Source organism: Dama dama, chromosome 31 (genome assembly GCF_033118175.1).
Source record: "Dama dama isolate Ldn47 chromosome 31, ASM3311817v1, whole genome shotgun sequence".
In the NCBI taxonomy this organism is placed as follows: domain Eukaryota; kingdom Metazoa; phylum Chordata; class Mammalia; order Artiodactyla; family Cervidae; genus Dama; species Dama dama.
The window spans coordinates 31,167,103-31,743,818 of record NC_083711.1 but is presented as its reverse complement, the minus strand read 5'-3'; the positions used below and the strand labels follow the sequence as shown (position 1 = coordinate 31,743,818).

The following is a 576,716-nucleotide window of genomic DNA, read 5'->3' as shown; positions in this document are numbered from 1 at the left end:
AACATTTAATTTGAAATCATTGTATGAAATCTTTTTCATTTAATATAATCCCAGAATCTTAAGTCACAGTTACAATACCCTAGTTTATCATGGAGATTATTTTAGTCAAATACTAAACTGCTCTGAATGTTTTTTCTTTCTCTCAATGGTAATGGATGATAAAATCTTGCAATTTAGGAAGAACTGTTTGGGCTTTCCTGGTAGCTCAGCTGGTAAGGAATCCATCTGCAATGCTAGAGAAACTGGTTTGATTCCTGTGCCAGGAAGTTCCCTTGGAGAAGGGAGAGGCTACCCACTCCAGTTCTTCTGCTTCCCTGATGGCTCAGACAGTTAAGAATCTGCCTGCAGTATGGGAGATCTGGGTTCAATCCCTGGGTTTGGAAGATTCCCCAGAAGGACTTGGCAACCCACTCCAGTATTCTTGCCTGAAGAATACTCATGGACAGAGGAGCCTGGTGGGCTGCAGTCCATGGGGTCACAAAGAGTTGCTTAGTGCAACTAAGCACCCCCATTCACTAAAAACTTTATTTGAATACATACTTTACATCAATTTTATCATGTAAATTCATTTTATCTCAGTATATTTTCTAACAATCATTAAGTCATTGTCCACATGGATCTTTATATTCATGATTCTTTTATCTTTGAAAGAATATAACACAGCAACATTGACTTTCCTTCTAATAGCAAAATTAAAAGTGGCTATAAAATGTTGCTTTCTCTTTATTACTATATTGCTGCTTAAAAAGTTAGGTTTCATTCAGTATTTTGTAGCACAATTTTGGAACCTGATACATATTATACTTAATATTCTATAATATATAGACTCCTGGAAAAGTCATTCAGTCTTCACTGTGAGTGATTTTTTTTACTTGATTTTTTAATTTTAAAAAATTCTCTAACTTTTTAAAGTAGATATTCCTAAAAGCACCTACTTTTTTTTTCTTTCCACCTCTATAAATGTAACTCTTATTTCTCCTCTTATCCCCAGTACAAAACAATGGAGAAAATGATAATGTACTTTCCATAATTATTTTAACCATACTTGATTAAAGCAGAAGTTTGAGTTTAATTTTAATTTGATCTTGTAGAATTGTGACACATATTTAAAGCCTCACAGACATAGTTTTTGTGCTTAATTTTGTAATTCATTGCCTGGGTTTCTAATTAAATGTTCTCAGTACTTCATTTAAAGTACCCATTCCCTGCATTCCTCTTGATTAGTAGGAAAGAATCAATGAGAATTGATCCAATTTGCAGAACACAATTCTCATATTGATAGTAGTTTATATTCATTTGCTTTTCCCTAATCTTTTATTAATGGTCATCTTCAAAATGTCAATTAATGCCAAAGACCTCACAGTGATAATGCAAATCTATAAAGAAACTGTCTTGACACTTTACAGTAGGGCCAAAGGAAGAAGATATTATTTTTAGCATCTATTTTCATAACTGAGTATGACAGAAATGAAGAATAAAGATGAAAACACTAATGTTCCAAGCTATGAAATTCACGCTCAATTAAAAAAATAAAAATAAATAAATGAGACAATTTAAACAACAGAGGCCTCTACATTTCCACAAAGTAACACTGACTGCCATAATATAATGAACAGTTTAGAGAAATATGGGTTGAATGGTAGTACAAACATACAAATATAAGTCTTTGTACTATAAAAATATTAGCTATTTTACTCATATCACTAGGAAAGAGAAACTTCATTGCATTATTTTCTGCTGCATATTATAGAGAAAGTTTTAGACCACTCAAGTCTTCCTCTGCCATCCTTTAAACTTTTGGAAATGTTTTTCATTATAGATTAATTGTTAATATTATACCATATTTGTTTTAGTGCTTTTAATATACTTTTCTGAACCATCTGAAAGTAACTTAAAGATAATTCATCCTTTACTTATTCAACATGTGTATCCTAGGAATATATTTTGTTTTCTGTAGATTTTAAGTTGAATCTTAAGTTGATTGAATTCAGGGCGAGCATTGTTAGCCCAGACACTTCCTAGGTGCTACTGTATGTTTCATCACGCAATTGTCTTCCCACTTTTAGTTACCAGCTATTGATGATATGAAATTTGCTTACTGAATGCAAGTGGTGACTGCCAGGTCGGTCTTTCTATTATAAAAGTGAATTTTTCCTTATGCAGTTAGCAAGTAATCTGGGGTAATACATTTTCCCTGTATATGCTGTTCCCTACAACTTTTTACCAAATGGATTTAGTATCTTTTGATGATGCTTGTCTGAATGAATTATTTTGTTAGAGGTTGCTATATAATGATTTTTTTCTAATTCAAAGTTTCCATTATTGTTTGGCATAGCTGTTGGGGAAATTTCAGTAAAGGCATTATTATATAAAATAACAAATTTCAAATTTACCCTTAATGTACCATTAAAGAAAGTTGTATCACCTTTAAAACATTATTATATTTAAGGAGAAAGTTTTCTGGAAGACACAGAAAACTATAGGTCTTCATTCCCATTTACCATTGTTGTTGCTCACCAAATTTGTATAAGACTGTTACAAGAAGGCCCATTCATATATTATATAGCTTATACAAATAATGTGTGTATTATATGATTATGTATATGAACATAGAAAAGATGTATATGTATATGTACATAGAAGAGAGGATGTAACTGTAAAATTGGAATGGGTTACTTTGAAAAGCAGTGAAGATCATGTGGCCATTAAATTTAGGTGAATTTGCAAATCTGGTGAAAGATTGTTGTGGGGTCCATCTAACATACTTCTAACCCTGAGTGTCTATACTTTTATGACTCAAGAATTATTTTTCTATTGGAAGAGATGTTCTATATGCTTTTGCAAGTACTAGGGATATCGAGAGTATAATAGCATCTAATTTATATCAAGTTTTGTTTTTTTTCTGAGTATGATGAAAGTGAAAGTCGATCAGTTCTGTCCGACTCTTTGCGACCCCATAAACTGTAGTCCATGGAATTCTCCAGGCCAGAATACTGGAGTGGGTAGCCTTTCCCTTCTCCAGGGGATCTTCCGAACCCAGGGATCAAACCCAGGTCTCCCACATTGTAGATGGATTCTTGACCAGCTGAGCCACAAAGGAAGCCCAATAACACTGAAGTGAGTAGCCTATCCCTTCTCCAGTGGATCTTTCCGACCCAGGAATTGAACCGGGGTCTCCTGCATTTCAAACAGATTCTTCACCAACTGAGCTATCAGGGAAGCCCTGAGTATGATACTGGTACAGAAATTACAGGTTTTGCATTTTCAAATTGTTTCAGACTGAAAGCCTAACCCGTGAGTGAGATTCACATCCTTGATTATCACCTTTCATTAATTTATGAATTATCTTAAAGGAAAAAGAAAAAGCTTTTCAAGGCTGTTCTGTGTTGCAGGTCCACTGTCAGACTTCAGGTTACCAATGTGAAACAGACAGATCACCTGATCTTCAGGGAATTCACTGTCTGGGGGGTAACAGATGCACGGAAGCCAGCACCCCTAGTGCCAGAGCATTTTTCACTGACCTGATGGCTTTTATCAACTGTAGCCACACCTACTTCAATTCAGGCCTGGATGGCTTTAAATAAGCACTAAATAACCTCTTGCCTCATTTATATTCTATTCTACAGCTCACATAATCAATGCTAGTTAACAAAAACTTTAAATAAATACCTTTTGGACTCTCTCCTACGGCTCACATGCTGTTAGTCGAATGCTTGTTTCCTATCATAATTACCTTTTGACAGAAAGGAAGAAGACAAAAGAAAGAAGTTAGTAAAACTGGCATCTTTTGTTTCCTAGACCTAAAGATCTAGCGTGAAAAGTGAAAGTGTGAGTCACTCAGTCGTGTCTGACTGTGCGGCCCTGTGGACTGTAGCCCACCAGGCTCCTCTGTCCATGGAATTGTCCAGGCAAGAATACTGGAGTGGGTTGCCATTCCCTTCTCCAGGGGATCTTCTGGATCAAGGGATCAAACCTGGGTCTCCCATGTTCCAAGCATATTCTTTACCATGTAAAGCACTAGGGATGCATATTAGTGATTAAAGACAATACTAGGCAGACAGAATATACTGCAGAAGTAAGGTAAAATTCATTGATGCAAAGTCTGTTATTTCCTGAGCCTAGGAAGGGGCCAGAATGTTAATGAGTGGAAACAGGAAAGCCAATTCAGAAACCACTTAGGATAAGTTACACATAGGTGAAAAATCTACTTTTAGCAGACTTAGGTATCTTGTTTCAAATGATAGTGAACTTCCTTTCCCTGTCTCTGCTGTTTTTGTAATAATGTCCTCATTCTCATCAGAGACGCTTTAATAAAAAAGCATTCACAGGCCTTATCCCCGAAGTCTTATAATACCATTACAGAAAAATTGACTTAGATTTGGATAGATTTTTACTGTATTTTTAACAGAGTGGTGAGAAATATGTGCTTTCACATTAAATAAACTATCTCATCATAAATTGAAAGTCGTATTTCCTTTGAAAGAGAGCATCTGCTACTATAACTAAGTAGTCTGTAAAATTAAAGTTGACCCTAAACATACTGTATCTTTTAAAACTAGATTGTAAACAGGGGTGGTCCTTAAAAGCCTTTTAATACATTTGAGCAAGCACCTTCCGTTTATCTTCCTACGTGAATCTCTTTTATTTGGTTAGTCTATCTGAGCAAGGTTACTTAGTTTGAGACAGAACATTGTCCTAACACTGCTTCAAAATACACAAAAATGCCTGGCTCCCATTCTGTCTTACTGCTGTGGCTTATATCTCTAACCAAAACAATCTGTGCATATAAATAAGTTAACAGACTTGAGGGGTAGCTGGTGGACTAGTTCCCTGCCCTACCACTCCCAGAGTTGGTTTTTAAGAACAAACATGACAGGGACAATTCCTGGGAAGGCAAGGATGAATAGAGTGATAATGAGCCCTCTTTTTTTTCCCCTTTAGTCTGCAGAGATCTGAACCTTTTTTTTTCCCCTTCATTTTAACCTCATCAGGGTAATTAAGTGACACATGGACTGGGGAGGGGGGAAGACACGGGACAGGGTCGTTAAACATGCTACATGCGAAAAGCCACAAAGCAGACTCATGTGGGACTTTTTATCCTCTTTTAAAATGCTCTACAGCCTCCTTGAATAGCAGTGTCTAAGACAAAATGTGTCAGTCTAGCTGAAAAAAAAAAAAAAAAACTAGCAGGGACACAAAATTAATGACCCCTGTGCTGTTTCTAAAGGGGCATTACCTGCGTGTCCTGGCTGCCTCATTCATAAGTGACAGACTTTCCTTCCTCGAGTAAACAGCTGTGCTTCTTCACTGCTCAGACTCAGAAACCCTCTGTAGCGTCTGTTCAAGGTGGTTAAAAAGCCTACAGAACAGCACAACTCGAATGACCTAGGACTCTCTGGTATTCGACCTAGGAGGTAGGCACTTGGGTTTTATTGTGTCTGTCTGCTTATCAACAGCAGAGCTTAGAGACTCTGCCCATATTTATCTAACAGAGTGACTGAGCTCCAGCGAAATTAGTGGTGTCACTGGCTGTGTGCATCTATTTATACATCAGCTCAGCTTTGGAATATTGGGACTTGAATGCCATCATGCTTAGCCTAAAATTTGACATAGAATTGATGTGCAGTTTGAGAAACATACAAAACCATTTCTTTTATTCAAGAAAAGTGAGAATGAATGAATGAAAGTACCTGTCTGGATGACTGCAATCTAGAATCAAAAGCAATTTGGAATGTTTTCAAATATTCAAACCCACATGTGCAAAGTTAAGTCTCCTTTTCCACACGCATTCATTTTAGTGAGTGTATCTCAGTCTTTTAAGATGACAAATTGTTGCCTTTTGAGAGATGGGATGTTGCAGTGCTTTCTTTACTGCTGCTCGGAAAAGTATGACGTTTTTATCATCTGCCCTCTTCTTTGACAAGATCTTCTTTCTCCCCACACCACCCCCCACACACACACCCATGTGAGGTAGAGTCCCTGGAGTCTGTAATTGGCAGGAGATGAAGCGATGATGGGGAGTGATCACAGTCAATAGCTTTGATTAACAATAAGGTAGAAAATTAGCAATGCTAGCATTCAGTCACCCTGGCCTCTCCCTCCTCCATATGCTCCCTCAGTCCGCGCTGGCGGCCTCACAGAGGGCAGTCAGAGCCCTCTCGCCAGCTTTGAAGTGCGGTGAAGGTGCAGGCAGAGCAGAGAATTAGGGAAATTAAGGAGCAGAAGTGGAAAGTGTGAGCCATGCGGCTGAGACCTTCGCCGGGCTCAGTGAGCCGCAGGCGGGGCGAGGAGGAAGTGCGCTGTGTGTTGTCCCTGTGTGTGTTTCTGTCACATGTGGATTTACTTGTGTCTGGACATGCTGTGATCGAAATGGCAACTACTCTTACTACTGTGACCCCATCAGCAGCTCTGGTGTTGTTTTCAACAGACCCTGAAGACGTAGAGAGGGGAAAAGACACCGGGACGCCCATCCCCACCTCTGATAACGATGACAATTCGCTGGGCTATACAGGTAGAGTGTTTCCCAGATCCTAACCTTCCATTTCTCCTGAAATGCATCCACCTCCATCAGTCATCAACCACCTGTGTAAAATTATCTTTTCTAACCATCCCTGCTTGCTGCTAACAACCCCAACAACTTCTTGTCCTCATTTTCCAGATTTTATTCATTCTTCAGCTGGGAGACCATATTGCTAGAGAAAACACTCTGGGGAAGAGAAACGTAACATGAAAACTGCTTGCATTTCTGTTGTCTATTACTTTTAATATAAAAGGATGCTTATCAGCCTGAAATATTGGTGTCGCTAATATGTTTAGAAGCATCGTACATTCTTAGAGTTTTAATATCTAACTAAATTGCTATCAAAAGAGGTAAAAGACTACTTTCAAGTAATCGAGGATCAAAATTATCTGTACTTTTGGTTTTTGTTGATACGCCTTTAGTCTTACCAACAACAGAAAGCAAACTCTTAACAAGAGTGTAATAAATCAGAATTACCAACTTATATCTCAGGATTGTGTCTGCATAACTTCTTGTTACATGATCTACACACCAGTTCTTAAATAGATGCATGTATATATCAGCATAAAAGTAACAATTTAACTGATTGAATCTATTAGAAATAATTCATACTACAAATGTCTAAGAATGATTACACTGGAAATACGGAAATGTTTCAGGCAGAATTTGTAAGCATAGTTATAAACATAGCTGCATAAGTCATACATCTGAGACAATTTGACTAAACCTTTAGATAAAAGCAAAGAATGAAATACAACACTCTTAACCCATTGGATCAGAAAATGATGTGACAGTGGTCATGTTGTAATAACAACTATTTATTATGTTCTTTTCATAAGTTCTTGTTAGCACAGTTTCATAGATTTTGTTAGCTTGTGGGCTATAACTAGGGGTGTAGGGGGAAGTGGGTATGTGGTAAACTAGCTGGGGTTAGAGATAATGGAGATGTGTATAATTACAATCTTATAGATGGTTGTGTTCAAAAGAGAATAAACCAACAGATACATTTCACCTTGGTATAAAATAATAAACTGGTACTTTGGAAGCATCTTCACTATGTTCATAGTAATAATTATCTCCAATACTATCCCTCATCTACCAAATTCAGGGTTTGAAACATGCGGAATAACTATGAAAATTGATAGCACCTTTATAAGCAGCATTAATACTTTTAGTCATAGATAACTCATTCTCATTTCTCCCCTATCTTCCAACATAATAACTGAGATTAAAGTACCACCCAATCAAAGCCCATTGGTGGTGAGATGGTGAGGGAATTTGTATGATACTTTTTCAGAAAGTTAGATAGAATAAGAGCTGTAAATGTCATTTCTTAATACCATAAATACTGAGAGAGTTCATATTTATGAAAGGAGGAATCCAACAGAGTGTTCTTTCTCAGGGGCATCCTCGTTTGCCAATGCATCTTAGTTCAATTCCCTTGCGCTCACCCAGTCTAAACAACTGCATTGTTTAGATACACTAATAGGGTTTGCTCTTTGTCTTTTATGGATTTTCTGAAAATTATATATAACCAATGCATAAATCGTGTTGGAGTGTTGAATTAAGAGAACCTAAATAAAAATGCATTTAAGACTACATGTAGCATTTTTGGAATTTTTCATTCTTATTTATTTTTCTTCATTGGGTTAATCAGTAATCAGATTTCTGCTATGAAGCATATCATTAGATTAGTTAACAGGAGGAGGTAGATAACTTTAAAACTCATCTTTAGATTCTACATACATGGGAACTAATTAAAGCAGCACTCTTTAATGTGAAGTGCCTGGAAAAACAATCTTCTGAATTATCTTGTTCCTGAGACCGTAACAGTTTGTACTACTCTTACACCAAAGCAAGTTTGTTTCATATATTTTACTTCAGGAGAGTTAATTATTCAGGAACTTCCTTTCTACTATATGAATTAGACATGCTGTTTGTGTCTCTTTTATTTGCATACCGACCTTTTCTTTGCTCATTAAAACCTCCTCTGGAAGTGATAAAAATTCAATAGGAAAAAAAATGTGTGTTGTCTGCTTGATAACAATTATAAAGATTTTAGTTGCCTCTAAAGTTGACATAATCACACAAAGTATTAAATGAAACTACCCACAGATTTCCTTTTGTATGCGTGTCAGTTTGTGTTGTTTGTGTGTCTGTGTGTGTGAATTCCTTTTACTATGGCCATGTATAACTGAATTGTTAGAATCTTTATCTTATATGAGGTAATTCAGTTCAGAGGGAAGTGAGATGACCTATCTGTTCAGGAACATTTTTACATATTTAACATAAATTGACTGTAGTTTAGTACATCTAGAGTTTAGTAACTCCGGATATGACAGAAAAAGCATTGTCAGAAATAACAAATAAATATTAAACAACACAGAGAATACGAAACAGTTGTCAAATAAATCACTGACATGAGTTAGTTGCAAGATAAACTTCCAAAAATGTTAACAAGTAAATGTATCAAGTGTTGTTTGAGGTGTCTATATCTTTTGTACAATTTCTCAGAATGACTGTGCAAGTTGTATATACTGGTAGACTGGGTATTTATTTTTCAGTACATGTTGCTTCATTTTGTTGAGCTGACATGTAGGACTTTCCTTCCTTCTCCTAACATTCATAAGTTTAAAGAACAAAAGCTTCTCAGAAGGAGTCATGCAATTCTGGAAAACATATTTGCAGCAACATGAAACTCCCAAAGAAGAAAATCACCACTTCACTAATATTCACATCCACACACCCCCAATTCTTTCTGTTTCTACCACTGCAAAGAGTACAATTTGCACTACGAGCTAATTTGTTACTTCAACATCTGCTCTGTTCCTCAAGTCACTGGGGACCATCACTATCAAACGGACCCATCAAACTGGAACCCAAGGACTCGTATCATACACCTGAAATTTTTTTATCAATTATGTAGTCCACAGATGATAATCTTTTATTAATAGTACTTACTATTAAACCATATACTGTACTTATCTAAATTACATAATGGATTTAACTGAGAGGCCCAGGAAAATATAGTAATATGTAGTTTAAGGAAGAAATAAATTGACCCTTTTTCTCTTTGCCATCTTCAGATACAATGCTATAAAGTTATGTAAGGTTTGAAAGTATTTTCTTTCTTCTACTAATCAACGAATACAGAATAGTTTCTAAGGTAGCGTGACAGTGTGTTATTAGAGTGAACTTGTACATTTTTTAAAGAGAAGTAGCCCATTTACAGCCCATAAAGAGTAGCCATCCTGTTTAACTAATTGTGTCATAAATATTGGGGATTATTTTACAGTCAAAGTATATAGAGTTTGTTGCAAGAACAAGTGAGGTGGGATTTCAAATCAGCATTTTGTGGGGTCAGACAGACATCCTAAAGAAGTCGAATATGTAATGACCAATTATTTTTTTTAAGGAGTTTCTACAAAGAATACATTGTCCATTGACTTCTAGATCATATAGTGTTTTACAAATATGAAAAAACCTAAGTAACACATCCAAGAATATTTAAATGTCTGAAATATATACAGAAATCACATACAGCTTTAGTCAATGACACAACATTTAGACAGAAATTTATCAATATATAAAAATTTAGGGAAGAAGTGAGAGCTAATGACATCCTAGTAGCATGTTTAATCTTTCCAGAAAGTTGTGATTATTAATTAGAAAACAAATGAACTTTATATGTTTCTTAAGTACCAGAAAAATGTCTGTAAATTTGATGAGTAATGTCTAAAATATATCCTTTTTCCCATTTCTACATGCTAAGGATAAGATAATGTCCCCCATCAACCTGGGTCTGTTTTGAGGATTAGTTTCCTATATTTGCAGTAGCATATTGGTAGAAAAGCTAAATGTAAATTTGAAAATCTTAAAACTGAACAGTTATCAGAATTATGTTCAGTGTCAATTTAAGTAAAACTCTAGCCATGGAATGTCAGAGTTGTAGAGTAATTTCAAATCAGAATAATGGTGTCTTCTATAAATCAACACTACCTCCAAATAAACTTTGGTTATGATTGTTTGGTGAGAAACAAAATATATGCTCTATTAAAAAAAAAATCTTGGAGTGGGTTGCCATTCCTTCTCCAGGGGATCTTCCCGACCCAGAGATCGAACCCATGTCTCCTACATTGCAGGCAGATTCTTCACCACCTGAACCACCAGAGAAGCCCCAGCATGTTTTCTCATATACACACAAATATCCCCCAAACCTTGTTTGCCCCACATTTTGGAATCTCAACAGGTAACTGTTCATTTATGGTGGCATTGATTCTTCTGTCATTCTACATGCTTAGTGCTATAGCTTCCTGACTAAAATCAAACAGAAGCTTCATTGTAGTGTGTGCACTTTTTAAAAACTTATGTATTGACACTAATAAGTATCATTTATTATCACTTAATGGGTGCAATGAAGTTTTCTAAGCACTTTATATGACTTAACTCAATTAATCCTCATAACAACCTTCTCAGAAAGATGTTCTTATTCATAGTGATAGTACCTAATGTCTGCTTCAGTATTCCAGAAGAGAAATTAGTGACGTTTTCCAGCATCATAAAGGTTGTAAGGGGTAGTTGTAATTATAAGCTACATTACAGCACACAGCTAGAAGTTAAATAGATTAGCCATGTTCCTTCTACACACCACCACCAGTACTAGTAACCAGTATTTTAAGTCTCTGCTGAGCTCATCCTAAGTTCGTTGTTATCACAATAATGAATGCACATGTTGTTTAAATCAAATAAGACAAAAGCTTTAAACAAGAATAAGTAGGTCCCTCCTTATTCTTGAACCTACCTCCCTTTAATCTATTTTCTTACTCTTTTAGACATTTCTTCTGATAATTTCCTTTATATTTTCAAATAAATTGAATCTGCAAATACTTCTTGACTTGTCAGTTTTATAAATTATCTCATAATCTTTTTCCCTCTTCTTCCACTGTCACATTCTTTGTTAAATTAGCAGAGTTTACACTGGTAAGGCTTAAGCAAGTTGTCCCTTTGTGAGTCTACCACAGAGACAAGTAAAATACTAAAATTGCATTGCTGTCTTTGTACAAGACTTCATTTTCTGGAACTAATCATTGAATTTTAACTTCCTAACTGCTTAGTTATGTCCAATATTCCATTGGTCAGAGGTTTTTTCAGATGTCTTTCTCATAAAAGCCTCCATTTTTGTCCCAAACTGATTTCTCTGTAGACCTGGGACTTTCAGACGTTCTTTCATCACTCTCTTATATTAGTTCTCCTATTTCCCAGCAGTAAGTTCTTCCACTTTCCTGGTTTGTTTTCTCTTTAACAGAAGCCTCTTCTTCACAAAATATATCATAATAAAACTTAAAACATCAAGAACAAAGAACTTTTACTATAATTAACTTTATTGTGGCTTATCCATGTTTGTTTGCTTGCTTATTTGTTCAAATGCTGGGTACTGGATCAGTCACTCAGTTCAGCCACTCACAGGGAAATTTTCTTAAATTATTTTTTGATAATTCCCATCTCTACATCCCCTGTTCTGAAATTGCTGTTAATCAGACTGTGAACCCCTCAGATTGATTCATTAAGTCTCTTGTCCTTTCTTTCCTAATTTCTAATTCTTTGCTGTTTTCTCTCCTACTTTCTGGGAAGCATCCTTGATATTCATTGTCTACCAATGCTTTTAGCAAAATATTTTATCTGTTCATTATGATAAATTTCTGAGAGTTCTTTTTTATCCTTTGATGTCTAAAGAACTTCTGTAAGTCAAGACTTCAAACTAATTTTACTGACAGTTGCTTTTTATGCTAAACCTCTGAGTCTTCAGGTTTCCCTGGTGGCTCAGTTGGTAAAGAATCTGCCTTCAATGCAGGAGACCTGAGTTCCATCCCTGGGTTGAGAAGATCCCCTGGAGAAGGGAATAGCTACCCACTCCAGTATTCTTGCCTGGAGAATTTCATGGACAGAGAAGCCTGACAGGCTACTGTCCATGAGGTTGCAGAGTCAGACAGGGCACAGAGACTTTCACTTTCCTTTTCTGAGTCTTCTAATATATGGGTAAATTATTAGAAGTCTCTTCATAATCAGTTTATAAGTGAGAAAACTGAGACTCTTAGAGTTATTATGATTTAACCATGATAGTACAGATATTCAGCAGTGAAAACTTAACTAGAACTATGTCTCTCAAATCTGACTCTTAGTGTGCTTTTTAACTTAAAATATGTCATAGACTCAATTGGAAATGGAAAAGTGTAAGAAAATAAACTACTGAACACATTAAAATTAACACTACACTTAAGTGGTTACATATTAATATATTTTAAGCTCTTTCTATTTGGCTCTAGAAAATAACATACTAATATGAAAACTCATATAAAATACATATGCTCCTCTTTATGAAATATTTGTGTGATCATTTATTCATTTACATAAACAAAACCAGTTTTTTCTGGAGTTAATAATTGAATTTTATTCATATTAAGTACCTACCCTAGGGCGGGCATTGTACTGGGGACACGGGGTATTTAAGATTTAAATTCTGTTAAAATCAGTACCATGCATGACTTTTCTTTGGATCATTATATCTGATGAATCCCTCATTAAGTTGTTCTTTGCAACTTGTGCATCACACATTTGTGCATCATAGGGAATTAATAAACATTCACTAAAATGATAAGTTAAACCGTCTCTACTTTCTGTTAACCCATATTGGGAAGAAAATCATAACATCATATCATTTAACCAATTGGTTTAGTTTTTCAAAGTAAAGGGAAAGAGACAGATTTTTTCCAGATTGATAAAGCTGTAAAATGTGTGTGTTTTTTCTTTTTTTTTTTTGAGTGACCACAATTTTCAGGCAGTTCTGCCAATTCTCTAACAATATGAAAAGGACGCAAGTGAGGCAGAAGATTGGGGTACTGGGTTACATTTATGTATACCACTCCAAAATCCTTTCTTTTTGAATTAAAGCAAAAAGAAAAATTGGCTTTATTTTTGTGATAATTGACATAGGGAGTAGACATGCCTAACTTTGCCTTCCTGAAGTTTAAGGGACGTGGAACACGGAAGCTTCAAGTGGATTTGAGAAGTGAAAGTTAAGTTGAACCATAACAACAATGGGATTCTATCAAAGAAGATTTCAAAGCAGTCTATTTCAATTAATTTTTTATATTAAAAGTCAAATTTTGTGTTGTCCTAACATTATTAACAATAATTATAATCCCAGAGTTTGTAATGAATGTTTTGGAGATTTAAATCATTGCAAAAAGGTGTTGACTAAGGCACTGATTGTTATATTTAGTATTTTATAACATTTTCAATCTGGAAAACCTTGTAGCTACATATTTTGAGTAGAGGAGGAAGGAGTAAAGTGTCTCAGCTTCTATAAAATGGAAAAACCTTGACTTTAATAGGAAAATTTCATCCAACTGTATTTTCTAAGATGTTTCAGTGGAGAAAATACTTTGCATAAATAGTTTTGAATTTTTGAAAGAATGTTTTTCTTTTGATTTTTTTGAATATATCACAAAGTAACAAATTTTAGAGATGTGTAGATAAATCGATAAACTCTGAAACATAAAGTCAGTTCAGTTCAGTGGCTCAGTCATGTCCAACTCTTTGCGACCCCATGGACTACAGCATGCCAGGCCTCCCTGTCCATCACCAATTCCCAGAGCTTACTCAGACTCATGTCCATTGAGTCAGTGATGCCATCCAACCATCTCACCCTCTGTTGTCCCCTTCTCCTCCCACCTGCAATCTTTCCCAGCATCAGGGTCTTTTCAAGTGAGTCGGTTCTTCACATCAGGTGGCCAAAGTATTAGAGTTTCAGCTTCAGCATCAGTCCTTCCAATGAATATTCAGGACTGATTGATTTCCTTTTAGAATGGACTGGTTGGATCTCCTTGCAGGCCAAGGGACTCTCAAGAGTCTTCTCCAACACCACAGTTCAAAAACATCAATGCTTCGGCACTCAGCTTTCTTTATAGTCCAACTCTCACATCCATACATGACTACTGGAAAAACCATAGCTTTGACTAGATGGACCTTTGTTGGCAAAGTAATGTCTCTGCTTTTTAATATGCTGTCTAGGTTGGTCATAACTTTTCTTCCAGGGAGCAAGAGTCTTTTAATTTCATGACTCCAGTCACTATCTGCAGTGATTTTAGAGCCTCCAAAAATGAAGTATTAGGCCCTTTTTAAGTGTGAATGACATCCTGAAGACAGAGCTCCTATGCATATGAGGGATTCAGAGTAAGACTTTTTAGAGAGGTTTAACAAATTTTGAAGAAATAAATAATTCTTGTGTTGTATCAGCCACAGTAAAATGGTCTACCTAATTATCTCAAGAATTCAGTAAGATCTTCATTTACACAACAATTTATGCAAAGTAATTAATATTTTAGCTTAACTATTCTCCACTTTGACTACAGAGGCAAGACTTTGGAAATGACTACCTAATAACCTAGTAAGACACATCCCAAGCTCAAAGCCTTCCAAACAGTCGTCATTGTTGTTGTTTAGTCACTGAGCCTTGTCCGATCTGTGACCCCATGGACTGTAACCTGCCAGGCTCCTTTTTCCATGAAATTCTCCAGGCAAGAATACTGGAGTGGGTTGCCATTTCCTACTCCTTCCCAACCCAGGGATCAAAACCCATGTCTCCTACATTGGCAGGCAGATTTTTTTTTACCACTGAGCCACCAAGGAAGCCCACTAAGCAGTATGTGCCAGCAACATGATGCTTAGCTTCCAGCCATGAACTGTCAGCTTACAGTCATGAGTAGAGTCTCATGCCTGCACTTCTTCAGAACCCTGCTTAAAGTCCTATGGAAACCATGCTCCACCTTTTCTGTTTTAGCTTTTCCAATTCATAAAAAGGAAATAATATTTGGCACTCACTAATGTTTTGAAACTTTAAACAGAATTGGCTAGTCTTTCCTGATCTCTAATTTTTAGAGAGATTTATAGGAACTGATCATTTTTTTTCTCCTTACAGTTGTTTCTATAGATTTTTTTTCCCCACAATTCATAGACTTCAGTTATCCAAAGAATTAATACTTGGAGGGTCATGTAATCAGAACATAAGCATTTGCTATAAAATTAAAGTATTTTATTATTATTACTTTACATTGCTGCAAAGAAACTATTGAATCAGCTAAATGTTTGTACTACAACTATGGGATCATTGCTTTCCTCTGAAGCCCAAGGTGCTCAATGCTGTGATTCTACTGCCAGAATTTGCCATCATACCAAGTTCCATTGGGCTTCACTGGAGGCTCAGATAGTGAAGAATCTGCCTACAATGCAGAAGACCAGGGTTGATCCCTGGGTCTGTAAGCTCTCCTGGAGGAGAGCATGTCAACCCATTCCTGTATTCTTGCATGAAGAATTCCATGGACAGAAGAGCCTAGTGGGCTACAGTTCATGGGGTCACAAAGAGTTGGACATGACTGAGTGACTTTCACTCACTCACTCATGTCCCATCACTGCATTATGGATTTTCTCAATCATGTGGCCCAAACAAGAAAGCTGCTTTGCATGGCAAGTTGGATCAGTAGGGCAGCCTTCTCATGCTCCTTGTCACATTCAAAAGGGAGAGCATTGAGGGTGGTTGATTAATAGGAATAAAAATCTCACCCAAATGTGTTATATGTTTCCACCATTATCCAAAGATACCCAACAAGCAGACATATTACTAAAAAATGTGGGTTGCTTTGGCAAAAATATCCTGACAGGAATATACCATTAAACTTCACAGAAATAGTAGGCAGAACCTATTTGTTGCTTTTTTTTAAATGGGATTTTTATCTCACATCCTTTGGAATGCTTAGTTCTTACAAAGTCATAGAGTAACTGCTGCTTACTGCTCACCAAGATTTATGAGCATGATTTCAACAATCTAGTGGACCAGGATGTTGACTTGGGGATAGTGAGATGATCAAGATCTCAGAGGAATAAAGAGAGAGGGTTGATGTACCCTTAGATAAGATATGTAGCCCCATAACTACCAAGTGAAAGGAAAATTATTCTGGTATGATTTCTTTACTGGAGAAGAATGAATTTGCCAGAATAGTAGCTGCATTTTATGTGCCAGTGTCTATTAATTTTCTCTGGTATAAGGAAAATATCTGCAAGATTCTTTAACACTTAAATCTCCTGATTTAAGTACAGTAATCTTGTCATTTCTCCAAACCCTATCTCTGTTATCCCAGGACTTAGTTTAATGGAGAAAACATAAGGTCAAATGCCCATTGTACAATGAAATGGTCCTTGAAATTGGCAGGAATTGGCTCATGTTTTCACAGAGATCAGTTCAATTGCTCAGTTGTGTCCAGCTTTGCCCATTGACTACAGCATGCCGGCTTCCCTTTTCTTCACCAACTCCCAGAGATTGCTCAAACTCATGTCCATTGAGTCAGTGATGCCATACAACCATCTCCAATTCTTGCCCTCAATCTTTCCCAGCATCAGGATCTTTTCCAAGGAGTCAGTTCTTTGCATCAGGGGGCCAAATTATTGGAGCTTCACCTTCAGCATCAGTCCTTCCAATGAATATTCAGGATTGATCTCCTTTAGGATGGACTGGTTGGATCTCCTTGCAGCCCTAGGGACTCTCAAAAGTCTTCTCCAACACCACAGTTCAAAAGCATCAATTCTTTGGAACTCAGCTTTCATTATGGTCCAACTCCCACATCTATACATAACTAATGGAAAAACCATAGCTTTGACTAGACAGGCCTTTGTTGGCAAAGTAATCACAGAGATAGGCTGTCTCATTTGACTTGTTGATTTTACATAGAGCAGCATTCTAAAGATTTCTTACTATTTAAAAAAAAAAAAAATGGTCCCCAAGGATTCCCTAGTGGTCCAATGGTTAGGACTCAGGGCTTTCACAGCCATGGCCTATGTTTAATCCCTAGTTGGGGAACTAAGATCCCACAAACCCCATGGCATAGCCAAAAATAAAAGGTTTTTTAAATAAATAAAATTTGAAAGCCTTCATTCAATGGGGTCAAGGAGACAGCTGTTATTTTGCCAATTGTTGATTCAACTATGTTTTCAAAAACTGAAAAGATTGTCACAAGATGGATTTTTCAGGCAGATGTGTTAAGACAAAACTCTATCATTTGACTGATGAAATGCACTTGTGTTCCAGATATCTAGATATTAATATCACACAGTCTGCATCTCCCTTTCATCAAATCAGATGTCTTGATAAATGAGCTTCCTTTAGGGAAATCCAGAAATAAATTTATAGAACATAAATTTGATTTATGTAAAGGGTATTGCGTGACCCTTTTTCATAACTACCAGGTCTCTCCTTCAGTTATGGGGGTTCAAACCCACTCACTAGGTGACCACTCACCCTCTGGCAATTGGGTAGTGGACTCAAGTCAGGTCTTTTTTCACCAAACCTAGAGTTCATTATTTATTTAAAAGTTAATTATACTTTGGTCACTTCACAACTATTTTTATTTTATGAAGTCATGATGTGTAAACCACAACAAAAATCCATGGGAGTTGGTTGACTATTGGAAAGACCATGCTCACTTTGTCTCTGATAGTTAATTGCAACCATTTGGTCTTGGCCACCCCATGACCCTGGTAAAAGAATCCTCCTGCAAAGCAGGAGACCCTGGTTCAATTCCTAGGATGGGAAGATCCACTGGAGAAGGGATAGGCTACCAACTCCAGTATCCTTAGGCTTCCCCCGTGGCTCATCTGGTAAACAATCCACCTGTAATGTGGGAGACCTGGGTTTGATCCCTGGGTTGGGAAGATTCCCCTGGAGAAGGGAATGGCTCCAGGATTCTGGCCTGGAGAATTCCATGGACTGTATCGTCCGTGGAGTCACAGAGTCGGACATGACCGAGTGACTTTCCCTTTTCACCCAATGACCCTGTCATCCACATTGAAATCAGGAAGCTCATACAATGACAGTGCTTTGTACTTTCATCCCCAGCCTTCAAAGAGCAAAGGCTGCAATGCTTTTCAAGGATGCAGGGGCTCCTCTCTGGAGCATAGAACAAAATGCCTTGTTGATAGAATTGTCCAATGGGCCCTTGCAGGAAACAAAATTGGAGAATGGGTAAGTATGTCACAAATGATAAATCCACTCAAACATTTGAATCCCTCTATATCAGCAGTGCCCAATAAAATTATAAATGCATGCCACAGATGCAAACCACATGTATACTTACACATTTTCTAAAAGCCATATTTTAAAACACAGTAAAAAGAAATAACTGAAATTGTTTTTTAAATTATATTTTGCTTAACTTAATATAGACAAGATATTATTATTTCAATATGTAACCCGTATTAAAATTATCATTGAGATAGCACTACTTTACTCTTTAAGGATATCTTGAGTTAGATCAGCCACATATCAAATGCTTGATAGTCATATGGATTCCTCCTTCCCCATTATGCTAAAGAATTTCAGGCATTTATCTTTATTCACTAAACACATCATTTGAGGCTAAGTTTCAGTCAATACCAAGTAGACAGCTAGAACCGCTTGCAGCAGCTCAAACTAGCCCTTGCTTTCAGAATTTCTGTTAAATCCAATCATATTAATAAATGCAGCCACCTTAAAATTATTTCCCTCTGTTCCTGGTCTAACACATTTAGAATCATATTCTGTATATATTCCTCAGGATTCTGTTGGTATAAATTAGCAAAATCTAGTAAGCCTCCTTTTCCTGAATTAGGTGTTAGAGTTGTGACATGTTGGAAATTGAATCTGATCTTTACTCTGGAGGTAATTAGGAGCGGTTGGGCAGGGTGTGAGGTGAATGGACATCCTTTAATGTGGTAACTATCTGAAGGACTCCAAGTAAGGCAACTCCAGCTTCATCCCTGGGAAGAAAAGACCTTTCCTGCTGTCGAGAGGAGGGCTTAAGTTTATCTGAATCCATCCGCATAATTCTATTCCCGTTTTCAGGTCCTGCACTCTCCCAGTCAATGCTCTAAATTTTCACACAAGAGACCCCAATCCAGCAATGCTGAGTCAGAATTTCAGCCACAAGAGCACTGAGGCCATAAGCCACAAGATATTGTCTGTGCCCCTGTTGGGCCTTCAGTCAAGAATTTAAAAGTTGGGTAAATAATTCTCTAAATGATTCAGTGCACTCGGAAGAGGTCAAGCTGCCCATATAGCCCCTGAGTGTTTTTTATTTATTTATAATTGGAGTATAATTGCTTTACAATGTTGTATTAATTTCTGTATTCACAACAAGGTGAATCAGCTGTAGGTATATGTATAGTCCCCTCCCTCTTGATCCTCCATCCCACTCCCATTCCATCCCACCCATCTAGGTCATCACAGAGCTGAACTCTCTACGCTGCGCGGCAGCTTCCCACTTGCTTTCTATCTTACATGTGGTACTGTATATATGTGGGGCTTCCCTGGTGGCTAAGATAGTGAAGAATCTGCCTGCAATGCTGGAATTCGCCTGCCATGCAGGAGACCCAGGTTCAATCTCTGGATCGGGAAGATCCCTGGGAGACTCACCCGGGGATCTCCAGGGAAGTGGAGATATTGGCTACCCACTCCAGTATTCTTACCTAGAGAATTCCATGGGCAGATGAGCCTGGTGGGCTGCAGCCCATGGGATCACAAAGAGTCAAACATGACCAGACAACTAACACACACACAGAGTGTATATGTCAATGGCACTTTCTCATTTCATCCCACCGTCTCCTTCCCCTGACCCCAGTACCCGGAAGTCTGTTCTCTATATCTCAGGCTCTATCCCTAATATCATAATTATGATATCAAAATATCATAATAGTCTACTACAAAAACTGTAAAGCCCATCAAAGCCTTTCTCAGTTGGCATTTCATTACAGGTGACCATAGGGGTTATATCATGGTATTGTTTTGTCACTTTAGAATACAAATAGCTAGGTTCTCATTTTCCTTTTCTATTCTGATTTTTTTAATTGAGATCTAATTGATGGATAACATTATATTAGCTTCAAAATGTACAACAAAATGATTCAATATTTGTATAGTTTGCAAAATGATCACCCACAATAAGTCTAGTTAATATCCATCACCATAAGAAGTTACAATTATTTTTTCTTGTGATGAGATCTTTAAAATCTACACTAGAGGCTTATTTTCTAATTGCATTCAGATTGTACTCACTTCTAATCAAGTGAGTTAACAAATGCCAGATTCTCATCCTGGAGGTCCTGGAGGTAACAACTAGTGATTGCATGGTGGGTCTCTGTTTTCAAAAACTATTGAGGATTTTGGAAGGAGTTGGTAGGGTTAAAGGAACAAGAAATTTCTCTAGATATTTTAATGAGAAGGACTTTAATACAGGCAATTGGATACTTTAAAAACTCTTGGAAAAAAGAGAAGCTAGACTTCTGAAAACATTTGTTGTTGTTCAGCCACTCAGTTATGTCTGACGCTTTGCAATCCCATGGACTGCAGCACACCAGGCTTCCCTGTCCTTCACCATCTCTTGCAGCCTGCTTAAACTCATTTCTACTGAGTCTGTGATGCCATCCACCTATCTCACCCTCTGTCGTCCTTCTCCTCCGGGCTTCAATCTTTCCCAGTATGAGAGTCTTTTCCAATGAGTCGGCTCTTCACATCAGGTAGCCAAATTATTGGAACTTCAGCTTCAGCATCAGTCCTTCCAGTGAGTATTCAGGAGTGATTTCGTTTAGGAGGGACTGGTTTGACTTCCTTGCAGTCAAGACTCTCAAGAGTCTTCTCCAACACCATAGTTCAAAAGCATTAATTCTTAGGCACTCAGTCTTCTTCATGATCCAACTCTCACATGCATACATGACCACTGGAAAAAACATGGCTTTGACTAGACGGTCCTTTGTCAACAAAGTAATATCTCTGCTTTTTAATATGCTGTCTATGTTTGACATAGCTTCTCTTCCAAGGAACAGGCATCTTTTAATTTCATGGATGCAGTCACTATCTGCAGCAATTTTGGAGCCCCAAAAACTGTAATCTCTCACTGTTTTCATTGTTTCTCCATCTATTTGCCATGAAGTGATGGAACCGGATGCCATGATCTTCGTTTCTTGAATGTTGAGTTTTAAGACAACTTTTTCCCTCTCTTCTTTCACTTTCATGAAGAGGCTCTTTAGTTCCTCTTCGATTTCTGCCATAATGGTGGTGCCATCTGCATATCTGAGGTTATTGATATTTCTCCCGGCAATCTTACCCAATAATGAATTACCTCTAGGGTATATCAGCTTAAGAAATATACTAAAGAAGCTATGTCTTACTTAAGAAATGAGATATCAAGAGGCAACATAGAAATGAAAATTCTTTATATTTAGGTCTTCCAAGTCTGTAAATGAACTTGTTTCTGAAAGTGCAAAATATACACAATTGTCATTCCCTGTGATGACTTAAATCTAGTAGGCACTTAACACTGTTTGTTTGGTATTTTCTCATATAACCCTGGGGCTTCCCAGATGGTACTAGTGGTAAAGAATCTGCTTGCCAATGCAGGAGACATTAGAGATGCAGGTTCGATCCCTGGGTGGGGAAGGTCCCCTTGCCTGGAGAATCCCATGGACAGAGGAGCCTCATGAACTACAGTCCATAAGGTCGCAGAGTCAGACACAACTGAAGCAACTTCACACACACACACACACACACACACACACAATCTTCCCAGCAGCTTGGCAGAGTAGATTTTATTATCTTTACTTCATAAATGAGGAAACCGAGTCAGAAACAGACTGAAGCAGTTTTCCTTAATTACCACCTATCACATACAGTGAATCTAGTTTCTATTCTTATTCGCTTCCCACATCAAGGTAATGGTTAACAGTAGTAAGCTTCATGTATTATTAATAACTGCAAGTCAGCATGTATAAGCTTTCAAATTACCACAGTTATCCAATTAACCCCTGGTTACTTATATAGCCTTTAGTGCTTCTCTTCAGGAGCAGGCTAATGAATTTCAGTATAAATAATTATACAAGTGGAAAACAAAGGTCATGAAAAAAAATGGAACACTTCATAATAACTGTTACATCAAGGGCTTTTTATTCCCCCAAAATCAATTTTAAAGATTGAAGTCTTGGCAGGAGCCTAGTCGATTTTAATTTTAGTGCTATTCAGTTGGTTCTAATAAAATTTTAAAAACTAATAATAATGATATATCAATTTATTAAGTATCAGACTTTAACTTTAGCGATGAAATAAGAGAACCATGCATGTCTAGTAAAAGTATAAAAACAGGCGGGGAATGATTTACATCAACTTCAAGATGCTAGTTATCTCTGGGGAAGTGATGAGTAGAAAGAGAGAAGGATACAGCTATAGCAGAATCTCTAAATTTTAGTTTCCATTTAAAAAAGAATTTAATCCACATGGGGCAAAAATTTAATGATGGTTTATGCGAAGTGTAAATGAGTACTTATTATATTTGTGTGGTTTTCTGCATGTATGAAGTATTTCATAATTTGAGATTAAAAGCATTTTAAGAAAGGGACATTGATTTTTTAAGAATTATCAAGGTCCTATCAGATTCCTCTATATAATATGACATAATTTGCTTATCATATGTTTTATGCTAGCATCAGCATTTTGAAGATGATATATAATAGAACTTTGGAAAAGTGACTTAAATTTACACAGCTATTATAAAATAAAGTCAAAAGAAAGAAGAAATGAACTTTACCCAAGATTTAAATCTTATAAAGTATGTTTTTGATGTGTTTAGTTTTAATGTTCATTCAAGTCAGACATGACCTCAGTTTCTAAAGATCTAATCCAGAAACAAATGCCTAAAATGGATTTTTCTGTCCTAAGAAAATTAAAGAGACACCGTGATATAGCTTAACATCAAGAATAAGAAGAGCTACACCAAATAATATGCCATTCATTATTTGCTTTAAAATATATGCAGCTTGTAATTATGAGTAAATATGTCTATTCATTATCTTTTTTCATATGCAGGTTAGGTGTTTTCAATTTTAAAATTTAACCAGTGGAGACATACAAAGTCCTTTCACAGAGAACAGTACAAAATTAAATTACCATTTCCAGAATAGGGTTAGCCACAGAAATCCCCATTAGTGAAAATGTTCTAAAGAGAATCAGACTATTCACTCCATAATTTAACCAAGACATTACTCAGAGACAGTACACCCCTATTCACCAGAGCCTTTAATATCCTTGTAGTTTAGTCTTAACCTTTGCTTAATAGCTCAGTCATGTCTGATTCTTTGTGACCTTGTGGACTGGTAACCCACCAGGCTCCTCTGTTCATGGGGATTCCCAGGCAAGAATACTGGAGTGGGTTGCCATGCCCTCCTCCAGGGGATCTTCCCAGCCCAGGCATCGAGCCCAGGTCTCCCACATTGCAGGCAGACTCTTTACCAGCTGAGCACCAGGGAAGCCTATATTTACTTGGCTACGTCAGGCCTTCCTCGTGGCACACGGGATCCTTATTTGTGGCAAGTGGGATCTACTTCCCTCATCAAGAGTTGCACTTAGACTCTCTGCTTTAGAGGCACTGAGTCTTAGCCCGTGGACCACCAGGGAAGCCCCAAATCTTAACCTACCTTTCTCTTATGTATTTCTATCTTGTTTCCATTAACAACAGTAGTTGTACAAGGAAAAAAGTTGTAGAAGGAGAAAAAATTCAGAATTGTACTCAACAATTGATAATTGCCCTTATCTTTACAGTAAAAATTAGAGAGAAACTTGTGGAAACAAATTCTGTTATATCCATTATATTGTAAACCAATATATTTCTATAGAACTTGCAAAATAAGTATTAAAATGACTATATTAACTTGTAAAAGTAGTTGAATGGACACTAGGATTTTGTTCTTGATGTTTATTAGTAACTATGTAGGTGAACAAGTGAAAGGTGGAGAAAAAGTTAAAATAAAGCCACTTTCAATGACAGAAGTACAGTTTTCACACAAGTAACTACCCAATTACTTCTGCTGCCTTACATAAATTAGACATTTATATAGGTGTATTTGATATTATTTTCTATGCATCAAAGAAAAAATATTGTTGATAAAAAATAATTGTTTTTGTAATTCATAGTAAGTTCACTTAAGTTTGTTTTGCAAGCAACTATCAGAATCAACCAGCTCAACTAAAATCAAAGTTTTAGGGAGGACTTAGAACATGAAATAAAATACATTTGATGTGATGTATTTTTTGTATTTAACAAGCATTCTGACATAGAGTAAAAATTTATTTCATTGCTTTATCAAGATTAAATTACAGTGCCTTTTACATAGACACCTGTATCCTCTCTAATTGATTATCCTCTCTAAATGATTACATAATTAATATGTTACCAACACATGTAATTTAGAAAATAAAGAAAAGCAAAAAGTGAAAATAATATCATCAAAACCCCAAATTTTAATATGCAAGCAGTCTTTATTATCCATCTGTAGTCAAACAAAGTTCACTTAAAGAGAATTCACACACACAGGAGCAGACACAAAAGGCAAGAGTACATTTTATTTAAATTGAAAAAGTAATTAGGACTTTTAAAAAATAAACCAAACTTAGAAAAGTAATTTATGTCATGCTCAGTTAAATATGTTCTATGTTTGCAACTCTGTCTTGGATAATGAATCAAGCACCTAATCTCACACAATTTCTCTGATTAATACTGTGTGGTATAAAGATCTGAAATCCATCACTTCACGTTTGGTTTTATCAGAATTGTCTTATTCTTTGTGAAGCAACCATTTTGTCATACTTAACAGATTTTCTCAATCTAAACCTTCAACTGGTCTTACTCTGAAAAATCTCATCTGTCAACATTTTTTTGTGTAATACAAGCAGTTCTCCAACCATGATTTCATGGAAATCTCTTCTTTTGTGAAATCCTGTATCTATGGTAAGATTTGCAATTTTACTTTACAAGTGATATATTTTGTGTTTACTTCAGATTATTGGATTAGCTGAGACTGATCTACAAAGACTGACTTAAAGAATGGAGATAGGTTCTAGACACAAGTGGAAAAGAATGTTTAAGAGGAATATATTTATTCCTCTTTATTAGCAAATGGATATTTTCTGTTATAACAAAATTCACTTTTCTTTGCAACCCCAATGCTTTGGATACTCAGATAACTTGAGGATAGTTAGTACTTGCTATTTATTTTTCTTGTATTTTGGTGTTCACATATTATATTTTAATTTATACTGTGCCTTTTAAAAATCCATGCATGCTGTTTGTAATTAATTTTTCTACCTTAAATATCATGAAAGTTTTAATAATGCATTATGTCATTCCATGAGTTCTTACTCAGAAGTAGTCTAATTAAAATTGAATGTGGGTTTAGGATTTAGCACTCGCTAAAGATGTTAGGTCTCAGCAAAAATAATTCATTTTTAAGATAATGAATGCACTAAACACAGTCATTTGTTGATTCAATTTCATAAAATACATGAGTAAAATGCTAATAAAAATCTAGTTCTTTCCATAGTTCAGAGTCTGTTCCAGATTAGCAAGATAGATTTGTCTTATTTGCTCAGGCAATGTTAGTGTATGGAAACAAAAACTATTTGAAGCAATTAAGGTTCATTAGAAATGTTGCTAATTTAATGAAACTAAGAATGTGACATCACAATAATAAAAATGAGCTCCACTAGTAGATTCTAATAAAAAATATACAGCTTTATGTTTCCCAGAGGGAACTCATAAATGGTAAGTATGGTAAATCTCTGATTTATAGGCTTTTAGAAACCTCTTAACTAGCAAAAACAAAGATAATATCTTTTCCTTCATCTGGCAAGTTCTTTTTATTTTTAAAGTAGAATATTTGCTTTTGTAAAAAGAAATAATTGTTAGAACCATATTTTTTTTCAGCTTGTTAAATTGATTTAATTTTAAGCAAGGTATCTAGCTATGTGAATGGCAAGTCTGTTACTAGAGCTAAATTTATGAGATTTTTCCAGGATAACCAAGGACTTTCCATTATACATTACCTTACTTGAGATTTAACAAAAACAAAACAAGTAGGAATTAGAATCCAAACTGAAATCTCTAGAGACCCTCAGAAACGGGCAATCAATTCTACACAAACCAATGTTTTCCAGAGGCATATACACAGCAGGAACTCCATAAATACCAACTGATGGCCGTAACTAACATTACTGAGATTCATTGGCATCTTTCAGGCTAATTGTATGTAATTTCAGGGTGTGCTCTTTCTACCACATACATGTTAACTCAGACTTTTTTCAATTCACTTTCATCTTTCTTCTGCAATTCTTATTTTTATGTTGGAGAAAACAAAGCACACATATGAATAGTTGAAAAATACCAATATTAACATAAATTTACCCAGTGTGCTTTCTTTGTCTACTACTCACAGTTGACATGGAATTTATGAGATAAAATTAATAATGCAAAGTCCAAACTGAGTCTAAGAATACTTACTGTTTTTCACCTAAAATAAACTGAACTTGCCAGATTCTCTCCAAAATAGCTACACCACTCCACAGTCGCACCTGCAGTTATTGAGACTGCCAATCTACCAGGTGAATAACCATATTACATGACTTAATTTACATTTCTCTGTACATTAATGAGTTCAAACATCACTTGTTATACAATAGTCTTTGGGGATCCATCGCCTGTAAACCCCCCAATATAAGCTTACCCATTTTTCTCTTAACAGTCATTGCTTTTTTTCCCTGTTGATTTTCAGGAGTTCTTTTTGGTATTTTAAATATCTTTTCCTTTTTGTTATTTGTCTGTTTTGTTTCTTTAACAGAAATCCTTCATTTTCATATGTCATAGCATCTTACTTTGTCTTATGGTTTTGCTTTTGAATTAGTCTCCTGCATTTTCTCAGTGAACAAGGATTGCCTCTCATATTTTGGATTTTATTGCACGTTAAGGCCACTTTTTACATGGTGGGTTTTTTTTCCTCACATAATAATTCAGTTTTCGCCATACCATCGACCTAAGCCATCTACTCTTTCTCTAATGGTAGCAATTTTTCATAGAGCAAATTCCCACATATGTATGAGTGTTTGTGTGCTAAATCACTTTAGTTGTGTCTGATTCTGTAACCCCCAAGGACTGTAGCCTCCAGTCCACAGAATCCCAGTCTTTCCATGGATTTCTTCAGGCAATACTGGAGGGGGTTGCCATGCCCTCCTCCAGGAAAACTTCCTGAACCAGGGATCAAACCTTCATCTCTGATGTCTCCTGTATTGGCACCACCTGGGTCTGCCCCTAAATTCTCTGTTCTGTTACATTTATCTATGCTTCTGTTCTTCCACTATGATGCTATAGTGATTTCATTGATATGATTTTGCAGTTGTCCTTCCAAAAAGATAGACAAGGTTTTGATGGTCTCTGTAAGTCATCCCATCCAAGACCATGGATTGTGTCTATATTACTGAAGATAATCTAGTAATGTGACCTTAAAGTAAGTAACCTCTCTAAGGATCAGGATGATGTTAATAGTAACTAATACATATGACTGGTGAGAATTAAAAGATGATTCTGCAGGCCTATCATTGAATAAGTGATCTATGTATCATGTGTATTCAACAAATGTTAGTATTAAAAATTTAATAATAGAAAAGAAAATAATTCAAAGGTACTAAACCATATTTCTGCTCTTTTAAGGGAATAATCTATATAACATTACAATTACATGTTTATTTTAACAATATCCAGTAAAAACATTGGATTTGTCAACAAAGAATAATCTAAAAGAACACATTTCATGCTATTATGTCATTCTTCAGTATTATTTCCATCGTTATCCATGTTAAAAGTTTCCTACTAATTCCATGTTAAACTTAACCAGCACTGGATTAAAATACCTGCTTTTAATTGCCTATCATATCTTTCACATCATAGGACAATGAAAGAGTTCAGAAGTCCTCAGGAGAGAATCCAGAATTCCATAAAATTGTGAGGAAAAATCTATACCTAGTTTTACTCTTCAAATGAGAAATCTTTTACCCAAACTTCTATATCTAGAACCTGTTCCAGGATGATAAATCAGAATCCCTGGCAGTGCAGGGGAAACACTGATTATTTCTGTTTTGAAAATCTCCACTGGATGATTCTCATGTGCCGGCAGAGTAGAGAGCCTGTGATTTCATAGCACTGCTGGTGCAGTCTCCCTCCTTCTCATGTCAATAACTTAGGCTTGCAACCATTGTGAATCACTAACCAAATGTCATATTTGTTCAAGTACAATTCGATTTATTCATGTCCTTTATTGTCTTTCAATAAGGCACACTGCTGCTGCTGCTAAGTCGCTTCAGCCGTGTCCGACTCTGTGTGACCCCATAGACAGCAGCCCACCAGGCTCCTCCGTCCCTGGGATTCTCCAGGCAAGAACACTGGAGTGGGTTGCCATTTCCTTCTCCAATGCATGAAAGTGAAAAGGGAAAGTGAAGTCGCTCAGTCGTGTCCGACTCTTCGAGACCCCATGGACTGCAGCCCACCAGGCTCCTCCATCCATGGGATTTTCCAGGCAAGAGTGCTGGAATAGGTTGCTATTGCCTTCTCCCAAAAAGGCAAAATACCTTAGTTAATAATGAATAAATAATTTACTTCAAGTAAAAGTCAGAGGAAGCTTGATTCTCACATTTCCTATGTGCCATTTTTAATTATATATTTTGCATTTGTGTGTGTATGTGTATATATATATGTTATTCTTGGATGACATTTTAGTAAGAGACTTCAAACATGATAAAGGTAGAATTTACATTTAATAATTCTAGATATTTCATATCATTAGGAGAAATAATGAATTTCTATTCTGAGCTTACTGTTTGTTGTTCTTTGGTGTATGTAAAAGGAAATATATGAAGATGGAAAATCATTAGCGAATTCATAGGGCTATTTGTACTTGTAAACTGCTTACTCAACAAAAAGCATTCATTTGTTTAAACTAAGGTCAGCCTTTGTTTATTACAGTAATTACTGCCTTTCAACTGGAGATAATTTCCAGCATATGTGGGAACTCCTAGAAATCACCAATCCTCAGACAATAGTGCAAAAAGAACCTAAGACCAGGGTCTAATTTCTACCTACAAGCATATTAATACTAGTAGTTCATTCCTATTTAAGGGCATTAGTACATATTTTGGAGAAGGCAATGGCAACCCACTCCAGTACTCTTGCCTGGAAAATCCCATGGACGGAGGAGCCTGGTGGGCTGCAGTCCACGGGGTCTCGATGCTAAGAGTCGGACACGACTGAGCGACTTCACTTTCCCTTTTCACCTTCATGCATTGGAGAAGGAAATGGCAACCCACTCCAGTGTTCTTGCCTGGAGAATCCCAGGGACGGGGGAGCCTGGTGGGTTGCCGTCTATGGGGTCGCACAGAGTCGGACACGACTGAAGAGACTTAGCAGCAGCAGCAGCAGCAGCAGAAGTCCATATTTATTATTTTAGCTGTGTCACCTTCCTTTGTCTGCTGATGTTCAATTTTGTGTGATGTATACTCAAATATGAAAGCTTAACATTCTTAAGTATAATAAACTGCTACTAGTATATGCAAAACATGAACAAATATAATTAGATTAAATCCATTATAATTATACGGTGGAAGTGACAAATAGATTCAAGGGATTAGATTTCAAACATAATGCCTGAAGAACTATCAACAGAGGTTCATGATATTGTACAGGATGCAGTGATCAAGACCATCCCCAAGAAAAAGAAATGCAAAAAGGCAAAATGGTTGCTGAGGAGGTCTTACAAATAACAGAAAAGAAGAGAAGCTAAAGGCAAAGGAGAAAAGGAAAGATATACTCATTTGAATGCAGAGTTCTAAAGAATAGCAAGGAGAGATAAGAAAGCATTCCTCAGTGACCAATGCAAAGGAAAAGAGGACTACAATACAATGGAAAAGACTAGAGATCTCTTCAAGAAAATTAGAGTTACTAAGGGAACATTTCATGCAAAGATGGGCACAATAAAGGACAGAAATGGTATGGATCTAACAGAAGCAGAAGATAATAAGAAAATGTGGCAAGAATACACAGAACTATACAAAAAAAAAAAGATCTTCATGACTCAGATAACCATGAGGTGTGATCACTCACCTAGAGCCAGACATCCTGGAATGTGAAGTCAAGTGGGCCTTTGGGAGCATCACGACAAACAAATCTAGTGGAGATGATGGAATTCCAGTTGAGCTATTTCAAATCCTGAAAGATGATGCTGTGAAAGTGCTACACTCAATATGCCAGCAAATTTGGAAAACTCAGCAGTGGCCACAGGACTGGAAAAGTCTATTTTCATTCCAATCCCAAAGGCAATCCCAAAGAATGCTCAAACTACTGCAAAATTGCACTCATCTCACACGCTAGCAAAGTAATGCTCAAACTTCTCCAAGCCAGGCTTCAACAGTACATGAGCAAAGAACTTCCCAGATGTTCAAGCTGGTTTTAGAAAAGGCAGAGGAATCAGAGATCAAATTACCAACATCCTTTGGATCATCAAAGAAGAAAAAGAGTTCGAGAAAACAATCTACTTCTGCATTATTGACTACACCAAAGTCTTTAACTTTGTGGATCACAACTAACTGGAAAATTCTTAAAGAGATTTTAATACCAGACAAACTGACCTGCTTCCTGAGAAATCTGTATACAGGTCAAAAAGCAACAGTAAGAACTAGACATGGAACAACAGACTGGTCCCAAATCAGGAAAGGAGTACGTCAAGGCTGTATATGGTTACCCTGCTTATTTAACTTATATGCAGTGTACGTCACACAAAATGCCAGGCTGGATGAAGCACAAGCTGGAATCAAGATTGCTGGGAGAAATATCAATAACCTCAGATATGCAGATAGCACCACCCTTATGGCAGAAAACGAAGAAGAACTAAAGAGCCTCCTGATGAAAGAGGAGAGTGAAAAAGTTGGCTTATAGCTCAACATTTAGAAAACAAAGATCTTGGCACCTGGTCCCACCACTTCATGGCAAATAGATGGGGAACAACAGAATAAAGTGACAGACTTTATTTTAGGGGACTCCAAAATCACTGCAGACAGTGACTGCAGCCATGAGATTAAAAGACGCTTGTTTCTTAGAAGAAAAGCTATGACCAACCTAGACAGCATACTAAGAAGCAGAGACATTACTTTGTCAACAAAGGTCCATCTAGCCAAAGCTATGGTTTTTCCAGTGGTCATGTATGGATGTGAGAGTTGGACCATAAAGAAAGCTAAACACCGAAGAATTGATGCTTTTGACCTGTGGTGTTGGAAAAGACTCTTGAGAGTCCCTTGGACTACAAGGAGATCCAACCAGCCCATCCTATGTGAAATCAGTCCTGACTATTCATTGGAAGTACTGATGCTGAAGCTGAAACTCCAATACTGATGTGAAAACGTGACCCATTCAAAAAGACCGTGATGCTGGGAAAGATTGAAGGCAAGAGAAGAAGTGGATGACAGAGGACAAGATGATTGGATGGCATCACTGAATCAATGGACGTGAGTTCGAGTAAACTCTGGGAGTTGGTGATGGACGGGGAAGCCTGGCGTGCTGCAGTCAATGGGATCACAAAAATCCAACTCGACTGAGCGACGGAACCGAGCTGTATTGATGCACCAATATAATTAGATTTAATTATATTTGTTTGCTTTTTGTTAAATTCACTCAAAAATATGTATTTTTTCACTACATATCAAATAATTTGGCTGAATCTCTCACTATCTTCTGGTTTTTAATTCATGTCAGGATAGCCTCTTCAAACTCTTTGATAATTTACTTTCTCATTTCTTCTTGGTTTATCATCAAATGCATCCCAGGTCACTAGGAATTTACAGCTACTAATTTTATACATAGATATAGTTAACCATTCTTAATTAGAAGAAATATAAAAAGCTCCTTGAAAGAAAACCAGAAAATAAAACTTAAAAATATCTAACAATTTATAAAAGCAAAATAGTACCGGTAACTTTAATAGGCTTGTTTCTTTGCATACACATATCTGTGTTAGTGACATTTTTTCAGTAATAAGTCCTAAGGATAGTTTTATCAAAGTGAGGCCAAAAAAAAAAAAAAAAAAAATTGGCTAAGGGCCTGCCAACTCCTTGTTTGAATTTTATTTTTGTCAACCAACCATTGCCACAGATTTATAACTATAATTTCAATAATATTTTTTATTCTTATAAGAGTTACAAATGAAAGCAATTCATAAAAATTGGCAAGCGGAGTATTTGGGATATCTAATGATTGCTTCTCATAGGGCTAAATAACATATTTGCCTTGTCCGTGTGTTTTATGGCTGCAATTTAGGATATTTGATCAGCTTAATTCCACTCTTATGTTGAAAATCTTTGACTTTAGGAGCTTCATGCTGATGATTTGAGCTGTGGTTACATCACATAGCCTGACACTGTTTTAAGTCACAACAGGTAAAATACATTCTTTAAGCTGAAAATTGGTAAGTTTGGAAATAATTAAAAGACAAGAAAATTACCTATGTTACAAAATTTTCCATGCATTGCATCTGAAATGGTATCTATTTTTTTTAATTGACATTATACACTGTCATATAAAAAGTACTAATTTCTGAGGAGTAAATGTTAAAATATTATCTATTGTATGTTTATTTCTTTTGTAGACAGTTAGAATATAAACATGTATACATATGCATACACACACACACAGATCAACATTAGTACTGAAAAAAAGATTCAATAATTGTATTGAAGTTAGTAGGTCAAAGCTCTGACTACATCCCCTAGAGTATAATGAGATCAACCTCAATTAAATGCAGACTCTGTGAGCCGAGCAATATATTGGTTCACATGAAACTTGTTTTACAAAACTCATTTGCATTTATCGACATTTCATCCAATCATGCTTTAAAACTTAAATCCCGACATGACTGTCTGCACTCCTCTAAAATGTTTAGATTCAAGCAAATAAGTATTACTCAGAAATCTTGCTAAACTGAATTCCCTAAATATTTTTGGTGTCAGTACAGCCTAGACGTTATGGGACTACTTACCATTCTTGATCTTACACTGTTTGTAGATCTCCAACTTTAAAATACACACATACTGAAACTCTTTCTCTTCTTTCAGATTCTTGTGATTCTCAGATTAGCAGGGCTTTGCCAAAAGTAAAACCCTAAAGAATAACTGTGAGGATCAGGGCCTTACGCAGAAGCAAGCAGAGTAACATGGAGCTCCAGGCCAGGAAAAAAAAGAAAACAAACAGGGAGGAACTCAGAGACTCTAAGAGGAGAGGCAACCTCTAGGCAGGTGGCAGATTCATTATTAATTCAGTTAAATCTAATTGTGCAGCAACTTCCTCAAATTATCATTATAGAGCATCATCTTTACAAATGTAAAATTTTATTTACAATGACCCCCATGAAGACATGGGTCCTGAGTCATGAATTGCTAACAGAGTTTGCACTGTCTACTCATGGGATTTGGCAGAACCCATTTGCTGCTACATTTGTTCCCAAACATGGCTTAGCCAACAAATTTGTCTTTTAACTCATGAATGTCATTAGGCCTCTTCCTTATGTGCTGTATTGATCTCAAGTCTCCAAAGCGTTCTCAGGTGCCAGAGTAGCTATGTCTGCGTTTTAAAAATGAGTTCTGATTTCCAATCACAGTGAGGCTGTTTCTTCCATTGCCCTTGGAAGCCACTCAATTGTCCTAATACACAAGCATCTTCTATATATACCTCTGACCATCTGCTAGACTGGCATGGTGCCTGATTACAAAAAGAGGACTACCCACCCCCGGCCCCCGCTTCTTTGCCATAGGTGCTAATAGCCTTCCATTTATCCAAACAACTCTCAAAATCCTGCAAATTATGGATTATTCTGGAAGAAATCTTTCTTCTGTTCAAGAACAAAACAATCGTGCCTGGAGCTTCTTTTCAAAGGGACCCATCTGTTAATTAAGAGTTCAAACAATCATCTTATCTCCAAGTCTTCCCTTCAGATGGCCCTTCTGCTTAAATCCAGGAAGTATCTTTATTACAGACCTTCCCAGAATACATAAGGATCAGATGACCACAAAAGCCCCAAATCCCTATAACATGATTTCAGATGGATGTTTGAAAAATTAGTGAACACATATTGTCACTTAATATCAATTATTTCAGCTATGATGCAAAAGTTAGACTTAATTTAGATAGGATCATGTGAATTCATTCTATTATTCCTCTGAAGGGGATTTGTTCATTGTTTGCACTTTTGTTATTGATTCTTGTGCTTTGGGGCCAGCTATTACTGTCCTTAAATTCAGCTTTTTAAGCTGTTCACTCTTCTTTCTGTCCTGTTGAAAACTATGAGGAAAAAAAGTAGAAATGTGGTATAGGAAAGAAAGAATAAGATTTGGGTGAGACAGACTTCTGTTTATACTGTCAGTGAGTGACACTGGGAAAATCACTTAACTTCTCTATGAAAGGGGAAAATGTCTCAAAAAGTGTGAACATTAATTGAAATCATAAACTATCCAGTACAGTGCCTGACAGTTAATAGACATTCAGTAGATCTTAGGCTTAGTACACCTGCCATTGAATTTACTTACCTCTTTCTAATTCATTCCCATCTTCTGCTGGGAGAGATTAAAAAATGCATGCCCTCTCTACCTCCAGAATATGATGCCCATTTAGAAAAATATTCAAGAGAGATTTTTGGAGTTAGAGTAGTCCAAAGGGTACCTGGATCCAATTCAAACATGTGTGTACAAGTGTGTGTGTGTGTGTGTGTGTGTGTGTGTGTGTGTGTGTGTGTATAAGCTTTTCCATACCAACAGCCAGTTCTAGGATGCCAGTAGGGTATCCAAGAATTCAATTCAATTCTGATACTATTTACCTGGAAATAGATTCAGATTCCACAGGTAACGTGCTCAGCCCCACAAGACAACCCTGAACTCTAGATGCCAGTTACAAGCTTGGTTGTTACCTACCCATCTGCCTGACTCACTTCTGGAGTTTGATTAATTACTAGAATGACTCACAGAGTTCAGGGCATTTACTCACTAGATCACTGCTTAATTATAAAAGAATATTAAATGATATGAATCAACAGCCAGATGGAGAGGTATATAGGGCGAGGTCCTGAACAAAGGAATTCTGTCCTCGTGAAGTCTGCTCCCAAGCGTTCTGCTTGTCTGAAGAGGAAGCACTCCAAGAAGGGTCCAATAAGCTGCTCTTTTCCATTTTTTTATACAGGTTTCATTATATAGTCATGACTGACCAAATCTTTGGCCAATGGGAATTGATTTAACTCAAGCCCTTCTCTCTTCATCAGAAATTAGATGGTAGGACTGAACATTCCAGCCCTCTAATTACAAAGTTTATTTTCCTAACAACCACCAACTATCCTTAGGTGCTTTCCAAAATTCACCTCATTAACGTAATAAAACACCCTTACCACTCTCCATACTTAGGAAATTTCAAGGATTTTGGGAGCTGTGAGCAAGGAACTATGGATGAAATATCAAACATATATGAATACATGTGAGATATATAGATATAAAAATTTGGCTATCAGAATAAGCAAATATATATACTTTTTGTAAATCATTGTATCACACAAAATAATTACATTTTAGGATCATGAACAGCCAATTGATATATATATGTATGTAGACATATATATACAAACACACACACACAAATGTTTATATTCAGTCTGCCAACACCTACCCTAATATTATCTCCATAAATCATATTTCACTGTATGAAATATGTGCATAACATCTGATGATAAAAATCGCGAGTTCTCATGTTTAAATAATTAAACATATCCATAATCTTCAAAAGTGATTATAATATAGTGGTAGTAGTGGTTTAATAGTTAAGTTATGTCTGACTCTTGTGACCCCATGAACTATAGTCTGCCAAACTCCTCTGTCCATGGGATTTCCCAGGCAAGAATACTGGAGTGGGTTGCCATTTCCTTCTCCAAAAACCAAGGCAGATACTCAATATACATTTTCAAACTTCTGTTCCGTCTCTCCTCTGGTTTCTGATTGAAAATGGCCTTTCATTTCAAATCTATCTCAACATCACCTCATCTGAGAGATTACCTGACTTGCCCCAGCAAATTTTGAGTTGCCTGATACAAGGCATTTAGGTACTTCTTGTTTATAACACAGATTACAAAATTGTTTATTTACCTATCTGTCTACTTCCCACTCCATAAATTGTTGCAGCTCTGGGATAAAGCTTGATCTTATTCATTTTTTGGTCTGTCCAGCACATAAAGCAGTGTTTGGTACTGAGTGTTTCAATTATTAAATTGAATCAAGAACAAATTTAAAAAATGCAAGTATGCCTTGAAAAGAATAAAACTATTTAGAGAGAGAAAAAGTATGTTTCTTTAGTATTTGTAGCACAAGAGTATTTTTTAATGAAAATGTCAAGTAACCTTTTTAAAGTTAAGAGAAATATTAGTGCTTGAAAGCAAAAGCAAGAATCGTCAAGTGTTTATGTTTTCTTTCTGTCATATAAAAGGAGAATTAGCCACATATTATAAGGAAATTTCTTAATTGTTTTCTTATCATGAATAATCATCTATGTAGAGAAAATGTAGTAGATTGATTGTCCGTTTACTATGGAGAAATTTCATAGTGATTTTTAAGGAACGTTTATGGAAGCAAAAATTGTAAGACATTTTATTTTACCTTTGTCCATCTATGGTTGCCATTTTGGACAGTGACGATATGAAAAAAAGTATGAAATATGGAGAAATAAATATGGAATGATTAATTAGTTAATTCAAAAGAAAGCCAAAGACTCTTCTATGGCTTCCTAAGAAGAAAGTTATTCTTTCTAATGTACTATATTTCTACTTTACAATATATTAACAACTGTATGGAACACTGTGTAATCTGTTCTAAGTCCACATAAAATATTTCATCTGTTTCTTATACATAGTCATGCTACATAGTTTAGAAATTTATTCCCACTGGGTGTAACCTTTGTCGTTTAGATTCAGTGAATGCTTAACAGGCATAGGCCAGGACCATGTGTGTTTTGCTTTAAGGGTAAATAATCTACACTGAGACAGACAGCCCCTGAGAATATTCCTCCCATATGTCAATATCATGGTTCTTTTTCAGCATGCCTAATATATCATGTCATCAGTGTGGTCACAGCAAGACAATGGCAATAAGAACCCAGTGTTGAAAGTATTGCTCCTAAAATTTCTCTTAGAATTTGACAATATTCTCTATCTATTAAAATTCCATACAAGGATTATTGTCTCTAATAAAGCCATATCAGGAAACCCAGTTCAACAGAAGGACAACAAAAAGTAAGGAATTTACATATTGACCTGTCCACAATTGTAGAAGCTTATAAGATCGGAAAGTAAGCTGACACATGGGTTATTCCTCAGCCTATAAATCTCATCTATGTTGTCGCAAAAGAATATGAGAATGAACAGACATCCTTTTTAGTTCTCGGTCATCAAACCATTTTCTCCCCAATTTATTATCTTCTCTTTTTAGTGAGTAACTCGTCTAGTATACTGAGGGGAAGACAACTGGCCTCTGCTCTCTGGATAGTGTGCAAATTAATTTGCCATGCTTTATCAAGAACTCCTATGTGAAAACAGCAAAAATATTTTATTATGATAGTTTCACGTAAATTAGAACTATTCTTTTTTCCACAGACTGACCAGGATAGAGAAAAATCTTAGTATAAATAGTTCTTAGTATAAATAGTTCATCTTTTCTAAAACTATTTCTAAAACTTTTCTAAAACTATATAATGACATGCGTAACAGAATGTAAGGATTTAGATGTATGTGAGAAATAAAATGTCTAAAAATGAATTAGGAATAGATTTAAAGGTACATTCTTGTTTAATAGTGTTTTTGCTTATACGTTTTAAGCAATGCTTTTATAGCCAACACTGAAAACATTCACTGACATTTTGGTTAGTATTTAAATAATATATAGCTTAGTGAATCAACACATTGGTCTTTAAGATGTAGTTTTAAACTGACTTGGCAAATGATTAATCTAATCATACCATATTAAAATTGCAAGTGGAAATGGGTTCATTTTCCATAAATAGACCCCACATGCCACACAATTATGTCAAAGGTTTTTGTTCAGCACTTATGTTTTGTTTTGTTTTTAATGAACACATAAATTGTATTACTTAAAACAAAGCCCACTTTCATCGCTCAATGGAAAATCTAGCACTAATCCCATTTTTCAAATCAGAAATTGTTTTTGAAATTCAAATCCATGAAGAATCCAGATTTTCTATTTAGATGATGCCCATACTGTGTAAATGAAATGCTTCTCTCTAAAATTAAATAAGCAATTTAGAAATTACCTACTTGTATATCTGCTTCACTTTTTTTTTTTTACATAAATTCACATATTTTTTTTATTTTTTTATTATTATTATTTTTTTTTTTCCAGTGGGTTTTGTCATACATTGATATGAATCAGCCATGGATTTACATGTATTCCCAATCCCGATCCCCCCTCCCACCTCCCTCTCCACCCGATTCCTCTGGGTCTTCCCAGTGCACCAGGCCCGAGCACTTGTCTCGTGCATCCGACCTGGGCTGGTGATCTGTTTCACCATAGATAGTATACATGCTGTTCTTTTGAAATATCCCACCCTCACATTCTCCCACAAAGTTCAAAAGTCTGTTCTGTATTTCTGTGTCTCTTTTTCTGTTTTGCATATAGGGTTATCATTATCACCTTTCTAAATTCCATATACATGTGTCAGTATGCTGTAATGTTCTTTATCTTTCTGGCTTACTTCACTCTGTATAAGGGGCTCCAGCTTCATCCATCTCATTAGGACTGGTTCAAATGAATTCTTTTTAATGGCTGAGTAATATTCCATGGTGTATATGTACCACAGCTTCCTTATCCATTCATCTGCTGATGGGCATCTAGGTTGTTTCCATGTCCTGGCTATTATAAACAGTGCTGCGATGAACATTGGGGTGCACGTGTCTCTTTCAGATCTGGTTTCCTCAGTGTGTATGCCCAGAAGTGGGATTGCTGGGTCATATGGCAGTTCTATTTCCAGTTTTTTAAGAAATCTCCACACTGTTTTCCATAGCGGCTGTACTAGTTTGCATTCCCACCAACAGTGTAAGAGGGTTCCCTTTTCTCCACACCCTCTCCAGCATTTATTGCTTGTAGACTTTTGGATAGCAGCCATCCTGACTGGCGTGTAATGGTACCTCATTGTGGTTTTGATTTGCATTTCTCTAATAATGAGTGATGTTGAGCATCTTTTCATGTGTTTGTTAGCCATCTGTATGTCTTCTTTGGAGAAATGTCTGTTTAGTTCTTTGGCCCATTTTTTGATTGGGTCATTTATTTTTCTGGAATTGAGCTGCAGGAGTTGCTTGTATATTTTTGAGATTAATCCTTTGTCTGTTTCTTCATTTGCTATTATTTTCTCCCAATCTGAGGGCTGTCTTTTCACCTTACTTATAGTTTCCTTTGTAGTGCAAAAGCTTTTAAGTTTCATTAGGTCCCATTTGTTTAGTTTTGCTTTTATTTCCAATATTCTGGGAGGTGGGTCATAGAGGATCTTGCTGTGATTTATGTCGGAGAGTGTTTTGCCTATGTTCTCCTCTAGGAGTTTTATAGTTTCTGGTCTTACATTTAGATCTTTAATCCATTTTGAGTTTATTTTTGTGTATGGTGTTAGAAAGTGTTCTAGTTTCATTCTTTTACAAGTGGTTGACCAGTTTTCCCAGCACCACTTGTTAAAGAGGTTGTCTTTTTTCCATTGTATATCCTTGCCTCCTTTGTCAAAGATAAGGTGTCCATAGGTTCGTGGATTTATCTCTGGGCTTTCTATTCTGTTCCATTGATCTATATTTCTGTCTTTGTGCCAGTACCATACTGTCTTGATGACTGTGGCTTTGTAGTAGAGTCTGAAGTCAGGCAGGTTGATTCCTCCAGTTCCATTCTTCTTTCTCAAGATTACTTTGGCTATTCGAGGTTTTTTGTATTTCCATACAAATTGTGAAATTCTTTGGTCTAGTTCTGTGAAAAATACCGTTGGAAGCTTGATAGGGATTGCATTGAATCTATAGACTGCTTTGGGTAGAATAGCCATTTTGACAATATTAATTCTTCCAATCCATGAACACGGTATGTTTCTCCATCTGTTTGTGTCCTCTTTGATTTCTTTCATCAGTGTTTTATAGTTTTCTATGTATAGGTCCTTTGTTTCTTTAGGTAGATATACTCCTAAGTATTTTATTCTTTTTGTTGCAATGGTGAATGGTATTGTTTCCTTAATTTCTCTGTCTGTTTTTTCATTGTTAGTATATAGGAATGCAAGGGATTTCTGTGTGTTAATTTTATATCCTGCAACTTTACTATATTCATTGATTAGCTCTAGTAATTTTCTGGTAGAGTCTTTAGGGTTTTCTATGTAGAGGATCATGTCATCTGCAAACAGTGAGAGTTTTACTTCTTCTTTTCCTATCTGGATTCCTTTTACTTCTTTTTCTGCTCTGATTGCTGTGGCCAGAACTTCCAACACTATGTTGAATAGTAGTGGTGAGAGTGGGCACCCTTGTCTTTTAAAATTAGTATAACAGAGTTTGTATACATGTTTATTGTTGTTCAGTCGCTCAGTCATGAGGTGCTCTTTGTGACCCCATGGACTACAGCACACCAGGCTTCCCTGTCCTTCACCATCTCCCGGGGCTTGCTCAAACTCATGTCCATTGAGTTGGTGATGCCATCCAGCCGTCTCATCCTTTGTCATCCCCTTATCCTCCTGCCTTCAGTCTTTCCCAGCATCAGGGTCTTTTCTAATGTGTCGGCTCTTCACATCAGGTGGCCAAAGTATTGGAGTTTATAAATATGCCTTTATGTAGGCTTTGACCACAGATTTCTACTTATGCCATGCTTTTTTTGTTGAATGTATCTTTTTATTAATGTCTATTACATCCATATTTCAGCTCTTTAAAGTAAGATTTGTTACATTGAGATCAGTTTTCAAAGTCTAATTCTGGAAAATTAACCATAATTTTTGAAACCAAAATAAAATATGTCTATATCTAAGTTGTATTTTGCAAAGAAATAAAGGAACAAAGTGGGCTGTCCCGGTGGTGCTAGGGGTAAGGAACCTGCCTGTCAATGTAGGAGACATAAGAGATGAAGATTTAGTCCCCGGATAGGAAAGATCTCCTGGAGGAGGGCATGGAAATCCACTCCAGTATCTTACCGGAAGAATTCCCTCGACAGAAGAGTCTAGTGGACAACTGTTCATAGGCTTGCAAAGAGTCGAACATAACTGAAGAGACTTACACACAGACACACACACACAAGGGAACCAAACAATCCGAATCACATGCCTTCTGCTGTTTGCAATTGCTCTGCATAAGCCCTTTCCCATTCTACAATGTGAGAGTCAAACCTTGCCATTTTTCCTGGACAAGTGTTTCTTTTCCATTCTGGCCCCCAGTGTTTTTCAGATTGTCTGGACTCAAGCATACTTATAATAAGATTGTCCTTAAAAGAATTTTCTTTTAAGGACAGTCCATGTTCACCTTACCTAAAGCCTTAAAATTCACTAGAGTGTAAACCCTGATAAGAAGTTGTAGGCAGGAGCAGGGGATGATGCAATGTCTTTGAAGACAGTCTCTCCTTTTCCATGGAGAGTCTAGAACAAACCGGAGAATGCCCTAGTGGGCTACAGTCCACTGCCAAACCTGAGAATGGCAGTGAAGACAGAAACACAGTGGTCACAGCTAGCTCAGAGATCTACTGGGTAAGGCTTCTGCAAAGGATTCATGAATTCCAATCCATTGATGCGCCTATGCTACAGAGTAAAGCAGTGAATTCCATCTCTGGACTTCACAAGTGATGCAGTTGGTAAAGAATCTGCCTGCCAATGCAGGAGATGCAAGAGAGGTGGGTGTGACCCTGGGTTGGGGAGAACCCCTGGAATAGAAATTGGCAGCCCACTCCATTATTCTTGCCTGGAGAATCCCATGAACAGAGGAGCCTGGTGGGCTACAGTCCATAGGGTCACAAAGGGGTAGATACAACTGAGCGTACACACCCACTCTTCTTAATGTTAATCTTTACTTCTCCAAAATAAATATAAGATCTTTGAGACCAGGGCAGTATTTCATTACTCCTCTGTCCTACTTACATAAAGCACCAAGTGTGATATTAAACATTTGTAGATTACTAATAATGTCTCCGTGTATTAATTAGCCTAAATAGCATCAGCTTTCTTTTTGATGATGATCTAAAATTGAAAATATATTTTATTTGGATTCTAGGTATTCAGTTATCAAGAGAAAAATAAATTTTCTATTTCTTTTAGTGAGAATTGCTATTTTCATATGCTTTTAACAATTTCTATTTAATAAATATAACATAGACTTAGGGCTTCCCTGATAGCTCAATTGGTAAAGAATCCACCTGCAATGCAGGAGACCCCAGTTCGATTCCTGGGTTGGAGAGATCTGCTGGAGAAGGGATAGGCTACCCAGTCCAGCATTCTTGATCTTCCCCTGTGGCTCAGCTAGTAAAGAACCTGGCTGCAATGCAGGAGACCTGGGTTTTAACAATTTCTTTTAACAATTTCTATTTAATAAATATAACATAGGTTTAAATGTTTTAGAAATATCTTAAGAGTTCACGTGTAAACTGAGATCAATAAGACATCTTGAAATTAGGTGAAAGGGAAGTGAGAACATTTTTCACCTCTCTATCACCTTATAAGACATTTCATAATCATTTTATAACAGTTGACACAAGTTTTATTAATTTATTTCTATAGTTCATATGTGATCTATAATACAGATGGGAATATTTAATATGGTTTTGGTTTTAGGCTGTATTGCACTCCTAAAAGTATAAAGCATTAGACTTACATTCATAAGAAAATTCCTTCTTGTCTAATTTAGCTGCCTCTCATCCCAAGAAGTGAAATAAGCCACCACAGTAAGAATGAATCAAGCCAGAATAGACAGACTATTTTGAATGAATTCTTCCAACTGCCAAAATGTACAAATGTCTCTGAATTCATTTCAAGTATGTTAAATTTTAGCTATACATCATACTCTGAAGGTAGGGAGTTTGTGGAGCCTTTAGAAGGAAAATACTCAATATTCTGCATTTCTCTGTGGGCCTGAAATGAAAGTTGTAATTCTTTTGCAAGAATACAAAGGTTAGAGAGTTTGGGACTGACATGTACACACTGCTGTATTTAAAATGAATAACCAACAAGGACCTACTGTTTAGCACAGGGAATTCTATTCAATATTATGTAACAATCTAAATGGGAAAAAAATGTGAAAAAGAAGAGATACATAAATATATGCATAACTGAATCACCTTCCTGTACATCTGAAACTAACACAGCAGTGTTAATCAACTGTACGCCAATATAAAATATTGAAAAATACTAAGATTACATGCTGAATTATTCTATTTGATCACTTGTTTAGATAAGTGGTGATGATGAGAGATGCTTGTGCTCAGTCGTGTCCGACTCTTTCTGACTCCATGGACGAGCCCACCAGGCTCCTCTGTCCATGGAATTTTCCAGGCAATAATACTGGACTGGAGTGGCATTTCCTGACCCAGGGATTGAACCCAGGTCCCTTGCATCTCCTGCATTTGCAAGTGGGTTCTTTACCACTAGTGCCATCCATAAATGATGACGGGATGCACAATTGAAATGCATATTCATATATGTTTTTCACACTGTGCACAATAGCTGTCAGTCCTGCATATCTATTTCTCACTTGTTATCTCTATTCTTTTACTGTGTGCCAAATTTATATTTTCTGTAGTCTTTTATTCTTCTTCAGAAATTAGGAGATATGAGCTAGAGATCTTTCTTAGATCATCTACTCAATCTGAGATTATATGTCTGTGTAAATCAGAATGAGGCACACAGTATATATTTAAAGGGAAGTGATGGCATCTTGATAAAGGCATGAGAAAGAATCTTTCACACTGCTTCTTGGAGTGTAAATTAACAAAGTCAAAGTGCAATATTTATCCACATTTTAAATTAACAGAACCTTGACCTAGAATTTCTGATGCTAAGGATTCATCCTACAGATGCTTTCTCCACGTATGTCAAGATATCTGTACATGAATGTTCACCTTAGCACTTTTTATATTAGTTAAAAAAAAAAACTGGAAATAAATCCAAAAAGTGCAATTAAGGAAAATAGTTAAAACTCTGGGATAAAACATGGTGAATACATAAATTATATCCATAGTTTATGACTAAGTCTGTACAGCCAGTAAAATGAGTGCAATACCTTTATACACAATAATTTGGGGGAAATTCCAAGATACACTTAAAGAGAAAAAAAAAGTATGATCCAGAATATGGTTTTTTTTCATGGTACAATTAGCATAAAATATAGAACACAATCATGTACATACAGATGAATTCAGAGACTGTGAGGAGATAATAGAAAATCTTCCTCAACTCATTAAACAGCAATGATTGTCTTCCAACGGCTCAAAAGAACAAAATGCAAAGCAAAGTGAACAAACCGAAAATGAAAATGATAACAAAAATTTTGAATTTATTTTTGACTCTGTGTGTGTGCTTGTGTGCATGTGTGTATTTCTCTGTCTCTCTCCCTTCCTCATCCAATGCATTAACAACTGTGGTTTTATCTTCAGAATACATGCATAATTCAACCACTTACTATTTCCACTGCTCCCCGATCTAAGCTACCATCATGTCTCTCTTCGATTACTGGAGCAACTTCTCAACTGTTCTCCCAGCTCTTGATAAAATATCTTTTCTGCTAAAGGTGTTTGTTGCGTCCTAGCACCGTGATTATGGGCAAGCTTGATAGTTAAAATTGTATCAGGCTCAAAATAAGACTGATTATTTTTAAGATTTGGGCTACTCTCTAAGAGACAGTATCTGTCATGAATCTTGTGGTCAGTTAAGTTTATTCACAAGGAAGAACCAAGAATAATTCCAGAGAGATGACAGAAATCAGAATGCAATGAGTATTAAATTGAGTACTTAGATACTGAATAGCAAGAGGAAAGGATCAGTCACAGGATGACTTCAGTAAATTTTGCCATCTCAGGAATCCTTTGCCAATTCATTTAGTCATCTGTTTCTTCATATTTGCTAAGTCTAAAATCCCACTCCTCCTCCTCCCCAACATCAGATTCACAGTTTAAAAAATTCTGAGATAAACATTTATTTAAAGGACATTATTATGTAAAGCTACATTTTTTTTTATAAAGTTGATAAAAATAAAACCTGATGGTGTTTGAGCACTTAACATAATGTTTTTAGCAATATCATTATTTTTTAACTTTCTCTGGAAGATGTAGCTTTGTAATTCAAATTCATATCCTTCTAATTTGAACTGCCGTGTGAAATGAGCAAGATGAGACCTGGAGGTGCTTTTCTGTTTGCATGTCAAAGAATGTCCATGGGGTGCTGATGATTTCAGGACAATTAATCTTCCTGACTTATCCTCCCATCACTCTACTGAAACTGCTCTTGCTAACACACCATTGACCTCCTCACCAACAAATTCATTAGGCAGTCTTCCATCTTTTTTACCTTATTTGAACTTTATTCTACAAGTGAAATTTTTTCTTACTCTATTCTTCTTAAAGTAATTTACATCAATCAAAAAGTGTTGGTTTATGCTGCAGTAATGAACAGCCCCCGTCGCGTAATAGCAGGGTTATTTGGTCATTACATACACAAGCCTCTACATCATCACACTTCAGAAATCAGGCTGATGGCGCAACCTGTATTGTGTTACCAGTCATTATGGTGAAGGAAAAACAGAATTTGGTGACATACATCCTACTTTTATTTTTTTTATTTTTATTTTTTTTAATGTATTAATTTTTTTTCATTTATTTTTATTAGTTGGAGGCTAATTACTTTACAATATTGCAGTGGGTTTTGTCATACATTGACATGAATCAGCCGTGGATTTACATGTATTCCCCATCCCGATCCTCCCTCCCACCTCCCTCTCTACCCAACCCCTCTGGGTCTTCCCAATGCACCAGGCCCGAGCACCTGTCTCATGCATCCAACCTGGGCTGGTGATCTGTTTCACCCTATAATATACATGTTTCGGTGCTGTTCTCTCAAAACATCCCACCCTCACCTTCTCCCACAGAGTCCAAAATTCTGTTCTGTACATCTGTGTCTCTTTTTCTGTTTTGCGTATAGGGTTATCATTACCATCTTTCTAAATTCCATATATATGTGTTAGTATACTGTAATGGTCTTTATCTTTCTGGCTTACTTCACCCTGTATGATGGGCTCCAGTTTCATCCATCTCATTAGAACTGATTCAAATGAATTTTTTTAATGGCTGAGTAATATTCCATGGTGTATATGTACCACAGCTTCCTTATCCATTCGTCTGCTGATGGGCATCTAGGTTGCTTCCATGTCCTGGCTATTATAAACAGTGCTGCGATGAACATTGGGATGCACGTGTCTCTTTCAGATCTGATTTCCTCAGTGTGTATGCCCAGAAGTGGGATTGCTGGGTCATATGGCAGTTCTCTTTTTAAACCTCCTGACCCATAGTAACCCATCTCACTTGTATTTACGTCTGTTAGCCAAAGCAGATCAGGTGGTCAAGCAGAATTTTGATGGGATAGGGTGTATGATATTTTCCTGGGATTCTTCTAGTTCTCCTGATACCCCTCTGAGCCTTCCTTCTTGGCTTTCTTTTTTCCATTCTTAGGTCTAGTGGGTTTCAAGCCTTTATTGTGCATAGGATTCATCTGGGGAGCTTTTGAACATGTACATTCCATTAACCATTTCAGTTTCTGTATTCTGTACTTTATTTTGGAGGCAATGTCACAAAGACAATTACTTGAAAATAGAACCATGTATATCATCCCTGCGAGTGGCTTCCAAAGGGCATAGTAGTAAAACGGTCTGCCCTGTGGGAAAAAAATAAGGGATACATTGTCTGTTGACAATGTTTAAACAAATGATGAAATTGATTTTAAATCAATTTTATTTTCATTATTGCCAATTCTAAACAATGTCAATAATATTTTTCTTCCAAAATTTTTGTTGTTGGTATAAACTCTAAATAATTGTGCTTAATGTCCAGTTTTAAAAAAATCAACATGTATGTATTACCTATATTTTAGTGAACAGTTTGTTTTATATGAAAATTAACTGAGAACTTCCAAGGTATTCAGCCCACTGTTGGCAAATGTGGATTCAGTCACACATGTTCATTTCCAGAGAAAATTCTTAAGGTTCAGAATCAATCAAGCTATCTTTTAGGAAGAGCTCTCTTTTTATATCTCCAAAACCTGTGGTATCATATATTCTTTTCAGTTCAGTTCACTTCAGTCACTCAGTCGTGTCCGACTGTTTGCAACCCAGTGAATCGCAGCACACCAGGCCTCCCTGTCCATCACCAACTCCCGGAGTTTACTCAAACGCATGCCCATCGAGTAAGTGATGCCATCCAGCCATCTCATCCTCTGTCGTCCCCTTCTCCTCCTGCCCCCAATCTCTCGCAGCATCAGGGTCTTTTCCAATCAGTCAACTCTTCACATGAAGTGACCAAAATATTGGAGTTTCAGCTTCAGCATCAGTCCTTCCAATGAACACCCAGGACTGATCTCCTTTAGGATTGACTGGTTGGATCTTCTTGCAGTCCAAGGGACTCTCAAGAGTCTTCTCCAACACCACAGTTCAAAAGCATCAATTCTTCTGTGCTCAGCTTTCTTTATAGTCCAACTCTCACATCCATACATGACTACTGGAAAAACCATAGCCTTGACTAGATGGACCTTTGTTGGCCAGGTAATGTCTCTGCTTTTTAATATGCTATCTAGGTTGGTCATAACTTCCTTCCAAGGAGTAAGCATCTTTTAATTTCATGGCTGCAATCACCATCTGCAGTGCTGGAGACCAAAACTAAAAATAAAGTCTGACACTTTTTCCACTGTTTCCACTGTTTCCACTGAAATGATGGGACCAGATGTCATGGTCTTAGTTTTCTGAATGTTGAGCTTTAAGCCAACTTTTTCACTCTCCCTCTTTCACTCTCATCAAGAGACTTTTTAGTTCCTCTTCACTTTCTGTCATAGAATGGTGTCATCTACATATCTGAGGTGATTGATATTTCTCCAGGCAATCTTGATTCCAGCTTGTGCTTCTTCCAGCCCAGCGTTTCTCATGATGTACTCTGCATATAAGTTAAATAAGCAGGGTGACAATATACAGCCTTGACATACTCCTTTTCCTATTTGGAACCAGTCTGTTGTTCCATGTCCAGTTCTAACTGTTGCTTCCTGACCTGCATACAGGTTTCTCAAGAGGCAGGTCAGATGGTCTGATATTCCCATCTCCTTCAGAATTTTCCACAGTTTATTGTGATCCACACAGTCAAAAGTTTTGGCATAGTCAATAAAACAGAAATAGATGTTTATTCTGGAACTCTCCTGCTTTTTCGATGATCCATTGGATGTTGGCAATTTGATCTCTGGTTCCTCTGCCTGTTCTAAAACCAGCTTGAACATCTGGAAGTTCACGATTCATGTATTGCTGAAGCCTGGCTTGGAGAATTTTGAGCATTACTTTACTAGTGTGTGACATGAGTGCAATTGTGCGGTAGTTTGAGCATTCTTTGGGATTGGAATGAAAACTGACCTTTTCCTGTACTGTGGCCACTTCTGAGTCTTCCAAATTTGCTGGCATATTGAGTGCAACACTTTCACAGCATCATCTTTCTGGATTTGGAATAGCTCAACTGGAATTCCATCACCTCCATTAGCTTTGTTCATAGTGATGCTTCCTAAGGCCCACTTGACTTCACATTCCAGGATGTCTGGCTCTAGGTGAGTGATCACACCATTGTGATTATCTGGGTCATGAAGATCTTTTTTGTACAGTTCTTCTGTGTATTCTTGCCACCTTTTCTTAATATCTTCTGCTTCTGTTAGGTCTATACCATTTCTGTCCTTTTTTGAGCCTAGCTTTGCATGAAATGTTCCCTTGGTATCTCTAATTTTCTTGAAGAGATCTCTAGTCTTTCCCATTCTATTGTTTTCCTCTATTTATTTTCACTGATCACTGAGGAAGGCTTTCTTATCTCTCCTTGCTATTCTTTGGAACTCTACATTCAGATGGGTATATCTTTCCTTTTCTCCTTTGCTTTTTGCTTCTCTTCTTTTCACAGCTATTTGTAAGGCCTCCTCAGACAGCCATTTTCCTTTTTTGCTTTTCTTTTCCATGGGGATGGTCTTGATCCCTGTCTCCTGTACAATGTCATGAACCTCCATCCATAGTTCATCAGGCACTCCGTCTATCAGATCTAGTCCCTTAAATCTATTTCTCACTTCCACTGTATAGTCATAAGGGATCTGATTTAGGTCATACCTGAATGGTCTAGTGCTTTTCCCTACTTTCTTCAATTTAAGTCTGAATTTGGCAATAAGGATTTCATGATCTGAGCCACAGTCAGCTCGTGGTCTTGTTTTTGCTGACTGTATAGAGCTTCTCCATCTTTGGCTGCAAAGAATATAATCAGTCTGTTTTCGGTGTTGACCACCTGGTGATGTCCATGTGTAGAGTCTTCTCTTCTATTGTTGGAAGAGGTTGCTTGCTATGACCAGTGCATTACTTGGCAGAACTCTATTAGCCTTTGCCCTGCTTCATTCTGTACTCCAAGGCCAAATTTGCCTGTTACTCCGGGTGTTTCTTGACTTCCTACTTTTGCATTCCAGTCCCCTATGATTAAAAGGACATCTTTTTGGGGTGTTAGTTCTAGAAAGTCTTGTAGGTCTTCATAGAACCATTCAACTTCAGCTTCTTCAGCATTACTGGTTGGGGCATAGTCTTGGATTACCGTGATATTGAATGGTTTCCCTTGGAAATGAACAGAGATCATTCTGTCATTTTTGAGATTGCATCCAAGTACTGCATTTCATACTCTTTTGTTGACCATGATGGCTACTCCGTTTCTTCTAAGGGATTCCTGCCCACAGTAGTAGATATAATGGTCATCTGAGTTAAATTCACCCATTCCAGTTCATTTTAGTTTGCTGATTCCTAGAATGTTGATGTTCACTCTTGCCATCTCCTGTTTGACCACTTCCAATTTGCCTTGATTCATGGACCTAACATTCCAGGTTCCTATGCAATATTGCTCTTTACAGCATCGGACCTTGCTTCTATCACCAGTCACATCCACAACTGGATATTGTTTTTGCTTTGGCTCCATCCCTTTATTCTTTCTGGAGTTATTTCTCCACTGATCTCCAGTAGCATATTGGGCATCTACCAACTTGGGGAGTTCCTCGTTCAGTATCCTATCATTTTGCCTTCTCATACTGTTCATGGGGTTCTCAAGGCAAGAACACTGAAGTGGTTTGCCATTCCCTTCTCCAGTGGACCACATTCTGTGAGACCTCTCCACCATGACCCACCCACCTTGGGTGGCCCCACACAGCATGGCTTAGTTTCATTGAGTTAGACAAGGCTGTGGTCCTGTGATCAAGTTGGCTAGTTTTCTGTGATTATGGTTTTAGTGTGTCTGCCCTCTGATGCCCTCTCGCAACACCTACCGTCTTACTTGGGTTTCTCTTACCTTGGATGTGGGGTATCTCTTCACGGCTGCTCCAGCAAAGCGCAGCTGCTGCTGCTTACCTTGGACGAGGGGTATCTCCTCACGGCTGCCCCTCCTGACCTTGAACGTGGAGTAGCTCCTCTCGGCCCTTCCGCGTCCACGCAGCCACCACTACTTGGACGTGGGGTTGCTCCTCCCAGCCCCTCCTGCGCCCTCACAGTAATAGAATCTAAAAATATATATATATATATATTCTTGTATTTAAGTATAAATTTAGAATAGTCATTAGGAGTATGTTGACATTAAAGACAAGAGACAGAGCTTGAACTACTTCCTTTCCCATTTTTTGTGATCCACTGAAATTTGAATGTGTGTGTATGTGCTTAAATTTTAAAACAGCAAAGGAGATTAAAGTGTAAAGTAATTGGTAAGAGTAAATTTTAGTTTACATAGGAAATATTTCACTGAATTTTATTCACTTCTTAATGTTGAAATTAATCCTTTTTAATCATTAAGTTTTGTTTGAGAGCTAAAGAATAAACCTGGAAAATAATAGTAACTACTGATTATCATAATTATGGCTACATAATTTTGTCACATTGTGGAGTGTGGTATTAAAAAGTGATCCACTCTGGGTTTCAGTTATGCTGAATAGGCACTGATCATTGATTTCTGCCTCTGCATAACTACCACCCTCATCCAAACCATCTTAATTTTCTTAATTTTTATTTATGTTATTTTCTCAACTTCTCTGTCCCTGGCATAAACCACGTACTATGTAATTGTGGGACACCATTATTATTAAGGGCTTTTAAACAGAAGGAGTTTATGATAAGAAGATAATTAAAATTGGGTTGGATTAAAATTCCTGGTGTAAGATAATTGCAAAATCCTATTGTACTTCAGAGAGAAATTTTATGTATTTGAATAATAAACAATGCCAAAGTTCCTTACATAGCATCTATATCTTGCAATGCCCAGTTTTATATCTCTGTTCCAGACCTCTCCCAGTCCAATATATCCCACTGTTTAGTAAACATCTCCCTGATTATCTAAAAGGATTCTCCAAATTTAATGTTCAATATATGCGGGCTTCCCTGGTGACTCAGTGGTAAAGAATCTGCCTGCCAACGCAGGAAATGCAGATTCAATTTCTAGGTCTAGAAGATCCCCTGGAGAAGGAAATAACAACCCATTCCAGTATTCTTGCCTGGGAAATTCCATGGACAGAGGAGACTGGCAGGCTACATACAGTCCATGGGGTTGCAAAAAGACTCTGACACAACTTAGTGACTAACCAACAAACAACATATGTATAACTGAATCACTTTGTTGTACACCTGAAACTACCACAGTATTTTGAGCAATAGTCCTCGGGTATAAAATAAAAATTAAATTTAAAAAAAAGGGACTTCTCCCACCTCTGCTCCTCTTAACTCCTCCCCTAAATAAAAACAGTATTTTCCAGTCAAAAATAAATAATAAATGTCCGGTAAAACAAAAACATCGTTGAACTTCTAGTCCCCAACAAACTGCTCTTCTAAGTATTACCACATGTCCATAAATAGCAACTCATCCTTTCTGGTGTGTGTGTGTATGCTCTGTCGTGTCCAAACCTTTGTGACCCCGTGGACTGTAGCCCACCAGACTCTGTCCATGGAATTTCCCAGGCAAGAATACTGGAGTGGGTTGCCATTTCCAACTCCAGGGGATCTTCCCCACCCAGGGACCAAATCCACCTCTCTTGCATCTTCTGCTTTGGCAGGTGGATTCCTTACCAACTGTGCTACCTGGGAAGTCCTTTCTGGTGCTCAGGATGATGTCTCTGGCATCATCTTTGACTCCAATCTCATCCTTATTCCCAACATCCAATCAAAAAAATAAATTCTTCAAATTTGTTTATTAAGAATTTCAATACTTTTCCCATCTCTGCCACATTAATTTGAGTCATCATCATCTCTCAGGTAGGTCTTTGCAGTTAGCTCATGACTGTTTTCCTTTTGTTCATATTTGCTTCCTTACAGTCTATTCTCAACCCACCAAACAAGCTGACTTCTTTCAGGTTAAGTCAGGTTAGGTCACTTCTTTGCCCAAAGTTCTGCAATGACTTCTCAGCTTACTCACCCTATTCCTTCTCCAACGGATCTCCCGGACCCAGGAATTGAACCCGGGTGTCCTGCATTGCAGGCAGATTCTTTACCAACTAAGCTATCAGGGAAGCCCAATCTCAATAGATTATAATTCACTGCAAAAAATGTATATAGCATAGCTGTTTGGAATGTCATTTATAATTACAAAATACAGACAAACTAAATTTCCATGATTAAGTGCATGCTCTGTCACTCAGTCACATCTGATTCTAGTCCAACTGTAGTCCACGGGGGTTCTCTGTCCATAGAATTCTCCAGGCAAGAATACTGGAGTGGGTTGCCATTCCCATCTTCAGGAGATCTTCCTGATCCAGGGATCGAACCCAAGTATCCCACATTGAAGGCAAATTCTAGCTATCTGAGCCACCATGGAAGCCCCACCTTAAATAAATAATGGCATATCAGTTAAATAGATTAGTTGGCTATTGAAAAGAGTGGTATACATTTTTATTTATTGACATAGAAAGTGTCATTTTTTCTGTTCAGTTCAGTTGCTCAGTCGTGTCCGACTCTTTGCAGCCCCATCGACTGCAGCACACCAAGCTTCCCAGTCCATCACCAACTCCCAGAGCTTACTCAAACTGATGTCATCGAGTTGGTGATGCCATCCAACCATCTCATACTGTGTCATTGCCTTCTCCTCCTGCCTTCAATCATTCCCAGCATCAGGGTCTTTTACAATAAGTTAGTTCTTTGCATCAGGTGGCCAAAGTATTGGAGTTTCAGCTCCAGCATCAGTCCTTCCAATGAATATTCAGGGCTGATTTCCTTTAGGATAGACTGGTTGGATCTCCTTGCAGTCCAAGGGACTCTCAAGAGTCTTCTCCAACACCACAGTTCAAAGCATCAATTCTTCGGTGCTCAACTTTCCTCATGGTCCAACTCTCACATCCATACATGACTGCTAGAAAAACCATAGCTTTGACCAGACAGAACTTTATTGGCAAAGTAATGTCTTTGCTTTTTAATATGCTGTCTAGGTTGGTCATAACTTTTCTTCCAAGGAGCAAGCGTCTTTAGTTTCATGGCTGCAATCACCATCTGCAGTGATTTTGGAGCCCCCCAAAATAAAGTCTGTCACTGTTCTCATTGTTTGCCCATCTATTTGCCATGAAGTGATGGGACCACATGCCATGATCTTACTTTTCTGAGTGTTGAGCTTTCAGCAAACTGAAAGAGGAGAGTGGACTCTCCGTTTTCACTTTCATCAAAAGGCTCTTTAGTTCTTCTTTGCTTTCTGCCATAAAGGTAGTGTCATCTGCAATCTGAGGTTATTGATATTTCTTGCAGCAATCTTGATTCCAGCTTGTACTTCATCCAGCCTGGCATTTCTCATGATGTACTCTGCATATAAGTTAAATAAGCAGGGTGACAATATACAGCCTTGACATACTCCTTTCCTGATTTGGAACCAGTTGTTACATGTCCAGTTCTAACTGTTGCTTCTTGACCTACATACAGATTTCTCAGGAGGCAGATCAGTTGGTCTGGTGTTCCCATCTCTTTAAGAATTTTCCACAGTCTGTTGTGATCCACACAGTCAAAGGTTTTGGCATAGTCAATAAAGCAGAAGTAGATGTTTTTCTGGAATTCTCTTGTTTTTTCCATGATCTGACAGATGTTGGCAATTTGATCTCTGGTTCCTCTGCCTTTTCTAAATACAACTTGAACATCTGGAATTTCACGCTTCACATACTGTTGAAGCCTGGCTTGGAGAATTTTGAGCATTACTTTGCTAGTGTGTGAGATAAGTGCAATTGTCCTGTAGTTTGAGCATTCTTTGGCATTGTCTTTCCTTCAGATTGGAGTGAAAACTGACCTTTTCCAGTCCTGTGGCCACTGCTAAGTTTTCCAAATTTGCTGGCATATTGAGTATTGCACTTTCATAGCATTATCTTTTAGGATTTGAAATAGTTCAACTAGAATTCCATCACCTCCACTAGCTTTGTTCGTAGCGATGCTTCCTAAGGTCCACTTGACTGGTGTTCCAGGATGTGTGGCTCTAGGTGAGTGATCACACCATTGTGGTTATCTGAGTCATGATGATCTTTTGTGTATAGTTCTTCTGTGTGTTCTTGCCATCTCTTCTTAACATATTCTGCTTCTGTCACTTTTTAGAGAGAGAATAAAAGCAAGATAAATAGCTGTTCACCTAAAACTATTAGTATTAATCACTGGGATTAGAAATTATCATTGACAGCTTTCTTTATGTTTTATAATTTTTGTATTGATTGAATTTTTATATAGATAAGCACTGATGCATGATTTAAGTAACATTTTGTAGAAAAATTTAAAAGAGAATTTCGAAGAGGTTTAGTTTTCTTCATTAGGTTATACGTTCTCTTTCGCTAACTGATTAATTAATAGAGTTTCCCTTTTATAAAAGAAACTAAATATATTAAAAAATAAAATCACTTCCCTAGAAAAATGTTATTTTAGAAATTTTCCTAGGGTTTTATTTTGAAAGATAAATAAGTCATTCTATTGTTTATATTCAGTTGTATATTAAATTATTTCTCTCCAATTTTTCCCTGATAACCTTGCCAAGCTGAATTCTTGATTTTCTTCTGCTTAAAGTTTAGCAAGTGAGTAAATCATTACAAGCACACATGCATTAATCTAAAGGAATTAAAATATTAGTTTTCAATCACAAGCACTCACCCAAAAAGGAAGCCTGCAGTATGACTAGTTTTCAGCAACAAAATTGGTTATCATTATAACCCAAATAATTTTTTTCCACAAAGGAATGAAGATAAATTTTACAAGCATTAAAATTATTACTAACTGCTCTCCAAATATTGAGTGTTTTGCTGATGTCAAAAGAAAAATCCTTTTGCATAAGTAAATCAACTTAATTGAAGTTAAAGACATGCATCTTACTTTTCCTCCTTCCTTTTCCCTCTTTATAATGTGCTCACTTTGTTTACTTAAAAAGTAATTAAAGCCAGCAAACCAGAATACACAATTTAAATTTGTATTATTTTCACATTTCTAAAAATTTGTATATACTAAAAAATGTGAACTCAAAGAACTATCATCTTTCTTAAAGTCATTCTACATTCTAATATTTTCTCTGGCCAAAGTTATAGTGTGTTATGGCCTTAAGACAGTAGTTTAAGTTCTGAATATTTTTTATGAGAAAAATTAATGCCATTTAACAAGATAGTGGATGTTTATAATGAACAGTTCTAAATCAATTTAAAAGTCATTCTGTTATCCATGGATCACATAGCAGATATTATCGTTGACAGAGTGCTTTCCCATATCAAATAACCAGCAGAATTAAAGTCTTACCCCCATGAGAAAGGGACCAAATTTAGTGTGAAATTGAACACAACAGTCATGAACACTAGTTGAGTTTAGTATTGTGATGCTATTGTTCACCATGACAGAAGGCGACAGAAAGAACCTTTTTCCTTTCCAAAATCATTGAACTCCCACCAACAATCACAGTAACTAAGTTTTAAACATATGTAAATGGGGATTCCCTTGGTATCTGGAAATCACAAAAATGTCCACTTAATTAACAAGTCTTTAAAAAGACATGTTTAAAGCAGTATTTTAACTCTTGATAAACATAGTTATCTACACTGTCTGAGGCATATTAAAATGACTCGGGTTACTCAAAGTTTCTTTATTACTCTCTTTTTTTAATCAAACAAAAGATGCATTTTTCTATAAAATTTTCCCTTATTTTACCCTATTTTTGTCATTAGTCGTTCAAATTTGAAAAGTCAAGATTTATACTTTAGTGCCCATTTCTACTCAATTATTAGAGAAATGAAACAATGAAAGAAAAGAAAGGAAGGTGGAAGGAGAAAGAAAGGAAGGAAGGGAGGGAGGGAAGGAAAGAAGAAGTATGTTCAAATAATTCTTGTCATTTAAGAAAAAACAAAGAGATTGGTTAGAGTCATTATATTTTAATAACACATCATTAAGAGTTTAGAAACCCACATCTGGTAATTAAAAATTAGCATTTTTAAAGCACCTAGAAATACTGCTATTTATATTAAATCAATGCATGTTAGGTTTATATTGAAACATAATTTCTAAAATGAAAGACATACTCAAAATTAAAAGAAATATTTCTACTGCCTTGTTTTAATTGACTATTTATCTTTTAATTTTTTTAAAAAAGAATTGTGTTTCTGATTGATTTCTGACACAGAAAATTGTCTGGAATTCAATATATACCTTTATATAATTCAACTCTTCTGGCCCTTAACATGGTTAACTATACTTTTCAATGAATGCTAATACACAGTATCTAAATATGGTTATTTTTATCACTTCTTAATAATGTTACTAGCAGCTACAGAGATTATTAAAGGTAGACATGAAAATGTTCAATAATTTTAGTGAATTAATCAACATATGCCTTTTTAAAATCTATAGGAAATGTATTTGAATGCTACTTCCCAAAAATGTTCCTGTGAAAAGTAGAGAAATATTTCAAGAAGTTACCCAAGAATTTATTCTTAAATTAAATATGTTTTGAGATACATCAGCAGAAAAATCAAAGATTGCTTCTTTCCACTTACAAACATATTAGTAAGGAATGAGGGAAAGCCTGATTCTATGGAAAGGAGATTTCTATTTCTGTTTTTCACTGGTGTATAGGAAAATGTCACTGCATTTCCTAATGATCTCCCTCTAGTGGAGACCTTGCAGTCTGCATATAAAGCTGCATAAGGAGCAGTTACTTCAGCAGCCTCAGCAGCCCTGTGCAAATTTGTCAAGCTTTCGTGGAAAATCAGCTTAATCTGTTGTTTGCTCTATATCAAATATAAAATATGTCCTCTAGTAACAATCAGCAGGTGTTAATATAATTGTACATTCATGATGCAAAAATTTTAAAAGACACAGATTTTAAAACATAATTTAGAATTTAATATTCACTTCTGTTCATAATTTTAAAATAAATTTAAATTCATAATTTAGGATTTAATATTCATTTCCATATAAGTTACAAAAAGGCTGTTAAAACTGTTAAAATTCTGAAAAGAGCTACTATCAGTCAAACCCATACTTGAAAGGTCTACTTTAATACATTTCTAGTTTACTCATTATGTTGATGGAGTCAGCCATGATCACTGATCTGCTAGTGTGTTTCCTTTATCAATCTACTTGGGAGTTTTGCCGTTCATCTTAAAATGAGTTTAATAATATTTATTCTTTGGCTCTGTGTATATATGTGGCTTCCCACATGGCAATAGTGGTGGAAAAAGCCTACCTGCCAATGCATGAGGCATAAGAGAAGAGAGTTCCATCCCTTGGAGGAGAACATAGCAACCCACTCCAGGATTCTTGCCTGGAGAATGCCATTGACAGAGGAGCCTGGCAGGCTACAGTCTGTAGGATTACAAAGAGTCGGACACAGCTGAAGTGACTTGCCAGACACACATATATACAAACACACATGTATGTGTATATGGCATTTTGAGAATTATTTATACCTTGCAGTAGGACTCCTGTTGGATTAAGAAATGACAAGAGCCCTATTCAGGAATCTCAACAGCCACATCACTTCACAGAGTATTTGAGAAATTCAGCAAATAGTGCCTTTAAATTTCACTATTAGGCTCCAGGAGTTGGTGATGGCCAGGGAAGCATGGCGTGCTGCTGTCCATGGAGTCACAAAGAGTCAGACATGACTGAGAGACTGAACTGATTAGGAACTGAACTGATTAGGATCCAGAGGGCAAATTAACTTTTTAAGGCAATTTGAGGAGCTTCCTAGAGGAGATTAATTTTCTTAGAGGCATGCACTGAAAGAAAACACCATAGGGAATTTGAGTTGAATGAAAATTTCATCCTGCAGAAATGCCTTGTGATCACCACCTGATCTGGTTGCACACATGAGTATTACTAACTTTGATGCTTTGTTACTGGAAAGCTCTTGAGCAATTTCTTTGAGTGTAAAATCATAGTCCTTTGGACCTGGATAAAACTGCACAAAATAGATTATACAAAAGCAAATTCATTTGTTCATTACCTAATTGAGAGATGCTAAAGGGCTGATGCTGGGAAAGATTGAGGCAGGAGGAGAAGGGGACAACAGAGATGAGATGGTTGGATGGCATCACTGATTCAATGGACATGGGTTTGGGTGGACTCCAGGAGTTGGTGGTGGACAGGGAGGCCTGGCGTGCTGCGATTCATGGGGTCACAAAGAGTCAGACATGACTGAGCGAGTGAACTGAACTGAAAGGGCTACAAAGGCTTTCTCTTGATCTTTGGACTTCTAGGGTCTACCAAGTTAGCTGGTCAATCATATGCTCTGACCAGATTTTTTTTTAATGAATACATTAGCTAATGAGCATAAATGTTATAAAAGTGAACTGATTTTGGTAAAACTATAGCCATGCCCTTTCTTATAGAGATGATAGACTACATTCACAATTAATCAATTTGCTGAAATAATGAAGTTATTTTCTGAGACTATACTACATGAGTGCTGAGCACCAGAGAATTGATGCTTTTGAACTGTGGTGTTGGAGAAGACTCTTGAGTGTCCCTTGGACTGCGAGGAGATCCAACCAGTCCATCCTAAAGGAAATCAGTCCTGAATATTCATTGGAAGGACTGAGCTAAAGCTGAAACTCCAATACTTTGGCCACCTGATACAAAGAACTGACTCATTGGAAAAAACTGTCATGCTGGAAAAGATTGAAGGCAGGAGGAGAAGGGGATGACAGAGGATGAAATGGTTGGATGGCATCACTGACTCAATGGACGTGAGTTTGACCATGCTTCAGGAGTTGGTGATGGACAGGGAGGCCTGGCATGCTGCCAGGAGTCCATAGAGTCAGAAAGAGTCGGACATGACTGAGCAACTCAACTGAATTGATACTACATAAGATATTAATTTTTATCTTCATATGTATATGCTCTTGCCATTTGATTAAGCATGGTTTCACTAGGCTTCCTCTATATGATAAAAAATATTGTATTTTCCTACTTCCTAGTTACAAAAGCAGAATTCTTTGAATCCAGAAAAAGGTGTTACTCAATGTTTTAATGCTACCTCTTGTCTCTCTGAGCTTCTCAGGTGGCTTAGCAGTAAAGAATATGCCTGCCAATGCAGGAGACCCTGGAGACTCAGGTTTGATCCTGGTTTGGGATGATCCCCTGGAGGAGGGCATGGCAACCCACTCCAGTATTCTTACCTAGAGAATCCCCATGGTCAGAGGAACCTGGCAGGCTACAGTCCACCAGGTCGCAAAGAGCACACACAAAGCCTCTTGTGTCTCTCAGAGCCCTCAAAAGTTCATCACTGTCTTATTTCAGTCTCAATAATCAGGGAAGTCTCTTCCTTATCCTGTTACTTTGATCTAATTTGTGAAATCCTATCTGAAAATGTTTCTTGTTTCCACAGTGCCAAACTTGTCCTTCAGACTTTTAAATTGAATCTTAGATCAGATCTCCTTCATGAGGTCATGTGAGGCTAAAATGTAACTGTGCCCAAACAACGTAGTTTAAATCTGCATGACTCAACATGTCCCAATCATGTGTAATAGTGCTTCTAAATTCTTGTGGATTAAGATACCTTGCAAAGACCATATCAGGGTAAATACCTTAAATAGAAGTGTTTAGAATCACTGACATTAGAGAAATAAAGAAGTAGAATTTAGCTCTAAACTTGAATGATGTTGTAGCAATGATTTAAGTGCTCACTTTGTTTAAATAAACACTAACAAGATGTTGAATTCGGAAGATTTTACTAAATTACTAATGTTTATGCCTTTGTTAATATTGCTGTGGACAAAAAGAGTTCATCCATAGTCAATCTAAGAAGAAGTGGAGATTTTATTCCAGTCAAACTGAGGATTATAACCCAGAAGTCAGTCACTCAGAGAGATCTGACAACTATTCTGGAGAGATAAGGGGTGATGTCAGTATGTAAGTGATTTTGGTGAAGAGGTTGTGCAATCAAGCGTGCATCTCAATAGAAGGTTGTGGCTAGTCACAGGGTCCCAATATCTTAGTTAATAGTTTTAGTGTTTTTTTAAGTATGGGACATGCAAGAATCTAGGTCCATAAAACATTTTTCCTGAAAATATTTTCACTGCTTGAAGGCCTGTTCTGCCAGTTTTCCCAGAGCATAAAGTACCTCATCTTAGTCTTCACCCTGAATTCCTTTCAAAGTATATTGTAGGTCAGCAATTGTAGTGGTTAATGACTCAATTCTTGTAGAACTCTATTGTTTGCAACATTTTTCTTTCACAATCCCTTCCCTTCTGGTCTTCATTTTGACCAAGGTTGGGGGCGCATATCATAACTATTTAGTCCCATGGTGCTAGGAATGCTCATTTCCAGGTCAGGCGAGGATTTCATTGATAGCCCTCTCAGTGTGCTATTACTGGACTAGGTTGTGTTAAGAGTAGCCAAAGTCCTCTGGACCTTGCAAAGATACCTTGGAAAGATCCTATCAGTGTAAATACCTTTAACAGAAGTGTTTAAAATCACTGAAATTAGGAAAATAGATACAATTTAGCTCTAAACACTTGAATGATGCTATCTCAATTATTTAAGTACTCATTTTGTTTAAATAAACAGTAAGATGTCCCTTGGACTGCAAGGAATCCAAAAGGAAATCAACCCTGAATACTCATTAGAAGGACTGATGCTGAAGCCCCAATACTTTGGCCACTTGATGCAATGAGCCAATTCATTGGAAAAGGCCCTAATGCTGGGAAAGATTGAAAGCAGGAAGAGAAGGGGACAACAGAGGATGAGATGGTTAGATGGCGTCACTAGCCCTGTGGATGTGTGTCTGAGCAAACTCGGGGAGATAGTGAAGAACAGGGAAGCTTAAAGCGCTGCAGTCCATGGTGTCTCAAAGAGTCAGATATGACTTAGCAAATGAAAAACAAATAAGATGTTGAGTTTGGAAGATTTTACTAAATTGCTCATGTTTATGCTTTTGTTAATACTACTATGGACAAAAAGAGTTAATCCATAGTCAATATATGAAGAGTTAGAAATTTTATTTAAGCCAAATTGAGGATTATAACCCAGGAGACAGTCTCTTGGAGAGCCATAGCATCCTGTTACGGCCCGTGCATTGTTTTCCTCATGTTGCTTCTTCCAATGTCTAGAGTTATACTATTACAATCACTGATCTTATAGTTCTATATAGTTTGGTCACCTATTTCAGGTCTCCTAATCCTAAAGGAAATCAGTCCTGGGTGTTCATTGGAAGGACAGATGCTGAAGCTGAAACTCCAATACTTTGGCCACCTCATGCGAAAAGTTGACTCATTGGAAAAGACCCTGATGCTGGGAGGGATTGGGGGCAGGAGGAGAAGGGATCGACAGAGGATGAGATGGCTGGATGGCATCACTGACTCGATGGACATGAGTTTGAGTAAACTCTGGAAGTTGGTGATGGACAGGTTGGCATGGCGTGCTGCGATTCATGGGGTCGCAGAGTCAGACACAACTGAATGACTAAATTGAACTGAACTGAATCATCATTCATTTTATTGGCGGTTCAGTCACACAGTTGGTAATACAAGAAACAACAATCTTATAAAATAGGCAAAGTACAATTAACATAGCTAGGAATATTAATAAGGTCATAAGTGTTTCAACTAAGAAATTCCATTAGATGAGGTTCAGTTCCTCTAACCAGTCTGTTCTGCACCAATTCCTATCTTTAAGGGAAATGATATATTGCCATTATATGTAAGGTCTTACAATATGTCTGCACATACAAGGCAAGTGGAGGGTCATCATGACCTCTTACAGAATTAAGAAAGGAATGTTATCTTCTAGGGAGTTACAGGGCTGGCGCCAGAAGAAGAAAAAAATGATCTTTATGGTTGAGCAGGTATTTCTGCCATTGGGGAGGTCTGGTTAATGCTTAATGCAGATTCATGATGCACACTGGAGGGGAGGGAGGAGGCCCAAATACACAGAAAATATTTTATGCTTAAACTTTTCTTTCTTGCCTTAAAATGTGAATTTTTATTTCATCACTATAGTATCGAAAAACTCTTGAAGGGCATATTTCTAAAGCCGTATCTTTCTTGTCCACGCAAAAAAAGTACAACTTCAAATAATATTTCTAAGTAGAGATTTTAAATGTTGGCAATTGCCATCATTTGCTATATATAAATATTTGTTACATTAAAAGTATAATTTTAGATTAAATTTAAATTAATTTACAATTTTTACAGTGTTCAATATTGACTGTTTCTCTTATGAGACAGTAATAAGTACACGCATGTCCTCTCTTACCTCAGCAGTATTGCATATTCTTTAGTTCTTTCCAGTCAGAAGCTCAATCGCTGACTTTTATTGAAAATGAATGTTGCTCAGTTGTGTTCAGCTCTTTGCGACCCCGTGCTCTATACAGTCCATGGAATTCTCCAGGCCAGAATACTTGAGTTGGTAGCTGTTCCCTTCTCCAGGGGATCTTCCAACCGAGGGATTGAACCCAGGTCTCCCGCACTGTAGGCAGATTCTTTAACAGTGGAGCTACCACGGAAGACTTTTATTGAGTTCTGCTATATACTGGACACAGTCCTGAGAATTTGACACATGTTTTCGTATGCAGAATCTGATTTAATGGTTAAGAGTATGGATTCTAGAATTAAAATTGTTGAACTCAAACCTCAGCTTCACAACTTAATAATTGTGTGACTGGGCAAATTACTTAATATACTGCAACTATAATAATAGAAGCTATTTCATATATTTGTTGTAAGAACATATAAAAAGCAGTTAGAAAAATTTCTGGCACATATCATTCACTAAATCTTAGCTAATGTTAACATTTGCAATAACCTGATAAGTTTTATCAGGGTTCATCATGAGAAATGCTGGGCTGGATGAAGTACAAGCTGGAATCAAGATTGCTGGGAGAAATATCAATAACCTCAGATATGCAGATGACAGCACCCATGTGGCAGAAAGTGAAGAACTAAAGAACTTCTTGATGAAAGTGAATGAGAAGAGTGAAAAAGTTGGCTTAAAACTCAGCATTCAGAAAACTAAGATCATGGAATCTGGTCCCATCACTTCATGGCAAATAGATGGGAAAACAGTGACAGACTTTATTTTTTTGGGCTCCAAAATCACTGCAGATGGTGACTGCAGCCATGAAATTAAAAGACGCTTGCTCCTTGATATAGAAGCTAGGACCAACCTAGACAGCACACTAAAAAGCCAGAGACATTACTTTGCCAACAAAGGTCTGTCTAGTCAAGACTATGGTTTTTCCAGTAGTCATGTATGGATGTGAGAGTTAGACTATAAAGAAAACTGAGTGCTGAAGCACTGATGTTTTTGAACTGTGCTGTTGGAGAAGACTCTTGAGAGTCCCTTGGACTGCAAGGAGATCCAACCAGTCCATCCTAAAGAAGATCAGTCCTGGGTGTTCATTGGAAGGACTGATGTTGAAGCTGAAACTCCATACCTTGGCCACCTGATGCGAAGAACTGACTCATTTGAAAAGACCCTGATGCTGGGAAAGAATGAAGGCGGGAGGAGAAGGGGATGACAGAGGATGAGATGGTTGGATGGCATCACCAACTCAATGGATATGAGTTTGAGTAAATTCTGGGTGTTGGTGGTGGACAGGGAGGCCTGGCGTGCTGCAGTCCATGGGGTCACAAAGAGTCAGACACAACTGTGTGACTGAACTGAACTGAACTGAACTGATAAGTTTTATTATCCTCATTTTACAGATGAGGAAACTGAAACTAAGAAAGATAAATTATTTGCTCATTGTTACAGAATTCAAATCCAACACTGTCTATGCCTTCAGACAATAAATTAAGCCACCTCATGATAATTCAGAAATGTTAACATTATCAGACTTGGCTTTTGGAATCAGCCAATGCAATCAAATGAATAGTGGTTTAAAGTTCAGGCTTTCAAGATGAAAATCATAGGAATTTTCTAGCGTAACATTTGAGGGAAAAGTGTGGCAGCAAAACGCTCTTCTGTAAGAATAAAATGGATTCCTAGAGTTTGGCTCAGGACCAAAACTGAAATTTCTTTCATGAAAGTCTTCATTTAGTGAACTGTCTCCAAAGATATCTGTTGGTCTAGATAGCTTGAGAGAACATTCCTTTGCTATAGTATTAAGTACTTACTATCTGTGAATTTAAGGATTTTTCAATTGCCCAGTTGAACTCTCCTTTTCCTTCAGACTGTTTTGCTTTGCCAAAGATTGGCTCATGTTGAATAAAATAAACCATTTAGACTAACTTGGATTGAGCTATAGTTTCTACGATTTCCTAATGGAAAAAAAAGTCAGTTAAGATGAAACTGGATACTTACCTGGCAGGGGAGATATCATTGTCAGGATGGATGAAGTTGGCTATTTTGAACATGATGCTAAAAATGGTAGATCAATATTTTTATTTGGCCTCAATTTATCATCCTTTCAGACGTAAAATCCTGTTTAGTCAGTTTATTTGCAATTCCAAGTAGAAAAAAAAATGGTAAACTGTAGATAGATACAGAATCCATTGCTAATCAATTGAAAGATGTAGATATCAGTTCAGTTAAGTTCAGTCACTCAGTCGTGTCCATCTCTCTGCAACCCCATGGACTGCAGCACGCCAGGCCTCCCTGTCCACCACCAACACCCAGAATTTACTCAAATTCATGTCCTTCGAGTCAGTGATGCCATCCAACCATCTCATCCTCTGTCATCCCCTTCTTCTCCCACCCTCAATCTTTCCCAGCATCAGGGTCTTTTCATATGAGTCAGTTCTTCACATCAGGTGGCCAAAGTATTGGAGTTTCAGCTTCAGCATCAGTCCTTCCAATGAATATTCAGGACTGATTTCCTTTAGGATGGACTGGTTGGATCTCCTTGCAGCCCAAGGCACTCTCAAGAGTCTTCTCCAACACCACAGTTCAAAAGCATTGATTCTTCAGCACTCAGCTTTCTTTATAGTCCAACTCTCATATCCATACATAACTACTGGAAAAATCACAGTCTCTTGATTAGACAGACCTTTGTTGGCAAAGTAATGTCTCTGGCTTTTTAGTATGCTATCTAGGTTGGTCATAACTTTTCTTCCAAGGAACAAGCATGTTTTAAGTTCATGGCTGCCATCACCATCTGCAGTGATTTTGGAGCCCAAAAAAGCAGTCTCTCACTGTTTCCATTGTTTCACCATCTATTTGCCATGAAGTGATGGGACCAGATGCCATGATCTTAGTTTTCTGAATGTTTAGTTTTAAGCCAACTTTTTCACTCTCCTCTTTCACTTTCATCAAGAGGTTCTTCAGTTCCTCTTCACTTTCTGCCATAAGGGAGGTGTCATCTGCATATCTGAGGTGATTGATATTAGTCCCGGCAATTTGATTCCAGCATGTGCTTTGTTCAGCCTGACATTTCGCATGATGTACTCTGCGTATAAGTTAAATAAGTTAAGGGTGACCTAGACATCCTTGACATACCCCTTTCCTGATTTGGAACCAGTCTGTTGTTCCATGTCCAGTACTAACTGTTGCTTCTTGACCTGCAAACAGATTTCTCAGGAGGCAGGTCAGGTGGTCTGGTATTCCCATCTCTTTCAGAATTTTCCACAGTTTTTTGTGATCCACACAGTCAAAGACTTAGGCGTAGTCAATAAAGAAGAAGTTAATATTTCCCTGGAATACTCTTGCTTTTTTGATGATCCAATGGATGTTGGCAATCTGATGTCTGGTTCCTCTGCCTTTTCTAAATCCAACTTGAACATCTAGAAGTTCACGGTTCACATACTGTTGAAGCCTGGCTTGAATAATTTTGAGCATTACTTAACTAGCATGTGAGATGAGTGCAATTGTGTAATAGCTTGAACATTCTTTGGCATTGCCTTTCTTTGGGATTGGAATGAAAACTGACCTTTTCCATTCCTGTGGCCACTGCTGACTTTTCCAAATTTGCTAGCATGTTGACTGCAGCACTTTCACAGCATCATCTTTTAGGATTTGAAATAGCTCAACTGGAATTCCATCACCTCCACTAGCTTTGTTTGTAGTGATGCTTCCTAAGACCCTCTTGACTTCACATTCCAGGATGTGTGGCTCTAGGTGAGTGAACACACCATCGTGATTATCTGGGTCATGAAGATCTTTTTTGTTTAGTTCTCCTGTATGTTCTTGCCACCTCTTCTTTATATCTTCTGCTTCTGTTAGGTCCATAGCATTTCTGTCCTTTATTGTGCCCATCTTTGCATGAAGTGTTCCCGTGGTATCTCTAATTTTCTAGACTAGATCTCTAGTCTTCCCCATTCTAGTGTTTTCCTCTATTTCTTTGCATTGATCACTGAGGAAGGCTTTCTTACCTCTCTGTGCTATTCTTTGGAACTCTGCATTCAAATGGGTTTACCTTTCCTTTTCTTCTTTGACTTTTGCTTCTCTTCTTTCCTCAGCTATTTGTAAGGCCTCCTCAAACAAACATTTTGCCTTTTTGCATTTATTTTTCTTGGGGATGGTCTTTTTCTTGGGGACATTTTCCTTGGGGACCTACAAGATCTTCTAGAACTAATACCCCGAAAAGATGTCCTTTTCATTATAAGGGTCTAGAATGCAAAGGTAGGAAGTCAAGAAACACCTGGAGTAACAGGCAAATTTGGTTTTGGAGTACAAAATGAAGCAGGTCAAAGGCTAACAGAGTTTTGCCAAGAGAACACACTGGTCATAGCAAACACTGTCTTCCAACAGCACAAGAGAAAATTCTACACATGGATATCACCAGGTGGTCAATACCGAAAACAGACTGATTATATTCTTTGCAGCCAAAGATGGAGAAGCTCTATACAGTTAGCAAAAGCAAGACCAGGAGCTGACTGTGGCTCAGATCATGAACGCCTTATTGACAAATTCAGACCTAAATTGAAGAAAGTAGGGAAAAGCACTAGACCATTCAGGTATGACCTAAATCAAATCCCTTCTGATTATACAGTGGAAGTGACAAATAGATTCAAGGGATTAGGTCTGATAGACAGAGTGCCTGAAGAACTATGGAAGGAGGTTTGTGACATTGTATAGGAGGCAGTGATCAAGATCATCTCCAGAAAAAGAAATTCAAAAAGGCAAAAAGAGATATGTAGATACAGTGCAGTATTAAATTACTTGTAAAACTTTCAAAATCACCACATTTTAAAACATCATTAGCTTGTGACTTTCTGTTTTCTAAAAGCCAAATTATGTCAAACCTTTTTTTTTTTTAATTTTCTTTGATTTCCATTTCCATCTCTTTTCCAGTCACTGTACTTCAGTAGACACTTTTCAAAATCACTCAAAGTAAGCTGGAAGCATTTCCACCATTTGCATATATAGTATTCCTGAAAGCCTCATTAGGTATCAACTGTTTGACTGCAGAACAATACACTATAGAGATAAGAGAGAGTTCATTCCCAGAGAGCCAAAATAAGTTCAACATACCTCTCTCCAAACCACACAGCTTAGTACGCAGTGGGCAAAGAGGGACGGAGGTGAGAAGGTGTTAAGGAGAGATCTGAGGGAAGCAATGGTTGGGCCAGGTAAGAAGACAACTAAAAAATTTACCTACCCTCTAGTAACTGGGACTTGTGATTTCAAAATCACACAATGGGTCTCAGGACCCTTTTATTTAACTATGAACGTTTCTAATGCAATTTTGTCTATCTCACTTCATTAATCCTAAACTCTGTTAGATATATATATCCTCTTCATTTTAAGAAAATTCAACCTCGCTGACTTTGTGATTATCATAGTGAACTGATAGGCATCCAATATTGCAAAATTCATTTAGTGCTATGCTTGTAAAAATACATCATCACTTTTTCACTCATAAGTAAGGTTTCTACTTTGCACTCATGTATACATATGATTTTTATAACTTTAATGATTATTATAAATGCATATGTAGAAAAAGTTCTCATCAACAATATATGACTTTTCTGGATGGCAAAATTCTAACATTGATGGATAGACTCCTATAAATTTAGTCAAACTTCAAATAGGAATACCATTTGAATAGTTAGAGCAATTAGCACTTCTAGCTGTGACATTTGTTTTTAGCATCTAGATATATTATTGAATGAGATAATTTATTCCCCCAAAAATAGAACAATACTTTAAATACAATTACTTAAAGCAGTTTAAATTCTTTTCCCAGCTCTTTTGAGATGTAAATGATGCATAACATTTTGTAAAATAAGGTATACAACCTGTTAATTTAATACATTTGTGTATTGCAAATTGATTATCTTTGATTTTTAAAAGGAATCACTGAAGTTAGCTTTCTACTTCATGTTTTATTTGAATATATATGATATTGAAAAAAATGGCATTTCACTATAATGTCTCATTCAAATAAGTGATACAATAGACCCTAAAAATAGCCTTCAGTTGAGTAAGCGTTCAACATAGTTAATAGTTAATATAATATCCAATATTGTTATTAGTAGTCTTATATAATCTAATCCTTTAGGTATCACAAATTTTCTTGATGTTCCATCAAATTTCTCCATTCTTTCCCAAGTCCATGAAGAAGCTATCTTTTCCACACTGTCACAAAAGCTAGATTCCTATGAAATGAGCCAAAGAATTAGATCCTTCATCAAGGCATGACATGAAACTTTAGCCAGGCAGTTTGCACAAACAGCTAAAGGTCTCCTTTGTGTTTGCTAGCACCACTGTGTCAGCTTTCTTGTGTTGGCAGCTTTGGGCTTTTCCAAGGAAAGCCCCAAAGAAAGTTGTTACCAGCGTATATTCTACAGTTCACAGACTCTCAAAAAGGACGCATTAAAACAGTTAGAATCCCCAGGGCAAATGGGGAGATTAAGTAGCCTACTCCTTCACAGAAGCCCCCATCAAACAAAGCTGGGTATTGTGTATTCAGTACACTATCTCTTTCCAGCACTGAACTTTACCATTGTGCTCAAAGATTCGCGTTTACAAAGTGTTTGGGGGGCTTTGCATAACGGTTTGCTGGCACCACCGCTGACAGCCGAGTGTGGGAATTGTTTTAAAAGACATGATGCCCACCACGTGACTGACCCGATATACCAATACAAGGGCAGCATCTTAGCATGGACGGGGAGGACTGAGACGTTTCCACCAATATCTGTATTAACTTCCTTTTTCACAAGAATACAAGTTAAGGAAAGAAAAAAGATCCCTATCAAGAAGAATGTGTATTTTAACAGATTACAGTGTAATGTGTGTCTATCTCATTATAAAGGGGTACGGGGTTTTTGGTGAAAGATTTCTGGGACTCTCTAAGTTGATTCTCTGTACAAAATCTTCACTTGTCCTGTATTTGAAAGGTATTCACATAAAGTTTATCGATACCAGCAGGAAACTATGGCCCCTGATTTGGTTCACCATGTCAGAAAGCCTTGTCCTTTGGAAGCAGTGTACTAAAATACATCCCAAGGTAAACTGCCAATTCATGGTCAATACTGCAGAAAAGGTTAAGAAGAAGTTGAATGTTTAAATAAATATAAATCCTTAATTGCTCTAACCAACTGAGAAGAAATTGTGCTTGTTTAGGGCAGAGAATGTTTCTCCTAAAGCTTTTTAATACACCACCTTGGAAACATGAAGGCTATATGTGTTAGCATAGCCGTGACCTTTTCTAATGTTTACATACTACTTATTCATTTCACTGAAGGATCAAACATATTTTAAATGGCATTAATAGCAATAATACTTTATGCAAATGTTTTTCATACCTCTTTTCCATTATTATACATATTTATGCTTAGTCTTTAAACTTTAGCCTAAACCGATTTAATTCGAGGCAGGGTTTTTAATTTTGACAAACCATATTAGAAACTGAGAAATATTCTAATATTTTTAATAGACAAAATATAATGTAATTCTGTCTTTGGGGATTTAATATAGTGTATATTAGTTTACTTAAACTTCAAATACCTGATTCATACAAATTATAATCATTCAGCAGAATGCTTTATCATGCAGAGGACTAGAAGCATACATTTTTCTGGAAAATTTGAGATAGCTCTCAATTTCTCACTAGTATACCATATAATGGTAAAGTAACTTCACTAAAAGTCAAAATTAAGAAATGAAAAGCTTCTTAAAAATAATTGTTTAAAGAGTGGTTATTTACATGACGGTTTTAATAAATGTATGAAATGTATCAACTCTTAATTTATTTTCCATGTTAAACATACAGTTAAGTCCAAACTTGTAACATTTTTATGAGCCTATCACTGACACTGTATGTGTGTGTTCAGTCGCTCAGTCGCATCCAACTTTTTGTGATCCTGTGGACTGTAGCCCACTGTCCAGGGGATTTTCCAGGCAAGAACACTGGAGTGGGTTGCCATATCCTCCTCCAGGGGATCTTCCTGACCCAGAGATCGAACCCATGTCTCCTGTGTCTCCTGCACTGGCAGACAGATTCTTTTACCACTGAGCCAACTAGGAAGCCGCATCACTGACATTATCATCTTACATATGTTCATGTTCTATTTTTTTCTGTAATGTTAATATATGTAAATTTTGAAACAGGGAAATACATCATTTAAAAATCATCATGATCTGAGGCTTTAATCTTGAGTAGTTTTTGACATAGTGTATTTATCTTGAAAGTGAAACTTTCTCTTTTTCTAATTAATTTTTATTGGAGTGTTGTTCAGTCACTAAATCGCATCCCATGAACTGCAGTATGTGAGGCTTTCCTGTTCTTCACTGTCTCCTGGAATTGGCTCAAACTCATGTCTATTGAGTCAGTGATACCATCCAACTATCTTGTCATTTGTCGTCCCCTCTTCCTCCTGCCCTCAATCTTTCCTAGCATCAGAGTCCTTTCTAATGAACTGGCTCTTTACCTCAGGTGGCCAAAGTATTGGAGCTGGAGTTTTCAGCTTCAGCATCAGTCCTTCCAATGACTACTCAGTGTTGATTTCCTTTAGGATTGACTGGTCTGATCTCCTTGCAGTCCAAGGGACTCTCAAAAGTCTTCTCCAGTACCACATTTCAAAGGCATCAGTTCTTCAGCGCTCAGCCTTCTTTATCTCTCACATCTGTACATGACTACTAGAAAAACCATAACTTTGAGTAGATGGACCTTTGTCAGCAAAGTAATGTCTTTGCTTTTGAATATGCTGTCTAGGTTTGTCATAGGTTTTATTCCAAGCATCTTTTAATTTCGTGGCTGCTGTCACCATCTGCAGTGATTCTGGAGCCCCCCAAAAGTAAAACCTGCGACTTTTTTATTGGAGCATAGTTGCTTTATGATATCATGTTAGTTTCTGCTATTCAACAATGTAAATCAGTTTTACATATACGTATATTCACTCTTCCTTTTCTCATTTTGAATTAAAGAAATGTCCTCTAGCTTGCAGTTTTGGCCATCTTTTAAACAAGATAAGAACTCCTGTGCCTTTAGAATGGACTCTCACCTTAACTATATGAATGCCTGCAAAACTACACTAAGATTAATTTAGGGAGTGTGGATGTTATTTTTTCTGCCATTATTCACTTCATCTAAAATTAGGTTTAATTTTATTGGTGATGTTTAATCTTAGATCACAAAACAATTCAGTGGGTATTGAACACATTTCATTAAAAATATGTGGCTCCCAAAGGGAATTATTGATAAGCATTGTTCTCCATTTGCCCTACTGTGGACACAGCAAAAACAGTCCTTGCTTAATCCCTTTCTAAATTGACAATAGAGTAGTCTCTCAGCCCATTCTTTTGACTTGTAGCTATTTTAAATGTAAAATACTTTACATTAAAACTTTGTGTTAAAAACTTTGAAATAGCTTTATGAAATAGATTAAACTTTGCAAGTATCATCCCCTTAGAAAATAGTCTTGCTGAAATGAGTGATTCTTGTATAAAATTCAATAATTTTGTATGTTTGTGTTTTATATTCAGATATTATTTTTATATATTTTAAGTTCTAAAATTTACACTTGGGTATCAACATCAGTAAAGCATTTATTTATTTTTAAATTTTGTTGATGTATAGTTGATTTATAATGTTGTGTTATATTCTGCTCAACAGCAAAGTGAATCAGTCATATGTATATTCTTTTTCATACTTGTTTTCATTATGGTTTGTCATAAGATATTGAATATAGTTCCCTGTGCTATATAATAGGACCTTGTTTTTTATCCATCCTACATGTAACAATTTGTGTCTGCTAATCCCAAATTCCCAATCCTTCCACCCCTCTTCTTCCCCACCCCCAACCCTGGGCAATCACATCTGTTCTCTATGGCTGTCAGTCTGTTTCTGTTTTGTAGATATGACCATTTGTGTCATATTTTAGATTCCACATATAAATGACATCATATAGTATTTGTCATTCTCTTTCTGACTTACTTTGCTCCTTTGGTTGCTCTGATGGTAAAGAATCTGCCTGTGATGCAGGCGACCGAGGTTTGATCCCTGGGGTCAGGAAGATCCCCTGGAGAAGAGAATGGGTACCGAGTCCACTATTCTTGCCTGAGAAATCCCATGAACTGGAGAGCCTGGCAGGCTATAGTCCATCGGGTCACAAAGAGTCAGACATGACTGAGTGACTAACACTTACCCTTTGTTCTGACTTACTTTGCTTAGCATAATAATCTCTAGGTCCATCCATGTCACTACAAATGGCATTACTTCATTGATTTTTATGGCTGAGTAGTATTCCATTGTATATATGTACAATATCTTTATCCATTCATCTGTTGATGGGCATTTCCTTTATTTCCATATCTTGGTTATTATAAATATCATTGCTATGAACATAGGGGTACATGCATCTTTTTGAATTATAGTTTGCCTGGATATATGCCCAGGAGTAAGATTGTTAGATCATATGGCAACTCAATTTTTAGTGTTTTCAGGAATCTCTGTGCTTTTGTCCGTTATGGCTGCACCAGTTTACATTTCCATCAATAGTGTAAGAAGGTTCTTTTTTCTCCACACCCTCCTTCCCTAGCAATTATTATTTGCATTTTTTTGAGTTATAATCATTCTGATGAGTATGAGGTTGTACCTCATTATAGCTTTTATTTGCATTTCTATAATAATTAGGGATGATGAACATCTTTTCATGTGCCTATTGGCCAACTGTATGTCAAAACATATATGTTATATGCCTTTTAAAGAAAATGCATTTTGTTAAAAAGTATGGATAATATCCACATATTTTCAATAAATACTTTATTATATGCTTCAGTACTGTGATGTTTGACACAAGTTCTTTATCAATTATCTCCAGGTCAAATGTTATTTTCTCTATTAAGCATTTTTTTAACGTATACACTGTCTTCAACTTACATTATCATATGCATTCACAAGATATTTTTAGAGTACATATGTATGTTTAAACCCATGAATTCTAAGATTATTTCTTAGAATAATAACTAGAAATAATAATATTATTAGTATTAATAATAGAAATAATAGAATATTTCTTATTTCTTAGAATAATACTAAGAAATAATTCTTTTTCTTAGAATAATAGAATAACTCAACAAGTCTGCAATTTGCTGAATGTAGAGATTCAGTAGAATGGAGTTGGGTAAGAAGGAAGACCATAAAGTAAAATAGATGAAAGAGTGTGACTAGACCATTACACCTAGATTTTAGGTCTGTTTCGGTTGTGTACAGAACAACTGATCTTGAATCTAACTTCACTGGTTCTTAATTTCCCTTCTAGAAGATAAAGTTTCAGTATTATCTACGGTCTCTGGTACAGGATCAAATGCTCTTAGTATCCAATGTGATCATGCATGGGGAATGCTTTGTAAACTATTTAATGATAGTTTTACAAGTGTACACTATTATTTTTCTTCAGGATGATATTTTACCATGGTGTTTTCATGCCTATTTGGAGTGCTCCTTGTTTCTCAATATATAGTTTAAACATTGGCTACAGAGACTATTAGACCCTGGAACTCTAGGGGCAGTAATGTATGCTGAGGCATCACATTGCCCTCTATTGGTTGGAATGTTTATGTTCAAATGCAAGACTGGAATTTTTGTCCTTAACCACCCAACATAAGGGTTTGAACCTCAGCTACTGAAGTCCCCAAATATAGAGACTGAACAAAAATGTCCATTATATATTTTAGCTCCTTTAAAGGAAATAATTTGTTGGAATCACTAGAGAACATCATCTACGTATATTTTTTTAAAACTAAAAAATAACTCCTATTTTATATCCAAGAATAGTTCTTACTATGGTTCAGTGTCCCTTCAATTTTTTTTTTAATCCCATTAACATTCAATTAATAGTTTAAATTGTAAAATTAATTAACATGAGAACTAGTTCTATGCATTGAGAATTCATATGTTTAGATCAAATATATTGGTATATCACAAGTATAATATAAGCTGTGACCTAAAGTCAGAAAGCTTATTTTTACTTCATTTTAGTCCCTTCCTTGTGACTGTGTAAACCTATGCATTTTATGATAATCCTCCACCTTTTATTTTTCTTTTGATTTTTCCCATTTCCATATAGTTCTTAGAATCCTGACTTAGAAAAATCATTACAAATCATCTCTTCCAGCACTCTATATACAACTTGAATTTCCCTCTACAGTATCATCTACTAAAAGTCCTCCAATCTCTGCTTAAATGTCTGCTGGAAAAGGGAATCACTGTCTCTTAATTGCAGCCTGTTCGATTTAAAAAACCATACTTACTGCTTATGGGTAAGCAGTACTTACTGTACTGCTCTTTCATATATATAAATTCATTATTCCTAGAAATGAGGGCCTTTGGCTCTCACTTTTCCATCTAGGCCAACATGTAGTGTTGGCAAGCCACTCCATGAGGGGCTATATGTATTGTTCGTCCACTCTTTTAATAAACCCACTGACTAAATTTATGAAAAGATATGGAACTGAGTATAACACTGTACTCCAGATGGCCCAGGAATGTAATAACTTCTTATGTGGAATTTACCAATTTATACTAGTATTTTCTCTATAAACTTGACTTTTGCCATTCTGATTTAATTAATGAAGGCAACTAATGCACTACTGAGTTTGACCTTCATATGGAAAGATTTAGTTTCTTAGTATTTTAAAATCTCTTTTTTCCTATCATGAGAAAAAGCAGTCTGTATGTATGGTAGCTTGTTAAATTATATATAAAATAATGGGAATACATAGCCAATAGTAAAAATAAGCTGTACAAGTTTGCATATAAATTATGTATCTGTATACACATCATTCCAGATTTACTTGTTTCACTTATCTAGACACTTTATACAGTCTGTGTAAAATTCGAAGTACTTTATATGTATAAAATAATCTATTCCTCTTAACAAACCAATTAGGTGGGTGTTATTATATCCAATTTTTATAGGTGAGAAGCTAAGGCATAAAGATGTAATATTACTTACCTAAGTCCACATAGGTAGAGAGTGGCAGTTTTGGCCACTGGCCAAAAATCCTAACTTTATATTATTTTTTTACTTTTTATTTTATATTGGAATATAGCTGATTAACAATGTTGTAATAGTTTCAGGTGGACAGCAAAGAAACCTAGCCATACCTATACATGTATCCGTTCTCCCCCAAAGCTCCCTCCCATCCAGGCGGCCACACAATGAGCAGAGTTCCCTGTGCTATATTGTAGGTCCTCGTTTTTAACCTTTATAAATGCTGTCTTTACTTAAATGTAAATCTCCAAGCAAACATGTCCAATAACATTGGTTGTCCAAATCTCCATTTCCATTTCCATTATTATGAATTTATGTTATTATGCCATAAGTTATTCAACGAAACAAGAGCTCTTGTCTTACTCCAAATACTGTAGGGTGTGGTGAAACACAGTGGAATTAAAACTACTAATTCTTAAATTATATTTCTACATAACTTTAGAATTGCTCCTGAACTCTTTATGAACTCTGAAATTGTCTTTCAGAAATTTACCTGAAATGTCCTTTAGGCATAGAGCCTATATCCCCTCCACTCCGACCTGATATATCATTTTTCTGCTCCTCGGTGCTGCCATAGAACTTCTGATAACTGGGACAAGATCCGTGATTATCAATCTGCTCTAAACACCATTTTTAGCTGTGACACCAGAATACTGCCTAGGCTGTTCCTCTTTGCGTAATTTTATATACATAGCATAAATAGAAAAGCATGTATTTTATTACTACTTTACATATAAACATTTTCCCTTTAAATGATAAAATTGATTTGAAAATATAATGAAAGATCTATATTTATAGAGTTAAAAATGTTTCAGTTCAGTTCAGTCACTCAGTCATGTCTGACTCTTTGCGACCCCATGGACTGCAGCACGCCAGGCCTCTCTGTCCATCAACAGCCACCGAAGTTTACTCAAACCCTTGTCCATTGAGTCGGTGATGCCATCCAACCATCTCATCCTCTGTCATCCCTTTCTCCTCCCGCCTTCAATCTTTCCCAGCATCAGGGTCTTTCCCAATGAGTCAGTTCTTCACATCAGGTGGTCGAAGTATTGGAGTTTCAGCTTCAGCATCAGTCCTTCCAATGAATCTTCAGGACTGATTGATTTCCTTTTAGAATGGACTGGTTGGATCTCCTTGCAGTCCAAGGGATTCTCAAGAGTCTTCTCCAACACCACAGTTCAAAAGCATCAATTCTTCAGCACTCAGCTTTCTTTACAGTCCAACTCTCACATCCACACATGACTACTGGAAAAATCATAGCTTTGACTAGACGGACCTTTGTTGGCAAAGTAATGTCTCTGCTTTTTAATATGCTGTCTAGGTTGGTCATAATTTTTCTTCCAAGGAGCAAGCATCTTTTAATTTCATGGCTGCAGTCACCATCTGCAGTGATTTTGGAGCCCCCAAAAATAAATTTTGTCACTGTTTCCCCGTCTATTTGCCATGAAGTGATGGGACCAGATGCCATGATCTTAATTTTCTGAATGTTGAGTTTTAAGCCAACCTTTTCACTCTCCTCTTTCACTTTCATCAAGAGACTCTTTAGTTCATCTTAGCTTTCTGCCATAAAGATGGTGTCATGTGCATATCTGAGGTTATTGATATTTATTGTCTTTAAAATTCATACTGATACAGGAAGCTATAGGCTGATATCATACTCTGAATGTTATCAGGTAAGAGTGAATTTTTGACATGTTTTCAGTTCATCCCTCTAATACTGTAAGTTTTTGCTATGCAAATATTTAACATGGAATGATGTTAATTTTCACTATGGAGATGTTACCAAATGTAAACTTTACAACCTTATTTAAACCTTCCCAAAAACCCATGATGAGGAATCATGTCAATCTAGAATAACTTCTTTCCTTGATTATCATAGAGCATCTTAAGTGTTTTGGAAATTTCTTTAAATAGTTCTTTTATGTTAACATCCTCTACTTTGTGCTTGAAGGATAAAATTCACAACTAAATTTGTTCTATCATGTGAAATGCATTTTTACTCTTAACACAATTATTAAATACAATAGAAAGTTAGGTCTTTTAAACTATTACTATTAAAAGACTAATTAAAAGTTAAGTCTTTCTCTATTAGGAACTAATAGAAAATAACTGATGTTTTTAATTAGAGTAGTAAACTTTTGCAATGTTTGGTAGGAAATGAATAAAGAGCAAAGCATGCTTTTTTCAATGTCAGCTTAAAATAAAACAGCATATGTTTTGAACTTAATAAACCATACTTATTTTTCTAAACCCTCTTCATTCAAAAAGCATTTATGTACATAGAACCACTTTCCAATTATGTTTAATTTTTCCTTATCAATATCAGTGCTGAAAACCAGGCTATTTTGAAATAATATAAAAATTGTTGATGTGTGCTCAGTCGTGTCTGACTCTTTGCAACCCCATGGATAATAGCCCACTGGGCTCCTCTGTCCATGGAATTTTTTAGGCAAGAATACCTGAGTGGGTTGAATTTCCTACTCCAGGGAGTCTGCCTGACCCAGGGATTGAACCTGCATTGTGTGCACCTCTTGCATTGGCCTACAGATTCTTTACCACTGTGCCGCCTGGGAAGCACCCATATCACACGTGAACTTAGCAAAAAGTCCAAGAAGCAACAAAGAAAGAGCTCACTTAAATACAAGTTGTTTGATTTGGAAGGTGTTCAAGGCTTGAGGAAAAGAAAAAGAAATGTGTAGGACTTTTTGGTTATTTCCACACCTGATAAAGACCTCATTTAAATAGCACAATCAGCTAAAAAGCAATGGGAGTGTATTTGAGAAGTAATTGGTAAGTAAGTGTGAGTATCTATGAATTACTGTGTGGAATCAGTTTTACCTAATTCTTTTGCATCCACTTCAGGGAAGAAAATATTAGCATTATCTTTATGTTCTTGCTTCTATATTTCTAAGAATATCCCACTAGAGAAAAGAAGGACTGACAAAATGGCAGTTGCAGCAGACCTTGTTGAGGAGAATCATGATTTAACCAGGGTGCAAACATATTGTCATATTCACTGTCTTCCTGTCTTATGTGGAGGCTCTACTCCTGCAAAGCATTAAAGGCACAAACGTGCTCAGACAGGGTTAGACTACACAAAGCCAGCTATGTTTTTGAATGCTTAGGACTACACTCTTTGTTCTCCTTTTTATAGTGGCTCTCCAGAGAGTGATAGCATGAACTGAGATCATGTATTTTTTTAATCTATGTTCTGCCTGAATATTGATTATGTTCTTTCAGTGGTGTCTATAATCCCATCCTCTGTCAAAGTTTGCATGGGAGATGAAGGGCTCCCTGTGGCACTGTTCTGAGGAAGCCATCTTCAGATAATTGGGATATGTAACTATAAGAGGTCCTAAGACTGGGGTTTTAAGATTTCATATTATTATTCTTGATGGCCCACATATCCATTTAGAGCTCTCCCACATATCTGAATCTCAGCAATACTTCTATGATTCAGCCATTATAAACACTAGTCTCATGCAGTTAAGGAGTTAGACTTATTATGAAAAATAATATATAATGATTTCTAACATCATGTATATAGAATATATTTTCTATATTAATTACTTCAAATATATAATTCATATATTAATTTCTGTAGCATACTCTGAATCAAATTCCAGGTACTATAAACATTAGTAAGCTTAACTTTATCTTAAAACTAATTGGACTCTTTTTCCGTAAAACAAATAAAACTGGTACTCAGACTACTTGTTTAGAATCTAAATGTTATCTTGCTGCTCAGTTGGCTCAATGCCATTATTTCAGGCTTATTATTTTGTCAATTTTTAATAGTCATGCAGTAATCTAATCAGTTGATCATTACTCAGCTATAATAAAAATTTCCATCTCTCCTTAAGAATGCATTATGAGAATTCCCTGGCATTCCAGTGGTTAGGATACACTCTTTCATGGCCAAGGGCCTGGGTTCACTCCTTGGCTGGGAAAATAAAATCCCATAAGCTGGGAGGCACAGCATGAAAAAAAAAAAGGCAGAGTTCAGAGCTGTAATATATAGACACTTATTAAGTTAACAAATATTAGTAATATCCAAGACAGACTTAGGTGAATCTTGCATTACAGCTAACTTGAAGGTATGTGTAAAATTTTGTTTCTATAATAACAACAGCAAGTTTTCACAGGCAAAAAAGTAGAAAGAAACAAAGGTTAGCAATATAATTCAGTATAGAGGTCATTATATTTATAACTTGGTGATTTAGTTGCTAAGTCGTGTCCAACTCTTGCAATCACATGGACTGTAGCCCACCAGGCTCCTCTGTCCATGGGATTTCCCAGACAGGAATTCTGGAGTGGGAATATTTATAACTTAATGTTCATTAATTCTGTATTTTAAATGAACCAATTTAAAATAGATAGCAGTACATAAAAATTTCATCCTGTGGCCTTAGGCAATAATAATTGGCAATACCAAGCTATGGAATATGTTTCACACCATATCCCCAAATTGTAAATAATTATAGGAGCCAGGCAGAAACGTAAGTGAGTGAAAATGACAATGCCTAAAACAAAAAGAAGGAGACACTGTGGCAAAACTGATAAAACATAAACCACCTAAACATTGCAGCTACAAATCTCAGTTTTAACCAGTGATCAAGGGAAGAAAGACAAGTGACAGTCGGCTTATCTGATTTTTTTTTTCCACACACACACCCAAAATAATGCACATTTCTACAATGTATTTATTTTTAAATGTTGAGGACAATTTACTGCTATTTTTAATAATGTGAGTGTCAAATGAACATGTGTGCTGATTGAATTCTCCCCTGAGTCAACAAGTTGAACCTCTGCATGAGAGTTAAGACAAGCCTGACATAGTCTCAGGATAAAGCTTTTTGACTAAGTATATTCTAAAAGTCCTAGTTAACTGCAAAGAGCAGGGAATAATTAAAACCTAAGTGTTGAAGTTCATTCAGGTTGCTGTAACAGAATATTATAGACGTGGTGGTTTATAAACAATAGAAATTCATTTCTTACAGTTCAGAAAGTCTGGGAAGTCCAAAAGCAAGACACCAGCAGTTTTAGTCTCTAAGGGGCTAAGGAGTGTTTCAGATATCTTTTATAAAGCTGTTAATACCATTCATGAGGACTCTGCCCTTGTGACCTAATTATTAACACCTGCCAAAGAACCCAATTTCTAATATCATAACACTGGGGTTTAGGATTTCAACTTATGAATTTTCAAGGGACACAAACATCTAATCGATAGCACTGAGTCCAAAAAAAAAAAAAAAACTGCTGGAAGAAATTTATATTAATAAGAATATTTAATTTATTTGAAAAGCTTATATATTTAAAGTTAACAAAACTTTCAAAGAAACTTTGGAGAGAACAGTTAAAAATGAGATTCTAGGTTATCATAATGGATGGACTGAACAGTTCAAGTAAGATGTGAGATTTTGAAACATGGAATATTTTTTAGAAAAGAAAGTAGTTCAGACATTGTTACAAATTGTTTTCTTAAGGAATCATGGAACATAAATTTGTCCTTTCATGAATCATATATTTACCAAAAATATACCTACTATGCATTAGAATCTGTGCTGCTGAGAATACAGAAATGAAGTAAATACTCAGAAGATGTGTGTATGTGCAGAACCAGTGAAGTTGCTCAGTCGTGTCCAACTCTTTGCGATCTTCTGGACTGTAGCCTACGAGGCTCCTCCATCCATGGAATTTTCCAGGCAAGAGAACTGGAGTGAGTTGTCATTTCCTTCTCCAGGGGATCTTCCTGACCCAGGGATCGAACCCAGGTCTCCTGCATTGCAGGCAGATGTTTTACCATCTGAGCCACCAGGGAAGTATGTGTAGAAGTGTGTGCATAATACAGAGATTACAAATTTACTTTACATACGATAGGAATAACAAGTTGAAAAATTATCATAACATTGAAACATATATATTTTTAAAACTGAATGGGAAACTTTCATAATTATGAACATATAGAACACCCATTGAAAAGAATTCACCATAGAAAAAGTACAAATCACACAACTAAAGGAAATACCATGAGAGGGAGTCTGAAGTCATAAAAAGCCAGAGCATCTCTAGTACTAGAGTTAATGGAACACTCTGGTGACTGTAACTTTATCTAAAATTATCAAAGAGATTCAAAGAAAAGAAATGACCAGAAAGACATATAGAAACTGTACAGAATCTTAAAAGTAAAGAATAAAACCAAAATGATAAGTAAAAGAGAGTGAAATATGACTAAGTTGACTTTTAAATAACCAAATCAAATATTTAGACATGACAAGTCTGGTAATTAAAATTAAAACATTATGACTATATTAAATAGATTAGAGATAACTGAAGAGGTAATTTGAAATTATTTTCCTAGTTCATTGCACTGAAAATTATGGAATCAAAAAACACATTTAAAAAATCAGAAGCCATTGAAAACTGAATAGAGTATGAAATATATGGCTATGGTAACAGAAAGAGATGTCCAAAAGACAATTTTTAAAAGTGGCTGAGAAATTTCTGAATTTAAAGATGTACATGACTCCTCAGAAAAAGATACTCACTGAGCCTTAGAGAAAAAATTTTTATAAAATATTCCCCTCTTCCAAAGAGGACGTTTATCAATGAAGGACTGAAAATTAAATCCTTTCAATGTACATCTCATTAGCAACAATGCATATCAGAAAACAGTGAAATAATATCGTCAACATGCTGACTGAAAATATTGCATAAATCTAAATGTCCCTACCCAGAAAATTTTTTATTTAAGTGTAACAGTAAAATAAAAACTGATTTTAGGGAACACATAGTTTATCACCTAGTCATCTACAGAAAGAACTGCAAAAAAAAAAAAAAAAAGATAATTTTACTTATAAGAAAACTGAAGGCCAAGACTTCAAGGAGGAATTTGTATTAAGAAATTACATGGACAAATATTGGTATTCCAAAAAAATTTCAAATAATAATGATAACAACAACAACAAATTTTTGGTGTTGGTAAAATGAGACTGGTACTAACACATTTCATAACAGTAATATGAAAATTGGGTGGTGATTAAAGTGAAACAGTTAAAAGATCTTTCTCTTTTTAGAAGGTTAATAACTTAGAACTTTGTTCAATCAAATATGCATCTTTTAAAAGTAGTAAGTGAATGATAATAAGGATAACCAATAAACAGAGAGAAACAGCTTGAATAACTTCCAAACAATTTGAAGAAAAAGTTGGGGGATAAAATAAACTTAATGAATTCAGTAAAAGATTAAAAAAGAAATGGAGAAAAATATAGAATTAAATAGAAAATAAAATATGATTGCAGGCATATGTTCAAATAGTAATAACGAACATAGCTCTTATTATTTCTCAGGAGCTGTTCATATACTAATTCATTCATTAACTAGCCACCATTGTTATTGGATTATTTGCTGATTAAGAAAGGCACAGAGTGGTTCACAAACTTGCTCAAAGTCACAGCTAAGTTGCAGAACCTGGATTGAATCCAAGTACAGTCTAGAGTCCAAGTTTATTGAGTAACTACTTATTTCCTTTCTTAGCAGAGGGAAAAGCAAAGAGTAGCTTGAGATGAAGTTTAGGTGGTGGCGTAAGCCAGATATTGAAGGTATTCATTGATATGTTAAGTTTTTGTTCTTAATTTAAGATAGAGAGGTTGCAGATAGCTAACACTCTGAAAAAGAATGAAAAGAAAGAAGTTGAAGACCATGATGGAAAGGTCCCGAAGGGCAGGAGAGAAATAAGAGGGCTGAGTTTAAACAAAGAAATAAAGAGAAAGAAAGGGATGGCAGGAATTCAAATACATCAAAATGTTAAATTTTACACAGTGGAAATTGCAGGCTACAGGAGGAAAATGATAGATAGATAGAGATGATAGGTAAATACTTTAAGACTGCAAATTTGTATTCATTGAGTAATGAAAATATTATTAATCAAAATAACAGACACTCTCTGCATCTGCTAAATAAAGTTCTGGATATATTTCAATTCTGGTTGAATTTTGGATATTAGTTGTAAATTAACTTAGAGATATCCTTTAATAAATTAACAGAATTTTAATATCTGAAAAGGGTCCAAAGTAAGCATTTGTCTTATTTATACATTGAGGTGATATCTATAAGATAAAAAATGGAGAAATAAAGATATCTAAAAGCACAATCCTAGGTATATTAAAATTTTAGAGGAAAGAATATATCATAATAGGAAGAAGGAAATTTTAAGAAGAAAAATGAAGCTGGCCCTTTAATAATTGGGGTAGATTTGAATAGTCATTAGATCAGGCAAATAGGGACACTGGCCATTTCAAAACAGTGAGGAAGTTAGATTGCAGAATTGAGAGAGTTGTTAAGGCAATGAGAGAAAAGTGTAGACCAATCCCATGGGAAGTTCAGAAGTGAATTAGGAGGCTCTAAGGTACACAGAGGCTTCCTAGGTGGCACTAGTGATAAAGAATCTGCCTGCCAATTCAGCAGATGCAAGAGATCTGGGTTTGATCCCTGGGTCAGGAAGATCCCCTGGTGTAGGAAATGGCAACCCACTCAAGTATTCTTGCCTAGAAAATTTCATGGACAGAGGTGCCACTGGGCTACAGTCCATGAGGTTGGAAAGAGTGGGACATGAATAAGCTTGCACGTGCACACACACACACACACACACACACACACACACACACACACACCCAAGGTATACAGAAAGTCATGGAAATAACTTAAACCAAGAGAAGAGAGCAAATGGAGAATGTTAGATAGAGAAAAGTTAATTGATGATTCATAACTATGAGGCTCCTTGGAAGAAACCTAGACAGCATATTAAAAAGCAGAGACATTACTTTGCCAACAAAGGTCCATCTAGTCAAAGCTATGGTTTTTCCAGTAGTCGTGTATGGATGTGAGAGTTGGACTATAAACAAAGCTGAGTGCTAAAGCACTGATGCTTTTGAACTGTGGTGTTGGAGAAGACTCTTGAGAGTCCCATGGACTGCAAGGAGATCCAACCAGTCCATCCTAAAGGAAATCAGTCCTGAATATTCATTGGAGGGACTGATGCTAAAGCTGAATCTCCAATACTTTGGCCACCTGAAGCTAAGAGCTGACTCATTTGAAAAGACCCTGATGCTGGGAAAAATTGAAGGCAGGAAGAGAAGGGGACGGCAGAGGATGAGATGGTTGGATGGCATCACCGACTCAATGGACATGAGTTTCAGTAAACTCTGGGAGTTGGTGATGGACAGGGAGGCCTGGCGTGCTCAGTCCATGGGATCGCAAAGAGTCAGACACGACTGAGTGACTAAACTGAACTGACTGAACTATGAAGGAATAGATGTAGAACCACTGATGAAATTAAACTGTAGAAATAGACTTTCTGAGGGAAATTTATAAAAAGTGAAGGTATAGTAAAATAACAGCCTATATAAGAGAAACTGAAGATATTGACATTTTATAAATTTACAGGTAAAGCTATTTGCTGAAAAAGAAGCTAAAATACTTTTAAAAATAAAGACTGATCAGACAAATATCACATGATATCACTTCTATGTAGAGTTTTTTTTTTAAATTGTATAAATGAACTTATTTACAAAAACAGAAATAGAGTCACAGATGCCGAAAACAAATGTATAATTACTAAGGGGGTAACACGGGAAGGGATAAATTGGGAAATTTGGGTTGACATATACATGCTACTAAATGTAAAATAGATAACTAATAAGGACCTCCTATATAATACAGGGAGCTCTACTCAATACTCTGTAATAATCTATAAAGGAAAATAATCCAAAAAAGAGTGGATATATGTAATGTATCCATATTCATATGTATATGTATATATACATACATATGTGTGCATGTGCATAATAAGTCACTTCGGTCATGTCTGACTCTTTGAGATCCTATGTACTGTAGCCTGCCAGGCTCCTCTCTCCGTGGAATTCTCCAGACAAGAATACTGGAGTGGGTTGCCATGTCCTCCTCCGGAGGATCTTCCGACCCAGGGGTTGAACCTGCATGTCTCACATCTCTCATGTCTCCTGCATTGACAGGCAGGTTCTTTACCATTAACTCCTCCTGGGGAGCCTTCTGTATATATCCACTGGATACAGTATCCACACATGACTGATTCACTTTGCTGTAGAGCCAAAACTAATATCACATTGTAAATCAACTATACATCAATAAAACTAATTAAAATAAATGATAAAAATACAAAAATAAAGACATTTTCCTATGTTGACTAGGAATACAGATAAGAATCATGTTTCAGCAATGTCCGTAGCAGGGCCCACATGACTCAGCATGTGAGAAGTTTGTCTAACTGGGCGCAGGAAGGGTGGGGGAGAGCACCTGGGCCTTAATTATTATATAATGAGTGGAGGCACTTTGGCAGGTAGTCTCCAGAATTACCTCCAAAGATCAATACATTGCAGTTTTCACACCCTCCCACATCGTAGCCTTGATGGTCGATGTGGCCAATAACATTTGACAGACGTGTTGATATGTCACTTCACATATTTGCTTATAAAAGACTATGCTGTCAATTTTGGGTGCTTTCTCACACATACACATTCTTTCTGTTCTTGAATCCCTCACTCTGGGGGAAGCTGGGTCCATATTGTGAGCAGCTCTAGAGAGAGACCTCAAAGTAAGGAGCCAAAGAGGGAAATCAACAGGTAGTGAAGAATTGCGGGGCTTCCCAGGTGGTGCTAGGGATAAAGTACCCACTTGCCAATGCAGGAGACATAAGAGATGCTGGTTTGATGCCTGGGTCCAGAAGATCCCCTGGAGGAGGGCAGGGCAACCCACTCCAGTATTCTTGCCTGGAGAACCCCATGGAGAGAGGAGTCTGGCAGGCCACAGTCCACAGAGTCACAAAGAATTGGACACAACTGAAGCGACTTAGCACACACGCATTTGACAGCCATGCAAGTGAACTTGGAAATGTATCGTCCAGCACAGCTAAGCCTTCAGATGGCAGCAGCCTCAGCTACCATCTTGACGGCAACCACATGAGAGACCTTAATCAGTACCAGTCAGCTAAACCACTGCCCCTCAGAAATTGTGTAAGATGATAAATGCTTGTTTTTAGGAAGCAGCTAAGTTTTTAGGGTAATTTGTTACACAGCAATGGATAACCAACACAGGAATTATAACTCTTTGTCATGTAGTCTTTAAGGAATTTAGTTTGCCCCCAAAACAAACTGAAATTACATGTGTTAATTAACTTGAGAACACTCATGCTTGAAAGAACCTCAGGTATATGTCGTTCAGCTCTCATTGTGTGGAAAGTGATCTGAGATCCAGACAAGTCGAATGAGTTGCCCAAAGTTACATAGTTTTGTAATTGATGGAATCAGAATTTTACCTTGTGCCTGCTGTTGTCCACGATGTGCAATGCTTAGTCACTCAATCGTGTCTGAATCTTTACAATTCCTTGGGTTGTAGCCTGCCAGGCTCCTCTGTCCATGGGGATTCTCTAGGCAAGAATACTGGAATGGGTTGCCATGCCCTCCTCCAGGGGATCTTCCCAACCCACGGATCAAACCCAGGTCTCCCTCATTGCAGGCAGATTCTTTACCATCTGAGCCACCAGGGAAGCCCCTTCTGTCATCCAATTCAGAACAGTTTTGCTACTCTATGTGGCAATTATGAAATTAATTTCTTAAAGAACACCACTTAAAAAGCATCATTAAGTTGTAAGATTTAAAATGTCCCTATGGGAAACTTACAGAATAACTTACTTATATTACTTCTGTGACTGAGTACTATTTGCCTTATATCATTTTTATAAAGAGTTTATTTAACACTCATTAAGGTAACTATTCACAACAGAATAATCAACATTTTCTTACATAAGTATTACATGCTTTGCTAACTCCTCATGGTCATGAGATAGATCTTTGTAATTGGAAAAACTCTGTTGTGTCACAGACTGTTTGGGAGTAAAATTAATTTTATTTTCCTGCCTTGTGTGGCCACCAAAATTTTTTCCACATATAAAAGGCTTGTAATTCACAGCAAGGGAGACACAATTATTTTTCAATAATATCTAGTCAGCTCTGGAAACCTTTTATATGGTTCCTGGCAATATTAAAGAAATCATAAAGGCTTTATAGTTGTTACTGACCCCTGCCACTTACTGTTCTTTGTCATGCTTGAATTCCACCTTTACTTATCCAACTTTGGAGCAAAGCTTCTCCTTTAAATATATTCTAGTCAAATAATCAGTTATCTGCTGAGAATGATTACAGGTTTTCTAGGCATGCTAGGGCTTCCTCTAAAATATTGTCTCTGCCTTACATCTTCTTGAATGATATTTCTTCAAATGTGATCTGTGAGTTTCAAGTGTCTTCTAAGAGCTCATTATTATGGTAAAAAGAAGAACAAAGAGAAAAAAGATGGTAAGTGGGAACCTCCTGCTTGCATTTTTCACTGATAAAATCAGACTTGGTATAGCAGTTTATTCTGAGAAATATTTTTTTATGTTAAAAAAGAATGTTTTGGCAATTATAGTCACATTTGTATTTTTAATATCATGGAGCAGTGATAGTGTTCTCATCACAAAGTGAGTCTGTATCTTCTTTTTTAAATAATTTGATTAAAAGTATCAGAATAGCATTCTTAGCCTTTTGTTGTAAAGTAAAATGTAGACAGTAAACCAAACAAATAAATGCAAACCTTAGTGAATAATTTCAAGAATACCCGTCTAACCTATGTCAAAAAATAGTACATTGCAAAGCATCTTAGAAGCCCCTTCGACTGTACCCCATTCAAGTCACAAATGCCTCATTCCAAGCCCCAAATATCCACTATTTTGGCTTTTATAGTAATCAGTTCCATGCTTTTCTTTATTATTTTATCATGCAAGTAAGCATCTTTAGACACTTTAGCTTGGCAATACTTTTTTAAAAACACAATATGTCCTTTAGGGCTCAACTAATCTACAGGTTTCTCTCCCATCCATTTTTTTGGTTACAGGTTATCTGTTGAGGAACACAAGACCTGTCAGCTTTTCCATTTTGTAGCTCAGTATGCTTCCCTGAGCTCTTATTTTCTGTAAATCGGCAGTTAGATCCAGTAGATTGAGCAAACTCAGATTATATTTATTTGGTAAGCCTGAAGTCTTGCAAACAAAGGTGCATTATGTTTGTTTTTCACCCTTTATTAATTCCCTTATGAAATGCAAAAATGGTAGTATTTTAATTCTGTATTCTTAACTGGCTGGAATAATTTTAAGAAGAGAGCCACCATCATCTATCATTTGGCCATCCAGTAGCATAGTTCATATGGAAAAACAGGACAAATGCTGGATCCTTTCCTTTTCTCTAACTAGTTTTTAAGAAAATGAATTGATTCATAGTCATCCCCAGAGGATAACAATTAGATTTTAAATATAAACATGAATTGATGAATTTAAAGATAAAATATCTGATGAGTATCAATCCACTGAAAGTCTTGTCCTTATCCAAGATTAATTTGTCTCATCTTTGGCCAATAGAGTCTTTCTAAATTGGTTGCCAAAACCTATTGTCATTACCCTGGCAATCTTTGGTAACATCCTTGCTATCTGGCATACTAAGATGTTCCAGATTCTTCTTGAACATTCCTGCCCTAGACCTAATATGAGCCATTTTCCCAAAAAGCCCTGACTTCTTTTAACAGAAAAGCGTATTTCACAACAACAACTTGGGTCAAGGGATTGTCACTGATTAATCATTTTTTCCCACCCTTTTTGGTGGGCCAAGTGAGGATACATTCACAGGTCCACAGTTTTTCTTTGTCTCTTCTGTTATAGCTGTATCTCCTTTCTTTCATACTGAATATCTCAGTTTTCAAGGACATAATAAATAATGAATGAATATGTCATAAATGCATATCACGTGAGTAAGTCACGTGAAACTAATGGTCATGATTTAAAATAGGGGCAGTCAGCAATATTGTGCACTGTTTTTCAGCCATGTTCAGCTGCATGGATGCCAGTTGTGTTATTCTGGTGTTCCATAAGACTCTAGTGTCAAGATAGAATTGGATATCCCAGAGAATAGTTAAGGGAAATACCTATTAGAGAAAAAGAGGAGGGTACCAGATAATGTGGTGGGAGTCTTCAGACCACAATGCAGGTCTGTCCTTGTGAAGGAGTGAGGGTAAGAAGGAAGGTGGGGTAAGATGTTTCTCAGGCTACAGTACAGTTGTAAAATATTTTGGCCAGGATAAAATTCATCAATTTCATCAGTTCATCAATTCATCAATTTTATGCAGAAGTTCTGCATTGGTGTTGCCACTATTTTCAGCATTGGCTGAGAGCAGCTTGTAGAAACTGTGTCCTTGTTGCAAATTCAGAGACACATGTATAAATGACAAGAGCTGGGGCTATCAGTCAGTTATCTCCTTGAAGCAGGAAATCTGATGAGTGGGTAGTGGGCTGAGTGCATGCGTGCATGCTAAGTCGCTTCAGTAATATCCAACTCTTTGCAACCCTGTGGGCTGTAGCCCCCACCAGACTCCTCTGTCCATGAGATCCTCCAGGCAAGAACACTGGAGTGGGTTGCCTTGCCTTCCTCCAGGGACTCTTCCTCACCCAGGAATTGAACCCGTGTCTCCTGCGTTCCAGGTGGATTCTTTACCGCTGAGCCATCTGGGAAGCCCAGTGGCCTGAGAGGAAGGCTTAACTGGAGGCTGATTCTTATCAGAGAAATAAAGTGAAAGAGAAAAGATAAGGATTTCAAGATCTGTACAAAGGAATATGCAAGGAAATAATGATAGTGAAGAAACATTAAATAGAAAGGGGAAGAAGGGTATGGGTTAAGAGGAATAGTAAAAGTTATTTTTTAAAAAATTTAAATGGAATATTACTCAACCATAAAAATAATGAAAGTCTGTCATTTGCACCAACACGGATGGTCCTAGAGGATTATGTGGAGTGAAATAAGTCAGATAAAGACAAATACTCTATGCTATCATTTATATGTGGAATTTGAAAAATAAAACAAATAAGTGAATATAACACACAAAAATGGACTCACAGGTACAGAGAACAGACTAGAAATTAATAGTTAAGAGAGAGAAAACAGGGGAGATAAGAGTATGGATTTATGAGATATAAAAGACTATATATAAAATAAAGATATACTGTAAAGCACAAGGTAATAGAGCCATTATTTTATAGCAACTTTAACTGTGTAGGCTAATGGTAGTTGCTCAGTCGTGTCTGACTCTTTGCATCCCCATGGACTGTAGACCACAAGGCTCCTCTGTCCACAGGATTTCCCAGGCAAGAACACTGGAGTGGGTAGTCATTGCCTTCTCCAGGGGATCTTCCTGACCCAGGGATGGAAACTGGGTCTTCTACTTTGCAGGCAGATTCTTTACCATCTGAGCCACCAGGGAAGCCCAACTCTAAGTGTAGTATAGTTTATAAAATATTGAATCACTACACTGTACACTTGAAACTAATATAGAAAATCAACTGTACTTCAATTAAAATTAATGAATGGTTTAAAACTAAGTATCATATTAAAGGTCAATCCTCATCCCAATTTCCAAGAAAGGTAGTATTAAAGAATGTTCGAACCATCGGATACTGCACTCATCTCCGATGTTAGTAAGGTCATGCTTAAAATCTTACATGCTAGGCTTCAGCATTTCCAAACCAAGAACTTCCAGATGTCCAATCTGGGTTTAGAAAAGGCAGAGGAACCAGAGACCAAATTGCCAACATATGCTGGATCATAGAGAAAGCATGGAAATTCCAGAAGAATATCTACCTCTGTTTAATCAACTATGCTAAAGCCTTTGACTGTGTGGAACACAACAAACTGTGGAACAGTTTAAAGAGAGGGGAACACCAGACCGTCTTAACTGTCTCCTGAGAAACCTGTATAAGGGTCAAGAAGTAACACTTAGAACCCTGTATGGAACAACTGGTTGGTTCAAGATTGAGAGAGGAGTATGGCAGGTCTGTCTGCTGTCACCCTATTAGTTTAATCGTATGCTGAGGACATCATGAGAAATGCCAGGCTGGAAGAGTTACAAGCTGGAATCAAGAGAGGTGGGAGAAAAATCAACAATCTCAGATATGAGGATGATACCACTCTAATGGCAGAATGCAAAGAGGTACTAAAGACCCTCTTGATGAGGGTGAAGGAAGAGAGTGAAAGAGCTGACTTAAGACTAACAAAAAAATCTAAGATCATGGCATCCAGCCCCATTACTTCAGGGCAAATTAAAGGGGAAAAGTTGAAAGTAGTGACAGAGTTCCTCTTCTTGGACTCTAAAATCACTGTGGATAGTGACTGCAGCCATGCAATCAGATGATCGCTTCTTGGCAGGAAAGCGATGACAAACCTGGACAGTGTGTTGAAACGCAGAGACATTACTCTGCTGACAAAGGTCCATGTAGTCAAGGCTATCGTCTTCCCAGTGGTCATGTATGGTTGTGAAAGCTGGACCGTAAAGAAGGCAGAACACCAAAGAACTAATGTCTTCAAACTGTGGTGCTGGAGAAGACTCCTGAAAGTCCCTTGGACAGTAAAGAGATCAAACCAGTCAATCTTAAGGGAAATCAACCCGAAATACTCTTTGGAAGGAGTGATGCTGAAGCTGAAGCTCCAGTATTTTGGTTATCTGATGTGAACAGCTGACTCACTGGAAAAGTCCCTGATGCTGGGAAAGATTGAGGGCAGAAGGAGAAGAGAGAATCAGAGGATTGGATGGCTGGATGGAATCACGAATGCAATGGACATGAACTTGGGCAAACTTCAGGAGATGGTGAGGGACAGGGAGGCCTGGTTGTGCTACAGTCCATCTGGTTGCAAAGTCAGACATGACTGAACAGCTAAACAGCAGCAACATCATATTAAAACTTTTTAAAAGATATAAAAGTTTTCAAAGCAGGAGGAGGAGTAACCAAAAATCAGTAGATAACTGCTTTAAGATGGCATGGTAATAGTAGAATTTAAAGGCCCGGTAATCAAAGAGGGGGGTTTTAATTGGAAGAATGAATGGACTGGAAACTTGAGGACACCTACCTCACATTAGTGTCAAGCAATACCAGGAGTGTGCAAGGGAAAACAGTTGTATCTCGGGAGAGTTACAAGGACATTTTCAGGAAAGTTGCAAATTTCCCTTAGAGCCAGAATTGAAGAGAATGTTTAGAAATAAGGCTGTTTCTCCACATGTAGAGTATTTATCTCTGGACTACCTTTTCCTGTCAGTGTTCTGGCTCCGACCTTTTCTCAGAAGCCATTTCTTAATGTTTATTCTAACTGCCATCTTGAGAGGCTGAGATAATTTTTAAGTCCTGGCACATTTTTTTTTTAAGAACAGTTTTTCCTTCAATTCATCTTTTTCCTTTCATATTTTTTTATTATAAGCCACACAAAAAAAGTAACACCTTCAAGACTGCTTAGAAATCTCCTTACCAAGATCACCCTGTTTTGGGGCACATGTAAGTGTCCCTATGTTCTCTAGGTAACAAAGATTCCCCTTCCTTCGGTTTTCAATTGCATGTTTCCCAGGTCCTCTTGAACCCTCAGCAGGAGCATTCTCAAAGTTGTTATTTCTACTAAAATCCTGTTCAAGGCAATTTAGATGCTCTCCTCAATATTCTTCCTTCTTCCACACATGCCTAGTTCCAAAGCTACCTCTAGGTTTTTAAGTACCTACTTCCAGGTACCAAAATCTGTAATAGTTATTTATTGCTGCATAACAAATGGCCTCCAAGCTTAAACAGTAGACATCTGTTATCTTATAGTTTCTCTGAGTCAGAAACCTACAGCTTAGCTGAGTGGCTCTGCTTCAGGGTCTTTCACAAGGCTTTTGAAGGTGTTGACTGGGGCTGAAATCATCTCCGGATCTGACTGGGAGGAGTCTTTGGCAAGCTCCTTTACGAGGCTATAACGAGCCTCAGGCCCTCCCTGACTGTTGGCCAGAGACATCAGTACCCTGTTAAGACAGCAGCTCACAACAGGGCAGCTGGCTTCCCTCAGAGTAATCAAGTGAGGGGGCAAGAAAGGACACGCAAGATGGAAGCCACAGTCTTTTTAAGCATAATCTCCAAAGTCACATCCCATTACTTTTACTGTCTTTCATCTGTCAGAAAGAAACCACTAGATCCAGAGTCTACTAAAGAGAAGGTTTACATAGCCATAAATACAAGGTGGGGGGTATCTTAGAGATGGTCCACCACAATTATGTACATTTATAATTGAAGAAAATGCTAACATTTAGTTAGTGCTAACTGAAAATAAAGATATATTTTCCTCATAAAAGTTCAAGGGCCTTTTGTGTTAAGAACCCCCAGACACAAAAACGCTTTTTCTTTCTCTCCATATCGATAAAGTATTATTTGGCAGAATTGGAGAGGTTTGACAAATGTTGGCTTTATCACAAAGACTAGTTTATGAGGATCAAATACTCATATAAAAATTGTGGCTTTGTTGATGTATTGGTAGAGCGCATTCTGCACGCATGTGTGCTAAGTCTCAGCAGTTGTGCCTGACTCTTTGAGACCCCACAGACTGTAGCCCACCAGGCTCCTCTGTCCATTGGATTCTCCTGGCAAGAATACTGGAGTGAGTTACCATTTCCTCCTCCAAGACTACATTCTAGCCCCTCACAAATAGATTGTTTCTTGAAAAATAACTAAAGAGTTGCAGATTAGGAAGCAAAAGAACAGTTTTCAAAATACAGTGTTTTAGGGTTGTTATTTTTATTGCTTTTCACATCTATATGTATATCAGCTCTATTTACATCTTTATCTATAATTGTTTAGTTTTCTACAAGGGAGGAATTTTAACCTGAAAATTTTGCAAAACATTGGGTTAATGATTTTGATGGTTTTGAACTTAATGGCAACTGATCACTAAGCACTCCCCATTTTCACTTTCATTGTTATTTTTTAATAAAAACTTAAACATGTGGTTATAAACTCCTGTTTGTGCTAAAAGTTAATACTTTTCACTTTTTTTCATCATTACAATAGTAAAAATTAGGAAAAATCCAAAAATTATTTTTATTTGTATCTTTCCTGGATTGCTTTATATAGTTCTAAAATTTTTTAAACTCCTGTTTTTTTCTTGTTTGTTTTTCATTCTGGCATTGCCCTCCATTTTGAAAAATCAAACATTTTTTTCCATAGAACTTCTCAAAGAACTATTACTTACTGAGTGTCTGATGCAACATGCTAGAAGAGGTGTAGGTAGTGGAAAAGAACAATTTTGTATATTTCATAAGGGGTGAAATATATACATATAATTTATTTTACATATTATGTGTTGATTAAGTGTTGCTATCCTGAATTTGCATAAAAGGAAACAGATTTCATTATTTCCTCATTCATGCAGTAAATAACTTTTCTGGCCTTAAAAACTTAGGTATCTTTCATTATAGTCTTGATTTTCTCCCTTCCTCCAAATTCTATGCTAACTGCCACAATAGGTATTGGACACCAGAGGAAAATAATATAAGGTGCCTTCCATCAAATAGTTAATTGTGCTTTTGTGACACTCCTATTTATTACCTTGTTGTTGGTTTTTTGTTTTTTTTTTTTTGCATATTGACTGATGAATTTTATCTGAAACCAAATTATAATCGCTTTGTGTGGAGAAACCAGGCATACATATTTGTCTGGAATATTGGTCATGTAATATATTCTTTAATACATATAATGTTTTCATTGACTATTAAAGTAAATGAGAGAAATATGATCCTAATGAATGGGAATTGAGTTTCACATATATTGGTCATTTGAATTCACTTGTTTAACAAAAAAGAACAAAGATGCAAATTACTTTTCTCACATCAAGCAGTAGAAAGTTACTCAATTTTAAAGTATCTATCCCAAGTACTATTTCTCAAGGTAACTTTCAGTTCCTACAGGCAATAATCACATTTGTAAGAGCTAGTTTTGAGGACGAATCCCTGTGCAGAATCTCTCTGCAAAATGTATCCACGCTGCTCTGCTATGCAAGTGCAACCATTTAAAGAAATCATTCCATTAAGAGATAAAAAGCAAACCTTGCCCTGAAAATATTACCTTGAGTTTAACTTTGGAATTTGTAAGCCTCTGACAAGACTTCTTTGTTTGCCTGGTTTGGCAGTAGACTGGTTGCTGTATACATTTCTATACTTAACATTTGTTATCAACTTAGTTTGACAGCTTAAATCTGGAATAATGTTGTGGAAATATAAACAAGTGTTAAATGCACTTTTGCATTCCAATAGGTTTTTTTTCTCCCCAGACCTTAACCTTAAAGCCAGTTCTCCACAAGGAATGTAGAACCTAGGAGTTTTAAAAAAACTGTATGTGATGTCATTTTATATATCTAGTAGTCCGATTTAACACACTCTTAAGGTTACCCTAAGCTTAAACCAACTTAGATATGGGTTTTGACCTAAAGTGACCTCCTTGGCTTTGCCAAGGATTGTTTCAATAAACAGATGGATCATTTTCCAAAGAGAATTTTTTAATTGAAAATAGTTGCTAAGATGACTGCTGTGTCTGAAAAAAGCAAATTCAGAAAGCATAAAGCTTCAAACTATTGGGGGAGTGGAATTTTGTGTTAATGTAATTGATTATTAACATGCCTCTTTTATTTTATGGAATTTTTTTTTTACTCCATTAAGAGGAATATGCACATGTTTCCAATTATAAGTCTCTTGGTAGCATTTGTGTTGTATCTAGTGAATCTTACTGACAGTCTTCTTAAGCATTAGACAATTGTGCTATATATTTGTAGAAGGTATTGCATTAGCATAATTTTTTAGATCTTTTTGTGTGATGGTCTCAGGAAAATACAGAAACAAAAAGAGTATAAGGGTTACATTTGGCAGTTTTTATATTATGGAGCAAAAATTAAAGGTGTGATAAAATACAACTTTATTGTCTGAATTTTGGCATCAAAAGGATGAGGGAAAAAATCAGTAGGGAAAAAAATCTAACATTAAAATGGTAAAATGAATTTCAGGAAGCAATTATTGTGGATTCAGATTTTATTATAAAATTTATTTCATGGCACTCTCCTAGCATGGACTGATTTGTTCATTTGGGGAAGCATCTATCATTTAAATCACATAGTAGAGATAAGTTATTATCTTAATGCATATTTGCCTAAAGATTCAATAACAAATTTCTCACTCTTCAGATATAGAAGTTTTGATCAAGAAACTCAACAATAAGAAGAAATATGTGCATGGAACTCTCTGCGGGATTACTTTTTTAGAAATCTGACGTAATCCATTGTTAATTTCATAACGTCAGTGCCCTTGCCTTACTAATATATCTGACTCCTCTTTTAGAAATTTCAGGGTTAAATTATTGTTTTCTTTTTGTGACACCAGAAAGTAAAAGAGTGAGAATTTTCATGACATATATGAATTTAAAAGCAGACTCTGCTCTTAATTAACTGGAAAGTATTTATCTTTCTGCATCTCAGTTTCCTATCTCAATTTTCAACTTTAAAAAGATAAAGATATACTAGAATGTTATAAACATCAAATTGATATGTGTGTATAGAATATTACCCTGGCATATTTTAGCTGCTCAAAATATTGTTGAATAAATGGATGAGTGTGTGTGTGTGTGTATGTGCATGCGTGTGTGTTTACTTACATAGCTGGGACCTCTGTGTCTGTGTGTGTCTGGTTCTTGGATAATAAAAGTACTTAATAAGTGGTAGCTATCATTCTTTCTTCATGATTCTGAGAAATAATATAATGATGACTCCAAAGTGTTTCTAAGATCTCAGTGCTATGAATGTCGCCTGCCTAGAATGTGACAATACAGAGCCAAAGAAAAGGGAAATGTCTGCCACAGCCGCATCTTGTCTGGGCGCCTTACTCCTTCTGTCGCAGATATGAATAAAGAACTGAGAAAAACACTAGGACTTTCTTCACTTCCACCACCGCAGTGACCATGAATATGTGGCCAAAACCTGGGCCATGATGTTGCTTCACATTCCTGATCCCCGTTAGAAGGTGCGGGCAAGTGTGACCTCTGCTCGGAGGCCACAGAGGGATTGCCAGCCCTGTAACCTCCTGTTCACACGTAGTAACATGCTAAAGGCTGCCTGTGTGGGATAACCATCTGAACCCTTCCTTTCGGAAAAAGCAGATCTGTCCTTGCAGTATTGAGCCGAGCTGTATTTTAACACGGGCATCTGGTAGAAGAAGGGCATAAAAGCTGTCAGAAAACAAAGCATTCTGATTGGCATCCTCATGTAAATGGTTGTTTCAGCCTGTTTTTATTCTACCTTAATTCCAGCTTTTGCTTTTATCTTTCATTCCTTGATTGTTGTGGTTTCAGAAATAGGGGAAGAGAAAAATCAGTCAAAACTATATCCATGAGCATCCTAGGGGATACAGAACAGAATTTTGGACTCTGTGGGAGAAGGCGAGGGTGGGATGTTTCGAGAGAACAGCATCGAAACGTGTATATTATCTAGGGTGAAACAGATCACCAGCCCAGGCTGGACGCATAAGACAAGTGCTCGGGCCTGGTGCACTGGGAAGACCCAGAGGAATCGGGTGGAGAGGGAGGTGGGAGCGGGGATCGGGATGGGGAATACATGTAAATCCATGGCTGATTCATGTCAATGTATGACAAAACCCACTACAATATTGTAAAGTAATTAGCCTCCAACTAATAAAAATAAATGAAAATAAAAACAATAATGTTTCTACTAACTCGGGTTAATAATTACTTTTAGGAGTTTTGATTTTAACTTTAAGATATAAGCCAATGGCTCACAAATATGAATGCCTCAAAGAGTCAATTGAGGAGGTAAAAGAGAAATCTCCAAGTTGTGGGGACACAAAGATGAATAAGACAATGTGTGGGTGATTCAAGACTTCACTTTGTAAATGAGAAAAACCGACACACAAGTAACCACCAAAGACAGAGATAAAGAAATAGGAAAATGTGACTCGTGCTAGGTAGATGCATGCATAAATGGATCTAGGACTACAAAATCCTGACTTCCCCAAACAGATCCATTCTTCCCAGAGGGGTGAGGATGGTGATGGACGAAGTGGCATCTAAGCTGGTGTTCACTGCCCAATAGGAAACCGAGGGGAAATCTATGATAAAAGACATGTCCTCGGTATGAGGTGGGGATGGTGTATGAGAAGATTCTGGGGCCTGATATTTCTGCCAAGGCACATGAGGAAGCAAAAGATGGGAAGGGTTAAGGAGTGAGCTGGACTCAGAAGAGCCTTTTGGGATAAAGTGTCTAGAATGTTTCTTGCAAGCTGTTTAGAGGGAGATCAAAGTTTAAAGGGAAGTATCACATAATCGGATGCTTTATGTTGAGAAAGACATGACTCTGACTCTGACTCATGCGATCAGGAGCTAGGAGTTAACCACTGAGATGGCAAAATGAAAACTAAAGTATACTTTATGGTGTCCAATGTCTGTATCAGGGGCTGTAGAGCAACAAGGAAAACAATAGCTAAAAAGGATTAAATATATATTATGTTGAGAGAAAAGAGTGAGTGGAAAAGCTATGTGATATGAGTAATGGTCAAAGATTGATGTGTCCTATTAGAAACACAAAAATAAAATGAGAGTTGTGCTTTTGGTTTGGAGATAAATTATTAGACTTTTCATATTAACTATTTCACAATATGCAATTTCATCTTTTCTAGTAAGTTATTCTTTTTTGTTTTAATGTTGTTTTAATGTTTTAGTTTTTGTTGTTAGCTCTTAAAGTTTGCCTTGCATGTATTGAAATGGTGTCAATAACTGACACATCAATGTTGATTTAGTATGTTGTGATACGAAGTTTATGAAATAGTATGAGTAACTGAAAAGTCTGTGATGATTTAACTTTTCTAATATTAAAGGTTACAAAGCATATTTTGACCTATTAAGTCATCCTATTTGCAAACCTTTGGTGGGAGGTACATTCTTCATTATTAGAGACAACATGGAACAAGACTTGCTGAAGATTACAGAGAAAGCTTGAGGAGAACCCTGGTCCCTTTTCCTATATTTTGTTTGCCACCATTAGGACTTTCTGGAGTACTCAGAAAGACAGGACATCCTTTGAAAGCCTAGATCAGAAAGAAATTTTTATATTTCTGTGGTTGACTCCAATGTTTATTCATATCAGTCTCCTTAAACTCTCCATAGGTCATAAAATCAACCATGTAATAATAATGATGGTTAATTATTGAGCATCTACTATACACCAGATATTTTCTAGGTATCAAGTATCTCATTTCATCCTCACAACAATTCTGAAAGGAAGCTATTATTATTTTCATTCTACAGATGAGGAAACTGAGAGTTAAGAAAGCTGCTTGTAATCACATAGTGTTTAAGTAGATGGCTAGAATTTTAAACCAATTTCCATTTTTATCCAAAACCATCGCTGCCTTCTACTTCCCAGCTTCTCCTCCCTAGAATTTAGTACAATACTCCCTACTCTCTTGACCCACAGATGACACCGGTTGATAATTAAATTCTAAAAGTATGTAACACATCAGCTCCAGGGGTGAATTTCACAGGAAAAATAAATGTTTTGTTTTTTTTTTTAGGGGAAGATACATTCACCAGAAAACATGAGACTTGGGTTCTAAAAAGAGATATAAAAATAAAAGAAAAAAATACCTCCATTGTTACTCTAAGTAGAACAATTGTCTCTGTCTTTTGAAATAGGTATTAAAGCCAATTCTTTAAAATTGTTTTTGTAATTTTTACTAAAATACACAGAACATTGGATCAAAACTCTTTTTGTATCAGTTCTGGGCCATTGTCTAAACCACAGAGTCTTCAATCATCTTTCTTCCCCACTATAGGAACTTCCCATACAGCAAACTTGCTGCTTGCGTGGCTGTCTTTCTACATTCGATGGACATATCTGCTAACAAAGGCGTGCTTTTCTTCTGCTGAAGGGAAATCAGCAACCTCTGTGTGGAGGCCACTGTCTATACTCAGCGCTTAGAGAGTGCTGCCATTTTGGCTCTGGGTCTGTGGATATGCTTGTGAGCCTTTTTATTATACCTGGCCATGGGGAGTGCTACAGTCTGGATCTGAGAGGAAGTGTAGAATTTGACCCATGATCACATGTGACATTGGATAGGTCACTAGAATTTCATTTTTAATACCAGACTTGATGATACTCTTTTTCAGGGAGAGGCTTTCATTTTTTATTAAAATACCATTTATTTACAATGTTAGTTTTAGTTGTACAACACAGTGATTCAATGTTTTTTGTAGATTATTCTCTGTTTAAACTTATTACAAAATAATGACTGTCTTTCTCTGTGCTGTACAATATATCCTTGTTGCTTATTTATTTTATGCATAGTAGTTTGTACCTCTTAATTCCACATCCTTATCTTGTCCTCCACATTTCCTTCTTCTCACTGGTAATCACTCAATATCCATTCACTCATTTGTTTTTTCAGATTCCACATATAAGTGATAACATAAAGTATTTGTCTTTCTCTGCCTGACATATTTCACTAAGCATAATACCCTTCGGGTCCATCCACATTGTTGCAAGTGGTAGAATTTCATGCCTTTTGATGGTTAAGTAACATCTCATTTTATATATATTATGTTTGTAATTGAGTGTCTATATCTTCTTTATCCATATATGTGTTGATGGACACTTAGATTGGTTCTGTATCTTGGCTGTTATAAGTAATGCTCTTAGGAACATGGGGATGCATGTATCTTTTCAAACTAGTGTTTTTGTTTCCTTCAGATATATACCTAGGAGTGGAATTGCTGGATCATCTGGTAGTTCTGTTTTTAGATTTTAAGAAACTTCCATAGTATCTTCCATAGTGATTTTACCAATTTACATTCCCACCAACAGTATACAAGAGTTCCCTTTTCTCAACACTCTTGGCATTTGTTATCTAAGGGCTTTTTGACAATAGCCATTCTGACAGCTATGAGGTGATATTTCATTGTGGTCTCAATTCACATTTCTTTGATGATTAGCAAAGTTGAGCATCTTTTCATGTGCCTGTTGGCTATCTGCATCTCTCTTTGGAGAAAAAGTCTTTTCAGGTCTTCTGCCCATTTTTAATAGGGTTATTTTTTATATTGAATTTTATGAGTTGTTTACGTATTTTGGATATTAACGTATCAGTCATTTCACTTGCAAATATTTTCTCCCATTTCACTGATTGTCTTTTCATTTGTTGATGATTTCCTTTGGTGTGCAAAAGTTTTAAGTTTTTTGCTTTTGTTTCTTTGTCTTAGGAGATCAATTCAAAAAAGCATTGCTACAATTTATGTCAAGGAGTGTCCTGCCTATGTTCTCTCATAGGAGTTTTATGGTTTCAGGTCTTACATTTAGGTCTTTAATCCATTTAGAGTTTATTTTTATATATGCTGTGAGAAAATCTTCTTTTTTAAAAAAACGTTATTTTATATTGGGGTATAGCCAGTTAACAATGTTATCATAGTTTTAGGTGAACAGCAAAGGTACTCAGCCATACATATACATGCATCCATTCTCCCCCAAGCCCCCTTCCCATCCAAGCTGCCACATAACATTGAGCAGAGTTCTATATGGAGTAAGAAAATCTGTTAATTTAATTTATTTTACATGTAGCCATCCAATTTTTCCAGCACCACTTATTGAAGAGGTTGTCTTTTTCCATTGTCACAGATTAATCTCCCTTGTCACAGATTAATTGCCCATAGTGTATGGGTTTATTTCCAGGCTCCCTACTCTCTCTTCTCTCTATGCTATTCCATTGTTTTATGTGTCTGTTTTGTTTCAGGACCATGTTACTTTGATTACTGTAGCTTTGTAGAGGCTTCTTATAATAGTGAGCTTTGCTTCTAGTTTAATATTTTATAGATAACATTTTACCAAATATTAAAATCCACCTAGGCATTCAGTTTCCAGTAGTGAAATGAGATCAAGGAAAGAAAAGTGTAAGATCAGCAACTACACAAGTCAAAAGTTCACCTCACCTTCCCTTGCACCAGAGAAACATATTGAAAAGTCATCTAAGAAATTTATTTCTATAAAGCAAGAGTGTGTCTTCTTGATGTCTACAGCTCATCTTCCTTGTTTGTGCTCATTGTGGTACATAAAGATGAAAGTATATGGATCAAAAGGTTAACTTTCTGCAAGATTCAAATTTAGAGCAGGTTATTGAAAAGACTTAACATATTAAAAAACAGAGACATTACTGTGCCAACAAAGGTCCGTCTAGTCAAGGCTATGGTTTTTCCAGTAGTCATGTATGGATGTGAGAGTTGGACTATAAAGAAAGCTGAGTGCTGAAGAATTCATGCTTTTGAACTGTGGTGTTGGAGAAGACTCTTGAGAGTCCCTTGGACTGCAAGGAGATCCAACCAGTCCATCCTAAAGGAAATCAGTCCTGGATAATCATTGGAAGGACTGATGTTGAAGCTGAAACTCCCATACTTTGGCCACCTGATGCAAAGAACTGACTCATTTGAAAAAGACCCTGATGCTGGAAAAGATTGAAGGCGGAGGAGAAGGGGATGACAGAGGATGAGATGGTTGGATGGCATCACCGACTCAATGGACATGAGTTTGGGTGGACTCCAGGAGTTGGTGATGGACAGGAGGGCCTGTCTTGCTGCAGTCCATGGGGTCACAAAGAGTCAGACACGACTGAGCAACTGAACTGAACTGAACTGATTGAAAAGAAAAGCCCACAACTGTGCAATAGCTGTGGGTAGGGCCCCACCATCACAAGGGTATACAGTGTAAGACACCACCAATTGTATGTTTAAAGGTTGCCTGAGTAATTTAGTATATGTGAGTCTTCCTGGAGTGTATGTCAAATGGGTTCTTGTTTCAATTATGTTGTGTAAATCACCATATGCAAGAGATGAGTTTCTACTAAACTTAGTTTTAGATGCTCCATGCTTTGACTTAGCGTCTATGGCATCATTTTCTTACCATTTAAAATTTTTACTACAAATTGCTATAAAATTGTTGAACATTATTATACAGTACTTTCTTTGTTCAGTTCAGTTCAGTCACTCAGTCCTGTCCAACTCTTTGCAACCCCATGAACCGCAGCACGCCAGGCCTCCCTGTCCATCACAGACTCTTGGAGTTTACTCAAACTCATGTCCGTCGAGTTGATGATGCCATCCAGCCATCTCATCCTCTGTCGTCCCCTTCTCCTCCTGCCCCCAATCCCTCCCAGCATCAGGGTCTTTTCCAATGAGTCAACTCTTTGCATGAGGTGGCCAAAGTACTGGAGTTTCAGCTTCAGCATCAGTCCTTCTTAGTTCAGCGGAGCTTAAGTCTCAGCTGATACAGATTTTAAAAAAAAGAAAAGAAAAGTCTTTCCTGGATCATAACAAAGGGACAATGGGGAGATGATTGAAATTATATCTACTCTTGTTTTCCCAAAGAACTCTGTACAAAATAATTATCTATCTTTATTTGATAAGATTTAAAATGTGAAAAATAAATAAATTAATTAATTAATTAAAAAAAAATAAAACAATGAAGAGACAGTTAAATAGCTCAAAGAACACACTTGTTAAAATGTTTAGTTCTCATTCACAAATTCCTCAAAGTTAAATTCTAACATAAAATAAAATGTGAAAATATGTATTTGTGGTTGAGTTTCAGTAACTTCACAAACTTTTATGATATCCTTTACCAAAAAATTAAGATATGTTCTACTCTAGACACTTATTTTTCTTGGAGTTAAATGCATATATACACATTTACATGCATTAAAAACAACCTATATCTAGCAGCATAGATTTTAAACAGTTTGCTTGGTAAATATAAAATCCCTTTGCAGTATACACAATTTCTGTGGCAAATTTTATCAAAATGTATCCCTTCTGAAACAAAAGAAGACTATTTTATTTGAGTAAACAATGGAATTCCTTTATAACACTGATGTTGGGGTTACATGTTTAAATCAACAATAGCTACATATCCTCAGTTATCCAGTAACTGATTATGTTTAATTAGATGGCAGCTGTATTTTTGAGAAAAAATGGCTCAGAGAAGAATCAATACAAAATGGCAGAGAAATTATTGAAATCTGAGTAATAGAGCTGAAGCAGTGATGCAATATTCAGACAGAGAAACACTGTTTCCTACAGAATGCCTAAAGTATTTGAGACACAATGAAGATCAATTAAAATTAATTCTGCAGGCATTAGTAAATGTTGTTGCAAGAGATATTAAAAGAGAAAATAAGTGAAATAAGCCATCCTACTTTCTGGCCTGACTGAAATCTAGATACATTCAATTTCTTAGCATCGTTATATATTTGGTTTCACCCATCAGATTTAATTTTCATTCCCATGAGAATTGAAAGAAACTTTAGATACCCTTTAGAGCCATCTTGATATGTTCCTTCAGAAACACTTCATCGATTTACAGACACAATTTGCTGCTCGAACCTGAGAATCTGCAACTTTCCTCTTGATGTGATGTTCTGGAATTTAAAAATCCAATCCCACAGGCCGGTTTAATCACTAAAAAGTTTTCATTCCTCTTGTGTTCAACTTTTCATATCCAACATACTGTAATCTGAGCCATAGCCGAGATTCTGCCCTGGATAATTCAGTAATTCTTAACAGCTGACTTCATCTTAAAATACCAAATTTGAGGCACACAAGAGGCCTTCTTTGCTTTGGGCCATTATAGAATTCTCAGTCAATGTCATTCTTTTTCAGAATGGGAGAATAAAGGAAACTGATAATTCTATTATACTTGTATTCTTCAATAACATACTGACATCATTATCTGATTAATATTTTAGTCATACATGTTTTTAAGTTTTTAAGGGTTTTTTTTTTCCTTAATTTGTACGAGACCATCTACTGAAGAAGTTGAGAGCTAAAGAAAATATACTTGCTTTATTCAAATGCATAGAGAGTCCTTTCAAAAGCAAAGTATTTCTTTGGGTATGAGATTTAAAAGATATTTATACATGAAAGGCAATACACATTCAAATCTGTCTGACTTGATGTTGAAATTAAAGCAAGTTTATGTTTAGCTCTTTCTGCCATAGAACCAAAAAGAGTAGGCATCAAGTAGAAGGGAAAGATAGAATAAATTCACATGCACCATTTTTTATTGAGGGCAACACCCAAATAAAACCCAAAGTGTATTGTTTCTACAAAAAGCTTATCTATCTATGTGCTTATGATAAAAAAGAGAAAGAAGGGAAAAAGACTAACATTTTTTATTTTTCCTAAACATTTAGAAGTTATCTCAGTAACATGAAGAAGTCAACTTTGATAATACCATTTTCTAGTTGTCATATGAAATTTCCATTAATTTAGATCAACTTGGTAACCCAAGTCAAGATTATTAATAGTCACAATTTATAAGTATTATTCTGATATCACTAGGAAAAGAAGATACTGCCTCATCCATTTTAAAGAGAATGTTCTTTAAAATACATGAAATTTTTTTTTAAAAGTACATATTAATTTATAATTAATAGGTAATAGGTATCTTTGAAGAACTTGAGTTATTTGAGAGCTTGAAAACTATGAGATCCCTTAGTCAAATGCATCAGTGGTTGTGGTAGTTTTGTTTGTACTATTCAAGTTTAGCAAAAGCTAAACTTCAAGTTGCTATTTTTGAGAATTGATTAATTTTGAACTAATGTAATACTACAGTAATGTTTTTCTGTTTATTCTTTAACAGACATCAGCAATAAGTCCATCAAGTTGATTTTCAATTTTATTAGTAATGTTCCATAGAAATTAACTAAGTTCTATAAGAGTAATGCACCTGCATGAAGTCATTATTCATCATGAGAACTTGCTAACTACTTTAAGAACAGCAAAATAAAACAGTATTTCTCACAAAACCCACAAAATAGAGAAATAGGAAAAAAAAGCATGACTTAAAAGTTGGAAATTAATTATTTTTATTATGCTTATTTTAATAAAAATATAATCATATGGAAAACATTTTAAACTTTTTAAAAGGGCAATAAATATATACTCCTTACCCTAAAATAGCAACTATTGCTATTTTGGTATATTTCAACATAGCTATAATCATACTGCAAATATTACATCTTGATTATTTTTATAATTCTAAAAGTAATACATGTTATAAAGTTTATATAGTATGATGTATACTTTTAAAGTTATTTACTTTCAAAGGTTGATATGTTACAGAAGTTTTTCCACATATGCTAGAACATATTTTTTTCAAAATGCATTGTCATTGAATACACATAAGTTTATTGTTTCATAAGTAATTTTCTTCACCCAAAAATATGTTACTTCTGTCAGTACCTAAAAACTTTTTTTCCAATATAACTACATAATATGCAAACTTTTGTTTTTCAGTTTTATCCTAAGCAACTCATAACTTTTGAAGTAACTCGAAACTATTATTTTCAGTGACTGTATACATAGTTTACTTTCTTATCCATTATTTTCTATTAAAAATGTAGCCCTTCCCTTTTTTTTTTCCTTAGTTCCGAATTATTTTAATTAATGCTGTCATGGACATCTTTAACTATGTATGGAATGTTTCTTTAGCTTCCCAGAGCTGGAATCATTAGACCAAAAGGCATGATTATTATAAGACCCTGATATAAATAGATTTCCAGCTTTGCTTCCCCCTTTAAAGGCTGTGAGGTGTCATGAAAGAACATGGCTGTGGAGTCCGGCAGACCTATCTGGTTTTTGATCTACAGGCTATTCTGTGTGAATTTGAATGAGTCTTCTATCTCTCTGAATCTCCTTTTCCTATGTTCTTGAATTTTAAGATGGAAATGGAATGTGTAGCATGTATATGTATGGAAATACACATACATGGACATATATTTCCCAGGTGGCTCAGTGGCAAAGATTCCACTTGCCAATGCAGGAGATGCAGGAGATGTGTTTTGATCCCTGGGTCAGAAAGCTCCCCTGGAGAAGGAAATGGTAACCCACTCCAGTATTTTTACCTGGAGAATCCCATGGACAGGGGGGCCTGGTGGGCTACAAAGAGCCCATTGGATCGCAAAGTGATGGACACACAGCTGTCCTTAGGATTCTCCAGGAAGGAATACAGGAGTGGGTTGCTGTTTCCTCCTCCAGGGGATCTGCCCAACCCAGGGATCGAACCCTGGTCCCCTGCACTGCAGGGAGGTTCTTTTACTATCTGAGCCACCTGGCCAAACCCATGTATATTTCTAGTGTTTTTATCCGACTCAAATGTGGAAAACTGTAGAGTACCTTCTTTAAAAAAAGAAACTCTCCTAATTTGGAAAGTTTGAAGCTTGTTTTCCGTCTTACTGTTATATTTTCAAGGATGAAACATTTTTTCTCTCAGTTTGTGGAGAACCAAAGACTTCTAGTGACTTACAGACTGTGCTGAAATTGTTTTGGGTTTTTTTAGGGGGGGGGGGGGGGTTGGAAATTTTGAGATGTGCACATACTCTGGAACAGAGGTGGTTAAAGTTATAAAACACCATTTGCTCCAGAACATTTTGAAAGGATTGACAGTTGTTTTAGCAGGGAAGCCATGGGGAAAATTATCCTCTTGATTCATAATAGACACTGGTTCTGTGGATAAAATAGGAAGACAGAGCTCATGGAATAAAGCCTATTTCAAAGAACCATGACCCAAGTTTTATAAATGTTCCAAAGAAATACACTCATAGAAATGAAAACCAGATTATTTCTACTTATATGGTAGCTGAGAGAAACTATTGAAAATATAAAATAAATCACAGATTCAAAATACCAGCCAAATTTTTGAAAAAAGCAAAAGAGATTCAGTGACAACTTTGTTTTAAACTTTTTACTTAAGTATATTTTAGAAAAATCAGCAAGGCCCCCTTAATATTAAAATCTACATCTTCTGCCATGGATGGTAGGTTATGCTCTAGAAATGTTTTTCAACTAAATGTAATCAAGCATTAAAGCAGCATGCAGTGCTAAAATGAAACCAGGTAAATTTATAAGTCTATGCATCTTATGTTCCTTAGGGCCTTGTCACTGTTATTTTTATTAAAGAATTTATGTTTCACTATACACCAATGTTAGTTTTTCTTTAGTGAGATGTGAATAGCATATAAATAATCCTTTAAAAGAGAATGAAATGTCCAAGATCAGTCCCTTGTTTAATTAGTAAAGAAGAACTCAGATTAATTTCTAGTTGTCTTACACACTTTTACTAAAATTATGTTGAAAATAATGTTTCAACTAGCTAAAAAATGTTTCTTTACAAAAAATACAAGCACTAGTATATCATAGTTTCACTATAAAAATATTCCACAAATGTGCCAACAATGAGAAAATTACGTGTATCCTGAGGTAAATACCCAAAATTCCTACCCAAATAAGGAGTCTTGCAATTATCACTTTAAAATCATGAAGCAGAGTTTTTTTTTTTAATTAATGAGTGTTTGGGTTATATAAATTAATCAGATTATTCAGCTAATATGAAAAATAATTAAAAATCAGCAAACTTTAGGAAATCTAGGAAACATAAGGATGTTTTATAAATATGTTATTTTATTTCCTATCACTCTCATATGTTGTTTTATTATTTTACACTGTGCATTTTTCATTGTCTTCTAAGGCCCCTACACAGATAAAGAGCAGATGAAAGTCTTTATTTATCAATTTCTAGCCAGCAGAGGGCAACAGAGCGTTGTATACTAAACATCCTCAGCCAATTAAAACATTTCATAGAGATGTCTTTTCCCCTCTTGTACAAGGACACAAAGTAAAATATAAAGAGACCTACTGTGAACTTCCATTTCACCAAAATGTGTATGTGTTTTGAATTTTAAATTATGTTTTGGATAATTTACCTATGGTAAATTAACAATCCAAATTTAACCCAAGGGAACATGCATGAAATAAGAAATATCTTAGTGGGAGATGTTATCCAGTCTTTCAGGGGAACTTCAAAAACTACAAATTCCCAGTATTTGTAATGAGGTTTCTATCAAAAAATCCTTTTACCCATATCATAGGGGCAAAATAGCAACAGAATTATCTTTGAGTTAAAAGAATCCCTCTCATCCCATTTATGTTTTTAAAATAAATAGTTACCCAGTACTTATCCTAAGCTTCATGTTTTAAACTCAGTTTATTATATTTTATATTAGTTATTGTTTCAAAATAATTTTATTTTGAAATAAAGAGACTAATGAAATTTACCTAAAGAATGTGTGAAGATTATATATATGCAATATAAGGACACTTGACAAAAATCTAATTTAAAAACAAGTGATATTTTCTCTCAAGGTTAAATTAGTTCTGAAGGTTTTTGCCACTCCTTGCTATGTACAAGAAAGTTAATTTATTCAATACATATCACTATTATAATGTCATGAAAAATCTCTCCAGACCTCCCAGCCTTAACTGACTGATTCTTTGATTCTAGAAGCTATTGTTTCCCACACTTAAATCTCACCTACCCACAAATAGATAAGCATTAAAAAGCTCTCTTCATGACACCTAAATATAGACATTGAATACCTTCTTTTCATTCTCTTCACTGTATAAGCCTTTATAAGCCTGGCTGTATGTTTCTGAACTCATTATGAAATATTATTCTAAATAGATTTTACCATTTTGCCAGAGAAATGAAATGGAAAGGTATACATCTTTTAAATTCAAAGTTTCCTTGGTTGATTGTGAAGTCATATTTATGTATTCTCGTAGTATTGAAGAGAAGATATACTTTAAGAATATTACAGTAATAATATCCGAGCACCATCGGACCATCACATTTCAGATAAACCATGGCAACTTTAATATTATTAATAGCATATACTCACTAAGGCTGTTCAAAAATAGGTCACCACTGATGTGCTATTAATTAAGAATATGGTTTCTAAGTACAACATTAATTTGAAATTAGTTATGCTAGAACTTTATTATATGTAGATATATTTTAAACTGTACTTATGGCTTTAAAAGCAATCTTTCAAACCACAGCCCTTATATGCTTTGCTTTATTCATTTTAAAGTTTTCAGTTTTCTCCTACTAACTGTAAACTTAATCTTGATGCTGCCAGGATAGTGCTCTTTTTTCCCACAAGGAAATCACAACAATAATTTTCAATTGATATTAAATATTTGTTGTTCCAAGCACTGTGCTAAGCACTTTTTGCATATTATGTTTCAATACTTGCAACCCTCCTATAAGGTAAAAACAATTATTTGCTTTACTTAATACAAAAGGAAAAAGGTCTTAGACATACTAGGAGACATGACCATGGTCACCCTGTCAGTCAGCAGCAGAAATCTCCATGCATTTTAGAAACAAATACAGTGCCTTATTAGCCATTATTCTAAGTATGCACCAAACTCTATCACTGTTCCTGCTCCAAACAGCAAAGTTTAAATAAACACGGTGGTGGTGGTCATTTAGTCTCTAAGTTATGTCAGACTCTTGAGACCCCATGGACGGTAGCCCATCAGGCTCCTCTGTCCCTGGGATTTCCCAGGCAAGAATACTGGAGTGGGTAGTCATTTCCTCCTTCAGGGAATCTTTCCAACCCAGGGATCGAACCCACATCCCTTACATCTCCTCCATTGTAGATGGATTCTTCACTGCTGAGAATAAACACTTCACCAGAGAATAAACACTAAATGCTCTTAAATGTGAATTTGCCTCAGACATTCCTTTATCTTGTAGTTCACTGGAAGATGAGTAGTATAAATATATTATGTATCTATTTTTTCCTAAAGACATAAATAACAGTATACACACTCTGGAACATATTAACAGATCACTTTTACCATATGCTCATGTCCACACAATAAGCCTATTGCAAGCTTTGTAGCACTTAGGAGCTATCACCATGGAAGTTTTCTAATCACTTCTCTATAACTCATGTTTCATTAGTAAAAGTCACACAGTCGTGTCCAACTCTTTGCGACCCCAATCATCCTTCTTACTCTATTAATTCCAAGTTTACATAGAATAAGTAACATATTATTGAAAAAAATATGCCTCTTTATGTAAGATCTAAATTTCAATTTATCGGAAGAATGTAATTAAATTTTCTTTTCAAAGATGTGTACACCTTTAGTAATGCTTTGGGCTATGGTTACATAAAATTTTACAATATTTTCCTATACAGTAAGGTTTATAGCAGAGCTTGCCTAGTAACTTTAAAACCTAACTGTACCTCATTAATAAGATACATTTCCACTAACTTATTTAATCCTTTCAAGAAAAAAAATTTCCCTCTAAAGGAATTCGACTGGAAGAGTGTTTCTCAGTCTTGATACCATTAATATTTGGGGCCAGATTATTCTGGAATTTGGGTGGGGAACGGTCCTGTGTAACACTAAGATGTTTAGCAGCAGTCTTTGCATTTAGACACGAGATAACAGTAATACTTTTCTCCTCCTCCACACAGTTGTGACAACCACAGAAGTCCCTAGACATTGCCGAGTATCCTCTGAGTCAGGGAAAGAGAAAAATGGCCCCAAGTGAGAACTCTGAAACAGAGAAACTCTCCTGGGAATAGCCTATTTCCTTTCAGAATTGGAGAGATTGAGAAAACATGAATGCCAGATATCTGCATTTAGACTTTCTTTGTATTCCTCTCTTAGTCTAGCTGAGTATTTCCTAAAACTTAAGAATACTGTATGGAAGTGAAGCACAAAGTTGCATTCCATGGACATACTTTGATATGAGCATAAATACCATTGGTGAACAAGTCAGAAGTCATTACTACCACTAGGGAGTTTATAAGTGGAGTTTATAAGAATATAGCAAGCTTAAACGAGATATATATATATATACACATGTATATATATATATATATATATATTCACAGCAATTATGTTTGATTGGTGCTATGGAGAAACACTCGAAGTTTCTTTAAGTATTTTACAGAGACACCTCTGAACTATTGGGGAAGATGGGAAATACAAGTTTGGGAAGGCTTTTCAGGGAAAAGAGACTCAAAGGATGAGTATGAAGTACCCAGGGGAAATGTGGGCTAAAAGGCAAGCTCTTCAGACTGTGTTCTGCTCCTTAATCACATAGTTTCCACCTGGAAAACACATTTAATGATGTTCTAGAACATATAAACATGTCTAAAGAAACACCTCTATATTCATTATCACCTTTTCAAGTATTCTTAGTGTTGTGAAATATTAAAGAGAAAAGATCAGAAAAAAATCTAGTATAATGATTAATCTGATTTATTAAGCTTTGCCAATTATTCTATATATTTCTGTATGAGTTAAACAGAATTGACCAAAAAAAGAAAAAATTTCACACTTATTTAAAACAGATGGATTTGCCAGATAAAGATCTGATTTTTAAGTGGTAAGATTACTGCCCTCAAGAAATGATCTTCAGTCAGTGAGGCATCCAATATGAGAAATAATGTCTTTTCTTTAATTATTTTAACTTTATAGTTTGTATTTTTGGCAGGAGAGCTAGGATAATTAAATTTTCAGGCTCCTATTGCACAATAAGTCACATGTGGACTTTAGAGGAAAATAAAGAAATAGGTGATATTGACTGAAATATGATATGATATCATATAAATAATATGATTTATATATAAATATATAAAATATATATGTATAAATATATAAATAATATGATTTATATATATATAAATATATAAAATACATATATATATAAATATATAAATAATATGATTTGGATAAAGTAGGATACACATTACACCTCTAGGTTGATTCCTATTTAGACATTTAAGTATGATCACATTATGGTCACTCTCAATAATTATTATAACCAAATGTTTAATAACGTGCACTGCCATCAGGAAAGACAAATGAGTAAAATACTTAATTGGGCTTAAATTTATATTTTTCCAAAAGATAATTGCTTAGGAAACCCTTATGTCTTGATTTATTGTCCTTGCTAAAAGAAAAACATTTACTTTTTGCTGTGAAATAAAAGACCTGTGAAATTCAAACATACTTGTGAAATACAAACTTTTCATTTTTTAATCAGTTCTAATGAAAGGAAAAGCACCCCTTGAACAAACAAAATTATCCTATTGGGGAAGAGTTAAAATTTCAGGTGTTAGGAATTGTTTAATAATAGTTCTTCATTGTTGTCTATGATGCTTAACTCCTAAGGCATGTTAATTCTAAGACCATTTGCAATCTGCATGGTAACTCCAGAAACAACTGAGTCACTTAAACATGGGGCGTGTGTTGCCTCAATAAAATATCAATGATTAAAATGAAACTAATTAACAATTTAACTAGTGAGACAACATCCTAATATGATTTTTAGATTCTATGCACCTTAATGGCAATTGAAAATAATTATCTAACCATCAAAGATTAGTTATATATATTTTAATATAATTATATGATGGAATTTTACTCCACTCTTTTAATGAGAGTGTTGAAGAATATTTAATGACAGAAGAAATTTTATGACATAATAAATTGAGTGAAAATGTAGGTAACATAGCAGTTTTAGAGTATTGTTCCATATTGTAAGAATAAAAGTCTATACATGAAGAGCAAACAAATAAAAAAAAAAGAGCTATAATGAAATGTTGATTGCATATGTGATTGTATTTGAGAGTTATTGCAAATTTTATTTCTTGTATTTTCCAAATGTTCTAAATATATATTCCTCTGATACTTTGAAGAAAAATAAATAAAATCTCATTAGAACCAATTAGCATCTGAATATAGGGATGTAAGCTATATTACTTTTAGTATGCACTTAAATAATATATGTAGACAATACTGGCATGCTAAATTAGTAAAACAATCTTTTTAAACTGTGTAGTTGAAACACCATCAGAAAAAAAAAAAGTTTAGAAATCCTTGAATGAATAGAATAATTTTTGTATGGTGTTTTTGTAAGGTTGTTTTACTGGCTTCAGCCGACATCTGCTTTATTTCAAAGATACTCATATAATACATAAATGCAACAAGATATGTACTGTGCCAGAGAAATTCTACCTTCTAGGTGTAATAAAGCAGCTTTAAAGTAGTATATCGTGATACGAAATCGAGAAGGTGAGATTAGATCAAATCAACAAAGACTTTCAGTTAGAATAATGGAATTGGATGATTTCTTTTGGAATGTGGCCAGGATATTAGAAAGGAGATGATTAAACTCTTAGGAAAATATATAATTATCCTTGTTGTTAAGACAGTAGGTTTACATTTCATGTTAATTTTCAACAGCAGTTTGTTTCTCAGAGACAATTGTAGGATACGGCTTTAGTATTTATTTGTAAGAATGAGCACCTCATATTTAGAATCCTAGTTCTCACAGGCCAGTTCTAATACAGTTAAATACTAAATCCTCAATTGAACTTTTCAAATGAGAAGTCATTTTTCCACAAGAGAAACATACTCTGTAGACTGTAAAACAAATAACATAAAACTTTCAATATGGTATGAAAGTGAAAGTGATGTCCGACTCTTTGTGACCCCAAGGACTTTACAGTCCATGGGATTCTCCAGGCCAGAATACTGGAGTGGGCAGCTTTTCCCTTTTCCAGGGGATCTTCCCAACCCAGGAATTGAACCGGGTCTCCTGCAGTGCAGGCAGATTCTTTACCAGCTGAGCCACAGGGGAAGACCAAGAGTGGGCAGCCTATCCCTTCTCCAGTGGATCTTCCCAACCCAGGAATTGAACCGGGTCTCCTGCATCGCAGGCAGATTCTTTACCAACTGAGCTATTAGGGAAGCCCCTATAATACTACAATTTAATAGCATTACTATTTATGATTAACTTGGATACTTTTTTCAAAAGTTATTATAGTATTAAACATTTAGGCCAATTTTTTATTCACTATCTCAGAAAGTTACCTGTAAATAGGGAACTATAATAGAATTTCAAAATGTATTTCAAGTCAACATAATGCATTTTTAATGCACTGATTAAGATAACTGTTAGAATCTAGGTAAAATACTATTCAGAATAAACAAAGCAGCAGGTGGCACTAAACAGAATGAATGTACAAAATGAGACATAAATCCTAACATATGTACCTCGATTCTCTAAATATTTCTTGAATGGGTTTTTTAAGAAGCGGGGGAAAACCAAAAACATTGAACAGTTTTGTACAACACATCTGCAGAATTAAACATAATGTAAATTACTTACAAAATAGTCAGTTTGTGTTCAAATTGTAAGCCTATCGAGTGTGATATTCAGCTGCACAGCTGTTAACCATGATGCCAATTAAAGAGGATTTTAATTCATGATTCGAATAGTATACACTTGGTTCCAGATATATCTGGAAGTCAAAAACCAAGAGACAGCGACTTTTATGGTAAGATATTAATACATATCCAGCTTTATGTCTTTCAATATATTTTGAACGCGTTAACAAACTTGTAGTATGTATTTTTCCATGCCTTCTCCTTAAAGAGAAACATAAAAACCCTTTGAACACTTTAGAAATAAAAGGAAATTTAAACACCTAAATTCCATATAGAAACAAAAGTAGTACAGATGCGTATGTCACTCAGTTTTTTTTATTCTAGAATAAAAGTAGATTTTTAAATGAACAAAACAAAATTTACACATCAATGGCTTCCTCAAGCTGGAACCAAATCTATAGAAAAAACCCTCAACAGCAATTTTTATTAGTATTTCACAATCTGGCATGGGGATAAGATCCAGGGAGCCAAAGTTCAAATCTGTGTCTAGTCTCATGTTAGTTAAATGTTCAACATCTTCTCATGTATAAAATAGGATAATATTATAGTAGTAATTGATCTACTAATACACTTCTGAGAATTTAAGTGAATTAGAATACATAAAATTCTTAGAACAGTACCCCTAGCACATAATATTATGTAAATGTTGGCTGTTGTTAGCTTTATTCTATTAGGAACTGGGGATTTTAAAAAGTTATGGTTCTTATATTCCTGAAGATAAGACAGAAATATGTAAAACCCTCTATATAATATAGGAGTAATATAATATGAACTGTATTATACCATATCTAGTGATAGACAGTATTCTAAATCTAGAGAATCTTGACCAAGAATTTTTTATTATCCTGTTCTGGTGGAAAGAACTATCCAGTGATTTAGAGGGCTGGGTTCTAGTTTTGAGTAAAGCACTAACTAAAGGTCTAATTTGGGGAAAGTCAGTTTCTTTGAACTTTAGGTTTCTCATTTATGAAACTTTAATTTTGAAGGTCACTTCTAGTTTGAATGTTATATACTTTAAACTCAGATTCCAATCTCTTTGTTTTCAAATAACCTGACCCAAATCAGCATGTGCCTACTTAGTTAGAACCTTGAATTTAAGTCGTTGAAGTCTACTGAGAAATATCAACTCAGTGTATAAACTCCATGTTAGTTCTCCATTAGTTGAAGTGGATAAATGATTGAGCCACATATATATATATATTCTCATATATATATATATGAGAAAATATACTTTGGAATTATAGAAATAGGTTTATGAAGAAAGCATTTTTCCCAAAAAATATATTAACCAACAATGAAATAAGACTCATTCATTCATTTAGTCGTTCAACGAACATCTGAGTGCTGACAAGTTACCAGAGAGTGTCTGGGATGCTGGGAATAAAAATCTCTGATCTCATAGAACATTCTAAGAGGAGTGAGTCAGTCAATAAAAATAAGTAAGGACGTATGTAGTGTCTTACATGGGGATAAGTGCTCTGGAGGAAACAAAACAAAACAGAAAAACAAGGCATGAAAAGGTATCACTTAAAAATGTACTGTTAAAATTGGTGGTTGGAAAAAGCCTGTCTGAGAAGGTGTGATTTTATGAAAACCTGAGAGAGGAAAGACGGTAGGTTTGCTGATGTGTGGAGCTAAGTGTTCCAGCCAGAGCAAGTGCAAAACCTCGCATGCTCGTGGTTGCCTGATAACATTCTAGGAATAGTTCAGACACTGTTGTGGTGGAGCGGAGTGAGCAGGGGCAAGTACAAGGGGAAGGAGATTCTGTCAGGACACCGGGAGAGCAGCTCTTGTGAAGCCTTGTAGGTTTCTGAAAAGAGTGGGTTGTCACTTTAGGTGAGATGGTAAACCACTGGAGAGTTCTGAGCAGAAGCTTGTATTTGAACCAGCGTGGTTTGAACCAAAGGGCCTCTTTTTCCCCCTATGCATTTTGGTTCAAAACAAATTGGGTTCAAATATAAGACTCATGGCTCCTGGGCCTCAGAAGTTCGAGTTAATGATTTATTCTTTCGTCCATGTCTCTAAATTAGGATGATAATACCACTTCACGTGATCATGGTGAGCATTAGATCAGATAACATTTGTAAAGTGCCCCAAATATTGCCCTCACTCAATGCTATTTCCCAGTGTCCCCTCCTTTATCTGAAAAAAACTTACTGTCTGTTAATATTAAAGGATTAAACCCAAGTGAGACCCATTTTGCTAATAGTTAAGGTCCCAGATTCCATCAGAAGGGCTTAGCAATAGAGCATCTTGTTGTTAAGTTGCTAAGTCATGTTTGACTCTTTTGTGACCTCATGGATTGTTGCCCGCCAGGCTTCTCTGTCCATGGGATTTTCCAGGCAAGAATACTGGACTGGGTGTCCATTTCCTACTCTAGGGGATCTTGCTGACCCAGGGATCAAACACATCTCTTACATCTCCTGCATTAGCAGAGCAGATTCTTTACCACTGAGACACCAGGGAAGTCCAATAGAGCATCTAGTTATGGAGTATCTACAATGTCCCCAAGATCCTAAGATGCAAAAGGGCAAGCACCGTCACAGTAATTCCATAGTGAACTCCAGTGTATCATAGTTTATGTTTTTAAATGAGACTTAGAGACCCTTCGTGACACTGCAGCACGCGACTAGGTGAAGCCTAAGGACTTCTATTCCACATTTTCCTAGATTAAAAACCTTGACAATGCCTTAGGTCTTTCACTAAGTGAAGACAGGTAAACCATGAAATCTCTTCTGCCCATGTTTCCTGGTTTGGAGCCTTCCCTGGCGGCTCAGGTGGTAAAGAATCTGCCTGCAGGAGACCTGGGTTCTATCACTAGGTTGGGAAGATCCTCTGGAGAAGGGAACGGCTACCCACTCCAGTATTCTTGCCTGGAGAATCCCATGGTCAGAGGAGCCTGGTGGACTATGGTCTAGAGGGTTGCAAAGAGTCGGATACAACTGAGAAACTAACACTTAAACTATTTTTCCCCCCACTAAATCTCTAAATAAGTGAAGACAGATAACCCAGGAAATCTCTTCTCCCTATGGTTCCTGGTTTGGGGCCTATAATTACCCATTCTAAATAGCAGAGAAGCAAACAAACAAAAATAATGCCATTAAAATGTGCCCTATGCACATTTAAAAGAAAACATTCTGGTACTTTTATGCTCTTTCAAGAACAAAAATAAAATTACACATATTTAAAAAATCTACCTTGCATCCTCTTTTCTGTTCTTTCCCTTTCTTTCTCTTTTCTTTCTTTCCCCTTCCTCCCTTTCTTCTTTTCTTTCTCTTTCATTATTCTAATCCTAAATTATTTATTTTTCCCTTGAACTCCGATTGCATGTAAAATCTATACCCAAACATATGTGATTTATTACATGTGACTTGCTGATATCACATATAGCACTTAGAATCAGTAAGTATTGTGCACTTAAAAAACAAGGTTTTCTGTAGGTAACTATCATAAGTTGTTCAGTGGGGAAAACTGAAGCTTTTAATTTTCAGGACTGGGGGATTAGAGACATTACTACAAGAGCAGCATGGCCTATACTAAGCAATGTTTACTACAAAGACAGGGCATTTCAAAATATGCTAGATGTTCCAACAGATATACTATTCTCCTATATTGGGGTTATTTTAGGTTACTTTCTTAAATGGGACTTCTCTTATGTATTCAAACTTAGACTGAATCCAAATATTCAGATATTAAATTATCAAATATTCAGTGACGTTCATCAGTTTATATACTAGAAACAGCACAGATTATTTGGCAATTTTGTATAAAAGTTGCTAAGGTAGCTGTGGTACTCTGAGAGATTATGCAGCCTGGCCCTGGTAAGTATCAGGCTGCTTCTCATCAGACCTCCTGGAATTTCACCTTGCATCTCAGGCTTCATCTGGTTTCTGGCTTCCTGGTAAGGTGGAAGAGAGAGAAATGTTGTGGTTTGTATTTCCCGTAAGAACTCGACTGGGCTCCTCCTGATTTGGGTAACTGGTATCTGGAATCTCTACAAAGATCCTGGGAGTTTTGTTATTTCCTGAGTTCCTATAACTACCCCTGTGAAAGATAAAATCAGATCAGGCTGACTCAGTATTTCTTTGCTGCTCTAGAATGTTGAATGTCAAGGAAGCCCCTATTTACAGAACTGTGCTGTACTTTGTCGCTCAGTCGTGTCTGACACTGTGGACTGTAGCCCGCCAGGCTCCTCTGTCCATGGGGAGTCTGCAGGCAAGAATACTAGAGTGGGTAGCCTATTCCTTCTCCAGGGGATCTTTCTGACCCAGGAATCGAACCAGGGTCTCCTGCTTTGCAGGTGGATTCTTTACCAGTTCAGCTGCCAGGGAAGACTTTATTTAAAAAGACTACTAGAATGTATTACTTTCAGGCTTTCCTTGCAATTCTTATTTTAGAGAGCTTGAATTTCATAAGCTTCAAATGATCAGAATTCTCTAAATGGAACTTGAGAATCCACCACTCCTTTAGAGCATGGTGATCAGAATAGAGCTTCTGAGTGCAAATTACTACATGTTCTTCCCACCTTGGTCTCTGTCTCCCAACCAATCAGACTGGAATGAGTCAGAGTTCTATTCTATGTATCAGAGCCGGCTGAAGACTTGCCATTTGTGGGCACCATGTCCATGTGTACACACACATTTGCACACATGGTCATACAGACACAATGATTATTTCATGCATTCTCCTAGTAACTTAATGTGCAGGAGTGGAAATGGGAAGGTGACAAGTTGCTATGATTCACCCACTTCCAGGAATGTACCGAGCTGTCATTTAATCCCAGTGACACTATTTTTTATTCTTCCTACAGGTTCCACTCTGGAGTCTGTGTAGCTCCCTGCGTGAGAGCTTTGAGAGCCTGAGGAATAGGTTTCTCTTTGAAACTTGCCTCTACAGAGCCCTTTACTGTTTCCTGCATGTAGATGATACTCACTGTGTTTGTTTCTATGAGTAAGTGAAGGAGTGAAAGGAGGTTATGAAAGTTCTCAGGTACAATTAGTTTGACTTGTTACAGAGTCTTTATACTTTCTGAATACAAATTCTTGTCTTCAGGTACCACCTTTACTGATAGAATTGACAGAAAAGTACACTTTGGATGAGGAAGGGAAAGAAGAGAGGATCAGCATATATAAGTTGGTGATGAAGACCCTCATGGTGGGGGGGGTGGGGCAGCTGGTGGAAAGAAAGTTAGTTTCCAGAGGATTCTTTCTGCTGATTCCCCCAGGTAGTATAGCCTCTAGGAGTAGCAAAAAGGAGCTGGTGGTGGGTGGGAGGATGGTGTTGCTAATTGAAGTTGAGAAATAAAAGGATAAATGGGAGTATTAATATGGTTTCCTTTCAATGACAATGAGATAAATGGTAAAGAAGAATTTGAAAAACCTTAGCAAATTTCTGGAGACCAGGAGACTCACTTTGGGAAAACAATACAACAGGGATTCTTACACATATTCTACTTTACATTTAAAAGCATACATCCTTTGCTAAGTGGAGGTTCAAATCTTTATTTAAAAATGCACTCAGATACTACGAGGATTTGAAAAATTTCTCTCCCTCTCTCTCTTTCTCAAGTACCATGCTTTAGGTTATTTATTTTCTATTACTAGGTAAGCTTATCTTAAAAGCAGGTTTTAGCCCAAGGGGAGAAAGAAAAGACATATTCTATGTTTCTCACTAAATATCCTTTCACAAAGCCTGAATCAATGTATGTTCTTCAGCATTTACTGCACATTTTTGTTTTTTTTTTTTTTTCATTGCTGGAAAGGTTTTGGCTGGAGTCTTTGAATTCTTATCTCCAGCCTGTTTACTGAATTTTCAGTCCACTTTCTCAGGATTAAACTATCTTTCACTTTCAGAGATAGGTGCTGTGAACCAGAGTTTTTTTGTACAAAATCCTGCTCCAAGGTCATTGGTTGTACCATCAACAACAAAAATAAATGTATGATTCACTTTTAAAACTATCTTTTGTTAGGTAATGTGTGTGCTCACTTTAAAAAATGTATAACAGTATTTAGAAAAGCATAAACCCATTCCCATCTCTCCATCTATCATGCATTCTCTTTTCCAGAGTCAACCACTGTAAGCAGGTTCTGGTATTTCCTGATAGATGACAAATAAGCATCTTGAACTTCTTATAAATAACTTGGCACATAATAATTTATTGAGAAGTATAACAGTGGTAAAGAACCCACCTGCCAATGCAGGAGACATAAGAGACATAGGTTTCATCCCTGAGTAGGAAAAATCCCCTGGAGAAGGGCATGGCAACCCGTTTCAGTATTCTTGCCTGGAGAATCCCATAGACAGAGGAGCCTGGCAGGCTACGGTCCATAGGGTCACAAAGAGTCGGGCATGACTGAAGCGACTTACACGCACATAACAGCCCTAAATACCAATGCTGCTGTTGTTGTTCAGTTGCTAAACCCTCTTGGACTTTTTGTGACCCCCTGGAGTTTGCCAGGCACCCTTTTCCTTCACTGTCTCCCGGAGTTTGCTCAAACTCATGTTCACTGAGTCAATGATGCCATTCAACCACCTAATCATCTGCCGCCTCCTTCTCTTTTGCCTTCAATGTTCCCAGCATCAGGGTCTTTTCCAATGAGTTGTCTCTTTGCATCAGATGGCCAAAGTGTTGGTACCAATACCTACCATTTATTGGGCACTCACCATGTCTTTGGAGAAGGACATGGCAACCCCCTCCAGTATTCTTGTCTGGAGAATCCCATGGACAGAGAAGCCTTGTGGCTACAGTCCATAGGGTCGCAAAGAGTTGGATACCACTGAAGCGACTTCGCACGCAGGCAACTTCCCTTGTGGCTCAGCTGATAAAGAATTCACCTGCGATGGGGAGACCTAGGTTTGATTCCTGGCTTGGGAGGATCCCCTGGAGAAGGGAGTGGCTGCCCACTCCAGTATTTTGGCCTGGAGAATTCAGTCCATGGGGTCACAAAGAGTCGGACACGACTGAGTGACTTTCACTTCACTTCACTTCACACCATGTCTTGGGTGGTTTTTGTATAGCGCGTTTTTTAACAGAAAGGAAGAAAAATGAATGAGTGAATGAATGAATGCAGTAACACCCATCAAAGGTGATAGGTTTGTTTTGCTTTGGATTTGTGAATATCTCAAAAGTTTCTGTTTCAGCAGGGAAAACAGAGATCTGGCCTGGTAACAGAGATAATAACTGGTTGGTTGGTATTTTAGGGAGAGGTGCATGGGATGTTAAAGCCCACACCTTTTGGTTTTGAAACACCAAATGGCTTCTCCTATAAGCACAAACTCCAAAGTAGTCGAGGATGTTTTTTGCATTTTTCGCTCTCCCTTAATTACCTCCCCATGGTTAGCATTCTGATACTGAGAGTCAATGAAGTTGAAGGAGAGGTATTTGGTTACAAAAAAAAAGGTCCCCAGGACCCACCCCTGCGCCCCTCGAATTGGTTAGTCTTTCTACAAGAGCCTCAACAACCACAGTGTAAAATAAACTGATTTTTGTAATACAGTGCCCATCTCCTGATACATTTTACATAGTTATTTCCCTAATTCCTATCCCAAAGGTTCGTTTGCCCATATTTGATTTTTTTTTTTATCCCCCTATTTTAATGGGAATGGGGAAGGGTGAAGACAGAGTTATCTGAGAGTTCATTCCAACTCCTGGAAGCGGTAGGGAAGAGGTTAAGCTGGACCGGAGGATTTTTGAAGTCTTTGGCTGGGAGGTTCCATTTGGAGAAAGGTGCAGGGGAGCCAGGGGTGGCGAGAGAAACAAGGCGAGTTCCCATTTGCTCGGATTTGTGATCCTGAGCAGTTTGATTTCTCACCTGAGGGCGCAGTCGGGCACCCTGGCTCGTGGATGGAAATATTAACAAGCAGAACTTGCCAGGGCGGCGTCTGGAGAGTGTAACCTGACGCATGGGAAGGACCGCGCGGCCCCTTTAAGTGTTCTCGGGCCGGGAAAGAGAGGGAGGAAACTGGGAGCCGCGGGGAAGGTGGGGGAAACCCACCAACGACCGAGCCAGAGAAGGGGCAGCGTGAGAGCAGAAACTTCAGACGCTGCTGATCCCGGCGGAGCTCGGGTGAGCCGCGGCGGCCGTCACTCCCACCCGCTGAGGCACGCTCCTCGCCCCTCTCCGCTACCCGGGGGAGGTCCGGGAGCTGCCTCCCTGCCGCCACCACGAGCCTGGGCTGCGGGCAGCCGCCGCTTGGAAGTTTGGGCTCCAGCGTCCCAGCCGCGGAGCGTTCGGGGTGCTTTGCGCGCACGCCCCAGCGGCGAGGGGTCCGAGGGATGGTGAGCGCAGCGCTGGGCTGGGAGCGCCCGGGAGGCGTGAGTGTGTCCGCGGACCGGCTGCCGTCCTCAGGGCCCTCCGCATCCCCCAAGTGATGGGAACAAGGGCCCGCCCAGGGAACCGCTGTCCCCGCACCGCCCCCTTGCTCGCCCCCAGCGCGCGGAGTCACCCAGGCACACCCCCGGCACCCCGTGCCCGCTCTCCAGAAGTGCTGCCGCTGCCTTTGCCGCCGGCGCGGGTGGCCAGCTGTTGACTGGGCTCGCCGATAGGCGGAGAAGCACTTTTCGGCTCGCCCTAATCCGGTCTCACACCCCAACTTTGCCGCCGCGCCGGCCCTCGCCGCGGCGCTCGGGCGCACAGTGTGGGGGCGCACGCCGGGCGGCTCGGAAAGATCGCGGAGGAAGGAAACCGCACAACTGCTCTTCTGATTCGGCTCTTTGTTGTTCGCTCTGGATGGTCCTTGGAAGTGGCCGAGCCTCCTCGAAAACCCTGGCGCCAGAGAAGGCAAACCCTGGAATCCTTAGTCTGCAAAGGGCTCTAAGATATTGACAAGCGTCCGGGACGGTGGACCAGTAATTGCCCTGAAAACTCCTGGCGGATTGACCCACGTTGCTTATATTAAGCCTTTGTGTGTAGTGTGTGTGGAGTGTGGCTTCATAAATTCGGGGACCTCATTTTTACCCCCTCCTCTTGGCATGAGACTGTATGCAGGATCCACCCGAGGACAATGATCGCGGAGCCTGCTCACTTTTACCTCTTTGGATTAATATGTCTCTGTTCAGGTAACCCCGCGTCGTCTTTCTTCACCCTTCATTCCCCCCTTCCACGCCTCTTCTCCACTTTCCCAGATCAACCCCGAGCTGAATTTTGGTGACCTCTGCCTCCTTCCAAGGCCAGAGGGGCCCGACCCCTGGCAGGAGTTTTAGACGAAAGGGTTCTTAGATGGTACTTTGTGCTGTCCTTATCCCCCCATCCCCCAAGACCCTCCGAGCCTCTTCGCAGACCTAGGCCTTTTGCCAAGTTCGAGGCACGCCCAGATCTCTCCGGGCAAACGCGCGTCTGAGCGCGGGGTGGAAGAGGCAGCGGGCGGTGGTGAGCTTGGGCCCTGAGGATGAGCCAAAGTCAGTCCGATCGCTCTGCCGCGTCCCTGGGGAAGGGAGCTGTGCGCCCAGGGAGCGGTAGCCCAGAAACCCGCCAGGATTCCTGAACCTGGTCGTGCTATTCGTCCCTCCTCTTCCGAGCAAACGGGTTGTTAGTAGTTGTTTTATGTAACCAAAGTCTGTAATTAAATTCGATGCTGAAGAAACTTCAGGAAATAACTCCTTCTTACGGTAGGATATGAACTAGCCACTCTGGCTGGCTGAGTTTAGAAGGGAAACAGACAAGTTGCAAGTATCAGAAAGGGAGCACTTAGTTGCCTGGGAATATTCATTGGCAAGGGAAAACCGAAGGCTAGGTTTAGGATTTGGGGGATTCATTAAATAGTATGGAAACTCTTCATATGAACCGTTGGAAGGATGCTGCAGTGGGGTACGTCTGACCTTAGAGGGTACACTGCATCTACACCAATAGTTTTCTGACACTCCCTAAGAAACTTTTAGTATGGGGGAACAGAGCCACGACTCAACTTTTCTTTCTTTCTTTTTGGTAGATTCTGGTTTCAATCAAGGATCCGATTTCAGGCCTTAAAACACACCACACACACACTCACACTGCAATACACACACACACACACACACACACACACACACACACACACACACACACACACACACACACACACACACACACACACACTGCACCTCAGGGAATTTTTTATAGGCCTGTACTGAGCTTCAAGTTGCATCAAGGCCTGTAGGTTAGAGTCACTCAGTTTCCATGATTATGAAACAGTTTTGAAAGGTTGATTTGAGATTTTTGTGGTCTATGGCATAGTTTATATTTTAAAGAAGGATTTTGCTTAAGGAACTATGTAGAAGAAAAACGTAATCAGCCAAATGATAGCGAATAAACCCTTAAAATAGTTTCAGCCCACGAGATATGCTTTCTGACTAAAAGGAACCTTTGCAATGAAATGAAATGAGGAATTCATTAAATCGTTACTCCTTTGAAGAACACAGAAAACTGAAGTTTTCATATATGTCACAGTGGAAGATGAATAGATGAAACCAACTCTTTGGGGCCATCTCTTCTTACTTCAGTTTCCCCTTTCTCTACTATAGTTTTTTTTTTTTTTTTCTTCTTCTTAGTTTCCAGGTCTGAATGATTGAAAAGTTCCCCACCCCCACGACCGGGTGAGGATGCAAATCAGAAACATTCGGATCTGATCTCTCTATTTGTCTGTCTTTGCTGCGTCTCCCCCTAGTTTAATTTACAGCTTCAGATACCTTTGAGGTTTTTGTTGATTCACCTTCTCAGTTAAAGTTTATTCACGTGTGTAAAGTGAAGTGTCAGTGTGATAAATGACTGGAGAGCCAGATTACTGAAGATAGGAGGATTAATGGTCATTAGTCACTGTTTGAGCTGAGTTTGTATATGTTGAGACATTTTATCATGGCTCTAGATTAAAGATAGGGTCACACTAATAGGGTATCACTGAAAGCTGGTCACATCAGCGTGCAAATTCTCTGTCTTCACTTGGAGAAATATCTTGGAGTGTGTGTACTGCCCTCTCAGATGTCATAATTTGATGAGTACCTAGTATCTGAGATTTGTAGTTTAAATAGATATAAATCATTTAGACCTGAAATGATTTCTGGCTTTGTGTTTCTAAGTTACTTTTCCACTGAAGTCACTGATGAGTTTCATAAGTCTTAAGTTTTCTAAGGGGTGTGGTTCTCTACTTTGTTGGCTGGGTCAGAGGTGTGTACCTTGTGAGATGCTCTCTCATATTTAACCTGAAGCTGTTCCTAACTCTTCTGCTGACTTTAACTCCTGCTGTGCGTTTGAGCTTGGGGAGGCCAAATTATTGGCCTGCTGAGGAGATTTCATGAGAGTGTGCTATTCTAAAGCCATCCTATTGATTTGAGTAAACCTTCACAGAACTCAGATAAGTAAGTCAAGTTGGGCGTGCTTAAGACACCTGGACAGGGAATGAATGAAGTTCTTGAAAGATCCTGTTTCATATCTTGCCTCAAGCCTAAGATCACAGTCTATCACTTGTTAATGGAGTGTATTTAAGGGAAATGTGGTGAGTTTAAATAAATCAAAGTGAACCGAGGGGCTACGGTACCTTCAACAAGATTTAACCTGTAAAAGCATCTATTGGTTGTCAGTTCTTTTTTTCTTTTTTTAAACCTGGCTGCCAACTTAACAAAGTCCTGTAGTTTTCTTCAAACAGATTATACATTTCATGTTGATGTGTTGATGTCATACTTAACATCATATATTATATGTTTGCTTTTTGTAGCCTTTTATTACACTCATGCTACCATATATAACTTTTTATTCTAGGAAACTAAGATTTTGGAAAAAATAAGTATTTCTTTAGAAATGCTTTTTTATAGTGAGTTTCTTTAGTGTTTGTATACCTCATTTCTTTTCTATGGAGAGCTAGACTTTTGGTGAGGGGAGCAGATGGAATAGCACTGGAAAAAAAAAAAAACCAACCTGTGTTATCTCTCAGGACCTGATTCTAAACATTGTTTCCTTCCTTATAGACTTCCTCTCCTCAACTCCATTTGCGAAAACCTGCTTTTAAGTGAAACAAGTGATTGAATTTCAGTTCAGACTTATGATGAGATCTGAACTTGGAATGAAGTGGAAATTGACTAGTGCTATCTTTCTGCTTTTTTGAGAGGTGGGGGCAAGTCTTTTTCTCTTATTGGGAAGAAAATGTTTTGGGAAAAGTTTCACTCTGTAAACCACTTATCTGGGTCTATGGTCTCTCTCTCTCTCTAACTGGAAGATTCTTTGGCAATTCTGCTAATTTCTTATTTTAAAATAAACTTGTTAGCTTTAAAATATACTTGCCTGAACACTGTGACATCTTTTAAAACATAATATTGTGAGATAATGGTCCCTCTAATACATGAGATAATTGCAATTAAAATGTCTTAGAACAGTAAGTTTATCTGAAATATTCCTTTAGTCTTCACTGTGACAATTGAAATATTCTTGTGTGAGTTAGTGATACGAAATGCTAAACTTCAAACCTATAATCAGTTATTTGCTTGTTTATTTATTTTACATGGAGTAGGTATAATTTAAAATACTGGGCAAGAGGTATGAAATTGGCTGGGAAACTTAGAATAATAGCTTGCCAATGAAGATTGTAAATAGTTGAGTATGTATCATTTTCTGTGTTTATAAGAGATGCTAGAGTAATGCTCATGTTAATTTCTGGCTTTTTGAAAACTGTTTAATTCTGAAAACAAAAATACAACTGCCTTGAATGCTTGATTTCTTATGGAAAAAATATAAGGAAGTCAAAATTTTACTCAAAAATTAGGCCTTAGGTAATCTTAAATAAATTAAGAAATCTGTTAATAAGAAAGGGGGGAAAAAAACCAGTAGAAGCAGAAGTCTAGAGAAGTACAGTAGAAGAACCAGATCCAGAATTAATCTATAATTAAGTTTTAAGCTGTAGGAGGAAGAGGAATGGCAGTAGATAGAGCAGCCAAATCTGAGTGCACCCCTCTGACCACACATAGGAAAAAAAGCAAATCTGAAAAGTGGACTCTTGAAAAATTGATGTCAAGGTATATGCTGTATATTTAACAACTGTATAAAGAGCTAGACATTTTTAAAAAACAAAGTAGTTTGGAAGATGGAATCATTTGAAAACAAAGGAGTAGTCTAAATCTTTAATGAATTCATATAATTTTTTTTTTAAAGCTGCATTTAATAAGACTTTAGAATGTTGATTACCTCAGCTTATTTAGTGGAGTCAAAAGCTAAGTAGTTACCTTCTGTATCACAATGTTTTTGCTTAGAGGAGACCAGTAAAGTGAAAGAAAGAAATAATAAAAAAAACGAGATCATGTTCAAATTCTGGGGTACCCTAAGAAACTTTATGATGATGACTACTACTCTTGCTTTGAAGATATGACTATCATTTGTTGAACATTCACCATTATCTTATTTAATGCTTGTAAGAACCCTATGACGTACGTAGGTGCTATTATTAGTAAAATATTGCTTTATCTGTGTTTTATAGTTGTGTTTTATAGATATAACATCATAGAGATGTTAGGAGATACAGATGAGAGGGGATTTGAACCAAGTTGATTCCAAAACCCTTAACCACTGTGCACTTTCCTAGTTGAAAGAGAGAAATGAAGGATTTAAAAGAAGAAAGATTATGGTTCAATCATTGTGTAATGTTAAAGCACGTCCACCAAATCCACCTAAATAGGACTGTGGTTTGAACACTTGAGAATTTGGAAGGGAGGCTTTTCTTATCCTGCCGTTAAGTAAACGATTTTCAAATTTTTAGATCACCAGGCAAGACAATGATTCTTTACCTTCAGTCAACTCATATCCAGCCTTTATCATGTCTGCATTTTCTGGCATGCTTAAAAATAGAGACCGAACAGAAGTCAAACAATGACCTCTGGTGATGTGGAAATATACAATTCCAAGTTGTATTTTGAAAAATGAATGCCATCCTCATTCATGCACACTTGAGGAAAGATTTTGTTCTGAGTCCCAAGGCAAATAATTGGTGCTTATCAGGGAAGAGCCTGTGGAGAAGCAATCATTTCCCCTGGGGTTGCTTTTTCCTCTCTGGGTTGGGCATGGGCTGGTAGTCATTTAGTAGCAGATGAGCCTTCTGCTTGACTGCTGTTCACAGATGACTCACTTCATGGTTACTGATCATGGAAGGGTGTGTGTGTTAGTACCTGGTTGATCAGCTGGTTGGAAACTGCTTATGCATAGCCAATAAAGTTGCCATCCTGCGGAGATCAAAGGCCACCTCCTTCCTTTCCAATTCTGGATTAGGATGGTTTCCTTTCCCCCGTCTCCCTCTACCTTCAGCCCTTGCCTTCAATCTTGCTGTTGAAGGAGAGGAGGAGAAAAGATTATCTGTAGTGTATGGGGAGATAGCTTTGATCCCTACCCCACTGCCCCTGTCTTCCTCTCTTTAGCCATCCAAAAGGCTATTTCTAATGCTGGAAGGTGTTCTGTTGCTTGCTTCATGGGGGAGCTCAATCTCCTTTTGCTTAAACCAAAACAGACTGCTACGAATTCCCTTACTTCTGTGATTTTACTTGGCTTCCAAATGTCTTACAGCAATGTTGTTCCACACATAAAACAATATTTTGAACAGCATGACTGTGCATATCTTTCTGACTTCGTTCAGCGAGAGAAGTACCTTACCACTTTGGTGTTCGCAGCTGTCCATGGCTTAGAGCCAGGAAAGGATATCTGTTTATTTTCTTTAATTAACTTATTTTATTAAAGGAGGAGAGTGTATAGAAGGTAAACAATCGTAGACAGGGTTCTTGGATTGTGAGTTTGATGCTGAAAAGTCTATAGGCCTGATGTCTGTCACCTAGTTTGACAGGTAAATGAACCATTAAAAAGCACCACCAATGGATACGAGCAAATGTCAGCAGAGCAGTGTGGTTCTGCCTTAAGTGGGAATATATATTTTTGTATCCAGTGAGTGACTTATATGCAGCATATAGGAGGTAGTAATAATACAGTATAGTTCTGGGACCTATTTTTTTTTTTTTAATCACGGTAGTCTCCCGTTTTAGAAAATATTAGATATTTTTAAAGCAATTCCGGCAAGTAGTAGCTCATGGTTACACTTTCTCAAAATGCCCTTGATTGGATTTCAGAAAGTGTCAAGTTCAAAGTATGGGTCACCTGTGCCTGTGTTCAGCTTGTCTGTACATGCCCTGAAAACCAGGGACAGCTTATCCACAGTCAGCCTTGAAAGGAGCATGGAGTCTGGAACTTTCTCTCAGCTATTTACAAGAGGTATTAGTAAGTGGAAGAGAGTCAGGAGACCTGTCTTCCATGGACCTTGGTTCTTGGTAAAAACGCAAAGAAGAATCTTGAGTTCTCACCTGCTGCAAGAGAGTTTATTGAAGATTAAGAGAGAACAGAGAAAACACCTTAAGAGAGAGGTGGGCCAAGGCCTAGGAAGGCAGTGGCCCAGAGCGCTGAGGTGTAGAGTTTTTAATCCAGTTGGTCGTTGATTGACAGTCTTAATTGACAGCTGCAGGTTTTATAACCAGAGGCTGTGATGTGCATGTCCTTCCTATAATTCAGCCTATTATAATTAGATATATGTATTCATAGAATATTTATGAACATTTAAGGAGCCCAATGAAACAAAGGTTATCTAAGGACATGATAGCCAGTGTGAGGTGTGCGTGAGTATCAGGATGGGACACAAATCCTTCCAGTTGGCCAGTGGGGGATTTTTTCTGGTCCCCTGACCATTTTACAGTACTGATGGTGTGTTTGGGGCAGCGTTGGTTAATAGCTTGGTGGGATTAGGTGGCTATTGGGCATGGCAGCTGACTGGGATGCCTCTAGTGGCTCATGGCTAACTTTCTGTCTGACAGAGGTTCTGCTGCTAAACAATGTAAGAGACCAAGTCTGTATCCCTGAAACACTGTGGATTCTTCTTTTTATTTTATTATTTTTGACTATGCCATACAGCTTGTGGAAACTTAATTCCCTGACTCGGTATTGAGCCCAGGCCCTCGGCAGTGAAAATGCAAGAGTCCTAACCACGGGACTGACGGAATTCCCTGTGAATTATTCTTTTAATGTGAGGAAAAGTATTTTTGAAGTCATAAAATCATTACATATGACCTTTTAGTAGTTTAAAATCATTTAAGGCATATGTTATCTCTCTTTTGATTTAACTTAAAATTTCATGAAAATAATAAGAGATATGTTTCTATGACCATCAGGTTCTTTGGAGCATGTTATGTATGGTCATATTTTATGCACCATTATAAAAAAAAATGTCAGCTTGGTAAACTTATTCCTGGTTGTTAGCAGAAGAGGAGACAGAGGCCAGGTTTTATTTTCTCTCCACCCACGTGACCGAGGCCCTTTTCTGTCATTAGCAACCCCTGGTAGAATTTGAAAAGAAAATGGGGCCAATGAGTGAGTGAATCAGGCTACATTTGTCTGTTTCAAGATTATTTGTCATCAGATGGTGCTAATGAGGTACTTCCTCAAAATTTTATCTCCAAACTTCAATAACATGCATACTCTGTTTTCTGTTTTAGCATGTGATTGTTTTCTTCCGCTAACAAATATATTAGGTTTAGTTTGGTTAAAAGTGTCTGCCTTCAATTCTTTTTCTATATAAAGGAAATATAAAATGTATCCTTTTTAGTCTTACTGATCTAAAGCTGATTTTGTTTACTCAGGCTTGACTTAAAAGGCAGTCTTCTATTACTCGGAAACTTCACTAAAATGGTGTTTGTTCATATATCAAAGTGTTAAAACGCATTTGTAAGTGTTAACTGCACACCTCTGGGTAACTTTAAACTACTTCAGTTGCCTGGATTGGGAAGTAATTTCAGTATTTCCAGACCATTCAATTAGCAAGTTGTCTGACTAAAGTAAACTGGCTTGTTCAGCCTGTGAGAGATAGACTCATCTGTTTTTCGCCCTCATGTTTGAAAAGAAGTGAACATTTCCTTAGCAATCTGGTGTTAAGTTTGGAGTTGGAATTTGCTTAAATTAATGAACTTAGTATACTGCCAAAACCTAAAGATGTAGAAAGAAAATGGGAGACGGGCAGAAGCTTGGATGCTGTACAGAGAGGAGGGGCATTTCACTGACAAGATTGTTGCTTTTCATCAGCTAATAATTTGGAATTAATAGATGCATCATGAAGGCAACTATTATTTAGATTAAGTATGTCCCGAGAGGAGCACTGCATTATTTGATCTTTTTTTCTTGCTAAGCATCATCCCAGGAACTCATTCTTTCCTAGGACCCCATATTCAAAATTACCCTTTCACCATTTTGCATTTGGTATACTGAATAAAGTCCTTTAATAACTGCACATGATTATTAAATATATTATTATCAGTTCAGTTCAGTCGTTCAGTCATGTCTGACTCTTTGTGACCCCATGAACCACAGCACGCCAGGCCTCCCTGTCTATCACCAACTCCCGGAGTCCACCCAAACCCATGTCCATTGAGTTGGTGATGCCATCCAACCATCTCATCCTCTGTCGTCCCCTTCTCCTCCCACCTTCAATCTTTCCCAGCATCAGGGTCTTTTCAAATGAGTCAGCTCTTCACATCAGGTGGCCAAAGTATGGGCGTTTCAGCTTCAACATCAGTCCTTCCAAAGAACACCCAGGACTGATGTCCTTTAGGATGGGGTGGTTGAGTCTCCTTGCAGTCCAAGGGACTCTTGAGTCTTCTCTAACACCACAGTTCAAAAGCATCAATTCTTCGGCGCTCAGCTTTCTTTATAGTCCAACTCTCACATCCGTACATGACCACTGGAAAAACTGTAGCCTTGACTAGATGGACCTTGTTGACAAAGTAATGTCTCTGCTTTTTAATATGCTGTCTAGGCTGGTCATAACTTTCTTTCCAAGGAGCAAACATCTTTTAATTTCATGGCTGCAATCAGCATCTGTGTGATTTTGGAGCCCCCCAAAATAAAGTCAGCCACTGTTTCCACTGTTTCCCCATCTGTTTGCCATGAAGTGATGGGACCAGATGCCATGATCTTAGTTTTCTGAATGTTGAGCTTTATGCCAACTTTTTCACTCTCCTCTTTCACTTTCATCAAGAGTTTCTTTAGTTCTTCACTTTCTGCCATAAGGGTGGTGTCATCTGCATATATGTTTAGACATAGCCTGATAATGAAAAAATACTTAATTAAATGATGAGGTATGGATCTAATTATGTATACTGAATCTGAAGGCTAGGAATCAATATCTCTAATAATAATTATTATAAGGTCTAAACATACAATGTTATGGGCTGGCCCAGTGCTCCCACATCTTATTTGATTCCACATTAAGAATGAAGGCATGGCCGTTATCCCTGCCTATCAGTATGGAAAATGAGGCTCAGAAAAGTTAACTTCCTTGACTAGTTGGTCACCTAGTGTGGTGGAATCAGAATTTGAAACCAGTCTGATCCCAGAATTTGGGGTCTTTACCATTATACACACTACATTGTTCCCTTATAGGAAAATGACTGTAAATCAAACAGTATAAAATGTGTATATATAACAAGGCTAAGATGCTTTTTATGTGAGGGAACTTGCTTGTGCTACCAGGCTGTTTTAGTTCCCTTTTAGATGATGGATTTTTCTGGTATATTTGATTGTCTGTTCCCCTCTTCTGCTTGTGACATGGTAAGTAACAAAAAAGAGTGCAACCCTGATAACATACATGATCGATAACAGAAATATAGGTGCAGCCCCATAACATGATCTGGTGGGATTCGGTGTGTTCAGTTTGTGGAGTAAGTTTGAGATATTAATAGTAAAAACCAAGCAGGGCTTCCCTGATGGCTCACTGGTAAAGAATTGCTTGCAGTGCAGGAGACTTGGTTCGATCTTGGGTTGGGAAGATCCCCTGGAGAAGGAAATGGCAACCCACTCTAGTATTCTTGCCTGGGAAATCCCATGGATAGAGGAGCCTGATGGGCTCAAATCCACGGGATTGCAAAAGAGTGTTTTTTTGAGTTTGAAAATAGCATAATTAGTACTATGATATATAAAATATGTTAGGCAACAGCTTGGTGAGAATCTGTGATTCAGTTCAGTTCAGTCGCTCAGTCATGTACGACTCTTTGCAACCCCATGAACCGTGGCATGCTAGGCCTCCCTGTCCGTCACAAACTCCTGGAGTCCACCCAAACCCATGTCCATTGAGTCGATGATGCTATCCAACCATCTCACCTTCTGTTGTCCCCTTCTCCTCCTGCCTTCAATCTTTCCTAACATCATGGTCTTTTCAAATGAGTCAACTCTTCACATCAGGTGGCCACAGTACTGGAGTTTCAGCTTCAACATCAGTCCTTCCAATGAACACCCAGGACTGATCTCCTTTAGGATGGACTGGTTGGATCTCCTTGCACACCAAGGGACTCTCAAGAGTCTTCTCCAACACCACAGTTCAAAAGCATCAAATCTTCAGTGCTCAGCTTTCTTTATAGTCCAACTCTCACACCCATACATGACCACTGGAAAAACCATAGCCTTGACTAGATGGACCTTTGTTGGCCAAGTAATGTCTCTGCTTTTTAATATGCTGTCTGGGTTGGTCATAACTTTTTTTCCAAGGAGTAAGCGTGTTTTAATTTCATGGCTACAGTCATCATCTGAAGTGATTTTGAAGTGCAAGAAAATGAAGTCTCTCACTGTTTTCCTTGTTTCCCCATCTCTTTGCCATGAAATGATGGGACTGGATGCCATGATCTTAGTTTTCTGAATGTTGAGCTTTAAGCCAACTTTTTCACTCTCCTCTTTCACTTTCACCAAGAGGGTCCTTAGTTCTTCTTCACTTTCTGCCAAAAGGGTGGTGTCATCTACATATCTGAGGTTATGGATATTTCTCCCGGCAGTCTTGATTCCAGCTTATGCTTCCTCCAGCCCAGCATTTCTCATGATGTACTCTGCATATAAGTTAAATAATCAGGGTGACAATATATAGCCTTGACATACTCCTTTTCCTATTTGGAACCAGTCTGTTGTTCCATGTCTAGTTCTAACTGTTGCTTCCTGACCTGCATACAGGTTTCTCAAGAGGCAGGTCAGGAGGTCTGGTATCCCCAACTCTTTCAGAATTTTCCACAGTTTTTTGTGATCCACAGAGTCAATGGCTTTGGCATAGTCAATAAAGCAGAAATAGATGTTTTCTGGAACTCTCTTGTGTTTTCGATGATCCAGTGGATGTTGACAATTTGATCTCTGATTCCTCTGCCTTTTTGAAAACCAGATGTAATATCTGAGTGTTCACAGTTCACGTGTTGCTGAAGCCTGGCTTGGAGAATTTTGAGCATTACTTTACTAGCCTGTGGGATGAGTGCAATTGTGTGGTGGTTTGAGCATTCTTTGGCATTGCCTTTCTTTGGGATTGGAATGAAAACTGGCCTTTTCCAGTCCTTTTCCAGCAGTGGCCACTGCTGAGTTTTCCAAATTTGTTGACATATTGAGTGCAGCACTTTCATAGCATCATCTTTTAGGATTTGGAATAGCTCAACTGAAATTCTGTCACCTCCACTAGCTTTGTTTGTAGTGATGCTTCCTAAGGCCCACTTGACTTCACATTCCACAACGTCTGGCTCTAGGTGAGTGATCATACCATCGTGATTATCTGGGTCATGAAGTTCTTTTTTGTACAGTTTTGTGTGTATTCTTGCCACCTCTTCTTAATATCTTCTGCTTCCGTTAGGTCCATACCATTTCTGTCCTTTATTGAGCCTGTCTTTTCATGATATATTCCCTTGTTATCTTTAATTTTCTTGAAGAGATCTCTAGTCTTTCCCATTCTATTATTTTCCTCTATTTCTTTGCCTTGATCGCTGAGGAAGGCTTTCTTATCTCTTCTTGCTATTCTTTGGAACTCCTCATTCAAGTGGGTATATCTTTCCTTTTCTCCTTGGCTTTTCGCTTCTCTTCTTTTCACAGCTATTTGTAAGGTCTCCTCAGACAGCCATTTTGCTTTTTTGCATTTCTTTTTCTTGGGGATGGTATTAATTCCTGTCTCCTGTACAATGTCACGAACCTCCATCCATAGTTCATCAGGCACTCTATCAGATCTAGTCCCTTAAATCTAAAATTTCTAACTTCCACTGTATAATCATAAGGGATTTGATTTAGGTCATACCTGAGTAGTCTAGTGGTTTTCCCTACTTTCTTCAATTTAAGTCTGAATTTGGCAGTAAGGAGTTCATGATCTGAGTCATAGTCAGCTCCCAGTCTTGTTTTTGCTGACTGTATAGAGCTTCTCCATCTTTGTCTGTAAAGAATATAATCAATCTGATTTTGGTATTGACCATCTGTTGATGTCCATGTGTAGAGGCTTCTCTTGTGTTGTTGGAAGAGGGTGTTTGCTATGACCAGTGCATTCTCTTGGCAAAACTCTGTTAGTCTTTACCCTGCTTCATTCTATACTCCAAGGCCAAGTTTGCGTGTTTCTCTGGGTGTTTCTTGACTTCCTACTTTTGCATTCCAGTCCCCTGTAATGAAAAGGACATCTTTTTTTTTTTTTTTTAGGGTGTTACTATCCCTTTAAAGTTATATCGTCAGATGACAAGTTGTTTAGAAAACAGACATTGTAATGTTGGTAAACATGATCCCTGTACTGTAATCAACACTCAGAAGTAATACAGGTGTCTTTTAAAAAAAAAAATGTTACTCTTTTGCTCTTCTTACTCTTTTGAATAGATATGTCTCTTAAAGATTGTTCTGTAATTTCTTAGATGTGGTTTTCTCTACTAAACTCAGTAATGTTCCAAAGTTATTTCGAAATGTGTAGGTGGAATGTTACATTTCTGTTCGCATCTCTATGTCCGTAGGTTTATGACTTTTGTTGTTTAGTCGCTAAGTCGTGTCCGACTTTTTGCACCCAGGCCTATGTCCGTGGGGTTCTCCAGGCAACAGTACTGGAATACATAGGTTTATGTGAAAATGAACATTTCCTCAGTTTCCTACCCTTTACCAATAATCAAAATGGTATCATGTCTAAAACTCTCTATTATATGAGACCCGGGGTCACAACCTTAAAGTTTTTACTCTGTCAAAATCTACTTGATAATAAATGTGAAAAGTGAAGTGAAGTCGCTCAGTCATGTCTGACTCTTTGCGACCCCTTGGACTGTAGCCTGCCGTGCTCCTCCATCCATGGGATTTTCCAGGCAAGAGCACTGGAGTGGGTTGCCATTTCCTTCTCCAAATAATAAATGTATTTCTATGCATTTATTTTTTTTGCAGCTTAACATTCATTTGCATTTGATAATGCTATATTAATTATTAATGGAGCTTAATAACATTATTTATTCCTTAGTAAATGACATTCAATCTTGATTTTCTTGATTAGATAAATCAAGATTATTAATCTTGATAATAATGAAAAATTGTTAACCAACTGTCTTCTTTGTTGCTATTAGAGACTTTAAAGCATGTTTCAGACATACCTGATAATGTATAGCTTTTAACACTACATTCAGGTTGTGTACATATAGACAGGAAAATGAATGTTGAATCACAGGAGTGAATTGTTGGCAGTCTATGAATGAAAGATGTTTTCATATGATGGGAGAAGGCAGAGTTTCATTTGGGAACTGATAGATCGAGCGGATTTACTTAGTCAGCAAACTCTGCCTGAAATAAGTAGCTTGCCAAAGAGTGTTGAAAGAAAGAGTAGAATGTCTTGTTGAGCAAAGTGAAGTATTAGAAAGGTGCATCCGGCAGTGGTGATCTGAAAAAATGATGTAACTGTTTGAAGAGATGGGTTTTATAGTTAGTTGTTACGGAATTTCATTTATGACCCTATAATATTTTAGAGGACATTAATAATAGCATTCATTCTTTCATTCATTTAATCAATCCTACCAGGTAACAAATTATTGAAAAAAAATCTCATTCCTTGCACTTACGGAATTTATGCTAAATGGTTGATTGCCCAATAGGTAATTTAATACATGAGTGCCTTGTGAGCCTATGTTTGGACCATAAAGAGCTTCTGCCAAGTGGAGAAGAGGTGATAAAAAAAATTAAATTTGATAACCATAATTCTTAGAAACTAATATAGTTACTTCTTAGTATATTCTCTGAGGGTATGTATGCATAGCAGTATACAGATACATACATTTAAATATAATGATAGATGTTTTATTTTTCTTAACCTATGAGAGAATCATTTGGACAATATCTTAGAACAGCTTTATTTCTATGCTTCTACTTTCTCTGCAGTATCCTAACAACTATTCTTTATCCTACCCTCATTACTTTCTATGACAGGAATTATCTCCTCATATCATAGAAGATTCCATTTATAATTTTTGTGTAAATTTGCTCATTAATTAAGCTAAAATTCAACTCTATTTCCTATTCTACTTGACTCTGTTTTACCCTCCAAACTCCCCATGGTAAATTCAGTCCAGTTTCTACATGAAACTGTTCCCATTTTGAAGATAGTTAGGCTCTTTTTAAATTTTCTGTTCTCCGTACACAAGATATCCATTTTCTTCCAATTCTGTTTTTTTCATAAAGAGTCATTTCACTTGGTTATGTTATTTTGTTGTTATTGTTTTTAATGTATATTTTGTCAGTGTCCTAAAGTGTGACATGGATTTTGAGGATCCTGTTTTATTTTTTAGTGAAAATGTAGGTAACTTTTAACTTCTTCCTAGTGTTCAGATAAAGATTTCATTTAAAAGCTCTGTCAGTAGTTAGCAATACAATGCTTTTCTGGATCAGGAGATTTAAAATATATTAATAAGCTAGATACTTATCTTCCCATCTTCATTTACCACTGAACCGTCTTCACACTGCCCTTCCTGGTCTGACGTCATGATTGTTGGCAAGGAAGATAAGAAAACATTCAATTTGTAAGATTCTGTTTTTCTTTTCTGATAATATTTTATAATGGTTAAAAACATATGCCGTACGGGGCCTATGAGAGCAAGGCCCTGTCTCAGGTCTAAGGGATGGGTGACTGGATGTTGCCATGGCGATGTGTGGACTAGTGTATAGACACTCTCAGAGTTTTCAAGAAGACGCAAAAATCTATGTTTTAAAGTAAAATCTCCCAGCTGACAAATGGGGACACTTAAGTCCAAATAATAATAATAACAACAACAACAATAATATGTCATCACAGCAACTGTGGCCAACAGATCATCATTTTGTATTTATAATTTTACATCATCCATCTCATATAGAACTGACTTATCTGTTGCTGTTTATTCCTACTCTAAAAACATCAGTATCCCCTCACTCTGTTATCTTCAGCATTTTAGAAGCTTTTACTTTTCTGGTGTTTGGGCATCCTTACTGTATTGTTGCTAGCTAAATAGTTAGATAATGGCTTATTTATTTAACCAAAAGCTTCTGCCTTTATTGGGAGTTATTTACATTTTACAAACTGTATTTGTTAAACCAGGCAAAGTGATCAGTTTGACTGTTTATTCTTTTGTCCTAAAGCTAACAAACAAAGAGAACAAAACCACAAGTCCTTTGATGAGCTAAGAGCCTCTGATGAACTTGAATAAGTAAATTTATTCTTGAATAAGGGGAAATTATCAACAGAGACCATCTAAAAGTTTACTGAGTACTATTAAGAGACATACCACTGTGTTGCATATGAATTACAGGTTGAGAACGACTATTAAGGAAATCTGAAGAAATAGAAGTAAAATTGGGGCTAAGGCTGAATTGTAAAGAAGCCTTTACCTTCTTCATGTATTTGTTGTAGGATCATTTCTAAAACCTAGTTTCCCATATTTGTTTTATAGATCATTAGCTGTTTGACAGAAATATTATCAGGAGAGCCGCTTAATCTAAAGGGTCAGTAATCATTGCCAATTGAATATTAACGAGAAATGAAAATAAAGCATCTCAGAAATAATTTGTCAGTGGAAAATATTATTTAATTTACACGATATTGATTTATGCACAGCTTTTAAAAGCATATCTAGCATTTCTGTGAGGAAACTTTGTGCATAATTCATATGTATCTCTAAAATGACATTTGGAGGATTTCTTTAGGTAACATAGAAATGAGATAATTTGCTCAGGTGTTCATGCTATACTACAAAGCTAAGTACATATGGAGAAACTTTTATTAACTTAAAAAAAAAAAAAAAACCCACCAAAACCCAAACTGGTCATTTCTTACCAAATCTAAGTAAAATATTCCACTCTGGAGAATTTTCTTGTCTTCATTATGTTTCACTGTAAAGTGGGCAGAATTTCTTTTTTGTCTTCCAACAACTCATACTGCTGGGAAAATATGGCAGAGTCCCATTGGGGGTCATTAAGAGCGTTACTCATGTTAGACATCTATCACGGGCAGCCCTCCTCATGCTAAATTCTAGAGCCACGGCTTGCGAATAATATGAGATGCTCACAGGCACGAGGCAGGGAATAATGCTGGAGTGGAAGAAGGTCAAGCCACGGGCAGGGGAAGAGGTCAGAAGCAGTAATGTGCCCTGAGCAATGAGAGCTGATTCATCTGAAGCTGGAAACCGTCACCAGATTTCATTGTCCACAGGAGGCATGTTTAAAGATGAGCATCATTTGATGCTCTGAGAAAATAGCTTGCTAATAATAATGGATTCTCATCACTTCCGTGTGTATTTGGAAATATTTCTCTAGTTGAGAACTGCAGCCTTTAAGAAAATACAGTGAAAACCTATTGGCTAATTTGCCTAAGTCTTGTTGATTTCTATTGTCCATTTCTTGTCCCTATTCTTTCCATATAAACACTTCCTTTTCTGTGAATCACAGAAATGTTATGTGCAATTTATTTTCTTGTGAGAGAATACCTTGTCTTTGGATGTATTGTTCTTACTGATTTGATTATATTGATTGCACACCTGCCTAATTAGGGTTCCTTGCCTATGAACCAAACTTCAGCCTCTTCTTCCTCTGACTCTTCTAATGCTGTTCCTTGGGTTGGGAATGCTCTGTCTAGATCTGTTTCTTTTCCTCCTTTACCTCCCTTTTCCCCCATCCCAACTGCTGTTTGGCCAAATGAATAAATTAGGTGTCTGTTTCTCCAGAAGCAACCCTTTGCCACCCCTTCCACCCCTTCCAGTGTAGATTTGATGTACTCCTTTTGTGTTTCCCTGGGGTCTTCCCCCATGGCTCATGGGGGAACCCCCTGGTTCATGCCTGCAATGCAGGAGACCAGGGTTCAGTTCTTGGGTTGGGAAGATCCCCTGGAGAAGGGATTGGCAACCCAATCCAGTATTCTTCCCTGGAGAATTCCAGGGGACAGAGGAGTCTGGCAGGCTACAGTCCATGGGGTCACAAAGAGTCAGACAGGACTGAAGCTACTTAGCATGCATGCATGCATTATGTGTTGCCCTAGCATTCTGCAAAACTATGACCTTACCCATCATCATATTGTGTTTCATTTACTTATCTAGGTCTCCTTTCAAACTATGAGGGTCTGTATCTACTTAAGTATTACAACTAACACATTCAGTGAATTAATTGATTCAGTACAAGAATTTGTTTGCTTCCACAGGGGTTATAAAAGGAATGAATATTCCCTCTTGTTTTTAGATAAAATTTCATTCTTTTAGAAACAGAGATGTGAGTAATTGGAAAGAGGAAAAACCTAAATTGCTATATTAGTAATTTATAAATGGGAGCTCGTAGTTTATTTACTATTTACTGGATCCTACTAAATGGATTGGACAGAATTTTGTATTCTGCCTTTATGTGGAGTTTGTAGGTTTTGCTATGATTTTTCTAGAGACTAACTGTAGTTAAGTGAGGGAAGTAAACATGACTTGGGTTTAGACTTGATTGTTGCTGACTTTGAATCTGTCACTAAGTAGCTTTTCACCAAGCCCTGAATGAATTACAGGTGAATTTCTTCACCTGTAAAGTGCTGGAATTGAAACTGATATTTAGGTCACTTCCAGGATTTAAATTCTGTAGTTTTTAACCTCAAAACAGCATAGTGAGCTAGGTTATTTATCCCTGAGTTTTTCATCAGTGTATCTTTCAGTGGAGTGTAGTGATTGTAAGGGAGTGAGCTTCAGAGTTAAAATGGTACAGAGGTTTGGAATCTGGTCTCATTGCTCCCCAGTCAAGTCACCATAATAGCTCATCTCACTTTTCTGTTTTCTTAATCAGTAAAATGGGAACAATAGGGTTGCTGTGAAGGTTAAGTAAGTGTTTAAAACAGTTTGACATGTTCTAAAGTTAAGTATGAATAGTGTTGTTTTTATTATTATTTTGTTGATTGGTCCTCTTTATCAAGATTTTTTTTTAAGGGGAACTGGTTTATGATTGTGGCTTGGTATAGCTCCTGATTTACAAACCCGAAACATAAAAATTATCCCTACAGAGACATCCCTCCAAACTTTAAGACCCCTTACCAGCAGTTTAAAAGAACAACAAATACAAGTAGAAGAAGGGTCGGTATTCTTAAGAGAAAACTCAGGGTTAATTTGACAGGTTGGAGACAGATTTCTGGGCAGATTGCCATGCCAATGTGATAGCCATTTCTATCCGAATAAAGCAAAATATATTATTGTTTAGTCTGTACAAAAATGCCAACAATTAGAGGTTGTATCAAGTTGCTTTCCCCTCCCCAATTTAAAAAAAATGTTAATGCCTCTAAGAGGATTAAGAGATTTGCAATTTACTGTGAATTATTTTAATCAGATTAAAGGTCCTGTTTACTTGGAGTTCAGCTCTTCAGCACTTGGGGAATGGAAGTTTTCCCTTGGAGGGTGGGATGGTGACAGACACTGGGAAGTATCAGGGGTGGAGAGGGGTGAGGCCATTTTGGACCCCGAGTCATATTGGGGGGGCCAGGCTGCGGGAAGTGAAAGGTGAAGTCGGGGGCCAGGAGAGTAGTAGACGGGTACCAGTAACACACTTCCCATGGGAAAAATGTTCTTCGAATCCAGCCCCCTTCTGGACTGCTTAAGTCCTTCCTTCAAGAAACAAAAAGCCAAATTAGAAGCATTAATGCTGTGGTACAAAGACCTGATTTTCAGATGAGTCTTGGACATAAATTTGGGAAATTGTGTCATTTTTAGAATAATTAGGTGGGTAAGATTTCAGCCTCTTGAGTAATTCATTCAGTTAATAAATAATGACATCACATTCTGTGTGTCTGTCTGTGCTCTCATCTTGACACTATCACTAGCTGTTTTAGAAAATACCCAGGATTTGTTTTAATCATGTATGGCAAGACATGCAGACACAGAAATGACTGTCGTGAGGTTTCTACTTAGAAATCCAAGAAACTGGAGGCACAGGCTTCCATGCAGGGACTTTGCTACCTGGAGAAGCAGCAGGGTTGGTTGAGAGGCTGAAGGAAGAAGGAGAGAACTTGGGCAAAAGGCTTTTTTGTGGTTTTCATGGGGAAGAACTAGGAAGGCACAGTATGAAAGCTGAGAATATTTAGGATTGAATAGTTTCAATGACTTCCTCAGGTTGTCAGTCTCTAGTTGGGGACATGACCTTGCGTGATTAGAGCAGAAGGGCCGGCTGGAATAGGTGGTTCAGCGTGTGGACTGTGGGTTGGTTGCTTTATATTTGAAGAGTATGCCCTTCTGTGAGGGCTTGCTATCTCTAGAAAGTGACTAGCAGTCATCTTTCGCAGTCAGCAGGGCCCCAGATGCCAGAGCTTCAAAACAAAAAATAAGAAAATAGAGATAATATACTAGTGAACCATGTAAACTTGGTTATATTACTTAAGTTTTCTAAGCCTGAGAGTCCTCATCTGATAGTATCTTGAAGAATTTTGAGATTAAATGGAAAGAGGCATTATTTTCCTCATAAGAAATATTTAATAAGTAATAGAAGTTCAAAGTCCAAAATAGGTAATATATAAATGAACCATTGCTAACTTTCTGAGACCCAGTGTGTGTGTGTGTGTGTGTGTGCGTGCGTGCTTAATAAGATAAAATACCATGTCTGTTGATGAGACAAGTCGTAAATTATGGTACGTATTCAATAAAGATATCATCTCAGGCTCACAATAGATCAAATTTATGTAGAGAACTTTTACCTCCAAACCTTAGCACACATAAATCGTATAAATATTAGCCCATTGTATCTTTCCATATGAATGTATTTTCTGGGAAAGCAGCAAAATATTAGAATAGTGGTATTTAATGCTAATTAAGTGTGAGTTAATAGTACTAACATCAGAAGAACTTCGAAGGGAATGGGGAGAGTTGTAGAGAGAGTTGGGGGAGGTTTCATGGCCAGAGGAGCCAGCTGTCTCTTCTGCGATGTTGCTCTTGGTTGCCGCATGGCGCATCCCCCTTTATTTTGCTGTATTTCATCCTGGTCCAGTATTTCCAGTATGCTTGTCACGGCTGCTTACTTGACATGTGTTCACAGTCAGTTTCTCAGGAAGCTGCTTTTCCTTCTTTACTCACCGACCCTCTTAAAGGCATTGTACGCTCTTATTTAAAGCACTGTATTAGCATCAGTATTAATTAGCTTCCATGGATATTTAAATTCTGCTTTTTTACAAGAGCCTCACATCTCTGTGAGTGATGATCCGTGACTGTATCACAGAATTAAGGACCCCAAGTAGTTGCCATTGGAGAAGGAAGTGGCAACTCACTCCAGTATTCTTGCCTGGAGAGTCCCATGGACCGAGGAGTCTGGTGGGCTACAGTCCGTGAGGTCACAAAGAGTCAGACTTGACTGAAGCGACTTAGCACAGTAGTTGCTCTGGGCTTCCCTGGCGGCTCAGTGGTAAGGAATCCACCTGCCAGTGTGGGAGATGAGGGTTCGATCCCTGGGTTGGGAAGATCCCCTGGAGAAGGGAATGGCAAGCCCCTTCATTATCCTTGCCTGGAGCATCCCGTGGACAGAGGCGCTGCAGTCCATGAGGTCATAAAAGAGTTGGACATGACTTAGTGACTAAGCAAACAGCAACAAGAAATAGTTGCTTCACACTTAGCACATAGTAGGTCATCAGTAAACATTTGTCTAATGGACAAAGACTGAACTGACATTTTAGCATTCTTAAAAAAAAAAGTGTATCTAATGAAAAAATAGTAAATCCTTCCATAAATGAAAGATAAATAAGGCTATGTTTTGTGATATTTTACCTGTCCTTTATGTTAATTATTTTTTCCATAAATGGAATAGTAAAGAGCTCACAATATTTGGGTTTACCTTCAGTAGTGCCAAGAAGAGAGATTTAAATGTTTGTTTCTTTTAAGAATCTATAGTGATGAGCTCTATATTTGAGGTTGTAAAGAAACATCTAGAGAATTCAAGAACCTCAAGTTACTAAAAAAAGTAAAATTTAAAAACCGATGCATTACTGAAACTCATTCATAAATAGGTGGACATAAAAGATACAGTGCAATTTTCTCTTATTCCTGAGTATGTGCCATTTAAAATAATGATTCCTGGAAAGGTGAGAGACTTCTAAGCACTGGTAATCTGAAGATGGATTTAGTTACGGTCCCTACACATGAAGTTCACATTGTCTGATAACTGAGGGAGCTGTATGATAAACGAGAATATGGTGAAAAAAATACATATGTTGTACTAGAAATGCAAGAAGGGAAAATATACTTCCAACTAGATCAGGAGTACAGAATAATTGAAGTAAGTATTGAAGAATATCCTTTTTTCTGCTTATTTACGCCTCCCACTAAGCAGAAGAAACACGTATGTGTTAGCAAAAGCAAGATAAATTGTGTTGAGTGCTGGGGAAACAGGAATTAGTTTGGAATTAATTACAGATCAGGTGCTGGTAAGGCAAACGTGTGGTCAGAATATGAAGATTATCTTATTCCATGCCAAGTAGACTGAATTTCATTATGTGGCAGAGGAAAGGTTTTTAGTTAGGAAAAGACCTGCTCTCTTGGGTGGGATAGAAAGATCTCCCTGCCAGTGGCATGGCTGGTGGATTGAACAGGCAGAATACTACAGGCCATGAGAAGACTTAAAGTGAAAGTGAAAGTCACTCAGTTATGTCTGATTCTTTGAGACCCCATGAACTCTTTCGGTCCATGGAATTCTCCAGGCCAGAATACTGGAGTGCCATCCCTTCTTCAGGGGATCTTCCCAACCAAGGGATTGAACCCAGATCTCCTGCATTGCAGGCAGATTCTTCACCAGAACCACCAGGGAAGCCCTGAGAAGACTTGGAAGGCTATTAAAATAAAAGGGAGAGATGATGCATACATACAGTATTGATGGAAATGAAGCAAATGGGAAAGGTATAGAATTGGGTAGTGGAATGAATAAATTGAATTGATAGAATACATGCAAGATGAAGGTATTTCATGTGACTCTTAGAAGACTTCCTGGGCTAGGATTTCAGTAATAAGCAAGAACAGTTTGTTCAAAGAAATCTGATTTGTACCTTGGTACAAATGATGATTTGGTAAACTATGATTTGTACCTTGGTGCCCACTCCAGTGTTCCTGCCTGGAGAATCCCATGGACAGAGGAGCCTGGTGGGCTGCCGTCTGTGGGGTCGCACAGAGTCGGACACGACTGAAGTGACTTAACAGCAGCAGATTGAATTTATGATGCCAGTGAGTTGTCTACTGGAGCATTTTACAATGCCTAAAATGCCAAAAAAAAAATAATAAAATTCATCTAGATTTGAAGGGAATCTTTAACTTAGAGATGCAGGTTTGGGAGAAACCTTGGTGTACATGGTAAGAGAAGATTCTTCTGTGAGAGGCTAGAAGGTTAGGAGAGAATCGAGAGAAGAACCTAAAATAAAGAGTTCCTCCTGCCTACTTTGTTATTATTATTATTTAGATTACAATAATGTGAACCTGTATATACAATTAGAGGGACATATTGTTAAAGGGAAAATGAAAGGAAATGATCATTTCCGAAGCTCAATTTTGAACAGGTTCATCCTTTGATAAGTACATTGCAATTTCAGTATGCTTCCCAGAGGGCTCAGTGGTAAAAATCTACCCAGGAGACCAGGATTTGATCTCTGGGTCAGGACGATCCCTTGGAGATTTTCTTGTACTTGCCTGGGAAATCCCATGGACAGAGGAGCCTGGCAGGCTACAGACCATGGGGTAACAAAGGAATCAGATACGATTTAGCGACTAAACAACAACAATTACATTGCAATTTTGATATGCACTATTGATTTAGGAAAAACATGGAGTCTGGAGCGGATTCAAGTTATAACTTGAAGCTGCAAATATTTGCTGAGTAAGCACTATGTAACATAATCTGGGATAAACACTGGAAACATAAAAGCGATTCAGACAAAGCCCTAGGCTAAAGGACACCAGATTGCATGAACGCTGATGTATGATCTTAGATACGTTTTGTTCTTTGGAATTACAAGTTTTTCTTTCCTTTTTTTTTTTTTTTTTAAAAAAACGGGCTGGTTCACCTTGCTTGCAGGATCTCAGTTCTCCAAACAGGGATTGATCTGTGGGCCCACGGCATTGAAGATCTGAAATCCTAACCACTAGGCCACTGGGGGATTCCTGGAGTTACGAGCTATTTTAATTTTGAGGTTACAGTGTTGGTTCATGATCATGCTGTATATATTCAGAAAGACTTTCTGGCAACAAGTGTGGCAAAAACATTATGAAGAAAGATGTTTAAGGGCAGGCCCTTCATGCGGTAAGGAATGAAGAAATTATAGGCTCACAGAATTCCTTAGTAGGGAGGAAATAGAGAGGTCTGGCTCAATGGATGCATGTGTGTATGTCTGCTAAGACAGAAATTCATTTATGTCCACATATTAGGGCCTTAATGTGTTTCTCTTCTTACTTGCAAAAGTCACTTACTTATTTCAGCAAGGCTAAACTAGTTGGTCTTTCCAACTTAAGTCTCATTGAAAGTCTCATCTTTAAAAGTGCTATTTCTTCTTCCTATCCTTCTGTGTAAATTAGTACTCAACACATATGAGGCAGGCCAGGCATCAAGTCTAGAGGGACATTTTGGACTCCTATCCCTTCCATTCCATCTTCCAATTTTTCAAGTCTAGGTGAATTGACCTTTCTCTGTGCTACTGTGCTAGTCTGGTATGCCTTATTGTAGGAATGTTTAAATTTTATTGTGTTATATTATTTGTTGCCAATGTCAGATTCTGAATAATTTGAGGCCAAAGAGAATTTTTTTTTTCCTTCATCTGTGTATCCGTTGGAATTCAACAGTATTTTTCAGGTTAACCTGAATGCTTCAGGTATTCAGCCAACATTTATTTACATGGCCCATGTGAAGCATAAAATAACAAATCACTGGTACTAGATTCATTTATTCTTTATCGAAGGCTTAGAAGGGACCAGATACTGTGCTGGGTGTAAACCAAAATCAAAACAACAACAAAAGTTTTTTTGCATGGGTGCTAAGTTACTTTAGTCGTGTGTGACTCTTTGCGACCCTCGTGGACTGTAACCCGCCAGGCTCCTCTGTCCATGAGATTTTCTAGGCAAGAATACTGAAGTAGGTTGCCCTGCCCTCCTCCAAGGGATCTTCCTGACCCAAGGGTCGAACCTGAGTCTCCTGCAGCTCCGGCATTGCAGGCAGATTCTTTACCTCTGAGCCACCAGGGAAGCCCCAACTTATATGCTGACAGTCAGTTAAACAGTGTTAAAAAAAATTTGCAATGATATTGATGAACTAATTTAAAATTATTCCCTACATCCCCAAATCAAAAAAATATAAGTTGTTTCTTATTTCTTTTGGCAAAATTGGAGTGAGACAAACTTAAGGGTTTCTTTAACTTAGCACTAATGATATGTTAAGCCAGTTGATTCTTTCTTTTGGAGACTGTCCTGTGTCTTGTAGGACGTTTAGCAGCCTAGTTGGCCTGTATCACTAGATGTCGATATCATCCCGCTAATTGTGAGAGGCAGAAATGTCTCCTCACATTGCCAAACCTCTGAGGGGAAAAAATGACCTCAAGTTGAGAACCACTGCCTTATATCAACATGAGGAGACTTGACTCCTCAGGGTCCATCTGGCAGAACCACACTGAGGCAGATTAATATTTACTTGCATATTAACTATTTTAGCAGAAATCATACACATAGAAGCACATTAATAAACTTGTGTGTGTATACACATTATATATATATGATGTGTATACAACACACAGTATTTTTTCGCTCTTCTCCCAAAAAACTGTTGTAGATATTTAGTGAGCAAACAATAACCAGTCAGCCTGGTAATGTGCTTTTATGAAGTAATGAAGCTTGAAAGTTGTGTGTGTGTGTGTGTCTGAACTGGCTCAGTTTAGCATATTCTGTATTGATTTTTATTGAAAGTGGGTTTTACTACTGTATCAGAAAACCCATTGCTTATAGACTAAATTTACCAATGTAACATTCAAATCATCTTCTGTGAGGAGATACACTATAAGAAAAAATCAATAGGGTGATATGATGGTGATTTGTGGAGAAGACTTCTAATATTAATAGATGAAGTAGTCAGGGAAAGGTTTGAAGTGGGGATTTTTGATCTGAGGTCTAAAGGATGAGAATGAATGCAAAAAACGTGGGCAAAAGTAAGTGCTAAGGATCTGAGGTAACAAAAAGCTAAGTAAATTTGAGGAAAAGAAGGGGCGTTTTGTCCAAGTATGGTAACAAAAGGGGAGATGAGATTATAAAATGTCATCACTCAACAATGTCTTATGCCAGTTGGCAGGAATATTTGGCTTATTTTGCATTGTTTAAAATTTTAGGCAACATTTAAATATTACAGTGTGGTATGAAAATCAAGAGTTCTGGCTTCTCCTGAAAAATTAGATGGCCTGATCCCTTCAGAGTTGTCCTCAGATGTGGAAGCTGTCATCTGGAGCTGGATTGAGGCAGTCTCCCTGCACCCTTGTTTTTCGGCACCTTCCACTCATATTGCATATGCTCGGGTTCTGAGGCCCAGCCTGTGTTGTCCTATTAGTTAACTATTCATATGTATCCCTGTAAGCATGCAGTTTTCATTCTCTTAAGTACCATGATCTGCTTTAAAAAAACGGAAAGATTACTCAGCAGTCTTTGGAAGGATAGATTATAGAGGCAAGCGTGGAAATGGGGAGACTTTTTTAGAGGATGCTGCAGATGGGGATGAAGGCGGCTCAACTTGAAGTGGTACCAGGGAGTGGAGACCAGTGGTCCAGGCCTCTGTGTCGCCCAGTTTCAGGTGCAATATTCAGGCTGTGCTGTGAGTGACCGGCCCCTGGAGCAGAGACCCTGAGTGTGATGAGAGCTCGGGCTTCTGGGCTTGTGTAGTAGAATGGTCCTGAAGGTAGGATTTGAAACAGGCCTTGCAGGTAGCCATGAAGGCCCTCGCTGATGGATTTGCCCTGTGTGGAAGCAGCAGTAGTTCGGGAAAGGAAAAAATACTGTGAATTACCCAACTTTGATTTGGATTTTCTTTGTTTAGTTCCAGATGAAATGTTAGAATTAATTTAAGTCAGTGCTAAAAGTATAAGGTGCACTGTATAAAGCAGCCAGATAGACACTTCTGGCTTTGAGTGTGTAGCGGTCATTATTTTCCATCTGGTTCTCTAAACAAGTGTCATATGAAAAGTGTCTTGGTAGCTTGAATGTATGGATTCATGTCTGCGCGGTATTTATAAACACACGATGTGAATTCTTGCCCTTTCTAGGATTTTAATGGTTTCACATTAAATGGTAGGTCATTATACTTTTCACTGAGACAGTGAAGGGTGATTAACTCCGTCTGGGTTCAACCAGTGTAATTTTAGAGGCTACAAATATTGTTACAAGTCAGGTTAAGGTTTAAAGGTGAAAGTATAGTGAAGCTTGACTGAATGACTTTTATAGCATGGAGTTAATGTACACAAACAAAGAAAGTCTTATTTTCTTTTCATTATGAGTGCAGAGAACAAGTGACTAGCTTGTTACAGAGAGGAAAATGTGAAAATTATGTTGGTCTACAATAAAAATCTGTGCTGCGTGAACCCATTTACTCAGTATTTCAAATCGAAAATTCCTTGTAAAGCCCTGTTTAACGTTGCTGAGATTCAGAAACTTTAGACCTTGAATTTCTGCCCTTTGTTAAGATAGACTATCCTAACAAATGGCATCAGTGGATTTTGTATCTTTTACATAAAGAAGGAAACTTACCACAATAAATATACTTGCACTCTCCAAGAGGGGAAAATTGCCCTTTTCTCTCCGCTGACTGTTTTTAATAGATCCAGCTCCCCCAAATGCTTCCATTTCTCTCCATTTCTCTGAGTAAGTACTTTGGGTAATTTGATATAGTCTTTTCCTAGTAAGATTCAAATCTTGGAGACTGGATTTCAGTCGAGGAATGGAGTGTGAAAGCATAAGGTTGCTTCTTGTGACCCAGCAATGGGATTAGAAGAGTAAGTCTTCCTTGAAAAACTGTGTTTAGTATCTGTATTTGATCTTAAAGGCAGATGAGAAATGAAATCTGATGCTTAAGTGGATCCATTTTGCTTAAGTGACCAGATTTTTTTTTTTTTAAGCTTACTCATGTGGAACTTAAGATAAGTGCTGGAAACTATAATATTTGAGACATTAAAAATCTTTATATCTAATAAATTGGCTTCTCTCTTCCCCTTTAATATTTAGCACTATTTTTATTTATAGTTTTTGCTTTGGTTTGACTGTCTTTCAAAATATGACAGGATTTTGTGGGGAAAAACATTTTGACTTAACAGATTTTAGATGTAAACTTTAAAGAATTTCGGGAACATTTTGTTTTTACAGAAGTTGAATAGATTTGTTTGGAGGCCCTGGAAAAAAAAAACACACAAAAACTCCAAGAATTGAACAATAATGGGCGAAGTAAATAGCTTTCATTTGGGCTAATTGATCCTTTAAAAAGACAGAGCAGCCTGATCTGACATCGTTCAAGTTGTAAAGGTTGGGGTGAGATGAGTAGGTATGGTCCCTGAGGTCAAGGCGGAAATGCAAGGTCAAGGCTTTGCACTTAGCCTTGTGTCAACAGCGTCATGCCCTAATAAGTCTCAGAACTGATTTGATTGGATTCAGCTACATGTGGATTCTGGTGGCAGAATCCACCTGCAGTGTAAGAGACCTGGGTTCTATCTCTGGGTCGGGAAGATCCCCTGGAGGAGGGCATGGCAACCCACTCCAGTACTCTTGCCTGGAGAACCCCATGGACAGAGGAGCCTGGTGGACTACAGTCCATGGGGTCGCAAAGAGTCAGATGACTGAGTGACTAAGCGCATGTATGTACAGCTACATATATAAATATATTATGCACGTTCCTGAATTTAAAGAAACCAGTACATGAAGGCTTTATGCCTTTGTATTCCTGCCTAAATGATGCAAATTCAAAGAACTTATACCTATGAGGGGAAAAAAGTCTTAAAGGATGGTTTAATCAGGATTAAAGTAATGCTTGGTAACATTGATTTTTCTTATAAATGGTGTGTGTATATTCTGTGCACATACTTTTTAAAATTAATCTTTGCACACACACATGTTATGGAACATGCCTAATTCAAGGGCATAAATTAATTAGCTTTATTTTCTTTGAATTCAGTCCTCCTGTAGTCAGAAAAATTTCCTGAAGACATCGGTGATTTTAAATTTAGTTAGGTTCTGTAATGGTGGAGATTAGCAGGAGAATTGAGAAAGTCCCAGCACAATGTAATGAAACACTTAGAAAAAATATCATTTAGCTTTTCTGCTGCTCTATGGCAGACTGAATTCATGTGCTGAATACACTGAACACACTGGCTTGTAAGCCAGTCTTGCTGTGTTCTTTGGCCCTTACTGCTGCTGTTGTTTTGGAAAAATGGAAGAAGCTGATTTGTTTCAGAGCTTTGCTTGAACAGGGCTTTGTGTTGCTCTGTCAAACACTGAATGTACAAGAGATGCTTGAACTTCTTAGATGTCTTCTGGTCTGAGATCAATTTGTGATCACATTATATTTCTAGACCTTGATTGAGACCACATGAGTCTCTTGTGCCTGCCATCTTGACTTTAATACTTTAGGCAGACTGGACACAGGATACAATTCCAAGGGTCTGTGTCTTCTATTGAAAAGTGGCCCTGGAGTTGCACAGCTTCTCCTGGCAAGTCATCATAAACTGATTGATTCACACTGCTTTGAGAAGTAAGCAGATGTATTATGTCATATGAGCAGAAATCCAGGAGACATAAGCTGCTCACAGAGGCCAGAAAGCACTGTGTTCTTCTGCCTCTCAATTCTGCCATGTACATGGTTCACTTGAAATTGCCTTCACCTGAGACATGCTGGCAAGGAGTGGATACTTGAATGACTTGCAGGACCATTGGGAAAAAGTATGCTTACCATGTTGTTTGTTAAATAGACATATTCTATCTTGTACCCATTAGTGGAAGCCACTGTCCCAGAGGAATCCATTATCATGTTCCAATCTGGACAGTCTTCTCTGTAAGCCTACTGAGCAGTTTTTGTTTTTAATTTTAGCCATCATTTTAGTCATAATTTTAATCTATATAAGAATGTTTTATTTTTTCCTGATTATTCCTTTTTCATAGCATTCTTTTCTTGTTTTGTAGATGCAATATCTTCCTGAACATTTCTGACATTATTTGGCAGTAAGAATTTATTCTTCTTCTTCTCCCAACCTAATTTCTTTTGTGATGCTTGAGTTACCTTGGGCTTCCCTCATAGCACAGTTGGTAAAGAATCCACCTTATTGCAGGAGACCCTGGTTTGATTCCTGGGTTGGGAAGATCCACTGGAGAAGGGATAGGGTATCCACTCTGATATCCTTGGGCTTCCCTTGTGGCTCAGCTGGTAAAGAATCTGCCTGCAATTTGGGAGACCTGGGTTCAATCCCTGGGAAGATCCCCTGGAGAAGGGAAAGGCTACCCACTCCAGTATTCTGGCCTGGAGAATTCCATGGACTATGTAGTCCATGGGGTCACAAAGAGTCAGACACAAATCTTCCCTTAATTTTCTCTGGGGTCGAATTTTAGTCTCTTAATTTTGGCTCTTGCTTCTCATTCTGCAGCTTTTCTTGCATGTCCAGTCATCCTTCCACTAGAAAGGACTGTGTAATTAATAAAAGTCTCTGAGTTACAACTGATTCTCACTTGGAAATCTCCTTAGGAGTTCTGTGTGAGGTAAATAGAAGTGAGACTTTGCTTGAGGGGGATCAGCAAGAAGCCAGCTGTCAGACTATAGGATCACTCAAATTAGAGAGTGAGGATTATGCACGGTTTCACCTGGCAGGTTGTTCGGTTTCACTGGGAAGGGTCAGCTATTTTTGCTGGAGGTAAATACCAGCTGCCTGATGTTTCTGCACTTGCAAAGAAGGGGGTGACAAGTGAGAGAGCTGCCCTTACACAGACCCTTAATTTAATTCCCGTATCTTTAGCTCCTTTTCACACTCATCTTCCATAGTAGCTGCTGGATGAATCTTGATTTCCAAAGGCTGCTTCTTCAGATAGGCTGCCTCTTCTACATTTTTCAGAGTTTCCTACCAGCAGATTCTAAGCTACAAATCTCTATTTAATTCCTAACACATTCCCACTCTTTCTTTTTCCAGCAGAAACATATGAATATCTTGTTCATTGGCAATTGCCATTCCTCTGCCCCGTCTCAAAACTTCTGTGTCAGGGACTTTAGAAAGAGTGGAGGCCATTGTGTGTGCATGATTAGGCATCTTAAACAGTTACTACTACTTTGCATAATATAATGCATAATTAGATTTTTAATGTAAGTTATTATTTATAATAATAATAAATAAATTATTTATATATAAATTTTTTATAAATTATAAATTTTATAAATTTATATATAAATTATTTATATAAAATATAAATAAATAAATTATTTATTTATAATAATAACTCAGTGGAATATAGTAATAATATTTCCACAGTGATTTATTAGGCACCAAAATCGAACCATTGCAAACTGCTTTCTATTACAAAGTATATTTATTTTAAGTGTGTGTGCAATAGTTTATATTTAACATTTTATTTTATCAAGCTTACTTAATTAGATTAATTTATAAATGACTAAATCCAGGGTTAATTTCTTTTGCTGTTCTTTCATCCATTCAACAAATATCTATGGAACTCTGAAGTGCTAGTTACTGTGAATGACCTGAAATATACTTTCTTTAGTTTTATGTAAACAATTTGATATTTAATAATAAAGCCTAACTAAAGGACAAGAACTGACAGTGAGGTTTGAAAAAGAATGTGAATACCTTCCTCATTCTAGGTTGAGCTAAATGTAAATTTGGAAGGGGATGGGAGATGTTTAGCTTTTTGGTATGATTTCTCCTGTGCCAAATACAGCACTAGTAAGTAATAACCATTCATAAGTTATATTGAAAATGAATGCCATCCCATTGCTTTGTTTTTGATTAAATGTTAGTGATACTGCAGTGGATTCACTTTCATTTTTTCTTGTAACTAACTTAAAAAGAATACTGACTTATTTATCAGAAAGCTGACTCAGGTTCATTTGTGTGTGGGATGGTAAACTTTCGGTGAATTCTTCTACTTTTCTCTTGTTTAAAAGCTGGAGAAAATACACAATATATAAAATTCTGAAATATTCCCGGAAAAATGGTTTCTTCATAGATTCTTATGCGTGCAAATGAGTGAATTGGCACACTGCCAACCAACAATGATTGAAAGAGTATTAAACGAAGGAAAAAACTAATGTGTTAGGAAAAAAATTCTAGCATATTAAGTATTTTATAAGGAAACTTTTTTTTTTTAAGTACTGTTAGTTTTGAAAAGAAAACATTCAGTGTTGGCAGGCAATTTCCCCTTTCTTTTTTTTTCTTCCCTGCAGTGACTATGGCTATCATTAAGCACCATTGAGGTGTAAAAATGTTTAACCAAAAGGCAAATACTTTGTTTTTATACCCATTATGCATTAACTTTTATTTTGCCTTTTTATAATAGTCTCTAGGCATCTACTAAATTATTTATTATATCCAGTTATGTGTAAGCAATCTGAAAGAGCAATGTTTTTTTTCAGATAGATCTGCTTTTAGTAAATTAGTGAGTAATCAACAGTGACAGTTAATTTATACAACAGAGGGTGAACCCGGGCTGCTGTTTTCTGTTTCCATACCTCTTAAGGTGGCTAAAAGGGCTTCTCTGGTGGCTCAACGGAAAAGAATCTGCCTGCAGTGCCGGAGACGCAGGAGACAAGCGTTCGATCCCTGGGTCGGGAAGATCCTCTGGAGGAGGGCATGGCAACTCAATCCAGTATCTTACCTGAAGAATCCCATGGAAAGAGAAGCCTGGTGGGCTACAGTCCATAGGGTCACAAAGAGTTCGACGTGGCTGAAGCCCCTTAGCATGCATGTAGGCATTATTTTCCTCATAACTCAAGATATATGCTAAATGATCTTTCTCTACCATTGTCTTTCCTGAGGACCATAACTTAGCTATTGTTCACCTATTATGTATTTCTACAATTTTCTTTGCAAAGTAATTGCTTGACAATTTTGATGACATAGAATGACCAGCTTTAGAACTTTAAAAGATATAGACAGGAAGAATAAACCTTGTAATGATCACAAGACAGAAGTTTTTAGGTGAATCAATTCAATGATAGATATAATGTACCAAGGGATATAGTTAAAATAGGTCATTTAAAATCTTAATTTGTGTAAATTTTTTTTTTTCTTTCTGAAATATGTCTGTGGTTCTCTTGAACCCAGTTATGTTTCATGCTTCCAGCAGGTGGAGATAAAAGGTTTCTAGGAATGATGCTAGTAATCTGGTGTGTCCAATAGGGAATGTGTTAGACCACAAAAATGCAAGAGTAGAAAATTACATTGTGGGAAAGTCAGAGCAGGCATCATTCTTTTCCTATCTTCATAGTTCTTTGCTTTCAACTGTAGCTAGTTGAAATGAATATCATCCCAAAGTGGACCAGATACAAGAGTCTGCCAGTCTTGTGAGGGGAACACATTTTCCTTAATAAAAAGTTTCCTTTTAGTTCTTAGCTCTTTTTAATTGACACAAAGACTCTGACAAAAAGACAACTTGGAAACAAATCACAAATGTATGAGAAAAATACATTGGCAGCAAGACTTCAAATTTCACTCTCAAGAGGATATAACATTTGTACAGTTAGTTCTTCACATCATCACAACTCTTCCCCAGATTTATTTCAGTATCCTTGATGCTGAAGAAGACATTGGAACATGTAGTTACTGGCCAGCTGTTATTAAAAATATATGCAGGATTTCCCTGGCAGTCCAGTGGTTAAGACTCCATTGCAGGGGGCATACGATTGATCCCTGGTCAGGGAAGTTTCCACATGCTACACTGCATGGCAAGAAAAAATGATAATTAAAAAATAAAAGGTCCCCAGTACCTCTTGCACTGTTGGTGGGGATGTCAATTGATACAGCCACTATGGAAGACACTATGGAGATTCCTTAAAAAACTAGAAATAAAACCATCATAAGACCCAGCTATCCCATTCCTAGGCATATACCCTGAGGAAACCAAAATTGAAAAGGACACATGTATCCCATTGATCACTGTAGCGCTATTTACAATAGCAACCTAAATGTCCTTTGACGAATGAATGGATAAAGAAGTTGTGGTATGTATACACAATGGAATGTTACTCAGCCTTAAAAAGGAACACATTTGAGTCAGTTCTAATGAGGTGGATGAACCTAGAGTTTATTATACACAGTGAAGTAAATGAGAAAGAGAAAGAAAAATACTGATGGGCATCTGGTCCTATCACTTCATGGCAAATAGATGGGGAAACAGTGGAAACAGTGACAAACTATTTTTCTGGGCTCCAGAATCACTGCAGATGGTGACTGCAGCCATGAAATTAAAAGACGCTTGCTCCCTGGAAGAAAAGTTATGACCAACCTAGACAGCATATTAACAAGCAGAGACATTACTTTGCCAACAAAGGTCCGCTAGTCAAAGCTACGGTTTTTCCAGTGGTCATGTATGGATGTGAGAGTTGGACTGTGAAGAAAGCTGAGTGCCGAAAAATTGATGCTTTTGAACTGTGGTATTGGAGAAGACTCTTGTGAGTCCCTTGGACTGCAAGGAGATCCAACCAGTCCACCCTAAAAGAAATCAGTCTTGAATACTCATTGGAAGGACTGATGTTGAAGCTGAAACTCCAATACTTTGGCCACCTGATGCGAAGAACTGACTCATTTGAAAAGACCCTGATGCTGGGGAAGATTGAAGGCAGGAGAAAGGGACGATAGAGGATGAGATGGTTGGATAGCATCACTGAGTCAAGGGACATGAGTTTGAGTAAACTCTGGGAGTTGGTGATAGACAGGGAAGCCTGCAGTACTGCAGTCCATGGGGTCGCAAAGAGTTGGACAAGACTGAGCAACTGAACTGGACTGAACTGAATGCATATGTATAGAATCTAGAAAGATGTACTGAAGAATTTATTTGTAGGGCAGCAATGGAAAAACTGACATAGAGAACAGACATGGACTTGGGGAGAGGGGAGGAGAGGGTGAGACGTTTGTAGAGAGTAACATGGCAACTTACATTACCATATGTAAAATGATAGCCAATGGGAATTGATGTATGTCTCAGGAAAATCAAACGGGGGCTCAGTATCAACATAGAGGGGTGGGGTGGGGAGTGACATGGGAGAAGTTTCAAGAGGGAGGGGATATATGTATACCTATGGCTGATTCATGTTGAGGTGTGACAGAAAACAAAGTTCTGTAAAGCAAGTATCCTTCAATTAAAAAATTAATTAAATAAAATAAGAGTACATGCAGAGTATGTATATAAAAAGTGTGAATTCATTGTTATCTTGTTCACCAATTATTTATTAATATCTTTGGATACAGTTATGGATATCTTAAAATTATATAGCATCTTTATTAGCATGACTCTTGCCTCAAGGATGTTTTCCAAAGGTCCCACCTACTTCTCAGAAAACAAACATCCAGACAATGGGAAACTTGCTAGTCTACCTCAGAGGTCGCAGGATTTATTACCAGGTTGTTATAATTTTTTCATTTTCTGACCTATATTTTATTGCCAGTATAATTCTGTGCAGAGTAAGGGTTAGCCCTCCCTAATCTGCCATTGTTTTATTTATTTTATTGAGGTTTTATAAAAGTAGGGTACAGTTACTTTTTTTATCGTCTAGATAGCTCCACAAAAATGTCTATCTAGGAAATCTATCTATCCATGTCTATGTAGGTTAACTATTTCTGATTTTCTTCCTTTTTTCTTTCCCCCTCCTCATCCTGTGTTTGCAGCAAGAACAGAAAAGAAAGCAGCCTTTTCCTCCCAAACACTCAGAGTACATTGTCAGGTTTTGGGGGAAGAGGTTAACATTCTGAAACACTGCTGTGTTTTATTGCCAGTAAATGTTTTTACTCACCAGTGAAAAGTTTGTAAATAGGTACTGTTTAAGAAAAGAAAGAGATAATAAGTACTCAGACCTTTCCCTTCAAATTCTCTATAACTAAGAAAATGCATTGGTGATCTCAGCCCTACCGAACAATAGTTGGGATCACAAAACCTCTACTCATCATACAGCCTGCCTGGCATAATTAGCGGCTTTGACTCAAAGGAGACTAAAGGATGTTTAGAATTGAGGGAAAAGCTCCCCTACCCCCCTTATCCTCGGTTATTCAGAACTAAGACTGCACATAACCCAAAAGGCCAGGGTTGTGGCTGAACAAGTACTTGCATTCTCTACCTCTTCTTCAGATGAAATGTTTTCTCTGATGTGCCATTTGGAGGACAGCCCATGAAAAGCCTAAAAGAACCGTAGAGTTTGTGCACCAGAAGGATGGTTGGAGAACAGTTTCTGTTCATTCAGTAAAGGCAAGTTGTGCTGAACCATCACTGATGCCTGCGTTTGATCAGCTCAGGACACATGAATAGCTGTCATTGAAGATTTCTGGCTGGGTGAATAGTGTATATTACAAAGAGATTTGATAGGCAGGATTTGGCCAGCATGGTTGACTGGTTAGCACCCACAACTCAGAAGGACTAGGTTTTATTCTTCCTTTCCTCCCTGAATGCTACCCTGGAAGTATAACCTATGCTGATAGTAATTGCTGGCAACTCAAGCACGTTTAAATATACATTAACTCTTTCTTTCCACTGTGGTGATTAAGGACAGCTCCAGAATGCCAGGGCTTCCTTGGTGGCTCAGATGGTAAAGAATCTGCCTGCAATGCAGGAGACCCAGGTTCCATCCCTGGGTCGGGAAGATCCCCTGGAGAAGGGAATGGCAACCCACTCCAGTATTCTTGCCTGGAGAATCCCATAGACAAAGGAGCCTGGCAGGCTGCAGTCCCTGGGGTTGCAAAGAATCAGACACAACTGAGTGAGTAACACACATAACAGAACAACAAATGGGAGCTGGTGAATTGAAATGCTCTTTCTAGAGCCCTCTTGCTAAGGTAGCATCCTTTCCCTTTTGACTGAAAGCCACAGCATGACCTGGGTTCTCGTTTTCTTGACCTCTGTCTCTGATTACCCTCTTCAGGCTCCTGGCTTTGGAGAAGATGGCATGTCATAAGCTTTATTGTTTTCTTTCAACAACTTTTCTGTTGATGTCTTACTTGATGATGAACTCCATGTTACCCACTCACAGTTCAGACTTGGACTTTCTGCTGAATCTTCTTTTCCTTGTTGGGGTTTTCACCGTTTATATCACTTGAATCTTAACTCTGTTGAGCTGGTATTTGGATAGGTAGAATTGTCACAAATGCTTGGCAGTGCAAATTTCCCAGGCTTCCTTTGAAATCCCACCTTTGTTGCTATGTGCAGGTCTTCTTTTGATTACTCCATGTAAACAGTAATTTATCATAATAATAGCAAACAAAGCAAAACAAACAAACAACCCTTAAATATATCTAAACTAGTTGCCTGGATATTTGGCAGTTTTGATTGTTACACTGGCTGAATACTGGCATCTAGTGAGTCAAGGCCAAGAATGCTACTTAACACCCTATAATACACAGGATAGTGCATCACAGCAGAGGATGCTACCACTCAGAATGTCAATTTGAGACAATTTACGAACCCCCTGGTATTAGGCAAAATTATTTTTCTTTCCCATCCAGTCTTTACACCTTTAAAACATTGCCTTCTGTCCAATACTACCACTTTCTTTCGGTTTTTTTGGACCTCAAAGTGGTATAGTTACCTGCATAGTCTAATCTGCTATACAGCTGGTATGATTGGCCCATTTTTCCTCATCTTGACTCAACTCAGAACACATTCTAATGGGAAGACTACTTCTGGAGCAGGGAATAAAGAGAGATACCTTCATTGTGTTCACTCTACCAGGATATCTGAGAGCTGAAGGCGAGTAAGAGGATACAGGATAGTTCTGGACAGAGGAAGACAAATATATATATGATTTCACATATGTGTGGGATCCAAAAAAGCCCAACAGGGCTTCTAGGTGGCTCAGTAGTAAAGAATCCGCCTGCCAATGAAGGAGACGTGGGTTCGATCCCTGATCTGGGAAGATCCCTCATGCCACAGAGCAACGAAGCCTGTGTGCCACAACTATTGAACCTGTCCTCCTGCTCTAGGGCCCGGGAAGTGCAGCTCCAGAAGCCCAGGTGCCCTAGAGCATGTGCTCTGCAACAAGAGAAGCCATGGCCATGAGTACCCCATGCACCACAGCTAGAGAGTAGCTGCCACTCTCCACAACTAGAAGTCCTGTGCAGCAATAGAGCCCAGGACAGCCAAAAGTAAATAAAATTAAATATATATAAGTAAGTAAGTCAGTGTCTAAAAGAGCCCAACTTTAGACACAGAGACTAGAATGGTCATTATCAGGGTCTGAGGGTGAGGAATCAGGGAGATATTGTATAAGGCAACAGCCTTGCAATTAGTAGACGAATACTTCTGGAGATCAGTGTAGAGCATAGTTACTATAGTTAACAATACTATAGTGTAGACTTCAAAGTTGCTAGGAGACTAGATCTTAATTGTCCTCACCTCAGGAAAGATAATTATGTGACATGATGAAGGTGTTAGCTAATGCTGCAATAGTAATCATAATTGCAGTACATGAGTCAATCAAATCAACACGTTATACACCTTAAACTTACACTATATGTCAGTTACAGCTCAATTAACAAAACAAATGATGTTCTGGAAGGCACCAGAAGAGTTTCATACCTTTTTAATTTCATTTACAGGTAATATTTTCTTCATATAATTAGTTAATCATCTTTTGTCAGTATACTTCTCACATCATTCATTGTGAACTTGATGTGCATTGAAACCGCTTCTTGACTTGCTTCTCTCCCTTTGGCCTTCCTTTTCCTCATCTACCTTCTGCAGCATCTCAGCTGTGATTTGGGGAAGGTGAAGTTAGCTCTCACTTCTGATTTTCCAAATCTTATGTATCAGCCCTGAATAATGTAAGTAGCCCAGGCTCTAGAGTCAGAGCCTCAACTCACATTCCTGGTATCTTCCAGCCTCAGTTCCCCTCTCTGTAAAATCATCAGTGACATCCTTATCCCAGTCTATTCATAAGTTTATTGGAAGAGTAAACTGAAATGTTAACCCGGTGTTTGGCACACAGCTTTGATAATTTATTTCTATATTTCTCTTTATTAACTTTTTTTTCAGTTATAGATTGATAGCATGCACAAATAGCAGGCTAACTGTATGTTTGTTTCTGTATTTCCCCTTATTGAGGTTTGCCACCCAGATTACAACTGCTTTGAGCCAATTGCCCTTAACGTTTTCTCCTTTAAAGCTTGCCTTTCTGCTTTCAATAGAATTCCTTGTGTCACTGTACCCATATCCCTACCTGAACTGCCTCCAGTTTAACCCAAGATAGTATCCACTTCTCAATTACTTAAATATCCAACTATTATATTTGTAGTTGAGATTGGTCACACGTCTTTCCCCCTTTTTCCTCATATGTATGTTCCTTTATGTTCAAGATTTGTGTATTTTTGCTTAACTTTTGTAATTTTCTTATATTACTTTTTTTTTGATGCTGAGTATGACTGGCTCGCAGAAAAAGTGACTACATTATGAGTTCTGATAGACTATTTTACCTTTTTATTAAGTTTGAGAATTTAATCTTGTGGCAATTTGAATTAAAATGCTTTTTTGATTAGCATTAGTATCAGATGTCCTGACCTATGGGATTGAGAAATGGATTCTATAAATGTCTGCCAGGGTTCTTTGTGTTTGTATTTGAGCAACTAATGGGGAAAGATAGTATAAGTGGTAATTTAATTCAAAATCATTTCTTTTTTCCCTTTAGGAAATTGGTTTATGCATGTATGTATGGGGGGTAAGGTGGAAAGAAAGGGGTCTGTAAATTTGTTCTTTAGTTTCTACCTTTTCATTTCAAATGTCCATTTATCAGTTATTTAATTCTGATAACTGTGATTAGCATATTGAAACCTTTTAAAGTGTCCTCATTGTTTTTCTTGTCTAAAAGTGTAAAAACCACAAAAAGACAGCCATCGCCTATCACACTTGGAATTTGTAATAGAAATGCTTAACTTTCATGTAAAGATTTTCAAGTCAGCATCTGTGATGTTTCCATAATTTTAAGGTATGACTTTTTAAAGAAAAAACTCAATTTTTAATTTAGTTATTATCATTTTAATGTATAGAAGTATGTTTGATTATTGGTGTTTATAATGATACAAAAATGCTCTGTGTTGACAGCCTTAAGGAGCAGGGGGAAAGGGGTTGTTCTTTAATGAGTATAGAGTCTGTTTTGCCAGATGAAAAAGTTCTGGAGATCTGTTTCAGAAAGTGTGACTATACTTAGCACTGTTTCTGTGTACTCTTAGAAATGGTTAAGAGCGTAAATTTTATGTTATGTGTTTTCACTACGATTGAAAGAGGAAAGCTCACTATTTAATCTAGACGTGCACGTTTTATTGCAATGCCATTGCTTAGTGAGTTTTGTATAGTAGGGATGGGACATGTCTTTCCTGTTTAAAGATGTTGTCACTTAAGAGGAAGCTGGTAATAAGACCTACCTCATGACTGTTGAGAGATTTAAATGAGATAATTTGTGTGAGGTGCTTAATGTAGTCTCTGAAAGTGAAAGTGAAAGTGAAATCACTCAGTCCTGTTCGACCCTTTGCGACCCCATGGACTGTAGCCTACCAGGCTTCTCCCTCCATGGGATTTTCCAGGCAAGAGTACTGGAATGGGTTGCCATTTCCTTAACCACTTCCATTATGTAGAGTACAATAAAATGAACAACCAAGTACTATAATTTATTTAATTATATAGGATGGCATAATGATTAAGTGCAGAAACTCAGTGCCTAATTACAAGCTATGTGAGCTTGGGAAATTTGAATTCCTTAAACTTTTTGTGCTCATGAGCTTTCTCATTTCTTTAGTGGATAAAGCAATATCTATTTCATATGGTTGATGAAAGGATTAAATAAGTTAATACATTTAACGCATATACTATGTTTTATGTAAGTGTCATTATTGTCTTACTTTGATGATTTAGAAGGTAATGATAGCCTGGATGTCAGTAGTGGTTTAGAGTTTTAAAGTAATATATATTTTAAACTCACTAATTATTCTCAATTATTATTTCTTTTTATTTAATATTATCTCTCTTGATGGATCATTGTAAAGCTATATCTACCAGGGGTGTAATCTTTACACATTCCCATGGATTGAAGTGTTTTGAGGTGATTTATAGAATTACAAATAACTAGGCAGCAGTGAGCAGAAAACCTAAGAAACTAAGTTCTGCTGAAGGAGGAAAGTTTTTACTGCATATCTTTCAGCCAGTTCCAGATGCTATGAAGACTAGTGGTCCCTGTTGCATGTTTTGTTTGTTTTAAATAAATATCAGGCTTCAGAGAAACAGAGTTTATTATACATGCAAGAGCTGTGGCGAAGGTATTTAAGATATTCAAGTTTTCATAGAAGTGTGTTCCTTTATTGGAAAAGAATGCTTTATTAGTTTTTGGCTCCTTTTAGATTTTTTTGCGTGGCTTCAAAAAAGTAGTTGGTGCCTCCTGAAGTTTTCACATTGCATGGCATTTTGACATTGTGCCGAGCACAGATGAAAATATGTAAGTTCTTTGTGCCCATGTTTTTTGGGTGTGTGTGTGTGTGGCGGGGCAGGAGGTGGTGATTAAATCCTCACCCTATGTCCAGACATCTCACATCCTGCTTAGTCTTAGGGAGGCAGGTCGCTTTCATATAATTACAGTTTTGGGCTAATATGCCCCTTTGAACATGTTGAATTCTTACTTAATGTATTGATTTTTAAACATAATTATAACGTGAACTTAATTTGGTATATGTGTTTGGACCATGTGCTTCTCCTTGGCAAATGCTGCCTTAAATTATATGCTTGTGCGTGTATTAAAGTGTAGGAAATTATTGTTTTACTTGTAACATGCTCAAGGTGCATTTTAATAAATATACAGAATACCCCGAGGCAGGGGAACAGTGAGATCAAAAGCTTACTGTATTTTAGAAGCTAGTTTTATTAAGGTTGATTATTAATTTAAGGATTTATTTTTGGTAGGTAAAATGGTTGGGAAGGGTATGAGCCTAAGTAGATCTTTTGGGTGTGTGTGTGTATGGGTGCATTTTCTTTCTTTTTGCCTATATCCTGTCTTATCCCACTTTTCCCTCCCACCTTCTTGTTTATTATTCTAGCGAGCTCTCATAGCACTTTTTAAAACAGCAAAGGCCCAGGGTAGTGGGTGGGGAGGTGGGGGAGAAGATTTCAGTCAAAGTACATGTGTTATTTTAACTCTTTGGTTAGTAAAGTGAGATGAAAGCCACATAAGTAAAAGGGCATCAGGGAAACAGTCATCAATTTACAGGATCCTGATCCTCCCCCAAATCTCTGTGATACTTAGGATAAATATAAGAAGAGATCTTCCTTAGTGATACTTTATCAGAATGTGATCTACATTGCTGAGGAGAGAGAGATCTTTTTAACAGTTGCCTTTAAGGAACTGTAAATTTCAACAATTATTCAGCCCATTGCTTTCAGCACCTTTTGTTGGCTTATTAGAGTGTGGAACAGCAGGGTTGAACCGGGAGAAAGAGCCTGTGCATTTTAATTAGCTCCAAAGACAGGGTGAGATAAAAGCCAGGATTTTTGCCTCATTTTCATTTCGCATGGACTGATTAAGGATGCTATTGTAGGCTGAGCTGGCTTGACCTAATCTCAGTGACCACCCATTTATGGAAGGGGAATGGCAAAAACTTGCTCCAGTTTTCTGAATGGGATTAGGAAAGCACTAATTAGCAAACCCTGAAAGCCATGAGGCGTGGATAGGAACACAGCACCCATCCTTAAGAAACAAATGCAGTCTGGGGAAACATTCACCAATTGAACCAATTAACGCTTGCATATATTAGGCACTTGGTGATGTGTTTTCCGTTTTTAATTACTTAACCATGAATAAGAGCCTGATGTTCCTCAAGCTGTACTTGTTGATTAAATAAATACTTCTGGCCTGAAGAGAGATGTCAAAACTTGAAGGGTACTAATGCTGATAAAGAGGTCTGGAAATAGTTGAAGAATAGATTTGAGCTGAATGTGACCTCGCTGGAAGGGAAGTGGCTGAGACTACAATCTGCAGAACTTTAAAGTTAACTCTTTCTGCTAAAGTACAGTCAGACTTTAGTTATTGATAGAGAAAACCAATCTACTTGGGGGTCATTGGCTCTTTCCTTCTCTTTGACCTACTTTGAATCCTGCAGAATGTTATAGAAAGGGCATAGTCCTAGGAGTCAACAAAACTAGACCTGGGTGAAAATCCCTTTGCAGTTCACTAGTGTAGAACATTAGGAAGGTACTTCTCATCTTTGAGATTCAATTTCATTACCTTCAAAATGAAAATAAATATTATCTATTTTATAAAATTGTTTTTAGCCATGGTATAATATATGTAATGTTATGGGTGGTAGCTGGTTTCAATAAGGACCCCTGAAGTGGCTGTTGGCATTACTGATTATTACTGTCATTATTATTTCTGTGCATTTCAAATAAATATAAGGTAGCATATTTGGAAGAAGTGAAAACTGAAGATACTTTGTCTAGAACCTTTGATCCAGAAGAGACAGGTCTAGGGTTATTTGGTTGAAATGAGATTGGGATTTTCATATGGATTTCACTTATCCATTCCTTTGCCCCTACTTTGGTTGACTGAATTGGCCACTAGATGGAAGCATATATTTTTATTGGTTTTTGTATCTTTAAATAAATAGTTTTTTAATAAATAGATATGAGTATCTAAAATAAAAATATCAGATTTAGTCAGTATAATTGATATTTTTTTAATCTGTAGAACTAGATTGAGACTCCTATACAGAAAATGACAGTAAAAATAACTGCAGTTTCCCTAAACACAGATAGATGTGGGATTTGTATGTGTGCAAATTATGTGCAATATTTTTGTAATGTTTAAGTGGCATTTCCTCCTAATTTAGATGGCCCTATTATAATATTTTTATTCATTTATATAGATTAAAACAACTTACTATAAAATATTAAAAAATTATATGACTTAAATACATTCTTAGCTTAGAGGGACTGACTACACTTTCAGTAAGGTTCTAAGTGAACATAATTATTAGTTTGAGCAGTTTTGCGTATATATCTTACTGATCAGGACTTAAGCCTCCAGATGTGTGATGCCAATTTTGTGATAATTATTTCTAAATATATCAGGAAGATTTTCATTTTCTCATGATTAGTTTTTCTTATGCTTTCATTTATTTCTTTCCAGTGTACCTTAGAATTTTCTTTAAACCACTAACTGGCTGCTTGAGTTGAGATCCTCTGCTAGATTCTCTGATTCAAATAAGAAAAAATAAGAATTTCTGTTCTTTTTTTCAAGGAGCTTACTGTCAAGTTTGAGTGGAAAAAATAGAAATAGTTAAGTAATACATGCAAGTCATTATTCTAGAGGACAAAGAAATGATTCGAAACTGTAGGAAGAAATCATTTCATGCTGGAGTAGGCACTGTAGTGGTATATTTTGAAAAAGAGTGAAGAGGAGGGCAATGGGAAGGAAAAGGGGGATTTTAGGAAGAGGGAAGTATGTGAATAAAGAACAAAGCATGTTTGCATGTCAGTGAGTAATCTGACTTTTTAAGATAGGAAGGAATTGTGGGAATTGGGGTCTACAAATGTAGATTGAATTCAGGTTGGGGAATCTTTTAACTGGCAGGGCTAAGTGCTGTGGAATATATCCTATAGACAATTGAGAACATTCAGCTTAAATAGCCATAGTTACTTGGAAGAGGAAAGGAATAGTTTATACCAATTTCTTTGTCTTAAAATTCTAGTTGAATCCCGTTTTGAAATTGCTTGAAGAAATTTAAGGGACAAAGGGAATTTGGTGTTAGGCAAAGTTCAGATTTTCACTATTAAACTGTAACGGGGCTATTTCTTAGATTTGCTATAATTCACAAAATGTACAAGATAACCATATATTGTGGTCTTAAAGAAAATTTTAGAGAAAATGTATATGTTCTTGTTCTCTTTGGCAAAGGATTATTACCCTGTGCACTTTGATTTCTGGCTCATTTTTATTTCTCTTCCATTGTGTGAATGGATTCTTTCTTGGTCATGTTAAATGAAGGAAGGCTTCTGAAACTTCCAGCTGTATGCTAAGTAAAATGCATAGAATCAGTTAGTTGATGAAAATATAGAGTCAGTATAGGATTTGGGTAGAACTAAAATTGGGCACATGCTGATATGAAGAGGAAAGACAGAGTGACCCTAAGTTTGGTCACAGTTGGTGAGGAATTTTGGGGAGACATGAAGGTAGAGATCACGCTGTCCTGTGCCGTAAGCTGTGTCAAGGAAAATAGGCAGCATGAAAATCCAGGTAGAAAGAAGACTGGAATCCTGAGGGATGTGGCAGTCAGGATTATGTCTTTAGGTTCCTGATCATTAAGGCACAGAGTGTCTTAGGCAGAGTGGAAGCAGCCTTAGGTCAGGCTCCAGACAGCTGTGGGTGCTAATTCTAATGAGACTGCGTGATTGAGGGCTTCTGTCCCCTCCTTTTCTTCTATCTTCAGGTGAGTCCTTATGTCCCCATTTTGAGGTTCAGGGCAACACAGTTCAAATCGCATAGTTTAGGATATGCTGTGCTTCGTTGTTCCCTCCTGTCTGACTCTTTGGGACCCCACGGACTGTAGCCCGCCAGGCTCCTTTGTCCTTGGGGATTCTCCAGGCAAGGATACTGGAGTGGGTTGCCATGCCCTCCTCCAGGGGATCTTCCCAACCTGGGGATTGAACCCAGGTCTCCCGCATTGCGGGCTGGTTCTTTACCTTCTGAGCCATCAGGGAGGCCCTAGTTTAGGATGGAGACCCATTATTTCACTCCTGCTGTTATTTCTCAGTACTCTTAGCTCTTTATTTTTCTTTTTTTCCCCCTTTGTTTAAACTTTTAATTTGGTGTTGGAATTCTTTACTCTCTGAGCCTCCAGGGAAGCCATATTGGAATATAGCTATCAACAATGTTGTGATAGTTTCAGGTGAAGAGCGAAGGGACTCAGCCGTGTGTATACATGTATCCTTTCTCCCCAAACTCCCGTTCTGATCAGGCTGCTATAAAACATTGAGTAGAGTTCCATAGGCTGTACAGTAGGGACTTGTTGGAATACCCTTAGCTCTTGATTTTTAGATCCTGCATCTTGCTGGAACAATTCTTATTTTGTTTGTTTGTTTCAGATCCTGGACTTTCCTTTTATTAGGAAACTAGCCTCTTATAATTTAATTTTTAAAACTTTTATTATTGGAGTCTAATTGTTTTATAATATGGTGTTAGTTTCTGCTGTACAACGTGAATCAGCTTTATGCATACATTTATCCCCTCCCTCTGGGTCCTCCCTCCCACTCCCCCACCCCCATCTCACCCCTCTAGGTCTGGGGCAGTTCTAATGTGTTTATTATGGTGAGTCTGGTCTTCTATTTAGGACTTATTTCATGTCATCCCCTAGTATGAAGAACCAGTTCTGATTAAACTTTGAATTAAAAAAAACACAAAAACAACAAAACAGAAGAATAAAAGTAGGCAGACCTGTATGCTTTTATATAATTTATTTTAAATATTTAGTGAGTAAAGGTCTTTATGTGCCCTCAAGCAGCTAGAGTTTTCAGGATCAAAGTTGAATGTTAGGGAGTAATGGTCTGAAATGGCACGTGAATATAGAAACATAATTAGGTTCACCACTTAAGTGCTGGGACTTTCCGTTCCCTTTTATGTCTGTTACTGAACACCCTGGGCTATGGAAGAGGTTGACGAATTAATTTCAGTTTCATATAATCGCATATTCAACAATTCTGTTTTTCCTTGAGCCCCACTTTTCTGGCTAGAAATAGGTGATCTAAAAGTTTTACTTTTAAAGAAACATTTATTGCTGCCCTATTTTCCTGTCAGACTGTGCTAAGTCTTTTTCATACCATATTTCATTGAGTCCTCTCAATAGTTACTTTTTTTCATTTTTTTTTAAGTCAGGAAACTAAGGGTAAGAGAGGTTAAGAAACTGGTGGTCCAAGTTTATACAACTAGTTAAGGGGCAGAGTTGGGATTCCAAAGTCCAAACTTTGTTCTCTTTATCCATTGTGCTTCAGCAGTGTCCCTAAAGCAGACAAAAGGCACGCTGGTGTTTTTGGTTGTTATTGTCATTTTTGGATGTTTTTGGCCACACCGCAAGGTTTGTGGGATCTTAGTTCCCCACCAGGGATTGAACCCGTGCCCCCTGCCGTGGAAGGCCAGAGTTTCTAACCACTGGACTCCCAGGGAGTTTCCAGACATGCTGGTTTTATCTTTATGAAACCACAAATAAAATTGTTACAAAAGTTTTTAATTAACCTGATCAAATTCCCCTGGTTTGTAGGCAAGGTCATGAGAATGGGAGATAAGCTTTCAAATGTGACACATTCAGAGGAAACCAAAAATGTTCATTTAACTCTCTCTTACTATCTGATCTAGTCTGGAAGAGATTTATTTTAAGTATAATTTACTGCAGTGTCTTTAGTAAAGGGGAACTGAATCTAAGAGACTGGTCCTAGACAACTCACTTTTTAGAAGTAGAAGCAGCTTTCTTGATTCTCAGATCAGCTCTTTTCTCTGCAGGGCCGCATATCTTGGTTTCCTTCCCATGATAATGAAAATTCTAATTTATATGGGAAGGGCCCCCAACTCACCAGGAAAATGACTAATCAAATTGAACTTTCTGGCTGTGATTTAATTTGGTGGCATTAGTAGAGATGGTCTTAGGCTCTTGGGACAGAATTATTGAACACTAATTTAAACTTGACAAAATATAATCTAATATAGAATTTACCTTGAGCTGCAAAAAATTAAATTATTGCATTTGTATGTGTAAATAGGGACTTTGTATTTTGGGCACACTATTTGTTTTCTCTTAGGTCAGAAATAAATTCTGAAATGATGTATCTTAAAAAAATAGAAAAAGACATTGTTAGTTTATATTTGGTAAGAAATAAGAAAGAAAATCAACAGTAATGGGGCTTTGGGAGGAAAACCATTAGATGTGATCTCTTCACCTGTTAAACCCAGCTGTCCCTTCTGGGATTTGGCTTTGTTTTCTGAGACCCATTTCTATGAAAATCTAACGAGGAAACTCTAAACTGCTGGTGACAAGAGTAGCCTATTTTACAAACCATGCAGTAACCAGGATCAAGTATCAGAGTACAGATTCAAGGCTCTTTCTTTTTTTCATAAATTGAGTTTGGTGGCATTTTGTAAAACTATCTATCCTTCTTCCATTGCCAAGCTGACTAATCGACTGGTCTGTTGACACCATCTGTCTAAAGAATCCACAGCCGCTACCATGACTTTTGGTTCAGCTTTCAGTAGAAACACATTCCATCAGGAAAGAAAAAAAAAATTTTTTTTTAAATTTCGTAAGTCTAAAGTTATGAATCACATTGGAATTTCCCTTTCTTTCTTTTGATTTTTCAGTCTTTCTTTTTCTTTGTTTCTTGTTTTTCATTATCCAAACACATTGATTTAATGTCTTGTAATTTAATTTCAAGAGTTTAGCACTGTGAATTTAATGATGCATTAATAGAAATTGATACATTGGCCCATGATATGAATATGACATAGGATGCCTATCGTGTTTGAAAGGAAATAATTTATGTATAACTTATATTTTTAAAAAAGTCTCTAAATGAGTTCATGCTTCTTAGAAATTAAACAGCAAGAGTATATTGTTTAAAGAAAAAGGCTTTTGATTTGGTGAAAACTTATGGCTTCATTTAGATAACATTTATTCAGCCTTACAAGTTTCTTTTAGACTTAAGTAATACAAAGCTGATTATATATTTTATGAGAAAAATATAAACACTAGACACTGAAAATAAAATATTTTAAGAAACTAAATTTAAGTGTACCTCCTTTCTACCTCAGATGTTATTATTTAGAATAAATGCTTCGTAGGGATTCAGAAAATACTCTAAATGATAAATCCTTGGTATTTCTGTAACATCTTTTATTTGAATGAATCAAATTTTTAAACTAGTACTACCTCCTCAGTTCCCATAGAAAAATATGAAAAGTATGCCCGAGCTCATTCACTTGCCTTTACCATTACTTTATATGTATGCTTGAGTTGGAGGATGGAAGGAACAAAAATTGCCCACTGAGCTGAGAAGGCATCTTGAGACTGAAATCAAAGCAAGCAGCTCTGTATAATCAATGAGTCAGTTTATTATAGGCTAACTACTCACAGTGGGGAACCTGGATTAGGCAGACAGCGATCCAGAAACACTCAGAGCTGCCCTCTGCACCAAGGAGGCCCTGGATCATTTTTATAGTTAAACTAGGGCATAGGAGTAGGTGACTTGGAATAGGATATGCTTTCCTAAGTTAAAGTTTCCCTAGTGTCTCAGATGGTAAAGAATCTGCCTGCCACGGGAGAGACCCAGCTTTGATCCCTGGGTCTAAAAGATTCCCCTGGAGAAGGGAATGGCAACTCACTCCAGTATTCTTGCCTGAAGAACTCCATGGACAGAGCAGCCTGGTATATAGTATACTACAGCTCATGGAGTCGCGAAGAGTTGGGTACACTGAAGCAACTAACACTTTCACTTTCACTTCCGCAGCTGAGATTTATGAATGGGTAACTAGCCCTGTGGGCGCTTGAAATAAATCAGGGAACGTTTTCATCATTGTTTAGGGACTAAGAGAACATAGAGACTGCCTGGTCCTAATGATTATTAAACAGCATCTGTAAAGAGTTGGCCACGACTGAGTGACTAACACATGCATATGTATTAACATACGTTCTCTTGACAACAGAGAAATGACTCATTTGCACAGTATAGTCCTGAGTAGAGTCAGCAGAAGGACAGAAGAAACCGTAAGGGCCCAAGATGGCGTCAGCTATACTAATATTGTACAGCTTGAAAGCGTATGAAAACCTGAGGTGACTGGTAAATTTAATATGTGGCTCTCACCTTAAGCCATTAATAATTTAGTTAGAGAAGAAGACATACACGAAAGTGGTTAAGTAATGATAGATGCTTGGAGTGTTGTTATAGATAACAAGATGATATACCATAGTATTTTTTTTTTTTAATAAAAAGGGTGCTGATTGTACTGGTTTGGCAAAGCTTCATGGAAGAAGAGGAGAATAAAAATCTGAAGGCATTGGAGAAGTGGAGAAGTGATAGTAGAATTCATAGCAGGGTCTCCATACTGACACAGTCCAGAGGAGGAAAAGCTTGATTTAGTGTAGGGAATGTAGTACATTTAGGATGATTTGGTTTCAAGCCAAAGAAACCCACTTGGTAACACAAGGAAAATTCGTAAACCTATATCCTCAAGCCATTGAAAATGCATTGGTGGAATCAGACTTAAGTAGCAAAACGAACAAGTGACCAAATGGTACCCGTGGGTTCTGGTTTTCTCTCCTCTGCTTCCTCTTGTGTGGCTGTCTCATTTTTCTACTTTACAGATGAATCTTGTCCATTGCAAGAGCAAACATGATGTTTGGCAGCTCACAATCTAATCGCTTTCCCCTGCCAACTCTAGGTAGGAAAATCCCAGAGAGATTCCAGTTGTCCCAGCATTAGTCATGGGTACATTCCTGGACCAGTAATTGGTGTCACCAGTCTGGGATCTGTGCTCACCACTGTGATCTGGGAATGGAATCTGCTACTTGAAGAGTGAAGGAGGAGCGTATTGGCCACAGACTTCTCCACTCTCACACACCAAAAATCACCACCAGGGAGAATTAATAAGCAGCTGAAGAAGATTTCTATTTGTTCCTTAAGTTGAAGGCAGTGAATGATCTTAATAATCAGTGAAAGATATTGAATCTTGAGTGAAATTAAGTATGCCACTCAATGTCTAATTTCTTTATATGTTAGTGATCTTATAATTCTAGGTAATATAGCTCTAATCAGAACCATATATGTTGTTTATTTCTGAAGTTATAATATCATTACTATAGTTATTACATTGTTAAAGCCTCAAAATGGAAATTTTTATGCTATTTGAAAGTAAATATGTTGATTACTTCTTTAAGTTCATGAAAGAAATGATATGATTACACTATATACTGTGACCTGGTTTTCAAAGTGCTGGTGTTGTAGGAACTGCCCTGTTTGTTAGTAGACCTTCCAAGATATGCTTTTGACACTACTTGGAAGATATTTAAACTTAGGCTTTGTTGATACAAGAAGTAAAAGGAATTCCGAAAATTACGCTTAGCTGTGTGCGGGCTGACTGGCCAGTGGCCACAACTCTTGCTGTGAATATTTATGAAAAGAATGGGTTTATTAGCCTTTTAGATATTTAAAGAAGTCAGAATGTTAGTACAAAGTATATTTTTACCTGTTTATCCCATTTTATTGTCATCAAACCTGTTCTCTTGGTCCGTTAGATCTTTAGGTATTTTAATTTATGTTAGGCTAGAGGGGTATTGGAATTGGAGCTGGTGGCCTGACCTCTTTAACTTCCCATTTCGGGCTGTTAGGACTGACCCATTGCTCTCATTGGGACTGCTTTCTCTGTGCATCACGAGTTCTCTGTCATTTTTTAATGTTATGAGCTGGTGATTTTCAAACTTCAGTGCCTGAGCTAGACTTCAGAATTACCAAATCAGAATCTTTAGGTTGAATTGGTTTATCAAACTTTCCAAAGGATAAGATAAATCAGAGAACTGCTTTTTCCTTTTAATTCTGTTGTTGCTGATCCTGAGAATATAGTGACATATTTTCTTCAAATCTGTACCAATAGTAAACACCCAGAGGTGTCATGTGTGGTGAGCTTTGCAATCAAATGGCTGAGATTCAAATATTCTTTCAGTTATTAGCTGATTAAGTAATATGGTTGAGTCACTTGGCCTTATCATTCTTAGTTTCCGCTGGGTAAACTTGAGATGGTAAAAGCATCCATTGATTGTGGACTGGGTAAGGTGAATTACAACATTTCTGAAAGAAAGTATTCCAATGAATACTCAGGATTGATTTCCTTTAGGATTGACTGGTTTGATCTCCTTGCTGTCCAAGGGACTCTCAAGAGTCTTCTTGAACACCACAGTTCAAAAGCATCAATTATTCAGCGCTAAGCTTTCTTTATGTTCCAACTCTGACATCCTTACATGAGTACTGGAAAACGATAGCATTGACTATATGGACCTTTTTTGGTAAAAGTAATGTCTCTGTGTTTTAATACGCTGTCTAGTTTTGTCGTAGCTTTTCTTCCAAGGAGATCTGATAGACAGAGTGCCTGAAGAACTATTGATCGAGGTTTGTAACATTGTACAGGAGGCAGTGATCAAAGCCATCCCCAAGAAAAAGAAATGCAAAAAGGCAAAATGGTTGTCTGAGGAGGCCTTACAAAAAGCTGAGAAAAGAAGAGAAGCAAAAGACAAAGGAGAAAAGGAAAGATACACACATCTGAATGCAGAGTTCAAGGAGTAGCAAGGAGAGATGAGAAAGCCTTCCTAAGAGATCTATGCAAAGAAATAGAGGAAAACAAGAGAATAGGAAAGACTGGAGATCTCTTCAAGTTAATTATATTATGATGGTTATTTTATCTTGTAGATGATTTAATATTAAATTCCCTGGACACATCATGTGGACTTCTTAATCTATTGTTTTCAAATTTGGGAGAATGATATTTAATCAATAGTTATGCTTTTAGTTCTTTAAAAGCATGAAGGATTCTCATTATCATATACCTTACAGATTAGAGAGATGGATATAGTTTGAAGTTTGAAGATTGGACCCTAATGATGAATGAACTACTGACATCATCATACAGTCTGGTATTATTGTTAACGAGAAAACACTTTGTTCTGATAATCTTGGGCCAAAGAAGGAAGTCATAAGGGAACCAGCATTATCTGAGTATATACTGTGTGTGTGACACTGGGTTTAACAGTTTCTCCTGAATGATTTAATCTGTGAAGCAGATATGATCACCAGTTCCACAGAATCATTGATGCCTGAACTTTGTTCATTTAAGCATTAGCTATCATATTCTGAGTATAAAAAGAGAAAAATGTCCTATTGTGGTACTTAGGATATAGTTTTATTACTTCTTTTTACCATTATGTTTATGTAATCTTAGGCTGATCTCGGTACCTTCCATTTGAGAAATAAAATGTGCTCTAAAGTATGAAGGTTCATATAAATATATATCATTTTTAGATTATTCTTTTTCCCCTATGTATCCAAAAAGATTGCATGTAAAATTTTTAAAATTTCCAATGAAAAGCATATTTAGGCTCTTTTCTTGTTTTTGTCTGATCATGTCTCACTCATAACTCAATGAATTTTTAGCCATGTTTATTAATAGTAATTTAAGTTTGTCTGCAAATACCAAGTACTTCACTTGTTTATTTTTAATTTTGTGTGCAATGGAAAATGGAGTTTCTCTATGTGGATTTTATATAAAATAATAATTTTCATATGTTTTGCATTAAGTTTTTTGAAAGACAAACTAGAAAATATGAGGGTTTCAAGTCTTTACATGTGAAGCTGGCAGACACATAGGCTGTTGTTCCAGTGTGATACATGCACCACTGAGTATGCACGCTGAAATGATACTGTGCTTCCCAAGTGCATTGACTGGGAATATCTAGGAAGAATCAAACAAATTGATAGATTGTAGGCATTTTCAAGTAGCCTGATCTAGAATCAGGATAAAATATGGTCAACCCTTGGTGGCTCAGTTGGTAAAATTAAGAATCCATCTGCAATGCAGGAGACCCGGGTTCGACCCCTGAGTTGGGAAGATCCCCTGGAGGGGAGGGCAACCCACTCCAGTATTCTTGCCTGGAGAATTCCATGGACAGAGAAGCCTGGCAGGCTACAGTCTGTGGGGTTGCAAAGAATCAGACACGACTGAGTGACTACGCATAGTAGAGTACACTCAGCTATAATGTTTCTAACATTCTGTGCCGAGTAATTAGCAATATGATCAATATGCGACTTAAAAGAGTTACTTTCAGAAGGACATTCAAGTTTTGTATTCTTTTTATTTGTAGACTTGTGCTGTATGCTTTATGGCATTCTCCATTTTCTATAAGTGTTGGAACCTGATTTTAATATCTGATCTTCTTTAATGATTATATTTATAATTTAATTTTATTCTTTGGATGACTTGTCACTTTAGTTTTATAAATTAATCAGTAAATCAACCAATGTGATTAAGTAGTCATGAGTTTCTAGTAGTGTATTAGACAATGAAGGAGAAACAAAGGGAGACAAATACGCAATTCCTGTAAACAAAACCTCAACTGCTGAATTACCACCATGACTTATTTATGATTTTTCAATTTTATAACACAGATAAGAATTTGAAGTGTATTATAATTGAATTCTTCTAAACAAAGCAATATATATTACTGCTTGACAATAAAAGGGAGGCTCAATATATATATTACTAAAGCTGGTGGATCAGAGGGTAAATGGTCTGCCTGCAATGCAGGAGACCCGGGTTCGATCCCTGGGTCAGAAAGATTCCCCTAGAGATGGAAATGGCAACCACCTCCAGTACTCTTGCCTGGAAAATCCCATGGACGGAGAAGTCTGGTAGGCTACAGTTCATGCAGTCGCAAATATTTGGACACAACTGAGCGACTTCACTTTCGCCTCTCACTTTTCAAACAAAGCAAAATAGTTGGCATATATTTATGAAGATATGAATGTTATTTTAATAATCAGATTGTGAACTAAATCTCAATTTTTGCTAAAAATGTACACTAAAAGACGACTATTCTGCTATTTTAGATACTTATATTTTACAATTTTAATAGTGTTTCGGTTGGGAGAGAAAGCTGCAGGGAACTGAGTAGTGTTTTAAAGAAAATTTGCATGTCATCAATTAAACAACTACTTATCTTTTAGAAAAGTACATTTGTGTGCATAACATTAGTTATTTAGTTCATAGTGTAATGCTTGATGCAGGTAAGATTTTGAGATTCACTCATGTGCTTCTTGGCTTTATTAAAATTCAGCTGATTTCAGCTTATTGGAGAGGTGTCAGATAGGCTCAAGTAATTTACCAAAAGTTAGACCTCAGACAAAGTACTTAGTTATTCTGAGCCTCCCTTTTGTCATTATGTAATATTTTAAAATATGAATGTTAAGGATACTCCATAAGATATCACTTTGCTGTACATCTAAAATTAACACAACATTGAAATCAACTATACTTCAATAAAGTAATAACCAAAAAGAAACGATAAAATAATAGATTGACATCTAATTATGATTATTATGATTCATTTTTAATTGCCCATAACTGTAATGAAATATAATCTAAAGTTTACTGGTATATCATGTGAATAATACTTGTCAGACAACAAGAGAAAAATGCAGTGTATCTCACATAATGTAAATACTCATACCTCACTGTTGTTGAGTTGACCCAGAATCAACTCCTGAAAAAAGAAACTTAAAGTTTGTCCAAACTTGATTCTTCAGTTTCTTCCCTTTAACATAAGTATTTTTAAGAGGTCAGAGAGTTTATCTTGTCATTTTAAAAGTCCATATTTTATTTAAAATTTTATTTCTGAAGTTAACCATAAAGTATCATGTTTTTCATTTTGTGACTTTGGAGAGTATCTTGCTATTATTCTTCAAGGTCCTTATGAAGTTGACATATGAAAATGGCCTATCCTCAAATAAATCACATGCTCTCTTAAATGAGATAAGTCAAATTTTCAGAAGAGCTTTTGATAGTTTTATAATAGGACTTTAAAAATCAACTGTATTATTATGAAATATTTATTCCCCTCCACTCAGAGTTTCTTTCTTTTTAAACTGTTTATTTTATAAACAAGTGCAGTTGATTTCAAATCCTAATAGATGATGTTGTTAAAGTGCTGCACCCAACATGCCACCAAATTTGGAAAACTCAGCAGTGGCTGCGGGACCGGAAAAGGTCAGTTTTCATTCCAATCCCAAAGAAAGGCAATGCCAAAGAATGCTCAAACTACCGTACCATTGCACTCATCTCACAGGCTAGCAAAGTAATGCTCAAAATTCTCCAAGCTAGGCTTCAACAGTATGTGAATTGAGAACTTCCGGATGTTCAAACTGGATTTAGGAAAGGCAGAGGAACCAGAGATCAAATTGCCAACATCCTTTGGATCACAGGAAAAGCAAGATAATTCCAGAAAAATTCACTTCTGCTTTATTGACTACGCTAAAGCCTTTGACAGTGTGGATCGCAACAAACTGTGGAAATTTCTTAAACAGATGGGAATACCAGACCACCTGACCTGCCTCCTGAGAAATCTGTGTGCAGGTCAGGAAGCAGCAGTTAGAACCGGACATGGAACAATGTGTGTGTGTGCTCAGTCGCTCAGTCCTGTCCGACTCTTGCGGCCCCACAGACTGTAGCCTGCCAGGCTCCTCTGTCCATGGGATGCTCCAGGCAAGAATACTGGAGTGGGTTTCCATTTCCTTCCACAGGGGATCTTTCCGACCCAGGGATCAAACCTGGGTCTCCTGCATTGCAGGCAGACTCTTTACCAACTGAGCTACAAAGGAAGCCCATGGAACGATGTACTGGTTCAAAATTGGGAAAGGAGAATGACAAGGCTATATAGTGTCACCCTGCTTATCTAACTTCTATGCAGAGTACATCATATGAAATGCTGGGCTGGAGGAACAACAAGCTGGAATCAGGATTGCTGGGAGAAATATCAATAACCTCAGATATGCAGATGATACCATGCTTATGGCAGAAAGTGAAGAAGAACTGAAGATCCCCTTGATGAAAGTGAAAGAGGAAAGTGAAAAAGCTGGCTTAAAACTCAACATTCAAAAAACGAAGATATGGCATTCGGTCCCATCATTTCATGGCAAATAGATGGGGAAACAATGGAAACAGTGAAAGACTTTATTTTCTTGGGCTCTAAAATCACTGTAGATAGTGACTGCAGCCATGAAATTAAAAGACGCTTGCTCCTTGGAAGAAAAGCTATGACAAACGTAGACAGCCTGATGCAAAGTACTGATTCATTGGAAAAGACCCTGATACTAGGAAAGATTGAAGGCAGAGGACAAGCGGATGGCAGAGGATGAGATGGCTGGATGGCATCACCTACTCGATGGACATGAATTTGAGCAAGCTCTGGGAGTTGGTGATAACAGGGAGGCCTGGCATGCTGCAGTTCATGAGGTTTCAAAGAGTTGGACATGACCGAGTGACTGAACTGAACTGAGACAGCATATTAAAAAGCAGAGACATTACTTTGGAACAAAGGTCTGTATAGTCAAAGCTGTGGTTTTTCTAGTAATCATGTATGGATGTGAATGTTGGACCATAAAGAATTCTGAGCACCGAAGAGCTGATGCTTTTGAACTGTGGTGTTGTAGGAGACTCTTGAAAATCCCTTGGACTGCAAGGGGATCAAAGCAGTCTATTCTAAAAGAAATCAATCCTGGATATTCATTGGAAGGCTCATGCTAAAGTTGAAGCTGATACTCTGGCCACCTGATGTGAAAGAGCTGACTCATTGAAAAGACCCTGATGCTGGGAAAAATTGAAGGCAGGAGGAGAAGGGGACGGCAGAGGGTGAGATGGTTGAATGGCATCACTGACTCAAAAGATATGAGTTTGAGCAAGCCCCAGGAGATGGTGAAGGACAGGGAAGCCTGGCGTGCTGCAGTCTGTGGGGTTGCAAAGAGTAGTACAGGTCTGAGCTTCTGAACAACTACAACAGTTGGTTAAAAATGTTACATTAGTTTCAGGTGTAAAACAAAATGATTCAGTTATGCATATATAGGTATCTATTCTTTTTCAAACTCTTTTCCCAATTAGGCTGTTACAGAATATTGAGAAGAATTCTCTGCTGTGCACTAAGTCCTTATTGGTTATGCATTTTAAGTCTCATTGTGTACATGTTAGTCTCAAACTTCTAACTATCCCTTCCCCCTACCTTTTCCCCCCTAGTAAACATAAGTTTGTTCTCAAAGTATGTGATTCTGTTTCTGTTTTGTAAATACCTTCATTTGTACCATTTTTTAAAGGTTCTGTATATCAATCAGTTCAGTTGCTCAGTCGTTGTGACCCCATGGACTGCATATAAGCATATGCATGGTTTTGCGTATAAGCAATATCATATGATATTTCTCTTTTTCTCTGTTACTACTTCACCCATCCATGTTAATGGCACTTGTTTGTGAAGTTCAGTAGAAAAATTCATTCTAATCCCCAAATTATTAGCAAGTGTGTGATGGGTTCACCTCTTAGAAGTTGGAGAAATTTTACCTAATGTCCGAATACTTTTATTATATTTAGGATTTCTTTGTTTTAGGAATTTTTCATATTGATGCAAGGGATTAGGCTTTTAAAATGAGAATATCTTAAATATGTGTACCATATTCATATATCTATAGATATATGGCACAACTAGAAGATAAAAGTTGGAGGTTTATCATTGCTTTTCTGCTTCTAAACAGAATGCTTTATGTCCAGATGGAGGGCCTCTCACTCCCAAGTCCTGTCTAAATGAAGGGAAGTCTTCATTGCCTACTTCTTTTCTTTGCTGGAGGGAATGGAAGAGTGAGGGTAGTGTGTAATACAAAGCCTAAAAATTAAGTCACGAGGAGGGAAACAAGGTTTTGGTTTCAGGGACTAGACTTGGTTTAGGGCTTCTCTGGTGGCACAGTGGTAAAGAATCCACCTGGAATGCAGGAGACTTGGGTTTCATCCCCGGGTCGAGAAGATCCCCTGGAGAAGCAAATGACAACTGTCTCTAGGATTCTTGCCTGGGAAATTATATGGACAGGGTAGCCTAGTCTGCTACAGTCCACGGGATCACAAGAGTCGAATGTGACTTAGTGACCACACCACCACCACCACAATAAAGACTTAGGTTAGAGTGATAAACGATAGCCCAGTTTTAAAGGCGGAGTGGAGGGGAGAGGTGGTTAAGAGTGACCAGGTCATAGCAGAGCATAGCTTAATGAGGAATCCCATGTCCTTCCATTTCCCCTCCCCAAGGGAAGCGTGCTCTTAGCCTCCGACTAGGTTTAAAACTGAACATACAGCTGAAGTGGTTTGGGGCAAGTTTCAACAATATTGACAGATGAATGGATTAAAAGGGAATTAAATAGAAAACACTCATTGGGCAGACAAAGGGAATTGGATACATAGCATTTATTAGCTATGTGCCTAACTCTCTGCTAGGCACTTTATATTTGGCCACATACTGATCCTGGAAGGTAGGAGTTTTCATTCCAGTTTGAGAATCAGAGAATGACATTGCATAGATTTATGCAACCAGTACTAGGGCATGGGTTTAAAGCTCTGGAATAAAACAAGATTTGTGTTAATAACCAGGACAGAGAATTCATTTACTGTAGGATTTACAGAGAGACAGGTCTGATGAAGTGTAGCATTTGTCCAGGGAAATTAGTTAATACTTCGTGGTATTTTAGAATGTGAAATAATTTATTCTCCATTTGTTTCTAAAGAGATCGAACTCGTTAAAAATGTTGGTTAAGAGGTGCCGATGTTATTTAAATTAAAACAATATGTTTTAATATTAGAGCTCAGTAGTTAGTATGAATTCATATTTCCTGTTAGAAAAATAGTGACTCAAGTTTGTAATAGAAGCAGAAATATAGCAGGTTTTCTCAGACTTTAATGTGCCTCAAAGTTACTTCTGGTACTTGTTAAAAATAGAGTTTTAAAAGACGTGGTCCAGTAGATCAGTAGTGGGGACCTCTGCCATCCTAAAGATTAACAAGATCCTACCTCTCTAGCTTCTCTGATGTTCTCAAGCAGTTAATGTTCTTGGATATAAACTGTGATTTTCATTATGTTATATACCAGTGTTTAAGAGCTACAAGTATAGATTTGATTGTCCGCTCTGCACTTATTTTCACTCATCAGTAGATTAGAACTGTGCTGTCTAACACAGTAGCCACCAGTTGCATGCGACTTTGTAAATGAAATTAATTCAAATAAATGAAATACAGGCTGAGCTTCAAGTGCTCGGAAGCCTCACATAGCTGATGGATACTGAGTCAGAGAGAGCACATTTAGAAAGTTTTAATCTTTGTTGCAGAAGATTCTCTTGGAGAGCACTGGGTTAGAATGTAAGAATAATGAAATTTGGCCCCAGTTCAGGAGACACAGGTTTGATCCCTGGTTCAGGAAGATCCCTTCGAGAAGGAAAGGGCATCCCACTCCAGTATTCTTGCCTGAGAAATCCCATGGACAGAGGAGGCTGGCGGGCTACAGTCCATAGGGTGGCAAGACTGACACAACTTAGAGACGAAACAATAGCAACAGTAGTTTTTGAGGTATGGGGAATTATTTTTTTATAGTTTGCCTTGTTAAATATCACTTTAAGTGGAAACAGAAATTTTCTTTACAATAGTTAACTTTCATATTGAAGAATACTTCTAATTAAATAACAAAGATTGCATGCTTTATTTTTTTGTTCTTTCACTGAAAAGAATAAACACACAAAGAAGATAAATTACTTCAATGCTTTTGGCTTGTTCTTGGAATGGTAATCATCTGAAGACTTTTGGTGAACGTGGGATTTTCCCACTAAAAAACTTTCCCAAAGAATATTTCTTGCTGTGCTTAAAGATGTAGGAGTGGTCTCAATATTTTATCACTTTATAAAACAGGTTTAAAGATCATCTGCAAAAAATGAAGCTCAGTGTTCTAAACAGCCTTGAGGATTTGTCCTAATAGTGTTACATTATATCAGCTTCTGTGTATGATCAAAATGGTTTCTGTATTAAACTGGTGTGGAATTTAGCATTAGATCTCAAATGTAACTATGCTAGTTTGATAGCATTTTCCTGAACATGGTGAATATACTTTCTAAATTATCCAGTGAAGTTATTTTAGGAAACTATATTGTATGATTATAGATTATAATTTGAAACATATAATTTTTGAAGTAAAAAATCTCCATGGGAATTGTATGGAAGGAAAAACCTCTATATTCTTTTTAAAAATCATCTGTGGAGGTTCAAGTTGGCTTTTAAAAAATCTTAGAGTCATGTCATATTTAATGTATAAAAAACTGAAATTGACAGTGTTGGTTGCTTTCTCATTGTCAAACACAAATTTAAGATGAAAACAACCCCGAGCTGGCTTTCTATTTGTCTCTCAGACCACAAACCTCAGAGCTGTTGGAGTGAGTTGTCTGAATTCTTACTTCACAAAGCTTTTGAATTTTGCATTTCTTTTTCGTTTTCATTACCTTTGTTGACTCACACCTGTGTTATGAGGGGTGATTATCTTTCCAGGTCCTGGGGCTCTTCCCACTGCTCTTCATCTTGTCTAGTCCTGTGAGTTTAATGCACCTAAACAACATTTTCATCATGTTATTTTACTTATCAAAATCTTTCAAGAACTTCCTTGTTGGTAATGGGCTAGAATCCAGAAGCCATTTTTGAACAATTTTAGATCTTAAGAATTTGGCCCAAGTTAACATTTCCCCTCCTATGTTCTACTACTCAGTCCAAATCCTTCACACAAATGCTACTGGGCAGCTTTTTGAGACATTATTCTCTGTTCTCACCCTGTATATTTTATCTGAAACACTCTTTTCACTCATCTTTGCTTTTCCCTGGGGTTGTTATAGATTGAATTGTGTCTCACAAAAAATGTTGTTGAAGTCTTAATCTTTAGCTGGGGCTTCCCTGGTAGCTCAGCTGGTAAAGAATCCTCCTGCAATGCAGAAGACCCTAGTTTGATTCCTGGGTCAGGAAGATTTGCTGAAGAAGAGATAGGCTACCCACTCCAATATGCTTGGGCTTTCCTGGTAGCTCAGACAGCAAAGAAGCCGCCTGCAATGCGGGAGACCTGGGTTTGATCCCTGGGTTGGGAAGATCCCCTGGAGAAGCAAACAGCTACCCTCTCCAGTATTCTGGCCTGGAGAATTCCATGGACAGAGGAGCCTGGCGGGCTACAGTCCATGGGGTTCCAAAGAGTTGGACAGGACTGAGAGACTTACACTTTCATTAGCCCTTAGCTAACTCTCTGAATGTGACTTTATTTAGAGATTGTGCCTTTGCAGATAAGTAAGTTAAGATGAAGAAGTCATTAGAGTGGGCATTAATGCAATATGACTATCATTTAAAAAAAAAGAGTAAATTTTGATATAGAAACAGAGACAGGGAAAATATCATTTGAGAATGAAAGCAGAATTTGGGGGTGAAGTGATACAATGAAAGCCAAGGAACTGCCAGGAAACCACTAGAAGTTAGGATGAAGGCTTGGAAGAGATTCTGCCTCACAGCCTTCAGAAGGAACTAACCCTCTGAACCTGAATCTTGGATTTCTAGCCTCCAAAACTCTGAGACAAAAAATTTCTGTTGCTTAAACCACCCAGTTTGTGGTACTTTGTACTGGCAACCCTAGAAAATTGACACACTCACTATTTTGTTGTTTATTTATTTTTGCCTTAGTGTCCCTCTTCAAGAATCTGATGGTCTTTTTTTTGTTTTTTTTGGTTTTTGGTGGATAGTTATTTATCTCTCTTAGAAAAATATAAAAGTAAATGCAAAACTCCAAATAATTTCAGGTACAGAGCACTTTTGGTTAACCCAAATCATATCCAGCCTTCCATGTCCAGCCAAAACCTCATCTTCTTTGTGAAAGCAGTCTCCCTGCTTCACTTCAGTTTTGGTTTTTATTTCTTCTTTGGCTTTTACTGTATGTAAAAATATGTATGTATTTTGTTTTGGGTGCTTCTGTACATTCCCAGATGGCTCAAGTGGTTAAGAATCTGCCTGCAATGCAAGAGACAGGGCTTCAATCCCTGGGTCAGGAAGATCCCCTGAAGTAGGAAATGGCAACCCACTGTGGTGTTCTTGTCTGGGAAATTCCGTGGACAGAGGGGCCTAGTGGGCTGCAGTCCATGGGATTGCAAAGAGCTGGACAAACTGAAGTGACAGAATAAACACAAACACACATACACTCCCTTGGGCAGGAAACACACGCACACACACATACACACACACACATACACACACACATACACATACACTCGGGCAGGAAATCCTCACCTGATCCTTCTTGGATTCTGAACTTTCCCAGCATACATAAGCCATCCCCAACTTAGAAACTCCACTCTTTCTCAGTCCTGAAATCCTTGTAAGATTTTGAAATACAGTGTTAGTTCACCAACATTACTAGATATGTGTATATATATAAGATATGGGGGGATCACATGTTCACAATTCCCAGTAAATGCCTGGAAGTTACTACATCCTCACTACTTAATGCCAGCTAGGGTGTTTTTTTTTTTTCGCCCTTACTATTAATGTCTGCTAAACTACTTCTCCATACAAAATAACTTGAATTTCCTGCTTGGGCAAGGGAATAATAATAATAACAGGTGTTACTTCGCTCAGCCTGTGCTGAGTCTAGCAGAAAATGAAGAGTAGGTGTGAAAAGAAGTTTAAAATGAGGAGGCCAGGAAACTGTTGCATGGCAACGCATTGTAAGCCCTGAGGATCCTGGAGTCTGCGGCTTTAAGTTTGATTCTCTGCTCTCCGTGAATTATTTGGGAGATACTCTGCAAGTTGTTTACTCCTGCGAGCTTTTCTTTATTCATCCAAAAAGTAAAGATAATTATCCTTATATATTTTGTGAAGATTAGAATCTGTCCTAAGACTATGTCATTTTTATACCTCTGTGCATGCCTAGAGAAATTTGCATCCATGTACAAAATTCATAGACAATATGAAGCATATCCTGAATGAGTTAAGAGCAGCTCTTCTTTAGAATCTTTTACAACGGATTTTATTTCTAAGCTCGTTTTTAAAATATTCAGAAGAACTAGGTCCTGGTGCTGGCTACAGGGGATTGTTTGTTGTCAAGTTTAATCAATTATTTTTGATCCATTGATTAGTTTTCTTTTGTTTGGAAAATGTGAGGGTTGACAAATTTATCTGTTCTTATTCCAGCTTTAACATGCTATATTAACCTCATTTTATGGATGAAGAAACTGACCCAGTAACTGAAGATGCAGAGGCAGAAATTTCTAAACCTAGGAGAAAAGCCCAAGTATTCTGATATGAATTCACTACTTTTTTCCCTCCCAACTACCTTGTAGAACCAAAGTATTTTTTCCAGTTTGTCTTATATTAATTTGAGAGTTAAAAAAAAAAAAAAAAAACTTTGGATTTATGGTATTTTTTCTTGCACAAGATAAATCCTTAAATAACTGTACTGTTTTACAGCTTGGATTAGTACTTAAGTGCCTGAATTCTGAAGCTGACTGCATGGCTCTGAATCTGTTCCATCACTTAGTACCTGTAAAATCTTGGACTGGTTACTTAATTTCTGTGCCCCAGTTTCCTCATCTGTAAATAATGAATAATAATAGGTCCTACCTCAGAACCATTTGAGGACTGTGAGAATTATGAAAATAGAACATACGTACATTTTAGCTACTGTTCTATTCTGACATTCAAGACTAATAAGATAATTCTAAAAGCCTTTTTTAAAAAAAATTTTAGTATAGGTGCTTCCCAGGTGGTGTGGTGGTAAAGAATCCACCTGCTAATGCAGAAGATACAAGAGATGTGAGTTCTCTCCCTGGGTTTGGAAGATGCCCCGGAGTGGGAAATGGCAACACACTCCAGTATTCTTGCCTGGAAAATTCTACGGACAGAGAAGCCTGGTGGGCTACAGTTCATGGGGTCACAAAGAGACACAGCTGAGTGACTGAACATACACACATTGTTAATTTACAGTGTTAATGTTGGTATCAGGTGTAGAGCAAAGTGATTGCATTTATATATATGCATATATATGCATATTCTCTTTCAGACTCTTTTCCATTATGTGGCGCGTGTGCTCAGCCGTGTCCAATTCTCTGCAATCCTTTTGAACTGTCGCCCACCAGGTTCCTCTGTCCATGGGGTTTTTCAGGCAAGGACACTGGAGTGGGTTGCCATTCCCTCCTCCAAGGGCTCTTCCTGACCCTCGGATTGAACCCATGTCTCCTGCGTCTTCTGCATTGCAGGCAGATTATTTACCTGCTGAACCATCGGGGAAACTTTTCCATTATAGGTTATTAAAATATATTGATTAAAGTTCCCTGTGGTGTACAATAGATCATTGTTGTTTACCTATTTTATATATGGTAGTATGTATATATTAATTCTAAACTCCTAATTTTTCTCTCCCCTGCCCCTTTGTCTTTTGGTAATTATGTTTGTTTTCTGTGTCTGTGGATCTATTTGTTTTGTAAATAAGTTTATTTGTATTGCTTTTTTAGATTCCACATGTAAGTAATATCATGATATTTGTCTTTGACTTACTTCACTAAATATGGTAATCTCTGTGTCTGTTCATGTTGCTGCAGATAGCGTTTTTTCATTCTCTTTATGGATGAGTAATATTCCTTTGTACGGTGTGTATGTGTATGTTTACCACATCTTTGTTATCCATTCATCTGTTGAAGGTTGTTTCCATGTTTTGGCTATTGTAAATATTACTGTTGGTGGCTCAGACGGTAAAGCGTCTGCCTACAATGTGGGAGACATGGGTTTGATCCTTGGGTCGGGAAGATTTCCCTGGAGAAGGAAGTGGCAACCCACTCCAGTACTCTTGCCTGGAAAATCCCATGGACGAAGAAGCCTGGTAGGCTATACAGTCCATGGGGTTGCAAAGAGTTGGACATGACTGAGTGACTTCACTTTCACTTTCTTTCAAATATTACTGCTATGAATATTGGCGTGCATGTATCTTTTTGAACTATAGTTTCCTCCAGATAAATGCCCAGGAAGTGGGGTTGCAAGATCATTTGACAACTCTTTTTAGTTTTTTAAGAAAACTCCATTTTGTTCTGCATAGTGACTGCACCGATTTACATTCCCACCAACAGTGTAGCAGGGTTCTTTTTTCTCCACACCCTCCTGAGCATTTATAATTTATATAAATGGCTATTCTAAGTGGTGTGAGGTAATATCTTAGTGTAGTTTTGATTTGCATTTCTCTGATAATTAGTAATGTGTGCTAAGTTACTTCAGTCATGTCTGACTCTTTGCTTAACTCTGGACCATAGCCCACCAGGCTCCTCTGTCCTTGGGACTCTCCTGGCAAGAATAGTGGAGTGGGTTGCCATGACCTCCTTTAGGGGATCTTCTCAACTCAGGGACTGAACCCTTGTCTCTTAGGTCTTCAGCATTGGCAGGGAGATTCTTTACAACTAGCGCCACCTGGGAAGCACAAATAATTAGTAATATTATTGAGCATCTGTCTGTGTGCCTATTGGCCATCTGACTGTCTTCTTTGGAGGAATGTCTGTTTAGATCTTCTACCCATTTTTTGATGGATTTTTTTGTTTGTTTGTTTGTTTAATATGAACTTGTGTATTTTGGAAATTAATGCCTTGCCAATAGCATCATTTGCAAATATTTTCTCCCAGTCTGTAGGTTTTCTTTTCATTTTGCTTATGGTTCTCATTGTCCTGTAAAACCATTTAAGTTCAACTAGGTCCCATTTGTTTATTATTGTTTTTATTTCCATTATTCTAGGAGACAGATCCAAATATATGTTTAAAACATTGAGTTGTTTGAAAAAAAATAAATAAAACATTGAGTTGTTTGGCTAATAGGTTTATAAGAATTAGAACTTGAAGATTTCCTGAGACTAGAATTTCAGGTTGTTTTAAGAATTAATAAATGTCTGAATGTAAGTTTATCCCTTAAATGGTATAATCCAACATGAAAATAGTGGTTTGACCAAGTATGAGTATTTTGGAGGAAGGTTCTGATCCGTGTGAACCAAATTGAAGGCACAAATAAACAGATTTTTAAAGGTGATATAACTAGGAATGCAGCATTAAAGAAAAATCAGATATTTAATAGCATATTCATATTCAATTTTCAACTCTGCATATTAAAGGATTAAAGAGATTTTAAAGAAGCATTTTAGAAAGACAATATTACAATCAAAGTAGCAGAGAACAATAGATTACAGAAGAAAAAGTTAGAATTTAGCATTTTTTAAGAAAAGTGTCAAATTTTTTGGAATTTTTAAAAGATACCTTCAAAAGATCATTTTTGAAGACAGGCATCAACCCTTAAACTTTTAAAAACACATTGATCCCCAAATTCCATAACTAAGATGAGATATTAAGAAAGCAATTTAATATATGAATGAAAGTATATACACTATGATTCTAAACTTTAGATTTAGATAATTCTAAACATTTGAAATAAACTTCCTTCAAGGAAGTTCAGTTATGTTAATTGTAGCACGTCAGTAAGATATTAACATTTAAAAATATATTTTTCATGAGTTCCTAGTGAATGGGAGAAATGTTTACTGTAAGCAAAAAATTAATTTTAGAACATGTCATGTAAAAATGGATAGAATAATATTGGAAGGGAGGATACTTAAAATAATAGCCTTGTTTTTTTTTTCTGTAAGCATATGGAATTATAGATAAATATTATATTATTTAGTTTACTCTGTACTTTCCACATTTTCTATATTACATTTTTTTTTTGGACCTGGACATTATTTATTAGTGCCACCTACAAATTATTAATCATCTAGAGGAATGTCTTTCTGTTTTTTTTAAATTTTTATTGTAATATATTTTCTTTGTAATGTTGTGTCAGTTTCTCCTGTGAAGTGAATCACCTGCACATATACATATATCCCCTCTGTTTTCTATTTCCTTTCCATTTAGGTCATATAATACAATTTTTATTACTTGTTTTGATTTGCATTAATGTTTATAAATTTTTATTTATAAAAATAATATATGAAAGGAAGTATAATTTTTGGGCTGTTGATTTTCAGGGGTTTGTTCATACTATTAGTAATTTTTCACTTCAGTAAAATTGATAGAACTACTCAAGATAAGTTATAATTCCTATCCCTGGAATAAATTTTGCCATTGTCTCTCGCAGTGATTTCATAATGGGCAAATATTTGAGTAAAATGTTATTTCCTATTCTATTTGAAGAATATATTCTTGCAAGTATATGTTAGTCATTGGTATTTTAGATTTTTTAATACATGGGTATACTAAATATTGTGTTATGGCTCTGCTAATAAGTGGAGAATAGCTGTTATAAATATAGATTCTGAAGCCATTTTACCTGAAACCATGACTTCATATGTATCATATATTACCAATATGACCTCAGGCGGATTACTTACCATTGCCAAGCTTCAATTTTCTCATCTATAAAATGGGATTAATAATAACATTGCAGTTTTTTTTGTGTGTGTGATAATTAAATGAGTTAAAATGAATTCAAAACACTTAGAAAACTGAGTGGAGCATAGTAAGCACTGTGAAATTATTTGCTACTATTGTTATTAATAATAGTAATCATTGTAATATTTTTCAGTTCAGTTCAGTTCAGTTGCCCAGTCATGTCCGACTCTGCCACCCCATGGACTGCAGCATTTCAAGCCTCCCTATCCATCACCAACTCCTGGAGTTTACTCAAAGTCATGTCAATTGTGTTGGTGATGCTATCCAACCATCTCATCCTTTGTCGTCCCCTTCTCCTCCCGCCTTCAATCTTTCCCAACATCAGGGTCTTTTAAAGTGAGTTAGTTCTTCGCAACAGGTGGCCAAATTATTTCAGTTGCTGCTTCAGCATCAGTCTTTCCAGTGAATATTCAGGACTGATTTCCTTTAGGATGGACTGGTTGGATCTTCTTGCAGTCCTAGGGACTCTCAAGAGTCTTCTCCAGCACCAAAATTCAAAAGCATCAATTCTTCGGTGCTCAGCTTTCTTTATGATCCAACTCTCACATCCACACATGACTACTGGAAAAACCATAGCCCTGACCAGACGGACCTTTGCTGGCAAACCAATGTCTCTGCTTTTTAATATGCTGTCTAGGTTGGTCACAACTTTCCTTCCAAGGAGCAAGTGTCGTTTAATTTCATGGCTGCAGTCACCATCTGCAGTGATTTTGGAGCCCAGAAAAAGAAAGTCAGCCACTGTTTCCCCATCTGTTTGCCATGAAGTGATGGGACCAGAAGCCATGATTTTAGTTTTCTGAATGTTGAGTTTTAAGCAAACTTTTTCACTCTCCTCCTTCACTTTCATCAAGAGGCTCTTTAGTTCTTCTTTGCTTTCTGCCATAAGGGTGGTGTCATCTGCATATCTGAGGTTATTGATATTTCTCCTGGCAATCTTCATTCCAGCTTGTGCTTCACCCAGCCCAGCATTTCTCATGATGTACTCTGCATATAAGTTAAATAAGCAGGGTGACAATATACAGCCTTGATGTACTCCTTTCCCTATTTGGAACCAGTCTGTTGTCCCATGTCTAGTTCTAATTGTTGATTCCTGACCTGCATAGAGATTTCTCAAGAGGTAGGTCAGGTAGTCTGGTATTCCCATCTCTTTCAGAATTTTCCATAGTTTATTGTGAACCACACAGTCAAAGGCTTTGGCGTAGTCAATAAAACAGAAGTAGATGTTTTTCTGGAACTCTCTTGCTTTTTCAATGATCCATCGGATGTTGGCAATTTGATCTCTGGTTCCTCTTCCTTTTCTAAATCCAGCTAGAACAACTGCAAGTTCATGGTTCACGTGTCGTTGAAGCCTAACTTGGAGAATTTTGAGCATTACTTTACTAGTGTGTGAGATGAGTGCAATTGTGCAGTAGTTTGAGCATTCTTTGGCATTGCCTTTCTTTGGGATTGGAATGAAAACTGACCTTTTCCAGTCCTGTGGCCACTGCTGAGTTTTCCCAATTTGGTGACATATTGAGTGCAGCACTTTCACGACATCATCTTTTAGGATTGAAAATAGCTCGACTGGAATTCCATCACCTCCACTAGTTTTGTTCCTAATGATGCTTCCTAAGGCCCTCTTGACTTTGCATTCCAGGATGTCTGGCTCCAGGTGAGTGATCACAGCCTCGTGATTATCTGGTTCATGAAGATTTTTTTTGTACAGTTCTGTGAATTCTTTCCACTTCTTAATATCTTCTACTTCTGTTAGATCTGTACCCTTTCTGTCCTTTATTATGCCCATCTTTGCATGAAATATTCCCTTGGTATCTCTAATTTTCTTCAAGAGCTCTCTGCCTTTCCCATTCTATTGTTTTCCTCCGTTTCTTTGCATTGATTGCTGAGGAAAGCTTTTTTATCTCTCTTTGCTATTCATTGGAACTCTGCATATTTTTAAAATGGTATAATTTCAGAATGCTTAATCATATGAGAGATTTATATCCTCATAGGCTTAACTTCTAGTTCAGTGAATCTCAAACTTCAGATTTCATTAAAATCATGCTGTGTAAAGTACCAGTTAGGCATCCTCACACCCAAAGGGCATGACTAAATAGATCAGGGACCATTTGTACATGCGTGCTCAGTCATGTCCGACTCTTTGCCACCCTGTGGACTGTAGCATGCCAGACTCTTAGGTCCATGGGGTTTTCCAGGCAAGAATACTGGAGTGTCTTGCCATTTCCTACTCCAAGGTTCTTTGTGACCCGTTAATGGAACCCATGTCTCATGTGTCTCCACGTTGGCAGGCAGACTCTTTACCAGTGTGCTACAAAGGATCGCTTACCTACACCTTTAACCTCATCCCAGGTTTAAAGCAGGTAAAGAAAATGAAGAAAGAATATTTAGAGAAAACTCTTAAGCAAATAAAGGTATGAAGATGAGACAAACATGCGACCGCATATTGAGGCTCAATGCTTTCGTTTTATATTAACTATTAAAAAAAATTTTTTTTTAAATTTACCTACTGAGTGAGTTGTTAGCTACTGCTGTTTGGAATGCCTGTGCCTAATAGTTTGGAAGGCTTTATTTTGGTGAGCCTTTATTTGCTTCTGATCAATTAAATGCAATTTTATGCATAAAGGTAGTAAAGAAAATGCTTATTTCAAAAGAGAATTACTTTTACTTTTCAGAAGACCATATTATATAATACTGTTCTAAATAAATACAGTTCTAAAATGAATAAAACAAAAAATCAAACAGAAACAACCTTATACTTCATCCCTCTCTATCTCAGTTCTTATTTGAGTACTAGCAGAAAGCTAGAAAAATAGCTAATATGATATTGAGATATTCTACTAGTTATTAACAGGCGAGTAGGGAAAATGTAAATATATTTTGATAATGTAATTTACTCTTAATTCATTATTAACAGAAGATCTCAGAATTGCTCATAAATAGTCAAATGTGAAAGAAAAAAAAAATCACTTTCTCTGAATGGCATAAACTAGGAATTACCTCGTAATGATATTGAAGATAAGTAAAATAACTAGGTCTATTAGCATCCTAAAGAGAAGAGGCGATTGATACCTGTCAATAAATTTAAATCCATATCTAGTCTTTAAACTCCTAGTGATCACACAGGGCATGACCAAGCAGCTCTCTGCTTCAGATTTGTGGCCTCTGCTCATTTAAATCTCACAGACTTTCAACCTTTCCAGCAAGGTTTATTTTTGGTTGAAGACATTTGCTTCTGCTCATTATATCTTGCATGCATTAGGCTAATTCTAACTATTTGGAATACAGCTCTTTTTCATTTGTTCACTGAGTATTTATGTGTGTCCTCAAAAAAAAAAAGTTTAATGGTGGCTAAAAGGTATATAAATGCATATATTGGGTTGGCCAAAAGTTCATTCATGTTTTCATAAGCTCTAATGGAAAACCTGGAATGAACTTGCTGGCCAACCATTACATGAAGTGCACACAGTGTTACTTGTATATCATTCACATGAGCTTTGCATCTTTCAGTTCAGTTCAATCACTCAGTCGTGTCCGAATCTTTGCGACCCCATGAACCGCAGCACACCAGGCCTCCCTGTCCATCACCAACTCCCAGAGTTTACCCGAACCCATGTCCATTGAGTCGTTGATGCCATCCAACCATCTCATTCTCTGTTGTCCCCTTCTCCTCCTGGCCTCAATCTTTCCCAGCAGCTTGTGCTTCTTCCAGCCCAGCGTTTCTCATGATGTACTCTGCATATAAGTTAAATAAGCAGGGTGACAATATATAGCCTTGATGTACTCATTTCCCTATTTGGAACCAGTCTGTTGTTCCATGTCCAGTTCTAACTGTTGCTTCCTGACTTGCATACAGGTTTCTCAAGAGGCAGGTCAGGTGTTCTGGTATTCCCATCTCTTTCAGTATTTTCCATAGTTTATTGTGATCCACATAGTCAAAGGCTTTGGCATAGTCAATAAAGCAGAAATAGATGTTTTTCTGGAACTCTCTTGCTTTTTTGATGATCCATCGGATGTTAGCAATTTGATCTCTGGTTCCTCTGCCTTTTCTAAAACCAGCTTGAATATCTGGAAGTTCATGGTTCACATTCTGCTGAAGCCTGGCTTAGAGAATTTTGAGCATTACTTAAGCATGTGAGATGAGTGCAATTGTGCGGTAGTTTGAGCATTCTTTGGCATTGCCTTTCTTTGGGATTGGAATGAAAACTGACCTTTTCCAGTCCTGTGGTCACTGTTGAGTTTTCCCAATTTGCTGACATATTGAGTGCAGCACTTTCACAGCATCATCTTTCACGATTTGAAATAGCTCAACTGGAATTCCATCACTTCCACTAGGTTTGTTTGTAGTGATGCTTCCTAAGGCCCTCTTAACTTCACATTCCAGGATGTCTGGCTCTAGGAGAGTGATCACACCATCGTGATTATCTGGTTTGTGGAAATCTTTTTTGTACAGTTCTTCTGTGTATTCTTGCCACCTCTTATATCTTCTGCTTCTTTTAGGTCCCTACCAGACCCGTAGGGTATATATTTATAATGGGTCTATCTTCCTTTTCTCCTTTGCTTTTCACTTCTCTTCTTTTCACAGCTCTTTGTAAAGTCTCCTCAGACAGACATTTTGCTTTTTTGCATTTCTTTTTCTTGGGGATGGTCTTGATTCCTGTCTCCTGTACAATGTCATGGACCTCTATCCATAGTTCATCAGGCACTCTGTCTATCAGATCTAATCCCTTAAATCTATTTCTCACTTCCACTGTATATATTTCTCACTTCCACCGTGTATAAGGGATTTGATTTAGGTCATACCTCGCATCTTTTATAACTAAAAAAGAGAGAAATGTACTACTCTTGTTTGTTTGCACTCTTGTATTACCTGCATCTAGCAAAGACCTGATATAGTGTGAGTACTTAGTACATATATTTTGGGTGAATAAATGAATGCTAAAGAGTTAGCAATGGATATGCATTTGGATAAACTCTGGGAGTTGGTGATAGACAGGGAGGTCTGGTGTGCTGCGGTTCATGGCGTTGCAAGGAGTCGGACACGACTGAGCGACTGAACTGAACTGAAAGAGTTTGCAAAAGTTGAATTTTATTTTCTCCATATTTTTGGAAAATGTCATTGGCTTTCACAGTTCTAAAATAAAAGATTTTGTTGTGAAAATAACACCAGAACTCATGCGGGTGCATGCTAAATCACTTCCATTGTGTCTCTTTGCTTCCCTATGGACTGTAGCCCACCAGGCTCCAGTGTCCTTGGGATTCTCCAGGCAAGGGCATCATGGAATACTTGAAAACTAGAGAAACTTGGAAGGAAACAAGACCTATCCACTTTACAGATTCACTCAGAAATTGACATTAAAATTCCTTTTTGATCTTGTTTTTTTTTTCGTTTCTTTCTCCCTCTTTCTCTCTTTCATTCAATCTCTTGTGCTAGAATTGTGCAGCTTACACTTGTGGGAATCTTTGTATTTGTGGTACACATGATACTGTGTACACTTTTCAGTGGCCTTAGAATTAATTTTGAAGAACATTCCCTATTGTGGATAGACCAAAAGTCTTGTATGTTCACACCTCTTCTGGGAGACCATTACTTCAGGGCAGCTTATCTGTGGATGTTTGCTTCCAAGAAGCAGGATTAAGGATTCCCCTTACTGTCTCTTGAACTCAGCGGGGGACACTTAACTGCCTCCAAGCAGGGATATGCATGTATTTCATGTTCTAAACTTTATAAATACATGTGGGGTCACCGGTCATTTTTTCCCCCTTACCTGTTTATTTTTTCAACAAATTCTGTTGAGTGCCTGCTAAGTGCTAGATGCTATTGTAGGCACTGGAGATGTGTAAATTTCAGTTGTTTTCTAACTAGTAACTAAACACAAGTATTTCAATATTATACATGCTTTCTAATCAACACTGATTTTGTGACTTCTTGAAAAATTAATTAAACCACCATCAAAATAATGATTAAAAGTATTATATTTCCTTTTTGACGTTGTATTAACATACAAAATGATAAATTCATATACAGCTCATATTACCACAAATAAAAACTAAAAAATTCTTTGGAAAGAAAATGACGCCAGACCACTGTTCTATATGAAAAAAAAATTCCAAACATACCTGCAAAAAAGAGAGATATACAAATCTCAAATCAGAGTGCAAAAGAAGAAAAATATTGTTCTTAGAAGAATTTTTTGGAACTTTATAATTTTGCATCACAATTTACATATGGTAGTAATTAATGTAATAGTGGATTTTTCTGTTAGATTAACTACAAGTAGTTTTGCTGTAGACTGATGAATTATTTACTTATCCCTTTAGAAAATAAAGATTACTGAGTAGATTTCTAAGTTAACATATGGAATAGCTTTTAAATCCTTATATCTCATATATCAAGGGTTTAGAATCTGTCGCTCAACATTTTTTTATTAGGGAGCCCTTAAGAATCTGTAAGAACTAAATTTGAGATATAATGAGAGAGAGCTAAGTGGAAGTTACAGAGAGGTAAAGATGAAAGTTTGCTAATGTGCAAAAAAGTTTCTTTAGAAATTCTTGTTCATGTCAGGAGTATTGACTGGGTTTTAAAATGAGTGAAGTTGACTGCATTCCTATAGAGATTTCTCGGTAATCTTTTAAAAGGTTGTTTTAAGTATTTTTTTAGAAGAGTAATTGTCTTTAGACTCTTTAGACCATTATTTTTAGAATTGCAATCCCATACTCTACCTTGCAGAGATTAAAAACCTACCTAGATTCAAAAGTTCTCTAAATATGGCTCAAGCATGACTGACTAATTTAGAAAGTAAAGTTAAAAGTTTTATTTTAATACTTTAATTGATTTAAGGCTATTGATTTAGTAAGTTATATCTGTACAGATTCTATGAAAATCTAGTGTAACTCTTTAGTGAAAGAATTGATAAATATTACTTTACATAATCATTATTTAAAAAAACTTCTGTATAGTTAAGGAATTGCAATTTATCTGTATTTGTTTTTACACTTATAATTTATGGTTTAAATATATTTTTTTTAAACACAAAAATAAGATTGTTTTCAGAAAAAAGGTGTTCCCCTCAGAAATTTGAATTCAGGTCAGAGAAAGATTAGTAAGCCAGGTTTATTTTATACAGTTAGAAGAGTGTTTTTGAGTTGGCATTTCAGTAAAGAAGTCTGCTCATGTTCTGTGTACTGAAGTTATAATTGGCTCCAATTTATAACCATTCAGTTTCCATATTACATACAAAAAATAAAGTGTAGATTAACAGTGATTGAAATGCCATGTAATTTGTTTTAACATGTTGAAAATTCATTAGGATGAACTAAATTTCCTTAGCAATAAAAGTATTCACAGGACCACCCGTATACTGTTTCACAGTTCAAAATATTATCCAAAACCCTTTGTCTGTGCAAAATGGTCCTAAAAGCTGAAATAAGCTATTTTATTTTCAGACCTAAATATCTTGGTCCTTTAGGATAAGCATTAATAAATACAGGGTTGTTTGTGAATTTTGATAATCTTAGTATATCTCTAGAGAGTTGACTTGAAATGTTATTCTACACAGTTACCAACTTTATCTATTTTTCTGGCTATGCATAGGATTTTTATATTGGTAATGAACAGGAAAAGAAAGCCAATACAACTATTCACTCAGTTTATTGAACATCTTTCTGATCATTAGCTTGAGCTCATTATCAGGTAGATTACTTATCTCCACTTTGCTTAGGTCTTCATCTGGGGTTCTGTCTTATTCTTTCATTTGACACATATTCCTCTGTCTCCTTATTTTCCTTAATTCTCTGTGTTTATATTTATGTATTTAGCATAGGTTGGTTATGTTTCCCAGTCTTGGAGAAGTGTCTTTACATCCTGTGGGTCCCAGCAGCATGCTCCTCTCTGTTCACAGAATTGTATGCTCTTGGGGAGCCCCCTGTGTGGGCTACGTGGGACCTTTTGTTGTGGCAGGGCTGACCTCTGCGGGTGTGGTGGTAGGCGGTATGGGACTGTGGTGTCCTTCTAAGCCCTACCTTCAGCAATGACTGGTGTGACCCTCTGGTGACAGGGTAAGCCCTTAGCACTAATAGGTTTACCCTTAGCTCTAAGAACGCTAAGAGTAAGGAGTGCAAAAAAGATGCTTGCCTACACCAGTGTCTTCATTGTATAACAAGCTCCCCAAAATGGCTGCCTCCAGTGTCTGTGTCCTCAGGGGAGTTCTGGTTGCATCTTCCCTCTCTGGGAGGCTCTCTGAGATCAGCAAGTGGGTCTAACCCAGATTCCTTTCAATTTCCTTCTTCTGGGCTGGGACTCAGAGTGTGTGACTTTTTTGCATGCCCTTTACCAGAAAAGTCTGTTTTCTGTAACCAAATATAAGGCCCTTTGGCCTCCAAAACCAGATATTCTGGGAGCTCATGTTCCTGGAGCAGGATCCCTGAGTTAGAGAGTCCAGTGTGGGGTTTAGGGGAAAATTTCAGCAATTGTGATTATCCTCCTGTTTGTGGGTCACATACCTGGAGGTGTGGGTCTTCACTGTACTGTGTCTCTGCCCATCTTTTCTGTCTGATTTTTGTTCCTGCTTTATAGCTTTAGTTATGGAAGATCTTCTCTGCTAGTCTTCAGGGCATTCTCATAGATACTTGCCCTGTCAGTTCAGTTCAGTCACTCAGTCATGTCCAACTCATTGCGGCCCCATGGACTGCAGCGTGCTAGGCCTCCCTGTCCATCACCAACTCCTGGAGTTTACACAAACTCATGTCCATTGAGTCAGTGTTGCCATCCAACCATCTCATCCTCTGTCATCCCCTTCTCCTCCCGCCTTCAATCTTTCCCAGCATCTGGGTCTTTTCAAATGAATCAGTTCTTCACATTAGGTGGCCAAAGTATTGGAGTTTCAGCTTCAGCATCAGTCCTTCCAGTGAATATTCAGGACTGATTTCCTTTAGGATGGACTGGTTGGATCTCCTTGCAGTCCAAGGGACTCTCGAGAGTCTTCTCCAACACCACAGTTCAAAAGCATCAATTCATCAGCACTCACCTTTCTTTATGGTCCAACTCTCACATCCATACATGACCACCTGAAAAACCATAGCTTTGACTGGATGGACCTTTGTTGGCATGGTAGTGTCTCTGCTTTTTAATATGCTGTCTAGGTTGGTCATAACTTTTCTTCCAAGGAGCAAGTGTCTTTTAATTTCATGGCTGCAGTCACCATCTGCAGTGATTTTTACTTGCCCTGTAAATAGTTGTAATTTTGGTGTGCCTGTGAGAGGAGATGATCTTAGGGTCTTTCTGTTCCACCATTTTGGCCTTCTCAACCCTGCTCCATATTATTTTAAAAGCCTTGCTGTGTCTTTTAAAGTCTTAAAAATAATATATTTAATCAGTATATCTATATGGACTATTTCCCCCATGAAACAGAGCTGCTTCCTCATAGATGACCTTAAAGGCAACATCTGATAATTCTTAGTAAAGCAACCTCTTTGGCTGTGCTAAGAGGTCTAGTTTTCTTTTATTTCTTTTATTTTGTTTTCATTCTCTTTTGAACTTTTTTTTTTCTGGAATTATGCCAGATCTTGCCAAGAGTTGTATCAGTTCAGTTCATTCGCTCAGTTGTGTGCAGCATACCAGGCTTCACTGACCATCACCATCTCCCAGAGCTTGCTCAAACTCATGTCCATCGAGTCGGTGATGCCATCCAACCATTTCATCCTCGGTCATCCCCTTCTCCTCCTGCCTTCAATCTTTCCCAGCATCAGGGTGTTTTCCAATGAGTTGTTTCTTGGCGTCAGGTGGGCAAAGTATTGGAGCTTCAGCTTCAGTGTCAGTCCTTCCAATGAATATTCAGGGTTGATGTCCTTTCGGATTGACTGGTTCGATCTCCTTGCTGTCCAAGGGACTCTCAAGAGTCTTCTCCAGCACCACACAATTCTTAATGCAATATAGGTGCAATATGCAGGTAGACTGATGGGTAAGAGGGTGAGAGAATTTAGACTTTAATATGCAAATATTTTTGTTTGGCATTTTATTGAAAATAACATTCTCTTAGTTGCATGTTAATTGGAAGTTTTATGAAAGGGCAGATAGCAAGCATGAACTCAACCAAACAGCTCAACCCTCCAACCCTTTTGCCCTAGCTCATAGTGAAATCCTGGCTGATTTGAGTCAGCTGAGGCAGTTCTTGGAGTTAATGCCATAGTAGCTTCTGTACCATCATATTATTAAAAATAGGGGGATGGGCAAGCAATATTGTTTCTAAAATTTAACTTATGCTGCTGTCAGTCTTTCTCACCTCTCTGGGGACACCGCCATATGATATTAAATTCTGTAGAAATATTGCAAAAACACCAGGGATTCACTCCTGGATTTTCATTTTGGTCTATTTTGGTGATCATTTTAGATGGTAACAGACAGTAGCAATGGCACTCAGTTAATTAGTGAGATTATTCTAAGTTTTGACTAGAGAAGATCCCTCTTCCCCCATTTGCTATGTAGAATTATAATCAAGGAGAATTAGGATAGAGCAAAGTACCTAAGGAAAATGGCGTGATCCATTAATCATGTAATTATTTTAATGCATCCTGTATTCCTTTACTCTGTATAATTTCAGGTGAAATTACCTAATTTTTCTGTAGAATGAGCTCTGTTTTTCTAGTTGGAGTAAGCATCAGTATTTGGGAAACCTGGATAACTCAATAGAGAGAATGTTTATGTCTGCTCTCTACACAGTGAGTAATTAATAGGTGCTGTCTTCTTATTTTTAACAAATATCTCCTTGTAGGATGAAATTCTGACAGGCCAATTATAGGATTGGTGCCCATGATAGAATTTATCTTAATAATTGGAGGCCTTTTGCTTCTTAAGATGTAAATGGAGCTTAAATGAAAAAGGTTAAGAGGCAAAGCCCTTTAAGAATGTAGGTACTCCTTTACAAATATGGGTATGTTGTCAAGGCAGTATATATTCTACCCCCACCCTTGGGCAAATGTCACTGAATTGTCTATTAATATTCATTGTGCGTCTGTCATGTACTCATTGAACTTGTTTCTCTTGTGCTTTTAGCAATAGCACAAGCATTCTTGTGCTGCAAGATGTTTTAATATGATATATGATACGAATGGATATTTTAATCATTTTAGGTTTTCTTATTTTTACCTACCAAGAAGTAGGAAAAAGAAATTTGGATCAAAACAAGAATTTGTTAATAAAATAAATACTGCTTCTCTCATTCTACTAAGAAACAGACTTGAAAACATAGACAGACAAAACCCTGAAACATGTTTTACTGCTTATACTAGGAGAGAATAAAATCATACATTTGAAAAAGTAGAATTGTATATTTGTATGTTTTGCATACCTCAATAGAATATTAGAAAGTCAGTCTGTTAAATGGTTGCTTACTTTTGTTTCTGCAAATGTGTGTCTTAAAAGGGGGGAACACTTTATATCCAACTAGGAGTTTAATTCCCTCATAATAAATCTCATGTGATTTTGATATATTTCCTTGAAATACTTAGCACTTACGTGTGTATCTTTTTCCAGCTGTGGTTGTGTAAATATTTAGATATTTCAGTCACTCATGTTTATATTTTATCTTCCAACCGGGCAGTTGTTGAAGGAATCCTGCCCTGCCTTTTTCCCTGATGCTGCCCTTGCCTGGAGTCAATTGTGTTATATTCCCAAGGTTCTACCAGGACTCTTGCCAAGGGCAGCTGACATTATCATCCTAGTTCCTTGGTAAAGCCTCGCTCCATCAGCTCCTTTCTTATTTTACCCTCTCTTCTTTGTAACTTTTTTAGTTTCTTATGCAAAATTTGAATTTGGTTTTGCCTAGTGTAATATAAACCTTTTATTATATAAAAATTGCTCAAATTAGCATAACTAGAATGGTGGTTGTTGGATGGTTTATAGGAACTCTAAATTTATGATTGAATAAAGAGGGATTTTTATGAATCGTGTGTCAAGAATATTATATAAAGAGAGCTGCTTTGACAGTGTGGAGATGGACACGATGTTTAAGGAAAAAGATTGCAGTAACTAGGGGTCTTTCATTAACTCTCTTCTGAGATTTATCTGTGCTCTTCCCTATTTATTCTTGATGTAACTCTCTCAAGGTCCTCCTTTGAGAAAGGGAGGCACAGTGATTCACAGAAGTTGGGGGGCTTTTCCCTCAAAGCATGTTGGTGGAAAATAAGAGGAATCAGTGATATTTACCTTTAATTGTGCAAACAGTATGTAGAAATTGAGATTTCTCAAATATTAAAAACTGATAATATAGGATAACTACTCAGAACTGCAAGCTCATATTGGAGAAGATTACACAGTACAAGGAATGATTTATATTCTCATGCACTCATCATGAAAGTCTTTACTGAGTTAAGCGACTATGGAATCATATGATTTACAGTTAGATATTCTGATTGCAAGGGAAAAGAACATTAGATGTCATCAGGTTTGACTGCGTCTTGCTGTTTTTATTATCTATCTTTTAAAAATTAAAAAAATTTTAAATTAAAAATCAATATTAACAACTTGTAGCATTGGAAGCAAGAGTGGACAAAGCCTGTTTCACTTTAGATTTTACTTGATTAATCCTAGCAGTGTTTATGGAATAGTGGGGAAGAGCAAGGATTTTGAATCTGATTTTAAAATTGGATCCCAACACTGCCACCTTCCAGCTGAGTGACAGCAGAGAGTCTCAGTCCCCCCATATAGATACCAGATAACAACACCACACCTCATAAAGATGCTGTTGTGATAAAGGAGATGATGGACATTTCATATTTGTTTTCTTTCTGTTTGTTTTCTTCCTGCTTAGTTATGATAATAAAGAATAATTTATTATGGTTTTTATAGAGATAATGATTGCCATTTATAATTGTTACTATTGAGGTTAACTAATCACATGTTATAAATGTCACTGGAATTAGAAAGTTCCTTTCTTCAAGGTTCTATGTTATGAGAAATGTTGCATTTCTGTGTTTTTTGTTATGATTTCCAAAGGTTTTGGCTCTTCTGTCAAATAACTTTTTTTTTTTTTTGCTGTTCATCCTCTTTGGATGCTTATATGCTAACAGAGTGTGCTTTCTTTTGAAGTGTATTCCTCAGAAACAAAGTTCAGTGGGATGTCTTGTAAAAAGAAAAATAAAAACAGTTCAATGGCCAAATAAGTTTGAGAAATGCCACATATTATATTCTTCTTCTAGCACACATAGTGTGCATTAGCAAGATTAAAAGACTCTCAGAACTGCAGTTCTCTCTTTTGAGCAAACAAGCTGAGGAAAGAGTATTCCATGGAGCATTTTGAAAGTTTAGCCTTTAATAGAACAGAGAGTATTTTTATTGCTGAAACTCTTTTACTGAATGCTGCCGTACAAACATCATGGTGAAAATCTGGGCCCGAGTTCTCCACTTCCAAAGGCACGCTGGCCATGGTCCAGGTGTGTGGGGCCATAGGTTAGAGACGGGGAGAGTCCTCAGCTCCACTGTATTTTCATGGAGCCTGGGTGATCTGCAGTTTCTGTAATTGGCCGTTACTTCCTCTATACACTCTCCCTAGACAGTTTTATTCTTTCCCAGGGTTTCACTCTCCAGCTTGATTCTCATCTACAGATCCAGCTGAGATTTTTTTCTTTTTTTCCTTGAGGTCTGGATATTTCATTGGCAACTAGTTGTCTTCATTTGTGTATTCTGGAAGTATCCCGAACTCTCCATGACTCATGCTGAATAAATCATCTCTGTCCTTCTTCCTCTGACCATATTCACTCTTTTATTCCGGACCTTCACTGGGGCTGCCCTTCACCCATTGCTCAGACCAGAATCTTGAACTTTCTCTACCCCACTGCTTCTCCTGCATCTTCTGCATTTTTCATTTCTGTCTTTTCCCAAATTGTCAATGAGTACATCCTGTTGATATTGTAACTATCTCTAGATTCTTCCTTCTATCTTCCTTCCTGTCACTCAAGATCCAAGTACAAGCTTTCAGAATTTATTATTGAAAGAGTGCGAAAGTATCCTAATCCCTTCCTAGCTAGCTGCTGCATTCTAGTTTCATAGTACTAATAGTGAGCTTTTTAATACCAAACTTGAGCATGCAGTTCCTTGCTTACAGTATTTAAATGTTATTGCCACATGATCTGCCTCCTGAGAAATCTGTATGCAGGTCAAGAAGCAACATGTAGAACTGGACATGGAAAAACGGACTGCTTCAAGATTGGAAAAGGATGTATATTGGCACCCTGCTTATTTAACTTATACGCAGAGTACATCATGCGAAATGCCGGGCTGGATAAAGCACAAGAGGGAATAAGGATTACTGGGAGAAATATCAATAACCTCAGATATTCAGATGACACCAGCCTTATGGCAGAAAGTGAAAAGGAATGCAAGAGCCTCTGATGAAAGTGAAAGTATAATGCTGTATTTTCTGGAGCTTTCCAGTACTTGTATTTGAGTAATCTTAAATTCAATTTAAATTTCATTTGCCATCAGTATAGCTTTTGTGAGTTTCCAAGTAATTTTTCCCCATGTTGCTGGCTTATTTCCTCAACTTCTAGAGCCTGGTTTCATTTAAAAGATTTATGATATGTTGTATACCATGCACTAAACTAAAGCTATTTCTCAATATTTCAGATTATAAAACTATTACTCAGTATTTCAGATTATATATTTTTTGTTTCATGGTGGACATAAGCAAATAATAGATCTTTTAAGTTTCATCATTTATCATTTCATTAGGAAATAGTAACTGTAGTAATTACAAATTAGAGCTATAAATAAACTCCATGCAGAGTTTATAGTCTAGTAGAGGTTAAACAATGTGTATATATGGTTACAATTTAAAAATAAAATCTTTTGGGACTTCCCTGGTGAACCAGTGCCTAAAACTCTGCACTCCCAATCCGGGGGGACCAGATTCAATCCCTGGTCAGCGAACAAGAAACAAGATCCTGCATGTTGCAACTAAGAGATCACAAGATGCAGCTAAAGATTCCACATGCCCCAGTGAAGATTGAAGACCACATGCCCAAACTAAGACCTGGCATAGCCCAATAAATAAAATATAAAATTAAAGAATATTAAAAATAAATAAAATAACAAAAAATTAAAATGAACTATTTAAAGTATTTTCATACAGAGCATGATAAATAAGATTCAGATCATTGCACTCAAATAAGGTTTTGCTGTTAGCACTTTTTGTTTACTCAACACATATTTATTGAATATGTATAATGTGTTCAGCAATCTGCCAAGTGTAAGAGAAGAAACCATGAGCAAAATTAGACCCACAGAACTTCAGAGTAATGGGAAAGACAGACAGTGTTCAAGCCATCTAGTGAAAAAATTTAAAATATAATTCTCATTATTTTACCATAGGTAGTTTCATATCCTTGCTAAAATGTAGCATTTAAATTTTGTGGTAAAGAGCAGAGAAGGTAGAGATTTGAAAGAGGAATGGGTATACATTAGAATAAGATCTTTTTGAGACCAGACCCTAAGGCAGGCATAGGCCTTGGAAGGAGGAAGCTTAATATATGTATATATGTATATGTATATATATATGTATGTATGTATGTATATATATGTGTGTATATATATATATATGTATGTATGTGTATATATATATATGTATATATATATATATATGTGTGTGTGTATATATATATATATGGAACAAACAGAAAACTCAAGTGAAGAAAGCAGAGAAAGCAACAGAATAGGAAGGGTCCTGAGAGCTAGATAGGGAAATGAACACAGACTCCAGTAGGTCTTGTTAAAGACTTCAAGAGCAATGAGCCAAGAGTCACCGAAATAGGGGAGGACCCAGATTGTATTTGCACTTCAAAGCCTTCATTTGGCTGCATTGAAGTGAAGCTATTTAAGAGCTTTCCTAAATCCTGGTGGGAATCTACAGCAGTTTGATCTGGGATGGTAACTGGCTGTACAGATTGCGATGAGTAGATTGATTTGAGAAATTTGAGGGAGGATTAAGGGACAGAAAGACGTGTCAAGCAAGACTGCTATTTACCTTTCTTTGCTCACTGAGATTGGAACACTAGATGAGAATAAGGTTTAAAGTTTGGTTGTTGAAGTTGAGAAATCTTTAAGATTTTTACATATTAAATCTATCCATGGCAACAATAAGGTAGGAACATTACAGATATGAAATTTGATCCCCATTTTAGTGATTACAGTCTCGTTGGAAAAAATAAGGCACAAACAGAAAATATTTAAATGACACTCATAGGACTTCGCTTATTAAGCAATACATATGGTCTAGAATGTAGCTCCTCACCTAATATCCTTTTCAAATTAATATTTAATTATTTAAACTCAATTGTGTAACATTTCATCTTTGAAATCTACTAAAGTAATAAAATAATGATTGGAGACTAATGGACTTAATTTATTGAATAAAAACTCTGAGAAAGTATATATATGCGTATATATAAATACATATATATAACATATGTGGGTGTTGTATATATATGTGTGTGTGTGTGTGTGTGTGTGTGTGTGTGTGTGTGTGTATGGGGTTTCCCAGGTAATGCTAATGGCAAAGAATCTGTCTGCATTACAGGAGACCCAAGTTCCATCTCTGGGTTGGGAAGATCCCCTGAAGTAGGAAATGGCAACCCACTCCAGTATTCTTGCCTGAAAAATTCCATGGAGAGAGGAGCCTGGCAGGCTTCAGTCCATGGGGTTGCAGAGAGTCGGACATGGCTGAGCAATCCTTATGTATACATAAATACATTAATGTATTTATGTACATATATTTATTATTTAGAAAGATATAAAAGTCTGTATAAAGTTCCATCCTTCATATTTCAACATAAATGTTCATTAATATATAGTATATGTTTTACTAAAGTGTTGATTGATGTTTTATTGAGGAGGAGATTCCAGGAAGCTTTGCCATTATTTGTAACAGTCAACAATTCTCTGACACATTCCTCTGCAAAAACAGGCACGTACATGGTACATGCAGACAGGGTGATGGTTTCTGAAAAGATTTGTGGATAGGGGATTTGGAGAGTAGACGGAATTTGTACAGACAGAGTTTTAGCAAGAGCACTTTCCAAGTGGAGGGTCAAAAGGATTCAGGAATTAGAAAGTATGGTTAAAGTAGACACCAGAGGGATTAGTTAGGGAGGAGGTTAGGAAGAGTAGGTCAGTACTATGCAGTGTTTATTAGATAGTAGTGCTAACGCCTGGGCTTTTGAAATAAGACTTTTAATTGTTTTCAAGTGATGATATGAAGCTATTTTGTCAATTCTTCTGCAGGCTCCCGTCTTCGTCAGGAAGATTTTCCACCTCGCATTGTTGAACACCCTTCAGATCTAATTGTCTCAAAAGGAGAACCTGCAACTTTGAACTGCAAAGCTGAAGGTCGCCCCACACCCACCATTGAATGGTACAAAGGTGGGGAGAGAGTGGAAACAGACAAAGATGACCCTCGCTCACACCGAATGTTGCTGCCAAGTGGATCTTTATTTTTCTTACGTATAGTGCATGGACGAAAAAGTAGGCCTGATGAAGGGGTCTACGTCTGTGTAGCAAGGAATTACCTCGGAGAGGCTGTGAGTCACAATGCGTCGCTGGAGGTAGCCAGTAAGTAAAATGGGCTTTTAGTGTTGGGGAGCATGTGGCCTGTGAGGTGGTGGAGGGTTGGTAGCGTGGGATCATTTACCTTGTTCATGATAAGAAAAAATTAAACATGTATCACAGGCTTTACCTGAGGAAGATCTGTAGCTTTATATGTGTATATCCTCCACTATTTATTGAATTTTCTGAATTTCTCATCCTAGCTGGTTATTCAAGGTAAATTGGGATTCATACATAGTTGTGAACTGTTTTACTTAATTAAAAAAAAAATTTAAGAACATTTTTATATTATAATGGACTGTGAGTTGATTTACAGTTTTGTGTTAGTTTCAGGTGGACAGAAAAGCGATTCAATTATACATATATCTATTCTTCTTCAAATTCTTTTCTCGTTTAGGTTTTTTATAGTATTGAGCAAATGTCCTTGTGTTGTGTTACCTTTTGGAGCTGTTTCTGTTGAAGATGCTCACTGAAATTGATTTATTCCCTTCCCTTTTTCCTTTTAAATATATAGAGTATGAGGATATAAAAAGAATACTGTAAGATATTTTTCATTTGTCTTCATTAGGAGAAATACTTTTGACTGGTAGTGGAAGTTATGGTTTTAAACTGTTTCCAATTGTCAGAACTATATTATACTTTGGGTAAAGCTAAATCTAGAGAAATGTATATATATGCCTCATACTTTATCATCTTTGCTACACTGTAGCGCACCCTGAGAGGAAAACATGTGATGGGAATCCTTGGGTGGTTGATGGTTCAGTATATTTATACAGATAAAAAAGGCCACTCATTTGAAATTACCCCAGGAAGGATTTGGTTAACTAATGATTCAGTTGTTATATCTAGAGTCTAGATGTGTATTGTATTTGAATTAGAATCAGGCTTTTCTTATTTTCAATAAGCATTCAAGAGTCAGAAAATTTCATTCCCTTGAAAGAATCCTGCTGAGTATATGTATATATGACAGAAATTGAGAATTGTGTAGGGATTAGAAAGACAAATGAAATTTAGATCTAATTCACTTTAAATTTGACTATAACTATATATGAAACTGTATATGTAACTGTGTCTATTTTTATATAATGTTTTCTAAGGTGATTGATATTTTAACATAATAGGCTTCCCTTGTAGCTCAGCCATCAGCAATGAGGGAGACCTGGGTTTGATCCCTGGGTTGGGAACATCCCCTGGAGAAGGCAAAGGCTACTCATTCCAGTATTCTGTCCTGGAGAATTCCATGGACTTTATAGTCCATGGGGTCACAAAGAGCTGGACACGACTGACTGACTTTCACTTTCACTTTCTTTCATGTTCAAAATTCTAGTTATGTAGTCAGTTTTCATAATCTTTAACATTACATCCAACATTCAACTAGAACATGACTATATAGAATCACAGATAATTGTGAAATTGTAACCTTAGAAAGGAATTTACAGACAGATTATTCCAACTCAATCATATTATTAATGTGGAATCAGTTCCAAAAAACTTAGATGATTTGATTCACACTCACAGAGCCACGTAATACTAAATACTTCAGACAGAAGGCCAAAGATATCTTATATGAGCATAAAACTTAATTAGATAGAATAAAAAATCATTTAAAACTATGTCAAAACTAGACATTCACATTTTTAAAATGTTTACCTGAAACCCAAGTTTATATTTCTCTGTTTGAAGTTAACTGATAATTAACTTACTGTACTTTCTCTTATTGCCTTGATTCTCAGTGTAGGTCTTAGAACTAAATCAGTGATATGTAGAAAAGCTGGAATCACAGCAGAAAGATATTTTTCTTTTTCTTTGTATGTTTATTTTTTAAACTCAACTTTAAATGTAGCACAAGCAAAAGAATTTAAAGGTTCAGCTTATTTAGAAGAAGACATGTATTTTGCCAAAGACATCTTTTAAACTTACATTAACACTTTTTTAACTCTTGACACCATTATATTTAAGAATAATTATTTTCTGTGAAGATAAGTGTAAGTTAATATTTGAGAGCAAATTTAAATCAAGAAAGATGATGTCGGCCTAGATAACTGAGGCCAACTCTTGTATGTAGTACCTAAGGAGCTAAAAACCAGGAGAGAAATCAGTGATTGTAAATTTTCTGGAATTATAATTCTTTATAAGAAATATGTAGCAACAGAAATATCAAAGATCATCTCATGTTTCTGTGTTACTATCTACTCTCCTTGCATTCTTGTCATTGTCAGAAGTTTTTTTTACAAGTTGTTAGAGTTGAATTGAGTGTCTAAATGCTTACCCTCTATATCTTCCTTTTCAAAACACCTCTAGTTTTACCTCAGATGATCAAGATATCCTTAATGCATTGGGATTTAGAGACCTGTCTGTTTTAATCTGGCTTTTGTGATGTTATTTTAAAAGGTACTGTTAGTTTCCAATTAAGCTCTTTTCCTAACTTAGACATTCCATAACCTTGAGAGTCCATTATGAGAAAAGTTCTTGCAGTCTCAGTCAACAAATATACGATCATGAAATTGAAACCAGACAGAAGATCATTATATAACTTTTACCAGTAAGATATTCTAATACACAGTCCCTAAATGCATAGTTCACAAATCTTAGTGGGATAGTCCTGACACATTCCAAAATGTTTTCAAGCTCCAGAAGAAAAAAATAATTAATAATTATAATTTACTGAATAAAATTTAATGAAACTACTCTAGAAAATACTTTAAGATCTCATTCATTAATAATTCATATAGTTGGGAACGGGAAAGTAGATATGGTACATTTGGTATTAATGAGGATAGTATAATAATAAGGATCCATATTAGTAATATAAATATTTTGAAAAGCTTAAGTAGTGTTTGCTTCCAATAATTTTTATACTAGTTAAATTGCAAAAATTAAAAGGATATTTTTGTTTAGATAAATTTTGTTGTTTGGACACATAAGTTATATGGGAAACATTAACTTCTCTGTAGTTAAATTTTTTTTTTTTAAATCATGGTTCAGTACACTACAAATAGATGTGTAGTAATATAATTCACATATATTTCGGTTATCTATTTTAGCCAATAGTTACTGCTCATTCACCATTTTAACATATGCTTGCATTGTAAAATCAAAACTAGCCTTTTGTGTGTTACATAAATACCAGACAGGAGGGTAGACAGGGAAAATTGGGTCATATTTGCTGTAGGTTAAATCTATAAAGCACTATTATAGCTTGGTTTTATTATTTCCTGGAGTGTATAATTATTTTTTTATGTTTTCTTAGTTAGGCACCAAAAGTTCAATAAGAGCTATTCTTCTTTCTCCCAAAGGCTCAGACACAGGAAGACAAAGATTGCATCTAATTTCTTAGTGACGCTATAGCCCAAAGTAATAGCATTAACACAAGTGTCTTGAGGCAACACTGGTTTCGCAGCACAGTTGTTGGTAATGTCTTTAAAAACATTTCTCTGTGTTTTATTTGCCTTTAAACCAAGTTTTACAGCTGTAACAACTGGATTACTTGGTTCCTAACAATTGTCAATCTCTCAAACAATGGAGAGAAAATGATATGGAATGTCATTTCAAACTTTTATTTTTGTATAAAAATAATAATATTCTTGTCTTTCATGTTTTTAATATTTATTTAAATTTAAATAATGCACCAAGAAGATTGTATTTCTTGGTTATTTTTAGGATTAGTTATTTTTGTTTTCATTTAAATCCAATTATATTCAATTTGGTTTCCCAGGTGGCACAGTGGTAAAGAATCCACCTGCCAATACAAGAGACAGGAGATGTGGGTTGGATCCCTGGGTTGAGAAGATAGATCCTGGGTTGGGAAGATAGATACCCTGAAGGAGGAAATGGCAACCCACTCCAGTATTCTCTCCTGGAGAATCCCATGGACAGAGGAGCCTGGTGGGCTACAGTCCATAGGGTCCCAAAGAGTTGGACACAACTGAGCTACTGAACATGCACATATAACAAAGCTGGACCCAGTGAAAAGCACTGACCAATCTTTAGGTGATCATCTTTGCTATGTCATAAAAGTTGTCTTCATGTTCTTGAAAAATCAATTTTGATGCAATTATATTTATCTCACACAATTATAAATTCTAAGCATTGGAATGCTAAGAAATATATGGTAGTCCTTAAACCTACAGTTTCCATCCATTTTTGGAAGCTTACCTCTGTAACCGTAAAATCATTTTTAATTACAGATACATTTTTAAATTTTATTTTTAAATTATTATTTTTCTTTACAAGCCAAGAATGATATATCTTGATGAGGACTTTAATTTGTAAATTTAAAATATATTTCTCTTTCTAAGACTTATAAAAACTCACTGTTTATCTACTTCAGTTTTGAACTGAACTTTTTAAAAGTCTTACAAGTAGTATTTCTTGTTTGATTTGAACTAGCTTTATTTGATAGTCTACTGAATGTTTAGAAAATTTTATGGGTATGTTTTTTAATGCTCAGCATTACCAAATTATTAATACCAAGTCATTAAATTTAGTTCATCTTATGCCTGGCGTAAACTGATAGCACAGGTTTTTTTTTAACACAACTTATATTAATAAGTATTTCAATCTTGGGTAATTGCCTTGAATTTTAGGGAAAGTTAATTTGAACCTTGACCTTCATGCTTTCAATTGCAGAACATGTCTCTCTATGTCATCTGCTAAGCAGTGCATAGTCAGCATATGGCTGTTTCCTATGTAAACTGTTTTCTCCTGAGGAAGAGAAATCCCTTCAGGCTAGGCAGTCATCTGCTGGCTGTCTTAGCAGCAAAACACAGAACTATCTTTCCAGAAAAAAATAATTTTGTACAGTTGATCAGAGAGTACGTCTGTCCAGATTTTATTAACTAGGGTGCTTTTTAATAGTAATTACCTTGGGGTAGAATGTTTATATTTTAAAGTAATATTTCCCCACTACTGTCAATATATTGTGATCTTTCATCGATTTTGTTATTAAACAATGCTTCTTAAAGTGATTTAGGATTTGATTTATCTGATTTTCCTCATTTGGATAAAATGAGAAAGTGTACTGACCATGTATGCTCAGAGCCAGGCGTTAAACGGTAAAACATATTTTACCGTTAAATATTTTTCTAAAATCTAAGCATGGAAGATGGAAGGATTACCTCTTTAGGTGAAGTGGTTCAGATGAGCAGATAAAATCAGAATATGCCATCAAATTATAAAATACTGATTGATTAATTGATGATTGATTATGCATCCAGTCAAGCTAACCCCTGTTATGGTCAGACACTAGTTATTCATTGAATATATATGTGCACACATACATGTATTGTTCCCTGAAAGACTTATCTTTGAAATTGAGCTAGTTCTATATTGCATCTTTGAAAATATTTCTTGTTTCCTCTACTTAATCTGTATCTTTTTAAACAACTTTGCAGTTCCATTCTTTGATCAGATTGTAAAACATATATATATATATATATATATATATATATATATATATGATTTTTCTTTTTAGTATTCAAAGGAAAAATGTTAAAGACTCATTTAGTTTAGTGATTTTAAAATATCTTTCCACCTTCTTGCACACTTATATTCTAAAATACACTGACTTTTGTTGCAAAATTCACATATGATTAAATGAAATTATGCATATAAAGTGTGTAGCACAATGAGTGGCACATAATGATAAATCATAAATCTAATTGTCAGTCTGTTATTTCACTGCTTTTTTCTCCTTCCCTGTATTGTGGTCAGACATTAGGATCATTGATACAGAGGGGATATAAATGTTTTTATATCAAAAATGGACTGACTCCATTTTGAATCTGAAGATTTGTGTGCTAATATAATAAAATTTAAATAAAGTGTTTCAGTCATTAAATTTTCTTGAATTAATTTCTGGTTAAGTACAGAGCATATGGAGTATAGTAAATTCCATCTTGAGTTGAATTCCTGGTAGGAGAGATTTACCCTTATCTTTAATTAGCATTGTTAATGCTAGACATGCAAATAGTATTGACTTAAATAATTTTTTGTTGTAGGTAGGGGCTAATGAAATAATTCATTTTGTAACTTTTACAGTTAGGAGAACATTAAATTATTCTTTCTGAATTCACATATTTTTTTCACTTAAGTAGGGAAGCAATATTGCTAAGTTCTGTATATGATTATATTTACTGACAATTTGAGTTTTTACCACCAATGGAATATAATCGTTCATTGGTGCCATTCTTAGTTAGTTGAGGCTGCTTTAAGAATACTGAGTACCATGTACTTACTGAATAAACATTTGTTTCTCACAGTTCTAGAAGCTTGGAAGTTGAAGGCCAGGGTGCCACCATGATCAGGTTCTGGTGAGACTTCTGTTCCTGATGAAGAGAAAGTTCTGGTTTCTATCCGTTTATAAGGCTTCCAATACCATCTTGGGGGCTCCATGCCTATGAATTCGTTCCACCCTAATTACCTCCAAATACCATCATATTGGGGATTAAGATTTCAATATACACATTTGAGCAGAGCAGAGGGAAGAGGGTATACACAAACATTCTGTCCATAGCTGTCTTTAATAGCAATTATTTGGAGATTTTATTTCATTATTTATTTCCTTATTTTTCCTGTGGCACCAGGTCTTGGGGCATGCAGGATCTTCACTGTGGTATGTGGGATCTAGTTCCTTGAACTTGGGCCCCTGTACTGGGAGCACAGAATCTTAGCCATTGGACCACCATGAAATTCCCACTTGGAGATTTTAAACTTGGATTTGTAGCTATTTTATCATCTTAAGTAACTGAGAAATAAAAATCGGAAAACCAGGGAGAAAAATCATGTAATCTCTATGATGTAAGTAGTAAGCCCATCAGACCAAATGTTGCATCCAGATATCAGGTTTAAATTGTGTAAGGAATTGAGGATAGAAACATTATGTATTCAAGTAAATACAGGGTGGATTTTGTGTTTGCTGAGAAAAGTAAGCACAGCATCTTTTCTTTAAGAGGAGACAGTTTTCATTTTCTTTGAAATTAGATAAAAACTCCTTTTCTTGTTTTTGGTTTATCTTTCCAAAGAATATATAGTATGAAGTGTAAAAGCAGAAACCTGTATTCCATAACCCATGTGAGAGATGACAGTGAAAATGAACATAAAGAGAAGGTTTGAGTTTCAATGGCTATTTTAGTCGAAAAGGACAAAGTCCATTGGCCATTTGAATGTGGGTATTAGAGGAGGTAGCTGTCAGAGAATGTACTATTTATTCATAAATAACCAACAGGTGATGTTCTATTTGTTAGTTAAATCACAGGCTGTAGGCATGTGTTCAGTTGATTTCTTAGGCAAACTTTTATTGTTTTTTCTTTGGCTCATAAATCTGTTATATTTAATCTTCAGCAAATTTGTAGAAATAGAGTGTGGACATGTTATACATTTTCTTTCCTTTACTCCCAGTCTCAGGTTAAAGAATATGATTGGTAAGTTTATAAAGATCATTTTTAAATAGCTTAAAAATTATGTTTTATTTCTAAATAACAGAACTAATATATGTTCTTTAGAGAACATACTTGCTCTTTTAAAATACATGTTCTTGTAATATCATTTGCCCAGAGTTAACCACTGCTGAAAGTTGGGTGGATATCCTTCTAGACATCCTAACATCACTATCCTATTTACTATTCAATTAATATTCAGTCTTTTCTTGGATGGCAAAAAAAAAAAAAAAAGGAAGGCATTAGCTATGTTAGAACACATCACTGTGTCATAAAGACTAAATGGAAGGGTTTAGCTCTCTAGAGTGGATGCTACAAAACAACTTTCATCTGCTGAATATTACTATATACACCATCCTGGACCAGTTTCAATCCAGTAATCTTGGGGTTAAAGGTTACATATTCCATCACCGGTCTCATGAGCCACTCCTTTTATTTTCTGAAAAAGTAGATGGTGCTTTATATGCTGAAAAGTACTAAGATGATTATTTCAACACTATTTGATGCTTAAATATAAAGTCTTTTATTGATTCTTTCAGAGAATCAATTCAGTATTTACTTATTTATGGGAAATTCTTGGCAGTGTCTCCTCATATCATGCAGTCTTTAAAAAATAATAAAATAACCAGTTAGATCTGGTTATCTCTTAAATCTTTTCATCATATCACTGCTCCTTGTCATCCTCCTAATTTACTTATGATTTAAATGTTAGACATCTTTCCCACGTACACAGACTAACGTGTGAATTATTTGTATTTATTTTAAATTATTTGCTTCAGTGACACACTTATTCAATAAAACATACCTAAACATTCTTAGTGTAGTTAATTTTAATTGCTGCAATATAAATTAACTTAAAATTTTCATTAATTATCAATTAAAAAAATTTTTTTTGTCGTGTTAGAATAAAGCCCCATTGACTGTTTCGGGGGCATAAAACTTCTCCCTTAGTCACATAATATGGACATTAAAAGTCAGACATTAAATAAAAATATGAAGAATAACAAAATATAGTTTGTCCAAAAAATTGATGTTTTTCTCAAAATAACTATCCAGGCATTCTGATTAGTTTTTGCTATTCCATGGTAAACAAAAAGGAAAATGGTTTCTGCCTTCATAGAAATGACAGTATAGTGGAAAGAGTGGGGTATGGTGACAGAAAATAAGTAACTAACCTTACAAATGACTTTTTCCTTAAAATTGTGACATGTGCCAAGAAGGATTAATGTTAAACCAAGAGCAGGAGTACACATGGATGTTAGCAAGATGCAAAGTAAAAGAAAACCATCTTAAAGGCCATGAGAAAGATAATCTTGGGTATATTTGAGAAAATGGAAGATGGCTAATATGGCCTATGACTAAGGAAAACAGCTAGAGGTAGGGGCCAGGTCATGCAGGGTCTTGTAACTGGGTTAATGTTGTTGGAGTATATATTCAGTGCAATGTTGTCGCTGTTCAGTCACTAGGTTGTGTCCCACTCTTGGCAAACCCATGCACTGCTGAATGCTAGGCTTCCCTGTCCTTCACCATCTCCTTGAGTTTGCTGAAACTCATGTCCTTTGAGTCAGTGATGCCATCCACCATCTCATTCTGTCTCACCCCCTTCTCCTCTTGCCCTCAATCTTTCCCAGCATCATGGTCTTTTCCAGTGAATCTGCTGTTTGCATCAAGTGGCCAAAGTATTGGAGCTTCAGCTTTAGCATCAGTCCTTCCAATGAATATTCAGGACTTATTTCCTTTAGGATTACCTGGTTTGATCTCCTTGTAGTGCAAGAGACTCTCAAGAGTCTTCTCCAACACCACAGTTTGTAATCATCAATTCTTTGGTGCTCAGCCTTCTTTATGGTCTAAATCTCACATCCCAACATGACTACTGGAAAAATAATAGCTTTGGATATATGGACCTTTTTTGGCAAGTGATGTCTCTTCTTTTTAATACACTGTCAAAGTTTGCCATACCTTTTCTTCCAAGGAGCAAGTGTCCTTGCATTTTGTGGCTGCAGTCACCATCCACATTGATTTTGGAACCCAAGAAAATGAAAGCTGACACTGTTTCCACTTTTTCCCTATTTGCCATGAAGTGATGGAACCAGATGCCATGATCTTAGTTTTTTGAATGTTGAGTTTTAAGCCAGTTTTTTCACTCTCTTCTTTCACTCTCATCAAAAGACTCTTTAGTTTCTCTTCATTTCCTGCCACTCAAGTGGTATCATCTGCATATTTGAGGTGGTTGATATTTCTCCTGGCAATCTTGATTCCAGCTTGTGCTTCATCCAGCCCAGCGTTTCTCATGATGTACTCTGCATATAAGTTAAGGGTGACAGTGTACAGCCTTGAGGTACTCCTTTCCCAATTTGGAACCAATCCATTGTTCCATGTCCAGTTCTAACTGTTGCTCTTGTCCTGCATACAGGTTTCTCAGGAGACAGACCATGTTGTCTAGTATTCCCATGGCTGATTCATATCAATGTATGACAAAACCCACTGAAATGTTGTGAAGTGATTGGCCTCCAACTAATTAAAAAAAAAAAAAAAACTTCCACTGTTCCACTGTAATCCACATAGTCAAAGGCTTTAGCGTAGTCAGTGAAGCAGATTTTTTTTTTTTTTAATTCCCTTGCTTTTTCTATGATCCAGCATATGTTGGCAATTTGATCTCTGGTTCCTCTACCTTTTCTAAAGTAAGTTTGTACATCTGGGAGTTCTCGGTTCACATACAGCTGAAGCCTAGCTTGAAGGATTTTGGGCATAATCTTGCTATCATGTGAAATGAGTGCAGTTGTATGGTAATGAGTGCCACAGAAGGTTTTTAAGCAATGGTGGAGGTGACATGATCTGATTTATATTTTAAAACTTCACTCATGTGATACTTGCTTGCTACATGAGTAGAGAATGGATTGCAGAATGATTGGGGGAGGTCAGTTAGGAAGCTATTGCAGTATTACAGGCAGGGGAAGGTGCCAGTTTGAAATATATGTAGCAATGGAGATGAAAAGTGAAGATTAGATTCGTAGATTGAAGACTTGGTTTAACTTTGGAGGGTCAGAGAGTGAAAGTTGAGATTTTACAAGAGATGCAACTGTTGCTGACAGTGAAGTCAAGGTCAAGTCTATGGCCATGCAGATGAGATTGAAAGTTTGGATTAGGTTTTGTTAGCTGTGATTGGCTAACAGTAGTTCAGTATGCTGCAGCCCATCACAAGTTTCAAGAAATGGCACTTTCCTCTGTACCCTCATTGTGGAATGGCTTCTTTTCCTGTTTCACTGGTCATTCTGTTATAATCAGCTCAAGATTTACCTCCTCTGGAGCCATCTGTGATTCAAGTATTCATTGACATCCCTGACCCATTGTTTCAATGATGTGATCTAACATGTAACTTGAAGTGTTTAACATCATTAAATGTCAGAATGCCACTTCAAGAAACCATCTCATTTCCACTTCTTTTAAAAGCAAGTGGTGAGAACAGCATTGAAACAAGTATACTATCAAGGGTGAAACAGATCACCAACCCAGGTTGGATGCATGAGACAAGTGCTCAGGGCTGGTGCACTGGGAAGACCCAGAGGGATGGGATGGAGAGGGAGGCGGGAGGGGGGATAGGGATGGGGAACACATGTAAATCCATGGCTGATTCATGTCAATGTATGGCAAAAACCACTACAATATTGTAGAGTAATTTGCCTCCAACTAATAAAAGCAAATGGAAAAAAAATTTTTTTTCACATTTGGAAAAAAAAAAAAAAGCAAGTGGTTCATATGATCTTAAACACTGATTTGAAGCCATGGCTTTTAGAATGCAGTCTCAGTATTGTTTCCCTGGGAGTTTTTCTTTCAAGGGTTTTGCAATAGTTAATTGCTCTTTTGGGTGATGATATTACTCAGGAAATTTAATTGACTTCCCCTAGTACAAAAAGTCAAAGGAGTTTTTTAGATTCTAAGATTGAAGGCAGGAGGAGAAGGGGATGACAGAGGATTGGATGGTTTCGCTGACTCAATGGACATGAGTTTGAGCAAACTCTGGGAGATGGTGAAGGACAGGGAAGCCTGGAGTGTTGCAGCCAGTGGGTTGCAGAGTCAAACATGACTTAAGAGACTGAACAACAACAAAATCTAGAATAGGCTCTCAGCAAAGTGACCCACTCAACCCGTGTTTATATTGTAGATAAATATAAATATAAATACAACTGGCTGATAAAAAACTAAGAGCTTCAAAGTTCCTGATTGATAAGGAAACAATTAGTATTGATGGTACCTGAGGGGTATCTCAAGAAACTTTACATATGCAAAACAGGACCTAATCATATTTACTTTATCTTCCTTTATAGAGGGGGCATACACAAAATAATTATTCTGCAAAGTAGAATTAATTGCATTCCTGTACTTTGCCAGTAATCTGTATATGTAAAGCTTTTTTAAGAGTCCAATAGATTTATATTTAATAAAGCAAATTTGATGAGAAATCAAAGGAAAATTACAGCATAGGAATGTTTTACATTACTTGTTACAATCTTAGGCTTTGGTCTGTGGTTGATGAGATTTTTTAGAAAAAGTTAGAATAAGATTTCCTCTAAAAATCTGGGTGCTGTGATAACTAGGAATGGATAAGAAAGAGAAGAAAGCCATATGCATGGTAATGCCTCCAGCCATTTAGGGGAGGCAAACTCAGGAAGATGTGGGAAGGATTGGGTCTGCTACAAGCAGCAGCTGTAGGTTCCTGCTCAAAATATGATCCATGAACCAGCAGCATTGGCATCACCTGGTAGCAAGTTAGAGATGCTGAAAGCAGGGCCCTGCTTCAGACCACCTGAATCAGACAGTATGCTTAAACAATATTTTAAGGCAACTCTATGCAAATTCCGGTTTGAGAAGCACTGGTATACATTGTTGTGCTGAACTGGAGTTTATAGATCCCTGCTCATCCCCTAGAGCTCCAAACACCTTTTGGGAACTTGAGCCCAATGTGGTTACTTTTGGGCTTCCCTGGTGGTTCAGAAGGTAAAGAATCTGCCTGCAATGCAGGAGACCCAGGTTTGATCCCTGGGTTGGAAAGATCCCCCGGAGAAGAAATGGCTACCCTCTCCTGTATTCTTACTTCTGGAATTCCATGGACAGAGTAACAGAGAAAGGGACTCAAGGGGAGGGGAGCAGGAGAGAGAGACAGAGACAGGGACAGAGAGAGATAGAGAGAGCATGTGCTGGAGAGGGGCATGCGGTGGGTTCTGGTAGGGTAAGGATAAGCTTGGAAGAGCAGAGAAATCCATTTGCCTGGATGAATAAGGAAAAAATGGTTTCCTCCATATGAATATTTACAGATAGTGGAATGTAATCAGAGAGGAAGATACTCAAATTCTTATTAATATCCATACCATTTTTATCAAGGAAAGTAATATGTGAACTTTATGCTTTCTAGGTGAATTCATGGAAGGCTGATCCACAAGTGAAATTCTAGATTCCTTACTTCACTTTTCTAGACTGAAAATAGTAAAATAAACCAAACTAGGTTTTATTAATAAGAATGGAATTGTGCTGGAAGGGTCATTTGGAAATCATTTAATCTGTCCTTCTGACTAGTTGAAATTAACCTGAAGATCATTTGTTGTATTAAAAGAGATTCAGAACCAAAGATTATCTCTTCCTGATCATCAGTATCCTTTACATGCATCAGCCTATGTTAACACAAAGTTATTACTTTAATTTACTTAAGTTCTATGCTGCAGCATGACTTTCTTTTCATCTTGCATGGTAAATGATAACAGAAAAGCCATTTTTAAATTACAGTAGCTCTTAGGTTAGAAGATCATTATTAAGTGGGGCCTAATTTTTCCTTCTAGTCAAAGCTATGGTTTTTCCAGTAGTCATTTTCCGTGAGAGCTGGACTATAAAGAAAGCTGAGCACCAAAGAATTGATGTTTTTTTAACTGTGGTGTTCGAGAAGACTCTTGAGAGTCCCTCGGACTGCAAGGAAATCCAACCAGTCCATCCTAAAGGAGATCAATCCTGGGTGTTCATTGGAAGGACTGATGTTGAAGCTGAAACTCCAATACTTTGGCCACCTGATGCAAAGAACTGACTCATTTGAAAAGACCCTGATTCTGGGAAAGATTGAAGACAGGAGGAGAAGGGGACAACAGAGGATGAGATGGTTGGATGGCATCACCAACTCGATGGACATGAGTTTGAGTAAGCTCCGGGAGTTGGTGATGGACAGGGAGGCCTGGTGTGCTGTGGTTCATGGGGTCTGAAAGAGTTGGACACGACTGAGCAACTGAACTGAACTGAATTTTTAGTAAAGTGCATCTGATGTTTAATTTAGGTTTCTGAGTAAAATAAAACAGTTTCTAATCAGTCTCTTAATATCCAAAGTGGAAATGGTAGCTTTAGTAACATTCTCAGTTATGTCGTTTTTAACCTAAGGTTTATGCTGAAGTTTTAATAGTGCTTATGACCTTTTACACTTGTCAAGAGAAATGAAAATTCATGACCAAGTTATTTAGTATGCCTGAATGGGGACATTTTTAATCTTCTCTAGTGAATGATGGAGTAAAACTTAGAATAAAAGCTAGAAAGTTAAAAAGAAAGTGAGAAAAGGCACCCCCCGCAAAGAGTTTTTTTTTTTTTTTCCCTCAATCTTCTCCATCACCCTGTATCTCTTCACCAGATAATACTTTACTTTATCTGTACTGAGTCACATTAAGTTACCCTTTTATTAGATTTTTATGTCAGTCTGACACTAGTAAACGGATTAGGAGCCTGTGTTTGATGTGGAAGAACATATAGAGCATTTTGATCGTATAATTCAGCACTTGTCATCCTTATCCAAATTATTTCCCTTAGCTCTAAAATTGAAGTATAGGACAGGTTGCCGCCTTGTTGAATCGTGTTTAAGGAAATTCTTGGAAAATATGATTGTAATATATTTTCTTTTGGGTCTACCTCAAGAAAGAAAGCAGTAGTGAACCAAAATTCCACAGGAGAGGAGGAAATGTTCTATGACCAGTAGATTGAGATCCTGCTGATAGTTACCTTTCCTCTGTTTCTGTCATCTTTTGTCTAACTCATCAAAGCCTAAATTTGAATGATCTCAGAATTCTGTGGTTAGGCTTCCTGACATTCGTAAGCAATAAAGTCAATTCTTTGTAAAAAGTGATGATCACTTAGGTCTCTGTATGGTTTCCTATGAAATAGGTTCTTTCGGGACTGTGTTGGTTATGATTCTTCAATCTCATTTAAAATTTTGATCATCAACTTCAGGTGAATAACAGTATATTTCTTATGACCTGTTCTAAGAAGAGTTTGTGTTCTTTTCATATAAGGGGTTCTCTTAGCTATTAGCCCTATGGCTCTTATCCAGAGAATGCATTATGGAAACTCTTCATAGTTAGATGTGATTAAATTTGTCCAGTTAAAATAAGTTTTGTCCCCAACACATTCAATAAGTGATTACTTAGCATAGCTGTCTGGCCTTGGTGAAGTTACTTAGCCTTTCTATAGTCTAATTCTCTCACCTGTAAAGTGGGTATATTATTCTACTTACTTTACAGAGCTTTGGAGAGGATTAGGTTAATATGCATAATGTGCTTAGAACTGTCTGGTAAATAGCAAGTACTGTATGGATGGTAGATTTCATTGCAAGTGCTATTTAATGTGCCAGGCACATTATTGGGCTTACTTCTTCCATTCCTGTGGTCCCAAAGAATGTATCTCTTGATTTCAGAAAAGGGGATTCTGAAAACCTAATAGCATATATGGGTACATTTAAAAAACAAATTTTTTGTTACCTGAGGCAGTCATCGTATACACAAGTATATTCGAAATCCACAGAAGTATTTGTTAAATGACAAGTATTCTTCATATATCAACAGTAAATAGTTTGTCTTTATGATAATGTATATTTGAGCATTTGTAAAGCTATTGTTATTGGCATGGTTAACATTTAAATATTTTATTGTGGCCTTTCTCAAAATACGTTCCAGTGAGTTATTTCTATGAGCTGGTATAAAATAATTTGGAAAATACATCTATAAACACATCTTTTTCTGTAAGACCTCCAAGTTTTTACAATACTGATGATGTGAAACACAAGTAGGAGATCTAAATTTTTGTGATTCCTCCATTTAAATGAACTGTCAAAATATGTTTTCAGAAAAAAATTCTTTTCATAGTAAACGTTTTAGATAAATGTTTGTACCACAAATATTTGGCACTTTGTGGGGCGATATACAATTTCAGAAGTGTGTATCTTGGATCAGGTGTGTGGTCATCTTCATGGTTCCCTTGTTTTAAGATTGTCGGAATAAGAATGTGATACACTATTGCTTCCATTTTGTGTCTAGAGATGTTTTCTTCTCCTGTATCAGCATGTTGAAGGCTGGAACAAGGATCCATTCAGTATTCCAAACATAAGCAATTTAAATATGGTGTTCTACCCAAACTGCAAAGAGATGCAGAACACAGTGTGTGGCCTTCCCTACCCTTCTCTCTCACTAATATCCTGTTACTCTTAATAGCCTTGACCTCAGCTTTCTAAACTTTGCCTTCTATTATGGATATAATTTACCTATTGCAGCCATTTGACACAGTTGACCTTCTCTGTGAAATATTCTCTTTCCCAGAATTTCATGGCACCCAGCTCGATCAGGATTGTATCCTACTGCATGTAACCAAAATCAGACAGTTTAGTCAAATAGGTTTAATTTGATTCTGGTGAGCAGCTGCAGAGAGAAAGTATAAAAGTTTGATGACTCCAAGGGACCACTAAGAATCCCGCTTCCTTTGATTATTTTCTGTTTTGCCATCCTTAGTACGTAACTTTTTCTTGTGGTTGTAAGGGAACTTGCTGCACTTTTCATTGTCTCCTCTCTGTGCTATCCTTGAAGGAGGAATGTAAAACATCATTAGCCTATTTTTTTTGTTTTAGAAAAATAATAAATTTCCTGGAACTCTCACCCAACTAGAATTTGATATCACATTGGCTCAAATGATGTTCAGTGGCCACCCTTAGTTTCAAAGTTGCATGGAGAGATGTGTTTTTAGTGGGCTCATTTCTTCTCCAAAGAAAATCTGGTCTTTTGTTGAAGGAAGGAACAGAGACTGGGTATTTAATAGGCAGCTAGCAAGGTCTACCATGCAAATGCTGTGGATTTTCTTCTTCTTTATCTGGTTCTTCCTGAAATGTTCATATTCCAGGAGGATTTTGCTCTGTGGCCTCCCCTGGATGACCACACCTTCCTTCTTGGATTCAGTTGTCAGAGTTGTCCTGTTGCATTCCTGTTCCGTTCTCTCTAGGCAGCCCCTACACTCAGCTCCGTCTGGAGGTCCTGGTCACACCTCCTGCTCAAGTATCCAGAAAGAGACTCTTCATCTTCCTTTTTCTCCCTGCCTTTCCTCTTATGATTTCCTAACTATGACAGTGACGCCCCCCTGCCATCTATCCAACTCACCAGGTCAGAAACCTGAGATCAATTCCTGCTTCCTTTCTTTCCATCACATCGGTTGATCATCTAGTCTTGCTGATGTTTCTTCCTGTTTACCTTTAGAGTCTTCCCACTTATCTCCAACCCCCTTACTAGTTTTCTGATTAATATCACCATCATTTCTCACCTTGATAATGGTAATATCTCTTTACAAGTAAAAATCCGATCTGTCTCTCTTGATTGCTCACTCAGAGATTCTCAATAGCTCCTAAAATCTAAACTCTTTAAAAGGACTTGCAAGGATTTGTGTGATCCTGGTATGGTAGCCTAGAGTTTATGCTCTCCTACCCGCTTCCCTTTGATCTGCCAAAAGCTATTTATTGCTTCAGAGCCCAGCAGAGTCATGACTTCCTTGGAGCCTTCTTTTCTGCATACCCCTCTTCTCCCCCCATCTCTTGTATTCCTTGATCACAGCATGTAAGTCCCATATTGTAATTAAATGTTTACTTGTCTGTATTTCCCACTTAATTTTAAGCACTGTGTGTAACTTGTAGTGCCTGTCACTGGTCACAAAGGGTGTGTTTTTACTGAATTTCTTTCAGTAAAAAATTCTATACAATGATCTCCTCCAACTAAAAACCAAGGGAAAAAAATGTTTTCTTTCTTGTATTTGAAGGTGCTAATGTACAATTTGGCATTTTGTTTCCCCAGTAGAAATGAGAGATTGCATAAATTATCCATATGTTTTTCGTACCTGGTCTGCTTTGAGAAATTTTTTCTTCCTATTTCAGTTTAGTTCGGTTCAGTCCCTCAGTCATGTCCAACAATCTTTCCCAGTATAAGGGTCTTTTCAGATGAGTCAGAGCTTCGCATCAGGTGGCCAAAGTATTGGAGTTTCAGCTTCAACATTAGTCCTTCCAATGAACACTCAGGACAGATCTCCTTTAGGATGGACTGTTTGGCTCTCCTTGCAGTCCAAGGGACTCTCAAGAGTTTTTCTCCAACACTACAGTTCAAAAGTATCAATTCTTTGGCAGTCAACTTTCTTTATAGTCCAACTCTCACATCCATACACGACTACTGGAAAAACCATAGCCTTGACAAGACAGATCTTTGTTGGTAAAGTAATGTCTCTGCTTTTTAATATGCTGTCTAGGTTGGTCATAACTTTCCTTCCAAGGAGTAAGCGTCTTTTAATTTCATGGCTGCAGTCACCATCTGCAGTGATTTTGGAGCCCCCCAAAATAAAGTCTCTCACTGTTTCCACTGTTTCCCCATCTATTTCCCATGAAGTGATGGGGCCAGATACCATGATCTTCGTTTTCTGAATGTTGAGCTTTAAGCCAACTTTTTCACTCTCCTCTGTCACTTTCATCAAGAGGCCCTTTAGTTCTTCACTTTCTGTCATGGGGTGGTGTCATCTGCATATCTGAGGTTATTGATATTTCTCCCAGCAATCTTGATTCCAGCTTATGCTTCCTCCAGCCCAGCATTTCTCATGATGTACTCTGCATATAAGTTAAATAAGCAGGGTGACAATATCCAGCCTTGACGTACTCCTTTACCTATTTGGAACCAGTCTGTTGTTCCATGTCCAGTTCTAACTGTTGCTTCCTGACCTGCATACAGGTTTTGCAAGAGGTAGGTCACGTGGTCTGGTATTTAGGAACAAATAATTTTTTCCTACTATAGTGATAGGTCAAGTCTTAGGTTTGCATGTCTCAGCTAATTTTTCTGGAAAAAACTTCGAGTACAGCATTAGTTGATTTAGCATGGTATTCTGATCAATATCTTGAACTATAGATTTAATATGTCATAAATAGAGTGAAGTTGTTTTTAGAGTTTATACTAATAGAAGATATTATATATGGGTATTCAAAAGAAATATGTTTGGATATACATCAACAGAAATAAGCAGCATTTTCCCTCTAAACTGTTAGATAACTTCATTTTAACATTTATAGGTAAATATATAGTATAAAATTATATCCCAAATTTTGTTTTAATAATCAGCATTGCTTGAACATCATTTAAAAGGCATAATCACATAGAATTCTTCCCCAAAATATAGAATTCAGATTTTGTCTTATAAATTTTAAGTTTAAAAATTAATAAAACCAAAATCATTGACTATAAAATTGTGGATTTTTAGAACATTAATATTATCATAAAATATAAATAGATATAGTAAGTATTTAAAATAATTTTTTTCTTTTTGTCCATGCCCCACCTCATGTGAATTCCTTGTTCCCTGACCAGGGATCAAACCAACACCACCTGCATTGAAAGGTGGAGTCTTACCATTGGACCACCAAGGAAGTCCCTTATATTTTTAATGTTTAAAATATTTTAGAACACTCTTGTGTTTGCCTAAAGTTAGACTTGAAATCTGAGACATTGGTAACTATTTCTTTTGACTAACTCAGTTGTGCTGATGAAAACCCTGTTTTTCTAAGCTATAATAGTTATATATTCTAAGGGAAGGAAGGGAAGAATGTTAATTTGAGTGAAGTGGTTCCAATTTTAAAGGGATTTTATTGAAGCCAGAAAGGATGCATGCAAACACACATACACAAACATACATAAATCAAGGAGATCTTTTTATATGTTGTTATGGAATCGGTTAAAGCTCTACTTTTTTTTTTTTTAACATTTTAAAGAACACCAGATTCAAATTTTCTTCAGTTTTTTAAAATAGGTTGAAGCATATGATTTATTCATGAAATTTTGGATTGAAAAATGTATGAACAACAACAAAAAAATATGAACAAAGGAAATCTCCTTCATTCACCCTTGCCCTGAAATGCTACCATTACTGTGATGATTAGCTCAATGTTATTATGGATTTTTTTTCTTATAAATAATTTATACTTTAGTTTGCCTTCATCCTGTAAGATGGCAATGCATGAAATTGATTTGGTATAATTGTACCTTTGATTAATATTTAATTTGAAATTATTTTACAGATTCAAGTTTAGATGTAATTATGTCACATTTTAGGATGTCAAATATATATTAGAAAACTTGAGTATATGAGTATAGATATCTTTATAGTCACTCACTGTTTTATTATCCAAAAGCCAACATTTCTTGAGGTGTATAAAGTAATTTATATATATATATATGTATATATAATAAAGCATGTGTGTGTGTATATATATACACACACACACATATATATTTACATATGTTTGTTTTTTTTTTAACTCAGTATCAGAATTGATTAAATTTAGAAATTATTCCATTGCTCTCCTGAGTTCAGATCTTATTTCTGTAATATTACTTATAGAACATGTAATGGTTATAAATGTTTGCCGATTTGAAAATGCAGGTCACTAATTCCATAGGTCAAGTCCTCTTGAAAGGGACTATTTTTCATCAGTTAGTGAATATATTTGTGGTTATGTTGAGGGACATGGGTAATCAGTTCACAATGAAAGCTCTTGAGCTGCTGATACTCATGCAGATGACAGGGCAGAGGACTTCCCTGAGGGATCTATTAGTCAGCTTGAGCTGATGAGTAGGAGAGGTTGCTTGAGAGAGGATTAACTTCTTCTGGAACAAGGAGTATCATCCGTCTCTTTCTCTTCCTCTAAATCCCAGTATCTTTTCTCCCCTAATAGGCTTTAGATTTTATACAAAAGAGGGGACTGCTTTAGAGTAGGGTTACACACATCTCTAAAACCTTGTTCAGCTCAAGTTTTTGGAAACCACTGATAGCTTACAGTTCTGTGTACCTCCCCTGGGGAAGGGGGTCTTAATAGGTTCTTTTCAATTTTAGCAGTAAATGACTTACAAACAATGAAAACAAATAACAAAAAAGGGCTGGGGTCATTTGAATAAAGATATATAATTGTTTACCACGATTTTCCTTCCAGCAATATCCACTACATAAGGACAAGGACCCTATCACTCTGGGCTAACTGCTAGAACAGAGCCTGGCACAGAAAAATTTCCAAAATATTTGTTGTATGACTGTTCTGTTAGATTAATGCTTGCCATTGATTTTCTGGGACTTCTCTAAGGACCTGATGTGCTGAGTCATGTCCTACTCTTTGTGACCCCATGGACTGTAACCCACCAGGCTCCTCTGTCCATGGAATTTTCCAGGCAAGAATACTGGAGCAGGTTGCCATTTCCTTCTCCAGGAGACCTTCCTGAGTCAGGAACCAAACCCTTGTCTCTTGCTTCTCCTCGGTTGGCAGGCAAATTCTTTACCACTGTGCCACCTGAAAAGCCCTTAAGGACCTGATAATGCCTCTTAACCTTTCTGACTTAATTTTCTTATCTGCAAATAGGCAATGCTCTTTACTGTCTTACATAGTAATTATGTAATTGGTAACTATTGGAAAGTAATTTGAAATGGTCAGAGATAAGCGTTGTACAGATGAGAGGTGGTTATCTTTATTAAGTAATCAATGATATCTTTAGAATACCTGATACTTCTAATGCTTTATCAAAACTGTACAGTCTTAGTACCTGAGAGAAAGCAATGCAGTGATTCTGTAAACTGAGAGAAGAGGGAAAGCCAGAAGAAAGGGAGAGGGATTTAAATTTAATTAGCTCTGAAGACCATTTCTATGATCTTTTATGTTTTTCTGTGATCTTTTCTTTAAAATTATTCTTTATAAGAATTTGTGCATTTTTGATAATGTTTTCCAGTTTTTGATTCTAATGATATGGACTTTTGTGTCTAGGGCAGATTGTAGAATGTGTAGGCCTTGATCATATATGTGGAGGTGGTGAAGCCTGTGTCCAGAAAGTACTTTCCTCTGTGATCTTCCTGGACATTTCTGCTTGATGATGGGGTGGGGAAGCTGTAAGACATTATTTTGGGGTCTTTGTTTTTGAAGAACATGTTTAGCCTTAGTTTTTTGGATGGTATTCTTACAGCATTTATTCTAATGACTAACCTCACCTGTCTTTAATCTCATGGAAACCTAGTCTGCTCTTTATATATTTAATTCACTACATGGTTAAAGCTCTTTCCTGTTCTTTTATAGGTGCTGTGTCTTTTCTTTACATTATGGTTGTTTGACAGATTTAATCATTTATGCCAGATTTTGTTCCCTGTTCAAAGTGTATTTTTGTGCCAGTGAACTGTTTATAAATTTTTTGTGTAAAACATACCCATTTGTATCCTGCCACTTATAACCTTTTTCTTTTTTATCCTTGTACCATCTTAAAATCCTGAGTTTTTAAAAGGTAGAATCATTTTGTAAAAAAAAAAAACTATTATTTTGGAGACGTTACATTTGGGATATATATTGTCCTATAGATAATCTCTTCTTTCAAAATGACTTGTATCACATTTGGTGTTTACAAAAACTGCTCATTTATCTCACATAAGGGGCTAATCAAACTGTGCAAGTACATCCCTGGCTGTTTGGAAGCTTTCTAAGTACTGTAGAGAGAGTGCTTAGCTATGGATAATTTGTCTATATGGAACATCATTACTGAACTTCCAAACAGCCAAGAGAAGAATAATTTTGGATTTTAATATTTAAGCTAAAATATTCTTTTATTTTTATTTTATATTTAACTTAGTGGGATAAATTGGTCCTTAGTAAAACCTTATTATGGGATACAATCTAAATTTTTTAAAGTTGGAGAAGTTGAGCTGAAAGGCCATGTTACTTGTAATGATAACCAATGCTTCTGAGTGCTTACTATATATCAGATTCTTTATTAATTTATTTAATCCTCACCAAAACTCAGTGAAGTAGGCATAATTTTTATCCTCACTTTCCAGATGATGAAACTGAGGCCTAGGTAGTTTAAATAATTTTGCTCATGCTCATAGTCTTTATGTTATTTTGCTTCTAACACTTAATGAAACTCCCTAGTCATGGAATTCTTAATCATTAATTTGAAACTTAAGACAGGTTTAGTTTGCACATGAGACAATTACCTTCTCAAAAAAATAATGACAAATCTTGGTATATATGTGTATATATGATTTCCTTTGGAAAATAACTGCTAAGATGACTGCCAGTAAGTTGTAATTTCTTATAAATACAATATTCAAATTAAAAGTTTTCGTTTCCTTAATCTACATTCAGTCATAAACAAGAACCAGTAAAATGTTAACATTGTTACATGTAATTCCTCTTTACATATGAAACTCTTACATTTTTATCCTGCCACAGTCAATTGATTCAAGACCTATACATTTTTATGTCTAAGATTAAGCCTAAACTTCGATATCTATGCATTACTGACATAGGTATCTATGACAAATCAAACTATCATGGAATTAATATACTCAGAAATAAAGAAAAAAAATAGAGAAAAAATAGAGAAAAAAATAAAGAAATAATAAAAAGAAATAAAAAAATAGAGAAAAAATAAAGAAAAAAATAAAATAGAGAAAAAATAGAGAAAAAAAAAATAAAATTTTAGATTGGCTAAAAAGAGAGGTACATCAGTAGTCATTTCACCCCCCCTTATTTTTGCCTTTATTGTCCTTTAATTGACCCCAAAATTTGCCCCCTATCAACTTGCCTTTTTCAGCTTATTCTGTGATGTAAGGACAGAGTGCCTTTGGGTAAACATGATTAATTAATATGACTCTTAAAAAAACATGGTCAGTATGTCTATGATATCAATATTCGGGATCTTCTGACATGGCATAGGTAATCTTTTAAAGCCTACAAATTGATAAGACGTTCACTAGATAAATAACTAGAAAGCAACAAAGCTTCAGTTGACTTACATTGTGAATACATACAATTTCCCTTTCTCTTGTTTTGATGAGTTTGTTCTTGTGACATGTTCAGCTTTCTGTTAGAGCCATTATATATTTAGATTCTACTTAATTTCTCTTAATCATATTGTTTAATGTTGTCAAAGTCAACATAGTTTTTCAACTTAAAACATGAGTCAGTCATCATTGGCTTAGGTTCCGTGATGTAAAAAAATCCTAATATTTCAATCCCGCTTTGACATATATGTCTAGGGCAAAAGTCATATTTCACTTTCATATAACAGTTTTAGAGATGACATTGTCATTATATACCTGAACTTTTAACTAAAATTGGTAAAGTATTTGTAAATATATGAAAAATCATGTCAATGTGATGATGTTCCTTTGCTCCAGTAAGAACCACAAGAAAGGAGCGATAAATTGTTTGCAGAAACCTGTGATGGAGAATTCAGTAAATACTCAGATTAGGATAATTCCCAGATGCCTTTTTTTTTCATATCAGAGTGTTTTATATTGGTAGGCCACCAATATCTGTGACCATTCTTTTTTGTAAGAGGTTTCTTAAAAGTATGAAGAATGGATGTATGAATTGCAGTCAGCTTCACAGAAAGACCAGACCTTCTGGCACCTGGGAAGGCAGCTGAGAAGTTTCAGCTGAATAGTGTAATAGTCTGAACTTGGAAAGTTTGAGAAAAAAAGCCAGAATCTAACTGAGCTGATAATTTATTTCTTTTGGCTGCCTTGCCACAAACTACCTGGTGATTTTTTTTTTTTATATTCTGAAGAGTAAGCAGACACTGAGTTAGGAAAGTTTGCTGCAAATTAACATGAAACAAAATCTAAAAATTGCCAAATAAGGAAGGATGATTCATCTTTAACTGAAAAAAGTGTCAAGTAGTTCTTTAAAATGTATAGCTAATTTTTGTTCTCTAAATTGAACAAAAGTTATTATATTTTCCATGTGAGAATTTTTTCTAGTTATTAACTTTTTCATGCTGCTCTTCCATCATGGTTAGTTTTCTCCTATTTCTCTCATCACACTTAATACTCTGACTCTTTTATGGGCCATAGCATTCCAAAATATTTCTCTCTCTGCACAATTTTTTTTTCCATTTATAGATGTAATTTCCATTTACAGATTTCTTTTCCATTTATAGATATAAATGTCATGAACACAGTCTAATCTTATATCGTAGGAGAGAAAGAATAAATTAGAATTTTGTTGTAATTTTTCCATAAATTGTTTATTTATAAATATCCTTTAATAGTTGATTAAAAAATCTACTACCAACTGGTTTTGCTGCTCACAGTATTATGCTTTATTATTTAATTTATTATCAAATATTCAGCATCAATTAATATGTACTGAAAGGCTATGGATGGTATAGAACTGTACCATGTAGTGAAAGAAGTAGAAATATTGATCATATGACACTTTAGACTCTTCTAGTAGTTGCTATTCTTAAACAATATTAATAAAAGCTTACATAGGAAAATATAAAAGAAGGAAGATATTTTCTGAGTGGAAGCTGAGAGCTGGGGTTGAAAAACCGCCAGTTACTTCCTTTTTGCTTGCTTTCGTGTTTAGGTTCTTTGAATAAGAATTGTTACTAGGCCAGCTGAATCTAAGATAAATCCTTCAAAGCTGAGTGAATGATATGGCCCCAGAGAAATTATCTTACCGGGACATGATCCGAGTTTATGCCAAACCCTGTCTGAATCTTCAAGAAGACTAAGAACTTCTTGAGAGTGGAGTTTTGACAGTCATTCCTTAAATATAGCATCTTTTTTTCTGTATCTTATATGAAGAGTAATGACGGAAATTGAGATTTTATAAAAATGATTTCTGTTTCTAGATTAAAAATAAATTAATTCACCACCCTCAACAAGTTACATTTGTGTTTAATATGGTATCAGAGGAAAAATGAATAGCTTAAATTTGTGTAATTTAGCTTAATCTAGCTTTTAAGAAATATTTGTGTTTTCTGAGGTGATATTAACACAGAATATTTCAGATTATTTTTAAAGTAAGTGAATAGCCATGTGTAAGAGAGTGTGTTGCCTATACTGATATTAGTCGTTATTAAATGGGAATGTGAGTATTTAAATGATACAGCCTGAGAACTCATGACAAAATTTTTCAATTTTTGTCTTCTTATCTGGTTTTCTAACACTTAAGTCATTCTTCTACTCTTTGATGTTGTTCAGTTGCAAAGTCCTGCCCTAATCTTTGTGACCCCATGAACTGCAATAGGCAAGTCTTTTCCGTCCTTCACTGTCTCACAGTTTCCAAAACTCATGTGCGTTGCGTAGGTAATGCCATCCGTCATCTCAACCTCTGTTGCCCACTTCTTCCCCTGCCCTTAGTCTTTCCTAGCATCAAGATCCTTTCCAAAGATTAGCTCTTCACATCAGGTAGGCAAAGTATTGCAACTTCAGCATCAGACCTTCCAGTGAATTTTCAGGGTTGATTTCCTTTAGGATTGACTGGTTTGATTTCCTTGTTGTCCAAGGGACTCTCAAAGTCTTCTCCAGCACAGTACTTTAAAAGCATCAGTTCTTTGACTCTCAGTCTTCTTTATGGTCCAGCTCTCACACCCATACATGACTACTGGAAAAACCATAGGTTTGACTATATGGACCTTTGTCAGCAAATTGATGTCTCTTCTTTTTATTATGCTATCTAGGTTTATCATAGCTTTCCTTCCTAGGAGCAAGCATCTTTTAATTTCGTGGCTATAGTCACTGTCCACAGTGATTTTGGAGCCCAATAAAATAAAATCTATCACTGTCCCCACTTTTTCCCCATCTGTTTGCCATGAAGTGATGGAATTGGATGCCATGAGCTTAGTTTTTTGAATGTTGGGTTTTAAACCAGCTTTTTCACTCTCCTCTTTTACACTCACCAAGAGGCTCGTTAATTCCTCTTCACTATGAATGCTTATATGATAAACAGTGGAAGTTTTCCTGTCCTGACTAGTTCAAAGAAGATGGTCTTAAAGTCTTTAAGTTTATCATCTAGGATTTTTTTGTTTTTTCTTAAAAAAAAAACAAACAAACCTGAACTTATCTGGTGTTGTCTATCTAGACTCTAATTAAACTGATTAATAATTCCTAGAAAACAGTATTTAACTAGATTATAAATTGTAAATCCAGTTGTTATAATACCATACTCAAAGTCATAGTTAAAATTGCTATTGATAGGCCTCCAATTTTTCATTAGGCTTTGCTCATTATTATTTAATGTATTTTGTATGAGATATATATATATATATATATATATATATATAATACATTTATCTTATATATATTAGATAAATAACAAAATTTTCATTTTGGAAAAACAATAATCTGAATGTATTTCTATTTGATTTTCCCCCAAATTATACAGTTTTCAAATAGGCAAATTTATTAACATATTTTGGATGTAACCTAAATTTTACTTTAGTAATTAAACATCATGTCTCAATAAGTGTTATGCTATAGAAATATATATTTTAAGTGTCGTAAAATGAAATACATAAAGATGTGGGAGGGAAAAATAATCAGTCAGTATGTGGAATATGTTATACCAGGTAAAAATTGTTAATCTTATCTACATTTCTCAATGTGATTTCATTTGAAAATATGCTTGGATTATTAACAAGTCAATTTTAAATAGAAATTAAATATAAGAATATTTGAGCCTTGAAGAGAAGTAGTTTAAAATCAAAACAGACACTTAGAGCTAACTTTTATCTCCCTAAATTTTGAACATTTTTAGAATTTTAAAATCCTTTAAAAATTTAATTTTTTTTAAAAAATTTGATATGTTGATAACTGTGAGCAGATCTAAATTTAAACCACCGTTAATTGTATATTTTTCAGCCTTATGTTTCTAGGAGCCCAGAGTGTAAAGGCTCATGTTGACCTTGTCAGAGAGATTATGGTCATTTTTTTTTTTTAAATCATGCCATATGACATGGTGAGACATGTATTTTCTGTATCCCTTCTATCCTCTCAGTTTGCCACTGTTTTTGTCTTTTTGTTTTAATAAACATCCAATAAAGGTAATGAAATAATGGGATATATGCGTTTGCAAGTGCTACTCCTTTAAGAGAAAGCACTTTCATGTATAACAGATGATTCAGTTCAGTTCAGTTGCTCAGTCGTGTCCAACTCTTTGCGACCCCACGGACTGCAGCACGCCTGGCCTCCCTGTCCATCACCAACTCCCGGAGCTTACTCAAACCCATGTCCACTGAGTCAGTGATGCCATCCAACCATCTCATTCTCTGTCGTCCCCTTCTTCTCCTGCCTTCAATCTTTCCCAGCATCAGGGTCTTTTCAAATGAGTCAGCTCTTCACATCAGGTGGCCAAAGTATTGGAGTTTCAGCTTCAACATCAGTCCTTCCAATGAACACCCAGGACTGATCTCCTTTAGGAGGGACTAGTTAGATCTCCTTGCAGTTCAAGGGACTCTCAAGAGACTTCTCCAACACCACAGTTTAAAAGCATCGGAACAGATGATACATAAGGCTTTTTTGTAAATTGAATATTGTTGCTTTACAATGTTATGTTAGTTTCTGCTGTATAACAAAGTAAATCAGCCCCGTTTCCTTGGATTTCCTTCCCATTTACATCAAAAGCACTGAGTCAGAGTTCCCTGTGCTACGCAGTCTGTTCTTATTAGTTACCTATTTTCTACATAATGGTGTGTATAAGTCAATCCCAATCTCCCTTTCCATCCCTCCCCCTTTTCCCCTTGGTATCCATACATCTGTTATATACATCTCTGTCCCTGTTTCTGCTTTGCAAATAGGTACATCTATACCATTTTTCTAGGTTCTACATATATGTGTTAATTTTTTTTGCTCTTTCTGACTTCACTATGTATGACAGTCTGGAGGTCAATCCATGTCTCTCCAGATGATTCAGTTTTGTTCCTTCTTATGGCTAATGTTCCACTGTATGTGTGTTCTACCTCTTCCTTATTCGTTTCTCTGATGATGGATGTTTAGGTTGCTTCTATGTCCTTGCTGTTGTAAGTAATGTTGCAGTGAATATTTGGGATGAAAGTGAAAGTGAAGTCACTCAGTTGTGTCCGACTCTGCCACTGCATGGACTGTAGCCTACTAAGCTTCTTGGTCCAGGGGATTTTCCAGGCAAGAGTACTGGAGTGGGTTGCCATTTCCTTCTCCAGGGGATCTTTGCGACCCAGGGATCGAACCTAGGTCTCCCTCATTACAGGCAGACGCTTTACCCTCTAAGCCACCAGGGAAGATTATATATTGGGGTGCATGTATCTTTTTGAATTATGGTTTTCTCTGGGCATATGCCCAGGAGTGGGATTGATGGATCATATGGTAGTTCTATTTTTATTTTTTTAAAGAATCTCCATCCTGTTCTCCGTAGTGGGTGCTATGGAGAACTACTGGGCCCCTGGTGGCTCAGTAGTAAAGAATCCACCTGCCAATGCAGAAGAGTGGGTTGGATTCCTGGGTTGGGAAGATCCTCTGGAGAAGGAAATGGCAACCCACTGCATTATTCTTGCCTGGGAAATACCATGGACAGAAGAGTCTTTTGGGCTACAGTCCATGGGGTCGCAAAAAGAGTCAAACAAGACTTAGTGACTAAATAGCAACAGCAATAAGTAGTGATGTTGATCTTTTCATGTGTTTGTTGGCCATCTGTATGTCTTTGTTGGAGAAATATCTGTTTAAGTCTTCTGTCCATTTTTTGAGTTGTTTTTTCTTATTGAGCCGCATGAGCTGTTTGTGTATTTTGGAGATTAATCCCTTGTCAGTTGCTTTGTTTGCAAATATTTTCTTCCATTCTAAGCGTTGTTTTTTTGGTCTTGTTTACAATTTCCTTTGCTGTGCTGAAGCAGTAAAACACTTTTGCTAAAAATTACTTTTATTTAGCTATGTTACCTTAAAAATGCATTTTCTCCATTTTTACCTGTTTTAGTCAGATGTAAATTGGTATCATTAAATGCAAGGTTGTAAACCCTTCTATCTTATTTTTAAGACTAGTATTCAAAAACTAGCAGGTTCCATCCAATTAAGATGTTAATTTATATTATAGATTCTTCTGTTTGGAGGAGTGTCAGGGAAATGAGTATAGCTGATGAAGTCCATTGGAGTACAAATAGAATGTGAATTGGGCTTAGGGTAAGTGTGTATATTAATACATAGCTTCTCCATGTGGCTCTTAGGAACATTCTAACAGTAAACTTTTCAACAAAACTCATTATGTGCACTGAGTGAAGTAGTATTTTAAACAATTGGCTCTGTTACCTTTAAGTTTGCATTAGTTTTCTTGATTATGGAATGTTGATGATAAATATTTGGTAAATTTCTCTACTTCATGTCTTTTTAAAGTTTTTGATGCAACAGAGTTTTGTGCTTTCTGCTTTTTGAACAGGTTTTTAAAATATATGCTTGGGGTTGGAATTTGTTAAACAGTGTTTTTGGCTTATTATATAGTCAATGATTTATAAAAAATGAAATTTAAAATTGAATAAAGGATCCCACATTTTAAAATGTTATCCATTTGAGAGTTTCCATTTTTTTACTGCTATTTGTTTCTTTTGAATTGGTAGTCAGTTGTCCTTAGATAAGATGAAAATCACACCTTGTCCTCATACTTTGATTACTGAATCTTAATGCTCTCAGTGAATGAATTGTTCTCACTACAAAGCTCTAGTCCTGGGGCAGTTAAGTCGTCTTGGTCTATAGCCTAAGGAAATATGACCCTCTCTAGAAGTACTTCCCAACCGCCCACAAAAAAGGGCTCTGTCTTTAACCATTACAATGGCTTTCTGCTTTCTTTTAAAAGAAACGTTTTGTAAATCAAGAAATCTTTTGTAATGTGTTCCTTTAATCATTTCTTGCTTCTCCCTGTTCTTTTTATTTCAAAGTTTAACCAGGAATTCTAACCTTGCACTAGTTTGAAAGAAATAAAATGTTTGACTTAAATATAAATTAGAACTCAACAATGTAAGACAAAATTACATTTTGCAAGTATCAGTCTATTATTTACCTCCAAGAGGACTGGAATTTATAACTGTTTACAACAGGGAGATTATATTTTGAGATCATTTTATCTTTCTAGTTACTCTAAGATGAGGCAATGGGATTCTAAACATATGTTTTTACTCTGTATTTTTAGATTTTTTTTTTTGCATTGTTTTAGGTTATTAATCTTTTGAACTAAATCGTATTGACCAGGGACCTTGAATATTGAACTCTAGGCAAAATGGCTGATGGGGATCTGTAGTTTTTTCCAGTGTTCAGTTGGCTATAGCATACTGTTGGCATTGTAGGGCCACAACTTTGTGTTTGATTTCAGTAGCGTCAAATTAGCTGTGTACTCATCAAAACAGAACTCAATATCTCATCATTCAGCATTTTACATACTGTTGGTTACAAATGAGGATGACCAAGTGCATATATGCGTTTGATAATGAAACCTTTTTTTACTCTGTTTATTCCATAGGAGATACACACCTTCTTTATCCATCTCCATTTGTTGATTAAAGATTTAGGAAGGGAACTAATATAATTGTAAATATGCATATTATTTTGCAAATAAAAGTAATTTTTCCCCCAGCTATAATATTTAAATAACTTCTTTTTTTTTTAATATTTAAATAACTTCTTTTTATATACTATTTTCTTTTAGATGCATTCAATTAGGTAACATTTTATAAATGATGAGTAAAGGGAAAAAAAGTTCTAGCAAACTTTGTTATTTCTAGCAAATTATGTATGTGATCATTTTAAACGTTAATGTATTTTCTTAATGTTTTGATCTGAGTTTTAACTTGTTGTGACATGTAGCCTGAACTTACTATGCCTTGAAATTAAAAAGAAAAACAAGGACCCTCTCTGTTTTTTTGTTTTCACATGGTTGCTTTACTGGTTAGCTAAAATTGATGATATTATCACAAATATAGCTTATGCAAGGTTTTGAGAGCAAGGAAAGAGATTTAGTAAAACAGAGGCTTAGACTCTGCTCAAACACCTTGTCTTCCATGCTAATCTCTTGTTTACCGTGATCCATTACGAATATTTAATGGTAGGCAGCATGCAGACAGAATTAGAGAACATATGGGTACAGTTATCCTGGCTAAAATGGCCAACGTGCCTTGTATTGTGTCTGGAAGATAACAGGACAGGTGGTAATCCATCTTCACAGATGGAGACAGCTGGTATTTTCCGTAAGCTGAAGCAGTCTTTTTCAAAGTAGTCTCACCTCACAGCTGATATGCTGCCTATTAGTATAATTTAAAACATACATTGATTAAAAAGCATTCTGTTTTTCTGTCCAGTATCAAAAGTACCTTGTGGGCCAGGAATAAATCAGTATATAGTCCACGTATATCTTAGTTTTTGATAGTGAAAGAACATAAGCTTCAATTTGATTGTTCTTAAAATGTAAAATAAAGGTTATATTTATCTGTGGTCTTCTGTACAATATTTTTCCTTTGAACTAGGTAAAAGAACTCTCTTCCTTGTGTTCCATGGTCACCCAAATTATGAAATCATGAGGGAAAATAATAGTTAAACCTTCAAGATACATTTGTTAAATTTATTTTTAAAAATCATTTCTCTCTCATCTAAACTGTTTTAATTTCTTATATTAATGAAAGACTCATCAGAAATATATTTGAATCAAAATAGCAGAATCTCTCAGCATCTGCTTGAAAATTTTATTTAAGTTTTTTTGTTTGCTTCATGTTACACAGTATAAAGAAGAAATTAAATGTGTTGAATTCCTGGTATATTGAAAACTGTAGTTCTGTGTTACTTACAGGCCATTTCAGATTCCAGTTACCCCCTTCAAATACTGTTAAAATTTTGACAGGACCTTCAATTGCAATGGCCATATCAATTGATTTAGTCCATCTCAAAATTCCCCAAAGGAAAGTTCAGGTTAAAGGTCAGGTTACTAGTGCATGACACTCTTACTCATTTTAGTAAGGTCAGGATCAGTGGTTTCCAATAACACAATGGACATATTTCCATCTCCCTGTCCAAGTTTAGAATAGTCAGTATTACTAATACAGTCCACATCCATAAAATAGGTAAAGGTTTTCACAAAGTAACTGAATTAAATATGATAGGGGATCCAGCACATGCAGTAAACTCTCGAATATCAAGTGAATGCTCTTTTACTTAACCGCTCAATTTTAGTTGAATAAATTTCCTGGCTTACGTTCTTCTACATCAGTTTTGAAAAAAATTATCTAACTGTGCTCCACAAAAGTAGACTTCAAAACTACAGATGTGAAATCAATAATTTGCTGTAGATTGTGTTTCAGAGCTTCTCAAAGTATGGATCTAATTATCTACTAATTCCTTTAAGTCCTTTCATGTCTGTAGTTCCATGTTTTCTAATGGTAAATTTCTCCTTTTACTTACATGTTTTTAGAACAGTTCATATTATTTGGTGCAGTGACAAAATGAAAGATCTTTTTGACCTAACTTTCTCCTCAACGTGTTATTACGTTCAAGCTATGTTTTTGTTTTTTTTTTAATAAAAAAATTTCTACTTTATTAATTGGAGGGTAATTACTTTACAATATGGTAGTGGTTTTGCCATACTAAAGTCTAGATCAGCAGTTCTCAATCTTTGTGTTTATGAGAATTACCTGGATAGCTTGTTAAAACCTGGATTCCTGGGTCCCGACCACCATATCTTCTGAATTAGCAGGTTTGGGTTTGGGCCTGAGAATTTGTGCTCCTGAGTTCCCAGGTGTTGCTGATGAAACAGGTTCAGAGACCACACATAGAGAACTTCTGTGCTATAAAATACTTTTAACTTTGCTTTTAGCATATTTCAATTAGGTAACACTTTTCAAAAATATGACCTCTAATGTAGTGGGAAAATTACCCAGAGAAATACCTAGAATATTTGTCATAGCAGATGAGCAAAACATTTGCTCTCTTGACTTGGGAGGGGCATTTATGGAAACCATGGGCATTTCCTCCCACTTCCCATTTTCTCTCTGTCCTAACTCTCTTTATCCACCCTGTAGTTTTATTCAAGACTTCCCTAATAGTTGACTAACCAGCTTTCTTATAAATTACTTAATGACATTTCATATTTTCATTGATCCTTTCTAGACGTTGAATCAGTTTGGGTATTGGTTTGGCCAGAAAGTTCCTTTGGGTTTTTATGTAAACTGAACAAACTTTTTGGCCAACCCAATGTTAGTAGGATTGGAAAGAGTGAAACATTCTTGCGTCATCTTGGCAGGAATTCTTCAAAATTGCCAATTCTTAGGTGGAACCTTGATATGATTTGAAGTCATCTTTTATCGAGGACACACACATATACAGAAACACCTCTTGACATTTACACATGTTAAGTATATGAAAGACAAATGTGACAACTTTGAAATATATAAAGTGTCTTGAAATTTCAATTTAAGAAAAACTTGATACTCAATAGGACCATGTAAGATTCTCTATAAATATACACATGCCTTTGATTACCTTATACATTGAGGATCATTCATTTTGAAGTGCAGACTTACTATCCCTCCTTTGTTCCCTTATTCAAAATAAGAAAGTTCTTTGTTATCAGGTAGTGTACACTAAGACTCAACAGTATTTTGACATCCATATTTTCTTTTCTTTGTGTCTTTACAAAATTCCACTGTTGGTGTCTGAAGTGAAGGGTCATGTTTGACTCTTTGCGACCCCATGGACTATAGAGTCCATGGAATACTCCAAGCCAGAATACTGGAGTGGGTAGCCTTTCCCATCTCCAGGGGATCATCCCAACCCAGGGATCGAACCCAGGTCTCCTGCATTGCAGGCGGATTCTTTATGAGCTGAGCCACAAGGGAAGCCCAAGAATACTGGCGTGGGTAGCCTATCCCTTCTCCAGCGGAGCTTCCCGACCCAGGAATTGAACCGGGGTCTCCTGCATTGTAGGTGGATTCTTTACCAACTTTTGACTTTACATTAATTCAGATTTGGAAAGTTTCAGGGTCAAATGATTCTATTTCTTTATTGTGGCATCAGTGGTTTTTATAGTTTTAAGTATTAGAATGAGTGTAGGATACTTAATGGTTAATCAACAAATATTGATTGTTATTAAAATTAACTCATAGATCATTTTAATTGTGTAATATGTGATATTAAAATTAAATAGCATTTAACAAAATATACTGTTGGTCTTAGAATAGAAGACTCCTTTTATTCCTAGGTTTTTGTTTTCATTTTTTTCCAGAATTGCTCTTTTAACCTTGATCTGTCTTCAGTATAAATGTCAAGTGAATACCTTCTTTCAAAAGAAAATGGAAATGAGAATAGCAGTTTATTAATTTTGAGTTTGATGATTTAATTTGTTAGGAGATCAAAATATTCACAACTATAAATAAATCCTTTTGCTCCCAGGAAATGACATTATACGTTTTCTTGTTGAGCACGTAATTAGAGGAAAGGTGTGTTATGCTTAAGACACTTCAGTGGGTTCAATAGAGCTATCTCATCCCCTAGAGGAAGTTTGTGTTTGCAATTGTTGGGCAAGACTCTCATGCTTTTAAACTGCGTAGGACTCACACTGGCTGTATTTTCCTTTCTGAACCAAGTAAACAGATCATGAAAAATATAACTTAATCCTTTCTGTGGACATGAAAATGATTTATATATATATATATATATATATATATAAATATATATATATATATATATGGCTATTTTCGTTCTGATTCTCTGAACAATTCCAACGTTGATGTGAAATGTAATTTTCTGTTTAAAGAAGAATGTATTCTATATTTTGAACATACCTGGTGCCAATTGGAGTTTGACTGTCACTGAGCTATAGTGAACTGGAGGTAAGGAGATTCAGGCTAATCACCATTTTCCTGTACGGAAATGCAACACTTCATAAGTTACCATTATAAGAAGCATGGATCATAATCAGATTTTCTTTTTGTCTTACCTATATACTTAATAATTTAAACATTATTAAGTAATTAAAAGAAATTAATTAAGTAATTAATTTAAGTAATTAAAAGAAATCTTTAAATTGTTTTAAGCTTCATGTTCTTATTTTTGGATTATTGTTTTTAATACTCATTTTTCAGTAAAACTCCAAAAATTGATTTTTTTCAGATTAGGGTATGGAATGCAGTTTATGTTGTTATTGCATCTATGTTGAAAGACTGGCCAAAAAATGTCTATTGGAAAGATTTTAGCAAGTCCTAGAGTACAGTTTACTTGAATGTTCCATGCAGCTCATGAATGTTTTTTTATCTGTGAAATAAAAATTGTCTTTACTTCTGCTGCACGTATGTACTTTCAAGGCCTGTAGCAGACTGGTCTAGTGGGAAGCTAAGGTTGGTTACCTGATAGCATAAGGCAGGGGTCCCCAAACCCCGGGCCATGTTTTGGTACCAGTATGTGGCCTGTTAGGAACTGGGCCACACAGCAGGAGGTGAGTGGGTGTCCTCCACAAAACCAATCCTTGGTGCTAAAATGTTGGGGACCACTTGTGTAAGGGATGAATTTCCAAAGGGGAGAGATTCACATAACATGTGATTCTAATGAGCTCAGAAAGTGGTAAAGGAAAAAGAACCGCAATTAGTACCAAATACAGTAATTTTTCTGCTTATAACCAGCTTTTAATATATTCATTTTAAATGGCTACGCAGACTTAGTGGTAATCTCCAGTACATATGAGTCATCATTTATAAACCCTGTCTTTTGCAAAATTGCATATTTACCACATAACACAAGTCTCTGAAAGACACTGATGTTTAGCAATTTCCTTGGTTTAGGGATTGTACTGTCTGGACACCAGATAGGGTAGGAAATAGCTAGTTTTCTTGATGGTAGGTTATGTTGTTAAAAATCAGATTTACATTATAACTGCATACAAATAAATGAATAAGAGAGCATTATGAATTTGGTAAGGGATACATCATGGTGTAATAATTAAAGAGCAGTGAGATAGAAACATTTTTGCTGAATATTAATTTATAAATATCCTTCTTTACTGATATACTCTTAAGGGATACAAACCAGCAAAAATTACTGATCTCGTCACATTTTAAAGAAAAAAAAATTAAACTATTTCAATGTTTACAGAGTTTTTTTTTAAATCTCTCATTTCATTACATTTTCATGAAATGTCACTTTCTTTGGGTGGTGTACAGCTTCTTATAAGACAGTCAAATGGTTAGAAATTTGTATTTTTACACCTTTTAACTGAAGGGGATTGCTCACTTTTTAAAAATAAAGCTCTTAATCATAAGATTTAAAATTAGATTTTCTTCTTTTATAATGTTTTCTATGTAAGCACTTTTCCTGGTGCTGGTAATACACATGTCATGAAATAAAAGCACTCTGCAGGAACCTGAACCTGATCTTATTTTCTACTTACCATGAACTTACAACTGTCAGACTTGTCATGAATATGCCCCAGAAGTGAAAGAATAAAAGTTGAAGAATACCATGAATTATTTCAAATAGTTATAACTCAGAAGAGCAAATTTTTTCTTCTTTTTTTCCCCTACTATGTGTGATTGCCATTCCTAGTATATCAATGTAACTTGGGCTACCATGTAAAGTTGCATAGTTTGTTCACTACAAAGGGTCAGTTTGGCCAGGGGAGCAAATGGACTAGAATCCAACTGACTCTGTTCTACCTGGCCAAGTTTGCAAGACTGCATCTTCAAGATGGGCCTGTTTGCTGGTTTATAATGCTAAACATATAATGCTAGTTTAAGTTAACTGAAGTCTTGAACCCTTTTATAAGGTTCTTTGTATAATTATTACATCTTGCTTTGTTGCTATGCTAGATTTATTCATTCATACTCTTTAAAAATGTTTATTGAAGTATATTTGACAGATTATGTTATGTTATGTTAGTTTCAGGTATACTACTTGATGGTTTGACGTGAACATGCATTATGAAATGATCTCCATGTTAAATCCGAAAACCATCTGTTCCCATACAAAGTTATTACAGTTATTACTGACTATATCCTTTATGTTGTATATTGCGTCCTTGTGACTTATTACATAAGTGGAGGTTTGTATCTCTTAATCCCCGACACTTGATTTGCACACTTGCTACTCCTCTTCCTTTTGGCAGCCACTAGTTTGTAATTTGTATCTGTGAATCTGTTTTCATTTTGCTTTGTTGGTTTTGTTTTAGGTTCCACATATAAGCAAGATCATACAGTGTTTGGCTTTTTCTGTCTGACTTATTTCACTTAACATTATACTCTTTAGATCCAGCCATTTTGTTACGTATGGAAATATTTCATTTTTTAATGACTAATAGTGCTTTGTGTGTGTGTGTGTGTGTGTGTGTGTGTGTGTGTGTATACCATCTTCTCTATTTATTTATCTATTGATAGTCAAAATCAATTGGTGGGTAATGTTCATCTGCTTCCATATCTTGACTACTCTAAATAGTGCTTCATTGAACATTGTAGTGCATATATATTTTGCAATTAGTGTGCTTTTTTTTTCAGATAAATACCCAGAGTTGAAATTTCTGGATCATAAGTTAGTTCAATTTTCAGTTTTTTGAGAAACCTCCATGCTCTTTTCCATTGTGGTTGCACCATTTTACAACCCCACCAACAGTGTAAGAAGGCATTCATATTCTTTTCAGAGTTTTTTGTAGGAGTGATTCTCACAATGTAGTCCAGAGATCCTTTCAGGGAGTGTATGAAGTCAAAATCATGTATGGCTAAAAGATCCATTCAAAGTTGAAAGATGAAACAATGGATTTTAATGTAACAGATTGCAGAAAGTTCACTGAAGTGGTTTCAGATTTGCCACTGCTACTAACATTTAAAGAACTACCACATATTGAATGTTGTAGTAGAAAGAAGTATATTCATAATTATCTGAGAAAGCTATTAATTGCTCCCTTTCCCAACTACATGTCTTTGTAAGGCTGGATTTTCTTCATATATTTCAACAAAATAATATATTGCAACAGACTAAAGGCAGAAGTAGATAGAAAAAAATCCAGCTATCTACTCATTAATTAGACATTTTAAAAAAACCTGCAAAAATGACAGACAGTTGTCTTTCTTTTCACTAACTTTATTTGCCTGGGAAAATAGTTATTTTTCAAGAAATTGTTTTTCTTCTTCTTTTTATTTTTACTGACATAAAATAGGTTTGTTTTTGATTTAAAGTAAATTAATAAATATTTTAGATGTTTCTCCATTTCAGTTTCTAATATAATTATATCAATGTATAAAATTCTTATAAATGAAAGCATTTGGGTCTTCAGTGATTTTTAAGAGTATGAAAGGCTCCTGAGAGCAAATCATTTTTAGAACAACAGCTTTAAGATATCAGGATGTCTAACATTTCTTTGTTATCAATAATAGTGATGTTCAAAGTATTGGACTGTATGTACCCATATATATTTGGTCTAGGAGCAGTCCTTGTCTTAGAAGAAAGAAATCCAGTGCTCCTATTTTTTAGGGATCCCTTCAGTTTTCACATTTGATTCATCATGAGCCAGGCTACAGGTGCAGATGTGTTGACTCAACTCGGCAAACACAGAGAGAAGCTGCATCATAGAGGCCAAGTCAGTGGCTGTCAGGATGGTTTTAATTAACAGGAAGGCACTATTGGTCCCATTTTGTGTGCACTTCAATATGTTAGTTGTCCATTGAGATGGCTCACAGATGAGGCACTACTTGAGGCTGGCTGAAATGCAGCTGTGGCATGCTTTTCTAAAGAAGACAGGAGAGAGGAGTTTGGAGCAAATGATTCCATGTGAATTGGAAACTGTTTTATGAGAGATGTTGGACAGCTGGCCTGTTCATCATGATTGTCAGAGAAACCTTAATACGGCAGGGAAGACCTCAGGATTCAGGAGTAAGAAGCTTATTAGTGACACCTAAATCATGTCTTTATGAAACAACACAGGGAAACACAGAACAATCCTTTCTCCTCCACATTTATAAAATTCCTGTACTTGGATTAAAATCATCCTGTCCTCTACATTGAAACAGTTCTGCCATCAGACTTGGTCTTGACAGTCACGCACGCCATTAGCTGCAGAAGGTCATCTATCACAGATCTATCACAGTGGTTAAGGCACTGGCTTTGAAGTCAGTCAGACATACTCAGATCCACATCCTGCCCCTAATGCTTTCTGACTGTGTGAATGTTAGCAAGTTACCTTTCTTCACCAGGATTTCTCGGGTATGAAATATCTACCCACACGTGTACACGAAAAAGCACACACATACAACACGCACGCAAATAAAAATTTTAGTCATCTAAAAGCGTACTCATATTACCTAATATTTATTTACCACCCTCTGTCAGGCCCTGTTATAAATGCTTCATGTGGAACCACTGTCGCTTCTTACAATAACCCTCTGAGGTAAATAAAATCAATGCTCCCATTTATAGATGAGGAACCTACTCTTAGGGTGATGAGTAAACTTACAAATTACACAGAATGAGTAATTGGCAGTGCCTGGGTATGAATCAAGGCAATGTGTTCTGTTCTTTTCTACTCTGTTCTTTGTCTCTAATAGAATCAAGCGTGTGAAAGTCTCCTTGCAAAACGTACTTCTACCTAAACTTTTTTCCTTTTTAAAAAAATAATTGCCTCAGTGTTCTTTTAAGAAGTAATATAAATTTGCTTATTACTTTTTAAAACAATGAAGACTGAGACAAGTGGGGTGTCAGATTTTGTCTCCTCCTTTCAGATGCTTTTATATGACATATTCCTTTGAAGTTAAGCTGGAAAGCAGGTGTTGTGGGGCAAAGCATCTGAAAGTAAAATTGACTAAATATGGAGAAAGCATTTAATTGTTTAGCAGCTAAGACTTTCTGTTGGTCAAATTGAAAAGCCATAATATTTATGGTATATGATGTGTGTGGCATTTGAAGTTATAAAAGAGGATCCAAAAGAATATTCCTCATTGAAGATTATGTTAATACAAAGTAGAAAACTTTAATTATGTTTTTAATTTTCACTTGTTTGTATGTATTTGAAGAGAGTTATGTTTCTGTTTGCCCTGTGCAAATTGTGGCTACCTCTTCATTATTGAATATCTATATAATTAATCCTGTCTATATAAATAAACAATCTTTCAAAATCTTTCTCTACTTTATCTTCTTGTGACTTACAAGTAAAAGAAAATTAAAACAATAGAAAAAATACAATTCTATAGCTAGGACTTTTAGAAAAATGCTACAAAACATCTCTGTACCAATAAAAATATTTTAATATTTTACTATTCTATAGAAATTTTGTATTATTTACCTTAAGAAAACACAAAATGAAGATCTAGTTATATAAAAAGTTATTCATTGTGTATTGAAGCTAGCAAAAGATAAGGCAAGAAAAATCAGTTTAGATTTTAGAAATCTCTATTACTTCATCTTTGCAAACCAGAAAGGGATTTATTCTGTATGAAGTTAGTAGGATGGATAAGAGAATTCTTTGATGTAGAGCTTAAAATGATTCTTTGATTTCAAACATGATTTGCATGTTTAAATAGACCTCTGCTTCACTATGTATTAAAATGTTATCATACATTTTACTTCATTTTATTATTTCATTTTTTAAAAAATTAAACTATAGATATATATTTCATGGAGCACAGAAAATATTCTACCCTGCCAATAGCTTTGAAAATCATGAAAGATGCCAAAATACTAAGTGGTCATGGATTAGGGACACTTGAGTGGTTGCCTGAGTTCCATTGCTTTCTGGGTTGTTGTTTATCGGGATCCTTGAATGTGTGATGGACCTAGAGTCCACTATGAGAAACAGAAACTGTAGTTGTCTGAAAAGAACTGTAAAGGGCACTCATATCGCATCAAACTGATCTTTCCCTCCCCCTAGCAATAAATGACAGGAAGAAAACAGTGGAAAAAGTGGCCACCATAATGGAAAGGTGGGCAATCACAGAAGTTATTAGTGTAGACATTTGATGGGGTCTAATCTACCTATGGAATACTGTATTCTGTCAAGAAAAGAGAGCTAATGCATCTTCTAAATATCAAAAGACAGGAGCCAATTTATGCCTGTCAGGCCTCACTTTTCACAGATTTAAATCATTCCTGTTAGAGAGATACATTACTTCCATTGTAGTCAAATTTCCCTCTTGATTTTAGTCAAAAATAATTTTAAAAGCTTTCTGACAATTTAAAAGAGCATTTTAAAATAAATGGCATTATTTAAAAAATCCCTACTGGATACCAGAAATTACTATAATTAGTAGCAAGTTTTAATGTTTTACATTGCTTCTCTCTTATATTTACTATATTTTAAAGTAAAATTTCTTCAAGGCCCACTCCCATCAATTATTAGATCTGTTTTCCTTGTAAATGTTGAAGAGTTGTATAAAACTTTTGCTGTCTCTAATTTGAGTGAACTTTACATTATTATTTTTGTTGGCTGAATGAAAATCCCTAATGATATTTCATTGGTTAATTAACTTCCTAATATTTGCAGGTGTGGCATCTGCTGTATTCTTGATTGTCATGGAATAATGAAATCGTGGGCTGGAAGACATGAATGTGGAAATTTTCCCTACCCATTATATTTCTTATGCAAGCAATATATCCTAGTTACTTCAGGTCAGCATGACATTGTGTGCAAAATTACATACTGCATGGGACCAGATGAGACATTGCCATATATTGCTCATGAGGATGCAAATTGCCACTTATCTGGAAAAGATTCTCACAATAAAAGAACAAGCAATTTCTCTCTATGTAGTGAGGCTGTTAATATCTCCATGGATGGGTAATGAGAAAGAGACAGATGAGGGAATAAAGGTGTTACATTTCATTGTCTATTTTATTTTTTCTTTTATGTAACTTCTGTCAAATTAATAGTATAAAAGTACATGTTTCCAATTTTTTATTATTTCCATTCTAGAACATGACATCAATTTGAGAGAAAGAGATAATATCTTATTTTATATTGGAAACTGGTTAACATATTCCATAACCCAAATAGTATTTTTTTTTTTTGGTTCTAAAGATAATATAAAAAGTCAATTTAGAAACATTTCAATACTCCAAAATCGTAAGTGAAAATGTCCGTGCATTCTTCTATATATGTAGGCAAAGATAAAAGAAATAGAAACTGTCATTCCTGAAACTATTTTTGTGGAGCTAAATCCTGGGCCAATTTAAAAATGTGTAATAGGGTTTCTTTTTAAACCACCAGTGAATTTATTAATATAAATTCATTAGTTAACTTGGCAATCAGTATTTTCTTTAAGAACAACATGCATGTTCTTTTATCAGGTCTGCAGATTAAGAATTTTAATTTATGTTCTTAGGCCTGCCAAAATGTTCTGAATGTTCAATATAATAATTTAAAACCTGTGAATCTATACATATATTTTTTGATAATTAAATAAAGCAGTTATTTTTTAGTTTAGAGTCTATGTTTATGTCAACATTGAAGGATAATAGAAATTATCAAATAATCTTAAATTTATTTAGAATTGTGGTTGATTGAACCAAATTAAATATTAATTTAACAACTACTTGTTAATATGTCGGTATTGATTCTGTCTTTGAGAAGTACAACTGTATGTAACTGAACTTTCTGTTTTCTTGTGGTTGGGCTTTAAATTACCGTGTCTTCTGGTGTCAGTGTTTTTCCTGGGGCGCAGATCATATTTCTTACTGCCGAAGCCCAGAAATAATAGCTTCACACATCCAGGGTCCCAGAGGCTTATCCTGCTAGGTACTCTGAGAGTAACTGCAGTGCTCCAGACTGTGGTGTAGACGTGAAGTCCTAAAGCAACAGTGATACTGTTGAAAGCAGTTTTGCTTCCTAATACAATTCATAATTATCTGCATTTATCTCATTGTCTCAATTCCAACCGGAATTCCAATTCCACTCATTGATTTGAAAACTATTTCAACTAACATAATTCAGAGGGCATAAGGTAAATTAATAATCTCCCAAATTTACATCTGACATTTAATCTGACATTTAATATTAGTATCATCTTTTTCTATTAATTTGTACTAATTTTACTTTTAGGGTTATATGGTGAGGCCACCCAAGATGGCTGTTCTCTTGCTCTGCACACATCCCCTGCTTAACCAGTCTCTGCTTCACCCACACCCTAATCATATGACTGACTTTCCCTCTTTATCACAGAGCCTAATCAGTAAATGCCTGGTGTCATCTTTAGACCATACCATTCAGGTATGACCTAAATCAAATCTCTTATGACTATACAGTGGAAATGAGAAATAGATTTAAGGGACTAGATCTGATAGATAGAGTGCCTGATGAACTATGGACGTAGGTTAGTGACATTATACAGGAGACAGGGATTAAGACCATCCCCATGGAAAAGAAATGCAAAAAAGCAAAATGGCTGTCTGAGGAGGCGTTACAAATAGCTGTGAAAAGAAGGGAAGTGAAAAGCAAAGGAGAAAAGGAAAGATATTCCCATCTGAATGCAGAGTTTCAAAGAATAGCAAGGAGAGATAAGAGAGCCTTCCTCAGCGATCAATGCAGAGAAATAGAGGAAAATAACAGAATGGGAAAGACTAAAGATCTCTTCAAGAAAATTAGAGATACCAAGAGAACATTTCATGCAATGATGGGCTCAATAAAGGACAAAAATGGTATGGACCTAACATAAGCAGAAGATATTAAGAAGAGGTAGCAGAAATACACAGAAGAACTGTACAAAAAAGATCTTCACGACCCAGATAATCACGATGGTGTGATCACTCCCTTAGAGCCAGACATCCTGGAATGTGAAGTCAAGTGGGCCTTAGAAAGCATCACTACGAACAAAGCTAGTGGATATGATGGAATTCCAGTTGAACTGTTTCAAATCCTGAAAGATGATGCTGTGAAAGTGCTGCACTCAATATGCCAGCAAATTTGGAAAACTCAGCAGTGGCCACAGGACTGGAAAAGGTCAGTTTTCATTCCAATCCCTAAGAAAGGCAATCCCAAAGAATGCTCAAACTACCGCACAACTGCACTCGTCTCACAGGCTAGTGAAGTGGTGCTCGGGGTTCTCCAGGCCAGGCTTCGGCAGTGTGTGGACCGTGAACTTCCAGATGTTCAGGCTGGTTTTGGAGGGGGCAGAGGAACCGGAGATCAGGTTGCCGGCATCCGCTGGATCATAGAAAAAGCAAGAGAGTTCCGGAAGAGCATCTATTTCTGCCTTATTGACTGTGCCGGGGCCTTTGACTGTGTGGATCACGGTAAACTGTGGAAAATTCTGAAAGAGATGGGAATACCAGGCCACCTGACCTGTCTCTTGAGACACCTGTGTGCAGGTCAGGAAGCAACAGTTAGAACTGGACATGGACCAACAGACTGGTTGCAAATAGGAAAAGGAGTACGTCAAGGCTGTATATTGTCACCCTGCTTATTTAACTTATCTGCAGAGTACATCATGAGAAACGCTGGGCTGGAAGAAGCACAAGCTGGAATCAAGATTGCTGGAAGAAATATCAATAACCTCAGATAGGTAGATGATATCACCATTATGGCAGAAAGTGAAGAGGAACTAAAAAGCCTCTTGATAAAAGTGAAGGAAGAGAGTGAAAAAGTTGGCTTAAAGCTCAATATTCAGAAAACTAAGATCATGCTATCCGGTCCCAACACTTCATGGCAAGTAGATGGGGGAATAGTGTCAGACTTTAGCTTTTAGGCCTCCAAAATCATTGCAGATGGTGATTGCAGCCATGAAATTAAAAGACGCTTGTTCCTTGGAAGGCAAGTTATGACCAACCTAGATAGCATATTAAAAAGCAGAGACATTACTTTGCCAACAAAGGTCCGTCTAGTCAAGGCTATGGTTTTTCCAGTGGTCATGTATGGATGTGAGAGTTGGACGGTGAAGAAAGCTGAGAGCTGAAGAATTGATGTTTTTGAACTGCAGTGTTGGAGAAGACTCCTGAGAGTCCCTTGGATTGCAAGAAGATCCAACCAGTCCACCCTAAAGGGGGTCAGTCCTGGGTGTTCACTGGAAGGACTGATGTTGAAGCTGAAACTCCAATACTTTGGCCATGTCATGTGAAGAGTTGACTCATTGGAAAAGACCCTGATGCTGGGAGGGATTGGGGGCAGGAGGAGAAGGGGACGACAGAGAATGAGATGGCTGGATCGCATCACCGACTTGATGGACATGGGTTTGGGTAGACTCCAGGAGTTGGTGATGGACAGGAAGGCCTGGTGTGATGCGATTCTTGGGGTCGCAAAGAGTCAGACACGACTGAGCGACTGAACTGAACTGAACCTTTAGATCAGAACATCTCCACCTCTTTGATAACTTATCAACTGGGCAGTGAGGGGAGTGGTCCTTTGCTCGTTTACCTGGTAACCAATGAGCCAACCTAAAGTCAATTCTCCCTACACCTGGTAAACACCTCCACCCACTCTGTCCTCTCCCAGCAGTAAAGACTGCTGCCATGTCCTGCCTGCTGTGCCACACACAGGACCATGCTTCAGATGTGTTAGAGTCTCCTATCCATTAAATCACCGATGCCTCTGTTGCCGAGTCTGCGCTCTTTCTTCTGTCTTGAGACTAGGCAAGACCTCCAGGGTGTAGCCCAACAAGGATTTTATATACACAAGCTCATTTTATTTCTCACTGCCCCCACTAAGGTTTACTGAGATATCACTAACATAAAATGTTATTTAAGGTGTATAATGTGTTTGATTCTGTTTTATATTACAGTTCATTTTTTTCTAATTTCTTTTTTTGTATCAAAATACTCATAATAAGGGAAAAAAGGACAAGTTTCTAACATATTTATAATACATGCATACTAAGAATGATTAAGTACTAGTGCAGGTTAAAAATTCCAAATCAACCTGCATATATTACTCCTCTTTTTATTCTGCAACAAACAGTTTTAGTAAAAATAGTACTTTCTAAAACTTGGGAAGAGCAAAGTTGTAGAAAAAGAGAAGGATTATAGAATTGATGCTTTTCAACTGTGGTGTTGGAGAAGACTCTTGAGAGTCCCTTGGACTGCAAGGAGATCCAACCAGTCCATCCTAAAGGAAATCAGTCCTGAATATTCATTGGAAGGACTGATGTTGAAGCTGAAACTCCAATACTTTGGCCACCTGATGTGAAGAGCTGACTGATTTGAAAATACCCTGATGTTGGGAAAGATTGAAGGGGGGAGGAGAAGGGGATGACAGAGGATGAGATGGGTGGATGGCATCACCGATTCAATGGACATGAGTTTGAGTAAACTTTGCTATATTTTCCATCTATATTTGGTATAAAATATATGTGTATTTTATACCAAATATAGATGGTATAGGTCCAGTATTTTGGTCATCTGATGTGAATAGACGTCTCATTGGAAAAGTCCCTGATGCTGGGAAAGATTGAGGGCAGAAGGAGAAGAGGGTGTCATAGGATGAGATGGCTGGACCACATCACTGATGCAGTGAACATGAACTTGGGCAAACTCCGGGAGATGAATAGGGACAGGGAGGCCTGGCGTGCTGCGGTCCATGGAGTTACAGAGTCAGACACGACTGAGCGACTGAACCGACTGAACTAACACTATTGGTGCCTTTGGGTTTCCTGTTCTTCTCTGTCAATATCTAGACTGTGCCTGCTTCATCCTTTGGTTTTATTTCCTCAGTTTACAAAACAAGTGAAAAGAGACATGATATCAAAAAATAGAAAAATTACTTTTCGGATGGAGATGGGATATTTGTATGTATACATATAAGTATTTATACATATTTATAGAATGAGCTATTTATAAATTTTGGAGATTCGGCCTTTATTGGTAGTATCGTTTGCAAGTATTCGCTCCCATTCAGTAAGTTGTCTTTTTGTCAGTGATTTCTTTTGCTATGGATTTTAAGTTTAATTAGGTCAAATTTATTGCCCAGTCATGCCCTCAATCTTTCCCAGCATCAGGGACTTTTCCAATGAGTCGTCTGTTCACATCAGATGACCCAGCTACTGGAACTATACCATCTATACTTGGTATAAAATATATATGTATTTTATATGAAATATAGATGGAAAATATAGCATATATATATATATTTGGAAATGATGTATAAAATAAACACTATCTGTATTTTATATTTTTGTTTACTGTGTCACATATGAGTTCTACCATTTACCATGTAAGTTGTACCATTAACAAACATTTGTTATATCCAAGTCAAAAATCCAGAGAATACTTTGTTATACCATCTTTTTGTTCCCACTCAGGAATGAGAATCTTTCATACTCTTATTATTATTATTTTTTTTTGTATCTATGTGAAGTGATGGACGCTAAGTAAACTTATTATGGTAATTATTTCACAATATACATAGGTCAGACCATTTTACTACCCATCTTAAGCTTGGCATATGTCAATTATATCAGTAAAATTGGGAGGGGAAAATGTTTTTATTGATGTATTGTTGAGTTACACTATTATATTAGTTCCAGACGTATAGTAGCATAGTCATTTGGTACTTTTATAGATTGTACTTCCTTACAAGTTATTGCAAGATAATGGCTATAATTCCCTGTGCTTACAATGTATTCATGTTTCTTATCTGTTTTATACATGGTGGTATGTATTTCTAAATCCTGTACTTCTGTTTTGCCTCTGCCTTCTTCCCTCTCCCCATTGGTAGTCATTAGTTTGTTTTCTATATCTGTAAGTCTGTTTCTATTTTGCTATGTATATATCCAGGGAAGCCTGGTGTGCTGTAGTCCATGGGGTCACAGAGAGTTGGACATGAAAAATGTATATATCCATTTGTTTTATTTTTAGATTCTACATATAAGTGATATCATAAATTATTTGTCTTTCTCTGATTTATTTCACTGAGCATATTCTCTAAGTACATTAACATCACTGCAAATGGCAGAATTTCATTTTTTATAACTTAGTAATATCCATGTGTGTGTGTGTGTGTGTGTGTGTTACATCTTCTCTGTTCATCTATTGATGGGCACTTGGTTGCTTTCATATCTTGGTTATTATAAATAGTAGTGCTGTGAACATTGAAGTGCATGCATCATTTAAATTATGTTTTATTTCAAAATTCCAGGAGTGAAGTTGCTGGGTTCATACGGTATTTCTGTACTTTCTGTTTTTAGTCTTTAGAGGCACCTCCATATTCTTTTCCACAGCAGATGAACCAATTTATGTTACCACCAACAATGTAAGAGAGTTTCTTTTTCTCCATATCCTTGCCAACATACAAAGTCTGTCATTTTGATGATAGCCATTCTGACAGGTGTGAGGAGATAATCTCAGGTTTTATATTTGCATTTCTCTGATAATTAACACTTTTTTGAGCATCTTTTCATGTAGGTGTTGGCCATCTGTATATCTTTTTTGAAAAAAAAGTCTATTAATTTTTAAACTCAAATCTTCTGCTGATTTTTTATTAGGTTGGTTGTTCTTTTGAGACAGAATTTACCATAACTGTTCATATGTTTTGGATATTAGCCTCGTTAATAGCCATGTGTTTGGCTATTAATAGCCATTATTTGCTTGTGTTTTCTGCCATTCAGTAGGTTGTCTTTGCTTTGTCAGAGGTTTCATTTTCTTTGCAAAGCTTCTAAGTTTACTTAAATCCAAACTTGTTTATATTTGTTTTTACTTATTTTGCTTTATTTATTTTCTCTCTGATTTTTATTTTTACCTTCCTTCTAACTTTGGGCTTTGCTTGTTCTTCTTTTTTCAGTTCTATCAGGTGATAGGTTAGGGTGTTCCTTTGATATCTTTCTTGCTTCTTGAGGAAGGCTTCTATTGCTATAAACTTTTCTCTTAGAACTGCATTTGCTGCATCCCATAGATTTTTGAAAGTTATGTTTCCGTTTTCATTTGTCTCAAAGTGTTTTCTAGTTTCCTCTTGATTTCTTCATTGGCTAAGTTTTTTCATAGTATGTTGTTTAGTCTTCATGTGTTTGTTCTTTTCCCATTTTTCTTTCTGTAATTCTAGTTTCTTATCATTGTGGTTGGAAAAACAATATAATTTCTCTCATCTTAAATTTGTTGAGACTTGATTTGTAGCCTAGCATGTGATCTTTCCTAGGGAAGATTCTGTGTGCACGTGAAAAGAATGTGTATTCTGCTATTTTGGATGGAATGTTCTATAGATACCTATCAAATTCAGTAGGCCTATTGTGTCATATAAGCACTATTCCTTTGTTGATTTTCTGTCTGGAATGATCTATATGTTGAATTAAGTGGGGTGCAAAAGTCTCCTACTGTTACTGTATTGATATCAATTTTTCCATTTTATATTTGTGGGTAATTGCTTTATATATGTAGGTGCTCCTGAATTGAGTGCATCTATTTTAGCAAGTATAATATCCATATCTTGTATCAATCCCTCTATCATTTTATAGTGCCCTTCTTTGTCTTTTTTTATAGCTTTTGTTTTTAGGTCTGTTTTGTCTCATGTGAGTATTTTTACCTCCATCTTCTTGTCATTTCTATTTGCATGAAATGTCTTTTTTTCAGTGTCTCACTTTCAGTCTGTGTGTCTTTAGATCTGAAGTGTGTCTCTTGTAGCAGCATATAGATAGGTCTTGATTTTTATTCAGTCAGCTTCCCTGTGTCTTTTGATTGGAGCATTAAGTCTATGAATGTTTATAGTAACTATTGATGTGTATTCACTTATTATCATTTTGTTTTCTGGTTGTTTTAAAATTCTTCTGTTTATTAGCTCTTCTTTTTGTTTCCACTTTTGTGATTTGATGATTTTTAGTAGTATGTTTGTGTTTCTTTCTTTTGAGTTTTTGTGTATCTATTATAGGTTTTTTGTTTGTGGTCACCATTGGGTTCATATATGTTGATATATAACTACATCTACTTGTTTTAAATTGGAAGTTATTTAGGTTCAAGCACATTCTAAAAAAAAAATCTACAGTTTTTACTCCTCTCCCCCACATTTTGTGTATTCAATATTTTGCTTTGCATCTTAATGTTTATCCCTTAACTCTTCCTTATATGTTTACCTTTCCTAGTAGGATTATCCCTTTCCCGTAGATTCTTTTTTTCTTTTTTCTTTCTTGACCACGCTGTATGGCTTGTGGGACCTTAGTTAATTGACCAGAAATTGAACTTGTGCTCACAGCAGTGAAAGTGCCAATACTTAAAACACTGGACTACCAGCAAAGTCTCTCCTATAGATTCTTACTTCTCTACACTCAGAGAAGAAGAAGACCCTTTAATATTTATGGTAGGATTAGTATTGACAAACCCATGTGGTTTTTGTTTGTCTGAATGTTCTTTATCTCTCCTTTGATAATAAATGATAATCTTGCTGAGAAAAATATACTAGGTTGCATGTGTTCTGTTTCAGCACTTTATATATATCATGCTACACTCTACAATCCTGCAAAGTTTTTGCAGAAAAATCAACTGATAAACTTTTGAGGATTCCCTTGTGTACAACTCTCTGCTTTTGTCTTGCTCCTTTTAGAATTCTCTCTTTCACTTTTGTCATTTTCATTATGATATTTTTTGGTGTGAGTCTATTCGGGTTCATCTTGGTTGTGACCCTCAGTGCTTCTTGTACCTGGATATCTCTTTCCTTCTTCAGGTTCTGGGAATTTTAAGCTAATGCATTTTCAACTCCCTTCTCATTTTCTTCTCCTTCTGGAGAATTTTGGAATGCTTCAGTTCAGTTCAGTTCAGTCTCTCAGTCGTGTCTGACGCTTTGTGACCCCATGGACTGCAGAATGCCAGGCTTCCCTGTTCTTCACCAACTCCCAGAGCCTGCTCAAACTCATGTCCATTGAGTTGGTGATGCCATCCAGCCATCTCATCCTCTGTCATCCCTTTCCCTTCCTGCCTTCAATCTCCCCCAGGATCAGGGTCTTTTCTAGTGAGTCAGTTCTTTGTATCAGGTGGCCAAAGTATTGGAGCTTCAGCTTCTGCCTCAGTCCTTCCAATGAATGTTCAGGACTGATTTCCTTTAGGATTGACTAGTTTGATCTCCTTGAAGTCCAAGGGACTCTCAAGAATCTTCTCAACACCACAGTTCAAAAGCATCAATTCTTCAGTGCTCAGTTTTCTTTATGGTACAACTCTCACATCCATACATGACTTCTGGAAAATCCATAGCTTTGACTAGATGGACCTTTGTTGGCAAAGTAGCAGCTCTGCTTTTTAATATGCTGTCTAGGTTGGTCATAGCTTTTCTTCCAAGGCACAAGTGTCTTTTAATTTCATGGCTGCACTCACCATCTCCAGTGATTTTGGAGCCCAAGAAAATAAATTCTGTTACTGTTTCCATTGTTTCCCCATCTGTTTGCCATGTAGTGATGGGACCAGATGGCATACTCTTTGATTTTTGAATGTTGAGTTTTAAGCCAGCTTTTTCACTCTGTTCTTTCGCTTTCATCAAGAGATTCTTCAATTCTTCCTCCCTTTTCTGCTATAAGTGATATTATCTGCATACCTGAGGTTATTGATATTTCTCCAAGAAATCTTGATTCCAGCTTGTGGTTCATCCAGCCTGGCATATCACATGATGTACTCTGCATAGAAGTTAAATAAGTCGGGTGACAATATACAGCCTTGACATACTTCTTTCTCTATTTGGAACCAGTCTGTTGTCCCATGTCCAGTTCTAACTGTTGCTTATTGACCTGTACAGATTTCTCAGGAGGCAGGTAAGGTGGTTTGGTATTCCCACCTCTTAAGAATTTTCCACAGTTTGTTGTGATCCACATAGTCAAAGGCTTTGGTGTAGTCAATAGAGGAGAAGTAGATGTTTTTCTGGAATTCTCTTGTTTTTTTCTGTGATCCATTGGATTTTGGCAATCTGAAGTCCGGTTCCTTTAAAGATCTCTTAAATTGTCTTCTTTTTTAAAGTTTGTTTCTCTTTTTGTTTCCTGGTTGGGTGATTTGCATTTTTCTGTCTTCCTGATGACTTATGTTCATTCCTTCTAGTTTGTTTTTTATTTCAATTATTCTTTGTTTCTGAATTCTAAAAATATTTTCTAGTTCCTTGTTAAAATTCTCAGTGTTCATCTATTATTTCCTCTAATTCAGTTAACATTCTCATTATCAATACTTTGAATTCTTTGTCTATTAAATTGTTTATTCTGTTTTATTGGTTTCTTTTTTTTTTCAGATGTTTTCTCTTATACTCTGATTTGAGACCAGTTCCTCTGCCTTTTCATTTTGCTCAACTTTCTCAGCCTCTGTGAACTTAGGTGAAATAGTTACCTATTGCAGTCTTGAAGGAGCATTTTTATGTAGGACTATCCCTATATAGACTGCAAGCTCGCATTGCCTTTGGCGGGACTCAGTTCACATCTTTAATCAGAGTGTGCTGTCAAGTATCACCTTGGTAAGTGACGGGGCTGAATAAGAGGGCCTAAAACTTGAGCCAAGTGTTAGACAGGACTTCTTTACTCGGTGGCTGTCACAGTCTGTTGGGGCAGGGTCTGATCCCAAGTTGGCTGCAGCCAAACCCTGAGAGTCAGGCCCGAGTTGGCTCTGTTCCTTTTAAGTGTTTGCTTTGCCGTGTCCCTGCATTGGACTGTTGCCCCAGAGCTGGGTGGGGCTGAAGGAAGGGGTGGAGGGAACCCTTGCTGGCACTTAGATTGTGTTGGCTACGGACAGAGGTCCGAGCTATCTCTAACATGCTACCTGTGTAGATGCCATTGTTTTTACTTCCTCTGCTCAGATGCAGCCTTGGATCCAAGTCTTTTTTTGTCCCCCACAGCTGACTACTCCACCCATCTTCCTGTCCTGGATGGAGGGCACTTTGGGCCCTCATGAACTCTCAGCATGTATCAGGGCATGATCTGGGATGGAGCTACCCTCATCAGAGTTTTGGGCTGCTTCTGATGCTTGAGGAAGTGCCAGTGATGGCCATTGCTGCCCCATCCAGGCATTGCCCCAGGACTGAGTCACTTCTGTGTCCCCTGCTCAAGTTTTCTCCCCAGTTGTGGCAGCTCAAGATCCAGTGCTGCCAGGCCTGTGCCTCGGAGTATGTTGGCCTGGAGTGTTTGTTTGGCTTGGCCTGGGCTGCATATAAGGGTGGTCACAGGAAACCTCTATGCCTGTCCTGTGGGCAACCAGCACTTGCGTGCTCCTCATGAGTAGAGTTGAGGCTTCCCACTGGCCTTTTGTTAGTCCCAGTGGTCCTCCAAGCAGCCAAGAGAACTTGTCTCTCCTGTGTAGGACCCTAGGACTGGAGCATCTAGTCTGTGGCTCTCACCACTCACTCGCCAGGGTGGGTCTCCGACTGTGTACGCTCCCTTTTCCTTTCTGTCTTCTCCCAGAGTCACAGGTCCTGACCCGGTCACTTTTCTTCCCTTTCTACCCAATTACATGTGGATCTTTCTTACAACCTTGATTGTACAGGAGGAGTCTTTCAGCCAGTTTCCAGTTAGTTATTGGTGAGAATTGTTTCACATATAGACGTATTTTTAGTATGTTCATCAGAGGAGATGAGTTCCACTGAAGTAATTCCTCCTAATATGCTGTCTTGATCAATCTAGGGGCACTATGTATGTGCATGCTCAGTCATGTCCAACTCTATGAGACCCTATGGACTGCAGCCTGCCAAGTCTTCTCTATCCATGGGATTTTCCAGGCAAGAGTATTGGAGTGCATTGCCATTTCTGCCTCCAGGGGATCTTCCCAAGCCTAGGATTGAACACTTGTCCCCTGCATCTCCTGCATTGGCAGGTGGAGTCTTTACCACTGAGCTACCTGGGAAGTCCCCTAAGTATGTTACCTGCCTGGAAATTACTTTTGAAATATAAATGGTTCTCACATTCATCTGCACAATGGAATCACTTGGAGGGCTTCTATAAACTCTTATTTATGTTCCCCACCCTATTTCACTCTCCTCACCCAAGACTATGAATTAGTGGAGCTAAAGTATGGCCTGACTTTGGAATTTTTAAAGATCCGGGTGATTCTGTTGTCCAGCCATGCTTTGGAAACCCTAGTCTAGATCTTTGAGGTTCAAATGAGAATGGTCACATTCGCAACTTGACTAGCTTGTTTCCTTACAGAAACGTACCTGTAGATAGGTAGCAGAACCTAATATGTGTGTGTGTGTCTGTGTGTGTGTGGGAGTATATGCACACTCATGCTTATTCCCATGCTTAGGTGATAGGAGCAAGTCATACAACATTGTTGCCTTTTCTTACTTTTGCTCTTCTGACTCTGTCCAGTTATCAACTAAGAATGATTTTTATGTAGGCAGATGTGTTCATTGTTGGTATTAGTGGTGGTATTAATTTAAGACCACAATTAAGAAGGAATTCCGCTTCTTTCTTCCCCACCTTTTTTATCCTTTGTGAATATAAGGTGAATAAAAATAAGAAGAGTATTTTTAAAACCTTGATAAAATTATTACATGGATCAACATTTTATAATTTAAACAAGTGGAAATATTCATTGAACACTTACCAAAACAACCCTGTTTAGTACTATTATTCCATTTTGCAGCTGAGGAAACTAAAGCAAAGAAAGCAGAATATAATCCTCTTCTTTATTTTAAATCAAGTTAAAATTCTTGCTACAAGTCAACATACCTATTTGAACATTTTCCTAGTTTTAATAGGGTGAAGGTGGTGTTTGAGTATTATGATTCTTGACAGCCCAGAACGTAACTGGCCAAAAGCAGCTGTTTCTTATAGTCTTAAGTCTCTGAAGGTTTTGATGTCTCGAGCAGTTGAAGATATGTGAATAGTGATGAATAATTACTTTTATCTAACAGGATTAATTGAACATTCATTCTTCCCAGTTTTGAAATTTTGAGAATCGCTTCTAAGTGTATGACAAAAGTATGGTCCTTACTTTCTAGAAGAGTCCCAATGCAGAAAAGTTATCTTCCATTGCCAAATAGGTCATCTGAAGCACATCAAATGTTGTATCCAGATTTTTGTTTTAAAATATGTGATTGTTGTTTCTAAAAATGGCTTTGGGCTCAAAAGAAATTATGTTGAGAATTAAAGCAAGTACCACAACACAACCACTGTTTCCTGCTCAAATGAATTTTACTTTATCATCTTTTATGATAACAATGCTAAATGCTGCCAAAGCACAAGTGCCTTTTCCCCCAAGGAAAATGTTGTTTTTTTAACGGATACACTCATGTTTCTGGTTAGTTAAACAAGAGACTTTTCAATTATGCAACTTTTCACTTATGTGACACATTTTTAATCTTCTACTTTATTTTATGCTGGACCTTCTAAGTAGTTCTTCTCACACTATAGGACAATGTATAGATATGGCATGCTTTCCAATGAAAGCACTTAAAAATACATCCCGTAAGTATACAGATTCATTTTAAAAGTTTAAACCATTCCGAAAAAGAAGGACACCCTTTCTCACTGGTTACAACCCATGCCCATTTGGATTGATTTCCTTTTTCTTTCTTTCTTCCTCTCTCTCTTCCTTTCTTTCTTTCTCTCTCCTCTTTTCCCTTCCCTTTCTTTTTTAAATTTAAAATCTCAGCATTTCCCCCGTTGTGCTGATCAAAATAATGTCCTTAGCCTTCAAGGAAAGCATGGATGTTTGTACCCATAATTGTCAGCAGCCATATTTTTCTGACTACTGAAGGGAGCTGATTTGTGTCGGCATTAGCACCCCTCAACACTCTAAACCATTCCTTCCTTCTCCCCGCCAATGGCAGCTCCCAAACTACCTACTTGCTTCATGTCAAATGCATGCTTGGCTCTGTAATAAATCACTGATGAACAGCCAGCTCTCTGTTTCAGAGGTGCAGCCTGTGAGCATTGATTAATGTGATTCTTCAGGAATGGAACAATGGCTTGTGTGCATATGGACAAGAAAAGCTTGTCCACGGCTATAGATAGCTTTGTTCCATGTGCTCCAGCCTGTCTCCTTACAGTGTTCCCTTTCTGGGCTTAGCATGGACCTCAGCTAATTGATTAACAGAACCTTTAGGCTGCCTGAGGTGGTCCTAAAACAGGGATGTAATCAGAGGCTTTGAAAGACTCCATTCTTGTCTTTGGGGATTATGGCTGAAAGACACATATGGCCGCCACAATAGGCAGAACAGCAAGTCTTCTTATTTTGGGAAATTTTGGTGAATTTCAATGATATTTTGCTTCTGTTGTATTATTCTTTTTCTTTAACCCAATTGGTTGTCTTTTTGTAGTTGACAGTTATTTTTTTGGACAGAAAATTCATATTAGATTCTTTTTTCGTTATTGCCTTTGTTATTGTCCTTCTTTTTATTAATGTGTTAGGAAACCCATATTCAGTTTTAACAGTTGTTCCTAAATACTGAATATCAAGGAGCAGTTGATACAATCAATAAAATTTAATCACAATAAAATATAGTCACAAAATTTTGGTCACAAAATGCAACTCTGTTTATCCTTTAATATCTAAATAGCTTATATTTTATCAGAAGAGTGAGAAATATTAAGTAAGCTTTGAAGAGTATTCAGTATTTCTTCAGTATTGTTTATTTTTGAAATGTAAATCATTTTTTTTTCATTTCTTTAAATTTTTAAAAATAAGTCAAAGTATACATGAAACAGTAATTGTGCTTAATCACTCAGTCGTGTCTGACTCTTTGTGACCCCATGGACTGTAGTCCTCCAGGCTCCACTGTCCATGGATTCTCCAATCCAGAATACTGGAGTGGGTAGCCCATTCCTTTCTCCAGGGTATCTTCCCAACCTAGGGATCGAATCCAGGTCTTCTGCACTGCAGGCAGATTCTTTACTATCTGAGCCACCATGGAAGCCCTGTAATGGTAATAATAATGGTAGATTAATTGCCATATTTACTTATTTTTCATAGCTTTGCTCTTTTTTGATTATCAGATATCTTTGAAAGACGTGTTAAGTAAGTGTGTGTATGTGTGTGTATGCTTAGTTGCTCAGTCTTGTCTGATTTTTTGGGACGCCATGGACTGTAGCCCTCCAGACTCCTTTGTCCATGGAATTTTCCAGGTAAGAATACTGGATCGGTTTGCCATTTCCTATTCCAGGGGATCTTCCTGACCCAGGGATTCAACCTGCACCTCCTATGTCTCCTGCACTGGCAGGGGATTGTGTTGGCTGAGGGAAATGTTAATGTAGGTTCTTATTTTGTTTGTTTTTTTAATAGCTAGAATTATATATTATTTTACTTTGACCTTTAGATTTATAGGTAAACAAACTGTTTTTTAAAGGCAAAAAACTAGATTTAGCTAAGTGCTGAAAAGATGAAAAATTTCTGGTAAAATCTTATTTCTTGGTATTCTGGAAATATGACTGGAAGTTTTATAGAAGATCTATTCTCTCCTTTTATGAACAAGAAAGCTAAAGAAAACTAGTTATGTCAGTTTAGAATTAGTGAGCAGTGAGGAAAAGAGCTGAAGCCCTTTTATGGTCTTTCACATATTAATTCATGATCTGTAAGCTTCTCTTTTTCAAAAGAGAGAAGTTTGTCATACAAGATCCTAGAGAAAAATCTGTCATAAAATGTTTTAGAGGGAAAAATTAGGTACTTTTCACTTATATAGGAGAGATATTTTTTCCCCTGAAGTGTAATCTGTTGTTTTAACTTTGACATGCTTATTATTCAAATTAAAAATTTATGATGCTTAATTCTTAAATCTGTCTAAGAAAATTATTTATAATTTATGAATAATATATATACCTGAGAAGGAAATGGCAACCCACTCCAATATTCTTGCCTGGAGAATTCCATGTGCAGAGGAGCCTGGCAGGCTACAGTCCTTGGAGTCGCAACAGTCGGACATGATTTAGTGACTAAACCAATCAACCAACCATATATACTTAAGGCATGAAATTAATATTAATAAAGAGCCTATACATGAGACCTGGCAGTAATTCTATGACAAATGTATTCAGAATTTTAATTTGAAACATCAAGAACCTGTCTCCTTAAGGAGCTGTGCTTGCCCCAGTGGTAATGGGCAAGAATGGGATAAGGAGGGGCTAGATGTTTCAGGGATTCTTTGCTGGTGCGGAAATGAGATTTTCTTTTCATAATGTCTAGGAGATTAAGGTTGGGAGGAAAAACTTAGGGTAATAGCAGTTGACCTGATGCAATAGAGGACAGTGGGAAACTCCACCCCTGAGAGTGAAGTGGGAAGAAGAATTCCTAGGACTAGATAATGATACCATATAAGAGATATAAGGAAACTCAGAGATGTATAAATTAGGAAAGGTTTCAGCTAAATGGTCCAGTTACACATAAAATTCAAGAGAACCAAGCTCTTCCAAAATATTAACTAAAGTGCTTTCTCCAGTGATCTGTCCACTGAGAATATTACAGTCATTTAATTTGATTGACTTAAAGTGAGACTTTTTAGTCTTTTATTTTGGTACTCAAAATAATAGAAATTGATGCTGCTGCTAATAGTAATAATTAAAATAATAATAATAACTATTAATAATAATAGTGATAAACATTTCTTGAGCAATTGCTGTTACCACTCATTGTTCTAAACAGTTTATATATTTTTTCCTATTGTTCCTTATAATACAATGCAGAATTTATTGTGATCCCCATCTTAGTTGGAGGCCCTAGAGGGGTTATACAGCTTGCCCAAGTTGGTTATGTGGCCAGTGTCTTCTCCAACCAGATCTGTCTCCTGGAGTCCACACTGTCACCATTAGTTATCTCAACCAGTGTCTCATTAGCTATCTAAAGAACCAAACTTACAATTTTTTCCATCGAGGCATGATTTGTATCACACCTATTTAGAGGTGTCAACCTCCATGAGAGTCAGAAGTGAACTGATTTTTTAGCCTGTCTCGAAAACAAATTTTTTCTTAATTTCATTCATTCTTTTTATTCCCCAGTATTTATTGTACCAGGCATTTTACAGCTTGTTAGATGCATACTATGATAAAAAGATAACATGCATGCTCTCATATTCTGTTTATGTGTTTTCAGGTTGTTTGAAGGATTCAACCATATTGATTTTTACTGAGAAGCTCTGACCATTTTTTTTCCCCATGAGAGATCTATCCTAAGATGACCAAATCTTTGAGTTTGCTTTCAATTCAACAAAGCACTTAATTTCAGTGAAGCACCTCAACCCTTTTCCTTTATTTGACTATCCATCAGACTAGCTGATGTTTTACTGCTTTATATTCTCAGATTTCCCTTTACATAGGCCTTAAGTTATAGCCTGTCACCATTATCTATCTCAACCACATCTAAATAACCAAAAAAAACAGAATAAAGTTATTTCAAGTAACAATACTTCGATGCAAAGTATTATATTCTTTCAGTTTGATCTTATTTGTATCCTCTTATTTTTAAGGTAATATTAATAGCTCTTTCCATAGTTGCCTTCTATTATTGTGAAGTCCCCAGCATATTTTCTGGTATGTTACTATTTTTATTCTTAGTACCCTCCCCCTCTCCCCAGAGGACACCATACTTTAAGCATACAGGTGACCCTAATGGTGTACTGTGAAAGTGTAGTATTTATTTATTTTAAAGGAAAGTAAGCCTTTCTTCTCATCGTGTTTGTGTCCCACAAATATTGTTAGCTTCACAATACAGGGATCTGTATTAAATCTAAATTGAATCTAACCTTACTTTTACAATGAAATTTCTACTTATAGAGTAAGGATCTTCTGTTACCTCTGAGTAATTTAACATTATTAATATTTTAAGTCTTACGGAAAATTAGAAATTTTACTAAGTAAATTTAAAATTTACTATTATATGTAAAGCTAAAAACTATAATTACTAGTAATTGTTAAGAGTTTTCTCTAATTTTTCTCTAATTTTTGTTTTTTAAACCTAAATTTAAGTATCAGGACATTCCCAAATATCCTAATTAAAAAGCTTATCACTAGAAATGACTCTAGAAAGAATTGTAAAAAGTGCTTGAAAGAGTCTTTATTACAACTTCATATAAGTATCATTGTAACGCAATTGAAGAAGGAGCACTCTGATAGTTAAATATACTTGTACCAATTTAAAAAGTAGTGATAGTTGAGAGGTGGTGGATATTGTTATGGCATAGATTGTGGTGTTGGTTTCATGGCTGAACAATTCTCTCCCAAGCTATCAATTTGTATGCATTAAATACAACTTTTTATATGTCAGAAAAATGCGATGATAGTAGCTTTTGTCATGGGATTATTTTTGCTAATGGGTCATATAACTGAAATGTGTGCTCTGTCATGTCCAACTCTTTGCAACCCTATGGACTGTAGCCTACTAGGTTCCTCTGTCTATGGAATTTTCCAGGCAACTGGAGAGAGTTACCATTACCTCCTCCAGGGTATCTTCCTGACCCAGGGATCGAAATTGGGTCTCCTGCATTGCCGGCAGATTCTTTACTGCTGGGTCATCAGAGAAGCTCCAGATAGTATGGGAATACTTCCAATGCTGATTATAATGTCTTTTCTAATTTTGGAACTGTAGGTCTCACAATATTTGCTTGATACTTTATATTAGCTGGTATTTTGTATTAATTGTGTGATAGCATTTAGTAAATCTTATATGTTAAAAGTTAATTTTAAAATAAATATCAAACTAGGGAGCAGGTAGTCACATCTTCTTATTGAAGGAAATTTTACATGCAGTGATTGCATATATCTAAGTGTCCAATCTGAGTATTGATGAATGTATATGCCCACCTGACAACAAGTCTAATCAAGATATAAAACATATCTGTCATTGCAAGAGTTTTCCTCATTCCCTTTTCCGGGCTATCTCTATTACTATAGTCAGTTGCTGTTTAGATATTTATCCCAATAGATTGGTTTTGCCTATGTTTTAACTTCATGTAAATGGAATGATTCAGCATGTACTCTTTTGATATGGCTTCTTTCACTTGACATGTTTGTGAAATCCATCCACTAGTTAACAGAAATCAATAGTTCATTCTTTTTTTAAAATTACTGAGTGGAATTATCAGTTCAATTCAGTTGCTCAGTCATGTCCAACTCTTTGCAACCCCATGGATTGCTGCATGTCAGGCTTCCCTGTCCATCACCAACTCCTGGAGCTTGCTCAAACTCAGGTCCATTGAGTCAGTGATGCCATCCAACCATCTCATCCTTTGTCAAATTATATTGTATAAATATATCACAATGTGTCCATTCTCCTATTAGTGGACATTTAGATTATTTACAGTTTGGGGCTATTATGAATGCACTGCTAGAAATGTTATTGTAGAAGTACTTTTATGTACATATTTTCTTCCTGTGGGTGGGGAGGGTAAGTAGTTTGAAGTGGAATTGCTGGGTTGTATGTTAAGTGTATGTTTAAGTTTATAAAAGATAATCAGTTTACCAACATGATTTTGCCACTTTATACTGTCTTCAGTGGCATAACTGGCCTAACTGCTCTACATCTTCACCATCTTTAGTATCTGTAGGTATTCTGGAGGATACAAGATCTCTTTCTGTGGTTTAATTTGTCTTTCTCTAATGCCTTATGATGTTGAACTTTTCTTCATATGCTTATCAGCCATACATTTATCTTCTTTTGTGTTGTCTCAGTCTTCTGCCCATTTAGGGAGCCTGTTTATGTTTCTGTTATTGATTCATAGAATATTTTAAACTATATTCTAGATGTTGAGTCCTTTCTCATGTATTTAATATATGTGGACATATATGTGGGTATATAAATATATATGTATAATGTTTTCTCTCAGTCTGACTTGCCTTTGCATTTTATTAATGGTATCTTCTGGTGATAGATAGATAGAAGATTTTAATTTTACTGAAGTTTGATTTATCCATTAGAAATGTTCACAGCCATTTTATTCTTAAAAAAATCTGCTTACTCCAATGGCATGAATATATGCCTGCATTGTCTTCCAGAAAGTTTATCATTTTAACTTTTACGTTTAAGTCAATGATGTATATCAAATTGATTTTTGTGTGTAGTGTGAAGAAGGGGAAAAAGGTTTTTTTTTTTTTTTTTTGCATATGTTTATCCAGTCATTCCAGCATGATTTATTCAGGAGACCTTCCTTACTCAATTTAATTGCCTTGGCACTTTTGTTGAAATCAATTTGTATTATATGTTTGGGCCTGTTTCTAGACTTTCTCTTCTGTTCTGTTGACTTGTTTATCTTTGTTCTGCCAAATAACAAATATACAAACTTTCTTGATTATTATATCATTAACATCTTAAAATTATGATTTGTTCCTCCATATTTTTCTTTTTAAAATGATTATAGCTATTTAGGTTCTTTAAAGTTTCAAAAGTTTGAGAATAACTTTGTTATTACCTACAAAAGAAAAAATCTGCTTAAATTTGTATTAGGGTTGTATTGAATCTATAGACCATTTTATGCAGAGAGACATTGTGAAATGTCTCTCTATCCTTTAATTTTTTGGTCTTGACTTTTACAGTGTTTGGTATTAATACAATGATACAGCTTTATTATACTTAATGTTTGAATGTTATACTTTTTTCCCATCCATGTATTTTTAACTTATGTGTAAATTCATATTTGTGGTGTGTCTCTCAAAGCTGGGTAGTCTTGATTTTTTAAATTTTAGTCTAATATTATCAATATAATCATCTAATAATATTGTCTATGCCTGTAAAATAGGATGAAAAGTGGAAGTGTTAGTCGCTCAATCATATCCTACTCTCTGCGAGCACGTGGACTGTAGCCCGCCAGGCTTCTCTGTCCATGGAACTCTCCAGGCAAGAATAATGGAGTGAGTTCTGTTCAGTTCAGTCGCTTAGTCCTGTCCAACTCTTTGCTACCCCTTGGACTGCAGCACACCAGGCTTCCCTGTCCATCACTAACTCCCGGAGCTTACTCAACCTCATGTCCATCAAGTCAGTGATGTCATCCAGTCATCTCATCCTCTGTCCTCCCCTTCTCCTCCCACCTTCAATCTTTCCCAGCATCTGGGTCTTTTCCAATGAGTCAGCTCTTCGCATCAGGTGGCCAAAGGTGATTGGAGTTTCAGCTTCAACATCAGTCCTTCCAGTGAATATTCAGGACTGATCTCCTTTAGGATGGACTGGCTGGATCTCCTTGCAGTCCAAGGGACTCTCAAGAGTCTTCTCCAACACCACAGTTCGAAAGCATCAGTTCTTCGGTGCTCAGCCTTCTTTATAGTCCCACTCTCATATCCATACATGACTACTGGAAAAATCATATATGACTACTGGAGTGGGTAACCATTCCCTTCTCCAGGGCATCTTCCTGACCCAGTTCGAACTTGGGTTGCATTACAGGCAGATTCTTTACCATCTGAGCTACCAGGGAAGCTTAGTTTTAATGTAATCATTTGTACAGTTGGGTTTGGATCTGTTATTTTGTCATCATATGTATATATTCAAACATGCATAACAAATATATATTAGTATTCCATTTTCATTCCTCTTTTAGATCTTTAACTATGCATGTTTAAGCTATACTGTTAATATTAATTTTTAAATTACTATGCTAGGTATAAATATATGCATGTGTGAATGCTCACTCAGTTGTATCCAACTCCGTGACGCATGGACTGTAGCCCGCTAGACTCCTCTGATGGTGGAAATTTTCCAGGCAAGAATACTGGAGCAGGTTGCCATATCTTAATATTCATACTTAAATGATAATAGTCTCCTTGGTGTTCCTATTATGTTTTTTTAAGTAGAACGTAAAAACTTTGCACCAGCATCATTCGGTTACCTCCACTTCCTTTTTTGTAATGTTGTCTCATAATTTATATTGATATGTTATAAACTGCATAATATACTACAAATTTTTGCTTTAAAATAGTTTTTATAAGAAATTAAGAGAGAAAAAATTGCCTTTAATTTATCCTTTTTCTTTGTAGTTTTAAGGTTTCCATCTGGTGTTATTTCTCTTTGTCCCAAAGAAGTTCATTTAACATTTTCGTTGTGCAGTTTTTTTTTTTGGCAATAAATGCTCTCAGCCTTTATCTGAATACAGCCTTATTTCACCTTCAATTTTGAAGGATATATTCACCAGATATAGAAATCTGTGGATTTTTTTTTCCAAGTTGTTGTTTTTGCCTTTACCTTTCAGCAGTTTAATTATTTCATTGTCTCCTTGTTTTTACTGATCCTGAGGAGAAAGTAGATATAATTTCGGTCCATCTTCTCCTTTGGTTTCTTTCAAGGCTTTCTCTTTAATTTTTTTAGCTTTTCAGAAGTTTGACTATGATATGCTTAAGTGTTCTAATTTATTTATTATGCTGATATTCATTAAGTTTCTTGGAGCTTTATGCTTTTTTTTTTTTTCTTCACTCTAGGAAAATTTGGCATTATTTCATGGAATGCTTTTCTAGTCATTTTCTCTCTTCCCTTTTTGCCATTTTTATTTTCATGAATATATCAGGTCACTATTAATCCACCTGTCCATAAGTTTCTACTCATTTGACTTCAGTCATTTATCCTCAGTTGGGTAATTTCTAGGGAACAGTTTTTGAGTCCATCCTAGTTCTGCCTTCTGCCATTCCCAATCTGCTGTTAAGCTCACGTGGTGAATTTCTTTACAGATTTTTATTTCTTTTCAGTTGTAGAATTTTGATTCCTTTTATACTTTCTACTTGTCTGCTAAATACTTCTATCTGTTTGATTATTATAACTGTGTTTTCCATTCAGTCACCGTACTTATTTTCATTAGCTGCTTTAAATCCTTGCCTGCTAAGTTCAATGCTGGAGATATATTGAGGCCTGTTTCTATAGGCTTCTTTTTATTTCATTAGCATATTTCTGTATATTAGTTATATGTCTAGAAATCTGTCAGTTCAGATTAGGCATTGGAGTGAGTCTGCATTCTGTTATCTTTTCCTGAAGTATGTTAATTTTTCGTATAGCAGGCAATTAAATTACATCCTGACACCATAAACTTTATAATGGCTTGGTTTAAATTTTTTTTAGTAATGCTTTTTTGTGTTTTGTTTTGGTTTTGTGTTTAGTCCAGGATGACTCTTCTATGCCTAAGATATGGGATTTATTCATAAGATGCTGCTGCTGCTGCTAAGTCACTTCAGTCGTGTCTGACTCTGTGCAACCCCAAAAACGGCTGCCCACCAGGCTCCTCTGTCCCTGGGATTCTCCAGGCAAGAATACTGGAGTGGGTTGCCAGTTCCTTCTCCAATTCATAAGATGAGGCCCTTGTAACTTGGTGTGACTTCATCTTCATCTTCCCCACGTTAGCCTCAGCTTCCTTGGCTTTCTAGCCAATGCTTCCCATTGGGATCTTTGGCATCTTTACTGTATGTCTGCAGTTCATGGGTCATTCAGGGATTTGAGGGGAAAGTTAGAGGCAGTTTTGGAGCTCCTTCATATGTGACTCTCTCATTTTTGGATTTTTTTTTTCTCCTTCAGTTTCTAGCCACTCTGGCAGTTCCGAGCTCTGTTCTCTTGCATCTCAGTCCAGTAAACTGTGGCTTTATGCTTGAGTTCTATGATTGAATTCTAACTCATTGTTTCTGCATGGCCTGGGGAGTGTCTTCAGTGGAAAAGCTGTATTAATGTGTATTTCCCCACATTAATTCCCAGTGCAGTCTCCTTCTCTCAAGGTTTAATCCTTTCCATTTTATGACTGGTTTTAGTCATTCTCCAGTGCTTTCAAAGAATTGTTCCTTACATTTTGTCCAGAGTATATAATAGTTATCAGTGTGTGGTTTAGTTTAATTTGAGCCACTCTGCCATTACTGAAACTGCAACTGTAATCACATATTTTTGACTCAGTCTTTTTAATTATCTCATCTGTTCCCACCTTTATTTCTTCTAATATTCATGTTTTATAACATTTTATTTCTCAGGGTGGAACATATAAAAAAGAATGGACAAAACCTAGTAAATTGAACAAATTATTTAGATTGCACAGGAAAAAAAGTTTAAATGTAATCAGCATGTAAAATATCCTGATCATTAAAAATAAGACTGAAAAAATAAGTTCAGAATATGTCTTAATAGACAACAAGACATTCAGCTGCTGTTCTTTAGGGTACTGATTTCACTCTTGGGAATTCCTTGTTTATTTACAAATGGTTATGAAACACCTAGTCTGTTCAGAAATTTTTCTGAGTTCTGGAGCTACTGCCATGAATAAAACAGAAAACACTCCTGTCCTTCCAGATCTTATAATCTAGGTGGGAGAGATGAACATTAAGAAAATAATTAAAATATTAGTTATATTAGTAAAATAAGTTATATTAGATGGTGATAACGCTGTGGAGAAAGTAGAGAAATGAAATGGTGTGAGTGCAGTGGAGACAAGGAGGGTCTAGTTTTGGATGTTTTTGGGAGAGCTCACTGATAAGGTGACATTTAAGTAAAATTTGAAATTACTGGGGGAGCCAGTCAGAAAGAGGAGCAGGAACAAGGGTAATGTTCTAGTCTCACTAGCTTTGAAAGTTGTAGTTTTATTAAAAATCTTATTTCTTCCAATCTAGTTTCTTTTAGAACCTGTGTTGTAATTGTTCATCTTTAAACTTTGTGCATTTCTAAATATATCCCTTTTTAGTGACTGACTTTCCCCATTCCTATTTTTCTTTGGAGTTATTTTCTGTGTTCCTTCAATCCAAGTGAGACGTGTGCTGTTCGGAACACACAGTTCCCAAGCAGGATTCAAAACCCCATATTGTCAAGCTGCCCAACTGGCAATATCCATGGTTGTCTCTGTTCCCGCCAAATTGCTGACTTCTAACATTTCTGCCTGACTAGGAAGAAGCATCATGTGTGCATCAATCACTGGAAGACTATGTCTACCTTCATTAGAATCATGTTCGCCTGTATGTACCCTCATGCACATATGCACTTTCTTCCTGGTTATGGCTCTCTAAAGAAGTCAGGTTGGTGAATGTCATTTAATTTTAGGGTCCTCTGTAGAGTAAACATGGAAAGGTAATTTAATTTGGAAAGAAGGAATGCGAGAGCCTCTAGCATTCCTCTAATATGCTGCTCCAGCATATGTGAAAAAATGTGCTGTCCTGGCTCATCTTTAATTCTTTTTGAAATTTAGGAAATAAACACAAACTGGTATATTTTGGGAAAAAATGCTTAATGTAAATATAGAAAAAGGAAAGCAAAAACACTGTTTTACTTTGTTCAAACAGTATTAATACATTTTTGTATTGAATTCATTTATGATCACTTCTAAAGGCTTCCTAATAGTTTAGCTCTTGAAATTGCAGCAGCTACCCAAAGTCAGCTTTTTTTGTTTGTTTTAGAAGTCTCTCTGTTATCTAAAGCCACAGGCTCCAACATTGCCTTTAAGAGGGGTTACCTTTGTTCAGAATGCATTAAGGAGGCATAATAGAGGCAATAGTAGTGTCATAAAAGAGGCAATAGTATCGTACTTTTTAAGGACCCATTATTTACATTCTGATATATCTAGTGTAACACATAAGAAACATCAAACCAATGGGTGAACAGTTATTTTTTCAAATGACTCATGGGTCTTATATCAGTCTAATAGCTACTTATTTTATGGCACTGGTAAGAGAAATTTTTATAAAACTTGTACACTTTTTAGCATTTTTTGGAGATTGGGTCACTATGACCTGAAATGGAGTCAGGTTCATTTCTCATCAGACTATGCCACTGCAAAATTGATCTAAGTTTGTATAGCTCTTTGAAGTCAAGACAAGAAAGCAACCCAGAGGGCTTTCTGAAATGTAAAGACTTACTGTTTGAAGATGGAGAAAGGACTTCTGTAATCCTGTTTGTTTGCTGACAGTGCTCACTTTAGGATCGACATGGTTACTTAATATGAACTGGACTTGCATTCTAAAAATGGTGTGATATTTTGGGGCAAGAAAAGGAATAGTGGAAATAAGATTTGTTTTATGAATATTATCATTAGATACTTCTAATCTGTCACCACAAAAGGCTGGCAATTGCTGCTTTGTTGTAGTACATATAGTAGTTTACGTATTTCAGCCATGATCAGACTAGATTTTAAAACTCAACACATGTATAAGAATTCCAATTTTGTAAATCAGTTACTTACCGGTAATACATTGTTAGCATTAATTTTTTAAAAAAGTTTTAATCTCAGAGAAAGGGACGTTGTAATTAATCAAATGTATATTATCTAGAGAAGTAGTTTTTTGATAGTCTATTTTGTTAAAAACAAAACATTTAACTGATCAAAACTGTATTCTAAAAAGGATAAACAGGAAAAGAATTCCTCTGGCTCCAAGTTCCTTGTTGTGAGGCAACATTTTAAGAAATACGGTGTGTAACCTTGAACTTGAAGTAGTATGCATATGTGCAACTCTATCTCCTCATGAGCTTCTCACTTTTGGCAAGAGGATTGAAGTCACAAATACTTTCGGGAGAGGATTTTTTGGTTGGGGGCTTATGTGCAAACCTGGGAAGAGTTTCGGTTTCACATTTGGTAATGTAGTGTGAAACAGAAATCCCAATTACAGAAGCAGTTTTCAGTGATTCGGCATAAAGCTTGAGGAGGTATTTGAACCACCAAGCATTTGGAAAGGAGGTTTGTGCTGATCTTATTCAGATCTCAAGGAACCGTGTAAGCCTAATATTTATATTTACCTTGTAATTATAGGATAAACGTAAGCCAAGCAGAACACTCCTGTGTTAGCATGCAAGTCCCATCACTACTTGGTTTAAACATACCTATCCAGCTTCCTCTTCTGTCACTCTCTAGTTCTCTCTTCCACACTTACTCTCAAAGAACTACTAAGTATCACTGGACTTGAGTAGCTTAATATCTTTGAGTACTTAGGTTTTTCTGAATTTTGCCTTTCTTGCAATTGTCTTGGTCAATTCAGCTCTTGCTTCAAGTGTTTGTTCAGTTGTCATTTCTGGGAAGTATTAAGTTTTACAACTGTTCTCCAGCCTTCTAGCCTTAGAGCTAAAGTTAATTACTTTTTGATGTGTTTGCACACAACTTTAAAGGACAGTATAAGGACAAGAGAATTAATGTTGATTGAAGTCTAGTAATGAATTTCATTGAGTCTCTCAAAAGCCCGTTTTAACAGATGAGTCCCAGACTAAGAAGTGATAGAGCAAATTTTTGATCTGAGGCTTGTTTGACTCCAAAATTCAAGATATTCTTAAGTTAACCTGCTGTAATTCCATCATGTCTCTCTCCTTTCCCTTACTGCATGAGCTCTGATTTTAATTTTATTGCAGCATAGTAATTTCTTCTTCAGTATTAGGAATTACATATTGTTCTATTACAATGATAAAAATGCTTACTAATTAGTTAATAGTGAATGTTTCATAAAATATAACTTTAACTGAATTGTACATATAGAAGCTTCCATAAATCATTAGTATACAGCTAGATAAATTACAAAAAATTAAGTATATCTCTATAACCCCTGTGCAGATCAATAAATAGAAGCTGTTTGGAGGTCCTCTCAAACTTTGCCTTGCCTTTCTCCTGTACAGTACTACTATCTTGACTCCTAACATCATATATTAAATCAGTTTTAATAGTTTTTACCTTTAGATAAATAGAATCATATAGTATGTTTTATTTTGTGTATTTTTTTTAATATTCCAGATTGTCTCTTTGAGATTGATAATATATGGGGGGTATAAAAAGCAATCATAATTTTATTTAAGGAGTGCCTTTTTTTTGAAAGGCAATGCTTTTCTTTACTCTGGTAACAGATATATATATATGTATCTGAGGAACCAGAGATCAAATTGCCAATATCCGCTGGATCGTCAAAAAAGCAAGAGAGTTTCAGAAAAACATCTATTTCTGCTTTATTGACTATGCCAAAGCCTTCGACTGTGTGGAACACAATAAACTGTGGAAAATTCTGAAAGAGATGGAAATACTAGACCACCTGACCTGCCTCTTGAGAAACCTGTATGCAAGTCAGGAAGCAACAGTTAGAACTGGACATGGAACAACAGACTGGTTCCAAATAGGAAAAAGGAGTACGTCAAGGCTGTATATTGTCACCCTGCTTATTTAACTTATATGCAGAGTACATCATGAGAAATGCTGGGCTGGATGAAGCACAAGCTGGAATCAAGACTGCCGGGAGAAATATCAATAACCTCAGATATGCAGATGACACCACCCTTATCGCAGAGAGTGAAGAGGAACTAAAAAGCCTCTTGATGATGGTGAAAGAGGAGAGTGAAAAAGCTGGCTTAAAGCTCAACATTCAGAAAACTAAGATCATGGCATCTGGTCCCATCACCTCATGGCAAATAGATGGGGAAACAGTGGAAACAGTGTCAGACTTTAGTTTTTTGGGCTCGAAAATCACTGCAGATGGTGATTGCAGCCATGAAATTAAAAGACTCCTTGGAAGTCAAGTTATAACCAACCTAGATAGCATATTAAAAAGCAGAGACATTACTTTGCCAACAAAGGTCCGTCTGGTCAAGGCTATGGTTTTTCCAGTGGTCATGTATGGATGTGAGAGTTGGACTGTGAAGAAAGCTGAGCGCCGAAAAATTGATGCTTTTGAACTGTGGTGTTGGAGAAGGCTCTTGAGAGTCCCTTGGACTGCAAGGAGATCCAACCAGTCAATCCTGAAGGAGATCAGTCCTGGGTGTTCATTGGAAGGACTGATGCTGAGGCTGAAACTCCAGTACTTTGGCCACCTGATGTGAAGAGTTGACTCTATTGAAAAGACCCTGATGCTGGGAGGGATTGGGGGCAGGAGGAAGAGGGGATGACAGAGGATGAGATGGCTTGATGGCATCACCGATTCGATGGGCATGAGTTGGTGATGGACAGGGAGGCCTGGTGTGCTGCAATTCATGGGCTCACAAAGAGTTGGACACAACTGAGTGACCAAACTGAACTGGACTGATATATCTATCTATATATCTTATCTATATCTATCTATCTATCTATATACACATGATTCATATGTGTAAAGGCAAAAATTTTTATGAATGAAATTGATTGGATTTATCAGCAACATATTAACTTGTGTTAAAGAGTCTTATTGTCTATTGTTTTTATCTTCAACTTATTTTTAATTGTTTCTGTCTTTCCCCTCTAAAAGATATATCTTCTAAGTTTCTACAATTCTGATTAGCAACGTTAACTTCTCATTGTGGAAAAAGCATTGAAAGTGAAAGTGTTAGAGTCTCAGTCTTCTCCGACTGTTTGTGATCCTATGGACTGTAGCCCACCAGGCTACTCTTTCCATGGGATACTCTAGGCAAGAATACTGGAGTGGTTAGCCATTCCCTTCTTCAGGGGATTTTCCTGACTCAAGGATCGAACCTGGGTCTCTTGCATTGCAGGCAGATTCTTTACTGTCTGAGCTAGGAGAGAAGCCCCGAAAGACATTACTGAATGAATATGTGATGTAACTATTTGGACTTCCCAGGTGGTGCTAGTGGTAAAGAACCTGCCTGCCAATGCAGGAGACATGGGAAACATGGGTTTGATCCCTGGGTCAACAAGATCCCCTGAAGGAGAGCATGGCAATCCACTCCAGTGGCCTTGCCTGAAAAATCCCGTGGACAGAGGATCCTGGTGGGCTACAGTCCATTGTGTAAAAAAGAGTCTGAAGCAAGTGAACCGACTTAGCATGCATGCATACATAACTATTTGAACATGTTTTTTAAAGCAAAACCAAGAGAAAAATTTCGTGTATCAAATATATGAACTTGTTTATATCCAGGTAATAGTATTCATTAAATGAATTTTGAGTTACTTAAAGTGTGAAAACACATATACACATATAGACTTTTGCTGTCAGTAGTATTGCCTTGAGCATGTCATTTTACTTTATTTTGTTAATCTTCAAAATGGGCAGGGTTATATAATCATTATTTTATGAAAAATATAGAGTCAGTGTAGGACCTATACTTATACTGACAAATTTCAAATTCAGTCTCCATCTCTTTGTAGATGTTTAATATTGAACATGTGAATAAACCTATTTCTCAATTTACTAATCTATAACATGGAGTAGTCATAATCCCTATATTATAAAATTGCTACAGGGATCAAATGAGTAAAATACTTAGAATATTGCCTGGCATATGTATATTCCTAATGTGTCAAGGAGATCCAACCAGTCCATCCTAAAGGAGGTCAGTCCTGGGTGTTTATTGGAAGGACTGATGTTGAAGCTGAAACTCCAGTACTTTGGCCACCTCGTGCGAAGAGTTGACTCATTGGAAAAGACCCTGATGCTGGGAGGGATTGGAGGCAGGAGGAGAAGGGGACGACAGCGGATGAGATGGCTGGATGGCATCACCGACTCGATGGACATGAGTTTGAGTAAACTCCAGGAGTTGGTGATGGACAGGGAGGCCTGGTGTGCTGCGGTTCATGGGGTCTCAAAGAGTCGGACACGACTGAGCGACTGAACTGAACTGAACTGAATGTGTCAAGTGCTGTTGTTGTTATTATTATTACTTTATCAGTATCATTATTTCATTACTTTGGTTTGCATAGATGGAAAATCCTCACCTTGGCAAATGGGATTTGCAGAACATTGTTTTATGAGAAGCATTTTTGAGAATGCTCATAAATTTTCATAACATTATTTGATTTTTATGAAGATTAACTCACACAACAACATCTCATAGATCAGGTTAGAGTGCTGAAAGTGGTGGATGCAGCCTTCATACCAAGAAGTAGTTTTCATCCCATGAGGGGAACCTGCAGAAGAAACACACACACACATGAATATAATCTTCCATTTTTTCCTCCTGGCAATATTTTAATCCAGGACTTTATCATTTCTTATCTGAATTACTACATTTTCTCAACTGGATTTCTTGCTTTTACTTCTGTCTTATAGGAATTCATTTTCTACAACCTTGCTTTTAATAACTAAATTCTAAAGTGCAAGCCTGTTATCACCATTTCCTATAGCAGAATCCTTCAGTGATTCCCCATCAGATGTATAATATAACTTGTGTTCCTTCGCTTGGCATCTAAGTATTCATTAACCAATTATGTAATGAGTAGTTACCATGTGCCAGTTTTATAAAGGCTTGGTTTTTATGATCTAACTCTCATCTACTTTTTTATCTTCATTCTTCTCACTGCTTCCTCCTGCAGTCCTCAACTCCTCAGGGCAGTTAGGTTCTACGACTTTAAACATGTAGGGTAATCTCACCATTCTAGGTTTGCTGTAAAATGTTGAGTCAAATAGTTTACTTTTGGGGTTTCAAGTATTTCATTCATAAAATAAAAAGGTTATACTCTGAAGTCTTTCCTGGATGTAAAAGCTATCCATCTAAGAAACTTTAGCCATTAGATGGGAAAGAGAAAATTTTAAATGGTGGCTGGACTCTTGAGTGAACCCAAGAAAGCATATACTGTCCTTAAATTTACTGTATAGTAATGAATAACCAATACAATGGGACAGAAAATTATAATCATTAAAATATCTTATGCTTGAAGGTAAACAGTTGTAATCATGTCAGTGATTTTTGCTATAAAAGAATGCCCAGAAGTCTTGGCAAAATATTATTAAATTTTCTCCATATACTAAATCCCTTCATGCCACTTTGGTATTTTGTTTTTAAGCAACAGAAAGTAAAAAATTTAAAACTTGAGCACAAATGTCCAAGGAAAAAATTATTGGAACCAAGGACAATTGCTTATTTCAGTGTTTTTTACTGTAGAGAAGAACAGGAGAGAGAAAAGGTGAGGAAAACAGAGGGGTTACCTCATAGAGGAGAGAGACTGAGAGATATTTCCTTCATGCTTATGACAAAAATATATGAATGAATGGAAAGGTGAAGTGATAGATAAGGGATACTGAGGGAGGGGAAGAAAAAATAGAGGGATAAAACCTGAGGACAGGTTGAGGAGTGGATGCTGGGAAACACGGAGAGAAGACAGAGTGCACATTCTCTGAGGTGAGAGAAAGATACAGTGAAGAAGAAACAGTTGGAAGTGTTTCACCATGATGGCCTTATGCTCAGAATGTCAACTCGAAACAGCTTGTATTTTGAAGTAAGAAAGGGTGAACTCTTGAAGATGGGAGCAGAAGCAGAAGGAGAAGCAGGACACAATGATGTTTTGAACATGTAGGATGTTTACATGGGCTTTGCTTGTATAGCAGAGGAATATGCGATTCAGCTTTCATTGTTTTAGTCAAAAGTTATTTGCAATTTTAGTTCTGCAGGGGTCTTTTTCACATATCAATTTCTGCACGCCTTTTACCTTTATAAATCAGGAAATTGAGCGTAAAATGTAAAGCTTATGCTAGATTCCATTGGCCATTATTATAGCACACACTTTTTCCAAATGTAGTCATTTCTATAACACTTTTAAATTAAAAAACTTTCCCTAAATTAAAACTATAATATTTGGACCATGGTAACTCTTAAGATCAAGAAGAAGAAATGTCTAAAATTCATTTCTTCACTTACCATTAGTTTTTAAAGAGATGGAAAAACAAGCCTGAAATGCACATAAACATCAAACCTAACACCATAAAATTTACCCCTGAATTTTCATGTGTTACTTATTTACTATTCATCTAACAATAATTTAAAAGTTAAAATCCATAACCTGTGTTTGCATGCTTATTTCCATTTGATCTATTAATATTGTGCCCATTAAAAGTATATTAAATTGGTAACTCTTATTAAAAAATTGAATAACTATACCCTTACTGGATGCCCATAAGCTAATTTAAAAGGAATTCTATTTAAAAGACTGGAAAGTATTTCTCTTTCCATCTTTGCCTATCCCCTTACTGTGAGCTTTTGCTGTTCTGGAGCATGACTCTGATGCAGTTGTTAGGAAAATCTGCCAGTTTTTATTCCTGAAGAGGAAGAACTCTCAACAGGAAGTAAGAGAAAAATATGAAAAATAGTGTCTTCAGTTGGAAAATTAGCTCATCATGGTTAAATTCAAGAAAGCAGAGAACTTACGTAGGATGTCGAGTGTCTGAAAATAATATACAAAATTCAACCATGAAAGAAAAATGCTTTTAGTTCTTGCTGTTTACAATTTTTAGTGGCATTTTAATTATTTCTTCAAAAAATTTTATGGCCAGCTAAAAATACATTCATACACGAGGCTCATACTTTCCACTGTAAATAAAGGGAGAACAAAGAGCAGTATGTTTGTTGTGGAAAGAGGGGTCTATGAGCGAGATGCCCTCCGGGTAACACAGCCTGAGAGGGGGCTTCCACATGCCCTCCAAGTTGGAGATGCTGAAATGAGTTGGGGAAATCTCCAGCAGCCTCTTGTCCTTAGCACAGCTCAGAACTCTCTCATCAATATTTCTTCCCACTATTAGAGAAACAAATAAAACTCATCTCCGCTGGGATTAATTTGCTTCAGCCTGAAGCAACGAGCCTCCTCTGGCAACCACTCCATAGCTGAATAAGCAGCACCCCGGCATCTGTTGACAATATGAAATTGTTGCAGCAGAGAAATGGCCTCTAGAATCCAAAGAGAATACACTAGTCAATAACCAGCCAAGTCTGACCACTGAGAGAATAGCTTATAATTCCAGACTTTATAAGCTGTATTTAAATGGGGGCTTTTTTTTTTTTTTTTCCTCTTTGGATCTGGATGTGAAGAATCTGTGTAGACCTAATTTTACTTGAAGAGATCTAGTTATATAGCTGGTTTGGACTAAACATGCATGGACTTTTTTTTTTTTTTTTCCAGCTGGACATGGATCTGTCTTATGAAACCAAGACATAAATTTAACTATTCTTTAGCAGACTGGTCACTCCTGTTATGGATCTTTGGGATGGGACTAGAAATAGAAAATAGATACAAATTTGAGTTTCAAGGTACTGTGATGGTTGACAGAGTAGTGGCCTTGTGATTGGTGCCATTTCATTTGCTTTTTTGTTGATATTGCACTTTAATTTCTGTGTTAAAAATTTTATGTTTGTAGCAATATAGGTGGCTGAACTGATTCACTCCTTTCTTTCAATTATTATTTTTTCAATGTTTATTTTATTTTACTTTATGCTGGATGGAGAGGACACAAAGGTATCATTTGCTATATGTGATGATATCCCCACCCACATTTTCTAAAGTGAAAACTCTTTTAATCTACACAGTGCACATTTTTTTCTGGTTATGAAAGACAGTAAAATTGCACTGCTCTTTTTTTTTTTTTGCAGAAGGTATTTAATTGTTGACATCTTAAATAGCTATATAGGATTCAGTCTTCTGATCCTAGCTGTTAGGACTAGCAGGATTTACATCAAATTAGACTCCATGATCTTTAGTTTAAAATGCTTCTAATGCAGTCATTTTACTAGAATTTAGGATAAGGAAGAAGAGTAGTCCTAACTGAAAATAAATATGAAGTCTTGACTTTATGAACTCATTTTATCAATTCAGCTTCTATTATATATGGACGTTAAAATTTTCATGAGGTTTGAATAAGTATTGTAAGTTTTATTATTCATATTGTACAGGGTCATATCTATCTATCTATCTATCTACATATATATAATATCACTCCTGAGTAATAACTATAATTTGTTAATTTTCTTTCAAAACAATTTAGTATTATCACTTGAATTTTCTGTTGTGGGTACCAAGTCTAGAAAAATTTGCCCCTACTATATGTTGCAGACTGTAAATACCAGTCTTCTGTAAAATGTTGTTTGAACTTATTAAAATCTGATTCATGTGATGCCAAGTTTATCCTAAGGCTTGTGCTGGGGCAGGCATGCACATCAAGGGGGAAAAAAAAAGAGTCAATTTCCAAAGGGAGTGCTAGACAGCTAAATTCTGTGGGGTTAGTTAACTCTAGTAGCCAAAGCTGAATCCAAAGGGATGCCTCTGACTATGTTTTTATTGTTCTTTTTTCTTTTCTTTTCTGAAATGGTCAAGGGGGCATGTGCTTGAACATGTGAGCCAGCAAAGCGTCTGTGATTCTAATCCCTAATTAGACTATTGTGCACAGATGGTATTTAGTTTTTTTTTTTTTAATGAATGAAAGCATGTGGTAATGATGTTCATGAATTTTTATAAGATGAAAAAAATGCTACTTGAGTTTTGCTTATATTTGCCTAACCTCCTATCTAGGTCAGACCATGGGTGGAAAGATATGTGAAATTTATATAAATAGATGATGCCATTTTAGCCAGCCAGCTTGTAGGCATGATATATGTGTAGACACATACACCCTGCTCTCCACACATGTGCCAATATAGATCAAGTAAATGCCATTTAAAATGTTGGGGATATTTTGTTGGGGAAAATGAGAATTTTTTCCCTAAGTCTTCTTCCTGCCCTGTAATTCTTTAGTTGTAGTCTTTAATAATTTTTATTAAGGCCAACTTAACAGAGGAAATTTGTTGCACATGCTGTTTAGTTTAGTTTAAAATGTTTTTGGCAGAAGGATAGTAGAGTACAGTGAATTAAGGGTAGAATAAACAACCATAGGGCAAGACAATGAGGAGTTTTAAATAAGAGCAGCAATCTTATGATGCTAATACGCTGACTTATTTTTCCCCATGTTTAAAAAGATAACTTCCACGAAAAAATGGCCAACTTCAAGCTTTTTGTTCTGTAATTGTAATGTTTTTATCTTTCTTTTCTTTTTTTTTTTTTTTCAAGGAACACACAGGCATTTATTTTTTCAAAGTGGAAGTAGCTCCCTCCCCCACCCCTGACCTTATGATATAAGAAACATACTTATGGTCAAATAAATCAAATATTACATAGAATTTTAAAGTAGAAAGGGAAAATCATCCATAATCCTCCTCTTCAGTGATAAATGCTATTAAAATATTCTTTCAACGTGTTTGCTATACACAAATATGTATCCTTTGACAGGGCTTTTTGGAGACCCCATAGAGATCCCTTAAAAACAGAAATGAAACAGAAGAGTGGAAGGTTCCAGTCTGGGATTTGTAGCTTGCCACATTTGATGTATTCAGCTGAACCATGTGAAACTACTAATATTCAGCTGTTTTTTTTATCTACAAGCACAGCAGTTTTATATGGTTCAAATCAATGTACATGAAACCTAGAATGTCAGATCTGATCGAGCCCTTAGAGACTTTCAACTATTTCAATTTTCCTTCCATTTCATGGTTCTGAAGAAGGACAAGAGTCAGGAAAGTATCTAGCCAGATCATACACCACACTGGTAGTAGAGTCAGGGCTGGTTCTCTTTCCACTGAATCAGGTACCTGCTTCTTTTAGTATGATATCTTCTAGGTATAATAATAATTTTCTAGAAGCAAGATTTCAACTTGGTATCAGAAAATTTCTCACAGAATTCAACCAAAATGTTAGAAGCTGCCTTAGAGGTAGTGAAGTCCCCAGGACTGGCGATGGGACTGGGAAGGACAGGGGGACATGGCTGGAAGGGTATAGGAACCATGGAGCTAATGAGGCTTGACATTTAGGGTTATGTACTCGCATGGCTCCTTCTTAAGGTCTTAGGAGAGAACCTAACAATGTATTAATATGCCGATATGTTTTTGGAATATTTGCAAAAATAAGATATTTGAAAATTATTTTTCTTAAGGAGGACCCCCTAGAATTATGTAAATTTCAGGCCTAGATCCACTCCTAGGTAGCACAGAGTTTTGCAAAGCACTAGGCAAAGAGACCAGAGATCCTGGGTTCCAGTCATGGCACCACTCTGGCCCAAGTGGGCAGAAGAACATTTGCTCTGCTTCCCTCACAGGGGGGTAACATCACAAATGTTGAATGGGTGGAAAAACATAAAATGTGAACAACTATGAAAAAGCAACATAACTTAGATTTCCTATCTGTGATATGGGATAATATCACCGCCTCTCATGGCTGTTGAAGATAATACATCAAAAAACTGTGTCCTCGGGGTATTTTCCTATCTCATTTCCCTCTGCTATGACTTCCTCTTCTCCTTCCTCCAGCCCCTAGCCCCCAACACTCTGGCCACTAGGCCACTAATTTTTATTATATGCTGCTGTGTCTGTGTATTTGTTCATACGGCTCCCACTGGCTAGAATGGCTATTTTTGCTGGGAAAAGTCCTTTGTCCACAAGGCCCGGGTCTGCCAGATCTTCTCCTCCCACCCCGACAATGAACTCCCTTAGCACTGTTTCTTGTTAATCTTACAGATAAGGACACAGAGGCTGGGTGTGGCCCACAGCTGAGTTCCGGAGGCCCCAGAAGATAATCCTCAGGTATCTTGATCTTCTGCCGTCCCTGGCCTCTTGGCATCAGAGCATAGACACACGGTTCTTGATGTACACGTGATAGGGGTCACTGCGCTTGTCCACTTTGCGGGAGCGGGTGTATCCGAGGATGAGACTGCCCGCAGTGGCAGCAAAGAGGAACACGACGAAGAGGATGTACATGTAGGAGTTATCATTGCGGCCAGCAGGCTGGCCCGCTTCTCCTCAGTCAGGTTGTCTGGCCCTGGCCGGCAGAGCAAGTTGCTGTGAAGAGTGGCATTTAAAGCCTTCAGCACAGCGTGCAGGCTCTCATACCAGGTCTCAGTCCCATTGATGGTCTCCATAGCAACAGGGATTGAGGTGGAGGAAGAATCGGAGGATGCTCTCTTTCAGAAATAAAGAGTAACTTTCTTGTTTCTCATCCTTTCTGATCAGCCCTGTAATCTCTCTCCATGTAGGGGTACTATTCTGTAGTCCTGCTGCCCATCTGTAAGGCTCTCAGGAGCGCAGTCTGCTGGACTCTACGCCCTGGGCTCGCGGGTGCCCCGCACTGAGCCCCAGGGCGCTCCGCCAGCCCCTCGGCTCTCAGTCCGCGCCCAGCACTGCTTGCGCCCCCTCTGCTTCGCCTTTATCTTTCTTTTTATCTGCATATTATGTAAGAAACTAGGTATTTTTTGCCAGGTAGTAAAAGATATTAATCAGCATTTGCTCTACAGAATACCACATGAATTTTCTACTGCATTCTTTAAGGCTTTTGAAAATAAGTAAATATGTAAGATGATAAAAAAAATAGGTGAATGAGTGATCATTAAAATTGGCTCCATATATTCTATTTAGTTTAAGTCATATACTGTTATTCTTTTATCATTGAGAAAGCAATTTGTCCGTTTTATTTTGGCTGCTTATTTCAAAATATTTTAAAATGCAGATGTCACCCATACATTAATCTAAAATTATACATTTTGCAGCTTATTGGTATTTTCCAAGGTTCATGGTTTTAAGATATTGGAGTTCTACTGAGGCTTTGGTTGAATCCTGAACTGGAAGATGGAATTGGGAGTAAATTGTTTGAATTGAGACTAGGCCTAGATTGCTCAACATTAAACATCGTTTGCTTCTTGGTGTTTCAAACAAGAAAATTCCTAAAGTAATAAAACTGTTTTCATTGAGACCAATCTCCCTGAATCAATTTTTTTTTTTTTTTTTTTTTAGTGAAAGGTAGTAGGGTGGTATCAGGATAGACACAGGAAATGTGTAAATCAACAGGTATGAGATTCATGAGTCTGTCTGAAGTCAGAAGCCTGTTTGATATAGGAGATCTTCACTGAAATGCAATTTTTAGTTTTGGAAAGATGCAAATTTTTCAATCCATTACAAGATTCAAAAAGTATTCAGAGAAATTTATACAAATATACCTGATTTCCATCTCTTTTTTTGGTAACATGGCATAAATTAGACATTTCTCAGTGAATAGATCACTTTTAAAGGTTGCATAATATTTCATTCTATGAGTGAAAAGCAGGTAGCTTTACTTTGTATCCAAAATAAATTCTGTTTACCAATATCATTCAGGACGGTCTGGGGGATATTGAAATTAAGAATCTAGTTAGAAGTGTGCAAGAGTGCTCATTTTACTTTAAACTGTTTTTAAAGGTAACTATTTGTCATACGAAAATTATTTTTCCTAACCCCTTAAGGAAACATTTGAATATGCATTTTTCTTTTTCAAATTTAGCCTAAAAATGTGCTGTGTATTTTTATTTACATTTATTATAGCGATGTTTTCATGCTTTTTAGTATTTCATAACAATGAATTCTTCTAATGCATGGTACAGTTTTTACTGATTTTATGCTGTTTTTCTGTTGACTATCATTTCTTCACATGGAAATTTTAGTTTTACGTTGATCTTTCTTTTTCTCAATAAATGTATTGTTAGAGTTCTTAAAATTCTCCTTAAGAAATTCTTTGCTGTCTTCTCTTATATTTATTTTACTTTAAAATGTATAGAACACAGGTTTACTACACTTTGGGCATCCTAGGTGGTGCTAGTGGTAAAAAAATTCCACCTGTCAATGTTTGACCCCTGGGTCAGGAAGATCCACTGGAGGAGGGCATGGCAATCCACTCCAGTATTCTTGCCTGGAGAACCCATGGAGAGGAGCCTGGTGGGCTACATCACATAGGGTCGCACAGACTCACACACGACTGAAACAACTTAGCACATATACACACACGTGTGCTAGACATTGTTGCAAGCCCTGGGATCTAGCAGTGAATCAAATGGATGAAATTTCTTGCCCTCAGGAAGCTTATTGGAGACCCAAGGATTGTCACTGACACTGTGTAGCCAAATTAAGTGGAGTTTATAAACAGATGCAGTCACACCAAATGGATCAAAATGGTATATGTCCTATAAGTAAATTTTCTCAGTTTAAATAAAAAACAAAAAAAGTGATGCAATTTTAAAGATCCTTCTTTAGTTTAGAGTCTTCAAGTATCTAAATTATTCTGTTTGGTATGACCAAAAGTATTTTAGATGTCATCTAGCAGAGCTTTCACAGTGCATGTACTTTCAAATTATACTCTAGTTCATTCTTTACCATCTTTCCTTTATTGATCTTGAAAGGAGGTAATCAGACATTGGTATTAGAGATCAGCTTATTTCAGAGTATCTTGACATTCTATTCCTCTTAAATGTGGAATTTTCATATACTTTATAATATATGGTTTTGATTTTCCCCACATTGGATCAAATGAGCTATTATTCTGACAACCATTGATTATATAAGTTGGAATACATAATGTGTGTAACACAAGTGCTTGCAAGTCAAATGCTAGTTTCCTTACTACTGCTCTGATGCCTCTTGACACATACTTACCTGTACCTGGGCTTCATGGTGGCTCAGATGGTAAAGATCCCGCCTGCAATGCAGGAGACCCAGGTTCAGTTGTTGGTCAGGGAAGATCCCGTGGAGAAGGGAACGGCTACCCACTCCAGTATTCCTGCCTGGAGAATTCCACGGCCCGAGTAGCCTGATAGGCTTCTTGGGTCCATGGGCTGGCAAGAATTGGACATGACTGAGTGTCCGACAGTTTTACTACTTTTTCACTTTCATTACCTTTACTTTTCAGTAAACTGTATAGCACTCTGAATAGGCACAACAAACTGTATAGTATAATCAGGTAATTAGTCCTCATAAGAATAAGATATAATTATAGATAAACTTTTTTGGGTGTTAGTTCTAGATGGTCTTGTAGCTCTTCACAGAACCATTCAACTTCAGCTTCTTCAGCGTTACCAGTCGAGGCATAGACTTGGATTACCGTGATATTGAACGGTTTGTCATGGAAACGAACAGAAATTATTCTGTCATTTTGAGATTGCATCCAAGTACTGCATTTCGGACTCTTTTGTTGACTATCATGGCCACTCCATTTCTTCTAAGGGATTCCTGCCCACAGTAGTAGATATAATGGTCATCTGAGTTAAATTCACCCATTCTAGTCCATTTTAGTTTGCTGATTCCTAGAATGTCGATGTTCACTCTTGCCATCTCCTGTTTAACCACTCCCAATTTGCCTTGATTCATGGACCTAACATTCCAGGTTGCTATGGAATATTGCTCTTTACAGCATCAAACCTTTCTTCTATCACCAGTCCCATCCCCAACTGGGTGTTGTTTTTGCTTTGGCTCCACCCCTTCATTCTTTCTGGAGTTATTTCTCCACTGATTTCCAGTAGCATATTGGGCACCTACTGACCTGGGGAGTTCATCTTTCAGTGTCCTATCTTTTTGCCTTTTCATACTGTTCAGACCTTCTAGAACTAACACCCCCAAAAGATGTCCTTTCATTATAGGTGACTGGAATGCAAAAGTAGGAAGTCAAGAAACACCTGGAGTAACAGGCAAATTTGGCCTTGGAGTATGGAATGAAACAAGGCAAAGGCTAACAGAGTTCTGCCAACAGAACGCACTGGTCATAGCAAACACCCTCTTCCAACAACACAAGAGAAGACTCTACACATGGACATCACCAGATGGTCAACACCGAAATCAAGATGGATTATATTCTTTGCAGCCAAAGATGGAGACGCTCTATACAGTCAGCAAAAACAAGACTGGGAGCTGACTGTATCTCAGATCATGAACTCTTTATTGCCAAATTCAGACTTAAATTGAAGAAAGTGGGGAAAAGCACTAGACCATTCAGGTATGACCTAAATCAAATCCCTTATGATTACACAGTGGAAGTGAGAAATAAATTTAAGGGACTAGATGTGATAGACAGAGTGCCTGATGAACTATGGACGGAGGTTTGTGATTTTATACAGGAGACAGGAATCAAGACCATCCCCAAGAAAAAGAAATGCAAAAAAGCAAACTGGCTGTCTGAGGAGGCCTTACAAATAGCTGTGAAAAGAAGGTAAGTGAAAAGCAAAGGAGAAAAGGAAAGCTATATCCATTTGAATGCAGAGTTCCAAAGAATAGCAAGGAGAGACAAGAAAGCCTTCCTCAGTGATCAGTGAAAATAAATAGAGGAAAACAATAGAATGGGAAAGACTAGAGATCTCTTCAAGAAAATTAGAGATACCAAGGGAACATTTCATGCAAAGCTAGGCTCAATAAAGGACAGAAATGGTATGGACCTCACAGAAGCAGAAGATATTAAGAAGAGGTGGCAAGAATACACAGAAGAACTGTACAAAAAAGATCTTCACGACACAGATAATCACGATCGTGTAAATCATTCACACTCACCTAGAGCCAGACATGGAATGTGAAGTCAGGTGGGCCTTACAATGCATCACTACAAACAAAGCTAGTGGAGGTGATGGAATTCCAGTTGAGCTATTTCAAATCCTGAAAGATCATGCTGTGAAAGTGCTGCACTCAATATGCCAGCAAATTTGAGAAAATCAGCAGTGGCCACAGCACTGGAAAAGGTCAGTTTTCATTCCAATCCCAAAGAAAGGCAATGCCAACGAGTGTTCAAACTACTGCACAATTGCACTCATCTCACACGCTAGTAAAGTAATGCTCAAAATTCTCCAAGCCAGGCTTCAGCAATACATGAACTGTGAACTTCCAGATGTTCAAGCTGGCTTTAGAAAAGGCAGAAGAACCAGAGATCAAATTGTAAACATCTGCTGGATCATTGAGAAAGCAAGAGAGTTCCAGGAAAACATCTATTTCTGCTTTAAAATTGAGGGCAGGAGGAGAAGTGGACGACGGAGGGTGAGATGTTTGGATGGCATCACCTACTCAATGGACATGGGTTTAAGTGGACTCCAGGAGTTGGTGATAGACAGGGAGGCCTGGCATTCTGGATTTCATTGGGTGGCAATGAGACGGACATGACTGAGTGACTGAACTGAACTGATAGATAAACTTTAGCTTTTATTTCTACAAGGAATTTGTTTCACTCCTTGAACTATTTTTATATGTAGTGACACTATCAGAACTGACTTTCAATGAAAAAAAAATCTTTATTATTAGAATTGTTTTTTTTTCATTGTCTAACTTATTAGACGGTACTTTTCAAAAAATGAAACAAATGAGTTTTGTATTCTCAAGACATAATATCTCTCATTTTGGGGTTTTGTTAGTATCTTTAATTGATTACTCAGTTTTGATTAACCTTTCCTTTTCATTTTGGCACTTAATGATCTCTAGTCATTTTACTGTACTTATAAAGTGAGTAAGTTGTTTATGTTAGTAGTGAATTTTTTCTTGGAAAATATTCATTAACTATGCTCTGGTCCGTGTGTATTATGCTCTTTCATTATTCTTTGGGTAAATAATGATTGATTTCGTGCATCAAAATCTATCGCCAAAGAAAAATAGAGTTTAAATTGCAAATGTTATATGTGTGAAGCATTTATTAATAGCTTCTATCTCCTCTCTATTGTTAATTCCTAACATTTGACAAGTAAATGCTTGATATTTTTTTCATTTTGATTCCTCTTTTAATCTCCATGTGGGACACATTTTCATAATTCTCTCTGCAACGTTTTGTCTTCCTGAAACCAAGTTGTCTTAATGTTCTGATGTTTGGAGACTGCCAGAATACTTGGCCTGCATCCTGATTTTTCAATTGGTAACATACCCTTTTCTTACTTAGAGTCTTTGGACTGGTAGGCATTTTGCAAATATTTCCATAAGCTCTTCTGAATGCATGCCTTTTGATTCTCTTCTCTAGTTTATCGTAAGTCAAATTAATTTAAATTTTTTTTCAGTTTACCATTATGCATGTCAATTATATGACTTCACAGTCCCCATGTCCTTATGATTTATTTCTTTTAATTGTGTTTAGTTTCCTTTGCTCTTCACCTTACTAATTTTCTATCCCAGTATTTTTCACAAAGAATATCACTTCATTTGATTTCTACCACATTTTCCTGATCAACAGGCCTGAAAGCCTCGAAGGTAGCATGACTTATTTTCAGTGAATCCACACTGATTCCTTGTGATTTCCCTTTTCTTTTCCTAATAATTACCAATTCACTTATTATTTAAATGAATTGCTTCATAATAACTCAGATTTCTGCCAAGATCGTTTTTCTGCATCTTGAAGCCAATTTATTCTGTTTTTAAAACTATGGAGTGTAACTTATTATTTCGAAGTTTGTCATTTTCCCATTATTTTTCTGAATGTATATGATACTTCGTTTTAGCACTTTGGTGCAGTTCTGTACACCTCATTGATTTTAAAGTCCTATTGTTTAATATATGATGAAACTCTAATCTGTTATTAGAGTGAATAATTTGTTCATTCTGAAGTAAAACAGAAGGGTATAGAATTATTTCTTTGAATTAAAGTAAATTTCAGTAGAATAGAAGTATTTGGTTTGAGGTAACTATTTTAATAACAATAGTTAATATAGTTAAAGTAACAATAATTTGACACAACAGTGTAGTTTTTGAATTTAAGCTATGATTTTTATCTCTCAAATGACAGACTTGTTTAATATGATTGATGCTATCTAATTAAAAAAAGGGTAGCCTTTCCCTTCTCCAGGGGATCTTCCCAACCCAGGTATCAAACCCAGGTCTCCCACATTGCAGGCATGTTCTTTACCAGCTGAGCCACTAGGGAAGTCCAAGAATACTGGAGTGGGTAGCCTATCCCTTCTCCAGTGACTCTTCCTGACCCAGGAATTGAACCAGGGTCTCCTGCATTGCAGATGGATTCTTTACCAGCTGACCTACAAGGGAAGCCCATAATAGTAAATATAATTACTTCAATTTCTTGTATTATGAAATTGCATTTCAGTTTTTTCTAATTGAATGTTTTTTGAGCTTTATCATATATTATGGTTGTGGTGAAGTAAAACCAGATATGAAATACTTGAATATATGATATAGCTATTTCAAAGATTTCATTGCTTCTTACTGTTTGCCTTAAAGTATTGGTTACTATAATTATATACTATATATTATTATACTACATATGTGTATAATGTAAGTATTAAAAGCCAAATGCTAATTTTATTGCTGCATATGTATTAAATATGTGTTGTAATACAAATTATGAAATATTTTTATGATATATTTTAAAGTTAGTTTTAAGCTGACTTTCTAAAGTATCACTCTTATAAATTTTAGAGGTAATGATTTAACGACCTAACCATCTTTGACATCACAGTTTTATCAATATAAAATATAATGAACTATTAAGAAGAAAGAAACACATTTTAATAAGCAGTGAGCCAGTAAATATTTATTCAATGCCTACCATGTGCTAGATTATTACTCACTGTATATTTATAGGAGATATAAGTAATTCGTCTTAAAAAGTGCTGCAAATTGATACTGTGATTGAATACGTTTTAATACCTAATCTGATTTTATATTTTAGCTCGTGCTTACTTTAGAACATTCCTTTGGAAACTGAGGTTACCCCTACTGCTAGTTTGGTAAAGTTAGCAATAGGAGTCATATATCTTGGAGAATATTCCCTCTCTACATTTCCAAGGGGAATAGGGAATATGAGTTACAGAGACAAACATATTGGATTTGAATGCAAGCTATAGAACTGTTAGCTAAGTCAGTAAATTGCCAAAGGCTTAGTTTCATGATCAGCAAAACTGAAATAAAAATATCCATATTAGTCACACTGTTAATGTATATATTCAATAAGATCATTGAAATATAAATTATCTAGCACAAGGTATGACCCATAGAAATCACCTGGAAACAATTGAACACACAAAAGTGTATTTATTAACCATTCAACTTTTCTCTTCTCCCTGGAGAACATTTATTAAAGATCCCTTAATCCTTTATCAGGAATACACCTGATAATATGTTTAAATTTTTCAAGAAATATTCCTTTAGTTTAATTTTATATTGGATCCCTTACAGGATTCAAATATTAGAAATACCTTTTTTTAAAGAAATATTTTCCTAATTGCTATTCTTTTTTTAATTTACTCACATGTAAAAAGAAATCTCCTTCATCCCAAGCATATGACAACTAATAAAACACTTGCATAGACTATCACGCTGGGAAAAAATTGGAATTCACGTCTTTGATGTTGTTTCAGCTAGGGTTTCAATTCATGGCCAGAAATCTGTGGAGAATCCAGAAGTAAGATCTAACAGTTTAGCCAGCTCATCTATTTTCCTTTGGATGGAAGAGATAGGGCAACACTGGATATCTCCAGAGGGAGATCTAAGTTCAGTGGCACAATAAATCTGCTTTCTGATGACAGAGCTACCTGCGTTCTTTGCAGAGTGAAAGATGAGGGAGGGGAGGAAAGAAAGAGGGACTGACTGACTTAGGAACTTACACATAGCCCTTTTTATAGAAAGAAGAGTTTGCAATATTTCCCCTTCTATTGTTTTGAGGAGGGGAAAGAATTTTAAGTAAATATAATATTAGTGGGATATTAGTATTCTTAATATTTATCCCATAGGTAAAAAGAATGTTATTGGGTCAATCTTATTTTCCCTGCTCTTCAGTTAAACAGGATCTCTTTCTCCTCAGTTGGGAAATGAACATTTTCAGTGTTAATGTTTCCTAATTTTAAAATGAGTCCTAAATTAAAATTTGTATATTTTCTAATGACACAGTCTCTCAAAAATAGTCCTCACGACTTCAGATTTTAATAAATCTTTAAGAGTTTTTGAAGTGGAAAACAGTATTTGTGGACTTATCGATATCTTTGGAATTTTTGAAACTTTTAGACTTGGGCTATTGAATTAAACAAGACTTTTGGAAGGCCAGATGTCTTGATTACAGAGCTCACTGATAATGTGTTACAACCTGGAAACTAGCCTGCTTTGAAAGGCCCAGACACTATTCTACTCCCAACCCCAAATGTTGTATTTCATGTTGGGTTTCTAATTAAGCAAAATGCGTCCTTCAATGTTTAATATAGTGTTGGGGTCTCAAAGACAGTCCCTGATTGTTAGAAAATGACCCTTCTCAACTGTCGAACATCAAACAGAAGGTCATAAACCTTACAACAAGAAAAGAAATTTCTTTTGTCTTCTTGCAGTCTTCTAGGATTCCAAAATAGATTCAGGTTGCAGCAGGGGAAGTTGAAACAAGAGCAGGGTTGGAAAGTCCAGACAAGATTTCTCAAACCAGACATTGTGCCTTCCCCCAAACTCAGTGTAGTTTGGAGTCAATTCCTTATCAAAGCCCACAGGCAGTTCTGGGAAGGTTGTCTGTGTTCCCCCCTGGAGTGGGTCTAACTTACTGTACCATTAGTCAGGTTTTAGTGAGGAAAGCGGTGAGAAGGAGGGGGTTGGTTTAGACAAGGAATCATAGACAAGAGTATTTGATAAAAGTCCAAAAGTTCCCTAGGCTAGAGTATATGTAGTCACAAGTCTCAGAAAACAATAAAATGTAAGGCAGCTTATGCTCACATCTTATAAAACAGTTGCAATAAAATCTGATCTGGGGAGAGCTAGACTCTAGTCTTAAGTCTCATATTATTGATAACAATAGCAAGTGATAGAGAAAAGCTCTTGTATCCATAATTGATAGGTCATGAGTTTAAAGTAAAAAGTTTTCTTTTTTTGGGGGGATGGGTTTCTTTCATTTTTATCCTTTTTTTTTTTTTTTAATACAACTGAGCATCAGGAGTAGGATATTTTGGTGACAGATGGATTCATTCCACTCTCAGGTAGTTGGATGTAGAAATTCTTAACTAGAGCTGTTTCAGACTTGAAGTTTTAAGCAGTTGCTTTTTAAAAAACCAGAACCTTAGTTTTATAAATTCCTTTTTGCTGTAAAAGCATATAACACAAATAATATATTTTTCTAAATGCATAGAAATCTATGGAAGAAGCATAGATGCCCCCAAATTAATTTGCTTTCTTTTTGCACATTGTAAAAAAAAAAAAAATAGAAAAACTAAGATTCATAATGTTGTTCAGTTGTATCTGACTTTTTCGCAACCCCATGGACTGTAACCCACCAGGCTCTTCTGTCCATGGGATTTCCCACTTGAGTGGGTAGTCATTTCCTTCTCCAGGGGATGTTCCTGACTCGGGGATCAAACCAGCGTCTCCTGCGTTGGCAGGAGGATTCTTTTTCCCTGAGCCACCAGGGAAGCCCAAGATTCACTAATGTGGAAGAGGAAAATAGTGCAAAAGTAGATAGTTTTTTAAAAAAAGAAAATATATAATTTTTAAATATATAGAAAATACATATAAAATTATGTATGTTTGCTGAAATAGTAACACTGTGAGTGAAAAAAATCATACTTTAGTGAAATCCGGTGATGTTGTATGAAATCAAAGCTAAGAAGATGGAAAACTTGTTTTTTTTCCTTGAATGGGATTTAATAAGTTAAAATAAAAGATGCAAACCTAAAGGTCAGTGTATACTACATTACATAATAAAAATAAATCTGACTCATATTAAAAACACAAACCTTAGTTTTAACTTTCATGTATTTAGGATCATATCTAATGTTACAAAAGTAAACCAGACTTAGATGCCACTGACTTCTCTGTAGGAGTCCTTCTCTTCTTCTCCAAGTACTTACACTCACGTGGGCTGCAATATCTTTGTATGACTTTTTTTTTTTCCTTCAAGAAGGTTACTCTTGGAAGAAAGCAAAGAAATGCAGCTTTTCTTTTATATTTGTAATAGCACCAAAATAGCTAACAGCAAACAATGTTTATTGAGTACTTTTTGTATTTCAGGAATTACGCTTCATGCTTTACAGATGGTATGTCCTGTAACCTTTAAAATAATCTTGTGAGGCATGTGCTATTGTTTTTATTCCTATTTATGGGTAGAGAAAACTGAGATTTAGAGAGAAAAGGAAACTTCCTCAATGTCACATAGCTAGTAAGTGGAGGCTTAGGTCCCAAGATTGGTAGAGATTTGCCGGTGACTCTTCTCCCTTTCCCAGAGCCAGTGGATTTTCTTACGAGTATCTCGGTGGTATCTGGGAAGCCATGTGTCCACGCTGAGAGGATGTATTCTAATTGGTTTGGGCAGTTGGGCAGTCCTTTTACCCCTTGTCCCTGATGAAGGGCTCAGCCATGACTAAAGAAGTTTACCAAAGGAAATCTGCCCTGGTGCCCCTGGAAAACATTTTTTCCCTCTAAGACAGTACCAGAGAAATCCTCTTCATTCCTACCCATTTCTGACTTCTGGAGGACATTGTGTGCAAATCATTTCTTCCCTGTTAGCCAGTGCAAGGTTTGAAAGCCTTTTACTCCTAACTGCTTCTGTCCTGAAGCTCTTGTTGCTTGAGAATGAGATGTTTGCACCTGCAAGGATCATCATTTGATCACATGGGAGAATCATGGTAAACATAAATAGGACTAAAAATGAGAGTCTGGGATCCTGAGGGCATCACTGAGCATCTGAACAGACTTTAACATCAACAACCACTGGACTTAACTGCCAACTAATTTTCCTCATAGTCTTCTGTCACTTGAAGGCAGGTAGATGGAGTTGACCAGGCCCCCAGTGACAGATCAAGTGAGCAAACCCCAACCCACGCAAAGGTTGTACCCAAAGTTGGTTCAGATGAAAAGTAAAAACTAAGCTGTGAATATAGTGAATGACAAAATACCTTCTAAAAACTAAAGTTATTCTTTGCTTTACATTAATGATCCATATTTTATACACAGTTCTTTTTGTTTTCAGTTACCATCTATCAAAGTCACTCAGTCATGTCTGACTCCTTGCGACCCCATGGACTGTAGCCTGTCCATGGGATTTTCAAGGCAAGAATACTGGAGTGGGTTGCCATTACCTCCTGCAGGGGATCTTCCTGGTCCGGGGATCGAACCCAGGTCTCCTGCATTGCAGGCAGATACTTTATCATCTGAGCCACTAGGGAAGCCCAGTTACCATCTTACTTTAAATAGCTATTGAAAACCTCTCAATTTTTGAGAGGATGACCAAATGTTGGTGACCTATTAGTTACTTCTAACTAACACTTTGTCTAAGTGTTGCAGACATGAAATACAAACTTTCTTCATAAAGCTTATTAATTGTGGATAGAAAGTTAAATACAAAATTTTGAAACTTTTATCACACTGAATAAATGTTGGGTTAAATGGGGAGATTCAACCCCAGAAATGTTACATAAAAGTTTTATTATTGGGTTAAGCTGGTTAAGTTGGGTTAATTACTGGGTTAAGCTGAACAATGACAAAGGCAGATGAATTCAAAATCCTTAACTCTAAAAATATTGAGATTTTAACTTTGTAAAAAAGATTCTGTCATTTGAATTGGGTATATTTCAGTTTCATTTATTCATTTGTTCAAACAGAAAGGTTTCTTAAAGAAGTGAAAACTATGATATTCATTTGCAGTTGATTTGCTTTAAAATATCGAATTAATAACATGTTTATTTTAATTAAATTTTCATTTATTTAATCTAGAAAGAAATAATTTAACACTTACTGTTTGATAGCAAGAACTCATTCTTGATCAGTATTTTAAACATTATTTTCAAGAAGTGTGAAAAATAAAGCAAAATTTATAATACAGAAACAGGTTATTCTTGTTTTACCTATACTTCTTTAAAAAAATAAGTAAATAAAAGGCTACATAGTTGAAGAGAAGTATTACCTTTTGACATCTACATACTCATTGTTCTTTCTAAGCTTTTGTTCCCTAGCTCAGGCTGAGAATGGATAATTATATGTAATAGAAGACAGCTGTGATGTACCAAGTGTGTTTTTTTTCCTCTTTTTATCTTGTGCTTGAGCGCATAATTCCCTTCCTGTTTCAGTGTTATATAAGGTTCAATTTTCCTGTGTTTACTTTATCCTGAAATTTTAGTATGAGGATTTTAACAATCAGAATCAATTATAGTTTTGTTGCTACCTTTGGATCATGCTTATATTATGGATTAAAGTGTAAGATTTCTAATAGTAGGCCATTTTGTTGGGGAGGGTGGTAATTGTTCTGTGTATCTAAGAGAAATATGATTAAATAAAAAAGACAATATAATTTTAAACTACTCATTAAATTCAGTCCAATTTCTGTTTAAGTCTTTCATTGGATAATATTGCCAGCTTTTGGGGTACTTGTGTTTTCAGTTCTAACTCAGACCTTGACATTTTTTGGTCTCTAAAAAGTCCCAAGTTTTGTATTCACATCCTCTATGAAATTTGGAAATAATCTCATTACGGAGTATGTTGCAATATGTATTATAACTATTTCCTTCTGTGTCCTAATTCTAATGGTATATTTCTGAAATAAAAATATTTTCTTAGCAAGTCTTTGTGGCTCCACGTGTTCCCTTTCCTCCTGTCCTTAATTCTCTGCTCGTACCTTATATCAGTAGTAATTGGGTAATTAGCCAGAAACACTGTCGCCTGAGCTGGGGAGTAAGAAATGTCTCATTGAACACAATAATCTTTCTTTGTACTCATGATTCATTTTTGATATGCTGCAACTCTATCAGCAGGGAAACTTTCCTCCCCATTGGGAGTCTAACAAGCCTTTAAGACAAGAATAGACAGAGAGCTTCTGCTATTAGTCTCAATTCTAAGGCAAATTGGGTTACTCTGCTGTAGTCTCATTTTCTGCCTGCACAGCATGAGATGTTAGAGGATGGCAGAAAATATTCTGTTGAAGATTTGATGCATAACAAGAGAAGAGTTCTATTGTGGGCCACTTAAAGAAAATTTGTAGCTGATCTGGCTTTTAAAACTAGCTAGAAGGCATTTCTGGAAGTCTGAAGAGCCCACTGGGCTATTTGGTTTCAATTCCATTTTGATGTAGTGTATAGATATCTGGAAAAAAAAATGTACTTCAGTGAAGAAACATTTCTGTTTCTGGCTATCAGTTGCATCGTGATTCCCAAGCAACTAGCTGAGTAAAAGAAAACATCCCTGAAAGACTCTACTGCATTCTTGTAATAAATCACAAAAACATTGGTATCAGCTTTCTTAGTCATTCTGCAAGACTATAGTTAAGAATATTTCCAGATGTGTCTTACTGAAGCGAAGGTAATTTTCTTTCATGCACAAGAGATCCTTTCTTAACATTGAAGGGGAAAAAAAATCAAGCACTTTTAGTCCTCTGCAGGTGACAAAATTTCAATTTCCTGTATCCTCAGACATCTAGCATTTGTGCCTATCCTGTGGGAATGAAAGGAGATATAATCATAAGCCTACAAATACATCTAAGGTAATATAAATGAAGATGGCAGTTTTCCAGTTTCCTGACAAGGTAGCTTCATGGAACAATAATCTGAAGGAAAGAAAAGAATGCACAGGAATGGGACTGATTGCTTGGTTTTGTGGTAAAGAAACACTCCCTTGAAATATTCAAGTTAAGAGCAAAAGGAATTTTCTTAATGAGGTACTGAATTCTTCTCCAGGATAAACAGAAACTTCAATGGGAATAATGTCCCAATTTGTCAAAATTAAGGATAGAACAAATTTGCAAAAAGAACTGCAAACCTGGTGGGCAATTTTGTCTTCTTTTTCTAATCACATTCTTGGTTGGTGGTAACTGAAGCACCAAAGGATCTATTATAGTCTGAAACTCTCCAGTGTAAATTGATGCAATGTGTAGTATCACAGTTTGATACCAGTAGAGATCTTTCATGGTATGGCCTTATGGACTGTATTTCTTTTTTCTTTTCCATCATCCCACTAGTCCCAAGAGATAAATGCAATTTAGACAAAGTCCTATATGAACTGGCATTGCACATTACAATTTTAAAGCCATTTAAGATATGTCTGTATTCACCCGTGCAAGACAGAAGTTATGTGGATGAATATTTAGAAACAATACGAAGAGTTCCTAGATTTTGAAATGTGTTTTTGTTCACCTGGGTCACTATGTAAGTTTGTGCCTCAGCAGTGCATTATTACAAAATATATTTCTGGTTCTATGCCTGTATAATATCAGTTTCTTTAAGAGAGAGATATATATATACATATATATATGTATATATATATATGGAAATAGTATGCTGGTGGGGTTGTAGAGCAGAGATCTACAATATATAAATTTAGTAAGCTGACAAAACAACCTTTTTCTATGATCGGATTTAGCAGTCCCCATCTTTCTTGACTTATTTCAGGTAAAACATTTCTCTTTGGGCACAAGGGACTCAAGGAACACCCATAGAAAATGTTGCCTTCTATACATTTTTACTTTTTCACACATGCAAACATTGTAATTAATAAACAGATGATTTTTTTTCCAGTTTTTTTCTAGTGCTTTTGGTTGGCAAATGTTTGTATTCATTAACAACATTTTTGCAATACTTTTCTGTCCTTTATTCCATTTCTTTTCTTTTTTCTTTATTTAATTACAAGAAGAATGATAGTTTTAATAAGCATACAAATAAAGTTCATATAAAAACAATGCAAGGAAAATAGAGGTGAAATGTGTTTATTTTTCAAAATGGTGAATAGAAGAATTTCCAAGAAGTTCTTTTGTTAAAGTTTAACTTAGGTGAAACCATTTATGATATATACAGATATAAATATTAAAAGATCTATAACTGCTACTTGAGAATCATGTTCAACATTTGAATGTAAAGCTAAATATATTTTACATTGAAATGTTGGCTGGTCAACCAAGGAGTCTTATTCTGCTGAGTTAACACATTTTCCCCATCAAACCACAAGTAAATGGAATTTGGTGTATCTTGCTAAATTTTCTTTTAAAAATTAGAATTAATATCATGTTTCTTTCCTTCACCTTTAGGACCATTTCCTAAAAACCTTACTCTTAAGATAATCTATTGCAGAATTATAATTCTATTACCTTCAGAATTACAATAATGTGTATACAGTGAATACAATAAATGTGTATTGTATTGAACCTAGGAAACGCAAACCTAAAATTATATGTTTGCATGGATACATTTAACTCATCTTGTCATCTGGTGGGATGGCTATAAATTTGTGGTACAATTAACCCAAAGGTAATTTTATTTATGAAGCATATTGAATGATAATCTTTTGGTGGCAGCTTTCTTTATATACCATGTCTGGTATGAGTTGTGGAATTTAGGAAATCACTCTACTGGAGGGAATGGGGAAACATTTGAGGTTTTCTGTCAAATTTGAAATATTGACCTAGATGACTAATAAGCACATAAAACATGGGCCTGTATATAACTGGTGAAGCTGGCATGTGATGTGGGAGTTGCCAGATACAGAGACCCTTAATCAGGAGGAATATCAGATAGAAGTAGAATTTTTCACCGATGCCCCTATTCAGGGGTATGAGAGTGTTTTTAAGAGGTAGCAAATACAATTCTATCTGGAAGCATTGAGAAAAATCAAGGTCTTCCTGGAAAATCAGGAGTATTCTGGGTAATAACTGGTATTACTTGCTTGTAGCCATGGAGATCGTAATAGATGATCTGTCTGACCACTGTCTTGAAAACCGTTATAAAATTCAACCAAAATTTACAATTGTTCCTTCTGTTGTTTCAAAAACAACAGTTACATAACCTTGGAACACATGGATAAATTCAGTCCATATTTTTAGAATGTCAGCTCTGTGTCAAGCATTGTTCTAGGTACTAGTGAAGAGTTATAAGCATAAGATACTCTTCGTGACATTAAAGGTGTTCAAATACTTGTCTCAGAAATGCAGATGAAACCATAACTCTGTATTATACAAGACAGCATTCATATGTATTGTAAAAAAACAGTTAATTAAGCAATTAAATTTCTGTATTTCATTGTTTGAGAGTGGAACATCAGATTTATGTAAACACAGATGAGTAAAGAATATGGTGGCAGGAAAATTTTTGTCATTTTGGTATTTTAGGTATATTTGCCAATCGTGATAACAATCAAAATAGCATTTTCACAAAGAAGTGTTGCTATGACATTTATGGCGATTTTGATTGTGTTTGTTATTATTTTATATAGTTGGTACATTTTGTTCAAATCACTTATTTTTCCTTTAAGTACTGCACAAAGGCAACTGTACTTGAATAATCTTGCTCAAATTAATAAATATAATGTGCAGATACACACCCTGATCTAAACAGGTGGGCAAAACAGTGGCATAGTATCACTCAGGTAATATGTTACATTCTGAAATAAATGAATGGTACTGCAAAAAATTCACCGGGTTTTTGTTTTAGTAAAGACAATGTCATCCATTTCTAACAGGTAGTGCCCAAATACGAAAATTTATGAGATGAAATAGAAAACAAAATCCAGTCCTTTTTCTCCTACCATTTATCATCATATAAATCTTATAGTTAAACACCATGTGATAGTGAAGTTTTTTAAAATGCCTCTTATCTTTTTTGTCCTTTCTTGAATTTTTTTCATTTTGTTTTCTTATTTAAAGAAAGGGTTAAATTGGAAAGGAAATGTCTTAAAAATCTACAAAACATAGGAGATTTTCTTTGTATGTTTTAAAGAAAGGTTAAGATGAGAAGTATAAGATCCTTTTGCTAATTTCGTTAGATCCTAAAATGGTTATATGCAATTTAAAATGCATCTATTTACTTAAACTAATTTTGAAATGAGGTTAATTTTGCTTCAGTGTAATTAATTTAGTAGTTAGGGGATTAATAACTTTCAAATGTTATGCATTACTATGCAAAAAGTAATACATTTTGTATTACCCTACTTTGTCCCTGAAAAATTTATTTCCATGTATATAATCTTGTTTAAAAATTTATTGAAATTATAAAGTATGGGTTCTTCATGCATAAGCCTCCCAGGGGATATGCTTTATTGATTTATATCTGAATTACCTCAAATTACATTGCTTACACTAGGCAATTAATTTGTTTTCACTTTAATATATATTGTGGAGACCAGGATTATTTTTCTTAGCTAATAGCTAGTAACTGATTATCTCAGGCAAAGTAAAAGGTTCAGGAAAAGGTAAATGACATTCCTTTATAAGCCATGAAGCTTGCTGTTTGTTTTGTTTTAGGAAGAGAGGGATAAATAAGATGGATCAGTGTAGTTTGAAAGGTAACAAGTTAACATATTTCTCCTGATGAGGAAGGAGTAAATCTAATTATGTTGCTAATAAGATGGCAATTTGTGAACTATATAGGTAGCATAGAATGCTGGGAGCAAACTGTGTGGAATACCTTACACTGTTCTGTTGGCAGTGATCTCTTATACTGTAGAGACAACAGGTTGTCATATAATAAATTTTAATTACAGAACATAAAAAGTTACGTTATTCTTAGCAGGATCATTGTGCCATGGATTCTTCCATGCTATCCCAGATGAGACATCCGTCTGTCTAGCACTTGGCAAAATGATCTTGACGGTGGAAAGACCCTCCCATCCCTCATCCTTTTCGGCTCCCAGTTGTTGGACTAGAAATAGCATGCAGTGCAACGGTGACTGCATTTGGGTATATTTTGGCATATTTCCCTAGGCTACTAACTGAAACCAGCTGGAATTTAACTGAAAGAACATGGTGGATTGAAACCAAGCATATGAAATTTCAGATTCAAAGAATCTTCTGAAATGAAGAAACTATAAAACAAGTGTCATTTTTGGCCTTAGTCCTGCAGTAACTGGGAGGAACTATTGGCTCAGTGGTTGGGAAACTACTCCCCCAGATCTTTGCATGTCCCTCGCTTCTAAAGTTGCCCACTGGTGAATGACACCAGACTGAAGCTGGCAGTCCCTCTGCAGTGGCCTCCCCTGCTGATTTACCACTGGCTCGGGTTCTGTATTCACACTGTCGCCTCACATACAGTTTGCATATTTCCTGATTGACTGCTCCTTCTTTCACTTAGTCTTAAAAATCTAAAGGTTTGTAGTAAAAATGCAAGTATGGTCTTTATAAAGTATGAGAGCGTTTTAGTGGAGGTTAGATACTGGTACAGTTCCAAATGGATCAGACATTGAAAATATTAGTTCTCTAAATTAAGACCTGTGCCATTTACTGGGGCTTCTCTGGTGGCTCAGAAAGAAAAGAATCTGCCTGCAGTGTCTGCAATGTCGGAGACTTGAATTGGACCCCTGCGTCAGGAAGATCCCCTGGAGAAGAGAATGGCTACCCACTCCAATATTCTTGCCTGGGGAATTCCATAAACAGAGGAGCCCGACGGGGTACAGTCTGTGGGGTCGCAAGGAGTTGGACATGACTGAGTGACTAACACCTAATCATTTACTGAGTGTGAAATATGGGACAAGTTAGTTCACTTTTCCCACTCAGTTTCCTCATCTGAGTAATAATTATAGAGACCATCCTAGAGATTCTTTGAAAGAATCGAGATATGCCCATGTAGAACCTTTCCTGGTTCAGAATAAACATTCAGTACTTTGCATACCTTCAATACTTTTTATTGATATTAACTGATAGAGGCAAGGTTATTTTGAAAATTGGATCTTTTAGGGTCAGATTATGATCAGTTTCCAGAAGATTAAGATTCGTTTACATTTTTTTAAGCTACTGTCTTTAGCCCTTTCATGGATCACTGCCTTGTCATGGTGAAGGGGCTTGCATAACTCAATGAAGCTAGAAGGAGAAGAGGGCGTCAGAGAAGGAGATGGCTGGACGACATCACTGATGCAGTGAACATGAACTTGAGCAACCTCCGGGAAGTGGAGAGGGACAGGGAGGCCTGGCCTGCTGCCATCCATGGGGTGGCAAAGAGTTGGGACATGACTGGGTGACTGAATAGCAATAGCAGCATTATCTTCAGAGAGCAGGATAGGTCCTTAACATTTCCAAACCAGTGTTTCTTAACTAGCTGGACCAGGGGTTCAGAAGGGAATTTGGGAAAGCGTGTATTAGATTCACCAAGAGGATAGTACGCCTGTAAATTCTGATATACACATCCTCGTGTGTGCATGCTCAGCCATGTCTCACTCTGTGCGACCCTGTGAACTGTGGCCCACCAGGCTCCTCTGTCCTTTTGATTTTCTAGGCAAGAATACTGGAGTGAGTTGCCATTTCCTACTCCAGGGGATTTTCCTGATCCAGGGATTGAACCCGCATCTCCTGCATTGGCAGGCAGGTTCTTTACCTCTGAGCTACCAGGGAAGCCCAGCATATCCTCTTACTCAGCAAATCCTCTGGTGATTGCTGAGAGGTTTATATCGTATCTTTCAAGTATGTTCAGATAGAAAAGAAGGGACCATATTTACAAGCCATTTAAAAATATTTTTGCTTATTTAAATTGAGTTATTTTCCATGTATACAGAGACTAATCATATAGATGATCCCTACAAAAGGTTCTAAAGAAATTCTCACTTCTAGGCTTATTCAAGTTGTTAGCTATACTCAGTTCCTTGTGACTCTGGTTGTGGAAATGAAGTCCTTGATTTTGTGTTTCTATGCTGCCTGTCAATCAGAGGCTGTCTTTGCTCCTAGAGCGCTATAGGTTGCCCTTATTCTTCCCCTTACTTTACTGTTGGCCCCACTCAACAAGGGCTGGTGAAGTCCCTTATGCTTACAGCTTCTCTGATCTCTACTGTATCTCTCTGATAGTGATCAGAGAAAGTTTTCTGCTTTCCAGGCTTCTGTGATTAGATTGGGTCCACATGCGTAATCCAGTTTACTCTCTTTACATTATGGTACCCATACCCTTCACTGGGGCTTCCCTTGTGGCTCAGTTAGTAAAGAATCTGCCTGTAATGCAGGCGACTACGTGCAATGCAGGAGACCTGGATTTAATCCCCAGGTTGGATAGAGCCCCTGGAGAAGGAAATGGCAACCCATTCCAGTGTTCTTGCCTGGAGAATCCCGATGGACAGAGGAGCCAGGCGGGCTATAGTCCATGGGTTTGCAAACAGGCAGACATGACTGAGCGACTCAGCACAGCACATCTTTGGGATCTATTATTTTAAACCCAAGTATAAAATGTAAAAGTTTCAGAAAAAATTCCCCCTGTTCTCCCTTTTACTTGTTCAATAGTTTATCTCCAATATCTGAAGGTCTAAGAAACTTATAGTCTAGTTGGGAAATAAAATCTATATCCTCCTACTAGGATGTACTGGGCTCCCAAGAGCTGCTAAAAGTAAGTGTTCAGGACCCAAAGGAAATTGCAGTTCTTTCGAATGGGGAGAAAAAAGATCAAGGAAAGCTTCTTTGAAGAGGTAGCTTTTGAAGTATATCCTGAAGGATGAATAAGGGAAAGGTATTTTTTGTCTTAAGGACTACAAGACTTAAAAGCAAAGACATATGCTATATTCAGGATGTGGCAGCAGTCTGGGATTCATAGAGGTATGAAATAAAAATGGGATTTTGTAACCTTGCTAAGAAGTTAGAACTTTATTCTATAATAGGAGTCATTGAAGCATTTTGGCTGCAGGAAGTAATAGACTAAAAGTCATGTTTTAGAAAATGAAAGTCTGGTGACAAAGTGGAGGATGCATTGGAGAGAGAGCACCCACTGAAAGGCTCTTGTGTAGAAGGGGAAGGAGAAGGGAGGAAAATCCTAGTAGAAATGGTAGAAATTATGCAATTATATCCAGCAACTCTTTCAAGGTGTTTGACTGATTGAATGAGGGGTTGATGGTAAATGTAGATTTTCTAGCCTTGGAGACTGAGGAAGGTAATGTTATTGTTCCAAGATAAAGGAGATGTGAAGAATAAGGTTTCTGAGTGAGAAGATAAGGAGTATGGATTTGTACATATACTATCATCATGCAATTTGAGAAGGAAATTGGGAGGGCTTTGGGCCAAAGGTATCTATAGGAAATCCATCAACATCAGTATGATAATTGAGGTAAAAGAATGAGTAAGGTCATTTGGTGAAAAAATGAAGAAATCCACAGTGTTCTTGGTGATATTGAGGATTATCCACATATGAGGGGAAAATAGCAAGAATTTAATTGGTAATGGAAGTTAAGATGAAGCCATCTGAGATACTGGGGAAAACTTCCTGCAAGGGGAGGTTCGAAGTTGAAGAGGGAAGTTTGTACCCTTTAACCAACCTTTCCTTTTCCCACAATGAAAAGTCTGAGAATGTAACATAAGGTGACTATAAGTGATAACTCTGTACTGTTAAACTGTTGAACTGACATTTGCTAAGAGAGTAGAACTTAAATCTTCTCACTTAAAAAAATAAAGGATTAATACATCATGTGATGATGTGTTAACCAGCGGGTGAATCCTTTTACAATGTGCTCATACTCATTCACTTGAGTTGTGCCTGACTCTTTGTGACTCCATGGACTGTAGCCCGCCAGGCTCCTCTGTCCGTGAAGATTCTCCAGGCAAGAATACTGGAGTAGGTTGCCATGCCCCACTTCTGGGTATTTTCTTGACCCCTAGGGATCAAACCCCCATCTCCTGCGGCTCTTGCATTTCAGGCAGATTCTTTACTGCTGAGCCTCCAGGGAAGCCTTTTCACAATACATATATATATGTATGTATATCAAATCACTACAGTATACACTTAAATATTTTACCATTTTATTTGTCTGTTGTACCACAAAGCTAAAATTTAAACAAATTGATTGTTAGAGGAGGAGGAATTTAGCAAAAGATGGGAACGTGCCTCTTCTAGGAAGAGGTACCATTTGCCAGAGCGAGGGAAGCTTCAAGTAGCAGAAGATGCTCAAAGAGAACACCTTGAGGGCTTGTACCTGGAAGGTCCTGGCAGGGGCTAAACACTTACCATTGTTTGAACTGAGTTGAAGTCACTCCATTTGGCGGGTTAGCCTCAGTGGGATCTGGACAAGGAAAATGAATCAAGTCTGACTGCTTGGTCCTGGTTCCAGACAATTCAGTCTGTGGTTAAACCAGTTACTTTTGTTAAGGAGCCTTTCTTCTTTCAGCTTACTCATTTCTGTGCTTTTATTACTATTATTATTTTGTTTTGTTCATCTCCCTTAGTTTCCTGGTAAAGATACATGGGGAAAATCCATCATGGTTTCCTATGAATCAAGGAAAAAGTCTTTAACCACAATTAGACCAGAATAACTAGAAACATCATTATGTTCTAAAAGCAGTGTTTCTTTACATTATTTTCCACTCAGAATACCTCAGAAATACGTATTATTTCTCTTCCTTCCTTTTCCATAAACCTTGGTTTCTTTGGTGCTCATTTAAACAGACTCTACCTCCTAATACCCTTCCTCACTGCTGAAATGTACAGTTGTCTCTCACTGTCAGGGGGATTGGTTCTAGGAAAACCCCCATAACCAAAACATGCAGATGCTTAAGTCCCTCATATAAAATGGTATAGTATTTGAATATAACATACATACATCTTCCCATATACTTTGAATCATCTCTGGATTACTTATAACATGTAATGCCATGTCAGTGCTATATAAGTAGTTGTAAATATGATGCAAATGCTATATAAATAGTTGCCAGTATGTAGTGAATTCAAAGTTTTCTCTTGGAATTTTTCAGGAATTTTTTTCCTGGATGTTTTTGATCCATGACTGGCTGAATCTATGCATTGGAAACCCACAGATAGGCAGGACTGATAATTATTCATACAGTAAAAACTTTATTATAACTTTAACACTTATTTGTTGATTTTCCTTTAATTTCAACCTCTGTCACTATCTTGGGGATTTAAGCATCACATGATCCACTCAACACCTTGGTCTTTCCATTCCCTGACCACCTTATCTACAGTTATCTTTTCCTCCTCGTTACTATGTTCCTGTCCTAGGTCTGATCACCTCCAAAATTGTACTTCCTCTGAAACCTACAATTCAAACTCTCTGTCCTTACATTTAAATCCATCAGGAAGACTACTTGCAAACACACCCAACTCCATCTATGATACTTTTCTCCATCTCTACCAGGAACACCTTGGCATGAGTTCCTTTCTCCTGCTTTACTTCAAGAGTCTGTCACTGGTCTCCTGCCTCCGTACAGTTTACCTAGAATCCTGCATGGGACAGAGAGTTGTTGAATGAATGAAAGAGTATATACATGTTGAGGAAAAAGGAAAAGTTTGGGATATTTATTTGCAGTTCCCAGATATGTCCTGAAGTAGTAATGTCCAATCTTTGGCACTGTTTTTGTACTTACTTCAGTTCAGTTCAGTTGCTCAGTTGTGTCCGACTCTTTGTGACCCCATGAACTGCAGCACACCAGGCCTCCCTGTCCATCACCAACTCCCAGAGTCCACCCAAACCCATGTCCACTGAGTCGCTGATGCCATCCAGCCATCTCATCCTCTGTCATCCCTTTTTCCTCCTGCCCTTACTTAAGCTGTAGAAAATGTGACTTCTGAGATTGGCCATACATATGTATTCTCTGGGGCTTCCCTGGTGGCTCAGATGGTAAAGAATCCACCTGCAGTGCAGGAGACCTGGGTTTGATCCCTGGGTGGGGAAGTTCCCCTGGAAGAGGGCATGGCAACCCGCTCCAGTATTCTTGCCTGTAGGATTGCATGGATAGAGGAGCCTGGTGGCCTAGGGGGACACGAAGAGTCTGACATGACTGAGGGACTAACACTTTCACTTTACACGCATGTATTCCTTTAAATAAAGTGCTCTGGACGCTTTCCCAAGCTGGTTCCAAGTTCCCATTTTCTAAGGATCTTCAGATGCTGAGACCCTCCCTGGTAGGACTAATTGGTTCCATCATCAGGGTTGGTTTGTGAAATCAACCTCGGTGGTGGCATAGTACCTCAAAGTCTGCTTTTGGTCCTGGTGAAGCCAGGGTCTGGAATGACTGAAGAGGTCAATGAAGGAGCTATTTTGAGAGGTGGGGCCTATTTTTTACTGATTCCCTCTGGTGGGTTCTCTAAGACTCTGGTCTCCAAACTTTTTGGCAGCAGGGACCAGATTCATGGAAGATAATATTTCCACGGACTGGTGGGAGTGGGGAGGCGGGGAGGATGGTTTTGGGATGATTCAAGTGCATTCCATTTATTATGCCCCTCCTGATCTGTCAGGAGGTGGAGCTCAGGTATGAGTCATGTGGAGTGGCTGTAAATACTGATGAAGCTTTAATCACTAGCCTGTCACTTGCCTTCTGTGGTGAGGCCTGGTTTCCTAACAGGCCATACACCCAGGGAGTTGGGACCCCTGCTCTGAGAGAATGAACAGTCCCAGTTCTGCTTTAAATAGCCCAACTTAAAATAACCCTCTCTTATCAAAGCACAGGTCCAAAAATGCTGCCCACCGCCCCTGTTTAATGAAGAAGACCTGTTTGTAGGCTGCGAAAGATGGGATGGAGAGACAGTCTAGCCATATTGACAGCTGGGAGCTGGAGGCATCAAATATTTCCCGTTTCCAATCTTGACAATATATAAGGAATGTTTCCTGTGTTTTACATGACAGTTGAACATTTTTCAGAATGCTGACCTTGAGGCCTCGTAAGGTTCTGTAACATCAAAGATTCCATTTGTTTATTATACTCGCTTTATCAAGAGTCATCCAGGTTTAAATAAAATAAGAATTTGAAACAAGGGTTGCTGACAGTTGAAGGCCGTATAGAAGGTACTGACTTAAAACTTGAGATTTATTAATAAAATTAATGAAAGAGAGAGGCCCCTCCTGCTTCACTAAAGCCTGGATGTGTACCATCAGGCTGAACACTTCAACCCTTTGGTTGTTCTAAATGGTAGTGTGTCCGCATTACCTGAAGGACTTGATGAAACCAGATCGCTGGCCATAACCCCCAAGTTTCTGATTCAGTGGTTCTGGAGTTGGGTCTGAGAGTTTGAGTTTCTGAAATGTTCCCATGCGATGCTGCTGCTGCTGGTAGTCCAGAGACAACACTGAAAGAGTCACTGCCTTACCTCTTCAAGTCTGTTTTCTCATATCTAAAAATAGCTATATCTAGAGCTCATTTCTGCGGGTCTATTGTAAGAATGATGGTTTGGTCACTGTCGTGTCCGACTCTTGTGAGTCCATGGACTGTAGCCTGCCAGGCTTCTCTGACCATGGAATTTCCAGGCAAGAATACTGGAGTGGGTAGCCATTCCCTTCTCCAGGGGATCTCCCTGACCCAGGAATTGAACCCATGTCTCCTGCATTGCAGGTAGATTCTTTACTGACTGAGCTATGAGGGAAGTTGTTGTAAGAATAGGGCACACCTAAGCATGAGGCTCAGAATAAGGACTCTGTTGATGCTTAACTCTTGAGTTATCCCTTTATGGCTAATTGCCTAAAGCATACGAAAGTTAAATTTTCAAAATGTCAAGTTTTTCAAGTCTGTTGATTCATCTACTACCATTGCAAAAACACATTTCCTTGTATCACATGCACCTATGTTCAGCAGTTGAAAAAATGAAGCTTGCCTGTACACATTCACAGTACTTGTCATATTTATTTGTTTCTGTAAGTATATTATCTAATGATTACACTACCTATTTGAGCCCTTGAAAAACAACTTTCAGGAGGATGAATATTTTGTGAATAAATGTTGTAAGTAATATATATCACCTGAGCTCTGATTGGAAGTATTTTCAATGGATATAGCTATGAATAAAATTGTTTTAAAAAGTCACTTTGAAAAATATCATTAGCCTTTAGTTAATGCTGTAAATATTGTTTGAAAAAGAGAAAAACATCATTTGGAATGGGATTTTTTAAAGGGTTAAAGGTTGAATTTAGGACTGGCCCTTTAGGGTTAGAGGAAACAATGGTGATAATTTTCAAATATCTGATATCTTTTATAGATTGCACTGGCTATCCAGAATGTAAAATATATTTTGATCAAACGTAGATAATTCATTTAATTGTACCAAATATAACTTTTAAATAAGAATGCATTTTTTTCCAGTATGCTCTAAACATAATCTATATCAAAGGGGATTGGATGATTTAGTGTATTTTTATTAAGTTAGACTATACCTATAGGTCAGAGCACATAGGAAGAGACAGTGTTTATGAAACATAGCTTGGGCTCTTGCAATTATTGGTTATACACTAACTGTTGGGAGAATTAATTGTGTGTCCTTACAGTGTTTGGGTTACCTTGAAAAATCCAGTGACCTTTAAATTTATGATACTATATTTCATCTCCCAAGATGACATCCTTGTAATAAGCATAGGAAAGTTATTCAGCTTGAGATAGCTTCTATATTCTTCTGTTGACATGTTTATTCACTTTGTTTATGTGCTTGTTCTTGGCCTTTTCCCCTGAATATTTTAATACTTTTTTTTTTTGACTAGGGTATGATACTTACTAGATTAAATATAATTCTCAAGTTAGCCAGAGTTTTTGTGTTTCCTATAAAAATTTTACAGTAAGTCCTGGAAACAGCAATCTAGATTTCTTGTTCAAAACCCATTTCTAATGTTAAAAACTATAAAGGAATTACAGCCATTATGTAGATAACTTAAAAAATAGATCTTTCTTTTAGAGTGTAATTTGTTACCATGAAGCTTAAAAACATAGGAAGTTCGGGAAGTATATCTTTTCTGAATATTCCCTTGGAACTAACTATACTTTAACTTTTAAATGTTTTTTCCTCTTAAAATCATAAAAACAACATGTAAAAGTAATTTTTGATCTGGATGAAGTTTCATAGTTTCATTTCCCTTAGAGTTTAAAAAGGAAAAAAAAAGATTCTGGTAACGTTTTCATCATTTTATGTTAAGAGAGTGAGCAGTCTGTGATAATTCAAGTTCCTTTTGCAGTAATTCTTTGTTCCTATTAGGATGTATATTTAAATTAAGAAAAACTGTTATTTAATGATTTTTAAGGAGACTGTTCCTTATTGTACTCTTGTCTGGGACCTAGTTTTAAAAGTTAAGCTTAAAGTAATGCTTACTATAGCTGTAATAATGCTGCATGAAGTCTGAGCAGAGAAATTTAAAGATGCATAATAATATGTAATATGTTTAATGAGGTTATCTGAGCCACTTTAACTTTTGAGAACCATATAATTTGAATAATTATGGTGAAAATATTAGTGAGAAAACCCACGTTGTCTGGCAGTGCAGAGGTGTGTAATTGTTTAAGGCAAATTATCAAGCCAGGTAATTCTCACAGGGTGACATAGACAAATATTTTCACCTTGCTCGGTGTACAGTTACCCAGATTTTGCACAAATCTGCCAGAATTTGCTGGTTCAGAAACGCATTTTTTAGTACTCCAGTAGTAGATCTCTTTCACAGAAACAGAAACAAACTTATATTTACCAAAGTAGAAAGTGAGGGCTTGGGATAAATTAGGAGTTTGGGATTAACACATACACACTACTATATATGAAATGGAAGGGGAATCTGCCTGCAAATGCAGGAGACGGAAGAGATGCAGGTTCAATCCCTGGGTCAGGAAGATCCCCTGAAGAGGGAAATTGCAATCCACTCCAGTATTCTTGCCTGGAGAATTCCATGGACAGAGGAAATTGTGGGGCTACAGTCCATGGGGTCGCAAAGAGTCGGACCCAACTAAGCAACTAAACATACATACGCATATATGCAATAGATAAGCAACAAGGACCTACTGTATATCACAGAGAAGTATACTCAATATTTTATACTACCTTATAAGGGAAAAGAATCTGAAAGAATTTATATATCTATATATGTATATTTCATGTATATATATACATATATATATGAAAGTGTGAAAATGTTAGTCGCTCAGTCATGTACAACTCTTTGCAGCCCCGTTTTCTATAGCCCTCCAGGTTCAGACTCCTCTGTCCATGGAATTCTCCGGGCAAGAATACTGGACTGGGTAGCCATTCCCTTCTTCAGGGAGTCTTCCTGACCCAGGGATCAAACCTGGGTCTCTTGCATTTCAGGCAGATGTTTTAGCATCTGAGCCACCAGGGAAGCCTGTGTGTATATATATATATACTCAAATAAGTTGACAAATAAATTATATATATATATTATATATATAATATATGTATAACTGAACCACTTTGCTGTATACCTGAAATTAACAGAACATTGTAAATCGAGTATTCTTCAATTAAAAAAATGTAGATCTGTTTCTCAGAGTAGACTCAATTAATCAAGCTCCTGGAGACTTAATACATAAACCAGAATGCTAACTTGGACACTTAGGTTCTCTGAACACCAACTTTTTCCTCTGTGACCATAATACAAAGACATACTCTCTTTGAGATGCTGCTGGGTGTTCATGACATCAGAATAAGTGGTCAGAGTATGACTCAAATGTTTAGTGGTATTAGGCTTACTGAACTTAATGATAATAGCTTTATCACAGGTACTTTGTGTTCTTCGGGGCCAGAAAAATCATATTTTTGTATATTGGCACCCGTTTCAGTGAACAGTGGTTGGATGATTAATGCCCAGTAAACCTTTGTCTGTTAATTTGTTGATCAGCTCCCATCCTTTCGAATTACAACCTTCTTTTTGTTATACCAGTCTATCAAAGTGTAAGCAAATTTTGGTGCCCTGGGAAATTTCTTATCCATTTGACAAAGGCCTTTTAATATGTTTAATATTTTGAAAATCCATAGAAGTTAGTTGGAAAATATGAAAAGAACCTATAATCTTCATTGCATTTTTTATTAGACAAGCCTCTATACTAAAATTGTATACAATTTCCAGCATGTGTACAATTTTAGAAAAATTTTAACAATTGCCATAAAAGATTTATTTGGAAGTTGTAATGTAAATTTTTGATTCAAGAGTTCATTGCTTCTGATTATAAAAATAAAACTAATATATATGCTCTTCCAAGAAGAATCACTGACTACATAAATGTATAAAGAAGAAAAGGCAATTCATCCGTAGTCCTGTCACTCAGAGAAAGCCACTCTTCGTATTTTGGCATATATACTTTTTAATAAAAGTATACTTAATTCTGAAGTGATTTTGTTAAGCTTCTCCAGAGAAACAGAAATAAAAGGAAATCTATATAGAGGAAGATATGTAACAACAGGAAGTTGTTAGAAAGAAAGATATGTTTTAAGGAATAGGCTAATATGATTGAGGAGCTGGAAAGTCTGAAAAATCTATAGGCTGGGATACCCAGGGAAGGGTTGATGTTGTAGCCTTGAGTCTGGAGGCAGAATTCCTTTATGTGTTGCAGGGGAAGTAGGTGAAAGGGGCCTCAGCCTTTTCTCTTAAGGTCTTCAACTGACTGGTTGAGGGCCACCCACATTATAAAAGGTATTCTGCCTTACTTAATGTCCACTGATTTAAACGTTGATTATATCTTAACAATATCTTTACAGCAACATCCAGATGGTTCTTTGGCCACACAGTTAGGTACCATTGCTTAGCCAAGTTGACACATAAGATTAACCATTATAGTAATCTTATATTATCAGTTTTATTGGCCTCATGGTAAAATCCAAACCCCTTAGCCTGTTAGGCAACATCTTTTATAAATTGATCTCTACCTATCTTGTTTGTCTAACTTATAGACACCTTTCTTCGCATTGCTAAAATAACAGGGCGTCAAATAGTGATAACTAAGAATTGAAAAGTGGGCAAGCATTGTTTTTAATGAAAAATTATAAGAAGGAATTAAATCTTACTGCTGGTAGGCTGCTGTCCATAGGGTCACACAAAGTCACACGACTGAAGTGACTTAGCATGCATGCATGCATTGGAGAAGGAAATGGCAACCCACTCCAGTGTTCTTGCCTGGAAAATCCCAGGGACAGGGGAGCCTGGTGGGCTGCCGTCTATGGGGTCACACAGTCGGACACGACTGAAGCGACTTAGCAGCAGCAGCTGACCACAGTTTTTCCTAATTTTGTGGGTGATTTCTTAATATTGTTTGAATTGATAGTTTCCTTTAGAGAATTTTGTCACTTATTATTTAATATGAATTGTTATACTATAGGAAGTAGAATTGATATTATCATACAGAAAAGAAAAATCTGTTATAATGATAAAGATTTTCAGTTAATTGGAGTCAAATATATTTCAGAGGTTTAAAGTACTCCTCACAAATCATCTTTGCATTTCGGCTTAACATATTAAATTGCTTTGCTTAATTATAAGTGTTCTATACTACTAAATGAGATCTGCAGATGGCTTTAGGGATTGATAGAAACCATTAAAAATGAATGCATACTAGAAGTTATGTTTCATTTCCTAGGAACTGATTCTAAATTAAAACATGGTTTAAATTTCTGGGAAGCTACACATTGATTTAATGCATTGCTTACATTTACAATATATGTAGAAGTCATTATTTATAACCTTATTAATAACTAGCATGAGCACCCTATAAGTGTTTCCCTATAATGTTTATACTATATATTATATTGAAAAAAAATCACTAAATTTTCAGTATTTTTTAAATAGGAAAATCAGTATGCTTGTTTGCAGTCTATAAATTATTTTGGGGTGAAGTGAAGTGAAGTGAAAGTTACTCAGTTGCATCTGACTCTTTACAACCCCTTGGACTATACAGTCCATCGAATTCTCTAGGCCAGAATACTGGAGTGGGTAGCCTTTCCCTTCTCAAGGGGATCTTCCCAACCCAGAAATCCAACCAGGATCTCCTGTATTGCAGGTGGATTCTTTACCAACTGAGGTATCAGGGAAGCCCTATTTTGGGTTAAATGAAGTGAATTAATCAAAATAAAATGTGACTAACAATTCTCACAGATAAGGTGTGAATTTATCTGGGAAGGGCAACTAAAAGCACTTAAAAATATGAAGATCAGTTCTACAAAATGTATATTAATATTACAAAGCATTATTGATTGAACCTTAACAAGTAAAACGTGGAAAATTAAAAAAAAATGAGTTAATATAAATATTGAAACAACAAAAAACATAACTATTTAAAAAAGTAGACTTTGCTTTTGACTTTTTTAAACAGCAAAGTCTAACTTTTTAAAAAAGTTATGCTTTTTGTTGTTTTATTTTTTAATATTTTTATTAACTCATTTTTTGTATTTTTCCTGTCTTACTTGGTAAGGCTCAATCAATAATGCTTTGTAATACTAATGTACATTTTGTAGAGCTGACCTGCGTATTTTTAAGTGCTTTCAGTTGCCCTTCCCAGATAAATTCATACTTTATCTGTGAGAATTATTAGTTATATTTTATAGATAAACATCCAGTAAAAACAATAAAAAACAACAACCAACAGTTGTTGAGTGCTCTCTGTATGCCAGGAACTGTGCTGAGTATTTGCATGGAGTCTAATTTTTAACCTCCACAACTGCATTGTAATGGTGAAAGTGAGACATATTGTTATAACATGATAAAGTGAAGAGATAAACTGGGATTCGGGAGACCCAGATTCCTGCCAAAGCTTGTGATAAACATGTTTATGAGAACACTGCTAATGCTTCCTTACGAGTAACTGAAGGGAGTTGGTTAAGAACCTCTGTCTTTGTAAAGCATTGCTCCGCTGATCTCCATCGAACTGCTAGCTCTGCATCTCTACTACAAGATCTAGAAGACACCTCAAGCTCCCTGTGTCCAAAACAAATATTGAAGACTGCTCCACTCCCAGGCTTCCCAGCTCAGTAAACACAAACTCCATCTTGTCGTTGCTCAAGTTAAATGCCATTAAGCCATCCTTGACTCTTCTCTTCCTTTTGTATGCATCATCCAGTTTATCAGCAGATCCTGTCGTCTCCACCTTGAACATGTATCCAGGCTCCTATGCCGCCTTTTCATCACCACTCTTGTGGCAAACCGAGCCACCATTTTCTGTACTTGGTTTACTACATCCACCACCCAGGCGGGCTCCCGCTTCCATTCCTGCATAATCCTCACATCCCTCTCTCCTCTTAGAATGCAAGTCACTTCATATTGTGCTCTGAACCCCTGAAGAATTTCAGTCTCACTTCGGGTCAAAGTCAAGTCTGCACAGAACTATGAACCTGATATGATCTCTGTTCTCACCCTTCCCCCAGCCCCTCTGACCTTTTTTTCCCCACTCGGGCTCACTTCTCTCCAGAGGAGCCGGATACCTTCTGCCTGGATAGTTCTATCTCCAGACGTCCACTTATTTGCTTTAAATCGGTGGTGCGCAAAGGTCATGAAAATAGGATTTCTCTGGTTTGTGGTTTAACAGGGCGCCCTGCACCCTTCCCCCGCACCTCTCATCCTGCGCTCTCTCACTCCTTCATGCTGCTTTAGTTTCCCATTTAGCATTTGTCGCCATGAGGGCGAGGACTCCCATCTTCTTTGTTCACTGCCTTGTCTTCAGGATCATTGTAGTTGAATGAATGATAGATTAAATGCAAATATTTCCTACCACAGTTGTGATATAGCTCTGTAAATACATCTACTTTTTTAGATGGGATGAAGTAAAATAAACCAAAAACTTCCCCTTTTCCTTTAAAACAGCTATTAGGTTAGGTTTAACTAAGACAATTTCTGTGCTTGCTGAGAAAACATAAAATTATAGAATATTTCCTGGATCATCCATGATGCTACACTTCATTTGCAGAAATACAGCAAGGTTGTTCAGAATTCGGAATGTACAGGTTGTTTTTATGGAAATAAAATGACAGAAATAAATGGAAAATTTTTTTATCAGGCTACTTAATTGTCTGATAATTCTCATAATCTTTTAGCAGGTTACTCTTTTCCAAACACACTGTTGTTACACAAACAAAATGATTATATATATATATATTTTATATATATATGTATATATATATATATTTGTTGTTGTTTAGTCGCTAAGTTGAGTCCAACTCTATGCAATTTTATGGACTATAGCCCACCAGGCTCATATATATATGTGTGTGTGTGTGTGTGTGTGTGTGTGTGTGTGTGTATTTTATATATATATATATGTAATGCTTTTAATTATCCTAACTATTCTTTTACCTGAAAGCAGGAGTCACTTAATGCACAGTGAAAAATTTCTAGACTGAAATGAGCTGGTCTGGTTTTATTTCCTCTTTAACTTAGTGTGTGGCCTTGGAGAAGTTACATGCTCTTACCAAGCCAGGGCTCTTATCTTTAAAATAGATGTAATAATAGGTGTAATAATAACCACTCTCTTACCTGCCTGACTGGATTGTTAAGGTTAATAAGATAATGGCTGTTTAGAACTTTGAAGTCCTCAGGAGGAAGGTATATGAGAGGAGTGTTACATTTTTCTGATGGAAAAATGCCCTGTCCAGATATTTTGCCAGTTTCCCTACCAGACTTACGGAAGCACGTTGGCCCTCCTTAGACCACTGTTTTGAGGTAAGACTTCAGGTGCTCCACCTGTCAGCACAGCTAATCTCTGAGCTCTGCCAGCTCTGCACATGTGTTCACCAGTACGGCAATGATAAAGAAACAAACTGTGGCCTGAGACATTTCTGGTGCCTATTATGGAAGCTACACATTTGCCAAATTTCTATTTTTCCATTATAGTAATTTGAAACTCTTTTGGACATACCTGTCCCAGGTAAATTTGTTTTTTTCAGGAGTTATAGTCCATCCTCTGTTGGATGTCTTTTAGTCAAGACAATGTCTCTTCAGTGGTTATCTCCCAGATTCTAAGAGGATTTCCCCTTCGCTTGCCTATTTTTTTAAAAATCACTTCACTCTTCAGCCTGAAGCCTAGATTTGATTAATCGATTTCCCTGTTCTATTTAAGGGTTGTTTTTATTAATGCACTTTTCAAGCCGAGACACAGCATTATCGCCTCCTCGATCACTGTACTGAGTGTTGAGATCTGAGCAGGCCAGCTGTAGCAGCTGTGTTTCCCCGTTGGATCTCGGGCTGAAAACTTTCATCTCCCTTGCTGTCTCAGCTGCTGGTCTGAGGCTCTGGCCTTCCCATAACTCACAGCAATTTCAAAGCAATGAAAGTAACCTCTTTGGAATGCTTTTGGAAAACCACAGAAAGGTTCTTTAAAAGTACACCACTTATATACTTTAAATGAATGTTTCCATTTTAAGGTAATAACAGCATAATGTCAGGAGTCAACGCATGGTATTTAACTACACTATGAACATAGTGTAGGCTTGTCTAAATAGACCAATTAAAGAAAGAAAGAAAAAAGAAACAGCAAAGGTTGGAATCCTTAAAATGATCTCATAGTTGTGGAATCTATGAATCGAAGGTTGTGTTTTCCAAAATTCTATGTGTAAAGTAACATTTTCTGTAGGCCTGAAGATTTTTTTCCCCCCTAGCTTAGAGATTGTGTGAAAAGATGCCATCATCACAAATGAGAATGGTATTAATTGTTTTAACTGGGGAGGTGCCTAGTGTTCACAGGGAAACATTTTAGACTGGAGTTTGATTTACTGGAGGAGTGGGGAGGATCAAATCCGCATGTCTTTAAATAATAATTTGTTAAATCTGCCATCAATGCAATAAAATGTGACTGATGATTTAAAAGATGAAGGGTCATTTTAGTGAAATTTGACATTGACCTCCAAGTCTGAACCAGAAGAAAACTGGGTTTTTATATTTGTCTTGCCTTCACAGAGGCAAATGTCACTTCAAACCTCCCTTGTTCTGACTTCGTGGTGAGTTAACTAAAGAAGGACTCTGAAATGTTTGTAATTACAAAAGAGATTACTAATTAGATTTTACATTTATATCTTTCTTAGCATTTCCCTAGTGTTTAGTGGCAAGAAGAAGCCTCATCCTGGGGCACTGGCAGAGGAAGAGAAATCTTTGGAGCTAATTTAGATGTCCAGTTGATGTTATATAAAAATAAGCAGACTTCCATATAATATATTCAGAGTCTCCCAGGGCCACCTTTACGAGTCAGCAAAGTGGAGCACACTACTGTAGTCCAGGAAAAATAATTTACTTGCCTTAAGAATTCTGAACACATTGGTTTTTTTTTCCAAGTGATTTACTGCATGGATTTTAAAGCTTTTCTTCATAAGCACCAGTATCACCTTATCTGGAAAGGCAGCTTATTGCAGTCCTCCAGAGAGATTGCCTGTGCTACCAGGGGATTAAAGCATGTAGACATGCTATCACTTTCTCCTCTGGAGTCTCCCCAGACATGCTGGGCATTATGCTTAGTTCCAGTGAACTATTCTTGAACCTCTGCCATTCCAAGACTGCGTTTGTTGGTATAGTTTTCAGAGTAGCTTAAGAAAAAGTTCTACTCACTTTATGAACGTATTTTTTTTTATCATTTAGTCAATCCCTTTCCAGTAAACATTTTCCTTTTCTTTGGGAAATCTATACATGTATATATGTATATGTATATACATACATGTCTGCATATATTTTATTCACACTGAAACATACATAAAGGAAAATAGAAGGGCTTCCCAGATGGCGCAGTGGTAAAGAATCTGCCTGCCAGTGAAGGAGACTCAAGGGACATGACTTCACTGCCTGTGTTCAGAAGATCCCCTGCAGTAGGAAATGACAATCTGTTCTAGCATTCTTGCCTGAAGATTCCAGGACAGAGGAGCCCAGTGGGCTACAGTCCATGGCGTTGCAAAGAGTTGGACATGACTGAGCATACATGCACACACACAGTAACCTATGCAATCAGATTTCAGTGGAAAATAAAAATACATTGTAGGGTACGAATGTGAGCTCCAGTGAAATTTTAAATTTTATAGTAGCCACATTGCAAAGAAAAAATGAAATTGGTCCTAATAAGACATTTCATTTAAATATGTTTCATTTCAAATATATTTCACCTCAATATCCAAAGTAGTAATAGCATTTTAAGGTTTAATCAATATAAAAGTGATTAATGAGCTCAACTGGAGAAGTAAATGGCAACCCACTCTACTATTCTTGCCTGGAGAATCCTGTGGACAGAGGAGACTGGTGGGTTACTGTCCATTGGGTCGCAGAATCAGACACGGCTGAAGCGACTTAGCAGCAGCAGCAGCAGCAATGAGCTCAACATCCTTTTTTATACTAAATTTTCAAAGTCTGTGTGAATTTTATACTTACAGCTCATCATATCTCATAATTAATTCACACCGGTGGCTCCTGTATTCGAAAGTGAAGGAATACATATCTACCAAGAAACTATTGTGAAATAAGTCCTTAGGGAGAGTGTCAGCATTCTAAGCAAGTAAAATTTTGACCAGTTTTGTTTCTTCAACTTCTAAAAGTATAACATATTTCATATAGTGTTCTTTTAACAAAATTACTTAAAATATAGAGCCATCTTTTAAAATAGCAATGACCCATTAAGATAATACACGTATCTTTTGGTGATGCACTTAACCCTACACCTTCCATTTTCTGCAGACTGATATAGAGGAATTTCAAGGTGTTTCTTATACCCCAGTGGGAGCTGGATTCTTTAATTATTAAACCATGAGACCATCCTCAACTTCTGTTATTTACTGAAGGCATGCTTTCTTGATTTAAATGAAAATATGTGGGAAAATTTGCATTTAAAATATTTTCAATGTTAGAGCTTGACTTTAAACTTGTATTTTGTGATGTGTATATTGAGCACCATGATGCAAGACAGGTGGATTTTCAGGTGAGATAAAAGATCAGAGAGGGCAGTTTTGCCCAAGCACACGGTTTCCCTGAACCCTCTAACTGACTTGCCCTTTGCTCATAAATCTTTCGCCATGATCAACACAGAGACTAGTATTGATTTGCCAGTTAGCTATCTTGTCATCTCTGGGCTTGGGGTTTTGACCTTTTGTTTGTTCCTGTAAAATTATGGTGAATCACAGACTTCTTTTCTAATAGGTCTTTTCAACTTTAAAAGGCCAACAGACTCTGTGAGAATATATTAAACAGCTGGATAATCCAGAAAAGGCGGGTACCCAAAAATGCTTGTAGACTGCTAAAGGTCAGAAATCCTTCCTGAGTTCAAAATCACAAACACATTCTCTTAGGAGGAAACGATTGAGCAGGCTGAGGTCTGAGTTTCGTTTGATCCTAGCTAAATATGCTTTGAGTTTCTTAGCAAAGTGTATCAAGGCATTTCACTCATAGCACCTGAGTGTGGACAAAGTGAATTTTAGAAGATGGGTTAATTTTAAAATGGAAAGGGAACACAAACACAGCAGTTTAAAGAAGTATAATGAATCTAAACTGAAGGATCACAATTTATTTCTCAAAATGCTGATACTAGTATAATGTGACTTCAGTTGAGCTCCTTACAGTCTTCTTTGTGCTCCCCCCCCCCTTTTGGTCACACACATAGCTAAGCCCTACATACTCTGATTTATAGATAGGCTAAAGATTATATCGGTAGACTGAATTGTCTACTGGAGACTGAATTTATTTCATAAATGTGAAATCAGGATTTCAACCTTCATTCAACTGATTTTGTGTCATTTCACTCAATCTGTTAAAAGTGTAATTTATTACACTGGCCTGTCACCTGATGATTTCTCTGTTGCATATATATTTTATTCACTTCAAAGGGATTCTTTTTGAACTTTAGTTTCTAAAATTATGTTTTGCTATAGATCTGTGAAAAACAAGGGAAGTTGGCTTTCCTTTATATTGTACCATTTGTTTCTAATCACTGTGTGTGTGTGTGTGTGTGTGTGTGTGTGAGTGTGAGTTGTTCAGTCGTGTCCAGCTCTTTGCAACCCCGTGGACTATAGCCCACCAGACTTTTCTCCAGGCAAGAATACTGGAGTGGATTGCCATTCCCTTCTCCAGGGGATCTTCCCAACCCAGAAATGGAACCCTGATCTCCTACATTGCAGGCAGATTCTTTACCATTTGAGCTATACGAAAGTTATTTGTAGCTATCATTTCAATAATTTTGGAGAAATTAGCTATTGCTAAAAGATACTTTCTCTGAGACATGTTTACCTAGTACCTATTTGCCCTGGGTGATGCCAAATGCTGTTATCTCTACAAGCGTAACTTATATAATGATGGGATACCAAAGAGCTTTTGGGGAGTTCAAGTATGTAAAACAAGAGTACTGTGTAAAGTATGTTTTTTTTTTTTTAAATTCACTCCTCTGTAACAGTCTTTTGCTCAGATGTACTGCATTACTGGAAAAGAAATCATGAATTTAAATATGGCCTCATGGAAGGTGAGTCCTCTCTTAATCAGGGAGTGAATGAAGCACTGATTATCAGATCTGAAAATAAGATTGCTATTTTTAAATAAATTGTTAGATAGTTAAGACATTTGTAATTTTAGTGTTAAAAATCTTCTGAAGAATCTATGGTAAAAGTTCCCTGATTTCCTAGTTCTTCTCTAAGGAAACCTCCAAATTATTTGTTTTGGGGGGAATCCTTTCAGAGGTCATTTATCCGAAAATAATTTTAAGTGTATGAAAATGAAAGGCAAGCTTTTCATGTACATGGTAGCATGTTATACATATTGATACCAATGCATAAGGAACTTCCTCTTTTTCATTATATGTGGATAGTATTTAGTTTTCTGAATAGTATAATAGTTCATCTCATTCCTTTCTTATTTATATATTTATATGGTTTCCAATCTATTTATTGCAGCAAACAGTGCTACAGTGAATACTGGCAAGATAGATTCCTAGAATTAAGTTACTGTGTCAAAAGGTATATGAATCTGTAACTTTGTTAGATATTGCCAAATTTTTCTTCTTACCACTTGAAGAAGTCATTGTTCCACCAGTAAGGCAAACTAGTTCCCATTTCTCTGAAAACTTCACTAATAGTGTAAAATCATTTTTTAATTTTTTATTGTTGAGTGTTTGCCTATCTGATATATCAGAATAGCTTTAATTTATTTTTCCCTTCTGGATGATGTGGAATAGTATTTCATCACTTAGGAACCATTTATATAATGTGTGGTGTATGTGTGTCTGTGCATGAACAATTTGATCACATACTTTTTTTCATGTTTCTCTTGTCTGTCTTTTCCTTACTGATTTTTGTGAGTTCTTTATATATTAGGGAAATTGGCTCTTGTCTGTAATGTGTCATAGGAATTGCAAGTATTTTCACAGTTTGTCATTTATCTTTTGATTTTGTCTATGGTGATTTTGTAGTACAGAAAACTGGGGTTTAAGTAACTGACTTTATTGATTTTCTTTTTCCTTTTATGACTGGCTTTTACAACATTATTAGAAAGGCCTTCCCTATTCCAAAGGTATATATTTGTTCTGCCATCATTATTTCCACTCCATTTATGGTCAAATCAGATAATTAGGTTGAGGCAAGTGTCAGTAATCCTGACCATGATACTTAGCTGATTAATTATGGCCAGCATACTGCAGAGACCTTTCTTTTGTTCTGCTTGAGGAAGGAAGGAGTTCCTTTATGTTTCCCATTGGACACAACCCCAACACTTACTGAACCTCCTTTAGGTTTGAAGTGGTCAGTGGTAAGAAGCTGTCTAATTTCAAGGCCTGCTGGGGAGATGAGTGAATGTTAGGTTTCTCCTACACCTTGGCTATAGTTTATGCATGCTTTGATAATCCGGAGTTAAATATAACTTAGTGTTACCTATGATTTGGGTTTATCTATGACCCTTACTCCCATTGTCTTGGATTATCTGAAATTGACTATGTATTATTAGTATGTTATTGTATTTAACACATAACCTTGCCTTATTGGCATTATAAATCAATTATAATATATACTTTATTCATTTTTCATAATTTATTAGAAGTGAAAGGTTTATATTCTTATAGTTACATCAATATAAATAGAAATTGTCTTTCTACATTAATTTGTGGCTTAATATTTATTTCAGTTAAGTGTTTTAGTCATATTATGAAGGATTAAGGCTTGAAAGTAGAGTGACTCAATTACTAGCTATGCAGTTTTGCACAGTTAACTATATGACTTAGTGCAAGTGTGACCTCATGTGTTGATTTCTTCATCTTTAAAATGTAGTTAATAATTATACCCATATCAGGGGATTGTTGTAAGTATGAATTAATTAAGACCTATGAAACACTTAAACTAATTCATGACATACATTAAGTCTTCAATAAATGTTAGTGATCATATTTTATATCGTTATATTCAATTATGAAATCCAGAATCAGATAACTTGATAGAGGGTGAATATGACCAGTAGACTGTTTATAATCCATGGACTGTTCCATATGAAGGCACAATTTTAGTCACTTTCAGCTATCACTAGATTATAGTAGCTTTTTTTTTTTTAGAAAAAACTCTGAGGCCATATCTGTTTCCTTTAGATGATCAAGACAGCTGAACATCTAATCCATTCATTTTGGTGCACGTTGTGATTGAAACTGCTAAATCAATCATGCAGTGATTTACTTTGATCATTAAGACAGCCAAAATGAAAGCCTTGGCCATGCTGCCTAAGGTCCATTTATTTTGGAAATAACTTTTGACAGGTAAGACATAGTCCCGTATTGCCTTCCTGACATTGCATTGATATCTTGTGTGGCTTCTGGTAGCATATTTATTATTTCGCTAATACACTTTTTGTTATCATTTGTTCTCTGTTATCTTAATAAATGTAAGCAGATGATCCATGGGGGTGATTCATTCAAAGCCCTTTTAGCTGCAAATGGCCTGAGAGGCAACAGAGCAGGTAGCATTCTGTACTTCTGTTGTTGATGGGTGTGCTCGAAGCAATGGGTTTAGTTCAACGAGAGCAAACTAAAGTGGTTCAAGGGAGGAAACAGTTTTCATATGCTTGCATAGTGACAAAACTAGAATTTTCAGTCTGTGAAGATTTAATTTGAAGTGGATATGATTAAAGGTGATAAAATCATGTTGTTGCTAGAATGAACAAGAACTTGTTCCTAATGAAAGGGCTTTAATAATTTTTAAAAGAATTATTTTCAGAAAATAATTGCTTATTAAATATTGCTTTTTCTATCCTAATGAATATTTATCATGATATTTCATTAATGTTACTGAAAAAGTATTACTGAAAAAAGAATATTCAGTGCAGACCAACACAAGTTCATGAACTAAGGAAGGCCACCAATTTTATACACACACACACACACACACACACATAAGTTCAGGTGATCAAAAAGGCTCACAACCAAACTGATTTGAACATTGCACAACTGTAAGAATGAAATGCAGTGAACCTTAACTTTTAACTCTTTAATATTTGCTGAAGAATTTAGCAACTCAGATCAATAGACCTTGGGTTGTGATTCTCAGCTAAGGGTAGATTTCAGAAAAAGATATGCCCACAAAGAAAATCTCTCAGGGTCTCTGGAGATTTTGTTTTGTTTTGTTTTTTTGCTTGTTTCTTTATCAAACAAGGTAATGGTTTGAAATAATTGGAAAGCATGGCACTAGTCTGTAGTCATTATCTTTTAAAATCTAGATTTTGTCAAGGGAGGGAGCGCTAGAAGTGTCTGTGTTTGGAGAATGTGGGTTGGGGAATAAGGTTGAGAATCCTTTCCCCTTTTTGGTCATTTCTTTTGACTTATGTCTAAGTGGAAGAATTGAAAATAGTGATTGGCATTTGCAGGTAGTGGAATCAAATGGCAGTCTAAAAGAAGGAGAGCTAAGTAAAACTGTTGAGCATGTATTGATTTTTAAGTACACATAGATTGTGGTCAATGTCAACATGACCTTTACTTATGATAGACAGCTTGTTTTGGAGAAGTTTCTTTCACAGTGGCCATTTATTCAATCAATGAAAAGGGGGCATAGAAAAGTTAGCATATTTATAAATTCTTATAAACCTGAATTGAGATTTGAAAAAATTTGAATTAAGCAAAAGATGTTAGTTTGTGAGCTGAATTTATGATCACAGTAGGCTTCCTTACATATATACATATGTTTAATACTATTAATTATCTTGAATTAACTTGGATTTTTAATATATCATTAAAGAAAAATCAAATACTGAAAATGTTAAGGTATATGTGCAAAATTGGGAATTTAATTGAATATCACTTGTTTAATAAGTTGAACAGATTTACTTTATAGTCGGGAGTAATGTCATTATGCAGCATGGCATGTGTTTTTCCATTTAGTTATCTGGTGTTTGTTGTTGCTGTTTAATGGCATGCTTGTGTTTGTATGAATGTGCACACATGTGTGTATGCGTGCATGTATATATTGCTTCATACTGGTACTGTGCAATTTTTGTTAATTTTATTTTTGTATATTTTATATTTTTATGGCTATAATGAATTAATTATTTTCTCTGTATTCCTGACAAGTGATGTATAGGAAAGAACATTTTTTTCATTATTCAGTCTGAAAACTTTGTTACATATTCTTGTAAACAGCCAGTTTGTTTTAGGTTGCCTCATAAATGGTAATATCATAAAACAATGATAGATTTGACACTTATTTCCCCAAATCTGTACTTGAAATATTCTTTCCTGTCAAATTGCATTAAACAGGACATTCAGAAAAACATAAAATAATATTTTTTAAGAAAATAAATGCATTTTTTCTTATGAATTTAATAGCAGTTTATCACTAATTGTGATATTAGGAATTGATTTAATAGATTAAAACATCCATTTGAGATCATATTAAGCAGCAGCTTTGCTTCTTCTCTCAGCATTGTTCTACTAATCTGAACATATATGTTTTAACAATATTTGTTTGGCAGTGTCATAGAAGAGACTTTTTAAGCAGCTTCTCCCATTATTTAGGAATTTTTACTTATAAAAATTGTCTGTTTTTCAGTAAAGCTACCAATACTTTTCCTTTACTGAGCGTCTGTATTCAAATTAAGAGTTGAATTATAAACAACATTACAGACACGTGGCAAGTTATTGAGATGAAATATTTTTAATTGTGATGAACATTGATAAACCCACGTTTAGTAATTGTTTTATTTCATTTACTAACATCGATATCAATTCACTTGTGAATTATAATTCCTTTATAATATCTATTTTATGTTGTTTCATTTCTCATTTTTTTCCCCAGTATAATAGTAGTATGTTTAGATTGAGATCCTAAGATGTGATGGGTATATTCTTTAATAAATTGACAGAAATGTGCATGGATGCCGCAGTGACTTCTTTTTGTGTTGTTGCTCTGTGGATCACAACAGATGCTCAGGCTCTTTCTTTATTTTGGTATAAAAAATAATCTTAAAAATTATTAAATTTTAACCCGGCAATTTAAAATTGTTTTAAAATGCTTCTGAATATTTATAATTAACCAATGTGTTAAAGAAGAAATCAAAAAGCAAGTTGCAAAAGTATCTTAATTGAATAAAAATGAAAACACAACACACTAAAATGTACAGGAAGCCACGAAAGCAATAGATAGGGGAAATTTATAAAAAAAAATAAAATGCTTCTGCCTCATTCTTACATCAAAAGGAGAATTTTGTTTACAACTCAATTTTATTGAGGAAGGAAAGAAAATTTGGAAGGAGTATGATGCTTTCCTTTATTATCAGGCAGGCCAATACGTCCCCTAATACAACTTAATTTCCAATCTTAATCAGCAAGTGGTTATTTTGCAAGTTTTTTCTTTTTGTTATTATTGATCATTGTCGATAATTACCTGTTATATAGTTTTCGATTGAAACTGTTAAATATGAGTGAGCATTTGTCATGCTTTCTGAAGGAGTTCCTTGTGGCTCAGACGGTAAAGAATCCACCTGCAATGTGGGAGACCTGGTTTGATCCTGGGTTGAGAAGATCCCCTGGAGGAGGACATGGCAACCCACACCAGTATTCTTGCCTGAAGAATTCCATGGACAGAGGAGCCTGGTGGGTCTACAGTCCATGAGGTCGGCAAGAGTCAGACACCACTGAGCGACTAAGCAGAGCAGAAAGGAATTCCTAAATTGTAAATTTCATAAAGAGATTTGGGGAAAGCTCTGAAGGAGAACCAGACTTCTTTACTAGTGAAACAGAACTTTAGGCAGTTCTAAGTACTAGTTTACAATAAACTGTCATAGAACATATTCCATTGATATTTGGAAGTAAAACAGATCAGTTGATTTGGGCCTCATTATTTGTTCCATTATGTATTTTATTTTTGGAGGCTATTATATTTACACATTACTGAAGTTCTCTAAAATAAATTTGGCCTAACCCAATTGAAATGATTCAATTCCACCTCAGGAATAGGTGTTCAGTTCAGTTCAGTCGCTCAGTCATGTCCTACTCTTTGCGACTCAGTGGACTGCAGCCCGCCAGGCCTCCCTGTCCATCACCAACTCCCTGAGCTTACTAAAATTCATGTCCATTGAGGCGGTGATGCCATCCAACCATCTCATCCTCTGTCGTCTCCTTCTCCCAATTTCAATCTTTCCCAGCATCAGAGTCTTTTCGAAAGGTATTGGAGTTCAGATGCAGCAATCAGTCCTTCCAATGAATATTCAGAAATAGGTGAGGTAGTTTAAAATATTCTTTCAAGTGCTTAAGAAAGGTATTAAGACACAGTAAGGAAAATGTCATCCCTAAGATTATAATTAATTAGACTATTGCTTTTCTACTTTTGGTTTAAAACCTGAATATATGACTATGGCTTTAAAAATGTTTAATTTGGCTGTCTTGCTACATTGAGATGTAGAAGATTAATATAGCAGTTAGAAATACAAGGAAATGAATATTTCCCAGTCGGTTAAATGTGGGAATTTATAATTCATTAGTTGATATAATTTCTTAAACATATTGTCTTTGTAACTATGGGTGCATCATTTCTTGGTAGGATTTTTATTTAGAGATTGCTGTTTTGTAGTGTAATCGTAAGTGTTCCCTGTAGGAAATTTAGCAGATAATATTGTAATGTGAAGAATATAGACCACTGTGTCATAGCAGTTTCTTAGATTTTTTTCATTTGAAGACATTAATAATGTTGCTTATAAACCCATGGCACTGAATCACTGTCTTTTAAAAATGTCATGTTCAGGTATCTTGACTACCAAGTTGTAAATCTCATCTCTAAGTGCTTTTCTTGTCTTCACTACCCATCTTGTTACATTTTGGGGGAGGGGTTCTGTTTTTCTCTGTTGATGGCCATTTGTTTCATCTAGAAAAGCCAAATAAAGCAACATTTGGAAAATATTATTAAATACATAATTCGTGGTGACATAACTCAGAGAAGAAAAACATTTCAGATTCTCGAAATGTGGAACTTAAGGGGATGATTCCAATGGAGACTTCTGTTCTATAAGTAATGAAAATGCTGGATGACAAAAACATCTGTTTTATAAATACAGAATAGGCATTGATTCTTCTTTTGGCTTTACTCTGTTACAATAGTCTGTCTGAATGTGATAAATCCCACTAGTAAAACAAGTTGAATGTATTGTTTTTAAAGCTTTACTGGGGACAGAAGCTTTATTCTAGACTTAACTGTCATGGCATTATATACAAAAACATTTACATTTTAGGAAAAACTACTTGTTTCCATAATTAATATGGGAGAGAGGAAACTTACTTTGTACTAACAGATCATTATAAAGTGCTATAATGTTCTGGAAGTATAACTCTTTAAAATATTCTCAGGGCAGACTTTTAAAAATTAAGCCCACATTGACTTGAAAGAATTCAGCTATTTCAGTTGACCACCAGGCCAATTCCTTAGCTCAGCTCTATCTGACAGTTCAGACATAGTTAATTATTCAAGGCCGGATAAGGAAGAATGTGAACGCATTTAGTATATTTTACCTTTTAACACTTGATTTGTATTTCTTAAAGAAATTAGCTTGTCTCCATGTTAATAATGGTTTGTTTCAAAATTAAGTAGTGTAAGCCCCTTGGTATGTCTGTGGACGTACTGGAGATGTATTTCAAATAAGCAAATAGAAAAACTCACTTTTTGTTCTTTGGTACATTCGTTTGCCTCTTCTACCAATGTCCTCTTCTACTTTCTCTGGCGCCCCTCCACCAAGTTATTCCTTCCTCTGCCCCTTCAAACCCTCATTTCCTGTTAAATTCCTTCTGTAAACATACCCAAGCCTTCCCCATCCAAAATCACTAACTAAACAGCAGTCTGGTCTCTCTCTCCTTCCCCACTCTGCCCTCTCTCTCTCCTCTTTTATTAGGACTTTTTAAAAGCTTGGTGTACCCTCATTAAGTCTAGTTATTAACCTTCCATTCTCATTGAAAACTGCTATAATCTGGTTTCAATCATCATCACTCCATTGTAATTTTTGTTAATTGGCTCACGGATGTCCTTCTATTTGTAATAAGGAAACAGTCATGTTTTGGTCATCTTACTGGACCTCTCTACTCTATTTTGCACTTTCATAATATTATTTCCTTAGATTCTGTGAAATTGCATCCTCTCATATAAGCTTGCTATTCCTTCTCTCTGCTCACCCAGAACTGGTGTTTGCCAAAGGTCAGACTGTAGCCTGTTGTTTGCTGTTTTATTTAGCTTCCAATGTTTGTTTTTATTCTATATGCTCTTTCTGTTCAACTTATTTAGAATCGCAATATCACATGTGTCTCAGAGTTCCTTCAAACTCTCCTAAGTGATATTACAACTGGTAAAATTTTGGCAAGTGTCTGTTGATCATCTCCTTTATTTAGCATAAGTGCCTAAGTCATAGGTAGTATGAATGAAACATTCACTGTATGCCAGTCCCAACACTAAGTATTTTTACTTTACTTATCACACAAAATGGGCTTCCCTGTTGGCTCAAATGGTAAAGAATCTGCCTGCAATGCAGAAGACCTGGATTTGATCCCTGGGTTGGAAAGATCCCCTGGAGGAGAACATGGCGACTCACTCCAGTATTCTTGCCTGGAGAATCCCTGTGAACAGAGGAGCCTGGCAGGCTACAGTCCATGGGGGTCGCAAAGAGTTGGGACATGACTGAGTGACTAAGCACACATATCACACAAACCAATCCTAAAAAAAAAAAAAAAAATCCCAAACTAAAATCATCAATATAATTAGACATCTATTTCCTTCAGTATTCTCTTTAACAGTTATTAACATAGCCATTTACCTGGTCAACTGATCTAAAAAGCCACGAGGAATCCTTCGCTTTCCCTCACTGCACTCCTATTTTGTTTTTCACATATAATTAAATATTAAACACTGCTTGATTTATGAGCAAACTTTTAGAACAGTTTTCACCCTTTCCTTCATCCTTATTTTTCACTGCCCTACTTTAAGCCCTTTCGATCTCTAATCTGGTCTATTATGACAGCATTTTTGCTATTAACTCTTTGAAAGCTAACTTCCATAGAGTAGTCACTGTGATCTATCTAGAATGGAAATCTGATTACATCATTTACTTGTTAATGTTTAGTGTCTAACTCCCTACAGGATATAGCAACATACTTAACATGTGACATGAACCTCTCTTTTGTCTAGCTTCTGCTAGGTCCGTGGCCTCATCTCTAGTCATCCCATATATTCTACCTCGTGCTGTATTAAAAGGTAACTGTTTGTAGTTCTCTCCATATACTACCTTATTTGTCTGTTTTATGTTTCTTCTTGGGTTGTCCTATATACGGAGCGTGCCTCCTTCCGTCTTTGTATTCAGGAAATACTTCCTCCAAAATGTTTTCCCTTCCAGTTCATCTGAACTGCTTTGGTATAGATCTTCTCTCATCTGAAAATATTACAGCCTACTAAAACAGGGAATGTGATGGTTGGGTAGGTCAGACATCTCCTGCTAACTAGCGATGCTTAAGGATAACCATTCATGGTTTCACTCACTTATTCAACTAATGTTTTCTGAGTATGAACTAAAGGCTAATATGGTGCTGAGAGCCAGGTACACAAAAAAAATTGGACACAATCTATGTCTTTACCATATGAAGCTGGGTAGCAAATCAATAACAGATATGTGTTTTCTTGTTTTTCAGTTGCTAGGTCATGTCTGATTCTTTGCCACCCCATGGACCGCAGCACTCCATGGACCATAGCACTCCATGGACTGCAGCACTCCATGGACCATAACACTCCATGGACCACAGCACTCCATGGACCACAGCACTCCAGGCTTCCCTGAAGCAAACTCCTGGAAATAGTGAAGGACAGGGAAGCCTGGAGTGCTGTGGTCCATGGAGTGCTGTGGTCCATGGGGTCGCAGAGTCGGACATGACATAGCAACTGAAAAACAAGAAAACACATGTCTGTTATTGATTCGCTACCCAGCTTTATATGGTAAAGACATAGATTGTGTCCAGTTGTCTTTGTGTGCCTGCCTCTTAGCACAATATTAGTCTTTAGTTCATACTTAGAAAACATTAGTTGACTAAGTGAGTGAAACCTTGAGTGAATAGTTATCCTTAAGCATTGCTAGTTAGCAGAAGCAGATGTCTGATAGTTAAGAAGTTAGCCCTCCTCTGAATAAAGCAGAAGAAAGAGCAAGATAAACCGAAGTCTCTGTTGCTCAGTCGTTTTGGCTGAGATCTACTTTAAAGGTGGAGAGTATGCACCTGTATAAATATCTGTGTTTACACAAAAGAACAAAGGATGAATCAAAGAAAATATTTTGAATGTAGAGAGGAAAATGACTGTGGAGAAAGGTTAGGGAGTGAATTGAATTCACTAACATTCAATTATCTATGAGCTAGCCAATTGGGAAAAAAAGATGAATCTATTTCAACTGAATAGAAGGGTGGATGAGGGTCAGTGAATGGTTTTTTGTTTCTTTCACATTTAGAATGACCTCAAATGTAGAAAAATAGTGAAATTAGTTCCCATTTATCCACAACTAAGCCTTACCAATTATTAATATTTTGCCAGAGTAGTTTCGTTTATCATTACTTGCTTCTATTACTCCCTATCACATATCATGCACATTTAATGAGTGATTTTCGGTGGTGAGTTTCTCAAGGACACTATGCTAAGTGAAATAAGAGGAGCTTGGCGGGCTGTAGTCCATGGGGTCACAAAGAGTTGGACGTGACTGAGAGACTAAGCACATACACAGAAGGACAAATATTGCATGTTTTCATTTCCATGCAAAATCTAAAATAGTCAAACTCATTGGAAGAGTAGAGTGGTGGCTGCCAGGGGCTGGAAGGAGGGGGAAATGGAGAGCTGTTCAATAGGTATGACGTTTCAGTTACGCAAGATGAGTAAGTTCTGGCTATCTGTTGGACAACCTAGTCTCTGTAGCTAATACTTCATATTATACACTTAAAAACCTGTTAAGAGAGTTGACCTCGTGTTAAGTGTTCTTAACACAAGCAAATACTGCCAACAACAAAGGGACTGAAGGAAACGTTTGAAGGTGGTGGATGTGTTTTCTCCCTTGATTGTGGTGATAATGTTATGGATGTTTGCCTATGTCCAGACTCTTCAAATTGTATACATTAAATATGTCCAGTTTATAGCATGTCAGTTATACCTCAATAAAGCTAATTAAGAAAATACTACCTGTTAATAGCTTTCTGATTGGTAGGATAATCTGATGTCTCTTCTATATGTGCATTATATGCAGTTGAAAAATGTGCACTTTGTATTTTATTAGATATTTAGCAAATATCCTGTGAAACATTGAGATATAGCAAATAGATGTAAATTTATATAATTGTCTCTATTACATACAGTTGACATTCAAAATTTAAAGAAACCCTGCAAACTACTATTTGTGGAATGTTTTTGTCCACTTATCTAAATATATATTTTTGTATTATTTGTAAGATGAGCCAGCTTTGGTATATGTATTACCAACATGATAGAAGTAATTAGCATTGCTTATAATCACATTTGCCCGTGTGTTTGGGAAGCACTATATCAATGAATGTGACTTTAAAATTGCAACCCAGGTTGCCAGAGCAGGAATTGTGGGATGGTTTCCATCAGTAAACAACCCAGCCATTATCTAAATCTTTTTCTAGATTTATATTCTGGAAGTTTTCTACCAGAATATTCATGAGAACTGAGTTCCATTTCTGCTCCCCCTATTAATGAAAAGAATGAGTCCATCTGAGTCTCCTTTTTTAAATGTGAAATTATGAATTATGATTTCAGGGTTTCTTCTGACAGAGGAGCACACAACATGCATATTGTGTTCAGGTCAACACAGAATATATTAATATAATCAACAGCATTAGTAGAGATGGTAATACTAGGAGGGATCTTCTGGTAATGGTAGTGGGTCATTGTTCTGATGTAATGTGATGCTGAGAAATGTAGGACCAGACCTTTCAATCATTTAACGAATACCAAGAGACAAATGAGATACAAAGAAAGAAAAATGGGACAGATACATGACTGGGTCTTTGTCTCTAGCCACAATGGATAGATTTGGTTTTCAGACTTTTGATGAAGATTGACTGATGATTAAATAACTTCACACTTTGATATGTGCCACCTTTAATTTATACAGCTCTACCATGCCCATGTAAGTTGGGGGGAAAACTAAAATTTACTCGCAACTTTGTGTCTATTCATCCTTTCCAACTTCTTTTTTAAAATGTTTATTTTTTTAATTGGAGTATAGTTGATTTACAATATTGTGTTCGTTTTTGTGTACGTCAAAGTGAGTCAGTTACACATATAGATATATCCACTCTTTTTTAAGAATCTTTTCCCATATAGATCATTACAGAGTATTGAATAGAGTTCCCTGTCCTATGCAGTAGATTCTTATTAGTTATCTATTTTATACATAGTAGTGTGTATATGTAAATGTGAAAAAAAAATGAAATGTTTTTAAAACTCAAAGACAAATACAGTCTTCAAACATTCCAATAATGATAACTAATAAACCTGTATATCCATCATAAAATATATTCACTTAGGTAACTATCTCACCTTATTTACACATAGAAGCAAGTCACACAGTCAACTTTTAAATAGAATCTCTCCCTCCAAGGGGAAGTTAGAACTCTTCTTATCTACAACCCTCTTCTTATCTCAAGAGGGAGCTTTATGGTCTTTTGTAAGAGCAAAAACAAATCTAAAAGCCACCCAAGGAAAATGGCAGGGATGAAAATCATTAGCTCTTGGTGACACAGCCATATCCTTGTTATCACAGATCTCTTTTCAAGTTGCAGGGAGGGGCATGTAAACATTGTCTAGCTCTTATTACCTATTATGCAGATATTTTTAAGTAAGAAAAATGGACCAGAAGCAAAAAGGTGTAAAACCAAGCTTACAGAATTAATCCTGACCTGTCTACTCCATGAAATTTAATGAGTCTATCTTTAGTCTGTTTGATTTTCCAGATAGATGAAGATTTACATTTGCTTCTAGAAAGTGCCAGTGTTATCATAACTCTCTAATCCTTTAAAGCTGTTTTCACTCTATCAAGTATTTACTGAGGACCCAACCGCTATTTCAGTTACTGTTCTAGGTTATTTTAATGCATATTATATAATTACAGATTTGTTATTCAGCATGTTATAGATGTAAGCTGAATCTTATGTTTTCATTGCACTATGGAAAGCATTAGGATGTTAGTGTCTTTTCCAGTGAGTGATTTTTTTTTTTCAGTTCACCTGGTTTTAACCACTGCGCTTTTGTGCTGTCAAACTTTCCCTAATGCTGTTCCATGATCTACTAAGTGGTTCCCTGAGAAACATTCTACAGTTTCCATCATAAAAATTTTATTGTGAGAATATATGAAAGTTCTTTTTCTACAGTTAGTTGGTTGACTGCCAGATTGCGTGATTTTTACTAGGTAATATTTCTACAAACTTGATTTAATGTAATCTTGGATCAAGAACTTTCCTCACTGGGACGCCATGTATTATAGCAGAAAGAATACAAGGCATAGAGTGTTCTGACATGGGTCATGCCTAACACGCTGTTTGACCTTTGTCAAGGGCAACAGTTTACTTATCTGAAAAATAAAGAGTATAGTTTGGAAATATTCTAAATACTATATCCCACAAGTTTTACATATCCAAGTGGTCAAAATCATGAGGTAGTATATTTTAAGATTCAAAATAAAATTTTAATTTCTTTGTAATTAAATTTATACACCCATCTTTTTATTCCATGTAAATGATGGAACCATTTGTTTTAGGGTTGGTATGGAAGCATGAAACTTGTCTGAGAGAAACTCATTGTTCTTAGGCTTGGATTCATGCAATGTTTTCCTAGGTCATTAAACACACATTTTCAAATGAAGACTCCAGTAATAAATTAATGTATTCTAGCAGTGCAATCTGTTCCACTGACCACTTTTTACCCTGTTGGAAATTCTCTGGAGCTTGCTAAAAAATTTGGCCATTTAGACAAGATAAAACTATATTCTGGAAGACTAAATATGTGTAACATGGAACTGAAAAATGCAACATCAGTGAAAAACAACTTGCAGAAAATGAATTTTATGCTGAGAAGAAGAATAAGTAAAATTGTCATTGCAACCAGAGTTTTTAGCTATTGGATAGTGAACTGGCCTTCCAGCTTTCCATATTTAACATTCTATGACTACAAAGCAAAATAACATAGCTACAGAGTTCGTGTTTTAATTTAAACCTTTCGATGGTGTACATCAAAATATTAATAGCATTTGGTTTTTTTTTTTCCTTAATTAAGCCTTCAGCATCATTAGATTGTTAATTTCTGGTGTCAACTCGACTAGGCCATGGTGCACAAATATTTTGTCAGATATCCATCTAGACCTTGCTGTGAAGATACTTTCTGGATGAGATTAAGTTTTAAATCAGTAGACTTAGAATAAATCAGATTACCCACCATAATGAGAAATGACTAACTCATTCAGTCAGTTAATGACCTTAAGAGAAAAAGACGCAGGTCCCTTAAGGAATGAGAATTCTGCCTCCAGACTGCCTTTGGACTGAAACTTGGCAACACTGGCTCTTTCCTGAGTCTTCAGCATGCTGGCCTGCCCTGTAGATTTCAAGTTGTCATGATTTCATGAGCCAGTTTCTTAAAATCTGTCTTTTTCCCTAGACACACACACACACACACACACACATACACACACACACCCACACCCACACCCACTAGTTCTATTGTTCTCTGGAGAAACCTAATACACACTAGAAAGACATGATTCTACAAATATAGTTTGTGAACTACTTAAAAGAGCATTGATACTTACCAGTTATGTGACCTTAGATTAGTTTCTAATTTTAAGGGCATCAGATATCTGAATAATTACTTCAGGAGATTGAAATAGATTTATTTGTAATGTTTTTCAAATCTTAGAGATAAAATATCATAGGGTGGCATAATAGACAAGCCTTACATTCTCAAAGGAAAAATTGAATAATAGTAGTAAGACAAGTGGTTCTAGTTCAAGAAGGCTAAATAAAGCATGTAATTTCTAATTGTATCTTACTGTTTAAATAAATATTTGACCATATTTTCCCTTAATTTCATACATGTTCTTTTATTCTTTTCCTATCTCCCGGAACATAGCCATTGGAGTATTCAGTTGAAATTAAAATGAATTCTTCTTACATTCTTAGTTTACATATATAATTGTATTTGAGATCAATGCTTACTACTAGAGTCATCATGTTAATTTTCTGTTTTCTCTTTATTTTCATAAAATAAAAGCAAAATGAAAAATATATATACTTATTTTTATATGCACAATCACACGTTAAAATAGAGATTCAATCCTGCTCAGAGAAAGATGGCAGCTACCAAGTTCGAAATGTCAGCTGCCAGATCATGTTGCCATAGTTTATTCAGGTGAAGGTGCTCACAGTATAAAAATCCATTGAAAGGTGTCAGTAAATTATGTCTGAATGTGTTAGTTGTATGTGTATGAAGGCGTCATAGCTGAGGGCTACAACTGAACTGCTGTGATTGAAGCAAGAGTTGTAGGCCCACAGCTCACTCTCTCTATCTTTCTCCTTTTACCTCTTCCTCCACAATAATGCTTGAAATAATTCAGTGGAGCATTTGTGTCCAAGAAATACGGTTTCTAAATGGCCTCCATCGTCAATTTCAGCTCTTGACTATAATAGAGTTGTTGCTGAAGGAAGTACTCCTTACACAATCACCTTTCACCATTTACAGTTTTTTACATGCTTTTTACATACATCTCTTACCTAGCATATGCTTCTGCTTCTCTGATTGACCTCGTACAACCTTAAATTTTTCCATAGATGCTAAGAATGTCATAAAAAGTATTGCCTTTTCTTAGGAACTGTTCATATCCATCCAAAAATCCTGGCATATTATGGCTTCAAAATGAGCCAAATTTCAGAGCTAAAACAACTTTTGAGAAGGATGTTTCAATAATCATTCAATAAGCAAAAAGTTCTTTGAGGCAATAATTTGCTACGTGATTAGTGTACAGAATATAATTTGGGTTATATGTTCTTTGCAGGATTACATGAGATTAAAGGAGAATGCTGAAAAGCTAGCTAGTTTTTTCTGAATCTATTACTGAAGCGGAGTTCTTTATGTCAGATAATACACTTCCTGGAAATTTTAATTTGGTTTAAACAACTTCCTTCATGAATTACAGCTGACTTAGGACTTATCAGGGAAAACAGAAAATGTTACAGCTCTGTGACTATACTACAAACAGGGATGTGGGTATGCTGACTCAGAGAGTTTTAGATATCCTAGATAGTAGGCATTATTTTTTGAATGGAGAATGTTTTCTTCCGATAGGAACTACAGCAAAGTGATCTTTGTGGGTACCTCACATTTTTCAGAATCTTAACAGCAGTCATCATTCCTTTTATTGAATAAAAATCTTTGGGCTATGACAGATTTAATTAAGCACTAAGATTGAACAGTATCAGCATATTTTGTATGAAATGATTTTCCCAGAGAGAATTTCACTTTTACAGTTGATATCCAAATCAGACTTACAATAAGCTACAGTGTCTTGAATTTGAAATAGGACTGATGTGTAGATAAATGCATTTTGTCAGGTAGGGCCTCTATTAAACATTTTATGTGAATAATGACACTCTCTAGGGGTGCTTGTACCCAGTCCCTTTCTTTATGATGATATTACTTAAAGGACAGAAAAAAAAAATCAACAACAGAAAATGCATTTTTGCCTCTCCTGGTTTTTTAGAGAAATGATAGCCCAAGCCTTTATGAATGCTGTCTCTTTGAAGAAAGATATATGTGGCTATCTTGGAATAGACTTCTGTTGGGACTGGGACATTTTTCACTCATCTCATGAGGAAGATTTTGGTTAACTTGTCATCAGCCATTCAATTTTACATGCGTTACTTCTAGACTTTTTTTGAGTTCAGCTATTCTAAACCAGGGCTTATTTGATGAGTAATATTATCTGGCCAGAGACCATTTTGCTACAGGGAGCATTTTCTGCTGACATCAAATTGGTTTGGCTTTCTTTGTATATTCTTGTCCTTACCATTAGGCTAGCAGTTTTTAAGTTTTAAAAATGCTTTCGTAAATGTGAATGGAAACTATATGAGTCAGCTTTGTAAAAATTATGCAATGTTTACTTCTATTCAAAGATTGTAGCTAACACATTCTGTACGTATTGGAAGAAACTTGTCTTTTTAGAATGATAACCTTAACTGGGGTTAATTTGGGTTTTATGCAGAAAAGGTGCTATTTAGAGAAAAAAAAAATAAGAGAGTGAGAAAAACTTAGATACAGAATTTAGGTGAAAGGAATAACTTTGTGAAGGAATAGAAGCTAATTCCTGAGATAGAATAAGTATTAGGCAATAGAGGGGTGAGCAGAGATAAAGGGGATAAAATAGCAGATTAAGAAATTTAAACCTGTTTCCTAGAAAAACAAAAGTTGATAATAATAATTAGTATTATTGTTCATGCGTGCCTGCTTAGTCACTTCAGTAGTGTCCAAGTCTTTGCAACACTGGCTTTAATCCGCCAGGCTCCTCTTTCATGGGATTCTCTAGGCAAGAATACTGGAGTGGGTTGCCATCCCCTCCTCCAAGGGATCTTCCCAGACCAGGGTTTGAACCCAGGTCTCCTGCATTGCAGGCGGATTCTTTACTACTGAGCCACTAGGGAAGCACTTAGCATTATTGCAGCTGTCCTTTGTCAAGAAGTGACTGTGTGCATGTAACTATTATATTACTTGCTTAATTTAGACTCTTCCGATACTTACAAAAATATGAATGGTACTGTTATTCTTACTAAATGGATGATAAAAAGGACTCTTTTAGGGAGCCTAAATAATTTATGAGTGCATGCTCAGTCATGTCTGACTCTTCGTGACCTTATAGACTATAGTCCGTGAGGCTCCTTGTCTGTAGGATTCTCTAGGCAAGAATATTGAAGTGGTTGCATTTCCTCCTCCAGGGGAATCTCCCTGACCTAGGGATCAAACCTGAATCTTCTGTGTCTCCTGCCTTAGCAGGTGGATTCTTTACTACTGAGCCACCATGGAAGCCCCTAAATAGTTTACACAAAATCACAAATCTTTTAGATAGCTAAATCAGGACTTGAATCTAGGTTTATTTGATTCCAAGTTTGTTTTCTCATAACTTCTATTATATCCTGTCCTCTATTACATCCTGACTTGCATCATTATGAAGTACAGTTCCAAATGGTACCTTAAGCTAACATTTGCCCTTTATCATTACAAATATATTTTGTTTAGACACAGGAAAATTTTTACAATCTGTTTTGAATAATACAAATAATCACAAGCAGTCCTTCCTAACTAGATTTTTATGTTGACTTTATTTAATCAAACAGGTAAAAGATCTCAAAATCAAATATAATTGCTTTTAGAGAATGGAAGATAAAAAGCATTGATAATATTTATCTCAAGTCACAGACTGTTATACTCCTTGCCATTGACTAATGTGAAAAGTTGGGAACTATCATACATGCTCATTGATTTACTTAATTTAACAAACTTTGTTTATGTTCCTACAATATACCAAACATTGTTCTAGAAATGAGGAAATAAAAGTGAAAAATTTCTGGTTTGTGCTCTTGGAGAGCCAGTGTACTACAACCTTAAGGAATTCAGCAAGTCATATCTCTCATTAAGATCAGTGAATAATAAGTGTATCTCCATTTATTCCAAAGTGCTAGGTAAGAATTAATTGTTACTTACTTATTTGTTTGATTTTCTAATTTTAATTGGTTCATCAGGAACTGCAAGGGATGGTGGATACCTGATAGTGTTAAGAAATAGAAATGCTTTCTAGATTCATAGCCATACATACTGTGAGTATGTATACGTACACACACACACACACACATACACACACACACACACACACACATGCAAACTGTGTCAAAACTTACAAGGAAAATAAGGGGTACTCTGAAAGAGAATGCTGGTGAAGAGAAAGCTATTCATGTTCAAAGACCACAGGGGATGTGGGGGACTATGAAAAATAGTGTGAGCTGAGGCTGGAATTGTATCAGCAGGCCCAGATCTTATGTCCTTTTGCAGATTTCTATTGCCTGGATGACAATTTAAAGAAGTGATAGTCTTTCTGCCACACATGTTTATATATATGTGAGATATTTACAGTTTGTTGTTAACAAATGACTAGAGTTAGCCTGCTTGCTTTGACTTACTTAATAAGGATACGTGTCCAGTATTTTTTCCCTATTACTTACTTTCCTCTTAGATCCTGTTAGCAAGAGATAGGGTAGTAAGTCATTTTAAATTTCTTGATACTTTCTGTATATTATATGTATATTTGTTTTTCCAATGAGAAATCTTTAAAATATGACATTTCTGTATTTATAGTGATTAGCAGTAAAAAGTAAGGGCAAAAGCATTGGAGAAACTGATGGGAATAATATAATAATGGGGATCCCAAAAGCTGACAATGCATTAGGAAAACCATTTAAAACCATTGTAATTATTTTTAAAAGTTTCCCTTTGACAAAAAAGGCTGAATCTTCGCTATTGAAGAATGTCAAAAGTAGCTTGATTAAAGACAGCAGTATTGCATTTTTGCTATTAGAATAAAAAGACTGAATTGTTACTGAAAAGCCATGAAGTTCAGAACTCTGGAATTTGTGGTGAAAGGAAATTGAAAAAGAACAGAACATTTGGATTCATGTTTCATGAAATAATTTGTGTGACAGAATAGGAAGGCAGTCTGAGGGAAAATTGACATAATTTTTTCCTAGGACGAGGAAAGGCCAGATAAATATGTCACTGTTAACAAATGCACTATTGTGTGTGAATAAAGCATGTTCAACTAAATTTGTAAATACTAATTGTCAATCATTGGAAAATATTTACATCTTTAAAAAATATAAACAATCACTCGAGCCCTCCTCCTTTTTTTTTTTTCTTTTTTCCATTGGCTTTGTTTTGATTTTAGGTAGATGTTAAATTGTAACAGAATGAGGAAGACATAATTTTTTTAACCTATGGAAATTTTCATTCTTCAGGGAAAGACATAGTCTGATATGTATTGGCTTCCCTGGCGGCTCAGTCAGTAAGAGAATCCGCCTGCAATGCAGGAGACTGCCTGCAATGAAGGAGACCTGGATTCGATTCCTGAGTCGAGAAGATTTCCTGGAGAAGGAAATGGCAACCCACTTCAGTATTCTTGTTTGGGAAATCCCATAGACAGAGAAGCCTGGCGGGCAATAGACCGTGGGGTCACAAAATTCAGACACGACTTAATGACTAAACCACCGCCATTGTGAAATATATATAATATGTAGTCTGACTGTGGCCTTTCTGCACAATGTAAATGTGACTTCTTTGAGCTTAGAGAGTTTATGTAGAACCCTTCCACCAGATTATAGAATCATAAAAGCTCATTACTAGTCCATCGGGCATACAGGGACTGTGTCTTTGATATCTTAGCCTTTCCCACAGTGCTCAGTTCAGTTTTTGTGTACAGAAAGTGCTTGGAGAATTTGGCTGATCCAGGGCAACGGTACAAACAGAATTAGGAATGTAGAGACAGAATCTCTAGATTTTTCCCTGTGTGCAGTTTAAGGATGTCATAGTGGATGCTACTGGTTTACCGCTCAAATGTCTGTACTCACTGCCTTCATACATGTGCAGGACTTTCTTCTGAAAACACCTGTGACTCATTCCCTGGCCCTGTGTCTGACTGCATGTAGGTACCCTGAAATTGGGAGGAATTGAACGACTGAACAACTGAACTGAGCATGTTCACAACTATTGCTCATCCAATGCCAGACATTAGTTTATTCCCCAGAGAGGATTTGATGCATAATTATAACTTATCCTACTTTCGTCTCTGGTGGAATATCTCTAAAGGGTGTTCCATATGATGTCCTAGAGGGTTGATGCATCCTATATTAGCTTTCTTTCCTTCTTTGTCTGAACTTCCTATTTTTCTAAAGGCAGTGGCACTCAGAACCTTGTCTTGGGACCTGCTTCTGGTGTTAGGGACAGGGACCCAGGTTTCTGGAGTATTGGATTAGCCCCAGATGTCTGTAAAAGTTTGTTGAAAGGGATTAAATTATGTAGAATTTAATTCAATTCAATTAAATTATCCTGCAACCTCATTTGTTTGGGCCAAATCCAAATACTCATTATGTGCTCTTATGGGAGCTGGGGAGGAAAAGGTGGGGCATGCTATTATGAATCTGTTGACAATTAATTTATAAACAATATTAACTAGTTCATAGTCTGGTATCTAAAACTTATTACATGTGAAAAACTATCAATTTAGAGAAAAAAATGAAGTTAAGAATAGGCACATCTGAACAGATAAAATGGGATGTCATAGGATAAAAGAGAACACTATAAGATGCAGATGTGACCAGTTGTCTAAACCTCTCCATAATTTGAACTACTATATATTAATTGATATTTTTAGATAAAAAGATTAAATTTTGCTTTATAATTTGTACACCCCAAAAGGGAAACTTAAGTTATTCGTTGGCCAGATAGATGAAATTTCACTATAATTAGAATCATATTTTAAGTCAGGAAAGATCACATAGCAGTTTAGGTTGCGTGTGTGTGTGTGTGTGTGTGTGTGTGTGTGTGTAAGAGAGACTGAAAGGGGATTTTTTTTTTCCTCAAAAGAAAGAATCCCAGAGCAAATTTTATAGCTACCAAATCAGAAAGAGGTTGTGGTGGCAGATTGCCACAGAACTTCTGGTTTGAATGATATAAGAGACACTCTGTTGAGCAGTTATTTGTAGCAGTTTTAATATAGTTACAGACCAGTATGAGAGGCTCCCCAGACTTCTGCAGTTCTTGGCAAGAGAAACAGTGCATCGATCAAGCCACAGCTGAATGGAATGATTCCAAAACGGAGATCGTAGGTCTGGTGCAGACTCTACCTATCAACAATGAATGATTTAAGCAAATAAAATCTCAATTAATATCATACATCTGTAATCACTTACAATGTGTCCGTGTTTGTCTCTTCAAAATCTGAATTCTATTATCACTTTTTGTACATGTAACAAACATTTATTCAAAGAAATAAATTGGGTTTAGGAAAAAAATTGGGTTTCAATTCAGGTTCTGCCACTTACTGATTGTCCTTAGGTAAGTTACCTAACCTCTCCAAGATTCAATTTCTGCAGGTATAAAATGGAGATGATGGTATCTATGTTATAGAATTATTATAAACGTGAATGGTTAAGCATGAAATACTTAATTCTTCTCTAGTCGTGACCTTCTCAGTGACTCAAAATACTGGGAAGTGTCAAACAAAGGTGTAAAATATAAATACTGAAGAGTTTTATTTGAGTGAGCAAATAGTTCTCTATCATAAAAGAATTTACCTCGAATCATATAGAAAAATGCATACATTAAAATAATATATGTAAGTGAACCCAACCTGACAGAAAATAAGGAAACTGCTGAGTGTGGGTTAACTATGAAATCCTTTAGCTGTCAAATTGGGTCACTGTTTTTATTACATCACACTCTTTCAATTTTGTTCCAGAAACCCGGGTACATATAAAGAACTGTTTATAGAGATGACATGTGTGTGTGAAAGTCACTCAGTCGTGTCCAGCCCTTTGCGACTCCATGGACTATACAGTCCATGGAATTCTCCAGGCCAGAATACTGGAGTGGGTAGCTGTTTACTCTTCCAGGGGATCTTCCCAACCAGGGATTGAACCCAGTTTTCCTGCATCGCAGGCATGATTCTTTACCATCTGAGCCACCAGGTATGATAGAATGTTCAGTTTAGTTGCTCAGTTGTGGCCGACTCTTTGCGACCCCATGGACTGCAGCACGCCAGGCTTCCCTGTCCATCACCAACACCTTTATCTTGCTCAAACTCACGTCTGTCGAGTCGGTGATGCTATCCAGCCATCTCAGCCTCTGTCGTCCCCTTCTCCTCCTGCCCTCTCTCTCTCCCAGTATCAGGGTCTTTTCCAGTGAGTCAGTTCTTCCCATCAGGTGGCCAAAGTATTGGAGTTTCAGCTTCAGCATCAGTCCTCCCAATGAATATTCAGGACTGGTTTTCTTTAGGATGGACTGGTTGGATCTCCTTGCAGGCCAAGGGACTGTCAAAAGTCTTCTCCAACACCACAGTTCAAAAGCATCAGTTCTTCAGCACTCAACTTTGTTTATAGTCCAACTATCACATCCATACATGACTACTGGAAAAACCATAGCTTTGACTAGACAGACCTTTGTTGGCAAAGTAATGTCTCTGCTTTTTAATATGCTGTCTACGTTGGTCATGGATTTTCTTCCAGGGAGCAAGTGTCTTTTAATTTCATGGCTGCAGTCACCATCTGCAGTAATTTTGGAGCACCCCCCCCCACCCCAAAGTAAAGTCTCTCACTGTTTCCATTGTTTCCCCATCTGCTTGCCATGAAGTGATGGGACCAGATGCCATGATCTTAGTTTTTGAATGTTGAGTTCTGAATCAACATTTTCACTCTCCGTTTTCACTTTCATCAAGAGGATCTTTAGTTATTCTTTGCTTTCTGCCATAAGGGTGGCATCTGATTCAAAAAGTTGCAAAAACCCTATCAGGCAATAAATAGCTATGGTAGATCTTAGCTGACAGTCATTTTCCCTCAATGAAAATAATGATTCAGTTTTGTTTATTTTGTTTCAATTCCATTAAAACCTCAGCAAGAGTGTGTGAGTGTGTGTTTATGAGGGAGCTGACCAGCTGATATAAAACTATGTAAGAACAAGAACCAAAAATAACCAGAACAGGTCTCAGAATAAGAATTAGATGAGAAGTCTTACCCCTCAGATGTAAAATACGGCTCTAGTAGTGAAGACTGGTATCGACATCGGCAAACAGATCAACAGGCACAATTAACAGCTCAGAAACAAAGCCAAAGGCAAATGGCAATTGATTTATGACAGAGCAGATATTACAGGTTGGGAAGAAAATATAATCTTTTCAGTAACAAGTGCCAAGACAAAAATTTATTCATATGGGGAAAAATAAAAAGGGGTAGGCAGTTACTCCACATTCTACAAAGGCATGTTTCAGAGAGATAAAAGTCATAAATGTAAAAAGAGATACTATAAAACAATATACGAATAAAGTTTTATGACTGAGTAAAGATAAACAGGAGATAAACAGAACTAATCATAAAGAACAAATATCTCCAAGTTTGTCATTAAAGTTAGAATCTTCAGTTTACCAAATAGACACTATGAAGAGATTGAAAAAAAAATGCAAGGAATCAAGAGGTCTTTACAACGCATATGAATAGGGATTAGCATTCACAATAAAAATAAATATTAAAAATATGTCACATATATTAAATATAATATTTAATTGCTAAATATTATATTTGAAAGTGAAAGTCGCTCAGTCCTGTCTGACCCTTTGCCACCCTATGGACTATACAGTCCATGGAATTCTCCAAGCCAGAATACTGGAATAGGTAGCCTTTCCCTTCTCCAGGGGAATCTTCCCAACCCAAGGATCCAACCCAGGTCTCCTGCATTGCAGGCGGATTCTTTACCAGCTGAGCCACAAGGGAAGCCCAAGAATACCGGAGTGGGTAGCCTATCCCTTCTCTAGTGGATCTCCCTGACCCAGGAATCCAACCGGAGTCTCCTGCTTGCAGGCGGATTCTTTACCATCTGAGCTCTGAGGGATGCCCAAATATTACATTTAATATACACTGAAATGTAAATTAAATATTGCAGAGTTGTGGTAGCAAACAGTCTAATAAAAAGTGGGCGAGAGAGTTGAACAGGCCCTTCATGGCAGCTGAAACCCAAATGGTTAAGAAACAAGCAGAAATGTTCTAGGTCATTCAGTCGCCAACCATGTTCCCAGCAGCACCTAGACTCTCTTACACCTGGGCCTCTAGGGCACTGACTGCCCCAACTTTCAGATGTGGGCACCGGTCACGGCTTCCACTGCTAAGAGCAGCAGGCTCCTGCCGGAAATCTAAACCCAGGCATCTAGGGCTGCCATGGTGGTGCCATCATTGGCAGCTTCAGCCCCTTGGCGACGGAAGGAGTCAGAGGTTGCAGGGACCTCACTGCAGTGCGGTGAGTGGATGATGCCACCCCAGGAGCATCACGCTGTGGAACTTGAGGAACCTTGGTCATCTCTGCCCTACACCCAACAGAGCCTTGGCCCGCTAAACTCCAAGGTGGAGTCCTCCGCTTAAACGCCGTCTGGCACTGGGCAGCCTAGGGCCTCCGTGATTTACTCGAACCTTCCCTGTATTAGACTGAGGGAGTTCAGATAGGAAAGTTTTTTCAACGGTGGTGATGCAGAGGGACTCATTCATTCTTACCTTTTCTGGGTGCTAACTGTAGCTCTTGAAGTGGCTTTATTTGGATGTTCTGCTCACGGCTTTTAAGTAGCGGTGTTTTGATTGAAACCTGAGGGGCTATTCCTTCCATGCTGAATTATTCAAGACTTTGGGATGTGATATAAAATAATCTATGGCTGACTCATGTCAATGTATGACAAAACCCACTACAATATTGTAAAGTAATTAGCCTCCAACTAATAAAAATAAATGAAAAAAAAAAAAAAAACTCCAAAAGCAGACAGCCTCACCTCTGTAGATCTGCAAGGTCCATCCTGGACTCCTTAATTTTTACCTCATTTTCCAGATTCCAGGTGCATAGTTCTGGTTAGAAACCATGGTGGTTGGAACTATGGTCACTGAAATTAGGTATGACAAATAGGAACTATTGATACTGACATTCTCTAACTTTGTTTTTTAGGAACTCTTGAACAATGTTGAATGGGAATGAGACTATTAAGCTTTCCTGTCTTATCCTGATTCAAGAAATGCTTATAATATTTCTCTAAGAATAATATTTGCTCTAAAATTTCAATATATAGTATTTTTTTAATTTTCTGAGTTTGTTGTTTTTTTCTATGAGTGAGTTTGAATTGTATGAAATGATTTTCCTGAATAGGTTGAGTATGTCATCTGTGTTTTTAACTATCTTATCTATTGGTGCAGAGTTTCATAATGGTGAAACAACCTTGAATTTCTAGATTGTTAGCAATTTGACATGATTCCTTATATTTTTATGTATTAGAAATTATTTCTGTTCCCAGAAATTGAAGGCAAAAAATATCATAAAACCACATTTTCCACAGACTGATAAAGAATTAAAAGGTCTGTCAGTAGTAGGAATAACTATGCCTAAAGGACTTTGCACCACATTTTAAATATTTGTCTTATAAATATTCACTTGTAATTTACCAATAAGAAATTGACATACACTTAATTGAACAGCCTCATAAGCTGGTGGGTCTAGAATTTGGGAGGGATGGAACGTTTACTTAAATATGAATGAATGAATGAATGACTGGAAGGACTTAAGTGGAAGGGAGAGAGGGAAGGGAAGAAGAAAGGGAGGAGGGAGAGAAGGAGAGAGCTCTCTTCTGTGAAATAGCTCAACAGGACAACACCTAAGTAGTTAGTAAGTTAGAGCTTACAGGTATAACTTAAGTAAGTTTTGCCTGTATTGGACATTCAATAAATGGTAGCTACTCTTAATGGTAGCTGTTATGACAGAAGTGAGAGCAGAAATGTATGTCAATAGCCTTAGTCCAGTGCTATCAAGAGGCATAATTAAGAATGAGCTCTAAAGTCAGACTGCTTGGGATGAGATCTCCGATCTACCTACTGTATAACCTTGGAAATGAAGGCACTTGTGTACATAGCATTATATATGTTTGTTTTTTAATATGGTTAACAAAAATATATATTTTGGTTAAACAGAATTTTTCTTAGGATTTTATTTAATTGATTTGAGATTATCTGGGAGTACAGTAATGTTTTGGTGTAAAAATAAACTAACTTTTAAGCTAGGGCTATATATATACATTTTTGGTCCAGGTGAATAAAGACACATCTGGATTTATGTATTTATCCCTTGGAAAAACCAGCAAAATCAAGAAATGATTTTAAACTTGACAGATGTTTTATAAACATAAGCTTTCAGCTCAGAGATGACGTGAATTTCAAATTTTATGACTTTGAAGACATTCAGTTTTTATTTTGTTATCAAAATGTGATGTGTACCTGTGTGAGTGAGTGTGTATGTGTGCATATTTAAAACTTCTAGATGAATAATATTTGGTATTAAAACTATTTTATTCCTCATTGTTTAAATTTCACCAAGGTTTTATTTTCCTAAAGATTAAATCATATAATGATTAATAAAATAGCTGTGTGTTTTGGTTTTGTTAAGGAGCCTGGAGCAGTTCATAGTTTATATTTTTTCTGAGATCTAAAGAAAATTTTTATTGAAATTCTTCTATCAATTTTTATAAAACTACAAAAATATGTAAAAATAGTTTTGTACATTAGGTGTAAGCTGTTAACATTTTGTGTTTACTAGTTTTTCAGTTCTACCATGTGACTAGCTACAAATGTGCAAGTAAAAGCAATGATCATGGTCAGGATTTTAGTTTACTTTAGAATAGTTAGGTATGCTTAGAAATACAAATATGTACTTCACTTTTATTATAATGGGTTGGCCAAAAGTTTGTTTGGGTTTTTCCATGTTATGCGAACTTCTTGGCCAACTGAATATTTGTCAAATATTATTCAATTAAATATTAATTTAGTATTGCCTTAATGGCAAGCACTATTGTAGGTGCTTGGATTGACAAGAAACAAAACAATATAAACTCTGTTTCAAATCCCTGTTTTCATGGTGTTTGCAGTACCAAGGGGAGGATAAACAGTAAATAATATAAATAAGTAAAGTGTATGGTTTGTTAGATGATGAAAAATGAAAATAAAGCAGAAAGAGGGCATAGAAAATGCCGAAAGTGAGGGTATTCATTTAGTTTTAAATAAGGGGACCAGGATAGGCCTCCCTGAGTAATTGTCATTGGACTAAGAATCTGAAGAAAGTGAAGGAATGAGCTTTTAGGTGTCCATTATCCACACAGAAGGAAGAGTGACTGCAAATGTCCGAGGCATTTAAGGAATGGCTAGGACACCAGCATGGCTGGGACAGAGCAGGTAGGTAGAAGTATGTTAAAGAGGAGAGAGAGATACTAGGGCAAGGAGATGACACAGACAGTCTTGTAGGTCATCATAACAATTCTGGCTTTTTCTCTGAGATGGGATAATGGGAGCGTTTTTGAGTCAATGATGAGTGTAGGAGAAAGATGGTTTGGGAGGAGAGTTAGAAGAAGGTTCAGAGCAGAAACTTGGTTTGGGACAAGTTAAGTTTGGAAAATCTGTGTTGATTTAATAGGATGAGCAGAATCAAGAAATGCAGCTACGTGGTCTGCACATGACAAAATCCATGCTGATGTGATCCTAAGGAGTGTTCAGTTCTAAGTGAATTGTCAGATGGCTTCTAAAAGTCAGGTACTAGCTCAGAAAAAGAAGGTTTTATGATAACATTAAAACTTGGGTCAGATTGACAAGGGCTATATATTCTGCTCTTACAAAGATAAAGACTGTGTTTTAAGTGAGCAAATACAAATGAGATTCCTCCTGTGTAATGCTGGGAGCGGGACTGATGGGCAGGCAGATGCTGTGGGATAGAAGGAATTAGGAGACATTTATAGGTAAAAAAAAGATCTAATTTGAGACTGATGCAACATAGAGTAGGATGTTAAGACCTTGGGATGTAAGAAATAGTATGTTATTTAGTCGCTCAGTCGTGTCCAACTCTTTTGCAACCCCATAGATTGGAGCCCATCAGGCTCCTCTGTCCATGAGATATCCCAAACAAGAATACTGGAGTGGGTTGCTATTTCTTTCTCCAGGGGATCTTCTTAACTGGGGATCGAACCCCCATCTCCTGCATTGGCAGGCAGATTCTTCACCACTGCATCAGCTGGGAAGCCCAAGAAATAATATATTAGACTCAACAGTAGCTGGAGACTTGGTGACTAGATTAGGAGCTGAAATTAGTTCAGTCAGCCTGGAGGATAGGGTGGCAAGGCAGGTCAGAGTGGCAGCAGATGAAGTGGAGAGTTGAACAGGAGAAGAGCCAGATCAGAAAGATGCTTATTACACAAGAGCGTGGATTCTATCCCCAGGGCAGTTGAGAGATATTGTAGGATTCAGCTTTTCCTACAGGCCCTGAAGGGCAGCTGCAGTGTCAAAAGATCAGAGTAGACACATACAGAAAAAGAGTCTTATGAGGTACTTGGTTTTGTTAGCTGGCTCGTATATCCTGGAAATACTTCCAAGTAGCAAACGTTTTCCAATTAAGGAGAGAATTATAGAAAATTCCATTAGGGCTTTAAAACTTTCTTGTCTCTAATTACACTAGAAATGTGCAGACTTTTTGAACTTGAACCAACTGTAGTTGAATTTGTTAATGATACTTTACTACATTTGTTTTAGAAACAAAACTGAAATCCAAATCATTTTGGCACTTTAGCCAGCAGCCTGAGTAATTTCATAGAGTAATAGGCTTTAGGGCTTCTATCTAAATCCCATTAAGCATTACTATATAATCTTGAAAGATATTAATAATCTGTATGGACTGAGAATGATCCTGAAAAATGAATTCTCAGTAGCCCAGTTACAAAGGAAAACTGGTTAGCGTGAACACATTTGGCCCCACTGGAAGAAATCAGCTGTATCTATCGTTTCCTCCCACTTTGGCCAGGAAAATTTGATTAACACATAACTGGGAAAACGACTAAGTTAAAGAAAGCCTTTAATTTTGAAAATCACATTTGCTTTCTTTCTGAAGGTAAAGCGTGTTCACTGTCTTAATAAAAATCAACAAAAGATATATTACATCCAATAAAAGGCAATCTGTTAAGATCTTTGTGGCAGCAAGAATGGATTACAAGGTTGAGAGAGGGGGAATGGAAATGAATTGACTCCAAAGGTGTGAGCATGTATAAGGTGATGATCTTTTTGTCATATAAATCAGGACCAGAATAAATGTATCAATCATGTACAGTAATATAAGCAGATTTCAGAAGTAAATAAGTCAAGATTTGTTCCATGAGTCTGCAGTTCCTTATTAGAGGGAACCCCTACTGTATCATCCAATAGTTTAAAAAAATTGAAAACTAAAAACTAGCTTTTATCAGTTTCTAAGGGCATTTAGGAAAAGAAAAATGCAGAAGTGCTAGCACTCACTTTCCCATGAATACAGCAAATTGATGCAATATCTATTCCAAGGGAAAAGCTTCCTTTCTCTCTCTTTCTCCATGTGTAAAAAAGAAATGAATGCTGCAGTTGTTGGACAAGGGATAACAGTTGATTTGGAATGAACCAGCCAAAAATGTCCCAAACAAATTAATAGCATAGAAACATCTGCTGCTGTTTTATTAGAGTTTCACATAAAAACCTAGTTTGCAAGCTGGCGTTTGGAAAGCTTTTCTTTACAGTGAACTCTTAACGTTGCTGCGAAAGGCAATCAAGACCATATGTCTTACATTTTTAGGTCCAAAATTTTCTACATCTCTCTCCAACCTGGGACAGTTGCATGTAACATGAGTGCTGAATTGTGAAACCTGTTTTTAAGATTGGGATTTTTTTTTTAACAATGTATTTTAAAGTCATTGAGGCTATGGCGTTTACATTTCTCTGCTTTGGTTATTGTTATAATTTAATTTTAAAATGTTTGTACTTTATTTTTTGACCCATCAGTATTTCTGTGATGTTGGCTTTAGCTAGGCATAATATTTAAAATATACATTACAGCACTAATTTTGGATGGTTTTAACCCCATCATTAGTCAGGAGGAAGAATTCAGATTTGCGGTAAGGGACGATGAAAACCATGTAATAGCCTTTGAAATAAATTACTTTGTAGAAAAAAATTACTTTTTCTTATTATAATGTTTCCTACTTCTTAATAAACTCTCATAAAATCCTCAAGAGGAAAATGGACAAGTTTTAGTTCTTACATCATGAAAGCATCATTATTCATTGCTGTTCTCTCAGTTACTGGACAGAGGACTGTAATGACAAATCTTGTTAATGTGTTTACAAGGTTTTAGCAAATGTTTGTTGGGGTTTAATACTAATAATGCCGTGGCTTATTTTCATTTTGTAGTATGGCATGCCAACTCTTCAGTGCTCTATTTTCCTATTTTCCACCTTTTTCTTTCTCTCATTTATTCTCCCTTTGGAACTTAGTCTTTACACACATGTGCAAATACACATGAGTGTACTGTATGTATGCATACAAATGTTGAAATTAGAGCTTAAAAGGGTGTCCCCATATGTTCTCATGAGCTTTCTTTGTATACAGCAAACTCTTCATTGTTGCTTTGATTCTAACAAGAATTTAAGAAAATTCCGTAGTAACTTCATTTTTTCTGTCACTTACGTGTTCTTCATCACTTGTAATGCCGTCTTTTATTCACATTTAACAACTCTGAAATCTGAGTAAATTTTGCAGTGGATGGCATTTTAGTTTCAATGAAATATGGCAACATTTTTTCACTGAAATGGAAAAGAATAACAAAGGTTCATTTGCCTATGGGAGGGAAATTCCTTTTGCCCTCAAAGTCAGTTTCCTTTGTTATCTCTTACTACACACAACTTTTTAGTTTCTTTGGGAAATACCTTGGGTTAATAAAAGGACGAAAATAAAAGTTCACAATATGAAAATTATCACTTGGTTTCTCTATGATATTGATTAAACCTAAAAATATTGTTTTCTTAAGAGAAAACCAATTTTTATATTTATAAAATTTTATAATTTCTTTTTTCCTCATGTCTTTTAAAATTTTTATTTATATATTTTAATTGGAGGCTGATTACTTTACAATATTGTAGTGGTTTTGCAGCACATTGACATGACTCGGCCATGGGTGTATATGTGTCCCACCATCCTAGACCCCACTCCTACCTGCCTCCCAACCCTATCCCTCTGTGTTGTCCCAGAGGGCCATCTTTGGGTGCCCTGCTTCATGCATTGAATTTGCACTGGTCATCTATTTTACATATGGTAATATACATGTTTAAATGCTATTCTGGAGATCAGTGAAGAAATAACTCCAGAAAGAATGTAGAGAAGGAGCCAAGGCAAAAACCACACCCAGTTGTGGATGTGACTGGTGATGGAAGTATAAAGTCTGATGCTGTAAAGAACAATATTGCATAGGAACTTGGAATTTTCGGTCCATGAATCAAGGCAAATCGGATATGGTCAAACAGGAGATGGCAAGAGTGAACATTGATGTTTTAGGAATCAGTGAACTAAAATGGACTGGAATGGGCGAATTTAACTCAGATGACCATTATATCTACTACTGGGCAAGAATCCCTTAGAAGAAATCGAGTAGCCATCATAGTCAACGAGAGTCCAAAACGCAGTACTTGATGAAATCTCAAAAACAACAGAATGATCTCTGTTTGTTTCCAAGGCAAGCCATTCAATATCATGGTAATCTAAGTGTATGCCCCAACCAGTAATGCTGAAGATGCTGAAGTTAAATGGTTCTATGAAGACCTACAAGACCTTCTATAACTAACACCCAAAAAGGAGATGTCCTTTCCATTTTAGCAGCTGCTACTGCTGCTAGGTCACTTCAGTTGTGTCTGACCCTGTGCGACCCCATAGACAGCAGCCCTCTAGGCTCCTCTGTCCCTGGGATTCTCCAGGCAAGAATACTGAAGTGAGTTGCCATTTCCTTCTCCAGTGCATGAGAGTGAAAAGTGAAAGTGAAGTTGCTCAGTTGTGTCCGGCTCTTTGCAACCCCATGGACTATAGCCTACCAGGCTCCTCCATCCATGGGATTTTCCAGGCAAGAATACTGGAGTGGGTCGCCATTTCCTTCACCATTATAGCAGACTAGAATGCAAAAGTAGAAAGTCAAGAGATACCTGGAGTAACAGACAAATTTGGCCTTGTAGTAAAAATGAAGCAGATCAGAGGGTAACAGTTTTGCCAAGAGAACACACTGGTCATAACAAACACCCTCTTCCAACAACACAAGAGAAGACTCTACACATGGACATCACTAGATGGCCAACACCGAAATCAGATTGATTATATTCTTTGCAGCCAAAGATGGAGAAGCTCTATACAGTCAGCAAAAACAAGACCAGAGGCTGACTGTGGCTTAGAACTCCTTATTGCCAAATTCAGACGCAAATTGAAGAAAGTAGGGAAAACCACTCGACCATTCAGGTATGACCACTGGGTGAACCTTTATTGACAAAGCAATGTCTCTGCTTTTCAATATGCTGTCTAGGTTGGTCATAGCTATTCTTCCAAGGAGCAAGCACCTTTTAATTTCATAATGCAGTCACCACCTACAGTTATTCTGGAAACCAAAAAAATAAAGTCTGTCACTATTTCCATTGTTTCCCCATCTATTTTCCATGAAGTGATGGCACTGGATACAATGATCTTAGTTTTCTGAATGTTGAGTTTTAAGCCAACTTTTTCACTCTCCTCTTTCACTTTAATCAAGACTCTTTAGTTCTTCTTTTCCTTCTTCTATAAGGGTGGTGTCATCTGTATATCTGAGGTTATTGATATTTCTCCCAGCAATCTTGATTCCAGCTTGTGCTTCATGCCACCTGGCATTTCGCATAATGCACTCTGCATATAAATTAAATAAGCAGCGTGACAACATACAACCTTGACATACTCCTTTCCCGATTTGGAACCAGTCTGTTGTTCCATGTCCAGTTCTAACCAATGCTTCTTGAACTGCATACAGATTTCTCAGGAGGCAGGTCAGGTGGTCTGGTATTTCCATCTCTTGAAGAATTTTGCACAGTTTGTTGTGATCCACACAGTCAAAGACTTTGGCGTAGTCAATAAAGCAGAAGTGGATGTTTTTCTGGAACTTTTTTGCTTTTTCAGTGATCCAGCAGATGTTGGCAATTTGATCTCTGGTTCCTCTGCCTTTTCTAAATCCAATTGAATATCTGGAAGTTCTTGGTGCATGTACTGCTGAAGCCTGGCTTGAAGAATTTTGAGCATTACTTTGCTAACGTGTGAGATGAGTGCAATTGTGCAGTAGTTTGAGCAGTCTTTGACATTGCCTTTCTTTGGGATTAGAATGAAATCTGACCTTTTCTGGTCCTGTGGACACTGTTGAGTTTTCCCAATTTGCTGGCATATTGAGTGCAGCACTTTCACAACATCACCTTTGAGGATTTGAAATAGCTAACTGGAATTCCATCACCTCCATTAGCTTTGTTCATTGTGATGCTTCCTAAGGCCTACTTGACTTCACATTCCAGGATATCTGGCTCTAGGTGAGTAATCACACCATCGTGCTTATCTGGGTCTTAAAGATCTTTTTTGTATAGTTTTTCTGTGTATTCTTGCCACCTCTTCTTAATATCTTCTGCTTCTGTTAGGTCCATACTATTTCTGTCCTTTATTGTGTCCATCTTTGCATGAAAAGTTCCCTTGGTATCTCTAATTTTCTTGAAGAGACCTCTAAGCTTTCCCATTCTATCATATTCCTCCATTTCTTTGCACTGATCACTGAGGAAGGCTTTCTAACCTCTCCTTCCTATTCTTTGGTACTCAGCATTAAGTTGAGTATTTCTTTCCTTTTCTCCTTTACCTTTCACTTCTCTTCTTTTCTTAGCTATTTGTAAGGCCTCCTCAGACAACCATTTTTCCTTTTTGCATTTCTTTTTCTTGACAATGGTCTTGATCACTGCCTCCTGTACAGTGTCACGAACCTCTGTTCATAGTTCTTCAGGCACTCTGTCTATCAGATCTAATCCCTTGAATCAATTTGTTATCTCCCCTGTAAAGACCCATATAGGGTCTTTATTATCGTCTTTGTAAATTCCATATGTATGCATTAATATACTGTACTGGTGTTTCTCTTTCTGACTTACTTTACTGTGTATAATAGACTCCAGTTTCATCCACCTCATTAGAACTGACTCACATGTGTTCTTTTTTATAGCTGAGTAATATTCCATTGTGTATAGGTACAACACCTTCCTTATTCATTCATCTGCCAATGGACATCTAGGTTGCTTCCATGTCCTAGCTATTGGAAGCTGTGCTGCAGTGAATATTGGTGGGATTGCTGGGTCATTTGGCAGTTCTGTTTCCAGTTTTTTAAGGAATCTCCACACTCGTCTTCATAGTGGATGTCCTAGTTTGCATTCTCACCAACAGTGTAACAGAGTTCTCTTTCTCCACACCCTCTCTAACATTTATTGTTTGTAGACTTTTTGATGGTAACCATTCTGACGGTGAGATGGTACCTCATTGTGGTTTTGATTTGCATTTCTCTGATGAGTGATGTTGAGCATCTTTTCGTGTGTTTATTAGCCATCTGTATGTCTTCTTTGGAGAAATGTCTGTTTAGTTCTTTGGCCCATTTTTTGATTGAGTCATTTATTTTTCTGGTATTGAGCTGCATGTGTTGCTTGTATATTACGAAGATAATTCTTTGTCAGTTGCTTCGTTTGCTATTATTTTCTCCCATTCTGAAGGCTGTCTTTTCATCTTGCTTATAGTTTCCTTCATTGTGCCAAAGCTTTTTTATGTTTAATTAGGTACATTTAATTATTTTTGTTTTTATTTCCATTACTTTAGGAGGTGGATCATAGAGGATCTTGCTGTGATTTATGTCAACGAGTTTGCTGCCTAAGTTTTCCTCTAAGAGTTTTACAATTTCTGGTCTTACATTTAGATCTTTAATCCATTTTGAGTATAATTTCTTTTTTTCTTTTTAACATTCCAGAATTCTTGATCCTATCACTCTTTTACATTTCTACTTATAAGCTGCTCTGTGAGAAACTTGGAAAATAAATGAAATATCTTATTAGTTTTCTTACTGTACCTTACTCCATATAGAAAGACTTCCCATTGCTTTTTAAAATACTTCATTGTCCTATTCTAGAAGATGTAAATCATTTAGTGAATAGGTGAAAAACTTTTAATAACTATAAAGTACTATATTAATTAGCAATTCATTTTTTTTCACTTAGTAAAACTACCACATTTAGTAAAACTTCCAATATTGATTGAAAGAACTGATCCAGAAGTTGAAGCTCCAATACTTTGGCCACTTGATGTGAAATGCCAACTCATTGGAAAAGACCCTGATGCTGGGAAAGATTGAAGGCAAAAGGAGAAAGGGGCCTCAGAGGATAAGACAGTTAGGTAGCGTCAACAACTCAGCCATTGTGAATCTGAGCAAACTCTGGAGACTGTGAAGGGCAGGGTGGCCTGGAGTTCTGCAGTCCATAGAGCCACAAAGAATTGGACATGACTTAATGACTGAACAGCAACAGCAAAAATACCATATACTAGGATGCCATCTTAGAAATCATGCACAGGTAAATCTCTAATTAAAATTAAATATTATAAGAATTTATAATATCAAGTTCATATCTTTTAGTATAAAATGTTTACATTCATTCTCGATATTGTGAGCTTTCACATTGTTTTGCTTTACAAGAATAACAGTGTCACTGGAATAGATTTCTGCATAGCTTCTGCTGAAATTGGTTCTGTAATGTAAATTGGATTACATAGCTCCCCTGCTTAAGACAAAACAGATCAAAAGCTTTAAGGGGTTCTCAATTCTGCAAATACAGACACCTTAATATGGCGTATAAGTCCCATTTAATCTGTCCCTTATTTATATCTACTGTCTTATGTCTTGAAACATTCTTCCCACATCCACAAACACTAATTACTTTTCCAAATACTGCTTTTGTACTAAAACAGATCATATTCTGTCCTCCCATTTTGCACATTCTTCATCCTCATCTTGAAACACTTTAACCACCTCCCTTTCCAGCAACTCTCCTTTCACCTGTCAGTTATCAATTTAGGCTCCACTTCCTTCTAGTAACTTTTGCTGATAATTCAAGTATGAATCTCATGGTCTTAGTTGGGTCAGCTATAAATAACTTCAAAACTAGAGATAACAAAAATTTTTTTTTTCATTTATTTTTATTAGTTGGAAGCTAATCACTTTACAATACCACAGTGGATCTTGGCATACATTGACATGAATCAGCCATGGATTTACATTTTGTAAATCCTTTAGAAGTAAAATATTATTAAGCTACATGATAATTATAAATTGTAGCTGAAGTATGCTGCTACTGCTAAGTCGCTTCAGTAGTGTTGGACTCTGTGCGACCCCATAGACGGCAGCCCACCAGGCTCCCCCATCCCTGGGATTCTTCAGGCAAGAACACTGGAGTGGGTTGCCATTTCCTTCTCCGAGCTGAAGTATACTACTGGCTAAATTAAATGTGATTATACTATACTACATGTATATATGTTACGTACTTTATTATTTAATTTATATACTGATTGTTAGATCAAACTGTGTTATATCGTTTGGGTACACTTCAAAATACAGAAAGCACAAACTTTAGGTTTAAAATAGTATATGTGATCAGCAAGGTAGTAGTCCCTTAGTAAATAAGAAATTTGCCAGCACCATGACCTTTGACTTCCTAGCACCTAAAATTGTGGGAAATTGTGTTTGAATTGTGTTTGTTGTTCATAAAAAAATAATATGAATGAAATATCATAATATTAAATAGTATCATTGAGAGTTTGCTTATTATTATCTAATTTGGTGTATTTTTTCCCCAATAGACCTAGTTATTTGCTCTAAAGAAAGGTGCTGTAATGAATGTTATCAAAATTAATTTTTTCTTAAACCCTAAAGTATGTTCATATTTGGATAGTGATTATGATTACTATAGTGATTATGAAAAGAACCCAGTAATGGTGATCTTACAGCTAGATTTAGAATTAGAAGAGATACATTTATTTATCAAAAATAGATTCTTGATGAAAATTATATACCTAATAGTTTTAAATATGGTTAACTCACAATTATTTATAAGTAATTTAAATATACGTTTTAAGGAGAGATTTCCAATTCTACATTTCTTAGTGACTTTTTCATGTGGTTTGTGTCATTAAGACACAGAAGCGGGCAGGGAGACTAAATTAGTCACAAGAAATCTGGCAGATATATTTCTCAACATGGTGAATATCAAGAAAGACAAATATGTACATAAATTCTAACTTCCTCTTGATTTGGTATGACTTCCCTAAGAAAACCCTAGTAGTGCAGGATGAATGGGAATGGTTAATTGGGCTGACAGACTTTCAAGTGGTAGAATAAGGATAGGACCAATAGTGATTCTTTCCAAGCATTTGAAGATCAAATGAATCATTATGAGTCCTGTAAAAGTTCCAACAGTCAATGGTTGCTTGGAAAAGGGCATTTAATAAACAGGCACAAACAGGAAACTGTATAAGGAACAAGCAGAAGGAGCTCTTGTAACCAAAAGAGGTTTTTGAAACTGAACGTTCAAGGAGCTCTTATAAGCCCGACAAGTTCTGAGCTTAAAAGGGAAATGCCCAAAGCAGATGAACCCAACCAAAAGGCATTGGGACTCTTAATAGATGTACAGCAGTTGCGCCACAAGCCAATGGAATAAGCCCAGAGGAAAAGTTTGTTGCCAAATCCTGAGAGTTTTCTCTTTTTGCTTGTGCTCTCATGAGTTGAGTCAAGGAACAGATACTCAATTTCTCCTCTAATTGCTAGATTCCAGACTATTTGTCAATGAAGAAAAAAAAAAATCTTCCCCAGAACTTTTTTCCCCTCAGTACTATTTTTCAGAGTTAAAAAATGGAGGGCAGGAGGAATGATTGAGAGGTACAGTGGGTGTAAGAAAAGACTCCTTTGCCAAAAAAAAAAAAAAAAAAAAAAGGAGGGGGAAGAAAGGAAACCACTCTGAAGTAATAGTTTTTGAAACATTCCCACTGGCAGAGAACAACTGTTGTGGTTTTCCTTAATTATGTTGTATACACAGTAGATGTTTCAGTGGAAGAAAGAAGAAACCTAAGCTAAAATGCTTCAGAAATAAGACTAGCTTAGCCTCTTTTATAATATAAGAATAAATCTATTAATCAATCTATTAAGTGTTTGAGGGAGAAGATCAGAGTTATACTTAATATACCATTACTATTAATTCTCAGGATTAGAACAGAATCAATAGTAGAAAGTCTGAAAAATAAGCAAAAGTCTCCAAGTAACAGTTCAGCATATTTACCAAATCTAACTGTCATAATAAACATGGAAATATGTATTAGTTTTGAAAGAGTATTTCAAAGTGCTGTGGGTGGGAGCTGACTTCACAGAAATCTGAAGAACATGGGCTTTGAAGGAGAATGGTTTAGTGTGCTATTAGAGACACCCAACTTTACAGTGTAGGGGTTTGGGTGCATATGGTTCTTAACGTAGGAGGAAAATTGTCTAAGTACACTTTGCAACACATAATGTCACTGTACAATTTTATATCTTTTGAAATACACATGCACATTTAAGAGGTCATCACTCTCAAGATACAGCATTGAGACTTTCCTTGATTGTACAAACTTAGCCTTCTTTCTTATTATCGTCTTTTAGTTTTCTGCAAAATAAACCTCATGTGTTGCTAGTTTCCTGAGTCATCATTGGGTCCACTGGCTGACCTGCTCCTATATTGTCACTCATCACGCTTCAACAGCAACTGTTGTCTTGCTTAGAGGGGAGACATGAGGAAGAAGTGAATTCAATGTGTTTCTTGGAAATACCTCAAAAAGAAGACTAGACACATGGTCTTCAGATAATGATGTGTAGAAAAAGATTTAAAAATCACTTGCTATTTGAAACTAGAATAATTAGAGAAAATAGCTAGCAGAAATTGAATAATCTAGAACACTTTATATTCTCTCGAGTCTGACATTCTATAATAGAAGTGATTGGTGCCTCATTTTTATAATTTCAGTATATTATTTTCTGTTTGAAAAGTTTCTTTTTTTAAAAAATTTATTTATTTCAGTTGGAGGCTAATTACTTTACAATATTGTAGCGGTTTTGCCATACATTGACATGAATCAGCCATGGATTTACATGTGTTCCCCATCCTGAGCCCCCCTCCCACCTCCCTCCCCATCCCATCCCTCTGGGTCATCCCAGTGCACCAGCCCTGAGCACCCTGTCTCATGCATGGAACCTGGACTAGCGATCTGTTTCACATATGATAATATACATGTTTCAATGCTATTTTCTTGAATCATCCCACCCTCGACTTCTCCCACAGAGTCCAAAAGACTGTTCTATACATCTGTGTCTCTTTTGCTGTCTCGAATATAGGGTCATCATTACCATCTTTCTAAATTCCATATGTATGCATTAGTGTTGATGTTTTTCTTTCTGACTTAACTTCACTCTATATAAGAGGCTCCAGTGTCATCCACCTCATTAGAACTGATTGAAATATATTCTTTTTAATGTCTGAGTAATATTCCATGGTGTATATGTACCACAGCTTCCTTATCCATTCATCTGCTGATGGGCATCTAGGTTGCTTCCATGTCCTGGCTATTATAAACAGTGCTGCGATGAACATTGGGGTGCACGTGTCTCTTTCAATTCTGGCTTCCTCAGTGTGTATGCCCAGCTGTGGGATTGCTGGGTCATATGGCAGTTCTGTTTCTAGTTTTTTAAGGAATCTCCACACTGTTCTCCATAGTGGCTGTACTAGTTTGCATTCCCACCAACAACAGTGTAAGAGGGTTCCCTTTTCTCTGCACCCTCTCCAGCATTTATTGTTTGTAGACTTTTTGATAGCAGCCATTCTGACCAGCCAGAGAAGGCAATGGTAACCCACTCCAGTACTCTCGCCTGGAAACTCCTATGGATGGAGGAGCCTGGTAGGCTTGCAGTCCATGGGGTTGCTAAGGGTCAGACACGACTGAGCAACTTCACTTTCACTTTTCACTTTCATGCCCTGGAGAAGGAAATGGCAACCCACTCCAGTATTCTTGCCTGGAGAATCCCAGCGATGGGGAAGCCTGGTGGCCTGCCATCTGTGGGGTTGCAAAGAGTTGGACATGACTGAGTGACTGAACTGAACTGAACTAATTCTGACTGGCGTGAGGTGGTACCTCATTGTGGTTTTGATTCGCATTTCTCTGGTAATGAGTGATTTTGAGTATCTTTTCATGTGTTTGTTAGCCATCTGTATATCTTCTTTGGAGACATGTCTGTTTAGGTCTTTGGCCCATTTTTTGATTGGGTCATTTATTTTTCTGGAATTGAACTGCAGGAGCTGTTTGTATATTTTTGAGATTAATTCTTTGTCAGTTGCTTCATTTGCTATTCTTTTCTTCCATTCTGAAGGCTGTCTTTTCACCTTGCTTATAGTTTCCTTCGTTGTGCAAAAGCTTTTAAGTTTAATTAGGTCCCATTTGTTTATTTTTGCTTTTATTTCCATTACTGTGGGAGATGGGACATAGAGGATCCTGTTGTGATTTATGTCGGAGAGTGTTTTGCCTATGTTTTCTTCTAGGAGCTTTATAGTTTCTGGTCTTGCATTTAGATCTTTAATCCATTTTGAGTTTATTTTTGTGTATGGTGTTAGAAAGTGTTCTAGTTTCATTCTTTTATAAGTTGTTGACCATTTTTCCCAGCACCACTTGTTAGAGAGGTTGTCTTTTCTCCATTGTATGTTCTCGCCTACTTTGTCAAAGATAAGATGTCCATAGGTGTGTAGATTTATCTCTGGGCTTTCTATTTTGTTCCATTGACCTATCTTATTTAATTTTCCCAGTAGCCCTATGAGGGGCGGGGGGGAAGAGAGGTATTATTTCCAGCATGCAGGTGAAGAAGTTTAGTGTCAAGTACCTTAGTTAGCTTTGAAGAGATATATAGATATGAAGTGGAAAGATGGGAATTTGAAGTCACATGCATCTCTTGTGCATGTCCGTGCTCTGTTTACAATGGCATACTTTCTCCTAATAGAACTGGGTAATGCAAAGTTCAGAGAGTACTCCTTTACAATATAGGTACAATATAAATACTTCTAATATGAAGTGATGGTGGTTTAGTCACTAAGCTGTGTCCAAGTCTTATGACCCCGTGAACTGTAGCGTGCCAGGCTCCTCTGTTCATGGGATTCTCCAGGCAAGAATACTGGAGTGGGTTGCCATTTCCTTCTCCAAGGGATCTTCCTGATCCAGGAATTGAACCCTGGTCTCTTGCGTTGCAGGCAGATTCTTTACCAGCTGAGCTATGAGGGAATCCCCGACATGAAGTGAAAGCAATCTTATTTCAGGTAGTTTTTATTCAGAATATTTACTAGCTATGTGTTCCTGGTCAGGTCATCATAAAAAGCTTATATACCTATTCTATACTTCAGCTTTCATTTCTACAAGATAAAAACATATGTGATCTGCCTATTTATAAAGACATTGAACCTTAAAAAGAAACGAATAAACTTGAAAGCCGTTTGTAGAGTGCTTTTAAGAGTCTAATCCAGTGACGACGAGGAGGATGCTGAAGTTCATGGTTTCCTTCTATAACATCTCTTCCGTAAAGTCTTCTGTGGTGTTGAAGTCATTCATTTGATAAATTAAAATTAAGTAAGTTTAATATAGAAAAGGAAGACATCATCTTTGAATTCAGTGGTCTAGTGTTTTTTTGTATTGTGTTTGTACCAGATCATTTGATGAGCCTGTCCAATTCTTTTGACATATCTTATTTATATATTTGGAGTATTCTTTTTGTAACTTAGTAAAGAGATATTTAGGTTCTGTGTTGCCTTCCAAGGATTAGGAAGTACTCAACAACATGCTTCTTTCTGTACTAAAGGTCTTAATGTGTAGTTTGCACTTATTTTTAAACTTGGATGGTTATAACTTAAAAAGTTCTTAATTTTTATGTTCTTTCATAAAACATGCAGTCTTCAGGAAGAGATGGTAGAATTTGTTAGATATAGAAAATTTACTTTTGTAGGAAATTACCTAGAGAAATTATGTGATAAATTCTTTTGAATTCAAGAGATACACCCCTCATTGCCTGTAAAACTGCTATGCCTCTTAAGAAAATCTCTTCCTTGTGTAACTTTTGGCCTATTAAATCATCTGATTTTAATTGCAAAGAAAAAGAAACAGAAATAATGGCCAGAAAAATTGCCTTCTGTTTGGAAAAACTTGACATTTATGAGGCCTCTTAAGGGAAAAAAAAAATCAGCATGGGAAAATATCTTATAAAAGTGGTCCAGTATTATCACACTAAAAAGTGACTACATTGATTACTACAGTCATCTCAAACCCTAAAATATTCATCACAAACCTACAGGAAGCATTTCCTTTTCCTGTATGTGTATATCTTAACATTGTAAATGTACTACCAAATCTTTCCAGAATGTCTGTTAGTGAATTGCTTACTGGAATTTCATTTTCAAACTTATTTCATTCCTATTTGTTATATTTGTCTGGAGAAATACTAATTAGTTAAAATAGTCATTTGTTAAGCAGGTAGCTTGTGGAATGTAATACCATATTAGGTTTACAGCACTTAAAATTCTTCCAGATTTGTTTCCTGATTATCTACAATTGGCCAATTGCTTGGCGTTTATACTTTATGTAGTGTAGTTACAGGGATTTTTCTTCAATTCAAACAGTTGTAACTAAATACAGCACTGTCATTTTGTCTGTATGCATTTTGTTAGTGGAAAAATCAGGGTAAGTTTTAAAGAAAATTATAATAAAGAAGCAGCACTGAAGTTTTAGATTTTTTACACCTGAATGTTTTTGATACAAACTTTTATATAATGAAACATTGAATGTATCTGATATTATAGTAGTTTTAAGATAGAAAAGATAAACAGAATATCTTCTATTTTAATCTTATAAATATAAGATTTAGATAATTATAAAACTATTTCATAATTGATGATATCCTGAATAAATTTTCAGCAATGATAAAATAAATGTTAAGCATTACTTTGTGCTCTCCAGAAGTTTTTCCATGCCAATTATAGCAATGAACTTTTGGGATGAATACACTGGAAAAGTCCCTCATTTCTTTAATAATATCTTCTGGATCTATAGTTTATGAGCTGAAAACCTCCTGTGAATTGGGGATTTTTTAGCCATTATAAGTTTCACAGTAGTAAGTACTCTTTAAGTTTGTTTTCAACTGAGTAAAATAATGTACTCTGTGTTTGCATACCTGAAATGGTGGGGCATTCAGTCTGTGATGAAGCATAGAGGATTAAGATAATCAGTATTCATTCTATTCAGGAACTATGTAATATTTCCTTTAATAGAATTTTCTCAACTTTTAATTTCTATGTCAAATTCACTTTTTAAAACCTTTATTATATCATCGTTACATGAGTCTAATTTGTTTTTTTTTTTAATATTACAAATAAGGGTGTTATCCTATTCTGAGATTCAGGGCAGATGGCTTTTTGAGGATCCCTTTTGATTGCAGCCTCATTTTAAGCTTACTTTCCTGAGCACACCCATTAAACGTGTTCATTATCTTTTTCTCTGTCATCTTTAGGCAAATATCTTTTAAGAGTTTAAAAAAACCATCCAAATAGTATCATAATATCCACTTATCAAAGGACTTAGCTATCTCTTTGCTTTTGTTGTTTTTGCATTGTTTTCTAAATCTATTTTTGTCCCAGAATTCCTGCAGAATTAAAAAATGTATTAAAAAATATAAATGAAGTATAATCAACTCTGAGGATAATGAGAACTGTTAATGTCAGCTGTTAGGAATGTCATCATAAAATCCTTCTGGAACGTCAATGGCACTTTTACACTGTTCGCAAAACATCTGTCCAGACTTCCAACTTTAGAACCAATTACCAAACAGGAGACCGGGTTTGAGGAGGCACTCTAGGACAATATGGGGATGAATTGGCACCACTGCTTGACATGTTAGGATGATGGTGACTCCGGATCAAGATCGACTTCTCAGACTTCCTTGGCAGCTCAGTGGTAAAGAGTCTGCCTGCCATTGCAGGAGACACGGGTTCAATCCCCGATCTGGGAAGATCCCACATGCTGCGGAGCTACCAAGCTCATGTACCACAACTCTTGAATCTGTGCATTAGAGCCGTGGAACCACAACTCCTGAATTCTCGTGCCACAGCTACTGAAGCCCGCGCAACCTAGCACCTGGGCTCAGCAACAAGAGAAGCCAGCAGGATGAGAAACCTGCAGAAAGCGACTAGAGAGTAGCCCCCTCCCCTCTCGTTGCCACAACTAGAGAAAAGTCCACACGGCAAAGACCCAGCACAGCCCCAAAATAAATAAGTAAATAAAATTATTACTAAGAAGATAAGCTTAACAAGGAAAAAATTATGACAAGGGTGCATCCTTGAGCAGAACATAAGTGTGATTTTGAATGAGTGTTTCAAAATAGTGAGAAAGAGCAGACAATATGTAGTATTAGGAGAGCCTGTTGTAGGGTGGTAGGTGGAGGTCCCAGCAAGGAAAGTGTTAACCCAAGAGAAGCTTAAATTGGAGAAATGGTAATATGATCATCAGTGCTGAGGGTGGAGGAAATCCAGAAGATTAGAGAAAAGAAGACCAGAACCCAGTAACTAGTCAGACAAACAATGATTCAAAACTGGTAGAATAAAATGGCTCAGTTTCTGAAACTAGAGTAGGAAATAGGTTTCGATATAGAAACAGGTCAAAACTTAGTGACTGCATGGGATGTTTAAGGAAAGTTTTTTGTCTGCTAGAGAATAGATCTTACACATTCCTTAGACTTCCTCTAACTACAAAAGGGGTTTAACAGAATTTGGGACAGGCTAAGAGAAAAATTCTAAAAATGGTCATCACTTTATCAGTCTCATACCACCAATAGAAAATGGTCCAGGTTCGCTTTCTCATGGCCCCATACCACATGTTACTTTCCACCTGCACACTTTGTTTTGTGATTTTTCTATCTGCCTGTAAAGCTAACCTTCTTTTCCCAGCTTATCTATATTATCTTCCTTTTAGTCCCTACTCAAGTCTTGCCTTCAAATAACTATAGCACTAAATAAGTTTCCATGGAAAGCTTCGCCTGTTAGAAGTCAGTAAGGAAAGCGTGAAAGTACACTAAGCTACTCTTCATGAGTTTCACTGAACTGAAAATTTCCAAGTTGTTGTACCTTTGCATTGCTTGATGTTTTGACATGTCTGTGTTCCTATATGTTTGACTGGTCAAAGATCTAAAAATATATGATGAAATCTCTTTTGATCTCCTTTTTTGAACATCTGAAAAAGTTTACTTAGCATGTGGTAACAATTTTAATTTGGGAGCATGCTGATAATAAAAAGATGTGTGTGCATGCATCCACAAGTTAAAAAATGAGTTCACATATATTTGTTCTTAGCATTCAGCTTGCCTAGCTTTGTTTTTATAAACAGAACTATTAAGCTTGTGGCTTTGGTAACTAAATGCAGAGTAAATAAAATGTGAGTCAATCAAAAAGGTTGATAGCATCTATACATACTACCTAGTAATTTTGTGTATTTGATGTGTCTGTTCTAACATGTTTACTTGACACTTTACTGAAAATATCATGTGCAGTACCTATAATTAGCCATTCAAGAAATAACTTTTATGTTTTTCCAAAACATAAAAATAAGAAAAAGAATTTTATTTAGATGTCACAGATCCTGGAATGATGACATACTATATCAGTTCAGTTCAGTCGCTCAGTTGTGTCCGACTCTTTGCAACCCCATGGACTGCAGCACGCCAGACTTCCCTGTCCATCACCAACTCCCAGAGCTTACTCAGACTCATGTCCATTGAGTCAGTGATGCCATCCAACAATCTCAGCCACTATCGTCCCCCTTCTCCTCCTGCCTTCAATCTTGCCCAGCATCAGCGTCTTTTCAAATGAGTTACTTCTTCACATCAGGTGGCCAAAATATTGGAGTTTCAGCTTCAGCATCAGTCCTTCCAGTGAATATTCAGAACTGATTTCCTTTAGGATTAACTGGATGGATCTCCTTGCATTCCAAGGGACTCTCCAATACCACAGTTCAAAATCATCAATTCTTCGGTGCTCATATTTCCTTATAGTCCAACTCTCACATCCAGACGTGACTACTGGAAAAACCATAGCTTTGACTAGAGAGACCTTTGTTGGCAAAGTAATGTCTCTGCTTTTTAATATGCTGTCTAGGTTAGTCATAGCTTTTCTTCCAAGGAGCAAGTGTCTTAATTTCATGGCTGCAGTCACCATCTGCAGTGGTTTTGCAGTCCAAGCAAATAAAGTCTCTCACTGTTTCCATTGTTTCCCCATCTATTTGCCATGAAATGATGGGACCGGGATGCATGATTTTAGTTTTCTGAATGTTGAGTTTTAAGCCAACTTTTTCACTCTTTTCTTTCACTTTAATTGAGAGGCTCTTTACTTCTTCTTTACTTTCTGCCATAAGCGTGGTATCATCTGCATATCTGAGGTTATTGATATTTCTCCTGGCAATCTTGATTCCAGCTTGTGCTTCATCCAGCCCAGCATTACTCATGATGTACAGTGCATATAAGTTAAATAAGCAGGGTGACAATATACAGCCTTGATGTACTCCTTTTCCTATTTGGAACCAGTCTGTTGTTCCATGTCCAGTTCTAACTGTTGCTTCCTGACCTGCATACAGATTTCTCAGGAGGCAGGTCAGGTGGCCTGGTATTCCTATCTCTTGTAGAATTTTACAGTTTATAGTGATCCACACAGTCAAAGGCTTTGGCATAGTCAATGAAGCAGAAGTAGATGTTTTTCTGCAACTCTCTTGCTTTTAATCTCACCGTTGAACTGCCAGAACTTACACAGGACTGGGGAAACAGACTCTGCGAGGGCACAAACACAACCTTGTGTGCACCAGAACCCAGGAGAAAGGAGCAGTGACCCCACAAGAGACTGACCCAGACTTGCCCCTGAGTGTCTAGGAGTCTCCAGAGGAGGCGTGGGTAGACTGTGTGGCCTGCAGCAGGGTCAAGGGGAACTGAGAGAGGCATTGCCTGAATGAGACCTTTTGAAGTAAGTCCCCATTATCTTCATTACCTCCACCATAGTTTGGCCTCAGGTCAAATAACTTGGAGGGAACACAGCCCCGCCCATCAACAGAAAATTGGATTAAAGGTTTACTGAGCTTGGCCCCCTCACATCAGAACAAGACCCAGTTTCCCCCTCAGTAAGTCTCTCCCATAAACCTCTTATCCTTCTCCATCAGAGGGCAGACAGAATGAAAACCACAATCACAGAAAACTAACCAAACTGATCACATTGACCATAGCCTTGTCTATCTCAATGAAACTATAAACCATGCTCCGTAGGGCCACTGAATTTCAAGATGGGTCATGGTGGAGAGGTCTGACAGATTGTGGTCCACTGGAGAAGGGAATGGCAAACCACTTCAGTATTCTTGTCTTGAGAACCCCATGAACAGCATGAAAAAGCAAAAAGATAGGACACTGAAAGATGAACTCCCCAGGTCAGTAGGTGCCCAACATACTACTGTAGATCAGTGGAGAAATAACTCCAGAAAGAATGAAGAGACGGATTTTATAGAATGTTTTCTAAATAGCCTTTACCTTCTTTAAACTAGATTTCATATGTGCAATATGAGGAAAATAACACATATATCAACAGTTGTATTTGATATGAATTATTTAATATTTTTTTAGGGAAAGGAAAAAAGCAAAAATGTGCAGTAACTGATAGCATACTACATTGCTGTTCTTTGCGTCCTCATATCATGGAAAGCAGTCATTATAAATGCAAACAGAGATCACATTTTGTTTTGTTATCTCATACCAAGTATTACATAATTTCAAGAGGCATTTATTCACACCTAAATATCTGATTTTTAGGGTTTTTAAAATTACATGTATTTTCATTCATTCCATATATATTTTAATGATATATGACTATAATTTTTCATAGTGGTGGTTTTTAGGAAAAACTGCTTAAGAAACTTCTTTCATTTTGGCGTAGAGTCAAATATTTCGTTATAGCCAAAGTTACATAATTAACTGTTATGACTACTATCACCAAAATCTCTTTATGAAGTGACTGAAGAGTGATATCTGGTTATCCCTGATTAATAGCCTCTTGGAACATACTCAGTTTTGTATTTTGGTAACCACGGCTCAGAAGCAGACAGAAATATGGCTAACTAGGTCTGTAGGGCTTCCCTGGTGTCTCAGAGGTTAAAGTATCTGCCTGCAATGCGGGAGACCTGGGTTCGACCCCTGGGTCGGGAAGATCCCCTGGAGAAGGAAATGGCAATCCACTCCAGTATTCTTGCCTGGAGAATCCCATGAACGGAGGAGCCTGGTGGGCTACAGTCCACGGGGTCGCAAAGAGTCGGACACGACTGAGCAACTTCACTTCACTTCAGGTCTGTAGGGAGTGGCGATTCTCCATTATGGCCGTAATGGATGTTAGAACCCCGACTGCAGTAGGCAGCGGTAGCTTTTTCCCTTCTCCAGCAGATATTCCCACCCCAGGAATCAAACCAGGGTCTCCTGCGTAGCAGGCGGATTCTTTACCAATGAGCTCTCAGGGATTCCCCTCTCATTCTATAACTAGGTAGATAAATTGATTGATTGATAGCAATATGGAGTTTTAAAATGAAGGCAATAGATGATTTGGAAATAACTGAACCATGCTGTCCTTCAACTGTGGGATGAGAACACTATAAAATTCAGTATCATCACAATTTCACAATTTCTTTTGCATTGATGTGTAACTGACACTGGGCTAGCAGTTAGGGATCTATCAATGAACAATGACAATGTCCCCAACTTCTGAGAACTTTTGGTCTTCTGGGCAACTTATTTCAACATGTGGATATAATGATGAGGTGTAAACTTAGAAAGCGGATAGGATCTGCAGAACAGAAGGATAACCTGGGCCAGACTTTTAGAGAGTGAGGAAAAACTTCAGGAGGAAGGATTAACAAAGATGTGGCCAGGGATAAGTAAGAAGTAGCTAAGCAAAAAAAAAGAAAAAAAAAAATGAAATGAAAAGTAGTTCAGCTTATTAGATTAGAGTACAAGGAATGGAATGATGAGAGATTAGGATGGAGTGAACGGGATCAATATATGGATTATACACTGTGCTAAAGACTTTGGACTTTCTTCTAAAGGAAATGAAAAGCCATTGGGATTTTAACCCAGGTAGTGACATGTTTCAAATATGCGTTTAGAGTACACTCCTATAGTGGAGAGGAGAAATTTCAGAGGGGAAATGTGGTTGGAGACATAAGGAATGAGCTCCTGTTAGTCAAGAGAAAGGACGGAAGTAAGTAAGAATGGCAGTGCTGTTTGAGCAAAATGGACAGAATTGAGAGCTGGATCAAAACCATCAAGTTCTACCAATTTTCGTTTTGATCCAGCTCTCAATTCTGTCCATTTTGCTCAAACAGCACTGCCATTCTTACTTGCTTCTGTCCTTTTTCCTGACTGAAATGTAGATTAGAAGAGGAGCAGGATTTGGTACAAGAGTTAGTGGAAGGTGGGGGGAGTAGGAGTAGAAGCAGAGCAGGGTGAGAAGATCGGAAGTTCAGTTTTGGATATAGTCAATTTGGAATGTGAGAGGAACATTGAAATAAGGAAGTTTATGTATCTGTTAGATAAATCGGCTTAGGATAGCTATGTTCTTTCTTTGATAGGCCTTCCAGATGGCTCAGAGGGTGAAGAATCTGCCTGCAATGCAGGAGACAAAGGAGATGCAGGTTCGATTCCTGGGTCAGGAAAGATATCCTGGAGTAAGGAATGGCAACCCCCTCCAGTATTCTTGCCTGGAAAATTCCATGGACAGAGAAGCCTGATGGGCTACAGTCCAAAGGGTTGCAAAGAGTCAGACACGACTGAGCATGTTTCTTAGGCATTTAGGCACTTAGTTTATTACACAGAAAACCTAAGCAGGGAGAGTGAGTGCATGTGCAAGCACACACCGTAAGGTCAGCGTTTCATATGCATGAGAAAAAATTCCAGAAAGTTCCAGAAAGCAAAACTTGAATTTGCCATGCTCTGACAACTATTTACATTCTATTTGCATAGTATTTACACTGTGTTAGGTATTATAGTTAATCTAGAGATGATTTAAAGTTTACAAGAGGATGTGTGTAGGTTAAATGCAAAATATGCCATTTTATTTATATAAGGGACTTGATCATCTGCATATTTTGATATGCTTGGGGGTGGAGGGTGGGTCCTGGAATCAACCCTCCATGAATAACAAAGGAAGACTGTGTGTCTTTACTCATACTGTTCTGGTATTGAGCTTCATTCTCTCAGTAGTCTTTTAGTGGGATGTGATTAAGGGATATGTCTCCTCTCTTTGTCTGTAGGAAGATGTTCCTTATTATTTTGGTTTACTCTAATAATTAGAAAAATAACTTTAACGGGCAACAGATATTGGATATATGCAAGATGGAATACTTTGTCTGAAATATAGTACCTAAATTATTTCATTTAATCCTTATCCCTATCACACAAGGCAGCTGCTACTATTATCGTCTACATTTTGCAGTGATTAAAGAGTAGAAAGAGAGTAACTTGCACAAAATCACATTTCTAAAATGTGTTAGAAGTGAGATTCAAACTTAGATTATTTTTTGTGTCAGAGCCATCTCTCAAGGACTTGAACTCCATCAATGCTTTTAACGAAGTGACTCCTCAAGAAAGGTTTTTCCTTCCATTTGTGAAGGGCCAAAATCTGCTCTGTGTTCAGATCTATTTCCATTTTTTTGAGTTATGCCTTCATGCTTCTGCTACTATTCCCTTTGGTGATGAGTTGTACCTTCCATATGAGACTGAGTTTAAAATCCTCTCCTATTGGCAAAAACATGGACTCTAAAAATTTTCTGTGTAAAGTATTCTTATAAACTCAGCTGCAACAGCTGTAGATTGATTTTTCCTCCTATTGGTTCAAAATGATAATACTGTGTGCTAACTCCCTTTTATAAGTTTTATGAGAAATTATAAATCATCTTCATATTTACACTTGTGCCGTCACCAGAAAGGTTATGCTACTTGAATGAATTGACCTCAGTGTTTTCTTTTCTATCTTCCCATAATAACTTGTTCTTTGAGATCTCGATAAAGATAGTTTCTGGGCCCTGTCTTAATGTTATTTATATATGAAAAGCTGTTCATGAAGGCTATGAACTTTTCCAGAGTTTTCTGTCAAACTATATGTCCTTTAAACCAGGATGTTCCACATCTTCTGTTATGGGAAGGGGAGGCTATAATTTTGCTCCTTGAGATTATGTTAAGAAGGACTTTATCCTTTCCATTGAGAAATAGCTTCCTAGTTACTAATGGGGATAATTAAAAGGATGCCTGGAATATGAGTTGATGCCCTAACTTTTATTAATATCATGCTTCATTATTTTTCTTGTGTAACTTATCAACTTCATTGTTGAAGAAAAAAGTTTAGCTTTGTACTGTGTTATCTAGGGTAGGTATTGGGAAAAAAAATGTCGTCTTTTATAGACCCAATTTTTTTTCTGTAAAGAAACTACAGATGATGTGTCAATAGTTGAAAACATGACATAATTTTTAGCATAATGTGTTTTCTGTTAAATCTGATTACAATACTGGACTATCTATAAGTTCATTTTCTGAAGAGTATTTAAAATGAGTCACATGAAGCTATTTCTTTTTAAAATTCCAAGAATCTGGTCACTGGTAAGGATGTCATTGCCCACAGAACTACTCTTTTGCTCTGTTCAGGATTCTATATTCTAGTTTTGACTTTGTCTTATAACTGGCTTTTGCAGATGACTCAGGTTTTCATTTCCTTCTTGTAAACTAAAGAGGCTCCTCCCAACTCACATGTTTCATACTCTTTATTAGAAATTGGATTGTTTTTTTCCATTTAAAATAACAGTAATGATACTAAATGGGGCTTCCCTTGTGGCTTACTCAGTAAAGAAATTGCCTGCCATGCAGGAAACCGGGGTTCGATCCCTGGGTTGGGAAGATCTCCTGGAGAGGGGAAAGGCAACCCACTCCAGTATTCTTGACTGGAGAATTCCATGGACAGAGGAACCTGGTGGGCTATAGTCCGTAGGGTTGCAGAGAGTTGAACATGACTGAGTGCCTAACACCCAAACACAATGATACGAAACACCTAAAAGCACTTACTGTGTTTTGGGAAGATCTGTGTTACATATCTTAATTTTATGTAATTTCATATAATCCAATGAAGTAAGCATAATGATTATTATTTCCATTTTACTAATTAGGAAAATTGAGGTGTAGAGAGGTAAATGATCTGCCCAGGGTGACTTGCCTACCTGAGGCTAGAGTCAGAATTCCTGTCCAGACAACTGAGTTTCATAATCTATATTCTTAACCAGTACACTATAGCACCTCCTACTGTATTTTTATTTGCTATAGTTTTGTAGCTTCTAAAGCTTCTTAACTCTAAATTGAGTGGTGTGCATGTCTTTAATTACATGTAGAAACTTTGACCAAATATTAATGTTTAAAATGTCACAATGATAATTAATATGATTTTCTTTTTTAAGATGAGGAATTAGTTAAAGATAATTGTATAGTTTCCTTTAAACTTAAAATTTTAAAATAATTCAGTATTTTCTTGAATAAACAAATGTTTCAGTATTTTGTTTTAGAAGAAATTATTTTTTATTGAAGCTTAATCTGCTATATTTCAAAAGGAAAACAAAAACCAAAAAAACATTGGCCCATATACCTGCATTTAGACCCCATTATTAGCAAGTTTTTCCTCTGTGTCATCGTCAAACTTTAAGTGACATTTGATGATGATTATTTGTAAGGCTAAAATAATATGAGGATTCCAAATAAAGTATGCATTGGAATTACTATAGAATATTTTTAAAATGCAAAAACCAGATTTCAAGCTCAAGCTAGTCAAATTGATAGTATGAGTATCTTATTAAAAAAAAAACAACTCTATGGGAGATTGCATTATGCATTCATGGCTAAACAAACAGTGAATTAAAGTGAAGTCTTTGGAGTCTGATGGATTCATGTTTGTATTTCACCTCCATGGGTTAATATCTGTAATTTGTAAGTTAACTTCCATCTATAAGCCTCTCTTTCTTCATGCATAAACGTTGATAATTGATACTTATTTCCTAAGTATCATAAGGGTTAAATGTGATAGCAAATGTTATAAACTTAACAAATGTTAGAGACTATTAATGCTGGTTTTAGTTTGTTTTCATTGATATAAATATTGAGGTAGGAAATGAAGCCATTATAGAATTTGTCTTGGATATAGTCCCCATTTTACATGATTGTTCTCATCAATGCTATAGTGATGGCCAGGACAGGACTAGTCCTTTCTCTTTGATACACTGGCTGCTCATCCCTGCACCCCTTGATAGATTTCTACTTGCTATTGTCCATTCAACACTTGCAGCACTTGGATGCACTCAACCCATGACTGCATAATTACTTGTGAAATTGCTTGTTACTGAATTCTGCTACTTCAGCAGCTCTCTATCTAATAATGGCACATTAGTGGGTAAAGTAATAAATCATATTTTAAAACTCATAACATTTGCAAGAATGACAGGATGATGAAAACAAAGAAACACATTCCAGACCAAAATTAAAGCCTCCAAAGCTATTGTGCTGTCTAGTCTTGTTTATGGAAATGACACCGACCATCACCACATTCAATTACGAGACAAATTCTATCAGCATCTCTTAGTACCATGCTTCACGCCAGATGGTGGGGCATAGTTTCCCACAATGAGGTCCCAGGACTCATGCAATCCTGAGAAGTTGAAACCATTCTACATGAAAGTCAGCTCCCCAGGGCCCAAGGGGAGTTGAGCACATGGTAGGCAGATGAAACCCTAGGAGGGTCCCCTGGAGCACAGCCTGAAGCAATGTAACATCATAGTAGATAGCTGGAAAACACCTGCAGCTGAGTGGGTATTCCAGACAGCAGTCAGGGATGGCTTCGCTCATTTAAAGCTGAGCTCCTGTAATATCCTGGAGACACACGGCAGGAGCAGATGTAACAGCAGCCTCTTGATGGAAAAAAAGCAGCCACAAGAGAACTCTGTATATTGATGCTGGTAATAATTACACTGAACATTGCTACATAGCACTTCCAGATATGTATCTCTCCTTCTCATCACGGTTTTGCAAGCAAGGTAGGGCTCCTTCTATTTTGAAGTCAATTTTGAGGATAAGATGATGGATGGATAAAGGGGTAAGTGACATGCTCAGTAGCATGCAGGTAGAAAAGGTTGACATATCAGCAGAGGCAGACACAGATTTTGAGGAGTCTCAAGCTCATGAAAATTTCAGGCTTTTTACAGGACAGGAATGCATAATCAGGAGTGTTGTAAGAACCTGTGTCAGTGACGGGCCTTAAAGCTTAAACTTTATTTGATTCAGGATAAATCCACTCATGCAGATTGGTGTTTAAAGTTGCTGGCTTTTCCAAGGCAGAAATATCAGAGTCAGGGTTTGAACTGTGATTGTGGAGATTTTGTTGTTTCGTTTTATTGAAGCAAAGATGCTCTGGCTTGCCATGCTGTTCTTTTTATTAGATCATTTAGCAAGTTGGTGTGTATTCTAATAATAACCTACAGGGTAGAATCACAGACAACTGTTAATATTGTAAAGATTCTTCTGTTTTTGTGCCTCACTTAACAGTGTGCCTATAATGAGAGACTGTAGGAAGAAAAAGTGACAACAGAAAAATGGATATTGGCAAGAAAATAGAGAAAATAGAGAAGCAGACCCTGCCGGTTATGTATCAGGCAGCTTCCCCGCACCCCCCTTCTTCATTTTTGGTGCTGGAGCTTCAGTTTTGATCTGTTATGTTTATCCCTCTGTCATAAGAATTAATTAAGGAAGGACAGTCCTCTTACTAGCTCTAGGGTAAATCCTTTTTTTGTACTGTCCCACTTCCTTAGCAATAATTGGTTTCAAAAATGATGGTTGACCCCTTCCTTGACAATTGACTAGGAAGGGAAGCCTGATAAGACTCCTTCAAAAGACTGAGATGGCATTTCCCTTCTCCTGCTACCTTTTCATATCACTTCCCCTTATGAGAACTAGAATTCTAGTTGCCATCTGTCAACCATAACACAGAAGCAAACCCATAAGGTGAGTACTGGAAAATGGAAAAGTGAGGAAACCTGGATCTGTAAGGACGCTGCTGACTGGAGAATGGACTAGTTCATGAGCTTACTACCTCAGGACACTTTGTTTGGTTAGATAATATTCTGTCCTTGTTGATGAATCCAATGGAGTCAGAAGCATTGGCAATTTTGAGCTGAGTTTCCTTGCTGATAGAAATATTTAAAGCCATGGACATGAATTTTAAGCTGCATAGGAGAAATTATACATCTAGAAGAGGAATTTATGAAAAGAGAGGAGGGGATTGGAGTGGTATCCAAGACCTGATATTTAGAAAAGTATTCATTTCTTGACATAAAGTATGATAAGAGCAAGACAATTGGAAAAGTAGGCTGGGAGAGATTTGAGAACTTACCTTTCAGAATTCAAACAGCCTTCTGTTTATATCAGGGTCCATGGTTTCTTGACCCTGGAGGACAAGACTGCAAGTAGAGATTTGTTGTTGTTCTTTGTTGTTTAGTTGCTAAGTTCTGTCTGACTCTTTGCCACCCCATGGACTGTAGCCCGCCAGGCTCCTCCATCCATGGGATTTTCCAAGTAAGAATACTGGAGTGGGTTGCCATTTCCTTCTCCAGGGGGTCTTCCCAACCCAAGGATTGAACTCATATATCTTGCATTGGTGGGTGGATTCTGAGCTGCCAGGGAATTTCATTATAAAAGTTAAAGAAAAAAAGCTAGAATTTTGTGTGAGCTATCTATAGGTGGTGAGCTACAACAAGGCATTGGTAGAATTGGGGAAGGTGTGGGGAAGAATACATGGGGTTGAAGTGTCCAAATTCTGATTCAACAGAGGTGGTAGCTGAAAGTGATAGTGATAGCTAGCTGTATGCTTGAATGGTTTGAGGAGTAAGGTTGGAGGGGGATGTTCTTGAGAGTGTGAGAACACTGACCTAAAAGTCTCAGGGAGCTTGAAAAGGAAATATTCACACTCCTTCCTAGCACTGAAAAATTGAGGGAGTATGGGCTTCCCAGTATTCTGTCAGGTTAACCAGACTTTATTGAAGACAAAAAACCACTACAATATTGCAAAGTAATTAGCCTCCAACTAATAAAAATAATTGGGGGAAAAAAAGAATATGAAGAATGTGAAAGAGACCAAAGATAAAAGGTGGATGAATGTATTAAAAACAAAATATAGGGAATTTTCAATTATATACAGTAATGTGTATCATTTATATTTTAGAGGTGATTTTTATTTGCGTGTGAAATATGATTTGTGCTGCTCAAAATGTTGGCCACAAGTCATTACCCACAGTGAATCTATTTCTTTATTCCAAGGTGCTGAGAGATTATGGAAAGGTAGTTATTCTCATTCATTAAAAGATTAGTTCATACTTGAGTCCCAACACCATTTGCCAGTTTGAACCAAAAGTTGAAGCCTAAATTAATGGTTTTGAGAGGAGAATACTATTAACAATCTTTTAGGTTTAATTTTTCTCTATATTTTCACTGTTAAGTGATAACCTTGCTCTGATTCATCCTAGTCCCGTGGGCTACAAAACCAGTGTTGACTTGTTGAATTTTAGTTATGTGTGGTCTAGTTCTCTAGGTTTGCCAAGATCTGTCAACACTTATTAGAAATAAATTTCAACACTGTATTCAAACCTACTGTTTTATTACTAGGTTTATTATTTTGGATGACAATACTTATCTTTTCGTATCTTAGTATTTGTCTCAGACCATATTGGGTTAGTAAAATGAGTCCATTCATAATTCTTTTCCCATAAGTGGTAGAAACAGTTACCTGGTCTCCCGACTATTCTAGTTAGTTGTGGCATTATTAAAATTTCATAATGGGAAATCTTGTCTAATTCTTTCTGTAATACATTTATAAAATGGTGACATTATAGAGTAATTTAGACATATCTTTTTCTAATCCCTCAATTAATTTTTAATATCTTATAAATTTATGGTTTTGTTTTAGCTGTGTTGGTTTTGCCAAATTGAATAAGATGCCCTCACATTTTGTAATTGTAGAATCAAATACACTAAAACTTTAATTACTTGTTTTTTTTTTAACAAAATAATAACACAACAAGAAATGGTAAACAACTAGATAGTGTAAAATTATTTCAAATTATAACAGTAATAGGACTGTGTTCAGAAGAAGTAAGCAATATATTTGAACTCAAAGTGGGGAGTTGAATTTGAATATCAGAGATCTAATTATTTTATTTGCAGCACTGGATGTTCTAGGTCCTACGTGTAACCTTTTGAATTCTGTCTTTTCAACTTGTTCTGAAATTAGTGTACATGAATATTAGTACATGAACATCACACAGAAGTGATAGTTTGTATTAAATCAGGCTTTTACTTAAAATAATGTGAAGCAGCAGGCAAAGGAAACCCCATCAAGATGAAAGCAGTTATGGTTATTATGTACTTTGGATGAACTCATTTTCTTTAATTAATCAGTAACATCTTGTTTCCAAAAATCAGTGTGGGATTGTTAAAAAATTTCTGATTTACTTCAATTAAATAAATGGTTGGATTTAACTATTTTAAATATTATTCTTTCCTTAATCCATCTCAAAGAATCATTAAAGTACTTGCTGTATTCATTTCAATTAATATAGTTAATTTTAAGTACTAAATCATATAAAGATAATAACATTTTGAATTGTCATATTACAGCAAGCTTGAAATATCAGCCTGTGCATACTGGATTACTAATTAGTTTTTTAATAAGTTGCTGAAGGAAACAATTAAATCAGCATGTTTAATAATTTAGGCCAGTGATTCTCAAAGTCTGGTTTTTTAGCCAGCAGATTTCTGTATCACCTGGGAGTTTGTTAGAAATCAAATTCTCAGGTCCTGTAGTGAAGTAACTGAATTGAACACCCTGAGCATGACTGTCAATAATCGTGTGTTTAATAGATGCTTAGGTAATTCTGATGAGCTAGTTTGAGGGCCACTCGTTTAGGAGTTTCAGCTCTGGAGTTACACAAACCAAAGCCCAGACTCCACCTTTTTCACTCAATAACTGTGTAACATTGGCTGAGTTGCTGAACTTCTCTGAGAACTCAGATCTTACATTTGTAAAATGGTAAAATGATAATACCTGCATCATGGAGATGCCAGGAGAATTAAACCAAATGCTCATATTAAATATGTAGCACCATCCTGAAACATACTAAGTATTCAATTCATGATGGTTTTAAGAATAGCACCAAGAAACAATTCTTGAAATTCACTAAAACTTGTTTTATAAAACACCATGTCAATAATGTGTTTTTCTACCACCACTAACATTGCTCATACTAAAGCTAGTTACATAATATGTGACCAGAATAATTTTACTTTTCTAAGTTACTTGCATATCAAACTTACGTGACAGAAACTCCTATTAACTTTACTTTTCATAAAAGGAAAAGGAAAGCAGAGAAAAGCAATGAGTAGTAGGTCATAGAACTAGTTTCAGATCTGGAAGTCTGACCTTAGGACTTGAGTTCTTACCTATTTTTCTTTACTGATTTTGTGTTTTTCAAAATAAACACAGTTCACATTCATTTAATCCATCTGCATGCATGCTAAGTCGCTTCAGTCATGTCCAACTCTTTATGACCCTGTGGACTGCAGCTCACCAGGCTCCTCTGTCCATGGGATTCTCCAGGCAAGAATAGTGGTGTGGGTTGCCATGCCCTCCTCCAGGAGATCTTCCCCATCCAGGGATCAAACCTGCATCTCTTATGTCTCCTGCATTGGGAGGCAGTTTCTTTACTACTAGCTCTTGTTGAATTAAGAGTTTGATAGTTGAGAACTAGCAGTTTTCATTGGCAATTTAAAAAAAAGTACTGATTCTGATTTACTGTTGAAAACCAAATAGCCCTCTTTGTGAACTCTGATGAAATAAGAAGAAAGGGAAATAATATATCCATTATTTGAAGAGGGCATGTATATACTCATTAGGATTTGCACGGCAAAGCTAAATGCACGGCGAAGCTAAATGGATGCAAATACACAGGGAATAGTCATTGTACATTGCTACAGTGAAAATGTAAGGTGGGCAGATGTGCAAGTCACTGGTTATAAGAAATTATTGGAACAGTTGGAATCAGGTTAACTTCAAGCAATATTGTAAAAGGGAAGGTAGTCACTAGAGAGAAAGAATTTCCTGATTTATCTTCAAATAAGAAGTAATTGCATCATAAGCAGAATTTGTAAGGTTTGTCTAATTGAGGAGCACACAAGACGGGTCTGTCTGAGACGTAAAAGAAGGTGAAGACAGTTAAGAAGATGTTGTCAAGTAAGCAACGCACCGTTCTGTGTATTGAGGGGAGTGAAATAGTAAAAGCATAAATGATAATTGATTGGGAAAGATGATAAGTCAATGAGAGCTTGGAGTCTCGCCAGGAAAGCATGTCCACTTTGAAAGTGGTTGAGGTCTCCACGTTGAACTGTTCTCACATTGAAAGGAAATAAATAACAGAAATTAAAGAAGAGAACTTAGAAGAGTTTGTTAATTAATAGATGAAAAGAATGAGAAATAAAAAGGTGACTTATTGTGATGTTTTTATAGTAGTAGTACTAGTGTTAGTCACTCACTCGTGTCTGACTCTGCAATTCCTTGGACTGTAGCCTTCCAGGCTCCTCTGTCCATGGAATTTTCCAGGCAAGAATACTGGAGTGGGTAGCTACTCCCTTCTTCAAGGGATCTTCCTGACCCAGGAATTGAACCATGGTCTTCTGCATTTCAGGCAGATTCTTTACCAGCTGAGCTACCAGTTATTGGGCTTCCCTGGTAGTGACTTAGCAGCAGCAGCAGGTGGCTCAGTCAGTAGAGAATCCACCCACAATGTGGGGGACCTGGGTTCAATACCTGGTTTGGGAAGATCCCCTGGAGGAGGGCATGACAACCCACTCCAGTATTCTTGCCTGGAGAATCCCCATGGACAGAGGAGCCTGGTGGACTGCAGTCCATGGGGTGACAAAGAGGTGGACATGACTGAGCAACTAATGTTTCCTTAGAAGTGATGTATGTTTCCACATAGCTCAACATCCTGAACTGGAATTTTGAATTGATGCCTGACTGAACTCAATACCAGTGGTCTTAACTTGTACCTGTGTTTGTACTGGCTCCTTATGTGTTTGATCCTAAATCTAATTGTGACTCACCTTTATTAAGTATTTTAGATTGTTACAGCAATGACATTTGGACTTTACATGAGTAATCTCATTTAGTTATAACAATGAATAATCACTATCATTATCCCCATTTTACAGATGAGAAAATTGAGGTATTGAATAGTAAATGTGTAGTTTGACCCTGGATTCACTCTCAACCTCAGCTAACCTAAGCTGCAACTCTTACCTTTGTATGACTAATTATAAATGTTTCAGTTACAGTTGTTATACACTGATAATGCTTACATATGTTAGCATATTTAAGAAAGTATAAAACTCATTTAAAACGTCTTATTTTCCGATCAACTAGGAACCATTCCCTAGCAATCACTCTTGCTTTAGATGCTCAAAAGCCTTAGTTCATTCAAGTGAAAGTTTCTCAGTCCTGTGTGACTCCGCAACCCCATGGACTATATAGCCCCGCAGGCTCTTCTGTCCATGAGATTTTCCAGACAAGAATGCTGGAGTGGGCTGCCATTTTCATAGAGCCATAATAATGTTTTAGATTTCTCAGATTGCACTATATTTAAACAATGAGGGACAATGTTTTATTCATAATAACTCTCTGTTCCTTGTATACTGAAGTATAATTTAGCATGATTTAATCTAGGCTCAGATATCCTGGTTCACCAAAAGAGAATTAATTTAGTATGGTCTAAGGAGTGAAGTCTTTGGAGGTGTGATTTATACTGGTGTTTCAGTTATTAACTAGTTGCATGACCTAAGGCAAGGCATTTTATTTCTATAAATCTGCTTTTTTCTCTTTAAAGTAGTGAATTTATGTCTTCTACTACTGTTATTGTATTAAGTCTGAATTTTTTCTGCAGTTGGAATATCACAAAGGCAGTAGAACCTAAGAGTAAAGTAGACATAATTTAATCTTGGAATAGCTTCCTGGGTGTATCAGTGATAAAGAATCCACCTGCCAATGCAGGAGACATTGGTTTGACCCCTGGGTCAGGAAGATCCCCTGGAGAAGGAAATGGCAACCCACTCCAGTATTCTTTCCTTGGAAACACGTGGACAGAGGAGCCTGACAGGCTATAGTCAATGGTGTTGCGAAAGAGTCAGACATGATTTAGCAACTGAAAAACAACAAGAATCTTGAAATAAGGTAATATTTTAAAATCTTAAATTTCCTGAAATTGCTTTTATGGAGGGGCTTCCCAGGTGGTGGTAGTGGTAAAGAACCTGCCTGCCAATGCAGGAGACTTAAGAGATGCAGGTTCGATCCCTGGGTTGGGAGGAGGAGGGCATGGCAATCCACTCCAGTATTCTTGTCTGGAGAATCCCACGTACAGAGGAGCCTGGCGGGCTACAGTCCATGGGGTTGCAAAGAGTCAGACATGACTGAAGTGACTTAGCAAGCGTGCACTATTATGGAACTAATTTATCATTGTGCAGTATATATATGTGTTTAGAGCTACCATTAAGTTGGCAAAGTAATGTCTCTGCTTTATAATATGCCATCTAGGTTGGTCATAACTTTCCTTCCAAGGAGTAGGCGTCTTTTAATTTCATGGCTGCAATCACCATCTGCAGTGATTTTGGAGCGCAAAAAAATAAAGTCTGACACTGTTTCCACTGTCTCCCCATCTATTTCCCATGAAGTGATGGGACCAGATGCCATGATCTTAGTTTTCTGAATGTTGAGCTTTAAGCCAACTTTTTCACTCTCCTCTTGCACTTTCATCAAGAGGCTTTTTAGTTCCTCTTCACTTTCTGCCATAAGGGTGATCAGAATGGCCACCATCAAAAAACGTACAAACATGGAGAAGGAAATGGCGACCCACTGCAGTATTCTTGCCTGGAAAAGTCCATGGACAGAGGAGCCTGGCAGGCTGCAGTCCATGGGGTTACATCACTGAGCATGTGTTCATGAAGGTGGAGGGAGATGGGTTGGTAGCAATAAACTGGTAGAACTGAAAAAAAAAAAAATCCTACAAACAGTAAATGCTGGAGAGAGTGTGGAGAAGAGAGAACCCTTTTGCACTGTTGGCAGGAATGTAAATTGGTAGAAACAATCACTTTTAAAATTTATTATTTAAAAAAATTATTTATACATATGTTCATTCAGGGATTATTTTTTACTATTTTCAGAGTGCCTACATAAGTGTCTGACACATAGTAGGCAATCAGTCAATATTTATTGAAAAAATGAATGATGTTGCAGACATATATTAAGTCACTATTGTATCCTTAGCTCAATGCTAAAGTTTGGGAAAATATAAAGATAAAAAAGTCAATTTTAGTATTTGAGGATGGCAATATTTAATGAGAATAAAGAAATATATATGATAATAATTATAATATAATGTAATAAATACTCTGGTAGTCATTTAATTAATGCTATCTAGAGGAATCCTGGAATGTTTGAGAAAAGAGCTCTGTTTTAATTGTTGTTTGCAAATTTAATGGAGGTGTACTAGGTAGCAACGGAGGAAATGAATGACCATTGTAGACTGAGTAGAGCAAATGTGAACAGAGAGGAGGTATGTTTGGATAGTGGAGCAAATATTGAAGCATAGGATGTGGGAATGGAAGTGTTTATAGGTCACCTAGTTAAAATTTCAACTTGAAGATAAACAAGGCAACTTGGAATCAATAGAGATTTTTTTTTTCTTTTTTTTGACCATGCGGCCTGTGGGATCCTAGTTCCTTGACCAGGGATTGAACCCTCACCCCCTGCATTGGAAGCATGGAGTCTTAACCACTGGACCACCAGGGAAATCCAATAGAGATTTTAAAGCAAAGGACTGACAAGGACATCATCGGTTGGACACTAGATGTTATTTATAGTGGAATACCCTAGTGGCTCAGATGGTAAAGAATCCACCTGCAATGCAGGAGACCCAGGTTCATCCCTGGGTTGGGAAGATTTCTTGGAGAAGGTAATGTATTCCACTCCAGTATTCTGCTGGAGAATTCCATGGACAGAGGAGCCTGGTGGGCTGTGATTCACAGGACCACAAAGACTCGAACATGACTGAGCAAGTAACACTGACACTTTCACAATGGAATAATTACTTTGCCTGACAAGATTGGGGCTGTGTGAAAGGAGACCCATTTGGACAGTGCATCAAGAGATGGCAAGCTACAGGATTTTCAAGGAACGGTTTTAGACTTTTAAGTTTTTATATGCCTGTTTAGTAACAAATATTTGCAGTTAAAACTACAGGTTAGGCTCCAAAATCACTGCAGATGGTAATTGCAGCCATGAAATTAAAAGATTAAAAGACGCTTACTCCTTGGAAGGAAAGTTATGACCAACCTAGACAGCATATTAAAAAGCAGAGACATTATTTTGTCAACAAAGGTCCGTCTAGTCAAGGCTGTGGTTTTTCCAGTGGTCATGTATGGATGTGAGAGTTGGACTCTAAAGAAAGCTGAGTGCCGAAGAATTGATGCTTTTGAACTGTGGTGTTGGAGAAGATTCCTGAGAGTCCCTTGGACTGCAAGGAAATCCAACCAGTCCATCCTAAATGAGATCAGTCCTGGGTGTTCATTGGAAGAACTGATGCTGAAGCTGAAACTCATTCTTTGGCCACCTCATGCGAAGAGTTGAGTCATTGGAAAAGACCCTGATGCTGGGAGGGACTGGGGGCAGGAGGAGAAGGGGACGACAGAGGATGAGATGGCTGAATGGCATCACCGACTCAATGGACATGGGTTTAAGGTGGACTCCAGGAATTGGTGATGGACAGGGAGGCCTGGAGTGCTGCGGTTCATGGGGTCACAGAGTTGGACACGACTGAGTGACTGAACTGAACTGTCACTACAGGTGTTGTAAAAGTATTTACTATGTACTATTATATATTGATGCTGAGCTATGAAATATGTTTTTAAACATCATGTGAAATTTTATTAAAAATTTAGATTAGATTTAAAATACATATCAATACAATTTCTATTAATATCCTGTACCAATGGATTATTTTATGTAGACCTAGAATATTGCTCACTAACTTTAGATATTCTTTGTTTAGAAGAGGTCTCAACTTTGCCTGTGTATTGGAAAGAACAGATTGCATCCTAAAACAATTGCTTCTGAATCTCTGGATGTGGGATGCATACATTTGAATTTTTCTATCTCAGGGAATACTAGTGTGAAGTCATGGGTGTGAACCATGTAAAGGAATTAGAAGAGTGAGTTCAACCCTGAGCACAGAGAAAACAGGAGAGATGAGTATTATTTTATATTAGAATCACATAGGAAATTATTTTAAACTACATCCCCTGCTATACCTTTCAAGAGATTTTATATATTCATCTGGGTTATATGCTTTGAATTCATCAAGACTGAATTAAACTCGTAGAGTTAATCTAGACAAACAAGCTGGCTACATTCTGGTTTATTTATTAAATTTATTTTTGGCTACATCAAAATAATTTGGGATCTTAGTTACCTGACCAGGGTTTAAACTTGAACCCTTGCCATTGAAAGAATGGAGTCTGAATCACCAGACCACCAGGGAATTCCTTACGATTTGGTTTAATATGGGAACTTGGGGTTGGAGAGAAGCTGCTGATTTGGGGGGAAATATGGTAAATTTGAATATGAATATGGAGTTGATGCAGAGTGAGCATTTCACGTTGACTCTAGGATTTCTCAGTGTTCTCATAGAGGAAATACTCAAGGAATAAGAGTGGTTGTTATTATTTATTTTTTAAGAGAACTGGTATTGGTGAAGACCATGTATGTTTAGAATTCAATCCTGTGAAGGATGAGGGATCCAAGTGGCTATATGTGATGAAAGTGGAATCATTGGTTTAGCACTTGGGTAAAAATATCTAGTCTAGGGTTGTAAATACTGAAGCTTCCAACATAAAAAAAAGTAGAGAACATCATATGGTTGAATAATAATGAGTCAGGAAGTGTATTTAGCAAAATAAAAAATAAAAAGGAAGAGAGAAAAAAGAAACTTTACAAGGACAACATATGGAGAAAAATTCATAAAGATCAAGAAGGAAAACAGCTGGAGACAAGGAAAGAAAAGCCACAGAAATGAATATGGTACACCGAAGACAGATTAGTCTGCCAAGAAGGAGCATGCATGCAGGCATGCATGTTTCCCCAGCCACTCAATCATGTCCAGCTCTTTGTGGCCCCATGGACTGTAGCTGACCAGACTCTTCTGTCCATGGTATTTCCCAGGCAGGAATACTGAAATGGATTGCCATTTCCTCCTTCAGAGGATCTTCCTGACCCAGGGATTGAACCCCCTACTTCTGTGTATCCTGCATTGGCAGGCAGATTCTTTACCGCCGAATCACCTGGGAAGCAGAACAATCAAGTAGGACAAACGTGAAAAAAGGCTTTCTAATCATGGCAATTAAGAGATTTTTAAAAATCTAAACTGGGAAGTGTTTTCAGTAGGATGAAGACAGAAAAACTTAGTGTGTCTCAACTTGAAGGATGTTTGGCTGTGGAGGAAGGAATATGAAAGTGCTTTTGAGAAAAGTAAGAGAAGATGGCTTTGATTAATGGAGAGATACAGTCATATATCCATATGGAATAGAAAAATTATTAAAGTAGATAAAAGTGACACAATGGACAAATTAGGCACAGATTATTTTGCACAGTTATTTATTTATTTTTTTGGATTTGTTGTTATTCAGTTGCTTAGTTGTATACAGCTCTTTGCAACCCCATGGACTGCAGAATGCCAGGCTTCCCTGTCCTTTACCATCTCTCGGAGTTTGCTCAAACTCATGTCCATTAAGTTGATGATGCAATCTAACCATGATGCAATGATGCATCATGATGGATTGTACTGATGTACTGATCAAGACAATCCCCAAGAAAAAGAAATGCAGAAAGGCTAAATGGCTGTCTGAGGAGGCTTTACAAATAGCTGTGAAAAGAAGAGAAGTGAAAAGCAAAGGAAAAAGGAAAGATATACCCATTTGAATGTAGAGTTCCAAAGAATAGCAAGAAGAGATAAGTAAGCCTTCCTCAGTAATCAGTGCAATGAAATAGAGGAAAGCAATAGAATGGAAAAGACTAGAGATCTCTTCAAGATAATTAGAGATACCAAGGGAACATTTCATGCAAAGATGGGCTCAATAAAGGACAGAAATGGTATGGACCTAACAGAAGCAGAAGATATTAAGAAGAGGTGGCAAGAATACACAGAAGAACTATACAAAAAAGATCTTCATGACCCAGATAATCAGGATGGTGTGCTCACTCACCTAGAGGCAGACATCGTGGAATGTGAAGTCAAGTGGGCCTTAGAAAGCATCACTACAAACAAAGCTAGTGGAGGTGATGGGATTCCAGTTGAGCTATTTCAAATCCTGAAAGACGATGCTGTGAAAGTGCTGCACTCAACGTGCCAGCAAATTTGGAAAACTCAGCAGTGGCCACAGGGCTGGAAAAGGTCCGTTTTTGTTCCAATCCCAAGGAAAGGCAATGACAAAGAATGCTCAAACTACCACACAATTTCACTCATCTCACACACTAGTAAAGTAATGCTCACAATTCTCCAAGCCAGGCCTCAGCAATACATGAACCGTGAACTTCCAAGTGTTCAAGCTGGTTTTAAAAAATGCAGAGGAACCAGAGATCAAATTGCCAACATCCATTGGATCATCGAAAAAGGAAGAAAGTTCCACAAAAACATCTATTCCTGCTTTATTGACTATGCCAAAGCCTTTGACTCTATGGATCACAATGAACTGGAAAATTCTTCAAGAGATAGGAATACCAGACTACCTGACCTTCCCCTTGAGAAACCTGTATACAGGTCAGGAAGCAACAGTTAGAAGTGGACGTGGAAAAATAGACTGGTTTCAAATTGGGAAAGGAGTACGTCAAGGCTGTATATTTTCACTGTGCTTATTTAACTTATATGCAGAATACATAATGAGAAATGCTGGGCTGGAGGAAGCACAAGCTGAAATCAAGATTGCTGGGAGAAATATCAATAACCTCAGATATGCAGATGACACCAACCTTATGGCAGAAAGCAAAGAGAAACTAAAGAGCTTCTTGATGAAAGTGAAAGAGGAGAGTGAAAAAGTTGGCTTAAAGCTCAATATTCAGAAAACTAAGATCATGGCATCTGGTTCCATCACTTCATGGCAAATAGATGGGGAAACAGTGGAAACAGTGTCAGACTTTATTTTTCTGGGCTCCAAAATCACTGCAGATGGTGATTGCAGCCATGAAATTAAAAGACACTCCTTAGAAGAAAAGTTATGACCAACCTAGATAGCATATTAAAAAGCAGAGACATTACTTTGCCAACAAAGGTCCGTCTACTCAAGACTATGGTTTTTCCAGTGGTCATGTATGGATGTGAGAGTTGGACTATAAAGAAAGCTAAGTGCCAAAGAATTGATGCTTTTGAACTGTGGTGTTGGAGAAGGCTCTTAAGAGTCCCTTGGCCTGTAAGAAGTTCCAACCAATCCATCCTAAAGGAAATCAGTCCTGAATATTCATTGGAAGGATTGATGCTGAAGCTGAACCTATAGTACTTTGGCCACCTGATGGGAAGAATTGACTGATTTGAAAAGACCCTGATGCTGGGAAAGATTGAAGGTGGGAGGAAAAGCGGACGACAGAGGATGAGATGGTTGGATGGCATCACTGACTCAATGGACATGAGTATGAGTAAACTCTGGGAGTTGGTGTTGGACAGGAAGGCCTGGCGTGCTGCAGCCTATGGGGTTGCAAAAAGTCGGACACAACTGAGTGACTGAACTGAAGTGAACTGAATGTTATACCTGTTCATTCAAATAATAGTAGTAATAAAAATGATGTGGCCCCAGATGTCATTGATTGTGTATCCACACTGGAGAAAATTGTGACACAGACTAAGTATATCTCCATGAGACTTCTATTGCTTCTGTTTTAGTGTGTCCTTTGACCCACATTTTATAATCCTTTTCAAATTGACATTGCTCTGTGCTTTTTTTTGTAGTTGTCATCCTTTCATAGGAGACCTTATTTATATAAAGATGCTACTGATGCTCTTTTTATTACTAGCCCATGGTGCCTACCTATTTTATTCCAATCAAGTTATCATATACCATGAATTTGGTCCTCAGCTTTCCATAATAAACAAATTTTGCTATCCACTGAAATACAGTCAACCTCTTAAAGTTCAGTTCAACTTACCAATTTCCCAGTGAGATTAATAATAGTAATTTTCCTAGAGATTGCACTCACTCTTACAATAATATTAATATGAATTACATTGATATTAACCATAATAGCTAGCTAAAATTTATTAGTAGTATCATTATTCAGTTCTTTGGGCACTATTTAGTGTATCACATGTAGTAACTTATTTAATCCTCACAATTCTCTGATAGAGTTTCTATTATCAATCCCTGTTTCATTCTTCTTTTACATGTGAAGAAATTCAAGCACAAAACAGTTAAAAGCAACTTGTCCAAAGTCATATACTAAGTAAGCATCTGAGCTAAGTTTCTCACCCAGGCAGTCTGGCTCCAGGGTCTCTGCTCTTAAACACTGTTCTATCCAGATTTATACAGTCTAGTTTAATATAAATAAATCTGCAGAGGATAATACCAGTGTCAGCAGGTGAGTGTATTTTTTGCCAGTAATAACCAAAGGTTTACTTGTTGTTTATAGAATCATATTAAAGGCCACGGAGGGCTAATTCCTTGTGGAAACACTGTTAAAGGATTTCTTCATACAAAGAAGTACCTTTGGGGGATGTGAGTTTCACTCATTGAGTCGTCCTTTGAGTTAATTCATTGAGTCATTCAGCTGAGTCATTACTAAGTGTCTGCTGCCCCTTGGTGCTAGTCTGTGTGCTGTGGATGAAAACGTTCTTGGGACTTTAGATGGATGGGGAAAAGAGACAATTGAGAAAAGAGATATAGCATGCTATCATGTAGTATGCTGTGATGTACATACACCCATAGGATAACATTCTGATTCCGTAAGTGTGTCCTGAATTCAGAAGGGTAGAGAACACTTGAATGGAAAGTGCTATGCCCCTCACTTGGCTCCTCACTCATTTCCTGTGAAATTAGATGCTAAGTTCTCAACCATTCAGTGAATTGTTGGATTGATCTGTGCACAGACCTCAGCAGAAACTAGCTAAAACAATAGATGAAGCCACTAAAAAGAATCAGTCTTCATTAGAAGGTCAAAAATGGTTCCCAGACAATAATTCTATAGCAAACAGCAGGACAAAACTGAAACCAGAGGACTAAACTGCAGTCAAGTAGTAGAAATCACCCCAGTGAAAACAAGGTGAGCTTGTTAGAAGAATTCTGGAAGCATTCAAGCTAAAATAGCTTGTATTTTGTTCTCAGCAAGATGCAGGACAGTCTTCATACATATTTAAAGGAAGGTACCATTGCTCCCTTCCCTATAACTTGGCCTCCCCACTTGTACAGAGTTGTGACTACATTATTGGATGTTGACTGAAGTGCTAATTCAAAGAAAATACTTGCAGCCATCTAGTATATGATTTAACAGTCTCACCTGTCTCATTTAAATTATTTTACTTATATTTTAGAAACATGAAGAGGTGTCTTTCACAGAAAAGTGTGACTAGAGCAAAATGTATTACATACATAGAATTCAGTGTGGAAAATAATATTTTCCCCTTATTTTGATCATCTGAAAATGAACATCTGTACCTTGCTGCAATTTTCCACCCTAGTAATTACTCACATGAGCTAGTGGGATATAATTGTCCAAGATTTGTGTTCATCTGGGTAATTTAATGGAAAAACATTTTTAGGTTAAGTTGGCCAAAAGATAGAATTTTATTGGATGGTTTACCGTTTAATCAGATTTGTTTTATGATGGCTACAAATTGGGATCCTACACAAAGGGATACGTATATGTAATGGATTTCTTCAAAGCCTATGATATGTAAAAAAACAGAGATGTTAAATACTAAATGTAGGAAACTTGGAAAACATCCACTCCAATATATTAAATTATAAGTAACCTTTAGCTTTCATGATTTGCTTTGAAGAGTATTTTCAAATTACCAGTGGACAGTGACTGAATATATGTTTGGTAGGAATTTGTTAAATGGTAAATAGTGAATACATTTTCAAGTCATTAATACTTTGTAAGGCTAACAGAAGGTCATTTTTGAATATTTTCCCTTATACGTAGTAAATAGAGACACTTTGGAGACTGTTGTTGTTTCTAAACTTTTGTTGAGCAAGGAGCAAAATTTGAACTGCATATGCCTTTTCTTATTTGTTTTATAAAAACTAATGTTCATCAGGTTATAGAAGTTAAAGTGTGCTTCCTGTGGTACATCCAAGTGATAGAATGTCATTTTTTTATTGAAGTATAATTGATTTACAATATTGTTAGCTTCAGATGTACAGTTAAGTTATTCAGTTATTAATAGGTGTATGTATCAATATACAGCTATACTTCTTTTGTTTTCCATTGTATTATATAACAAGATATGGAATATAGTTCCCTGTGCTATATAGTAAATGCTTATTGTTTATTATCATTATTATTAAAGTTTGTTTTAGCAATTTTTGTTACAAAAAAGTATAAAATATTTAAAGGAGTTTTTTTTTATGTAAGCTTAGTTTAAAAGATCGTTGTGACTCATGAAAACACTAAAGATGGTGGGAATATTTAAATTATGTAATTGCTTTTGATTGTTCTAGTTCTTATGATCTCTTGTAATAGCAGAGCTGAACTAAATGATGATGAACAGATAAATGGAAAGGACTTGGCTGTGGAATTTGACACACCTAGGTTTACGCCCCACCTGCCACACAATAGCTACAATTCCTTGGGCAAAATTCTTAACTTAGAAAATGAGCACACAAAAAATGAACACACCTCGTTGATCGTTTTAGGGATTGAATGGGATTATCTTGTTCATCCAGAAAAGTACGCATTTAGGTCCTTCTTAGTAACTACCAGATTCCAGCTATCCTGAGATGAACAAGGTATTGAAGCTTAGTGGAGATAAAAAGATGGACATTGAGCTTAATATTAAAGCAAATTCAGTCATAAAACCAATAAGATATGTGTCTGTTGCTCAGCTGCTCGGTCCTTTCTGACTGTGTGACCCCATGGACTGCAGCACACCAGGCTTCCCTGCCCTTCCCAATCTCCTGGAGTTTGCTCAAGCTCATGTCCATTGAGTCAGTGATGCTATCTAACCATCTCATGCTCTGTCTCCCCATTCTCTGCCTGTCCCCAGTCTTTCCCAGCATCAGGGTCTTTTCCAGGGTCTTCACATCAGGTGGCCAAAGTTTTGGAGCTTCAGCTTCAGGGTCAGCCCTCTTCCAGTGAATATTCAGGGTTGATGTGTGTAGGGGAGGAAATTTTGTTTTTCCTGCTACCCTTCTATGTTCTCTGGCTGGTGCCCTGTAAATTGGACTGACAAAAGACCAATTAATAGGAAAAAGCACACACATTTATTTAATATAAGCTTTACATGTCACAGATGTCTTCATAGGAAATGAAAACCTAAAGAAGCAGTTAAACCTGGGAGGGTTTTTATACTAAGTTTGACGAAGAGTAGAAAGTCATGGAGAAAGTGATAGGATAAAAGGGTGTGAGCTAAGAATAGTAAAGTGGATGGAAATAAGCAAGGCCTGTTCTGGTTCCTCTCAGTGGTCCTCCATCTTCAGCAATAAGGATTCGCCTCTTCTCCAGGTATGGGAGAGCATCTCTTACACGAGGGTCTTGTGCTTCAGGGAAGAAGGCGGAGATCAGAGGATCCTTATTCTATCTGCCATTTCTCAACTCCCTTCATCTTAAAATATTCAATGTGCCTTATTTTGGGATAGTGTGTTCTAAACTCTATTGTGTTAAAGATAACAACCAACGTTTTTGCACATCCGTTGTATTAGATACAGTTTACTAAGGTGAGTAGAGGAAGAAAATATAGCCAATGGGAAAGGTTGTTTGAGGGACTATATGGTATATGGTCTGTCTAGTACACCATATTGAGTGTAGTGTAAACCCACTCATCATGAAATTTTTTTTTCTTTCCTGTCCAAATCTGTAAGTCAGAAAAATCAAAGATTAGCTCTATAAAATACAAATTTACCATTTTATTTTGAAAAGTATTTTTAAGAGAGATGTTTAGATAATTATCAAAATGTAGATATACATATGATATGGATTTTTTTCATCTCTCTTGGATAATAGTTTAATTTCATCATTTTAAGTAACAAACATGAGTAGAATGAATAAGCATCTATATACTGATGTAAGAAATTTGGAACTGAATTTGTCTTCTGAGCTTTTATATTTCCTAAAAGAACTCAATTTAGAAAGTGCATATTGGGATAAAAATCATTCCTTCTGTGGTGTCACACTGATCTAGTGAGCACTGATTTTAAAATTAAACTGATATGGTTTGTATCCTGGTTTTTGTACTCCTATATCTCTTAGTTTTGCTTTGTTTATACCAATAAATTGGTGATAATAATATTAAATTCATATGGTTCTTGTGGGAATTTATGAAATTAACCTGTAATAAACATTTAGCCCAGTTCCTAGCACAGCATAATACACTCATTAAATGTTAGTGTTATTATTTAACACACATACACACACAAACATTCCTTGCATCTAATAGCCAGTGAGTGTTAAGTATTAGTTTTATTTGATTATTATTTTAGGTACTATTTTTATATACTCTGGGAATATCTCATATGGAGTGTAATTCTTGTCCTCAAAGATTAACAGAATTTAGTGTTTAACAGTATTGGATTTGACATCAGAATGACCTAGGATAGAATCCTTATTGGCCCATATACTAAGCAAAATATCAGTTTCTTCATCTGTGAAATACTGAAAACTCTTTGTCGTCCTTTGTGATGATTACATGAGATTCAGTTCTTAATTCACAGTCTTCCACACACAAAATGAAAGATTTGTAGCCATTTGTAGTGAGGGATTAAAAATGATATCATGTATACTTCTGCAGTATTAGAAATAACATAGTGTTTAGTACAATGGACACTTTTCTCTTATAAAACCAAGGTAGGTTCATTATAGTAGAAAATCACTTAGAATTGTGCAAAGACAAAGATTTAAAAATCATTTACAATGTCATGACTCAAAAATGACTATTCTTAACAGTTTTTCTTCTCTTTGTGCCTCTGCTTTCTACATATATACATTTTTTTTTTTTTGCAAAGTTGGAAACATAGCCTTTCCCAAAGTATATCACTAAGGATTTTATTTTAGAGAGAGCACAGGTTTACGGTTAGCAGATACAAATTATTGTGGAAAGAATGGATAAACAACAGGATCCTACTGTATAGCACAGGGACCTATGTTCAGTACTCAGAGGTAAATCATAATGGAAAATAATATAAAAAAGATGTGTTTGTGTGTGTGTGTATGTGTATGTGTGTGTGTATGTGCATGTGTATGTGTGTGTATGTGTGTATATGTGTGTGTGTATGTATGTGCATGTGTGTGCATGTGTGTATGTGCACGTGTATGTGTGTATGTGTGTGCATGTGTGTGCGTGCGTGTATGTGTGTATGCATGTGTGTATGTGTGTGCATGTGTGTGCGTGCGTGTATGTGTGTGTGCATGTGTGCATGCATGTGTGTGTATGTATGTATGTGTGTGTGCGCGTGCGTGCGTGTATGTGTGTGTGCATGTGTGTGCGCGTGTATGTGTGTATGTATGTGTGTGTGTGTATGTGTGTGCGTGCGTGTATGTGTGTGTGCATGTGTGTGTGTGTGTGTGTGTGTGTGCGCACACACATTCAGTTGCTTCAGTTATGTCTGACTCTGCGATGCCATGAATTGTAACATGCCAGGCTTCCCTGTCCTTCACCATCTCCTGGAGTTTGCTCAAACTCATGTCCATTGAGTCAGTGATGCCATCCAGCCATCTCATCCTCTGTCACCCCCTTCTCTTCCTGCCCCCAATCTTTCCCAGAATCAGGGTCTTTTCCAGTGAGTTGGCTCTTCACATCAGGTTGCCAAAATTGTGGCGCTTCCGCATCAGTCCTTCCAATGAATATGCAGGGTTGATTTCCTTTAGGATTGACTGGTTTGATCTCCTTGTTGAGAGTCTTCTCAATATACCACAAGAGTCTTCTCCAGCACCACAATTTGAAAGCATCAGTTCTTCCACCCTCAGGCGAATGTATGTTTAGGTATATCGGAATCATTCTGCTACAGAGCGGAAATTAACGCAGCCTTGTAAATCAACTATGTGCTGTGCTGTGCTTAGTCACTCAGTCGTGTCTGATCTTTGTGAGAAATCAACTATATTTCAATTCAAAAAAAAGAACTAGGGCACTGATATTCTATTTCTCAAATAATTTGAAAGACTTAATGAAGTAAAATTGGCATGGTTAAATAAAATAGTAGGGTACCAAAGTTAAATGGGTTTCTTCACTATAGGACTTCACAATACTTTTAATATGCTAAAGGATATTGTAATTTTCCAAAGGTGGACTAAAATATAACATTTTCCAAACATAAATGTCTTACTTTTGTAAAGCAAATGCATATGAGAGCACTTTGAACTAGTATTTTATAGAGCTTACTTTTGGAAACTCAGTTATACCTATTTTTATATGCTTTCTTTTTTCAATTAACATTTTATCTTAAGCATTTTATTAGTTCTTTTAAAAAACATTATATTTAATGTCTGTGTAATATCCCCTTGCAATGAAATGAATGTTTTAAATAACAAGTCCCAAATTTCTCTTTAGAATGAGTAATGTGGGTAAAGAAAGAAAGTTTGAAATTCAAAAAGAGCAAGTTTATCATAGCCTAACAAAGCTTTAAGGAGGTACATATGAACTGGGGATGAGGGGGTTCTGCAGAAAATATTCAGTCAAAAAGATGTCAGGTGAAGCCATTTTTTTGTTCCTCTAGGAGGAACTGTTGCAAATAATTTCATGGCTCCCTGTCACCATGAAGCAGATTCTGTTCTTTCTTATATAATTGATATTCCAACTGCTGCATGCTTTTTCCTTTGTTCAAGATCATGTTGAAAGGGTAATTTTTAAACAAAATTATCTGAACTAGGAAGTTGCAAGAAGGAGGTTAGGAAAATTTATTCAGGCAGGCATCTTAATCAAAGAGGTATTTGTTGGAAATATGGTTAAAAGTATACTTGGCCAAGTCATACAAATAGTAACTTTTTTTTCCTCTTTGAGCTCTAGCCCAAGGCTTTAGAAATGAGTTATGAATGTAAATAAATACAAATCAATAGGAGTTCTGTTTTTATTATTTCACTGGGAATTTCTGTACAATTTGAGAGCAACTTGCTGCAAGTTCAGCAGATGATTAAGTTTAACCTTGATCCTGAGCCAGCAAGATTGGCTTACTTTCTATCAGCAAGGGATGTAAATTTACTCGGACACATTTTAATTGGCATTTATGCAACGTGTACACACAGATGCTGAATTCATTGAGAAATCCTAAGTGCCATCTGTTTAACTAGCTTTGCCCTCTATTAAAGAACATGATAAAAATGAGACTGGAAATCTTTGGCTTGCTCATGTATTTATCTTACACTATACAGTATTTCCAAAGACCACCTTATTAGTGTGATACTCCATTAGTTATTAATGCTTACTAGAATGACCTAAAAATATTCTTTGTTTTCTCTTTCCCTTTATGAGGGCTCTTTAAAACAGATTTTCTTCTGCTCTTTTCCTTAGGTATAAGATTATCTTTAAGAAATAGCTTTTTTATGTTTATATATATATATATATTTTTTTTTTTAGTTAAGGTAATGTTCTTAGTAAAACAATTGAGATTGTTGTATATGTGGAATTATAAGTGCTTTTTAAATCAAGCTTTTAAAAATTAGTTCTTTGCTTTTTAATTGGAGGATAATTCTCAACAACATTGAGTATATACATGTGTCCTCCCTCTGGAGCCCCCTCCCACCCCCTCATCCCACCCCACCACCCATCACAGTTCACAGACCTGAGTTTCCTTTGCTTTTTAGCAGAGCCCCACTAGCTGTCTATTGTATGTGCGATGGTATATGTCAGGGCTGCTCTCCCAGTTCGCCCCATTCTCTCTTTCCCCCTTGCTGTGTCTACACGTCATTTCTGTACATCACTTGTCTCTATTCCTGCCCTGCAAATAGGTTAGATGTTTGTTTTTCTGTCTCTGACTTACTTCACTCTTTTCATAATAAATTTCATGTTTCTAAACTTGAAGGAGTTTTTAAGATAATCACTTTTATCCCCCAGTTGGGAAGATCCCCTGGGGGAGGAAATGGCAACCACTCCAGTATTCTTGGCTGGGAAATTCCATGCACAGAGGAGCCTAGTGGGCTATGGTTCATGGCATCTCAAAGAGTGGGACATGAGTGAGCACACTCACACACAGATTGACTTATAAATGAAGTAACATTTTAAGTTTAGTCCTCTCTTTCAAATATAATCAAAATGCTAGATGGGACCCAGTTCCAAATGGAAGATTCGTTTGCCTTCTCTGAAAGACTTGGGTAGGTAATAGCAATATGCCATTATATCTAAATATATAGAACATGAGGAAAGTCTGAAATTATTTTAAAAATGAATGGGGAAGTTTTCTTCTTTAATCATGGAATACCTTAATTTTAAATATTTATATGTATGCATATATATAATAACAATAAAGAGACTGGTCCAAAATATGTATTTGAAATAAATACAAAATATACATTGATTCATTGATGAGGTGTTAAGATGGAAATCAGATTACAACCATACTTTCCTGATATATTCTTTTACTAAAAAAGTCACTCAAACCATCAAATTATTCTTTGTACATGTTCCTATTAAACCAAAGTATGCAGTCTTAAGAGAGCTGTCACTTTTTATAGCTGTCATGATGACAGAATCAACCATTTATTGTATCAGTACAGACCCTGAAGCTCTGTGACAGGCAGAGATTATGATATTGTCTTCAACTTAAATTCATGAGCCTAAGAATGAAATTCCTAAGTTTAAAGGTTTTCAAAATTGAACATAAACTATCAGATATAGTAACAAAATTTTAGATGGTTGTTACAGGTGTGGGTTTAGTTAATATCCTTATGTAATTAATGCTTAATACAATGCTGTTGCTTAATATATTAATATAATTCCCTTCTAAGTATTGAGTTTCTGGGGCTGAACTTGCTAGAGAACTACGAATTAAGCAACCCCTCCCAGGTGAAACACTTTGAGCAAATCTTATGGCTTCCAAGGACCTTCAATTAAAGCCCTAGTTAAAACTACTTCAGAAATACTAAAAATCCCATCTCAAATTTAAAAAAAAAAAAAAAAATTTTTTGAAATTAAAAGTTTTTGTTTTCTTTAGATTCTATTCTAGTTTTCAGTAGAAAATTGTAATCTAATTGGAAATCGATGGGCTTTCTTAATCTATTTGGGTTATAACGAAAGTGAAGTCCCTCAGTCATGTCCAACTCTGTGACCCCATGGACTGTAGCCTACCAGGCTTCTCCGTCCATGGGGTTTTTCCAGGCAAGAATACTGGAGTGGATTCCAATTTCCTTCTCCAGGGGATCTTTCCCACCCACAGATCGAACCCAGGTCTCCTGCACTGCAGGCAGATGCTTTACCCTCTGAGCTACCAGAGAAGCTGGGTTATAATAGCATGAAACAAATTACTTAGACTTACTCAAATCAGTTTCCCGTCTATAAAATGAAGAAGACATGGACTAAAAAGATCACTAAGTTCCTTTTAATTAAAACGTTCCTTAATTCAAAATAATAAACATATAAAAAAAGTTCATAGAGCAGATTGTTTATCTTTTATTTCTCTCATGCCTCCAAAATATAAAACTTCAAAGTAATAGTAGTGTCCAACTTTGCAATCCCAGGGACTCTAGTCCATCAGGCTCCTCTGTCCATGGAATTCTCCAGGCAAGAATAGTGGAGTGGATAAACATTTCGCTAAATCCTTCTCTTTTGAAGTCAGTTGAAAATCTATTAGAATTTTTCCTCTGCTTTTAAAATAAAGTACAATTATCTATTGAAAATCCACATCCATTTCCAGCAACATGGATAGATCTTGAGCACATTATGCTAATCAAACAAGCCAGAAAGAGGAAGACAGGTACTGTGTGATATCATGTATATGCAAATTCTAGAAAATTCAAGTTTGTAAAAATCAGAGCAAAGTTTTGGTTACCTGGGAATGAAGGTGGGGAATAAAATTGATGCGGTGTAAGTAAATAAGCTATATTGATCTAATGCACAGTATAATGAATATACACAACAATATTGTACTATAATTATATAACGTGAAATATGGCTACCATGGCATTCATAATAAAATAAATATATCGAAGTAACGTGTTGTACACTTAAATTTACATGTTATATGTCAATATATTCAATTAAAAACGAAAGAATTCCGAAGGGAAAAAAAGAGAAAATCCACATTCAAAATATAGGTAGCTTCTATTTTTTTGAAGCTTCTAAAATTAAGTCTTTCAGTGCATAAGTATCTCTTACACCTCCACCCTATCAAACTTGATTAAACTACTCACACTATCTATGTGGGCTTCAAATTCCCTTATGGGCAGACTTCCAGTCTTTGAGGTATAAGGTGAAAAGTTAGGAAATGGGGTTGCAGGTATGAAATGCAGTAGGAGCTGAAGGAAGTGGGAGGGAGAGTTGGCTGAGGAGCTCCCCTGGAGTAGATTTCAACAAGTGCTTTCAACATCGGCAGCATCACAGATGGAGAGATTTCTTAATGGTTCCCAACAGTAGGAACTCATATGTTTATTCACTGATATAGAATAAAAGGTCAATAAATAATAAGGAAAGCAATTAACTAGGTGGGATTGGGAGATGAGGAAGGAGTAGCATTATTTTGTAAAGTGTGGAGGCTTGTACTATCACACTTCATGATGAATATATGGAAACCATGGTTAGCTAAAATTTACTGTTGCTTCAAAAATATTTCAGTTTTGGTGATGATCTGGATTGATAGAGTATACATTTCTTTTTTATGATAAAGATGATAAACTATCACGTATCTTAGACTATTTAAATTGGAGGCAGTGTTCATGGATTAAAATATGAAAACAGCTTCAAAGCATGAGAAGTCTATGTACTTGCTATAAATTTTCTAGCCATTAGGGTACAAAAACTAAAACATACAAGAAATTTCTTTACTAATTTGGTTCTTCTTATGTTTTTACTTTTCTTATTATTTTGCTACCAACACTGAATTTATGTGACCATGTAATACAGATAGGGGCTTCCCTTGTAGCTCAGCTGGTTAAGAATCTGCCTGCAATGCAGGAGACCTGGGTTTGATCCCTGGGTTGGGAAGATCCCCTGGAGAAGGGAAAGGCTACCACTCCAGTACTGGCCTAGAGAATTCCATGGACTGTATAGTACATGGGGTTGTAAAGAATCAGACACGACTGAGCGACTTTGACAGTTGACAATACAGATAGGCTATTTTAATTGCCAATCTTGACTTTCAGCCAGCTCTTAGCCTTGTTAGAAATGTGGTAATATATTTCTTTCAAGTGTTAATTAATAATACTTGTAGGAGCTGTCAGTTATTTACATGTTTGGGAGTAAAATCATGTTTCTTGTGTCACTTATCATATTGTATTGTGCTTATTTCATCTTCTTCTTCTACATTTAATTACTTTTTTCAACATGTAAGGATTACCTAAAATCCTGGAACATCATATAATTACTGGTTGTATTTTTTTTCTTTACTGGCTATGATGCTTTGAAATGCCTTTCTTTGATTCTTGCATTTCTAAGCAAATAAGAATATTGTTATTTTTATTATTTAAATGTTTAAAGATGATAGTTTGATTAGTAAAGACAATAAAGTTAGTAATTCTAAAAACTCTATACTTTCAATCAGAAAAGTTAAAACCTAGCTGATTTTTCCATATATGAAATGTTGGACATGACATTTTATTTTATAGAAGTTAAAGAAGAAATTGGTATGCACAATTCAAGTAAAAACTTTTCTCTCTGGTTCTTCCCTTGAGAACACAAAAGAAAAAATTAAAGAGGTGTGTGATAAGAAAAGCTGCCACATCATTTGTTTAGTGACGTTGAACATTAGCTGGTGTGTATATCCCATGTTATTATTTGTTCATGTAAACTTCACTTTTTAAATAGTGAATTTGAAAATGGTTTAACAAACAAAAGCAAATAAAATAGCAAGTAGAAATATGATTGAGAGTAGGAACAAAAAGGTGTTTCAAATTTTATTATTTGCTTGCCTTTTAGTATTTACGTCAAAGGAGTATTTGATGTTTTGCCATGTTTAGAAAAAAAAAAACTAGTAAATAATCCTTTACGAGAGTCAACTTTTTGCTCATTAAGACCTCATGATTCCTCTATGATGTTTGCAAGTTCAGAACTTCATCTCTATTAAATCATGTCATTGTCAATTAAAAATAACCATGGATTTAAAATGGACCCTTTGTATACTGGCCTAAGATATCTGTTAAAAGAGTCAAGAAAGCATATTTAGAAGTAGAAAAACTTATTTTATAATTTATGAGGAAAATGTAATCTTGCATTGTTATTAATAAGGAAAATATTCTTATTTTGAAAATAAATATGAATTTTGGCTGTGTAGATTTTTAATGAAGTTGAACTCTTTGAAATTGAACACACATACTTAGGTACAGGAACACCAAATTAACTTAGCATCAGGTTTACTTTAAAAATCCTGAATTTTGCCATGTGAAAAAATATTTATTTTTACCTATAAAAATTTATAATATTGATTTTAGGCATCAAGCTTTTATGAATATTTAAAATTATAATGTCACCGATTTTGCCTTCTTTTGTCAAAGTGAATTATCTTTAATTTCAATTTAGAAGATTATACACTATTAATAGTCCATTTTTATATATTTTCTAGTAATTGATAAAGGATACGTGATTAAAATTGATAGCCAAAGTTGTCATTCTTTATTTAGTTTTTACTGTAACTTTTAGTTAAAGAAGTATTGATTGAGAGAGAACTTGTACTACCTATATTTCAAGGAACCTAGCAAATATTTAGAAAACAGCTTTATCAACATAATTAAAATAGAAACAAGAGTTTTATGATCATCAGATATTTTATTGACTAGTTGTAAACTACTTGGTTAAAAAAAATAGTAACAACTTTCAGCACCTAGAAAATAAAAAGATTTTAAAATAGTCAGGAAAGCAGAAGTTACAGCTGCTCCTTGTAGAAAAACAAAGCCTTATATACATTTAATTTACAAGAAATGCTGCTGTTCCAACTGGGGTCTGTTAAAGAATAAAACTAATCCAAAGCTTGCCAGCATTGCAGAGAAACTGAGAGGTTCCTTTCTAATTATTTGAGCTCCTTGAAGTTGCTAATAGTTTTATAGTTATTTAAGTTAGTTGTAGGATATTTTAAAGAATGGGTCAGCTACCCTAGTCCCTAGAACCATTTGTTCCTCATTATAAGCAGAAGTCTTGTAATCTCCAGAGAAAGCTTTGGCTCTCTTTACCCCTTACACTGGATTTTTGCTTATTTGGTTCCCATTTTGACTACTGACCATTTAAAATTGTACTTTGATCTATTAGATCATACGTAATTTATTCAACTCATGAATATAAGAATGACATTTGGTTTGGATTGTTTTATCTTCAAATGTTACAATTAAGCATATAAACCATTTTAGCATCAGCTTAAATTAATGACATTTAAGCAGATTTTGTCCAAGGAAGATAATTCATGTGTATTCTTGAGGTTCTGTTCATTCTGGGCCTTTCAGTAGTGGCTCCCATTGTAATGGAAATAAGTTCTTTAAGGCTGGCAACTAAACTTGTGGTGTGTGGGCTTAGCCATCTTGGAGCAAGTGGTCTTCAAAATACCTATGCATTTCAAAGGTGTATGGGTATGGTGGTTTTCCATTTTTCAGATTCTTGTTCTCCTTTTATATCATTTCTAAAACTGAGCTACCTGAAACCTTGCTTGTGGATTCCCCTTTCTCCCGCGCTTGGTTTCCATATTTGCCCTTCTTTCACTTCTATAAGGGAAATATTGGGTTGGCCAATAAGTTTGTTCAGGTTTTTCCAATATGCTACTACAGGAAATTCCAAGTGAACTTTTCAGCCAACACAATACATATCTGAACATCCTGAATCTGTCTATGGTGCACCTACAGAGCTGTAAAAACCTCCAGGGTGGTGAACACAAGACCAGTTCCAGGGTTCCTAATTTCAAAGCAGAGAATGGTGATTGGTTGATCAATAGTCAACAGCAAATCTTTCAAGCTTTATCCTCAAGCATATGGCATGAGGAGAAAGTTGGGTGTGAACTGGAATGAAATACAAGTTAAAAGAGTAAAATGAATAATATTAATATCAAATTTGCCACTTAAAAAAGAGTTTATATATCTATTTAAATAGGTCATGGTGGGTATTAATTCAGGGTGGTCTTTATGGTTTGTCATGTGTGTATGTGTGGTAAGGAACTGAGTTGTGTCCATCTCTTTTACAATCCCAAGGACTATAGCCCACCAGCCTCCTCTATCCATGGGGTTTTCCAGACCAGCATACCGGAATGGGTTGCCATGCCCTCCTTCCGGGGATCTTCCTGACCTGGGGATCAAACCCATGTCTCCCATGTCTCCTGCTTTGCAGGTGGACTCTTAACTGCTGAGCTACCAGGAAGCCCCCATATGGTTCATTAGATGCACTTAAAAAAGACACAGAAATTTTATTTTGAATTTATTGTTTACAATGTACCAGAAATTTTAAATTTTACCATCACTTAAACTTTCAAGTATCAGTTTTGAGATATCATAAGAATACATGGTCTTCCAAATGATTGGGAAGGGACCCCAGTACATGGGTTTGTGAGGATGAAGAAATTGGGCCTTGTTAGGTGGAGTAGAACAGCACGTAAATTGTGCCTTCATACAATTGAAATCATAGAGTTAGGACTTTAAAATAAAGAATTACACAGCAGCTTTTAACTGCTGTGGGCTTCCAGGGTAGCTCAAATGGTAAGGAATCTGCCTGCAGTGCGGGAGACCTGGGCTGGGAAGATCCCCCGGAGAAGGCAATGGCAACCCACTCCAGTATTTTTGCCTGGAGAATCCCGTGGACAGAGGAGCCTGGTGGGCTACCCATGGAGTCACAAAGAGTGACTCTTTTAACTGCTGTGAACTGACTTGAGATGCAACTTTGGCCACGTTTCTTATCATTGTCTCACTGGCTGGTTATGGCTCCCCAGGATTTAAACTGGCCCCCTGCACTGTGGATTGCTGGTGTTTTACAAAACTCACCAAAGATTTACCCTGAGGTTCAGATTAAGAACTGTGGAAATGTGCTCTCTATAAGAGGGAATGAGCCTCCATTGTAAACAGTTTTCATTTCCTTTGTCTGATGTGAAGAGAAACATAAACACAATAGCGGTAATTCATGATTCAAATTTTTTTTCAGTTCAGTTCAATGCTCAGTCTTGTCAGACTCTTTGCAAACCCATGGACTGCAGCACGCCAGGCCTCCCTGTCCATCACCAACGCCCAGAGTTTACTCCAAACTCATATCCATTGAATTGGTGATGCCATCCAACCATCTCATCCTCTGTCTTCCCCTTCTCCTCCTGCCTTCAATCTTTCCCAGCATCAGGGTCTTTCCAAATGAGTCAGGTCTTCGCATCAGGTGGCCAAAGTGTTGGAGTTTCAGCTTCAATATCAGTCTTTCCAATGAATATTCAGGACTGATTTCCTTTAGGATGGACTGGTTGGATCTCCTTGCAGTCCAAGGGACTCTCGAGAGTCTTCTCCAACACCACAGTTCAAAAGCTCAATTCTTCAGCGCTCAGCTTTCTTTATAGTCCAACTCTCACATTCATATATGACTGCTGGAAGATTTTTTTATAGAGTGACTTTTATTTTTATTGCATTGTTTTATCATGTTCAATAGTTGTTTCTTTGGCATCTGATACTTCTTGAGGAGGCGTGCATTTTATATTCTGTAAAACGTTGAAAGTTGTGGGTAAAGATAGCAATGGTAAATAAGAATTATAAAATGATTTGCTTCTCTACTAATTTAATCTCTGGTACCTTAAGGCAGGGCTTGTTAGCATGACTCTAGCTATCATGCGAAAATAGGTCTTAAACTTTGCCAAAGAGCTGAAGGCTGAGTGAATTCTCCCAGGGGCTGTGTAGTTTGTTAGGAAAAGGCAGTTCACACAGCTACACAATTGCGTGTTTGTTATATTCCTTGCAGAGTGAAAGCTCTGTTAGGTACTTGGCATTATTATTCTGAAGCCCCAGACAGCCTGAGATAGGGGAAGATATGAGGAATTAACAGATCTGAAACTGATTATGTTGGGAAATGGTAACAGTGATTTAGGGCAGATTGTCACCAATTAAAGACTTCTTTGTTTAGTGGATATGTCTGTGTGTGTGCTATTTAGAATTAGTTTTTTCCTGTCACTTAAATATTCCCTTCATTTGGAGTTGGGGGGAGGATGTTATAATAGGCAATTTAATTATGCTGCACTAAGATACATTAGTGAGAGTAGTTTGCTTGCTTTTTTTTTTTTTCATTTTGTTTTTGTTTTTAAATCCAATAGCTGTTTCTCTGGCTCTTTCTGATTACTGGAGAGGTTTTAATGAGATCATTTTAAACTGTGAGCATTTTGCTCCCCTGAGACTGTTACCAGTAGACTCCCCATAAAATCTGAAAACTGCTTTTAGCTCTTCTGTTTAGCTCTGGCACCTTGAGTTTGAGGGGGTAAAGAAACACGTGAATTTTTGTTTTGTTTTTTACAATCACCTTTTTTTTCCCCCAGCAAATATTTCAATTAGAAAACATTCTGGTCTTTCCAAGGCACTTAAAAAATGACTTTATGAAAGCAAGCTCTGAAAGTAATTGTTTCAAGATCTAGTCCTACTACGTCCAGTTGTTCATTTGTACAACCTTGAGTCCTGTTAGTGACTGACTTCCGGTCCTTGTATGCAGTTGAGGGTAACAGTGGAAGTGGGGGAGGCTGTACTTACAGTTTATAAACTTACGTCTTTAGAAGCTCATAGGCCTATTTTAGGCATTATCTTAAGTGCAAGGAATGAAAACTCCTCCACATTCCAGTTCTAAATGACAGTGTTTGAAATGGCACAAATGTGGAGTTCTTTTATAAACTGCTGAGGAGAGAAATTCAGATCTGAGTATCCATCTCCTAGAAGGCTAATAGTTATTGTTTAGTCACTAAGTTGTATCTGACTCCATTGCAACTTCTTGGACTGTAGCTGGCCAGGCTCCTCTGTCCATGGGATTTCCCAGGCTGGAGAGAATCCTGGAGTGAGATGCCATTTCCTTTTCCAGGGGATCCTCCCAACCCAGGGCCTGAAACTGGGTCTCCTGCATGTGCAGGCTCTTGTGTCCCACAGAATCCGGGTCTAAACATGAATCCAGGGTTATCACTTAACTAGCCACAGATAATATAGCTATAGGAGCAGGGGAAATGTACTTACCCTCTCGTATGTCAGTTTACCACTAGAACTGAATTTCTTGGCAGGACAGCCCCTGTTGGAGGAATGAAACAGTATCCCATTTATCTGTTTTGCACATGAAACTCTTCTGTAAAGTTTTGGTTGAACAAGGCACTCTGTGACCAAAAAAAGAAAAAAGAAGAGAAAAAACCCAAGTGCCTTGAAAGCAGAGATCAACAACGTCTTGTTTATCTTATTAGCCACCACCTCTCAGTGCAATGCCTAGTATTTTATTGAATGAATGACTAGATGAGTGAATCACATATTCTTAATAATTTCATGATTCAGAATTTTTCCAGTGTATTTTATCCTGCTTTAAGGATTTTGTAAACTTCTGACAAATGGGAATATTCTGATTATTCTAATTAGGTAATAATATTTATTATGTTGTTGATTATCTTATATTTAAATAGTAAATTAAGCTTACTTGATGGCAGTCCTGAGACATGCCCTAATGTTTTGAGTTGTTTTCTTTTCTGAACAAAATGACTAAGTGAGTTTTTACTAATTTGCTGCAAAGTATGGAGGTCAAAACAAAAGTTAATGATCATATATATCATATACCTCACTCATATATGGTCACATATATGAATATACATGTATAAAATCAAAGTAGAAGTTTTTCTCATATTTTCAGCTTAAAATTATATGCAGCAAACTAAATTAAAATTTGTCATCCTAATACATCAAAAAAGCAAGAGAGTTCCAGAAAAGCATCTATTTCTGCTTTATTGACTATGCCAAAGCCTTTGACTGTGTGGATCACAATAAACGGTGGAAAATTCTGAAAGAGATGGGAATAGCAGAGCACCTGACCTGCCTCTTGAGAAACCTGTATGCAGGTCAGGAAGCAACAGTTCGAACTTGACATGGAACAACAGACTGGTTCCAAATAGGAAAACATATACATCAAGACTGTATATTGTCACCCTGCTTACTTAACTTATATGCAGAATACATCATGAGAAACGCTGGGCTGGAGGAAGCACAAGCTGGAATCAAGATTGCCGGGAGAAATGTCAATAACCTCAGATATGCAGATGACACCACCCTTATGGCAGAAAGTGAAGAAGAACTAAAGAGCCTCTTGATGAAAGTGAAATAGGAGAGTGAAAAAGTTGGCTTAAAGCTCAATATTCAGAAAACTAAGATCATGGCATCCGGTCCCATCACTTCATGGCAGATAGATGGGGTAACAGTGGAAACAGTGGCTGACTTTATTTTTCTGGGCTCCAAAATCACTGCAGATGGTGATTGCAGCTGTGAAATTAAATGATGCTTACTTCTTGGAAGGAAAGTTATGACCAACCTAGATAGCATATTAAAAAGCAGAGACATTACTTTGCCAACAAAGGTCCGTCTAGTCAAGGCTATGATTTTTCCAGTTGTCATGTATGGATGTGAGAGTTGGACTGTGAAGAAAGCTGAGCACTGAAGAATTGATGCTTTTGAACTGTGGTGTTGGAGAAAACTCTTGAGAGTCCCTTGGTGTGCAAGGAGATCCAACCAGTCCATCCTAAATGAGATCAGTCCTGGGTGTTCATTGGAAGGACTGATGCTGAAGCTGAAACTCCAGTACTTTGGCCACCTGATGCAAAGAGCTGACTCATTTGAAAAGACCCTGATGCTGGGAATGATTGCGGGCAGGAGGAGATGGGGATGACACAGGATGAGATGGTTGGATGACATCACCGACTCGATGGACTTGGATTTGGGTAGACTCCAGGCGTTGGTTATGGACAGAGAGGCCTGGTGTGCTCTGGTTCATGGGGTCGCAAAGAGTCGACACAACTGAGCAACTGAACTAAACTGAACTGAATAATTATAATATAGATTAATTGATGGAGAGAGATGAGTTACCAATTGAGATTTGGAATATGGTGGCATAAAGGTTTAAACAGGTAAAATTGAGTCCTGCCTTAAATACTAAGGGGCAGAATTTAAAACCATAGTATTTTTTAATCTATAAAGAAATATTCTTATTAATCTCTTAAATTATCTAGTTTTATATATATTTTTAAGATGTATAATAATGTGTATATATATAAAATATATATATGCACATGTATATATACATGTGAAGATTTCCTAGGTGGCACAGTGGTACAGAATCCACCTGTCCATGCAGGAAACGCGGCTTCAATCCCTGGGTTGGGAGGATGCCCTTGGGTAGGAAATGGAAACCCACTCCAGTATCCTTACCTAGAGAATTCCATGGACAGAGGAGCTTGGTAGACTACAGTCCCTGGGGTCACAAAGAGTCAGACATGACTGAGCATCTAAGCACACACATATATTGTAATGTATACCTTAAATGGTATACGGTTATGTAACATATACTTTAAAATAGCATGCTCAAAAAAAAAAGAAAAACAAATAAAATAGCATGTTCAGTTCCTCGAAACATTAACCTGGGTATCATTTTTGGCATCTTTCTTTCAACTTCAGTCACTCAAGAAGCTATTTTGTTTTTTACTTCTAGCACATATCTCATTTTCCTTTTGCACTTATTCTGTGTCATTGTAGTTGTGTAAAACATCCTCATTTTTTCCCTTAATTACTACAATTGGTCTGTCCACTTCAGTTCTTATTTCCCTCTTCCTTTCATTGTCAGAGCCACTAAAATGAATATTTAAGTATGGTAATTCCAGCCTGCTTAAAAACCACTGAAGTGGCTTTCCATGGGATTGGAAGTAAAAGCTGAACCTTTGTCAGAAATGCTGTGGGTAGTAAATCTGGTACCCCCTTCCCCTACCAATGTCGTGGTGTACCGTCAACCTGTCCTACTAGGCAGAGTGTGAGTTTTTTAAAGACTCTTTCTTCAACCTAGATTATTTCCCCTGCCTGCAGTTCACTTCTCTAGGATAAGTTCTACTCATTTTTCAGGCTTCAGTTTAACTGTTGTTTAAATTATGTCCCTTATTAGTTTCTCACACGGCAGTACTGTTCTTTTCCTTCATGGCATGTATCACTTTTATAGTTGTATATCTGTGTGTGGGTTTAGTTGACTATTGTCTGTCTCTCCCTGATACCTTGGTCACTATTAACGTAGGACTTCTCCTAATGTTAGCGCTCTTTCAGATGCTTAGCTTCAGAATACTTAGCTTCAGAAGGTGTATGGTAAACATTTATGTTCTGAATGCTTGCTACGTCTTGGGCATTGTTTTAGGCACTGGTAACGCAGATTGATAAAAACAAACTTCTTGTTTTCATGGAGTTGACAGTTAAATACAAAAAGCCAGACAGTAAATAGATAAGTATATTCCTTTGATCAAGGACTATCACAGTGCAGGATGCTAAGCAGAAAGTTGGATTTTATGAGAGAAAGAACACATGTCTCTCTTGCCCCAATCAGGGTCCCATACCTCAGATAGCCTCATTCTGTCTGTGTTTTTTTAACCCTGCCAGGCTACTACTGAATATGACTTTTGCTCTGGCACTTAGAAACCCTCATCAATGGCATTCTTTGTCCTCCTTTCCACTTGTACCAGCAGCTGAGAAATTTGGCAATTCCTTACGTAGTGAGTAATAGTAATACTTCTTTGCAGATGTAATGCACTATATAAATGGCAAGTCCTGTATAAACACTAAATAATTAGTCTTTGTAATAACCCTAATAAAATAGGGTGTAAAATTCTCTGTTTTGTGAGGAAATAACTGAGCCATTGTGAATATATCTATTAAAATTGTGGGCTAGTAGCGGGATACATGTGGTTACTCTGAAATCCCTGACTTCTGTTTTTTTGACTCCTAAATAAGCGCTATCTACAAATGGTGTTTTACAAATGCTGCATTTTTCATTAATAAATCCATTTAGATTATAGTTGAAAGTGTGTAAAATTCAAACATCTAGTAAGCTACTGACAACTTTAAGTGAGAACATATGATTTTAGTAACCTAACTCTGGCAGTTCATTTTTTAAATGATCTCCCAGATAGCAAGTCTGTTGAATATTAACTGTTTAAGTGTTGATACTTATTGAGGCACATACACCTTTCCCTGGAATGCATCATGGGTTTAATGTAAGTCGAGTATGTGATGTGAGTTGAGTATGCCAAACTTCCCTCCTCTCTGTCTTGATGACTTGTTGCCAGTGTAATAAACTCTAGGGTGCATCTTGAACCACACGTGAGTCCTGAAGTTGAATAATGAAACCAGAAAGCAATGACTGCAACGAGCCATGAGGACTTTTCCTAGAAAGTGTCACCATTTTGCTGCCCATGCTTCTGCAGAATGGGAATGTAGTTTCAGCTTGGACCCATCCTGGAATTCTAGTCATTAAAAGAGCAAGGATGGCTTGTCCCCATTGCTGCCACCCAGCAGGGCACAGAGGCATACAGTTGTGTTTAAGCCTGTTGCTCCATTCTGTGTTGTTTAAAACAAAAACCATTGGTATAGACATATATACACTATTGATACTGTGTATAAAATAGATAACATGAGAACCTGCTGAATAGCCCAGGGAACCCAACTCAGTGTTCTGTGGTGACCTAAATGGGCAGGAAGTCCAAAAAGGAGGGGATATACATGTATACACATATATATAGGTGATTCACTTTGCTGTAGAGTAGAAATTAACACAATATTGTAAAGGAACTATACTCCAATAATTCTTTTTAAAGAACAAAGCAAAAAATAATATATTACTATTAATGACTTTCATTTTGGTATTAACTTCTCTATTTGCAGGGCTCTGTATTCACTGCTAGTTAAGACTGAGTGATACTGGAAATCAATCCTTCAGTTCAGTCCAGTTCAGACTCTCAGTCGTGTCTGACTCTTTGCGACCCCTTGAATCGCAGCACGCCAGGCCTCCCTGTCCATCACCAACTCCTGGAGTTGACTCAAACTCATGTCCATCGAGTCAGTGATGCCATCCAGCCATCTCATCCTCTGTCGTCCCCTTCTCCTCCTGCCCCCAATCCCTCCCAGCATCAGGGTCTTTTCCAGTGAGTCAACTCTTCGCATGAGGTGACCAAAGAATGAGTTTCAGCTTCAGCATCAGTCCTTCCAATGAACACCCAGGACTGATCTCATTTAGGATGGACTGGTTGGATCTCCTTGCAGTCCAAGGGACTCTCAAGAGTCTTCTCCAACACCACAGTTCAAAAGCATCAATTCTTTGGCACTCAGCTTTCTTCACAGTCCAACTCTCACATCTATACATGACCACTGGAAAAACCATAGCCTTGACTAGACGGACCTTTGTTGGCAAAGTAATGTCTCTGCCATCTTTACTATATTACTTTTTCAGAATGTATACTTTTTTATTTAAGTACTGCTTTCTTATGGTAGAGCATAAGAGGTTTGTGAATCTTTAAAAGCTTCAGGAGTTGAGAAAATAAGTGCTTTAAACAGCATATTTTCTTCCAGGATCTTAAGCAAAGCATAATTTAAGGTTTCAAAATAGAGTTGCATGCTATAAATATCACAAGTGGGAGATGATGTAATTATTGAAGAGCATTCATAAATATATATTCAAATTTTAAAAAGTAAATGTGCACCCTTTTAGAAACAATCATGACTAAATCATAACTTTATACAGAATTGATGTGTGCATGCATGACTTTAAAAATCAAATGCCTTAGCTTTAGAATATGATGCTATAAAGATAATACTTCATGAAAGATTATTTTATATATTATCATTTTAGTTTTTTCATTTGGTTAAAATATCTTTCTGTACATTCATCCTTTTGTTGAAATGCTTTTATAAGTTTGGAATATAGAGTAAGTTTTGTAAGTTTTATAACTTACAAGTTTATAAGTTTTATAAGTTTGGAATTATGATTTTATTTTGAGAAATGTTAAGGTGTTTTGAAAACTTTTGTACCCCAGATAACACTTTGCTCTTCTGGGTAATGTTGTGAGCTTAAAAAATAGGAATGCAAATAGTTATAAAAGCATTGTTGATACACTTCCATAGCTGGATCCTAAAGGGTATATCTGAGTACAAAGTAACCTGCAGTAAATCTTACTGAATGATGACCATACAATCTTATTGTATGATGTATAATCTTAACTATTTCCTGACAAGGTTAAGATTAATGTTGTTTCTTGACCTACTTCCCCATTTATGTCAACTGCACTGCAAGAAAAATACAAAGCCTATGCCAGTTGTCATAAAAGCTTGGCACAGATACCAAGCACAAAGTATGTGCTCAGTACAAATGTGTTAAAATGGGAATGATAGTTATTTTAAAATTAAGTACCATTTACTTGTGTTAACTAGGCATTTAGATAGAGAACTGAAAGTGTCAAAGGGTAATATAATCTCTGCCAGTTAAAGACAAGATAAGCAATTAGTGATTTTGAAAGCAGTTGAAGTGGTACATTGTAACCCAGGCAGCCTGTCTCTGAGCATGCTTGAAGTTGTCCTCTTTGGGAATATACTTCCTCATTTACTTTCTCCTCAACTATGCCCTATTTTTAAGGGTTTCATTCATTTTTTTTTTTCTTTCCCCTGTCAACAGCTTACTCCTATTTGCTGTGAGGCTTCATTTCACTGACACAGTAGTCTTTTTAAATAGAAAGACAAAAATCCCAGGACTGCATATTATCTTCCTCTGCTTTTCCCAAGACACTCACTTCTAATTAAAATGTCCATATTTAATTAAAATGCATACTATTGTGCAGCTTTTCCAATCATTTTGTTGTTGAAATAGAAGAATAAAAGCATGACATATGTAGTAAAAGTGTGACACATGTCTTCTGAATGATTTCTAATTCTCAGTATGCCATTTAAAATACACATTGGCCTCTTCCAAACGTGGAAAAGTCTCAGAAAATACGAAAATACAGAATATATTCAGAGGTAGCCGTTTGTTTAAGTGTCAAGAAGGATATTTCTCATGCAATTTCTGTTCTAAAGGGAAAAGGCTGAAGTATTCATTATAGCTATGTATTTAGAATTGGGCACATGCTACTAAGACTAAATGTAATCAAGTTGATCAAAAAGTGTCCTTGATAGACTCTGCTCCTATCTTTATTAGTTCCTTATTCGTAAAATGAAACTAATAAGGTCACTTTTTGATAGCTTTGGTATGAGGATTAAATGAGTGGATACCTGCCATGGCTCCTTATATAGTAAGTGTCCAATAAATGTCATTCATTGCTAACATTATTATTATACTGCTAACATTATCATTATTATTATTTATGTGATGAGCTTCTCTCCTCCTGAGACTTAGATGATTAATTTCTAAAAGAAGAAGTTCGCATTCCACATCTCTTAGTCCCCTAACTACACCAGGAGAAGGCAATGGCACCCCACTCCAGTACTCTTGCCTGGAAAATCCCATGGACGGAGGAGCCTGGTCAGCTGCAGTTCATGGGGTTGCGAAGAGTCGGACACGACTGAGTGGCTTCACTTTAACTACACCAAGATTCTGAGATTCACGTAACCAGAGTATTATAGTTCACAGCTGTTCACCACATGATTAGGAAACAAAATCAATTTTAGGAGCATTTGAGCCTCAACAAAATCGGGAAGTCATGAGACTGCAGTGCACTGATGTACAATCACTGGTAAATCAAACTTTCTGTAATAATGAAGTGGATTTGCTGCAAATAAATTAGACAGGAAAATTGCATTTTACAGTAAAATGGTGACAAGTAAAACATTTTAAAAAGAGAACTGCCTTGAAAATCAGGATGCACATGTTCTCTTTTGGTCTCTTCCTGACAAATAACACAGGCTAGTGACAAAGTTGGGACTCAGTTGCCTCTAATTGTGGGATGAATTACATGTTATCAAAGACCACTGCCCTTTCTGTAATTTTATGCTTCATTCAGTTCTAAGATTTCCCACAATGTGTGTGTTGCAAATATTAAAATCTCCATAATACTTAAAGTTTCTGTTTAACTTATTTTTTCACTTTGCCACGTGTCTTTTCAATATTAGCCAAATAGGTTGCCAAGTCACCACTGAATTTTAGAAACTTTTTCTGAAAACATATTCAGTTAATCTGAGAACTGCATTACAATTGATGTATGGCTTTTCAAAAAGAAAAATGATTATATGTTTTGTTTTAAAGAATAAACTTTTAACTGGTCATTCTTTTTAAACCAAAAAGTTTCCTGAGAGACAAAGATTCGGTGAAGCTTATGTTTTTTTTTTTTTCCCCAATTTAACAGAATGAAGAAAAATGAAAAGGAGTTGAGCCAAATGACATGTACCAACCTGTAAACATAAAACAATTAGATAAATATGGAAGACATATAATAATTAGACGGAACTGGGATTTAACAGTTTTTAAGTGACATATACTTGAATCTATTATATATGCTATTTACTGTCTTTTAATATTTAAATTGATATTAAATCTTGTTTTCAAAAGTTAGTCCCATATTTTAAAATTTCATACTATTCAAGTCAAAAAACATTTGAAAATATACATTTCAATCAATAGAGAAGTTAAAGAAAAGGAGATTTTTTAAGAAATATCTATTTGTGATTTTACTCATGGATATGATTGATTTTTCTGCCAAGACATTGCCAATCACTTGAATTCAGTTTTTATTTTAATCACTTAAATACACACATGAATTAAGAAAATTGGATAATTTAACTAAAAGTTCATATAATTTTATAATGTGACACATACTTTCTTTTTTTTCCCCCAAAGGAAATGTTCAGGACAAGTAAGAAGAAAAGCTGCTTTTATAGAAGAGAGAAAAAAACTTAATTTCATAACTTTATGCAATGTTGGCTGTAGCCATTGGCAATGCTGGAGTTTTATGTTTTACAGCTGCAAAAATAATTACATGAGCATTATCTAAGCAACGATCTTTAATGGATTACATTTTGTTAGCTTTTCATTATATACTGTAAAAACCCAAAAAACATAGTAAATGGAAAAAAAATCCTTGATTTATCTGACTTAGACCTTTGATATTTTTGAAAGACATTTTATTATTCATTGGTTTATTTGAGATATGATCTCAATTTGTAAATAAAATATAGTGTTACTAAATTGGGTTTTAGCTCACCAAGCAGAAAAGTTGTACAAATTATTTATTTTTATTTGAAAATTATGTTACTTTTGCATGTATCAAGAGTTTTAAATTTTTTCAGAAGTCTTATCTTAGATTAATAATGTGATCCAGCAAAAGCACATGCTATTTGTTAAGGTCAATTCATTTGCTTTTTTTATAAACCTTACATTTTATTTGTGGCATATTCTTAACTCATAATAGTAACGCAAGTTCATAGATGGTAGAAGTCTTTGTACTCTGTTCATTTATAATGTGCTAACAGGAGCTGCAAGTTTCAGTTCAACATGGTTTATCTTTGTCTCTATATAATAGATATTTTATTACAATTAAATATTGTATCTACTGAAGTTAGACTTACAGCAGTGTGGTGTGATCATATTTCCTTTTACTCTTCTTTCCAAAGATGGAGAGACAAGTCTCCTCCTTAAGTGGTATTTCCAAGTGTTAATATTGTTCTGTTGTGCCCAGGTTTTCTTAATAGATAGATGAAAAAAATGGTTTGGTTTGAGTGGATATTATGGCTTACTCAGATATATGCACACAGTTAGCTGGCATCAAGGAGGGAAAAGCAGAGAATGGCAAGAATAAAGTATTAGGATTTTGTAAGCCTCTAAGCTTATTTGTGGGTTTGAAACCAAAATTTAACAGTGACTTTTGAAATCATAGGTTTTTTTTCATTGTCGTACTTCATCCATGAAAATATTTTAAAATGCCATTGAAATGGAAAGACATTCATTCCAGTACAGAGTTGTAGTATCAGATATTTAACTCAATAGATTTTTAAAGATAAATAATATTTATCATTTCAAATCTATGTACTTAACATACCAATGAACATTTTGAGTATCAGATTAAACTACTAAAATTAGTCACCTTTTATTATACATTGGGGGAAAATGGGAGAAAGGTAGCTAACATTTTTGGACTTATTGAAGTGTGCATCTGCATGCCTGCTTTGTAAACATGGAAACAAAGTATTAAGTAATGTGTTTGAGTTTACCTACTCTGTAAGCAGCAGAGCTGTGATTTCAGACTAATGCCAAAAATTATGATTTCTTGATGTTAACAAGATAATGAGGACAGTTATACTTTATTAACTCTTTTTCAAATACGTGTCTGATTTCCACATTTTATTCCAATAATCACAAACTGAATAATGCTGTTTCAGAGTTTGTTAGTATTATATTAGTGTCCATTTGAGCTTATAGTATGAACAGTTTCCTCTTCTGAAAAATATGTTTAGTAATATAAATGATGTTGATAATATCTCTCATTCTGAGCAGGTTTGAGAATTAAATAAAATAATATTTTGTTGTTGTTGCTTCGTCACCCAGTCATGTCCAGCTGTTTGTGACCCCATGGACTGCAGGACGCCAGGCCTCCCTGTCCCTCATCATGTCCTGAAGTTTGCCCAAGTTCACGTTCATTGCATTGGAGGTGCCTTCCAGCCATCTCATCCTCTGATGCTCTCTTCTCTCCTTCTGCCCTCAATCTTCCCCAGCATCAGGGACTTTTCCAATGAGTCATCTGTTCACATCAGATAACCAAAATACGGGAACTTCAGCTTCAGCATCAGTCCTTCCAGTGAATATTCAGGGTTGATCTCCCTTAAGATTGACTGGTTTGATCTTCTTGCTGTCCAGGGGACTTTCAGGAGGCTTTTCCAGCACCACCGTTTGAAGGCATCAATTCTTTGGTGTCCTGGCTTCTTTACAGTCCAACTCTCACAACCATTCTTGACCACTGAGAAGACCATAGCCTTGATTATACAGACCTTTGTCGGCAGAGTAATGTCTCTGCTTTTCAACACACTGTCTACGTTTGTCATCACTTTCCTGCCAAGAAGCAATTGTCTTCTGATTTCATGGCTGTAGTCACCGTCCACAGTTATTTTGGAGCCCAAGAAGAGGAAATTTGTCACTACTTCCACCTTTTCCCCTTCTATTTGCCATGCAGTAATGGGGCTGGATGCCATAATCTTAGTTTCTTTTTTAATATTTAAATTTTATTTATTTTATTTTATTTAATATTTAGTCTTAAGCCTTCTCTTTCACTCTCCTCCTTTACTCTCATCTTTAGTTCCTTTAGTTTAGGTTCTTTAATTCCTCTTTGCTTTCTGCCATTAGAGTGGTATAATTCACATATCTGAGGTTGTTGATATTTCTCCTGCCTATCTTGATTCCAACTTGTAACTCATCCAGCCCAGCATTTCTCATGATGTGCTCAGTGTATTGGTTAAACAAACAGGGTGACCACAGACAGCCCTATCATACTCCTTTCTCAATCTTGGACCAATCAGTTGTTCCATACAGGGTTCTAACTGTTGCTTCTTGCTCCGCAGACAGCTTTCTCAGAAGACAGGTATTCCCATCTCTCTAAGGGTAGTTTGTCATGATCCACACAGTCAAAGGCTTTAGCATAGTCGATGAAACAGAGATAGATGTTTTTCTGAATTCCCCTTGCTTTCTCTATAATCCAACAAATGTTGGCAATTTGATCTCTAGTTCCTCTTCCTTTTCTACACCCAGGTTGGACATCTGTAAGTTCTTGGTTCTCATAATGCTGAATCCTAGCATGCAAGATTTTAAGCATGCTCTTAACTAGCAGGGTAGATGAGTGATTGTCCAATGGTTAGCACATTCTTTGATACTACCCTTCTTGAGAACTGGGATGAGGATTGACCTTTTCTAGTCCTGTGGCCACTGCTGTTTCTTCCAGATTTGCTGACATAATGAATGCAAAACCTTGATGGCATCATCCTTTAGGGATTTGAATAGTTCTGCTGGAATTCGATCACATTCACTAGCCTTATTAACATCAGTGCTTCTTAAGGCTCACTTGACTTCTCACTCCAGAATGTCTGGCTCTGGGTGACTAACTTCACCACCATGGTAATCCAGTTCATTAAGATCTTTTTTATATATGTCTTCCATGTGTTCTTTCCATCTCTTCTTAACCCCTTCAGCATCTACTAGGTCTCTGCCATTTGTATCCTTTATTGTGCCCATCTTTGGGTGGAATGCTCCCTTGATGTTTCCAGTTTTCCTGAAGAGGTCTCTAGTCTTTCTGCTTTTGTTGTTTTCTTCTATTATTAATATGTACCCCCGACCAAATCCACAAAAACTTAAAAGTACGGAACTCCAAAATGACATTGTTGGTAGCAATGCTGGTGTCATCACTGCTGCCTTTTAACATTTGCCCCTCACTTACTCAGTGATAATGGAAAAACACACAGTATTTTGAATTTAATAATTTTGCAAATATGTCTAAGGTATTTATAATGGGCATATTTAAATTGTAGTGATTAGATACTCTAATACACTAGTTTGCAATATCTTTAAAATACCTCAATCAGATCCATGTTGGAAGTATATTTTACTTTAATATTTTTGCTTGCATGTATATGTATTCATTTAATAATAGAAAGCATCACCCCAATGTGTCATGTAAGTAAAAGGAGGGTTCAATTATATTCATTAGTACATGGATGAGAAAATGTGGGCAGTAGGCAGAGAAGAAATGCAAGTAATAGATAAGCCAGATGCTGTCAGGGCACTAGGCAGCAGAAAACACTTGCCCACTGGCCTATGAAGAATATCAAATTATCCCCATTGTGTGTGTAAGGCCAGATATCATTATTAAACTGCATACGTCTGTAAGTAGATATAGATTTTCCAAGATGTATTGAGATAGCTATTAGTAGTCGTTTACTGTAATAAATATCTCCTTTGTGAAGTTCAGAGATAAGGGCTGTATATATCACCATTGACTGTAATGATTTAATCTTGTTCTACAGTACTACGGGATGACTTCAGACAAAACCCTTCCGATGTCATGGTGGCCGTGGGAGAGCCTGCCGTGATGGAATGTCAGCCCCCACGAGGCCATCCCGAACCCACCATTTCATGGAAGAAAGATGGCTCTCCACTGGATGATAAAGATGAAAGAATAACTGTGAGTATTTAATTCAGCAGTGGGGAACATTTATAAATCTAACTGTATGGATCTCCAACAAAGAAAGAGAGAAAAACGTGGATTCTTTTAAACACAGGACTGCAACAGTGCTCATTTTTAATTCTTCTTTAAAAGAAATGTTTTCGTTCTCCCTGTATTGACATAAATATAAAAGGAATATGCATGTTGTTTAGTTTGCTACTCAGTAAAATAAAACTATGATTTCAGTGTCTGAGAGTTAACACTTTTATGTATGACATAATTATTTTAGTAACTCTGGGCATATCCCATTTCTAGATGTTATAGCAAAAAATTATAAATAGAATTCAGAAATACAGTATAATTTCCAGAAAGCTTCTTAAGTCACTTCAGAATTTTTATCTTTCTCCTTTTTAAATTGCTTTTGTGTTCTAGAGTTTGATGTCATTTCTGAAAAGTAAAATCTTATTCTGAATGATGGTTAATGATGGATTGACCTCATTGCAAAATAAAGTAATGCGACCAGATTATTGGATTTTGAATTTCTGCTGTGATATGAGTAGAGAGTAAGCTATCTATAATAAGTAATGATGCTTTTTTCCCCCTTATTAACAGCAATTCTATGAGACTTCTTTGCTTTTTCTGTCTTACAAGGAATTGACCAAAGTACCTAAGTAACGGAACTCTCATTGATTGTATGATTGTACAGTATTCTCATTTACTGTTTTTTTGTTTTGTTTTGTTTTGTTCATGTTGGTGTTGTTCAGTTGCTCAGTCATGTCTGAATCTTTGCGACCTCATGGACTGCAGCATGCAAGGCTTCCCAGTCCTTCACCATCTCTGGGAGCTTGTTCACCCTCATGTCCGTTGAGTCAGTGATGCCATCCAACCATCTCATCCTCTGTCCTCTGTCATCCCCTTCTCATTCTGCCCTCAATCCCTCCCAGCATCAGGGTCTTTTCTAATGAGTCAGCTCTTTGCATCAGGTGGCCAAAGTATTGGAGCTTCAGCTTCATCATCAGCCCTTCTAATGAATCCTCAGGATTGATTTCCTTTTGGATTGACTGCTTTGATATCCTTGTGAATTTATGCACCAAGATTTAAAGTTTCCCAGGAGAATGTGTGTGTAAAGCAAAGGTTTTCGCTAATGTTGAAGAAAAAAGTTATAATAATCATAATCCTAATAAATGCTTGTACTGTTTCTGAACAACTAGTTAGCAGATCAGTATGAAAATTAAGTAGTTGAAAAAAGAGAGAGAGAGAAGTTGTGGTGGACAGGGATTTAGAGACCTTATATATAGTAAAGCAAACATTTTTTTTCTGCACTGATCTGAATTAGCTTGAGCTTCTCAAATGAATTTTTTTAATTTTAGGAATTAGTGTGAGAAGGACCTAGCTCTACCTTTATGAGATGCTGAAAAACCACATAGCAAAGTGGCTTCTGATGTCTCATATGCGGAAACACTGTTTTGGGGAAAAAGAATCAAGAGCACAGGGGAATAGAGTTTAGGGCCAAATGCTACTTTTGTTAATGATAACAGATTCCTTTTAGACTTATGCAAAATTAATATAATTTTTCCCTTTAAAAATATATTTTAAGTCATTTGATGATTCTTATCTGTAATTTCCATTTCCCTCCCTAATAATACAAACTCCTTAACGTCATTATTATCCATCTCCTCCTCAGCTGTTTCCTGATTACCTGTTTGTGTTTAATACAAATTAATGATAAATTTCTCAGCATTGGAGATGCAGCATTAACAGGATTCTGGCAATGCCCTTCTGAAGCTATACTCTGTGATTAATTATACAGGGAGAACCATAATAGATAGTATAACATGTAGTATATTAGACTATAATAAGTCCTACAAAAATAATGATGTGGTAAACAGATTAATTAGGATTAGGGTAGAATTTCAATTTTAAATATTAATAGAGGACAAGAAATGTTTCACATAAAGATGTGAAAAAGACTGAGGGAGGGATAAAGAGAGAGTGCTCAGACAAAATAGTAGGTTCAAAGACCCTAAGTCAGGATGTACCTCTAACATTCAAAACAAAAGGCAGAACAGTCATTGTGGGTGGAGCAGAATGAGCAAAGGGAGATTTGTAGGCGATGGCATCAAGGATGACAACTAGTCATAAAAAAGAATGAAATAGCAAAATGGTTGCCGCTGTTGTTCAGTTGCTTATTTGTGTCCGACTCTTTGCAACCCATGAATTGCAGGATGCCAGGCTTCTCTTTGGCCCCCACTCCAGTACTCTTGCCTGGAAAATCCCACGGACGGAGGAGCCTGGTAGGCTGCAGTCCATTGGGTCGCTAAGAGTCGGACATGACTGAGCGACTTCACTTTCACTTTTCACTTTCATGCATTGGAGAAGGAAATGGCAACCCACTCCAGTGTTCTTGCCTGGAGAATCCCAGGGACGGGGGAGCCTGGTGGGCTGCCGTCTATGGGGTCGCACAGAGTCGGACACGACTGAAGTGACTTAGCAGCAGCAGCAGCAGGCTTGTCTGTCCATCACTGTCTCCCTAAGTTTGTTCAAACTCATGTCTATTTAGTCAGTGCTGCCATCCAACCATCTCATTTTCTGTCCCCCACTTCTCCTCTTGCCCTCAATTTTTCCCAGCATCAGGGTTTTTTTTTTCAGTAAGTCAGCTCTTCACATCAGGGAGCTAAACTATTGGAGCTTCAGCTTTAGCATCAGTCCTTCCAATGAATATTCAGGATCGATTTCCTTTAGGACTGACTGGCTGGATCTCCTTGCAGTCCAAGGGATTCTCAAGAGTCTTCTCCAGCATTATAGTTTGAAAGTGTCAATTCTTCGGCACTCAGCCTTCTTTATGGTCCAGCTCTCATATCCATATGTGACTACTGGAAAAACCATACCTTTAACTATATGAAGCTTTGTCAACAAAGCAATGTCTCTGCTTTTTAATACACTGTCTAGCTTTGTCATAGCTATTCTTCCAAGTAACAAGTATCTTTTAATTTCTCAGTTGCAGTCACCATCCACATTGATTTTGGAGCCCAAGAAAATGAAATATAACACTATTTCCACATTTTCCCCAGCTATTTGCCATGAAGTGATAGGACCAGATGCCATGATCTTAGTTTTTTAATGTTGAGTTTTAAGCCAGCTTTTTCACTCTTCTGTTTCCACCTTCCATCAAGAGCCTCTTTCTGCCAGTAAAGTGGTATCATCTTCATATCCGAGGTTGTTGATATTTCTCCCTGCAATCTTGATTCCAGCTTGTGATTCATCCAGCCTGGCATTTTGTATGATGTACTCTGCATAGAAGTTAAATAACCTGGGTGACAATATACATCCTTGATGTACTCCTTTCCCAATTTGGAGCCAGTCCATTGTTCCATGTCCAATTCTAACTATTGCTTCTTGTCCTGCATATAGGTTTCTCAGGAGGCAGCTAAGGGACCTAGAGATTGTTATACTGAGTGAAATTAGAACAGAGATGGACAAATATCATATACTATCGCTTATATGTGGGATCTAAAAAAAAAAAGGGTACAAATGAACTTATTTATAAAACAGAGATAGAGTTACAAGTGTAGAAACAAAACTTATGGTTATGAGTGAGAGAAGGCAGGGAGGGAGAAACTGGGAGATTGGGGTTGACATACACACACTACTATATACAGAATAGATAACTAATATGGACCCAAAGTATAGCACTGGGAAGTCTACTCTATGCTCTGCAATGGCCTATATGGGAAAAGAGTCTTAAAAAGAGTGACTGTGTGTGTATGTGTAACTGGTGCACTGTACTGTACTGCAGAAGCTAACATAACATTATGAAGCATCTGTCCTCCAATAAAAATTAAGAAAAAAAAGAAAAAGCTAAGCAGACTGTCTGGGACCTTGTAGACCTTGTAAATAGTTTCACTTCCCCTCAGAACAAGGTGTGAAGCATCAGAGATTTCTCAGAAGCATCCTCCACTCACTGGACTACACAGTAAGGAACGGTAGCGGCTGAGAACAGTGGGAGCTTTTTCAGTAATCTCTCTTAGGAGGTAGTTGGAGAGAAAAGGTTATGTTCTGGATCTGCTGTGAAGTAATTGCCAATGGAATTTGCTAAAAGATTGGATGTGGCTTGTGAGAAAAAGAAAAGGATTATCTTAGGCCACTGGTCTGAGCAACCGAAAAGGTCAAGATGCCATTGCCAGAGATGCCATTAACTGTAGAAAGAGGAGATTTGAAATGGGAAGTATCAAGAGCTCAGTTTTAGACATTGTGATTTTGAAATTTGTATTAGATATCCAAGTATAAACGTCAGATGGGCAGTTGGAAACATGAGTCAGATCATCAGAGTTGAGGTTGAGGTTGGAGAAAAATTTGAGCTGTGGTAGACAAAACAAGTACTCATTACCAGGCAGTTACCCCCTCTTTCTGGGCAGAAGAAAGGTTCTGCTTCCCAGTTTCCTTGCTATGGGGCAAACCCATTTGGCTGGTTCAGCTTCATGAGCTAAGAGTGAAAATTAAAGATGTTAAATACTAGTGAGTGAGCCTCCAACACTCTTTCTCTTTACCACGGGGCAACTAAGCTCATGTGTTTGGGTGGACTCCAGGAGTTGGTGATGGACAGGGAGGCCTGGCGTACTGTGGTTCATGGGGTTGCAAAGAGTCAGACACGACTGAGCAACTGAACTGAACTGAACTGAACCAAGGAAGACACGTGTTCCAGGACACCCAAAGAGCCTGGGTGCCTGAGTTAGGTGTAGCAGAACTTTCCACCCCACACTCCTGCCTTCCCCTGGTGGTCATGTAGAAAGAAGGAGAAATAAGTTTTTGTTGTAGTAAATCACGAAGAATTTCTTAGCAGAGACTCATTAGCCTATCTTAATGAACATGGGCGTCATCAGCTTGTACATATTACTTAAAAAACAGGAGACTGAAATCACCAAGGGAGTGATTATACATAGAAAGGAAAAGAGATTCAGTGTTTAGCTCTCAGGGAAAAGAGGCAGAAAGAGCAGTGGGGACTGAAAGGAAGCAGTCAGTCAGTAAGAAAAGAAAACCAGAAGGGTGGCCAACTGAAGATGGTACTTTAAGGAGGTTGCAGTGACTGAGTCAGTTGCAGCCTGTAGATCAGGTAATATAAGGATTGAGAACTGACCCTTGGAATTGACAACTTGGTGGTCATTTTTGACCTTGATAATAGCAGTTTCAATTTAATAGTGGGATTAAAACTCACTGAACTGGTTCAAAAGAAATTGGAAAGATTGAAATCAGGCACATTAGAATTGTATAGACAATTCTTTCTGTGTTTTATCTAATAAAATAGTTAAAACATAAAGGTGTTGTAGCCTCACATTTTGAAAGTCTTAGTTAACCTTAAATGTTTTGTTTTGTGTGTATGCATATATATGTATCTATGCATTTTTGTGTGGCAAAAAAGGTGTAAAACTGCTACGGTAAATTTTAGTTTTTAAAACATTCTTGGAACTTCCTTTTATATATTAAACTAGAAGAAATGTTGTGGTTTATGCCAAAGTGCTTTATTATAGAATTTTCATTTATGTTTTACTGTCTAGAAGATGCTATCCTGTAAACAAAGGGCACTAATGCCTCCACACATTAGTAGACACAGATGTACAGAACAGACTTTTGGACTCTGTGGGAGAAGGCAAGGGTGGGATGTTTCGAGAGAACAGCATGTATATTATCTATAGTGAAACAGATCACCAGCCCAGGTGGGATGCATGAGACAAGTGCTCGGGCCTGGTGCACTGGGAAGACCCAGAGGAATCGGGTGGAGAGGGAGGTGGGAGGGGGGATCGGGATGGGGAATACATGTAACTCCATGGCTGATTCATGTCAATGTATGACAAAACCTACTGCAATGTTGTGAAATAATTAACCTCCAACTAATAAAAATAAATGAAAAAAATAAAATAAAATCAGTATAAGAGCCACCTCCTGTCAGGAATCAGACACTTTAAAGTTGAAATAACCTATGACTATGAAGCAATGCCAAGATGTTAATGTAAAAATAATTTTAAAATCATTTAAATGCTGCCAACATGATGATGCACAATATTGTTCCATATGCCAAGAAGTTGTAACATTTTGAAACTTTTACTGTTTCTAAGACCATCTGTGTGTTTTGTGTAAATTATGACTGTTAAACTGATAAAACACTGGAGGTAAAAAAGCACATTTATACATGCAGCGAAATGATAGATGAAAAATCGGCAGTGTGTATACAAAATTACTGCTCTTATTTAGATCATAATTGTTTTTGTTGGATTTTCTTCCCTTAGGCAAACTAAAATTGAGTAATTAAAACAAAAACTTAAAACAGAAACATAATGCCTGATGTTAATTCTAATTCTTTTTTTTTTTTCAAGAATGCAAAGTAAATTCTTAAGACATGTTGGTTATTAGATATTTTATGTGGTTCTTCTTTCCTCAGCTTTGTTCTTGAATGATTGTTTTCATTTCTATTGTCAAAGTACTTTGCCAAATGTGTTGAGTACAGACAAACAGGAGATTAAAGCACATATTATCTTTATGAAAGGCATATGAAGATTGCATGGTTATTGCTACAGTTTTGGTTATAGGAATTTCTAGAGTTCTTTAATGTGGTGGCTTTCTTTGTTGAAAATTTAAAGTACAACGCTCCCAGCTGTAGGAACAAAGCCACACCCTACAAAAAAGGAAAATATGTAATTGAATTGTAACTGCACCTGCATTTTTTGATGTTCTAAGTCATTTCTTTTTACCCTGACCAGTATTCCAAGCCAAATTTTAGATCTCTGATGATTATAAACCAGGAATATATAAAAAACATTTTCTTATTTTCCTACCTGAGAGGAGAATCTTTTAGAACTTTTTTGGCATGTATTCCTTAGAATAATCTGAAAGAGGCATTAGATGGTTTTTGTCTCTAGTGTTCTTTCTTGTCTTCCCCCACCCAAACCTGAGTATTTATGTTGAGAATGAGAAATAGAAGGGAAGGCTGGGTTAAATAGATTTACTCCATATATCTGACACTTAAGACATAACCATTATTATTAATAAGTGAATTTTTCCCCTAGAAATGAATTAGAGGACCTAAGACTTTTTTTTTTTTTTTTTGCCGTAGAACATTTAGATATACTTTATAAAAACTGATATATTGCTTTTATCTCACTGTGTTTTGGAAATATTGTACTTAAACTCAAGATTTTTTAAATTGTTTGTTTATTTTTGGCTGTGCGGGTTCTTCATTGCTACATGGGCTTTTCTCTAGTTACAGTGAGTGGTGATTACTATGTGTTGTGGTGTGCAGACCTCTCATTCTGGTGGCTTCTCTTGTTTCCAAGCTTGGGCTCCAGGGTGCGCAGACTTGGGTAGTTGCAGAGAGTGGGCTCAGTAATTGCGCATCCCGGCTCTAGAGCACACCTCAGCAGCTGTGGTGCACAGGCTTAGCGGCTCCTCAGCATGTGGGATCCTCCCGGATCAGGAATCAAACTCGTGTCTCCTGCATGAGCTGGAGGATTCTTAATCACTGATCCAGCAGGGAAGCCCCTCATGATTATTTTGTATGACCAGAAAACTGAGAATGTTTAATAAGATTGGGGAAAACAATACCGTATATGGAGAGAAAAAAAAAATCTGTGTTCAAGTAAAAAAACTAAAATTGCCCTTGAATTAAAGAAAAAGATAAATACAGTTGAAAGTACATACCACAAATAAATTCCTAGACTACAAAAGGGCAAAACTGTGTGTAAATATTGTCAATTACAGAATTATGTTGCTGACACGTAGACCCAAAAAGGCCAATAAAAAATTGTTAGCATGATCTTGAGCTTCTGAACGGAGTGAATCATCATTGGTAAAAAGAGAATAGAAACTCACTAGTGCCAAAATATTGTGAAATGGTACTAAGCTTATTTAAAAATGTGCCATTTATTTTGAATTTGTAGACCTGGGGTAATTTTAATATTGCTACCTTAGTAAAAAGTTAAGTATGTTAAAATCATGCTAGTTTTGGGAGAGTCACACAATTGTTCAATGTCTGCGGCATGTTTCTGATATCTTTTTATTGGTTCTCTACAAAATAAACATTCTCTTGATGGTAGCCACAGGTATGGCAGGCATAATGTCAGAAGGAACTAGCCCATCTCTCATAGAAGATATAAATAAAATGTATTTAATTCATTTATAAGCGTAAAAACAAATGTATTATAAGTTAGATGATTTACGGTATTCAGTAGTACCTGCTGCTGTTTAATCACTGAGTCATGTCCCACTCTTTTGCGACCCCGTGGACTGTAGCCTGCCAGGCTCCTCTGTCCATGGGATTTCTCAGGCAAGAATACTGGTGTGAGCTGCCATTTCCTCCTCCAGGGGATCTTCCTGACCCACAGATTCAACCTGAGTTGCCTGAATTGCAGGTGAATTCTTTACTGCTGAGCCACCAGAAAAGCCCCACAGTGGCTGTTGCTTAGTATCCCAGTTGTGGCCAACTCTTTGCGAGCCTGTGGACTGCAGCATGCCAAGCATCTGTCTCCCTCACCATCTCCTGAAGCTTGCCCAAGTTCATGTCCATCACATCAGTGATGCAGTGATACCTCTGTGTGTGTGTGTGTTAGTTGCTCAGTCGTGTCTGACTTTGCGATCCCATGGACTGTAGCCCACCAGGCTCCTCTGTCCATGGAATTCTCCAGGCAAGAGTGCTAGAGTGGGTTGCCATTTCCTTCTCCAGGCGATCTTCCTGACTCAGGGATCGAACCCGGGTCTCCTGCATTGCAGGCAGATTCTTTACCATCTGAGCTGAAGGGAAGTCCCTGATCACTGGTTATTGCAAGGACACCAACAATTAACTACTCTACCATAGTCAGAACAGTAGCTAATGTATGTTCAGCACTGCCATGTACAGATTCTGTATTATCTCATTTAATCCCCTTTGAAACTCGGTGAATAAGCTATGTTCTTTTCATTACGTTACACTTACACCTGCCAATCATGTCTTAATGGAGACGAGGAGGAAGCTAATGCTAGTGATAATGATGACGAGGAGGAGGACGTTGACATTAAACACTCAGTGCCACACTCACTATGTGCCAGGCCCCGTTCTAAGCGCTTTATGTATATATTGACCGTTTTATCCTCACAGCAGGCCTGTCACATAAATACTAAAATTTCACTCATGCAGTGGTTAACTCCGAACTGGCTGTGGAGACATCTGCCTTTTGTTTACTGACAGCATTTTCTAAAGGTTCCATAGATTTTGCCACATATATAAGGACTCTGAGAATTTGCTTTTAGTGCAAATTTCAACTCAGAATTGCAGCAACTCTTAGTCTTCACTGTGAAATATTGTCTTTGAGTTTGTAAGGGTCTGGAGAGATGAGTTCACACAGTGGAGGTTATAGTGGTTTTGAAACTAAACTAGGTACATTTGAGAATTAGTCCATATTATGTCCAATAATAACAACTGTAATATAACAAAGATCTATAAAATTTGAAGTTTGGTACGTTCACGAAAGATGACCTATAAATGGCCAAATTCAGTCAAATATGTTCAACTAGCCAGTTATAGTTTAACCAAGAGTTCAAATAAACTAAAACCATATATTCTGGACAGTAGAGGTCTTTCCTCAAAAGATATTAGGAGATTTTCTAAAGAGGATGGTAAATGACTCTTCGCCATTTGGCATTTAAGGAAAGGAGGATTTATATTAAAAGAGAATGAGTCAGAGGATGATTTAACTGACTATATAGTCAATTGTGCAATTTGTGGATTAGCTAGATTATAATTTCATGAGCTGTACACACATCAAAAGTTATTAAGGAATTATACGAAATTATAAGAAAAATTAAGCAATTATAAGAAATTAAATGAATGGGAAATTAAATAAAAATATTGATGTAGTAGCTTGGCAATTTTATATAAATACAATAAAATGTTGTAAAAGCTAAATAGTAACAATACAGTGTAGATGGTAAACGTCATCCTGGACTCATTTCTGAAATTCCAGATAATTTTCTTTCAAATAACCTTTTACTGTCATTTACCCAGAATTATGTCATTTTAGTATTTAAAAGAAGAGTTTAAAAGAGTTTCATGTTTGAAACTTTTAACTTTTAAGTTAAAATTTAGAGATGACTAATACATATTGTTTCCATCTTCTTTGTTTGTGGCTTTGTGACATAGCTTTTTAAATGACTTGTCTTATTTTTTGAGATAAGCTGTGTCTTGAGTTTTAATTTTTTTCCTACCTGTCCTCAAAGCAGCCTGCTGCAAATATGTCATATGTCTTACAAATTTTTTGTTACTTAGTTGAAAAAATAAATTACAAAGAAATGCTTTCATTGTTACTTATTCTTTTGGAAGCCATAGTCCAGAAACCATTTTATTATCAATTTCATCTACTTATCACATCCCTGTATTAAGACCTTATTCATTCTTCTTTGAAAAACGTGGGGAAAATTTCAGTGTCTGTATGTTTTAGCATGAAGAGCAAGGACATTTAGTGGCCTTTTCTTAAGGTTTTAACTTAGATAAGATGACTAACCATCCTGGTTTGCAGGGACCTGTCCTAGTGTTAGCACTGAAAATCCCAGTCCCAGGAAAATAACCTTTAGTTATCAGAAAACTGAGACAGTTGGTCACGCTATAGATGGTTTAAAGTAATTGATTTAGATATGAATGAGAAAACACACCAATACAGGGTATCAGTAAAATGTGGTTTAAATAGAAGAGTTGTATCTGAATCATTTCTTTCATAAGCAAGTCAAAGGTTTGAAAGTCATGAGTGAAGTTCAGAGAAGAATTCAGTTATACATAAAAGATGATTTAGCACCTCCCATTCCCCATGCTAAGAGGTACAATTGTTAGAGTGCAATATGTCATCAGTTCTTTTTCCAGTCCTTCTCTGCTTCCTGTGTGTCTTTGTAGGCTTCTTTGATTTCCCTTGTTGGTGTGATATTTTGGTAAAAAGCAGCTGACTCACATCCCATCCAGATCCCCAGGGTCCTCCAGACCCTTCATAAATTTGGCATTCAGCCCTCCCCTTGCCAATTGCTTCCTTTCCCCCCAATTCCCACATGTCTCCCTCCTAAGCCATCTGCTCCTCCTCCCTTCCTTCGATCAGCGCTTTCCTCTGGTCTTCCAGCTTCTTTCATTGTTCAGTGTCTGTTGCTTCCTTTTCCCCTCTATTCCCCGACAGGAAATCAACATGCTTTATGCAGTTGATGTCATAGAGCCCCTTTTCCCTGAGAAGTTAAATTTGTGTTCCTGCAAAGTAAATAGGTCATTCTGTTGTGTGAAGGTCAAAGGAAACTGGTGTATTGAACCAGAATTTTCTTTCCTGTCTTACATAGTTATGCACATTATATATTTCATCTTTTTTTAAGAATAAATTTTTATTCATGATTTAAATATAAGTTATTCAGTATGAATCTATTATATGAATCATGGGACCAAAGAAATGAATTAAAAAGTAAACTTATGTCCTCTCATACTTAATTTTCATAGTTAATCACTGAAATCCAGTGTATTAATAAAAGTCAATAGTTTTATATAAGACATGTAATAAATTCAGGTTTTAAAACTTATACACTTGATTTTATAGACATTTGATCTCTGTAAATTTCATTGTTTCCATCTGTGACATAATACCTATATTAGTTTACAGTGTCCTTGTGGGAAATCATTGAAAAAATACATACGTCATTTTAAATGGTGACACACTCTTCATGGATTAGTAATCAGTATTCTGGTTTTCATTATTGTTAGTATATCTGCTTGACCTCTGGATATATTCAGCAATCAAAAACTGGGTGGAAAAAATCAGGAACTGTTTATGCCATAGCAATTTCAACTTTTCCAAATAAACAAGAAGACCTTGTATATATGTATATATGAAACAGATTCGGCATTTGTCCATCTAATTTTCTGTTTATATTGATTTACAACTGTGAGAAAATAAATTTCTACAGAATCAGCATGAGTACTTAGTACGGGTGAATATTATGAGTAAGTAATTTTTCAGACTAATACTGGTATTAAGAAACTAATTTGAATCTTTGTTCATCCTTATTGTGAAATGCAATAACCAATGGGGGACTCCACAAGAGAATTAAGTCCTAATGCCCTCAGGCATGTAAATCCATGGCTGATTCATATCAATGTATGACAAAACCCACTGGGAAAAAAAAAAAAATAATAATAATAATAATAAAAATTAAAAAAGAAAAAAAAAAAAAAGAACATATCTAAATTAATCTTAAGTGATTATCTTAAGTTGCCTCAGGATTTCATCCAAAACAATAAAAATAAACTACAGCAATTTAAATACTGAGTTAACTTTAACTTATGGCCATTTGGGGGAAGTCTGAAGCTCCTTTTTGAAACAGCATTAATTAGTAGACCTTGGTCACATATTTTAATTGGTACAAATACTAAGCTAATAATAGCTTCCCTATTTAGTAAGTTTATAATGAGAATCTAACCAGAGTGGTGAGAGTATTTTGAAGAATCACAATAACAGCCTCATTGTAAATGTTATTTTCAATAGTCCTCTCTTGATTTCCAGTTAATGTTTGCTCCTCTTTGATATTGATAACTTGGAGACAGGAGAGACCAGAGACTTTCAAGTTCAGAATGAAAAGGAACCCTTTTGTATTATTTAGAGGACAAAATAAAACAAACAACCCCAAAAAACCAACACTGATAAAACTGGCATATCCTGTTTTCGATCAGTTTTTTTAAGTGTATATAAAATATGTCTCCTTCCATATGACATATACTCTTGGGGCCTCTGTAATTTATAGTCTACATGCCCATTTTTGTCTGGGTCCCTTAGGACATCTAGTTGTAATTCCTAATAAAATCCTTGTAAGTCCATATAAAATGACTCGAGTGTCAGAGAGAGGATGCAAGTATGTTTGGATGCAGAGATAAAGTAGCAGAGGCTAAAGAGTGCCAGATGGAATGTTTTCTCGTTTAATAAATAATCTTTGGTGACATCAGGAAACAAAATACTATAGCACTTTTAAGTTTCTTCGAAAAAGTATAATGAACTTTCACATGAGTCAAATTCTAACGTGTGAAAAATCAGAATACTCTTGAACAGTTTTGGTATTGTGCAACATTGATTTGTGTTCATACTGACTGTCACTACTCTTTCAAATCTCTCAAAATGTTTCTGGCTTTCTGAAGTTTTTTTCCAGATATGTTTTCTCCAAAATAGTTTTGAATATTTTTCCCCAAAGCTAGTCTCAGCCAAATATTAGTTTCAGGAGTGCCTGGCACCTTCGATATGGAACTCAGCCGAGTCCTAAAATTCACTGGGCCATAACCTGATGTGGATATACACAGCCTCTCAGCATCCGGGATCCTTCAGTGAGAGAAGATGTTCCAGAAGGCAGAAAACCTCTCAGAAATTTGAGTGGTTAGCTAAGAAAAAGTTAGAGCTCTTAATTCAAAGTAATTATCAATGGAGTACACTGCCATAAGTATTGTAACTGCAAAATAAACACACGTGGTTAGAGACGGAGCTCATAATAGCAATTTCCGATTAGCGAGATACCCTGAGAGAGTTGATTTAAAATGTTTTCGTCCCCTTGTTTGTGCCTGATAATGCATGCTCATTCAAGAAACTGGGTTTCTTCACATTCCAATCACTCTGATATATTTGATCAGGCAATTACAGTCTTCCAAATAGCCAAGGACTAGTGGCATTTTACTACTGTCTGGGAGCACTTTGTTTAATTATAGGTTAAAGTAGTTTGCCAAATTAAAGGTACAATCTTTTTGTGGTTTAAAGGATGGTGTTCCAACCAGTTTATTTTATTTTCGATGTTCTATTAATCATGGATGAAATGTTTCTCTAGAAATACAGTTTTAAAATTTATCTTAAAACCTTGCTTATAAATCTTGCCTATAATTTGGAAAATATTTAAATAATATAAGAATACTTTTTGTAAATTCTCTAGTTTTTAAAAGTTGACTTTTCTAAAAGCTTGTCATTTCAGTGTTTGCTCATGATGACCCAGACATAATTTTCTGTTTACCACAGGAAGAATGAGTTGTAATCTTTAAAAAACAAAATAGTAAATTGAAAAATGCATTTGAGTATACAGCATTCTCCCCTAAAAACATGGTTCAAACTGCAGAAATCACATAAATTATTTTTAGCCTTTATATTTAAAATTATTTTTAATCTGAGCAAAGGGATTGGGATTTTCATTACCTGTAATTGGCTAAAATTGGTTTTATCTATTTCTCCATCTTGTTCATAATTGTTACTTGTAAAGATGCTCTCTCAAAAAATAATCCCAAGTCTTATGCTGAGGCTGATGTCTGATTTAATGCTGATTCTGCCTTTCTTTTGTTTAAAGGTGAGTTGCTTTAAAAGTACTAATACTCTATTAGTAACATCTGACCACTTCAAGTTTTATCTCCTTAAGCCTGAAGAATTTGATAATATGATAAATCATACACTTGTAAAATAATCCAGTGTGCATTAAGAAAATTACTAACAGATGGCACAGGTTTTCTCTTCCTAAATCTTACAAATCCAGGTGATCACGAAGCTTTAAAGGCGGATCACACTAGAAAAAGGCTCATGTTTAAGTCACCTTTAAGAGCATCATCTTGTATAGGAAAATTTCAAAAGCAGTTGAACTCAATCTGTATAATACTAGTTGAAAATAATGGAACTCTGTCTCCTTGAGTGGATAAAGTGTAGTTTGCTAAGGAATCCATTATTTCTTATGTCTTTGCCTTTTAGCATTCATGATGTCACTCTTCTCTCACCTAGATACATCATATCACCATATTGCATTATGCATCATGCTTATAAAAGATCATGTCAGATTTTCTCATCTTTATTAGGAAAACTTATACATATCCTGTTCAGATTTTAAATATGTCATAGTAATAAGTACATGCTTACATGGGAAAAGAAGAGCCATCCCTCCCTAGAGGAACTTATGTAAGATATTTACCTAACTAGATTTCTCCTACAAAGAACAAATGCATATGTGAAATGTAAACAGGTCCGTCTTTTCCACTGGCAGCTAGGTGGATTAATGGCAATTAGTTTGGCTATTCGGATCACTCAGGCTTAAATATGGAGTGTAATGGAAGGAGGGCCATCAATCTAATGCTCTCAGGGAGGTCCACCAATAGCACCTATTTCTTCCCCAAGCCATTGAGTCTCCCAGTCTATATGAGAAGTTGCTGATTTGTAGTTTGTGGCATGAGAAGCACAGAAAATAGGAGCTCTTGTTTTCTGTCCAAAAGTAGGAGCACTAGGTAAACTTTACTTTGGATTTATGTAGAGTGAACTAAAATCACTTGCTAAATAATCTGGGGCAAGTTTCTGATATGCTCTGAGCATTAGTTTTCTCATCCTTTAATAGAAAAATATATCTCACCTGTGAGACTGTTATAAAAATGAATGATGATGCATGCAACAATGCCATATACATAGCACGTGTTGCTACCTCATGGTTCTCATTAATCATGACAGTAATGATATTTCAGATTGTTGTTTAAATACAGTAGTACATTTATGAAATTTACCACAGATTCACTGATGTATTTTTCATGTGTTTGAGGAGAAGACTGCCAAAAGCATTTTACACTTAGGACATAACTTTCTTCAGGTTTTTCCAGTTGTTAAGTCGTTTAAAAACTCCTATTGAAATGTTAGCATCTTTAAATGTATGTATTACTTTGGTATGAGGTCATCAGAATTTGAGTTTTTCTCCGTACAGCAACAGAAAAGAGTGTATTGCTAACAAATTCTCAAATATCAAGCCTTTCAATGAAGAGATGATGACCAAAATCAAAGAATTCTATGTATCCTACATCTCAGATCTTGAAAAAGCTGATAGTGTGCTTTCTTCATGGGAGTGGAACAAGATTCTAGAGATACAGAAAACTCCTTGCCACTGTAGAATTTCTGTTTTATATAGAAGAGAAACGGTAAGCATAAGATAGAATTTTTTGTTTGTTTTTTGTTTCTTATTGGTTTTAATCTTACTCTTTCACTTTCCCACTGACTGATATCATAAACATCCGAACCTTGCCCGCCTGAAAAGTTCTGAATGCTGAAACCTCCTATTTAGGTTTGTATGGAAGAAACCTAGGATTTGCGAAATTCTGAATTTCAAATCAAAGTTCAAACATAATTTATAGCCCTAGGGTTGGGATCAATCCAGAACACTGACATCCTTAACACTATTAATACTTTTTGCACGTATTTTCTGTTCAGAATGTTTTTGTCTTCACTGGGGAACTTTACTGTTTATGGTTGGAGAAAGATGGTTGCAAATGTATCATTCCAAATGGTGTTTGAAATACTCTTCAGGTAGACATTTTCACTTTTGTTTTTGCAGATAGCTATAGAAATATAAGGGACAGGATACATTTATTTTGATTTATTTATCCACAAGATGACCATTAGTTCTCGGGAAGTAGTGAGAAGTACATGTGCATAATTATGAAGATTAATGTAAGCCACGAAAAAGAGTTCCTTTAAGCTCTAGCTCAGACCTTTCTCCCCAAGATTCTATTCTGTCCCTCACATGTGTAAATTATCCTACTTGCTTTCTCTTAGGTAGTATGTAGATACATTTTCATTTGTTTTACCATGTGCTGTGATGGAGAAGAGGGGGTTATCTATCATCCTTTATCTTATCATGTGTCTGTTACAAAATGAGGCACACATTTGCCAAATAAGTGAGCTAGGTTCCGGCATAGTCTTGTGATCAATAAAAGAGAGTGAAGCAACTGACCATATGGATCTTGAATCTCTGACCCTGTCTGATGAGCTCTGACTCTGATTAATCAATTAAGCTTGTCACATGCAAGTCGCTTCTTGTTCTCTTGACTCTTTTAGATTAAAATACCACAAAACAGGGATGCGTGTTTATTTCAATTTATGGCTAATTTTAGGGATCTTAGTACTTGTATAGAATCTTAATAAACAGTATTAAATGTTAAATAAAAAGTATTAAATGCTTTTATTGCTTATTTATTTTTGCAGGTTACAAATTTATTTACGTAAACAAGTCTCCTTACTTAATTTCTGTACTTCATTTCTATAAAGTCATTGTGCCTTTCTGAATCCAAGAATCCCTTGCATCCTCAGCCTTGGTTTGGACTTTGTCTGCCATGGTTATATGTTTTCTTCATAATATAAGTGAATTTAAATTCCACAAGTAACAAAATAGTGTCTCTGGAAAAGGCATTATCTTAGCAAGGCATTTGGTGGTAAGGGAAATTCTCACACTGGACCAAAACTGTAGAAAAGAGTGAAGCGTAAGAACCCGTGGTGAGAAAAAAAAAGGATTTACTGTTTGAAAGTATTTTCAGCTGGTGGACATGTAACTCAAAAGAGCCAAGTGCTTAAAAATGAGCTTTTCTCCCCTCAAATATGATGAGCATTTGTCATCTTTATTTCTAGAATATAGTCATAATTCCTCCATAGATTTTTATTTCAGGCTATCCTAACAGTGACTGTATGTAAATTCAGAATTATAGCCAGATGGTTGGAAGAGGTGATAAAAAGCAATCCTGTTTTCGTAGGAAAGTGAAAATTGCCCATAAGACTTTGTTTTTACCTTTAAAACAGCAGGACATTGTTTCATGAGACCTGTGAAGGTACTAATACATTAACCTTAATGGCTGGGAACTAAATTAATTTCTCATATGCATGTAGAATACTACCATGGAATACGTAGAATTTTCAGAGGTAAAAATCAACTTAACTTACTTTGCGGGGATGGCTGGCACAGGCTGTTTTCTTCTCAAACCACTCTTTCATATTGCCTCCTTTTTATAGGATTCACTTTTGGGTTCTGATCTTAATGACTTGGGAACCAGACACCTGGGGAATCAGCTAAAAGCCCTCACTGTTTCATCTGCTCTCCATTTCACCGGCAGTCAGCAGTTGTCTGCCCCTGGTTTGGAATACAATAAATTAGAGATGGCTTTCCCGGTTGACTGGTTCAATAAAATGGTGTCCAGGAGAAAATGCCAAACCCAGGTCTTCATATTGACTTTGAACTACACTTAAGCAAGCAAAATAGGTGTCTTTTAAGAAGATAGGACTTCCTTTTTTTTTTTTTTAATTATTATTCCTTGTTAAAATTAGGATTCATGGCAAGATCATCTGGTGATATAAACTAGATATACAGAAAGGTAATAATTTATACCTTCACACAGGAAATCATCCTCTCCCTCTAACTTAGCTATGTCTCTCTGCAGGGCAGCTCCCACTTGCCTGCAATTAGCAGTACAGCCCTTCCTGTCGTAGTCTATAATCAAATTATCCTAGGTGTGCTTCTGCGGCATCAGACAGCCAACTACCAATTTATAAACTGCTATGAGGAAGAAATGAGAAGTTTAGTTGGAGAAATGAAAATCACAGGGAAACGCAGCTGCCATAGTCCTAGGCAACAATCCTCCCAGGCCTGTGTTTTCAGCTGGCAGCTCCCCAAGCTGTGGAGAGGGCCACGTGCCCCCACTGGGATAATTGCTTTTTTCTGCATGAGTCTCTTGTTGCTTCTCTCTGATGATCGAGTGTGTTTAAGCTCTTGGCAGAAATCATGTTGGTTTTTAAATGGTATTGTAAAGTGGCCCAGCAAACAAATGAAATTGGATCATGTTCTCTTGTATGCATGGAGCCCAAGCAAATATGGAATGCCAACGGAGAGATCCTAATTGCCTGTTTTTCCTCTCAATTCCCCACCTAGGTGAACAGTTGAAAGACCTACAATAAGTTACAGTTTTTGATTTTTTTTTCCCCCCTTGTAATACTCTCCCTTTTAATGTCACCAGGTAAAATGTAGAATAGTCACTTGTTTTCAATTTGTCATTTTCATAATTTCTTTACAATGTGTATGTACTTACCCAGGCATCCTTTTGTTGTACAAGATGTTTTGTGTGTGAAAATCTCGTGAACGTCATTCCTATTGTTAAATAGGCTATAAAGACCAAGGATGATTGGTAAGAATGGACAAGCAAATAGATAAGTAACATACAGATGAAAAAATTTCAGTGTGATGGAAATCTTACTAATTGTTTTTTTATAATCTATACTGAGAAAATATTGTAAATAGGAGCATATAATTTATTTTTCTTAGTTTAACCCACCTATGTTGTACAGTCTCTCATTTCGTGTGAGGAGTCCATATTGAACTGGTCATAAGTACATGGCAGCTAGGTATAACAACCTTTGGATAACCAGTATGAAATCAGATTACATCTCATCAAGAAGCTTGAGTGGGAAGTATTTAAGACAGTGCATTTCTTCTTCCTTCTTCTGCTGCTTTTCCTCTATCTCTCTCTTCTCTCTCCTTCTATTAAAGGTCCCTGTGAATCAGAATGAAGCAGGAATAATAGAAAGAGTTGAATTTTTTGGGGAAAATATACTGAGAGGCAAGTAGAGAGAAAATATGAAAAGTAGAGAGGAAATAAACTTTATTAGCCAGGAAGAAGAACTGTGATTTGCCTAACCATGGTTTATTATTTTGTTTATTCATCTAAAATAAAACTTATGTTGGAGATTTTAATATGAAATCATGTTGTTATGGATACATGAAAATCACTTCTAAAAACATTATTTTGTGTGACAAGGTTAGTACAGATAAATAGAATAAAGATTAAGTTCTTGAAATTTCTGTCTATACTTAAGTATTGATGGTGATTTGAGTGGTAGGTATAAATTATTTTAAATCAGTGTTTTTTGATAACTGAAGTTTTTCAAAAATTTAAATTTTGATCTACTTGCTAACTCCATTAAAATTTATGTTCCAAAAAGTGAAACAGCAAAACTATGAATATGTATATTAAAAAATATAAACTACCTATATTTGATATTAAACCATGGTTAGTAAAAACATAAAATTATTTAATTCTCAGCATGGCTTTTTATTAAATGTTCTTATTGAACTGCTTACCTGAGAGTGTGGATAAGAAATATTGCCCCATAAGAAAGACTGTATTCTTTTATAGTATGTAAGATCCAAATTATGTGAATTATCTTTTATTTGGTTATAACTTTTTAGATTGCTGCGGGACATGTAGTTATCAAACTCATTGCCTATCATATGTAAAGTATAATTGTACTACCACCAGTGTTTCTCCTTCATTTAGAATGCAACCTTTGTTTTTGAAAGTTGATGTGGTATATGTTAGAAGGCATGGATGCTTCAATTGGAATTGTTCACGTTAATGGTTGATACACTTGCAAACAGACTGGAAAGTGATGGGTATTTTTTCACCTCCTATCACTCTCTGCTCCCTGATCAAACAAGATATCTTTGGTGGGGGGGTGGTGGTGGTGGTTTTTGTTGTTACTGTTGTTGAATTAATGCTAAAGGTTAAAGAAATAAAAACTGTTACTCTGACTCTTCTTAACATGTCTCTGTTGAAAGGAGTCCTTAAGGACTACCCAAAACTGCCCTGAGGGTTAGTTCACCACGGTGAATGACTGGAGGCTATGACTGGCATCTGGGATACCTGTGTCTTATGTTCATTAAGTCTTAAACCCTTGCAAAGTACTCTTCCTCTAGTTGACAACAGCTTGGTATCTTATCTGTTCTTCAGGTCAAAGATCCAGGCAGAATTACAGCATTGCTATGAAGATATATTCTGCCCAAAGAGACTTAGTAGTGAACTGTTTAAGGATGATACCCTGTACTATAATTCAAAGCCTCTCTGCTCGTTTACTTTGCAAAGCAGTGTGAAAACATGATGAATAATCATTTTTCAGACAAAATAATTTCTAAACCCAAGTGCTTTAAAGCTACCACTCATATTAACCCTGCTATTGTCTTTACTACTGTAAATGAATATTTCTGAGTCTTTAATCTTTCAGAAAATTGTAAAAATTAAGTACTGCCCAATTTCCCATAGGTATAATGACACCTATTTGTGTCTTATGTGTATTATTTAAACATATTTCTCTTCTAGCATTCTAAATCAGTGTTCTTTTAATCCATTGTTAGGATCTATTTTAAAAATAGTATTTATAGTAAGAAACACAGATTTTGAATGCAACATCTACTTAAGGAAATGAGATAAATTATATGACAGTTTGGTGGTTAGCAATTTGAAATCGTCTTTGAAGCCCTTAATATAATTAGTGGTTTCGTTTTTGGTCTGCTGAATTCAAGTCACATTAGGTTAATGTAATTAAAAGCAGAAAAGATTTTGTGTAGCTGAACTAGTTAATTAGCCCCAGTTGGTTTAGTATGTTAACCTAGAGGTGTATGGATAACATTGTGGGGTGATGCCTGAAAAAAAATTCCTGTGTAACAGATACTTCAAATCATCTGACTTGCTTTAGGGTAGAAAATGAAGACATACCAAGAAGTTCATTTTAAGTTCATCTTTATTTCTGATTTTATGCACTGATTGCAGGGTAAGCTGTATATGCCATAGAATAACCAGACAAAAACCTTAATTTACTTTCTAAAAGCTTACTTCTCTGTGTGCAGAGATAATGTTCCTTCTTGTATTCTGGAAATAAGAATTCTGATTGTAGTTTTTTTTGTGCTCACCAGAAAAAAAATATGAAATGATTCTCTCCACTTTTGTTTGACAAGCTACATCTTATTCCTGATTTTTCTATATAATCTTATTAGTAAACAACACAATAAAGGAGATGAAAGCATTCTAGAAGGGATTTTCAATGACTCCAGAGAAGTCTTTAAGTACTAGGAAAGAAGGCTTTAACCCCTAAGGAAAAAATCAGTTATAGCTTCTTAAAGGGAAAATGCTAGTATATAAGAATCCCACATGTCAAATACATTGAGGTATTCCTTACCTTAATGTCACTAATTTTTTTTTTTTAACCTGAGACTGGTTCTGAAGAAAAATATAAAGTGTAAAGTTATTTGAAACTTAAAAAAAATTTTACCATCTCCTCCTTTCTCCTCCTCTGGCTCCTTGCCCAAAAGGAGCAACACCACTGGGAACTTTTTTGTTTTCATCTAGTATGTAGATAGCTGAGGCCCCCCTTTAAGCGCTGTCTGGAGCTTATGGAAATGTGGGCTTCTAATGTGGTTACTACTGAGGGCTGGTTAGGTAGATGGTAATGAGGAAGAGGGACCTCTGCTTGGATTTTTGACACAGGCTAGATGCCAGCATAATATCTGAAAGCTTAACACGTTCTGCATCCCCACTACCGGGATTATGTTAATTGAAGTGGTCCTGTTGCAGTGCAGTGTTTAACATTGTGTCTGTTCATTCTACAAACTCGTTTTTGATAGGTTTACAATTTGGCTGTCAGATCCAGCTGCAGGAAGAAATCTGCCAAGAAATATTTCTTAGCTTGTTTTAAATAGTGCTCTTTTCACAGTTACAGTATTTTGAATGTGTTAGAAGACATATTTTTCCTTTCTCTGAAGAGAGAGGAAATGTCAATTTTGGTTTACAAAGGGGCACTAAGATTTAGAATATACAAAGTCACCTTTTACAATCAATATTTGTATATGACAACATAAAATGGTGATTGTTAACAGTGGATTACTGTTGCAAAGTGGTATGTTATATTTGATTGGGGTTACAGCAGTAGGTATTTTTTCTATTCTTTTGTTTATTGAAAAGAAGAGGCCACCATGCAGTCCACATTTGTGACCATAGAGAATAGAATTATGGCTTTTGGTTTGCTCTGTTTCAGTTCAGCCATTGACATAATGCCAAAATCAATTTGAACTTATGGAAGTTGAAGACTGTCATTTTCATCCGTTATTTTTTCTGCTTCTGTTTTCGGTACTTTTTTTGTTTCTTCCTTCACTTTTGTCAATTTCTGTCTCTATCATCTCAAGGAAAAAAGTTCCTCCCAGGTTTAGTGAGGTTTGTTTGATTTTCCATTAAAGTTGTAATGTTCATTTTGGGCTATTTAACCCTTATTGCCAGTGAGTATAGCGTGGAATGTAGGGTTTTATAATGAAAATGTCTTGTTGATGGGATGGAAGTTATGTGGGAGCATTTATACTAATCTGGGGAGTCTTCTCACTGCTTTTTTCAGATAGAATAAGCATGTATGATATTATTTAATTTTAACCCCTCCCTCCTTTTTCATTTTAAGTCAGCATTTATCTTTAGATCAGAGCCAGGTCTTTAGAACAAGGCTTGTAAGCCTCAGCACTATTGACATTTTGCGTGTGTGATAATATTCTTTATGTGGTGGACTCCTGTGTATTGTAGTATATCATTGAATTGAAAATACAGCTTACAGAAAAGCATATATCACATGATTTTGCTTTGGTAAAAGTGTGTGTGTGATGTATATTTTATATCTCTATATCCATATCTACTCATCTGTATCTATACTGAGAGAGAGGGAGGGACAAAAGAAAAATGTTCACAAAGTGTTGATGGTAGTTAACTTTTGGAAGATTTTTTGTCATTTGACGTTTATTTGTTATTTTTATTCTGTTTGATAATTTAGATAAGTATATATGAAAAGAATAATTCTATCATTAACATATCTTGTAACTGCTAGAAACCTTTATAAAAATGCTTCATTAGATAATACACTAATTTTATCTACAAAAGCCATTTGCATTCATCAAAAATCTTTCAGGTGACTACTCTATGCAGGCGTTTTTCTAAGCATGAAGGACAGAATCGTGAACAATGTAGAGAAAAGTTACAGGAAGGTTCTTAAAATGATACGTGGAGAATCATGATCTTTTTTAATAAAAGGACTGAAAAAAAATCAAGTTCTAAAGCACCCCAAATTAAAACCACTTTGTTAATACTTGATTTGTCCTAAGACATAAAGATTTGGTTACAATCTCTAGTTTGGGGTATCTCAATTGAAATGAAGCAATTTAGGCATTTCAAAACAGTGTGACCTCTGCCATTACAAAGTAGTAAACTCCTGGTGCAGGATGAAAAAAGAATTCTATCTGAATGGTTCCTTCCTTCCTTCCTTCCTTCCTTCCTCCCTTCCTTCCCTCCTTGCTTGCTTTCTTTATATTTTTGTTTCCTCCTTTGTTTAATCTGTAGACTGTACAGAATAACTTTGAGGTCAAAAACCTCCATAAATAAACCGTCTGGAAGTTGTCCCTGACAAAACTTTTCTAAGGATCAGAGCTTTATAGATATTCATGGTTAATTGAACTCCACTCCCCACCAAAAGCGTATTAAATTAAGTAAAGATAGTTCAGTTTCATCATCCCAATCTTAATTCATGGTTAACTTCAGCCTACTTATTGTACGGCAAGTCTGCTTATATTTGTAATTAATTCTTCTTCAAGTAATTAAGTGTTCAAGAGTGTACCCAAATGAATTTCCAGATGATTTATTGGGATCTGTTCGGTCTCTGCCTCCTAAGTCCCTAAGAAACTGTTGGGCAGAAATAAAATCTATGTTTTTTAGGACATGTCAGTTTCTGCAGTGTTTTGGAAATTAAGATATATTCCTTTAAAGCTACTTTGGCAAGTTAAGTAATGAGAAATACTTTTGTTTTCACATCTTGTAATACTAGAATATGGTTCTTGAAATTACTTATAACTAATATGTATTTGCATATTAATTATAGTCACATTGTATTAAGAATTTCCCAAATAGCGCAGTCCTGTGATATAGCAAAGGAAACTATATTCAATATCCTGTGATAAACCATAATGAAAAAAAAAATAAAAAAGAATGCACATATATTTATAGCTGAATCATTTTGCTATACAGCAGAAATTAACACAGTATTATAAATCAAATATACATGAATTTTTAAAAATTTCCTTTTTCTTTGTTCCACTTATTAACCAAATTGCTCATGCACATTTTTGGTTTTCCTTTAATTAAATAATATGAAAGAACCCGGCCAGTCTGGAAACACAAATTTCTAGTTATACAGAATATAATAACTTTGCAAGAAATGTAGGTAAGGAAATATTTCGCCTCTTTTATATGGTATCTTTGGAATAAATTCTGTTTAAAGTTATTACCTATAAATATGGCAAATACTACACATCAGCTTTTTTATTTAATTAGGCTTTCTTTGCATGCTTAGAAAGTTGACTTCACTTACAAAGACCCCTGTCATATAAAAATTACTAAAGCGATTTTAATGATATTCATGTGAAACTTTTTTTTAAGATACGAGGAGGAAAGCTCATGATTACTTACACCCGCAAAAGTGATGCAGGCAAATATGTTTGTGTTGGTACCAACATGGTTGGGGAGCGTGAGAGTGAAGTGGCAGAGCTCACTGTGTTAGGTAAGTACAGTTTTATTTGACTTGCTTAACTGTAAAATGAATCTCTTGTTATTATTTAGTACAATTATGCAGCAATCTGCCAATGCAGGAGATGCGGGTTTGATTCTTGGGTAAGGAAGATCTTCTAGAGAAGGGAATGGCAACCCGCTCCAGTATTCTTTCCTGGAGAATCCCATGGACAGAGGGCTAGTGTCCTTGGGGTCTCAAAGAGTTGGACATGACTGAGCGACTAAACAACAACAAGGGAAAAAGAAATGGCCTCTTCTAGAAGGTAAACCAGTATTTTGGGAGTGGAAAAAAGACAGATGAAATTAGTAAAGCAGCCTTAGATAAAGTAGCCAAGACATAGAAAGACAAATAGGAGGGGACGCCACACCAAGAGAGGAGAAGTGGGGAACCCTGTGGAATACTTTTTTAAATAATAAATCTGCTCTTCCATAACATCCAGAATGGCTCTAAATTTCTGTATTTTTTTGAGATGACTTTTTCTAATTTTAGAGAGACCGTCCTTTGTGAAGAGACCTAGTAACTTGGCAGTCACTGTGGATGACAGTGCGGAATTTAAATGTGAGGCCAGAGGTGACCCTGTGCCCACCGTACGATGGAGGAAAGATGATGGGGAACTGCCCAAGTCCAGGTATGAATGAGAATTTAATGGTGGGATTCATCTACCCGGAATTGCTATGGTTCTCATCTGACCACTGTTCACATATAAGCCACTAGAATGGTTTTCTCTGGACTCTTTGATCTCCTTGGGCCAGACACAGTAACAGAGATAATTAGAATCAGAAGGTTGCCATGCTTTCTCTCAGAGTTTCAGATAAGACTGTACATTCATGACCCCAGCCTGCTCAGGAGCCCTTGTAAGATGTGCTATTCCTTAAACAGTTTTCTCTTTGTCCAACCAGACTACAGTTAATACCAGTGTCTTATATGGGAATAGGTAGGGAAAGGAGATACAGCACTAAAGATAGAACGATGAACCAATTAAAAGGCAGACTTCCTTTTCCGTAGCTACAGCATCACCAGGGAATGGTGGAACAGGTCAGAGTTGGTATCTGTCAAATCCTTGAATTGCCTAGAAGCAGAGATACACTCCCAGCCTTAGGGAATGAGGTAATGAAATGAAACTTTCAGGCTCTGTCTTGAGGCTGCCATCTCTCCTGTGGCCATTCATTCACCAAACATACCTTGAAGCCCCTATTAAGTTTGCAGGTTACAGCAATGGTTTAGATAAAGCTTCTGTTGTCAAGTGAACTCACCAAAGGAGACATGTATGGATAGATTCAGAGTAACATAGCAAACCTTTTTATTGCATAAAGGTAGACCTGTGGGAGCAGAAAATCAGGAGAGAGTTCTCAAAGGGAAGTGACAGAGAAGCAATGTCTTGAAAAATATATCAACTTGATAAACACAAAGAGGAGAAGAATATTCAGGGAAAGAGACATCATAACACAGACACAAATCTAAGAATGTTTTGTGTGGTGGGAAGTTAGCATGGCAGAACATGGGGCCTGGGGCAAGAGGTTACGGGAAATCATGCTGGAGACAGAGGCTGAATTCACAAGACTTTGTGTGGATTAAAGGATTTTTAATCATATGGCATGTAGTTGATGAGCCAAGAGAGACATTACTATGAACCCGATTGCTTTTAGAGAGAATAAAATATTTGGCATTAGGGCTATCACATCAGTGGGGGTGAGGCCAGTGCCTGGGTCACCATTGTTGTTGTCCAGATAAGAGATGTGAATTGCATGAATGGGGAGATAAGATGGAAATAGGATAGGGGTCCATTATCAAGACCAAACTGATGAATTGAATGATTTGTTACATATAGGGAGCTGGTGAAGGAAGACAGGTAGATTGTGTTTGGAGAGGGAGTTCTTTGATGTGCTAGGGTAAGAAAAGAAAGTTTTATATAACATATTAAATAGTAGGTCTCTGTGGGATATGATGTCTAATTACTAGTCAGGATAATGAATTTGAGCTTACATAAAATAGGAGCTAGAAATATTTGTGTAGTTGATCAATATATAACCTACTGGATAGTTTAACTCAGGGATTTCATGTAGAGTAAAAAGAAGATTAAAGTGAAATTTCAAGGAACATCCAAAATTTTAAGAAAAAGGAAGATGAGACAAGGCAAGAGAATTCTAACATGAGACTGTCTGGGTACAAATACCAACTCTGCCATTAAAATAGCTGAAGAACAAAGCCAGTTTACCTTACCTTCCTATGCTTCAGTTTTCTCATCTGCCAAATGGAGATGAGCATAATACTTTATAAGTTGTTATAAGAATTTTAAAATAGAAAACCTACAGAATACTTAAAGTCTGACATATAATCAGAATGTATCTAATGATCACCTAAATTTTACTGAGTACAGGAGCTTGAGGGAAGAACTGAATAAGTGCCAACTTTGCCCAAAAATATTCTGTTAAAAAAGTAGTTTAATGAAATATCATGTGTTAATGCGTATATATGGAATCTAGAAAGATGATGCTGATGAATCTATTTGCAAGGAAGCAATGGAGATACAGACATAGAGATTAGACTTATGGATGCATAAGTGGGAAGGAGGGAGAGGGTGGGATATATGGAGAGAGTAACATGGAAACATATACATTACCATACGTAAAATAGATAACCAATGGGAATTTGCTCTATGACTCTGGGAACTCAAACGGGGGCTCTGTAACAACGCAGAGGGGTGGGATGAGCAGGGACATGGGAGGGAGGTTGAAGAGGGAGGAGACGTAGGTATACCTATGGTTGATTCATGTTGATGTTTCGCAGAAACCAGTACAATATTGTAAAATAATTATCCTTCAACTAAAAATAAATAAGCTTAATTTTTAAGAAGTAGTGTAATACTTTTGCCCCTGTGAATATAAAAAATGCTTATTTCTATGTGCATGCTTACATAGAGGGTTGCCACATTATTTAGCTTTTGCTTTAAATTTTCTGAAGAGAATATTGCATGTGATTTGATGTCTAAATATGCCACAATTATAACGATGCAATTCTTCAAGTAGAAGCTCACTTAACTCTGCTTTCTTTTGCTATGTCACTAGATATGAAATCAGAGATGATCATACCTTGAAAATTCGGAAGGTGACAGCTGGTGACATGGGGTCATATACTTGTGTTGCAGAGAACATGGTTGGGAAAGCTGAAGCATCAGCTACTCTGACGGTCCAAGGTAAGATCTGGGGAACGTTTTTTGAGATTGACTTATTATATGAGATACAACATTGATATTTTAGAATATGATAAATTAGTTTGTATAAATTATAGACTTTAAATAGTGCTATGTTTATTTGATTTCAAACATAATTAAAGGAAATTATTGTTTTGCTTATGGGAGCCCTGTAAGTGTTTGTTACAGGAGAAGTACAAGAGCTTTTTTGTCTTGGGCAAATAGAGGAAGAGAATGTGCTTTCATCTCTGGGTCTTCAAACATAGAGCTTTAATTGAATGACAGGTATTGCCACAAAAATTTGATCTTTAAATGGAAATAAATCTACTGTTCCTTCAGGTCATGCACTTTCAAGTGTCTGTTCAGAACAAAAAGGTAAAAAGATTGTTTCCCTCTAGAATGTAAGATCCATCCACAGAGTAGGGACCTTTGCAGTCTTTTTCTGTGCTCACAGCGCCTGTGACTTAACAGACTCTCAATAAATATTTGTTGAGTGAATGAATCACATTTGTACTTTGCTAATTTTGATGAAGATTTATTATTTGGTGTGATGTGAACCAAAATGGATACCATACTCTACAACTACAAGTTTTTGAATGTCAAAGTCATGTCTGTAACTGATATGCAGAAATGGTTCCGTCACCTCCTTTGAGTCCATAATTTCATATGTTTTTTCGTTCTCATAATACCTTTTTCCTTCTCCCATGATGTCATGCTGACTATTTCTTACTATGTCTTATCTGAGAACTTTCTTTTTTTTGGGGGGGACATTATTTATTGTGGAATTTGAGAGACAGTGACCTTTAAAGAACTTTGTGTTGATGAAAAAAAATTTCATATTTTGACAAGTATATAGAGTAAAAAGGGATTTTGGAGATAAACCACTTAGCTTGTTTCTGAGTATGACATTAGCAACACTTGCTCTGTCATCATTTCTGAGCACTGTCTCCTCTAAGGCTATTATGAAGAAAAAGGTGCTTTTTGAGGGAGTGCTTCTACTGTGGGCTTTCTACAAAAGAGCCTTGTGGGCTTTTTACACTAGGAAAAAAAAGAATAAAGAATATTTCCTTCCTGTCTCTAAAGCCATTATGTCCCACTTTGGGGTTTTCAGCTCAACCTCATAAAAACAAAAGAAAAAAAGAGAAAAGATCAAGAACAAACATTGAATTTCTAAGGCCTAGACTACTTCTCTTTAATCTAAGTTAGATTTGGACTCCACATAAGACTAAAACTGTAAGAGGAAAAAAAAAACCCTTTGCATTTAGAATAAGCATAAATTTAAGAGATGTCAAGGTCGAGTTCAAAAGCCCTCCAGAGGGAGTGAAAGTAGCCCTGGATGAATCCAAGACATGAAAAGGTGTGTCTGTCTCCAGGCGATGGTGACAGGGAGCTTGGCTGTCTGATACATTAGTCAGAGAGATGTTTTACTTCATAAAGTCCTTTACCTTGGGAATTTGATGCTTTTATACACAATAGCTGTTCTTCTGTGTCTATCGTAGACATTGAAATCAAAATAGAGTTTCTTCCTGCAGTCTTATACTCAATTCCAAAGTTAATTCAGCCTTAAGTTTTCCATATGGAATTTGTGTTCCTAAGCCTGGATTTCAGTGAAAACTGGGGTACAAATAATCAAAGCCAAAACTACTTAAGGAATTTAGAAGTTCTTATTGGTTTTTTTTATATAAACTTATGAAATATCTGTATATTGTTGAGAAGTTATTATTTTATTCAAGTATTAAAATATGTGCTTTTCCATCACTGTTAAAATACAAGCTAGAATAATATGCACAAATGTGAAAGAAAGTAAAATGATCGCCAACAGCCAAAGATAACTAAGGAATAGAAACAAAGGAAAGTTTTCAAAGGTAACTTGAAAAGCTATATATATATATATATATATATATATATATATGTATATATATATATATGTATATATATATATATATTTCCCCCCCCTTGAGATTAAGTGAAGAAAAACACTAGTTACTGCAAAGAAAGCTAATCAAAAAATGAATCCATTTGACAGCAGGAAACAGTTATAAGAAGTTTAGTACCATAGTTGTTTTTGATTTCTGTATTTTATTTGTGGTTCACTTTTAAAAGGCACTATTGGAGTCAGTATGAGCTTAAAAATAACCTTTTCCTTTCCTCATTCCTCATGCAATAAATATTTAATTTTGAGAATTGATGTTGGGCAATAGAACCCAGTGCTCCGGGTAGAAATTTTGGGGGAAAAAAAAGTTTCTTAAGTAAGGATGAGCATTTGATTTTCCACCCCCAGTACACTTATGATTAGTTCTAACTTTTAAAAATTAACCTTGATTGTAGAATTACTTGCTTTTTTGATTTTTTCTTTGAAATCTCAATTCTGCTCTTTTAGAGACTCTATCTGTGTATTTCCTTAAATATTCCATTCTCAACTCGTGATGTCTTTGACTTTTCTATTGTGTACTCTTCAATGCTTAGCATGTTACTAGGCATCTAGTAGACACTTTATATAATACTTGTTACAATTTGGAATAGATATATGAACTCCAGCGTTCTACTGGAGTGGTAGAAGTATCGCAGGGATGTCCCAGTGGAAATTCAGCATCTCCTGGCGACTTTGATTCTGAGTGCCAACAGTAGGTTGCATTAAATCATATTTGAAGAGCTTGTCATCTATGATGACTGCCTGGTGGTCTGTGTTTGAAAGGAGCAAAGGAAAACCTGGGGCTTGACAGGGTTTCCTAAAATTAGATGAAGTTTGTTATCTGAGCTTATCTGAAATATCTCATCATATATATCTGAGCTTATCTGAAGCTTACTAAATATCCAGGTTATTAGGCATGCCCTCTGGAGAACCTGATTTAATAGATCTTCGTTGGGGTACAGAAACTTGTTTTTGTTTTTTGTTTTCAAGCAAGCTCATCAGTCCTTGTAATGACAAGTTATCAGATGATAAAGGGCTTTAAAAATTACTCTAGAGTTCGGGAATTACCAGAGCTGGAAGAAGTACATTACAAAGAATCGTGTAGTGAAGAGTATAGACACTGGAGTCAGATAGAATGTTGTTGAATCTTACTTATGTCGTTTACCTAATATGTGACCTAGAAAAAGTTATTTAAATTTCTTGAGTCTTAGTTGCCCCATGTATAAAAAGTGGACAGTAATGCCAACCTCACAGCATTTTTCAAGTATTAAATTAGATTATACATATAAAAAGCTTAACATATTGTGTGTTACAAAGTGTTTTATAAATAAGGAGCATTGTACTAGACAAGTGTTACTGTTAGTGATAGCTTCATTGTTTAATTTTAATAATATTAGCTATTTCATAAGAAAAATAGTAATGTTCAGATAATTCTAGACAGTTCTTCCTTTGCAATTGTAACTGAGAAATATGAAGTAATATAATCATGATAATTTATTATGTAGCACATTATTAAAACTCTTCTCAAATATGAATCATTAAGTTTTTATTAAAAAAACTTTGGTTTTTAAACCTAATGTGCTGGATCTTGTTAATGCCATCAAAGGTAGTGCTAGACTTAATGTTGAGGTTATGCAAAATAACTAGATAATTTAATGAAAATTATGACCCTTTGGGAATAGAAATGATTTAAAAAATGATTACATTTCATGTGTAATGGGGTGTTACTGTTATGGAAAAACGTTCAGCAACTCAAAGGATCTGTAGTAAGTTGACCTATTGAAAAATTATTAATGTCCATTACATGACCAATAAAAAATGCTGAAGTAATGCTGTTTGGAATGATAGCAATAGAAAAGCATTTCTATTTAACTCTGAGTTAACCAGAAAATTCAGTCAAACTAAACTTGATATTCTGTCATTTTCTGAAATAATCAAAATATTATTATCTATAAATGTAAACCATCAATATCGTTATATTTATGGCTTGTGTTTTTATGCACCATTTTCCCTCCATCCGGTAATAACATTTACACACCTCCTCCTTTACAAGAATTCTTTGTAAACCTAAAATACACAAACAAATTCAAGCATCTTTTTAAAGAAATATTGTGTCAATTTTGATTGATTACATTGTTGTTGTTCAGTCACTGAATCATTATTATATTTGCATTTTAATGTCGACAAGTGTTACGATTGCTGTCACGGTAGAAGTGAATTATCTTCTAGACTAGTGTTGCATGTTGCACAATGGCCCCATCTTTTAAGGAAATAGATGTATAATGTGGTATTTATAAGCATTTTACAGGTTGTGACATACCTATAAAATGTAAAGTCCAACTGGAACAGAATAGATACAGAGAGGCACCCAGCCAGGTTTTTAAACAGTATGCCATTGAAACTGCTGAAATTTATGCCTCTGGTTGGCATTTTGAGAATGGTTGTGGGTTTGTTTTATATAATTTTGCTATCTTAACCTAAACCTATTAGGCCTTTATTAGATGTGTGCCAGGTGGGCCTTGAGATTCTTCTTGAAATCACATGATGGCCACCTAAATTTTCCTAGTTGTTTTTATTTTTGAATAAATTCATAGTTAATGTAAAAAGTGGGTACATTTTTTTCTTTATTGAAAGTAGCCTTTTTGAAAATCATGGTGGATGCCCCCTCAAAACACTTATAGAAAAATAAGGGAAGAAAAATAACTTTATTTACCATTTCTAGTAATGGCAAAATATTTAAAATTTGGATTTATTTATGATGGCAATTGTATCTATAGCTTTTTAAATAATTCCACGTTTTGAAGCGTGCTGTCTTGAAAGGAAGATAGTCAATAAGACCACAAGGGTTTTAACTCCAAATTTCTCCCATTTCCAAGTTTGTACTCTGCCCTAAGATTTTTTACAGTTCTTTGGTTCATTGCTTAAACAGGGTAAAGTCGATGGCATTATTAATCTTTCTACTCCCTTTGCAACTTCACAGATAAAGCAGCTCTTATTACTGTCACAATTCCATTGACAAAGTAAATTTGTGACTCTCTATCACCAGAGCGATCGTGTTCCCATCGCTGTGTCTGTCACAGGAAACTGAAATGAAAAGGAACTTCCATATATCAGCCATTTCCCAAGCAATCACATGTTATCTCTGCCGACTTGAACCATTAAGAAAATCTAATCCCATTTTGTATGTCTTTCTTACAATAGGCACTAAAAGACACATAGCCCTTCATTTCCCTGAAGCCCTGAGTGCTGGGCCAGTCAGACACAGGAAGCTGGACGTTGAGTTCACACCCCACTGCACTCTCCACAGGCCTCTCACAGGGACCAGTTATTCTTTGAAGCTTAAGAAACAGTTGCTTTTTCTGCCCTTTCAGCAATAGCTCTGCTAAAAGAAAAGGCAGATGCCACACATCTCTAAACCAGGTGATGCTCTGTAACCAGACAAATGGGATTTCTGTGAAACTCCAGCTCTTTTCCTATAAGTGCTTGTCCATTTTTCTTCCCTTGATGTGAAATTGCTCCATTCTCTCCATTTCATCACCTGTTTTATTATTATTATTTTTTTTAGTTCTAAAATATGGTATCATGAATGATGTTGCTATCCCTTTAAATGTGTTCTTGGCATACAATAGGAATGTTCACATGAATCATCAAAAGGATATGCATTCTATTCTGTCCTGAAGAACTATTATTTTGGCTGATGTTTCCCATAAGTATTCCGCCTTCCATGCAATGAAGGAACAGAGCGCTTCTTCGTTAGAATTGATTATCTACTGACAGCCTCTGAGAGGCTGAGCCTTGAAGCCTAAGATTGACTGAGGCCAGAGAGATACAATGGCAGAAAAAAAAAAAAAAAAGACCAGTGCAGTCTTTTTGCTGACTTAATTGCTACTGATGGAATGCTTCCTAGAGCTCCTCTCTTTGCTGCTCTCTTTTCTGTGCCTCAAAACAAAAACAGAACACCTTGGCTGAAATATCTTGGGCACTACAGTCTATGACTGACCCCTATTTAACACCCCAGTGAATTGGGAATTTAACAATAGTTACGACTTTCAGTAAAACAAGAAGGAACTATCAGAGGTTTCTCTCTTTTAAGATTCTCCTAACCCAGTGTGGGAGTATTCGTTCTAAGGAAATAGTAGTGATGCAGTGAACACAGGTGCAGACGAGCCATAAGAAACTGAATTCTTCCATATTCTTCATTTCAGTTGGTGGGAATGCAACATGCAGATACACAGTGGTAGGCAGTGTAGGCGTTGGTGGGATCATGGCTTTACTCTGCCATTTCTCAAATGTCAGTCACCTTAACATCTTATTTATTTTGCTTTTTAAATATCTCTCAACTCTCAACACCTTTCTTATCTTCTTATCACTGCTTTATTATCTCTTGCCCAGTGAAACTGTTAACATCTAACCAGTTTCTTTGCCTCCATCTTGTCTCATAGAATCCATCTTCCACAGAAGAGGTACGTTGACCTGAAACATAAATCGGTTATATTAGTTCCTTCGATAAAACATAGTCATGCTTCCCATCGCTAAGGATAGGATTCAAAATACTTCAATACTGCTCTGCCTAGCTACTTAGTCCTCTCTGGCTCCTCCCTTCAGGGTAGTAGTATTATATTGTTTACATCTTTTTTTCATGTAAATGTCACCATGTCGATTTTGTCTGGGCTTTTCTTTTGGTAAGTCTTGGTCTAAAATGCCCTGCCCCAACTGACCATCTTCTACATCTTCTATCTGTAATTACTTCTGTAATTCTTCTGTAATTACTCCTGTCCTTGGACCCCGCTGAGGTAGGCATCTTCCAGAAAGCTCTGCAGACAGTCCTCACCCCAGTATCAGGCTAGGGATACACGTTCATGGACGCATTGGATTCTGTTGCCACCTTTATTGCATTTCAGCATTTGCTCAGTTGACTGTGAGCTCCTTGCAGGCACACTTTGTTTACTTTGCCTTCTTAGTCTCATTGCTTATTGCAGTCTTACGAGCATCCTTGATGTTCATGTACCATTTTCTGTCTGACCCAATCAAGGACTGCCCCGATACATACCAGCTGTGGGATCCTGGGCGAGTCAGTTAACTTCTCTGAGTCAGTATTCTCATCTGTTGAAAAGAAAATGAATGTACATGGACTGTAAACATCAAACATGATAGAAAGTTTTAAAAAACAATTAACAAAATAAAAGCAGTCTCATAAAAGTGGTTTATGGGTTATGAAGTGCTTGTGCCAAATGATGGTTGTTATGATTATTTTTCTCATCATCTTCTTCCAAAACACCTTAAAACTCATTAGTGTCCCAGTAATATTTATTTTGACCATAGAGATTTGAAAGATTTTTATAGCTGATTAATGCATAGTTTGGTAACTGTTTTGCTTTTATGCAATTATAATTTTCTGTGGTTCTTTAATACCGAGGCCAGTCTGTCAAAATCAGTCCTCAATATTTGTTGGACTGTGTTTTAGGGAGATATTTTTGCTGCTGCTTTAAGAAAATTCTGTAGGGTAGAACTAATAACACACTCTTTTCTGACACACATATGGATTCAAAAGCTGAATATATAACAAGTGAAATCTCTGATTTTTAGGTTTCTCATCTGTAAAATGGGAGTGAAAATGTCTTCCTCATAGGACTTTGTGGAAATTAATGAGCTAATATGAAATGCTAGCACATTGTGAAGCATTGAAATGCTCAATAAATAGAGAAGCAATAAAGATGATATGAAGAAGGAGTAGAAAGAGAAAGAGGTCATTTCAGTGATGTATCTTCATATGTGTCAGAATCAGGACTACATGTAGCTTTAGTGCCCTTTAGCTGCCTGTCACTGGCTGTATGAAAAGATTAAAGTCAGGGTCATATGTGCACCTCCATCACTTTACATAGATACACAATAATCACTTTTAAGTAAACAATGACTATCAAGTCTTCTGTAATTGTGGTTTAAAAAAAATGTCAGTTCGTATTTTAGTTGCTTCAGGAAACAGAAAATAAGTTAGGTACACACACAAAAATTCTACATTTAGTTTAAAATGTTTTTTGTTTTTATTAATTGTGTGTATTTGATGTACATTTGAGACCCAAATAGTTTTTTATTACAGATTCATAATTAACATAACACCCTTTGAACATAATTATTTTCCCTCCTAATATGTTCAATGCTGCTAAATTCCGTGCTAAAATAAATAATACTGAATTCATTCATTGCTTCTTCCATAGTTATAATCCATCTATTGAACAATTGAGTTAACCAGACTTAAAAATAATTTGATAGATGGTCTCCAGTAATAACTACTATATAATTTAAAACTTTAACAGTCTCAAAAATGGATCAAAAGTGCACATTTAAAACAAATGCACATTTGTGCATTGAACCTTTTCTAAACTGTGCAATAGCAACTTTGAAGATTACCAAACCACATGTGAATCTTACACAATGTCGTATGTTGTATGTCTGGCCTTTTTTTTTTTTATGGACCACTATATAATTATTTCAGGATGTAAAATTAAAATTTAAGTAGAAATAAAACAATGTAGTTGACTATGGATTTTATTGCCAGTAGTGAGGGATAAACTTCTATAAACTCTCATTCAAAAACAAACTCTAGGGGAAAGAAGGCCTTTTTGTAAATTTGTGGTTCCCATAAACAGGCTTCACCATGTTTAGCTTTTTATCAGCATATGAGATCTTATAGACTGTAAGAGTCATATCACTTTTTAGAGCTGGTATATCTAAACAGAAAAGAAGTAATGAGAGAAAAAACTGGACCCTTCGGTTCTGAATTCCATTTCTTTGATGTCGACTTCATTTAAATCATTTGTTGGAACAGTTTGCTTAAATTTCTGATTTCAGAAAAGCTGGCAGTATAATAGTACCTTGTTCCTGACCAATAACGTGGTTATTTGAGTCAGAGCCAAAACTGATCGTGTCAGAGGGCCTTTTTGCAGGTTTAAGTCAGGTTAACTATAATCCAAGATTGTTGTTAAGGACTGTGAGTTTACTACTTGAAATGGTAAATAAAGTATTTCAGATTGAAAAAAAAAAAAAAGAACTGAGTTCAACATTTTGGGGAAACACGTATTACGAGGCCCTCAAAGTTTCACCTGATGAATTTAAGAAGCTTGACATGTGTGAGACATGTTTGCCGCCCTCTGACAAGAGATGGCAGGCTGGTTCTTTGGGGAATGATTCTTCATGACATGTGGCAGGAAGCCACAAAGGCCCAGTAAAGTCAGTGGTACTAGAGTAAACAGTACTTCAGGGCTTCAGGAACTGGGACATACACACACACACACACACACACGCACAGAATGTTTTTTATATATGTATTTACCACCTCCTATTATATGTATTGCTACTCTTAATGTTGAACTGGAGACTTACTCAGAATGCCCCCCTTATGGGATTTGTTGTGGCTTTTTTGTGTTGTTGCTGTTGGTTGCTTTGTAGTTAAAAATAATGTTTTAAAAAACTTGAACTGAAGATTTGAGGAGCTAATGAGAAAGAAATGATTTGTGGTTATAAAAAGAAAACCCCCAAAGACAATGTGTGATTGAAGACTTTTTTTAAAGAGTCAGTATTGCCAGCTGAGCTCTTTGTGAACAGGCTGAAAGTAGAGTGCTCAGAGCCAAGAGGTTTAATGAAGTCCCACTACAGAATTTAACAAGAGAATGATTTGTGAGAATGGCTTCCTCTCCTAACTGTTCTGATCCAGTGGCATAAATAGGATGCTGAGCTCCACTCCTGCTGGGTTTTTTCTTTTTTTTTTAAATGGTATTTGATTTGATTGAGACTCAGTAGCATTATGGCCTATGATTCTTTTCCTTTTTTTTTTTTTTTTGTAGAAAGGATAAAGTAAAGAGCTTCTTGTGTTCTTATAACCTTTCAGAGATAGCCATTTTAACCCTAATGACTGCTGAAGATGTGACATTCCCTTAGATTTCTTTCATTTACTCATGAAGGTTTTGGGTTGCTTTCAGTTATTTCACACAAATTGATATAAATCTTGAAAATTATTCGAAAGAAAAAGCAATTCTCCACATAACCTTCCTACAGAGAACTTGAAACACTCTCTTAAGTTTGTTTGTTTTTTTGTCAAGCAAGTATTTGAAGAAGTAAATAGAGCAGTCGGGTACAAGAAATAATTGGTACATAAGATGATTCTGTGACAAATAATGACTAGCACCACACTAGTAAACAGCACATCATGGATCTTCCATTGTGTTCTGAGCTTTACTGGAATTTATTCATCTACATAACAGTGGATAAGTTTTTCTCATTGCTCAATGATATAGATGGATAACTTAGTAACCATCTTTAGAAACCTACATTCTGAAATAATGACGGCAACCTGTAAAGATGTAACTGAGTTGTGTGAATCTACAGCATCTGCATTACTCAGCCTGAGGATGAAATTTGAAAAAGTGAATTAGTCTTTTGCTCTAGTCATTAATGGGTAGCTCATTTTAAAACATTAAATTCATTGCTAACAATCTTACATAACTTTAAGATGTGAAATTATGTTGTGATATTGTGAATAATGAAAAAAAATCCTGTTAATTTACATTGATGTATTTATTCTGTTTTATCCAGAATTACTAGGACATAAATGATTGAGATAACTCATTGTTTAAGAGAGAATAATCATAAAGAGAATGATTTTAGACTTTGACATTAAGAACACCCTTTTCTTGTGATGAACCTGGATAAATTAAATATGCAAGATAATTGAAAAGTGACTTTTCAATGCATCCATATGTATCAAATTTTATTATTTGCTTGCTATCATTTCAAATATTTTATAGGTATACACAGAATGAATAATGATGCTGAGCAGTGTTCATCCTTACAGATTCACAAATCATTTCTATATATTCCAAACATTAGGCTCATCATTAGAATAGTTACACTTTACATTATACAGCAGCTGGTGTGCTCTGAACCTTATTTCAACAATTCAAAATGCAATATGCTTTTTATTTCATTTTTTAAAAGATTCTGTATTATTTAAAAATTACTGCCTATTAATATCTTACATAAAGTTTGCAAAACTGATTGAAATGCCATGAGCATTTTAATTTTCTTTTAAACTGTTACACTCTTGACTTGGTAAATTATGTGCCAGTATAAACACACCTATAGAAAATACTAAAATAAGTGTAAGACAAAATATAGCTGAGTAATTGCTTTATAACAGAATTATGAGAGTAGGAAAATATTTAAATGGTTGTTAAAGTTAGCTTTAGCTGTAGGACATTTATTTTGTGTGGTCAGTGTTATTAGGAGAAAATTTAGACCACTGAACAATGAAAACTGATAGATATGGCATTTTAAAAGGTACTTTTTAAAAAAAAGTTGACATGGATGACAGAAGAGCCATTTCGAACAGTGTTCTTTTTAGATCGTTGGCAAAGAGATTAAGGGGTGCTCTTGTGTTTTTACTTAGGCTTTTTATTCCCCCCAATGAATAAATACTAAATTAATAAGTATGGGTGATAATAAATAAATCTGACCTGATTTAGGTTTATTGGAAATTATGATAAGTTACATAATTTCTGTACTGGATTGTTGACATATTGAATAGTAGACAAGGATGAGGGCTCTTTTTTACTTATGAAAGAACTGAGGTCAGAGTTGTCTTTATAATGTATAGCAAACTGAACATATACATTTGATACTTGGTTGCATACATTTGACATTCACAGTAGTTATCCTATCACATCTTTCTGCAGAGATGGAATTGGCTGTTTGGACATTGTTTTTTTTCAATGAGAGAATAGAATATAACATGAGTCGTTTCCTCCCCCAAAACCTTTCTATGTGTGTGAAACATGCCCATATGTGACACAGAGTAATTATGTATGCATGTTAATTTCATATATTAATATATAGACTATTCATTTAAATAATGTCTTTTCTGTTAAGATATAATTGACATAACATTATATTAGTTTTAGGTGTGCAGTATAATGATTCTATATTTATATACATTGCAAAGTGATCAGCACAATAAGTCTAGTTAATATCCATCACCATATATAGTTAAATTTTTTTTTCCTTGTGATGAGAACTTCTAAGAATTACTGCCTTAGCAACCTTCAAGAATGCAGTAGGGTATTAGTAACTATATTCCCTCTGTTGTACATTGTATCTTCCATTATATAATTTATTTATTTATTATAACTTGGAATTTATAACTTTTGACCTCTCTCATCCATTCCACCAACCCTTCACCCTCACCTTAGGCAATCATCAATCTCTTCTCTGTATCTATAAACTTTTTTTTTGTTTTCTTTTGTTTTAAATTCCACATGTAATTGAGGTCATATGGTATTTTTCTTCCTCTCCCTGACTTATTTCAATTAGCATAATACATTCAAGGTCCATCCATGTTGTCTCAAATTACAGGATATCCTTATTTTAATGGCTGTATAGTATTCCATTGTTTATGTAGTTATTTATTTAGCTAATTAGTTTATATTTCTTTATCCATTCATCCAGTAATGGACATTTAGCTTTTTTCTAAGTCTTGGTTATTGTAAATAATTCTGCAATGAATATATATATGTATATGGATTAGTGTTTTTGTTTGCTTTGGATGAATACCTTAAGAGTGGAACTGCTTTATCATGGAAGTTTTATTGTTAAATTTTGAGGACCCTCTATATTGTTTTCCATAGTAGCCTCACTTATTTACATTCTCACTAATAATACGCAAAGTGTACTATTTTCTCCACATCCTTGCCAACATTCCTTATTTCTTGTTTTTTGTCTGTTTATTTAATATTTATTTATTTGTTTGGCTGCATGGGGTCTTAGTTGCAGTATGCAGAATCTTTAGTTGAGGCATGCGGACTCTTAGTTGCAGCATGTAGATTCTAATTTCCTAACGAGGGATTGAACCGAGGCCCCCTGCATTGGGAGTGTATACTCTTAGCCACAAAGAAGTCTCTCCTGTCTGTTTAATTGTAGCTATTCTAATATATGTGAAGTGAAGTGAAGTTGTTCAGTCATGTCCAGCTCTCTGCGACCCCATGGACTGCAGCCTACAAGGCTCCTCTGTCCATGGAATTTTCCAGGCAAGAGTACTGGAGTGGGTTGCCATTGCCTTCTCCAGGAGATCTTCCCGACCCAGGGATCGAACCCAGGTCTCCCGCATTGCAGGCAAACGCTTTACCATCTGAGCCACCAGGGAAGCCCTGAGGTGATATCCTACTGTGCTTTTGATTTGCATTTCCCTCAGGGTTAGTGATGTTGAACATCTTTTCATGTGCCTGTTGGCCATCTATATGTCTTCTTGGAAAAATGTTGAGTCAGATTCTCTACCCATTTTTCAAATCACGTTATTTGGGTTTTTTGCTATTGAGTTGTATGAGTTTCTTGGATATTAGCCCCTTATCAGAAATATAATTTGTGCATATTTTCTCCCATTCAGTGGGCTTCCTTTTAAATAGTTTTTTATTGAGAGTTATTTTGTTTATGCCATGGAGCCAAAAGATTTTAGAGCCAAATTTACATTTGAATAAGGTTTAATAAGGAGGAGAAGGGGACAACAGAGGATGAGATGGTTGGCTGGCACCAACCATCACCATCCAATTCGATGGACATGTGTTTGAGCAAGCTCTGGGATTTGGTGATGGATAGTGAAGCCTGGTGTGTTGCAGTCCATGGGGTTGAAAACAGTCAGACATGAGTGAGCAACTGAACTGTTAAAAAGGTTTAACAATTTTTTAAAAAAAATTTAAACAAGCAAGTCATGCAGTATTCCAAAAATAGCAAGAATTTAAAGAGCTGGACAGACCTGAGCACCAATCTTCCATGTCTTACCTGATACATGATCTTAAGAAAATTACTTAACCTTCGTATTTCTCCCTCTACAAAATTGGCATATTGAACTCTTGTACAGGGTTGCTGGGAAGGTTTCTGGTGTATGATCTGACACATAGTTACCTAACGTTGATGTCTCTTCATTAAATTGATACGTAAAAGGTTATGTGATTTATGCAGGATAGATCTGATTAATTTTGCAGAGAATCTGATCCAAAGTTATTTAACTTTCAGTTGAGTAGTTTTATTATTATGCCATCATGTACTTTAATGCTGACCCTCCATGGCTTACGCTATTTGAAGATAAGGGTCCCAGATTTTCAACTAAACAAATGTTGGAGTACCTTCTATGTATAAAACAATACACCAGACACAGTGAGTGCACAGACAGTAAGCCTGCCTTAATGGAGCTTATTGATAAAGAGAGATATACGCAAATGTCTATAGTAATGTAAAAAGTGGATTTTTAAAGGTATGGGTGGAAGAAAGTGCCTTCAGCTGGATAATGGGGACATTATTGTCATTTGTTCACTCTTTCAACAGATATTTAAATGCAATGTAAATAGTGTCCTCAACTCGATAAGTTCTAGAGAAATGATGGAAAACAAAATATTTAAATACTTGCCCTCGTGGAACTTACAGGCTATTTTAAGAAACAGACCTCTATAGAATAATCACACATTTATAGTTTAAGGCTGTAGTTACATGCCCTAGAAGAAAAGTTAAGGTCTCTGTAAGAACATAGTAGCATTCTGATAAGATTTAGTATGAAATTTAAGGTAGCTCCTTGAAGAAGTATTTTTTTTTTTTTTTTTTTTTTAGCTAAGTGCTAAGATGAGTAGGAATTTAAAATAGGAGGATCTCAGGGTATAGCATAAACAGAACCAGAAGTAATAAGAAGCAAAGGGTACTCAAGAATGAGAAGAAGACCTACATGGCTAAGTTGGAAATGTGGGGGAGGGAAGAAATATGAGAAAACACCAAAGAGTTACTTAGCAAGGCCATGTTGGGGATTTTGCTCTCTTTTAAGAGCAATGAGACCCTATTGAAGGCTTTTGAACTAAATGTGCTATAATCAGATTAGTTTAGTTTTTAAGCATTCTGGTTGCTTTGTGAGGTCAGAATGGAAAAAAAGCAAGGCATTATTTCAGGTGATGGCTGTTGCATAAATTGCCCAGGGTGGTGGTAATAGAGTCAGAAAGAGGTGGATGGAATGGAGAAACAGTTATGAAGTAAAAGCTATGGAGTTTGGTAATGAATTGTACATCTCAAAGAAGAAGAAAAGAAAGATCTAGGCTTCTGGCTTTCTAAATTGATTTAGGAACTATTATCACCAAAATTGCCAGGAGATCCAACAAGTCCATCCCAAAGGAGATCAGTCCTGAGTGTTCATTGTAAGGATTGATGTTGAAGCTGAAACTCCAATACTTTGGCCACCTCATGCGAAGACCTGACTCATTGGAAAAGACCCTGATGCTGGGAGGATTGGGGGCAGGAGGAGAAGGGGATGACAGAGGATGAGATGGCTGGATGGCATCACCAACTCAATGGACATGAGCTTGGGTAAACTCTGGGAGTTTGTGATGGACTGGGAGGCCTGGCGTGCTGTGATCCAGGGGGTCCCAAAGAGTCGGACACGACTTAGCGACTGAACTGATACTGATACCACCACCATTATGATCCTGAGATCCTACATCAGGTGGCATATGCATCGTCATAGATTGCTGGATACCTGCATTTCAGTTTCAGACTCTTTAGCAGGCAAATAGCAAGTTGCACCATTTAATAAGTGTTTTGGGGTACAGTGGGGACATTTTTAGAAACAGAAAAGAAGAAGTTTATTAACTTTTTCCAGCATAGTGCAAGATATTTCGTGTATCAGGCATAGTGCAAGATATTTTGTGCAGATAGCAGAGTTTTCAATCATGGTACTATTGGCATTTTGGGTTGGGTTATGCTTTGTTATGGGAAGCTTTCTTGTATGTTGTAGGATGTTTATCAGCATCTCTGACCTCTGCCTTGTAGATGCCTGAAGCACCCCCGCTTCTGTGACAATCAGAATTGTCTCTGGAACTACTGATCTAAAGTGAGGTAGTTAAGTGGAGGGGAAAAGTTCATGGTATTTTATGTACCAATTAAATATATTCTAAAAGTGTCCTTCTTAGTCACTCTATTTTGTATGCCTGAAGACTTGAAAGACATAATGACAGGCTTTTATGTTAAACTCAATCTTTTCCCTAAAAAGAAGTCATATCTCATATTAAAATATCTTGAGAGTTTTTAATTGTTAGAGATATTATCATTCATGAGTATCTATGCATATCATTTCTCTTGTGTAACAGTGATTAGGTTTTGTCAGTTCAGCTGCAGATAGCTTCACTGCTTAAATATTTGAGTGTTCTATTTTATTCAAATGTATTTCTTCTCAAAAAAATCTTATAACTCAGTACTTTACTCCATTCATATTCTTCTGGAATGTGGTATTTACAATTCTAGTCTGTAATATTTGTTCATTAAACCTTGCTGTTTAAAAAGCACAATGTGCAAGAATGAGATAAATCACATCAGTTTGGGGATTCACTACTGTTTAGCTACTAATAATGAAAATAATTGTATGACCCATTGCTGGATACTTTATCTAATTCATCACTATAAATTCAAATATTTTTGCCACTGTACTTCAAAAATAGAGATTTCAATGTGGAAATATCCAAATTGTAACTTTACCTTTGTGCTAAACTTGCAAATATTTAAATTTCTTGCAATTTTCTGATATCACCTGGATTTATATTATAAGCTATGTATGTAAAGTACCTCATCAACTTTAGGTAATGTTAACTGAAAAGAATATTTCCCAGGAAATTTTCTAGTAGAGTATCCATTTGTATATACCTAATCAGAAGGAAAACTATTGGAGGCAGAGGGGTATATCTGTTGTCCTGCTTTACTTCTGAATTTCCATAGTCTTAAAATCACAGTGTAGAAAGCATTTTAAGAGTCAACTACTCTATTTCTTTACCAGACAGGGTTATATAGCTAAGCTGTTGTGGCCAAATGGAAATAAATCCCATATTTAAAGACCTCTAGGGACATCACAGTTGGCAACCAATTCATGGTTCAGTGACCTTTACTGTTAACTGCTTCTTTTCTTTACTTTTCCTAAGTTGTTCATGCTATTATTTAGGCCCATTATCTTCTTCTCTTCTGGCCTAAGTAGTTATCAAGATTGGCTGGTCCCTGTATTTATTAGACATAATCTGAAGATGTCTTAAATATCTGTCCAGCTGACTTGTTTTCTCAGATCAAAAAACAGCCTCTTCCTCAAGCTTCTGTGTAATTTTTTCAAGCATTTATCATCTTTCTGACTCATGTCTCCTGCATATGACAAGCAGATAGAAGAAATGAGTCTTTTCTTTCTCCTTCCCTCCCCACCTCCCTTGCTTCATTCTTTGCTTCCTTCATTTTTGTGTCTTCGCTCTTAGCTTCTTCTCTTATTTATACCTAAAGATTATTGTCTGAATAGTGTACATTCTTAGAATACAGAAGATTGCAAACTAATTAAATAATCTGGAGTTTTTTGGTGACCCATTCAAAAGAGGAAGAAGATCTTTCACTCTATAATCATGTGTATGTGTATTTGTATGTGGGAGGGAGGGCATGGGAGAATGGGGGAGAGAAAGAGGCTAAATTCTCTATACCATTTTAAACAGTTCATTTTCTAAAAACTGTTACTCAGGTACATAATTTGTATATTTCCAAATATTTTAGAGTGCCATTTCTCCTTTTGAATCAAAAGTGTACCAGAAATTTATAATTATGTAATAGATATAAATGTATGTGTATGTGTGTGTGTGTGTGTGTGTATTTTAGATTTTGCTTAACTCCTCGTCCTCCTGCACCCAATCTCAAGAAAATAAAATCTAGGTGAGAACACTATGCTTCACATACAAACTCGGCTTTGGGGCAAATTCTCCAATCCTTTGCCCCTTTCCAAACTCCCTACAATGTAAAGAAATTTCAGTCTGTTCCTGAAGGTGGATTATAATCTGCACGATGTTGAAACGTTAAAAGACAAAAATTAGTAAGGTTTTTTCCTCTTAAAAATATGTATTTATTTTGTAAAGTTATTTTAACTTCCTATTTGGCACATTTACCCTAAGAAATATTTTTGTCAAAATATTATTTGTCCTCATCTTCAAAAGAGTATTATTTTTTTCAGTGTATATTGATATAAAATGTCACTTCAAGATAAGAATTGATTAAAGTTGATTTATCCTTAAGAAATGGTTACTTTTTTTCCCCAAAAGGTGAACTTTTTAAAAGGCTTTAAGTCTGTTTTCTTCCCACCTGTTAGTTTCCCATGTCTTTTTCAAACCAGAGCTAAATATTCTTTAAAGAATTTTAATATCATGAGGAATACTTTAAAATTGCTCTGATGCAGAGGTAGTAAGGATTTTAGGTTAAACAGTGTATGTAAAATGAAATAGATTATTTGTCCTAGTGCATATCATTCTCCCCAAACTGATTAACTAGTAGGAAAATTTGTACAGACTTGAGTTTAGTCAAGAAACCTGGAAGACTGTCTTTGGTTAGTCATCTGTATCCTTGAAGAAGTTATTTTTAACAATTTAGGTTCTTAGACTGATAAATTCTGAGGTCACTTCCAGAGCTAACATTTTATTGTTTTATTGTTTTATTAGAGATAGAGACAGACAGGCTTTTCCTCTTTCTTAAGAGGAAAGGGATTGGGATAGAGGTGCTCCCAGTCTTTAAAGCAGAAAAAAAAAGAAAAAGAAGTTGAGAAGAGTTCTGGAGAGGATGGGAAAGAAGCTGCTCATAAACCAGGGGCATTAGAGGATAATGAATGAACAGGATCCAAATGACTCATTTTTTTCTGATTCTTTCTGGACTAATCTAACTCAACAATAATGGGCACTGCCTGTTCTGTAGAAGGTCTCTGCTTTCTGTATAGGGGGAAAAAAGAAAAATTCTTCATCCTGACCTTGAGAGAAATATCGAGAAAGGGGAAATCAGTGAAAAACCTAATGATTTAAAGACATTTCTGTCATTTATTCTCAATGAGTAAAAGGGTTTTATGTGGAGGATCTAAGTGGCATTTATTTGTTTGCTGAAACTAGAACAAATGAAATTGTGTCGGGCAGGTTTCCATTTAGATAAGAAGACTCACTTCCTGACAGTCATGGTTGTTAAAAGCTTAAAAGATCATTCAAGATAGAGTCCTGTCAAAAACCTCTGATGTTTTAGGAGCTTCTGTGTTAGATGTTGTCTTAGATAAGTTTTAGGGTCCTTAATAGACTATGAAACATTTTACAGTTATCACTTTCCATTGATGTTATATGCAAGTGTACTAGCCGGACATTCTTAAACACACTAGATTTTAATTAAAAGATTCAACTACTGCAGTTCAGCTGATAAAGCCTACAAGCAAGAGAAAAGTGCCTTTTAAAATTTTAAATGAACTAATTCCCAGTGATTTCTTGGTTTCTAACATGTTAAATATTTTTGAAACTGTTTAAGGAATTTTAAATTGCTGAAAATACATGATTAGAAACTATTGATGAATCATTCTCTGATCTCCTGACTTTCAGTAAGGCTTGATTTTAACTGTATCAGTCTAATCAAATTTATTTTCAGAGGTTACCCAAAAGATAATTCTATGATTTTGTGTTTTCTCAAAGCTAAGTTATGTTGCTGTAGTTATCAGGTTTGCTTTCTTGTAGTTTCTGAACATTTCTTTCTGTCATTTAAAAGACATCATCTTGAAACTTTTGAGAAACGTAAACAAGCCCCATCTTCTCTGTATGTGTTTTTAAATCTGGATGGCATGTTTGATGCTATGATAAACATTATGTCTGAGTAAATGAGATTTTTTTAAACTTTTCTTGCTTGCATGAATGAAAAATTAGAGATTTTACTTTAGAGTGAAAAATAAAAACAATCTATTTCGCTCACACTAAAGGGAACGTGTGAGTTAAAAGTGTATTTCTGAATTACCTTTCAAATTTGCAGAGGTGGTAACAATAGAGAGAACAGGAGAATGCTTCTATTTTAAAACTTGTACCATTTCACAGTACCAGTGCTTAGAATAGTTCATTTATCTAAGGCACAGAAATACAATCAAGTCTAATTAATTGTGACTTGCTGAAAGACATGGGCATTATTTATTTGAGTAAAATGTATTGTGGTTATCTACTGGGCTATTATGAAAAGGCTCTGCATTTGACAGTAATTACCTTTGTTTCTAAATGAGCAAAACAATTGCTTTCCAATATTTTAAATATGTATTACTCAAGCTTTCTATGTTAAAATATCCAATGTTTCAGCCCTGAAAACAGGTAATGTGACTCTAACTTTATTAGTGTTATAAAGTTTTCTGTTTTCATAATGTGTTTACGTTTTTTCTTGTTTTCTCAATGAAAAATATGCAAGGATACAAATGTAACACTTTTTATTAACGACACTACTCAGCCAATGGTCATGGACCAGCAACACCTGGGTTCTGCAAAATCCCTCGTCATAGTCCTGATCTATATAATCATAACCTGTATATTAACCAGATATAAGGGTGATTCTAATGCTTATTCAAGTATGAGAAGAATGGGTTTAATAGAATATCATTGGCAGCATGAACCATTTAAAAATTAATTTGATGGTGGAGTTACAAGATTTAACACTTTATCTTTGTTTAGGATGTTTTATTTCTATTCTATGTGGCATTAGCAGTAAAGATTTATAGTGTTTTTTCTTTTAAACCCATTACACTTATAGTTATCTGATCCTGTCATCTGGTAGCACAATGTAAAGTCATTGAAATGTGTTTTATAATTTTATAGCTATCATTCATTGTTGCTCTGCCATTTAATCAAAGTAGATATTTTAAGATTCATTTCTATTTTTCTTAAATGATTTATGGTGATATAGAAGTGCTAGCAAATATAATTCATTCATGGATAGTATGAGCCATGTATCCAAATATTAATGTGTTCTTTTTATTTAAAAGAAAAGATCATTGGTTAAGTCAAATCTTACTACTTTTTCTGTTTCATTTTCAGTTTCTTTATTTTTATTTATTCCATGTTTTCTTTTTTGTTTTGTTTTAGTTGGGTCTGGTAAGTTGACATTTTATTGGCCATCTTCTAATCATCGTGTCATTGTGACTGGAACTTCTCTTGCCCTTTTCCATCCATACCCTTCCATGTCCTTCAACCAATCAGCCTCCATGTTTCACTTGTCATTGGCCACAAAGACAGACTGCACAGAATAAAGTCTGCAGGAAGTATGGGTAACTGTGACAAAGAGTGAAAGGTAATGGGGTTGCTAATTTTATCTTATTAAATGGTGTGTGATCTGCATCCTTTTATTTTTTTTCCTCTTTTTTAAATGAGTGATAAAACAAGGAGTAGAATTTTATCTTGATTAAGTACCATTTCAGTTTGTATCTCATGAGGTAAACAATGAACAAAATAGGTGCCCAGAGGACCATTTGTGTTTGGGAGATCTAAAATATGTTTATGAATTCATCTATATCTGTCTATCTAACTGTTGTTTAATAATAGTCATTGAAAGTCCTATAAGTGAATAACCTTGCCCTTAGGGCTGGTTGCACTCATTTTCATTTCTATGTGTCAGATTCATTTCATTTTATGTAAGAAATAACCACATGATGCATTTAAAATGTATCAAAATTTGCTTTAATAAAGATCTGTTGTCATGTAAATAAAATTTTTTGAATACTTTCATTATCAGTATTTTTGGGAAGGTGTCCACTCACACACTTTTGGGATGCTAGAGCACCATTCTTGGATATTCTGTATGGTGTTTCATGCAATAATTTTGACCCTATGTTTTAAGTTAAAAAGCTGTACAAATATTCTAACGATGTCATTTCATACTAACATAGGAAGATCGATTGTTCAATAATGGTAATGCAAAGCTTTCCATATGTGCAAAGCTATAGCTGGATTCAAATTTAATGAAAGCAAAAGTGAAAGATGAAAGTGAAGTAAACATTTATATAATACAATTTGTTAGGTATTATATGATCTATATCATATAATTATATTGACTGAACAACAAACATGCTCAACTAGATTAGAAAAAACTTTAATAAATGGAAATATATATATAAAATGTTTTTGAGAAATGGATGAAACTAGTCTATCATTAGTCCCTAGAAATCAAAAAGCTAAGCACAGGAACACAATATCCACAATAAATAGGATATTAATGGCAAAGTAATGTGAAAATAAATGTTTAATCACACTAATATAAAAATGCCAGTTAGGAGATTCTGTTCTAAGTTTGGCAATTTGTTAATACTCAGTGTTTGTGAGGTTTGGGAGGAGAGTTTCAGTTGAAATAAACTTGAATAAAATTGAGAAGGATGTTAATTTCACTATTGTGTTTAACAGTGGGAATTAGAAAGAATCTAAATTTAAAGACAATTGATTACTTAAGTAATGAAGGTAACTTAGTATTTATACTGTTAAATAGTCATTTAAGTGATATTGTAGGAGAATATTTTAAAACTATACAGTCCAGTATGTATGGCTGCATTATCAGTAGATTTTCTTTTTTTTCTTTGCTTGTCTAATTTTATTTCCAACACTGAACATATGTGACATTATTAACATGTTTATCTATTTTTAATTATAGTAAATTTAAATATTGTAGCCTTTGAAAAATATCCCAACATTTTTAACATCAACATTTAAACATCAATTAGATGCACGTGAGACCAACCTTCTCCATCTAAATATAAGTAATGATGATAGAAGATTGATAGAGGCATATTTAATCCATTTGAAATTTTTCTTAGAGATATGTCTACACCTAGTATCTAACATACATTTAGAAAAGGATTTTTTCTGAGACATGCCTTCTGGCTGGTGTCTTTGTTGATGTTGGCTGGAGAATATGCCTATAAGATATAGTAAATTCATTTCCAGGCAAATATCCTGTGTGGAAGGATTGCTGCAGGGTAAGTGCAGTTAACATAAGGGTTTGTAACCCTTGTTCCCACGTCTTTGAGGTTTCAGGCAAGCTGGCATTTTATAAAAGAAACATGGATTCTGGCACATGTTATTAGACATGCTGCTGAGATTTAGAAAAGAGACCACCCGAAGTTTTTACTTGTCTGAGTGATTTGAACATTTATATTTTCCTACTCAGGTTCCCTGCATATATTGGAAAGTCATAGTCTCCCATTCATTTAATTAATCATTTGGTTTTCTTTCATTGAAACAAACCAAACTCTTTTCTGGATTTAACTTATTATCCAGTCTTAGTCCTTTCAATTTCTGGTCTAATTTCTATGTCAATTATTCTAACCCTTAACTAAGGAATCAAATGCTCCTGTATGGATGTGTGTGGAGGAAAATCCCCAGGCCATGATGCACACGCCTGTTATTATACCTGGATAATGATGGTGTTTACCAAAGTCATGAGTAAACCACTCAATTACAATCAGAGTTTAAAAAAATTATAAGCTAGAACTTCAGTATTACCAAATTGAGCTAAACTTATTCTCCTAACGTTGTATTTTCTTCCCTATAAGTTATAGGACATTTGAAGGCATTTGCCCTGATTTTTCAGGTCTCCTATAATTTTCTAGTCAAATGGTGTAATTTCTACTAAACCTCAATTAAAAATAAAAAGGGAGTATAGGAGAAAGCACACTCATCTAAAAGTTAGGAAATATAATTGCTTTCTTCAGTTTGGTGACCATGCAAGCTGTTTTACATATCCATTCTCTTTTTAAAAGAGGTATTATATTTCACTTTACACACCTGTATACATACAAATGTAGAAAGTGTATATTTTATAAATTTCATAAACTTTGTATTTTAGTTATTATAAATACTTGTATATATGTCCCAGATGCAGTTGACCAAAAAAATGTTTAGCAAGAGAAAACAGTACCATTTCAAATCCTCACCTTCATTAATGAAGAAGTCATATTCTTGTGAGCAGACTGGTATGTTAACATAATCTGGGTATACCTTTGGTTCATATTCACTTTAGGAGCTTACCCTAAGTGACTGACATAAGTAACTAAGCGTATTTTTAAGGAAAAGTTTAGAAATAATGGAACAGTCTTAAAAGGTGGATTACACTGTATAAACTAAAATGTCTGACTTGAAACATTCACTTCAATTTGAACTGAAACAAGAAAGGAGAATAATTAGGCATTTCAGACAGCTGATAAGAAATGAATTTGAAAAGTGTAAACAGTAGGTAGAAAGACTTAGATTCAATGCACATTTCTTCCAAGCATAAAGCACAGACCAAACAGGCTTTTTTTTTTTAAGCCAGTGACTCCCTCAGCACACCTAATGTTTTCAGCTGGCATTGCTCTCAGTGTAACTGACACACTTTTCTGACACTCTATTTACTGCTGGATGAAGTGGCCATTTAAGTCTGTATAAATCAAACAGTTTGGACAAAGCTGGCAGTATTTATAATGTCAGGATGAGCAGATGTTTCCAATTTACCCTCATTTCCATATATATTCTGTTTGAACATGCCCTTGCCTATGTAAATGAAAGAGGCATTTGACTCCACTAGTGCTTTAAATTCATTTCCATTCAAGTAATTGGACTGAAGATTTTAAATGGTTATACCTTCCATAGTAGCCTTTCAGGAGCTTTTCAGTTAAAGTAATTTTAGGACCTGCCTACATCAGGAGGTCCTAGCATCTAAGATTAATGCCCATACACCTTTAAGCAGCAATAAATGAGAAGAAATATTTATTCATACAAATTTCGAGTATATGTTGAATGTAAAGGGTCAAATTGTAGCTCAAGAAGCCTTTTTAACATTGAAGTTCATCTTAGAGGATCAAGTAATTTAAAAAAAAAAAACTTCTTTATAAAACTTTCCGATTCCACTCTATGAATATGCAGTTAACCATTTAGCTTCAATTGAATTAAAAGTGAAAATTGATACATTATGTATATCTAGATAGTACATAACAAGTGATATAAATTAATGGCAGCACTTGGAATATCAGCAGATTGTCTCAATTAGGACAGTGACTACATGCTTTTGATTCAGGGTGATCTGTTTCATCTCCTTCAGAACCTCCACATTTTGTTGTGAAACCCCGTGACCAGGTGGTTGCCTTGGGACGAACGGTCACTTTCCAGTGTGAAGCAACAGGAAACCCCCAACCAGCTATCTTCTGGAGGAGAGAGGGGAGTCAGGTATGACCTTGTTCTAATATGTCAGCTAGCACAGGTGAATGCCACGTATATAAGAAAAAGCAACAAATGATTTAGTCATATAGCTGTTGCTTTAAGAGAACTGAGAAATCTCTGAGTCACCTGCATTTTTCAACAGTAAAACAAACTTTTAATTCTCAAATTTTTCCTGCCTTGTTTGGGTACACCAGGTGGTATATAGAATAGTAATTGTTTAATCATGAAAATTTATTCCCAATTTATTTCTATTTTCCAGTTTATTTCCTTTATTTTCAATTCAGCCACATTAAAAAAAAACTACTTTTTTTCTCAAGTTAATTCAGTTAGTTCTAACTTCTCTTATTCAGATACTTGTAATTATATTTTAAAATAGATTTGCACACATTTGAAACAAAGATAATGATGTCAGTGCAGTTTCTCTGAAAGCACTAGGAATCTGAAGTATATTCTTTGCTTCTTTATGTTTTATCTATTTTATATCTATCAATTAAAGATTCATCAAACTATGTGAAAGTCTCTTTAGCGTAGATGTTATATTGGATATAATTCAGTATATTTTAATTCTTTGAAAACTGTAATATGTGATCACTTTTGCTGTCAAGTCCTACTCTCTATACATCTTTATAAACCAGAATTTTTTGTATACATTGAAGCTAGAATATAGAGATCTGTGCTCTTAAAAATTAAGTTTCCTTTGGGACTTCAGTTTATTAAAGAGGGAATTTTGAAACACTTTCACTTTAAAAATAATAGGAAACTTTAAAAATAGTTTTAAAATTATGTTTTCTTATCTCTTAGTGACTTGAGTTCTTCAATAAATGGACACATCTTCCTTTACATGTTTCTGATACTTGTAAAAATTATTCTCATTCATTTTTAATAAAATTATTCCTAACCTCTTTATTTTTTGTTTAAATCATCCTTGAGTGTGTTGTCTTCTGACCTTACTTCTACTATGTTCATAAACATTACATGGAGGTAGTTTACTGACTGTACTCACTAATAATTTGTACACCATCCCATCAAGTTCACATTTATTTTCACTTTGGTAGCAAATATCAACTTGATTATGGTATGGAGGCTATCATTTGAGTTCTGATGTCTTGTCTGGTTCTAACACATTTCATTGGGCCTCAAAGGACAAAATTTGCTGACAGCAAATTAAAGACAAGAAAAAAAAGTATTTTAGTAGAAAAGGAAGAATTGAAAGTATATTATATATGAATATCTGTGTATCAATAAGAGTAAATCCACTAGCAGATTTTCTTAGTAGAATAATATTTAAATGATCCATTTAGTTATTTAAATAGATCATTCATTGTCATCTAATAGCTATATCATATTTGAAATAATTTTTGTTTGGTTTGATTTAATAACTCACTGTTTCTTAATATTTTGTTATTGAATACATATCCATGTACTAGTAGTTAAGCTTTTGTAAATGATACATGTTAAAAGGCACCTAAAATTTTTTAAAAGTAGCAAATTTATTTGATTAGAAGGAATGTTATTATTTATTTCATGAAAAAGAATGATACTATATGTTACTTTGCATGAAATATACACTCCTTCCAATGAGCAAGATATTCAGATTCATAGAGAGAAATTTGTACCACCAAGTAGCATCACGTATTGTCTAGAGTTTGTTTTTAAGATAACTTTCTGCAGAAATAAAACTCCGTTATGAATTCTTAAATTCAGTATTTGAATTTAAAAATCTATGATAGATATGCTCACCATTTAACCAGAAAAATAAGAAACTTGACAATTTGATTGAGATTACTGAACTTTTATAACGGACAGGTAACAGAGATTCTTGTGATGGTACCAAAATGATAAACTTAATTTGTTGGAATGTGTTTAAATATCTATGTTGTTTATATATTAAAAGATTTACTGTTTAGAATTCTAATAGTCACATCTATGTGAAACAAAACTTTTCAGTCTGTTTTGCTGAAATATGTAAAACATTTAACTCTAATAGTATCTCATATTCTTTTATAAATAGTATTGTTTGACATTGAAATTATAAAGGCATATATCAATATTTAGAATTCATTTAAATTTTCAAATAACCATTTAAGTTTAGATGATTAAACTTTGTGCATTTGTGTGTGTGTGTGTACCTCTGTCTATGTGGGTATGTGATAGAGAATATTTAGCTTATTTTCATACATATGTTTGTGTATGTATAAATATTTAGGTATCTGTTTATAAATATATAAAACATAAAAACATGTTGGAAACTAGCAATTAACCTATTATTCTTTCCTCCCAAATTCTGGGTTCCAGAATCTGCTTTTCTCATATCAGCCACCACAGTCATCCAGCCGTTTTTCAGTCTCCCAGACTGGTGACCTCACTATTACTAATGTCCAGCGATCTGATGTTGGTTATTATATCTGCCAGACTTTGAATGTTGCCGGAAGTATCATCACAAAAGCATATTTGGAAGTTACTGATGGTAAAGTAGAGCATTTTATTTCAAAATGGCTAAGTTTGGCTTAGTGTAAAGAGAATGCCAGTAAGCACACTTATTTTCTACTTTGTATCCTTTCTTACGGATATGACAACCCACTCCAGTACTTTTGCCTGGAAGATTCCATGGACTGAGGATCCTGGTAAGCTACAGTCCATGGGGTCACAAAGAGTCAGACATGACTGAGCGACTTCATTTTCATCCTTTCTTACAGTAATTTTGGTATAGGCTAAAAGGATAAAGATAAAAGTGATTAAATGTAAAATCATTTTTATTTTAACTAGGCTATATGATAAATTTCTTGCATCAAATTAGTTTCATAAAAGCATGACAATTATTCAAGGAAAGTTTACACTGAATAGTTATACACAGGACTGTGTCCATGTTTTGGAAAATAAAAAGTTATTTTAAAATCTCTTGGTATGGATTTTAAATCCATGGCTGATTCATATCAATGTATGACAAAACCCACTGGAAAAAAAAAATAATAATAATAATAAAAAATAAAAAAATAAAAAATAAAAAAAAAAATAAAATAAAATCTCTTGGTATAAAATATCATCCTTTTTCTTTCTTGCAAATCCTGAAGATAAGATGAATTGTTGACAAATCCTTCTCACAACTCAAGATGAGCAAGTTTTTGTTGTTTATCAACTCTTCTAAGCATGATTAATTAATGCCATATATAAAGATGCAGTAATAGAGAAATCTGAATTTGAGCAAACTCCTAGAGATAGTGAAGGACAGGGAAGCCTGATGTGCTGTGATCAGTGGGGTTGAAGAGTCATTCATGACTTCGAGACTGAGTAACAATAGAGAAAATCTCCAAACCATAAGATGGAAAGCAGTTAGAAGAAAAGGAAATATAAGTAAGCATATAAATGTATAAAAAGTATATACAAACAGATTTCCTCTGCTCTTTGAAAATAGAGCATTCCTATGAAACAGAAATATAAGTAGAAATGGCATAAAGTGAGGAAATAATTGTTCTTTTCATAAAACTGAAAATCCATTTCAGATTTATTTCAATTAGTGAGCAAATACACTAATGTGCATGCCTTCATGCTCAGTCATGTCAGACTATTCATGACTACATGGACTATAGCCTGCCAGGCTTCTCTGTCCATGGGATTTCCCAGGTAAGAGTACTGGGAGTGGGTTGCCTTTTCCCTCTCCAGGGGATCTTCTCAACCCAGGTATCAAGCCACATCTCCTGCATTGGCAAGAGGATTCTTTCCCACTGAGCCACCTGGGAAGCCCTGTATTAATATAGGTCTTTCATAAAAGCGAAAAAGTGAAAGTCACTCAGCCATGTCTGACTCTGCGACCCCATGGACTATGTAGTCCGTGGAATTTTCCAGGCCAGAATACTGGAGTGGGTAGCCTTTCCTTTCTCCAGGAGATCTTCCCAACCCAGGGATCAAACCCAGGCCTCCCACATTGCAGGCAGATTATTTACCAGCTGAGCCGAGCCACAGGGGAAACCCAAGAATACTGGAGTGGGTAGCCTATCCCTTCTCCAGCAGATCTTCCCAACCCAGGAAATGAACCGGAGTCTCCTGCGTTGCAGGTGGATTCTTTACCAACTGAGCCATGAGGGAAGCCCCCATAAATGTAGTAAACTACTTCTATCTTCTCTGGTATATTCCATTTATTTATGCCAGTATATGTGATCTTAATTATTATAGCTTTATAGTAAACCTTACAAACTGGTAAAGTCTCCAACTTTGTTTTTCTTGTTTTAGGTTGGCTGTTATAGGCCTTCTGCATTTTTTAATAAATTTTTAAAAACTGGTCAATTTCCATACACATAATACATATACATGCACTCAGATATACATACACATCCTAACATCCTAAGCAAACACTTTAATTATTAAACAATTTAAGGAGAATTAACATCTTAACAATCGAAGTCTTCCAATTTAGGGAATATTTCTGTCCAATCAAATCAAATATATACACAGTATCCACCAAGGTCTAACACATGGTAGACACTCACTAGATACTTTTTTGAGTAAGTGGGTGTAACAAAGAAGGAAGGAATGAACAGCTAGCTTCATGATTAAGACACAATTCAAAATTTAGGCCGTCTCACTCAAAAGTTCACATTCTTAACACTGTGTATGATATACATTATGTATCTACTGGCTCCAATAAATTAGGATGACCTAAAATGTTTTGGGGGCTTCCCTTGTGGCTCAGCTGGTAAAGAATCCACCTGCAATGCAGGAGACCTGGGTTGGATCCCTGGGTTGGGAAGATCCCCTGGAGAAGGGAAAGGCTATCCACTCCAGTATTCTGACCTGGAGAATTCCATGGACTGTATAGTCCATGGGGTCTTAAAGAGTTGGACACTACTGACCCAGTTTCACTTTCAAATGTTTTTACAATTTCTTAAATGTATTAGAGCTATTCAATGATGGCTGTGAAGACACATAATTAATTTGATAATGATTAATATAATCAATATTTAGAAAAAGTAGAACATAGATTTGCAAATATGTTTATGATTGCAACTTTATAAAGCAACTTGTATGTAAGGATGTGCATGAAAAAAGGCCAGAGGAAACTATGGTAAAGTATTTTCAAATATCCCTTACTAGTCTCATAATTGAAAGCAAGACTTTCTAAGTGCTTTTGACATGGCTTTATCATGAATGGTTATATGTGAGAATAGATCAAGCATATGAACTTCTGCTAAACTAAAAATAAAACAAAACCCCTAAATTTGTGGATTTGGGATTCATCCCTAGTGGCCAGTTCACTTCTAGAACTAAATGTCCTGTTTCATCTTACCATCTCTGGGGAGATTTTAGGTGGTTTTGTATTTGCTGTGGTGGTACTAAATTTTTAGTTTTGTCTGTTTTGGAGTCCATAAATATCGTACAAACAACTTACAACTATGGACTCATTCTTCATAGGTAAGCTGTACCTATTGTGTGTGCTGACAATATCAGTATTTACACATTACCAAATCAAGAAGAGAGATAATAGGCAGAGTATGTTCTGGATACTATCTGACTTTAGTCTCTCATCTTTTTCTCTTTATTGTTTGCAAACAGAACAAAGGCAAAAGCATGAGGCAGAGGACATGGTAGGGTAGTAATTGTCTTTGAAGTTTATTTTTCTGCACCTGAGGCCTACGCCATGTCACTTTTGACTCAGAAACATAGAAATTCATGTCACTTATTTAAGTAAAAATGCTTCTTCTCTTTATTACTAAAAAGTAAGAAAGAGTAGTTAGTGGTGACTGAATGATATATAAACTAAAATCGCTTGCATGAATCTCTCAAAAGTTCTTGATACACAGTGGAAAGAGGGTTAATTTTCCAATTATTAGCTATTTGCCAATTGCTAGCTTTTTGATTTCGATGAGTCACTTGAGCTTCCAGTGTTTCAGCTTCCTAATTGCTGAAATGAGGTAATCGTTTACAGCCTACAGGTATTTGAGATATGTTTTGCAAACTGATGGCAGTTATGATATATGACTCTTAGGTTTGTTGGTCTGCATGCTAAGTCCCCTCAGTCATGTCTGTTTCTTTGTTACCCTACGGACTGCAGCCCACCAGGCTGCTAAGTCCCTGGGGATTCTCCAGGTGAGAATACTGGAGTGGGTTGCCATTTCCCCTCCAGGGGATCTTCCTGACCCAGGGATTGACCCCGAGTCTCTTATGTCTCATCTCCTGCATTGACAGACAGGTTCCTTACCACTAGCATCACCTGGGATGCCCCGTTTGTTGGTGCATAGATGTAATTTTGCATCCTTAAACTCATCAGTGCATGTATGTTATTCTATACTGTTTCTCTCTTAAAGTTATTTTATTACTATATGTATATATAACAAAGACTTTATGATTATTTTTTGAGGTGACAAATATATTACCTCTGATGTTATATCTTTATATTTAGGGTCCTTAAATCTTTCGCTGAACACGTGGAAAACTAGGTGAACTTATATATACTCTGTTCTAACAGGGATACATCACCTGTTACCCTGCTGGACCCAGCACCACCATCGCCACCATCACCACTATACTGATAATTAAAATAAGCAGTTATAGTTATTTAATGTCTCCTTTGTGCCAGGCACTATGCTAGTAACTTTAAACAGATCAATCATTTCAAACCTGACATGGCACTTTACAGATAAGGAAACTGAAGCAGAGAGTGGTAAAAAGATAGACCCGGATTTCTATGTCTGTGTCTCTATTTCTGCCTTGCAAGTAAGACCATCTACACCATTTTTGTAGATGCTACATATATGCATTAATATGTGATATTTGTTTTACTCAGATACCAAGGGGGAAGTGGGGATAGGAGCAATTGGGAGACTGGGACTGATATATATACACTATTGATTCTATGTATAAAATAGGTAACTAATGAGAACATGCTCTATAGCACAGGGAACTCTACTTAATGCTTTGTGGAGACCCAAATAGGAAAGAAGTTCAGAAGAGAAGGGGAATAAGTATACATATGACTGATTCATTTTGCTGTACGGTAGAACCTAACACATATTGTAAAGCAACTATACTTCAATAAAGATAGATTAATTAAAAAAAAAATATATATATATATATATATACCCAGAGCCTTCCGATACTAGCTAGCAGAACTGAGATTTAAACCCAAAGTTTGCACCGTCCAGCACAGTAGCCACCTACCACATGAGGTTATTTAAATAACAGTTAAAATTACTTAAAGTTACACATCTGGTTCCTCAGTCACACCTGCCACACTCAGATGCTCAGTAGCCACTTGAAGTCCTTGGTTTCTATATTAGAGAGCACAGATGTGGAATATTTTCATTTTACAGTGCTGAATCCTTCTGATTCCAAAGTCCATGCACGCACTTTCTTTAAATCATATTTCTGTTTCTTACACATCCTGTTTTACTACCTGATAATTCATTCTAATAATCCAAATGTGAGCTATTAGACTCTTTATTTGAAGTTTTTCTCATAGTCCTAAATTTAGGGTTGATTTGTAAATGTGCTATGCACTTTAGTTTGTGTAACTTTAGATGTTTTATCAGTATTTTATTCTAATCTGTGACACCAACATATTCCGTTGTCTTACCTAAAAATGTAAAATTGCTTTAATGAACTTTTTTGCCTCTGATTTGCATATTCCTATTTTATAGAAAAGGGTAAGTGGTGATTTCACAATTCATATAAATGTCTAGCTTTTTGCAATTAGCAAAGCACATGGAATATTTATTATTCCGCTTAAATCTTCATAGCAATCCCCGGAGCTGGTTAGAACAAGTATTATTATCCTCATGTTACAGATAAAAACCAGAGACTTAGATAATATAAAGAACTTGCCTAAAGACACATGACAGATGGTAGAGGCTGATAATCAAGCCTGCTCCTCTTTTCTTGCTTATTTTTGTAAACCACCCAAGGTAAACCAGGAAGAAATCAGTAACTGGGAAACAACATCATTATTCTGGGATGGGATAGGATAAGGAAGTGCAAAGGATGCTAAATATGAGGCAAATATCAAAGAAGGGTGAAGACACAGAAAGTTGACTAAATCCCCAGATACTGAATTATTGCTAAATATAACAAGACTATGAAAGTAAACCACTGCACTACTGGGCTTAATTATAGTCAGTTATAAAGAACCACTCTGTTACTAATTTAATTAATATCTAGAAATAAATATTCATTGATTCTTAGAATCGGGGGAACACAAGTGGTAGAGTCTTATAAAAACCTCAGTGCAATAAAACATTATCATTAGTTTTTTCATACATACCAGGAGGGGCATTTAATTTGATTTTAGCCAAACTTAAAAGATAATGTAGAAAAGATTAAACAATTCTAAGCAAAGGAATTATTGGCTTATAGTTTTCACCCGTGGAGTATCTGAAACATTCCTGCCAAGTTTCAACCTCCAGCCTTCTAAGACACCCCTACAGTATTAACAAATTTCACACTAGCAACCAAAGATGGAAGAGAATTGGAAGGGCGAAGTGAAAATGCACAGTTGCTAATTTCAGTCTCTTGCTTTCTTGTTTTTCTTAGATTGAATGCCCAACACTAATAATTATTGCATGATAAATGAGGAACAAATTGAAGTGTGACTCCAGCTTGTGCAGAATCTTTGGTGCATAAAACTTTGAACGTGACACATCCAGGCTTGAAAGTGTTGCATCCAAAATTTAGTTACTCTGGCAACCAGTTTTCTTTAAGCAGGCAATTTCTTAGATTTGTCTTTTGAATACTCATGACATAAAATTTTTGAACTAATATTCAGAATTTTAAAGTTTAATAATGAAAACTGAACTTTTTTTTGTTTGTTTAATCATTTACAAAACTCTCTATGAAATTTCACCTAAATTGCTGAGGTCAAGGGATAGAAGATCTCTCTAATGCAGGATTTATTCTTGTTCCACTACAGTTGTTGTGGATTTTCCCCTAAAATTATGATTTTATTGTCTCAGATAAAGTTTTTAGATTTTTTTCATATAATAAAACGGAGAAGGCAATGGCACCCCACTCCAGTACTCTTGCCCGGAGAATCCTATGGATGGAGGAGCCTGGTAAGCTGCAGTCCACGGGGTCGCAAAGAGTCGGACACAACTGAGTGACTTCACTTTCACTTTTCACTTTCATGCATTGGAGAAGGAAATGGCAACCCATTCCAGTGTTCTTGCCTGGAGAAACCCAGGGACGGCGGAGCCTGGTGGGCTGCCGTCTATGGGGTCGCACAGAGTCGGACACGACTGAAGCGACTTAGCAGCAGCAGCAGCAGCAGCATATAATAAAAATAATTTTAATTATATTGTATAAAAATTGCTTTCCATTGTTTCCTTTCATAGGATGTTAAAACTGTTAAGATAATACAACTAGTGAAAGCATCTTGCCATTCCTATAATTCTGATATGGAAGTGTATTATTTCCTGAGTTAGGTATCAGCTTGAGTTATCTTTTTGGATCTATCATTGTTTAGTCGCCAAGCCTTGTCCGAGTCTTGAGACCCCAAGGACTGTAGCCTACCAGGTTCCTCTGTCCATGAGGCTTCCTAGGCAAGGATACTGGAATCTATTGTCATTTCCTTCTCCAGGGGATCTTCCTGACCCAGGGATCAAACCTGGGTCTCCCTAATTGTAGGCAGATTCTTTATCACCTGAGCTACCACCTACCAACAGTATTTTTGGACAATTTTCCAGTTTCCCTGAATCTTTTAGGACTGAGATATGTTTAAGTATGTACTCTTTTAATAGAAAAAATTCCAGTATCAAAAGAGTTCAATCATACTTATTTGTCAGTTATCAAAGTCCAAAGCATGTTTTCAGATACAAAATTATCAAACATGCTGGTGTGATACCATCATTCTGTCTATTGGACACAGAACAATTATCAAGTTGGCTTTGGTTCATTTATGAAAATCTGTCTCATACATTTCCTTGGGGTAAATAGTTTTTTCTTGTCATTTTGTGTTGTACATACTTTAAAATTCAAAAAGCACAGTACTCCACTTCTCACCACCATACATCTTCACAATCCACAACCCTCATGTAGTCTCTGAACTCTTCAATTAAATAGGTCCCTGGACAATGCAGCAAGCCTAGTCAGTGGTTGGTCACTTGAAAGGAGTACGTTGTATCTCATTTTCATATTCTGAATCAGTACATCATAGAAATGCATTCTGAATAATGCATGTCTCCTACTTTAATTACTTGTTTAATTAGTGTGTTTCAAAGCCTAGAGCAACTGCTGTTGCTCAGATGATTAGAAAATTGCTTCCAGTTGCAGAAATCTATTTCCTGTTGCTTTTGCTGGCAGTGATTGCAGACCGACCTCCCCCAGTCATTCGACAAGGTCCTGTGAATCAGACTGTAGCAGTGGATGGTACTTTAGTGCTCAGCTGTGTGGCCACAGGCAGTCCAGTGCCCACAATTCTGTGGAGAAAGGATGGAGTCCTTGTTTCAACCCAAGATTCTCGAATCAAACAGCTGGAGACCGGAGTACTACAGATCCGATATGCTAAGGTAACTTGTGACACCCTGGGTTTCCCATTTTGTTCCACTTTGTTTTTGCCTCCAGCAAACCAGTGTTGAAGCCTCAAATTTTAGAAATGATGAAATGCTAATAGCAGTATTAATATATTTTTAATTCGATGCTTTATTCTTTCAGACACTTCTCTTGTGTATATTTCTGGTGATAATGACTCATAATTTAACCCGTGGCAAGTAGTTTAAGATTTTACATGGAGGAGAAAAGGATGAGAATTTGTGGGAGAAAAAAATACCTTCCAAACAGTGATATAATACATTCCTTCCATCTTTCAAAGTTATTTTCCAGTACTGTATTATGTGCTGTAAGCTTCAAGAGTTCTATTGTGACTATTTGGTTCAGCATTTCGCAATTACAGAATATTCTACATGCAAACAAAAATGATAAAGCAGTGTATAGATTCAATGTGCATCTCAAATCAGAATGTGAAATGATGAAATCTCACAGGTTTGTGGGAACAGTTTAGGGATTTACGTTCCCAGGACATCACATCCCATACCTGTTCTTTTCAGGACTATATTGTTTTGTTTTGATTTTTCTTTTTGATTTTAGGTCAAGACGAGACAAGCTCATGGGGCATATGAAAGAATAGCTTTGACAGCAATAAACATAAATTTCAATTGCTTTATTGCCTATTGTGAGCGGCTTCTTTGGAGTTTTGGATCAACAGTTCATTTCATGTGCCATGAAAGTTAATATGTTGTACTTTTCTGTGACAATGATTGTGATTTTGTTATTACAATTGCCAGAACAAGATGATAGTGTTCTTGCTTTATCCAGTATTATTTGATGATAGAGCTATTGCCTTAAGCAGAGGTATATGGGCTCATTATGCTACTGAGGATTTTACCATTGAACATGTGACCTGTGTTTGTTTCCTGGCAGCCAGTCTTTTGAAGGGGGAGAAAGCATCATTCTAGCTGGGGTCTAACTTTATACTTGCTAAACTGCCTGAAGTTACAGGTTAAAAAATAAAGTGAGAAAAAAGAGGGAATGCTTTAAGAAGAAATCATTTTGTGTCTATCCATTTTCTTTAAATATCTGTTTATCTCCTTTATCCATGTGGATGTAACTCAAGTAAAATATGAAACAGCAAGAAGAGTCATTGGCTATACTTTATTAACCTTACTATATGACTTAGTAAATATGAAATATAAATCAGTATTAAAGATTAACCCTTTGAATTTAAGGTTATATACCTCGTGTACTGTCCCTGACAGAGAAATTGATGCTATTAATGCACTTAAATACTATATCTTTATCACACAATTAGAATAACAATTTGTCTTTGTCTTCATGCAGTATTTTAATTCACATTCAATAAAAACATGTTAAATTAAGAGGAAGCTTCTGGTTAGTGCATTTTAAGGCAGCTATCCATATTCATGGGCCATATACAAAACTATAACTGTTTTTCCAGCCCAATGAGCTCTTGATTGTTCCCGATGTTTATTTTCCGTCTGTCTTCTCAGCTGGGTGATACTGGTCGATACACGTGCATTGCATCAACCCCCAGTGGTGAAGCAACATGGAGTGCTTACATTGAAGTCCAAGGTAAATTTGATGGTATTTTACCTTAAAGTGAAGCTTGAAATGTAGTTGTTTACTTCCTGGTAAAAAGATGAAGTGGATGTCTTGAAGTCTAAGTAGGGGATGGATATTTTATCTACATTTATGTTCTTCTCTGTGTAAGCATCTTTCATTTCTTTCTTCTTTGTTAGAATTTGGAGTTCCAGTTCAGCCCCCAAGACCCACCGACCCAAATTTAATCCCTAGTGCCCCCTCAAAACCTGAAGTTACAGATGTCAGCCGAAATACAGTAACGTTGTCATGGCAACCAAATTTGAATTCAGGTGCAACTCCAACGTCTTATATTATAGAAGCCTTCAGGTAGAGCAAAGATGGTGTTTCCTAGTTCTCTTTTTTGATTTACCATTAAATGTGCATATTCTAACTTGTATATCTATCCATAGCCATGCATCTGGTAGCAGCTGGCAGACTGTAGCGGAGAATGTGAAAACAGAAACATTCGCCATTAAAGGACTCAAACCTAATGCAATTTACCTTTTCCTTGTGAGGGCAGCCAATGCATATGGAATTAGTGATCCAAGCCAGATATCAGACCCAGTGAAAACACAAGGTAAGTATTGATTTACTCAGCCTTGGGACACCTAACTTATCTTTAGATGTTACAGTTATACAAATAAAATCATTTGTACTACATGCTAAGATTATATATTTAAAATATATCTGTTTAAGTTGCTCAATTAATTTTTAAATCATGGTGTCTGCAAACTTTCTTTTCTTGACTATGCACTCCATGACTTGACAAATAACAAAGAAATGTTTCTCATTTTATAAAGTCACAAATCCAGTGAGCAAAAATATTATGGGAATATTTTTAGAATATATTCAGTTTCTTGATTTTTAAATATGACTACATGTGAAAGTAAAATCTTAATCACAAATCTTTTTGTGATTTAATCTTAATCACAAATCACAAAATATTTAATTGTATTTAAAATTAAGTAAATTTTGTTTATGAGATTAATATTCATGACCTTTGGAATGAGTCTTGAACATTACAAACATAATCAAGTAACACTGTCTAGAAATCACACAAATGTAAGGGATAGTTGTTCTTAACCCCTCTGTCCAATTTCCTACAAAGCACGGAAAAGAATAATCTAGGTCTGTATATTCTTTGGTCTATCTTTCATTGTCAATTATGTGAAACATAACATATTAAACTTTCCAATGGAAATCATGTATGTGTTCATCAAAGCTGGGTTAAAGAAACAGATACAAGGAAAAGTGAACATGTTGAAGCTGCTTCTAAACACATTTGAAATTGGAAATTTTTTCACTTGAACCACATTCTGGATATACTGCTTTTTATTGTCTTTCATGAATAGGAATTATTTTTAGCCTTCAACAGATTATTATCTCCTGTTCACCTTCTTGTTCCTCCTGTTATTTTAATGTTTAAGCAGTGGTAAAACTTATATATCGAAAAAAAGGTGAATTTGAATCAACCTGTACCTTTTATTTCAACGTATTGTCATCACAGTTAAAATGTACTTTATTCATATAAGATTAGTAAAGAAAGGTTAGCTCTAGATGGTAGGAATTAGAAATATAAGATTCTTTTGTCAACATACAGAGGAATCATAATGTCTCTATCTTTGTGTATTTCCAAAGCAAAAATTGAAACTTAGTTACAGTGATAGAAACAAATTGTACACAGAAATACTGAAAGATTTAAATTACTTTTTCCAGGTTTGAGAGAGAGACTAGCTGCCATGTGGGGCATTTTGTCTTCTCTAGAGAGTGTATAAACCTTTTGAGAAGGACGTTTTGTTTCAGAATTCCCAGAAAAAGCAAACCGAGCTATGGAACACGCCCATGTCTGTTTCTTGCTGTGTGAAATCAACACACCCAAATGCATATATTTGCTATTATGAGTCACTTCACCAGTAGCTTTAATAGTCTCGGAGCCTGCCTTAAGGCAGTTTGAGGTTTTCAATGTTATATACGCATTTGTAAAGAATGCAGAAACTGGGACAGCTGTAAACTGAACTGAAACTTTGGTCTCCAGTGTAGTGGTCTCTTCCCAGTAGACCTTAGTGAAAGTTTTTGATTAACTGTGATTCTGTCATATACACATATGAATGATTTTGTAAAATACATCCTCAATTGTAAATGAGGAGTAGTTAATGATTTATCTGTTAACTTGTTTTTAAAAATTTTAATCTACTTTCCTTTATACATGATAGCTAGTAGAACAACCTAAATGAAATGAACCCATGTCAGCTGGAAAATTGGAAACAGTGAAACAGACATACAGTTTTGAAATCAAAGAATTTGTTATCTCAGCTCCTCAATCTATTAGCAAGCTGGTGAGTCCTGAGCACTGGTTCCCTTAACTATATAGTGGGGCTAAAAATCCCTACTCCCATAGGATTGGACAAGGATTAAATTAGCCAATTTTATGAATATGCAGGACTCAGATTTCTTTTCTATGTTATACCATAAGACTTTGTCATTTGTCATTGGATTTGTATTCCTTTCACTGGACTAAAAATAAGGGAAGTTCATAAAATTTGAGAAACACAGCTCGCATGCTGAACGAGAGAACCAGAATTAAGTAACTCAACAGACTGGAATGATGGGCCAGCACTAACAAGATTAAAATTAATGGAGCAAATTTAAAAACCTGGTACTTGAACTTAGGTTTTAAAATTTAGCTATAGAAGGATAGGCTGAGGATACTGGGCTTAAAAGGAGTGTGTGCATTGGGTGTGTTGAGGGCAGGGTCGGGGGGAGGCTGACTTCAGTGTTTGAAGTCAATTAGAACACCTCCCAGAGCCAACTGAGTGAGTAGTTGTCGGAAAATCAAATGTAGTCTTAGCAGAATTAAATGCAGAGCAAAATCTGAACTGGTCAGATCACGAATAGAGTAATGTGTTCTTTTTTGAGCACTACAATTTCAGGTAGAATTTTAAGATATTTAAGAGGAAGACGAGGATGGTTGGGGAGGCTGCATTGAAAGCCAAAATTCTTATCACTGGAAAAAAAAAATCCAGAACTTGGCACAAAAAATATCCCCCAAAATAATAAAGTTAGACTAGGCTTGATATTTTTTTTCCTTAATATTTTAAGAGACTTTTGTGTGAGCAAGATATGCTTATACTAACTCCAGGCACCTAAATAAGACCAGCGAATGGAAGTTAACATTGCGGCAAATTTCACTGTCTAGTTTTAAATGGCTTTTGAGACACAGTGAAGCTGAGCTGAGTCAGACCATAGCAGAAGCCTGGGACGAACCTGGGAAAATCCAATTGACAGAAACAGAATGCGTAAGCAGTTGGGGAAGAGCTGAGGTGGAGGGAATTCAGGAAAGACTTGTTGGAAATTGATTCACAAGAAGCAGGCAAGCTTCTCATTTTCATAATTTTTCTTTTTAGTATTGTTGGACTGATTGATTGATTTAGCTGCATTAGGTCTTAGGCGTGCCCCATGGGATCTTTAGTTGTGGCATTCAAACTCTTAGTTGTGTCATATGAGATCTAGGTCCCTGACCAGGGTTCAGACCTGGCCACCACATTGGGAGCGCAGATTGTTAACCACTGGACCACCAAGGAAATCCCAGCATGACTTCTGTAACTGCTTCTGCAGCATGGTTGCAAGAAAGTCTTCCCCAAGTGGAGATTCCTATGAGTAAACTGGGTCATAAGTTAAAGTTGCACATATATAGGGCATAGTTTCTTGTTCAGGAGTCAGGTAGACCAGTGTCACAGTAACCCTATCCCAGGGTGATCAAAATGTGCTCTCTCAAATATAAGATTTGATAATGCAAGGGAGATGATATGAGCAGCTAGCAGGTGGGGTGGGGGGATTGGAGACATTGCTGAAATGAAGGTGGTTGTTGCCACAGTTAATACTATTCTTTATTTACATTCTGTCCACACAGCATTAACCCTATCTTTTAAAGAATGTGTACACAGGCAAAGAATGTACAGGATACCTATACAGGATAGGTCTCTAGGTAATAAGAGACCAATTATTGTAAATAATGATATGGGAGGACCTGAATAATCCCACCCTCAAAGATTGTGTTTAGGAAATTCCAATACTGAGGAAATGGCAGGGGTAAAATCATATCTAAGATTTCCTTCAAGTTTGATTCTGAATGTTGGGAAGACCGTTTACATGATAATACACTTCTTTCAGGAGGAGAAGGAAAACAAGAACAATAAAGAGACCAATTAATAAATGCCTCAATATTATACTGTTAAACCTTACTTTTTATTTTTCTTTCTTGTGAGGAATTTTCTGAAATAATGTTCTATTTCCTAGATGGTTACAGTAGGCAAGAGAATCTAGAAACTTTCATGAGAGGATTAACTAGCAAGGTTACCTCAACCAGAGAAATTAGAGATTGCCATGCAAATTATAGTAGTTACCTTTAAAAATGATTACTGACATGTTTGAAGATACTTCCTAGAAGCCAGACGATTTCCCTGAGGATGGAATCTTACATATGAGAAAGCATATTTAGAAGCTAATATGTATAATATGTGTATGTGTTCCATACAATAATTCACTTCAACTCAACTCGTGTTAATTAAACACATTCTATATGTATGTCATTGTGCTAGGTATTCTGGGTTCATAAAAATGGACCCAATCCCTACCTTCAACAAAAGGACTCTATATGCCTTAAGAAATTCAGTTCTCACAAAAACACTCCAAAATGACTTCCATTATACTGCCGTTTGACAGATGAGGTAACTGAAAAACAGTGAGGTTACAAAATCTTCCCAGTGTTACATAGCTGTCAAGTGGCTGAGTTGGGGAGTTGCCAATTCTGTCCGTGAATGCCACTCTTACCCTAGAGATAGATGGTAATTAAGTTCTACGAGCAATGGAGACTAGTGAGTTGGGAAATATACCTGAGATGGAAAACTTACAATCAAGTATTTTCTATCTACAGTCTGTGGCCTGAAGACCAATGTAAGCCAAAGCTATTCCTAATGTATGATAAAGTATGAGAAGCCAAAACTCAGTTTTTCTCATTTTGCTTATTTATAAGCTTATGTCAGGGGCTCAGTGTGTGTGTGTGTATATATATATACGTATGTATGTGTATAAAATCAAGGATTTACATCAAAGATTCTTGAATAGCACTCTTGATCTGTCGTCTCTTTCATTTGCCTGCCTTCCCTGAACTCCATCAAAGATACTTACCAACCTCATTTGTAAAAATTTTTATTGAAGTATAGTTGATTTACAGTGCTGTGTTAGTTTCAAGTGTATAGCAAGTGAATCAGTCATACAAATGCATATATCCACTCTTTTTAAAATTATTTTCCCAGATAATTGATCTCACTTTTAGTATCATGTTTTTGTTTTCTATCCAAACTCAGTTCTTTATTTAATTATTCATAAAACTAAAATTCTTGTTTCTGTTGCTTATGAGATGGAAAATAGTCTAGAATATATGTGCCAAAATACAGTATATGAGAAGGACAATTCTGGATATAAAAGTATTGATTTTCTTCTCTTGTTCATACTAATATAAACAAAGCAAAGCATCTGTATTTAGAAAATCTCTGTAGAAACAGGCAACTTTTATCAAGTACAGACTTTTTAGTAAGTTTAGCAAAAATACTTCTTTGTTGGGAAAAAAAATCCAACATAAATGAACACTAGTAGTTGCTTTAATTATTACTATATTCTTGATCTCCTTTCTAAAAATGTTGATATTTTTGAGATATAAAGCTCTTTATTGCACCTTTTTGACAGGGCTACAATAATTAAAGCAAAGCAACCATCAATTAAATAGATGTTAAGTACTCTTTTCTCATCAGATTTATTCTGTTCTATCCTGTTGATGGTTTCCATACCCCGTTTTATAACCACTAACTTATATCTTATTTGGAAAGATATCCAGGTTTATCTTATAAGATGAGGAGTGTCTTATTTCTTTTTGTGCTTGCTTTTCACTTCGGTGTTTCCATTCTCTTCGTTACTCATCTACTGCGTCACAAAACCTGGATATCTCCTTTCTTGCATAGTTAGGATCGCTACAGAAGGTTATGTAACCAACTCAGAGGGGATTGCACTAAGCCGTTCATCCTAGGCAAGAAAGCGATCATTACGTGATTAGGAGGAGCCGTCAAACGCTGCTGTTTGCCATTGTTATTTTTGCCACCTGCTCTGTTTTGCTTTCTATATGCCCTCTGCTTGTTATCTCTCTCTGTATGCTGTATCCTCCTGATTCTAGTAAAAAGGTTCAGTTGTTCCTATTTTCTTCTGTAGCACAGATTGGAAGTATTCTTCACAGTTGGAATGATTCTTCTTTTCTGAGATTTTCTATGAATGAAAGGATTGTTTCCCCATGCTTTTATTCAAGTCAGAAACATTGCCTAGGCTTTGACACAGTCTTCTGGGATTGTTGCAGATGTTCCCCCAACCAGTCAGGGGGTGGATCACAAGCAGGTCCAGCGAGAACTGGGAAATGTTGTTCTGCATCTCCACAACCCCACCATCCTTTCCTCCTCTTCAATTGAAGTGCACTGGACAGTGAGTCGTTGTTTCTGTTGTAATATTTGATCTCAATTTTAATAAGCAGATGACTTTTTGGGGATCATTATATGAAAAATATACATATATATATAACAGATAGTTAAATTATATATATCAGTTCCTTACTTCCCCACCAATGGTAATTTTATAATATAAACATCGTTTGTTGTGGTAGCTATGAAATAGTTTTAAACAGAGAAAAATGTTATCTTGCATGTATTTTATACTGTGCTGCAGTAATGAACTGGGTTGGGAAGATCCCCTGGAGGAGGGCATGGCAGCCCACTCCCGAATTCTTGCCTGGAGAATCCCATGGACAGAGGAGCCTGGCGGGCTGTGGTCTATGGGATAGCGAAGAGTCAGACATGATTGAGTGCCTAAAAACACATACAATGAACTTTACCAGTCTCAGAGGAAACAAGCTATATATTCCTAATACTCTTCAAAAGAGTGTATCTAATTTATGGAATTATTAACATGAAATTTTTTCACTGAGAACTATTTCTAAATCGCATTAAGTAGTGTTTTAAAATTAGAAAATGGAAAACACTTGTTGTTTCCTCATCCCCTTGACACTGACTTATCTCTCGATGTCTACCAGAGCACTGCCATGGCGCACCATATTTCTGCATGAAGCATAGAAATTAATAGCTAATATTATGCATTAGGCTGGAGAAGTGGACAGATTACAGAAGATAGTGATTTGTTTTTCATATTCTACTTCATATAGACTAGAAAACTGTGAGAAGAAGCCAGATAGAACTTTTTTGCCTTTTGTCACGTTAATTTTCATGATTTTCTAAAAAGTCAATGGAAGGCATGAGTGATTGCATTTTATTTGTCATTGTAATAGGTGGACCAACAGTCTCAGTATATTCAAGGATACAAAGTTCTTTACCGCCCATCTGGAGCCAACCATGGTGAATCCGAGTGGTTAGTTTTTGAAGTGAGGACCCCAACCAAAAATAGTGTGGTTATCCCTGATCTCAAAAAAGGAGTCAACTATGAAATTAAGGCTCGTCCTTTTTTTAATGAATTTCAAGGAGCAGATAGTGAAATTAAATTTGCCAAAACCCTAGAAGAAGGCAAGTATAATGAAATGTGTGATGACTATGCATTGCAAAACTTTCATTAGGCTTTTATTAACTTAATTGAAAAATTTTAATGGTAATAGTGACATTATTAACTGTCTTGGTAGTGAGCATTATATTTTGTTAATAGAAGTTATTTAATTAGAATTACTAAAAACTAAAGTCTATAATACTTGACTTGCTTTAAAAGTGGCCTATATAAAAATGTGCAAATGTGAACATTGTATTACTTAATGGCATATCTTGGATATATCTAATTATTCAGAACTAAAATTCACATTTAAAGATGTAATTATCCTCAATTTGCTTGCTTTTCCATTAATTTTTTCATTCATTTATCAAATGTTATTTTGAGTGATGATTTGTAAATAAAGTGAGTAATGTCTTGGTTTTCCCAGGACCTTCTGGGATTAACATTTTATGGCTCATGTCCCTAGAAACCCCTCAGCTCTACACAAACCAGTATGTTTAGCCACTGTATAACTGGAAATTAAAATTAGTATTTACATAAAGGTTACAAGTTACATGTCACAAGTATAATCTTTAAAAATAACAAGAATTGTTCCTTAATTGTTCCTTTGATTATAATAAATTATAATACAGTTAATGTCATGGATGGTTAGCGTTTATACTTTTGAACATTTTAGGGAGAACATGGGACTATGGTAGGAGAGAGAGGAGTTCTCCTGGAATGTTTTGTGGATATTATATATATAACTTTGGTTGTAGAAAATTCACAGTAACAATAGGTTAGCAGTATTGAGGAAAAATTTAAATAGTTTGGGACTAATCAGACTTGGATGAGATATATCTTTAAAAACTATACATATACATATACATATATATAGACATAAACTTTATATGTTTTGTTTAATGGTTTAAATGCCTGCTTTCAATGTTTTCTAGTATGCTTATTTATAAACCTGCTCTTTAAAACAATTTAATAGCACCCAGTGCCCCACCTCAGAGTGTAACTGTATCAAAGAATGATGGAAATGGAACTGCAATTCTGGTTAGCTGGCAGCCACCTCCTGAAGATAATCAAAATGGAATGGTCCAAGAGTATAAGGTAAATAACATGTATAGTAAAAAAGCAAACTTGGTTATATTGGTCATGGATATTTGGCGCCATCTGCTGGTGGGCACAGCAACAAATTATTTTTTAAATATTTGTTTAGTCAATAATTGTGAAATACTTTTTCCTTAAGCCGTTTGAAACAAAAAATAATTTAAAAGAGAGTATTTACCTGTTCACAGTATATATAGGTGCTCACACAAACAACACATGTAAAGGCTAATCAAAATTTCTCCCCCCCCCCCCAAATCCATCTTAAATGCATTTGCAGAATTAGTTTCCCCGACAGAATTGTATCAGATATGGTTTCTTTCTTTCTTTCAACACATTTGGAATTTTGTAACATTGGAGTTAAGTTGGAAAAATTAATTTAGTGTGCCTAAAAATTTTTTAATAAATTTGTTTTCATCTTTCAGCATCTCTAAACAAAATTTTATGTCTCAGAGGAAATTCAATTTTAAATTTCTATATATGTTTGAATGAAATTTTTTAAACATACGATATATTGAAAGTAATTTAATTCAGTGATTCTAAATATTTATTTTTACCTGTGAAGTTAATCATCTCTAATCATTGAATTTAGAAAGGCTTACCTAGATTAATTTCAAGCAAATATATTCAAGCATGCCAGAGTAGAATAAAATTAAGTTAGGGACATGAGATTTATCCTATTAATGAATAAGCGTTATAGCACAGTCTTAATGAGCTACGTTAAATGAGTAAATGATAGATTGAATTAGGGAAGTCACACAAGAGAGTAAATTTCACTTGTATTTTTTCAGTATGTATGTAAACACATTACATACTAGAAAACTTTTTAACTGCAAAGTGTATATTTCTATAGACAGTGCCTTATATGTCCATGATACCTCAGTATTTTTCTAGTTACCAGTTGAATTATATTTACTGAATTGCCTCATACATGTGAAAACTTACCTGTTTCTATTGTTATGAAGTTGACGGTAAGAAAGTAAATACATGTTTATGTTCTACAGGTAATTGCTTGCTAATATCAAAATTACTTAGGGAATCATTTTCCAAATATAGGTGTGTGGCCACCATTCTGAAAGATTCTGATTCAGTATCTGTAATAAGGCCCCTGTTTATATACTTTGGTAGATCTTTCCAGGTGATTTTGATATGTACTTTTGAGAAAGGCCCAAATAAAGACCATAAATATACTTCTGAGTACCAAAATAATTTGTACAATGGCCAAATATACTGAGCTCAATTTTAGGTATAACATTTTATTTTGAAATGACTTTTAAAAACAAACTAAAAACCTCTTTATGAATTTGTGTATAAATTTAAAGGGGTGACATTTTTTAAAAGTATTTAAAATGCTGTTATAAACTCACTGTGTGTATTTTAGGGTATTTGAAATTAGATCTTCTACTGTAATTGAGTGATTAATAGGTAAGAGTCTCTACACTTTGAAGAACTTTCTCATGAGTTTCAAGATTATTTCAATACTGGGATGCTATGGTTCAGTCTGGAAAAATAAACTGTTATAGAGATTTTTAAGCATGTAGAATAAGGCGATGTCTCAGCTCTCAAGCAAAATTGTGTTAATGTAGGCATTTTCCCCTAAGAGTCAAAACTCATTTCTCTCCTAAAGAAATGAGAAAGGGTGGATTTCATTTAACTTCATGGTCAATTTAAAATAATAAAATGCCTTTCACAACCTGATTGACTGGTACAAAATCAGTTTGTGGCTTTGGTTCAGCTGTGTAATGTAATTGGGGGAAAAAAATCACAAAGGACTCTTTATTTCCAAATGATCAGACCCTGGTATAGAGTCTGACCATTTGTTGGTATTATGCATTGAAACTATATTAAAATAATATTAACTTTCAAAGCAAAAAAGATTTTTGCCCATGTGAAAGAGGACACTGACATTCTTAGATTCATTTTAAATCCCATTTCCTATTACAGTTTAAACAATAGGCTACTTGAAAATAATCCTGCATCTTGCTTGAGGACATCATAAAGAATACAGAGCATGTTTTACTATTGCATGGATCATTTTCTTATAGAAATTGAGTCCAGATACTGTCATGCATCATATCCAAGATCAACAACATTGCAAAAGATTACTCTAATAATTCAATAATCCTTTAGAGAAATTTAAATTAAGGATTATAGCATAGTTCGGAAATCTTAATTTCCTAAAAATAATTTCCTACCACAAATATCATCAAAGTTAATGAGAAATACAATAATTTTCTTATTAGAATATTTTCCTTTCAAATCAAATATGTATTGTTATTAGGATCTTGTATTTTATCAAAAACTGATTAGTATTACCATAAATACAAGATCAGAGTGCTATTTTTCTTTCATTGATAATAGTTCAACATCCTATAGATGGAATAAATCTTAGGATGCTCCTTACTCTTTATGTTCAGTTTTATTTACTTTTTAGGTCTTGGTGGTCTGGAACACATATTTCAGGAAAAGACTTCTGTAATAGGTCCTGGCTCCATCTCTTTATTTACTATGAACTTTTTATTTTGTATTGGGGCATAGCCAGTTAACAATGTCGTGATAGTTTCAGGGGAACAGCCAAGGGACTCAGTCATACATACACATGTATCTGTTCTCCTCCAAACCCGCCTGCCGTCCAGGCTGCCACATAACATTGAGCAGAGTTCCATGTGCTAAACGTGTCCTTGTTTTATTTTTAAAAACCATGTTTATGCCAAGATAGTTTAGATTATTCAGAAACTCTCTCTCTTTTTAAATCAACTGCTTCTTGGTTTTGACATAAAAAGTGATGGCACTGTGACAGCACCAGGTAATTTTATCCCCGAGAAGTGTTGAAATAAAGTATTAGACATTTTTGTTTTGTGATATCAGGTATTATGCCTGGTCTATAGTAGAAATGCAAATACTGAATGATGATAGGTAAGTTACTGTTCTTTATCTGGATATATACAGGTTTTTGCAAGTTCCTTTTATCTTTTTCTGGCGTATAATACCTTGGTGGTTTTTTTTTTTGTTTTTTTTTTTAAAGCAAATCCTGTTGATAAGCGTTGATAAGAACCAGGGTCTTTGTAGAATCATTTGTAGAATCGCCTGATATAATCGTCTGTAGAAACATTTGTAGAATCACTTGATCTAATCCTTTACAAGTGTATAAGAAAATTCAGAGAGGTTTCTAACGTACTACTAACATGAAGTTTGGCAGGAAGCGTCTTCTCAGAACTAGATCTAGGGGAAAATGACTTTGGAAACTTCCTATATTAGGCTCATGATAGACCTGAACTCTGTCTGGGTCTAAAACCACAATACTATGTTGATCTTTATGTTCACTTACATAACTGTTGTGTTCTTCTTACAGGTTTGGTGTCTGGGCAATGAAACGCGATATCATATAAACAAGACGGTAGATGGTTCCACCTTTTCTGTGGTTATTCCCTCACTGGTTCCTGGGATCCGATACAGTGTAGAGGTGGCAGCCAGCACGGGGGCCGGGTCAGGGGTGAAGAGTGAGCCACAGTTCATCCAGTTAGGTGAGTGCCGGTGCAGATCTGGTTGGAAAGACTTACCTCTGTAACCCATTGTCCTCCTCTTTTTTGTACGTAGTGGAGGCAGCCAGTGCAAGTTGCACAGACTATGGAATGTCGCAATAGAATTAACAAAAATAAGATTGTTAGCTTTATTTTATCTGTCTGTAAGATCACACCTAAATTTAAACTTATCCGAACAATCATTTTAAATGGTATTTTGAGCAAAAGGCTGTAAATATTCAGTATCATGCTTATTCTGCCCTATTGAATTTTCTTCCATCTGTTCAACAAATACTCTTAATTGAGTATACCTCCTTGGCTTTCCTGGTGTCTCCATGGTAAAGAATCTGTCTGCAATGCAGGAGACCCACGTTCGATCCCTGGGTAGGGAAGATCCCCTGGAGAAGGAAATGGCAACCCACTCCAGTATTCTTGCCTGGAGAATCCCTTGCACAGAGGAGCCTGACAGTCCATGGGGTCACAAAAGAGTAGGACAGGATTTAGCAACTAAAAAACAACAAGGGATACCTCAGGGAACAGGAAAGATGTGGTTTGGGTAAAAAAAAATATTTCTATACAAAACTTTAAGTATTGGAAGTTTAGAGCAATATGCAATTTATATTTACCATTTTTGTCTCTTTAAAATTGCATGTGATAACAAAAGATAGACTGAGATGTTAAAGAGCATTGAAATATGGTAAATGCTAGTTACTTAGAAAGTTAAAAATGCAATGTGCTTCAAAACTAGTTAGAGGAATAAAAAACTGGCATAACACTTAGTTGCCATACTTCGTTATAGCGACATAAACATAAAATTCAAATTTATCAAATGGTTCAGTCAAATCTAAAAGAAACAACAACAACAAAAAAAACAGCAACAAAATTGTAAATGGAAGGGGGAGAGAAAAGGTGTTAAGAGATGATATTTGAATTTCCTGATACTGAGAAGCATATAGTCGACTTTGTTCCTTCCAGATCAGAAATTAGCATTAGTAGTATTTGATGCCAGTTGCTAAATTATGAAAAAGAATCAGATACATGAAACTTTGTATATCACAAATAAGTACATAGTATTGTTTCATGTTGGTCATATTGATGACATCCTAGAAATTATCTCAGAACAAAATTAAGAAACATTCTACTTTTAATAAACTTTGTTGCTGTACATAAGGAACTTTACATTCAATTTGGAAACTGTCATTGATGTTCCGCTGTCAAGAGAATACCATCTGCTATACCAGATACACTTGCAAAATTTCTGTAAAGTAACACAGAGTCCACCTGAAGTCCAGCGATGGAGAGTCTCAGGTTGATGCCGCTTCCAAGGTTGACCCTGGGCCAGCAGAAAGGAAGAGAAGACACATACAGTGTGGGGCAAGGTTTAAATGGAAGCTATGCATGTCGCTGCTGAAAAGAGCTCGGTTTTGTGATTCCAAGCAGATGAATGGGAACACTGCAAAATCAAGTCACTGGCTAGGGAGTTACCCCTAAGAGCTCTATGCTATGAGAGAACCATTCAAGCCTCTAGTGGAGAGCTTGTCACCTCTGCTGCAGACATGGGCCAGAATTTAATTCTGAGAATATCTTTTACCTTTAACACTTTTTTTTTCAGCAGAGATTATAATATGCACAACTTTTAAACCAAAAAAAAAGATAGCTTCATGGTTTTATTTCTGGTTCATTTATTCCAAATTTTTAAGCAGTATAGAAAACAATTTTTTAAAAATTGCTTGATGCATCTATTATAGTATTACCTAAGATAAGGGAGAAAACAGTCTAAGCATAGGTCTTTTTACTCACATAGTTGCCTAGTTTTATGAAAAGTTAGTATTAACTTACTAAAACTAAAAGTTACATGGCAATGACCCTGTACATTGTCATGTCATTTGCCTATTTTTTAAATAATATATGACTTCTAGTTCTGGGTTTTCAAAAATGAATTGGAAAAAAGAACCATGTGTAACTTTATTTATTTAAGATTTAAATCATAGGATTTAAGGATCAAATTGGTTTTCTTGAAATTATAAATGTGTTCCAGTTTTCCATATCTTAATATAGCCTCAGCTGCAGTGAGACAAAGACTGAGATATTGAAGGGCCATTTTAATTCATTAGTCACACCGCACTTTATTCTGCTAAGCCCATCTGGTCGCCTGCATGGAACCCCTCTTAGCTGTCTTCATAAAATCTGAAGCCACCCAACTTAACTTTGCACAAATAGCCATGAAATCTATAAACCTAGCAGATATAAAGGGTGTATTAGAAATAAAAAGAATAGATCGGGTTGGTGAACTTTCAGAGGATGAAGTGCTCTTAGGATAACCATGGATAAAAGAGTCTGGAACATGAAATGAAACTTTTCAGTCAAGAAACAGTTGAAGGCAGGTGACAGCAACTGCTTGTGAAAATAGATTTTTCAGCCTTGACCCTCCATAGAATGAAATCTGGAATTCTGTTTAAGAAAAACATAAATAAAAAACACACCCACACACAACATGAGTAGCAATTTAGCCCTATATAGAAAAGGCTATTTTCCTAAGGTTGTTTCCTTAGCCTTGGATGCTATTTACTTTACCTGCCAGTGTCTTATAAGAAAGCAATATCTTTTACTAAGAAAAAAAATCTGTATTTTTTCTATTTGAGAAATATTATTCATAAACAATGAGTTATTCCAATTATTTTTCTGGAAAAAAGTTTTGGACTGGAACAAATGTTTCTACTTTAAAGCACGTGGTTTTAGCAGAACAATTTTAGAGTCAAATGATTTAACAATTGTAGGAAAATACCAATTCTAATGAAATAGGCAAACACCTTCCCGTTTGACCAGATGTTGTAGGGCAAGAATGTTAAGAGTGCAGATACAGATAGTAAGTAATTCTTACAGATAGTAAGAATTCTGCCACTGGGCATCCTCAGCATTGGTATCTCTTAGTGCCCACAAAGTAGGTTATTCCTTGATGATAGAAGAACAGCTTTCAGACTTCTATAGACTTTGCAGACTGCTCTGTGTGACTTGGTAAAATGGAGGGCTTGAGCAATGAGTCTCTTAGGCTGAAACATAAATCAGAACTAAGTAAATTTTAATAGCCATAATTCCATCATTCTTAAATTCTTGACTCGAAATAGCTGAGAGAAAATAGGAGCCTTTTCGACTATTCATAACACTTGATCATCTTGTCCATATTTAATGTTCTTATAGCTGTCTCTGGACATGGTTATTATTTTAAAGGAAAGTTTTCTTTAAGAGTTCCATGGCGGATCAGTGGTTAGAACTCTTCATTGTCACTGCTGAGGACTCAGGTTTAAGCCCTGGCTGGGAAACTGAGATCCCACAAGTCACATGGTGTGGCCAGAAACAGAAAAATAAAAATTCCATTAAAAAAAAAAAAAAAGACTTTTTCATAGTTCTTTCAATGACAACATAATCTCAGTTTTTCATTGGTTTTTAATGATCCTGAATTTTTATAGACCCTTCTGAACGTAGTTTTAAATAATGTGTTTCTGAGGTAGTTAGGAGTCTTAGTTAGTTAGGACTTAGGTAGTTAGGACTATTCAAGGGTGGGGGAGAGGAGATGCACCCCACACACACACGCGCGCGCACACACACACACACACACACAGTCCATGGGGCCGCAAAAGAGTCGGATACAACTTAGCAACTAAACAACAACCATCCAGTACTCCTTATTTGTATTCTTGGGTAAAAGTATTTCACTTTTTAGAAGTGTAATTTGTATTTTATCTCAGTTTGCACTTAAAATCCCATCAGTGAACTGCAGTTTTCTGGAGTAAAATATAGAAATTGTGAGCTATTATCTTTGTTTTTAAATATATTCCATAAAATTATTATATTTGTTTTGAATTCAAATCAATATAAAGTGAATATAATCTAACCCCCAAATCTCATGAACTCTTTTAACTGACAATGGTGCATGTTGCAATGAAAAGCAGAAATTATTGTCCAAAAATTAACAACATAATGATGGCCATTTTATGTATATAAGCATGTGCTTATTGTCTCACTGAGTTTTAAACCTGAATGAACCCAAAGATGGCTTTTTCAGATTCTCATGGAAATCCTGTGTCACCTGAGGACCAAGTCAGCCTTGCTCAGCAGATCTCAGATGTAGTGAGGCAGCCGGCATTCATCGCAGGAATCGGGGCTGCCTGTTGGATCATCCTTATGGTTTTTAGCATCTGGCTTTATCGACACCGAAAGAAGAGAAATGGGCTGACTAGTACTTATGCGGGTATCAGAAAAGGTATTACCTTTCCTAAATTTTTCATATTTTTATCATGTTTACATAGACCTTGATTTCAATATATGACTCTAAGTTATTCTTGATTATATATATTTGTATCCTATATTAATTATTTTAACATATAAAAACTTGCAAAACTGCTTTTATTTTATTGCCATATCTACATATAAACTCCACTTGGATATCAGTACTAAAGTAGGATTACCTGTTTCAGGCTCAATTTCTTTAAAATATATTTTAGTGTAGGTCTACACTTGGTTATGATACCATTCCCTTGTTCTCTTAGGGAATTACTTTATTGATTTCCTGGAGGAAAATTTTTAATCTCCATGTCTCAGGAATTATAAATCCAAGCTTTGGACTGTCATATAGCTTTAAAAGGAGCGTTGTTCCCCTTTGTGAAGCGAAAGAGATTATTTATAAATAATTATTTTTCTGATTATTTATAAAATAATTGTTTCTTAATGAATATAGAATGCTTGAGTGAATAATGTGCTTCAGTTTGCAGAGAGAAAACACTTAGTACTTTTTTATTGTTACGTTTAAAGTTTCAGAGCTGACTATGTATATACTGTTGATGGACAATGAAGATTTTGTTAAAAATGTATCTGCAGTTTAGAAGACAAAGTTTATTTGTCTAAAATTATTTATAGTTTTATGGATGAGCCACATAGCTGAGGAATTTGCAGACACTTTGCCACATATTCTCAAAGTCTGCAGATTAGTGGTTCATATTTTTCATTTCCTGATGAGTTTCTTATCACTCTCAGACAGATAATCCTTTTCCCCTTCTGTCCTCAAATACCTTCATCAACTCTGGGCCGTCAACAGGGTGATTGTAAGTTTTCAGCCCACAGGCCCACTTTATGTCTTCAGTCCAGCTAAATTATTGACAGTGCTCCGTTGGGTCTCAACATTGTCTTGGTTTTTGGATGACAGGGTATACATTCACCCGAGTTATAGGGTCTATAAGTCTAAGACAACACTTTTGCTGCAAAGCAGATTTAAAGAGGATGACTAGTAAATACTCACTCCCACCGTCACCCTCGTTTTAAAAAAAAATTGTCTACATATTTCCTAAGTGAACATTTCCCACACAGCTTGGCCATGCCATTTCTCTGAGCAATGATATGGCAAAGTCAGAATTTGTTAGTACTAGTTAGACCTTTCCTCAATGAAAAGTTCTATTGACTATCCCTCTGAGCTTGTGAAACAGCCTGAGACAACAGTCTAAAATATTTGTGCTCTCGGTCACAAGGGGTCTTGGCAAGAGAGAGTCAACACAAATTCATCACCCACACTGTGGAAATCGATGAACATGCCTCTGGCCCGTGGCTCCACAGCCGTCTCCTTATGTACATACATTTGCCTTAGCATTATCATCCTTAAATATGTTTTTCTCAGATATGTGTCCTATGTCAATATTAAAGCAAAAATGTCAGTATCCCTGCCTGTGAAATGGAAAATGGGGGCTGAGAGGTTACTGCGAAGAGACTGGGTGCTCATCACACATTCAAAGAACAGTGTCAGGGCCACGCATTACCATATGAAACCTTTGCCCAAAAAGTAAGGCAGAGAAGGGGTTTGTGGGTATCTGTGTGTTGTGGAGCAGGGTACAGGTGGGCTGCTGGGAATTGTGCTTTGAAATCCCATCTGAATGAGGAAAAGTGACTAATTGACAACTAGATATAGAATATTTTGAATTTCCAGGAATTTTGTAATTTTTATTGCCAGGAGTATGGTAGCTGTGCAGTTGTAACAATGGAATGCTCTCTCTAGTCTTAAAACCTAAATATGTGACATGAAACCTTCTTCCCTTCTGAAATGTTTCTTTTCCCTTACTAATGCACTTCAAGCATGCTGGGAAATGCCTATGTGCTCTTTCTGCAAAACCTATTACACTAATATTGTCCTTTTAACTAGCTTGTGTTAAGCAGAAATCATAGAACATAATTACAAATGTAATTGGTGAGCATTTGATTCTGCTTTCCTCACCTTGCCTTTTTGGCACTTTTTCATATTTCTGGTTCTATGCAATTTTAAAAAGTGAATTCTGAAATCTTAAATTGTGCCCGAACCAATGCTGGTCATCCTAAGAAAAAAGGAAGTGAAATATTTAAAAGAAATCAATGTGAAAGAGCCTACTGCCCCATGAAACATCAAGCCAGAGTATGACTTTGGGTAACAGCGAGCATTTTTAACATTTTCCCCCTACATTTATCTGTAGGTATTTCCTCTGCTTGTTCCCTTTGTCCACATAGTGTACCAGCATCACTGGATAAAATGATTTATTTTATTACTGGAAGCTTGAGAATTAAGTTGTCCTTTGGTGAGGCAGCTATAAAAAATCTCATTTAGATGGACCTCTTTTCATCTCTTCTTCCACTACTTAAACTGAGGTTAACAGTTGGCTAGGAGCACTGACAAGGACCTTTCATTTTTGCCCTGTGTCCTTGTGATTGCAAATTAATGTTCAGGCACTCCATTCTTGCTTGAGTACCTTTACTTTCAAAAGTATGTCTTTTATATTTTTTATGAGGACGAGTTACTATTGCTCTGAATTTTTGATTGTAGCTAAATTACATTGACTCTCTGAAAAGACCTGACTGAAAGACAACACAATAGAATTCTTAAGACAGAGACTGCTATGCAGCGAAAGAAGACAGTGTATAAACTGGCTCCCCAGCATTGAGGATTTTGTTTTTTTTTCTTCCTAGTATGCTCAGAGATAAAATGGTTTGGTAAGAAGTGACAGTTGTTACGGACGCTATGGCATTCAAGTCTGCAACCCCAGTGCTCTAATCCTAAAGTAAATTTCTTGTAGACGTTCAAATATGAAGGGGAAAATACATTTTTGGCAGCTTTTTGATCCATGATAAGTAATCAGTATTCTGGTTTGTGTGTATTAAGGATTTCTTAAAAGCAAATTTTAGTCTTCAAAGAGTAATGTAGATTCTCTTGCTTTCTTTACCAGGGCAGTGTTTACTTTAAATTAATGTGAAGAGCTTGGGGAAAAAAAAGTCAGCCTCCTCCCTCTGTGAAATGTCATGAAAATAACTCTGGTGTTATCCAACAGCCAGGAATGGGAGAAGATAGGACAAGTGGGGGAGGCAAGGATGCCACTTTTGAGGTCTGCAGTTCAATTTCAGGCATTATTGATTAGATTAAGATTTATGACTGCAGAGAGTGAAGATTTTCAGAGGAGCATTATTGTTCTATTGTTTAGCTTTTGGTGTGCTATTTTTTTAAAAATGCTCGGCCTACTTCTAGAAAGCTTCTAGGTATAAACTATAATAGCAGAATTAAAGTTAAAACCCCCTATGTATTCTGTCCATTCACAAATTTCTATGATACTAGAAATGTAGCAATACACTCTTTATGCTAAGGCATCAGGCATTTCTTGCCAGCGAAACAGTTCAGTTTGATGGTTTTCTTTGTTGCAGTTCTTTCTTCGCTTGCTTTCTTCGTTCCTTCCCTTTTCTTTCTTCCTTTCTTTCTATCTTCTTCCATCCCTCCTTCACTCCCTCCTTCTCTTTCGGCATTTTTCCTTTCTTCTTCTTTCGGTCTTCTTTCTACCTTTCTTTATATCTTTATATCATTCACTCTCTCCTTCCCCCTGTCTGTATCACTGTCTCTCTCCAGGTGATGGATGCTCAAGTGCACCTATTATATTAGTTAGTCCACTTTAATAAGCATTTACTTTCAGATTTCTAGATAAGGTTAGGCAAGACCCTGATAATACTTGTTTAAGGACCCATTATCCACTGTTTGGAAATGATTAATAGTAGAGGATTCCTGTCGGTACTAAAGCCATAAGCTAAGTCTCTATTACTAAAAGCAGGGGTCATCCGCAGGCTAACCCAGCAGAGTCCCCCCCACCCCCACCCGTCCTAGAATGTCAGATGCTTCTAAATGATACTTGCAGAGACAAGCTTCTTTTTTACCCTCAGATTTGGTTTTATTCACATATCAAGAGTGTCAGACCTACTGGCTTAGTTATTTACATTTGTTTTATGTTCAGCTGTCTGCTTGATTTATACTAATGTGATATGTTCCCTTTCTCTCTTCAGCTTAATAACTGGTTTATATTTTGTTTTGATTTTTCAGTCCCGTCTTTTACCTTCACACCAACAGGTATATATTTGCGCTTACCCTCCTCCTTTCCTTTGTTAGTTCGGCATGTGTTATACTATTGTGTTGCTGTTTTTATTTCATTTTCTGCAGTAAGCTGGGGGGAAAGGACTTACAATGGAAACAGTACTTCATTTACTCATGCCAGGCATGCACTTGAAGTAGAAATGGTTGGTGTTGCTTGTCATTCCTTCAATGCAGTTGTTTATTCATGATTCCACAGTGCATCTGAGCCTTGTTTGCATGTATTTCATTAGATAGGCACACTGTTTCTACCCTCAGCATGATTTAACATGCTAATGATCAATTGATTATTTTAGACTTGGCAGTGCATTTTTTTCCCCTTAACTTAAGCTTTCTGGATTTCCAACAAAATTTTCTCTCCCAAGCAATTCTCTATCCATAGAATCAGCATTCTTAAAGGTAACCAAAATATACAGCACATTTGAAAGATAAAACTTTTCATTTTCCCTAAGTCCAAGTCCTAATATTCTGTTCTATTCAGTTTCTTTCAAAGAGGGTCCTCTTCTTTCGCATCACCTTTAGTAAAAATGTACCTGTGGTCCTGCCTTCTCGGTTTTAATCCAGTTATTATAATCACTGGATGCAGTTATCTCTTCTTAACAGACTCCCAGTTTGGAGTTCTTCTAAGTAGCAGAATTTGGCAGCTTTTAGAAACATATTTGTTCTTAGAAAATGTGTCTGTATTTACAGAAAAGTTAATATTCTTAACCCCTTGCTAACTATGTGCAAATCTTTTTTTGTTATGGCTAAATTTTATACCCATAACTTATTAAGCTGAGAATGCTTTCACGGGCATTAAAATATATTTTTACTATGTATGCGTGTTTGATGAAAATATAATGAGACATATTTTCTCAAACCACAATAAAAAATAGGTCACATTAATTAATAGTCACAACTTGGCATACATCTTTGTGTGTGGAAAGAAAGGTTTATTTTCACGTTTATATCCATCTTACTGGTACTCATATTTCTGGGGAAATGGTCTGGTAGGTTTTTATTTTCCAAAATTTAGTATTCCACTTCTATAAAATCATGAAATTACATGATCTGATAATAAATTCAAGATAGAAATCTGAGAATGTAAATGTACAAATGTGTAATAGTTATTATATTTAATAAGAATATACTGAAGTTTGCTTCTCCTTAGTTTTCAAACTTGTTAACACACTAAGAAAATAAGAATAACATATTTAATTCTATACCATCTTTAAAAAAATACTTAGTTGAATCAGAAATCTATTTCCTGTGATGAGTTTTTGCAATGCTTCTAAGTAGAAAGGGAGAAAACATTCCATTCTAGAAAGATGCTCTTGAATGTCATAGCTTTTGATATATAAATGCAAACATGTCTATTAATTGTTCCTTTTTTTTTTGTAACATTCCAGTAACTTATCAGAGAGGAGGCGAAGCTGTGAGCAGTGGAGGGAGGTAATTATCTTGCTGGTTTTTAGATTCTAAGGGACCTTCCAGATATTTCTTCTTGTCTTCCTCGATGACATCACTTTCTCTGCTTAAAAGGTTTAACATAAAGGTGAAATGTGTTTAAATCTTTTAGAACTAAGAACTACTCCATTCTGCTCTGCTTTAGAACCAAGCATGTTAACACACAAATGCATTAGATTGGAGCTGGTGCATCTTGGGCAGTGAACACCAGAGGGGGCACTTTAACCAGGAAAGACAGACTTGCTGATTTAGCAAATCATTAAAAGGAGTTAAAGTAATTAAGTGATGGCATTTATGAAGATTAAGAAATATAGCTAGTTAACAGATACTATCAAAGAAAAAGTGTTCATTTGGAAACCTGCTGAACACAGCACTAGCTCATAAGTTGTAGGTTACATCTGTTTGTTTGCTCTTGTTATAAATTCAACATAGTTCAATCTCCATTCACGGGGAAAATATGTTGAAATAAAAGGAGAATCTAGGTAGCTTGTTAACACGGAGATTTTTTTTTCCCCTCTAATTAAAATGAACCTCAATCCTACATTTATGATTTTTTGGTAATTATTATTCAGTGAACTTTAATGTATTCACAGAGAAATCACAAATTGATGTGACAGTCACCTGAAAGGGGCTGAAAGAAGATATAAGTTACGTGAGCCAAACATCAGAATTTTCTAAGATAATTCTTTCTTTTCAAAAATAGCAACTTCTAGCTTAGGATGTAAGAAAAAAAATTTTTTTCAACCAAAGCCATTTTATAATTCAAATTCAGTTAACTTATTGAGTGCCCTGCTTTGTATAGTTAGATAGTATAGTTGCTCCTGGGAACGATAAAAATAAAACATTATTCCTGAATCTGAGAAACATACCATCTGATGATAAAAATCACTGAATTTAGTGTATGACAAAATGAGGAAAAGAAAAAAGAAACAAAAACAAAACTTAACCATCTTTAGTAAAATGCTGACAGTAAGCACTAATCTTCTATTTTCTGGGTACTGCTGGGGGCTTCCTGTTTTCATACCTGTGAAACAAAGCCAGCCACGGAAAGAACCCACAGCAAGGCAGGTCTTCAAAAGGAATAAATCCACTTGCTTCAGGAATTAAACCAGGGCATGTTTTTGCAACCAGGGAAATCCTATCTAAATCATAGCCCAGACATTCATGAAACAGCCTTTGGCATAAGAACATTCTCTCATGGATAAATCTGGAATGCCTGATGGTACCACCACCTCTCTGCATGTATATATTCATGGCTACGGACATCAGCTTTCTCATTAATCAGAGCGTCGGAAAATGCTTGTTGAGCATCTTCTGTGTGTTCTGCACCAGCCTCTGTGCATGGGCATTTGCACAGATGTGTTGTGTCTCACACACACACACACACACACACACACACATACATACATACATACACATGTATAAAATATAAGTATGGTTCCTGTTCTAAAGGAATTTACAACCTAGGTAGACCAAATTATCAAGAAGGACATGATGGCCAGGGATCGCTCAGTACCAAATGATAGTTTCTTCAGCAGGACTGAAAAATTACAAAGCTCCATTTGGAAAGCTCCCTATATCATCCTACACAGTTAACCTTTTGAATGTAAAAATAGTATAGCAGGGAAATGGATTTATTTTAAACACCAAATAGAAACGATCTTTTTACCAAATGACAAATGATGCTAGAATGTTATGGAGGCAACAGTTGAATAAAGATACTAGAGTCAGGGTTCAAAATGGCAGTTATATACACAGTTTTAAATTTATTTATTCATCAACACTATTTATTGAATACCTACAATGTGACAGGCACTGTTCTAGTTGCCTAGGCGGCTTTAGTAAGCAAAGTCAATACAAGTTCCTGTCCTTCTGAACCTTACATTTAGTGGGGGAGATAGAAGATTAATAATAAACTTTTTTTTTTTTTTTAAGTCAGCTCTATAGTAGAAGCAGTTGGTGAGTGCTTTGGGAAAATAGAACAGGGTTAAGAGGATCAGGAATGCCATGAGGAAGAGGTCTCACTAGCTATCTGTGAATGTGTGTGTGTGTTGTATGTGCGTTCCATGATCCAGTATAGTAAGAGAATGAACAGTGAGTTGGACCCCTGTACTCACTTCTCTGATGCTATCCCTAAACACTGAATTCCCTCAGGCCTCTCAGGTCCTGTGAGCCCTCTGTGGACCTCCCGGCACATCTGGTTTATGACGCCTAAGTCACAATGTCATCATCCTCACTCCTGCCTCTTGTTACTGTATTTCCTAAATCCTACCTTTTTCTCCTTTCACTATCACTGAATTGTTTTCAGTTTCAATCTTCTGAACCTGATCTGTTACAAACACTCCCAGCAATCTTACCTTCCTCTGCCTTCATTAGCACTGTTCCATGTTAATTCTCTTTGCCCATTGGAGCCGGAAAGCAATTTTGAAATACATATTGATCATGGCTCTGAGCCTCTGAAGATCCCATTTTTCAATAGAACACACCATATTTAAAATAGCAAGTCCAAACTGGGCAATGCATATGAAACCCACAACCTCCAGGGACTTGCACCCCTTCATACTTCTTTGTGCCACATGCTATGAGTCACTCTGTCAACTCACCTAACAGTCACAGATATTGCATTCTCTTTATGTCCTTATGACATTAGCCTGGGGGATGTCCCTCCTCCCCTTGTCAGCTTGCTGAGGTTCGCCTGCTGTGCCCTCCATGAACTCTCTGTTCTATATAAACACCACAGTGAAGCACCTGATGTGTGTGTGTGTGTGTATGTTAGTCGCTCCGTCGTGTCCAATTCTTTGCAACCCCATGGGCTGTATCCCACCAGGCTTTCTCTGTCCATGGATTTTTCCAGGCAAGAATACTGGAGTGGGTTGTCATTCCCTTCTCCAAGCACCTCATATGAGGTAATACAATTATCTTTTGCTTATATCAGGGGTCAGCAAATTATGGCTCTGGGTCTGAATTTGGTGTGCCACCTGTAATAAGTAAAGATTTATTAAAATACAGCCGGACTCACTCGTTTACATGTTGTCCAAGACTGCTTTCCCACTACAATAACAGAGCTGAATAGTTAAAACAAAAAGTATATGTCTCAAAAAGCCTAAATGTTTACCCTCTGAGCCTTTATAGAAATAGTTTACTAACTCCTGGCTTTAATGATTGTTTCCCACAATAGAATGTGAGATCCTAGGGTTAAAGCCTATGTGATTTATGAATTAATAATTGAATACATGAATTTTTGTAGTGCAATAAATGTAATTTATTAGATTAGATCCATAAATTCAGTATATGAGTTATTGATCTTTGAAAAATATTACCAAAAAGTATCTAAAGAAGAGAGGGATGGCTTACCAAATAAATAAATGTCAGAAGATTTCAGTTCAGTCCTTGTTGACTTGAGAGAAAATTCTGGGCCCTGGACATTTTCCTCTGATAAAGGAGAAGATTGAGAGAGAAGGAGAACCGGAGAACTCTCTTGGTTCTCAAAAGTGTGAATTTAGCTGTTCACAGAAAAGTGAAGATGAGGATTACGGTTAAGCAAAGAAATGTCTTCTCAACTTGAAAAGGACAAAGGACTTGCAATGTAGTCCAGTGAGAATCATGTAAATATTAAGTGACTGTTTTGTTCATTTGTTTTCCTTATTTCAAATATCTCAATCTCCAATTCTGGGGTCATGGGGAGGGGGGCGGTGGTGGTGAAGATAGTTAAAATCCAAACCACAGCACAAACCAGGAAAAAGAGAAAGCCTGAAGAAGAGAGTAGGAAAGTCAGGCTAACCAGATCAAGAATGCCAATAGCACATTTCCTGGCCACAGAAGGTGAGAAAGAAACAGAACTCAGACCTTGCTTCTCTCTAAAGGACTGACCACTTTCAGGTCTATCCCTTGCTTCCTACTGGGCTTCAAAGCTCTTCAGGATGTCAAAAAAAAAGAGGAGACAGCCTATAGGCAGCCCTTGTTGCTAGGCCCCTTCACTATTTTCCTCAGCTCCTGGCCCCTCTAGTATTTTATTTTGTGGTTTAGGAGTTCAAATAGGTGTGTGTGTGTGTGTGTGTGTGTGTGTGGTATGTTTGGAGTGAGTGAATAGAATATCTGGAGTAAGAGGAGCAGAGGAATTGAAAGTAATTGCCACAAATTATTTAAGTTTATTTGTCCTCTTTTCCTTTATAACACAAAACTGTCCCCTTAATATAAAATGGAAGTTAAATATGGTTTTTGCAAGCCCTAGTATCTTCCTTTCTTTAATAATACCTTTTTGAAGACAAGGAAGAAGTAGGCAAGGTTCAGATGTATTAGCCTGAAAATATAACTAACATTATATGAGTATATGTGTATAATATGATTGCATTTATATATATAATATGGTAACATTATATTATATAATATGTTCAACACTTATTAATCACTGTAACCGGCACTATGTTTTGCTTCTGCTTCATTTCTTATTGTAGGACAGCTAAATCTGTCCCATACACATTAGATCATCTTAAATGCATAAAGATATCTTATGAGATTTTTAGTTTTTAAGGACCCTAACACCGTTATAAAAATAACTACATATGACTTTGACTTCCTTAGAGGTCTCTGAAATATACATATGTCATTTTAAGACTCATTATGGGCCAGTAATCATGACTCAGCCTTCTTCACCAAACACAAGTCTGAACCGAATGCCAGGATGTGAATTGTTAATCCCACTTCCTGTCGGAAAGCTCCCATACATATGAAAAGTTCTTTCAGCCTCTGAGATATCAAAACGTTTACTTTTAAAAGTGCTTTTCTGAGGGAATCATAGTAGCATAAAAATACCGTCTATTCCTTTTGAACCATGTAAGTCAGGCTGTGGAAAATTTCCACTTGACCCGTACTTCAAACATACTCTAATATTTCTACAGTGTCAGATATGGAGATTTATTTTTAATAACTTCAAAAGCAATAACACAGTTGATTTAGGTTTAAGAGAAAACAAGAAAAGCTAAAGACAGCTAGATGCAGACTTTGTGTTACCAACATCAATCTCAAAGGCTCCAGATATCTGTGATACAGCTTGCATTTAAATGTTTTAAATTTTAACAGGTCAGCCACATTGCTCTTCAATGCATGTTTTTATCAACAGTTTTAACAGTGAATTTGTCCAGTTTTTACAACATTATTCTGAAGACTTCAGACATTTCCCCACTCTTCCTTTTATTAGGAATGTTTGAGGGTTTTTACAAATTTAATCACTCTTCAGTATATGTGTTTATAGCTTCCTGGTTTGCAGTGTGGATTCTGCAGACAACCTACTAGTATTTGAATCCCAACTCTGCCACTTACTCACTTTCTATACGCCACTTACTCACTTTCTATACCCCTGAACACATTTCTTAACCTCTCTCAGGCAATTCCATTTCCTAATCTGTAAAATCTGGGTAATAGTAGTAACTACTCTGTAGATTATTAGAAGGAGTTAATAATATATATAAAGAAGTCAGAACAGTGCCTCACACATTATAAACAAAAGGTAAGTATTCATTTTTATTACAGATACATGTATACACATGAATACGTATATATGTATACAGATATATAAATTATAAATCCATATTTTCATTTGAAGTGAATTATTCCTTAAATAACCATCGTTTGCATAATAAGTTTCCTTGGTTGACTTTATGTCAGAATAGAAACCATGACAATGACTCTGATGGTCTTCCCAAGTGGCTCTGGTGGTGAAGAATCTGCTTGCCTGTGCAGAAGATAGAAGAGATGAGGGTTCCATCCCTCGGTCGGGAAGATCCCCTGAAGGAGGCCATGGCAACCCACTCCAGTATTCTTGCCTGGAGAATCCCATGGACAGAGGAGCTTGGGCTACACTACACGGGGTTTCAAAGAGTCAGACTCGACTGAGTGTGCATGCACACACACACACACTCCACATACACACAAGTTAAATGTCAGGTTCTTGCTTCCCAGCTAAATGAGAAGCATGATTTTTACATTTTAACAAAGAAAATGAAACCATGAAGGACATCTTTTCCGAATCTGCAGTGCCGGTCTGTTGATTGTGGATCTGAGAGTATATCCTGCATCATCACCTCTTTTGCTGAATTATCAGTCGGAGTCAAGGTTGGAAAAGGACCTCAGGACTGCCCTTGCTAAACTTAATGTCTGTGTCTCTGCCACCGGTGGTCCAAGGTTCCCATTAGTAACTACTGATGTACGTTGCATTCCCAGTGTACAGTGAAAGAGGATTAACATCTGTTGTTCCCCCCCAAAAAAACATTAACACTCATATATCTTACAGTGGACATCACTGTTTTACCAGATTTAATTCAGTAGCTTTCCTTTGTTTACATAGGGATTTATGGCATTTTACATTGTCACCATCAGAAATTGTTGACAAGCTTACAGAACTGTGGACTGAAACACTGATGAGGCTCTCCGACAAAATGTCACAGAGCCCAAGATGCACTCTCTCTGAGACATGGTTTTGGAGAAAAGTATGCAAATGTCCTTACTGTGAAGGCTCCTTTATCTAAGTAAACAGCTTGTTCCATTTTTTAACGAAGTAGTGAGAAGAAACATGGTTTTTAATGGGTCAAAAAAGAAATGCAAACTATCTTAACGCGAGTATTCTGTAAGCTATTAAAACACTGAAAAATACAAGCATCCACCTTTTTAGATTCCGTGTTTGGTTTTTAGTCACTCTGACTGAAGAAGGAGTAAAACATCAGAAACTACAGTATTTTAAGTCTCTGCCTGTTTACAGTGTAATGGCTATATAAACTGAGGTGTGTCTCAGAACATTACATTGTTGCCTTGTCTATAAAATAAAATAAAAAGAATATCTTTCCGCATAATTGACCAAGTTATTTGGGAGGATAATAAGATGGAGAATGGGTTGGAGTTCTGAATATGCAATGTTATTTGCTACTTATATAACACTTGCTTTTACACATGTTTTTTTTTCTTTAGGCCAGGACTTCTCAACATCAGTGAACCTGCCACGCAGCCGTGGCTGGCAGACACATGGCCTAACACTGGGAACAATCACAATGACTGCTCCATCAACTGTTGCACGGCAGGCAATGGGAACAGTGATGGCAACCTGACCACGTATAGTCGCCCAGGTTAGAGGCAAGAGATAGCTTGATACACAGGCTCGGCATTGTTAGGAACCGGCCATGAGGAGATAACTTCCCTTTTCTTCTCCCTAAATTGGAAAGGAAATTTAATCAATATGTTCATGAAATATGAACCACTGTTTAGCAAATTAGCCTGAATCAAGTTATGTTCTCCATGCTTATAGCTCCACATCTCACCCTGCACCCAAAAATGTTTCCCAGTATGTGAAGGGAGAATGGAGGATATAAACCCTAGAATAAATAGCAAATAAGGAAAAAGGAAATTATGGAGAAGTAGTTGTCCTCATAAAAATGTGTGTAATTATAATTTTAGTAGATTGTAGTTATTTATAGTATTTATTTTAAAGATTTTCAGGGCAAAGCAAATCAAAAGACCAATAAATATATATTGGTCTGAGGGATTCCAATTTTTAATGGCAGTAACAACAACAATAAGAATAATTACATGGTGGCAAAAATAATTTTAAATGAAAGCTAACTGAAATTCAAAAATTTTATTGTATAACAGTAAATTTTTATGGGATACAAGAAATATATACCTTTTGTAGATGTCTATGTTAATGCTAATTGTGTCTTTGGGGTTCAGAAATATGTGTGGTGAATTACTTGCTAAAATTTCATGCTAAAACATGACAGTTAACTTTGGATGTAGAGTATGCAGTATTTAAAAGAATAAACAAAATTATAAATAATTCTTAAAAAAGAAACCTTTCAGCAATGCATTCACAATATAGGAAATATAGGAAGAGTCATGAAGAATCAAAACATATGACTATAGAAATAACCCATGGAATTAAGGAAAAGGAAAATAAAATATGGCATTTAAGTAAAAAATATGATGTACCATAAAGAACAAATCATAGTCTCCATTGAATTTGGATATCAAAATGATGCAACCATATGACCAAGTCCCTATTCTTTAGAGGTTGGTGTTCTAGTTATCTAGGCAGAGAAGTGCTCACATAATTATAAGTAAAAGAAAGATTATGCTGAGGCCAATAAGAGAAGAAAGTGACAACATTTTTGTAAATTAATATGGAGAGCTGAGTTATCCAACATGATAGACTCTGGCTTCAGGTGGCTATTTAAATTAAATAAAATACCATTTAAAATCCAGTTCCTCATTGGCACTAGCCACATTTTGAGTGCTCACATGTGACTATTGTATTAGACAGTGCAAAATAGAACATGTTCATCTCAGAAAGTTCTGTTGGATAGCAGTCATATGGAAATATTGGCAAAGAAAAATGAGATTGCCGAAACCATATTGCCATTAAAAATATTTTAACAACTCTTACATGAAGCTTAGTACCTAGAAATTAGAAATAAAATTACTAAAAGCAAGATTAATCAAATACCTCTGATCCCTGATCATTTGTTGTTAAAATGCAAGGTAATTGAATTCAGTAGGGTCGAGAAGTTGCAATTTTTTCTTAAAACTGTATTCATTTTTACATCTTTAGTAGTAGCCATGTTAATTCATCATTACGCTGTTTAGTTGAAAACTCATCCTCAAGGTGAACTTGTTAATATTGCAGCCACTATGAATAAAATAGTGGTATTTTTACTATTATAACTTAACTAAATTTTGATTTAAATAATATTTTAGTTTTATATGATGATTTTAGTTCTTTCTGCTATTTTAATATTTTCAAATGCAGACCTTAAGCATTTCTATGTATATATTACTTATTTCACTCTTAAATGTTTAAATGAAGGAAAAATTAGAGTGAAGTTGAAATATTAGACAGATTATTACAGGTGTTATTTGATTAAATTGCCCTGCCTACTGTGATTCATTTGACCATCATTATTGTCATTTTATATATCTTGAGGTATCATTATGAAACCATGCAAAATGATTATATAATAGCTTTTCTTGATAATGATTATCTTATGTGACCAAGGGAAAAAACTAATAAAACTCTCCCGAGTATTGTTTACCATCACTTTACCTCTGTTCCTCATTTTTTTGAATAGAGGTACTTTATACAGTATTGATATCTCAAGTTATTTGATCTGAGCGCAGACGTCTTTTAGGGGAGGGAGACGGTCTGGACTCTTAACCTATTAGCCTTGTTCTGTTGCTTCAACAGCTAGCTAGTAACTTCAAATAGTTCAGTAACTCCAGATTAGAAAATTTAAACTTGGCACATAAAGATATTCATGTATATATTCTCTTAGTGCATTTCCCATTAATGTGATTGTTAAAGGAAAATTACTTAAATTGAGTTCATTATTTGTAAACTACATAACACTAACTGAAGTTCAGAATTATTTAGTCTCCATATAAATTACATGTCCTCTCTTACTCCCTCAATTTTTTTTTTTTTTTGAAAGAACATTTGATTCTGTTCTTCAGAAAGGACATAAGAATACTTGGTCCTTTTTATTCATTGTGTTTAAGCCCATTTATACTTTATATAACAGTTTTACTGTGACTCACAAAGCTTCTCACGAGGAAATTTAAAACGAATGACCATGCAGAATGACTTTTTCCTTTTCCTCCCCATTGCACATAGCTGATTGTATAGCAAATTATAACAACCAACTGGATAACAAACAAACAAATCTGATGCTCCCCGAGTCAACTGTTTATGGTGATGTGGACCTTAGTAACAAAATCAATGAGATGAAAACCTTCAATAGCCCAAATCTGAAGGACGGGCGTTTTGTCAATCCATCAGGGCAGCCCACCCCTTATGCCACCACCCAGCTCATCCAGTCAAACCTCAGCAGCAGCGTGAACAACGGCAGCGGGGACTCCGGTGAGAAGCACTGGAAGGCACCCGGCCAGCAGAAACAGGAAGTGGCGTCGATTCAGTATAACATCATGGAGCAAAACAAACTGAACAAAGGTGAGGAGGCCTGCCTTTATTCCCCCCGTTTTCTGTATTGGCTGCCTTAACCCTTCAGCACTACATGCCAAAGCTTGTCTGGAACTCGCCAGTGACATCTGTCTTTTGTCACTAAGGTTTTCTGATTTCTTTGGTTTTCAAAACGTCCAGTGTCGGAAAGTTAATTAGCCCAACAATAACCTTGGAAAATTGATTTTATAATAATATATAAGTATTTCCAAATGGTTTCGAGATTAATTTAAATTTAATCGGAGGTGAGGGATTGCTCTGGACAGAATCTTTTATTCATAAGGCAGATGTACAGCCGTCACAATACCTCACCTTTTAAATAAATAGACTCTCCCATTCTTTCCACTCGAGAATGGAAGATAATTGCTTCTACATGGTCACATAAATGAATGGCATTTTTATATCAAACTGAAAAAAATAAGCTTGAACTGGAGAAGTGGTTCAATTTTTTATATTTCTCCTACCTCTTGTGGTTACTAAGACTGCTGCAATGTATGATTTTAGACCCTAAATTTCTTTGACCTGGTTGAAGTCTGTCAGGATAGAACCTAAAGTAAATTGAGTTCAGTGTTAACTTATAACTGCGGAATAGTATTTTATGGCCTGAGGGGAATGTTTCTCTATTGTAAAATGGGTGAGTTGGAAGGGATAGGTATTTGATTTCTTTGTAGTTCCTCTAGGTTACTGCTTTAATAACATGATTTACAAAATTAAACCTCTAGAAATAAAGGGAATGCTCTAATTTGAATAAGTCAGGACAGTTTTGTATGAGTGTCCAGGTAAAGGATATATTTAATTGCAGATAATTAGAAACACAGATTTCTTTTTTTTTAGGCTTGACTTGGAAATGTTTTTTTCAAAGCTAAATGTATTACAGTTGGAAATTACCAAGAGATAGTGTTATATGTTTTACTTTAATAAGTCAGTCATCTTGCTTTATTCCCAGTTTAAGAAAACATTTGATTGGTATAATAACCCAATTCAATAGATATTTTCTAACCATTTTTTTTCTTGAAGTATAGTTGATGTACACTGTTGCAGAAGTTACAGGTGTACAATGTAGTCATTCACAATTTTTAAAGGTTATACTCCATTTATAGTTATAAAATACTGGCTACATTCCTTGTGTTGAACAGTATATCCTTGTAGCTTATTTTATATATAATACAGCTATTAGTCCCTTACCTGTATGCCCCTCCCCGTTTCCTCTCCCTGCTGATAACCACTAGTTTGTTTTCTGTATCTGTGAATCTCCTTCTTTTTGTTATATTCACTAGCTTGCTGAATTTTTTAGATTCCAACTATGAGTGATATCATGCAATATTTGCCTTTCTCCGTGTGACTTATTTCACTTAGCATAATACATGAGTTCATGACCAAGATGAATAGGAGAGTTTCTATAATCATGGAGTTTACAGTAGGGATTCAAACTATTGTCATAATATTCCTGCAGAGTATACGACCTTATTGTGGACTTTGGAAAGGTTTAACAGTCCTCTGTACAAATATTTTAGAGCTGTGATATATTGTTTATACTGCTTATAAACAGACTTGGTATGTCAAACTATAATAAAGACACTGGAATGCAGCTAGACTGATAGATTATTACTCAGTACATTCCTGGGGTGAGTTTTTCACTCAGATTTTCACCTCTCCCTAAGCAAGCAGAAGTATTTGTGGAAGACTGAGCTACTTCTTCTTCTTATCTGTATTTTTAATTAGACATAATCTTCCTGGCAAGTTTCAGTTTTATGTTTTGTTATTTTTTAATGATTCACAGACATGACATTTTACAATTTCTTATTATTAAAATTATTTTGTTACCATATTTTTAAAGATAAGAAGTCAAGCAAAGCTGACTTATGCCTTAGCTGATTTATAAGTGTTTTAAAGAGAAGAAATAGTCCCTGGGAGGATGCATTCACACTTATGCTTAGTCTGATTCATGTAAAGAAGACACAAAGAGTTTGTATTTTACATATCTTAAAGTAGACATGTTTAAAGATCTTTATTTTTTCTTGACCTTTCATTCTAAACGCATGTCCATCTTAGCAAGTGATCAGTATGATAATTTAAAAGCTTAATCCTTGGTAAATGATTGAGGCACCAAAATAAATGTATGACTTTTTTTCCATCTGAAATGTCCAGATTATCGTGCAAATGACACAATTGCTCCAACTATCCCGTACAACCAGTCATATGACCAGAATACTGGAGGATCCTACAACAGTTCAGACAGGGGAAGTAGTACATCAGGTAAGTAAGGGAAACCAAGGAGAAGGCCAGTCTCTCCTTTAAAGAGATGGTGCGTTTCTTTAGCTTGAATGCTAATGATCTGAAATATGACATGTCTAATCAGTTTATATGATTTGAATCTTCCAGGCATAGGTCTTGTCTCTGCAATGTGAACTACTGTCCACTCACTGAACCATTTTATGTTCTATTTAGTAATGAAGGTTGAGGCTCCTATTTTCTTCCTTTTTAAGGAGCTCTATTAAAGCCAGAAGCATGACTGAATCTTTAGAGGCAGTTGAAACACTTTTTCCATCTCAGCAAAAATATAACTAAAAATATTGCACATACAGTTAATCTGCTAACTATGTTACTATTTGAAGGTAGTCTGTTAAAGCATATGAAACTTCAGTACACTTGAGTAGGATCAAAAGCCCAAGAGATGGTATCATGAGATTTAGGTACAATTGGAACCTGCCTCAGTTAACAATCTCTCTACCCCTTGCTTAGTTCCTGCTCTAAAATCTCGTAAAGCAGCCTCCCAGCGTCAGTGTACGGGCCTCAGAAGCCGCGCCGAGGCCTCTTCCCTGTGGTTTTCATGCTGGTGCAGCTGTTTGCCAGCTGTTTTCCTGACAGCGGCTGCAGATGGGAGCTTGCTGGTACTTAAGCCCTGTTTTTCTAATTAAAGGCGGTTCATTATTAGAACGAACATGTGGCAAGTCACACCACAATGAGGACAAAACCAACTGATCTTGACTCTGGTTTGTTTCTCCAGGAGAGGGTAGATATATTACCTCCTAGCAACTGGATTAAAGTTGCCAGTAGGTGCTTTTAGCCAAATGTCTCTACCCCTCTTCTGTAATGCATATGGTATTTGCATTTTCCCATCTTGCCTTGATGAAGGCATGCTGATTTGGCGTTTTCTAGCCTGTGTTTTGTCACTGATTGAAATTGTTTCTAGTTGAATTAAGGAGCTTAGGAATAGCTCTATACCTTTTTAGATCTACTCTTGTTTTACTACGTATTGTTGGACTGTTTTTAACAAATCTTATCAAATGACTTTTTATATTTTTTAAAGTAAGTAAACTCTAAACTATAATAAAGACACTGGGAAAGAGCTAGACTGACAGATTATTACTCAGTACCTTCCAGTGGTGAGTTTGCTGTTTGGATTCTCACCTCTGCCTAAGTAGGCAGAAGCATTAAGCATTTCTAAATTAAGAGACAATTTTCAAAGATGTACTCTTGGGACAGCTATATAAAGTATTTTTATATTTGCTATCCCATGCCATTTCTTCTTTGAATTCTTAGCCACTTAAAGAGAAAAATGTCTTAATGGAAAAAGAAAAAAAAAAGATTCTGGGCTGTTATTCAATTGCCTTTCTCCATCCCTCAGGATCCCATCAGATCCTGATGTTCTGCGGCTATTTGGTATTTAGTATTCTGTGAATATGTGGTAAAAAGGTAACATGATGTGAAATCTGGTGGTAAATAATTAGGGGAGAGAATGAGGCAATTAAATGAAGTATAGGAGAGATTTGTGATGTAAGGCCTTTCAGGACAGGTGGAGTTGTTATAGTAGATGAGTGCCAGGAAATCAAGACAAAAGGCTGTGGGTACAGTCAGCTCCTCAGTACACGCCTAGCCATTCTAAGACAGGACCGCTGAGTGGAGGAGGAGAGACAAACAGGCAGAAGCCTGACCATCATAATTTGTAAATAACAGCCTGTCCCGCAGCCCACACTTGGTGTAGTAACAGGCCAGTGCAAGAACATCTGGCTTCACAAACACTGTTATTTGAAAATTCCCAAGTGACTTAAAAAAATAAGTCTCATTGAATACATTCAGACCTGTTTCATGTACCATGTGAGTTGGAGCTGTTTCAGAAAGGTTTAAAAAAAAAAAAACAAGACAATTCACTGAATTTAAGGGATCATATGAGAAAAATAATTACAGACTCATTGTCTGTAATTTACTTAAGAATGTAGAATATATCCTATTGGAGGAGGAGGATAACAACCATTTTATCTCCAAATATCTTTTGACCTAACGTTATTTTAAAATGAATATACCAAAATGTGCAGCTACCTATGTTTAAAGAATATACCAAATCTAATACCAGAATGTTGGGCAACTTGAATAATTGAGCTATTTTAAACTTCTAAGAATGTTCAAGCAACATTATTTCACTCTAAGCCATAATTTTATAGAAACAGTGGCTAAAAACACTTCTGCTCCTTTTTAAAAACCATTTTTCTGCTTCTTTTGTTGTTAGATATATTAGTTCTTCCAGCAGTTATTTTCATCTGCACCTGTCTTTCTGACAAAAACTAGTAATTTCATTGTGCCTAAAACGTTTCAGTGGACAAATACAAATTATATATACTCGGTAATTTAATGCAACAGTGGAAATGTAATAGATCGTATCTGTATCATATTGTATTTTAGGTTCCAGCAATTAAATAATAGAAAGGCACTTCAGAAAGTGTGTCTACAGCTCATTTGTTTTAGATGATAATCCATAATGCAATTAATTGCTGCACAAAGATCACTATTAATGATATGACTTATAAAAATTCATTTATGGTTTTATTGCTCTTTCACTATTTATTTTGCAGTTAAGCTTGTCAGTATTCTGCATTTTCTTTTGTACAAAGTTCTGTTTAAAATTCAAGAAGAAAAGTGTGTCTATCTCTGTATCTGAAGTACAAGATCATATTTACAGAACATAATGTGTGGATTATTAGTAACATTGATAATATGTGGATTATTAACCTGTGGATCATAGAAAAGATTTAAAATTCAGAAATAAAAGTTGGCTTTTATTTCTTTTCAAGGGAGTCAAGGGCATAAGAAAGGTGCACGGACACCCAAAGTCCCGAAGCAAGGCGGCATGAGCTGGGCAGACCTGCTGCCCCCGCCCCCGGCACATCCTCCTCCTCCCAGCAACAGTGAAGAGTACAGCATCTCTGTGGGCGAAAGGTAAGCGGGGTTCCAGGACAGACGTAAGTGGGGCAGCAGGGTTCCCTAAACCAGTCATCCAGGGAGACTGATTCTTAAGGTCCATGGACCTTTGTCTCTAAATAGAACAATACTGATGGGTCAGCACGACTTAGAAACCCTCCTCAGTTTTGCAACAACAAAAGGAATTCATATCTTGGAAGCTTCTTTTGGAACTCAGAACATGAGTCATGAATACATACACACACACCCCCACACCCCCCCACACACACACCCATTCACATACACACATACACAGTTTACATATTTATATTTATAAGTATTTTACTTTATATACATATAATTAGCATACATGGTCATGAATATATATGAGGTCACTTACATATCACTCTCTATATTTGATGTTGTATTTTTCAAATATCAAAAATTCTGTTGTACGTCTCTAAATTTTCATAAATTAAGTGTATGGATTCATACCACCGCTCCAGCATCCTGAAAACTGTTTGCCCTCAGATATGATCACATTCTGCTGAAAACTGTAGAAGTTTAAACTTTGCTGAATTGTTTCTCACAAGGATTTACTGAGTGTAAAAAACCCACGTGACAGCAATTAGAGAGTTAGCGTGCTTCTTCCTCACTTCAGGGTGTGTAGAACTAGATGTGGTACCACCCAACAAAACAAAAGCAGCAGCTTCACTTGGGTGATCAGTGGAAGAGAACTCCTTTGATATAGAGAATTAACAAAGGAAGTGCAAGATTGGCCCGAAAATAGTCTTTCTAAAGACTGATATTGAGATGAAGACGTTGTTCTTTTATTCTCCACAAAAATAAAACAAAAAACAGTTTTAGAGTTCCAACTATGACAGGAAACAAAGTCTCTTTACTTTTATTTTCTAAGCACTGAATTATCAAATACTGAACCACTTGGAGAAATGAGAGGTGAGGTTCCTGTAAGCTCTGGTTACATTTTTGTCAGTCTGTCCATACGAAGAGTTTCCCTGGTGGCTCAGATGGTAAAGAATCTGCCTGCAGTGCAGGAGACCGGGATTCAATCCCTGGGGAAGAAAGATCCCTGGAGATGGAAATGGAGATCCATACATAACCTTCTTTTATATGTGTTTTTGTTTAAAAGACACCTTATTTAATGTATATTGTTGACTCATTAACATTGAATTCACAGCCAACAGCACTGTGAGTCATTCCTCAGCAAAGCTTATCTAAATACATGTATTTTCTCCACTGAGGTACTCTATAGCCTTCTTGCCCTTGGGAACCCCAAACAGTCCTAAGGTACACCCGGGAGTCATTTTTACCAGGGAACTCACCATCGTAAGGGCTTCCCTGGTGGCTCAGTCAGTAAACAATCTGCCTACTAGTGCAGGAGACCTGGATTTGATCCCTGGATCAGGACAATCCCCTGGAGCAGAAAATGGCAACCAATTCCAGTATTCTTGCCAGATTACACAGATACTTTGACTGTGTTGTTTAGGTCCTCATATTTTATTCTATAGGCAACTAAAGAGCCACTTATTACCTTAAAACAGGTGAATAACCAGAGCGTGGTGCTCATTATAATAAAAAGCAGTGTGAGGATGGAGAAAAAGGAATAGATTCTAGAGATTTTTAGAAGTAGAATAGAAATGAACTGGGGAACAGTTTAAGGTAGAAGAGAGGAATGTCAAAATGAGTACAAGAGACACAGGAAACAGGGAGAAGTGTCACAGAGAGTGGGATTTGTTCATTAAAAGGAGATATAAAGATACAAAGAAATCATGTTATATGAGCATCAACTTTCCTGAGTTCTGGTAAACAAGGTACGTGGTAGAGAATGAATAAGCAGGGTAACATGAACACGATTTATATAATGCATCAAGTTACTGCCATTCTAATTAACAATTGTATGCCCTGAGGTAAAAGAGAAAGGAACAAACATTCACCAGATTCATTTAAAGCTTCCACACAGCTCTAGCTATGGAAGAGAAGGGGACATTTTATAGTTTATTGATTATTTTATTTATTGTGTTTTTCATTCACCATCCCACATGCAAGCCAACAAGACTATATTTTGTGCTCAACCGAAGAAATACTGATCTATTACGATTTTAGAGGAAAAGTGGATTATATTGGGCTAATAAGTTGATCTCCAATGTATCTCCCTCCAGAGGGATTTTCAAGAGTAATTTTTCTCAGGGTTTGGCATATTGTCTTTGGATTATTTTCAAGACCATCCTGAATCATCCTTTAGAGATCATGTTGGGTTGGAGGGATTGAAGAGATCAAACACATTTGGGGTTTACTAAATTAAACTTAGTTAGATTTCTTTATTGCATGACTTCTCAGAGCCTATAATGAGCCAACTGAATTGTAATCCCAAAGAGAAAACTTTGTTATCTATAGCAATGTTATCTCTGGCATCTTTATGACGGTGAGCTTTTTTTTTTTTTTTTCCTCTAAACAATACCTCCTCTTTTTTTGGAAATTCTTATTTATTTATTTATTCATGGCTGCACTGGGTCTTTGATGGCGGTGTGTGGGCTTTCTCTATTGCGGGGAGCAGGGTCTACCCTCTAATTGTGGTACGTGGGCTTCTCATTGTGGTGACTGCTCTTGTTGAGGAGCACGGACTCTAGGTGCAGGGGCCTCAGTAGCTCCAGCACACAGGCTCAGTAGGTAGGTAGCACACGAGCTCAATTGCCCAGCAGCCTGTGGGATCTTCCCAGACCGGGGATTGAACCCTTGTGCCCCACATTGGCAGGTGAGTTCTTATCCACTCGACCGCCAGGGGAGTCCCAGCAATACCTTCTGAAGGTGGCCTGAGCAGTCAGATTTCAACAGCAATTCAACACTAACACTCCGCTACCTCTGCAGATAGTTCATTGGAATAACCTGAAGTGAGTCTAAGTGTCCTTATGATTTGTTCTAGCTATGACCAAGAAATGCCATGCCCCGTGGCCCCAGCGCGGATGTATCTGCAACAAGGCGAACTAGAAGACGAGGAAGACGAGCGCGGTCCCACGCCCCCGGTGCGGGGAGCCGCCTCCTCTCCGGCTGCCGTGTCTTACAGCCATCAGTCCACCGCCACTCTGACGCCCTCTCCGCAGGAAGAACTCCAGCCCATGTTACAGGATTGTCCCGAGGAGGTGGGCCCTGGGCAGCACCAGCCTGACCGGAGGTACGGGCGTCATTCGGCTTCCTCACTAATGGCATGAGCATCGGCTCCTTTCCGCTCCTACGTGGCATTTACAGAATGCTCTCACCCGGAGTACTTTTCAGGTCACGTGGGGCTTTTTTCCAGTATCATCCCACAGGAAGCCCTCCCTGGTAATTAGCATATCAAGTAATATTGTTGATCAGAACATTAGATTAATTGATCCCAGTGAACTTGCAACCATAAAATAATGTGCCTTAATTCTCACCCACTTAGGATAATTGCATTCATAAACACATGGAGACCATGTAGTAAATATATGGGTTGCTAATCTTATCGTCTTATTGACGATGAGTGGTTTTGTATTTTAGTTTTCTTTATGCGTGGCCATGCCATGTCTTTAGTCTGTGAAGGAGAGATTTTCCTCCTGTCTTTTCAAATTAAGACTGCAGAGTGATTTGTTCTTTAAAAGCTGTAATGTTACAGCATGAATTTGGTATATTCATTTTGTGTTGACTTCAGGTATCTTTACTTTGGTTGAGATATTAGCTTACAGTCCTTTTGTCTAAGCTACTAATAGTATGTTTCAAATTACTTTTCAAATTACCTATTTCCTCACCATCCTCCTCTGTGTTACAAACAGTACCCAGTATCTTCCTCCTGGCAAACTCTTCTTTTGTTCTTTTGAAAAGATCAGCCTCTTTACCTTTCTTGATCATGATCAAAAATCAGCTTTGTGTGTGTGCCTTAGACTTTTTAACCCATGTATTCAGCATTGCCAACCAGCACGTTTGTTATGCACAAATCCTTCACTTGTCATTTCTACCACATAAAAGCTATTACTGCATCATGTCAGCACTTCTCTCATTGTTGATGATTTCGTTTGTAGTATTTTATTGCCCTTGACACATTATGTATATATATTATTTTCTGTATCCCTAATATCATTTGAAACTGAGTATATTATTTGCCCAGAAGATCTCCCTTCCGTATTCTTGAATGAATAACAAATTCTGGTTTATGCTGCTTGAATTCTGTAGATCAAAACAGAATTTGCAGTGCTTTGAACTATTCTATCAGTAAGAGGTCATTACCAAATTTAACTCGTATACTCTGTAAAATGAAGGAAGTAGTTAAATTTTCTTCTGCGTGACAAGGGGTAAGTCGGATTGCCAGACATTTAAATTTAATGTTATTAACCCATGGAACTTCAGGAAGATTGAGAACAAATAAGACATCTCTTTTCCCTATTAAGGTCACAGCCATCTCTGCTGCCACTCTTATTCAGAGAAAATGAGATGCTAATAGAGGCTGTTAGCTCTGAAACATCTCAACATTCTTTTCTCATTCTTTCAAATTACCTATTTCCTCACCATCCTTCTCTGTGTTACAAATGGTAGCCAGTATCTTCTTCCTGGCAAGCTCTTCTTTTGTTTTCCTTAGGTCAACCTCTTCACCTTTCTTGATCACAATCAAAAATCAGCTTATCTATCTTGCCTTTTCAGCCTTTTCCTCTTGATTCAATCCTTTCTCCTTACTGTTAACTCTACTACTTTTTAAACTTTCCTTAGCCTCCCCTTTATCCTGCTCTTTGTCTCTCCTCCTCCGTAAGATTCTTGGATCACTTTTACTTTCCTAATTCTTATTCACACCTCAGTCCTCTGAATGCTGGCTTATACCATTTACTTCCATCAGGCTTCAGAAAGTAACTTCTGAATCATCAGTCTAAAGCCTTCTTTTAATTTCTTCCATTATCTTACTACCATTCCCCCAATAAAATTATTCACCAAGTCCCTTCATTTGTAACTCCAAAATCCTCCTGATTTTGTTCCTAGAGCCCCTAGGGCAGGCCCTCCGTCCTGGTCCCTTTAAATACAGTTGTATCCCTGCATTGATCACCACTTACCTCACCTTCTCTGTCCACTGTCCACATTGGTTTTCTTTACCCACCAGTCTAGTAATGGTACTCCCCGTTCAGAGTCAAGTCTTACTATTTAGCCCTGTTTTAATCCCTTTTCCAGTCCTTTCTCCTTTACTTACTTCTTCCCTCCCAACACTTACCCACATCCACTTCTCTAATTAGTCTGTTTGAAATTCCCTGAATTTACCTTGAACTCACCAACACCTTGTCAGCAATGCCAGAAACCAGCCCACAGAAGGCCTCTCTGGAGCTAGCGGTGGGGGTCAGGCTGCTCTTGGTTCCATGACTGTCACCGAAATCCCTAGTGTCCTCACTGAGCACGGCTGTCTTGGCACATGCTGTTTCTCTGATGGCCTGGCCAGCACTTCTCATCTTTCCAAGCTCTGTTCAGATGTACCACCTGGGCAGCTTTCTTCTTGCAGCCTGGCAAAAACCAGCTCCTCTTGTTCACTCTTCATAATGGTCTGTTCACCACTCTGCTGCCACAGTAATCAGGTTTTCATGTTGCGTTAGCGTTGGCGACTTGCGTCTCTTTCCCTGTTTAAATCAAAAGCTCTTTGAGAGCAGTGCTTACGTCCTGCTCCTGTCATGAAGTTCCACAAAGCTTTCTTCAGTAAAAATCTGATAAGCGGAATCTTTTACTAGAGGAGAATGTGAAGTTGACTTACTCCCTACTACTTTAGGGGAGTGAATTCAAGGTGAACATGTATACTTGGGAAATGCACTGGGTATCTGTACCAAACATCCTCTTTGACTACATTCAGCCTATTTTAAAAGGTATGACTTACAGTCTATGAAGGTATTAAGATTTCTAGGATTGCCGCTAGAAACAACCCTGGGCACTAATGAGAAGTAGATGAGAGCCCATGGGACTTCCCTGCTGGTCCTGTGGTTAAGACTCCATGCTTCCAAGGCAGTGGGCACAGGTTCAGTCCCTGGTTGGGGAACTAAAATCCCACATGCTGTGCAACACAGCAAAAAATGAAAGTAAACAATAAAATGTTAAATTTGCCTGAAAATATTTTTGAAAAAGAAGCAGATGAAAGCCCATTAAACAAACAAACAAAAACTATTACTGCTTTCCTATGCTAAAGGTGTATCCTACATGTTTACCCTAGAAATTTTTGAAAATACAGATAAAATGAAAATACAGAAGTACCAATGACCTCTGTAGTCAGAAATTGTCACTGCTAAGTCCTCAGTAAAGATCTTTTCGGACCTTCATCTCTATATAATCTCACATTGCTTTGAATTTGTGATGTGATGATGTATTTTCCAATATAATCTTATAAAGTATTGTTTTCACTGAAGAGTGAATTTTTCCATGCCAATTACTATTTAGATAATCACCTTAAACAAATGTGTACTGTAATTTATTTTAAAAATTCCTTAATATTGGACATATGAGTCATGTCTAGTTTTTTGATAGTATACACGATGCTGTAATTTCCATCTCTAGTGAAGTCTTTGAGTCAAGCCTTTTCTCAGACCCTTAGCCTATTCGGAAGCCTCCCCATTTAGAAGATGACTTCTGTTTCTTTCCACTCCACTAATGATATATTCATTAAGGACAGATAGTTATTTCTCTATAAATTTCATTCCAAAGTATCAGACCCTTATCGCCAAGTACCTGTTCCTGCAGATTTTTACTGCTTGATGATCACACGGAGCAATGCACGTATCTCCAGCCATAAAGGCACTTTCCTACTTCCTCCAGCCATTTTCTCTCGTCTGTGTTACGGTAATGGTCCATAAGTGATCTTGTTGCCTTTAGCCCTGTCCTTTCTTTATCCTAATCGTCTTGCTGCAGATTGTGCCGAGGCATTTTCCTAAAATGCAACACTGGTCAAGTCGCTCCACTGCTTAAAATCTCTCAATGACCTCTCATTTCCCTTAGAATAAAGGCAAAATTCCATAATGGAGCAATCAAGGCGCTTTGTGATCTGACCTCTGCATGCCTCCGCATGCTTGGCCATTTGCACTCCCCTCCTCACTGTGGCTGTTGCCTTTGCTCCAAATTTCCAAAGAGTAAAGTGCTGGAACGACCAGCACTCTCAGCCATGTTGAGGTCTTTCCACTGGCCGTCTCATCTTCCTGGGACACCATTATCCCCTCTCTTTTGTGGAGCTAATACTTGTGTATCCTTTCCATCCAAGATTAAATGGAAGATACCCTGCATACGGTCTTTCCCTGATGCCCCAACTCTAAGTTGGAGCCAATTCTACATGTTCCCACAGTGCCCTAGATATCTTCTATCCTGGAGCGTGGAGAAAACTGCATTATCATTGCATGTTTAATTAACTGTTTGTTTCCTCCACTAGACTGTAAGTCCCTTTAGTCAAGGATTATGTCTATTTTATTTAACTGAATTTCTAGCTTAGTGCCTGAGTCCTGTTTCTAGTGCTGCCTATGAACAACACTAAAATGTAATCACCTAAAACCATTTTCTTTTACTTGCAATTCCACAAGTCAGGAATTCTGAAAGGATTCAACTAGGTAATTCATCACCAACCCACATGGCCTCTTCTGGTCTTTGGGGCTGCAAGATCTACTTCCAAGTTAGATTCTTCACGCATATGTCTGCCATCTCAGGATTCCTTGGCCTCTCTCTCCACATGCAGTCTCATCCTCCAGGGTCTCTCCGCCATAGCCCAGGCTTCTCATAACACAGGGATCTCAGGGGAGTGGCACTTCTTTCATGGCAGCAGCCTACTTATAAGTCAGGAAAAAGAAGTTGCCAGGCCAGTTAAGAGCTACATTCAGAACTGGTACAGTCTGACTTCTGCCATATTCTATGGTCAGAGCAGTTGTGGGATCCACCCAGATTCAGGACATAGGACTAAACTCCCACTCTTGACGAAGGGATGGCTAATTCTCATCCCAGAAGACCATTGTGGATGGAAGATACAGTTATGAACATCTTTGTAAAATACAGTCTGCTATGGCCTGGTGTCATAGTTTTTTAAATGCAAGTGCCTTAAAATTGAATCTTTCTATTGCACTATTAAAGTGCAAACTATAAACCATTACCTAAGGTCTTGTTTCTTGTGATTCCTTTGGTCTCGAACCTAGAAGTTTCTTCACCATAGTTGATACAGAGTAAATGTTTAAAAAATGAATACATATTTTACTTTTATGTTTATTGATTATGGACATTATAAATAGTGTAATGTACATAATAAGAAATTACTGAGCTAAAGCCATTATAACTGCAATATTTAATTAGATAAGTATTTCATACTTGCATTATTGTGGATATTACACTTTTGGCATTCTAATGAGCTTCTGAGGTATTCCATTTTTGTCTAAAACTAGATAAACTAGATGACTAACATAATAGTAATCTTTCATCTCTCTTTTCAGACTAACTATGAGAATAATATAATTAAATGTATTTTCATATATTGTTTTCAAAAGTATCTGATACTATTGCATTTACTGTAGCTAATATTTAGTAAAAAAAAAATCTTTTGAAAGTAAATTTCATGTGTGGAATAGGAAATCCACTGATATCTCTTTAGTATAGATGAACTGAGTATGATATAGTTGGAAGGAAAACAAGTGAAGGAAGATTAAATATCTTGTCTGTTAAAAACTGGGGAATGGTTAATCATACAAAATATTAAAGCTATACCAGTTTTAGCAAAATATCGAAGGTATGTATTTTCTCCCTTTCATCTTTTGCCTGGCAAATGTTTTGTGGTAAACTATATAAATACCTGCTTTCATAAATTAATGGAATTATTCTCTTCTCTTGAACATGTTTATGAAGGCATCATTTTTACAGGAGCCTAGAGTATTGTGATTCGCAGCCACATACTTGTTCATTATTTCAGAAGACATTGAAACTCCTCAGGGGGGAAAATTGAGGGGAGTTGAGGCTTATTTGTGGCAAGTCCCACTTGAGTACAGCATCTTGAAATAGCTTTTTGTTTTCAAATAGAATATATTACATACTTCAAACTGTACATGTTTATCACACGTTCCCTGGGCTTCCCTTATTTACAGATGGTTTGAATAAAATTTTCTGTCTTTCCCAAGCATTTGCCCAGGGTGTTGGTAGTTAAAAGCCAGTCCTCATTTAACATGAAGATGTTTTGGCTTCACATAATGTGACTTATCCACATACAACAATGCTGACATCTTTTCATGGTGAAGTTGGCTGTCCTACATCCCTTCATTGATGGTCAAAATAGCTCCTTTTGTGCTAAAAAGTCTTACATGTATTTTAAAAAAGAAGTTTCTTGTGGTATTTTGGATGTGCCTGCTGACAAAGGCGGTAAATTGACTTTTAAGTATGGTATTTTATTGCAATCCGAATTAAACAAAGGTTTCCCTCCTGTGTGTATAACATATTCCATATTGAAGCAATTATCCATTTTAATCTCTTAAATAACTTCAGCTTTGGTGTATTGTTCATATTTCTTCTAGTACCACACACAGATGCGTTAGAAACCACCCAGAAATGAAAAAAAATAACACATTTTACTAAAGAACTGTGTATATGTATATATCAGTATGTTACATATGTACATACATATGTGTACATGTGCATGTGTGTGTGTGTGTGTACTACATTTTGTCAGTCCTGTCCAACTCTTTGTAACCCTCCTATGCATGGGACTCTCCAGGCATGAATACTGGAGTGGGTTGCAGTACCCTCCTCCAGGGGATCTTCCTGACCCAGAGATCGAACCCACATCTCCTGCATTGGCAGGTGAGTGGGTTCTTTACCACTCACACCACCTGGGAAGCCTGTATATGTGAATATCTATGTATAATAACACCATACCTAGACGAAAGGCCATCACCTTGGAAAAGGAATGTGAGATTAAATTCTAAATTTCATACATACTAGTCATGGGAACATTGGCAAGGTCTTTAATTCCTCTGAATTTCAATATCCTCATTGTATAATACTTAGCTACAAAGTAGGTGCTCAACCAATTAGTTAATTATAGTATTTTTAGCAACCCTTCACTTTTAATGCTGTTTGTGTTAATAAAACATGTTTATTGAAGTGTCTCAGTTCATTGGGATACAAAGCACAAAACTTTTTTCTTCAAACAACTATCATGCCACCCTAAGCACGGTGCTATATTGAACTTCCCTTTTCCTCTCTGTAGCAGGTCTGCAAATTAGATCTTGACCAGAAACTCTATGGGTTTGTTTGTATGCTTTCTTTTAATTTATTACTCAGTCTTATTAATTTTAAAACTATAATCATACACTTCCAGATCTTTTTGCAGACTGAAATGTCTGTGGCCATGGTGACATGGAGTAAGTAGTGTGTTCCATTTTTAATCACTTCCTTTCTTGCTCTTCCCAGTCCATTCTCTTAAGTGCTAAGGCAAGGATGAGGGTACGTAAAAAGAGTAAAGTGCCCGAGGATCCAGGCTTCTTCTTGGTCAGCCCCAATGACCGTTCTGTCTCATCTTGCTCTATGAGTATCATAAGGATGGTGAGGGAAGGGGGCTGGCACCAGCTTCCATTGATGAAGGACTCTCTCCTGGACAACATCTATAGACGTGTGTAGTCCCTGAACAATTTAGCCACATCTTCAAGTAGACTACCAGTCAGTGGCATTCATACTCAATCTCTGCTAGTCTCCCAAGCCATAGGGTCACCAGATAACTCTAAATCCTAATCTCACCTACCCTCCAGCATGAGTGCTTTGAGTGGCAGGCTTGTTTCTTGTTGTTGTTTTGTTTTTTTAATATTATTGGAGTGGAATTGCTTTACAATGTTCTGTGAGCTTCTGCGGTACAATAAAGTAAATCAGCCATATGTATACATATATCCCCTCCTGCTTAAGCCTCCCTCCTCCACCCCCAACCCACCCCTCTTGGTCATGACAGAGCACCAAGCTGAGGTCCCTGTGCTATAGAGCAGCTTCCCACTAGCTATTTACCCCTGGTAGTATAAATGTATCTATGCTCTTCTCCCAGTTCATCCCACTCTCCCCTTACACCACTGCGTCCACGCCATATGCATCTCTGTTCCTGCCCTGCAAATAATTCTGCTGTACCATTTTTCTAGATTTCATGTATATGCATTCATATATAATATTTTTATCTTTCTGACTTACTTGAGTCTGTATGACAGACTCTAGATCCATCCACATCGCTACAAATGTTCCAACTTCATTCACTTTTATGCCTGAGGAATATTGCATTATATATATTTACCATATCTTCTTTAGCCATTCATCTGTCATGGGCATTTAGGTTGCTTCCACATCCTGGCTATTGTAAACAGTGCTGCAGTGAACATTGGGATACATGTGACTCTATCCTCTTTATTCTCAGGAGCTTAGAATTTGATGAAGTGTTGTCATGACCTTTCAAAAAGAGATTTCCCTTATATTACCTTTTTAACCTTGCTTAGAGGAAGGCATAGCAACCCACTCCAGCATTCTTGCCTGGAGAGTCCCACAGATAGAGGAGCCTGGAGGGTTACAGTCTATAGCGTTGCAAACAGTTGTACATGACTGATGCTACTTAGCATGCAACCTCATTTAGACAGCTCTTTGTAACCTTGCTTAGATAGCATCACCAACTCAATGGAAATGAATTTGTGCAAACTCCAGGAGATAGTGGAAGATGGAGGAGCCTGGCATGCTATAGTCCATAGGGTTGCAAAGAGTCGGATATGACTTAGCAACTGAACAGCAACCGGAGCGCTAAAACTGTTGAGCACATCACTAGGTAGTCCTCCAGGTAGAAATCACTGTACGTGTTCCCTGTTTTTCAGGCACTTTCCCAATTAGGAGTTAATGTCTTGGCATTCTTCCCACTTGGGAATAACTTCTTTCCACAAACCTTGCTTTCCACAAACCTTGCTTTCCACAAACTTTGCTTTCACTAATGTCTAAGTGCTCTCTGCCTTCTTACCCATCTTCTGTTCACTGTTTGATGGTGCAGGAGGGGAGAAGAAAGACTGCTTTTAACTGAGGTTCTCTAGATCTGTGGAGAGATGGCTGAAACCAGCTACTGTTAACTCTGTGAACTTAAATCCAGGCACCAAGAAAAATACCTGTAAACATTTTGTTAAACAGATAGGAGGAATAATGGTAAAAGTCATATACTTGAAAATAGCTAATAATATTTATAAGTGAGCAATTGGAGAAAAATTAATCTTGGCTGTTTCTTCAATAGAATAAAATCTAAAGGAAATTGTATCCTGTGCTGAATGCATAATATTTTAATCCTATAAAATTCTACTCTCTATAATCAAAATGAATATGTCCATTCGCTTGCAATGATAGGAGTGACCATGAAGGAAAGGGAAGGGAGCATGTTTATACGTTTATGGAGCAGCTTGTTTCAGAACTAATGTTTGCTGTCTTTGGTCATTATAAGCTGTCAGTAATATTCCATATAGAGCATGCGTGCATGCTCAGTCATGTCTGTTTGCAACATCATGGACTGTAACCTACCAGGTTCCTCTATCCATGGGATTTTCTAGGCAAGAATACTAGAGTGGGTTGCCATTTCCTCCTCCAGGGGATATTCCCGACCCAGGGATCGAGCTGGTGTCTCTTGTGTCTCCTACTTTGAGCTGGCGGGTTCTTTACCAAATGCACCACCTGGGAAGCCCCAATATTCCATATGCTTTAGGACAAATACAGAAGTGTCAATTTCAAACTAGGTATTGCTTACCACTTTTTTTTTTTTAACCCTTTTTTAACTGAGCATAACTGAACAGGGAGGCCTGGTGTGCTACAGCCCATGGGGTGAGGAAGAGTGGGACATAACTTGGAGACTGAACAACAAGAACCCAAAATATAAAACATAAAGAGACTTATCATAGATGAGTGTATTTCTATTAAGCTTGAATCAAAAGGTAGCCCAGCTTTCTTAAAAGTACCTCTGGTATTGAGATAAATTTCGTACAACTCAAAAATAAAACTTTAAGCATGCCCTGATTTCCTGTTGTTTTTCCTGAACAAATGAGCTCCATGGAAGCAAAAATCAAAAGGGTGTACTGAGTGAATTTAATGGTAGCTCACTCCAGTATTCTTGCCTGGAAAATTCTATGGACAGAGGAGCCTAGCGGGCTACAGTCCATAGCGTCACAAGAGTGGGACAAGACTTAGCCACTAAACTACCGCCATGTGAATTTCTTGGTTAGTTTGCACTTTTGTGTCCTAAGTAATGAGCTAAGCCATACGTGTTTATTCATTTTCCTGCAGACGGCAGCCGGTGAGCCCTCCTCCACCTCCAAGGCCGATTTCCCCACCCCACACCTACGGCTACATTTCAGGACCCCTTGTCTCAGATATGGATACGGATGCGCCAGAAGAGGAAGAAGATGAAGCCGACATGGAGGTAGCCAAGATGCAGACCAGGAGGCTTTTGTTACGTGGGCTGGAGCAGACCCCCGCCTCCAGTGTCGGGGACCTGGAGAGCTCTGTCACTGGGTCCATGATCAATGGTTGGGGCTCGGCCTCAGAGGAGGACAACATTTCCAGCGGACGCTCCAGCGTCAGTTCTTCTGATGGCTCTTTTTTCACTGATGCCGATTTTGCCCAGGCGGTCGCAGCGGCCGCGGAGTATGCTGGTCTGAAAGTGGCCCGGCGCCAAATGCAGGATGCTGCTGGTAAGTCGTACACGTCTCACCAAACTGGAAGAGAAAAAACAAGAAAATTCTGTGTGTATGTGTCAGTTGCTGATTATCTCCATAATCTTACGTCCTATATGAAATATAAATGTCACCAGCCTGGTTTTTGACTGCCAAGCGTCCCCGATGACAATAAAGAATCCACCTGCAATGAGAGAGACCTGGGTTCGATCCCTGGGTTAGGAAAATCCCCTGCAGGAGGGCATGGCAACCCACTCCAGTATTCTTGCCTGGAGAATCCCATGGACAGAGGAGCCTGGTGGGCTACAATCAGTGGGGTCACACAGAGTCCAACAGGACTGAGCCACTAGGCCCAGCACAGCAAGGAGACCAAGGCCCAAGATTATGATGTGTCTTGCCTGGTCCCTTTTTCTTGACAAGACTTTTTAAATCTTCTATTTTATTTAATAAATCATATGTAATATGAGTGAAGCTACCTGAAAAGTCTTCATTTTTAAGATAGTCTTAGCAAATATAAGTGCAACTTCCTTTGGAATGCCTCTGATCAATTGAATTGAGATTGTGTTACATGTTCTTTTTTTTTTTAAGATGTAAAAAGTCACCAAAATAAAATTAATTGAGATAGTTCACTCATACCATTTAATTAGAAATTGTCTAGGAGAAATAGATAAACGTCTGGGGGGACACTCAACTGTTGGAAAGTGGGCTATTTCTCCTTAACCCCCAATTCTTTTCATGCCTCTCAATTAGAATACTAATTGAGAAAATATAAAGATATTTATAATATATATACTTTTGCAAGCATAAGTATGGTCTGTGCTTAAACTACACATTGTTAATCTAATAATTTGAAGAGCAAGTTAATCTCAATGCTTATATATTTTTTCTATTTCCCCTTTTATTGCCAGTAGCCTGTTTTTAATTACTATATGTCCATTCTTATGTTTTAATTCTCTTATTTCCTACTCCCATCTTTGTTTAGAAAGTAAATAGTATGAGAAACAAAAAAATTTTTAAGTATATATTTTTCACATGATTTTAATTTATGTAAAATGGAATATATTCATATACATGTTCAATATATGTGTATATTTCTGGTAACTCAGAATATACAAACAGAGTAAAAATAATGTGATCAATAAGAAAGAGAGACATTTCTGAGAAAGTAAAGACTATCATAGCAGATCAATAGTTGTTTTCTTATTGTTTTATTTTTTTCTTAGCTTAGTATCTATCACATTGTTGCAGTTATTTTCCATGTTCCAAGAGAATTTTCCATGTTCTCTTTAGATGTTGGATTGGTCATTATTTCTTAGCCTTGTAGAATATATTCAAAGAAAATTTAACTCACTTCATAAAGCTTTTTTTCTGTATATTATTAATCAAGAATATGTTGTAGGAAAAAAAATAAGTCTAATATCTCTCAAACTATTGTTGTAGAATGCATACTTATTTCAGCCAGGCCTACACTTGATGATATTAAACCAGTTTTCATTTTTTTCCCCTAGGAGCTGCTGCATATAGTAAAATAATATGCAAACCAATCTATGGTTCCTAATAAATAACATCTGACTTTATATATAGCTTTTGTTTCTCCTTATTTTTTAATCTTCTGTAAAAAAATAAGTACGTGAAATTAAGCATCTCAAACTACTGCTTTCATATTGCATTAAGGGTGTTTTTCAGTTCATTGAATCAACGAGACATAGAAATAATTTTGAAAATTCATCTGTAAACGACCTCATGCCTCAGGGTCTATGAGCAGTAGATGGCCTTACACAATAGAATGAGAAATGGGCTCAGTCTCAGCCCTAATTCTCTCTTTTCATGGATATGTAACTTTAATTGTAATAGCCTCTATCATAGCTAAAGAGAGTTTGGTTTAATATTTCATTGTATTGTAATTTAGTAGCTCTTCTGACTTTCATTTAGCTCATGATTATAATGAACGAAACATGCATTGGAGTCTGCCTATTAAAAGGTTCTTTTCCTGAAAGGATGCTGCTTTATCATATGGCTTGAAGTTAATATGAATGAATAATCCAATCACATTGTTTCTCACTGGGCCACATTAATATCTATTATTTAATGCTTCAATTATCACCTGTAAATGTGTTGATTCTACTTTCTGTGACTGCTATTGTTTATAGACAGAGCACATGTTGTCTTGGTCTCTCTGAACTTTCTTGTGGTACAACAGAAAGTTCTGCGTTTGAATCTTTGGGATTTCAAGAAACCAAAATAACGAAGATCAAGGGTAGGGCCAGCAGATCTCCATTGCCTTTATGGAGTAAATATTCTGTGCTGTTGTATTATGTCTCTGTAAGAAAGCCAGAGAATTTGAGAGCACAGCAAAGTACCATGTCTGATTATCAGGTTCACTTATCACCTGTGAATATTGTCCCTCCAGGATCAAAATAATGAAAAACTACTTACACCAGCACCAAAAACCATAAAAGTCTCTGGAGGGGTCACTTTAAATATCCAAAAGCAGCAAATAAATATCTTTTAAGAGAACAGGGGTGTGAGTCATTTTAGTTGGTGTAAGTATGTGAGCTAGCTAAATTTTAGGCCACCATAAGAAAAAATACCTGAGAATGTACTCAAATTTAGGAGTCTGTCTTCAGAGAAGGGCACAAACATATTTAATTAAAATAAGGGATGTGTTTTGTACTGTTTATTCTTTGAACATGAATTTCTTAAGGGCTCTGGCTATTCCTTTTGAGAAAGAAACAGACATTGGATATATTCTGTAAAAATTTAACTAATAGTTTTGTTTAACAATCACAATTTAGTGATGGTAGCTGCAAAAATAGTTGCAATGTTTTTCTTTAATGCCTAGGTATCAAGAACTTTAGCAGAATAAAAGCACCAAGGCTTAAAAAAAAAGAACATGAAAATACTTTTAGGGTATTTTTTCCAGTGGATAGCTCAAGCAGCATAACAAAAATCTTATTGTTTACTAGGATAAGTTTAGTCGCTCAGTCATGTCCGACTCTTTGCGACCCATGGACCATAGCCTGCGAGGCTCCTCTGTCCATGGGATTTTTCAGGCAAGAATCTTCCTGACCCAGGAATTGAACCCACATCTCCTGTGTCTCCTTCACTGCAGACAGATTCTTTACCTGCTGAACCACTGAGGAAGATCCCTTGGAAGAGGGCATGGCAACCCACTCCAGTATTCTTGCCTGGATAATTCCATGGACAGAGGAGCTTGACGGACTCCAGTCCGTAGGGTTGCACAGAGTCAGACATGACTGAAGCAACTCAGCATTGTTTACTAAACTAATTTAAGGCTTGTTTTTAAATAGGGATATTTCTAGTTTTAATGTTTTATTTTTATTATTGCTGTTAAATTAAACTTTACTGTGGTTTGGCTCTGGTTTTTTTCTCAGGCCGCCGCCATTTCCATGCATCCCAGTGCCCTAGACCCACAAGTCCTGTTTCTACAGACAGCAACATGAGTGCTGCCGTAGTACAGAAGGCCAGACCAGCCAAGAAACAAAAACACCAGCCAGGACACCTGCGCAGAGAAGCCTACACAGATGGTAAGTCCATTGAAATGGATGAAAACATCTCTGAATCTCGCCTCTTTACCCTGGCTCTCTCTGACTTGAAAATGCACCCACTGACATTAGAAATTACATTCAAAATTCATTAACAGTAAGCCTCATATTACTTAGAGGAATGATCAACTTCCATATCTTGTCAGGCATCTCAAGTCCCTGCAGTTTTCTAGTAAGTGGGTTAGTTAGGAAGTTAAAACAAAGGATAATACTTTTAATATTCTTAAAAGGTTATTATATAGTTTTATTTTTATTTATTTATTTATTTATTTTTATTAGTTGGAGGCTAATTACTTCACAACATTTCAGTGGGTTTTGTCATACACTGATATGAATCAGCCATGGATTTACACGTATTCCCCATCCCAATCCCCGCTCCCACCTCCCTCTCCACCCGATTCCTCTGGGTCTTCCCAGTGCACCAGGCCGGAGCACTTGTCTCATGCATCCCACCTGGGCTGGTGATCTGTTTCACCATAGATAGTATACATGCTGTTCTTTTGAAAACAGGTTATTATATAGTTTTAAACAAGTAGATATTACTGTAGTTGACGTCATGGCTTGGGATTAATCTTCATCACTGATAACTCTTCGACAATGTCCTCACTCTTTTTTTTTTTCTTGGAGAATTTTGCATTCAAATAGAAGACAATAAACTCATTTGAATATAGAGCCTAACTGTAGTGGTCTTGCTAACAGTGTGTGCACCAGAAGGCAAATGGATTCACCTTCCTTCATGCCTTCACATACAGTCTCCGCTGTCACTGAAGAGGCGAGGTTTATATTCGAGAGGGCGCGCAGGCAAATAGCGCAAACATTGTGATGTTGTCTAGAGAAAGCCTTTAATGAAAGTGCCTCAGGTGGCCCAGCATTTATTAAACCGCCACCTTCTCGTTTTATAAAACAACCTCAAGGGCTTTGTTGGAAATTCATGTAAGATAAATTCTCTCAGGCTCACCCATCTTGTCAGGTTTGCTAAATTTACTAAAGGGGTGGGGGGAAGAAGGTTGTCACAGGCACCGTTCCCACCTCCTGGTCCTCTCTAGCCACAATCTGATTAGAACTTTCATTACCAGTCAGCAATTTTTCAAAAAGGGCATCATTTGCCATTATCATATGAAAGCCTAATATTATAGATCCTTATCCAAGGTTACAAGGAGGGTTTTCTGAGGCACTTCTCCCCATGATTCCTGCCACTTGACAGAAAAAATTTAATACAAAGCTCGCAGCATGATGAGCCAAGTAATTTTGCAATGAGTGGCTGTCCATGCTATTATCTGTACTTTTATTCAGAGTATTTTCTCTCGCTAGCATCTATCTGATATTAGACTGCATTAAATACTGGCATGACGCAGCGCACCTGGGCCTCCTGGATCCTGCCTGGGACCCCTTTGTCAGGGAAACTGAGCTGTCAGAATATTATCTGATTTTGAAGGGTGATTATAATGGCTTTGAGCATGTTTGCCTCTGTGAAGGGACCAAAACTAGGTATAAACCCCAAACTCTATTGGCAGTTTTACATTTATGGGACCCCTATAATGGCATTTTACAAGTTTTATAGCTGTTCTATCAGTTTTTATTATCTAGAAGAGACTGCTCCTAACAGAAAAACTGGTCAAACATCACACCTTGATGTGAATGCGTCTAGGTTGAATACATCAGAGAGAAAATCTGGCCTAAAGCTTTGTGTAACTCTTTCTACTTCTTATTTATACTTGTTTTGAGGGGCTTCTGGCATTGAGTGATGCTTTTAGAAATGCTTTAAATAATGTAAATATGTCAGTTAGAGGGCATAGCATTGCAGTTATAAATTATAATATGCTTGAAAATTGTGATCTATATTCATCACTGCATGTTCTGTAGCATTTATTTCAGTGTTTAATAATTAAATATAAATTCTAACTAATCCAAGAATAATAGCTATTAAATTGAATGATGAAGCAACCAAGTTATTTTTAATTTCAGAAATACCAAAGAAATATGCTAAAATATTTGTAAAGCCAAAAAGCCATATTAATATGAAATATTATTTAAATTTCTAAATGTTCATTTTACATATGATTATACAGAATAGTCATAATATACACCACGATGTAGAAGCCAGTAATTATTTTCTCTAAGTCACAAAAATAGACAAAATGGTTAAACACTAGCTTTAACTTCCTTTTAGTGTTTTGATAACCATCTGTCATTGAGTTATGCTTATTTTACTAACAAGTCTTGAATTTAATTCTGGATGTTTTCTGATTTGGTAAAGAAAAAAATAGAACTATCTACTGTTTTGTATGTTTCTGTAATGCATCTTGAATAACTGAAATCTTTTCTTCATAATGTGCCAAATAAAAAATACACATACTCTAGGTAGTAGTGGTTATAATAAGGAAAGAAAAATCATTTTATCAGAAATCATTTTCTTGGTTTTGAAAAAAATTCATAATCCATTTCATGAAGAATCTCTATGGCAAATACAGTTTTTAAAGTTATTAAAGAAGAAAGAGGGGAGGGAGGAGAATGAACTTAAGGAGCTGCCAGTTGTGAAAAATGAGAAATATATCAATAAGACATGGAGAGGTTTTTTTCATTTTTGGATTTTGATGATTGAATCAATTATGATGGATGTGTTTGATTATTGTCAATAGATTTCTTATGTGAACTGTTTTCAATATATGCTGTATCAGTCTTGAGCATGTGTAGTATCTTTGTACATTTTGTTCAAATTATTAGTTTCCTTTACAGACATTTTGTGACCTCTATAAGGAAAGAAAAAGAACCTAACCTGATAGATCTGTGTCTGAACTGATAAAGAGTAATTTTTGATGATCCTTGTCATAATACTTGGTTAAGCCACCTTATCTAGGTGGCTTCAATTCAGTTCAGTCACTCAGTCGTGTCTGACTCTTTGCGACTGCAGCACGCCAGCCCTCCCTTCCATCACCAACTCCTGGAGCTTGCTCAAACTCATGTCCACTGAGTCGGTGATGCCATCCAACCATCTCATCCTCTGTCATCCCTTTCTCTTCCTGCCCTCAGTCTTTCCCAGCATCCCATCAGGATCTTTTCCAATGAGTCAGTTTTTCGTATCAAGTGGCCAAAGATTTGGAGCTTCAGCTTCAGCATCAGTCCTTCCATTGAATATTCAGGATTGATCTCCTTTAGGATGGACTGATTTGATCTCCTTGCAGTCCCAGGGACTCTCAAGGGTCTTTTCCAACACTGCAATTCAAAAGCATCAATTCTTCAGCGCTCAGCTTTCTTTATGGTCCAACTCTCACATCCATACATGACTACTGGAAAAACCATAGGTGGCTTAAGCAACGGAAATATATTTCCTAACAGCCCTGGAGGCTAAACATTCAGGCTCATGGTGTTGGCAGGGTTGGGTGCTCCTGAAGCCTCTCTCCTTGGCTTATAGATGACCGCCTTCTCCCCATGTCTTCACTTGGTCTTCCCTCTGTGAATGTTATGTGCCCTCGTCTTTTAAGGACACCAGTCAGATGGGATCAGGGCCCACTCTAAGGACCTCACTGTCACTTAACTGCTTCTTTAAAGATCCTGTCTTCAAGTACCAGTCACATTCTGAGGTGCTGGGGGTTAGGACTTCAACATATGAATCTTGGAAGGGACACAGTTGAGCCCGTAACAGCCCACCAGCCCCTAATTCATGGCACTGTAGCCCTAGCTTGTGCTGTAGGTAAATGTTGGGTCTCATAGCCGCCCCAGGAGTTATCACTGTAAGGTGGAGGACTGCAGGCTGGAGAACACTGACGGGCAGAATCTAACTCTTTATTTCATATTTGCTGCTTTCACCCAGGTACAGGGCAGCATTCAAATATATGAATACTGATCAGTCAGACTTTTATTGAGTTAAAGCCAAACATAAGTGCATTTCTAGGACCTTCTAATAGATTCTTTCCACCCCTTTGCAACCCCTCCTGATTCGTTTACGTACCTGACTTAAAAAACAAATCTACATCATTTCTACAGCTCTACTTTTCATAAATTATAAATTCACCCTGTTTGGAATGATGTTGTTTTGACTCGATATATCATTAATCACAAGGTCTTGGGACTATTAGCAGTTATGTAAATAGAGGGCTAGATCTCCGTAGTGAGTGAATGTCAGCAGAATTGTCTCCATGTTTATGCTCTTTTGTATTATTTTGCATGCATTATATTGGTATTTAGAGAGTCTTGAATAAGGAATGGTGTTTATACAATTGTAAAAAGAAAGAGACTATACATATATATGAGTTCCATGATCCCATTTTTTAAACCCTGTTTGTGCTATTAGTGGTATGAATTACCTGAAAGTACTATTATTTTATGAAATATAAAATTGTTTATACTATGATAACTCCTGATTTGACTCAGTGTTTATTTTGTGATACCTAAAAAACAAATTTGGTAATGTTTATATTAGAAATTACACCTACCATCATTCCCCTCTGTTAATTATATATAGTGGCAATTATATACAGTAAGCTTGAACTCTTAAAATTACCATCAGATTCTCTTCTTTTTCTACCTGTATTATAGATAGCATCTATATAGAGCATCTGGTAATGGATTTTGTCTCAAGAGTCATAGATTCCCAAGACTTTGTATGATCTTATGATACTGTAATCAGCTTTGATATCTGATCAGCCCAGACATTTTATGATTTGATGGTAGTGGAAGTCATCAGCTTCCTGATAAGCTGTGTTTGCAATCCAGTCTGAGTTTGTAGCAAGGAGATAGTGCAGAAATGAGTCTGCAGTCACTCACTCCCTCTGCTTCCAGGTGTATTCTGAATTTGACTTTTCTTCTCCCATTCCCAGTCACAGGTTCAGTCTGAACTTAGAGCAGCTCAGCCTTGGGTCTCTTCACTTTAAGTCACACAGTACAATCTGTCTTTTTTCTCTTTTGGTTTATTTTTCATAAATAAGTCGTGAATGAGGGGGATCATGGCATCTGGTTCCATCACTTCATAGCAAATAGATGTGGAAACAGTGACAGACTTTATTTTCTTGGGCTCCAAAATCACTGCAGACTGCAACTGCAGCCATAAAATTAAAAGACGCTTGCTCTTTGGAAGGAAAGCTATGAAGAACCTAGACAGGGTATTAAAAAGCAGAGACATTACTTTGCCAACAAAAGCCCATGTAGTCAAAGCTATGGTTTTTCCAGTAGTCATGTATGGATGCGAGAGTTGATGATAAAGAAGGCTGAGTGCCAAAGAACTGATATTTTCAAACTGTGGTGTTGGTGAAGACTCCTGAGAGTCCCTTGGACTGCAAAGAGATCAAACCAATCAATCCTAAAGGAAATCAACCCTGAATATTCATTGGAAGGACTGATGCTGAAGGGGAAGCTCCAATACTTTGGCCACCTGATGCAAAGAACTGACTCATTGAAAAAGACCCTGATGCTGGGAAAGATTGAAGGCAGGAAGAGACGGGTACGACAAAGGATGAGATGGTTGGATGGCATCACTGACTCAATGGACATGACTTTGAGCAAACTCTGGGAGGTAGTGAAGGACAGGGAGGCCTGGTGTGCTGCCGTCCATGGGAAACAACTGAGAGGCTGAACAACAACAACTATTTTTAAAATGTTGTTTTAAAAAAAATGTTGTTAAAGGATAATCATCACCAGTGACAATGGCAGTTTATGTTTTAAGATAAAAAGCTTTTAACTTTCCTAGATTTATTTTTTACATAAAAAGAGAACATGATGAACTAAGAGAATAACAACAGCAGTATGCAAGTAACAGTCTGACCAGTTTTAATGATGGAGTCCTAAGTGAAACAACTGGAAGATGATATTTCAAAATTCATGCATTCAGAGACCAATACAATGAATTCTAATGCCTTAGTTATATGGCACATAAAGTCAAAATCAAATTACTTTTAAAAACTCATATCTACTTAAGAGGTGGCAAGAATACACAGAAGGAACAAAAGAAAATGATTAATTCTTAAAAAACACCAAGAATGAGAAACACTAGATTAAAACTGATGCTTGCTAAACCCTGTAATTTGCTAATATGTTATGAATTTTCAAGGCATAATTTTAATATTCAAGAATTTTATGCTAATATATATAAATAATAGTCACTGGACCATTGCCAATAATAGTAGTATCTCTGGAAACAAATATTCCTCTGTGGTATTTACTATATAAACAAGGATATATTCATAAAGTAGAACAATATACAAACTTTTCATCAGAAGAGGTAAAGCTATATGTTTATATATGGAAATGTATACAACTACACATTTAGGTGAAAAAAAGTACAATTGTTTTATGTTACCAGGAAAGGAAGACTATCACATCCTGATGGGCAGACATGCATGCTCCAAAACCCCAGATATGGCCATTTTACATAGTTTCTACTGTGAATGATACTCCTTGGAATTATGCAACTTGGCAGCCTTGCTTTCTATGCATAAATAATTTCTGGGATGATCTATAAACATCCATTCAGACTAATTACCTCTGCATCAATATTGAGGATTTAAAATGAAGACGGGGACATATGAAGGGTTATATTTCCAATTTTTTATATACTTTTGAATTTTTCCCATGTATATTTTCTATGGAAAAGCTTACTTTTGTAATACTAAACATTTATAATTAATGCATGCCCTACTCATGTTTTAGTTGATTTGTTTTGTTAATATCACATAGAATATGAAAACATTACCATTTCTAAAGTCATGACTAAAGAAAAAATATGCTGATACTTCTCAAGTCTCTAGATCTCTGGTTTTGACCTCCCATGAAATTCAGATTTTATATACAACAACCTCCTGTATATATCTGCCTGGATACTTCAGAAGTTCTTCCTGTTCACTTTTTCTGAAACAGAACTCATGCTCTTTCTTTGCAAACCATCTCTTTCTCATCCCTGCATTCCTCATCCAACTAGTTAACTATGGCAAAAATCTTAAGAGTTACCTCATGAATAGTCTTCTGGGGCTTCCCTGGTGGCTCAGTAGTAAAGAATCTACCTATAATACAGGAGACTAAGGTTCAATCCCTGGGTTGGGAAGATCCCCTGGAGGAGGAAATGACAACCCACTCCAGTCTTCTTCCCTGGGAAATTCCATGGACAGAGGAGCCTGGCGGGCTGTAGTCCATGGGGTCACAAAGAGTCGGACAGGACTGAGCAACTGCACACACATACTTGCTTCCCCTGCTGTTTTCCATTGATCATTAAATAATATTGATTTTTATTCCTTAAACTCTCTCAGGCACATCTACTCTCCATCTGAAAGTCACCAGTACAATTCTATCTCCTATCATTATTTACTGAGATTTTAAAATAATATTTTAGCCTCCTGGATTTAAGACGTTCCTTTTAATTCATCCTCCATACTACAGCCAGAACAAACTAAAACTAGAATCTGTTCATATTCTTCTACTAACTTATCAACTATTACTAGGTTATATATTTCTTTTCCTTGGAGTGTACCTAGGAGTCATTTAAAAAAAAATAGTGCCACTTAAAATAAATTTTCTAGATATAAAATTATATGCCTACTTTAATTTTTAGGTATGTCTGTGAGAAGTGTTATTATATATAATATCAAATTATTTGTAATATATTAATATATAACTGTAGATAGGTAAAAATTAACTTATGTGTATATTAGTGATTATCTAGTTTAAAACCTGTGGGTGCATATTACAAAGTGGAGAGACCATACCAATGAAGGGTAGATTGTGAAGATGCAATAGAATGAAATGGTGGTATAAAGAAATTAGGAATCTGAGGGCATTAGTCCTGGTCCTGATTATATTTAGCTTTAAGTTTGGAAAATAACTTAAGATCTCTGTGTTTGAACTTCCCTATCTACAAAATGAGAAGGGATTCAGTTAGATTAGGGATAGAAAAGAGGTCTCAACTCAAGTGCCAACCTCAATCAATCTGAAGTGGTTGCCTGAAGAGTAAAGATATCCATCTGGGATCAGCAACATTACAGTGAAATCAATTAGGAAGATCTGCCATGTTTGGGGGAGAAAAAGCTATAGCGTATATATCCATATTAGCCATCCCCGAGCTAGCTAATCTCTGAGTCCCAGCTATATGATTCAATATTCCTCTGCCAGGTAAGGGATTCCCTGGTAGCTCACTGTGTAAAGAATCCATCTGCAAAGAAGGCAGACTCCAGTTCAATTCCTGGGTTGGGAAGATTCCCTGGAGAAGGAATAGGCTACCCACTGCAGTCGTGAAGCTTCCCTGGTGCATCAGTTGGTAAAGACTGCCAAATAAATAAAAACAAGAGTACATTAAAATTGTTAGTCTTCTTATTCTTTGGTTGTCTTTAGTTGTTCAGTTCTTTTAAGATTATTATTTCACTGTTGAATGTGACTCTAATGGTAACACTAATGTTGAAAAATTTAGAAATGGCAAATTTTCACAGTATTTTAAATATTTCTTTTCAGATCTTCCACCTCCCCCTGTGCCACCTCCTGCTATCAAGTCACCCACCGCCCAATCCAAGGCCCAGCTGGAGGTCCGACCCATGATGGTGCCAAAACTCCCTTCTATAGAAGCAAGAACAGACAGATCGTCAGATAGAAAAGGAGGCAATTACAAGGGGAGGGAAGTATTGGATGGAAGACAAGTTGCCGATATGCGACCAAATCCAGGTGATCCCAGAGAAGCACAGGAACAGCCAAATGATGGGAAAGGACGAGGAAACAAGGCAGCCAAACGAGACCTTCCACCAGCAAAGACTCATCTCATCCAAGGTACTTCTTTAGGCAAGCGTCCCATGCATACAGACTGGACATGTGTGCATGGCACAGTTAAGGCTCTTTAGGATCAGGTACCAAGGGTAAGATTCAGAAAGTCACTCTCTATTGGAGGAGACAGGTATGCACCCAGGTAATTTGAACACAATCAGTTCTAATACATGATATTATGCAAGTCTTCCTTGAAGAGGTGCCAGTTTAGTTGAAGTTTAAAGGAAAGCATGGTTTACACAAGTTACAAGGGAAAAGGAGATTTCTGACAAAGAAAATAAACAGAAAAACCATGAAAATGTGAAAATGAATGTTTGGTGAATTCTGATTTCTAGTTAGGCTGGAAAATAAGATGCTTGGGGCCAGGGAGAAATGGCAAAAATAAAACTAGAAAGATGGTTGAACCTGACTGGGGAGGCCAGGAATACTATTTTGAAGAGTTTGGGATTAATGATATGGACAGTGGTGAGCCAGCAAAAAGTTTAATCAAGAAATTATATAATCAAAAATAAGAATGAAAAAAAATTCTTTTTTTTTTTTTTGCTTAAAAAAATAACTGACAGAACTCTATGGTGAAGGAGGAGTCTGGAATTGGGTGACTGAAGGTATCAGAATCTTGCAAAATAATCTAGGTATAAAATATGAAAGCACTGAATTAAAATAGTTGTGCAAATTAAAAAGAGAAACAGCCAATATAGTCATTTCAGAGAAAGATCCTATAGGACTCGGTGACTAATTGAATGTAAAAAAGTGAAATGAACTAAGGGAGTAAAAAAGTTATTCAAATGTTAATTAGATGGCTCTCCATGACTATGCAACATAATTGTATTGAACAATGTAAAAACTGAGGAAAAGGATAAAAGTCTTATGGAAAATAACTTTAGTTATGAATGGATTAAGGTATTGACAAGAACATAGAAATGAGAAAATTCAGTAAGAATTTAGAGAACTTAGTTTAAAGATCAGGAGAAAGGTTGTAAGTAGAGAATGGATGTTGTTCACCTCAGCAACACAGAGGTGAAAATTGTTTGAATTACAAAAGCTAAATTATCAGCAGTGATGTAGTGGATAATGTTTAACAATCAATTCTCTGGGAAGGAAACAGAACCAGCCCCTAATTTGTGGCCATTTGCTTACTTCTGTTGTGTAAATACATCCAAAATAGCTAGTTTCAAGCGACTAATATGAAATCAGAGAATGTGGAGTTAGGAGGAGATGGGTTTAGTAGACCTTTGTGTGAACGTGTAAGCTCTCTCCAGCACACCACAGAGTGACTGTAAGGATACTGCATGATGATTAAAAGATACTAGTGGGGAAAGTAAAAGGGGGAGGGACTAGACAGGGATGGGGAATTAGAGGTACAGACTACTACATACAAAATAAATAAGCTACAAGAACATATTGTACAGTACAGAGAATATTGCCATTACTTTATAATAACACAGAGAATATAGCCATTATTTTATAATACTTTATAATAACTTTGAGTCACTATATGCTACTAATATAATATTGTAAATCAACTATACTTCAGTGAAAATAAATACATTCATACATACAAACATATGTTAGGCAGAGGAACATTCTGTACAGAAACTGAGGTGGAAGCAGCCCAGTATATAAAGTAATCAAACCATTCAAACTAGAAAGAATAGTATCCTGGAAATAATGGAGAAGGAAATTTTAAGATGGGAAGGAGTATAAAATGGCACAGAAGTGAAAGTTGGATGTGAATGGGGGTAGGGTGGGAGAATGGGTGAAGGACACAGAGATTTTACAAAATGTTCTTTGTGGGTGGTATTTAAAAGGACGAGAGCTTCCCAGGTGCCTCAGTGGTAATCTGCCTGCCAGTGTAGGAGATGTGAATTTGATCCCTGGATCCCAAAGATCACCTGGAGAAGGAAGAGGCAACCCACTCCAGTGTTCTTGGCTGGGGAATCCCATGGACAGAAGGACCTGGGGGGCTGTGGACCATGGGATTGCAAACAGTTGAACAAGGCTTGGCGACTAAACCACCACCACCATTTAACTTTTTAAAATCAAATAGTCACTATAGAATCTCGACTGTAGGGTCTGGAAAGTAAATGAAAATTGTGGAAGGGAGGTGATAAGTATGGGCTCTCTGCAGAAGGCTGGAAAGGAGAGAGGTCAAGATAAGATTTGACAGGAAGGCAGAATCTGTGGAAATGTTTTTAGGTTAAGATATTTGAACATTGGCATAGACTGAGGAGAAGAACCTATTTAGGCAGAAGAGATACTCGAAAAGAAGGTAATTGATGAAGGAATCAGGAAAGAGTGATGGGGAAATGAATCTGAGAAGGCTGTGAGTGCACTTTAACTACAACTGTTTTCAAAGCTGCAGTTTGATAAGATTGGACATCAGTCTGTTCTGTTCATTATGGGCATCTGGTCATTAGCAACTTTCTTTCAATACAGAGGACAGTTTCACTTCCTTCTCTGACGGAGGCCTGAACTCCTCACTCTGACATGGACTCAGCAATGAAGTGATGGTGAAGTTATGTGTTTTGCACAGATGCCCCCACTATGTGACCACAGATTACTTGGCTACATCACTGTAACCTGAAGTTTGAGAAACTGTGCTTATTTTTTATCATTAAAGCCAAGGTGATCTGAACTTTTAACTTTTCACAATTATACTCCAAGTAGTCATTCATAAATCAAATGTCACAATATAACTTATGAGATTTGTATCTGACCTGAAAGTACAGACCAATTTGCTGCTCACAAGCAACACTTCTCCAAAGTAAGCTCAATTCTTTAGGGGAATATTTAACAACTCAGAATGATTTTGGTGTGTGTAAAATTAAAACAAAAACATGAAATTGTTTTTGTGTCTTTTAATTATCATTTCTGTACATTGCTGTAATTTTAACCTTCATAATTCAGTTTTTGCTGTTTATAATTAGAGAGGCTCTCTGAATTACATCTCTAACAAATGGTTATTTTTAATTAAGGAGAGTGGTCTTTTAGATTTCAATGTCTGGTCTTTTTGCTGACGTTTACCTCAGTTAGTTCAATTTATTTCTACATATATCAAACATCTACAGTGTTATGAAGCATTGTACTAGTCCTGAAATTTATGTGTAAACGTGAACCTTGACCTCAAGGAGCTTATAGTCAGAGAAGGAGACAGGTAATCTTTATTCACAGATACACCCATATTTGATATAATGTTTATGGTGTCATGATACTTGAGAGTCCAGAGAAGGGAAAATTAGCCCAGTCTTGTGGGTGATGGAATATAAAGAAAGACTTCTTGATCCTTCCTAGTGGAAATGACGCATAAGCTGACTTTTCGGGAGGGTGGAATTTCGCTTGGGTAAGAAGAGTGGATAGATAGTTTTGGCAGAGAAAGTCAGAATGAGAAGTTGAGGTACATTGAGAAGAATATAAGAAATTCAGTGTTATTAGGCAGTAAAAGTGGTAAAGATGAAGCTCTTGAGATCAATGTAAGCTTACCTCATGGAGACCCTGTAGTTCCTCTAAAAGGAAGGTAGCTGAGTGAAGCAAGTTTAGAGGGAAATAACTCAAGAAGCAGAGACCCGTTAAAAGATATTTACAACCTCAGAAGAGACATGGAGAATATAAACCAGGCTGTGGGAGCAGGGATGACTGAGGGGGAATATTCAAGAAACTTTTTAGTTAAAATCATGCTTACATGTTATATATTTGAATGTGTGGAAAAGGTTCATTTAAGAGGTTATGGGAAGGTTGTTGGAAAGGAGAGAAGATATTAAAATAATTCCAGCTTTCTATCTAATGTATCTTAAAAGTTAGTGATGCCATTAACTACATTAAGGAATACAGAGGGGGATGAAATCTCAGAGGAGTGGACATGGTGACGTCAGTGTTCCATCTGTGGAGTTTGAGGGGCCCTCAAAAGGAGGAATTGGGCAGACTTTAGGAAATATACATTAATAACTCATCATGGTGAAACAGCAGAGCCACCCATTTATTCAGTCAGAATATTTTTTTTAATTTATTTATTTTAATTGGAGGCTAATTACTTTATAATATTGTCATGGTTTTGCCATACATTGACATGAATCAGCCACAGGTGTACATGTGTTCCCCATCCTGATCCCCCCTCCCACCGCCCTCCCCATCCCATCCCTCTGGGTCATCCCAGTGCACCAGCCCTGAGCACCCGTCTCATGCATCAATAAGCTATTGTATGTCTAGGTGAGAGGGTATCAATACACAAAGCCAAGTATCTGCCCTCATGGCAGCTGTACTCTAGGAAAAGTACAGTCTGCGAGAATGGATGAAATTGCCCAGAGTAAGTGGAAAAAAAGTTTCTATGCACACACACACACTGCACTAAAAGCAGAAAATGGCAAGAAGGGCACCAATATGTAAGAAGCACTGCATAAAAAGAGACCACCAAAGACAGGCCAGGAAGAGGGGAGAAGTAGGAGCTGCGACTAGTAATGTTTACATTGGCTGTGGTTTTCCGATGAAGGGCCGTGAGAAGTCTAGAGACTTAAGGATTGAAACATGATTAGCATTATTAAAGTCAACAGGGAATTTTCTCATTTCCCTTGTAGTAATGTGGGCATAAGTAGATTTCAGTGAGATGCAGAGTGGATGGGAGTTGTAATGACCAATACCAAGTCCAGATTACTTTTCAAGAAGCTATGCTAAGCTATCAGTAGTGATAGATTTATCGAGGCATTTAGAGCACCGGCTTAAGGGGAAAGTCTTTAGCCAAAGAGATATTTTATCATGATGTAATTTGTCAAAAACTAAGCTCAGTAGAAAAAATTGCATGAATCAGAGACAGAAGCTGAAGGTCACAGAGGGCCAAGTTCCATGAAGCTAGCTCAGTGCAGGTCTAGTGATCCACATGGACTCTGAAACACCAGAGAATCAGAAGTCTGGATCAGGAATGAAAGTTGTGATGAATACCACAGGAGAGAAGTACCATCAAAGAGGACCATACAGGTTACATGGCACCACTGCTTGGCCCTCACGGGAGTAGGGTGTTTTTTGTTCAAGGGTGGAGGAGCAATGATTTATAGCTAGTGTTGGTCACCTGAAAGCAAACGTCCCTTCTTCCACTGTGAGGAACTTCAGGGTAGAGTCCCTGGGAGATCAGATTTCATTCAGGCCATGTGGACGGTAGAGGAAGCTTTTGGGGAAGGAGAACAAAAGGGCATGTGGAAGGGTTTGGTTTTGTTTTGCTGTGCACTGTTTGGATGTGTTTGATGTCCAAAGATTAGACTGGACAGGCTTTGGAGAGAAGTGAGCCATTGAAGGATGCAACATTAGAAGCATCACCAAATTTAAAGCATATGGAGATAGTAATTCAGGAGACAGCAGTTGCCAGGAGTGGCTTGATTTTTGAAGCTAGCAGCAATGTCAGGCTTCTCAGATTCAGGATTCCACAATGTAAATATGATGTTGAAATGGAGGTTGGCATCTTGGTATCTAAGGAGTGAATCCAGGTTTGACTGTTATGGTGGTTCAATAAGACTGGGATTTTTTTTTTCCTATCAATGCCTAATAATTCCTTCCTAGTTTACATAGGGACATACTACAATATCTCATGTGTTTTCACATCAACACTAGCAACTCCTAATGTCCTAGTAGACACTATTATCACTTTTTTTCTTCACAAACTGGAAACTAAAGCCTGAAATAATGGGAGATAACATTAGTGAAGGATAGATTGGAAGTCATGTCTGACTCCAGGTTTGGTTTCCTTCTTTTAAGGATGTTGATCTCAAGTGAATTTGAGATAGATAAGAACTTATGAGTAGGATCGATGTAAATCACAGCCACTACCAGGAAAACAGCAGGGTTGTTATTTTTGTTTTCATTGCCTTATTCATTTGTGTTATAAAATGTCCTCCTTTATTCCTCAGAAACACTAATGTTTCTCCATTCCGATTTATAGACATAGTGACACATTATACAATGAAAATGTACAGTGGGCCTCATATGTGCTTATTATATTTCATTACACAGAGGATATTCTGCCTTACTGTAGACCTACTTTTCCGACATCAAATAATCCCAGAGATCCTAGTTCTTCAAGTTCTATGTCATCAAGAGGATCAGGAAGCAGACAAAGAGAACAAGCAAATGTAGGTCGAAGAAATATTGCAGAGATGCAAGTTCTTGGAGGATATGAAAGAGAAGATAATAATGAAGAATTAGAGGTATCTATAATTTTTTTCAAGTTTCCTAGTGTTAGACTAGTTTTTACATAAACCTCAAAGTTTAAAGCATTCATCAGTCTGCAGAAATGTTACTATTTCATCACAAACCCTGTTAGTGATGACAGCAATTGAAAGTCTTAGAATTTAATGATTTTCTTGAAATGTGTTCCAAAGTTTTAAATGGTAATAATGGTTTCTTTTTAGATATTAGGGTTCATATTCAGATAGGAAATTTATATAACAAACATGTTGTTAGGGAATAAGAACTATTGATCTAGATAATTGTAATTCATAGTATTACAATAGATTATAAAAATCCAGTAAAGTGATAGAGTTATAAGATGTGAGTAAGGGTGTTTTGCCTGTACTATCTGCCATCTAGTGATCACTGGGATTAATCAGGATGATTTGGGCAATTACCTTTCATCTTCAGTCTTTTGAAAATGGGAACCTAATACTTAACACTGACCTTCCCAAATAGAGAACACTTCTTGAGTCAAAGATATCCTTTGTTGGAATCTATAGATAATATTGTAAGGTAGAGTTGGCAGTAAGTCACATTTTATAAAATCATATCCTATGTTTAAGACTGTGTTTTCACCATTCAATAAAAAGATAAGCTGAGGACAAATTTCTCTTCCTACAAATAGATGTTATCTCAAGCAGATTGTTTAGTAGAGTGTTAAACTGTAACTTTTTATAATAGAAGATGAAAAATTATAATTAAGTATGTCTAATTGAATTTGCTGTTATGCCCAATGTATTTTTATTTTGAGGTTTAGAATAAGAAGACTTTCCTTTTGCACATGCTGTTAGAAAAGTTATTTTTCAGGTTTTTGGTTTAGTTTTTGTTTGGTTTTTAGAAGAGCCCTTTGAGGGCAAAAAAGTCAATACAGGCAACCAGCTACTTGAAACCAGTAAAAACTGAGCTATCATGTTGAGTTGAGGCTGGGGGATAGAAAACTTGGCCTGCTCTTGTTCCTCTGCCCATGCCACACTTCCTAATCCCCAGACACTGGGTGGAACACGGTTTAGTACTTATTAGAGAACTACTGGATTTGTTGTCAAAATCAGCTAAAGTTGATATATGAATATGTTGCCATGAGCACTTTTCAATGTGTGCTAGGGAATGAATGAAGAAGCAATGTACTAATAAAAGCATGAAATAAATATGAAGTAGGACAACACTTTAAGATTTATTTTCAAATTTAACAGGAACTTATCTCTTACAGGAAACTGAAAGCTGAAGACAACCAGAGAGGATTATGAGATCTAATGTGAAAGTTATCACTCAAGATGCCTTGTGTCAGATGACATAAGACGCCAGATAAAATGTTCAGTGCAATCAGAGTGTACAAATTGTCGTTTTCATTCCTCTTATTGGAATACCATTTTTAAAATTTTATTGGGGTTTTATCATTGTTATTTGATCCCTATCCCTAGGAAGAACCTCCTTATTCCCCTCGCTATTGGAACAAATCATTTCACCTTGCTTCCGGCAAGGGAAGTATTAGACTTCTTGCTTCAGTCATCAGCCAACAGGAGAGAACAAAACAGTTCTTTTGCATTTTGCCCCTGAGATATGGCATTGCACTGCTTATATAGCAAACCAATTTACTGGTCAAAGATACAGAGTTGACTAATCAACTTCATGTCAAGGGCTCTAAAGATATAATCTTTCTATAACCAACTGCTAATGCAAACTAAAACACAACTTCATTTTAACATGATTTTAAAATCAGTCTTTCATACCACCCTCTGCAGGGAGAAAAAAAGAAATACATAGCAAATGCAGGACAACCATAATCAATTTGAAGGGGGTAGAAACATTGTATATATATATTCTTCGCAACCCCTGGTGGTACTTTATTTTGTCTTCATTTCAATTGCTGAAGTATATTCTTATTGGAAACGTACTTTTGGATAAGTAGGGGTAAGCCAGTTGGATCTCTGGTTGTCTAGTCATTGTCATAAGTCAGCCTAGCAAAAACCTTGTTCTATTTTTCAATCAAAAAGCAATTATAAATGCATATTGCCAACAAATGGATGTTTTTAATGACCAATTGAATAAGGACATCCCCATCTTAACTGGCCTGAATTTCTTCTGGTAGTGTCAGTTCAACTTTCGGAAGTGCCACTTAAGGAAGTTTGATTTTTGTTTTTGTAATGCACTGTTTTTAATCTTTTTTTTTTTTTTTTTGGTTTTAAAAGCACAATCACTAAACTTTATTTGTAAACCATTGTAACTATTAACCTTTTTTGTCTTATTGAAAAAAAATGTTGAGAAGCGTTTTTAACCTGTTTTGTTAATGCTCTATGTTTGTATTTGGAATATTTGAATGATGACAGATGGTGAAGTAACGTGCATACTTTATTGTGGGCCATGAATGCAACGGTTCTTACTTTTCCTGGACTTAAAGAAAAAAAGGTTTAAGTTTGTTATGGCCATTGGTTAAACTTAAAAGATTTCCTTATAAGCTCAAATGGAGGCATCACTTGCTTTGAATTGCCAAATGATGTCCTCTGACTGTAGATTTTTTGACCCTTTTTTTTGTTATATAAATTTCATTGACTTTTTAATTGGTGCTATTTGAAAAAAAAAAAAAGTACATTTATTCATTTATAGGTATCAGTCCTGACCCACCCCCTCTCCCAGCCCTGCCATCCCCCCAGAAAACAAAGCCAAGCAAAACTGAACCACAAAAAAAAAAAAAAGCTGGTGTTCACCAAAAACTAAATGTGTTCACTTAGATAATTTGAAATTTACATAGAAAAGGTGTGAGTACTAAGGGAACAATCCATGTGATTAATGTTTTCATTATGTTCATGTAAGAAGCCTCTTATTTTTAGCCATAATTTTGCATACTGAAAATCCAATAATCAGAAAAGTAATTTTGTCACATTATTTATTAAAAATGTTCTCAAATACATCATTCTTCCTTGTGTTGATTTCTTTTTTTCCCATTGTGTGATCAGACTTACTCCATTTAATCACAAAGTTGTGCTGTCTTAACATTTCATACTATATTATCAAATGAGTAAAAATTCCCCTTTATGAATAGCCAGGTTTTACTTATAAGGAAAATTTCTCATTTTACTCTGCTGAAATTAAAGATACAAGGTGAATCATAAACTAATAGTCATTTAATCAGAGAGTAACTTTTAATTATTATTAAGAATGTACTAAAATGTTTGTGTGTATGTGCCTGAATTTCAGTTAACTTATTTCTGAAATGGTCAGGATTCAACTATGATAAATTGATTTGTAAACTTTGAACTACTTAAGCTTTGTCAACAAGAAAATTATATAAATCCAAAATACTTATCAGTAATTATCTGCTTTATCATTCCAAATTTATGTACAATTCTGATAATTCAATAATCTACCTATCATGTACCAGATTGCATATTATTGTTCATTAGATTAAAGTCAGCATATTCAATTATTCACTTTTGGAGGAATGAAATGAGCATCTTGTCTTAGAAGTTCCAAGAGCAACAGAATCTACTGAAAGATTTTTTCCTGTGACTTATATACTGCTAAATTTTTTGTTGGCCACAATTTGAAAATATGGGGAAAAAGTTAAAAAGAGGGATAATAATTTGAAATTAATTTTACAAAAATGAAGCAATCACCAGCATCTACGTAAAGATGAAAAGGTTCATACGTCAAGAAGTCAGTTTCCAAGCTATATCGAGGGAAAAAAATTGGAGAGATATGTTTGAAGGTATAATTTTTCTCTTCTTCTGGTGAGTTGACTAAAAGTAACTTAATCTCTCTTTATGGTGAATGATACACATATATATTATGTGTATAATTATACACATATAAATTACGTGTATCAGAGATCCTGGGTTTGAATCCCAGTTTTGTCATGGGCTGTGTTTCCTTGGACATATTACTATATTACTTATCCTCTAAGTTTCAGGTACTTCACCTGTAAACTCAATAATACCTACCTCATGTGGATGTTGTCATGATTCAGCAAATTCATGTGTATAACATGGACTCTGTAAAGCCCCAAAACAATGCAAGGTATTGTTGTATTATGGACTGAAAACATTGCACACTTGCTACCTTCACTTTTCACACATAATTTGTTCCCAAAACTTGCAAAGAAGTTTTTTTAACAAGGTCGAAAAATAAGTGTGGTTCAAGGATAGGGTGGTTCCATTTCCAGTGAGTAAAATTCACTGTCAAATACCTAATCATGAAATAAATTCTTAGTGTTTCTCCTTGTTTCCTTGATTTTGAATTCTGGAGGGTGAGGATACAACATTTTCAGCACATATTTCACAATTCAGGGGTACAAGGATGTCATTTGAGGTCTCAGTGACTAGACTTAGTGTCTATTTTGGGCTGCTTTTCTACCTAGTTGAAGAAAATACTGTCTTAGTTCCAGGGCAGCTCAATTATGTCTTTCTTTGTCATTTCATATATGTATTCTGGATTTTCTCCTCTCTTTCAGCTCTATAAGGTGGATCAAAATTTCAAATAGTACCTAATTTCATGGGTAGAAAGTGTGGGAGTTCAGATGGTAGAGGCCTTGGCAATAGCTCATATTAAATTTTTGCCACAATTAGTTCAACATGGCTAGGTTTAATCCCTTGCAGGTAAGGAAACCAAGATTTTGAAAAACTAAAAAAATGTGATGAAGCTCTCATTAGGGAGTCATAACCAGAGTGCAAATATAAATACAGCCTTAAAACTTCTCATTCCAGGAAACAAAACTGCCCCTTAGGAATTAGAAACTTGCTAACAAAATTTAGAAACAATTCCTTTGTTTCATTAATTATAAGCAAATGGGGGAAAATGGTGTCTTTGTTGGGAGTGGGAAGATGAGTGGATGCTAAATGTTCTCTGCTGTTGGTACCAAACATTTAAAAGCTCCATCATCTTGGCTTGTGTGCTTGGTCACTTCAGTCGTGTCCGACTCTTTGCGACCCCATGGACTGTAGCCTACCAGGCTCTTCTGTCCTTGGGATTCTCCAGACAAGAGAATCCTAGGAGTGGGTTGCCATTCCCTCCTCCAGTGGATCTTCCTGACTCAGGGATTGAGCCCACGTCTCCTGCGTCTCCTGCATTGCAGGCGGATTCCTTACCACTGAGCCACCAGGAAAACCCATTATCTTTAATTAATATATAAATCTCAAAGTTTTGCTTAGGCTCCAAAGGGCTTTTTTTTTGGGCCATGTTATGTGGCATGTGGAACTTCCCTATTAAGGGATAAAACCCATGGCCCCTGCAGTGGATACCAGGAGTCTTAATCACTGGATTACCAGGAAAGTCCCAAAGGCCATTTTTAAAAATAAGAAATTATAAATGTTAATTTCTGAAACAACAGCAAGTGGATACATATAGAGATACATAGATAGATATAGGTTTATATAGATATATACAGGATATGAATCCCATATTAGCATTCCCCAAATTAAAGGACTTTAACAAGCTGACTGAAAACCAACTGAACTTTCCAAGAACACATACTTTTGTTTTTTCAAAACAACTTGGGACATCGCTCAAGGTCATACAACATAGCTTTTTAAGTCAGACTTTTTAATTGCTTTGAATAACCCAGTAATCCCTTTGCTCCCACTTCAGCCTCTGTGGGAATGAGAAATATTCTGGAGAGGTTTTAACTATTTTTTTAATGGGCTGAGACATTTTTAGTAAGTAAAATACTTAACCATTTTGAATGCTTGAATACTTTGGGGAAAAATAAATCAAGAAAAATAATAAATTACTTTGACTAATAATACACCTATGCATAGGATTAGCATGTATTCGGAAGTTAATATATTTTACCTGGATGATTTACTATCAACCACCATTAATTAAGCCCCACATATTTCAAGTGTGCATAATTAAGCAATCATTTTGAATAAACTTGATTTCTTATCCTGTATATAATATGGTACCAAAAATATGACTACTGGACTATTTAAAAAAAGAAAAAAAAACAATCGCCCTCTAAATTGTAATCAAAAAAGTTTGATGAAGTCACTTATACACTCAAGCTCTCTACCCTCATTTCAATCTAGGCATTCATTTATTGGTTCAGCAGTCTACTGAGCATCTACTACGTACTAAGAACAAAGATGAATAAGCTCCAGAAATGCTTTCAGAGAATGTAATGGGAGGCAAGTACACATCCAACAGAGTGTGAACAAGGTAATGAAAGTATTTACATGGTTATTTAGTCCGTTCAAGCAGCTATAACAAAAATGCCTTGGACTGAGCAGCTTATAACCAACAAAAATTTATTTCTCACTGTTCTGGAGGCTGCAAAGTCCAAGAATGAGGCACTTACAGATTTGCTTCCTGGTTCACAGACTATGTCCTGAGATGGCAGAAGAGGAAAGGGTGTCCTCTTTGAGGTCTTTTTTGTAAGAGAACTAATCCCATTCATGAAGCTCTACCCTTATGACTTAATCACCTCCTAAAGGCCCCCACCCCCTAATACTGGGTTTCAACATATGAATTTGGGGGGACACAAATTCACAATTGCTTTATTTTATATTTAATTTCTCTCTTTCGTATATAGAGAGTATCAGTAATGATGCTTCTGACATAGATATACATAAAACGCATTCATGTGCATTTTAATTCAATGTGGCTAAGCACTGAAAAAATTATGGTGTAATAGAACTGAAAAAGCACAACAAAAGAGCTCTCAGCAGACACGGTTCAGTCAGGACTCCAACTCTTTCTGTAAATGTCTTTGCTCCACATTATTTTCTTTCTCCAGCTGTTATAAAGATGGTCATTAATAGACCAAGCCTCAAAGCACACACGATAATATTCAAAGGCCAAGAGACAAAAGCAAGAAAAGTCGATGCTCTCTCAAAACGTATCCCAGTGATCTTAATTGTTACACATGTGCATTCCAGGGCCAATCCTGTGTCTAGAGAAATACCAAGTACTGTTTGGCTCAAGTCTATATTCCTGTAGACTCATTGGGTCTTCCACTGGAGTGTATTGAATGTATTAACTCTGAAGTATATGGTCTGTTTGTTGAGGAGAATGGATAATGGAACACACTCAACAATTAACAACACACACATTCTTGTTCATACATTTTGCAATGAGTCTGTGCTCTAGCTTTTATACATAGCTTATATAGTAATTATTTTAAGTGACTGCAAGTTTTTTGGACACTTGTCTCATCAGGAGGCAGAGTCTATTACTCAACACTTTCATGATAAAATTGTGACTACCTCAACCAATAAAGGAGAGTTATTGGCTTTTGAGTTTAGCTCCTTAGGTCCATGCAGCTTCCCCTTGGTTTTTGAACATTTGCTCTGTAGAAACTTGCCCTTAGAAACCAGCCACCTAGAAAGGTCTAGTGTCAGTCATCAGTCTCAACTGAGGCCAGATTTAGTGCCTGTCATAGGAAGTCTGATGGTTCCAATACATTTGAGTCACACCCAGCCACTTAACAACATCCTGGCTGGGGCCCTGGATTTCATGGAGCAGTTGTGAAGACATCCCAAGGCAATCCTTCCCAGTTCTGCTTTGAATTTCTCACCTGCATAATAAAATCGACACTACGTGGTTTGTTACACAGCAGTAATATATAATCAGACAACTTAATGTCTTCAGTGAGTAGGAAATCCATAAACTTAGGAAAAAAGAAGATCTGAAAATAAAGGGACTTTGCCAGGCATTTAAGCAACAGCCTGTGTTTTGAAAGGGGAGGATGTTGATTATGAAATAGGATGATGGTAAACAAAACCCTTGTGTTACATGTCAGTGTCACCCTTAATGATCCTAGGAGTACATTCAGTTCAGTCCAGTCGCCCAGTCATGTCTGACTCTGAGCCCCCATGGACTGGAGCACAGGCCTCCCTGTCCATCACCAATTCCTGGAGCTTACTCAAACTCATGTCCATATGCCATCCAACGATCTCATCCTCTGTCGTCCCCTTCTCCTCCTGCCTTCAATCTTCCCCAGCATCAGGGTCTTTTCCAGTGTGTCAGTTCTTCCCATCAAGTGGCCAAAGTATTGGAGTTTCAGCTTCAGCATAAGTCCTTCCAATGAATATTCAGGACTGATCACCTTTAGGCTAGACTGGTTGGATCTCCTTGCAGTCCAAGAGACTCTCAAGAGTCTTCTCCAACACCACAGTTCAAAAGCATCAATTCTTTGGCTCTCAGCTTCCTTCATAGTCCAACTCTCACATCCATACATGACTACTGGAAAAACCATAGCTTTGACTAGATGGACCTTTGTTGGCATAGTAATATATCTGCTTTTTAATATGCTGTCTACCTTTCTCATAGCTTTTTTTCCAAGGAGCAAGTGTCTTTTAATTTCATGGCTGCAGTCACCATCTGCAGTGATTTTGGAGCCCAAGAAAATAGTCTGTCACTGTTTCCATTGTTTCGCCATCTATTTGCCATGAAATGATGGGACCAGATGCCATGATCTTAGTTTTCTGAAAGTTGAGCTTTAAGCCAACTTTTTCACTCTCCTCTTTCACTTTTATTAAGAGGCTGTTTAGTTCTTCCCTGGTGACTCAGATGTTAAAGCATCTGCCTCCAATGTGGGAGACCCAGGTTCGATCCCTGGGTCAGGAAGATCCCCTGGAGAAGGAGCTGGCAACCCACTCCAGTATTCTTGCCTGAAGAATCCCATGGACGGAGGAGCCTTGTGGGCTACAGTCCACGGCGTTGCAAAGAGTCGGACACGACTGAGTGACTTCACTTAGTTCTTCTTCACTTTCTGCCTTAAGGGTGGTATCATCTGCATAACTGAGGTTATTGATATTTCTCCCAGCAATCTTGATTTCAACTTGTGCTTCATCCAGCCCAGCATTTCTCATGATGAACTCTATATAAGTTAAATAAGCAGGGTGACAATATACAGCCTTGACTTACTCCTTTCCCGATTTGTATGTTGTCCATCTGTAAAGAATATTCTGCTCCAAATAGTCACCTTGAGTGACTGATTCTTGGGTTTTACTTTATAAACCAGAAGTGTGGTGTTCCTTTATATCTGCATGTGCCAAAGATGCTATAGGAGGCTCTGAATAGATTCCGAAATTTAGACAACTCTTCTGCCAATAAACAGGACCTAAATCACGATAATCATCTTTGCTCTTGCTTTCTCTTCCTACCTTTAATCTTTTTTTTTTATTCCTTATTTGTAACTTCACCAGGGCAAGGAAAATGAATAGATATAGGACTATATTCATTTTGAATCTCCTTTAATAGGGATAATGGCATAATAGGTAAAATATTAAGGTTAATGCATGTATGCATGATGTCATTTCAGTCATGTCCAACTCTTTGTGATCCTATGGACTGCAGCCTGCCAGGTTCCTTTGTCTGTGGGATTTTCCAGACAAGAATACTTGAGTGGGTTTCCATGCCGTTCTTCAGGGGATCTTTCTGACCCAGGGATCAAAACCACATCTCTTTTGTCTCCTGCATGGACAACCAGGTCCGTTACCACTAGTACCACTTCAGGTGTATGAAAGTCACCTAGGAAGCCCATTAAAGTTACTATTATAGAGTACTTCCCTGCTTTTTTAAAATTTTTATGAAATTTTCAGTTTATAATGTACGGGTTGGTCAACAAGTTTGTTAGGGCTTTTCACTAACTTTTTACGAAAAACCTGAATGAACTTTTTGGCCAACCCAAAGTACATATGAAAACATAATCTTCACTACAACATTAAATATTGGTTTATATATGAGATAATAAAGAGTTATGGTGAGCTTGTTACTGATCCTCCTGGGTTGGGCTCCAACAAAGATCCTCCTTCCTGATGTCATTTGAGCCAATAGAATGAGTTCGGTTAGAAGCAAAGGAAAACCTTAATCTCTGTTTAGAGAATGGAGAGGTGCAGGCTCCCTCTTAATGCTTCCCAAGACAGACAGTGGACAGAGCTGCAGCATAGGGCAGGAGTGGCATGCTCCCTTGTGGCCGTGTCTGACCCTCTACAACCCCATGGACTGTACGCTTCCAGGCTTCTCTGTCCATGGAATTTTCCAGGCAAGAATACTAGAGTGGGTTGCCATTTTCTCCTCCATGGCATCTTCCCCACCCGGGGATCAAACCCAGGTCTCCTGCACCTCCTGCATTGGCAGGCAGATTCTTTACCACTGTGCCACTGGGATCAGTTCAGTTCAGTTCAGTTCAGTTGGTCAGTCGTGTCCGACCCTTTGCAACGCCAGGGACTGCAGCAAGCCGAGCCTCCCTGTCCAGCACCAACTCCCAGAGTTTACCCAAACTCATGCCCATTGAGTCGGTGATGCCATCGAATCATTTCGTCCTCTGTCATCCCCTTCTCCTGTCTTCAATCTTTCCCAGCATCAGGGTCTTTTCCAACGAGTCAGTTCTTCGCATCAGGTGCCCAAAGTATCGGAGTTTCAGCTTCAGCATAAGTCCTTGCAATGAATATTCAGGACTGATTTCCTTCAGGATGGACTGGTTGGATCACCTTGCAGTCCAAGAGACTCTCAAGAGTCTTCTCCAATACCACAGTTCAAAAGCATCAATTCTTTGGCTTTCAGCTTTCTTTACAGCCCAACTCTCACATCCATACATGACTACTGGAAAAAACAAAGCGTTGACTAGATGGGCTTTTGTTGGCAAAGTAATGTCTATGCTTTTTAATATGTTGTCTAAGTTGGTCATAACTTTTCTTCCAAGGAGCAAGCATCTTTTAATTTCATGGCTGCAGTCACCATCTGCAGTGATTTTGAAGCCTAAAAAAGGTTAGACTTTATTTTGCTACCTAGATTCCCCAAGAATTGATAATAGGCTTTGCCAGTGAAAAACCCCTCCTCTGTTTTTGGTCCTGTTCCTCATTCTTGAGAGTCAAAGGTACATACATCTTCTGCACTGCTACTTGCTGATTTGGGGGAACGTACCAACTGTGGGTAAAGGAGCAGGATTTCTCCCCAGCAATCTTCAGACATGTATGACAGTCACCAGGCCTTAGCACTGTTTGTATCCCAGAGGGACCGTTGCTGGTCAAAAATTTTGGAGAGATAGAATACCAGATAATTTAGGATGCATGGCCCAAATATTAGCCAGAGTAATGGTCACATGTCAAATTTTCCCTAAAAATGAAAGTATCTAGGTCTTTTGCTGCAGGAAAATTGTACCCTGATATTGAGGCTCGCTACTGGAGCTGAATATTTTTTAAGTTTTTAGAAGCACTCAGGTTCCTAGCTGGAAGAGGTGGAGGGCCAGGTTGGTGGGTATGGATAGCATCTGTTTACCATATTCTGTGAGAGCTTTCAAGGTTTCTCCTACCTGGAGGGCACACTTGAGTTGTTCCAATTTTGAAAGGGCTAAGGTGGTCCTTCTCTCAAGTTTGAGGACTGGGTCTGTCATCCTTGAGTTCAAATGCTCTAACTTATTCCTTGAGGCTAACTGCATGTGGAGCAGGACAGTCAGGAAAAAAAAAAAAACAGAACTTAGGCCCATCAGCATGCCAGCTTTTCCCATCTCCCAGGGCTAGGCTGAGTTACATAGGAAGATGAGATGTTTGGGGGTCAGGGGTGATACCTGATAAATTTCCAGTTCTGCAGGAGGCGTCCTAATGGGATATTCTTCAGTATGGTGGGTGTTTGTTTCCTGTACCTTGAATATTCTGTTTTCAGGGCATAGGATTTGTTTCCAACTACTGAGGGGGTGGTTGAAGTGATTTGTTGGCATGTGAATGCCACAAGATTTGACCCAAGGGCTTCCCTGGTAGCTCAGACGGTAAAACATCTGCCTGCAATGCAGAAGACCCAGGTTCGATCCCTGGGTCGGGAAGATCCCCTGGAGAAGGAAATGGCAACCCACTCCAGTATTCATGCCTGGAAAATCCCACTGACGAAGGAGCCTGGTAGGTTACAGTCCATGGGGTCGCAAAGAGTCGGACACGACTGAGCGACTTCACTTAAGATTTCTCATTCATGAAATGTGGAACCAGCACAAAATGATTAATGGATTCCTCAAAAGACCAAAATAGGAGGCATCCAAACAGTATAGACTCTGATACAGATGGGGGTTATTCGGTTACTGGATTCATAACAGCGTGTGCTTGAGATAGTCCCTCCTTGGTCAGAACATCCCACCGGAGGTTAGATGAGATGCCCCCAGGCCAGAACAGCTGAGCCATGTTAGTTCCGGACTTACTGGGTTAATTAAGTGGCGTGATGGCTTGCTGCAGAGTTGTCTCTTTTCACTTCCCACCACGCGAGGGCTAAAAGCACTAGGGATCCCCATGGTGGAGTCTGCAGAGCTCCAGGGCAGCTGGTATTCTGTGCTGATACCTGGAGGAGAGCCTGTGGAACCTCAGGCAAGGTTGATAAAGAACCACCCGAGGTTTGCTTCTCAAGCAGAGGGGGAAAGGAATTATAATGGGGTTTCTGGTCTTGTGAGGGGCTCACAGGGCTCCCCATGTTACTTCAGAGAAATTAGCACTGATTGGAAGGGGTCACCTTCACCGACCTACTTTGGGACACTTTCACCTTGGGCATCCTCAGTGCATTTTCCTGAACTCAGATTGAGTTGTCCTCATTCTGTTTTGTTAGGTGGTCTGCATTACCTGGGATATTTCCCAGTGTTGCCTCTTGTTTCAGAGGGCTGACCACTTTTCTTTACCAAACTGAAAGGGAGGCTGGAGAACACTCCTACCAGTCCCTGGAGCTTGGCGAGCACAGGAGAAAGCCCTGGTGTGGCTCCTATGGCCTTGTATCAGGTCAAGAGGAAGAAGCTACTGGTGAGGCTGCAGGCAAGGCTGCCGTGGCTCCCTCTTGTCCACAGGCCCCCTGCATCCCGGGGTGTCTGGTCCTGCAAGAAGGCTAGTTGGAGGCAGGCTCGTGTGAGTTTCAGTTTGCCATCCCCAACTTTGCCACAGTGTGATCCCCTCAAAAGGTGGGGAGCAGTTCAGACCACTCTGGGCACTTCATTGTGTATGCACCACTCCTGGGTATCAAGCTGGAAAGAGTTGCCCT

General features: G+C 36.5%; 1 protein-coding gene and 1 pseudogene across 1 annotated transcript; one reads left to right on the top strand and one right to left on the bottom strand.

Moving 5' to 3' along the window:
* Positions 1–124,682: 124,682 nt before the first annotated feature.
* ROBO1 (roundabout guidance receptor 1) lies at positions 124,683–566,688 on the top strand. Its single transcript, XM_061134342.1, has 29 exons — positions 124,683–125,708; positions 210,450–210,776; positions 428,786–428,943; positions 454,007–454,127; positions 454,626–454,764; positions 457,202–457,329; positions 478,183–478,191; positions 482,162–482,286; positions 484,576–484,747; positions 492,565–492,770; positions 494,268–494,349; positions 494,517–494,685; positions 494,769–494,935; positions 500,762–500,883; positions 501,740–501,971; positions 502,925–503,046; positions 506,396–506,567; positions 510,628–510,825; positions 516,369–516,411; positions 523,387–523,541; positions 526,079–526,414; positions 528,572–528,679; positions 531,493–531,637; positions 534,540–534,788; positions 544,880–545,286; positions 548,664–548,816; positions 557,265–557,573; positions 563,559–563,752; positions 564,985–566,688. Exons 1-29 carry the CDS (start codon positions 125,654–125,656, stop codon positions 564,997–564,999), a joined length of 4,818 nt encoding a protein of 1,605 aa, XP_060990325.1. The 5' UTR covers positions 124,683–125,653; the 3' UTR covers positions 565,000–566,688.
* LOC133050179 (potassium voltage-gated channel subfamily E member 3-like) lies at positions 290,235–290,946 on the bottom strand (annotated as a pseudogene).
* Positions 566,689–576,716: the final 10,028 nt, after the last annotated feature.

Bases quoted from the DNA above. Each gene is read 5' to 3' on its own strand.
- ROBO1 (XM_061134342.1), top strand. From the start codon at position 125,654: ATGATCGCGGAGCCTGCTCACTTTTACCTCTTTGGATTAATATGTCTC. The intron at 500,884-501,739 runs GTGAGTCGTTGT...TCATTGTAATAG, and splicing joins CAATTGAAGTGCACTGGACA to GTGGACCAACAGTCTCAGTA. The intron at 506,568-510,627 runs GTGAGTGCCGGT...TGGCTTTTTCAG, and splicing joins GCCACAGTTCATCCAGTTAG to ATTCTCATGGAAATCCTGTG.